The sequence below is a fragment of the Ptiloglossa arizonensis genome, chromosome 13 (assembly GCF_051014685.1).
Source record: "Ptiloglossa arizonensis isolate GNS036 chromosome 13, iyPtiAriz1_principal, whole genome shotgun sequence".
Classification (NCBI taxonomy): domain Eukaryota; kingdom Metazoa; phylum Arthropoda; class Insecta; order Hymenoptera; family Colletidae; genus Ptiloglossa; species Ptiloglossa arizonensis.
The window spans coordinates 12,246,740-12,734,326 of record NC_135060.1 but is presented as its reverse complement, the minus strand read 5'-3'; the positions used below and the strand labels follow the sequence as shown (position 1 = coordinate 12,734,326).

The window sequence follows — 487,587 nt, the reverse complement described above, 5'->3', positions numbered from 1 at the left end:
TTTTTCTCAACACCTCGGATAATATCTTTGAAAGAACATCTCGCATGTTTGTCAACCCCTCGTATACGCGAACACACCCCTTACTAATTCCCGATCGCGTGCTCTACCGGTGTGTCGTGTTCCGTATTGCAATAAAGAAAGGAATAAAATTTTCGAACGAAACGAAGATTCGATTCACTCGAAATCAACGGACGTTCGAACGGGTTCGACAAATCAGGTACACCGATAAATAACTAATCGAGTATCTTTTATTTCTCGGTAAATTTATGCAGAATACAGTACTAATTATACACGAGGTGTATTTATATTTTGTATCTCATATTTATATTAATATTTTCTCCCCGGTTTTGTTACGTCTTTGCTTAATTACATCACATCGAACGGACACTGGTGCTGAAAGTTTACTTGTGATTATGTACAACATCATTTTGCGGTAAATTGTGCCGATAAACGGAAGTTCCGTGTATCGGGTCAGGGAAACGGAATTGGACGAGAAAGAAACGCAAAACGAACGAACCGTATCGGTCGCTCGAATTTCTGATTCTCGAGGTAAACATTTTTTGTTCATTTACTCGCGCGAGAACTCGTCGACGATTAATATCGGACGAGTCCCCTCGATCGATTAACATTTCCGCGCACGTGACGAACGAAAAATTGATCGTGTACTTTCGGGCTTGTTAAAAGGGGGTGTTTGATCGCGCACGTGTGTGTCTATATACCTGTGTACGTGTGTGTCGGGGTTGCGTGTACGCGTATCTGTGTGTCTCTGTGCGTGTCTGGTAAGTGTAACGCGTGTCTTTTAGAGTTACTTATCTTACGAATTACGATTATTGGTCGAGTATTGTTGTCCGTAGCCTCTTTTTGCGGTTGCGTAATATCGGTATCTCGTCTACCCGTACGAGTTCCTGTGTACGGTCGAGCCATCCTGTTGCCTTTATGCAACACGTTTTCGTTCACTAGGTACACTTATCGTTAGAGCGAAGCGTTATCGGATGACACGCGACGAGAACGCATCGCGCGTGTTCTCCGAAATTCGAGTTCGATCGCGGACTCGATTCGTGCTTCGCTGCTCTACAAGGAAAGGCCAGTGTTTGTCCAAAGAGAGTTCTAGACGATTAAGGTGAGAGAGTGCGAGCGACGGGAGCGAAGACGGATCAAGCGTCGATAGTCTGTCTGTAGAACTGGCTAGATAATCGAGAGAGCTCGATGCAGACGAACGCGCGCGATCGATCGTTTTTTGCGACGGAGCGGAACGATTCTTCGTTAAAAGCCAATTTATATTATCCGTTCGGATACTTCGATCGGTAACGTAGTATTTTTACCATCGGTTCGTGTTAGAATAAACGTCTGTGGTAAGTTTCGAGGACTGCGTTCGTTTTGCCAAAATGTATCGTCGTTTGTGCGGTCAACGGTTCGGCCATTGTATTCTTTTCTCAGTTTCCACGGTCAGTCATCGTGCAACGAGTCGAGAGAAGCACACGACTCACTGTTCGTTATTCGCATAGAGTTAAATCATTGTATCACTGGTATCGTGACAAACCAAATATTAGAATTCTGAATTTTCACAACAGTTCGCGTTTGGTAACGACAGGCAAACAGACGTGAATATTTTGTTCGCACAGTGGTCATTGTTTGAAAATATTTCCACGTTTATTTTTCAAACATCTGTCCCACGCGGTATTAATGTAACGTATAATGGAACGAGGAGATAAAAGAACGAAAAAAGCAAGCATCGTTTCGCCGTTTGTAAAATGTTACAGAGACATTTGTCGAGAACATTGAACCCTATTTGAACGATTAATGGACGATGAAGAAAAGTTGGCAAGATTCTGAAGTAAATGTGTATCGAAAGTTTCTGTTCAACCACATTTCGATAATTTCGATCGCGCATCGTTTCCAACGAAACGTTCTTTTGGAGAATGTCGGTCGTCGCGTGTCTGAAATGTAACGTGCCTGAACCAATTCTTCGCGCAATATATATAAACGTTCGTATCTTATTACATGCAACAATGTTTGTCCGAATGGAACCGTTTTGGTACCGCTTCGTGTTAGAACTGATAATATAAATTGACTTTAACGCGTTCCGTGCGGTTGTTTCGAAGCGGTAAAATTTTCGTGGAAATAGCAGAGTCGGGCAAAGTGGGCCGTCGAATCGAAACTTCCCTCTCGAAATCGTTGGAATCGAAAGGAATCTAAGGGAATCGACCCGATTCAAAAGACTCGTACTTATCTTCTTCGAACGAGTAGATTTGGCTCGGATCGTGCAAGATGGCATTTATCGAGGAATCCGATGGAAGGATTCTTCGTTCGATCGGCACACATTCCACTGGAACGTGTCCTCTAACTGCCTCATTTGCGAAGTAACTCGCGATAACAATTTGCCGTGGAATTAATTCGATCTCGAACGATGAATTTTAAGTAGCCGGAGTAACGTTTATCATTTCGCGGAGCGTTTCAGCTTGATATTTCGTTTGCTTTCGTTCGAGGAAGAGATTGTTCATTTCGAGAAGAAGTTACGCTCGACGATTCTTTCTCCTTCAGATCGTATTTCAAGGTTTCCAGATCATCGAAGTGGCATTTGAATCGCTACGGGCCGTTACGGTTTCGATTTTTCCCTAACTACTGTGATTTCATTCGTGTTTAAGGTCGTTGGAAAATCAGAATATCGAACACGTTTGAATTTATTCGCTGGAGAGAAGTATATCGTTACTACTAAAAAAAAAAAAACGAAAAAAGAAACAAAATCCAACGGTACTGAAGTCCCGAGAGAGAATCTTGAATCGGAGAATCGATTTTTCCAGCTAGTCGAAATTCGATCTCTCGAAATCGATGAATTTCTACTAAAATAATGTCTTTCTACCTTCAAGAACGACCGAGACATTCAAAGATGATCGAAACGAACCGCACATCCCGTGCAATGGTTCTCGCGAGACCCGAAAACCGCATCCAACGTTCTCGAATCGTAAATCTCTGATTCCGTGCGATTTTATCGTATCGAACGATAAATTCCGTCTTCGCTCGCGCGTCTTCTATTCGCGAGTGTTCTCTCGGTACGACCATGGTTCCAATGTACTGTTAATTCTATCACGCGTTTGGCCCCTCGTCCGCTGTAGGAAAGGAAAACGAATTCGTGCCCAGCACGTGAACGTAAAAGAAAAACGAAGAAAAAATAAAGGAAAGGAAAGGAAGAAAAAAGAAAGGAAAGAAAAAGCGTCTTGTTCGCCGACGAACGATAAAACGAACGAAACCGGTTCTTGTTCGCGTTCGCGCGACGAACGACCATCGCACGACAAACGAAAAGAAAAGAAAAAACACCGCGAGAGCTTTCGTAACTAAACACGCGGAACAACCGTCGCAACGAATTCGAACCCCGTGCACAGTCTTATCTGAGGAATCACTCTGAACGAAACACGCGAACATTCCTCCGTCGCAAACTGGCGACTGATAGCGTCCACAATTTTTTTTATATACAATTAACTTGCCCGCGCAGAAACAAAGACCGTCGATATTGGAACACCGATCGCGTGTCCCTGGTATCGCGTTCATCCTTAACCGAAATGGTCTCGTATCTATTTGCGTTTCGTGGAACAACCGAATCGACTGGACGTTAATTGCGATCGATCCAGTTCGATTGATGTTCAATCGCGAATGAAGTTAACGGTGCGACGATGTTGTGCGAATGGAGTTCTCAATATCCCTCCCAACCCCTTCGAAACGCGTCAGAGGTAGTTTAGCATAGTGATTTTCAGTTGGTGGACTCTGCAATCTGTGTATTTGGGGTGCGGGGAATCCCAAACCTGACTCCCGACCAGAGTGACCAAGCCAAGTACATTTTCCCTTCTCCTCGCCTTCTACCTGCCTCGACTCTCCTTCCGTCTTATCGTATCAAGGTCGGTTTATATAGAATAACCACTCAAAGACTAAATATTCTTCTTGATCGAATATCGAGCAACGTTTCCCCTCTCGAAAACGTTGACCGATAATTTAGATACCAATCTCTCGGTATCTAAATTATTTCGTATTCTGTAAGTTTCGCAGTGTTCGTTAAGTTTGCGAGAAAAAATATTTAACATCGTGAATTTTTCGAAAACAAACGAGTCACGACTTTTCCAAATCCTTTGGTCTTTCAGTGGCCAACCTGTATTAGTCGTTCGGGTACGTTTCCTGTACGATAAATGCATTCGACGAAAAGAAGAAATATGTATCGTACATCGTGTACCGTTTTTTTCATCAACCGTATTTGTCGGATACGGAACGTATCTGAATATAATATACGGATAATGTAAATCGATATTTATACGGCAACAGGCGAGAACGAAGAGATGGGAGGGGAGTCGAGAATACGAAAAGAAGGGGAAGTGTCTCTCGGATGGTCACTCTGCTCCCAACCTTTCGAGAGAGGTATTCCAATGGACGGTACATCTGTACGGACGTACAGTCCGTTTGCGACAAGAAGGCAAACGAGTGGTTACGTTTCCATTCCAGTTTACCAATTTATCATTTCACTTAACATCGTGCGTATTGTCGCTAATTGGCCGAAGACTACCAAAGTCGACAGCGGTCAATAGCGAGAATGCGTCCGATGATGTAAACACTCGTCAACCTTCTTTTCGTGGACGAACGGTACATTGTACAGCGGACCTTAGCGCTCGAAAGAAAATCTTTCCAGTAGACGGATCGATCGGAGTAGTCTTTTTATCACGAACGTGAACTATTGCTACACGTGAAACCACGAAGAATGTATCTTAGTAAGGCTCTAATTGAACGTCGTACAGCGACATATTCGATCGACCGATCAACGCGACAAAAAAGAATCAAAGGATGAAGAAAGATATAGAATTCTCCCCAATTTGGTCACGACCATAAATTATTTCCTATTTATTTCTTGTCGCGTTGACCGATCGGTGGGATTTGTCGGTGTACGACGCTCGATTAGGTAGCAGTTTTGTGTTCACGACGCGAGGGACTTATCGCCCTTGAAATACGTACTTCATTTCGCGACGATAAAATCCCAACGAACCGTTTCTCGAAGATTCACCGTTCGTTGAATTTCAGAATTCCATCCGGGAGCACGTGTTCCTTGGTTTCAAGCGTTATTCAACGCAATACAGTCTCGTTACAGGTTATCCGTTTGGGGGACAGGCGCAACTTACGACGAAAACAATCCTCTATTTTTCAATTTTTCTGTTTCTTACCGCGGCGAGTGCATCAGACTGCGAGTGAACGAGGCGACAGATGACGGTGGAAAACTATAAAGGGTCGCTCGAGTCTTCAAAGGCTTCGATTTTATACAGATACGGGAAATAAATATCGTTTTTTTTCTTCCTTTAAGGAATGGTTATTTAAATTCTAAAAAAATTTTAACAAATTGTACCGTTACAATTATTATCGAAATTGCGCGTATCGTGATGGTTAAATTATTGTTAAATTATCACGAGCCGGAAAAGAACCTCGTTAACGATAGAAAGGAAGATTGAAATTGTCGAATTGAACGCGGCGAAAGGAACTGTCCACAATCTAGCAGAGCAGTATCAAATCTGTATAGAAACAGTTCGACGCATTCAACGCGAAGAAAGTAAATTAAGAAAGTGTGCAGCTGAAGGAGTCCGCGAATTAAAATTGAAAAAGAGAAGGACGTGTAGTTTTGAAAATTTGAGAACCCGGCTTTAGACGTGATTTTTACAACAGATCGCGAGAGATGAGAGATCCATTCACGGATTTATTATTACGGGAAAAAGCATTGAAAATAGAAAATGAAATCGATACATTGTCTTCGTTCGCTACGGGTAGAGGCCGATTAACAAAATTTGAAAATGGTGAAAATATAAGATTACTCATTAAAGCCGCCAAAGTCTCGAGCGAACTTTATGGTTTGCCTCCATCGTGTGCCCTCTTCGCAGTCCGTCACGTTCGCCGTGTCAACTACAAAAGCAGTAGAGAGGATAGAGAGACTACTTACAACGAAACACGAACGACGACCTATAACGAGGGAATACCGTAGATCAATACCAGGGACCGGCGGTCGCGTGCCAACGAAGCGCGACGCGTACCCAATTGAATTCGAAGGAGAGAAACGAAATAAATACAGGACGGATATGTTTAACCTCAGAGATAGAGACGTTATCCTACACACCCTCTACGATGATAAAATACCATTTTCGCGACAGCGCGCGCGAGTCGAAGAGATTCTCGGCAACCGATCCTCGAGCAAAGAATACGCCAGTGGAATTGTCCCGACTGTTAACAGACTCGCGCGTCGTTATCGCTCGAAAGCATTGGTTCGCGAAAAGACGTCGCGTCTTTTATTCGAAACGTCCCTCGATTTATTTTCAATCGACGAAACGCAAAACCACGCGCAACCCCTCAGATATGTTCGATTTAAATTAAATACACGCGTGTGATCTCGTCGAGTTTACGCTGGTTGATCGTCGCGACGTCTTTCGCAACGAGACTCATTGGCCGACCGTACACCAGTATTCTCTACGCGAGGAAAACACCGATCACGTGTTGCAACGAAAACTACGAGATTAGTTTAACCGCGAATAGAACGAAACAGAAACCGAACTGAAAGAACACGAGAGATTCGATCGAGAATTACGGGAGTGCGATGTAAAATTTGAAAGAAAAAGTGAAAAGCTTCATTGTTACGCTTAACCGCTAATTTACTGGTACAGGTGCAATTGATCTCGATCGTACCGTTCTGAAATTTAAACGAAAGAACGCAAATCGACGCGGTGAGAAAGGATTTTTATCGTTTCGTGTACCAACGCGGTTATTTCTGTCGTAATTTCGTTCGTCGAATCGCAGAAGAATGCATCGTTGGAAGGATTTAACGACTGGAAAGAACGACGCGACAATCAACGGGAAAGTTTCCGAGTTAACGAGTGACGACTCCATTACAATTCCTTTACCGACGGAAAGTAACGACGGGGAAAGAATTTTATATATATATATATATTTTTTTAGGAGTAAAACAAATTTCGTGTAGGGAAAAAACTCTAGTTAGCGGGATACGATAGGATTTTTGATCGTTTCGCGCGCCATTGCGATTGTTTCTGCCGTAATGTCGTAAGAAGAACAGGGAAAGTTAGCGAGCGACGATACGATTATAATTTCTTCGATTTTATCCAACGGGAAATACGAGACGGTTTCCTCGCGCAAGAAACACTGGTGTATGGTCTATCCATAGAGCGATTCGCCAATTTTTCCATGCCACGTGTGTGTAGGTACACGTACACGAAACGTAGTAGCACACGCCGAGTAAACGTTAATGATATCTCTTTTACATTACATTTACATACATTAAAGCTGCACCTTCACGTGTATATGAATACACATTTAACGTAAGTATGTACAATGACGTTACAACCCCTCCGGGGATCACTAACCCCGCCACGGCTACTTAGGTCCGATTTTTCCTGATTCGACGTTCGTTCGTTCGTTCAATCGCTGAACTCGATTCCACCGTTTCTTTTTCATTTTACTTCTTCTCCCGTGACTCTTTCCCTTCGAAATTTTCCGAGAATCGAAAAGTACGCTGCGAAATGTTCCGGGTTCTCCGGTTTTGAAACGTTTTCCTTTCCATTTTTACGATCGTTCGAAACGATCTTTGGTCGTTTTGTCGTTCGTAACGTTTCTCGTAATCTCGTCGAGCAATCGTCGAGTGACAATCATCGAGATCCGAAGATCGAACCGAAGATACGCCGAGAAGACTCAACCCTTTCGTGCCTACACCCGAACATTGTTTCTATTTCATTTTCTTCCAACGTGCGCGAGACTGGTTCTTCACGAATAACGCGACATTGTGGAAAAAACGAAAATAAAAGAAAGTATAAACTCAGATTGGTTCAACCGTTGCTTTTCTTTTATCGTTACGTTGGAAAATTGCGCCAAATGGGAAAATTGCGCAAACAGAGACGGAGAAAATTTTGTCCGAAGAGAAAACCACGAATAAAAGCAACGTATAGCGATCGATTTGCAACGTTTATTCGTTCGGAGAGTTATATTTTCGTTCGTTCGTTTCGCAATGGTTCGATGTACGATTCAAATTCTAATTTCCGTTCAACGAACAGCGAATCGAAACTTGCTTTCTACTATTTGTTGTTTGAAACAACGGACAACCGTCGAAAGACAATTTCAACGAAAACGGAATAGAAAATCACGTTACGTTTTTAAAGTATACCGAACTATCGACAGAAATGGTACACAGCAATCGATAGTCGCTGATAACCGAAGCAGTCGACTTAAAATCAATAGATACGTATAAATAAAAAAAAAATGAATTGTTCGTCTCTGATTACCAGAGGTGTTTGCTCTTTGAAAATGATTCATGAAAGGAGGATGTACACGGTATTCGATAAAAATAAAAATTTTCCGAAATTGACGCGTATCGAAAACCGACACGGTGAGCACGAATGGGTTGGATAAAGTTTCCTCGTGAAACGAAACACTTTTCCATAGTTCGGGTTTTCAGGGCGTGTAGCGAATCCGTATTGAAATTTTAATGAAACGGTTTCGTCGAGATTCTGTACACTTTTAAGATAAATTCTTATTTCTTTATACTTGCTTTCGACTACGGTCACGGTACTTTCATCGTCGACTTTGATCAGTCCCGATTCTTTTTTTTCTTCTCTTTCTTAATATCGAGTAAAAATCTTCTCGGTGAACGTTATCGGCTGCTCGGTGAAGAACGTACGATCGAGAAAATTGTATCGAAGAAGCGACGAATCGCGGGAAAATGAATGTCAACGGGTGAATCGAGACGGAGAAATCGGACCTTAGAGAAGAAGCGATTTTTTTGGTCATTCGCCTTGGCAACCAGCCGGTCGAAATTTCAAGGAAGCGAGTGTTAAGCTTCTGTCGTCGCGGAGATATCTCCGCTACCATCGCGCGAGCGCGTCGACGATACGGGGCTTCCGCGAAGACTTTCAACTTCAACTGCGCGATACTGGCCCGAAAAGAAAAATCGTGCTCTCTTTGTCGACGCATCGTTATCGAATTGAACACTTGTGCGACAGCGAAACGCGCGGCCTCGAAATTCTGAAAGCTGCACAAGCGTAACCCGTTGCGATAACACGTCGAGAAAATAAATCTGTGCACGCAATTGTCGATCGGTATCGAAACGCGCGATCGCGTGTACACGATCGCTAAATCTATACGTAAAAAACAATAGTAACAGTCATAATAATAATAATGGTGATAATAGTAATAATAATAATAATAATAATAATAAACTTGCCAGTCTGCATAGATCTTGAGAAATTTTCTCTAATTTGGTGCGTATCCTTTTTCAAGATGAAAGTCTTCGTTTCTATGAAAAAACGTATGCTCGTAATTATACACTAATTGTAAGAAAAAACAGGTACGGACAAAGACAGCGTTCCGATGATGAAACACCATGGAAATCCCGTCGACGTTAACACAGTGTCCTTTCACTCGTCACCGCTTCGTCGTAAACGGACAATTGTGCTCTAAGTACGTTAACGAATTCCCTCGCTTACGTGTGCTCGATTTTTCGCCGCCTATCGCAGCTGGGTAACTTTAGGCTACGTTTACGTTTTCGGGAGACCGACGAACTAATTTTCTACGGTTCGATAATAATAGTCGCGCAAAATCGATAGCCGGTCGACGAGAAAAATTAAGCTGAGAAATGTACGCCCCAACGACGACGATTCATCGCGTTCTGCGAATTGGCCTCGATTTTCTATTCTAAACAACGACTCGCGATTCTAAACTAATTTATCGTTTCTTTATAATCGCTAACGCGGCCTCGTCGTCTGTACGTGCTTCCGATAAATCGAAAGCAAACGGAGACGAACGTATTCTATTTATCGGTCGTCCGTGCGTTGTGCTTCTTTGTCTTTGGTTTAGAAATCAATAACGTTGAAAACTAAAAGCAACGATAGCAGCTAGCTTCCGGAATATCAATGATAACCGATTCGAGTAAAATTTTCCGAGCGACGAGAAATCTTACGCACCGTTGAAAATAATGAAAGGAACTTGTACGCGTATGGAATGAAAGAAAGTATTGCGAGAACCACCGACGATGCGTAAGCTAAACATCGAATAAAATATTACACAGCGTCGAGCGTACATTACTTCCTCGATTTCGATCTATTCTCTAGAATGAATAATGAATCGGACGTTATTAAAATTTGTTCAACTCCCTGCACGCTCAACCGAAGCACTGCTCTACGTAAAAAGAAAAAGAAACAATGATAAAAGCTCGTGCGACCCGATTATGGTTTATAGCCCTCGAAGAGTATATTTTATGGAACGCGAATCGGCGTTTCGTCTAGTAATCAGTCTGGGGGCCAACACGTTGCGTGCGTTAATACGTAAAATGTTTCTCTCTTTTACCATCGAGCCATTTTGCGCTGCCTGTGATTCAAAACTTCGTCAAAAATGAATTCGTTCAAATTTTCACCGATACCGTACCAAGAACGAATTACGGATTTCGAACGAGTTGGATTCACCCATTGGACAACGATACGATTCATCGAATACGTAACGAAAGTGTAATTGCGAATCGAATTCAACGAGTATTTATTTTATGCTTATTCTTTCGTTATATAGCGACGTTACGCGTGAATTGATTCGTTTCAAATATTTTACATCTCGTCTCACCGAGATGTACCGTGAAAATTTACGCGAATTCGTTTGGAACGAAGACAGTCGTGCTCGTGGGTTCCCAGTTCATAGGTACCGGGAGTGTACGACGATAGAAAGCGAATTTAAGGGAATCGTGCGCAAAACATGATCCTTTGTTCCTTCGTTGGCCAACAGCGAAATCGTGGATAATTTCACATCGCGGTTAAGGCGTTCATTTCGTGGCTGGTCACAAACGAACCGGATTCCCTCGATAACGGAGCATAGGAAAATCATTCGAAGCCGGTATATACAAATTCGGGAAACGTTCGCACGACCGCGGCGCTCGAATTGGAAATTTCGATTATTGTCGCGCGCGCGTCGAAGTTTATGGTAATCGTGTGGAAAACGTTTCGCCGAGAGACGACGACGACGAGGACGATGTTGGTTCTTTTTGGATACGCGACAAAAGGATTGCGAGGAGCGTAGGTGGGGAAGGGGACATCGATTTGTACGATCGAGCGAGCATAAAGGCGGAGGCGAACGTGGATAATAACGAGATCGATGAAACGTCGAACGATGAGAAACGCAGCGATAAACAAACCGTTATACAAATAAGTCGCGGAGGTATAGACTTAATAACGCGTCCGACCTTTGACGTTCGCCCGAGCGTCGGTGAGTAATCGTTGGCGTCGCGACGCGCGTTTACTCGTATAGCAGCCTGACGATTTTCGAACGCGTTCACGAGCCTCCTCGTAGCCTAAAATTACATATGTTCTTGAGAAACAAGACGGCTCGGCGGATTTTTCATTCCTCGGGCGGAGCTTGTTGCACCGTGTCTACGTCCTCGCGGTTGTCGCTCGCTTTCTGCTCTTGCTCCTTCTGCGCCCTCACCTCGGCATCTGTTCGACCAACAGAAACGGTGTTCTTGTTAGCTGGTCTCGTTAACGATCTCCCTCGATACGATCGAAAGAGGACGTTAACATTTTACGGACCGGTAGCCCAGTAATCGGCTTTTTGCCAACGCTTACCGTTATTTTATTACTCCATGATAACAAAATGTGAACAGTATATACACAGTAGCAACGTTTAAACCTTTCGTTCAACGTTTCTGTAGGCACAAGAAAAAGCTCGTATATTCTCAAAGTAGAGCGATCGGTGACTGTTGAGAAGTACTAGGTTTTATCGAACGATAAAACTTATCGAACGGTATAGTACTAAGTTGCTCGATAAGTTTCATCGAACGACAAAACTTATCCAACAACCTATTATACAGGATGTTCGACTTTCATCGGTCGGTAAAGTATTTTCGAAATGGTCATTTTCGGCTTCCTGTGAAAACGAAAGATTCGCACAGGATCTTTTACCCGTTCGAAGCGGTACGAGAAAAATAAAGAGTGTCCCAATCATCACCGGTTGATTTACTTTTTGAATAAAATTTAAACGGATTAAGTGATCTTACAAACTTTCCGCAAACTTGGAAGTGAATAATAGAACAAGATATCTTACAAATGGGCTCTTGGCTTTTTTTACAGATCACCGAACTTTTCTCAACATCTTTAGGAGATACTATGGTTTATTAGAAGAGTAGCTGTTGGAAGGATGGTTATGTCGGTTCAAAGGTTAGAGCGTTCCGCTCGAATTTTTTATTTTCAATTATGGAGAAAAATTGTTACTCCTCAACATCCACCTTTTGCTTGTGTTTCGTACGTACGTATTTACTTGTTTAATCGCGCTTAATAATCACCATTACGTTCATTCTGTTTTAACGTCTTCGCGCTGAATTTGTTTCACGATTTAGTTTTGTTTATTCCCGTGTGAAAATTAAACGACGTGCAGAGTATCTTAGAAAAGAGTCCACGAAAGTCAACAAATTTGATATATCCGATGTTTTCGTTAACTCGAGCATCTGGAGTAATATAGTCACTCGTGCATTTACTCGAGCGCAACGATTAAAAGGTCAAGTGAAATTAAGTTAGGCTCGCAAGGTTTACACGTTCAGAGATACAGTTTTAAAACAGCTTCAGCCGAACACCGTGTTTTATACAAGTTCTTGTTTATTTACGACGCAATAAAGACGCGAAGTAAATAAAAAAAAAAAAAAAAAAATTGCCTTGGAAGCGAGACCTGTCTCGATACCGTAGATAGGTTTGCGTTTGACATTCGATACTCCTGTATCGAATTCTAAGGAATGTCTTCGAACGATTTCGAACTCGCGGAGACATGCAACGAATTGCATATCATGTTTGATACCGGTTTGATCGCGTTCGCGAATCATCGGAAATAAAAGAAACGACGGTATCGCCCGATAATAATGAATCGAAACGTTGCAATTGATCACTTTTCAATATTAGAAAGTCTTTTGATTCGTTGCATCGGACTTTTCAAGATTGAAAAAAAAAAATATTAGATTCGTTGCAATAGACTTTTCGAGATTGAAAAAAAAAAAATATTACGATCGTTACAGTAGACCTTTTTAAAATTGAAAAGAATACTAGGTACGTTCCATTAGACTTTTCAATATTGGGAAGACGTTGGATTCGTTGCGTGATATTTTTCATCGTCGAGCGAAAGGAAAAGAGTAAAAGTATTCTTTCGTAAATACCTCGAACGGCTTGTTCCTTCCAAATGCTCTTGTTCTCCGCGAGGCACGGGATCCAGGGCTTTCCGATCTTAAACCTTCTCGCCTCCGCGCCCGATCCTGCGGATTATTCGTCGCTTAAATATCGTTCGCAGTTTCCGCGCTGAAATCGCGCTGAAACGCTCTGAAACGCTGTTAAAGCGCGTCGTAGATACGCTCACCGTTGTTGGACTCGTCCACGCTCTCCTTGGTATTCAACGGGGTGAGAACCGTCTCCAACATGTCGCTGCACACCTGCATGCTGGGCTCGACGATAAACTCTATGAACCCTATTTGCGATTCAGCCACCAGAGTATTGTTACGATCGCACAACGGTGAAAATGGCAATCCCATAGCTCTCTCTTTGTCACCTTGACGGAAGAACTCTTCCAGGAGCTGCATTGTCCATCTGCGTATCAGAAGCGGCAGTTACACTTTTCGGTTAATCCGCTTTAAACTTCGATCCGTGTTATTCGACGAATCCGGACGTTTAATAGGAAAATTGTATTTCGTATCAAATATTTGCACGCCTGATGGGGAAAGTTCCGATGTAAATTCTAATTTAAATAGTTTGCTCGAAATACGTGCGCAGCGTGTACTACACACATACGCACACACCGCTGTTTAACAGGAGGGATTAAATTCAGTAGGAAAGTTTTGGTAGACGTCGATAATAATTTTGCGTTCGTTCGATAGAATCTTTTTCACGGTAACAGTGATATCGATGGAATGCGAATTGTACGGGGGTTAGTCGGAGTAACTGGACGATGAAACGAAAACCTTCTTCTTATCGGTACGATCGAGAAATGCAAAATGCCGTTGAAAGGGTTTCAAGTGGGCTTCGATCGAAGAGAGAAGCTCGATTACGAATCTTTTATTCCGCGGCAAGTATCTCTGAAAAGCGTGTCTTTCGCGACGTTCGTACTTTCACGGTGCTCGAACGTTTAATTACATTTAAAAGACTTTTTCAAGCCGCAATTGCGTTTCACGATTCGTGAATAATTTCAACAAAACGGGCAGCTATTTAAATATTAACGAAACGGGATTCCGAGGACGAGGTTTCGTCGGTGCAGTATCACGAGTCGGCGAACCGAGAATATTCTACCTGTGATGGAGGTCCCATCTTTTGGCCGGATGCGAGATGTCGCAGCAATGGAGGACGAGGCTGACCGCCTTGCTTTTGTCGACGCTAGGCTCCGCCAGGCTCAGAATGTTCTTCATATTCTTCAGTTGTTGGAAATGAAAGCTCATGTCAGTTGCAAGAACCATGTCGATGACCAGCGAACGGAACTCTCGGAACTCCTCTCGCGACAGATTTTGTAGTATGTTGCACTCGTCCTCTCTCAATATTCTGGAAAGGTAGCGATCGTTTAGTCTCGTCTCACCACCGATCGACTCGTCGGCCTCGAGGAAATCACTATTCTTGGGAAGACGGCTTCTCTTGTTGTTGTTTTTTTTTCTTTTTTCATCGATAGCAACGAAACTCACCGATAACGGAACATCGAATGAAACGGATACCTGTTCATCGAGACGAGTTCCCCGATTTTAAACAATTGCGCGCCTTGATCGCATACGTGTATTGGGATTCACGTCGTTCGTAGCTAAAGAACCATAGACGAGGCTCGGAATATAATTAATTTAACTCGAAATACACAAGAAATAATTTAATTTCAAATACGATCGCAACTCTGATTCAATTTCCGTATGTATACACGGTGGAACGATATTGAAAGATGTAAAAAAAAAAAGAAAGGAAAAATTAACTTTCCTTAACGTACATTCGTGCGGATAGATATTCCTCTTTTTAACGAACGTTGTTACCGTAATACTGGGATTTGTTACGAAATAAAATTATCGGGAAATAAAATTATTTCCCAGTTTTAATTAACAAGACGGTGTAATATTTTTCAACAAAGTTTTCAATCTCCATCAAAATGGACCATAGCTTCTCCCTAAACGAGAATAGAGAAAATTCTTAGACAATCAATGCAACGTCTCAACGAGAACTGCATCTTTCTTCAACGTAGTCCTCTCCTCGGGCGAATCGATACAGTTGTACGCGCACTTTCATTCTGTTTTGTTTCTTTTTTTTTTCAATTTCTTTTTAAACGAAGTCCTATGCATGTTTTTGCATAAATCGACCTCTCCTCGTTACTCCGCGCGTGAAACTACCGTGGTGCGTTTATCGGAAAATTAATATTTCTCCTGTATAATTTATACGAGTCACCGATGGTATACACGGATAAAAAATATCGCAATTTCATTTTATTTTCGCAACGTTGACTCTCAAATGCTACGTATCTACGTTCATGCGTCGTTTTTCCCTCGTTTTTCGCTCGTTCTACGTGATTCTCTTAAATTCTCCAATGGACTAGGCCGCGTTCCCTGTACTTATCAAAATTGAACCAGCCGCGAATCGTACACCGTTGGTTACCGCTTCTTTTTTTCGAGCAACGAGGAAAATCTTATTCGAGAAAAATCGGGGGAACAGGCCTCGGTTTGTCGATCAACGATGCTCAAATTGAAACGAAAATTTTTCCGGTAATTGTCGGCTCGGTTCGTTCAGGGGACGCGTCGTCCTTCGACGTTTCGATCGCTCGCACGTACCGGAAGCTCGCGGAGATGTGGTGATTTTCCAAAACGGCGCGATCATTGTAGAGGAGGGCTGTATCGCTGCCGGACATTACGTGGAAATTGTTTGTGGTCCCAGTGTGCTCGTAATCGTGAATAATCGCCGCCACCAGGGTGGCGAATATCTCCAGGTCGGTCAGCCAATTCTGCGAACAGGGAAACCCTCGGCGTTACGTTCGTATAATTCGCGACGAATGAGCAATTTCCCGGAGAAAGATGGACGAATTGTGAAAATCGACGGGACCGAAATTTACTTCTGGCTTTTGGTCTCCGAGGGATTCGTTCGCTTTCCGCGGAGCGGTTTCAACAGCTTGCGCAAAGAGCGCCGTATAACTGCAAGCAAAGTTTTAAACGAGAAACTTACGGATCGCGGTGTTCGTTTCTTTTTCTCCTTTTTCTCCCTCGCCCCTTTTTTTTTTTTTTTTTATTATTGTTGAAACTGGCACCGCTGAAAGACTATCGGGCGAAATGTTTTCTCCCTTAAGTGCGGATTGCCGGAGTTTGAACGGTCTGCGCGGGGATATTGGAACGGTGGGAATTGAGGAAAGCCGAGATAATAACTCGATTCATGAATAGGGGTTTACTTTTCTCTACGCGGAGAGTCGAGTCCGGCGGGGTCGTACCGTACCGATCCTTTTTGGTAAAATACTATTTCCTAAAACGGAATATTTGCGCTCTAACGCCAATTCTATCGAGTACAGTTCAAAAGAATCGTTCGAAACTTGGTACGCAATCACAAACCGATCTAGAACAAAGGATTTCGCTCGATCCGAACTATCGACGCTTTGTATCTCGTGTTCGATTATACAGAGAGTCTATAGATCTGTGATATTCTACGAATCGATACGGTCTATTTTTTTTTTTTTTTTTCTTCTTTCGATTAAGGAGGGACACCACTCTGAGACGTCAAAAAAGACATTCAGAGAATATAAATATAACTTTCAGCTTTATTTTACAATTTTGCGAAAGTAAAAATCGTACAAAACAACCAAGTTATTCGTTATTCCCAGAACCCCTTCTGGTGATACATTGTTCGTTAGCCGCTACAGTTGACGAAAACTAGGAGGTTTGAAATTAAAAAATGTTGTCGATTCATAAAGTAGAGGCTATTGTTAAAAATGTGGCGTAAGATTTTTCGAAAATTTTAATAATTGTAGAAACGATCAAAGTTTGAAGAGAGGACATTTATTTTTATCAAAAAAAAAAACTTTAAACGTTCATAAAGTCTTACGCTATATTGTAGAATACTCTGTGCGGAATATCTCTATAAAATTTGAAAAATCTAATTTTGAGGAAAACGTAAAACAAGTTTATTTATCGCTGCAAGTTTGCTAAATGTTCGACTTTCGAAATATCTTTTTCACATAACACTTTACACGCTTCGAACTTTAAGAAAATAATTAAAGAAAACGAAAATTCGATTTTTTCGATTCGCCAGGGTGAATTTTTTCGAATCGCAGGACTAATACTAATGGCGGACTATGTAAATGTGGAAACAACAGATTTTGATAAGATACCAAAGGTCCGTTTCCAACGGATTATTCCATATTTTTCGTCGGAACTTTACGGAGGATAAGGTGTAATTTTTCGTCGTCGAATCGCAAACTTACCATCAATCCTGTTTGACACAGAATGTAGTGCATAGTCTGCGCGACGTCTGCCGCATGCAAATTGTTGTGGTACGGATTCCGATGCCTGCAGTAACCTTCCTCGACCCTTCCCAAAAAGCACTCCAGCACTGCGGGTGGTACTTTGAATTTGTGGATCATGCCGTATCGGTTGAGTAGATCGTAGCCGAGATATTTCACCGGAGTTCCCATAGCAGCCTCGCTTAACGAAAACACGTCGAAGGACCAGTCGTCCAGGGTCTTGAATAAATATGCAAATTTTAGCTCCCGTGAGAATCGAATGGCGCAAGGTGATTCTGTGGGATTTGTCACGGGTTTTGAGAATTTGCTGACCGTGGAAAAAGATACTGGAGGAAAAGCGATGAACATTTTACGCGGCGAACATGCCTCATTCTAGCGTTCATGTCTCTCGTAGTAGTCTAATTCGAGTAACGAATGGATCGGATACGTCTTACAAAATTCAGATATACAATTATCATTGAAAGTTAATTATTTTTCGAAAAAAAGTTCCACTCTGGGTATTTATTTTATAATATAATCACCGTATTGGTATTTACTTGTTACTCTCCCTCTCTCTCTCTCTCTCTGCCATTGTTCCGCTCCGGATATTAATAAATTTGAGATGTTTATAAATTTACAAAAGTAATACTATAATACTATGCTCTCTGATGAATTAACAATTAATTCGCGTATCATTGGAAACATGGAAAACCTTGTACAAAATTTCTAGCTTGTAACTACGCGTGGAAAATAAATTAATTCCTTCTTTATCAAGAATACGAAGAAGTATTTCAACGATTAGTAGTTAATAACGTTCTGCATCGAATTGTTCGATGGAGCTATTCTTGATAGAAAATATAAATAATACAATCGAGTCGAAAAATGGATCAACGTGGTATTGAAAAAATTGCACGCACAAAAATTAAATAAAACTTGTCAGGTTTCGATGCTACTTGCGATATATTTAACTTCGTCGTTAAACATCATTCCCGAGAGTGTAGAAAGTATATCTCCCGTTACGATAAGTGAAGATTTCCTTTCTCGGCCCGTTCACGATACATATACTGACTGTCCCGAAAAATGTAGTACCGATAAAAAGAGATTCTTCGTGAAAAAATAAATCGAAAGTGATTCGCCTATTGGTCATCGAAGAGGGGTGAAGAGATGCGAATAACGTTGCGTAGTAGAGGGAAAGTAGGGTCGCGTCAGGTATAGGAAATTCTCGTCGAGGGTGAGGGAACAACATCCAAATATCTTGACATAGGGTACTCGATGCCCTATTGTGCACAAGTGTGGAAATACAGTATTATTGTCGAGAAATACGTGGCATTGATTTTATCGAAAAGTTACTTAGTCCGAAAGGAGTGCTCAATCGAGTGCTACATCTTGTTTTTATTAATATCTTGGATATTACTCGACGCAAAGCGAAATTGCTGTGGCCGAAGAATGTCGTGTAATTGGATAACACGTTTGTACAAAGAATTTTTTTTATAATTGCAACACCTTTTGCGTAATCGTGTTCCAAAGTCAAAATGTTACGCTCTTTACCGAGCTCAAACGAGTAGTACGACTGGTAGTACAGGAGAGAAGTAATGCGACGAGTAGCGTAATCTTCGTGTTAATAAACGAACAAACATATATAAACGAAGTTCTCCCATTATTTTTATTTCCCAACAAGAAGTACGCATGGTTCATCGATATTTCTTTTTTCACGAAGACCGAACGAACCCCTTTGCCAAGCTGGCGGTACATTTAGCGGGACAGAGACTCCATTTTATTTTCTCTCTCGATCGATCGTGCACGTATCGACGAAAGTCTCATTGTCGACGGATCGGATAAGCTTGGTGTTCAGTCCTGTCGGATGCACGCGCGAATCAACTACCTTGAGTACTTTGACCACTTCCTGCGGGAACTGCATCAACGCGGTGTTGGTGACCCGCCTGTAAATTCGATCGACGAAGATCCCTGCCCTAATGGCGTGCGCGACCGAGCGGAACTTTGGCTTCTCGTCCGCCTTCCGTCTTGTAGTCGCGAGCTGCCTGGTGAAGGTCGAGGCGAGCCACTCGCGCACCTCAGGTGGCACCGCGTCTGGTTGAACCTCCGACAGTTCGTCGTCCTCGTCGGCCAGCCGCCTAAGAATAAATTCCGTCGTTATTTATTCGCCGATCGAACCGTGAACGTGCGCGAACGTCGGATCACGATGGAAATCCCTACCTTTGCTACGCTTTAACGCGAACCAGAGTAACGTTTACTCGAGTTCCTCTAATACGACTCTCACCACCATCATTCTTTTCATCTTGCAACGAGTACGAGCCACACACACACACACACACGCACGCACGCACGCACGCACACACGCGCACGCGGAGACGCGCATACATCGTGGATCGCTAGAGGTTATGTACTTTTTATCTTTTATTTTTGTTCTTTTTGCTTTCTTTAATGCAAATCAAACGAGTCACGGTGAGCAAAGAAGCTAATGTGTGCTATGGATCTTGGCTTGCTCGACGCAGATATCGCCAATTTCGTGGTCCTGGCTTGATCATGTTTCGAGGTATTTTCATTCGTGAGGGAAGCTTGTTTTTTTTACGGGGTGCGTGTAAGGCTGAAGATTGTAAAATATTTTTCTTCCTTTTTCTTTTCTTTTCCGAGGGGGTGTTTGGTATCGGGGTTGCGGCGTAGGAATAAAATTTTCGTTCGGAACGTTTTTCCATTACTCGAATTGTTTGACGTCCTCTTTCTTTTTTTTCTCCCAATTTTTGAAATTGCGATCGTTGGATTTGGACGTTTTCCGTTTTTGTTTCATCGGCGTGGTACACGTGTAACCCATTCGGGGGAATTGCACGCTAGTTTTCTCGACAATTCTTTTTTGCGCGCACGTTTATTGCAACGAAACGCGATCGATACTCCGATGAATATTAACAAAAACGAACGAACGAAGGAATTCTATATACGATTGTCCATTTTCGTCGCGTTTTTGGTCCGCGTACTCGCAATGAAAGCGTTGTAAAATTAATCGCGCGTCGTCGAATTAATAAATACAAAAATAATTTGAAAAGGAACATACTTAAGGTCGAAGGTATGGGACATTTAAGTGGGGAAGAGTATTTGATGGTACGGTACAGAAGAGATGATGGCGAAAGCGATGCAAGCAGATACGCTATTTCTGAAAGTGAAACAACAAGTATAAACGTCGTATGAAGTACGCTGTGAAAATGTGTCCGTTGTAACGATAACGTGTAATTAAATAAATTAAAAATTATCGCACATATATGGTTGTTGGATGTGAACGAGTACTGTCAGCGAAGCTTCGTACGAATGGACGATCACGAGTACACGCATTCGTTGCAAAATAGGAATCTAACCTTGAAGTTTCTATTAATTTTACATTAGAATTGAGTATGTTTTCTTCAGTGTCAAACGTGTTAAATGGAATACAGGAATTAGGAAATATTCGTAAATACTGTACACATTAAGTTTGTCAAGACTCTGGATAATTTTAAGCGAAGGTTCTGCGGATTTAATTAGAACAATGGTGGAGTATATCTAAGAACGTTGAGTGTAGAAGTGCTGACATTGATTAAAAAAAAATATAGAAGAAATACAGAAGTTGCCATCGACGTTTCGGAAACTCTTGGAAATTTAAACTACCAGTCACGGTATAAATATTTATTTATCGAATTATCCATTACTATCGCAGAAAGGTAATTATTATTCTTTTGCTGTAAATATCGATCCCGACTGGAATAGAATTAGTTAAAATTTGTTCGAGGGTCTGAATCTCGTTAAAAGTTGTTAAAAGTCTTTAACATCGAAGTTGCGACTTTAATCATTTTAAGGAAACTTTTTCTACCTGCTTAATAATGGATTCGATCTGATACACCAATGTATTGTAATTAGCGCTTGAAAGTAGTTAGGGAAGCGAAGAAAACACGCCCATCCGTGCTTCGAACGCTGTGCATCGAAGCGATCGATTACCGTGAGAAATCAGTCCGGAACGTTTGAAATACCTCTTGATTTCTTTTTGGCGACGAATTCGACGCGGAGAATCATGCCGATAATCTTCAACGGCGTGTGATTTTCGAAAACAAAACGCGATCGCGTTGAGCGGTAGATAATACGCCACTGACCCGAGAAAGAAGAAGTAATCTCTCTCTGAATTCACCGTTTCATCTTTTAGAGTGCCGAGTTCAATTACTTCTGCATCGAATCGATAAAAAAAAGTTTATGTACTTAATGCACAAATACGGGTGCTCTCATGTTGGTGAACGAAGTCAATGAAACGGCAATAATTTCCTTGTTGCAGTGTCCATTATGAAAATTGAACAAACACTATCCGTGCGCTTGTGCACCCTTTGTTCTTTTCGCACGAACCGCGACACACGGGATCGTTAAAATCGGTGACGTATTTGCATATTACGTTGTTAACACTCGGGTCATAAACGATACCAAATATTCGGGGATTATTCTCGAGTCGCGTATGCAAACAAACTGGGACATACATGCACGCGTGGTTCTCAATCTGACAAACACTTGGGAAACCAAAACCGTGACATCGATACGAAATACATAAGTGTATTTACAAGCGTGTTCGCGAAACAATTCGTAATGGCTGTGTAGGATTTCTGTCCAACGGGTGAACGATGCTCCCCATGCACAATATGAAACTTACGCTTAAGGTGGCTTCGGAAAGGCAACGCGAAACTTAATACCTGTCCGGTGGTATTTTTATAGTTTTATTCGTTACAGTCGCGTATTAATCAACGGTCGACGAAACTGAAACGTTCCGTTTGTTCGAATACATATATACAGGGTGTTCGATCATTTATGGTACGCAAGAAATTATCTATAATTTGGGAACTAGTTTCCCCGTCTTTTCAATTCGCCGCTGAATTGGATCCCTGCGTGACATCCCGTATACAAGGTGTTTCCGAATAACGTGTAAAAGCGAGCTGGAGGTGATTCTTTATGAAAAAGGAAGAAAAATAAAGCGAATAGAATTTGTTCGATTTCGACTTCGTTTTCGAGATAATCGAATTTGAAGATTCACGTCGCGTTGGAACTTTGTTGAAACATTTTCCAAAACGTTTCTCTTTAACCGAGCAAATTTTGAGTAAGTTAGTAGAGCGAGTGACTACAAAGTTATCGATAGTGGGATCGAATCGTTTTTTTTTTTAGTATAACTTTGAAATGCAAAAATGAATCGACAAATAATGGAAAGTTTTAATTTTTTACGTATGGTTTTAAAACATTCTCTAAACAAACGGCATATAAATCTTTTGTTAGTTTTCCAGATTCACTGCGGGTGACAACTACATTTGAGTAAGTCTGAAGCAAACATTTATTTGCCTTTTTACCATTGGCCCAAATTCATTCTTTTTAGTAGGTTCTATTAAACACATAAAAAAAACACAGACACCCTTTCTAGGTGTACAAGGATTACCATCACTTTAACAAATGTTAAGAGTATGTCCGAAAACATTTAGCGTCGATAGTGGTGATACGAATAACTGCTATTTCACTACTGTATTTACTTCTATCTTTTATATTAAAAATTTATGTTTTTTTGTCTCAATATTGATGTCACACAGAATTGACATTTAAATACAAAAATAAATCATTTCAAAGTTGTACTAAAAATGAAAACAGTAAAAGAGACCAAGGTTCGATCCCATTACCAACAGCTTCGTAGTCATTCGTTCTGCCAACTTATGCAAAACTTATTCCGTTAAAAAGGTTTAAGTAATTCATTCACTATGTACATATCAAACGTTAAATAAAAATATCTCGAAAACGAAGGCTCATTTTGGAAAACCTATTACGGTTTTTTGATACTAGATATGTATTATGACTTGCATCTATTAACGTTTCAAAAGCGATTTCTACGACCGTAAGGTCCCCTTTTCAGTCGCAAATGCGAATAATACGAAATGAATATTCAAACTTGATTATCTCGAAAAGAAAGTCAAAATCGAACAAATTCTATTCATTTTATTTTTCTTATTTCCTCATAAGGAATCATCTCCAGCCCGCTTTTATACGTTATTCTGGAACACCCTGTACAGTGATCGTAAACGCGTGTACACCGAAACCGATATTAGGCATCGGTCGACGTTCTCCAATGAACTAAACGCGTCTCTCGAACGTTACCGTAAAATTCAATTCCACCGTTTCCTCCCACGTTCTTCCTCGCGTCCTTCCGTTTCGGTAAACAGACTCGCGTTGCCCATCGACTCGTTGCGCATCCCAGCCGCAAATTTCGAACGAGATCGTCCCATTGAGACGCGTCTCGAGCGGCTGCGAGGCGAAATAAAACGGAAAACAATGTCGAAGCGATGCACGAGCGTGAACGTGAACGTGAACGTGAACGTGAACGAGATTCGCGCATTTCTTATTCAAACAGTTGAACGAACCTACGGCGTACACCCTGACGGCAAGTAGCGGCTGACTCCACACGCTCGGCGTCTCTATAATCCCAAACATCAAGAAAAACGTGTATCACATTAACGATAGATCGCATCCATGGAGCCGGCGTCTAAAGCAAGAGAAAACGTCCGTCTGCGTGTTCTCGAAGTTTTCACGGTGACTCGATGACACAACGACAAGAGAAAAAAGGTAAAAGAACGAGTAAGAGTAGAAAAGAAAAAGTAGAAAAGAAACACGGACACGAGAGCTCGTTTCGTTTCCGCGTTTTTCCTCGAGTCACCGTTTCGTTAGGGGTCTCTCGTGGTGTCGCGAATCGATGTTCAGGGGGATGTTCGAGCATTCCGTATGCGACACCTTGTCCCGAAACAAGTCAACTTTTCAGGACACACCCTATACGCATGCACTTCGTTCATAGACGGACGCAGGATATACACAGACAAGGAGGAAATTTCGGCTTTTAAACTCGTAAACAGGCAGTCATCCAGGAAGTGAGCAGGTTACACCTAGAAAGATCTAAAAAGAGGCTAGAGAAAAGGGGCAGAGACAGGCCAGGCAGGTCAAGATAGTCATCATGCTGTGTCTGAATGTGTTTGGCGCACAATAGACCGTGATTGTTTCGTTTCGAATGTCCCGTAATTTTTGGGCTTTCTTTTAATTCTTTCATTTTCCGAATCTCGTACATTTGCTCGAGTTCTACAAGCATTCGTCTGCTCGCGGGGGATGTGAACCGCGTTGTAAATTGATCGCGGGTTTTGCTCGTCGAGTGATTCGTTGAAATTAACGACTATTGGGCGACGAGAAGGAAAGTAGATGTTAGAGAAGGTTATACGTGCTGTTTATTTATGGAATTTGTCGTACGTTTTCACCCGGAAAAGATTTTTCATTCCAAGAGGCCGCGTAATTTATCGGTTGTATTTATTGCGCTCCAACGATCGATGGCCGGTTATTATCGATAATTTTGTTTCCTCTATCGCACGTTGCAACCGGTTCATTACCGTTTACGATTACCACTCTTGTTACATCGTTATGCAAAGTTCTGTATGTAATCTTAGACTTATCGATAATAATAATCGTGCACTCTAATCGTGTGCAAATTAATAGAGAAGAAAGGACAATAGGTACTCGAAGGTAGTACAGAGTTCGCTAACGATCGATACACAGTGTATACTACAAGACATATTAACTCCTGTGCACAAAGTCTACGCTACCTACATATTTGGTATAGGGCCAAAACTACGGTATTGACAAGAAGAAAACGTAATGTAGCGTTTCGACAAATTGTAACCTAAATTGACATCGACGCGACACGGAGAAAGCGAAAATACGAGACCCACGAGACTACTCGACAATTGCTACGAAGTACTCCAACTCTCTATTTAACGGAAACGTAGTTTCATTGATGTACAAAATAATAGAAAATAATAGATCTTGTTAGCCGAGTAATAGGTACGCTTCCTTTTTCCTTCTAAAATTTAAGGACCTCCCCGATGATACACGGATCGCAATTCGAGAAACATCGTATTACACTCGTATAATTTAATGTTATTTCATGTTGAGTTTAAGACAACTCTATCGCATCGACAAGTGTAAGTACTTTTCGGTATGAAAAATAAATATTTCTAGAACGTTCCGTGTTTTACAGTTCACGATGTTTGCGCCGGTTCGATATTACGAAAACATTTCGCGAAGCTGGCTATGAAGAATTGCATCGTTCTTCGCGTCTTTCGTGTCAGCTTTTCGCTCTCTCCCGTCACCGTGTTTATATTCATTTTTCGCTATAAAACCCGTCGAATGGCTTCGAAAGCCACCCGGTTCGATCCGGTCGAGGGTTCACGGTAGAGGGGTTGGGGGTTGGAAGGTTCGATTCCCTGGTAATGATCGAGCAAACGACGCATGATCGTGAGCCTAACGGGGGACTATGATCGAGAGAAGATGTCGACATGGGACGAACGTGGCGGAACAGGGTGTTGGGCTGAGGTTTTCAGGTCGGGTGAACAGTCGCGTGAGGTCGGAAATGTGAATATTTCGCAACCTTGCCCATACGGGGGTGCGAAGCTTCCGTTTCTGGGTTACCACCGCGTGGCCCTGTGGTCCATCCGAGTCCAAGGCGCTTCCAAGGGATGCAGATGACAGGCCCACACCCCTACGCGATGACCGAGAGCACTCAACCCCGCCTGAATTCACCCTGCGGTACTGCTTGTTAGTGCACGTGTCAAGTAGAGAACAGAACAGTAGAATATTACAGTTTTCCTTATCATTATCATTAGCATTATCGCGCCAGCATGGAACCGGGGATCTCTGTTGACCGGTCGCTCGTATGAGCTGCGAGCTGCTACCTGGCAAATAATTATTCGAAACATTCGGAATCGTGTTGCCATCGGCCCCTGAAAATATCGCTCAGACTGAGATAACATTAAATAAAATCGAGTTGCTTTCTGTACTCTGTTTCGACTCGAGGAGACGTCCTGGCCGAATCTTCCGTTGAAACACAGCTGAAATATACCGATAAGAAATTTTGTAAATTGTTCAGCACGTTTATACACTTGGTTGAACGAACGGTCCTTGTGATCGTCGTGGCTCGCGGACGATCGTCCCTGCGTTTAGCAAAATCGATCGAAGGTAATAGAAATTAATTAATTCGTGATTCGATATTGGATCCGTGACGATGGTTTTCGAATACACGGACGAAGATTCAAATTGCGCGGAAAACAAAGCTGTACTGTTCGTCGTGTCGTTTTTAAGTTTTATCGAAAAAGGTAGAATCTTGCAACTTTGACAAAGATTCGGAGATATCTGATTAGAGATTCGTTATTTTAGCGCGGTGAAAGGAGTGATCCCGAACGCGCATAAATGTTTCGCCGGCATTAACTACGTTCGCATTATCAGATGCTACCTTTTGAAAAAAAAAAAGAAAAAAAGGATGTACGAAAGAAAAGTTTAAAATTAGAATACACATCGACATATTCTCTGTTTCGTCGCAACGCGGTTGTTTTGTAATATAAAATAATATTAATGCCGTAATTAATTTCTATTTTTACGTATTAGTGTTGGTCACAAGAGGGAGTGTTAATAATCGAAAATATCGTAAGTTTTGGTAACAGTATAGTGTACACGAGTAACGTGTAACAATGGCAAAGCTTGGAAAGAATAATTATTAAAATAATTGCTGAAATTTACAAAATCTTTGACATTGAATATTATTTAAGGTGTTCAACGACATATGAAGAGAAAAAAAATGAAAAAAAATTTAGTTGCCTCCTGTGAGGATTGAACTCACGACCCCTGGTTTACGAGACCAGTGCTCTACCACTGAGCTAAAGAGGCGCTCTTGGAGTCCTTACTGCCCGAATCTGAGGTCATGGTACATTGGAAACTCCCTTTAAAACATTCCATGCAAATATTCAATTTTATTGTTTAACACAATAACAACATCGTAAAATATAACTAACTTGTCCAAAAAGTTTAAAGCAACGTAATCTACGTCTCTTGACATCTTTTTGTGTTTCCAAGAGTCGTGAGCCCTGTATGGTACAATTATTGATAAAATATATTTCGTTAGTTAAGGAATCAACGACAACAATAATAACAGTAGTAACGAGTAATACGTCTTTTTACACACGAGTTCTTTTTAAAGAAAAATGAATGCATTGCTTATCGGTTAAAAGTATTTCAATTGTTAATTTATCTGCGCTTAAAATTAGACACATTGAAGCATTTGGTTAAAATTGTCTACGATATAATCGGTGACTAATCTACAACATTTTCAAATCTTCTCATAGAGGTTGCGTGTCAAGTATAAAGTGGTAAATCAGCTCTCTGTGCGTAACTATAATAAAACAACTCGCACAATATTATTTAAAACGCTAGAAATCGATGTTAATCGTCGTTTGAAGTAGGACTTACTTGGTTTCATCGAGGAAAACGGCTTCGAGAACGCGTGCCGCGTAGTGTAAGTTTCGTTGAAGCAATTCTGCCGAAATTTCGCCATGCTGAAGCTGTCTCAGTAAACATCTTAGTCTATAACAGAAATTGTCAGGTCCTGTAGCCTTTCCGTAAAAGAATGAGAATTTCTTTACGTTAGAAGGAACACAATATTGTTTAACGTTTAAAATTTGTTCGCGAGCAAGTGTAATTCATACTTTACAGAAGTGAATATATATTAAAGATGACCTTTTTTCATTCTCATTTTCCACTTTCCGTAAGGTAAAATTATTAGCGACCCCTAGGTTTGATCAAATCTATAGCTACTAATTATTCAATGATCGTATGCAACGTAACGACAATTTTAAGAACTAATACACGATTCTTGATGGACTGATGGGAAAATTAGCCAAATTAATTTACGATAATAATCTCTGTGCAAGTAGATGTTTTATGTAGGGATAAAACATTCTGGTATTTCGAAACACGAATAAAAGACGTTCTTGTTCGTGCGATTCTACGTTCCTGCGAACCCAAAGAACGTCAACTATGCTTTAGAAGGCTCTGTGCTAATGGACTCTTAAGTAAAGGCTTCTCTAGCAGGTTCTGTCTCGAATGAGATCGCTCGTTTGAACAGCTTAATTTTGGGGAATTTGAATGAAACTCTACGCCGAGAAAATATGTCTGGATGATAGTTATCTAGGTACAACACCTTAATGAAGATTGATTTAATTCGCTCCTCGTAAAGGTTAGTATACAAGAAGTGAATTCTTCGGTCGCAAGAGCGATAAAGAATTTATTACGAATCTTACCTGAGAGCAGCTTTATCGCAGGCATCGGGGGTGTCAACGGCAGGAAGCGTGTCTGTCGTTAAATCGACATTATCGAGGATCTCGTCGAGATCCACGGAGTGGCTGGACGAAAGAGTGTCAGGACTGTGCGGCGGCGGGGAACTTTCGAAACTTCCACCGATACTTCTATTCTTGCCAGAACTTCGGCGTACTATCGTTAGTGTGCCTTGTTCTGGAACACAAACAACTCCGTGACATTAACCGGTATTCTATTTAACCCGCGATCTGGAAAATTTCGCATCGCGATAGCGTCGTTAACGGGGACACATTGAACTTTCCAAACTTTCATACCCAAAATGGAATCACTCGAAGCGCGTGGATCGTAAAAATCCATTTACTGGACATGGTCTCGACGAATTCGAGCGAATAATTAACCACGAGCATGAAAATCGCGAAGATCGTGTCGTAACGATCGGTAATCATAGAATTTGATTCGTGGAGTGTAAATCAATTCGAGCATTGAGAACAACAGTGTTGTGCTATTTTCAAAACGGGATATTTACGATGTGTGTGTATACGCAATATAAAACACAGTAGTATACGATCGGATCGAAGTAATTTAGAGATATTGTATGAAAATCTAAATCCAAGTCTATCGAGTCGAAAATTCCCGTATTTTAGATGACAGTGAATTTTTCGATTAATCGTTGTTTACCATTAATATGTATCTATTATTTAGGTGTTATAGGACAAGTGGAAATTTGACACTTCTGATAATCGTATTACTTACTCGGTAGCTGGCCATTTCGACCAGGCGAGGAAGGATTGTGCGATGGAGACGATGTTGTACCAGTGCAGCTCGTAGTTGCATTAACGTTCGGAGATGCACCGGGTGAGGACACTGCAATATCGTCTTTCGTGACTCTTCGATCTGGCGGAGATGCAACTGTAATCGAGACAACAAATAAATTGCTACATATATTTCAGTAAACGTAATATAATAAAATACGTAGTTAATACACGTAAAATCTGTTACCCAAGTAATACAAATATTGCTAATATTGATATATTTTAATATTTAATACTTTGATGAATCAATTTATAGCATTGCAGTTGATTGGCATTCGAGAAACCGACAAAAGTAAATGAAAGATTATTGCGCAATATTTTGTTCAGTCTCCGCCTACGATTTTACGCTCAATACTGTATATATCGTGGATCCGATCACCAAAGTATTTTTAATAATAAAAATACTTTGACAATATGGTTTTCACAATATGAAACCAGTATACTATCTTTAACAATACGAACCAAAATTATGTAAAAAATGTTCTCGCCAAGGTGGCACGTTTCGTTGAATTCCATTTAAACGAAACATTAAGATAAATTGGCAATGCATTATATTCATTGCTTTTAAATGAAATGTCCACTCGTGCGCGAGCGATAGAAATCTAAAGTAAATGAAGTTTTTAATTTAAAACTCGTAAAAAACATAGAAGCGAATCACGATGAAAACCACGGTGAATATTTACGAGCCTTGCGAAGTCGATTGCGAGTACTGTAACGGAAAGCACTTGGAAATCGATCAGGATTATAATTGATAAAAATATTTCCGAGTGGCGGTTAACTATACGTAAATATAATTTAACGCGTTCCTTGGAGGGACGCAGCGACATGATAATCATTCTAATTGATTGATCAAACGACAGACGTGAAAACAACAGGTCGGTGCAGTGGAAGAGGGCACTGAAAGAGCTATCGATTTGTGGCATATGTCTGTGGATTACAAATTAGATCTGCAGTTCAATCAATTGTGCTCGAAATACGACGCTGCGTCATTGAATAGCACCACGAACCAGAAGTCATGGTTCTGTGTCGGTACCATTAATAAAGAAGAAAGTATTATTTATAAAAATAGCGTACCTTACAAGTTTTCGTATTGTAATCATTGGCAATTCGATACGATTTTGAATTTTTGTAAATAGAAAGACGTATGCGTAATTTTTATTAAAATTATATATATAATTTTGAATGCCCAGAAATACGAGTACGTAAATTTTCGACTTGTGATTTAAAACTGCAAGTTCTTTTTGGAAAAGAGATATACATAGTTGTTTTGAGCGTATTACTAAATTTATTTTCAGGTCGATATAACGTGGATAGATTTGGAAATAATTTTACATAATTTACGTCCTATTTGACTTTATTTACGAAATACAGGTATACGTGCTCTGTCATTTCGTATCTAATTACCTACGCAGGAGATGCTCGCCTTAACATCGATGATGAGATTCTTTTAATGAGCCGCGATATTCCTCGAATTTGTCAAAAACATTCCTTCTTCAATTTTGTGTCGGCGTATTTTAACTTTTTCGTTAGATGTAGAATGTACAATGGATTTCGACTATACCAGCTATTCGTGTAAATGCGTTTCTAAGAAATTACTATAAATTCTGCCTGTTAACTTTTTATCGAAAAAAATTGGTCCGATTAAGAAACTGCCAATTATTTCTACCCATACGTTTACTATAAACTTTTACCGATGTTTTGACTGTACAATAATACGTGGACCTTCATTGAACCGATAATGGCTGTTACGAAGGTTTATTGTCCCATCTCGAGTGAATCTTGCTTTATTGGTAATACCTATGGTAAATGAAAAATTGTTGTCATATTCGTACATTTGAAGGAACCAGATATAGAAGATTACTCCGGAACGAAAGTTAGCTTCGATAAGTTTCTGCACTCTTTGAACGTGGTATTGGTACAATTATTGTTCTCGCAAAAGTTCTTAGTATTCTTCGAATAAGAGTTTCAGAATTCTTTTTAACTTAATGGAGGATTCGTTCTTCTTCGTTAACAGATCGAATAAGAGTTCTGTCACAGTACTTTTTGCAGAAAGAATCGGTCGGTCGTGAATGTTGGTGCACTTTTTGAAAAGTTTGTTTGGTAAACGTCGATCGAGAGAATGCTCTGCGTACAAGCGTCTTGCTTCAAGTGCATTGCTCCTGGCAAATCCATAAATGAAATTCGACCCATCGATTCGAAATTAGAATAACTTTCCATATTTGCACCGAACACGTTTAAATACGTCAGAACGTAAAAGTCTAACGTGTACTATATTTATCTAAAAGATTAATCGAACCAATTCGTAGAGCATTGCAAAAGAATTTGTTAAATCGAATACGCGAATATCTGTTAACCTATTTTATCAGAATCTATCTCTTCCGATGTGATTGAAGAAATTCATAACTACATATTCAATCAAAATTATAAATGCATTTTACAATAGGTCGAATAACAATTTAATTAATAGGTAAAATGTATTTCATTTTCTATTTTAATCGGCGCATTTATTCATTCATCATATTTAGTACAAAATAGAAATTAATAGTCGATGAAGCAGGTGCGATCGCTAATCGTGACATTTATCTGACCCATTTCGTGCGAAATTCAAATTGCCCGAGAAAAATGAAAAGGAACTTATTATTCCATTAAGGTTTTCTAACATCAATGTAATACGATATTGCGGTTATTTAAGTAATGTATATTTCAGGATTAAAAACGTATTCACCGCAAAGTGTGATCATTCTACGGTTTAAGCCACTACTTCACGCCATCAAGAAAATGAGAATCTAGAGAGTCGTCTATAGCGAGTATATAACTGGAGTGTATTAAAAGTCTTATTTTGCCAGGTTTCTATACCGTTATGTTTACACCACTCTACAACTAATCAACCTAAGTGTTGCTATTTCGGATCGAACAAACTTTAAACGTTATTGTAACGCGACTACTTTGCTCCAAATTAACCATACTTATTTTCACGTATCCACGCTACCTTAAACTAACCTTCTTCTTTTGAGCGGCTAATGAATTTTCGAGAATAAATTCAAAATTAATCTTTTCATAGGTCGCAGTTAGAAATTTAGGAATTTAGCAGAAACGAATGTTGATTATATTCTTGCGAATAAACGTTGTAATCGATACACACGAGCCTACGAAAATTGATTTAGCAATTGCGGGAGGTTAGATACGCGAAGTTCAACGTAATCTTTATCGATTTAATACCTCCGTAGCGCATGACGCGAGACGACCATTTCAATTTGCATCTCATGCAAGTTTATAAATCATCTTCAATCGAGAACCTTTTCAACGGGTATACATATTTGTAGATTGGAATTTCATGCAACGTGTTTCTCCTTCGATGGAAGCTTTCCAAGCTACGTACGAAGTCGGATTCATTTTTTGAAAGGATGTCGTCACGGAAAGTACTTAACCGTTTCAAACAATGGAATCGATAAGCTCGATGAAAAACACTTCTCCACGAAATTCGAATTTTTACCGATACATCGCGTATCCAAGGTATTCCCTATGATAAGGCGAGCACGTTGCACATTGTAACGCACAAGCATCGCGATTAACGCTAATCTTTTAATTTTTTTAACACGTAATTTTACACATTCCATCGTATCTTTCTGCTACCAACTACTTGTTTGCTTGTCTATTGTGCCCTTCCTCCTGTGATTTTACGATTGGAATTTAATAGACGATAACAGGTATCGTTTAATAGTTTCCATGACAACTATCAAGACAAATCGCTATTCGATTAGAATAGGAACATATTGCCCACGGAGCTATACGATTATTAGCTCCGAACGGTGCTTTGTGATAAATCAACAAAGTTGAGACGACATCATCGTAGATTCGAATTACGTGATTCGTGACCGCCGATGCAGACCTAAAATGGTTCAATTAAATCGCGTGAATGGATTGCAGGCATGCACGAATTTCATCTCGACACGCTACGTGTAATGAGAATGCGATTATGTGGCGTTACGCGATGCTGATTATGCGTTCTCGTTTACGAAGGAACCGGAAACACCGTGTGCTGTCAATTACGATGTCGATTTTAATTACACCAATGTCTGTTGCAGCTCGAGCATACGAACGAAGCGTATTAAGTCGTCTAGACTTCGGTCGAGCTACCTAAAGCCATAATCGCGCTCGAACAGTTTATTCTTTGGACGAATATGAGAACCCGCACGATCGAAACGAAGACATTTTATGCTTCACGGATATAATCTAAGAATTAACTCTTGGCGACGATTCTTGTTTCGTCGCGAGTTTAGATTCGTAATTAAAAATGTAATTTTGTTGTACAATTAAAAACGTAATCGTTCGTACAATTCGGATTTTAACTTTAAGTCCGAGTGATGAGTTTTTGAACAATTCAGATTGTAATTTTAAAACAAAGTAACAAATCGACAGAAATCTGTCCATCTCTGCTGGGTAACCCATTCCTCGCTCGAAGCTACCGTGCCAAAAGGGTTAATTAGAGGGTCTCGAGTCAGAAGCATACGAACTCTCTGCTAGAGACATACCGTAGGATGACAATATAGACACATTCGGTGTCTCCCTCTATTAGTGACGCAAGAATGGAGAAGGAACTGTACTTCATCTTAGATCCCCTAGTAACTTGATAAGACCTGTCTAGGAAGAAGTGCGTCATCGATCGAATTTTTCGAGTTATCTTCGGTATAATAATGTTTTTGCAAACTGAAAGCAAAATATTTGAGAAGATCGCGTCGTTTGTTTTGAAAATAATCATAAGTTTGTTAATATAAATTGCTTTTTAACGCGAGACAAGGATCTGATGAACCTTACCGTGAAAATTTGATTATGGAAATGTTCTTTCACTGAAACTTTTAATGTAAAATGTGTTCGTTAATCTTGATGCAACTATGCGATTCCGTTCCATCGCATATGCGTTCGCGTGATTTCGAGGCAACCATTTTTTTTCTGTACGCGTAATTCTCATTAAACGCCTGTCACGTGTTCGTAAATGTCATTGCCGATGGTAGAGTACGCATGAGAGACATGCCTTTGCAGGACACGAGTACACAACGTTATATGAAAATGCACTTCATTATTAAATTTCTTCACAGCTGGGAAAATTGAATTTCTGGAGATGCAGGCTCAGAGGAATCTCGTTAAAAGCCAGGTTTTAAAAGTGCCTCGACCCGCGGTAAATTTTGTTCGACGTTGAAACATATCGATTGACAATAATCGAGGATTGTTATAAACTGGCTAGCCTAGATAAGGCGTATGTATATTGGAATTTATTTTGCTCGACGCGTTGAACGAAGTGAACTACGAGATTGCTTTTTTAAATACAGCTTTAATTAATCTGTGGTTAAAAGTTCAAGAAGCAATCTAAATAGAAATAATACCTGCATCGGGTAAGCAGATTTTCTTGCATTGCTATTTTTTTTCCAATGTATGGAATGCATATCAGCCATCTTGAGATTAAGAATGAATTGTCATACAATGACGTTGAGTAAGAAATAGGATCGATCGAACACGCGTACGATCGTTATGATACTCGAGTGGAAAAGTCCATTCTTTTATTTTAAACTTATTGGAACACCTTGACTTCTTATCTGCGATTGTCTAGATATCATTGATAGTGAACACGGTTAAACACGTAGATGATATGTCTATTTGTTATTGTGCTCGCTTCAACGTGACGTGTGAAATTTAATCAGAAGTACATACATATATGGTTTGTCAACTACACATAAATAAATAAGAACGTCTTGTATAATAATTCAAGAACCAATAAATATCGTTTTTATTTATCGTTTTGTGTTTGTTTTGGGGAATTTCGTATGCCCGTTAAGTCCTTATAATACCTGAAAAACACTAGAATTCGTGGCTCGAATCTATTGTATTCTAATAACAAAAAAACTTCATATTTTTACGACTGAACTGTAAAACCTGTGGTTGCACTACCTATGCTCGCCACTAGAGGGCTATCGAACTGATTTCTCTCTCGCGAGTTCTCGATGCACCACCGACAACTCGATACTCGTGATAAACTTTTCGGGGATGAATTTGGCACTTAAAAACACGTAAGTTTGCGTAAACGTATGTCCAACTTGATCTTGTTTTTGAGTCGAAAAGTTTATCCTCGTTGGAGTTGTATAAAATCACTTTGCACATCGATACAATCTCGATTCCAGAGTACAAGCTGAACTAACTTATCGCGCTATCAAACACTGATTGACGAAGAAACAACAAGGTCGTACGTGTGAGATATTGAGCTATTTGTAAGTAGGCAAGTGAAGTCGGTTATGTTCGTTAAAGTTACGAAAAGAATGACTGGAATACAAAATTTGCTATTTATAGCCAACTTATTTAATTGCTCTTAAACGCCGCCCCAATTTTCAAAGTATTTTGAAACAAAGTCTGTGGGTAAAGTTTAACCGACGAGTCCACTTGCAAACGAACTAGAACGGAATTTACTACTTTCGTTCTTTCTTCCTACTCATCTTTCAGCACCATAAACGAAACAAATCACTGATAGTAATGAAGGAAAGAAAATAACGAATAATTCATGAAAGCGGAAGTAGAGGGTGAAATGATACATGTGGTATATATTTAAGGGTTTAGTCGTCATAAATGTATCGTTCGTTCGAGGGACTCCTGTGATGAAAAGTAATTTCTAATGGTATAGAATGTGCCCTATAGCACGCCATATTCATCAAAAGTCTCAGACAAGTTTTACAGAGTAGACGCCAGAAATTGTATTGTCATCCCTTTGCTCGCCAGTTTAATGGTTCACCATCTGCGGGATTTATGTTTTTCGATGCGATGAACTTCTCGTAAAAGACGAGAATTTTCAAGATTCGCGAAACATGCGTTGATGTTTTATTACCGGAATGAAGTTTTATTGTTCAGTATGAACAGGAATTTTATAGGGCGCAATCTCTCACGGACAATTTGCTAGATATTTCGTCAAATCCGTTGTAAACAATTTTCTTCCCTAACGGCAACATGGTGGAAGTTAATTGTTATACAAGGTGTCGGAGAATTGTTCATTGGAATATGAATATCAACGAAAAGTAGCGCACAAAGTGGTTGCTCGAAATTTTGAACAACCATTGTTATCGAACTTGTTCGGGTGGACTAATTCCAAGCTAGCGAATTGTTGCATAATTCGATCGGTCGCATTTATCGAAAGAAAAGAGAACAGAGGAAAATGTACGGAGAATTTACAATATTCCTCCACTTGGACACTTTTTGTAACTCGTACAATGTCCAGTCGATATGTCGGTTCTTGTCACGCGTGTTTCACAATCGCAGATGTTATTCAAGCGATTGTCTGAACAATTTTTTACTTTTCGGGTACACTCTGTGTTTAATAAAATCCTATATGGAAAAATCTATCGCGTTAATATACATTGAAACACTGTATTCAGAACTATTCACTTTGCACGTGAATTTCAATGAAAGTAACTGACAATACTCTTTATATAACTTGTCCGTAGCATTCGTATGCGTTATTAAATTTTATGCTTGAACAAATTATTTTTAGACAATCTGTACGCAGTTGAAAAATATTAAAAGCAGAGAACCTGCTCAACATTCTCTATACCTGCCAGAGCGCTTCCTATGCATAACGAAACGTTCAGAAAGCAAATATTTCATGCTTCCCTGTTTGTGGAGAAAGTATGAATACGATTTCTTCCACAAGATTAAATACCGACGTACCTTTTTACAAGCTCCTTGTCGCGGCTCATTGAGAATAAATAAGCGAACGGTTCTCGAAACTATCGAGAAGAACCAAATTACTTAATTCGCGATGAGTTCCTCGAGGAGGAAAAGTTTCGCGAACAAATGTACGAGACTCGAAGTAATGTATTTACGAGATAAAAGGTTGGCGAAGAGCTCCGAATCGGTCATGGAGAGTAGAGAGGAAAGCTCGTTAAAAGGAACGAATTTAAAAGAAAAACCGGTGAAATTAAAACGAACCTCAAGTTTATGGATCGTTGACGGACGAACCTTTATCGAGTAATAAATATTCCACGGACAACGGTACGGCGCGTTATTCCTTTCGTTTATTATCAATACCAACGGAAACTAGGTATTCGATTTCAAACGAGCAATTATAATCGAGTTTACGATTCTGCCAGACGAACGCGGAACCGTAGATCATCTCTGGCTAACTGCAAGCTATGAATGCCAACGATATGACAATGGACGACCCTCCATCGCGATCTTGTTGGTTCTATTCCAGTGAACGTTCGATCACTATTTCCCAGTGCAAGCTGCGCAGAAACTCGGGTAATAAAAATTCTAATGAGAAACTTAGCCCGATAAAGGGCAAAGTTAAAATACAGAAATTCGCTTCGACTCCCCGAAGGTACCTACTGCGCCCGAACCACGACGTCACATTTTACCGTGCTCGACCTTACGTTGAATATGCAGTAGAATTTCCTGAAGCGCGTGCAAACCCTGTTATAGAAGTTCAAACACTCTTTCCCAAATCTATTTCGATTACTGCGCGCAAAACTGGGGAAATAGATGCAAATATTCTTCCTGTGTCGCCTTTGCCAGGATTCTTCCGCGCGTTTCAACGTTTCGCGTCCTCTGACCTTTCGGAGACATCATTTTTCAGCCAATTTCACGTTAGATTCTAATTTCGATCGACCGGAGATCTAACCTCGGTAGTTGTTCTTTCTTTCTAACGAAATAATACGACGGTTGTAACGAATGTTCCGTTTCTTTCTCTCGTGACCACTGGCTATAATAATTCAAAGCTCCGTTAAAAATCGCTTCTGGTCAAATTATGCTACCGTAGGGGCTCGCATGGACAAAAGGTTAAACGATGTTCTGGGAATTTGGCTCGTGAAAGTTGTGATATTTTTTGTTCCTCGAACATTCGATACGTTTACCAACCGAATGTAACGGAACGGTACATTTCGAATGGAATTAATTCTGTATAATATAAAATAGTATAATGCAAAATTAACACGGACGAAAATGTTCCGATAATATTATTCTCCAATCTCTGATCAAACGTTGAAATCAGAATATAAAACTTAGATACGAAATACAATTAAAATCAATTTTTTCATTTTACCGTAATCTCGTCGACAGACGCGCGAACGAAATGCGATCGCAGAATTCTAAAATGTATTTTTTCGATGAAAGGAAACATTTTTCGAAATATTTCTCGATTGCAATACTTTCTTTCCCTGTCGGTTGAAAAGTGAAAAGGTACGCAAGTTCTGGTACGCGAAAGCACGTCATGAATGGATACGAAGAGCACGAATGGGTCAGATTTGGCGAATTAGGGTTTCGCGATCCAACCTTAATTACAGGATGCATTGGAATTCGACAATTTCAAATTACAAGGTTCGATTACGTCGATTACTTCATTGACTAGTGATATCTCTATCGGAAAAAATAACGTTCCCAAGTTCTATTCGTGAATAGAAATTTCTGATTTCTCGAATCAATTTTTCACGACGAGATAAATCTAACGGAGTGAAACGAAAGGATGGAAGGTGTATCAGGCGAAACGTCGAAAAAATTCCGTTCAAAGGAACAAACAACGTTACCCCGCGCGACACTTGTCGAATGAAATTTTCCTCTCGGGATCGCCCTTATCCCCGTAGGCAACTTTCGATCGCAAATATCAAATATTAAACCTCATCTCCAATACGGTACGCGGACGAATAAAAGCAGCTCCGAAGTACCAAGCGGGTTCGGAAACATCGTCGAGATGATTGGGTTTTTATCGACTCGGTGTTCGCGGAACCATGACTATCAAACTGTTATGCTTGCCTGTTGCCCATCAACGCGCGTTTGCCCACGAGGCGCGATGAATATTTTTCGCGCGCAAAACTCTGGAGCGTTCTGTGCATCGTTCTTGTCGAATTCGGTCCCTTTCTCTTGCGCACGGGCTAATTGGTACACGTCCCAAATTCGAAGTACCATTGAACGGTATAGTACCAGGTTGCTCGATAAGTTTCGTCGTTCGATAAAACTTATCGACCAACCTATTGTTTGACGCGCCTGGTCGATTCGCGCGTAAGTGGAAAATCGAATTAACGTGAATTTTAGGTCCATGCGTAGGACACTGATTGATAACTTTCCGCGATGGCAAGTTCGTTCAGAATTTGAAAAATGAATCCCCGAGAAATTGGACCGCACTATTCGAGAATTCTATTTCGATGAAAATAATCTAGACCCGAGATCGAGACTATTTCTGAGGAAATTCAGTGCATTGTAGAAGACGATGATTCATCGTTCGCGCAACATTGAAGCAATCGATGAATCGAAAGTATGGGCACCATGCGTTCTCTCGAAGCGGAACAGAGAAAATCGTAACGGTAGCAGTATCTCAAGTTTAAAGAACTTGTGGCGGCACTACCCACGCTTGCCACCAGAGGGAAACTCACCACCAACCGTTTCCCGCAAGTTCCCGTACCTGCTCCGATCGCTATATATACGACCTCTTACCGATCTTCCAATGTCCCGGCGTATAAGGCAGGGCCTGCTAGGATGCCTTACTGACGAGTCCACTAGCAGACCCGGGATGAAATGCTTTTCCCCACTTCCTTATATTTTCGTTCTCTCCTTCCTCTAACATACTTTAATTTAGAGCCGCCAAAAACTTGATAGACATTCGATGCGTCGACTTCGTACAATATAGGATGTCCCAATCGTCATCGGTCGATTCGAATTCCGTGCTATTTTGAAAAGGTCGAGCCGATTAACCTGAAACTTTTGACATATGTCATCTAGACGGATGGGAAAATAATCGTGATAAAAGTACACGGTGAAAGAATGCGTGCAAATTATTCAGGTGTATTGCGAAAAATCGCGATCTTTAACGCTAACGATTCGAAAACTTCGTAATCATTTCCCTCGAAATCATGAGAAGCATTGTGCAAAGTTTGGTTGCTAGATTCGTTGAAACTGGTTCAGTCGGAAATCCGAAAAAGTCACCGCGTCCCTGTACCGCTCGTTCGAGTGAAAATGTTGCTGCTGTTGCTGAAAGTGCGAGAGAAATCCCGGGCACATCGTTCGACATCGTTCTCAGAAACTGAACATTTCGGGGACCATTTTGCAAAGAATTTTGACAACAGATCTTCATTTGCACGCTAGATCTTCATTTGCTGCTGGTGGTCTGTAAAAGAGCCATTTAGAAGGTATCTTGTTCCATTATTAACTCCCAAGTTTGCACCCTTTGTGTTATCTGGTATGCGGATATGTAATCAGTGTTACAATGGCATGTGGTAATATTGAAAGCGTGTTGTAATATTTAAAAGAAGTGCCGAACAAAGATTGTCGTGTACAATGAGGGAACGGGTAAAGTTGAATGTAAGTAAATATCGTGAAATAATAATGACTAGATTACTGCATGGACGGCAGCAACATTGTCGACCGTAGATACCGGTTGAAACGACGCTAATAAAACAAGCGTTAGTTGTATTTCAGCGTGGAAATTGGGACTCGCGCAATAAAGGATAATTTACAGGTGATGTGTTGGCCTTTATTGCCTAGCTGCCTCATAACTGTAAAGAGAATATATTCTATAGACCATCGAATAGCTTAACCAATTACGACCGAAACCGTCTGCTTTTTCAAATAGCTTCGGTTCCATTTCTGTGCCACGTACACCCGTATAAACGTAATGTACTTGTATAAATTATTAAGATATACCTAAAAACACGAATTGAACGCGAAACTCTCCCAATTCGTCGTTACCTAGCGATTGTAATTACGAAAAACGATAAATAAGTAATTTATTTGATACGAATATTACGAAATTGTCTACTTAAATGTAAAAGTTAACGATCCTTAAATAAAGATTTTAAAAGGAGAAGGTATTTCGATTCTAGACAATTTCAGTACGCCATTTTCATTATCTTTGTTATAATCTAAATTAATTTTTTACCGATTCTAATATCACTGTATCACAAGCAAAGGCTGTTCGGTATTTTAAACGAAAGACGAAACGTAATAGTAATACTTTTGTAATTTATAGAGGAGAATACAGTTCGAATGACAATATCTGTAAATACAAATATACGTACAAAAAACAAAGCACTTACAACAAACAAGGGGAACGTATACTCAATTTATCCGGAATAAGTATATAAAATGCAAACTTGGAAGGATTGTGATTAATCTTCTGTAGCTTCTGTAGTAATAACTGTAATCATCGTACGCTGCGCCGATCTTAAAGGGCAATCAGTTTGCAGAATAACACGAGGTAATGTATCCATTAATCGTTGATTCGTGTACACGACGAGTAATGAGTTCCGTATTAACGACTGAAAGTTATTTAATCCGTAATGCGTAATTCAACGACGTTGTTAATAATACACGACTAGGAGATCGACGAATGAAATGCAACGTACACTTTAAAATTCATGTAATCCGTGGCTCGTTTCTATAAATCTCTCCGAGGATTGTCACAACGTTTACATTTCCTCGAAATTCACCACCGATATTAAATAATCGAAATACTTTGTTTTCAAATCTTTAGTATATAAATACATACCTACTTATTGGAAGTGACGTTTTAAAACAGAGACGACGTTCTTAAACACCACTCAAGGAGAATCGGACAAAAATTATGGAATTCCATAATAAATATGCATGAAGACACCAGAAAACCGATAACAGGAATTCTAGTTAGATTTATTCATAGTTGTTTCGGTTACGATCGAATGATAAGAATTTCGGAACTGATGTAGCTACGAAAGATCCGCGCAGGTTGCTCCTGACCGGAAAGTTCAGGTGTGCGACGGTCACTTGTAATCCGCCCTATCGAATTCCTTCTTCGTATCGTGTTTGTTCGCAGTTCGCTACCCGACGATCTTCCGGAAAGGAGTATTCTATAAATTCTCCAACGAAGATCGTATCAGCGGTTATAAACCCGAGTTCTGGTGATCGTGCAACGCGGCTCGCAAGATTGAAAATGTTTCCTCTGTATCGATATCGCTGCGTTACCAGGATGCTCTTTGAATTCGGAGGATATCGTCAACATCGTGCAGATTCCGAACGATTCGTCTTCGAGATGCGTTTAAACTGATCCGAGCACACCAGTACCTCTACCGTTGGCGTAATTTAATCGAGAAAATATTTACGTTCTTTACAAAAAGTAAAACCTATTTTTCTTTTCTCTTTTTCCTTTTTTGGAATCTATTATACAAGAATTTTCATGTATTTATTTTGTTATTTAAACCGAAAAGAGCACATACGATAGATTCTCATTATACGATCGCGAGATTTTATTCGCTCTATGATCATTACTGTCCCTATCAATTGAAATACTATACACACGTTGAAACCGATAGAGATGATCACCGTTCGTGTAGGAGTTGGCACGAACAATCTACGTCCTTGTAAGACAAGCTTGATACGCGATGGTAACAGATCTGCTGGAACTGGTTGACGCGACCGCAAGACCCATGGTATCCGATAGGAACAACTCCAAAATCACGTAACACGATAGGAACCACGTGCCGATCAATGAGCTTCGAGACACCAAGAACTCTAAGAACACCGACACCCTCGGATAGGCTTGTCAAACTAGTTTCGACTAGAGAACCAATTATTTACATTTTACAATGTCGCGGGCTGCGAATGTACAATCACTTTGCACGACCGTGTACTTGTCTTTGTTCTTTTCGATCGAAGAAATATTATTTAAAAGGTTACTAGACTGTAAAAATGTTTGAAATGCCATTTTTCAACCATACCGACACCAGTCGCTACACTATCGGGCCACACGCAAACATATGTACGATCGTAGATACAAGGTACACCAAAATAAATCGTACAACCTAGGAGGCAATTCTGTGTCTAAAAATAAATCGAAAACAAAGAATAAAATTTTATCACACGTAGCTGCATTTTCGAGAAAATCGACATTGTAGCTGCTTGGGACAGGCGCACGATTTACGAATATTCGTTATGAGAAATTTGGTTAAAGATGTTTATTATATTTACAGATAATACTCGTAAACAATAATTTACAAGCAAATATACTATTCTCCTATTATTAACTCTATACACGTATATATTCCACGCATAAATTGGATAAAGATACGTAGAGAAATTTCAAAGGTCCTGATCCCCAAAGCACGCGCTTATGTACCTTCAATATCGATTTTCGGTTTAGTCTTGAATCCAGTCATTTGCTTATATATAAGATAAACAAATCTTTCGTTCTTGCCGTGTTTGTGTTTGAAACAGTCTCGATTTATTTTTTCGTTTGTCGTACATTATTGAAAAAATTAGTACTTGTGATAATGCTTACAACAGAAAGGTCAAGCGGGCTGTAAAACCTAATAGATCAGGCGCGGTGTGTTCGTCTAACCTAAGACCTTTGAAACTTCCAGCACCTTTAAACCCTGAAATCTCCGTAACGAATTTAGCATGGATAACACCGAGATATCTCCAACTTAATCCATATTAAATCCTATGGGTTCAGAGGATGTCCGTATCGGATACGATTAATAGGTGGATCGTTTCTCTTGTATTCGAGAGGTGTCCTTTACCTTGACCCACGGGATTCGAGGTTGTCCCTATTTAGTCCTGTGAGTTCGCTGGTTGTCTCTATCCGCTGTTGAATTTCTATACTCGTTTGTATTGTTACCACGATTTCGTGAAATAATCTTATCGAATCTCACGAGTCTCGATTGTGTCATATTGGATCTCATTTCTAGGATTGGTTTTACGATATTCCGTGAATTCAGAGTTTTCCATATTGATTCTTGTTATTCGCGGGCTTAGTCTTATAGCGCCTCACGATTTTTGTGTCGTATTTATCGATAGTGATGGAATTTCACATATTATCGTAAATTATCTTGTATCGATATTGAAACAATATCACTTATAAAAAATTGATAGCAGATACCTGTGATTTCTATATATTCTCATTAAATATTTGGACATCGAATTGTTTGAATGCCTCGATGTGTTATGTATATATATATACTATTCCCTATATACTATCCCTATATGGGGAATATATTATTCCCTATTGCGCTTGTTAGACTGAAATGCACGCCGAAATGCAATAAAATATCAATTTTTGCAACCTTATTGGCGTTACGTATTAATGTTTATTTTTGCTCGGACTTCGAGTTAATCTTTTACCGGAGGAAATATAATTCTTCATCAGCACGTCGACCATTGGAGATTTCTTATTGCGGTATCACGGGTTTCATGCAGCGTTGCTTGTAACAACGTCCTACTAAATTAGCTCTCTGTTTGCCCAGTTCGATTAAACAAACATATAGCTACAGCCAAGGTAAACAAATTACAGCTGCACTGTTGACTGTTCGTTTTGTCACTGGCACAAAGGATCGATGCGTACGTAGGTTAGTAATGTCTGTTAAATCTTTCTTTCTCCATTATTCGAATCGAGGTAAGTCACGCCTCGACATTTCGTCTTGAATTTGGTGCTTCTACGTTATCCGAGCAGACGGATGAGAGTAAAACGAGCACATAAATTGAATATAAGTAATTAAAAATTGATGGTAAGACGGGCACGAGAATTACGGCTGAAGCGGAAACAAAATTTTCCAGAACGCTTTGCCTCTTTTTCACGCGATACTTTCCATAACCAGAGTAAGAAAATCCTTAAATACACGGAAATACGCGTCAAAAAGGATTCTTCATCGAGTACTCACCGTACTTAAAAACATTGAAATCGTTCGGCCTGTTAATTACAACGCGTGAACAAGTTACGAAAATTATACCGCCCAGATATTGTTATTCTCGTATTTTGTTTTTAACAACAAATCGATCTTTGTTTAGTTTCTCCGTGCCTATATTTATGTACCCAATACCTCGTCTTAATAATAATATCGACATCTCTACATGTTTTAATTTATTTAATAACAACTGACTGGATCAATCTTGTATTATAACCGACGATTCTATAATAATTCCATAATAATTAATAACTGATAATTTAGTGGAATAATTATGTTAAATACCATCAATGTGACGTAATGCTAAAGCAATTAATTCAATAATTCTGCATAAACTTCCGTTATAGTGGATTGATCGGGTATAAAATTGCCAAATAGACAGAAAGACAGGAAATAAATGGATAGAACGCACAGTCGGTAAGAAATATGTATGTCAAAAGAATTGAAAGATAATTATGTCTACTTATTCTCGAAAATAAGTAAAATGTAAACTATAGTCGGGTCGAAGAAAGAATCGACTTGGAACAATTCTATCATTCGGCGAAAAAAATATCGACAAACGATAGAAGAAAAACATTGGTTTAACGAATGAACAGTAATAAAAATTAAAATTAATTATCAGAATGAAGATAGAGCAGGAATTGATCAGAAAAATGGAACTCGGTTTCGGTTAAAGTATAAAAATTATGTTGGCTACGAAAATCACACGCGTACTAATCACAGATTCGTATCAATTAGAACTTAATGCACAAGATCTTCATGATTATGTGACTTGAAGAAAATTCGACAGCTTATCGTCCCCGATATCCTTGGAGAAAATAAACGTAAGAAGTAAATTTTGATGCGAGTATCAGATTGAAGATGTTAACAGATTAGTATATCTGATAATTACATTCTATCCGATTGATTCGTTCGAATGGCACGAGTACTGTCGAAAAATCTATCATTACGATGAATGGAGTCGTGTAAATGTATTATGTTGGAGAATTAAGATTGCGTGGAACACTATTACATAGCTCTGTGTTATGAGATTTGATTAGAAAGAGCGAACAGAACAGATTACCAAAAGTACAATAATTTGAAAGAATTTGTGGCTTTCGTGAATCGGAAGGTTTCGTAATTCAAATACATTTCGCAAGAAAAGGAAAAAGTCTGCTCTCGAAGAACTTCATTATTCCATAAAAGGAGATGGTTATAAAAGTGGTTTAAGTTAAGCTTCGACTAAAAGAAACCGGAGATAGAGACTGCAACGAGATATGTAGAAATATGGAAATATCAACGAAATGAGATATTGCACGAAAAGTATTATTATTCGAAAAAAAATACATAAGAAACGTATTCAATTTTTTTTTATATACTATGTTCTTTCCTATATCCTAATTTCTTTATATCTTACGGTTTCCTAAATAAATTCCTCTTTTGAATTAGAATCTTCATACAACTCCTTTCTTATATGTCTGCAATCTGAGACTTTTGAAGTTGATTACTTCTACGTTTTGATAATTATAATTGAACACTGTTACTGTCGTTTCTTAATCAGACGATATCTACTTATCAGTCAAATTTGTTTCTTTTTACATCAAACCTAATGGATAAATAATTATATCGTATCTGTATCCTTTTGATCTTTTTGTACACGCGTGCGATAAATATTTGTTAATCATTTTAGATTTTATCAAATTTTCATCGAATTATTTATTGCCTAAATAATATGCATATACTTTGAAAACTTTAATCTAATTTTTAACATTTTTTACTCAGCGAGATTTCGATTTCATAAATACGATAGTGAAGTATCGCGATAATTCTCTTGTAATAAAATATAAGTCATTCGTAATCAATTGGATCATTGATTACCAACAGAGACAACTAAAATACAAGCATTCATGATATGTCTAATATTATTACATTATTTAAAATTTCTTTTTTGCATGCATTAACTATTCCTTGATTCTTTGTCTAGAGAAAAGAAAACATTGGACACTATTTTACAATATTCCAAATTTCTTGAACGCCGTTAAGGTCGACATATTTCTACGTCACTAAAATAAAGAAGGAAAAACGTAGCAAGAAGAAAATTCATTTTCTCGTAATAAATCCCGATTCTGTCGTTCAACAGGAGTACTCTGCGATTCCGCGTAATCTATTAAAACCGTTATTATGCTCGTGGTCCTGGTAATGTAAACAACTGCGATCCTCCAGGATTTTAAATCGCATCGATAAAAATATGGGACACGGATGCATTATATTTGTCTATGCATCGAAAAAATCAACGATTATACGGTTCGTTCTATTCTCCGTAATTATGATAAATCTTTGGTTCAATGCAGAACTAATTTAATTTCACAAAACTGTAAAGCAGAAAATCGATGCCGTTATTCGATGCATCGTTGGTTTGTAAATTTAGCGATTAAACAATAATAGTACACCTACTCGAATGATTCGATTATTTAGCGAAGTATCGAACATTTTAACACGATGTCCGTCAAATTAATTTTATAAAATTTCCCATGATTAAAAAATCTCAATTGGTTTACTTCGATCGATTCGATCGAAAAATTTGTCCAGGATGCACGCTTTCGAACACTCGTTGCATTTTTATGTACCGTTCGTTCGTATTTTAATTTTCTGTCCCGAAAGAAACATAATGACACGGAATGGAACGAATGACGCGAAATGAAAGAAATCGTTTTCAGTTCGACGTTTCGTAAGTTTAATATTGTTATCCAGCAGCTGTCTCTTGTCGTCGATAATTTTGTATTGTGCGGGTTCGAACGCAGTATTCGCGCGTCTCGTCGAGTAACGAGTAAGGGATCAGCGTCTTGAAAGGTGTTACGTTAAGCCGCAGATTAATCCTGTTCAATTTTAACTCGACCCCGTAAGCCTCGCAGTTAAGCCTGGCTTTAAACGGAAGTCCGAACCGATTTGATTCCACGGATTTACACAGGAACTCCATCGTGAAAAAATATATATATATATATATATATATATATATATATATATATATATATATATATATATATAGAGGGGGGGGGGTAGGTTTGTTGGAGATTGTGTGTAATATTTTAACGAAAACAAACAACTTTCGCACAGGAGAAATAATAACGCGCGTTCGTGTGCATTATAGCGCGATGCTTATATAAAAATGCGCTAATTTTGTTCGGTAGTGTACGAATTCACATTTATTTTATTTTAAACGGAGGAAAAAGTATTCGATACCAACTGAACACACGATTAGTTGTAAAAAATTCTATTTCTCGTTTCCTTCGTTCCTCTTCGTTATGAAATATGGCACGATATGCTCGATACAAATATAGTGATATTTTCTCGACTTTTATCGTTCGGTTTCCTATATTATGCGCGCGTAATTTTCACAGATACGAAATCGTGATCAATTTTTATCGATATTATTACGAACCGAAGATGTTCGAAGATTGTTCTGTCGCACAAATCTCGTAAAACCAATTCCTTTTGGAAGGAGTTACGTTGAAATATAAATTTAATTAAAGTTTGACGTGGCTTGATAAATTTTTGTTTATTTTTTCGACTAACTTGATATCTATAAGGTAGATAACCTACCTTTATAAAGTACTTACATTGAAATCTTAAGAAACTTTTTGCTTGGACCATTTATTGAAATGTTTCTTCAATGAACACAATACTACGTTTGAATAATGAAACTAATTAATCGTTAGCATTGCATCGTTCTTTTGTACGATATTCAAATGATTTAGGAAGAGTTTGTTTGGTATCCATTGTAAATACAATTTGCAATTTTCCGTATGTATGAGCCATATAATGTGCTTGAATCTCGTATGTGAATTCCTTTCTTCGTTGTTGTTTATTGCACAGTTTAGTCCACTGAATTCATTTATGAATTTTATAGAGAACGTCATAAGAGCAGAAGCTTCGTCTAAATTTACCTGGAAGCTTTTGTGCTTTAAAGTATTCAACTTCTATTCAATAAGATCGTGTAGAACCCTTCCGCATCGATGACTTCGTTAAACATAGTCAAAGGAAAGCAACGACCCTGACGTATAATTTTAAATTGCAAATAAATATCGTCCTCTCGATGAAGCAGATATAGTAGTGGATGGAGACAAGCTCGTTACTACTACGACACATTGTGTGTTGCAATAGAAGGTTTAGATTTAGATGCATCGTAAAGTCGATTTTAAAGTTAGGTAACTAAATGTAAAAAAAGACGATGCAAAACTTCCGTTTGCTACATTGCTATAACATACAGATTACAGGTATATGGTATCGATATCCACGATCTTTTGACAACGTACGATAATTTGACGAAGAGATAAGATGAAATTGATCAGTTTTCTACAGTTAGTGACCTATATTAATAAACATTTCGTAAACACTTATTCTCTGTAAAATATTAAAGGTACCTTGACTGTTTTGCATCGAGCAACATCACTCTTTTTTTTATATTTGACGATAGCGAAGAAAAATACAAAAAATGTATAATGTAGGTAGTGGTAAATTTAAGTAGTAGACCGACCTTTAATAATAACAACTTTGGTTTCGAGGTTTTCATAATACGCAATAGCTACAAATTCAAACTAATATTTTATACAAGAAGATGCTACAAAGTAAGCAGCGATATTTTCAAATTTCAAATATTACAAATATTGGATATCGAAAATGTAATATTGCATTTTCTTAATAACGATATACGAATGATCAATATTTAACAGGGGATTAAATATTACGCATCGATAATACCGAATTCATTGCAATATTTATACGAGTACTTCGTTATTATTAAATTTCATAACTTAATATCTTCCCGAAAGATAATATTTCGAATTTCAAAGCTTCAGTTTCACCGTCTCGAATTTCTATTCCATTCTCTCGCAACGATGCTCTCGAATAATCTTCCAAAGAGCAAATAAAAGAGCCTTACAAAGACCAACCTTCCAGCCGTCCTTTTCAAAGGTAATTTCGCTGCAAATGGTGTCTCGAGGAGTAATATTATAAGAACATACGTAAAATATTCTTCGAAGATAATGTAAAATACCAAAATCTTTTATATTAACCTTTCGAAAGTACATATTCTAAAATTGGTAGTTATCCCGCACTACGGAACCATAATAGCTTAACTAATCCACTTATTGCAGTATCATTTCTGCTCGATGATACGACCTCAATCGGTAATCCGCCTCTTCAAATTTCTGTATACTCGAGCACGTCGGTTTATTCCTCCATCCGTCGCACAAAATGTACCAGTTTCTGTTAAGAGGCAGTCACCTCAGCGTCTCGATTAATCATTATGGACTGTAATCGTGCTCGTGTATCTTCCATAAGACCATCAACAAGACCATACAATTCAGGTCATTTGAACCGTAACGGTTGTAGATGGTTCTGTTATACCCGGGCTCGCTGTAAAGGAGGGACCGAGTAAACAAAGGAAAGCTTACGGTTTCAATCGAAATCCGTAAAATGATTCTACTCACCGGTGTGAAGCACACCACGTGTCGGAGGAGCGTTAATTCTAATTACAACCACTGACGTGTAATTTTGAAAGCTGTTTCTTCGCCGCGCAACCCGATCTAATTCAATTTCTTTTCTTTTCAACCGACATTCCACAGGTGACACAGTGGTAAAGAACAATAATATAGTATTGTAACCGCACGACGCGGGTTATTCCAGCCACGGTGCGGTAATATCGAAAATGTATATATATATAATAAATCAATGAACAAGGAATAAAACATCTCTTTGACATCTCAAGAGCAACCACCAAACAGTTCGTTAGTTGTTTCGCTGCCAACTAACAACTGCTTGTCTCCATTTATTAACATACTCGATGGGACATTAGTAGAACATAATAAATCGTTAACACGTATAATGCTATTACGGTATAATAATGATACAATATACTAATAATAATATTTATATATTTATAATAATATCGTGATATTTATATATTTATAATCATCGCGATCCTGAAGCTCTCGAGTACGTAGAGATTAAATCTTGCCAATTGTACGATGCTTCGAATCCTTGATGACGATGGACCTCGAAAATAAACGATCGAAGTTCCAATTTTTCCATCGCGATACAAAATCAACGAAGAAGCACCAATAAAATGGTTCCTTCTCGCGTTCATATCGATCGAGCAATCGATGGAACGTTCGTCGCTCGATTATCAATCGAATCGGATCACGAAACAAATTATGTCGATAAAAGAACATCACCGGCCGAAAAAACAGATTGCGGTACAAGTTCGATAAAGTTTCATCCGTGTTCGCATAGAGAAACACTCGACCCTACTCCGCTCGAATTACCCAACGCGGCTATAAAAGGGGGAAGGTGTCGTTAGATTTCGCTTCAGTTGATGTTACAACGTTAGGTAACTGGCAAATAATCCGTACCGATCGCGCGCTGCGCGCTGGCAGCAACATGGACGTCTCGAAATCATCGAGTAACGTCCGTTACCCAAGATCGCGGATGCTGGGAGCTGATTCGAAGCTCAATCTTTACAAATTTCTTTTCTTTCTTATTTTCGTCTGGTGACGAAACTCGAATACATCAGAGTTCTCGTTGGTACGTCGCGCGACGCAACGTTACGCGTTGTTATAGTTGCGGCCAGTGTGTACGCCGCGCGCGTTAGGTTATGTCGGGCAACCCGAGCCCAAACTCACGCGACTAATTAAACGACTAATTTCACATTCAACGGCCGTATTCTGTGTATTCAGGAAACATGAAGGCGGTAATAGTGTTTTGTGTAATATCATTGTCCGTGGCCGCTGCGAGCGATCAGGATAACCGAGAATGGTGGCGCACGATGTCGCTTTATCAGATTTATCCACGAAGTTTTAAGGATAGCAACGGTGATGGCGTTGGGGATTTGAAAGGTATGCGCGGTGCTCTATTTTTCACCTCTCTTGTGTTCAGATTTACATTTCAAAACTCGCGCTACAACGGACATACTAGGTTGTTCGATAAGTTTTGTCGTTTTTTCCATTGTAAAAGAATACTATGACACTCGAACCATTGATCAAACGGTAGTACCATCTTTGGAAAGATAAAACGTCGAACCTAATAGCTCCGTTTCTTATCGAACGACGAAACTTATCGAGCAATCTATTGGAGACACCCCGTGGGAGTTAACAAGGCGTGCATAATCTTAAAGTCGATGAACTTTATCTTGCAAGACACGCTGATTGAAAATATTGACTCTCGAGTAGGATCGCGGAGTCGTGGTTCATCTCCGGTGAAATACATTGTGTGCTGCATATTTCGATCGAATTGAACAAAATTGAATAGAATTTTCCCATGGGACTACGGTAACGAAAATTTAGAGTCGAAGCTACTTGTAATTTTAGAAAAGAAACAAATTTAGAGTTTGGCAAACGACCATGCGCCTACTTATGTTACGGATTACAAAATACCAGCGAGGCGAACGAAGCCGTGGACCTTTTTGTAGAATTTTAAATTGCGATTACTTCAAAATAAATTTTATCAATGTCGAGTTTAAGAGATGTAATACAGTTGTACGAAATATTGAAATTTCTTGTGATAACGAATTCTTCTTTGGCGCGAAAGTGAAGGAAATCTTCCAAGAAGAGCGAAATACGATACCAAAGTTTTACCACCTGTAGCCAAACAGCTTGTAGACGCTTGTTTATTTCTCCAGTATAGACCTGCCTCGAATTTGCGTAATAATTGATTCCAGAACAATTGGCGTATATCGAGATAAACATAATGCTTTTGAGATGAAGTTTGATACATATATGTACGTTTATTGCACATCCATAACTTTATGTACATTTTTCCAATTAATCGAATTGTTCATTTTCCATTTAAAGATAACAAGAACCGCTTACACAGTTTCAAAACTTCAACGAAAACTAAATACGTGGACAGATAAATATTTAATCATTTCCATGGATTCTCGTAATGCGTCTGTAATAGAAAAACGTAAGTTGGGGTTGTGACTGTACTATAAACGTACCTAAACATATTGTTGGTTATCTTAAGAAGTGCAAACTACAATCTGGATACAGCTTTCTGAATCGATCTTAATACTTAATCGTTTTTGTTTGCTTTAAATCGTTATTTTATCGTCAAATTTATAATCAATATATATATGCATAATTTATATATAGAATCTAAATAAATACTAAGTTTGTATTTGATAACATCCGAGATATGTGTCTCCGAAATCGAAGAAAGACCGGCAGAGAATTGTACGGGAAAGTTGAAATTTATATTTCCTCTATAACGTAAAGGATTAACAAGTCATACGATCCGTTATTTTCATTTTATAATGTTAACTCCCTCTTATTCTACATTCATTAAGCGTCCAGTGTTTCACTGAGGAGAGCGTACAGGTCATTACGAAGTCACAATTTTGACACAGAGAGAGAGAGAGAGAAACAAGTTCGATGGATATTTTTCCCCCGCGGAATTACATCAGAGGAATTAAGTCCGAAACTCTCGTCCATTGGAATCACCTCGAATTGCACTCCACGAACGAGCATATAATTACGTTTCCGTCTGTCCTCGCCTCGGTGTCTTTCGATCTGTTTACACAATTGCGTAACAGTGCACGGTAACAAGAAGCAAAACAGTCCGCGTATGTATACCGCGGACGTAATTAAAGGGGGAATCGAAGTATGCAAACGTTAACCGAGAAAAGGAAAGTGAAGTGCGACGAATGCATCGCGCGGAGCACTCGGCAAAGAAATTAATGCTGTTTGTACACGAATATAAATTTTAACGAAACACGAAACGTTCGTATTCCGAGTGCTTTAACGTGTAAACGTATCCTCGTGAAGGGTTTCGATCCGCGCGTTACTTCGAATATTTTCAAAGGAAATCTACATCCCCGTGTGGATGCAACGTATAAACGAAAACGTTGAAAAATAATTTTCCCTTTAACGTCATTGAGAATTCTTGAAAACATGCGACTCTCCGAGAATTCCGCGAGGATGCAATTGAAACTGAACACCCGCAACGGGAACACTCGCACAGGAATAAGTCGAGTCTATTACCTCTTGCAATTTTCTTTCAAGTATTTTACTTTGTTGGAAATTCCACGATGTGAAAAATTGGTCGTGGAGAATGAGGCGTACGAATAATGTCCGAACAAATGATCGTGCAAACGGCGGGAGTATTTCTCTGTACGATGTAGGAATAAAGAAATCGCTGAACAGGAGGATAGAAACGGAAACGAGGAATGATCGATTTGACGTGCAACTTTGCCACAAGTTTCTAAAGAGAATTCGTTAATAATCCAGATTATAATATTACGGGACGTCTGCATTCATATTTCTCAAATGTTTGATAACGGTATGAATCAATTTTTTAAAAATTCCTTTCATTCGTTATCTTCGCTTTAAATTTATCTCGCTCATCGAAACGATGCGAGAGATGATCTCAAGTGTGTTTCAGATTTTGGTACTAAACTCTCTCTTTTTTTCGAGAAAATTTCTCGATAGTATTACCATTACCGTATAACGGAACAATGTAATCTCATTTTTCTTTAAAGCAATGTATCAAGAATGAACCATGAAAGTACAAGCATCGATTTAAATCGATCGTGTTGAAAACTGTAACGCCACTTGTCGTATTTGTATCTTTATTAATTTATAAAGTGGGTTACGAAGGAATGACAGGTTTCTTAATCGCGTGATATCGGGATTAAAACCAATTTGTGACGCTTTAGGAAGTATACTACAAAGCCCAAGATTGAATTTATAACGTGGTAACTCGATACGAGTTGTATACCGATTTACGGTAATTTTGACACAAGTGTCCTAGTGGAATTGTTAATTTCCAATGTTGTTTGTTGTCCAATGGTTGTAACATCGATAAGATGTTGTTCCTTCAAATGGGCTGAATTCTTTCTATGAAGGGGAAGTTTACTCGCAACTTAGAAGTAGTAAACTTTAGATCTTGATATTGCACATCTGAAATCTGAAACTGCTTGAAATTAAACAACATGAAATAAAACGCTCTAAATTTGAACAGTCGAAGATCGTTCCTTTATGAAAGCACGCATTGTACAAGGTGAGATACTTGAAACAGTTCACCTAGGTAACTCTTTCATTTTAAAAAATAAATGTTCGTGGTAGAAGTTGTTCGATTTCAAGATGGGTATTGCACATTTCGTTATGAATTAAAAAGGCCAAGAGCACTTCAAGGGTCGCAACTTTTTTATAAAGTGTTATCGTACAATTTTTTGTTCGTTCATCCTTTAATAGAACTTTTTAATACTACTAGAATTTCTTATCGTTCAATATTATCGAAGGTCATTGTAGATCGGTTACGAAGCAAAATGTATTGTGCAATATACTGATCAAGCAGTTCGATAATTTGCCAAATCGTATATACAGTAATATAAATGTTCGAAATTCTGACCTTGAGAAACAATACATGCTTTGAAAGTGTTCGATTCGAGACACGTAGCATTTCGAACGCCACTTTCAATTCAGAGTAAACTGAAAAAAGTTATTTGGGTAATCGTAGTGTTAATTATGAAACGAAACTAGCACTTACTAATTCTTCACAGTGTAAAGAAAATGCAAACCATATTCTTCGTTAAGAATTTTACCAAACAGTTCAATCTTCGTATAATACTTTCCGCAAGTCCTTCTCCGACGCGTTTATGTTTGAAATTTACTCACGTATGCGAACTTACTTATTACACACTTATTTAGATTATAAATGTGCGTTATAAATATTTCAGTAGAATGACAATTTAAAAGAAATAAATGTAACGGAATAAGCTAGCAATATCGACATATAATTCGATCGACCAAGTGTCTCGAGCAAATAGACTCGTTACACTCTAACCGAGATATAACCGCAGAAATCGAAAGAATCTATCGATGGTGACCGATAGCAAAGATCGTTCCTTTTACCGAGATAATGTTTTCTTTTTTGCGGCCACAGGTGTCATGAACAAGCTGGATCATCTGATCGAATCAAATGTCGACGCTTTCTGGCTATCTCCCATCTATCCCAGTCCGATGGTCGATTTCGGTTACGATATTTCCGACTTTCTTGACATCGATCCCATTTTCGGCACGATGCAGGATTTCGAAGATTTGCTGAACCTCGCGCACATCAAGTCCTTGAAAGTGATCGTAGACTTTGTACCGAATCATTCCTCGGACAAGCACGAATGGTTCCAGAAGAGCTTGAAGAACATTGAACCTTACACCGACTATTATATTTGGCGCAAGGGTAGGGTACTTGAAAATGGCAACGTTACAGCGCCAAATAATTGGGTGAGTCTAACTAATTTGATTTCATGTGTCGTGTCTTTTTAAAATCTACGAGTAACGTTCAAAAACGGTAGACTTTGTGTGATAATTTTCAGTTTGAATAATATCAAAGAAAATTAATGAGAGATATGACATTCTCATTGATTCTGAGTTAAGTTTGATTTAAACGAATGTGATAACTCGGTCGTTTATTCTTCGTTCCGTGAAGTGAGTATATCGGGAGCAACGACGAAGGTTTGGAAAATTATAAATTTTATTTATTTGGGTAATGCGAAAATATGCATAGAGGGACGATACTTGTAGTCAAGGAATTTGTGGTTTGACACAACTTTGAAAAAAATATGTTTGAAAACGTGTATTCGTTGCATCGAAGTAGATAGCAATTTCATTTATTTTTCTATCGAGAACTCGAGTCCATCGCAATGTAAAACATTTTTATCACTGTAATTCGTTTACCGCACTTTCGCGTATTACTTTATTCAGTGAACTGTGCTTTCGTGTCGTCGAAGCATCCAAAGGACCCGCGTGTGTGAAACTCCAGTACCCATTCTCATTTTCAATTATTCAAATCGTTATGTTAATTTCACGTATCCTGACACAAGCGCACGCATACGCGGCGATAACGCGATCTAAAATCGCTCCAATCGAGAAGCACGAATTACATCGTCGATTTCCAACATTTTTGGCTGTCTCTCCAATAGGTTTCCATCGTTACGATCGATATTTTCCGCGCCAAATACTCGTCGATACGTAATTCTGCAAACTGTTCCGTGAAAGGTTGGCCGTCATATTGGAAAATATTATCAACCGTGTTTTCATTTTGTCCATTTGTACGCGCTCCTTTTAAAAAAGATTAGTATATATCCATCCATGAAATTTATTCCATGTTTTTGGCATTAAATATTTCAACGAACGAACGATGTATATTTTTGTTCGAATTTCCATTCCTCCTTTACAGAGAAATATGTACGTATACACGAATTTAATTAAACAATCGGTCGTTATGGTGCCGAGTATTATCGATCATAAAGGATTATTAATGACCGCCATTCAAGCAGAGTTGAATTATTAAATTTTAGAGGAGCAATATTTTTCTGTACCTCTGAATATAAATCGTTAAATAATCGTGCCGTATGTCACAACTGAGATTGACGATAAATGCTGACATTTAACACTGAATGTTTTTATCCATTATCCGATATCTTTTATCCGTTGATTTTATAGGCAATTGTATTATTGTATATTTTACGGTATGACTTTTATACGCGATACAGTATCGGTATTATAGGATCTTTCAATTCGTAAATATATTACGTAATTATAATTTTATTCTAAGCTTACACTTTCATTCTCTCGTAAGAGAACGAAATAATAGGTATTCATTTCAGCAACGGAAAACCGAATGATCGTATTTTGTTTGCGCACTTGTTTGTCAACATAATAGATGCCAGTTAAAAAAGAAAAGAAACATCGGGTTAGAAGAAAAAATTACAATTTTTACATCACAATTTAAACGGTTATGCATTAGTAACTCAATATTTCGACAAATTTTTCACTTTCAAATAATTTTCCCATTGTTCAATTTCTCGCGCAGTCTGCACATATTTCTAAATATTCTTCTTCTTTTCTACGCGTAGGTGAGTGTATTCGGTGGATCAGCTTGGACATGGCGAGAGGAACGCCAAGCATATTACTTGCACCAATTCGCTCCAGAGCAACCGGATCTAAATTACAATAACGAAAACGTTGTACGAGAGATGCAGGTAGGTGATGACGCGAGGGTGGAATCGTAATTAACCGCGTGGTTCTGACTAAAACCGAGATACCCGATTACCGAATTATTTCAACAGTAACGGGGCAAACTTCACGCAGAGCTCGGATTATTAAAGAGCACTTTTTATTTCATTCTTGTATTACATTACGCGAGCCGTGGAATTTTATTTTAAATTTCTATTTTACGTTAAAAGATATCGTATTTAGAAATGCACAAATTGAAATTGTGTGGTCGACTTTTTTTCAAGAGTATTAATTTCAATGAGAATTAAAGTTACAAATTTCGTCGTATCGATTTCTCAATTTGGCAAATTGCATTTTATATTCTAAAACTATTTCTTCGAAAATGAAATACCGATACTATTCTTTTCTCGTATTTTGAGACTCGTTAGAACCAATTACGTGGTTTATGCGCAACGTTGATGCAACGTTTAGTTTATATTTTAAACGAAATGGCACGTAAATTCGAACACTTTTGGCAAAAGTTTTTAAAAAAACTGATCATTTTTGTAGATATTTGTTTCTCGTTTTCCACAGTTGGAGAAATATGACAAAAAATAACCTTCAGCGGAAAAACACCGCTGCGGTGTGTAATATATTGAGATCGGTACGTTACGCACTGCAAACGATTTTATGGAATGCTTAGAACGGTGTATATTTACTTGTAAACTTTCATCGGTTCGTAATTTTAATTTCATTTTCTATATAATAGCTTCGTTACATTTAGCTCGATTCATTCGATCGATAGACCAACAACGGCGAAACTTTTGCACGTAATAATAGACTCCGGGGATACACGTTACTCGTAATAATTGGAAGATCGTGTTTCGAAACGAAATACTCTATATTTAACGCAATGTATTTAATAACTCTGCTGAATATTCAATTTACATAACCTGACGAAACTTTCGAATTACCAGATACATACAAGGTTTGCTTGTCAACGATTTTCAAATTATTTCCCGCAGTAGGTTCTCGGACGAACGGTGACAATTTATGAGGAGCGTAAGAATGAAAATGATATCAGGTTATATGTCAATTTCACCGAATTTTCTCCAGAATTGAAATACTCTCTGTCTGGCAATGAAACCCTAATTTTGCTCGTGGCTCTTCCTGCCAAAATTAGGCCCTGCCAAACAATCCCATTGAATTATATCGATGACAAGTTATATCGGAGATGGAGTTGCCTATTATAACTTCATTCGAAGCGGTTCGATTCTGATTAAATTTTCCAATCCGGATGAAAGTCACGATATCTGATCGCGCTATCTCGCTGTCTGAAGTTGTCGTAACAGATTTCATTGCAGTGCGACTAGTAACGCCGATAACCAAACTTTTATTCGGATAAAACATTTTTATTTTATTCAAAGTTACCATTGTTATCATTGTACAGATGTATTTCTTGCGCCAACGAAAGGAATTTGATAAGAACATGTCCGACGAATGTATCGAATTTTTAAACAATAATTTTCAATGCACGCAAAACGAACATTTGGTGTTTCAACTCTTTGCGCTCGAAGTACTTTTCTATACGAGGAACCGAAAACCTCGAAGAAATCTTTTGGATCGAAAGTGAGCATAAATCGTAGAATATACTTATCGAGATATTTCGCATATTTTACAAGGTACTTTTTTTATCTCAAACCGGGAAGGAAGTTTTTGTTGGAAATTAGAAAAATTGGAAAAAATTCCAGTGTATCGATCGATGACTTCCGCCTCTCGAGTGCAAAGGGTTAATTCCTTCGAAGAAAATTTATTCGCCGAAACGCGCCGATTTTTCAATAAAATGTTCTCGTTTCTACGAATCCGGTGAGAAAAGTGAAGAACGCGTGTGCGAGTGTGTTTCTTCGAGATGGAAAATATTTCGCGATTATGTTTCTCACGGGAACAAAAATCGTATACCTTCCTTAACTGGAAATTTATCCTGCTCGTCGTTCACCCACACACCGTGAAACGCGTCGAAGGTTTAACGATCGACGAATCATTTTCAATTATTGCGCGTATCGCGAAGAAGTTACGAAGCTCTTGAAAATTGCGAAGGAAACCAGCTTCTCATGGTGGTCGACAGTGAACAATTGAATTCTCGTTGCACCACCGTATCCATCGATATCGGATTTTCTTCTCCCCGTGTCACTCTTACGCTTGTGCAAATGCTGGATCACGTTATCGGAATCATTACCAATCTGTAAATAATATTTCGCTTGTACACATTAGATCTTCATACGTATTGTAGTTTCCGTTACCTTCACCGCGGAATCGGCTTTCGTATTGTCGATCATCATAACAGATTGTCGACAATCTGGATAATCTCGAAACGAATGTTGAATCCTATTAATCGGAATTATAAACCCTCCTTCTTAATAAACACGACTAAACGAGAACAATCTGGATAATCTTGAAACGAATGCTGTATCCTATTAATCGGAATTATAAACCCTCCTTCTTAATAAACACGACTAAACGAGACCAACGAGAACATCGTCTATCGACCGATATTGAATTCGAACTCGTAATACGCGACTATTTAACCTTTATTGGTTATTCAGTTGTACGAACTTTTATCTATCCTTTGAAAAAATAGTTACTTCTCGGTTATTTACACGTCCATGAATTTATCGATACTCGATAAACCAAACGAGAAACGAGCTTGGATCAAGGATTATATTTTTTTCTTTTCGAAGATACAAGACGATCGACGAAAATCGGATATTCGGAAACACCAGAGGAAACACGCGAGTTTCCAATCGGTGAAAACCTAAAACAATATACTTTGGTCGATTGGCGAACAATTTGAGTCTATGAATAAGTTTCTAATTTTCTCGCGGGAAGATTCCAAGACTGGGGTCAACGTTTCGTTATTTCAATTTTCCTATTGACGATTAGACGGTCGGACCGTGCAATAGTAAGCAAGACGCGATAGTTGAAACATAAAAAAAAAAAGCAGCGGTCGCGATAGCGTCTCCTCTTCTCTTTTATTCTTATAGACGTAACTGGATAATATAAATCCACGATAATGGTCGCGGAAAAGCTTCGCGTTGATAGCGTTTCTCCAAATCCGTTTTAGCATTTTCTGCATCCTTCTCGTGCACGGAAAATTCAAATACGCGAAACGCGAGCCTAGAATACGTAAGCAAGATACGATCGAAAATCCTCGAACGACTCGAATCTGTCCGCGATCTCGCTCAGTTTTGGTAATCTTTTCAAATTTTCACGTCCGATTGTAATTTCATTGGACGCTAAAGGGAGAAGACCGCAACGCTCGATAAAGAGTAGATATCGCGAAAATAACGACCAGATGTCGTTCGATTCGTCAGACACGAGCGAAACTTAATCGACGTTAAAGTTTCATAGACCCGTGCCCGAATGAAATTGAAATCGGGACGCGGCTATAGATGTCGGATTTTGACAGCCACGGTTCGAGGTGTTCCGAATTTCGGGGCCGCTCGAGACGAATTCGATTGAATTAACAACACACGGTTCGGCGTCGCGAATATCGAATCTCGCCGTGGGACTCGATATTCGCGAGATTCGACGCGATTCTACGATAGAATTCGTCGATAATACGAGGATCGTTCCAAAGGTTTCGAGACCGAGAGCATAAGATAAATGTGTTCAGATTACACGAGAAAATGTCTAGCTAGCTATCACTTTCCATACCAAGTTCGTTTAAATTTCCAAGTACATATGCAGTTGTAGACATCCATTAAATCGTTGTTCGTCCGATCGAACACTTTTCGATCGATGGTACGATAATGCGACTTTGTCCGTGTAGTACAATTTACGAACACTATTCGCGATCGAGTTAACGATCAATTTTCAAGATGTTTTCGTCAAAGTCGAGGTTGCTTCTTTTCGCGAAAACAGCTACACGAAACGTGTATGTATCATTGGCAAATTTTTAGAGCAGGAAACGTATTTCTGTCGCAATTTCCTGTCGTATTGTAATTTTAGCGGCGGGTTGAAAACAAACAGACCGAATGGGCCATTTCAGGACTTATTATTTTATCGTGTAATATTTTACCGTCGTGCTATACAAAAGGACCACTCTCGATATCATCTTTCATCGACTACGCGAGATGTTCACCTTTTCTTCAAAATACGACAGAATTTTTCTGCCGACCTGTTACAAAGACAGAATAATAAAATTCGACGAATTTCACCGCGTTTACTTTCAACTGCGAGAAAACGGCAATTTGTTTTGTCAATACACTAGAACGACACGAAATACTTTTACTTAGATACTTTAGTTTTCGATCCATTTTTGCGAAAGATCAGGCCATTTGGTAAAATCGTTCGCGATCGTTAATTTCAACGCGATCTTGCACCAGAATCGATCGAATTCGTACAATTTTTAAAGCGTTTCGCGGTACCGAAGGTAATTGAATCAAATATGTGAAAAATTCATTCGACGATTGTGAACGTTTTACAGAACGTTATGCGATTCTGGTTGAACAAAGGCGTGGACGGATTTAGGGTCGACGCTGTGCCCCATATCTGGGAGGACACTCGATTCCTTGACGAACCGCTGACAGGACATACCAACGATTCCAAAAATTATGGATATACGGAAAAAATATTCACGGCGAATCAGCCGCAAACCTACGAAATAGTGCGAGGTTGGAGAGAGGTCCTCGACGAGTACAAGAACTCCAGCAGAATCATGATGATCGAAGTTTACTCGAACACATCGATGACGATGAAATATTACACGGTCGGAGCACAGTTCCCCTTCAATTTCAAAATGATCACGCAGTTGCATAAAGATTCGACAGCGTCCGATTTTCAAAATTTGATCGACCAATGGATGTCGAACATGCCGTACGGAAGCAGTTCCAACTGGGTGGTAAGTTACAAACGAATGTAGAAACTCTATTAAAGAAGATTAGAAAAATTACGTACGATTCGTTTTCTCGATGAACGTTTAGCAACCGAAATGAAATAAGGTCCACGAGCAGTGCAGGTATCGGTACAATTCTCTTGCTTTCGAATTCGAGAAAGGAGACAAAATTGATTACGCGCGACTGGTGGAATATTTGAACCGATACGAGAACAGATATGCAGGGTGTTCTTCCCGAATAACACGTAAAAGCGGGCTGCAGGTAATTCTTGATGAAAAAGGAAGAAAAATAAAAAGAATAATATTTGTTCGATTGCGACTTCATTTTCGAGATAATCGAGTTAAATATCTCAAAAACGAAGGCCCATTTTGAAGAAACCTGTTACGTTTTCCGATACCAGATATGTACTACAACGTGCATCTACTATCGTTTCGAAAACAAAGTGAATTTTCAAACTCGATTAACTCGAAAACGAAATCGAAATCGAACAAATTTTATTCTTTTTACTTTTCTTATTCTTTTTTCACAAGGTATCACCTCCAGCCCGCTTTTACGCGTTATTCGGGAACATCGTCTATTCGCTTCTCTTGAGGATGGTAAATGATCATCCTCAATTTGGAAAACACCGCTGTAAACTAGCGAAGATACCGAACGGGGAAAAACTAGTGCCGCGTAAAAAGATCCCGAGTACACTTTCACGCATCTGGACGCTCGTGAGAATTTTCAGGCCCGTTTTTCCCGCGATTATCGAGCGTCTGTGTATTTCGTCCGCGACGTTGAAACTCTCCAACCGGGTGAATTACATAAGTTCGAGACTCGCGTCTTTCGGCGACGGGCAGACATCGGAAACAAATTTACCAAGATTCGATAGTCGTTGGTCGGTGAAACGACGGACCCGATGGAAGGAAAATCGAGTTTCCGGGGAGCATTGTTCGAAGCTGACTGAAACTCGTTCGAACGGAAACACGATCCGTTCGTCGACCTATTTCGAATTCGAAGACCGCGCTCGCTTTCGAACGACCGGTACACGAGCCCGGAATAACGCGCGAACGAGCTTCGGTGTTCACGGGAAACACCTGAAAGGAGAACGCAACGAACCGAACGATTTACATTCTCTCGAATCCCTCGAAACCGTAAAAGTCCTCCGAGTCCGTCGCCGGTGAGTGCGCGCCTCACCACATCCGGTTCCACGGTAAAATTTCGCGCGAAAAAATCGTCTTCCGGTAAAAATTGAACGATTCTTGGTAGAATTGCCACGGTGGATCGAACGAAACGTAACGATTTTATGCACAGGCTGGAAACCACGATAAATCGAGGCTGGTAACTCGATTCGGACCCGAGCGTGCCCGCGCGATCACCCTGCTGACGCTTTTACTGCCGGGTATCGGTGTGACGTACAATGGCGAAGAGATCGGCATGGAAAACACTTGGATCTCGTGGGAGGATGGCAAGGACCCGCAGGGTTGCAACGCGGGCAAAGAAAGATTCGAGACCAGCTCCAGAGATCCAGCCAGGACTCCCTTCCAATGGGATAACACTACCTCTGCCGGTGAGATCTCGATAAACATTGAAACGAGAGGATTGCACGTACGGTGTGGTTAGAAAGATTAGAACGAGCGAGCGAATTAGATTTAGATCGAGCGAGACGGAATGTGGTCATTCGGTCGAGCTTTAAAAAGGTAGAGTCTACGATTAGGAAATTTTTGCACAGCGTTAGGACATTTTTGAGATCGAGACCACGGAGTCTCGTTACTTTGGGAATTTTATATACGATTCCAAACAAGTAATTTTGTACAATAGAGAATTTTACATACGATTCCAAACAAGTAATTTTCTATAATAGAGAATTTCACATACGATTCCAAAGAAGTAATTTTCTATAATTGTTCTTTCGTTTGTGACGCAAAGAATGTACAGCATTGCGATATTCCATTTCTACGAAGATCAACGATACTCCCGAACGGAGAATTCGTTAACGAGATCAAATTTGATCCTGGCACATGGATGTATCGATACCTGTCGATGAAACAAGCTACCTATCGCTCTCGATGAAACAAATTTCCCCGACTGCCGTAGATTTCTTACGTAAAACGGCCCTCTCGTTTACGACGCGAAAGGTTTCTAAGAAAAATTACGGTAACAACGAGCGGAGTTACACAAAGACTATTCGAAACACCATTTGTAACGTTAAGTAACACCAATCCTGTATCGCATTTTCAGCTACGTAGAATACGAGTCTTGTGATAAAGTTTTTCGTAAATTTTAATCCAACGATCCACTTCGAAGTTACCATAGTTTGCAATACCTGTCAAAAATATCTAACGATACACGACAGTACGGATAGTACAGTTTCTAATAAGATATAGAAAAATATAGTAGACAGTTACATGTATCCTGCGATATTTATTTCCAACTCAAATTGGTGGCGATAAACTGCAATTGACAATTTCGATGTCGTAGGATTTTCCACAAATCCGAAAACCTGGCTTCCAATTAACAAAAATTACCAAACCGTAAACTTGGCCTCGGAGAAGGAAGACAAACGGTCCTATTATAACTTCTACAAGGCAATATCGAAGCTGAAGAAATCGCCAATGTGCAAGTACGGAAATCTTCTCATCAAGCTGTTGAGCAAGAACGTTTTATCTTTCGCCAGGTAAGCCAACGATTTTCGAATAAATTGTAACGTGACTGAACGATGAGGTATCGAGAGGAACAATGATCAAATATTAAACGATAGAAGACGATCGACCGAGTCATCGATCGTTAGAGATTACGTTAGATTTGATCGTTTCGTTACCGGTTCTCGTATTCGCGAAGCCATATATACGATCTGATATCGTTTCTTCAGGGAAACCGTGAAGGATGGATCTGTTTACGTAATAATAAATCTTGGAAAAAAGGAAGAAACGGTGGACTTATCAGTGTTCGATAACGTATCGAAGCAATTGAGCCTGTATTACGCAACTGTCGGATTTGACTTAGTGCCACAGTGAGTACATAGTTTTTGCGCAATACCGTTTTACTTATCTAAACCTTGTAACTCGCGATGAATCGGTTCGATTATGCTGCGGAAATATGATTCGCTGTTAATTTTCCCGAAGTTACGTTGCTCTCGCAAATTTAAAACGGTATTGCACAACGGACTCCGCGAAACTACATTATACAGGTGGAACACATTACTATAAAGAATGCTAGTCGTTGATTGAAATAATTTGTTTAACGATAATACTTGTTTGTTTACTAACATAGGCATCTCCCGGCCGATAAGAAGGTAACAGTCCCCGCATCAGCATCATTGATTTACGTCAACGAGGAACACTCATCTGGAGATCACAAGGATGGTGCGATAATATCGGAAACTCATTCGGTCGTATCGTTTAGTTTCAGCAAATTGAACGTTGTCCGCGACGAATGGACCAAAAAACTGTTAAACGTTTAATCCGCGTTGTTCCCTTTTCATTTTAGTACCGTGCATTCGTTTACAAGAAATTCGTAAAATATTAGCGAATTCTAAATGCGATTGTAGAAAATTCTTTAATATTTATGCGTAACATTTGTCTAACTTGGATTTTGTGTCGCTCGATAGAATAATCTACATTAATTATGCATGCATTTTTCATACTGTTCGTATACAATTGTATTTATAAGAATTTGAAGCTTATTCAAATGTACATATCAGCTCTAAGTGCAAATATCATTTAGACGGTTAAATAGAATTCCTTGTACTCGCTGCGAATTTCATAATTCCGGGTGTGTAATAGTAGGTACGTTTTTCTATTACAAAGATTTATCGTACTCGTAATTCATATCGATAGATACACACAATTTCTATACGGATAAATAAGATTCATCCACTAACGATATCCGTTGCAATCAAGTTTTTATCAACACCTATTAATCGTTTCTCGAATTAAAATAATAGCTGAGACAAAATTAACAACGCGACGAAAAAAAAACAAAGACAATGAAGCAATCGAGTTATAAAACTCAACTTTCGCGCGAATGAAAGTTACACCAATACCTGTACCAATACCAATAACCTTACTAACTGATTATTTTTCATGTGAGTAAAAGTCGCATTGCAAGAATCTAAATTGATAACTTTATTTATATTTACATGATTTACACGACACACGATACAGGTCTCGTTAAAGTATTCTGGTATTCAATACTATATTCTATACTTTCCAAATTTGTTTACTCAAAATTCTGGACTATCTTGTTTTCGATACTTCAGCTGCGCCAAAGTCGTCCTCAAAGTGTAGTAAAAATCCAGAAAAAAGGAACAGATGTCGATTGAAAATCTAGACACGCGTTTTGAAACGAAACTCGAAGAATTATAAACCGTAATAATTACACGTGGTGTTGCGAACCGTTCCGTGTACGTCGATACGAGTTACCTCGTTGTCGATCGACAACGTTCGGGCACCAAAACACTAGTGACGGATGTATGATCAACAATGTGAAAGAGCGGTTCAAAATCACCTACTCGTAACTTCGTAAAAATGAACGTGTTATTTTTGTCCCGCGGTTTTCATAAATTCAGAATACGTTTCGTTACCTCCACCGAAATTCAAAATTAAAAGCCCCGGAACGAAAATAATACGTTTCCTTTTGTACGTTGAATATTGCAAACGGACCATTTTGAGTCGCTCGATCTCGCTAGCGTGACTCCTTCGGGGACTATTTTGACATCGATGTCCTCTGTTCAATTCGCGACGATGTTGTATCGTTTCATTGGGAAATTTAATCACGAGTGAAAATTTACCGATACAATCGAGAAACTTATCTATTCCTACATACACCGTATTGTTAATAAACGTTTCCGTTTAATAATATACAAATACATTCGTGTCTGGTTGTACAAACTATCCGTGCAAACCTTTAAGGGGTTAATATTTCTCGGACTGTTAACCGAGTTCCCGAACTCGTTGGTTTCGTGCATTGGTAAGACCTATCTCTGCGCGAAAGCCCGTGAAAAAGTGAACGTCATTCTGGGGGCCTCGACTGGTAGAAGACAGTCGTCGAATTGCTCGAAACCCGTGGATACGATTCCGGGGCCGTGTTCGATCACGACCTTTCACTTTTTCCCAAAGGCGGCCCGCCCGTCTAAGAACGACGATCGATGGAGGCTGTTTCGTGCGGCCTCTGTATCGACAACGCGACATCCACGTCGATCCGCTTGCCAATTATAATCGCCGCCGAATCTCGATACGTCCACGTCAGATACGGTGTTCGCAGCTCGAACAGCCGTCTCCGTCTACCGACGCGGTGAATCTCACTCGTCGACTTTTCAAAAGTGTTCCGTGGTCTGTCAGCAGGGCAGCCGTTGCTTTCTAGCATTCTCAATCGCTGTTCGGACTCGCCGTGTCGTCAACCCCTTGCCGTACTTCGACGAGTTCGACTCGCGATCAAAATTTTCGACCGAACAGGAATATCGTGAATCTGACTCGTGGAATCAAATACGGACCGAATGCGAATGTCACGAGTCGAACTCATGGAACGAAACGCGGGCAAAATGTGAACATCGGGAGTTGGACTCGTGGAATCAAATACGGTCCGAATGCGAACATTAGGAGTCGGACCGGTGGAACTCGAACGCAGACCAAACGTGAACATCGCGAGTTTAATTCGTGGAATGAAATGCGAACCAAACGTGAATATCACGCGTCTCGCTCGTAGAACGAAGATCGGTTTATATATATACACAAAATAATGTAGAATTTCGCATTTCGGCTAGTATCGCAACTGTTCTCGTGCATCACTTAGGCTCGTTTACTGCGCGACGTCGTCTCCACTGATTGGGCCCTGATTTAATCGAGCTAAATGATACGGCAAGGGGTTAAACGTCCCGTTCGAGATTCGTTCCAGATGCAGACTGGACGACGACCAACGGAATTGGATATACGAGAGCCGCTCGGTACTACGACGCGAGGAAAGCCGGTTTTTTGTCGCGGACTTAAAGCGAACAAGCCCGAATTGGAAAATGTTCGCGAATCCGCGAACTGTTCCACCGATCCTATCGCAGGATCGTAATTACAAGATTCCTTTGGTCGTTCCCGGACGTTGTTCGTTCCAAAATATTAGGCAGTTCTGTACAACGATATAGAATGGCTAAAAATATTTTCCGTCCATAAAAGTCCACTTGTTGGCAGGAATTCGAGAGAAAAGATTGCGCTTCCTTCTCGTCTTCCTCGTTCGAACAAGAGCGATCTTAAACGTATAATATTTATATCGATCTAGTGTCGTAAGTATACGTGAACAAATTTTGATGATTCAACTATCGGAGACAGGAGAATTCTATCGAATTCGCGCAAACAACGTAAATCGTTCACAGAAATCATAGAAATAATTGAAACCAGTACCGATAATCGTTTTGGAAGTGGTTAGGATCAAGTCTGTTGTCTTTCGTTCCGGTGATCTGACAAAATTTTACCTTCGACGATACTTTGTCTACGCGAGGACTAATGACGACAAAAAGGTACCCGAAAGCTTTGTTTCTCGTATTAAAATTTACGCAACAACGGGGTAAGGTAAACCTAGCCTTGTTATTATCGAAATTTTTCAAATTCTCCGATCGAGCGTCGGGGCGTAAATATAATTAAACGTAAAATCGCATCGATTCGAAAAGAGATCCACGGCAATAGTTGCGTTCTATTAAACCCCTATAGTACCCAGGATTCGTAATATCCTTACAACATTAGGTACAGCTGATTACGTCGATTGATTCGATCTTCGATTTCAAACACGACGAAAGACGCCGATTCCGGAACGACACTTCCGTTCCAATTTTCGGATGCACTCTTTCGCTGGAATAGTGATTATTTATTCTCATTATTCATGAAATCGATCCTGCCCAACCAAACGTTGAACGAATAAATTCCAGCGAAAAGCTTTGCAAATTTTTCATCTTGGATACATTTATACGAATAATCTGATATTTCGGCTGTCCGTTTCTCTGTTTGCTCGTAGCGATTGTGCTGCAACTTGGAGCGTATTTAGAGAGCAACTTCGAGTTTAAGTTACAACGACGTCACAAAATTCTTGACGGGAAGAATAATTGTAGGAGAAAAGAGGAAGTGGCAATTATAAATCTATCGCGCTTACCGTTCTATTCGTAGCAAAACCTAACGAGATAGAAGTTATTGGAAACATTCTTTGTTTTATACTAATCTTTTTATAAAAACGATACCGACGAAAATATCGATCCGACACTTCGTGCCTTTAATTCTACGCAGAAATAGTAGGATATATGTATACGTATGTATTATATATGCAGTATATACACTACGGACCGTTGAATAATTGTTAAATTCAAACAATACTTCCTACCACGAACAACGTTGAGTAATTCATTTAGTTTACCGATGTAATTGAGATACGTGCGTGCAATGTTTAAGCTGAAAAATCGCAACCGAATTCTGCTCGGTAGAAACGAGACGTGCGCGCTGAACTTTCGCCTAAATTTCGTTCGAAGTAACAAAATTATTACTAGCCCCTCCATTTCAGGACGAAAGCGCAAAAAAATGTTTCCACCGGATTCACGGTAGCGTTGCGGATTCGAGTTTCCAGCTTTTATGAAACTGCAACACCTACACCAAATGAGTAAAAATCGCTCGTTAATATCAATTTTATGTCAGTATTATAATGAAAATATCGATAAATTGTGAATATTTATATTCTTCGTTCGGTGCTTATTTGCTTTCGGTGCAACTGTATCTAAAATAATGTAAACGCCGAATTTCGTATTGGCGAGTCTTTTGTTGATTGTCGTTACTACTACGAAGTAATATTCGTAATTTCTAAAGATAACAATCGATAAAACTTATCAATGAACAACATCGAGTTTCCCGTATGTTCGAGTCACGTCACTGAACAACGCGTTACTGGTCCATTTATTGAAATGTTAATAACAAAAGAAATAAAATGCGCGCGGTTAATATTTTTTCATTTTCTCTTGTAATATTATTCCATTCTCGTTGGAGTACAATAACTAAGATTTCGCAATCTTAGCAAACTGAAAGATCTATACATCGGAATCTATCCATAGGTATAATTACGAGACGTGTCGCGAAGGTTTCGAATCCTTTTTTTAACGATTGAAGCAATTTAAATTATTTAATTAGCCATTATTTTCTCAAGTTCTTCGCAAAATTCATAATCTAGACCAAATACTAGAGCCTAACTTGAAAGAAATAGGAAAATGACAGGTATCGTAAGACTTTTGTGTGACATCTTGTACATAGTAGATTTTCAGTGAAATTTCTGTCTAAAATACGCTAAATGATGTTAGATGGACAACACGTCAGACACGTTACAAGAAAAATAATGTTATCTCGAAATGAATTGCTTCACTGGAACACGATGCCCAGGTTTTATGTTTCGGAGATACAGAGCCACGTTAAGCATGATAAACATCGCGACACGAGTGTAATATTAACAGCTGCGAAATATTAAAACGCAGCGCCGTGTATTTGTAAACGTGTTACCACAATACGTTACGAGTTTATATTACAGAGGCTCGATCCATATAAACGTTGCAATTACGACTGTTTTTTTTTGTATATCAAAGTGGTACACACGCTAGCGAGAAATAGTTTTGCGAATGTTGCATAGATCGCGAATACGTGAAAGCAGAGAACTGTAAATAACGACGATTGCGCAAATAAAAATTCTAAGCAATTCGTAAAGCTTTACGAACGGAATAAAAAATATGTTTTTGCACTGTGGTCGTTCAAAGGAAACATCGGCGCAACTTTCGTGCAAAGAAAGTTAAGATCTTTCGCGGCTCGAACAATAAATTTCTCGATACGTACCGACTGAAAAAGGCGACCTCTGCAACATTTTAACGCTCGGTATAAACTTCCTAGAACGTTCACGTTTTCTTGTAGAAAAATTTGACGCGAGATCGTAGTTACCGTATTTTTATCGCATTTTTAAATATTCAAGAAATAGTAATCATAAATGAGCTGATTCGCTTATCGATAGATATTCATGAAAATGTTTCGTTATTGTTTCGTAGTATATGCAGATCATAGAGAGCGAATAGTAAACCGTTTGAACGGTCGTCACTTCTCTCATCACTTTGGAAAATATCGAAATAATCGGAACTGAATCATTTTTACAATGAAAAATACGATCTTCGAATGATCTTAAAACAATTTTGTTTATTGCAACATTCTTAGGAATGTTGTAATTCTTATGAGTAAGAGATTTAACAATTGCTATCAGATGATATCGTTTCTCCGATAAGTATGTTACTCTTCCGCCTTGAGCAATAGTTTATATCTTTCTCTAGAAAAATAATCATCAGTAATTTCTAAGGATTAACTATTTTAATCGTTGGATGAATCGTATGAATTACGATGGTATTATGTTCGATCTTTTCTTTTTTATTGAAAGATTCTGCAAAAATTAAAAGTTCGTATTAAGAACCAAAAAAAAAAAAAATAAAAAGAAGTTACCGGTTTACAAATTCATCGAACAAAATATCAACCATTATTGTGCGTCGAAACGAACTTAAAATCAATGAATTGTCCGTAACTGGTATGGTTTTTCAACACGATTTGATGATTGTTCCTCTACTTTTACTTTTGATCCTTATATTAGTGGAACATCGTATGTAGATTTTCGTAATGAAATATGACTGACGTAACCTTCAAAGAGAGAGAAAACGAAAGAGAGAGAGAGAGAGAGAGAGAGAGAGAGAGAGAGAGAGAGAGAGAGAGAGAGAGAGAGAGAGAGAGAGAGAGAACGTATGGTTCCAAATCTAACTATCAACTCGTTTCGCAACTGATACGATATTACCTGCGGATCGAGGTTACAGGATCTGTCAAACAGACGACTTTCAAAATCTACTTTCAAGGACTCTCACAAGGACAAGTTATATAACTTCCACGTCGTTTGGAGATAAAGAACAATCATTAAATTCAGTGTATCGTGGCGTTTCTGACTGGCACTTTTGCGCGGGATGAAAATGAATATTTTAAAGTTCACTGTAGCGTTATATCGGTCTGTATACGAAGGGACAGTTTCAATTTTTTCTCTCGAGAATTGTCCTGGAATTCATCAAAGTCAGAGTAGAAAAAGAAAAGTGGTTCTACGCTCACGTTTCGCGCAGAATAATAACAGAGCCAATTTATAAAACAAAGTAGACGACATTTATTGAGCGTATTGGCTGCAATTTGACACCGACTGGAGATCAAAATGTCTCATACACGAGCAGCAACGTTGCTCCGAAGTTATACCTGCGCAAAATTGCGATGGGCGATGCGACTCTTGAATAGTAGCAGATATAAATTCTGATAAATGAAAAGTAACCTCGTAAGAAACTTTCCAAGTATGATCTTTCTCGCTTTCGTTGAAATTTAAAATTATACTCGTAGGTACCAATCCCAATAATCCCCTCAGGACAGGATTACAAGAAGTAACGAATTATGCTAATTAGTGCAACCTATTCAACGTATTCAACGTATTCAACGTATTCGAAAATAGAAAGACAGTAACGTAGATTGAAACTTAAAAAGAAACGAGGAGCAGTAAAATCTGAAACGTAACCGAAAAGAATCATTTCTCTTGTGCAGTGGTTAATCACATAACCGTTCGATACGGATTACAAAATGCATTTGCCCTTGTCAATTTGATCGAATATGGAAGCTTACGAGGAGTGGTATGGTTTTGTTTCTCGTTGCGCTTCATTTTCTTAGATTTACATGGAGAAGAACGCGAAAGCCACGCATCCACCAAAACCTCGAACAAGAGTTTGCGAATGTTCGCGTTCATATTGAAACATTTCCAGACGTCTTCACTGGACGTATGTTAGAAAACAAGCCGAGTTTGCCGAGAATCCGCCATCAATCTAACGTCATTTCTAATCGCGCAGAGTATAATTAAGCGAAACATCGAAAAGAGAAGAAAACATAGATTTTGAGTTCTTGTATGTTTTGAAACAAGAACGTTCACGAAGCCGACTTAAGAACGAACAATAGAATTGGTCGGTTTGAAAGTTACGTTCTTATCTCGGCAGATGATTTTGAATCTTTCGATAATCGATGCAAAAATATTCAGAAATAACGTACAACTATTATGCAACGAGTCTCAATCGTGCGTCCTGTCTTTGAACTTTCTTACGATGGAAATCGATGAGCTTATTATTCGCTATTTTTTGAATTTGTAGGCAATCTTAGAAACGTCGCCACAGTTAGGCGACGAGTGAGATTGTGTTTCTGATTGTTTATATGCTAATGCATGGGAACGAATGGTCTTGCGTGTGGACCAGAGAAAATGAGAAGGCGTCTCTATTTATCACAGGACGCACTTAATGGAAAGTATTCGAGATACCGTGTACCTGTCAATTAATACTATACGTGTATGCTCGTTGAACTGCCGGAAATGAAACGTAATAATTCGCATTAATCGCGCGTTTGAACTCCGCCATTATCACCACTGGTATCTATGAATTTTTCCGTTCTTTGAACACGATCGGACGTCGTTTTTCAATCAGCTGCCTTCGATGATAAACGATAACTTGGATGTATTCTTCGTTCGAAACGGAGCTATTAATCACAGAAACTCCGTATAAATTGTCGTCGATGGTAATTTTAAGGTTCGCCGAAATGTAATAAATAATTCAGGATCGAGACAATCTACGTTTAAGAGCAGAAGATTTCCGAGGTTTTCTCGTTTGTTGACCAGCTTCGGCACACTGGTGATCTTCGATTGTTCGAATGTCACTGTACGCGACCTTGCCGAAGATGCTTTTTCTGCGTGTACTTCGACGATAATAAAAGAAAAATGATATCAATTATATTGCGGTAATGTAACGAAATACGTACGGCTCTGAAAAAATGTGAAGAGTGTTTGGGATAGACGAACGAGCGAAGTGTTTTCAAAGCGTGAAAGAAGAGTGGTTGAACAGAATGACAAAATGTTTGAAGTAAGATGCGAAAGACGAGCAATCGAGATGGCGTTTAACTGAGGAATTTTTGGTGAACGCGACCAGATGCACGGAGTGAGAAAGGTTAAGGACTAGAACGAAAGGGAACGAATACGTGCGAGAGAAAGGCGACCGAAGTCACTTGTTGTTGGAAATTAAACGAAGCACGTTAGAGATCAGTTATTGGAATATTGTCGAAGCGAATTGGAGTCGAACAAAGACTTTTTACGAAATCCCACCACCCTTTAATTATCCATCTTGGTCAATTAAAAATTAAACAAGTTTTTCACGTATGTTGCTCGAATATGGTATAATATATCGTAATTCTGAATTCATATGGAATTTATCGAGCACAGATAGATTTCGCAAACATGCGCGAAATTCTCTTACCGAATCGATAACTATAGGTGACCGAAAATGATATACCGAGTGGTCCACGCAACTACTTCAGATTATAACTCCGTTATTAATGCATTTACGAAAAAATGTCAAAGGAAAAAGATAAATGGCTCGAGGACTGCTACGTCTGTAGGACCTTAGCTTTTTCTCAAATTCAATAGTGCATGTGCAATTACGAATTGCACTCATTCTTTAAATGAGAATACATATTTTCTTTTAACACAGATCCCATTCCCCTGTACATTCTACGTGAAAAATGATCAAGGTATCTTGGCAAAGGAATGATTAGTTTTCGAGATATTTTCTAGAAATGTCTTTATTGTAAAAGATGCTCAAACGCTTCGTGACTATGTTGTAAACGTAAACACCATTTATATCGCAATCCAATGGAGAAGCGTTTGAGCATCTACTTTAATAAAGGGATTTTTTAAAAACATTTCCGAAACTAATCATTCTTTTGGTCGTAATACGGTAAAGTATAATTTGCCATTTAAAGAGAGAGGATACAATTTTTCATTGCACGCGCACCGTTGAATTTGAAAAAAATCTAAGGTCCTACAGATGTAGTGCCCTTCGAACCATTTACCTTTTTCCTTTGACATTTTTTCGTAAGTGGATTAACAACGGAATTATCAATCGAAACAATTGCGTGGACCGTCCAGTTTACTGTAGATACATGGCTTTACGTGCCGAGCGTCCAACGTACAGGACACCGAGTTACCCCGCCGCTTCGCGAGGCGTCCTTATCGCCCGTAACTTATCCCGTACTCGAACGATAACGACACGCGACGCTACGCGTTCTTTTTTACCGTCGAACATCCCATATAAATGGGCCGCGTGATAGCGCGCCGCGTAATTGTAATCATGAAGAGCCCCGGTCATATAGTCATCCTTTTATTAACGGTGGTTGCATTGGCGACCGCCGAGATCCTTAATAAGGGATGGTGGAAGAACACTGTGTTTTATCAAATATACCCGCGGAGCTTCATGGACGATAACGGCGATGGTGTCGGGGATCTAAAAGGTAGGAAACAACAGCCCATCGGTCCGAATTTTATTTTCTCGGCTTCCGCCGGTTCGCGCGATCCGGAGCAACTAAATTGGTATTACGGGACCATCGAAGTTGGACGATTCGACGAACGTTCCGTAAAGGAAGATTCGCGCGAGAACTTGAACAGTGATTCGTCCAAGTACTCGCGATCGATGAAGAACGCGTTGTCAACGAGTCGTTCGGTCGTTGAGAAATTACCGTCGCAAATGTCGTTCCGAGACATGTGTTTGGAGTGCAAGACAATCGTAAGTCGTATCGTTATTTGTTGTTAGTGCAAACGCGAACCGATACACCCGACGATTTATCAAGTGTTGTACTTGCTTACGTACTTACAGTCTTGCGGTACTTCTTCGTTGAAAAGTTTTATTTTCAATTTGGAAAATTGAACGTCGCCGATCCAGTGGCGCGAATTGACGTGATTTTCTTATTTTCGTTTTGTAATCGCGCATTGTAATATCCATTTCGAAATTCTTACGTTGTGATCATTTCGAAACGAAGGAGTAGAGTTCTGTAAAATGAAACTAGCGCGAATAAAAGAATTTTGAATTCGAAACTCAGAGAATCGTATTTGTTTTCATGTCGTTCTCTTTTACTTCCTCGAGGTACGAGAACAATGTCACTCGTGAGAAGAGGAGACGAGAGGAGTCTAGCGATTTATAATTACGCTTCTGACATCCTGCTTCCTTTCTTTGATGTAGATGACGTAATGTTCACGCAATCTTTACGTGTCCGATCGTGATTAGAAGGATTGTTTCAATCTTAGAGGAAGCATTAAGAATAACATTTTTTCACTGAGAAATAGAAACGTAGTAACCACTTATTTACAAACTAATGGATCGGTTGGAGTTCTTGTCAATGATTTCGAGTCACAACTTACGTTGATTACTATGAAGATTCTTGGACTCCTAACTTACCTGCAACAAAAACGGTTATACGCCTATCAAAATGTTTACTCGATCTTTGTATCGCGTAGTTCTTCAATCGTTAACTCTACACCGAGGTAGAAAATTTAAAAATACGAAACGTCAAAGAACAGTGAACGTTTTTATGAGAAGTATTTTATTATCGCGGTTCGAAACTTAGAAAGTACATTGGTGCATAGCCCTCGATATCAAACCCTTCCATATTCATACACTTTTACGGATTTGGAGCATCAAGATATTCAAATTTACCGACGTACGATACTCGATAATGCTTCAAATGTACATAGCAACAATCGGTATCTCGGATAGAAACAGAAAAAATTGAACAGTTTTCCAGTGCTGTGCCCAACGGACAGGGCCGTGAGCTTTGTAACGATTCCAAACGACTGAAATCATCGTTAAAGAAAAGTTTGATCGAGTGTTTCCGAAATTGAGGGAAACTCGAATTGCGATTCGTAATTGAAATTAAAGTTAAACATTTTTCCGTATATAGATTTCTACGCATTACCTTCGACGATACAAAGAACATATAATAATATTTTTCAATAATATTTCAACTAACAACTCACTCATTCGTTAAAGTCCAATTCGCTCAGTCGTTCGTTAAAATACAAAACGACAATACGTTGATTTCTACGCGTAACCGATCTATGAAAAGAAACTGAAATAGAATACCGTCTCATTGTTTATTTCCAATAATAACATACCGGCTCGAATCAATTTTCAACGTTTGTAATAGCTGTACAAAACTCTTTCTGTAACATTTCTAATTTCAAAAATTACATCCTATTCTTAGGAATAGTGATACATCGAATGTGGAAAAATAAAATCTTATTTATTAATAATTGGAAAACAGCGACAGCAATGGACAATATTTCCTTTGTCTAATATAACTTTACAGAATCGTTGATCCGTTGCTAAATTTTCACAAATGACATGGATACCAAATTAAAGTTTCTTTCGTTAATAATTTGCACAAAAGTTTATTTGGACAATGCTGAGCATGAAAATAAAATTCAATGCGGGACTGGTGCAAAATGCTTCGGTAATGTTAAATAACAGTTGGTTTGCATACGTTTGAAATTATTTTTAAATATAACAGGTATCGGCAACAAAATGCAGCACTTTAAGGATGCAGGAATAGGAGCAATCTGGTTGTCGCCAATCTATAAGAGTCCGATGGTCGATTTCGGATACGATATATCCGATTTTAAGGACATTGCTCCAGTTTTCGGTACTATGACTGATTTTGAAACAATTGTAACAGCTGCCAAAGCACTCGGGATAAAGGTATGTAATTATATATGTACATACTTCATACGAGGAATATAGAAATATCAAAAATGGAAGAACGAAAAAGAGTCGATTAAACGGTCTTACAATTATTTTATACCGTAATTGAACATTATTTTAAAAAGTATATTGTTTATAGTTCATGAGAAGAATCGACGCATTGTGAAAGGAACATAAATATTTAAATTTCGCGAAAAGTTTCTAAGAATTGTTCATAAACGAGTTAGATCTGTGTTCATCAAACTGAACACGTTCACTTGGTAAAGTAATCGGGCAAGAGTTTCCGAGTAATTAGATTTTTTATTTTACCGTAGAGGGAGAAGATTTCGATTTGCTACGGAACCGTCTTCTACATTGCAACGATAAATTTAGATCTATAAATATACTTATTAGTGAAAAGAATTCTTGTTGACTATCGCTTCCTTTCCTTTGTATCGTATTTTAATCTTACGTGAACTGCAATTTTCGGGAAAATTCTGCACGCTAATGTTCATTCAATCCTTTGCCGTGCAAGACGAATAGATGCTCTTGAGTATAAATAATAGCTGTATGTGTAAGTTACGTTTTGGTCTTCAGGTTGTTTTGGATCTCGTCCCTAATCATACTTCCGATGAACATGAATGGTTCCAACTGAGTTTAAATAAGACGGGCAATTATACAGATTATTACGTATGGAACGACGGGAAAGTAGAGAACGAGGTGAAGGCACCACCTAACAACTGGCTTAGTGTGTTTGGTAATTCAGGTTGGACGCTTAACCCTCAACGAAACCAATACTACTTTCATCAATTCTTTGACAAACAACCCGATTTGAATTACAACAATCTAAATGTGCAGCAAGAGATGTTGGTATGGTAACATCGTCATTTTGTCAGTAATGCTGAAATAACTTCGAAAAAACTGCGATACAGAATCAGATCACATTTCGTTTCGATGAACTTTTTTGACATGCGTTGAACAATGTTTCGTCAATGAAAACTATCAACGTTCAGCTTCAATAATCTAATTCCGAGTTCATCTCAGAAACTTGAACGTTCCTGTTATAGCCCATAGACGAAACGCGCATCGAAACTGTGAACGTTAAACAAATTTGTAACGAACGAATTTATAGTGTTGTTTTCTTTTCTAGAATGTTATGACGTTTTGGCTGGACAAGGGAGTGGACGGATTTCGTATCGACGCTGTACCACACTTGTTCGAGAGTAACTATACGCAGGACGAACCTCGAAGTAACATATCAGGCGCTTTACCACACGAACACAAATATTTAGATCACATTCTTACAAAAGATCAACCTCAAACGTACGAATTGATCAAAACTTGGCGAAAACACGTGGATGACTACGCCAATAAGAACAACAAGGATGAAATTGTAAGAAAAGAAAATTTTGTTTCGATTAATGAATCGCCCTTAACAACTTGCGATTAAACGATTAATTAGGATAGGAACAGGGCATGCGAAATGTTGTTTAACACTAGAAACCGAGACATCAAGTTCTTTAATTGTGTTCAAGCAAAATGTACCGTTCTCTCCTTCAAATTTTTAATTATTATTTTCGGTTCTGCTGCAGAGATCGCGAGGATTATTGTGAAACTCAAACTTAATCTTTGCAGCAATCGTGGAAACTGGAGGGTCAATGCGTAATAATTTTCATTGCTCGAAATGTTTAATTTCAGACGTTTCTCGAACGACAACGAAAATATTCGTCGATTTCGTTACACAATAATAATCGATCATTTCAGAAATGGGGAACAAACTGTTTAAAGAGTTCTCGAAAGTTATCTATTATTAGTTGCATTTTCCGAAATCGAATTCTAAGTGTATTAACGATTTTGAAATTAAATATTATTTGTTTCATGATACAGGTGCTAATGACGGAGGCATACACCAGTCTAACAAATACACTCAAATATTACGAAACAGGCGCGAACGTACCGTTCAACTTCAAATTCATAACAGACGCGGACGCGACATCCGGTGCTGCTCATTTCAAGGAAATTATAGATAAATGGATATCTGGCGTGCCGCGAGATGGAGTCGCGAATTGGGTGGTACGTAAATTCTCTAACAATTTATATTTTTAATGAATGCTACACTTTATCATAAATTATGCCTAGTGTCTAGAATCCTTTCTGTCGAGTCTCTTTTTTCGAAATATATGTTTCGAACTTTCAAAAGGAGGACTGCATGGAAAAATGTAATATCGTATTTTGAACATTTACATTTATGTCGATTGTTTCGTGGCATTTGGTTATGTGTAATACTCAACTTTTAATACAACTAATATAGGAACAGTATACAAGAAAGTAGCACATGATGAGGATCGGTTGTGATTAGTTCATAAAGTTGACCTTTGTAACTGTTTAGGCTAAGAAGGTGTGAACTCAGTTTAAACCAAACTCAAATATTATCCGAGTAAAACATTTTAAAAGCGATAACTCGGTTAAGAAATTAACTTATTTGGTCCAGTATTGCATTTAGATATTTGTGTCAATTTATATGGACAAGTAAGTAGTTCTTCTCCAAATTATTTCGTTCTTTTATTCCCAATTAAATGATTTTCCGTCTTATTTTATATTCGAGCCTTTGTTGTGATCTCCCGTATATTTTGCGGAGCACTTACGGAGAAATTACACATTAAACTATATATCCTTTTTCCTTTAGGGGCTAGTTCAGAACCGGTATAAAAACTTTGACGGGTTATTGAGGTCAATTGAATTAGATTTAAAAATGTCACACGAATATACCACCCACTCTCTATACTTAAGTAGTTGCCACGGTTCAAAGTTTTTACGGCAATCTTCTTTCGACATTGCAAAAATCACTTACTATGTATTAAACTTCCAATTTTTATCACAACGGTAACAATAGTTTGACCTGTTGCACTCACTTACACATATATTTGATCTATGTACGTTCGTATCATATTCTTTAATCAAAATGGCACTTATCCAGCAATCTGTCAAAGGCTTTTACTCTTGTTGGAAAACATCGGCAATAAGAGTAATAAATTTTCCATAGATGGGCAATCACGATCGCACTCGTATCGGTACTCGTTATCCCGGCAGAGCGGATCAGATGACGATGTTGGCAATGGTCTTGCCTGGTGTGGCGGTAACATACTACGGGGAAGAAATCGGCATGGTTGATTACACCAACTCGACCACAGGCGACTTTCGCGATGGCTGCCGTACCCCGTTCCAGTGGGACAATAGTACATATGCAGGTGAGCAGAAAAATCATTTGTCCACTTTTCTAATTTCGATATGGGATAGTCGCTGCAGCTGGATTTCACTGGTATAGAGAAACAATTTGACCTGATCCTCATTTTTTAATGTAATTGTCAATGACGACAACGAACAATGACGACAACAACGACATAATAATAATAATAGAAAAAATAATAACAACAATAGTAATAATAGTAGTAGTGATAATAATAATAATAACGATAATAATAATAATAATAATAATAATAATTGCAACAAACAGTTGCTCCTTTGTTAAAACTTAAGTGTTGATTACCTGAAACCAAAGGCGACAAATTTTTAAATAAATTCCTCACCATAACAATTTTGTCTTACAACTGTTATTTTGTCAACTAAACAAGCTTTTCGTGCAAATATTGCTTTGAAAATTTTTTATATAAGGCCGAATCAGCTTACAAGTATATCTTCGAAATAATAGCTATGACAATAGCTATGCAAGACTCTTAATTCAGAATCTACTTTCAGACTTGGCATCTGTCTTTGCGGTATTTGACTTTCGAAAACAGCTTGAATAACAAGGAGAAATCATCTACTGTATCAAGTTCCTTTTTCAAGATTTTTATACTTAATTACGATCACGTGGTTGCGAAAATAATCGGTGCATTTCCCAGAAACAAATTAATTTATCATTATTTAATTTACCGTTTCCATTGACCATACTCATAGCATACGTGTGTACAATATTCCTGGAGGTTCGTTTAATACAACGCAGTTTGTCACGATTCTTGTGTTTATCAAATTCTAAACATCTGTGAAAAGATAATCTCTGAACGATTTGAACGTTTGTTTGCATATCATTTATACCACAGAAAAAGTTTACGAAATCTAGACGATACGCTCGATGCAAAAGTCAAGTTCCATTTTACAAGATACAGAAATCAATTCACTTCACGCATAGGAATTAAGTCGCACAATACTTGGAGATGTTTGTGTACAATTTGCAATATGAGAACGCAGGGGCGCTATTACGATGAAATGCATGAGCATTTCCACCTACAGAATCGTGTTTCCGAACTTTGATCACGTGCACAATTTAACACACTCGCGTGCAACTACGTATGGAATCACGAATTACAAACGAGCTGTCCCACAGTGCTATACGGTTTACTGTACCGGATTTTGTTACATAAACGTATATATTGTCACATTGTTGGTGTTTCGAACGGGGACAAGGGAAAACTAAAGATCTACAGTACCGTTATTTCGAATCAGCAGTAATCTTAGATTATTTATTTATTACAAGACAATGATTCAACCATAAACTAGCATAAATCCCTGCAGGTGAAACTTGAAGGTTTTTCACCCGAAAAGGGATAAATTTTACTTTATGATCGAAACATCGTTTTTTTAATAAATAACGATTAGTACTGATTGCCCTTGCTCGAAATGATAAAACAAGAGGAACAATTTAAAATTGCTTGACGAATACCTTTGCTACCTATAAGAACAAAAGAAAATAAATATTCCTAAGTTACATTCTAAGCACAAATTGTGCGAACTCGGGCTTAACGACCGAATTAGTATATTCTTGATAAATATATTTATCAAAACTGATCGTTTCGAAGATATTCTTCGAATAGTACATTTATATTATCGTTACCGTATCGTTATACATTCTTTGCGTAAATTATTTTCTTTCGATGGAGATGTCGAATTTTAATGTTAAAAACTTGCTCCATATTAAAAATCAACTCTTTATTTCGTACACGATTCGGTGATTTAAAACAAAAAAAATTATCTATCTACCTTTGACTAACAGATCGAAACGTTTCGATTGGAAGAAATGGCTTCGGTCGCGCGAGCTATGTTTTATTTTAATTCGTCCGTATCAAATTTCAACCAGTTTTTCACGTTGATGCGCGCATCGATCAAATGAATGTTTCTAGTAATTATTAACGACACTTTTGCCAACAGGCTTCACTACGGGTCCACATACATGGCTGCCGGTTAACCCCGACTACACAACCCTGAATTTAGCCCAAGAAAAAATAGACCCCGATTCTCACTACAAACTTTACACGGGATTGACGTCACTGCGAAATTCGTCCGAGGCGCTCAAAAGCGGGAGTCTCAAAACGGAAGTATTAAATAACGAGGTGTTGGCTGTCCTACGAAGTACACCTAACGAAGTAGTGACGCTTCTAATAAATTTCTCTAACCAGACGAACGTTACGGTTGATCTAACGAACTCAATAACCAATGGGAACAATACAGTCATAAAACTGAGCAACGTGGGCTCCGGGCTGAGACCGAAGTAAGTAAATGAAACCGATTGAATAATATTCCGTTTAATATTCGAGCCGACTAAATGGAACAATATTAATAACGCGGCGTATGTCTTTCGCGCGGTAAATTGCAACGCGACGCAACGCCTCTTCAAATCGAATAATTAACAGTTAATTAATTTTATAACGACAAAAATAATCGGGTAGCTTCGCGCAAATTGTTTCCACGCGATTATATTCTAGTCCCAGATCGTTCGAATAATCTTCGAATCGTTCGTATTTTCCCCGAAAACCGTACAAATGGCCCACCACCTCCGAATATTACAATTTCTCGTATATCTATAACAATTATATAGATATATTTGATTTCGGTCGGAGTATCGTGACTTTTGTATTTTCTTCGAGCGAGAATTGATTTTTGAAGATTTTCCATAATACGCAAGAAAAGAGTCACCAATACCACTGCCACTCAACAATAATAAATACTTGGTTAGAGTAATATCTTTCGTTCGGTGGTAAGAACAACGACTTTATTAAGTGACACGCTTTAATAAAACGAACGTTCTTGCAACCAATTGTCGTCATTTTAGCTAAGAGAATTCTTTTCAAGCAAAACTAATATTACACTTTACATATTAGATAATTAATGCTATAATAACATTAATGATAACTTTTTGTTTACTTTATAGTACTCCTGTGAACATCAACAATGTCACTGTTCCTGCGAAAGCTTCTGTCATCTTGATCTCCGCGGGATCTTCCCCCTCTCCGGCTCCTTCTTCTTCTCCTTCTCCTCCTTCTTCTTCTCCTTCTCCTCCTTCTTCTCCTTCTCCTCCTTCTCCTTCTCCTTCCCCTTCTCCTCCTACTCCTTCTCCTTCTTCCTCAAAAGCATCAAGTATAAATTTCTCCGTTATGTCTCTCCTGTTGGTAGCGTTTTTAATGTTCCGAAAGTAAGAAAAAGAGAAAAATAGAAAATCATATTACTTTCGGCTATTTATAATGCAAGTATCTATTGGAATGCAACGACAATATCAACGTTGAACGCACCTTAAACGACTCGATGTTTCTTTCATCTACTGTACGATCGACATTGACCCAAAATGATAAGAAGTACGCGTATAAAAATCGTGCAACGGAATCGCGGAGCGTAAAATAAACAGCCGAAATTGATCAGCAACCGCGTCATTGACAATGTTGCCAATAAGCGTCGAACGAGTTTTCTAGCATTAAGTTTCAGTAAAAATCTGATACGGTACAGTGTATCGATAGTTATTTATTGTGAAACGATATACCGAAATAATAAATTATTACCTACAATACACGTATGTACTTGAGATTACATTCCTCCTATCTTTATCCTTGAAAGCTATAGATGGCACAAAGTGTCCGTTAGAAACTTTTTTCAGTTTATCTCACTTATGGTTATTTATCTAGTACGCGGAGAGAAAACCAAGGGACTTCAAAACGCAATGGAATTCATAAAAGTTTCTTCAGATACACTCGCGTATGAAAGTTTCCGTATGACAGTTAGGTATATTTTATACAGGATGTGTCTGGATTTTCTCTCAGTATGTTCTACGAATATAAAGAAACAAAAATTTATATAAACGTAAATAGTCTGTTAAGAAGTTGCAAGAAACACTCGAAAGAATAATACAACTTTTTAACAATATCTGTTGTACAATAACAAAAATGGCCGACATTTTGAGATGGCGACTAATTATTTCAGAATCTGTTTAATAATCATCATTCCTTACATTTTTTATTTAAACCTGTATGGCTCCCCTCAAATTTTACATTTTTGTCATAACGTTTTAACAAATTATCGATGAACCTGTGTCTATGTAACACGTCTTTTCTTGTGTTTATTTACAAAAACTCTCGACACGATTTAACCAAAAAGTCCTGGAATGCGCTATATTATTACTCCACTATGCATGTATTGTATATATACGAAAACATTTTAATATCTGTCAATATCTACCTGATTTCTATAATATGCCAATATTAATTGAATAGTTTCCATTTCGCTACAATTTTATTATTGTAAGCATATATAACTTTATTCTGAAACATTTTCTCCTTAAAGTGACACGTTTCAAATGTTTTACATTCGAGCACTATAAATTCCTTCTGTTTAACAGAAAAATATTAAAACTCATTTTTACGTATCTTAAAGTTACACCTATAACTAATTACGTATAATAACTTCATTAATTTATTATTCCATGAATTCTTAGAGCAACCGAATAAAATTGTGAAAAATAGTTATCTGGTTTTCGCAGTGAAGTCACTATGTATTTACGTTTTAATGAATATCTGGTTTAAGATACGCTTCGGTAAGTCCCTATTGTCTCGCTGCCCTCTCTGAATAGACAATGGAAAAACCGATAATCTCCGGCATATGCGACCAGAGATTGTTCAGAGCTAGAGATATCGTTTACAATCCTTTTCCGTAATCTGATCCAGAGTCCTTTACGGTGAGCACCTGTCATCGAGCGCAAATCCTTACGTTGCATTGCTGCTTCAATTCGTCGTATTCGTAACTACAAATTGCCTTCGCTTTTCTATTTTAGATAAAGTTCTTATCGTTCTAGAAAAATTCTTGATGCCTCGAATAATATTCGAGATAAACAGGAAGCGTTAAGAGAATATACGAAGTTGGTAGATTCGAACGCTGAGCACTTTGCTATTTGTTAAATTTTTATGAACAATACCGACTTCTAAAATTTTTCGATTGCTATAATTGTTGACGAAAACTTGAACAGAGCTGTAGAAAATAGTACGTACACGTATTTGTAATGAAAAATAAAAATATTCACGCCGGCCACTTTTTCTCGTGGAAATAAATATTTCTCACAGAACTGTAACAATCCTACAAATAAATTATGATTTTATATTAACCACTGTAATGCTGGCAGAGAAATAAGTTGCGTAAATATTTTTATTCTTCATTTTAAGTACTAATTTTATACCAACACGTCTTACCTCATATTCTGAATTTAAATAATATAATATCATTTGAAATGGTAAATTATTTTAAATTTTTCAAAAGGATTTTCAATTAGTAATCTTAATTACTTTCGATACGTTTTACTTATAATGTCTCCAAAATTGGAAGGTAGGAATTCTCATATCCAACGTACTAAATAAAGTTGAATCTATCTTTATTTAAAACAGGCTTTCTGTTCTCATTTTAATGTTTCATTACAAAAGATGGGTTGTTCTTTCCGCAAGAAATTGATTTTTACAGTTTAACGCAATAATATTACGTTACGAAATCGAAATATTGTATACTCAAAGTAACAAAGAATGTTATGGTTTTTGTAATTAGTTTTCTAACTGTAAAATCATAAAATGAACCCATTGAGTATAAAAGAAAATTACTTGATAAATTTGTAAAATACAGATTGTAAAAGTAGTAAAACAATGTATAAACAGTTCGACCTTTTTAGAATAGTTTAATAAGTGATCAACTGTGAAAGACAACAAACACTACGTCACGATGCAGAAAGCCTAATGAATACAAGTATTTATAATACATACGAGACGTAATCTAATATAATCGCAATAGACAATATGCAATACTATAATGTAATACTTGACATAAATTCCTATAAATTTGCTGCCCAGTTTTATAGTACCGTTTTAAAGACATAAAGACCTCTCTATTGGCTATACAATTTGCGAAATTTTTCTGACTAGCAATACTTGCGTGAATAAACTTTTCTCAGTTTTAAAGAACCGTTATAATGGTTTAACATAAGTGCAAACGTTAAACTGTTTGCACTTACTTTTACGGAATCACTGGTGACTCCGTTGGCAAGTGTCAAATTGCAGTAGTATGATGCGAAAATGTCATCACGCTGCGAGAGCTATAAAAATTTTACGTTGTATAAAGTCCAAACGTTGGCAAAATGTTCAATTCTGTCTTTAGCGTGCTGTGTATTTCTTGATAAAGCAGAATGAGCTAAAAAATTCGTCAGTGAATGTTTGTGTATTATTGATCATTTCCTCATTAATACCGTCATCAGAGAAGATTTAAAAAAAAAAAATACTCCTTTCGATTATTCTGAAGGAATTAACACATGATCATAATTTTTCCATTCATCTCAGTTAATTTAGATTCTCTATTTGCTGATAGTCGATCGATTACTACCCAAGAGTTTTGAATCGGGAGTATATTAAGTAATCTGACTCACGAGTCCTCTAGCAAATCTTGGATGAAACACGATTTCCTTTTTCTACCTTGAACCTCGTTGTGTAAAAAATTATTTACAATTATAAAATTTATAATTCTTTGTTATCCACATGCCACTGTGCGTACACCCTATGCTAAAAGTTGTCGAAAAATGGAACGACAACTTGAAGAAACAAATTTGAAAGATACTGCTCCGATACTGTGATTGCTAGGTTTACGAAATAAATTGTATTGAAATCATAAAGCTTTCAGATTTCGTTGCCAATAATTTGAATTCTGCACAAACTTGGTTAGTACTGTCAGTAGAAAGAAAAAAATACTACTATGTGACGAGAAGTTGAACCGAGAATAATGTGCAAAATTCAAATAAAAACGTAACCGTTAAAGTTGCGTCGAATTAAACAGAAAAATTATTTCAATTCTATCATCAATGCTGTAAATGATAGTACATTTTCGAAACTTATCTTCGTCGATTATCTAATTGATACTAATTGATACAGTTCTTGCAATATCGTACAATTTCTAAGGTTGAACGTATATCGTCTCACGCGTTGTCCTTAACGGGCCTTCGATTTTGGTAATTGTCCGTATCGACAGTGACAAGAATGATAATTCTAATGGGATTAAGCAATGAAATTGTTATCAAAGGACAAGGTATTATTTAATATCAAATTTCTTTTTATTACACGAGCACGAAACAAACTTTATATCTATTTAACGCACTATACTACCACTCTTCGCATCACAACCGTGCATAAGAATTGATGTATTCTACGGTAGAGATTCTTTTTCTTTTAAAATATTTATTGTACTCGATTAATTTTCTTAGTCTCTTTGAAACATTTCGAGAGACAAAAATAATGATTATTCCAGTTGGATTCAATCATTTACACACTGATATCTTTTATACCGTAAATCTTTTCGCACCGCTGAGTTTTGTAAACTTATTAAAACGTTTGTACAAAGTTTAATATCGAGAGCAACGCGAACAAATTCCAAGCGATGAATTGCAAGATCAGTAACATGTGGAACCCACTTCAGCGGTGGATTGGGGACACGGAAATAATGAAAAAAGTAACATATAAACATGTGTTCCATTTGTACACTACGATCCACCTTGTGCCCAAATTATAGCTATTTTTGTACCTAGATCATTTTTAAATTCAAACTGAATCAATACTAATCGATTTTATTAAACTGTATACAATGCTCGATAAGTTCACGATATCTCTCCATCTTGTTGATTAGTCATGTGGTATAAGTCAAATTCCAAAAATTTGAATATATCCGGTAATCGAATTCCATTTCGAGCATTTCCTAGAAGCAGTCGCACATTACCGGGATATCAAAATTCCCATAACATGTATCCTCTTTGACTTTATTTCCATGCCCGTACGAACATTTTTCATTCTTTTCGTGTCTCCAATCTACTGCCAAAGTGGATCTCACGTGTTACGATACACCCTATTATTTGATCGCATAGATCAATGTCTCGATTAATCAAAGAAAATGTCGACGATCGTTCACGTGTTCACAAACAGAAACACGTAACCGAATAGACGCAGAAATGCATTTTTTGTTGCAGTAATAATACGCTGTCGAGGAACTTCGATTTTATGCTAATGCCTCAAGAAGGTGGAATACAAAATCATTTCCACGGGCTGCGCTAACCAATATTTACATTTACTTTTGACCAAAGTAATACCTAGACAGTGTTAGAATTCTTTGTTAACTCAAAGACAACTACGAAAGCAATTTTTCGTTTCAATTTTTTAATTACACATTCATTTATTTCACGCTCGTTTATAACACGATTGACAAAAATTGTTCGAATTGAATAAAACGTGTTACAAAAGAATAATGATGACCGTTAAATATTTCGCCAAATTGCAACTATATAAAACTTTACGTAATATTAAAGAAGCGTCTTATTTGTATGCAGCTTGAAACACGGACGTAACTAGTAAATAAGAAATTATGAAAAGATGAAGCTGCGCACGTTTTGAGTGCCGAGTAGGTAATAAAGGTACTAATATAACGAGAAACTTTTACGACGCTCGTAGAAACGTATCCTCTTAACACCTTGCACCTGTATTACCATTTGTCCCTGTCTTCCCAAAATTTAACTCAACTTAGTCTATAACAAGAACCAAGTTTATATTATAGGACAAAAGGAATGAAATTCTTTGAGTAACGAATAAAAATAAAAATCTTGAAATTCAATGTTCACGATTACTGGTAATAACAATTAAAGGTAATTCAAAGTATACACGAAAGTTATTCCCACGCACTTTTTACGCGCAAAGGCAGTAATTTCTAACTACTCTTAAAACCTTGTAAACCTTGTAAAATTTTGAGGAAATGTCCTTTTTGAAAGATTATAATATCAAGTTAACGCTCGTGGTGATTCGTCGGTGTTTCAAGAGAGTATTGTTATAAATAACATAAAAAAGAAAAAAAGAAAAGAAGGTGACGCGACACGTGCCGACTTTTGCTGGACCGTCCTTTCGCTGGTTTCTAAGCATGAATTATGCATTTGCTTTGTGGTAGACGCTTGAATAGAGAGAACGTTCCGATCGTATTAGTGTGATAAATCAATGATATATCATCGACGATCCCACCGACATAATTTCCCGCGCTGGTTTTTATTTGGATCGAACTATAACGATGTACTGGGTGATTCGAACACGTCTGGGAGAAGTATCATCGCGTCTGTAGTTCGATGAATTCAGATATGCGAGTACCAATTAAAAATTTACCACTTCGAACAGTAGGGAAGTGTATCAAATTATTGGTTGCGTTGCTTGAATATTCTACCAAAATCGATATCGTAAGATCACGATACCGTTGTTCTTAAAATACATTGACTTTACGAGAATTTACACCAGTGACGACGAAGACTCGGGCACTTAGACACGACTACGTAATTTTGCTTCTTCTCGTGAGGAACGATGAATATTCTCGACGAGTATTAAAATTACCCGGATAACTGAAAGCCATTCATACATATTTCATAGAAATCGGAATATTAACGAGGTCTCTGCGGGTAAGATTAATGTGGGAGGTAATCAGAAATATAACGTAATCGGCCGAGGGACTGTTTTATGTCCGAAAGCGTGTTTCATGGTGCTTCTTACCCGGAAGCATTTGCGTAAGATAAGTACAAGGAAAAGGATGAAAGAGATGATTCTCTCCGGGATCAAAAGAAAAATGTTAGTTACGCCAACGTTTCCACAGTTCCATCCAATTTCTATACACTAACCATCTGTATAGTTGCAAATCTTCTCATATTTCCTTGCCTTCGTATCCGTAAAAATAGGAGCATTTTATCGAAAATCAATTTCCTCGATCGCGTCAGGGTTTTCTTCCTTTCCGATTAACAAAGGGGCCATCGCCCGAATACCAAATACCTGTGGTTTCCCTGACGTTCGCGTCCTCGAATCGATGAGACGCATGCTATTCACCGTATTTATTATCGTGTTTGGTCTCTAATCAAAATTACTATCAACGAATAGCACTCGAGACGATAAAGTAGGGAAAAAGGGGCGTTGAGAAAGCTAACGAATATTGTGGAAGTGTTACGCAGATTGAATACACAGAGTCCCTTTTTAGCTAACAAGTGTATTCAATTATAGTTAACTAGCTCATTACATTGAAATATGACACTGTTACTCTCTGTTAGTCTTCTGATCTCTGATTCTATGTCCCTAGATCTTACTCGTTACTCACTGCTTCCGACTGTAAACGCTCGCTCTCTGTACTCGTAAACTCCGTCAAGACTCCCTCAAATAGAATTACCTCTTTGAAAACGCACTGTAATTGACTATATCCCTCTCGCCAAACTCTAACACCAGTTCCTTAGATCTCACTCGTTACTTACCGTGTCTGACCGTAAACACTTGGCTGTCTATACTCGCTGTACTCGCGAGAGTCGTCTCTACTCGCTCGACTCTCTTCAGACTGCTTGAAACAAACATTAAAACTCTTGCACGAACCTCGTACTCGACCATCGGTATGAACCTTGTATTCCTCACTTTATCATCAGAAATCAAATTTAAAACGCGAACCGTGATGCGACATTGAACTCAAAATACCGATTAGCAAGTTCAGTATACTTCATGAGTCGATGTTCGTGAATCTTGACTCATTGACAAACATTTAAATATGCATCGAACTCGCAGGACCTTTAATCCACTCGTTTATACCAATTTAACAGTAACTCAGATACCGTTTTCGATACGATCATCGACAGAGGGCGATATTCAAGATTCATAGATCAAGCTGGATAAAGTACCAAAACTTCGAAGTTTCATAGTGGGCTCATTTATATCGTTCCCTTAATTTTTTGCGATCTTCAATTTTTTTTGAATGCTCGAAATGCGATCCTTGAACAAAGTTTACAAAATATCTCGGAACGACACCTTTCGAATTTTAAAGAAAAAAATGTCAAAATTTTGCGACTTTCGTCAGCGTGATATTTACCACAAACGTTACGCAAGGACAAGAATGCTTTGCCGGAGTGAGTAGAAAGAAGTGTTAGCTACGGAAACATTGTTTTCTCTTTCGGTCGACTACGATTCGAGTCTCGATCTGAACAATATTTGTCTCGAATTTCATTACTGGTTTATCCCCCCTACGATATTCAAGCGGATCCGTTGAAACGTAAATACCTTGTAATTTACAATGACCCGCGCTGTGTAAAAATTGTCACTACCGTACCATTCGATCTAAAAGAAAACACCGATTGTGCCAAAAATATCTAACTTCGAGTATAAAACTGTATCTAATAAAATTACGGAAAATCCCAAGCGTGTAGACAAGCGACGAATAGATTTAAGGTTATAAGATGGGGGAAAGGGAGTCTAGCTGTAACCGGAAGTGAGGCGTATGTAAATGTAAAATATTCGACAACATTCCAATCGTAACAAATTTCATAATTCAGTGGCATCGTTGAAACGTTTTCGATTCCGTCAAAAAGTAGTTTCTCGGTCCAATAATTCACTCACTTCGCCAAAGTGTTTTCGCACTTACAAATCAACGTTTATGATAGATACTGCACTGATGAAAAACGCGAAAATTTGACATACTTTTTATAACAAAAACTAAGAATAGTTTATGCTGATAAGCTTTGTAAATTTGTTAAAGATCGTCTCTCAAACATCTCCAAACAATTTAATCGCAAAACTAAAGGGATACCAACGACGCGCCTCTAGCTGGATTCGCAAAATTAACGGTTTTTTAAATAACACCTAAATTACTGATTTCACGAGATAATTGTACAGAGAAGGTTTTCTCCATTTTTCATCTAGAACCTAACAGAATAAAAAACGTTATTCTTATTTTCGTGTTTGGAAGGTTACTTCGAGCTCAAACTGGCGTCTTTAAAAGATACTAAACTTTATCGACAGTTTATTGAATGAGAAAAGGAGATCGTTTCAATGGCATACGACAGATTGATTGCCCGTATGAAATTTGAGAAAAAGAAACATCTGAGAGTTCTTTTGGTAAACAACCGCAACGCTTGGTTTTGAATTTGTGCAGCTTAATAAATCAACGATCACGAGAGTCTCGCGATGTCGTCGTGATGGCCGCGACGTAATTGTTGCTACAAGCCACGATGTATCGCTGAAAGTTACGCTGAAATCGAAACAGGGATCGCAAACTTCGTGCTGGGAACGAAATTGGTGGACGGGGAATTTATTCCGGCGTTATGCTCATTCGCATGACTATCTTGGAAAAATTTCCCCGCCGTCATTAATATCGTTCCTCCGCTTGCAAGACGCCACGGCGGTTCCGCAAACAGTCCGAAAGAATAAGTATCACCGGCAAGCGCAATAAAATTTTGCCTTGTTTGCGGCCCCGCATATCTGTCTCGTGTCCGCGAAAACTTTCTTACAACGTTAAACCGAGCTGGAAATTCATTCCAGTTCCACTTTAACAGTTCTGATTACTTCTCTGCGTGTCTTCCTTTCCGACCGGCAACATTCGTACCGCGTGCAGTACTCCATCTTCGAATATCGGTCGACGTATCAATTTCCATTCGTAGCAGACACGTTCTTAGCCTCCTCAGTTTCGAATTTGTTTTTTCAATTAACACGTTCCTGTACCGCGTCAATTTCGGCTCAAGTTACCCGGGTTTCGATAAGCGTAACCGAACGAAACTTTTGCGACATACGCGTGAATTTTAACGATCCAGATGTCATATTATCGACTCATTTCCAACGTATAAGTTCGTCCAAATGGATAACAACGCACCGAAGATTACGAATTAAACTATTGTACAAAGAATAAATATGATTTTTTTAAAACTATGTCCCAATCGTCACCGGTCGATTTACTTGTTCTATAAAACTCAAACGGTTTAAGTAATCTTGATACTTATTTTTTAATTTTAAAGTACAAACTTGGGAGCTAATAATGGAACAAGATATCTTCCAAATGGCCGCCTCGGCTTTTTCTACGGACCACCGATCTTTTCCCAATATTTTTCACAACGTTTTTACACAAATTCGGATCAATTTCACCAATGACGCGTTCGATGTTGTCTTTCGGTTCTGGAATTGTCTCTGGATTGTCGTCATAAATCTTAACTTTCACGTGACCCCGAATAAAAAAGTCCAAAGGTGTCAAATCGCACGATCTTGGTGGTAAATTGATATCACCTCTTCGAGAAATTACGGATTGCGGAAATTTTTTTTTGCGAAAGTGCCATTTTTCATTCGCTCTGTGACGAGGAGCATCATTTTGCTGAAATCAAATATCATCCATGTCAAGACGCGATATCGTTTTCCATTCACAGTAACCACTTCGCCATCATTATTTTCAAAGAAAAATGGCCCGATGGCGCCTTTTGATCAAAAACTGCACCAAACAATGACTCGTTTTGAATGCATTGGCAATTGTTCAACCTTTCGTGGATTTTCCGAGCCCCGTATGCGACAATTTTGTTTATTCGCGTAGCCACCGAGGTGAAAGTGCGTTTCGTCGCTGAGGATAATTTTGTCGAAAATATCGTCTATTTGTTCTTTCTTCTGCAGCGTCCAATCCACGAACGTACGACATTGGAAATGGTTCAACGGTTTAAGTTCATGGCACAATTGAATCTTATAAGCGTGAAAACGAAGACCTTTTGTCAAAATTCTTTTAAAATTGGTCCTCGAAATGTTCAGTTCCTGAGAACGATGTCGAATCGATGTGCCCGGTGTTTCTGTCGCACTTTCAGCAACAACAGCAACATTTTCACTGGAACAAGCGGTACGGGGACGCGGTGACTTTTTCGAATCTCCAACTGAACCAGTTTCAACGAATTTAGCGACCAAACTTTGCACAATGCTTTTTGTCGGCACATGATTTCGAGGGGAACGATTACGAAGTTCCTGAATCGTTAGCCTTAAAGATCGCGATTCGTCGTAGTACGCTCGAATAATTTGCACGCGTTCTTTCACCGTGTACTTTCCCACGATTAATTTCCCAACTGTCTAGATAACGTGTGTCAAGTTTCAGGTAAATCGGTTCGACGTTTTAAAAATAGCACGAAATTCAAATCGACCGGTGATAATTGGAACGCTCTGTACTTTCGCTAGTCTGTGCCTATACTACGGTTAGCGTTAAAGTGATAAGGGAAAAGATCCTTCTCGTTGTTTCCTTATAGAAGTATTTTTGATAAACGAACAAGAATTTCGAGTCAAGTCGAAGCTTGACTCCTAAAATTTTCTTCGAGTGACGAAAGTCACGTGACACCTGCATCGTGTGTATCGTCTTCGAGGTATTCGGTATTTCCTACGTCGTGTTCCACGTGTTAAACATCATCCGTATCGGGTGCCATGATTCTGAGATTATTTGTGTCGCGTACGACGCGTCTTATTTTATCTGCGTCAGGTTCCACGAGTCAGGTGTCATCGGGATCGTGTCTGGCAAGTCAGTCACCGTCGGTACCGAGTCGCGCAGGCTGTGTTTCGTCCTACGGATATTCGCGTGGTACCCGACACCGATCCTTTAATACGCTTACCAAGTTCGTATTGTTACGTCTTCGTAATTTCTCACTCGTCGATGTTCATTTATCTAATAAAACATTTCAAGCACGGAAACACGCGAGAGAAATTCTTTGTTCGTATCGTCTCAACGTCGGCTCGACCGTTGATAAATTTGATTCCACTCGAGAATGGTTTTCTCTTTTTTTTTCATTTCCGATAAAAACAGTTGTAATATTACACCGTTAGAGGAAAACTATCCGCGATCCGGAATATTAAAGAGAAACGTACTGCATCCTGAATTTACTTTCGAACGACAGACGAATGCCTTTCTTGGAGAATCGAGGGAACAATTTCACGTGCATCGAACATCTGTCTTTAACGAAGTCGATATTCTTTCGAAGCTACGTAGATACGTTGATGAATCGATCGATATACAATATATACGTAAATACGGTTAATATTCGTTGGTCGAAGCGCGCGTTTGTAGCGCGCCATGACGAAACGAAAGAGGATTTCGAGGATCGATCGTTCCGAGCCGATCGAACGATCGAAATCGGTCCGTGTCGAAAACGATGTCGGGGGAGGGGTAAATGAACCTCTCTAGGCGGTGAGAAACGCGCGTCATCCGGAAAAAGACAAAACGGACGACAACCGCTTCGGGAGAATTGTAACGAAGCAAATCCCAGTTGCGCGGCCGGCCGTGATGCGAGCGATGCGGCGCACGTAGAATTCTCTTCCAAGTTTAGTCGTTCGTTGTCGAGGCGCTTGTTTTGCTGTCCAATCGGAGTTCGAAGCGTCTGTGGCCGGTTTAACTACCCGGCAAAAGCTCTTTCGCGGCGACGAGGACGTTTCTTAGCGGCATCCGCGCGACGAGCGTCGCCGAACAACGCTTATTTTTCTTCGACGTCCGAGGAAACGTTTGTCTTCGACGAGACCAACTCGGAGCAAGCGTACATAACTGCGGACGAAAGCTTCCACCGATCGATCGAAAAATGATCGTCGAAGTGTTTGCGGAAGCGGTCTCGTTGCTTCAATTTTCGATGGTAACGCAACGAAGCAAATGTAATCACGTTAGACAAAATGACGAGTAAACCGACATTGAGACTTTCCTTGCTCTTTCTTTCACCGGATAATTTCATATGTAATAGCAATTATTATTATCTCGACTCGGAAAAATGGGATCCGATCTATGGAGCCTGGATACGCGTCAATCGGTTCTTCTAAAGGTACTAAGAAATATGGTGAGAAATATTCGATCGAAGTTAATTTTTCATCGAGACTTATGAATATTTATACGAATCGATGAATAGAAATCAATTGTAGATGCATACCGGCTGTTAGACGGAATTGCAAATACGTTTACTTAAAAATGGTAAAAGTTCATTTATAGTCCATAGACTACCACCATTTTGTATATTTACTGGGGCTATTTACGGGTTATGACTATGTATAGGTTATGTTTGGTAACAGCAAAGTTGAAACTGTAATGTTACATCACTGTCTATATGTACTTTCTTTTATACGATAGAATAAACGTATTATTGTTATTTAATATCGTTTGTTGAAATACAGCTGAAATTTGGAAATTTTTAAACAGCGGCGATCGGTTCGGCTTCTGAGAAACTCGTTTCACACGAAACGGGAATTGCGAAAACTTTTCAATTGCGATCAAAATGTGAATTTTTTGTCCATCCAGTTTTCCTACAGCGTGAAAAACGAAATATTTCTGCGTTAACAGAGGATAAAAGGAGAATCGTCTAAATAGTTTCGAAGTATTTTGAACCATAGTAAAAATACATCGACGTGGAAAAATCGTGCGAAAGGGAGACCGTTGCTCGAGAATCGCGTTAAAATCGTTAAAATGCGTACAAATGTCAGGGTGATAACTCAATTGGCGCAACTGTATCAACACGGCCATTCCCCTTTCGCTTCTTCCCTTCTTGTAAAGCTGCGAGCTTTACGACTCCAGCCTTCCGCACGAATCTCAAACAGTTCGGATCTAGTTTCCCGATTTTACCGTATGTTGGTAGAAATACGCCCGAACGACTCGTGCTGTCGTTCGAGAATACTTCGCGTGTCTCCCCTCGTAGGAAATTATAATAGGAAGGAAAAGTTTACGAAAATCGTTTGATATTTAACGAGTTGTTGATCTTTATCGTTTTGTCGCTTACTCGCGGAAAATTTGTCGACGTCGAGAAAAGAAACTTATTTAAAACAACGGGAGCAACAAGAATATTATTGAATAGAGTTTCGAAAGGGAATTCGTTAGGCTTCAGCGTTAGGTAAACGAAAAATGGTTAATTTTTATCTTGTACGCAAGTGATATCGTGTTTCTTTCACACGATAGAATTATGTTTTCAACGAATCTATACACGTATTATATATAAAAAAGAACTTTGGAACTGATGTTCCAAAATTTTGAACGGTAATGTGTATTCTCGATTAAAATTTCGTTCGTTACGTGTTTATTGTTTGTAATTAATAACGGATTCTTACGAATTTCGGGAATAATAATAATAATAATTCAACTCGCAATATTTATCCCATATAGTTACTCCACTATCGTTTGATACGCAACAAAAGAGCATTACAATAATTAGTGACACCGGAGTCTGACTTGTACAACGTTAACTTTCAAAAAGGAAATAAGAATAATCGAAATTCTATTATTCTTGAAAGTGATGTCAATTGGTCAATAAGATCGTGCGATTTGTCACATTTAAACTTTTTCTTTGGGTTCGGGTCAAAGGTGAAGTTTATGTCGACAATCCAGAGACAATTCCAGAACCGAAAGACAACATCGAGCGTGTCATTGGTGAAATTGATCCGAGTTTGTGTGAAAATGTCGTGAAAAATTTGGAGAACGGATCAGTGGTCTGTAAAAAAAAACCCCGAGGCGGCCATTTGGAAGATATCTCGTTCCATTGTTAACTCCCAAGTTTGTACTTGCAAATAAAAGAGAAAGTATCAAGATTACTTAAATCGTTTAAATTTTATTCAAAATGTAAATCGACCGGTGACGATTGGGACACTCTTTGTAGCAACGTTCCGCAACTCCAAATTACCATTGTCCCTCATAAAAACGAAGGACTTTGTTCTTCAGAAAAATCTGTTTAAATATTGCATTCCACCACCACCGAAAAGTCGCATATTTTCCTACTGGCAAGTTCTATTGCGAATATCCGCCATCGACATTCCAACAACGACCGATTTAACCAATCACGGGCAAGCACCGACGCGACCGAACCTTCATCGACGAGATGAACACCAAACCAATCGAGAAAATTCTCCTTCTCGTATCGAATACATGACAGTTTTTTTCGTTAAACACTTTGGTCATGATACACCCATCCTTTCAACTCGACTACACTCTGTTAATTCGAAGCGCAGTCACCGAGCGATGTACTGCTCAACACCATACCTCGATAAAACCAGGTAACGATACAAGTGTCCAAAGCATCGAAAACGCAAAATGCATGGTATTTTGTGTCTCTGATTCATCATAGATCAGTGACGAGATTCGTGTAATCGGTGGTAAGGAACAACACCGAAATGCTGCGAGATTCTTGCCTCCGAGCTTCCACGTCACTCGGTACTATCCAATTAACGATCGTGGCAGGAGAATGGACGAAAGTATCGACGCCATCTCAACACAATGGGTATCGCTAAATTGGCGATCGCGTTATTTCTGTAATAGTAGAAAGCCATTGGACTGAGAATGGGTGCACGGGAACAGCGTTCCTCTGACCGAGACATCCGATGAATCCAGGTTCGTTTCGAATCGGGGTCGAACGATCGGGTGCCATGTTTCGTTAAAGTAGACTACTTATCAATTATTTTCGATTTAAGAAAGAAATCGTGAATGCGACCTCGCCACGTGATTGTCCGTTGTATCGATTCGTACGCGATTACTTCCCTTCGTCGAACTATAATCGATTTATTTGATAAATATTGGGTGTGCGTTCGCTGATTACACAAAGAACCATTTTTCTTCGAAGATGGTAACACTTTGGGTTAACGGTGCGATGATGTTCTCGTAAAAGCAACGTTGACGTCTCAGTCGATACACAGGGTGACCCGTATATCGTAGCAATAGCGAATATGGGCTGATTCTTCGCGAAAGGGTACATCGAAGATACAGAATACGTACAACGTTTCTATATTTTCGAAATCAAACGATGTTGATCGACGATTGATCGATTTTTGCGAAATCAATATCGAAAACAGGTGCAATTGAATAGGTACACGGTTCACGGTCAATGTTTACGAACACACTCGTAAGTAGAAATAGTCGGTAGTGGACAGACACGGTGGCTAAGTCGTACTCGCGTACTCGACTAATTTTCAAAATCGATTTTCTCGTAAACGAAAGCTCGTACATACAAATCCCGTTTCATATTCTTGACTTCCTTTTTCACGAAGAATCAACTCCCACTCGCAGTCGCTACATTGTACGGAACATCTACAATGGTACAATGGAGAGAGATTGGTGTAAAACACGTTACTTAGCTGACGAGTTTGACGGTATAAAAATTGAAGTTTTCATTCTGTAATTCGACCTGAATAATGATTTTCCAAAAAGATTTCGATATTACCAAGAACGTTTGGTATTCTATAACGGATTAACGTAATACCTTCCTCGAAGTTGTAGATCCGTTGTTGAATATTAGGTTTAGCGATCCTTGCTTGGCTAGGATTTAAATGCACGAATGATTTAGTAGTAATTGAATTAGTTCGGTATCAATTTCAATTTTGTACACGTGGGATTCTGTAACGTTACATATGTAGCTCTTTCGTGTGCAATTTCAGAATTAATAACAAGTACGTAACGTTGACTCTAATTTTATTTGTCATAGACTGTATGAAATATTAATTCCCATTCTCTGGCATATTAAAACAAGAGTTACCCAAAGTTAATCAATACAACGAATATAAAAATAATTAATACAATTAATGTAAACAATTGTTCACTACATTCTGTTATTTCTTTTAAATAAATGTTCATTAAAGTGAACCTTCGAACTATTTTTTGAAATAAATCTCTAAAATAATAAAATCCACAATCGCTTTTTATATACAAATAAATAAATAAATACCATCGTAATCTGTCTTCAGAACGAAATTTCAATTTGTTTTTAAATCGCGTTAAACATAGAGAGGATCCAAGTAATTTCACCGAGGCGAGGTGTTAGAGTGTGTTGAAGTAAAAAGCTAAGGAGTAGAAAGAAAATACGCAATCGCTGTGTTCGCACCAGAGAAACCTCGATCTAATTTTATACAGATTGTTCTTAAACTAAGCGGACAAACTTAAAGAACAAATTTCAATTATTATAAGAATACAAAATATCACAGAAATAGGTAATTGAACGCGGTTCGTTTCAAATTGCAGACCTTGAAAGATACACAGTGTCGAAATTCGATACTTGTTTCAGGATTTCCTGTAGCACGCAATAGCGTCATGTAAATCCGACCACAATATCCACAATTGATATTTATGCACAAATAAAGATACCGTCGTGATCTATTTTCATAAAAAAAAAATCTGCCAATTTTCTTATAAATCGCGTTAAACACAAAGAGGATCCAAGTATTTAATTTCATCGGTGCGAAGTGTTAGAACATTTTGGAGTAACTTACAAGGACGTGTAAATATTGTCCAGTACTCCAGAAATCTGCCAAGGGAAAAGAAAGGAAAACTTCAAATCCTGTTTCTGTACCGAGAGAAATTTCACTCCAATGTAACGAACCCCTTGTCCTAGCAAATTCCCAAGTCCTAAGATGTGACGTTAAAATGTATTTGTTGTAAAAGTTCGTATTATAATATCTGGTTTATCCGAATACACAATCTGGCGTATCGACAGTATTCGACTAACACGATGGAAAGTCGAAATTTGGAAAGCTACACGAATACTGTTCCGCGAATACGGTGTTCTATACGCGAAAGTACATTGTGAAACGATACTCTCTTTTCTTTGGAACGGGAGTGGCAGCGACGAATGTCTTCAACTATACACACCTACGTAGGTTCACAGGGGCAACGTTGCGCTGTAGAAGATTACACCGGTGCCTTTTTCTCTAACTTCATCCGTTCCATAGGTTTCCTTCTTCGTCTTTCTCCATCGCTTGACTCTTTCACCAACTTCTGTCGACGCCCCGATCCGCGCGCATCGAGTCGCGAAAAATGGCGCGTTACTGTACAGCTGCTTCTCCGTTGTTGGCGAGCGAGTGGAATTCGGTGACTGTTCTCTCCGCTCGTTCCTCCCGCCTCCTTTTAATTAATTTACCCGTATCTCGGCCATGTAACATAGGGAGGTCACGACCTGGACGAAACACTTTCCGGAAGAAACCGTTCTTAAGATATGGAGATCGGCGAGCATTGTTGAATGTCCAAACGACCAAAATTATCCGTAACGAAATCGAAACAAAAATGTTTCAGAAGGTATACTAGTTATTTAAATGCTGAATGTTACATTTAGTTTGCGTTTCTAATTCAGTTCTGCAATTCCTCCGTTCTTAGATCAACACCGGAGACTATCCAAGAATGGAGGATCATCGGTCGAGAATAGACGTTTGGTTGGGACATTTGTCTCGTTTTAATCAATTTCGTTGTCAATTATCAAAAATACATCCCTCGCGGAGAAGTAAACAGTTTGGAATGATTCTAGAAACTCTGGGAACATCTCCGATACTCCTTTGATACTCGCTGAAAAGAGCAACGATTGAACTGCTTTCCTTTCAGCTGTACCTTCAATTTGGAAAACAGAAAATAATCTCGAGGAAATCGGGCAAATACAACAGACGACTATGCACTGCGACACCTTTCGAAGCCAAAAGGTTAGACGTACCGATGATTCTCTGCTCCATCGTGATTTTTCGATAAGTCTGAGAGGTACAGTGGCTCGTGACGCTAAAATTAACGATACGCGACTTGTATCCAAAGCAGTAGTTATAAATTGAAATCTCAACGAAACGAATACGATACTGTTTCGAAACATCATGCTGAATTTGTACGTGGATCACTCTATGGCTCGACCAGAGGTCGTATCGAATATTTTGGGCGTTCAAGGCCACTTCTACCATTACAAGAAACTTCACATACTTCTTGGTAATTCTTCTTTTGTGCGAGTTCGATTAACCAGATTTAATTTACCAAAGGATTTGCGGGGACTAAGATAAATTGAATACGTGAATGAATTTTTATGCAAGATCGAAAGTTTGGAAAAGAGAGAAAAACTCGAGCAAACCTTCGATATTAATTGCCAAACGTTGTTGATATTTATCCTTGGATGGGATTGAGTGGAAATAAATTCAGATGCTTCTATATTAGAAGACTCTCAAACTCGGGTATGTGTGTGTGTGTGTGTGTGTCCGTACGTGTTCAATTATTTACATTATATGAGTACACTGTATCAGACAGTTGAATATTTATTTTGGAGCTTGGGATTGCACTCGTTGCACTTCATATAACTTATCAATAAGAGACTTGACATACATAGAGAAAGGCAAATTATTAAAGTTATCATTAAGCCTTATATTAATAAAATGTATACGTGCAAATACTTATTTCGAGAAATAAGAATACCCCGAGTTATCGAAAATATTTGGAAACACGATAGAAATATAAGCGTGTTGTTCAGAAAGCAAATAAAGTGTTGTGACAGGGAACGTTTCCACGCCGTACAATGGAAACATCTAACAGGTTTCCAACAAAGAATCTGTAAGACACTTTCAATAGCACGTCTTTCATAGAAAGTGACAGGCAATACGTCGCAGACAAATCTCTAAACGTTATTAAAACAGTTTTTAAATTAAATAAAAGCGTTAAGTTACCGTTAGAAATATGCATTAATTATTATTGCATTAAAAAGAACACTGTCAGATTATCTCTCGATTATCTCTCGATTATCTCTCGATATCTTCCATATTGGTCGACAATTGCTTTGTAAAATTTATACGTAAACGAAACGGTATTGTTATACAAAATTAATCAAAATTATACGATCAATATGGTAAATTTGCAAGTAGGAAATTAGCATGTGTAGAACTAGAGGCGTAAGAGTGTAAACGATTCGATGAACGAAAATTGCAGGATGAAGTTATCAGTACAATTATGGGATAATAGAATGATTTAACGAACTAACGAGCGAAATTACTATAATGCAACGATTTTTTTTTTTTTTTTTTTACGATAGTTGCATACCAATGAAGTAACATTTAAATTAATAGACATCGTTTCTTCCATTGTTCGCACAGTTTCTCGCTTGCATAACCATGCAAACATCGAAGATTTACACTTGAAACCTAGAACTCATTTAATTAGTTATTATCAATTACGAACTTGGTCGTACGAGCGCCAGTAACGCGAAACTTCGAACCAATTGAAGTATAAAGTCGTAAAATATTTTAAATTTAACAAGGTAATTGGTTCTAGAATGCAAAACTCAGCTATACGTTAATTTGATTTCGACTGAGCGAAAGAATAGAAATTCAATCGATATAATTTAAAAATAACAAAACGGAACGTAATTGTTTTACTCGAATTGTTCGATATTAAATAACAAAATGAAATTAAAGTTGATTATTTTGCTATTTTTATTCGTTAAATGTCGCGTTTAACGCTTACCAGAATCAATATATTTTCAACAGAAGACTAGATACGATTAGTAAATGTGAAACGCCCTTTAAGAAATTTCAATCGCACACTATCGGTAAAAATTTTCTTCCGATAAATCGTTTTCGCGAGCTGTGCAACTGGATTACTTCCATCTCACGAGTCAAGGATTCTCTATATTACACGTTCATCGTATTTACAGGCTATACAGCTGAATTACACGATATTATCCGTGAAAGAAAATATTGTCCGATCGTAGTTAAAATCATTTTTATAAGATGTACGTTAAAGGCAGAATGGATCGGATCGACGTCACCGTTAATATAGATTATATCGAAAAATTATACGCAGAAAACGAGTGTCCAGATTTAATTTACAATCATTTCTCTTAAATATATTTCTTCCATAAAAGTAACCGTGAGCACAGATCTTATATATTTTGCGATGGGCTTGAATCTTGTTTAAAATTCTTATCATTTGATGTCACTCGTCATTCGCTCTACTTCGTTATTCTTCCTTCGATAATCTCTCGACCGAAGAAAGTAACGCGTATCGCTTAACAAATCTCCATAGAAAAATGATTCACCCACTGTCGAAAGGGCGGGCGCGATATTTAATTCCGCGCGCAGAACTTCGATATTTTGAAACGTTTGTTTCGTTGTCGGTAACAACGGAACGTATATACGTACCTATCTACTCGAATTTTATGGTTTAATCCACGCGCGGAACAATTGAATAATACCTTTCCGCGATGCTAAATTACGACATTGGAACGACTCCAGGAATTGCGCCGGTATAATTCTTTTTTTTATTCCAGCAGTATCTTCGGCGAGCAACAACGCGTTACAATTTCTCGCGGTGCATTCCACCGCAGAGTATTTTACCGCCGACCGTGTTTTTATTTTTCTCGGTCTGGCGAGGAGAAAGTGTAGCTGTAATTTACATGTGCGCCGTTCCAACGATTCCCGGATACGGAGAAGAATTGCAATTTTCCTCTTCGACGTTCCCGCGCTCGCTGAAATTCCAGCTGTCTTGGTTATTACAAAATTTACACCGGCGTCACAGAAATTTCAAACATTTCGTGGTTTTCCCTACCCAAATTCTTACAGCTGATATTTCAGTGTGTCCTTTCGTCATTTTAAAAGAACGATTTTATTACGACTGTACAGTGTTTCGTCGGGAGTCTGACGTTGCACCGATGTCCATCCTATGGTTATCAAATGTTTGAAGTACTACCTTGATCAAAAAGTTCTAGGACTGTCCCCCGTGTGTCGCTGTCAATCACCCGATTGTTTCTTTTTTTTTTTTTGTTAGGTTACCATATCTGTCATTAACACTTCCTTCCAATTTCAGCATCATAGCTTGATATTTGTAAAAGTTACGTTGTACTGAGCACATCTCCTTTGTTCGTGTCTTCGATTTTGAAAATGGCATCATTTGAGCATCAACGAGTTTGCATTAAATTTTGTGTAAAAAACGGATTTAACGGTCCGCAGACCTTGGATATGTTGGAGAAGTGTTTCGGCAACGATACTCTTTCGAGATCAAATGTTTTTCGATGGCACGAACGCTTCAGAAGTGGTCGTGAGTCGGTCGAGGATGACAAACGCAGTGGCAGGCCGACAACGTCGAAAACCGATGAAAACATCGATAAAATTCAAGAAATGTTGTCCGAAAACCGCAAATTGACCATCAGAGAGCTGGCAGAGGACTTGAACATTGCTTATGGATCCGTTCAAGACGTTTTGGTTAGTGATTTGGGCCTCAGACGTGTCGCTGCAAAACTGGTGCCGAAAGACCTCAATTTCATGCAAAAAAAGGACCGCGTTGAAATCGCGAAAGACATGATTTCCAAGGCCGAATCCGACCTAACATTTATTAAACGTATCATCACTGGAGATGAGACGTGGATTTATGAGTATGACACACAATCCAGACATCAAGCGAGTGAATGGCGTGCACCGGAAGAGCCGAGACCGAAAAAATCACGTCGTTTTCAGTCAAGAAAGAAGGCGATGCTCACGGTTTTCATGGATTACAATGGTGTTGTGCATCAAGAATTCTTGCCAGAAAAACAGACAGTCAACAAAGAATATTATTTGGGCGTTTTGAGACGTTTGCGCGAAGCAATTCGTCAAAAAAGGCCAGATTTGTGGGCAAACAACTCGTGGATTTTGCACCACGATAACGCACCGGCGCACAATGCGATCCTTATCCGCGAGTTTTTGACGAAAAACAACACGAACACTATCCAGCAGCCTTCAAATTCACCAGATCTGGCTCCCTGCGACTTTTTTCTGTTCAACCGAATTAAAAAACCGCTTCGCGGAACGCGTTACAGTACCCGAGAGGAGGTCATGACAAAATCGAAGACGGCTCTGATGGACATACCGAAAATTGAGTACCAGCGGTGTTTCGAGGATTGGATCAAGCGCTGGCGCAAGTGCATTGCAGTCAATGGGGACTACTTTGAAGGGGACCATATCGATTTGGACGAATAAATTTGTATTTTTGATTTTATGAATAAAGTCCTAAAACTTTTTGAAACGGTATCCGTGTGCATTGATCGTCGATCACGGATTTTTATTGTATTTAGAAGATCGGACGAGCCCTCGTCCATCGTGAAGATTCACGTATCGGTAACTGGACTCAACGGGAGTTTACGAGACATCTTGGTTCGTACGAAAAACATATACCGTAACGACATTGAGCAAAGTCAAAGAAAATAAAGGGTACACCGAATTAGGTTATGCAGAGCGGATCAACGACGAGTGACGTCTAAAATAATACGCTGTTTATCGATGAAATACGTTGTATTCGACGAAGCTTATCGAACAGAAATATTACACTGATTTCGTGTCTTGTATTTGCCCTAAACGCTAAGATGATATCGATGTCTCTCATCTAGTCTTTTTATTATAAATACTCAGTATTTTATTTTGAGCAGTGTATTGTAAAAATACGTATCTCTGTGAGCTACAACAGAATCACCTTGAAACGATTTTAGTAAATCTCGATAAATCCAAACAGTTAATCATTGACGAGATAGTGTGACAGAAATTACGTATATTTTGAAAGGGAAATTATCTCTAAGTTACTTCGTAGAATTCCTTTGTTTTTTTTTCCCCCGTTGAAAGAACACGCGAGATATGTATGTTTTGTACGAGTAACGATATTGAGAGGATTATTCATTAGGAATTATTCATATCGATTCTGAAAGTTGCATATTTATATTATGGATTCTATTATCTGGACGTGCATGTATATCTGCAAAATCTGAAGAAACTCGTCAGTCGACTTGATAACATTTTTTCACAGTATCATCGCACTTGCTAAAATATTATGCCGCTGAATAATAACAAGATGGAAGGAAAATGAAAAATATAGGAGGGAAGGAGTGCATTTCACATCATAGATCTCGTAATAGGCTCTTTGGTAAAGCCGTCTAGCAGATCTTACCGTAGACCCCGAGACATTCGGTGGTTGGCCGAGGAATTCGTACATAGGATACGGTTGTAGATCAAGAACTTGCGGGAATGGGATCGGTTAGATAATCCTCTTGCGAGAAGTATGACAGATGTTGCCACAATAGAAATATTCGTTACCCTAAAACCAGGGAACAAATTAATCGTAATAGAAATATTTCGTTACTTCGAAGGAAAACAAATCCACATATCACATTGTCGATAAAAAATAGATATGGGGGAAAAAAAACACGAATAAAAAGAAACTTACACCGATTAAAAAACAATCGCATCGTTAAAAAATTTACACGGAACATCGCCCAATTGATAATTCTCGATTTTGAGAAAACACGACAGATAAAGCATTGTAATGTATTAACTTCGTAATCTTTTCGTCAAATAATATTCACGTTCAAGGGTCGAAAACTGTCTTCGAAGTTGAGCAGGAAATGCCTATCGAATGAAATTGTTCGATCACTAATGGAGACGGAGAACGTGTGGAATAGAAAAAATGTTTGAATCTTAACGAGCACACCAGAAGATCTGAAATAAAAATCGTACGATTTCGCCGAGATAAACGAACGATCTAAATTGTTCACTCGGACCTAGTGACTGGCCGTCAAGAACCAAATTTTCCTCTGTAAAAGTTTCATCGCAATCAAAGATTATTAAATGTGCGATTCCTCTTGTCGAAAAAATTATTTACCATAAAAGAAAGTCGTTTCTCCCTCGAAAACAAAAATAGTGGTAATTTCTTTCGCGTTGACTATACGAGAGTGTTTCGAACATGGATTTATATACTCTGGTAGGGAAAAGCGTTGTATATCTCGATCGAAAAAAGCAATACCGAAAGAATCGTTTAAATTATGAAAATCGTCGCAACGGTTGACGTTTTACGAGGCACACGTACAGGTATAGTAGATGTATCGATGCAACGTTCGTCGCATTGCCAGGAAATGAAACGATAACGTGCAACCGAATGATGAAACTCGAGAGACCCGTTCCATCGCGAATACATGGAATTTCCAATTTGATCCCGAATCTAATATCTACGCGCGTTTAATTGATTGGCGTCCTTGGACCATATGGTGCGAGCATTGGAATATTGAAAATGGAAACGCGAAGACTGGCGCCAGTCATACTTCGATGCAACAGGCTACGTCTTTTCTGGGTTTATGTTTCGAGTGGAGGCGGACCAATAGAGTATATAAGATCCGAGAATCCTGGAAGGGACCGAGTAAATATTGAACTGCACAATGTATTCGTACGGACTATTACAAACCAGACTGTACGATTTGTCGAAGCAGGAGTAAATAATTCGCGACTAAAAGTGTGTCGGGAAGAACGTCACGAGTACAAACATGGCAAAATGAACGCGATCGTACGAAGAAAATTTTCCTTCGATAAAATAATTCGGTGTTTCGTAAATGTAAATTATAATAATCTACTTAATACTCTACACGCTTACACTTAGCTTCGATTAAACACCAGTTAAATGTATTTCCTATTAGTCTTGGACACGTATCTTCGATATTTCTAACTTTCTGCCATATTTTATTCAAATTTTCGAACCGTGCTTCCGAATCATGGGAGTACATTTACACTTTTATTATGCAAAAACTTTGTTTCCTATGACTTATACCTACTTGTAACTTCAAATGCAAATTTTTGGGGGGAAGAAGTGGAATCTATATAAGCGAAATATCTGCGGACCAGGTTCGTACAATAATGAACAAAATATTGATTCTAGAATTGTAAATTTCATCAGCGGTCGTATCAATTCGACCTGTTACAATTAAAACATCTTTGCGCTCGATGACACAGGAGAGACCACGTTTTGTTTGTTCGTGTAGGTATGTAACCGTTGACGTGACACTGTAAGATCCCGTTTAACGTTCAGGATAGATCGATCCAAGTTTTTATCCCATTCTTCTCCCAGATAATGAACGAACGAAGTCTCTCCCTCGGATAATTTCACCAGTTGGAGCGAACGAAGTTCCAGGGTACGATTAATCTTTAGTTCTTTACTGGAACACGTTGAATGATCACATCGATCTGATAGACGTAACGTAACTATTTAACGATCAGAGACAAACAGTATAGAAATACCATTCGCTTGACCGACGATCGAGACAAAACGAAACAATACACACACCGAAGACCAATAGCCTTAACTTTGGTGTCGAAATAGTTTCAGTTGAGTGCATCAACTCCCTAAATTGAATCCGACGATAACGTTCGGGATCAAAACTACGATCCAACAATAGCAGCAGCCTCCAATTTAATCCAACGTTCATAATCGGTTGCTTAGTAAATTGATCGTTGCCCTTGAAGCGCCAATCGGAAAACGTTGGAGCACGTGGATGTATAATAGGATTAGGATTGATGATAATACCAAGATTAGGAGAACATCCGAGAGATTGCCATCACATTCGACGGGTTTCTGAACGTGGAAAGATACGTTCCGTGCTCCTTGAACAAATTCAAACGCGCAGCTACTGCATTCCATTCAGAACATCACCAATGATAACCCAATAGCATCCTCGTCTTCCTTTCGCTTTTTATTTCTATTTTTTCCATCGCTATTGTCCCTCAATTTCATACTTTGCTGTTTCTTGTATTTTCTTTTTTTCTGAATCGCTTAAGCCAATTTTCTTCTTTCTTTTCTTCTTTCCCTGTTACTACGTACATATTATTACGTCGAAATTAAATTAACAGCTGCATATAATTATACCTCGATTTTGTACTAAACGCCTTCTTTTCACTTTCTTCGCTCAGTATTATATTTCTTAATGTATACAACCTTGGAACAATAAAGACGTTTTATCATTAGTGGTGGTACTTGTAATAATAGTAGTAGTAGTAGTATTATAAGTAAGAGAGGACGCAATCTGTTGAAAGCCACATTGAGGAATTTCTTCTAGGAGCAACGAAACTGCAAGGTCAGTTCATCTTTACAGAAATGACAAGAAGCAAAGAAAGAAAAGAGCCACGGTAAGTTTCGTAACCCGTCAGCATTTTCACGTACCAAAACGCGAGAAGGGCAATAACGATAGAAGAGGGTTAAGATGATGAGACGCGTGGATTCAAGCCTGTCAATTTTTGTGGACGTAATAAAGTAAACTGGACGACGTATATAAAATTACGGCTGCGCCCGATTTGCCGCTGAGATGGGAGATTCGTCGAGATACTCATGATCCATCAATTTCCAAGTTGATCTTCATCGAGAATATTAAACTTTCGCTAAAGCTTTCCTGTGCTATGTATTTAATTTTCTTTATTTACTTAACGTCTATATCGTGAAAATGTAAGAGTGTAGATACGCGAAATAAGAAGAAATACCTGTTGCTGAAACATAATCTCAAGTTCGTTCTTAGATTACACAAGCAGGTAGCAATATTATGGAAACTTGACCGAGTATGGTATTTACTCTTTCTTTTCCGAGTATTATTATTTTTCATTGTATTAATATTATTTGAAGAAAATGTATTATACATAGGGTGCGGTACAACTGAAGGTTGCTCTTAAAATTAACCTCGATGTGAGCTCTGTTAATTTGTCCTTAAAATTGTTAAACATAACCTGACTCTGATGTTCTTAACTAAAACGCTCACGAAATTCGTCAATAGTCCGATCTTCTTGTCTTGATCAAAGAGTTCCGCCTTAATTGAGTATGATCATATGAAATTGATTTACGAGCTGGAACGATAAACGTACTCAATTTGAAACACAGAAATAGACGATAAGATCACGCATGGAAATTAAGGAACAGACAGAAATTAGGTTAATGATAGGATGAGGTTACAACTACGACGAGCCAAGTCCGGTTAAATTCAGTATGAGCAATCTGATTTCACAATGACACTCAATCTGCTAAATCAAGAGCTTCCACCAAGCCCCTAAATATTATATTGTTCTAATTAATCGATTTCCTTTGCGCAGCGCCAAAATGGCGCAGATTTCATTAACTTGAATAACGCTTTGCACAATTTGATTTAACGACGGTTAGTTTTGAATTACGCCATCGATAGACGTCCATCCGTATGTTTTAAAGGCGAAGTAGTTACATTTTACTTTGACGGTGTTAAAAATGTAACCAGTACAGTGCATATCGTGCGATAATTACCGATCTTAATATAATCCTTAATAAACAGGTGATGTGAATTTCACGTACACGTATACCTCGTTTTCTTTCTTCGTTTTTAATGATACAGCAATTATGTACGCGTCGTGTTTCGTCACGAACGAGTTATCGTAATATTTAGAGCAGAATGCATCGCCCAATTAACGCGTTGGTCGCGGTGTACGTTGATTACAAGCATGCAGGTGTGTTATTGATATCAAGTTGCTAAATTCGAGTACTATATTTGATCGATTTTGTACCGTAGAGCATTTATCGGCTGGTTAAAATTGTCGTGTCGCAACTGACGTAATGCGTTTCTTTTTCTTTTCACACAAACAGATTCATTATTTCAATATCTGAAATCGATTTTGTTATCCTCAAAATATATTGCTAACCGTCGATTTCGAATTTCGGGGACGATGTAAAAGATTGAGAATTAATATTCCATGAATAATAAAGGACGATAATGAGTAAATTGTATTGTAAGAGAAATAAAATCTGTGAAGCGAACTAATTATTAGTAATCGCACAAATAATAGTAAGAAGGAACGAAGATGCAAACGAAGCAGAGAACGGTGGAAGCGGTCGTTTCGTTAAGGCAAAAGTATTTGCGCCATAAAAAATGATAATAAATCGAGTTAACGTCATGCGACTGTTATTAACACCAGGAAGTAATATGAATCCTACAGAAATGGCGACGAATAATGCGGAGAAACGATAAAACGGGAATGTAAAAAGGTTACTCCTTAATAGCACTTCTAATTATAATTAATACGAAGTAACGTTGGAAATACTACTTAGTCGTCGTAAAGTAAATATTTTAGGTTTAAATCTGGATATAATAACAGAAACCGAGACGAATTTAAAAATCTGGTAGAATTTAATTTTTCAATTGATTTAATAATGAAACAGCGATTGCAAATAATAATAATAATAATAATAATATATTTCTATTAAGCTGAACTACATTTGCGAGGTATTTGTAGCGTAACAAGCCGATAGTCGTCGTTTGAGAAATGCAAGTAATTAATTTAACACGAAATAATGGAATTGTTTGTTGCTCCGTTCACTATCGGTCGATAATATGTGAATTATACCGATTTCACTTAGATTTTCCAGAGCACGGTTACGGTAATATTAATTTTTCAACGTTTAAACTCTAGTACCGAGATCCTTGTCGGAAAGTTCTGTCAAAATAATACTCTGTGTTTGAAAATCGGAAAAGTTTGCTAATTGGAAACTAATTAAAAAGGAATGAATACAAATACTCGAACTTAAAGTAAAGTTCCAAATAATTAATCCTTGAGGGACTGTCTTAACCGTTACACTTAGAATTAGACACCGTTGTAGTCAAATGTAGAGTAGATACACTCGAGCGACACTTCAACTGTAGCACTTTCCCGAACAAATGTACAATTATGCGGTCCATTGTTCTGCATTTCAAATGCTGTTATATTCTATACATAGTTCGGTGCAATTACGTATACATCTCGTCCAATAGATCCATCGATCTGTTCCACCTAGATTCCGACGATATCGATTTATCCAAGGAACAGCGTAAAATCGCGCAAAAGTTCAGCGATCAATCTATCGCGATTCTTACCGTACCAGGTACAAATAAAAACAATTTTTATATCTTGGATTTCACCGCTCGGCAACGTATTTCAAGGAGAACGGAATCGATCTCGGACATTCGGGAAATTCAGCTTCTTTGGAAATCTAACGGAGACGTTTCCGTATCGCATGGGTATTCTACTTTGTCGCGAAAAATTCCGAGATTCTTTTACAGGACAACTCTGACCAGATTTCTCGAACGTAATATCGCAGGATCGGATCGATGTAAAGGACGAAACAATATTACCCGACGTAAATGGGAATACGCGGTGCGTGTCGCTTCGCGCCGTTAGGCGGTTCGGTAACTCGCGAGAACAAAACTCGGCCACGAAACCGTAAAAAAACGAATTCATGAAGACCGTGGACAGTTCGTGAAGTATCAATAATTTAACTAATGACAATTCCGACCTTCCGTTTGAGCGTAGCGAGCGCCCTGTAACGAGTCACCCCGCAAAGTCGTGTTAATTCATTTCCTTGAAATGGCGACGGCACCTTTGTCCTCTTACTACGAAAACTTCATTAAGCTTTGGGGAAAAAGGAACGAGAAACAGCAGTGTCTCGAACCGGCCGATATCGTCGAGAAAAAGAACAAGTTTTCAGGTTTTATTTACAGCTCTTTGTAAATTTTAGCGATTTTCCTACAGAGTTCGGACAAAGTTACTTCGATAAGTTCGATCAAATTTAATTCGACAAAATCGAAAGATTCTAAGTATGTATAATTCGAATATTTATACACACAGTTCCACAGATAGAAATTCCAAAGGTCCAAAGCTCGAGAGTTCTATCACGGGAGTTTAGATGTTTTACATGCTTCGGTTGCCGAGTTCTAGTAGCTCGGTTCGACAAGTTCTATTGCTCGAACGTTTTCATTTCCACCCCTTCTCTAAAATCATTTCCTTTCAACGTGTTCTTGACGGGTTAACAGTACGAACGAAAGTCAGACGGTCCCATTGACATTATCGATATTTTCCAGTATAGAAATTGAACTTATCGAAGGTACATCGATAATCGATAATTATCAGTTGGTAGCATTTCTAGTTCGTATTATAAACCCTGTGTACACCACCGCTCGAAAGTAATCGACCATGCATCCGGTATGTGAAAAATTCATTTTTACTTCGCTTCCAAGAGAACCGTAAAATTACGTATATTATTAATTCTTTAAAAAATACTCGCTTGGCAAATGTGCGTATAACGAGCGAAATATTTTCGAGCAACAGTGTATCTACTGTATATAATACATGTATGGAAATTCTTGAAAAATTCTGTAGTATCGTACACGAGTAGGTTTAGGAGAACGTAGCTTTAAGAGAACATAATTTTTTTAAGGATCGTTCCCGGAAGAGGGCAATAAAAAAGAAAGCAGGACTTGGCAAAGGTCGGAGCCAAGCCCAACGAAAAGGCGGTTGACGACGGGCAGCCTGTCGATGCATTGGCAAAATTTGCTGAGCAACGAGTGAGGGTGCAAGAGAGTGGGTGGAAGTGAGGAAAAGCGGATACGAGTCTTTCCTTTTTGGAAGAAAAAGCAGTCGTGAAGCGTCGTAGAGTGTTGAACCGAGCAATGTTGGCCCGAGGAGTGTTGAACCAAGAGTCGTGAAGTTGTAGACTTCAACTCGTCGAGGTTGTAGAGTGTTGAACCGGGCAGTGTTGAGTCGAGGAGTGTCGAGCCGAGAGTCGTACACGTTGCACAAAATTGTATCGTAGTTACGTTATTTACTGTTATCTGTCTCTTGTCTAAGTATTAATTATTTATAATTAAAAAATGATTCCAGAATTCTGTAATGCAAACTTCGTTTCAGCCACAGGAGGAGCTGTTTTCAATTGCCGAATGATCTCTACCGTAAGGAATATTAGACAGCTGGTTAACGACTGTGCTGGATAATTAACATCGATACGTTTCAAACAGTGATCCAAATCGTTACTTGAATCGCAGTATACAAACAGCGCAAAGGTGGCGAGTGGAAAATTCATTTCGACCGAAACTCGTCTTCTGGTAAAATAGACGAAACGAAGTCGAGTTAATTTATAAAGGGAAGAGAAAATACAATAATACACAGTCACGTTGTTACGAGCGAACGCAAAGGGGGATTCCGGCGTTTCCGCGGTAGCTACGAAAATGATAAAATCGCTTCGTTTCAGGCGTTTCGTAATTTCGTTCACCACGGTGCATGTTCTTACGTTAAAAATATTTCCTCGTAATTTCTCGCAGTACATTGCACGCGATGCAAATGTCCCTTTCTTCTCGGCTGTTTTTCCCCCCTTTTTAACGAGCACGTGCAGTCCCAGTCTTCGTCAGGCGACGTATCGTAGTTACGCGCGCCGCGTAACGGCTCGGTGCGTCGTAAATAGATTTGCTTCGAACAAAGTTCAATGTAAATGAACTCTAAGCGAATTAAGAGCGCTGCGACCGGCCCGTGCAATTTCGAACGATTCCGAATGCAAAAAGAACGCTGGAAGCCTGCTCTTACAGCAGCGTCGCAGTCAGTGATGCACCGACTGTTGCAACCGTTGTCGTAAAACGACACCCCATTTACCAGGACTCGAAGAACCACTCGATAATTAAGAAATCTGATCAACAGCGATAAATATAATTGTCACGTTTCGCGTCAATGGAACCGAAATCGAAAGCGAAGCTATACTCAAGTGGAGTCTATTCTTCGGTTCGATTTTCAAATCAAATAAAAAAGGAAGAAAGTGCGAAACTACCAAGAACTCAACGATACGACTACTTTTCTACGATCCAAGGTTACAATCCACTCGATCGTTTTGTGAAAATTCCACCGAAAATCTGAAATTTCAGGCGGCACAAATCGTGTCGATTAATAACAAATCGCACGAAAACATCGATTCCAAAGATGCAGTTTAGAGAGTGCTAATATCTACGATAAACTCGATTGCTCTCTTATATTGTACGTGGCCCGAACGTCTTTATAATTAGTTACTCGAGAAGCCTGATTACTTCTGAAAACTGATTCTGAACTGCTACTGCAAGAAGCCTGATTGCTTTTGAGACCGACACTGAAGTGTAAGGAGCGTGATTGCTTCTGGGATATGTAGTGTTTCTCTGATGAGCAACTCTTGATAAGTATAGGCGGATCAAATTGAATTGGCAGCCCAAGGCCACTTTCCAGGCTGTAATTCGCGTCGGTGTAATCCGTTAGTGATCTACGCAGCTAATTTTGATCCAACTGTATACGATTAGTTAAAACTCGACCGATTCTTAAAGCTCGCAAGAACAAACGATCGAATTTTAATAAACATAGCGCCGCGAAACAATCGAGCTCCGAACGATCAGATTTTTATTTCACCGATTAAATTCAACGCGGTTGGACAACTTGTGCAAACGCAAATATCCAAAAAACCTATTAGTATCGCAACACCTCAACTATACGTCATCGTACTACTTATCGTTTAAGGTAACGAAAATCGAATGCTATGGATCCCTCTAAAAATATTTAGAAGTATTTGCAATATCTGCAAATAATAAAGGGTATCGAAAAAGAAGTTAAACAAATTTTCGAACGATTATCTTTCTATCTTTCTCTCAACTGAAAGAAACAACGAATTTTTAGTCGTATTGTACCTATCGTAAGAAGAAATATGTCGTTGATTTTTATTGGATATTTCTCCATCCGAAGAAAGACTAACAAAAATGATTTAGAAATATTTGCACAGCAGTGTTCTGTAACAATATTTTAAATACGAGATACGTAAACCCATCGATAGATTCTATCGTCAAACATGTTCTTCAAAATCATAACGCAACCAAGGTGTGCCTTTGTTCCATTAAACCAAAGTAAAGAGGAATCATGGTACAAACGATCGAGTTTGGTTACTCAAACGCACACTGTCTTTGGCAAAGAATGCATCGTTTTAGCACAATAGCGGCGCATTTTCAGTCTGTGACGTTAGAGTGTCGCGTAAGCTGCATCGACACTGACATTAATGCCACGTTTCCGTCTTCCTTGAATACGTTTCGCGCGTTCAACAGCTTGCGAAGCTACACTTTCGAAGACAGTAATGTCGATTTGTCTTTTGAACTGCTCTACTTCGACAACAACAACGATAACAAATCTAAGATAGATACGGAATAATTTACGTTTAGTATGCAGTGGAGTCACGTTTACATTTAATGAAAATAACTAAATGTTTAGCTGTATACTTTGATAACTTTTAGCTGTATATTTCGTAAGCTACAAATCCGTTTTACAAAGAAGAGAGAAAGAAAGAAATCGTTTACTCACTGAAATTAATTCGTTTCTCGACCTTTGGTTTCTATGGTGTTGAATAAATATTATTTATTTCGCTTAAAATCTAATATTTTGATCATCATCCGAACACGTGTTATTCAAATTGTATCTAGCAAGCTGTGTACGTACAACTTTTAAATTAAATCAATTGAAAGAATATTTTGAACTTAATATTGTTGTTTTCTTCTTCGGATCATTGGACGAGTATGCTGTGTTATTGATCCCCGTACGAGCCCCCAAACAATTGTTGTACTCGTGCGGTGTATCGATGTACTATATGTAGTATATTTAAGAATATCATAAGTTACAGTGTTATTAGTATTAGACGCGATGTTGGTGATTAGTTTCGCGTTTCACTAAAGGTAGATCGACCACGTATAAGGCTAAGCTTATCGTCTTGATGCCCTCGGCACGCGTCTTTATCGTTTTTGTCTTTTACTGGTCTTTCGCCTTAGTGCGTCTTTCTAACTGTCTCGTTTTATTACGTCATTTTACTCGTACCGTCCGGACATACTCTGCGGACATACTGTGGACATACTCTGTCATACTGTACCCCCAAACGTTCCTTTGGCACTCTATACAGGCCCGCACATTCGTTCTCTTTCATTCTAATTCTCGGTCTCTCTCACTTGAGACATTCGGTCACGTTCGGCCATCCTAATCGTTCGTCTTTTCCAAACACTCTTCACTTTCTCCAAATCACATGTATTCCCTTTCGTCCTCGTGCATTCTCATGCTCGGTCGTCTCGCAAAACCCGCCGTAAAGGAATACTTGTGCCTTCCACGAAACCTAGCGAACAGATCGACGCCAAGTGTTTATCCTAACGCAGGTGTATCCTTTCGTTGAACTCTTCTAGGCCTGCGCTCGAAGCAGGCCCAACCGGACACGGAAAATCCGATACCACAATACGTTCTTTGATATAATTTCGTGTACTGCACAGATCGATAACAAATCTTAATAGATATTTCTATTACGGTTGTAAACTCGTTCAAATGCTGCCAATTTGATTTTTCGAATTTGCCCGCCAGTTGCGCGTAACATTATTCTTGCGCAATACTCTTTTCTTTATTCGTTGTAACGTTACGACGCACGTGTACCCATTAGCATTATTCGACGGACACGAAAAAAAAAATTGTTTATACAAATGGAACTCGTGTACGTACGTGTTCGTCCATTGAAAAGAAAAAACACGGCTCGTAAGAAAGCATTTGTAAAGTTTTTAATCTTCGGAAAGAAATGATTTACTAGCGATGCATCGCGCAATGTTGACATTTTCTGAAAAGTGCGATTTTAACCAGTTTCTCGGCGAATTCCGATTTAATCGAATTCTATCGATCTCCACTGAAACAGTCGACCGAGAACCATTTTTCATCTTCGGATCGACCGGTTGAAATACTAAATTTCACGACAAAGAAGTTAGCGAATGATTAAATTAACGTTTCTTATCCTGAAAAGGTAAAGACGATGCAGTGCTACGAATGATAAATGTAGGTGAATGAAAGTTCGTAATAAGAAATTTACTAAAAAAAAAAAACAATATGCTAGCCATTAATATTCGAACGCAAGTTCCTGCAACACCAGAGTTAATTACGGAACCGATCGTACGTGTTCATCCTTGGAACCTGAATGTTACAATGAGTCGCTGGTACAATGGTGGATAATTCCAAACGGAACAAATAGTAACCCTCGAATAACAACGAACGCAAACAAGTCGACGAAGTCCCTTTCTCTCGGCGCTTCGCTAATACAACATCGAAATACGTGTAATGACGCTGAGGCGCGACCAACGGACGCGTTCCAGTGTCGATGATAACGAATGGGCCGTGTTCGTTAGGCGATTCAATGAAAATTCACGTGCGAACGCGCTCCACGGAATTCAAAAGTGTTCGTACACCTCTGTCGGGTCGCTCGCGCGTTTCTCGATTAATTAACCTTATGCAGCTTTTCCGCGACACCTTCACTGAACCCTGAGCCGTACGCGTGCTACGTTTAATTAGGATAAAGGACGCAACGACGCGGTTATGTATCTGCGAATCCATTTTACGACGTTGCTGTAATTATGGACTTGACGTCGGCGTGCGTGCTCGTGTGAAAAACAAACGAAAGAAAACGAAATAATTACTCAAACGATTGAAACGCGCACGAGGATCGTTGAATCTCAATCGAGTACGGAGTGTGTAAGTTTCTAACGAACGTTGAATCTCGATCGAATACGGAGTGTATAGGTTTCTAACGAACGTTGAATCTCGATCGAATACGAAGTGTATAGGTTTCTAACGAACGTTGAATCTCGATCGAATACGAAATGTATAGGTTTCTAACGAACGTTGAATCTCGATCGAATACGGAGTGTATAGGTTTCTAACAAACGTTGAATCTCGATCGAATACGAAGTGTATAAGTTTCTAATAAACGTTGAATCTCGATCGAATACGGAGTGCGTAGATTTCTAACAAACGTTGCTCCAACGCTTGGATCTGTCGCAACGACAACCAGTCACCATCGAGAGAAAACTCGAAACGATAGTTTCAAATGCAGATTTCACCCACAACAACGCAAGAGACGATGATCGTCGTTTCATGAATATCAAATAACGACGAGTCGGTAACGCTGAGGATCCATTGCTCCGACTTTATATACCACAGAGATATTTTCCGAGAGGACGTCACCGCGAAACTTTGAATCGTCGCGAGTAATAAATTTACGACGCGCGAAACATTGCAAATCGAAACGAGAAAATTGTCTCCTCGATCGAGCCAGCAACTGTCGCGTAGTTCGAGTTTCATCTCGAAAGAACTGTGATAAGTGACATTAGAGGAGACTATCGAACAAAATTCCTATCGAGGTGTCGAACACGAGACCTCCGCTGTAAGCACACCAGCGATAAGAGAATCAAAGACTCCGGATGACAAGGGCGAACTCCACAGGATCGTAGAATAAAAGAGCGAACCACTTGAAACAGGACACTCGAATAACTCGTTTAGTTTTCACGAACGAAAATACTACGGACAAGTCTTGCCTGGTTTCAAGGTGAACAAAATACGATGTCGGTAGAATCTTTTTATCGGTAGAGATGCAAAGAAGATACGAAGGACAAATTCATTTTTTCTTCAACGGTACGATAGATTTCTGTTTTTAGTTTCGGAATGCGTGCAATGATCTTCGGTCGAAGAGCATTCGAGATCGTTCGAGATCGATTACGAACCAAAGTTTCGGTAATTTTCGTACGTTCGAACGTTTTCTCAAACGTTCGAAACGTTGACCTTGAATATCGACGTATTTTCGAAGCGATTTCATACGAACAATGCTGGCCATTAATAAAAAAGATTCGTTCCACCAGCAGATCCCAATGTTACCGAACAAATCGAAAAGGAGCCTCGTTGCTGCGCGAGTCTGAAATCGAAGGGCTGAAAGTTACCTACAATTTCCATAAACAATACAACCCTTGAATCTGACTCGGTAGTAACCAAATAAACCGTAATTATTGCAATCATCGTATACCGTACGAGCCCTCTACGATTCGAAGCCACGCATTGGCTCGTGCTTAGGCGATGTTCCCCATAAATGAAAACCGCATCGACGTTCTCCGTTTCCGTATAATCGACCGATGCGTTCGTAATTATAAAAGTTTCGCTGCACTTCCGAAACCGCGTTTGGCTCGTTACAGTCCCGAGGACCGATAATAGCGTTCACGAATACAAATAATAACGAAAATCGAACGTTCCTCGATACCACCGATCCTAGAACGACAACACCAACGACCGAAGAAGAAACAAAGTGACTCTTCAACGTATACAAAACACGCATCCGTATATACATACGCACATTCGTTGGTAATTGACCTTCAACGACCTTGAACACCATCCAAACGGAGGTGATCGTACGGTCTGTAAAACACTTCGTCGGTAGTCGACCAAAGTCGATCTTCGATATCTCTTCGCCGCGAAACGGAGCGAGATACTTGGACGATATTTTGTTAAAGTAAACGAGTGACCGGGTCGGTTCGTTTTACGAATAGAAGGGCGATAACGCTTTCCACGCGGTGTCGAGAATCGAAAGATAACGATCCGCCACCTCCCTCGCGAGACTCGGGCAATCTCGACTCTTTGCCGGACGATAGGTGGTTAGATAGGAGTTGGAGCTTATCGCGGTTCCGTACTCACCGATCACGTAGCTGTACCCGTCCAGGGTGAGTACACACTTGCGTGTATTCGAGGAGCTCGGAATTCCTGGCACCAGTCGGCGAGAAATTCGCTTACCAGGGCTGCAAGGAGTGCCGGCGGCACTCGCAGCACCTGGGTCCGAGTGGCACTTCTGCACGGGGTCTTTGCTTTGTCTAGACATCATCGTCCTCTTCTGCGCCACTCGTACGCCGCTTCTCCAGCATACGCCGGATGAAAAGGAAACCACCTACTTCCGCGCCATTCCCCACGGTCCGGTTCTTTTGCCACTTAGCCACGCGACGATCCCCGAAACTCTATCGCGACGAACATGTCATCGCGGCGCCGCGACCAGACGCGTTCGACACTCATTATCGCCGTTGATACACACCCACCTAAGATGTCACTTCCATCCGTTGTCCGAGTTACTTTGTCCGCGACACGCGCGATCGTACACGGTTTCCCGCGTTCGCAACGCGTTTCCCTCTCCCGGTGTTCCTCGTCGTCGACTTTCAGCTACGTCGACGAACCGATACGCGACACCTCGACGATAGTTCACCCGGATCGCTTCCAGTCTCGCGTTCGTAACCGACGCGTTACCAACGACGAAGAGGAGGGGATATCACGGTTCGTTCCACGCTCGCAAAGTCCACCGTTCGTCTCCGGTGCTCGTCGAAGCCACCGATCGCGATCAATCGAAACTCACGGTGAAATTCTAACCTCGGTTCGGTACCGTTCGTTTCGTTTCGAGTATACCTACGAACGTACGTAAGTCCGCGGGCCGAGGGATCAGTCGCTCGTGGACGACGATAGATCCCGCGGATTTCGATCGCGACACGATCGCGACCGATTAAGTCGTCGCTACGGAGCGCTCTCCTCCTCGCGGAGCAATTGTTTGACGATGTCTTTGCTCGTGTTTTCGAGAATCCGGGAGTGGATACGTTCCGTGATTCGTCGGACGTTTATCGAGGTGACTCGCGAAGATCGACACCGTGGACACGGTGTTCGAAGCGTGTGCTCGCGCGACTCGAAACGGGATTATCGCATCGTGTTTCTCGGGTGTCTCTCCCTCTCTCTCTCTTTCTCTGTATCTATCTCGAAAATCTTCCTACTCGAGGAAAGATTTCGCGCCTCGATTTTCCGATGATTCAATTATTTCCGTCGTTTTTTTTTCCCCCGATTATATTCGCAAAGCTTCGCGAACGAGCGATTGCTTCGCGAGAGTTCGGTCGAGCGGATACCCGTGTCTGCTAAACTACTCCCAGCTTTCAACTTGAACGACAATGGGTACGTCCGATGTATCTCGGTGAACTTGTTTATCTTCTGGAATTGCTTTCGCGTTGATTTCCAGCTAAGGGTTTTGGATTACCGGCATCGATCCATCGTTCCCCAGCCAACCACCACTTACGTGGAAATTTTCTCGACGCGCGTCCGTCGCTCCGTTTATCCCAGATTCTTGGAAACGCACCGAACCGAAACAGGTCCGATCGCTTCTAGCGCAACGTTTCCTCTTCGTTCGATTTGCGAGTCGATCGTTCCGTTTCCCGCGAACGTCAGCGTTTCTCTTCTTTCGATGGTTCAGACAACGGTTTCCACTTTCATCGTCGTTCCGATCTTCGTCGTTCAGAGGTGTTCCACTATCGTCGATCCCGCGAACAAAGTATCCCTAGCTTTCGCGCAATCGTTGACCCGCGATCGATCGTCCCGTGGATCTACGGTGAGTCTCGTCGCGCGGCGATCTCGCGGTTCGAACACCTTTCGAGGAAATCTTCGACGCGCGGACCGGATATAAATAGACCGCGCGACCGAGCAACGATGCCAACCGACCGACTGGTCGTGTTCTCTTCTTCGCCGGTGCGTTCTCTTCGCGGACGCGTTCCACCTCGATAAGGTTTCCGTCGGTGGAAAAATTGATGTCGCGAACACCGACCTCGGTCACGATTATCCACGATGGTTCTTAAACGATCGCTCGTTTCCCGGTTAACGAAATCTTTCTCGACGAAAGCACCGTCGGATACGCGACGCGCGTTTTCCGGGAACAGTAGCTCGCTGATCGCGGCACTTTCCGGTGATCGTGGCGAACGATGACCGATCGTACGTATCCCCGATGATCCCGCGGGATTCGAGATCGCGATTTCGACGAACCGGTCGACGAGATTTTCGATCGAACGCGGGTTTAATTCGTTCCACGAGAGTCCCCGTGCACCTCGCGATCTTTCGGCTCGAGGATATCGTCTTTCGTCGACGATGTCTCGCGATGCACCGATCGTTCGCGCGTTTCAATCGAGGAAACCATCGATCAGCCTAGTTTCTTCCGTGGACGGTGTTCCTCGCTCCGAGGACTCTTTCCGCTGATCGATCGGCGGTAAACGGCCGCCGATGGACCGGCACGTGTTCCGAGCTCGGTTCGTTTCGGGTCAACGGAAACGGTGCGGCCATCGACGCGCGGTTCTCCCCCTTTTTCTTTGCGACGCTCTTTGCGCGGCCGTCTTTGATGTCCGATCGATTCGATGGATCGGCACGCTCGATCGCCGAAAAGCACACACGGGAAATTTCGTTGCGAACGAGCCGATTCGGCCAGAGGGTCGACCCTTTATCGCGAGTGGAAAACCGAACGAGCTTCACGGGACAATTTACCTGGAAATTGTGGAGCAAGACGAGGGGAGAGCGAAGGGAGCCAGTCAGCCAGCGAGCCAGCCACCGTTCGATAGTTCGATTACCTTTTCTGTTTCTTCGCGGTGCTCTCGCGACCCTCGTTACGTGCATGCACGGACACGGGAAACCGCGTTGAACGAGCTCCGGTAGGTTCCGCGATCGATTCGCGTATACCGTAACGTTAAATTCAGTTTGCCCGCTCGCGCATCGGCGCGTGGGCGGTAGCGCGCGTTGCGATCGTACCCGATGATCGATCGGGGATTCTCACGCGCGGTCTTCGATCCGGCCGGAGACGCTCGCAAACCAATCGGGGAAAATTACCAACGCTTCGCGAATCATCCTCGAGCGTCGCGCGAACCTTCCGGTGTTTATGAACGTCTTACCCCGAGCTTCGTCCGAGGGTTCGTTGTCGTTGTTCGGAACGGTTCGTTTTCGATAACAGGTGTACGATCGATAAATATCAATGTTCCACAATGTTCGCGAGCTTCGATCCCGAGATCCACTCGTGCCGGCGTTGATTTCACCCCCGCTTCGCTTCCTCCGGAACCGTTTCGACCACTCGGATCTATCGAGAACGATATTCCGTTAACGATTGTCTTGGTCGTTCACGGAGTGGTAACACCGTTCGCTTCAATCTCGCCGCGCGTACGACTCCGTTGACCCGCGGTGGAAATTCTGCATCGCGATCGGTACCGTGGAAACAAACGGCGAGTAGAGTCACGCTGCACCGTGCGAGTAGAGGAACCGCGTGTTTGGTCCGACGTCGCGCGCGTGTGACCGGCGCGCGGTCGCGTCGGGTTTAGAGAGAGAGAGAGGGTGGAAGGGATGGCCCGTGACCGAACGCGACAGGGACGCCGCGAGCGCAACCCGCGAACCGACGACACGCGATCCACGCGAAAACGGAGACACACGTGCGACCTGAGCCGCGGTACCGCTACAACTGAACCATTCGGAACCTCCACCTCTCGCCGAGCTCCCTCCTCGCGCTCGCCTCGCCGCATGGAACCCTCCTGCCGACCCACCGCGCCCCCCTCGCCCTCCCTCTTTCTCACTCGCTCTCCGTCCGTCCAACTGACACTCGATCACGCTTTCTCGCTCCCTTTCACCGTTCCGCGAGCAAACCCTCCGTCCCTCTCGCGCTACCGGCTCGCGTTCCAGCTGTCTCTCGCTTCCACTCGTACGCCCTCCCCCCACACCGTTCCGTGTCATCGGTTCTACTTGCTCTTCGTTCAGCTTCGCCCCTCCGCGTTCCCTCGAATTACCTCGTGTTCCTCGTGTTACCCCAACCCTCGCGAGAACCGAGTTTCGCCCTCAGGTAAGCATCGGGGACACTTTCTTCGTGCTCGAACGAAGACGATCGTCCCCACGGTTGAACGGCTACGTGGGCGGGGATGTTTGGAAGAAGTCGAAGTTATTGTTTCGCCGGGTCTCGGATCCAGATGGAAACCCTTGAGCGAATTTTTGCGGATGTTTGCGCGAACGATTCTCGAACGATTATCGGTTTCCCGGTGGGACGAAGTTCGAGGGTGATGCGAACGCGAACGAGTCTTCCAATCGGATAGTTCGAGATCCGGCCACCGTAGCGCGGTTGCCTCACCTTGGACATTTTCAAATTTCGTTGTTGCTCCGTCCCGAACCACTTGGAATTCAAATTCGATCGGTCTCGAGCGTTTCGCGGGACGACGATCGAACGATCGAGGTTGACGATCGTTGCAATTTCACGCAGCGTTGATACCGTGCGTGTGTATTTCAGCGGTGACACCGACAGAATCGTGAAATATTCTGCCCGTGGACGATACAAATTTGAACGCAATTATCATCGATACCGTGATGCACGATACCCCGTGGCACGCTGTTATCAACTTGGGATTGGGTTCTCGAGCAACGCTCGCTAAATCTTGGCCATCCGGTGCGAAGTAATCAATGTTTATATATTACTTTCTTCGTAACTTTGAGTAATATTCGAACCGACGTCAATTTTCCGTCGTGGCTTCGAACCAATTGGAAACCTCTCTGCTCCTAACGCTATTCCAACTTCGCGAAACCGAACGATGCGGTTATTCGTGATTTAAAAATTAAAATTTTACCCTTTTTGCGACGAAGACACTTGGTCGGATATTTTCTAACTTCGCACCGACTGCCGTGCTAGTTCTCCTTTGGCGATTTATCCTCGCCTATGTCGCACACGGGTCTTTTAGGATCCAGAGGGAATGGCGCTCGAGCGGACCGTTGGTACAACTTTCCTTAGAAATTACAAACGGTACGATAAAATGGTAGAATTGTTGTTCGAAATGTATGCGTACTCAGGTTTGGATCCAGACCTGGTTTCTCTCGTGGTCATCTAAACCGTAGTACCGTTAAATTGCACTTCAAACTTCGAATCGAACAACCGCACTTGAATCGGTCAAAATTACCCACACTTTGAGCAATAATCGAATTAACGTATCGTTAAACAATCGTCGTTCAAACTACGAACCTTCCCTGTGGACAATCGTCGTTACGGAGAACTTGTTAACATTCGCTGCGAACGGTCGCGCAAACGTTGAGTTCGCTGGTTAATATAAATGCCGTACGTAAAGCTCCCACATGCGTAAAATAAAAATAATCACTGTACTCGCCGTTATGGACGTACTTACGGTAAATAATTAAAAAATATAACGAGTCGAAGTATATAACGGCGCTGAAAAAATGAAGCAGCACTGCCTGCCATTCACTAACATTTATTTAGTTATATAGTTGTAAAAGGGCCCTTTAGGCCCGTTTACACTTCTCTGTTCTTGTTGTCTCCCCCTTTATTTCTGTAATTTTTATACCGCGCCACCAAATTACATACTTTAGGCGACACTATCGCCGACCTCTCCTTCCTAATTTTTGAAAGGACAATGTTTGAAAATGGTCACTTTTGGTACTCCTAAGAAAAGAATAATTGTCACTCTTTGGTCGATGAGAATATCGATTGAAACTCGACCGAGACTTCGTTCTCCTTTTGTTTGCAATTTTCCACGGTCCATTTTCGAAGTAATTATTCGAAAATTCGTTCGAAAACTCCGTGAACGATCCAACGAAACCGAGAAACCATAAGACGTAACAACGTGTGTTGTCGTGACAATTGATTACCCGTTCGTCAAGAATCTGTGTACACAAATAACGGAAAGTAACCGCTTTAGATACTTTTCCAAAATATAAAATTGTTACAAAACACTGTTCATTTTGTTATTCCCTTCTAGCGAAATGAATTATAATTCCTCCATTTTCACATTTCTGCAGACACTTCGCGCACTCTCCGAACGATTAAGACCGATCAAAGAGGCGAGTGCTAATCGTATTAATTATAAAACTTGTACTCGTTGAAACATTTCGTAATATTTTCTACAACTTTCCAATCACAGATCGATTAAACGACCATTGTTTCCCAGTCTCTTAGCACGTAGACTACCCTGGCAGATTTCACGAAACTTTTCTCGATTACCGATCCAAGTTTACTCAGTGTCATTCGCGTTCGAAAATCATTCGTGTATGCAGTCGACCCGTCACGATTTACGGGTGCGCAACGAAGCGTATTTGAAACAAAAATTGTTCTTCTCCGACGAGGAACGAAAGTTGCAGCCATCTTGGAACATTGTTTCTCGCGAGCGAAAATAAAACAACGAAGTTGAACAGTCAGGGTTAATCGAGCGTCAGGATCTAAACGGAAGAAATTCATTTTGAAACCGACACGACTGAGAAACGTTCCACGACACGAATAATTAGGAGAGTTTTCGCTCGTTCGCAACCACCTTGTTATTTGTTTATGCTCGGCTAGTCCGCAAGGATTCTTTTTTCCGCTTGGTTCGCGTACTCCCTTCCCTTTCTCCCTCTTATTATCGTACCTTTTCTTCCCGTCCTTCGACACACCACTTCCGCCGTCGTATTTTCTCTTTGCTCTTTGATGCCGGAGGCGTCCACCGAGCTTCGAAACACCCTCGCCTCGTGTCTTTTTACGTCGTGAATTATTTTGTTTCCCTTCAAGGGTCGACTTCACCTTCGAAAAGGTAACGCCGACACCGTGTCGCGTGAAACGGTCGGCTCTTTAATTTTTCGCTCCTCTTGATATCGCGTCCCTTCGCGCCTCCCCCTCTTTTTACGATTTCGTACCTCCGGACTACTTTCGACGCTCCCTTTTTTTTTCTTCGTCATCGTCGATCCTAATTGAAACAAACCATCTTTTGATCGCCTTTGCAACGCCGTGCAACAACGTCGGGTCGAACGAACTTTCCAAGAGGAAATTGAATTTCGATAGTGGGATTCGGCCATGAACATCGACGATCTTCTCTCACCCTCGAAAGTGTTGAATATTTAACACGAATCGTTTACGGTTTCGCTTCTCCTCGATAGTATAATTCCTTGGGATTGCCAATCCGTTGTTTTCTTTCACCCTCTGTCGACGCTCCGATATCGTTTTCCATCCGATCATTTATTTTCCTGTAAATTTCACACGGTTGCTTTTTCCCGCTCAAACGAACGGGTCAACCGAACGTTTCTGAAAGTGTACCAGAGAAATGGACAGAAACACCGTGAATCGAAATCGAGTGTTCCATTGTATACACGAAGTTCTCCCTCGAGGAAGGTATATTTTTCTTTTTTAATGTTTCAAGCTTGGCGGTAGTAACGGAAACAACGGATTGGAATGCCATTGCACTCGAAATATTTTTCTCGCGGATAAACGTTCAAAGGTGTCTTTTAATGGGATCGTTGGTAACGCGACTGGTTCACTATGGTTGCCCTAGAAGTGAAATCATTTGCTTACAAGTCTGCAATTTCGGTACAGTGACCGATCGTGAGACCACTTCAATTTCAGCGAAGAATGACTCGACGAAAAAACAAACCGATACCGATCCGAACAAACGAATGGAACATATTTCGGTGCCGATAACATTATCGCGAATAACAGAGGAATGATCTTAGGGTCGATAAGGGGTTTCGATTAGCAGCGGGGACTTTACGGGTAGATAATATTCCTAATTCGATTCCTATGTCGCTGATGTACCTTTATCCGTGCGCAAACGTATCCTAATATACGACGTAAGAACTTGATCCTGAATCTCTCGATCGATCACATCGAGGACGACACAACCGAGTAACCGCAACACTTTTAAGCGCGAAATGGGTTTTACACTCGATACGATGAGTTTCGTACTTCTCGATACACTGATAGATAAATCTACGCGTCAAAGGGTTGATATCCAGGTCAGGCACGGGCTATAATTATCGATACTGTTCCCTTCGAATCTCCAATAAATACTTGGAGATTCCGATAAATACAACCAGAAAAACAAACCGAATCCCATGTACAACGAATGGGCAAAGGCAATATGAACTGCGTGGGAGCAGTAACGGGTGTTTTTATTTTATTGCAATTATTTATACAAGATTTATATCTCGTACCTGGTATACAGATAGATCAGGATGTAACTTCTACCACTTTATACATGGGATTCGGCTTATTTTTCTGGCTAATCCATAGCGTTGATACCGAGAGAGGATCATTTCGAATTTATAAGATTCGTATGACTAAGGGTCGTTGACACGAAGAGAAAAGTGTTCTCGCCACTGTCCTCGGTGTCGATGACGGATCTAATAGGTTGTTCGATAAGTTTCGTAACAGTATAGTACTATACTGTTCGATAAGTTTTATCGAACGACAAAACTTATCGAACAACCTAGTATTTAGGTTTGAGCTGAAGTACGTTCGAATATCGATATCTCTGGAACGTGGGTAATAGGAGTGGTCCTGGGTGTCGATGGCCTTTTGTTTGAAGAAGAAGTCGAGTTTTCGTCGAGATAAGTCGCATTGACGGAAAGTGATTCCGGTTTTTGTGTTATATGCTATTTTTTTGTGTCCTTCTTGCCTTTCCCATGTCGGAATAGTTGTTTGTATTTTGTTTTTATGTTACTCACCTACACACACAGACACCCACAAATTGAAACGTGTCTGAATTTGTTGAATCCCTGCACACGCCAGCCAAGCATCCTTGACGCCTTAGAAATTCAAACACGGTACCCGAGTACATCTGTTTTACACGACAACGTTACACGTGCGAAAACCTCAGCTTTCAGGGGGGAGTGTGTAAAGTCTCACCGCATCCATCAAACCTGCTTCCAACCCCGTTCGACACCGAGGGACCCTCGCTCCGTCACGCCTCACTGCCGACGTTATCGTGGATATCCCTCATACCGCCCTTCTGTACCATCCTTTATATCTCCCACCCACACCTATCTTTCTCTTCATCTCCGCAACTTCTTGGGCACACCTCCGTGAAACCCCGTCTCAAATATCCATAAAGCCTTCTCGAAAGGGTAGTAAATTAGTCACCAAAGACTCACTCTCAACGTGAGACAAACCCGTGGTTCCCGCGGTTACCTCGAGTAATGGCCGACCCGACTAACGTATTTATAGAACCGGAAAAGAGATGGTAAAGCAGTTTTCCGCCCGAGAAATTCACCGATGCACGCGACAACATCCCCGCATCGAACTGTCGCTCTGCGTTACGGGAACTTCGAACGAGAAACCCGGGTTTTAAGTTTTCTTTTTAACTTTTTTCTTGAAATTTTATCGCATCGCGTGACCACCTGCTTGAATATCGTTCGTTTCTGTTTTTCTCTACTTTGCACGGAAGCCTCGACGATCGGTCAAATTGGGTTGTTCGCGATGTTTGACGACACCGCGATCGATGTTTGCTTAAGAACTCTTTCGTCCGTTCGGTGAAAGTTTCGCGTTCGTTGGTCTATGTCGCGACGAACGTTTTCTCCTTTACCGTTTAGAAAAAACAAAGCAACGTGTAACTTTTCGGTCACGCCAGCAAAAGTTTGCCGATGAAACTAATGAATATTTTCGATCGGAGGAAAGGCTGTGGTCTTCTTTCGGGGAAAAGAAAATCGTATTTGAAATACAGAAAAAATGAAAATAAAAAGATATAAATTCGGAACGACGTAACACGTGAAATGTAAATCTTGCAAATTGGGTGTATCTACTCTCTGTTTATTCCCCAAGGAAAAGAAAGAAATCTTTCGCGAGTAAATAAAAATCGCCCGTAGAAAATTAAAGATTCCAAGGTACTGTTGTTTCATTTGCGTTCATTCTTGCGTTTTGTAAATATATGCGAGCAGTGTCGCTAATCGATCGGAATAATTTTTAAAATATTACAAGTGAAGTTTTAAAAATGAACATTTTTATTACACGACGTTTAAAATTAATAGAAATATGTGTTTGATACGCAGTTGTCCTAGCATTGGAAGAAATTTTATTCGTCATAAGCCAGCTAAATTTTCCGTAAAACTTCTCGTTCGGGTAAATACAAAAATTATTTGAAATTCGCTTCGTGTTTCTCCGACACACTATTTGTTTTCATTTGGGTATAGTACGCTTTTCACACGAAGTATAATCGCACACTCGTATTTCCAATTCATCCTGACTTTTTACCTCCCTTCACGATTCTCTTCGTTAATTATTAAACATCAAGAATAAAACGAAATGAATGTGGAACGTCGAATATTTCTTCACGTGTAAAGAATAATGTTCATTATGACTATTGTATAAGTAGTAGATAATTTTGTCATTCAGTACCGTATCTTCTTTCCACATTGAATTCTTTTGTACGAAACTCTGCGTAATTCTTCATCGTTACTCGAGAACTCTTCTTATACGGTGTAACGTTCGAAGAAAGATTAGATATCTTGTGTCTAGTTCAAAAACAATATTTATATTCAAATAGGTATTTATAAATTAGGTATAGTATCCTCAAATATAAGTTTCCGTTTCATTATCGATTTCACAGGTCGACATGAGATATTATTTTTGTATTTTGTCGCTACGACAAAATTGTCCAAGCGCACAGATCATATTTCGTAATCGACAAATTGCGGTAACACTTTTGCACGTTCACGATTTTTACATTCATTGGATCTTTGCTCGAGGTTTCTTCTACGTGTTCGAAAGATCAATATTTCTAGTCGGGTGGCTCCATTCTGTGCCATTATTGTAAGAAAGTTCGACTACTTTTTCTTCTCTTAAAAGTCGATAGAAATCGTCACGCAGATAACCGGCAGCAGTCTCGAAAGTGGTAGATCGTGGAACATTTCCGAACGATTTATCGTAATGTCGATAACGAATTCCGGGGTGATGAATAAGAAGTTATCCAGGTTGAAAATTTACAGTTGCGAGAACGTTGCATGCACCTAGAAAAATGAGATCCCCGACGTCCCGTGGAAACTCTAAGCTCCGGAAAGTTTTTACTCGTCGAGAATAACGTCAACGTCTCATCCTTTCTTCAAGTTAAACGGTTCTTTTGAATTTTGCATTAAACCGGGACTGTCCCATATTAACTAGATATATCAACGTTCTCAGCCGATCAATTTTGCCTTATTACGAAAGTTTCGGAGAAAAATGAAAAGTGTTTGTACACTATTTATAAAAATTTGGTAGAAATACGAACAATAAAAATGTATCGCGACGTACTCGATCACCGATTACTATTTAAATTATAGATCGTGTAGATACACTCGTAAAGTATAGTATTGAAAAGATCTTTGCACGATATAATGTGTAATTGGACAATGAAAGTAGAGGGAATAACTTATACGTTAAGTATAAAAAATAAGAACCTTATTACGTAATATATATGTGTATATAAGGAAGAAACTTTTTCCGATCAAAATGTTTTTATCCGAATTGAAATTGGAATAAAATTTCAGATTGGAAACCAAAATGTGATGACTTTTTTTTATCACGAGACTTAATATTTGCCAACTTATTCACGTATATACGAAGATCATGTGAGAAGCGATACACCGAAATGCCGAGGTAAACGACATTTTTCGCATAATATAAAATCAGGATGGTACGGTATCTTACGTGACATAAATGAATGGTAACTGCGACACTGCATTATCGTTAAGCAGCGATTCATACGGATAGAATTGTATTACTGTAACAATCAAGGTGAAACTGAAAATAAAACATTTTGCGGTCGCGTCGATTCATTTATATTTTGTTACCATTTCCAAAGCAGCGAAAAACGATCTCTGAGGTGTCTAAATCGATCGTACGGCGAAGCGATCGGATCATTCGTCACAACGATACGTTCCAGCTATCAAAACTCTAAACAAATGTGAAAATTTGAAGGTTACGAATACGGTTTTGGCAGATATAAAACCAAATAAAATGCGATTGTACTGCAAAAAATGGAGACACTCGTGAGAATGAAAGGAAACATAATTGTAGAAATTTAAGAATTTCAAAATTGCGGTAATAGAATAAATTATTTCGTGTAAAACGTTATATCGTAAATGAAAAAATATATGCTCTCTAGAAGCGATCCCGAATATGCCGTATTCGGAACACTGGATAATAAATTAAATTTAATATTTATTGGCAATTTATTTTAAATTTTAAAGTATCGTATATAAGTACCGTAGCATTAAGGCCAACGTTTAATCAAATTATGTGTGCAGGGAAATACATTTCAGTTGAAATATGCATGTACCTTGAAAAGCATGTTAATTTAAAATAAATTGAATACACACAGATATCATAGAGAAAAATAGGTAGAAATAGTGGCTTTCAGATCAGTTAGAAGTCATTTGCATTTCTTTTAAACGGGAGTAACATTTTTTAATAAAACTTTATCGGATCGATCTTAATGCGATTGAGTGTTTATTTAACTAGAGCGAAAGTAATTCGAACGATCTAAATTGAACCGAATTCAACGATTATCGAGTAAAAAATGATTAGGTTGCTCCGTCGATAAGGAAAATGCAACTAGTACGTGTATTCTCACGTTCGTGGAAGTTCCGGATCAAGAAAGAAGACATCGTTGGATTGATTAATTGACGGTTGACTCAAGGAAGCCAGCAACGAAGTCGTGAAATCCTTACGGTGACTAAACGAAGATGGGAACACTTAAAAGGACATTTCGAGGCGAACTTGGAAAGATTGGCGAGGATTATCTTTCCGGAGTTCCCTTTAACGTGCACGGAACTCTAGCTTCTCAGAAAACGGAATAATTTAATAGTCCCATCGAATACTCGCGTAAAAGTTCCGTCTCGCGGACAGATCGTAAAATAAACTGCACGTGATCCCGTAAGCTAACCGGAAAAAAAAAAAGAAAAACTCGAACCCTACGAGTCGATGCAATTCTTTACACTCGCGACATGGATCGCTTATGTAGAGGTATTACTTTATTTATGCGAGCTCGCGATTGAACAGATACCGATCGAATACAGAAAGTATAAGAAACGAAGATCGATTCTCGAACAAAACCCAAGCATGGCGAAACTACTATCCACAACATTCATTGACTTCCTTAAAATTATTAAACTACTGAACAAGCTACAGCGAGGATATCATTAGCGGCGAATAATTGGTCGATGCGATTATAGATATAATTAATAAAGAAAAAGCTTTTATAATATTATACCTAGAAAGAGAATCGTTTCCATCGCGCGATATTTCTTTTGTTTTACTTTTTACTTTACAATTTTACGTTACTTTATAAAAATCACATTGCGCAATGGTGTGCTCCGAGCTTCGAAATGTCGAACGACTCGTAACTCGGGTCGCAACGACATTCGTCCAACGAGCGAAGTTGATGTTTTTATACCGGTGATAAAAGATACGAGTGAAAATAATGCATCGTTTCTCCATTTATCACGAGACGCACTTAATGGAAAGTGTACCCGTCAATTAATACGTGTATGCTCGTTAAACTGTCGGAAGTGAAACGTAATAATCCGGATTAATCGCGCGTTTGGACTCCGCCATTAGCACCGCTGATGTCTATGAATTTTTCCGTTCAACGAACACGATCGAACGTCGTTTTTCAGTCAACTGCCTTTGTTGATAAACGATAACTTGGATGTATTTTCTCGTTCGAAACGGAGCTATTAATCACAGAAACTCCGTATAAATTGTCGTCGATGGTAATTTTAAGGTTCGCCGAAATGTAATAAATAATTCAGGATCGAGACAATCTACGTTTAAGAGCAGAAGATTTCCGAGGTTTTCTCGTTTGTTGACCAGCTTCGGCTCACTGGTGATCTTCGATTGTTCGAATGTCACTGTACGCGACCTTGCCGAAGATGCTTTTTCTGTGTGTACTTCGACGATGATAAAAGAAAAATTATATCAATTATATTGCGGGAATGTAACGAAATACGTACGGCTCTGAAAAAATGTGAAGAGTGTTTGGGATAGACGAACGAGCGAAGTGTTTTCAAAGCGTGAAAGAAGAGTGCTTGAACAGAATGACAAAATGTTTGAAGTAAGCTGCGAAAGACGAGCAATCGAGATGGCGTTTGACTGAGGAATTTTTGGTGAACGCGACCAGATGCACGGAGTGAGAAAGGTTAAGGATCAGAACGAAAGGGAATGAATGCGTGTGAGAATATAGGGTGCGAGAGAAGAGCGATTAGGACACTTGGTGATTTGTCGAAGTGAGTCAGAGTCGAAGAAAGTACAGCGAGAGTTACTGCGAGCGAGCCTTTTCCTTTTAAATAAACATAATATTAATATTACAGGAGTTTCTTTACTTTTCAAACCTCTGAACCTTGGTCACACAGAATTTAATAAAGATGATCCCTACGATATTAAAGAGAACGTTTATAACTTAAAACACTTTGCCCGGCTATCAGAAAATTGTACGATTTCAATCGTCGGAGAACAATTCAATATATTATTCATGTACTAATAAATAAATGAAACGAGTCGATCGAACGTTCGTTAGACTTTACGACTAAAAGTTGAACGAAAGATTCGAAAGTGATTCAATCGTAGAAACAAACGAGCTTCGAACTATTGGTAGATTTCCGTAACATGCAACTTTTTATTCTACGATGCTGTTACAATATCTCGAAATTCACTTGGCCGTTTCGAAGTTGCTCGAACGTTATTCGCTTCGATCGCGCGCAGCTTATCTATCGACGTGACATTAATATACTTTAAAAACGGATATACTTCTGTTTGCTCGGAAAGCACTTTCGTCTTTTATGTGTAGGCTCTAAACGCTTGCTTTTACCCTATCGACCCTGGAAAAGTAAACCTAGTACGCCAAGAAGGAAGGATCCGGATGGACAATGCCGAGTAATATCGAATAATGACGAAGGAGAAAAAACATGAAATGCGAATAATATCTCGAGAATTTAATATAAACTCACTCCGTTCGCTTCGAAGAAAACGAGAAATACGTACAGACGGCACCGTAAAAATGTAGACGAATAGTTTTCTTTCGCGATAATTGCACGCGTAAGCTTTTCACAGTATTTTTAATTTTTACAAACGTAGCGCGTCGCTTCGAGTCCCGTAATTTATTTATCTCGCACGGGTGAAAAATCGTGCGAAAAAATCGTGGAACATCGTTCTCGCGCGACTATTTACGACGACTTTGCTCCGAAATAGATATATTTCGAATAAAATTAATCTTGCGAGAAGAATTTTAAAGCTAGAAAATTTATGAGTCGAGCCACATTAATATTGAAATTTTTCGCGGATGTGGTTCAGCCGTTGCTGAGCGTGCTAAAAACCAGCGTCGAGTTTTCTAGAAATAATCGTGGAAACTAAATATTTTCATGAATTCCCTCTTATCCGTGCAAAAAGTTGCACTAACCCCGAAAACGCGTGGTGGCAACTAACCCATGAAATACCAGTGCTTTCGCGCGACACTCGACTATATTTAAACAATTTCAGTAGATCTTGAATCCTGGCCCAATTTCAAGCGACCTACGTAATCCGAACGCAGAGCACTAATCTTCCCGTTGTTATTTCTAGTTAACTGTACCTACCTTGTTATAAGGCCAACTCAAAACTCGCTGCTAGGATTCGATGCAACGCTGACTGAAATTATTTACCAAAGGAAATCTATCTGTAATATTATTTCGTTCCAACTAAATCAATAGGAACAATTACTGTCTGCAATCAATCATAATACTGGGTTGTTCGATAAGTTTCGTCGTTTTTTTTTTCATTGTAAAAAATACTGTCGCACTTCAACTTTGAACAAGTTAAAAAATATACGAACGAGTCGATAGATCTACGTGAAACTTCACACATGTTCGTCGAACGGTAGTAGCATCTTTAGAAAAATAAAACGACGAACCTAATAGCTTCATTGCTTATCGAACGAAAAAACTTATCGAGGAACCCATTAATTTGCTAATTTTCTTCCGTACTCTCGGGACAAATGTGACAATGTCAGAGATAGTGAAAACTTGACACATTTTATGCATTATTCAAACACGACTTTGAGGATCTGTTCGATAAACAATAGTAATCAGATATTAAATTTGAATAATTCTTGTTTGCAACTGAAATAACGTAGCTTATTTTACTCACAGATGTTCAATAAATCATTGTAATTTGTTCCTTTCTTAAAAAGATATTCTGTTAATTACCTCGACACTCTAATGTTTCTATCGTTTAACTTTACGTTTGCGAGATCAAAACCGTCTCGAGGTCATATTATTAATCGTACTAAAGTATATTCAACAGCTTAAAACCATTCAAATTACGTTTCGAACATTCCTTCCCACGATCGCAACTAAAACAAATAATTAACTCTCCTCTTTCTGACGGGACACTATGTACGTTAACGCTTCATTCGTTTAGAATCAGTCGGGGTTGTTCGCTTAAAAAAAAAAATAGTATCTCTTCTGTCACGTTCTGAGAAAAATTATTATTGGCAAATATATTATGACCTTTTACCTTTCGGATATAAATATCAAACACCTGATAAGTACGTTCAATGGTAAATAAAAGTTTTACGTTTCTCGAGCGATACAAAATTTCTTGGCACAACTTATGTTTTAACATTTTCTGACAATACCGAAGCAGAAACGTTTCACGTAATTAAAATATAGAAACGAAAAGTTTGTTGGTTTTGTGATTTCAAAAATCCCATTCTTCGAGTACATTGTCGCTCGTATCGTACATAGAGAAAAATATCAAATTACGTCGCTTCTATTGCGAACAAACAAAATATAGAATAGTTCGAACAATTCTGAACAATATTATACCAAAACATGATAGCAAATAAAGAACTCGTCGCGCGAAAATGCGTAAAATACAGTAGAGTAGAATAAATTGAACTACAAGTAGTGCAAAACAGTCGCGCGTCTATACATGGTGTACTCCGAAAATTTCACCATTATTTTTCAGACTTGGATATTAAAAATTTCTGAAAATTGATATTTCCTATTAAAAGTTAAGTTAAGTTAACGGTGACTTTCTAAAATGACATCGTATATTTTTAACTTTATACAATTGTAACTTATTATTAATTACAGAATCGATATATTATAAAGTAAAAAGTGTATGGTCCTTTGTTTTATGAAAAAGAAAACATTTTTGGAACATTTTTGATATTCAAATACGTAGGCGAGCAAAAGTTGACTAACCTTCGTTCGAAATATTTTTGTAATAAATTGCACGGAAATGGAAGAAAAGTGACGATGAAAGTTAAACGATACACCCTGTATACGTCAGAGTGCACTCGTGCTACAATCGACAACATATTCTGCTCGATAAAAGCAAGTTTCCGTTTGAACGCGCATGCGATGAAACTGCACACGCAAGCATTCGACGCAATGTGTTTAATATTTTATTTGAAACACGTAAAGTATTGATAAATAGATAATCAATGTGTCTATACGTTGGCGCGTGTATCGAGCGAAAGAAAAATTGTAAATACTTCGTTAACGCTCGATTCGTCGAGTATCGAGTTAAGTAAACTCGACGATGCATCACGATGATTGGCTCATCTTTTGCAACATCCAGATTTCGCGTGAGTCAACATGCAAATTGAAGATGTTACGAATGCATCGTCCAAAGTGGAATAAGCATACGAGTTTATGTCAACTTGTCGTGTGCATATTAAGTTTGTATATCCGCTTTAAAGCTTCAGCATTTTCGACTGGATTCTGAGAGTGATATTTCTACTGTCGTAATAAGCATAAGAATACATTAGATGGAATAAACACTTGTCTTCTGTTCGAATATTAACAACGACGCATATTTTTTAAGCGACTTACGTACAATACATTCGAGTAAAACGATTAGAAACGGGATATCCAAGTTCTCCAATGCAAACACTACAAAACTATTGCCAGTAAAGTGGTTTTAGACATTTTCATCAGTTTTCAACATTTCCGCGTGAGCAGCATTGTTTCCATTATCGATATCGATTTAGTTCAGTTCGTTGAACGTTATCGAACGTTTTCGATACCTGGTTTTATGAATATATCGAGATCTTTCGGCGGATAACTGGAAATGTTACACAGGATTCTCTATATTTTATTAACTTCACGGAATTTTCCAACTCTGTAGAATTGTATGCATTGCGAGGAATTACGCAATTATTACATTTTATATGTAGATGCGTGCTGTCAGAGCGTGTTTCGTCGTATACATACCGCTGTATATTAATCTATCTACCTACTAGCCGCATCAATATTAAATAGAATGTGCTGCACGCGATCTCAATTTCACTTTTGGTTAAATAGCATTAATAATTTATTAAATCGTACGATCAGTTCGCTTGGTTCCTTCGACGTTGATAAGAAAAAAATTACTTCGACCATTACAGGGAAATATTATACGTCGAATATACACAAATTATGTAAAACGAAAACAGTCAAGGTTTTATATTCACCTATTCAAGAGACATATTAAATACAACGCAAACGCTTATTGTGTCAAGATACACTCAAGCCTAACGATATTTCGGTAAAAATATACTTGTTTTGGTTTAATTCAGTTGGTCCCTCCTAAGACAAAACATTTTGTGCGTATCCGTACAGAAACATCCTCGAAATTGTGATGTAAATAATCAGCAAACGAACAGAGGTAAAAAGAATCGAATAGAATATAGTTCTGACCACACAGAGTTGAACACAAATGCAAACTCTAGGGGTTCGAAAGGCATTCAGCTCCGAATCGTTTCGACCAATCTCAATCAACACTTTGCATCGACTGTATATACAAGTTTTTAAAGTGTCCTGTATGTCACGATTCGGGACATGCAACAGGTTTCGGTACAAGTTGTATTTGCGCTTACGATGGTAAATTTTTTACAAATATAAATATAGAGAACTGCAGGAAATTTATTCGCTCAATGTTGTCTCTGACCTACTACTTTTTTTCCACAATTAATTCGAAGTTGTATTTGCGCTTACAGTGTTATTTACAGTATATGTTACAATGTTATTAGTATTAGACGTGGTATTGGTAATAGGTTTCTCTTTTCACTTAAGACAGATCGACTATGTACAAAACTAAGCTAATCGTCTTGATGCCCTCGGCACGTGTCTTCATCGTCTTCGTCGCTTGCATCTTTTACAAGTCACTCGTCTTAGTGCGTCTTTTCAACTGTCCTGTTTTGTTACCTCTTTTTACCCGTACATACTGTTACATACTCTTCTTTCTTACTACGACGTACTACGACATACTACGATATACTACGACATACTACGACATACTACGACATACTATGACATACTACGACATACTACGACGTACTACGACGTACTACGACATACTACGATATACTACGATATACTACGATATACTACGATATACTACGACGTACTACGACGTACTACGACATACTACGACATACTACGACATACTAAGACATATTACGACATGCTACGAGATACTACGACATACCGTTTCCAAAACGTTCCTCTTGCATCCTATATAGCCACGCGCATTCATTCTCTTTCATTCTAATCCTCAGTCTCTCTCACTTCAGACATTCCTTTACTTTGCACAATTTTCTTTGATTTGTGCACTGATTCGATTCTGGGGTTGTTAACGATACAATAAGCTTGGATAATGATTCAAAATTATAACGCCCAACGTGCTATGATTATCGATTAATATTCCATTTAATTAGCAATTTTCAAATAAATTGCACTCCGCGTCGCAATTATTGAATCGTTCGGGATGATTGTTGTGCGATAACTATTAGACGGAGTAGAAAGAAGTATATCGTCGAGGATGCTCGGTCCGTAATAAATAATTTTACAAAACCTTCGAAATCAGAGATAGGGGGACAAGAAAGTTATTTTAGGAACAACTGAACGCGTCGTTAACAGAAGTCTTACTTGACGTTACGAATCGCTAATTATTAGTTTTATCGCGTTTCGATAAAATAACGACTGAAAATATTTCTGGTCAATCTGTGACGTTAACATTCTTCTCGTAAAATTAGTACTCGCACGAACAAAAACGCATGATCTTTAAAGTACGATATACTCGACCCATCGCTACCTTCATCGAATGATGTCGAACTCTGAGCATCCAAGCCATCGACCAAGACAGCAAGAGGAGAAAAAATTCCCTCGAGTGGAATCTTTTCTCGACTTGGTCATAAATCTGTGAAATCGGCAAAAAAATCTGTAACCTAAAAACACGTCCTTGGTTTGCCACGTAATTCTGGGACCATTAGGCAATAAAGACCCCGGTTTAAATCCTCGTCGCCTCGGTATGACAAAAATCAAAACCCGCGTCTCGTGGTGCGTAACACGAAATTCTATACCTTCTGCAAATTGTTATTCTCAATATGAAGAAAAGATGTAAAGAAATTTTATATCAAGAGATATATAAAAAAATCAATATAAAGAAAAATGTTCATCTACATTTTTTACTATTTTATCTACAGCAAACGTCTCGCAAACTACGTTCAACGTATGGCAACATTCTAATCCGAAAAAGAGTTTTGAGTACCGCGCAGTGACTTTCGATCGGTTTGGTAAAAATTGCGAAACGATCGAATAAAATTATGTATGAAATCCGATACCTTTTGCACATTGCTATTCTCAATATAAAAAAAAGATACTACTTCATCTACAGCAAGCATCTCGCAAACTACGTTCAACGTATGGCAAAATTCTAATCCGAATAAGAGTTTTGAGTACCGCGTAACGACTTTCGATCGGTTTGGTAAAAATTGCGAAACGATCGAATAAAATTATGTATGAAATCCGATACCTTTGGCATATTGCTATTCTCAATATAAAAAAAAGATACTACTTCATCTACAGCAAGCATCTCGCAAACTACGTTCAACGTATGGCAAAATTCTAATCCGAATAAGAGTTTTGAGTACCGCGTAACGACTTTCGATCGGTTTGGTAAAAATTGCGAAACGATCGAATAAAATTATGTATGAAATCCGATACCTTTGGCATATTGCTATTCTCAATATAAAAAAAAGATACTACTTCATCTACAGCAAGCATCTCGCAAACTACGTTCAACGTATGGCAAAATTCTAATCCGAATAAGAGTTTTGAGTACCGCGTAACGACTTTCGATCGGTTTGGTAAAAATTGCGAAACGATCGAATAAAATTATGTATGAAATCCGATACCTTTTGCACATTGCTATTCTCAATATAAAAAAAAGATACTACTTCATCTACAGCAAGCATCTCGCAAACTACGTTCAACGTATGGCAAAATTCTAATCCGAATAAGAGTTTTGAGTACCGCGTAACGACTTTCGATCGGTTTGGTAAAAATTGCGAAACGATCGAATAAAATTATGTATGAAATCCGATACCTTTGGCATATTGCTATTCTCAATATAAAAAAAAGATACTACTTCATCTACAGCAAGCATCTCGCAAACTACGTTCAACGTATGGCAAAATTCTAATCCGAATAAGAGTTTTGAGTACCGCGTAATGACTTTCGATCGGTTTGGTAAAAATTGCGAAACGATCGATTAAAATTATGTATGAAATCCGATACCTTTTGCACGTTGCTATTCTCAATATAAAAAAAAGATACTACTTCATCTACAGCAAGCATCTCGCAAACTACGTTCAACGTATGGCAAAATTCTAATTCGAATAAGAGTTTTGAGTACCGCGTAATGACTTTCGATCGGTTTGGTAAAAATTGCGAAACGATCGATTAAAATTATGTATGAAATCCGATACCTTTTGCATGTTGCTATTCTCAATATAAAAAAAAGATACTACTTCATCTACAGCAAGCATCTCGCAAACTACGTTCAACGTATGGCAAAATTCTAATTCGAATAAGAGTTTTGAGTACCGCGTAATGACTTTCGATCGGTTCTGTAAAAATTGCGAAACGATCGAATAAAATTATGTATGAAATCCGATACCTTTTGCACATTGCTATTCTCAATATAAAAAAAAGATACTACTTCATCTACAGCAAGCATCTCGCAAACTACGTTCAACGTATGGCAAAATTCTAATCCGAATAAGAGTTTTGAGTACCGCGTAACGACTTTCGATCGGTTTGGTAAAAATTTCGAAGCGATCAAATAGAATTATATACTTCGCGCGCGGGTGAAAGCTTATTTCGAACGAACGTAGCGATTCATTTAAACGAAGTTTCGAATCGTCGTGTATCGTTCGAATAAAATCTTGTCCGTCGCTGAACTTCACTTCCACGTGATGGGGATACTAACAAACCGCTTATGAAGATTAACAGTTTGTTTATGAAAATCAATGTACCGTACCGAAACTTCGTATCGATGACAAAACAGCGCGGCGTGATCGTCGGGGGCTTACATTTAATCCAACGAAACGGAAACGGGCCACCGCTATCGCCCAATAACTGACGCGTCGCGTTTTCGGATTTGCGTTCCCGTGGATAGAAATTTTAATGTATACGTCACCGCGGAGGTACGCCAACGTACATACGTAAAACAGATGGGGAGAAGTGCATCGATTCGCGACGAAGTTACACCGTACGCTCGAACGACGCTGCCGTGTTAAGGTTTCTTAATGAGACACGTGGCTACGAGTTTGCGCGGAGGACGTCGAGGAACAAGGCCATTTTCGAGACAGTCGTTCGAACCTCTATAGTTTCCACGTAAGGGGAAATTCCCCCAGTGACGGATACTTAAGGTTTTATTTAAATAAATGGAAACGCGTAAGAAATATATTTATCCTCGATAAATTAATTAGACGCCGTTATTCGAGCCTCTATAGTTTCTACGTAAGGGGAAGTTTCCCCAGTGACGAACACTTAAGGTTTTATTTAAATAAATGGAAACGCGTAAGAAATATATTTATCCTCGATAAATTAATTAGACGCCGTTATTCGGGCCTCTATAGTTTCTACGTAAGGGGAAGTTTTCCCAGTGACGGACACTTAACGTTTCATTTAAATAAATGGAAACACGTAAGAAATATATTTATCCTCGATAAATTAATTAGACGTCGATAAACGAGACAGTCGTTCAAGCCTCTAACAGTTTCTACGAGGAAATTCCCCAGTGACGAACACTTACAGTATTCTTTAAATAAATGGAAACGTCTAAAAGATACATTTATCCTCGATAAATTAATTAAACGCAGATAATCGAAATAGAAAGTAAAATAATCACATAAAACAATATTATTCTTTGGTATGATTCTTAAGGGACGTTGAGTGGCATCCAGTTCCGAAGACTGGTTGTCCTAGAATTCAGGAACGTCAGTACCAGTTTTACGACCATCCTTACGTACGGGGAAGTTTGCCCCTGGTGTATCGGCGACAGAACCCACAAATCTTTATATGGATGTCAACATAGTCGATGCTAAGTTCCACAGTTTTTCACACAAATGTCGATCATAATCGGTGTTAGACCCCCTGGTCTTAACATAGATGTCGACCATGGTCAGCGCTACGACTCACAAATCTTCACATAGATATCGCCCATAGACGAAGTTAGATGGTCACATAGATGTCTATTATAATCAGCGCTACGACTCACAGGTATTGACATAAATGTCGCCCATAGTTGACGTTAAGACCCATAGGTGTTCTTATGGATGTCGACCATAGTCAACGTTACGACTCACGGATCTTCGCATAAATATCGTCCATAGTTGACGTTGATATCCATAAATGTTCACATGGATGTGATATAGATGTCGCTCATAGTTGACGTTAAGACCCATAAATGTTCACATGGATGTCGACAACAGGTCTTGATACAGATGTCGCTCATAGTTGACGTTGAGACCCATAGGTGTTCTTATGGATGTCGATCATAGTCAACGCTACGACTCACGGATCTTCGCATAAATATCGTCCATAGTTGTTGATATCCATAAATGTTCACATGGATGAGATATAGATGTCGCTCATAGTTGACGTTAAGACCCATAAATGTTCACATGGATGTCGACCACAGGTCTTGATACAGATGTCGCTCATAGTTGACGTTGAGACCCATAGGTGTTCTTATGGATGTCGATCATAGTCAACGCTACGACTCACGGATCTTCGCATAAATATTGTCCATAGTTGACGTTGATATCCATAAATGTTCACATGTATGTCGACCATAGTCAGCGCTACGACTCATAGGTCTTGATATAGATGTCGCTCATAGTTAACGCTAAGACCCATAGGTGTTCTTATGGATGTCGATCATAGTCAACGCTACGACTCACGGATCTTCGCATAAATATCGTCCATAGTTGACGTTGATATCCATAAATGTTCACATGGATGTCGACCATAGTCAGCGCTACGACTCATAGGTCTTGATATAGATGTCGCTCGTAGTTAACGCTAAGACCCATGAATGTTCACATGGATGTCGACCATAGTCACCCGTAGGTCCGAAAAGGAAAAGAAGACTGGAAAATATCAGTCCTAAAAATATCTCAATGACACTCGACGCATCATAGATCCGCACGCAACGAATAGAATCAAAGGTCCCGTGGACCGACGTGAAATATTCGCAACAGTAGCGTTAACAAAATTCACGAGTTAACTCGCACCAAAATGCGAAATTTTCGCCACCACTGCGAATACTTTCCGCGAATCTGTGAGATCCAGTTAGTTCCTTTCGCGAATGTAGTAAACAACGTACTCCATGTCGGACAAAGAAGAGGCACTCTGGTTGTTTACGTTGGAAGAGAAGGAAATTGCAGGGTTCGTAATATTTCCTAACCCGTGGTAAAGTGTTTCAGTTTTTATACCGTTTGCAAACGATTTTCGATAAATTTATTTACTTTCGTTTCAGAGAAAGAAGAAATAAAGCGAGCACATCGCGACCGAAAGCGAAACAAATTATGGAGAATCCCGAGACCTCGATTCCCCAAAACATGGAAAAGATGAAAAACGCTACGGCGGTACCGAAGAAAACGCCTAGGTGTGCGAAATAAATTCACCGCGGGAAAAAACGTTGCAAATTCGCCGTGTTTGCGAACATTTTTCACATCGCAAAGATACGCGTATACCGCCGTGTACATTATAGAGTAAAATAAAATGAAACGGAAAGCTCAACTTTGGACTGTGGTAACGAAAAATCTGGTGACGAAAGAGGCATAGACCTTCGCTAAACGTTTTTAGTAGACTTTGAACTGTAAGGAACTGGAACGGCGTATTTAAAAAATGTCTTGCCGGAAAGAAAAATAAGATTTTCGGAAGGTACAGAAATTTCCATTTCGCTAGAATTGTGAGGTAAAATGGAACACTTATTTCAAACCACAAAACCCCGCAGAAATCTTCATTTTTTTCCCCCATAAAGAGTACTAATTTGTAACGAACATTAAATAATCGTGTTATTTGTTACAATGTATCGTAAACGATTCATCTTACTTACCGTTACGAATGATTCGAATCGAGATGTTTGAAATATCGTTACAATTAACGCGACATCGAAACTCGTACACCGGACATTTTTCCAACATTCTTAACTAACTGATAACGTTCATTCGGCTGTATGCCAATCGTGAAACTATCTGATAACTGTTTAGAACCGTGTCTTACGATCTCGACTCATTTCCAGTTCCTGTTGACGAGAAACATTGATGTTCCGTTTTACCTCGCTCTCTGTTAACGCTGCGAGTTCACGAGGGCTTGTCCCTGATGGAATTGTGTTAAACTTTCGCAGACGAAATTACCCAAGATTCACTCCTTGCAATTGCTCGAGACAATAGTAAGGGTTCTCCGTACCCGAGCACGATGATTCGAATACGAGAGGTCTAGTTATTCCGAGTCGAGTTCCCTTGACAGAGAACGGTGGCTGGGGAGTGGGGTAGAAAATTCTATTCGCGATCTCCGGATCAATGTTGCGATAAGCAGAAACGAACACGACACACAATGTCGCTGTGAATATTTCTCTTTGGTCCTTGGAATCGTTCATGGAAACGTCACAGGACAGTTCTTTCGAATATAGAGCTTCCTGCGTAACTCGCGTCGCAGTTTCCTCGGGGACGATTGTCTTCGATCTTTTAGGCGCTTCGAATAAAGGAAACCACCTAAATGTACGTTTCTCCGCGAATAGTGAAACAATTTGGCCACGTCGCGTCTAGTTTCAACGTAAAAGATTCAGAATACAGTCTACGAACGCCACATTGGAATACTCCGACAATACCGTGAATCACCAGGGGGCAGAGTCATAAATACTTGTCCATGCTGAATCTACGGGCTGAAATGGGTAAAACATGTTCTATGAACGTATATCCTATATACCCTGGTCTTCGAGTTATGAATAATTGAAAAACATGTTGAAAGTGTCCCCTTCGTCCTTCGACATTTTTACTTCAGGGCCGTTTAAAAGCCAACAATGCACCGTAGAAAACTGAGAAATTGAGCTCTGGAAGGAATTGAGAGTCGTATCGAATCGAACGTTTTAATTGACCTTCGAAGGCCTTGGATAAATAAAAATTGCTCGACGCTGTTCACATTCCTCTGTAACATTGTATTACGTTTCAATCCGGCTTCGAAAGATTGATTTTGTTTTTCCGGCACATTGAAAACTCATTTAAGTAATAATCAAATACTGTACTCTTTTCACAACGATCATAAAGTATATCAATTAAAATAAACATCGTTTACAAACTTCCGAACAACACGGACTTTCTTTATTGTCGTATATAATATATTCTTTAAATAAACTTCTTTACCATCGAGGAAACACATACAGAGCGTTTGTTTTTAAACCAACGACCAATTTCCTTTAAAACGTGTCTTATATCTCGGGGAATGATAACTTTCTTTATTGTCGTATATAATATATTCTTTAAATAAACTTCTTTACCATCGAGAAAACATATACAGAGCGTTTGTCTTAAAACCAACGACCAATGTCCTTTAAAACGTGTCTTATATCTCGGGGAATGATAACTTTCTTTATTGTCGTATATAATATATTCTTTAAATAAACTTCTTTACCATCGAGAAAACATATACAGAGCGTTTGTTTTAAAACCTATGACCAATGTCCTTTAAAACGTGTTTTATATCTCGGGGAATGATAACTTTCTTTATTGTCATATGTAATATATTCTTTAAATAAACTTCTTTACCATCGAGGGAACATATACAGAGCGTTTGTTTCGAAACCTATGACCAATGTCGTTTAAAACGTGTCTTACGCCTCGGGGAATGATAACGTTACGAACGCGCGAAACAAGTCGCGTGTGCGAATGCGCGACACAGGATCGTACCAGTCGGTAAACATTCGCGAGAAAGCGGTGGATATTAAACGCGAACGAGGTCTGCGTTTTCTTCGCGCGAGTCCATGATTACAGCGATAACGTCAATAAGGCGAGCGGGGGTGGTTAACGCCTCCGTAGGAATTGTGCTTTCCGCTTTAACGATAACGCAATACACCCTTCTATGAATTTCGTATCGCGCCAATTGCGAGTTCAGTGTATTAAGTGCTTTTCCTTTTAATGATAACGCAATGCACTCTTATATAAATTTCGTATCGCGCCAATTGCGAGTGCAATGTATCGAGTGATTTCCATTTTAACGACAACTCAATGGACCTTTATACGAATTTCGTATCGCGCCAATTGCGAGTTCAGTGTATTAAGTGCTTTTCGTTTCAATGATAACGCAATGCACTCTTATATAAATTTCGTATCGCGCCAATTGCGAGTGCAATGTATCGAGTGATTTCCATTTTAACGACAACTCAATGGACCTTTATACGAATTTCGTATCGCGCCAATTGCGAGTTCAGTGTATTAAGTGCTTTTCGTTTTAATGATAACGCAATGCACCCTTCTATGAATTTCGTATCGCGCCAATGGCGAGTTCAGTGTATTAAGTGCTTTCCGTTTCAATGATAACGCAATGCACTCTTATATAAATTTCGTATGGCGTCAATTGCGAATGCAATGTATCGAGTGCTTTCCGTTTCAATGATAACGCAATGCACTCTTATATAAATTTCGTATCGCGTCAATTGCGAGTGCAATGTATTAAGTGCTTTCCGTTTTAATGATAACGCAATGCACTCTTATATAAATTTCGTATTGCGCCAATTGCGAGTTCAGTGTATTAAGTGCTTTCCGTTTCAATGATAACGCAATGCACTCTTATATAAATTTCGTATCGCGTCAATTGCGAGTGCAATGTATTAAGTGCTTTCCGTTTTAATGATAACGCAAAGCACTCTTATATAAATTTCGTATCGCGTCAATTGCGAGTGCAATGTATCGAGTGATTTCCGTTTTAACGACAACTCAATGGACCTTTATACGAATTTCGTATCACGCCAATTGCGAGTTCAGTGTATTGAGTGCTGTTCGAGAATTAGCGCGATATCGATGCCGAGGACTCGCGAACAAACTCGAATTTAGGCGTACCGGTAGAGTTCGAGTAGTTGAACGAGCTCGATGAGTTCGGTTCGGTGCTACGAACATTTCCTAAATTTGAAATAACCATCGAATCTCGAAACGCATCGGTGTACGATTCGAGGAGTTTGACGTTCATAGCTCCGAAGTTCAAATGCTTACGATACGAACGTCGAGTGTTGCAACGTACTTAGATAGGAGATAGACCGGAAAACTCGAGTATCGAGGTTATAAAGCCCCGAATGTTCGTTTCCGCGTTGAAAATCATTTGTCGAAATTCGAATATTTCCAATAGCTGAAACGTTGGTAACTGTTGATGCTTTTGCGAATTTTTTTTAGGAAGAGGGGGTAATGCAGAATTTTGACGAGAGATTTGATATAAAAATATGTTAAAGTTGCGAGATGCAAAAGGTCTTAATGTGTAAAAGAATTGTTTAAGCATTGATTATTGGTAAATTGTGATTAAAACGTGACTTCTTTTTGTTTAGTACGAAATTACGACATTTATTGATATATTATATGCAAAAAGAAAAGTACAAGTGTTCTTTACAAATTCATGATAAGAACTAAACAGAAAAGTATTAATAAACATGGATCTAGAAAGATAACTATTTTTGTGTTTGAACACATTTTTTGTTATATTTTCTATATTAAGAATCGGTCCTTTTTTATTCGTGTTGTTTACCAGTTTGTTATTCATTGTTGTACATTGTTTTATTGCTTTTATCCGCGTCGGTGCATTATTGATCCCGTGCAAGCTCGAACGAAGAGATACGTCGAGTTATGCTTTAAGATAGGCGGAAAACATGTACAAACACGTGCAACGCAGAAAATTAATTTTATTATGTACACGATCTGTTTTTGCGCCCGCATTTATTACACTCTTCTAACTATCTCGACGAGTACGTGAAAATATATACTAGAGATTTCCAAACATTATTAATTGACCGCATTTCTCGCATGAAATGAAGAATAATTGGATTTTAAAATCGTTCGAACGATATTGTAGGTATTATGGCAGATTTTCAGAGATTTCGTGCAAATTTTACGATGTACATAATACACGGTATTGTGAATATCGAATTCGTTGATGTTAATGATGCGCTTGTCATTATTCGGTAATACCATCGTTTCCATTGGTAATCAATGTTATAATATTAATCTTGCGGTCTGAATTACCGTGATTATGGTATTATTAATATAAATCAGATATGCGCAACATTTTCGATCCAAATTTGTCTGCGATAATCTACAATTTTCGCGATACTTGTTACTTTGCATAAATGTTAAAACAATCGTGATTTCACGATGTCAAATGAAATTCTCGCTGAAAAATGCATCTCTTATTCTTCGATTGCATGCATTTTGGAATGTTAAAATTAGAACGTATTGCTGTTTGTACTATTAAAATTAATTTAAAAAATTACTTTACGCGCGCCATTAGTTGTCTATTTTGATAATTGTTGTTAAAGACACCGTTGATAATTGAGCAATTTTAAAAAGAAGTTCGAAACAAGCCATATCGACGTGTTTGCTAGTTCTAATATCAACCGGTACTACGGAATCGAATAAAATCGATACTATTTGCTCTCGTGCGCAAATAAAGGTCGGAGAAACAGAAATGCAAGTGAGAAGATGAAGGAAAATACACAAAATATTGGAGAGAAGACACAAGTGTCGAGGGTGGTGCCACCTAACTTATGACATCGACCGATGCAACGACTGTCAAATCCGCAATACTTCTCGTCTGGGGCAGAACTGATTCCCCGACGTATTAAGTATTCTCAAATACGTTCATACGTCGAGAATTTACGATGCAAGAAAATGTTCAAACTGGTTTTCACGATCTTATATCCCAACGTGTACGAAACAGCTACATAGGTAATATGCAGACAATATAAGGGCGCATATATTTTTACAACTCAGTGAACGCCAATCCCCGTGCAGGATTCTCGCCTATCGAGGTTTAGATCGCACTACGTTATTATCCTTTCCACGCACGGAATTACGAGCCAACGAGCGAATAATACGAAACCGTGGCCAAGCGCGAATCAAACACCCTGATCGCATTATGTCGACGCCAGGCGCGTCTAATTTTGACCTTCCCCCCTTGTTTAACTCGTTACCTTTGGAAAAATACTAGAAAATATCCGCGTCGATAATGTAAACAAGTAAGCATTAATTATTAATAAATGTACAATAAAATTAGATTACATTGGATACACAGTGTACAGGATGTACAAAATGTGAACACAACTTTACGGGCGAATTCGATAAGCAAAAGTAACGAGTAAATTTTATATAAATTTATTTCTCTTTACTTTCGAAGTTACCTTTACTTTTGTATTTTACGAAACACCTTTCGTATCGAACGATAGAATCAGATAAAGGTACTCGTAAGAACATTATTAGAAATGAAAGGTAAAAATACTTTAATATACTCTTCTTTATCTAGAACGATTCAAGTTGATATCAAATTGAGTATTTGAGTAATCATAGTTTCTCGAAATTTCGCTCTTGTTTGTATTCTTTTCTGCGTTAATATCTTTTAATAGGATAATATCGATAGAAAGTTCGCGTTGTAGAACTTCTGTCAGATAGTTAACACGTCGAGAATTTGACACGAATTTGTCAAAAATATGAAATAAATGATAAATTATTTTATAACCAGCGCCTGAGTGAGGAATTGCACCGAGAATCATATCGGTCAACGGCACAATACCAGCAAACGTGATAAATAATACAAGACTACGAAAACATTATTCGTTATTTCAAATCATAATTCCTCGTTCGTTAAAAATCCTTAAAGCCAGCTACGTTCTGGCACTATATTTTTCTTTCTTTCTTTCTTCTTTCTTTTTTCAAAAATTACTCCATCTGAATTTCATTTCTTCCTTAGAACTGCAATTAACTCGCGTGAATGTAATACACGCGTACCTAGCTATAAATATCAAGAAAGTGGCCATTATTGTCGGAATCCCTTGTGCAACACATTTAAATACTCCTGCGTTTTTTTCCAACGTTATCGTTTACACACGTTCATTAATCAATAGATAAGCCCTGCAGCCGAGGCACGCAGTCCTCGGGAAAAGGTTCATTTATGGATTAAAAGAGAAAAAAAAATGGTAATACGAGAAAGTCACGAAAAGAATTATATCGAGCGAGCCTATCGTAGACGACAGTATAATTTACCAACAGTTTGCGTATATTAATAATGTTTTTCGTTGAACGTATAATTGCAAACACCGCTCGTTGTTACGCAAATTCTACTTATTGCGTGTCAAATGGTTATTCATTATTCCTAATTGATCGGTGATTGGGGAATTCGTTCTTGCAATTGATCGAACAAATTGATTGATACGCGCAACGAAAATTGATGCACAATTATCAACGATTCCGTACAGTTCCCTGTAATATCATTGCGCATATCCCTACGGGGTTCCAGCTAGAACCACGATTGAAACAGAAAGCACGATCAATCTCTCCGTATTTTCTGCTTTACCGACCTCCACCGGAAATTACCGTAGACTCCGACATTTCCGGTTAATCTCGTGCCATTAACCGAGGGGATATTAAAGCTCGACAAAATTAAAAGACGATATTTCCACGAATGTACGCTTTTTATTGGCGCTGCAGTTATAATTTAAGGTATTTTGAAAATTCACTTAACGTAATATTTACGTAATTATAAAGCGACCGATCGTTTTCGTTTGATAAAAAAAGAAGAAATAAAATTGAACCGATACTTTCTTAAATATGTAATATTTATTACCGATGTTAATACGTGTCTTGTTTTTCCTGGTTTTCGGATATCTCGAAATTAGTTCAAACAGTGGTCGTGTTTATAGCGATAGATTTAAATTCTGCTTTTAGAAATCGTGAAATTGTATAACCGAAACTGACATCTTTAGTTGATAAATGTCACATGAAACGTTAGCTAAACGGTAAGAGATTCAAGTAGATGCGAGTAGATGCAACGAATCTTTCCTTCGATACATTTGATGAAAAATTTCCTAATATCAAAGAAACATAATATTTCTCGTGTTTTCAAGATCGCGCTCTTTCTCTTTTAAATAAAATTTCACAACCTTATTTCTGTAACCTAAAAGCATTGAAAAAACTAAACTCTATGGATTTGTTCAAAGTTATCTTAAAATAATCAAAGGATGCAAAGAAACAGACATTAATGGAAAAAATAAGAGTGAACTCGTCTATTATAATCTTTAGTGTTTGTATAATCTTTTGAAAATGCAAATACCGAGCATGTTCCGTAAATAAAATATATAAATTTGTTTCTCTGTGTCTTTAGACTATTTCAAGATGATATTGAACGAATCTATTGATATTTTTTTTATTACATATGGTTGTTTCAAAAGAGAAAATATAACGTTTCATTTTTTTAACTTGAGATGACATTATAATAATTACCCTAGAAAAACTAACAAAAATTTCTCGTTACTGTTGTTAACAATTATTTCGCTGAATTTCGTGCTGGCACAAATTTTTCAAGAGAATATTATTTCGTAAAAATTAGGAGAAATACTGAGTGCAAACAAGACTTACCATTTGTCCGACACAATATGTTCCTTTAAAATTAAAAAAAAGTGAAGAACCCTTACTTCGGGCTTCTTTTAAAGTCTTTCAGTCATCCAGCCAACCCTTCTAACGACTTTCTTTATCCAAAATGAAAGACATTCTTCAACCGGTATTTGACTGGAGAACGAAACAATGGAAACGTACTTGGATACATTTATCTTGTTATGAAATGTTTCCTTAAATATGAAAACGTTCAACATCGTACAGATCGTGTAGATTTATTTTATTTATTATCATTTACAATATTGACAGTGTTTTATTTACAATTAAATATAAAATTGAAGTATATTTTTATATCAGCTCACAAGTTGGCAGTAAACCACCAGTTTAAACAACAATGTCATCGCTTCATTTATTACTTACTATTTATTGGTCAGTACTTATCGTCCATTTCTTGTAATTCATAACTTTTGACTTCAACATAAAAATTTACCTGAACATAACCCCCACAACTTTCAATTGTGAATATATTTTAACAGTTTCGCCAAATTTGTTAAATACGTTATCGATCATGAAAATATGAAACAAAAAATACAAAGTTATTCAAATTGAAACATTTTATTTTCGACGAAGATTTTCACGAAATTATTCCTCTGAAGAATCTCTTAGAATGATTGAAGCAGATCCTCATTTATTCGAAACGATACCACTGCGAGTTGTGCAACGTGCTTCGACCCGAAAGGATTGATTTTATCGCACGAACCGCTTTTATTCCGCAATAAATCGCGTGCGTAAACTTTTAAAACACAGGGTCGTGATTAATCAAGCATCAGATGCCAGTGTAAACAAAAACATCGAATATTGTGCTCGCAACAAAATGATCTCGAGTTGACGTATTTTCACTCCAAGAAGAAGATACTTAAATTTATTAATATCGTATGCATTTATTGCATTTGCTGAGATTTTCTTCTAAACGAGTTTAATAAACGCCATTATTTGTATAAAATATTTGTAACTTTCACTGATAAACTATATACTTATGTAAACTATATACCACGTAAGAAGTCTTATACTTTTTATAACAGCGTTGTAAAAATTTAAGATGACTTTTATGTTTGCCTCCACATCTTGGATAGTAAAGGAGTTAAATTCTTTATAGTGATAGCAAGTTACACGTACTAACATTTTATCAAAAGAGTTAGATATACGTAACGCCATTATAAATTCTACGTATCGATCATTGCATCTGAAACCAACCAAATACGTACTATCATACTGTAATTACATCAATGACTAATTCTGTGTCTTCAATTAGCATACCGTCACTGTAAATCTCTCCATTGGACACGTATACTAGGCATAACGGATTCGTTAAGTTCTAGAACATAATGGCTCATAAATCGAGAAGTTGTAACCATGACCTTAGACACTTGCACGATTTCATTTGCATCAGTGAATTCCTCGAACATAACGCGCGTTAGATGCAGCACAAATATAAGACGATTAATTAAATTTATTTGTCGTCTCGACAATGTAAAATCTCACCCATGCAATGTAACAACTGTGAAAAATACATTTCGATTATTTCACTTTTCGAGGAAAAATAACAAAAATGATAATAATTCGTATAACAAATTGTAAAAGAACAATATTCTTACGTATTTACTAATTATTTTACCAGATTATGTAAATATTTTAACATAACCACAATCTAAGCCCTTCTCCAAAGCCACGAGTTCTTCGAAGAGTTTAATCAACACTTCTAACCCTCTGTAAATCAGGTGGGGAGAGAAAAGTACGAAATGTCATGTAGTGTCTATGAAACTCGACTGTACAAAAGTCAATTATTACTATTCCAACAGGAATTAAAGTTTTTAGATGATCAGCAACTTATTATGGATCAAAATTAATTATAAATCCATTAATTATATGATCATTTTGGTTCATTATTTTATTAACTGTAGGAGGCCTAACTTGAATTATACTTTCAAATTCATCAATTGATATTATATTACGTGACACGTATTACGTAGTTGCTCATTTTCATTATGTATTACCAATAGAAGCTGTTTTTTCAATTATTGCAAGAATAATTCATTGATATCCTTCTAAAATAAAATCAGACGAACTTCAAAAGTTTCGTAGCTTTTGTTGTTCATTTATTGCACCGTGGAATGAAAAGGAAAGGAATGGAACAATTAAAGTGATTATAAGTAAAATGGTCGTTGAAATAAAAGTAAACGAAATTACGTACATTTGAAATTGTCCAAGGTTTTAGGAACTCCATCCTTTCAGCGTTGATTAATATAATATTATACGAGTCTCTGAGAAGTCGAATCGATCGACTTCACTTTTTCGAAAAATCTAAATTTAAGTCGAATTCTGGAGAACAATGTATATAAATTTTCTCTACTTCGTTGAATCGATCAATTTTTACTTTTGTCAGGCTCATATGTGAACACTCACGCTGCAGGTTTTAAACCGAATTGCTCCGATATAAAAGGAAAGAGATACTCCATCGGTGATTAACTGGGATGACAAAACGCTCGAATAATAGAGCATTAGGATAACCAAAGTTCTACTATAAAACTGTGCACTTAGAGGTAAAGTGATAGCGTAAATTAGAATGGTGTCGAGTAGCCTGGCGTGCTTATCGCTAACATGCAATATTTCAGCGGTATTAGACGCGGAAACCATTTGTATGCATGCTGGGATTTCCTATCGGAACTGCGATTTTCCTCCGTGCAAAATTTATACGTTTAACGCGAATGTAGATGACAAATGCGTGCATAGGCGAACAGAGATGTACTAAATTTTATCGTTGGAACAAGTATACGTTCGAAATCGTGGGAATTCTTTACCACGATCGACATTGAGGGGCATTTTTATATACGATTGCCAAAGAAAGGAAGAAAAATTAGACCAAAAGCGAAACAAAAATAATCGTTCGTATCAGCGAACTTGGAGAAGAGGAAATGAATTTTAAATGCGATTCAAAAAACAGTACACACAGACAGCCACACGCATACATATATACCCGTATTAATTTTTTACCAAACGGAGGATTACCTTTAGAATATACTATATGAAACTAATAACACTCGGACCGAAGTATCTAGAGTGGAAGAGAAAAGGTATAATGAAAATAAAACGTTGAATTTCTCCAAGGACGAGAGTCGTATTTTCGTGAACGAAGAACTTAATTCGATCGAAATTTAACGTGTCCGATATATAAAAGTAATTTCAGTGCGTATGTTTCTTGTAGCTGTACAGATTCGTCGTTCGGGGAGACAGAAAATATTATTAACACGATGTAAACACCTATACAATTTTACTCCTATTCACACCGGTGAAGTTTTTGCGTCAACTGTACCTTTCACTGAACACAAAAGGGAATCGTATATTCAATCGTGACGAAGTTCCTTCGACACAGCGATCCTAGTTTGCTCGATTTGAATGCTCGGTGTATTCGTAATTAACGTCGCTTCAAACGTTACAGTCGACACGCATACGTTTAAAGAATATCTAGCGCCAAGCATTTGCAAAGTGTTTTTGCGTATTACCAACGACGTGTTCCCAAGTCGGTGAAACAATTTATCGCGATTATCGCGCGATAAAGGCTTCCAACGAAACTCTTTAAACGAGAAACAAGAAATTTCTTCGTTAACGATCCGAGACTTTCATTTCCCAAATGATTAGAACGCTCTCCCTCTATTTATCGATGCAGATGCATTAATCCTTAAAATCGTCCGGTTCCGAGACTACCGAGGCGAATCTTGCGGCACAGAAGAGTAGAGAAATCTCTGTTGCTAGCGGTTTGACCACACATCGCAACAACACTATGCGGAACCATTATCCCGCAATAGAAGGAGGAACCAACAGTATGCAGGCTGTGGTATCGATTGAATCGCGATGGGGTTAGGAGAAACCCAGCTTTGGTTAGCGAAAGGCCAACCCCCGTCTGTCATGTCTGAACTTCGACAACGTAAGCCTAAATGCAAGCATTGTCGCCCTTTCTCCGGTGACACGTGTCTTTCGAAGTGTACGCGAAAATTCTACCTCGCTTCTCGCTTTCCACCATTTTCGACCTCGTTCGCAGCTTGCTGAAAACCAACGAATTTTCTATTTCTCCACTCCTTTTGTGTGCCTTATCCGTCCTGGTGGAAAGATAAACACGGAGCAAAGAATGCATTTGCGTTTACTGGCACACTTCTTCCTTATCGGATTCTCGAAGAACGATGCAAACATTCAAGTCCTTTGGCATTTCGTTTAATTGCAGCTTGCAAACGTTGTTCGAACAACTTGGCCGTATTTAGCGGTTAACTAAATGCAGAACTGCGCGTAATAATATTATCCGCGTAGATTATTACAGGAATTAATTCGTGTTGGTACAATATCGGCGAACGCTTACCTTGTGTTATTTCGTAATTATTGTTCGGCTGTCGACGAATCAATGAAACGACGGATGAAATTACAAATAAATTGTCTTGGTAAATTTAATACGTTCGGTGAAAAATGTAGACCGATTCAATCCGTTGGTAATGAACGAAAATGTGCGTTCGTATGTCGTTTGAATCGGTAATGCACGTTCTCTCTCTCTCTCTTTCTATAAGGTGAGATAAAGTAAAATAATATTTTAGAATATTAACGTAATATTAAAAATATTAGGAAACATCGATGATTTGTTAAATCACCTTGCGTTCCATTGAAGGCAAAGGGACGTTAGATTTCAAACGCAAATTATTTAATATTTGCCTACAATGAAATTGCCGAAAATTATTTGTGATTTAAAAACTGTACTCGCGAATGCAAGGATTTTCGAACGTAACGATGGAAAAACTGGTACACGATCCGAACCATTTGTTAGGAGTCGATGTTATTGTTACATCGTCCGGTTGAAATTTCAAACGAGACGAAAACGAAATTACAAGAACAACTTTGCTCGAATTTGTTCACAACTTACTTTCTACATTAAGTGAAACATTTTATTACTTTGAACCAGTCGAGCTCGTTATATCGACCGGATGAGTTAAAGTGATAGTTGAGGAACAGAGTAACGCAAACCTACAGGACATTAAAGCTGCTATCTTAAAGCGATCTAACACCTGTTACGATCTTCCCTGGATGAATTGGTAGTTTCGGCAAGTTGAATTTTATTCAAAATCAAATTACACTCCTCCTTCGTAATGTTTTAATCGTTTCCATTCATTGGGTTCGTACACTACGAATCGATGAAGTCACTGAAATCGACACGAGCCACATCGCTCGTTATAACTTTCTCATCGAATTCGGGACGTTTGTCGTCGTTCCGCTGTATTCTCGTACATGCTACTCTATGTACCATAAATTTTCCACGTATGTGCTTCTCGACTGGAAAATAACGAATGGCTGGGTCCGGTAGTAACAAAATGACAGCCAATCGAAATATAGAAGTGATTTTCGAAACCGTATTTCGCGCAAAACAACGGTAGAAATATTATCGAGCATGGACTCTGGTAACGTATCGATGTGTGTCGTTGCAATTGCACGATCTAGGAAAATTAAACCCGTAACCAATAGCTAGGTACCGGAGAAATGAACGAAAACACCTGGCCGCGATGTTCTTTCGTGCGTAGAAATTGTACGAGCAGAAAGTTACCAAATCCGTAATTAATTTCCAAACAAGTTAACACTCGTGAACGTTAGTGCACATGTCAGACGAGACACAAGCTACGAGCGGAACCACTCAGCGAAATGCATTCCCCGATACAGCTTGAAGGTACAGCATTATACTAATTAGTCTAAGAGCACGGTGAATATAGCCTGTTCCGAATACTCTAATAATTAGATGTGACTGTGCAATTTCGGTCAATAGTTGTTACCTGTAGGTAACAACGTCAATTTGCGGTACACGGTGTTTCGTCAGAGTTTATCGTGCAAAGCCTCCATGAAATGCCTACTAAGTAGACGCCAAGCCCCTTTCAAGACGCATACGGCGAACGAACGTCTCGTCTGATTCCCATAATGGATACTTATCGAGACCCATCGAGCGGCAGCAATTTTAGTATGTAAACGATATACCAAACTGACGTTACATGCAGGATAATGTTTACGATCGAGAACGAGATCATTTCCTGTGAATAAGGAATTAGAAATCGAACGAGTAACTCTTCTCAACTCGAATTACCGCTTCTTGGCAAAAATTGAATTTTCAAATTCGTATAGTACGTCGCAATCGATCTCTCGTATCGAGTCTCTCTAGGACACGTTACTTCCACTTGTGTCTTTGATCGTAAATTTTAACGGTAACTTTATTCGTCTTTCTGCAATCGATACCGTTTCATCCAATTCTCATAGATTACAATGCTACGAAATAATAAAAGACTGTACGCGCAACGTAATACAAAAATTAACTATTGGACACCTACACGGTACGATTAAAAAATCGTTTGCAATTGAAGGAAACGTTTGAGCGTCTTCTTTGAGAAATACATTTCTTTAAAATATTTGACAGACTTTCGCCCGGAACGCTGAGTAGATTTTATCCGTGCAACAAGATATATTTTCCATTTGAAAGAAAGGTACAATTGTAAAATACACACGAGTTGTTACACTTGCGAAAAATATATGATCCTGAAAATATGGCCCTCTTGGAACCATTCACCTTTTTCCTTTAATATTTTCGTCTACTTGCAAAGAGAAAAGAGACATTACTTGTTTCGATCCCTGTATAGCAAAGAAAGCATTCGAGGTTGGAACATCATGTTTGAACTTTGTAAGATGCGAGAGGAAGTTTTTGTCGGGTGGTTGCAAGACTCTGCCAAATCTCATCAGGATTATGTTTTACGATAGAACGTAGGGTGCACCTCTGAAAGGATTTTTCTAAGGATCTAGTATCGGAGCTAAGAATAGTAAAAGAAGCGACAGCTTAATGAACGTTTTGGTAATTTGACTGTAATTTGATTTCTTCTGGCGAGTTTAGGAAAATATCAAATTTCATCTACTTGCGAATAAACTATAGAAGACGAGTAGTACAAAATCTCTGCAAACCAAAGGTTACGGACTGTAAATTTGGATATCTCGAGTACGAACTAAAGTAACAGTTTGCAAGTCACTGTCGCTTGTTTGCTCGCGAAAGTTCCGTGGACAACAGCTTAACGATACCAAAGTGTTCGAGATTAATGTGTTTTTGTTCAGTTCTTGCTTCGCGAAGAAATAAACGTAACACTGTATTTCTCTTTAAGTAACTACGATACAACTTTAATTTACTCGGTGCATCGACATTGTTACTTTCACTGCATCAGCATAGTTTCGAAAACAGAAATACTCCGTTGTATCGAGTCGAAGGAAAAACATTATTCAGGAAAGTCAGAACTCTGTTCCCGTTGTGAAGAACAAAGGAATAAATCTGCACAATAGCGATGACCTACAGAGATCTATAAAAGAAGAGCAAGAGTAACTTTCTTTGTGGGTAACGGATCTTGTAAAAATCTTGTAATACGTTTGCTGCTCTCCACGTTGCGAAAACAATAGAAAACTTGGACAAGTATTCGTTTTCTTAATACATTTCAAATATTAAATACAAGTTATCGCGACAAAACAAATTCATCGAAGGGTAGTTTCTCATCTTACGCGATCAAAGAACTCATTTTTTTTTTATCTCCTATAATTCATAGTTCGAAAAATGTCCCGGTAAAATTTGAAACAAAAATCCAGAGAATTGGCAAAGTTATAAGAGTTTGAAGGAGAAAATGCTCCACGACGAAGAATTGAGCTCGCAAGCTATTTTTAAGCTATTTTTCTCAAAGTTACATTTTTCAAGCTCGCAATTGTAATATTTCCAAAATATTGACGCTATAATAATGTTTTCGACTTGAAATTCGAAAAACTTGTGGAAAACGTATCGATTCATTCGTTACTCTGGAATTGTAACAACTTTTGGTTCTTTTCTTATTAGCAGAGTCGAACAAAATTTAAATTGAAAAATATAAGTCGTATACATTCCGACCGTGAATAAAAGTCCTACAGAAACGTTGCGTTAACATAATAATTGAGTATAACAAAGACGGAAAGGTATTTGAAAAGACTGTATCAGCAAAAATAATATTACCAGCACCGAGTTCGTCACGTAGAGTTGGAAAGAAAACAGTCGATAGGAAAACAAGAAAAAAGGACTACCCCTCCAAGGCACAATTACGGACATCTTCATTTCACCGTAAGACGAAGGACCTTGAACGCTTTCATTTAAGGTCCTTCAGCTTTCCAGAAACTAACTATCGTTACGTGTCTGATTCACGTATCTATTTCTAGCCAATTGGAAAAAAAGAACTTTGCTCCAATATTCTGAAGTTTTTCGATACGAATAAATATATTACAAATATTCTAACCCTTAAAAAATATGTGTCTGAATATTTTAATCTCTTTAAAAATGCTGACACACTTACGTTTAGTTTTTAAGTTTCTTTAAATATCATAACATGGACGTAACCACTCAAATGATTAATATTCATAATGAAATTTGTTAGCGATATATCACGGGAACGTTCTCGTAAGATCGATAGCTCGGAAACTAATCTGATCGATTCGACTTTCTGTAAATTTCTCAATTTTTGTTAAATTTTGAGCAACAATATCGAAACAAGTTTCGTGACATCGAGTTGGTTACGAATCTTTCGAGGACGCAACGCGCAAAATAAGATTTTCCTTTAATAGAATATTTTCAAAATCATCTAGCCTTAAATTTGCTTTCGTGAACATTTCTCGTTACTAATTGCACAATGAAAATCTCTGTAGCGACGATATTCCTTACACGACATTATCGGTATACCTAATGTCTTTGTTCAAACTCGATTACCCTATCAAAATTTAATGTCGTTACATTTACGAGAGCGGCGTTTATACACACGCTCTTGTATCGTATCTTTTCCAACTTGTATCTACACGTTCAACTCAAGTTTCTTGCTATTCCCAAATCGCCGTAATGAGGAAGTTATGGTCTACGAAATTGTTTCGGCTCCCCAGTCGGAGGACATCCGTAAGTCAATTAAGGAGCTAGTTAAGTTCCTACGAATACTTAGAAGTTCCCAGAGGAAACTGTCGAGTTAAACGATGCGTTCCGGGGAAATGTTGTCGTTGATTTTATAAATGTTCACGAAAACAAATAAGCGCTATACACGATGTCGATACAACAAATCAACTGTACAAAATAAACGTGCTACGAACGAAAGAAACGAAGAGTTTATTTTTTAAACGCTCCACATATCCTTGAAGCTCGAATATTTAACGTTTTTTGGATGATGACCGAACGGATGTAATTGTAATTTATGAAACAGATACTTTTGTATAAATTAATCCTGTCAAGGTTCGACCTTCGTCTCTAAATTCGTGTAAATCTTACGATGCATAAATCCTTTCTTACACGTATTTCGTAAATACAACGAAAACATTACGGAGATCAGGATAAACTGACTACATTGTACAATCAAGGCTTCGTCGCACTGTTTAGTATTACTCGAAACGAAGTTAACGATCGTGTTCATTAACGGATACGAAGAAGTTCGTTGGAGAAACTTGTACGAGCGACCTTCCTGGAAAAGACATAAAACCTGGAATCTTTGATGAATGTTACTTCAATATTCAGAGCATCGTTTCAAACTTTATTCGAATTACAAATTACGCGAACTTGATGAAAAATTACAAAATTAAACTGTACTTTACGGATCGAGCTAAAGTACCTATATTTGAAATTCTCGTGCGAAAAACTTATCGAAACGTGTAAATCCAAGAACCTCCTCCGTTTGAATGCGTCAAGATTACAATTTCGTTGTTTTTGTAAACGTTCCTCACCTTCAACGAAAACGAGTCGTCTCACCGGTAAAGAACAATATGCACGCGTTGTTGTCCACATTGTTATTCAAGACGAGTACACGTGTAACCATGAAACCGTGTTTCGTCGTGCATTTTCATTCGACCGTGCACACGACGATTCGCGGTGAACGAAACCAGGCGATTTTGTTTGTTTGTATACGCGATACGTGCAATCATCTTACAATTAATGATCAAAGTATCGTGACACGTGAAAATGGCGGAAACGAGAAACAAATTTTTCAAATGAAATCGTACGTAACGTAAAATTGATATAAAAACTAATTCTACCGCGTAAATATTCCGCGCGTGATCCGTCATTTAACGCAATGTTTCAAACGAGCCCAATTATGATACGCGAAGCGTTCGTTAAACACGATGGAAATTTCATATAAAAACGATCGTTTGAAAAAAAGAAAAAAACACGAATAAATGTTGAAATTTAAGGGCACGAGTGGAGAGAGTGGTGACGAGATCAAAACATAGAAGGTACATGAAAACGTGCTCGGATGGCGGACAAGCTTTCCATTGATCCGGCGCACGCCACGAACGAGAAAGCGTGGGATTAATTGAAATTCGTTTATGTAAAATCCATCATGGGCAAAAGCATCCAGATGGAATGACGTCAGTTGTCGTACATAGTACCATTCGTCTTGTCAGCAGACCTCTATTTCCTCTTGATTCCCGGCCAAACCACTTCCACGATACTTCACTGCAATTTATGCCAGGTCTAGCTAACAAAGAGCAAAGTTACCGGACGAACATGTCGAATGAATATCGATAGAAATTCAACGTAACACCGATACAAAAGACGCACGAGAAACGACATTTGTTCTAAAGATAAATCCACTTTGCACGACTCGGAATATTTCTATACGCAAGAAGCAGAGACGGCGTCAAGAACCGAAAATAATCAAAAGAATTTATTAAATTGCTCTTGTCCAAGTCACATTTCAACTCGCACGAGGTACGAAAGACACGAAAATAACGATAGAGATCTCATACGAATGCGTTACAATTTATGCGTTAGCTTGTTTCATGGAAATAAAAATAATTTTATGCATATTCAAAACGTTAACGACCTCTTGGTTCGTGTCTTCTACAGTGTAATACCATGTATACGTTACATTTATATTCCCTGCTATTTTATCGCGTATAACGCAGCATGTTTTCAAATTAACTACTATGTAAATACTTTTTGGAAAGACGACATCTTATCTACCTTACATTCATTCGAATTATTTCAATATTATTTTAATTAATCTTTCATTAAATTAAATAAGTATGCAAACCAAACGGTCGGAAACGTTCGAAGTACATTGTACGTATATATGTGTGTCCAATATTCACTGTATTTTTATTGCTATAAATAAAAACAAATATTAAGACTATGCAATAGGATTGTACAATGAGTGTAATTTTATACTCTCAATTTTACTATTCAACTGTTTCGAACTGAACGATAAAGATAGTGTGAAATGATAAAATAGAAAAAGATATTTTATTTCAAGAATAAGATAAATGTGATAACTAAATCCTCTACTAAATCCAAGAATCGACCAACGTTGAACAGTGGATAATCTGTGCTATTACAGGTATCGGTAATAAAATCACGTCCCTTTGTCGTCGTTAACAATTCGAGCAATATCTCGTCCTATCTGTTCTATTCTCCGAGAGTACAGACTTCGTGCATTACCACCAGCTCGAAATAACTTCGCTCGTATTTGCGAATTGATCTCGTGTTCGGAATTGGACGACGAAAACGTCCACATATTAGATGCAGAAACTGATCGAAATATTCGGTCCAAACACATCCTTCCCGATGCGATACCAAAATCGGAATTCCTGCCGCCTTCGCGAACCTTAACGAATAAAATATAAAGTTCAGTTGGCACGAAGTAATTTCGTCGAAAAATATAATCAGTTTCGGTTTTACTTCTCAATTGGCCAATCTGAAATTTAAGAATGTGGTTTCACCTTACGTGGAAAGCTGCAAACATTTCTTAAAATGTTTCGCGCGTAATTGAAAATATTAAAGACAATCTTTGCTATTTTTGAAATTGTGCTATCGTTCCAGTAAAATTTCCTCGGTTAATGCGTTTATATTTTTTTACCGCTATATTACGAATTTCACCGAAAGATACTAGGTTGTTCGATAAGTTTTGTCGTTTTTTCCATCGTAAAAAAGTACCATGACACTTCGACTTTGAACAATTGTAAATATACGAATGAGTCGATAGATCTACACGAAACTTTACACGCGTTCATTAAACAGCAATATCATCTTTAGAGAAATAAAACGAGTCGTTTTCCTCGAACGACAAAACTTATCAAGCAACCTATTACGTCCCAAAACCAAATTATCACACCGAAGACAATTCGAAGATCGTATATCTACATTATCCTTATCGATTCCTGGTGTATGCGCGTACAGCACGAAGAAAAATTACCCCGAAGATGACAATAAATCGCACTGGACGAGAAATCCGGTAATGTAGCACTCTGCAAAAAAGAGTATAAGTGTGCACTTTTCTCGGGATCGTCATTTTTATCCTATTTTTTCCTGCTGAACAGTCACGGTGCCACGACAGTACCATCTGTTTCAATAGCCACTCCGTCTACGTTTTTCGTATCCGACATTTATCTCGCTACGTAGCCCGCGCTAACGATCTCGCATAAAGGACGTATCGCGGAACGAATACCTCTCAATATGTACAAAAAATGCTTCGAATAGAACTTTTTCATGTTTATAAGTTTCTTTTAACAAACCGAGTCGAAATCGCGGTACCGATATTTTCGAAAGAAAAAATATTGAAAATTTTGCAAAATATTCCAAATGTACGATACGATCGGAAAAATAAACGAGAAATGTTCAACAAAAATCGACGCGCCTGTCAACTTTATCAATAGTATTAATTGTTCCGCGGCTTTTATCAATCAAATATTGTACGTTACGCGAATTGTCTTTCTCTTACTTTTTGGATTCGAATTTAAAGTCTCACGTGAGTATCGTCGAACAGTATTTTTCATATTATTCGGTATTTGCAAAATATTCGGTATTGCGCAATGACTTGTGGCTCCGAATGTATTCGAAAAGTTGTTCTCTGTATCGTAAAATATCATGCCAAATATCGGTATTACAATTTTATATAAATACAGTACATCTCTCCCAAGTATTAATTTTCGCGAAACACGTTCGGAGCGAGGGATTTAAATTTGTACAAGGAGATCGCGGTTGCCATTGAAAATGCGGATACGACTGCGGGATATACGTGGGTGACGATAATGTCAAGGTAGTGTGTATTCACCCGCATTCCGCAACCATGCAATGATGTCCGTGCCAAACTCCATAAATATTATTTCGGTCAGCGCAACTTTCTCCGCCCAACCGTACATACAAATCGAAATGCGATCGTTAAACGTAGCGTTTGCGTAAGTTGCTCATCTCTCCCGCCGAAAAAAATATTTTACCCAATTCTTAGAATAAACACAACTGGATGGAGTACCATGGTGGACTAAAATTTGTAAAGTGAGAATAATAATCGAACACTTCGATCAAGCGTTAATACTCGACGTTAAATACCAGTACCGAGAGTGATGACAACGATAAGACATTTACGTGAATGCGATTTATACTGACTGTTCAGAAATTGTACAGTTCGATATCGACAACTCTGAACTCTTTGGACTGCATTCTGGCGGCAAGTCAAATACAATAATCCACAACCATGTGGTGACATAGGACTTGACGACACCTTGGGATTATTTGACGTAGATTATAATTTACGCGATATTGACAAAATTGAACGAACATTGTAATTTTGTTTCGAAGCGTCGTGTCGAAAGTCGACGGGAAAAATGACGAGATGTTACATCATTTTGAAGAACTTCGCGTAGATTTGAAATAAAAAATTGTGCGAATTCGTAGCGAATTTAATTTTAATCGAAATGCAGCGACGATTGTCATTTGGCACTTTTTCAAAGAACTTTATCCAAATCTAGGGCAAAAAATTAAAAGAGTACGCGACATACTTTCGAGACACATCGAACTCGATCCCAACAATTATGAACCGGTGAAACTCGATACGAACGACTCCGAACTCGTGACATTCGCCATCGACAATTCTAAACTCGTGAGAACCGATAGAGCGAGACTGTATGAAAATAATACTCAATGGTCTCGACAGAAATGATCGCAGACCCGTAAGAACCGATAGGCACAACCGCCAGAGTCTTATAACAAACTAATTATCGCGTAACAAATAAATACACTGCTATTGAATCTAATCGTAAGTGATTTAAAAAAGAAATCTAATCCTGAGGTATAAAAAATAAAAATCACACGACAGTTCATATACACGGTACACCTCAAGAAACATTCAAAGTCGATTGTCTCGGAAAATCAAGCCTCCTACTGAAATATTTTATTCCACATATTCGATTTATTTTTGCACTTAAAATCATAGCCTTTCCTATTGTGTCCATCGATAAGACAAAATTCATGCAGCAATAGAGAGTTTAAAGTCCCTCTGATCATTTGAAAGACCAGAGATCCCAGAGAATCCAAGTGCTCTCGAAGATGACTAAGATTCCCAAGATTCAAGTATGAGGATTCTCGTGTGTTCAAGTTTTACACCCCTATCCGGTTAACGCGAATCCAAGTTTATCTAGATCGGATTTCATAAGCACGCAGATTGTCCCTATCGTGTAACATTAGTTCGATGAAATCTCACAAGTATGGGATCAATGCTATGAAATTCCAATAGTACTTCAACAGGTTATTGGTATCGACTTTCTCGAATCAGAAGTCGTTGAAGTCGAATATTGATGGTTCGGTATCGTTGCTACTGGATTCCACGCTTTTAGCGTCTCTTGTGTCTGTCTCTGTGTTTTTCAACTCGTCTAAATCGTGTCCTACTTGTGTAACATGGTCCGTAATAAGTCCCACGGGCGCACGGTCATTTCTATTATGTCCCATCAGTTTTCCAGCAGACACAAGAAACATCGAGCGCCTGTTGCCATGCGTGAATTAAGTACAAGTACCTTTTCACTTTAAACGTTCCATATATCTTCCGCACTGCTTGATTCGATGAGGTAAACGCTAAAACATTCGTAGCTTCTAATTGTTATTTAAGTGGATCGTTAGAGAAATTGATGACGATAGTTGTAACCGTTCGTAGCCTGTTCAATTGCACTTTAATTTTACTACGATTGTAACTCTGTTCAGCATTTAAAATTATAGTGTATACTGCTGGAATAATTCTATTTCCTGGACCGAGTTTTCAAAAAGTATTCAATACTCGACTAGTTTTTTAAGAGTATACCATCATTTTTATATCCTAATTTAGTTCACTGTGCTAGAATTTATATCGATGATAAACACATTGTATTTAGGACGATGATTTAGTATCCAAAAGGTATCTCGTTTAGAAATTGGTTCGTGTTAGTGTTTTAAGAATTCACTAAAAGCAAAGATAACGCGTTATATAATATAAAGCGTTCTCTTGGTCTTTTCAGGCCTGTAATTGTGTTAATACCGATGGTTGATTTATATCGCGATATTGTAAGCAATCCTCGTTTCTCTTGGCAATGCGAAACCAACAATTTTAACGTTCAACGCGTCCACAACGTTTCCTACTGTTGCTGAACGTATATACACGTCTGTGAATGTCTCCTATCCAATCACACGAATTTTACGGTCGCCTCGGTGAAAACTATAAAATTGCGTACAATCTTTGCGTTATTGGTAGAAATACTGAAAAAGACTAAACCGAAACACATCTTTACAGAGGTTTCTTTAATCAAAGATGGCCGATCGAACTTTTTAAGAGTTTCATCTGTAACGTTGCTATAATTGATGCAAAAAGGTCAAATTAAATTGTAACAAAATTTTCTAACGATAGAAGAATGTATGGAACACAGTATAATGTGAAACTAATAAAATCGTGTTCGAAAATTCATTCTAATTAACAACTGTTATCCAATTCCTACTTTGAACTGTCTTCTTTAACAATTAAAAATGTTTCCGAAAGTTTTCTCCCACATTTCTAAGCTGAAAAGTGAAAGTAAATAAAATAGAGTAATATTATCAGCAGAAATGTCCAATATCTCGAAAACAATCTTGCACACTGCACGAACGATAGTGCAGGAAACCTGCTATCGAGTTAACATCCCCTAAGATGGTTTATTATTAATTACGTATCAGCGCTTGGCCCTTGTAGACAGCTTGCTTAACGAATATTTAAACCTCCCGAGATTCTCGGTCCTTCGTTAACCTTTACCGATCCAAGCTCGATGAAAGTGGATTTCTCTCCGTTATGGAAGTGTGAATTTCACAGTACGTTTATCATGCCATGATACCTCATTAATTCAAATTATTTAATGAACTTCGCGTGAACTGCTTCGTGGGAAGTCATTAAATAATCAATTTTACGCGCTACCGTGGCGAGAACCGAAGGGAATGAATGTTAACATCGAGAAAAATAATTTTCGAAAACCATTAGCAATCGTTTCCCGATGGAAGAATTTATTCGCGACGATCGTGAAATTAAAAGCCACAGGAGTGGCTACGAATTTACAACGGATGAGGAAACATTTCATCGAATTTCAATTAGGAACGAATCGAAAAACGAAAGGGAGTAAGGAACCTCGCAAAAATTGTGGAAAACGGATATTTTCATTATGATATTGCTAAAAATTTATGCCCGTAGTTCAACGGAGAAATTGTAGCGCGTTATATTTATAAACGTTAAGAATAGCACGCCACTCGCAAGAGGAATTGGAAATCAATATTTAAGCCCATTCTGAAGGTGACGTGACTAGGCTGGATTTGCGTGCAGAAAGGGATAGATAACAAGAGTTGTATTCTGGAATAATGCTTTGTGTATGTTGGACGTATTTAGGAACACTGTGTGTATAAACTCCATTTAAGAAGGGCATCCAATATTCCGCAGTTCGATATTCCACGACCCTTACAGAGACACCATCGAATACTACCCAAGAGCCTAAAAATATTGCGAATTATGTAATTGAATTTGCAGATAAGACTTACTTTCCCGAATTTAAATGAAAAAAGAGCTCAAAAGCAAAGTTGATCGAGAAACCTCGTAATATCTGCAGAACGGATATTTTCATTACAATATTGCTGAAACTTTGTTCAATGTGTATAATTCGAATGCAAATATAACACAACTGTGGGAATTGATTGGAAATAAATAGTTACAAAAGTAAAAAGGTCAGACAAGAAAGAAAAGTTTCCAAATGTAAAGTGTAGATACAAACTTTATCGGTTGGTAGAGTATCGAACGAATAACATTTAAATAAATAAATATTTGGAACCGAATAATTTCAGAGTTATTCAGCTTTCCACTTTGCAAATGAAGTACACTTTACAATATGTATGCTCTTGGAATAAAAGTGTTTTATTATCAAATATTTCATTTTACGAATTGAAAATCGATGTACAATTTTTTAATAAAATAATTTTCCGTAATAATAGTTTTTTACGGTAAATTTAATTTGTAAAGTAACATTTCACTGAAACCTGTAGTACCCTAGTATTTATGTATCAGTGAGGTTTTATCGGTTTCGTGACCAACCGACAAAAGTTTATTTCTTCCATTCATTGATCGCAATCAGTTCCATGTCCACTAACGACGTAGACTAATACTACTGTCTGACCAACTCCGATACCGACTACTGCGTCACCACTGGTACTTCCTACTTACATACCTACCTCCTACCACTTTACCTATTTGCTAATCAAAATGATTAAATTATTCTAATTATAACTCTTATGGACACGTGTAACAAACAATGTCTACTTTTATATTAACATTCTTTCTTTTTAGATTAATTTATCATTCATCTTGAATATGTAAAGTTTCACCGAAAGTGTCATTGGAATTTATAAAAATTATGCATTTACAGTTTCATCAATTGCAATGCACTTTAACGGAGCTCCGACGAAAAAAGTAAAATATTTGCTTCGAAGATAAGTCGACTGATTAAATACAATTTAATTGCCATTAATTGCGATCACCGTGATAATCTAGGCGGACAGAAGGAATTTCACGCGCGAAGAAAATTAACTTTTACTCTTTACAGAAAATTTCTAATCACTTGGCGTAACCCATTAATCGGATACACGAACGCGTGAAATTCGAGAGCTGGGAAGTTCCGAAAATTTTGTTCTCGCGTGACCATACGAAAACGTAACCGCGAAACAACTTCGAACTTTGTGCAACTGAAAGTGTGTACCAGAATTAGCGTTAATTACGACGACCTACTGAAAGTCCAATCTCGTTTCATGCATGGTATACTCTAACCCGAGAACTCTTCGAAAAGATGAAAACCAGCTTAGTCTCGAGAGTTCATTGATAGTACCTATGTCTTTTCTTTTGCAAGACGTTAAGCAGTGCGACATAATTCGCCCCAAATTGAATTTACACGAGTTTCTCGGCAAAGAACGATACTCTTACACAGGATCGTGAATCACGTTACACGTGTACAGTACTTTGTGCTATTTTTATGCATCGAGCGTAATTCTTTACGATTTACATAAAACGAAAGATACCGGAGAATATTGAATTCCAAAATTTGTTCACTGTTTAATTAAACGACGTTGTTTGTCTATTTTCTCTTTACTACTTTATTTTACTACATTCTCCTTTGCACAGTTCCTGAATCCCAGCTTCCTTTTGTTTAAAATGAAAATCTTCATCGTGTATTTCCATTTTCATTTAATACACCCTTTTCGACGGAATTGTTTAATTCACGATCTTCGCACAAAGCACGCAAGCGTTCATAATCTTTGCCATTCCGCTAACAACGGAATCGAAAAACAGTGGAAAAAATATAATTATAGAACGTTCCTTGTTTATCATCGTTCGGCTTGTACAAGTGAATGGTAATACATTTTTAACAAATGCTGCAAACTTAAAGAGCATCCTTGAATACGCAATGAATTACCATTTCTCGGTATTTTCATTACCATGAAATGTAGGCAACACCGAATAAGCATTATTAATTTTTATAATTCTCCGACGCACACGCGCGACGAAACGGAGAACTCTTTACTAAATTAATATAAAATAAATATCGAGGAATCTTTAGATTAACGGAAAAGTTCTATTGTATTTTAAATGAAAGATGAACATCACAAGTAAGAGATAAAAGGTATCGAAAGTAGGTCTTTTGAATCATGCGAGAGGTGGGTAAAATAACGAGTCCCTAAATGACGCATTCTATCTATTCGTTTTCAACCGAGTATTTTAAAATACGACAGAACTTTTCCGCCAACCTAATGTGGTGATGCGTGAGAATGAAAGGAATCGCGTGTGGCCCGGAGAAAATCTGAAGTGTTTGGAATAAACGAACAGGTGAAGTGTTTTCGAAGCGTGAAAGACGAGCAATAGGAAATTTTGGACGAACGTGACCAGATGCACCAAGTGAGAAAGATTAAGGATTAGAATGAAAGGGAATGAATGCGTTTGAGAATATAAGGTACGAGAGAAGAGCTGTTTGAGACTGTTTGAGAGCAGTCATTGTTGGAAAATAATCGAGGCGTGTCGTGTCGCGTGAAATATGAATAGTCAGCGTAGTTAAAATTTGTGTGCTTTGTTAATGTTCTGTTCCTACTACTATCTCATTCGATACACGTATATCCTAAAACTTTATTCACCTTTATTTCACAACCACAGCTAGATAAATTCCTTCACTAATAAATGATGAATGATTTTTATTCGCGTAGAAAACTTTCACTGCACTCTGCACACGCGAAACGAACGATCAAGGAAAGAACACGTTCCGCGTAGCACACGAACTTCAATGTTGAATCGTGAAATCTAGTTACGGTTGTCGTGGATTTTAAAAATCTGTCGCTCCTCGTTACCAATGAGTCATTAGTTCTGGAGAATTTAACGTTTCGGTATTTTTTTCAGTTACGGAGAATTAATCACGGAAGAACCGGTTTATTGGATTCAATCAGAAGCGGAAGATTTTCAGCTGCGAGCCGAGCAGAGTTATTCTTGAATTATTTCTAGCTGCATCGGCGATGCCAACCGGATCCTCCGCGGTGAATAAATTTCTACGTGTAATGTGAACATTTTAAAACACGTAGAAGCTTCGAGATAATTTGATTTAGACATGATGTACAGTTCCAGTTAGTCGGTAACTCGTGTTCCTCGAACCAACGAACGAACAACGTTCTTCGATCACCGGAAATTTTCGTTCCTAAGTATTGAATTGGCGAAAAAGTTTTGTCATGTTTAACACGTGTGGATAACTTTACACTCGGTTAAAAACAAACAGATAGAACGCGTTATTGAAAGACTTGGTATTTTATTTACCTCTCGTACAATATAAAAAGAACTACTTACGATACCCTTCATTGGTTACCTGCGATGTTAATCTTTTCTTTAATATATGAGAGAACTTTTCCACCGACCTGATACACCCTTTTAACGTCTTTCGAAATTCGTGTAACGTAATTCCAAAGATCTTTTTTCACCTATGCGTTTGGAACTTGTTCAACATTGTTAAAATGTACAGATCGATACCATCATTTTGTGTGTGTGTATTTCTTCGATTCATAGAAACGATAAATCCGTTCAACATTGTTACGATGCACAGGTTGAACCACTAGTTCGCTTTAACGCGAACACAAAATTGTATAGTATCGTAATTTTAGCATGGCGTAGGTTTAAGAAAACGTGGCTTTAAGAGAACATCATTTTAAGAATCGTGCTTGAAAGAGGATAATAAAAGAGAAAGTAGGGGTTGGTGCAGACCCAACGAAAAGACGTTTGACAATGGACGATTCGTGTGTACGATTAGCAAAATTTGACAAGCAACGAGTGAAGATGCAAGAGGAAAAGCAGTGTTGAGGAATGTTGAATCAAGAGTTGTGAAGCGTTGTAGAGTGTTGAACCGGGATTCGTGAGACGTTGTAGAGTGTTCAGTCGGGAGTCGTGAAGCGTTGTATAGTGTTGAACCGAGCAGTGTTCAGCTGAGAAGTGTTGAGCCAAGAGTCGTGAAGCGTTGTATATTGTCATAGTATCAATTATTTATAATTTAACAAATGATTCCAGAAATGTGATACAGAGGATTAGTTTTGAAAGGTTCCTTTGAAATCTCTTCTGAGCCCAAATTTAACCTTGTTACAATACCACAACGGTTGTGGAAGCGATCAAATGTTATTTCGGACAAAAAATGTAGCGAATTAACTGTTCCAAAATCCGTACGCCGAACTTAAATTGTACAACGTACAATTTACGTGTATCTCGCTTGGCTAAATTGAGTCTCTGTAAAATTTATTCTTTGATAATCGTTACTCTTTCCTATCTCTGCAGTTCGCCTCTTAATGAATGTGAACTCGTTAGTTGTGAAAAGTATAATGTTCTTTAATGGCAACTCTCAAAGGAAAAACGGCCGAGTTTATTTTAACCATCCAAAATCACTTTTTCAACGTTGGGACTGAAAATCCTGCAAATTACGGGTTAAAAGATACTTTGTTACCATTTCTCTCGTAAAAGTTCTCGCTGGCGTCCACTTGTCGGTAACGTTTCACTTTAAAATCTTGTCGAGTGGGCCCTCTTACTGCAAAGGACCATTCCACCTTTTGTCTCACGCTTATTACCCAGCGTAATTGCGACCATTCCGCTTCCGTCGTATCGGCCGCAAAAGGAACAAAGGGAAGAGACGTTTGTTTCAGGGTTGACATAACGATCGGGATATAAACGGAACAAATTGCATCAAACACGTTTCCGGGATAGCAATTTGCACTACGCGATTGAGCATACTACTGTCGTAAACACTCTTCGGAACACGTCACTCACAGCTGTTGCAATAATTATTTGTTTATTTATTTCATGGCTAGATTCTCTGGTACAGGCACGTCAAACTCATTCTGGCTCGAGAGTTAATTTGCACTCTTCAACAATGTCGTCGAACCGAGTTATAGAATTAATTTACAAGAGTGAATAACACTTTAAACGCCATTTTTCAGTAGCAACCGAACATCAGTCGTTACATCGTCAACATCGTAATCGAATAAAAAAAAAATAAAAAAAAAGGATGGCACTTATTTATAAAAAGAACGAGGCAGGTTAATAATTCGAAAAAGTGCGTGTACATTTCTATAATTTACCCGTCAAGAGATAAGTAATCGAAATAATTTCTTTATCTTTTCAGAATACATATATAAAATATGAACATAAAACGTAGAAAGCAATATACCAATAATGGAAGTAATAGGAATAAAATATCCAAACTGGTTTTACTTACAAATATATTGCGATCGGAGTTGTTCGTCTAAATCTAGATGCACGTGTTTAATTTCGTTTTCAATTTTTCTTTTCGCAAACGAGTGTCATCGGATACAAATCGAAAGTTTAGAGATACAGGAAAATGTACGAGACATTTTCTCGAAATCTATTTTCTCGAATGATAGCAAAAAAGAGATATACAACGAATCACGGTAACTCACCTTGGCAATTTATAACGTGTAAAGCTCACGAGTTAAGAATTAATTAATTTACTCGAACGTTAGTCTCGACGTAGCTGCAAATGGCAGATTATTTCGTCCTGTTTCCCGTTCTGCATGAAAGCGCAATTCAACGTTAAATAATTTATGTTATTTGCACTTGTAACCCTGCTCCAAGAAAAGCAAACAGCCTCTCGCCGTGTCGCCCGCTTTTACGTCGCCGGCATTCGTACGCTCGTTTTGCTCTTACTTAAAAAGATCAGTTTGCACTCGACATCCCGTGCAACAAGACGCCCAGACTCCTGTATTTAGCGATAAACATCGAACACTCCCGTTTGCGTTCATTACGTAACAATAGCGTATAATTGTTGCGCTTAACGATATTGCGACGCAACACAGCATTCGTTAAACTTAAGAGCTTAGAAAACTAAACCTGCAGACGACGTCTACAAACGCTTGTTTGCAATCGTTTGGAAACAATCACGTTTTATCGCCGCACAATACCAACAATCGAGCAAACCTGTATTTTTAAAAAACGTGACTTTCGCACAACCATAGGGACGAACAGGTGCGTACGATATCGAAAACCAACGTGAATCAAAACTCTGTATCTTTACGGGATTGTCTATATTTACAATGTAATACCGACAAAATATTAATACAATGACGGAAACAATTTCCGTGAATTTCAACCTACCAGTAATATTATACTATTTATTTACGCGCGTACAGCTTTGCAATATTTTGTATTTATCCGAATGCGTCTATCAATGATGACAAACGTAATTTAATAACCGAGTCGATGAATTGTATTAAAATGATACCTCGTCTTTGGTATTCTCAGTATTGTTCTTACGCCGTCTAAATCTTAATCACATTCCCCTAACTCGTTACCGTTCACTTCCCAAACTCTCGAACACGAATGGCATGTCCTCACCGTGCAGGTCAGTCCTCTCAAAACTTTGTCAAATGGAACTCTCTCTAAAATACACTACACCTACTGCTTCATCGACTCCCTACAACTGGCCCATTCTTAAGGGCCCTCGTTCCCATATAACTACAAACATGCACATAGTCGGAGCCGTCACTCGACCGGTTCAATACCTGTAACCACTCCTCGAAACTTTATTTCTAATTAATTCCTGTAAAAGTAAATAAATGAATATCGATCGTTGCTAGATCGTAACGAAGAACAGGCAAGTGCAAAGTAGTGGTACAAAGTACCGAGGTCGGTCGAAAGACATCACGAACATCGAAGTCTCTAACGATTGTGGTTGTCACGAAGATCAAAGTGGCTAATAATCTTGGCCATCCAAGAGGTCAAAGTACACGTTCTCGTGGCAAAGAGCGCTCTAAGTGCCTGTGAGTATAGTGACAATGTTTCGCTGTTCGTTGTATGCACCGATGTTCGAAACGCGTTCAATTGATTGTACAGGGGAGTGGTTTTTAACCTTATCGAAGTTACGACAACGTTTAGAAGAATTCTCTTAATCTTGGACTTGTGGTAGGAGAAAAAATGAAACTTGGTGTAGTTCTTAAGCGTGAATAATAATAATAAGGAGAATGTTGAAAAGTATAAAAAATACAAATGCTCATGGACAATGAACGATAGATGCTCCCGACTTACATTACCGTGACAAGTGTTGAAACGTTACCGGTGTTGGAACAACTAGACAAGAACCAACATTCGCCGGTAAATGAATCGAGATAAAGACTAGCTTGTCGAAGAACAACGTAACTCATTATCCGGAATACGTGACTCGAATTGAATACTGTGCGAGAAAATTCCAACACTCGGTGTTTTCTTTCAGGCTACCATCTCTGCGCGTACACGCTAAAAGCTCTAGCATTCGGCAAGGGCAAGTCGGACGACTTTGCGAGCTTCATTCACGGACCAATGAACGTATTGAATCCCGTGTGCAGAACCCTGGCGTGCAGATGCATACGCATTGAATCGACATGAATTTCTCGAAAGAGGACTTACAGGTATTCGATAGCTGAAACACGGTATCCATTGAAACCGAGGAAACTCGTAGTCCTAGCTATTCTACGTTGTATACATTAGCGAATGAGGAAGACCCTGTGCGATACTATTATGATACTTTCCGCGTGAATTCGCAAGGAAGTTTCCGCTATCAAAATTGCGCTACAACTCGCTATAATTTATTTCTCATTTCTATCAAATTCGTAGACATCTGTACGTATCTATTACGTGAATTGGGACAATTAATCTTACCCATTCTGAATCGATTCTTCTAAGTTCAACGTTATCTGACGTGGACTATCGTGCCGAAGCAAAATATCAAGTCACGGAGATAGAATTTTTATCAAATTGCTAGCAGTGTTTATACAACGATTCGTATCGAAGTTTGGTACAGAGAAATGAGTTGAACGCATGTGTGTTTAAGAAGTCTCGATACACGAAACAAAATTCTTTGAATAGTACTCGAGGCGAAACTATTGTGCTAGACGTGTTACGGGAGAAGAATTTCGATAAAGAACAGTTGGGCGGAAGAATGTTTCTGAAAACGTCGGAATTTCAATCAAAGAAAGGAGAACGTAACGCACAAGATACAGGGATTGGTAGAACTCGGTTAATGGAAGAAAAAAGTTGCAATAAATATATGTTCGGAATTTAATGCACCTCGGAGACATTCAACCGTTTAGAACTCTGCAGTGCTATACACGCTAGAAAATGATTTATGTTCTCGGAGTTCGGTGAGTCGACAATTAATAAGTAACCTTGAAACCAATAGTCTTGTAATAAATAATTTAATATCAAAGTTCCAATTTATTCCTACAATTGTTAATAAACAAATCGTAGTTTTGAATATCTCTAAAACTATTGTGTCAGTTTTCGTACATGTACTATTATACGATGTCCCTTTCAGTGATTTCTATCAACGTCTACAGTTCCTGTAATTTAATTATAACTTTACGAGGAAAGTGTAGCTAGCGTATAATGATATTTGCGAACAAGTAGTCTTTAAGTTCTTTTTCCGACGCCAGCAATCTGACGCGTCTCCATTGCACCAAGATACCACTTAACCGACCAATAATAATCCATTAACGGTCTAAATAGTTTATATTTACCAGGCAATTACCGTTATTTTATTTCGGCAAATATACTTGTCGATTCAGGGCGTTGCTTGTACAAACTTTGCGAAAGGGCTTTGTTTACAATATTGTTCCACTGGACGAGAGTTGAAGCGTAATTATTATACATCAAAGCAGCAACTTAAATTGTTCACCTTTTCCTTGATTCTGATAATTTTAAATATTAATACATGGTGGATATTACAATAGTATATTGGTAAAATACTAACCATACGGAAAATAAAATAATAAAGTATAAAGTATGGAATACAATCTTGGTGAAGAAGCAAAAATATTCAACAAATGTATCATACAATGTGGACATAATTTCAGAGAAAAGTTTATCAAACAGGAATGGCATAAAAATTCATGTAAAAGTTTCTTCTTTTAACTAAGTGGGAACCATTGATATTGCAATTAATATTGATAATATTGCAACTCTTTTGCAAAAATTCAACATGGTCTGCTCTTATTTATGTAAAAGACGGATAAAAATGGTTTATTAATTTTGTGATAGTTTTTAAAAATAGTTAACCATAGGATAGTAAAAATAACTGAAAAATTACTATAACTTGGAAACAAAGTCACTTAGGACAAGCGATGATGTAACATTTTTTTGTTACTTTCGTGTACTAAAAACACATTGCATAAATTCTGTTTCAAAATAATTAATACGAAACGCAAGACGGGTTAAATGGCTCCTACCTTCATCAATAGGTTAAGCGGAAGGGATAAAACAACCCTCTAAAGTTTCATCCCTCTAATGCTATCTTGTAGATTACTCGAGGGACAGAGAAGCTGTTTAAACAAATTCTTTATAATTTCGGCAGAAAACAACATAGTGTGTATTTCGGTGAAACGAATTAAAAATTTTTTTTTAATTACCGTCACGTACGTCACGTATTAAAAACTGAGTATCAATTTGCGTCCGAAGGAAATCACTCTACCCATATTTTATCATTAATAGTTTATACGTAATATCAGTGTCAGACAGTATTTACAAAAATATTGGGAAAAGAAATGGTTCGAGCTAGCTTTTTCCTTCTTTATTAACTCTTTTTACCAACGTGTATTGTATATTATTTTCGGTAAAAGAATCGTAAAGAATTTGTTAAAAAATACTCACAGCGTCGAAAAAAGAATTAAGAAGGGTGAATCTTTGGAGGGTAGTTTCACCCCTTGATCTTGAGTTTCGACTGCTAAAGAAGCACGAATTTCTTATTATCAACTACTCTACAAATCCTATAAAACTTTCATCAAAATCGGCGTCAAACACTTCTCGGATGTTCCTTGTTGGTAGAAGTTGCAAATAAAATATTGGAAAAGTAATATTTACAAGCGAGAGTACGTGTATCGTCTGCAATAATTACCTATTGTATACGTTGCACCATCCAGCTGAAAAGTTGCGCTCTTGCACTTCTTGAAGAGCTTGTGATGAGGATAGGGTGGCGGAAGCGGTGGAGGTGGTGACCCCTTTGGCTCCTGTTTACTCATGTTGTTCCTTGCACTCTCGCTTATTTCTTGATCATGAATTATATCACTGATTCCAACGCAACACTCGCGGACGGACGCTCAGAGAACGATCACATTGCCTTAATATTCGAACAGATAATTTAATCGTGCGATGGGCATAACATTCAAAAGAAAGTAGAAAATATTCAAACGAAAAGAAGGTAAATGCGGATAACGGTGGAAGTTTTTACGAATTTTATTCGTTGGTAAGAATATCGAAATAGAAAGTTTGTCGCGTCAACGCGGCTGGGTAAAAGAAAATTTTCATATATCAATTTTTGATCCGCGTTTTATCCGTCGTATGCAGATTCGCTTACGCAAAATAGTAAAAGCGAGACGGAGTAAAATTTCACGAACCTGTGATCCGACATAATAATGAGATTGAAATTTATGCCGAACAAAAGAGCACCAGCTAAGAGCGGCGATACGAAAAAGCCTTTACCGAATTTTACCGAAAATCCTGCCCGCGATATTGTTTTTAAAAAGTCCCAACGAAGAGATCTCTTGGACGCGAGAAAATTGCTCGCGTCTATAAACTTTAACTTTAAAGGTTTAGCGTTAAACGTCCACCTTTCGCTCGTAAGAAATTTCACGAAAGGGTGTCGGTAAATTTTCCTTTCGAACAAAAATTTTCAACTCAATTTTACAAAATGAGCGAAACGCTGTATCACGTGTTTCGAAAGTAAATTTCCTACTCGGTCTCGATGGAACTGAATATGCACAGAGTACAATTTCTCGATCGTTCATATTGGGATAGTTGGAGGACGTTAGAAGTAAATCGGATATCGGTCGACGAAGAAACTTAAAAAAGATCAAAATCGTGAACGATCGATCGACAAAATCGAAACCAACAATTCGTTCCAAATAATTTCGTTCTTGTTTCGTCGAGGTGTATGAAATGTTAAAAATCCGGTGAATTCTTAAATCAAAGCCCAGAATCAAAATTTGGCTCGTAAACAACCTTGGCAGTCTTCGCATGGCCTAAAATAGGTTCGGGGGTGAAAGAGAGCTAAACTTGCATCGTCGATATTACACACACGAACGCTTCGCGATTAATTTACAAACTATCGAGCGCAACTCGTACGACCTATTTAAATTTCACGAGTGTTTGAGTTTTATCGTGTGAACGGTAATAAAAGAAAAAAGTGTTACTATTAAAAAAGTAAGTTTGTTAACGAAAAACAAGTAACCGAGACAACGTGAACGTGTTCGGCGAGATCTTGGGCTGACTCTATGAACGTTTGACCTTAATTAACTTCGACGCTCCGTACGATCAAAGGCTCCGTTTGCGTTACAATTAAAAAACTCCCCTCCTCCTTTCGTCGAAAATTGCTAAATTAGCGATTGCGGAATATATTTCACGTGTTCGTGAATTAATCTACAATTGTTCAAGGTTCACGATTTTATTACGAGGAAAGGAACCTAATCGTTGGATCGAAACGTTCAACCGATCGAGCCGATTGAATCGTGCTCGCTCGATTGTTTATTCGTTCGTTATTTCGTAAAACAAGGGAATCTAATTATCCAACGTACAAGTTCCATTGTACCGAGATCTGACTTGGCGAATTAACGCGGCGCTGATACGCTCTCGTTAACTCCTCGCAATTGGAACGCGTGGATCGAACAAACGAAATATTCCCGGCACACCGATAAAACTTTCGAGCCACTAAATTCCTGAACGATCGTCCCGTATACCCCGACACGTTTCTCGAAGAACCGGGCCACTGTGCAGCCGCAGTAAAAATCTCGCGAAGCACCGCGGGCGTAACACTTTATCACTGGTCCTCTCGGGAGGGGGTGAGTTTGTTTCGCTCGTACGGGGGCGGGGATTTGCCAAAAGCGGCAAAGGGTAAAGTTCAATCCCACTCGGTGGACCGCGAGTCCCGATGAAAGTCCATCGAACAACACGAACTGGGAATTAGCGCCGTGACATACCAACCGGAAACAACGCGCTTGGACGCACAACTGCGGAGGAATTTCTGGTCCCGTGAAATCGTTGTTCGCCGACACACGCACCCCTCTCGAGGATTTCCCGCGTAACGCGAGCATAATGGAAATTATTGCGATCCGCGCGTGTTAGCAGCCTCGTTCCAGCGACGCACCATGAACGAACATTCACGGAGCGGCAAAAAATAATTAACTCGGTAAGAATCGCCCGGAATATGCCGCGAGTAATCCGATATCTTTTCCACGATACGTGGGTAATTTTCATCTTCCTTCCGCTTCGATGTTCGCAGCCATAGGAGATATCTACTAGGTTGTTCGATAAGTTTTGTCGTTGGTTTAACTTGTATAAACAAAGCCGGAGAAATTTGTGCTGAACTCTCTCTAGTATTATTTCGTCAATACGAACCGTGTAATTGAAGCGTATTCCAATAATGAACGAACAAGGGTAATATATAACAATCTTATAGTATGGATCGAATGAAAGTCTGAGAAAAAGAGTTTCAGAAGCAGAGTTGACAATTTGAGAAATACGGCTGGAAAAGTCTATCCTTTTTCATAGGAGGTATTATTTAGCGCGTAATTTACTTTCAAAAATTGAGCGGAATTAAAGAGACTTATTCGTAGACTTATTCTGCGAAAAGAATAATTCGAAAGAACACAACGGTGTTTGCAAATCGTACACGATCGAATGGCCATTTGGTCTTCTGGTGGCAATCCGCCGATAAATTTCAAGCGATCTCGACTATCCGTTTTTGTTCCACTCTCTTCCTCTGTTCGGGTAACTGGCTCTTTCCTCTTTTTCTGTGAACATTTTGCTATTTCGATTTTCCAACACGTCGTTTTCCCTGGCTCTCTTTTTACTCGTACATCGGTTTGCACCTTAAGCCTCGCCGTATCGCACGTATGCCTCCGTTTGTAACGCTCGATCCCACCTTCTTTTCCATTTTCCTCTTATCCTGGATCTTCTTTTCCTTTTATAAGGTCGAATGTAACCGGATTTCTCCCGTGTGTAATTTGTATGCCCCCCACCCCCCTTATTTTCTTCTATCGAGAAATAACCTTCGTCTTTACCCTCGCGCTGTTTCCTTATTCTATCCTTGAATGTGACGAGCTTTCTTACTTAACTATCGCCAACATGATTCTATTACAAAAATAAGCTCTCCCTCTTCTTTATACCGTATCCCCTCAGGCCTGTCGTTTCATCTAGGTACTCTGCCTGAACATTTCAAATCCTGGGTTTATACCACAGATATCTGGAAATCCACTTCCTCGAGAAATATCTGTTTAGTACGGTACATTCGTGTATTTGTTAACTGTTCGGTCGACAGCTCTCTGTTCTATTTATGTTGCTCTAATTCCCATCGAGCCGCTAAAGAAACTCTCGAATATATACTCTTGTACGCTTTTCAGTACAGAGGTGCTTTCGCATCCTGTGGACGTTCCGGTTAATTCTTATTGCTCTTGAATACCGACAAAGAATAATTATCTTCCTTCTAAATAGTTCATCTTCTTCAATTTTCTTTTCGAAGCGTGTCGTTAAAATACGAATAACACTGTTCGTACTAGAAATCCAACGAGTGTTCAAAGCTGCCAACATCCGTGGAAACTTTCGGTCGAATTGATCGGAACGAAATCATCGGAACAAAGAATTATAAAAAAAAAGGAGTCGCAAATCCGGTAGAAGTTTCGCGAAATTCACTCGGCAATCGACGAGTCGACAAAGTTTCCCACCGGTTCGACAAATACAATTCTTTATTTGCCAGATAAGCAGCCCCATAAACTCCGTGATGGCCAATACACTCCTCTTTCGAGTTTTTCCTAATTTTTACTTCTTTGCTCGGTCTACTCCGCTCCCTTTCTCGCCCTTATCTTCCTCCCTGAGTTCACGTCCCTCCCCCTGGCCCTATTCTCTGTCTCCGTTCTTTGCCCTCATCGCCACCCTACCTACCCCTTACTCCACCCTGTCCACCGGTTTAAGAGGCCTCGGTGAATTAATAGTTCGCGTGGTATACGTGACTCCGGAACCGAGTGGCCACGTCGAGTGCACTTCCTCGATCGTGACGTATCCCCATCGTCGAAGGGCAGCGGTGCAACGAACGAGGACCGTGCTTTCTCACCTTTCGTCAGCGTGCTCGAATCCTCGATAAGTTCGCGCAAAATTACACGGAAAACCGCCACAGACGATTGGAAATCACGGATCTTTTTTCGCGAACGAAACGAAGTTCTCGATCTACCCTTGTACGCGAACGAATACGTCCAATAACGAGTCGTGTGAAATCGATTTACTGTGATCATAACGCTCGATGAGCAATAGGTTGCTCGATAAGTTTTGTCGTTCGATAAGAAATCGAGCAATTACGTTCGACGTTTTATTTTTTCAAAGATGGTACCACCGTTCGACGAACGTGTGCGAAGTTTCGTGTAGATCTGTCGACTCGTTCCTATATTTACAGTTGTTCAAACATTGAAGAGTCGTAGTATTTGTTTACAATGGAAAAAACGACGAAACTTATTGAGCAACCTGGTGTACACTTTGAAATCCGATCGAAATGAATTACATACGAGATAAAGAGCTGCATTTATCCAATGTACGAGACCGTACAATCTCCAGTAATTTATTTATTGGAAAATTATCCGGCAAGGGAAGAATTAAGATACCATTCGCGCCATTTCGGTACCACGAACTTTTCAACTTGAACAAAATCTGTTCAATTAATGATGAACGAATCACAGCATATATTGTTACTTATGAAACAGTGTAACATTTTGTTAATATACGTATTCCGTTACGGATCGCGATTTGAAAGATTAACGCATCGAGTTACGCGTTTTAAATTTAATTTTCATTGCAAAATATATAGACGTATTGCAAGGAAGCCTAAAGTTTCTCACGAACAAATCAATTTTCAACACTCTGTTAATTCTTATTGCTCTAAATTACCTTCCTTTTAAGTAATTTTATTTGAAATTACTTACACGTTTGTTCAATATTTTTGTACGTAACGTAATATTCGAACGATAAACTAGACGAAAATTTATTCGAAATTATTCGAATGATTCACAATTCTGATAGCGGAATAACTAAATCGTTTTGTTGAGATCACAACGATAATTTGTATGTATTTCGAATTTTGTCTATAGTACGATAAATATCAACCGGCACGTTTTATCTACATCGGTAACAACTTGTACTTGTTTGTTAACTTACAGGGCTTGGTAATCGATACACATTAGTATCAACGAATGTGTCGAATAACAATTCCATGGCGTCCGATTCTTCGCGCATCTTTTTTCCTCGGCGTCGCTATTCGAGGCGTAATTTAAAATCGCTTCGAAACCGTGAATCGGACAGCGGGGGAATGGATTTCAAGAGATGTTTGCTCTGCAAACTAGATAGCTGCTTGCAATTCTTCCCTTTCAACGATGAATCGTTTGTCTATACGGGGATTTTCTGAAGCATCAAGTCGAGTAAGTAAGTAATACCGTTTGTTCGGATTCTTTACCGGAACAGTTGAAATCGTTTCCCAAGAAATATTTACGAACTAGAAAATGCACAATCCGTATCTTTTATTTCTCTTCTACTTAATTTCACGTTTTAAAATATTAAAGTTCAACGTTAACTACATTACGTATAAAGGAAAGAAAAATTTAAAAAAGAAATAATTTACCTCTTTTTCTCAGTTCGGTTGCTACCCATAAAAAAGAAAAGTTTTTATTTTTATTTTATCAATAAGTATCGTACACGTGTCCGACACGAACTATCCAACGTGAAATTTTTTTCATTTCCATTTTTATGTAGATTACTTTTTAAAAATTTATATATTTTTTTACACTTTTTGTTATATATTATTGTAAACTTTTATTCGTCAAAGAGGGCTAAAATTCCAACCGAAAACTTTATACAAATTTATCGAGCTTATCGATCAATAAAATGAGTTCTTCACCGAAACTCGTATTACGTGTGTACGAATGGTGTTTGTATACAATTAACGATTTGTGTTTGCAAATAATTAACGATGTGTGTCTTATTTTATAATTTTTCGTAATCTGTCGGACGATATGCGCATTCCATTAACGCGAATGCTCCCGTTTCCACTGCTGAAAATCTCCGAGAAACGATTCTTGGCATCGTTCGTGTATTCTTAACATAATAATTTCTCTGGTAAGCAAACTTTGTGAAACTCGGAATAAATAAATTAAACGCAACACGCCTCGTCTAAATTAAATTTTCTAACACCGAAAAATGTTTTCTTTTCACATCAGAAAGAATGATCGAATTTTCTCGATTACCACGTTTAATCGATTCAACACCACTTTGCTTATTAATTATCCAATATTTTGATAAAAGTTTACAAAACCGACGTTAGAACTAAATTATCGTTTGCAACCTTTAAAAATTCCCGCTATATAAATCATATTTGTAATCATAAGTTATAAACTGTGACACCGATCCGTATTACTACTCTGTACCGTGTAATTTTTAAATCACCACGTTCGCTGTCTACTTATTAATAATATAATTTTAGTTCGAGTTTTCTTTCTGGGTTAGATTTAATAACGGTATAATTTTTTTTTTCGTGTCTGAACCTCACCTATTGCACTGCAACTACACCCTACTTTCCACACCGTTTATTATTTTTCTCCCTTCTTAGTTCCTCTCGTTACTAATGTGTATCCATGTCTACTAAAGATGTATTATTATCAATATTATAATTTAAAAAAAAAACACCCTTTTACACCCACCCTACGGGCAAGAATAGTTTTTTGAAGTTCGAACCAAAGGTCTAAATGATTCCTTTGAAAGCAGGTCAGCTTCGCGCCTCTTTGATGGAGAATGGCTGGGATGAGATTCCATTCAACGAAATTTTTTCAGGTGATTCGAGCGAAATGTAAACGTTTAACTTATTTAACATTCCGTACTTATTTCCTTTATGTAAAGGAATTAATTTCTGCAAAATGTTCAATATTCTGGACAAGTTCTCGTATCGTGAATTTCGTTCACTTTTCTGTTTCGCTTTCTTCTGTATGCTCAATTGTTTCTTGATTCTATAGTCTTACGTCCAGATTCTGGATTGTGGAAAATTTTTTACGCATAAATTTAACGAAGTACACGTGTACTGTAATCGCACGAAATCGAAACATCCAAGTTAAATTCATCGAGCATTCGATGGATACCTCGATAAATTCACTTCCATGTTGTTCGTCGTTTTGATCGATGGCAAACACCGATTCGTGGATCGCGTAGTCAATTTCGGAACAATCCAAAATTAAGGATAGGATTTCACGTATGTGCGTGCAATGCGAGAGTGGAATGTACTGGTTTGTTTGGAATCGGTCGAACGTCGAACCGATATACGTTAATGAACAGGCATGTTCGATGTTTCCTTGATATACCTCAACTATACCGTTTAATCGAAATGGTTTATATAGTAGGATTGTTCAATCGGTTGCGGTAAATTTCAGCACAAATCATGTAAATTTACTTCCCCGAACCTATTACGATGGGTTTAATTGCATTCCAAACAGATGCAACATTATTAATCGGTATTTCCTACGGGACGGAAAACATTATGCGTTAAATTACTCCGTAACGAGAAAAGCTTTTTTCTCCACGGTGAAAAAGAAACGTGTAACGTTTCCTGTGTTTAAAGGGAGAATAGGTGAATTTATAAACCGAAGCACTCTCTTGCAAATCTTGTCGCTGTAAATGCAACGATATTAAAATTCTGCTGCACGATATGTACACTGCACGATGCAATTTTGGCTACTCTATTGTCAACAACCTTCGTCTTTCTCGCTCGAGATACATTAATACTAGAGAAAATGTTTATGTAATAAATTGCAACGCGTGGAATAATTATTTCACGTTGTTCGTCAATAATTGAATTAGTCAGAACATTGTATTCGAACGAGAATGAACGTTGACTTAGATATGATATTTTTACTCTTTATTTTGCGAATAATGTACAGGTTAGTTCAGAAGTAGAGGCAAAATTTAAACTGAATAATAAAACTTGCAAAAGAAGGAAGAAAATGTTCAAAGAACTATAAACTTACAAATGAGAAACCTAAATATATTGTTTCCTTTTCTGGATCTTAATCGGCCTATATTTCTGGAGCACAAAATATACATATATTAATTTGGTATTAATATCGGTAAGTTGTATATTTTCAGCGTATAATCACAAATCAATATCCTCGTTTTTTCTTTCCTTCGCGAAACGACTCTTAATTGGATGCTTGTTAGAGTGAATTTTATATCAAGCAAGCTTTTGCATATTTAGATGCTACTGTGAAAGTGAAAAATAGAACGAGAACACGGTGTATCGTGGATGATTGGAATTAATTAAATTCAACTATTATCATCGTACTACCCAAACGTGATCTCGCGCGAGTCTTCCTCCCTTAGAGAAAGGAATTCGATATTTCTCTCCAAGGAAAAATCAGACATGTCGAAATGTCGAAGGAGCATTTTTCTGGTAAACCTATTCATACGTAGACGAAACTATGAAATCTCGAATAATAGTGCTTCTACTTGCGAAAGCATAAACCTCTATCCTTGAAGAAACTTCAAACCTTATGTAGGATACTTTTATAGCGGTGTGTTCCACAGCAAAAAGGATCTCGTGTAACTGAGAATATATTCTGTTCCAATATCAAGATATTTCTCTTATGCATTCTATTTTTCTAAGAAAATATTCAAATTGTTTGCACCATTCTAATAACAATATATTCTTTAATGAAAATGTTTGAGTCTATGATACAAAGTGTTCGATTCGATTAAATTTATTAAATCTTTCGTTCGTTCAATTCGGTTTTCTTCGAATTTTTGTTAATACAGTAAGTGCCTATCAATTATTAAAGCTGAATCGATCGTACATGTTTAATTAACTAAACGTGAACTCAGAAACAACTGAATGAAACGATATTCTGTGCAGTGTTCTCCGCAAATAAGAAAAACGTAACGATTATTGTTTCATGAAGATGTTATAAATTCATTCTGTTGGTAATTGTATGAAAGTTTTCTAGAATGAATTTCAAATTAAGGTTAACGCGCAAAGATATTAGAAACTGTAACGGCTTCTTAAAACTGAATAGATATTTTAAGTAATTTCATCCGATCGTTTCGATTTATCAAAATTTTAAACAGAAGAATAAAATTATTAACCGAATATTAACAAATAGTTGTTATCCACGGAAAACTTGTACCATAACATTGTCGGAATTTAAACGAGTTTCTTTTATATTCTGGTCCATTTTCGTCGTAATTGTTTTCCTCAAATAAAATAAAAACGAACAAATATAAGAGTAGATTGTATAGCTATAACTGGTATATTGACAAACAATCTGAGATAATTCGAAAGGAATCACAGTTTCACCGTGATCCGATTAAGAAAATTAATTTTTCAACACTTTGAACAAAATACATACTAATGAATCTACCGAAGTGTAGGTACGTTTCACATTCGATATTGTTCTTTTAAACGATGAATTTGTCATAAAGGAAGCATTTATAAAGAACAATATGTATTATTAGAGAGACATGAATATGAAAATCCACTGCTACGCAAATTATAACCAGTAATCAATATTAAAATATTGATCAGCAGCACGAAACAAATATTCCATCTCCCTTGAATTGCTAGAAACTGATACTTATTTCTTCTTATTAAATCATTCGGCAGGCAGTCATTTGGCAACAAAAGAAATCCATACTTTTACATAAACTTTACAAACTCGCAAAAACATATTGCAGTAAGTTATCTTTTTAATCAGAGAATTACCTACGCAATTAATTTGAACAATCAGACTAAATATACGTTCAATAATTAGTTTCAGAAACACCCAATAAATCATTTTGAAATTAACACAATTATTCATAGATTATAACACACAGTGATCAATTCCTTGAGAATGCAACGTGTCAATAAGTATTATTAAGATATTCTTGAATCAGAGATGCTTTTTATGCATTCATTTATATATATATATATATACCAAAATTTTTTTAGTTTCTACAAAGCCTTCCAAACACTCGAATTTGCACTTGTTGGACATTCGTTAAAAATATCAGTCCGTCAGAAACAGGTCTCTTTCGTGCTCGATACCGCGACGTTCCGTGATTCTCTGATTTTGCGATTGATTCGATTGAAACACTACGAAAGAAAACATCTATGCTACACGACTTTCCTACGTCCGAGTAAACGAATCCTTTCTTCTCGTAGAGATCAAATATTTATCAGAAAGAGAGACTTGGTACTGTTTATTTCTCTCTCGTTGAAATAAACGCCCACCGTCCACGCTACACCACCGTGTACTTTTACCGCGTCCGTTCAATTAGTAAGAACAAAAGGAACGACCCGTTAGTCGTTCCATTGGAATTTCACCATCCGACGTCGCTTCGAGACAGCTTATTAAAACCTGCGTCCAGTCCCTCGCGAACTGAGCGATCGGAATCGGAAGAATTCACATCCATCGGTTCGATTTCCCTTTCGCACACCGTCATCGAATTATCGCGATCGCGGTGAACTCGATCTCGTTCGTGGCGCAATACGGGGAAAACTGAGCACAGAGAAACCAAACGAAATCCTCGGTCACAAACGGGAGAACGGAGCACAAGATTTAACCAAACGAAACACTACCGAGCCGCTTCGGTCGAATTACGGTGCTTGTTTTGAAGCTCGGCTGTACAGGAGGTGCAATTCCAAAACGGGTGAACATCGAATCGCTCGATCGTGATTTCGACAGGACTTGGGAAACAAGGTCGGCGTTTCTCCGATCGATTTACCGATATCGAAGTCCTTGATCGAACGGCGCAGATTTTCATTCGCAAGACGTGGAATTCGAACAGTATTCAAACGTTTCAAGAACCCCGTTTGCTTCGCCGTGAATCGCGGCAATTAAAGGCCACGATTGCGATCGAAATTCCATCCTCGTTTAACGGATCAACGGTTACCCCTATAAAGAAATTCAACGTTTGGAAAAATTACGTTAGATCGTGTATTGAAACATTTCATCGAGAATACGTTGCGTGATGAAAAAAAAGTAGGAAGGGAGTTCAGCGTTTGGAAAAAATTCGACGTTAGATCGTGAATCGAGAAATTTCATCGAGAATATATTGCATAATGAAGAAACGTGAGAAAGAAATTCAGCGTTTGGGAAAAAATTCGACGTTGGATCGCGTATCGAAAAATTGTTCCATCGAAAATATATTGCGTAATGGGGGAACGTAAAAATGTCTTTTTTATTAAAGAGTGAAACAAAACGGTAGGAAGAAGGATAATAGAACCGTGAGCAATTAACACGCGATGTCAGTGCCATTTAACCAACACCGACGAAGAAACGTCTCCGTAGAGAAATTCAAGAAGTTGAAACGTATGCCCGTATCTATCTGTGCCCAGTGAGATTTCAAAATTGATTTTCTCGCGTACGAAAAAAATTCTATTCTTCGTTTCGGATTGATTGTTACACACAGAATCGTTTTCTCGGTTATTCGTTTGCTCCTTCGTTGCACAGTTTCGTATTTTTTTCCTCCTCCGAAAAAATGTTGCAGACTATCGGTGAAAACCGATGAAAAGAATCGTTTCGAAATAATTGTATTTTATTTCCGGCATAAAATTTCCCTTACGAATAAACGGTATCGTGCAAATAACAACGAATAAAAATCAACACCGTATTGTACACCGCGTTGGCATGTTGTCCATTTACAGCATCGCGTTACGGACCCGAGCGATCGTTTCGCTCGTAGTTTGGCAAATATTTGCGCTACGTTGTACTTTTACATCGTGCAGCGAAGGCTCAAACGGTTACGCGTTTCGCGCGAATTAGCGACAATATCCAGGCATGTAACGGAACTAACGCGAACGTTTAACACGACAGTGCGAGTTGCTCGTTCCGTACGACGTGCAACAAAATCGTGGAACGCGCAAGTATTGCTTCCGTGACATTAACGGCAAGGTCAAGAGTGCAAACTCGCGCCAAATTGACCACTGTCCGGATTCCTCTTGGATCGTTCGAATACGCGAAACGGTCCTTCTCCGTTTCGATAAAAGAGGGTTCACTGCCGCACCGTTTCGCGTGTGAACGAATCAAGCGTCGACGCATCGATAAAGTGTCGCGATACAGAACGAATCGCTAGAAAATTCAACCGTTCGTTCCACGTGACTCGTGTCTGTGCTTGCATTTTAAGTAGATAAAAAAAAAAAAAAGAAATTCAATCAGTATCAACGTGCACATTCCGCGAAGGGAAAGATCCAACCTCCGCGACCTAGATTTTCTCCGTCGGAATGAAATAAAAATCCAAGATCTAGCTTAAACGAAATCTTTCTCGATGGATGGAGGGGGTAAACTGGGTACCTTTTCTCGCTCAAGGTCTCGCACAAATATAATATTTACACGACCGCCGTCCTTTTTCTCTCGCCAGTTGGCGAATAAATCTTTGCAACAGCGATAAACCGCGAGCCGTAAAAAAAGAGAAATGAACGCCTCGAGACGAAACGAGACGAGACGAGACGAGTCGATCAACGAGGCGCGTATTCCGCAATCGTGTGTATCGAGAACGCACAAATTGGCACTATCGGCTCGAGCATGTCCCCGTCACCGATCGAACCTCGCGCACAACGATTGCTTCCCGACACGGTGTTCGATTCGCGTTCTTCGAGAGAAAGAGAGAGAGAGGGAGAAAGAGAGAGAGAGAGAGAGAGAGAGAGAAGAAACAATCGATCCGACGACAACGATCGCGAACACCCCCGTTAAATCGTGGAGAAATCACATGATCACAGACGCGCGAGCAACGTCGCGGCGTCGACGTGTCGCGACCGGTGCCCGATCGGGATTATCGCGCGGCGAGCGAGCGAGCTTTCGGCGAGACTGATTTCGGCGCGACTGTGCGCGCACGAAAAACGCGAAAACTTCCTCGGCCGGAGGAATAGACGACTCCACGTGTCTCGGCTCGCGGCGCGACTCGAAAGCTCAAAAGCTCGCCTCGAGGGGCCGCGCATGCGCACCGGGGAACGAGTCCGCGAAAACCAATCGGCGAAAGCCTCCGCTCCAGCTGGGAATCGAGAGGGAAACGTACACGGTACGGCGAACCGTATTGCGAATAATTATTGCGCGCGGGATGATCTACACTTATCGAGGCCACGAGGGACCTTACCGCGAAACGATTCGCCACCTTTACGTTCCCTTTTCTTTATTTCTTTCTTTCTTTCTCCATTCTCTTCCGCGACGAGGGTGTTTGTTTGTGCTCCTTTCGCGACTGTTTTAACCGCACGACGTTTGAAGATGAGAATACCGAGATGAAAAAGGAAGAACGTTAACCAGACACGCGAGGGAATGCACGGGCTACGCGTGTAGGGAGACTGGGAGATTCGTCGTAGCAGTACGCTATTGTACGTATGTATACCGTTAAAGACTGTTGAAGTGAATTTATCGGTTGATAGCTGTCCTGTTCGTGGAATATTCCAAAGGAAAGAAATAATTTTTATAACCGTATTGAATTCTATTCGAACGTCGCACTGATTTAGTATGGTTGAACAACGAACGTCGTTTTTTCTGTAAAGAATAGTTCGATACTTCGTGGATGGACGACGCAATCGATCAAAACTGTAACGTTTTAAATAAAAATCAATCTCCCGTTTCTCAATATTTACTCGTTGAAACTTCCCTCGTTTTTCAAAATATGCGATCAATCTTTCGAAAAAGCGACAGCCGACGTACAAATCCAGATCACGATTCGTCCTTGGAATAATTCCCGCGGGACCGTATACGATCATTGGTTACTCTTTCGAAACAAGTGTTACGAGTAATCACGTTTACCTAAGCGAGTTTCTCAGCTTATCATATCGCGAGCGAGGACGAAACTTTTTAAGCTTGAACTTTTACAGTTCTTTATATTGTCTCTGGGCTTTTTAAACTTTTGGAAGACCAGAAAAATTGGGAAACTTGATTAGAAGAACAGACCAATTGTACTTTGTTCTGTTATTTGGAACGAGAGGATAACCATCCAGTTCGAATCAAAATTTAATCGAATTTCGGTCTAGTTACCCTCTATTTATAACTTTCCATAATAAAACGTTATCGATCCCTTTCTAAACTATCGCTTCGTTCCGAAATTGCTTGTGTATAACCGGCTACGTAAAAGTAAAATATAACCGAAAGACGTTATTTTGGAGCAGGTATTTATTTATATTGTACACAGTTATAGATTTTTCGTAATCTTAAAATATCTCGAAATAAATTCTTTAGACTCGATTGTACTGTACTGTGTGATAAATCTCCCGAATTAAAAATCATTAAAATCACCGTTCTATTAGCTTCAAACCGTTTTTCTTGGATATTAATTAACGTGTATTGTTATATGTAGTAATCATTCGTACCGATACAGTCGCGTCCAAAGTACGGTTTGCCGAACAAGCCTTACTAACGAGACCATTAGCAATCTAGCATGGAACGCTACTGTTTGTAAAACAAAATGGTTCTGACAACTTTCAAATTACATTTCGAAGAAAATTCGAAATTCGAAGCTGGAAAATACGAAGTAAAGTAATCGACGGGAAACTTGTATCTTTCGCGCGAATCAAATTATTCTATGCAGTATTGCACGGATCAGTTTGCAGTACAATAAATTACGCACGGTATACATTATATTCGAACTTGATAGTAGGCTGCTTTCCAATATCACTCTATAAATGTCACATAAATTTAGATGCGCTTGAGAAACCCAATTTACGAAAATAATACGCAAACGCTATTATTTTGGTTCTAATTTATTTCAAACAGATGCAGTTCTAAACGATGCGCACAAACTCGTGAACAATTTCGTTCGTTACATGGACGATAGAATCTAAAAAAAAAAAGCGATTCCTTGTGCAGATATAACTCGAAAGTGTGAAATAAAATTTGTTCGCGCAAGGTTGCTTTTTCGATGCGATCAATTTTTAAAAAACATCAACTGCAACTACGATTGAACACCAATTGGTCAACTTGTCTGTTCATTGCAAAACCTTCCACTTGTGTCGATACCTGTAAACATTGACAAGCTCATTTCAATTGATTCGAACTAGTTAGGAGATAGTAAAATCAATGTAAAACAAGTAATACAGTACTATTGTCAATGTTTACAAACGTCAACGCAAATAGAAAGAATGAGTAATTGAGGGACACGTTCACGTAGACACATATAGAAGAATTTAAATCTACATTTTCGATTTATTTATACCCAAGGAATAACTTTATCCTCGATTTCGCCATTCGTCCTCGTCCTATGTACTAGATTGTTCGATAAGTTTTATCGAATGACAAAAGTTATCGAACAACCTATTTTCTATAATGTTCGAACTTTCCAATTTCGTCTTCTTTCGTCTCTCACGTGATTAAACCCGTTTATATTTTTGTATTTCTTCAACTCTGTACGTAAAACAGGCTAGCCGATCGAATAAACAAATAAAGAAATAAATAATTGTCGATAGGGGAGTAATCCTACGGGATTACCTAGTATAAACGACGACAATTTGTCTGCATTATGAGCTTAGAGCCGTAGGTGGTCTGTCCGAAATCACGACGTTGCGTCGCGTCGCTGAGCGCCCATTAAATTTCTCGGATAAAATCTGACGCGGCGAATGCCCGTCGCATACTTCTGACCAGGTCAATTTATTATCCGGACAAGATTTTCCCACGGTGATAATCGAAATCGAACCGAAGTCATCGTACTGGAAAAATTGGCCGTCACACGATCGATTACAGAGGAAAATGTAAATTTATGTATATCCGAGAACGGTGTTTGGAGATCGGATTAAAAGCGATCGAGGAAATTTTATTTCCCTGAATTCGTTTGTTCACCGATAGTGATTTTAGCGGCACGAGTCGTAAAATCCAATCGAAATAATAATAAATTTACACGAAATAGGTTTAAATGAATTTTACAATTTCATCTACCGCGAAATAAAGGGCAACTTTGTCCCCCCCCCTCTGTTTATACAGTGTTCCGTAACGAGTGACACAACCTACGTGCAAAAATAAACCAAAACTATGGAACAAAATTTTCTATAGAAGATTTTTTAATCCGCTGGAAAATAATAGAAATATTTCTAGAGAAAGAGATTCGTTGAATGTACCTGTGCCCCGTAATATTTAAGAATCATTTTTTTCTCTCAACGAAGATACGTATAAAAATAATTTACTTTACGTTTTAGATTTATTTTTGCAAACAAAATTATTTTTTCGATTGTTTACGTTTGTTACTTAGTTTACTAGTTAAACTGCTACACTTTTGCGCACGGATGTGAAATGAAAGAAGAAAGGATGCATCAAAAGTTGAAGAAATTAACAAGTTTGCACCTAGTTTACTCATGGCACGCTTAATGCAAATGAATTTAGGGAAAAAATCTGTACAATTACAAAGGTTTTAAGAACTGTTGCATATTCTGATTACAGATTCGTTGTTATTGCAAAAAGGAGGAAGAACGAACATTCTCCAGATTGAAGAGAGTATGGTACTACGCGTAAGTAGAATGTGTACAGAGTTGAATGATTTTATCTCACAAAGGCTGACTATAACAGTTTGCTCAGTAGGTTAGCATGGAAAGTCTTTTATTTCTCCGCAGAATATCGTATTCAGCTTTGTGAAGCAGTATACGTCTCGGAAAGTTTTTCTTTCCTTCTTTAACATCTTTTATTACGTAAATGTAAGAGTATAGACGCAAGAATATAATGGAAATAAAATAAGAAGCAGATAAGCGTGTAAGGAACGAAGTGCAGCTGAAATACTGTTATTAAATCCCACCCTTGAAGTTGAAGTTTCCTTGAAGGTTTGGTGAATGTGTAGAATAAATTTTCTTACCGATAAATTTGAATAACAATGTAAGATCGATAATTGTTCTACGCTTCTCAAGATTAAGTGTATGCAATATATAGCGAATTTAAGAATAATCATGATACAATGGCGATATTCGCATTTTAATTTTGTACAAAACAAATCCTACAAACTTGTATTGAATTCTCCAGCGATGCGTTCAATAATAATAGGTTTTATCGAACGACAAAACTTATTGAACAACCTAGTATATTAATCGTTACGGAATCTAGAAGGTATTACGATATATTAGGTTGATATGGTAAACATCACGGTATACGGAGCACAACCTTTTACAACTCGAACAAACCGAGCCGCTTGATATCGTATTCACGATTCGAATTGCTCTTCGGAATTCACATTTTCCGATATTTCTCGTTTCTCCGATATTTTGAAACGTCTTCGGCACTTCGTGTTTGCACGACACGATAAAGGATAACGAAGTACTTAAGAGCAAAAACTATAACTCTGCTTGCAACGTACTGGATTCCTTGTTTTCTATTCCCATTGATTCTTAAATAATAAATTCCAATATTTAGAATAAGAAAACGAAAACCTTCACCTCCTTGTTATCGACATCTTGGACATTCGCCAAACATATGTTTCTTTCTTTTTTATCGTACAGAAGAAATCCATGCACTCGTAAGTGGTTAAATCTAATATTATACTTGCTTTACAATCTCACGGTTATGGAATAAAACGAAATATACAAAATTTGTTGTGTCCCGTGAATACTAACACCTCTTGCTTAACGAAGATAAAATTGGTGGATCAACCACTAATACCTCGTGCATTTTTTACACATTATTTTGTATTACGCGAAATTATGTTCATCGTGTGACCCAATCTCCATTAGTACGAAAATTACAAACCATAACGAACTGTAACGAAGATTTACGCGTTCTGTTGCAAATTCTGTAGACACCATTTATAAATATAGAAATATTTCATTAAAATGGTTTATCCTTTATCATTTCTGATACGATTCGTTCGATCACAATTTTTCGTTTTTGCAGAATATTTATCTCACAAAATATTTTTAAAAATACCAGAAAATTATCGATATGTTCGAACGAAATGTTAAAAAATTAGCTCGACGAAATCTAAATTCAATGACTAACCTTTCGGTTCGCGCAAACTTTTTCATCGTCCCGTTCGAACGTTTCTTTTCCGCGTAATCGATCGTTTGTGGATAGTGATAACCGAGATAATTTGAAATTGATTGCCCCGCGATGAAAAACAAACTTTATTACAGTTTGTGATTCGAACCAGCGTAATAACTCCACACCGGAGGAGTTACGACGCTTCTAGTTGATATCAATTTTATTAATTTCGTGTAAGAACGTAATTACATCTCCAAATGAACATTCGTTACGATAATCGATCGGATAATTTTTACGGCCACGAACTCGCGTGCTCAATGCTTCGAGTTCGTAATATTGTCCACGAACGAATAGAAATGTTTACGATAGTTCTGCGAAACTCACCGCTGCCAGGAACCGAGTCGAACGACAAAGCTTAAAACGATTCTTGGCTGTGTTTGCTTTGTCAGTCCGCGTCTAGGTACACAAAACTCTTTTAGTGCTTTTACTGTCGGTGAACGAATACGAGAAATACACTGTTTAATGTATGCATAAACGCGCACGGTACACTTTAACGAGGCGCCGAATAGAATAACGTGTCAACTATGAGCCAAGAATTTCTTCACCTTGATACTCATTTATTATTTTCGAGCCAAGAAAATAAGACAATGTCATGAGTACGGAGCAATGTCTTGAGCGAAGCAGCAAAAAATATTTCCTGTATTTTTCTCCTCTCGAAACGTTCGATTGATTTTCACGAAAAAATGGAACTGTTTCACGTAAACCTTCGCTATACGTAAATATTGCGAGACTAAAAATTATATAACACACGTATTTCCAAATATTACATCGAAACATCGATCGTTTTCGAGATATTCAATTTTTAGTTTACAAACATGGATGTATGTACATGTCATTTTATACGATAATACGTTCAACGGAGTGATTTCCATCTCGCATTTCCGTTTGTATGTTCATGCATAAAACGAATATTCACCATTTTTGCATGGTAACGGGATTGATATACATCGATGATATGCGAGCAATTTGATGCGATTCGAAATTGAACAAATCTCGGATATTTAATATCAACGACTTTATACCTACACTTGTAGTATAAATATAGATCCACGCCAATATCGTAACAATCGAGTAAACGAAACGTTCATTATGAAAGTGGCGTAAGTTCATTTCTTCTAAATCGATCAAATTTTTACCATAAAGAGATTTTGTCCATAAAGAAGTTTCGTTACCAATGAGGTAACATTACCTTACGATAGTGTTGATTTAACTTCAGTTGCTAAACAGAATAAGAAGAACATTCATTATGAAAATGGTGCAAACTACGAATACGAACGAGCTTATGTTCCTACAATAACATAACATACATAGATTCGTATATCGACAAGACATAAGGATATAACGATACAATAGATTTTGTCGTACCACGATTACTTTTAAAATTAAAAATAAGTAAATAGCGCAAATCTACGCTTGTGAAACTGCTGGATTATTGTGAATGCGACGTTAATGCGTGTACAGTTACCAAAAATATATTTTTCTTCGTTTAGTCGAAGAATGTCTATATTTCTTGAACACCTGATAAATTCATTTGTCAGCGATTATCAAAAGCATGCAACATGCTACAGCTTATCAACGTTCTTGAGTCGATCGAAATGTAAGACTTTTTATTAGATTTACACCACACTTGTAACGAACGGTTTACAAATATAAATTTAAAACTTTCCAAACAGATCTTCCATGAAACGATAATTGCTATGTAGCGTCGCGATAACGTTCGTACTATACAATTTTGCTTGTAATTGATATGCATTGGCAGTTTCGTGGAGAAACCAAACGGTTTTCTATTTTATTTTATACCTAAATGGAACCTCTAACCTGTTGGAATAAACATGAGGACCCCAGAAACCAATACGGATAACCAATGGACACATGGAAACGATAGAAGGCAGTGACGAATGAATATCGAATCAATAGTGTTGATACCAGAGTATAAAATATCATTTTATGCAGAACCGTGGGAATTGTATAGGTGAGGAACATCTCCTTGGAAAATTTTCGATTTATTTTCAGTTGTAACGTTCTATATTCATTTGTACCAGGACGACTCAAGTGTCATCTGTATTTTATACAGTGTGGGTTAAATTTTATTTACTACGTCAATGCAGATTATATCAGTTCCATGGATTTAATAGAACGCTTCCTATCCTACGGAACATAAACGTTAACGTTTATAAAGAAAACTATGAATTCGAGAAATTCGCGAGAGCGTTCAAACGTTGATTAAATTTCATTTACCCGCAAAGTGGACCACCATTGATTCAACCCAGTTAATTGTTTCGTAACTAGTGGACGAATTAAAATTTTGTTACAATGGATCGATACGATTTCGAAGGTGATGACATTTGATCTTTCGTGTGTCTTATTTTTATATATATATATAAGTTTCCAACTTTGTTACAACAACGTTCTTACATTACTTTTCACTCAATTTGTCACGTCGTGTCGTTCCAATGCGTGAAAAAAAAACACTTCTGTTCAACTCGTTGAATTCGTCCCGATAGCTGCTAGCTGATAAAAAAGAAGTATACGAAAATGTAAGTGTCATCACCTCGAGGGTACTTCGAAATCGAATATGTGACAAAAAAAACAAAATATTTTATTCGTTCACTGGTTACGGAAAAAATTGAGTTGGGAGAGTTAGGTCGTTCGCCACTATTTCGCTGAGCGAAAGATCACCGATGATAAAACAAGTACCGCCAGAGGCAGCCAAAAACTTTCGCAAATTAAATTACGGAAGTCGGGTACTATGGAATTGCAGTGGAGGTAAATTGTTGTGGAAATATTCGAGCGTGATCCAAAAATCTGTAAGCAAACTGCGAGCATTTTCTAGCTTCTACGGCGCGTACTTTTATTTGCGCGACCTAATCCAGACCGTTGTCGCATAATCTGCAGTTTTCGCCAGCGAAATACGCGAAGTGCTCTTAGACTGCGTTCTTCCGAGGTGGTTTTAGTCTGAATGACCCTTTGCATATCTTCCATCTTCGCTGCTATCGATCCGTCACTGCACGAAACGCGCCACTTAAACAACTGGGCTACTAAATTTCAGTATCGCGAACCACTGCGAACAGCGAGTGCTTGCGAAACGGATAAAGAACGCCAGTTGTTCTCCCGTTGTTTGCAAGTACAGCAACAAGAGACTCGGGAAACAACCTCTCCGGCTGCCGTGAAAACACAAAGAAGTGACACACTTAATCGTAAAAGGAAGAATTTTTACCCGATTCTGTCGAAGAAATCGCACGAGAACTTCGAGCGATGCATCCAATTCTCGATGCTGCGCTACTTCGTAGAACCTAAAAAGAATCTTATTCCTCCTCAATTCTATTAATCATTTTTCGATACAGAACTAGAGAATATTCCGAAAAATATTCGAAAAGTTCGACCAATTTCGCATAGAGGAATACACAAAAACGCGTATTATTGTATTTAAAATGTACGAATTGGAATAAAAATAAAAACGAAGATAAGAATTGCTGACAGTAGGTATCGAGTGAATAATTCAATTTTTGTATCGTTCAATTTTAGAAAATAAAATATTTCTCGATTCTGTACAACTTTTGAAAGCTGTACAGAAAGCCGTTCGTTTTAAAGACTCTCGAAAAACGACGAAGATTGTACTTTAAACCCTCGATAAACATTAGATCGTCAAAATAATATTTTAATCTTACCTATGAAGCTAACGTACGTTCAACTTTGTATCGTTCTCGTCTGTGTACACATGATTTTGACACGTTCAGCATTTGCAACATTTCTCTCACTGACGAACTCCTCGTTTCGTTCACCAGATTACGAATTCTGCCTTCGTTCGTTTCGTGGCTCATCTCCCACATTAAAATTTCCGTTCCTAAATCGATCGAACCATTCTCCGCACGTACGAGCCTATATAAAACACCGGAACTCGTACAACACGAGATAACAAAAATGGACACGCATTTCACCATTACTTTACCAGGTATTGGGTATAAAATTGTAAAAATTTCACGATCTGTCTTTCGAATGCCTTCTACGGACTAAACTGAAGCGTAACAGTTTCATCGCCCACGTCTTTCTAGCTTTGTGCGCTTATGAAACGTATCGCGAGAAGCGTAAACACACGAACTTATGGGACGACCTAATATTTTCGAGATTCTGTTCCTCGAACTTTGGCTCCCAATTGCATTCTTCTGCTCTAAGTCGGTGTCCAAGCGCTAGGTGAACTCGTGCGATTAATTATACGGATTATTTTTACATACAATTGGAACGGTAGCCGAAACGTAAATTAGAATTGGCTAAGGTGGATCGGCGTGAAAGGCGCAGAAATTTGAATCTTGTAAATAAGGTCGCACGGGGAGGGATATTTGCGCAATGTTAAAATGGAATTTTAGTTAACGCTGCAACGATTGCTGGTATAATAATACGGAAGGTAAGCGTCTGTTTTTACGCTACTGGCAAGGTAACGGGTGTTACCTTGTAGACGACCAGCAAGCTGGGAAACGACGATGGAAAGAGGGGCGAACCGATAGGGTGGAAAAGCTTCCAAGACCGACGGAGCGTACTTCTTACAGCTCAGAGAACATCGGTTTCCTTGGAAATTGTTGAACGGTACAGTTAAATAGTTTAGTGGTTCAACCAAGATCGTTTAATGGTTCAAAAGAAATGGTTTAGCAAATTTCGTCGGTCATACTCGGTGGAATAATCTTTGACGATATTTCGATTAGTTACCTGCGTATAGTTACCTATGTTATTGCCTACGATTTATGTGTATCATTTTCTGAGTTAACGATAATGCTTCGAATTAGAACGTTACAGTTCACGCGCTTATTAACTTCTCGAGAAGTATCGGCCCGTAGCTTTCAACTTATTTTAAATATTGTAAAATGAAGGTAAAAGTTAAAATTCTAGACGAATATTCGTTAAAATCTACTCAGGATAAACATATTTTTACCATAAAATGTTCTTCTCAAAGGAAATATTTTTAGCGACACACGACACCGTGTACCTACGTTTGCTTCGATTATTCTCAAAATAGTCCGACTGTTTATGACGAATCTACTTTCTTGTAGTTTAAAGTAACTATTTTTCTTTCAATGGTATACATTGGAAGTAAATATAGGAAAAAATTGAAAGAAAAGTCGGTAAATATTGTAATATTGCTAACCACGATGACAAGAGTCGTGTTCACCTACATAGGAAATCCCCAAGTAGTGGAAAACGACACCGGCAAGTGAGATTCGATACCAATGGTTGTGAGTTACGAGTACGATAGTCGGTCCTCGAATATTGATAGTAAATAAAAGGACTGGTTGATCCATAAAGATAATCTTCAAATCGCAGGATCGGTATTACGAGTCTCAAGTAGTAGAATCAAATACCGATATGACTCAAGGTTGCAAGACCATACTACCAAAAGATTCGAGATTGTAGGGACAGTCGTTATCGTTCCCAATATTGTAACGTAGATACCGAAGACTCCACAATCACTGATATTAACAGCTCCAAAGTTATGGAAGTAGATACCGACGCTATCAAAACTTTCGGGGCAGGCAGTAACATTCCCTGAACGAAGGTAGTCGTCGTGAAATACTCCAAAGTTTTGGAGGACAAGATCAACAACTTGTGGCTTAGACAATAGCGAACAACTGCTGTTGTGAACGCAGAAACTAACAATTCTGAAGTTATAAATGCAGATACTGATGACTCCAAAGTTTTTGGTATAGACATTTATGGCTAATGGGAGCGAATACCGAGGACATCCGAGTGATGAGAACAGATACCAAGGATCTCCAAGTTTTAGAAGATAACACCGACGACCAGTGGCTTGAACAACGAATAACTGTTATTGCGAGTGTACACTGACGGTTTTAAAGTTGTAAATGCAAATATTGCCGGCCCCAAAGCTTTGGGAACGAACATCAATGATCCTCGAGCTAATGGAGTCGATACTAAGGAGTCCAAGGCTTCGGAAGACTGCACAGATGAGCCATGGCTCGCACAGCAGCGAGGACATCCTATTGTAGAAATAGATTCGACAGCTCTAATACCATGGAAATAGATGTTAACAACTTCAAAGCTTTGAGGAGAGGTACTAACCTGACATTGATCATTTATGGATCACATTTGATTGGAATAGTCTCCTACATGGGAGAGGATAAATAATGACGCATCCAAGACGCTGGATTCAGATATTGAACGTAAAACTTTCAAGATGCTAACAAACTTTGATCGATGACAATATTTACAACATACGAAAACAATGATTTGCCGTAGAAAAAGACACTGATAACCACTATGCAAGAACGCGGACTAATCGAATGATACGTTGAGAATAATTCCTAACGATCTCAAGGGACTAATTCATTTTAATCCGATTATATAGTTGAATGATGTTATTAGTAACTTCCATGGTCAGAAATACCCTCGTCCACAACTGGATGTCCATTAATACGAGTATCAAACGCGACAACACAAGAAAAACTTTATTTCCACGTTCCTTGCCATTCGGGCCTGTCTCTCTGTACGTATATTTAAAGCTGACCGCTGTCGGCATGCATCGTTAACAAATTATTGATATTTTTCCATACACAGATCATGCTCGGACATTGTTAGCGATAAATGTACGTTCAAAGTGAAAATTATTTCGACGAAATTAATTTTATAGAAATCTCACGGTATTGTATTCACGTCAAATGTACTGAGATGTGCTTTTCTTTGTATTTTCTCACTCACTTCTAACAGCATACGTTGAAAAGTTTGACCAAAAAGAATAAAAGACACTTTTAGGAAACTTAATTTTTCAAACGTCTCGTGAGACATTGTGTCACTAGATTCTGACAGATAAAAGCAACTTCATCTTTCTTACTTTGAAAGCGTACACCAACGAATGATGAAATACGAACTGCATCCAGAATGAGACTTTATACAACTTTTCTTTTCTTAAGATAATCGTACAATTTTCCTTATCAGAAATATCTGTTGTATATACTTTTCTAGAAAATACTAAAATTTATTCGTCGCAAAGAAAAAATAAAGTACAAACATCGTCCACGAATTGAACACAAATACATGTTGTAAATAGAATGGAAAAACAGTGAATGTTTAATTCACTAGAAGAAGAAGGGTATCAGCTAATGGAAGTGTAACAGTGGAAACGTACCAAGGTTTTTGTATATTTATTTCTTCATTAATGTAATTATCGTTTATCTAAAGTGAGGGTGTATGTTAACAAATTAAGCAGGCAGCGTATTAAGGTAATCTGATCGTTATCTGGATCTATCCCGTTGGTAATTTAGAAAATGAAGTACAAAAAAAAAGGAAGGGGAGCAGTCTGGAATAATTTATTTACGTTTCTGGTATTAGGAGAGGTGAACATCGTCGAAAGGTACACTGGCAGATAATTCGAATGGAATCGTAAGAGAAAACCGTGGCTTGGTAATTGATACGACTTATGTTTTATTAAACTTCAAATAAGTAGTATTACTTTTCCGTAGAAGCGATACTATTCTCGATTGTATAATTTAGTTTATAATTTTCGTACAGATGTATTTTTCGGAATCACAATTTACGAAATAAATTTATACAAAGCGTATTTTGAATATTATACTTTACCTTTACTTAATTACCAAATACGATACGATTCTATGTGACATAGTAGTAATTGTTAAATTATTAAATTTCTATGGCATTGTTCCTCGTACAAATTTCCATTTATTTTGGCCACCTTAATTGCACGGGTATACAAATAATCAAACAATGCGATTGAAATTGAAATCATACATAACTGAATTCGTATCTTTTTGTTAGCGTATACGTTAATAAAAATATAATCTTTTTATAACGTTTTAAATAAGAAATATCGATAACCTTGAGATCTCGAAGAGATATTCTCCAATAAGAAGAGTCGTTAAAAGTCTCTTAAAACGAATAGTTTCTTCTTTACTTTCTTCTTTACCTTTTTTCGATGCCTTAAAAGTACCTCGTATATTGAAGTGGTCACGATAAACGAAAAACACTCTCTATTATATTTTATTACCGTTTTACGACATAAGCTGCTCAATTAACCTTAAATCTGTCTATCGCCGAACACGAGTTCTAAACAGTTGGAAGAATAATACAATTATTTAAAAGTTTCGACGCCGTTTGTAAATTTTTCAGAACGAGAGCTTGTTCTTTCCACATTTTAGACAAGAATCTTTTTGTTGCAGTGCGGGCACGACATTCTTAAACCGAGGGAAATGTTGTGTCTTTTACTTCGTTGCAATAGTTGAATTATTCGTTTCAGAGCATTGGTAATACCATCGCCCGTTTCTTCTTGTGAACGAAGAAACCGTATATCTTCGAAAACTTTATTAAATTCACGGGGCACTGCTCTGATTGAAGGTTCGACATGAATAAAACATCAGTCTGTACAGAGAAAAAACACAAATTTACCGAAACTTTTCCAGGGAAACTAGTTAGTTTCGTCAAACTTAAAGTGATACGCCTTAACGCGAAAGCCTTAACTTCGAAAACTTGAAAGTGCGGAACAGTCTGTTGGCCAGTCGGTTTCTGTGTCGGTTTCTCTGGATCGTGTATACACTACACAGGGTATTATACAAGAAAGTCAGAAAATCTATACAGTGTATCGTACATCCAAAAACTAAGAAATAAGTCCCACAATGCATATGAACCCACAAACAGTTACAGTAATTTTTTTTAAATATAGTCATTTTTTTTTATATAATCATTTTTGTTTAATGTAGTAATTTTTTGAATATAGTAACTTTTTTTAAGTACAGTCACTTTAAGTGCAAACATAAATTAATACTAAAATTCGATTAAAAAGACACTTTACCCAAAATTTACGATATAAAATTATGCTCGTAATTTTCATATTACAAAATCAATCTGTACAATTATTAATCTCGAAGATAGAAATTTCATTCGTACAAACTGTTTTAGCAGGAAAAAAAAGTACGAATCGCGAACTTCGACGTCTCGTATTTTCTGAACAAATACGAAACTTACAAAACGATGGCTCGACAACCCCTCCATTTCCAACCCCTTCCAACCTTTACCTCTTAATTTCACGTGAACATCGTATTTCAGTTTTATCAAAATCTCCGACAACGAGTGCAAAAAATGATCGATTTCTTGTGAAATGACCCACGAGTAAGTGAAGTGACGTCCTTGTGCTCTTCCTTGAGTTACAGTATTAGCACAATCGAACCACTTTGTATTATACATCTGCTGCGAAGTAATGCTTCAACCAGAATTGGCTCCCTCTCAAAAATAAATGGTTTACTGACCAACCTTTACTGCTACTTTTCTCTCTCCGTTTGGGCATATAGGATACGATTGTAAATTTTTTAGCACGCTGTATATTTTGTCCATTAAAGACACTTCTCGCTCGAACTACGACAAATTTTATACACGAGCCGTCACTTTTCCTTTCTCACTTCGATAATACCACCAAAATGGATTCAGACGATACTCTCGTCTCAGAATAGTGTCTCAATATTTTGACAACTCTTTCGAATCTTTTCCTCGAAAAATATTATAAATAAAACGATGTAAATGATCCGACAAAAATAGTTCCTTCATTGTTGATATATTGCAGAGAATTCATAAACTCGACGGAAACTATCCTCTCCATCTATATTATTTTATAATCACATTTATTAAAGAACTGAGTTAAATTATTAAAATATCGTAACATAATTACGAAGATGGAGTATCGAGTGTGTTTAAAGTGATAGTTCCTTTCTCGTTGGCACAAAGAGCGATCAAATATTGCAGACAATATTTATGTAGTATCAACAAGGAAAGAACTATTCTTTTCAACTATTTATATCCATTGGTGAAAAACGAAGCGCAGCTGTTACAATCGGATTCTTTTGGGCTTAAGTGCGGTATATTTATTTTCCAACATCTGCTCGAGGTTATTTAATAACGTTATTCCAATAACGCTAACTGAGTACACGTTTGTAAAAAATGTGACGTTATAGTGTTCACAGTTAGCGAATAAAGCCCGAATTTTATGCGTCTGAAAATTGACTTCACGCCAACCATGCCACAGTTAGCCCCCCTTTCTTCACCCACTTTCGAGACCCAGCTACGTCTCAATCTCCACCAACTCCCTTCCGCAACCCCACTCGGTATACTCATTTTCGTGCACCTATATCTATCTTTGCTCATCCGACCCTTGAATTAAATTACACCCCGGAGGTTGGGAAACGAAGCCACAACCAGGCTAAGGGAGCGACCACAACGGAGATGTCGTTTCGTTTCGTTTAACCTCCATGTCGTTTCGTTCCCCTCTTTGTGCTTGTTTTGTTTTTTTTATTCTTCGTCTGCATGCACTGTAATTTTACAACGGTAAAGATCACTCGAATCCTTGAGCGACACGATGCTTCGATTTTATTCCATATTGTTGAAAATTCGAGCATCACAATTCTGTTAAGTTCAAGGGGATGAAAGTGTCAGGTGCGTTTAATGTTCCAATATTTTCACCGAATATATAATCTGTTCAGAATGGGTACTATAATTTACAGTACTGGAAGTTATATACCAGTTCGCATGAAATTATAGCCCATGTGACTTTTCAGTCACGTTTTTGTGTTGCGACAATATTTATCTGATTTTACAAAAGGAGCTAATAGAAATTTTCGAGGTGTGCTATTTTTACCACGAGACAGAAACGTAGAGAAGAAAAAGGAATTTATTAAAGTTTTCGAAAATTCATAAAAGTTATTAACACCTGAAAACATTGTGCTAGCTCGATTTGTAACGAAAGTAATTAAAGCACGAGAAAAGTTTTACGTAGAAAACAAAGTTTTGTATAATCCTTTGTATCGTTTTTGCAACGCTGAAATCACCTCTATTATTACCACCACGCTTTGCAGTATAGTGTATATAATATTTTTGAAACGAGAATGAGGTCGCGGGTAATTTCAAGGGAGATATTAACAAAATGCGACTCAATTGTAAAATAGAAGCGAACTAAATCGCACATAGATTACAAATGAAACACTTGATCATTCTCGACACTCCCTTTATACTTTCGGGTTCACCTTGCTTTGATCGATGATGACACGAAGATGACTATAGCTTCAATGTTCATTCGGGTTTCGTTTAACCATTTGGATCGCTCGCAGTGTCTATATAAATTGTACCATTTGAAAGCTCTAGACCAAATTTTATGACTCATTATTTTTTAGAAATGTGTCGATGCTTTCGTTCGAAGGTGCGAATTTAGGTCAAAAGCAGCAGAGTGCTTTGTACTCTAAAATGTACGTATAATACATAATACGATGCAATGCAGTGAAATTTCACATTTACCGATCTAAAGCATAGGTTTAAGAAAAATTGAACTTCGTGGCAAAGTAAATAATTTGAAATATTTTATCCGAGGAAAATATTTGATCTAGTGCCTATTAGCTTAGATTTAAGTTACGTTGAAAAATATGCTCGGTTTTACAACACAAAAAAAAATGTGGATTTGCGTAGAATAAGTGAAGCTATGCGTTTGAGAAAATGTCGGTCGAGTGTCGGCTGCAAGAGAGAGAGTAGATGAGTGTAAATTAACCTGCAAACCGTGGTCATGCGATTTGTGTGAGTAGAAAAGCTACGAAGGCATATGTTGTATAATTAAATTAAATTTCTTAACTGATATTATATGTTTGCAAGCATATCATTGTATAATTGCTGTTTATTACATACGAACACACAATTTTTAACACTATATTTTTCATTTTTTTGTAATAATTCTGCACTCTACGGTATATTATGTATTTAAAGATAAAGGAAAGAATTGATAATTCTTTAACGATCGTATCAATATTTTTCTGTTATTTCTCCTTCTAAAGCATTGAAAAACGTTAAATTCGGTTTAAAACATCTCAGGGATCTTTACTCGCCTAGGTAAGTAAAGTCCATCAGGCTCTTCTCAAGTTCTGCTTTTACGCTTCAAAGATATCAAAGCTTTCTATTCTTGGTAATATAAGAATACTGCGTTAAACCAAGGTACATTAAATTCCTTTCGCCGTAATTTTCTCGAATATAAACAAATAACAAAGAAAACTTAATTATCTATTCGCGTAGACAATAACGTGTAATATAAATTAGTATATCATGAATTATTAAAGTGGACGTAGCAAACTCTGAACAAAATTGGCATTTAGTTTTCTTTCTTTCCAGAAAAACATCAGCAATAATCCAGACATTTCTTTCTTCTTTCTCGTTAATAGTAGCTTAAAACATCAGGCGATATTGCATCTCAAATAATCCAAATAATAATGCAAAGGGAGTCATGCGTTATTGACAATTAAATAAATTACATGAATTTATTAAAATAAATCTCTCAATAAATGCATAATTTCTTACAATGCACATAGATACTACTTTCGTAACAAAAAATATTTGATTATTTTTCCCTGCCAGTCGTAAAAAGACAAAAAAGAATCCAAGTGTTAAAGAATCGAAATAGTCCGAAACCTGTCGTTTTTATTGGACATTTATTTATTGGATACATTTATTCCTTCATTCGATATCTTCAAGATTAGGTTAACTACCAAAGGGGTCAATTTGACTTGTTCCAAATTTTTTTTTAAAATTACTCGATTCTTAACGGTGTCATTGCCTACAATATTCATGGACAATTATTAAAATAGACAATTAATGATACTGATCCTTTTTATTTACTTAATAAATAAGTCAATAATATTATTCGATGTCCTTCATTGCTCCGAATGGTATCTACAAAAGGGTGAAGAATAAAAAGTAGAACGAAACCACGAATCCCAAAAATAGACCGAAATGAGTTAACGTAGGCTATTAAAGAGGACTGATGATATTTGATCACCGACATTCGACAAAAAAATAGCCGATGAAGGCCAAGGTGAAGTGTGGACGCTACTTATCGGCTCTAAGTCCGTTACTCTGCTCGTTTACTCAGCGAGAAGAGATTTATGTCGAGGGCTTCGAAAAGAGAGGTAAAATCACGAGAGAACGAAGCATCACTGATTCGATACCTTAGCTTTTCGCCAATGTTTGATTTCGAGAGATTTTGTTGTACCTTCCGCATAACTTAATTATTCTCACCGACGACGAGAAAAATTTTTCTACCACACGATAAAATGCGGAAGTACTACCGTGGATGAGTTCACACTAAGGCTTATTCGAATAACGTAACATTCTTAGAGAGGTTCCTAACCTTTTCCTATTAAGATTTTCTTACAGTAATGGATCCCTTATAATTTATACCGGGCTTGTGCAATCACGACGATGAAAAAAAAAAAATTTTCCGTATATAAAGCTAAATTCGAGATAATTTCCGAATATTTTTGTTTTTTCGCTGCCTCAATTTCGCTAAGTGAAGCTTTACTCGAAAGACTTTGAAGATGATTTAATTTAAAGAAACTTTTTCATTCGAAATGTACGACCGTCTATAATTGCACTAAAAGCTTCTGTTTGATTTCACCTCGGACAAATTAATCGAGCAATGAAACTATCGTGCATGGAATGAAACTGCGGAAAGTACGCGCATATTGTACACGTTCACTTACGTACGTTTCTTCTCCGTTTCGGCCAAGTGCCAAAAAGAGAAGAGGCAAAAAGAATGTTGCACTGCGCTTATTACGCTCGAATGATTTCAGTTGCCTTCGTAAGTCATCGTCAGACACCGGATTTGTCTGCATTTTCCGCGTGGCCTTAATTCCACCGCCATCTTCCATCGCGTCGTAAACAAAACTGGCAAAACCTTGAGAATTTTCAGGCACAAAATTAATTACTCCCCGCAATTTTTTACGTACACTTAGTTCAGCGAAACTTATTATCCGCTACCTTGCACCGTTTCCATTTTTCTAATTGTTTCCTACATACGTCGCGTGCTATCGCTTTATTCGCGAAGAGTGAAATTTTTTAAGGAATTACTTGTTCTATTGTATTATTAGATTGTTAACTCGTTAAATGATGATAGAACACCGAAGACGGATGGATTCATCGAAGAAATAAAATAACCTGAAAATGGGAAAATGGGAAAACAAGCAATAAGAAATATCGCATTGCAGAAAGTTTCGAGTTCGGATTGCAGACATAAATTGTTCTTTTTCTGTGCTGGAAGGGAACAAAAATGATAGAAATACACTTTTTGGTGAAAGACAAAGCAAAAATTCCACGATCCTCCACGATATACACTTCCGATAAGATCGCTGTAGCCAAGACTTAGAAAATTCATGGTATAGAAGCTTAATTGCGCAAGTAGAGCTTACACAAAGCAAATGTAATCGCGTTTGGTTCTCCGAATCTCTTAGTAGTAAACATCGCGTTCATTATTTACAAACAAATACGTGGTAAACATTCACATGGATGACAGAGTTTAATTGGATTTTAATCTATCTGTAATGGCCGCGTAACGTCGGTTTGCAAATAATGGTGCCTGCATACTGCGATACATACTAAATGCATACTAGAACGTTTAATTACAAATATGAGTCAATAATTATCTTATGTTCGGTGTGCTACCGTAGTCGAATCAAAATCAATTAACCGCTTAGAACCACTTCTCTTGACTGTGATCGTAACGTATTTTCTACTTTAACGCCATCTTAGTTTTCTCTCTCTGTGCGAGGATCAGAGATCACGTGATTGCACGAAACGGTGTACGGGGTGGGGGAATCAGCTGTCAGTGGCATTGAACGGCCGATTAATTTTCCCTTGACTCGATCTCGTATACGTAAACACTTGACAGAAGTACAAGTACTAGCAAGCAGCAAGAAAATTCGCTCCGCGTCCATGTTACTCGATATATGTTAAACATTCCAAGTATTCTGAATCGATTAAACGACTGGATTTACGATACGTGCGTTACTTCCTCGCTATTCTTGAGATTAAGAATTTTTGTGCACATTTGCAACGACACTCGCATTTTTAGTAAATTATAGCGAAAACCCTTCAAATTTCCAACGGTTGCAAACATTTATAGTATCGGTTACGGTTCTTAAAACGGTTACAAGGATGTAACTCGACCGAAATGGTAAACATGCAATTTTTGTTTCATGTTCCAAAGATAATTAATAATTCCGGACCTGTGTCTACGCCAATGCGTTCCAGTCGTTATCCTTTCGTCTCGTTGTGTTCAACTCCTATGATTTAAGTTTCGATAACGCGTGTTATAATTAACATCAAGTTCGATCACGACTCTCACTGTCCTCGAATCTTCTTTCTAATATTTCAAATTTTCTTTTCGAAGACATTGTACAAATTTTCTTTCTAATATTTCAAATGTTCTTTTCCAAAACATTATAGAAAGGTTTCTTTCCAATATTTCTAAGAAAATATATTTTAACGTACAAATGTGGACAAGATTCACCCCTGGTTCTCATGTTCCTCCCGATTTCCTTACCACGAGTCTCACACGATATTGTGAGCAAAAGGTTTAAATACCTCTTCCTCTTTGCTTCTCTAGACTCTAGACTCGTTACACTGCACAGTACGTTCTGCACGTATAGTATATCGAAATTTCCATCCCTCGTGTTTAAAGAATTGAAATTAACTCGTATAATGGCGCACGTAGGTTCCTGCGTGATGTCGACCTTATAAACGTCGAGATCGACAAAATGCGACCTAAAAACGGGGATATGCTTAAAGCAGATGTGGCCCCTTGGTCGTAAAAGAAGAAGAGTATCCAAGTGGCAGGGTTTTGCCGGATTCGCGAGGGATTCGTTCATCTAAAAACGTCTTTCCGTGAACGTTGAAGTAGACGCTCGTAAAAGGAAAAACATCCGGTTGAAACAAACAAACCGATATCGTTTAGCGAGCCCCTCGCGTCACTCGCGTTACGATTTTAGCATGCAATCGATGGCGATATCGCGTGAATGATGAATTTCAGGAAACGGAATAGGATGCACTCGACGATTGCGAGAGTTTCACGGTTGCGTTTCGTTTCTGAGTACTTTGAGAATGTTTGGAACATCTCACCGAAACTTGGTAAAGGAAGGAAGAACGTTTTTATCTTGGGTCTGACAGTGAACTCGTTAGTCAGGAAACCGGAGCAGTTTCTGCCTCGAAGACTGCGACAATCGTTCTTTTAACAGGAAAAAATGGGGGAATACCAATTATTTAAGGAAAATTGTCGGAAAACAAACCTGCATTGTAACATTTGTTGAATTTTTTTTTTAATTAACGGATTCTTCGCATCCTGACGAAATACGAAACGCGTGAACTTAATCGTTTAAAAAAAATATGAAAAAAAAAAGAAAAATGTCTTTCTTTCATGTTTCATAAATGGAAGAATAAAATAAAATAAATTTTAGATTCACAGTGTTGCTATCTTTTAAGTTTTCTTGTAAGATGCTGTAAGGAATTTTATACAATTTACTTGCAGATCGTGTGCAGAATGTTTCTCGTTAATGTATTACAGAGAGTTTTTTTAAAACCGTCTTCGTTCCAATTTCCACGATTTGATTTTCTAATCCACTTTCTCGGCATCTAGAAATAAAAAGAAACTGTCGAGTAATCTGAAAAATCGTTCTCGTTCGGCTGTGTCGATCGAGAAATCTCGATTACTCGACCGACATTTTCCTACAAGCACGCTAAACGTGCAATTTATAATGTAAAACTGAAAGCAAAATAATAAAATAAAGTAATACCTGCTACTTCGAAAAATTCTAACGAGAACGTGGCAAATTTTCATTCGAGTATTAATCGTTGCGGATTAATCGACTGGGTCGAAATAACAACACAAAGAAGATTGGTACAAAACAAAATCGTATTTCGAATATTTGATCGGCCGGTATTCTTTCATTTTTTTTTACATGATTTCAAGGGGTGCTATAAATTGTCACAGGCTCCATCGACACCTGCGTATTTTACCTATCGAAATAGGTGCATCGATCGATAAATAACGCTTTCTATGGATCTCGTTTAACCGTAGACGTTACCAAAATGGCGTTAAAAATTCCAACGAAGACAAACTTTATTCCTTCGTAAATGAAACAAGTTCCACGCTGTACGCACACTTCCGCCTACGCGTATCTTTGTTTGTTCAGCTTGGAAAATGCAAATGAGAACACCGATACGATTCTCTGAAACTGAATTTCGAAAACTCGTGCGAATAACCTTGCGCCCGAGAAAAATTACAAATTTTAGAACACCTACAGATCCATTTTTCGACGAGTTGTCCAATCTTGAGAACATTCGATATAAATATTTAAATTATCGAAAAACTCGAATCTAAATCATTAGATTTTGAAAATCCCAAGTACGTTCGAAATGTTCGAAAGTTACTAAATTTTTTACTTTAAACCGGTTATTCACTAATTCTGCTGTTTAGAATGTTTAATTTGATCAAGATTCGAATAAGTTTGCGAGACATTCGTTGGAGAAAGCGATTAGTTTAAGAAATGTTTCTTAATTCCCGGTGTTGTAAGTTCTAACTGCATCGTGCGATTTCCGTAGGATCGATTCGAAACGGTAGACCGATTTAAAGAAGGTCGAAGGTAATCGCGTCTATTCAATCGCCTTAATTGAGAAGAGAGATTCCCCGATCCTAATTCCGCGAAAACTTTATGCGTGGACGATTTCAAATCCATAGCTCGTCGGTGGTGATTTTCACCAGCAATTTCATCGTCTCGATTGGAAAGTTTCGTGCGGTTCAATGGTATCCAGACATTAACGAAATTCATTATCGGTTATTTTCTACGAGCTACACGAACACCGTTTGACATTATCGCGAAAACGTCAGTGGATGACAACTAACCCCTTGCTACCTTGCAGCTGCATGATTTTTCGAATCGTTAATTTCCCGCTGGCCGTTTTTAATTAATTCTAAATCACGTCTGGAAGAAAATAGACTCGCCGATTCTCCGTTTCCAAACGTTTTTCCAAGCGAGGCATGACAATGAAATTAAATATTGACTTCTCCCCCTTGGTGACAATGAAATGAAATATTCTCGTGCACCTTTCGAGTGGATAGAAATTTTCGTAAATAATCAGAAAAATAATAAAGAAACGTACATGCACCTCGATCGAGAGATCGTACCGGAAATACCTTGTTTCACCGAGGTACAAATTTCGATACGTTAAAAAGACCGTGACCCGCGCAAACTATTACACGGTGTGCAAAAATTATTGCACAACTTTAGTTAAGCAGGTTGGTGTTCCAATAGTTAGAATTACTTTCTGCTGTAGTCACGATTTAACGAACTTCAATTTTTGTAATATTTATAATTCTGGAACACCTTAATAGAACGAACACGCATCGCGAATACTTTAGGGAAAGGTAAATTAATAAATTATACTTATTAAGGTGTAACGAGTTAAATTTTTCCAATATTCTTTATACTCGTAGCGCAGCGAGTGATTCTCCATTCGCGTTCGCGTTAATATTCGATTTTATTCCCGACTGTTCACTTTATTATCCATTACCACGAGTTATTACAACTGTATATTATGAGTGTAAAAGTCAATAGGAACCGTCGATGAATATGGCGCGAATTTTATTAATAATTGAACGGGACGATCTGTGAACGCGGCTCGAATATCGAACTAATTAATCGAAGTAATTAATTTTCTTAATAGAATTGGGCTGGTCTCGCTAATTAAATTGTAAATGATAGTCGCGCGTCGGTCCAAGCGTGACCTTATTCCACTACGCGTTCATTCGAATGTTTGAGGCTGCGTTTGTATTATCGGAATATTTTGTAGCGAGCCGTACTACAACCTCCTGGTACGGATCGATTTTAATAGGGCAGCTCGCAAACTATGGTTCGTTACGCGTATTAGTTCGCTCGAGGTTTATAAAAAAAAAAATACGTGCACCTATTTTCGACATTCGTTTGGGAAGCTAGCGAGTTGCAATTCTGTTGTAAGAATAAATCACGATTGCATTTCTTGTTTCATTATTCTCTACTAACGATGGAATTGATACGGTTACATGGAAACAATAGAGTACCAAATATCTCAATTGTGAGAATAAATCACAATCGCATTTCTTGTTACATTATACTCTACTAATTCTGGGATTAATACTAAATTAATATTAAATAACATACTACGATACTTATTGGAAGGAAATGAAAAGTATTCAGATCTTGAATACTTGGTACCAATTTTAAATATTGGTAATATTGGAAAATCGCAAAAATACTGGTATTTTTACCAATGTTATCAAATATGATAAAATTCCGTTGTGTGTCCGCAATTTTTCAAACAAATGCAAATCTACCAACGTTGAAGCAATTCTTTTTCGAAACGATAGCGACTGGTACAGTCGGGGCTGATATTGTCAAGCTCGAAATTGCGGGACACGAAATTGAGACCCTGGTCTAACCCAGAAATCTCGGCTAGGTATTATCCGGTACGAACAATCTTGACCTCGTGAGATCCGGTAGGGACGCGCATAAACTCCTGGGACGTGATAACAATGAATGATAACACGAGTCGGGAGAACCGATGGTGACGACCCTGAATACACGGATCGTGATAAAAACGATCCAGAGTGCCTTAGAAACACCGAAGAAGCTTATCAGACTCGTGAGAACCGGAATAGGCAATGTTCAGACTCGTGAGGTTACATTTTGCATAATTCTGTATTCGTATCGCACACATGGACCCTGAATTCGCAACAAAGTAGTGCAAAGGTTGCTCGATGCATCGAGAATACACTCGAAGCGTTGAAAAATCGATATCCCACATCGAGAACTCTTTTGGATCGGTGAACGCGTTGATGTTCCTCGGTAAACATTCCAGACGAAGAAATGTCTCGCGTCATTTATATTGTACGACGACAGCCTAAGTCTTTCGAGATTGGATTGGCCTTGCAGAGAAGAAGCAGAAGTTCTTCGATGGAACCCAAGCCGGGGAAAAAAAGAACTACAGATATTGAACCGAGTAAAAAGTGTTTCACTTACTGCTCTATTTATGGAAAAGTATTCTCGGGTTATTTTATAAAACGTGCTCGGTAATCTGTAACGAAAAATATTGTAGTATCGTAATTTTAGGATAACGTATGTTTAGGAAAACGTAGCTTTACGACAGCATACTATAGCTTTAAGACTTTCCTTTTTCGGAAGGCAAGGCATCGTCGAACCCAGCACAGTTGAACCGAGAAGTGTCGAACCGAACATAGTTGAGCCGAGAAGTGCCGAACTGAACACATTTGAGCCGAGAAGTGTCGAACTGAACAGAGTTGAGCCGAAAAGATTCGAACCGAGCACAGTTGAGCCGAAAAATGCCGAACCGAGCACAATTGAGCCGAGAAGTGCCGAACTGAACACATTTGAGCCGAGAAGTGTCGAACCGAGCACAGTTGAGCCGAAAAGTGCCGAACCGAGCACAATTGAGCCGAAAAGTGCCGAACCGAGCACAATTGAGCCGAGAAGTGCCGAACTGAACACATTTGAGCCGAGAAGTGTCGAACCGAGCACAGTTGAGCCGAAAAGTGCCGAACCGAGCACAATTGAGCCGAAAAGTGCCGAACCGAGCACAATTGAGCCGAGAAGTGCCGAACTGAACACATTTGAGCCGAGAAGTGCCGAACCGAGCACAATTGAGCCGAGAAGTGCCGAACTGAACATAGTTGAGCCGAAAAGTGCCGAATCGAGCACAATTGAGCCGAGAAGTGCCGAACCGAGCACAATTGAGCCGAGAAGTGCCGAACTGAACACATTTGAGCCGAGAAGTGTCGAACTGAACAGAGTTGAGCCGAAAAGTGCCGAACCGAGCACAATTGAGCCGAGAAGTGCCGAACTGAACACATTTGAGCCGAGAAGTGTCGAACTGAACAGAGTTGAGCCGAAAAGTGCCGAACCGAGCACAGTTGAGCCGAAAAGTGTCGAACCGAACATAGTTGAGCCGAAAAGTGCCGAACCGAGCCCAATTGAGCCGAGAAGTGTCGAAACGAGCAGGATTGAGTCATGAAACGTTGTAGAGAGTGGTATCCTAGTCGCATTATTTACTGTTATTCAGCTATCGTCAAAATATTAATTATTTATGACTTAATAAATCATATCACAATATTGTTACATCTCGATATCGTATTACGCAAACAGACCAGAACGCGATAAAATTCACCGCAATATCTCCGAGCGACCATCCAGAAAAATATTTACAGAAACAATGGATATGCGCGATATTGTTCTTCTCGTTTCTAATTTAAATATTGCAGCTCGATGTAAAAGTCGTGACGCGTATAAAGGAAGTTTACCGACCGTACGATAATAAATTTATGACCGTGTTAATAAATTGATGAATTAAAAAGTAAAAAGTGTCCACGAGGGGAAACTGTCTACACTTGCACGAAGAACGATGAGACAATGTCGCGAAATGTGTTCGTAACGAAGACGTTGAAACGACGAGTGCGTTCGAACAGATAAAAATGGAGAAAGGTTATTACAGTTCGATAAAATGGCTTATCGAGGAAATGTACACAGTGCAAGCGCACTCCTGGAATCTTAAAGGACTCCTCGAGGTAACACGTTAATTGCACTTGAAGTTTCCCCATTGCCGAGGATGAAGTCCATTAAGCTCTGTGTTGTTTACACAGCAATTTTTCCTCCTTTTCACTTTCGTTCGTTAAGGAACAACGACCAATAAGGACGAGATAAAAATGGAAATGAATGATAATAAATGTCGTATAATTCCGAGAAGCGCCGTAAAACGTCTTGCCGGGCATAAAGTACTTCCTCCGTTCTTTTCCGGTGATTTTGTTGCATTTCGTTTCGTAATGCGTTTAGCTTGTTAAAGTCGCGTCCCGCGAAGACAAGTCCCACTTATTCAAATGAGAATGAATTATCGTGCCGGTACGAGATCTCGTTATAATCTCGTTATAATCCACCAGCATTAATTATACACTTTGGACCTATCCGAACGATATAGCAAAATAATCTACGTGAAAATTTTCCGATCTCAACCGATTCGATTCAAATACGGATGTTGAACGATGCCAAAATCTAAACTTGATTCGTCTGTTCGTCAAAGTTTTGATATTGTTTCCCAAACAAGAATTGTCTGGAAAGATTTTGTTTGTCTACCATCGTTGCTCCAGAGCAACTTAATGAAAAGTGCTCTCAGATTTTGCTTCGCTTCACGTCGTTAAATTAATCTCGAGCGAATGTTAAGATATGTATGTGTATTATGTATATTATATGTTACAGTGTTGTTAGTATTAGACGTGGTATTGGTAATAGGTTTCCCTTTTCACTAAAGATAGATCGACTGTGTATAAAACTAAGCTAATCGTCTTGATCGATCTCGGCACGTGTCTTTACCTTCTTCGTCACTTACATCTTTTACAAGTCTCTCGTCTTAGCGCGCCTTTTCAACTGTCCTCGCTTATTACGACTTTACTCATTCTCTTTCATTCTAATTCTCAATCTCTCTCACTTCAGACATTTGGCCACGTTCACCCATCCCAATCGTTCGTCTTTTCCAAACACTCTTCATTCTCTACGGACCACACATTTCCTTTCGTTCTCACGCATTCCCACGCTCGGTCGTCTTGCACGACACCCTGTAAAAGGGTCGCTCCTGCCTTTTAAGAAACCTGGCGACAGATCGACGCCAAGTGTTTACCTTAACGCAGTTTCGTTCGCGCGCAATGTATCTTCCAAACCTGCACTCGAAACAGGCCCAAACGGACACGGAAAATCCGATACCACAAATATAATTAATTGCTCTTAGGCACGGTTGAATTTTGCACGGAATTGGAACGTTGAAAAGAACATCTGGTACATTAAGAGCGAATGGTATATTTATTTAAACGAAAAGCAACAATTCATACCTGACATTGGTGTATCAGAAACAAAGATTCTGTCTGTACATTGTTAACACTTTTATAAAACTTTGTAAAGGCAGAAAATGTGTAAAACGAGACACATGGAAACGATCTGTTGATTCGAATGGTGAACGAACGAATCGCTAGAGTGAGCCACTGTAGTGGCGCATTGTAACGTAAAATGACATCCGTGAAAGCCACTATAATGGCGCATCGTTCCTGAGAGATTAGAATTTTGCCGAGTACAACTATTGAAGTAAATTGTTGTTTCCTTTGTCGATCGTTTCGCCGGTTCTGTGAATTTTACGTTGTCACGGCGTAACAATTTAACAACGTGAAAGTGAATCTCGCGGTAATCCGACTCTCTCGGAAAACGATGGGTTTCTGGTACTCGAAATCGTCCGAGTTGACATATTCGTGCAAACATGCACGTGCTCGTAACTCTCGACATTGCAACACGATACGTTCTAAGACGAGACCGGAGAACAGATGCTCGCGCATTTGATCCACCGACCGCAAACAAACCTGTACAACTCTCCTTGTCCCTCTGTTGGTAAATACGCACAAGCCATCTGCACACGCGCATGCTGCAGATGGACAGAGGTTAATATCACACGTGTCTACGCAATTAGTATCTTCCGCGTATGTAGACACACTCGCAGCGAAATAGCGCGCTATCAAAGCGATGAAGCTATACCACTCGATAACGTGCACCCGTCGAACGATATACGTACGTGCGTATGTGTTGGATGTACAAAATTAATTCTCCGTTCCTAAATTAATTCTATTCAAATTCAACTTTTCGCGAACACTCGTGTATCGCGAGTTTTATTATTATTAATGATATTATTAATATTTTATTATTAATGATATTATTAGTATTTTATTATAGTTATATTACTAATATTTTATTGTAGTTATATTATTAATATTTTATTATAGTTATATTATTAATATTTTATTACAGTTATATTATTAATATTTTATTATAGTTATATTATTAATATTTTATTTTATTGTATTTTTTATCGTTTTCATCGAATAATTATTTTCAACTATTTTCAGTTGCATTATACTCGATTGTGTCTTTTGTAAGAAACAAAAATGTATACAAGTGTATTACGATTGCGGCAATTTTATATATTTTTGTTTGAAAAATTATCGCGTCGCAGGAATCTTATTACATTCAAAGATGTGTCGTCGAGCCAAGAAGATTGAAGAATACTTAGAGTGTTAAGGAGCGACATAACCTTAAGAGGTTCAGGGAAACAGCACATTGAACACTGTTTAATGCTTGTCTAACTAAAAGAAAAAAAGAATTTCTAAGATTCGGTTGGAATTTCTCCCTCGTGCGGCTTATACAACGGACCTAACTGCTTTAAACATCATTTAACGAATACGCGCTTTAAAACCCTAGAAGAGGTTATGAAATTGATTCGCTCGAAATCGCCATATTTCTTCCGAGTGAAGATTCACCAACTAACCGAAAATTGGTAGAAATGTATAGAAGCTGATGAAAATTAATCGGAAGATCGAAATACAATCGAATTATTTACAAATAATCATCGAATTCGTTTCGAATTATTATACGAATACAATTATTACACGAAACGGTACGACTGAAACGAATAGGATAAATTTATACTTATCGCGTTCTGAATGATTAGAATTTGATACTCGACTTTAACTCGCTTTCGTAAATTCTATCCTTCGAATAAACGAACAATTTTGTAAATATCGTAATAGTATTTAGTCAATTTTCCCGACGATGGAAGAATTCCGTGCAGAAAATTCTACTTTCGCGTATTGAACACATGCTCCATACAAGGTGAAGCACTTAGGATGATTACGATATGCAGCGCATAAAAGATTGTTCTATACAAAGTTTTCACGGAGATATACGTTGCTCCGATAGTTTGTTTCGTTATCTCTTTTTCTTCGGTAAGATTTCAAGACTTTCAATTTTATAAATAGAGATGTCACCATTTTATGCTGAAATTCGAAAAATATTGCCCTGTATGAAAATCTAGCATTCAAGATCAATATTCGCCATTACATCGAACGGTGTTATCCAACATTCCGTAGAAGTGTAAAATAATACAAAGAAAGATATTTCTAGGCAATATCGTTAGATACCTTGCACGATGTAGGCTGACTTGTTCTGTCTGTGTATGCGTGGGTGGATGTTCCTCGAGTGGTGACAGGAATCCTCTCAAGAATCTGATTATTGCAACCTTCATGTTCACCAAGGTTCAACCGAGCACAGGAGGCGAATACTTGAAAAGTTCAGCCCGCAAATGAGATCCATCGTCGATCGTCGGTGTGGCTTTTATTAAAATTTCTACACTATTGTCCTTTAACAATTTTTTACCCTTTGACCTAGTTTTCGTTTCTCGATTCTATCCTTTTATCGTCCTTATTGAACGTGACAAATTTCGTTCAGGATACTATCGATTTGTATCGCAATACTTCCACGCGTTATACTTGGATATTGCTTCGAGATTTAATTTAATCTTAAACAACATTCAAGTACATCGAGACTGCGTTTAATCGAGGAACTTTCTGTTAGCCAAGAAATTTTGTAATTCCTCCAATTTTATTAAAACGAAGTATACGACTATACAACGTCGCGGGACGATCATTTTTGGAAACAAGGAATGTTAATAACCGAAACTGTAGAATGGATAATTTCTCAAGTATTCGGAGTGACGTTGAAAACGAAATCGAAAATAAATAAAGACGATTTAACGTGCTTCGTTTCGCGATAAATGCGGCTACGACATAATTTGTACAAATGTAAGTATTACGATACAATTAAAGACAAGTATATATGAAAAATAGAAAAGCGAAAAAATATGAGAACTGGTTATCTTCGGTTCGAAGATTAATTTCGAATCTAAACAAATTTCAGAACTGTTCTATTTTCATCTGTCTTCGATATGGTGAATTTACACAAATATAAATTTATTTCCATCGTCTCTGTTATAATTTCAAACTATTGCAATTTCTTCGATACAACTTTTTCAATCGAAAGTATATTGTAGTTTTTCTTCATTTTTGTCCAATTGTATTACTCACACTTATCTATAAAGGATACTTTTACGATCAACGTGTTATATTTTTTAACAATACGAGTGATATTTGGTATAAATTTTCTATAATATAAATTTCGTTGCGTTTACTTCGTAAAATGATTCAACGATGCCAGTTAGTAGAGATAGTCAGATATGGTCAGACATCCAACAGCTGATAATTTACCGACATGTACTACTGTCGAGAATCCTCAACCGCAGAAACTTTCAAAGGAATACTGGCGCCAGCTAGGTAGCCAATGAGGGAAGCCTAAAGAATATTATCGATTTTCCTCGGAAGGAAACAAGTTCTTCGATCAAAGATGCAAGTACTCCGAAGTCTTATCAGATCGCGATAAAGATTTTACGTAGTCTTTTTCTGGTAAATCATGGTAAAAGTACTTCACAGTGAGATCGAATTTATCAAATATTTTTTTAATTCAAAAGGTACGTAGAGAACGTAAGATTAGAAATTTTGTTTTATAAATTTAAATGAAAAAGTAACTCGCGACAAAAGCAAGAAAAGGGTATCAATTTAAACGGAGAAATAAAATTCGTCGTATCGATATTTGTTATATTTGTTGACAAAATATCACGTCTTATTATCAGTTGAAGACTTTTGAATCGCAGCAGCGTTTATATCTCTTTGTCTCTGAACACATTGTTACATAAAGGACTACAAATAAGTTACGCAAATACGATTACCGATCCCTTGTTATCTGAACGAAACAATACGATCGACAAATTATATTATTAGAATTAACTGTTACTTAACTTAGTCTAAAAATACTTTACAGTGTCGGTTTCTTAAAAATTTTGATAACTTCGTGAAAAAGACCTCGTAAAGAAGTATATAATTTTATGAAAATTGTTTGTTGACTCGTGTAATTTTTCATTAGAAACGATGAAACACTTTTCTATGAAACTTTTTCGATAAAACTAAAAATTGTTTGTTCGGTTATTTATTCACTGATGTGGTACTGTGATAAACGCTGTCAATTTCAGTTCGTGGAACGACACTATAATACGTCAACAGCTTCCATCGTCTACAGATTGAAAGACGTAGTGGTTTTTTAATCTCATCGGTCACGAGAGTGTCGATTAGTAAAATATCGTGTATTTTGTTGTTCGCGCGCGCAAAAAAAGTGCTGGTTAAACACTTGTCAGATCGTTCTAACGAAAGGGCGTCTGACATATGCTGTGACCTTTTATAAAAGCTACCCTTATGCATGGATTTTGGAATACACGTTTTAAAAGAGAGAACTAACCGACGATTCGAACAGACAACACACAGGTTGATAAAACAGGCGATTTAAAAACGTGCAGATTTGTGGTGTTCGCTAAACCGATTACTACAAAATGCTTACCCAACATAGGGGCGTAAAATCAACCTTTTTAAAATAAACAGAGATTATCTACCTCGATAATGTAAATTGCACGAACGTGTTTGTTCATCGCTTGCAATATGGAAACGAAGAATTTTTAAACATTAGACACAAGTATTCGAATGATTTATAAAAGGTGTTCTACAAATCGCTTTTCATTTGGACGGAGTTTAAAAATTCATTATACATTTCTGTATAATGGTTTGTTAATTTGTTTATGATAAAATAAATTAAAACATTAGTATTATTCTGCTCCGTTATCACCGAACGATCGAGGTAATGAATTTCGTTCGTATTAAGAGAAATCGTTACGTGCGAAATTCATTGGCTCAACCATCTTGACCTAACCGCAGGTCTTTATTAATAGATTCGGATAATACAAATTGACGTATCGAACATATTAAACGTAACTATTATACAATGTATACTATGTGCCATTCACATTCATAGGGCACAATTTATCAAATACGTAAAACGATCGAATCATTCCTTGCGATTTGTTTCGTTCGGTGTGTATGTAGTAAAAATATATACGTATGAATGTCGAATAAATAATTTATAAATAGCTAAGTTTATGTATTATTTTTCCATGAAAAATTTATTCACGAAATGGATAAATACATGCGAAACGTTTATAAGATACAAATTGTTTAGGTTTACCGAAACTGTCCAAAGAGCCAAACGACCAACACGTTTTTATCGGAACAATAAAATTATTTTGTAAAAGCAGAAAGTCACCTTCTACTGTGAAAAGATTCATTAAGGAATTTATATCGACCAAGCATCGTTTGCTCGCTTTAATTAGTACCTAAAGTCTGCAAATATTTGAACCACCATTTTTTAACACATTATACGTTCGATAAAGTGGAATTTGTTATTTCCATTCGTTTTGTAAGAATACACGTTACTGGTATTTTCTAAAGAATGACATTTTCGATATGTCTGTTCACACATAAAAGAATTTCCTTCCTTTTTCGTGTCGCATGACGTTTCGTTCTCTAAAAATTCACGAACGAAAGAGACTCAAGTGCTATGGAGTTTCGTCTATTTTTAACGACATTTCTAAATTTATCTGATGTTTACATCTGATCGATTAGGTGTTTCGATCCGAATAAAAATTTTCTTTGTTAAAACACGTAAAACTATGGCGTTTGACCGAATTCGACTACGTTCGCTATTCGGGTGTTTTTAAAGAAGATAAGTACCATATTCGAATAAATTTTACACTTATTTGAGGAACGAGTCGCCACAATTTACCGTCGAATAATATTTACCGTCGAGCAATTATCGTGGAAAAAATGTTGCTAAATGCAAATGAAGGAAGTAAATTTAATCCTCCAAAAAGTTTGAAGTGTGACGTAAAATGACACTGTAAAGAAACAGTACCAAGAACTATAACAAAATACTCGTTACGACTCCTATCGTATAACATCTCTCAATTTCCTAATCGTGTTTATCGTTCTCCAGTATCGTATTTAAACATTCTAGGAACATTAATTGCAAAATAGTCGTTACGACTCCTACCGTATAACATCTCTCAATTTCCTAATCGTGTTTATCGTTCTCCAGTATCGTATTTAAACATTCCACGAACGTTAATTCAATATCAATGAACACGTTAATAATTGATTACAAGTGTTTTATCGAACGTATACAGGGTAGTGAAAATGACGTTTTCGTAAAAGCCATTGAAAATCTAGAACAAACAGGTACAATTATTGGTTCTAATGCCTATACGGTCACGATGCATCCTTTATGCAGTTTAATCGATATCGACGGCCAATGAAAACGAAATTTTCAATCAGACCATGTTCAACATCTACATTCACAAAGCAAGTACTCTAACTTCCTCGCGTGTAATGAAATAACATCGTGAAATCTAATTACGGTTAATATTGGCCTGAACAGTGAAAGGTTCGAGTACATGGTGCCTGTGATGCGTCGAGAAACATCTGTTCCGCTTTCGTGTTTCAAAATTCGCGTGTATTCGCAAACTTTCGGGACGCAGCATTGAAATTTCTTCAACCGAATGGAAATTACATTTTTCGCGTTAAAGCCAATTTTGAAACGAACTTTAAGCAACTCGTTCCGAAACGACCACGCTAATTCGGAGCAACACAGTTACGAGTAAAATCACCGTAAACGGTTAACGTATCGCGACTTTATTTCTGTAACGTCAACGCTGTGAATAGGACCGGTGCATTCCTATTGTAACGCAAATACTGCAAAACCATTACCGTTACTGTTCTTCGTCTGCAAAAATTCCCACCTAACCATAAATTTGCTAAAGAATTTCGAAACTGCGTACGCATTGAATAAACAATCTCCGTTATTCAACGTTCATGCGACTACTCTCGTGCAATCGATCGTGCTAGATTGTAACCCGTGAAATATCCATTTCGTTAGGTGCGATTATTTGCATTCAAAGCTTTGTTTATCGGATTCTTGTTATTACAGCTCGACACATTGTTCATTGCCCAGTGTTATCTATTTCAATTTTTCAATGGTACTTTCACAATGTAAATCTTTCGTAATAAATATTTATTGCTTCGTAACGTATCAAATGACCGTTTTTTTACGTTGGAAAGGAACATCGTCAGCTTTTCGTTGAAACAACTATAGTCACCGTGGTATTCATCGCCCGAATGATTTCCATGCTTCGGATCCATTTAAACGGTGTTTTGTGGTTTTTCGAATTCTAAAAAAAAAGAAGCAGCGACTTTTATAGTTTTTAAGTGGCAGATCCTGCGCGAAGAAAAACACTACGAACTGCTCAAACGACTCAAGTCCAGTAACGATTTAAAACACTTTGGCCTTTAATATCGCTGAAAATGAAAAATGTTTCCGTTCTATAATTTCATCGCTACGAAATTCTTCGTCGAAATCGATCCAATCTGACCTGTAGACCCACGTTTTTCACGTGTTACTCAAACGCGTTTACAGGTGCAATTTCACCAGTTTAAGGTAATTGTGACGAATCTCGCTCCAAGATTGTTGCGAATCGAAAGCACGATAACGAGTACACGCGCATGAAGCACCTTCTCGTAATCGTATCCGCAACGATACGCGCTAAACGACTATTAAGCGCCTAACAGTTCGAACGAAGTGGCTCACTTTGCCAAGCGATTTCGTAACGAGCATTTCCCGCTCTTATCTTGACTACGTCGTTCCTCTAGTTTCGTAGTTTCGTTTTCGTCGAAAGACTTTATGCGCGGAACTACCGACCAGTCCATAATTTTAGCTAGAATTTCACGATTTACCATGGATTTCAGAACCGCCTTAGCCATCGTTTTAAATGATATCCCCCCTTAAACGAGTTCGATTCTTGTTACGAGGAAACTTTGAAATACGAGACCACTCAATCGTACTTATTGGCGCTGAACTTGGAGAAGCGTAAATTATTCTACGTCGTATCAAGTGACCTTACCGTAGCATAATGCTCTACAGCATTCTGCGGTAATACGTAACACACCATGTGGAACTATGTGCAATTATGTTCTGTGAGTCTGTACAGTGTCTGTGTATATTATTGTAACGTTAATTAGTGTCGACACAACGTGTTGTAATATATGTGACTGTGTTCCGTGAGTCAGAAAAAGGTTCAGATATCGGATAGATTTGTTCACAATCAGTATTGTGTTCTTCGAACTGGAATATTTCACTACCGTTGCTGCCGTTCATCATTGCATCGTATAGATCGATCAGTAATATAGCATAATTCCTATTTATCCGATTCTCCAAACAGATTACTCGAAACAACTCCAACATCGTCCACAGAAGAAATAACTGTGATGTAAAATCAATATCGAACGTAATCTTTGATAATTGGAAGTCATCGATACATTATGGTGATAAATACGAATAAACAGAAAAATACATGGAACTTATGCACGATGCAGAAAAACATGAATCTGACGCGCATTGTTAAAAAAAAGAAAAATAGAATTAAACTTATCGATCTGAAACGACACTTACAAAAAGAATATTTTTGATGATTGACATTTCGCTAAGTGTTACAAATCTAGAAATAATTGAGGTGCTAATAGTTATTGACCCACTCTGTACAATACTGTCGGGCAGATAATAAAAAAGGATGATGAGAAAATAGAAATAGTCCTCGCACAATCGAGAACGTTCGCACATCCAATAATTTGAACGTTTTTCTGTGGAGATTTGAAAATTTAATTGAACCGACGCATAAACCGGATCCCTTATCTCGTTGGATGAAGAAAGAAGAGCGAGCTCTGAGGAGAAGCACTAACCCAGATTCTGGGTCGGTTTGCTGGCAGGTTCGGTTGGCTTGCTCCAAGATAATCCCTTTTTTCGGAGAATGCAGATTAGGCACCGATATACGTACACATTTAAGCAAATCACATTTGAAATTCATACCAGCGTCGCCATTGAATAGCTTCAAAGTCTTCTTAACTTTGAAATCGCTTCTTTCTTTTTTCTTAAGTAAAGTGACCCCTTCGGCAAAGCTTACTTCATACATATAGTTATCGCTGTAATTTTCATCGAATTGGAGTCACTCCCGAGAGTGTTTCGCGAAATTAAAAAAATTTCTCTGCAGTCTGTTCCTCTAAATAACATTGTATCTCTCGTTAAATTGAATCGAACTTAACTCTTGGTCATTATTCGTGTGAATAACTGAATACAATTGGTAAATTATTTTTGAAATTGAATTCTACGATACGTTTACCGCGATACAAATCTTCGTGTAATTTATCCGTAATAATTATTCGAGTATGCGATTTCCCTCGCAAACGATTCAATTTATTGCTCCGAAAAGTCGTTATCGAGCATTTGTATAATATTAATTGTATGTCGTTTCGAGCTACCCTCGCTTCTTCTCGTATATAATTGGTTCGTTAACTAGTTCGCTGTAACAGATTGTGCATTACCAATCTCATTATATAATTTGCCTAACTTAATGGCGCAATACTGCTCTGTGGTCAACGTAGCGAAAACGAGATAGAGTTATTACAGCGCGTGGAGACCGCAATATACCGAACTTCGTGTGCATCAGATTTCGATTATGATAGCTTATTGGCAATATTGACCTCCACTAAGGACAGCTATTTACGATATATAATTTATATTAATGAATTGCCACCATTTCTGGTACGCGTATTCGGTCCAATGTAATGCGCGTGATTTCTCAACTTACGAAACTATGTGTCAAGTTTTACTTCTATTCTCAAATAGAAAAATTTCTACTTCCAAAAAACGGTATCTTGTTTGTTAATTAACGTTATGTTATTATTTTTTATACAATAGCCTTGTATTAATTGTTCATCGTACCACTTACAGTAATACTCGTATTCGAGAAACAAAATCGAAACCGTTACCTCGCTTAATGTATATTCAGCGATTTTTATTTCGTGCTAAGACCAAATCTTACGTGTACCGAGAAAACGGGACGAACCAACAACAAGCGAGACTCATTACGCGGGCAAGTTGGTCGAAATTTTAAAGCGATGGCTCGAGCACATCGATGTGGTGCCGACTACTAATTTAAAATGACAATTTTTATATCTTTCGATAAATTTGTTCAACGAAAACGTACTCGAAAGCTTTTCAGAAACGATTCGAACGATCGAAAATTGTTCGATTTGAGCCCATTTTTATCGAAACGATCAATTTTCATTCTTCTTCATTTTGAATAGTAGTAAATACACCCGAACAGAGTATATCTTTGAGAGAATTTTCCCAAAGGAATGTCTCATCTCTTATTAAATAATTTGAAGTATCTCATTTCTCGAACTGCTTACCTTAATATAATATTTTTGCTTTTATACGGTTACATTTATGAAAATATTAAAAGTAAATCCTGTTACATGTATCATTCATTGGTTTTCCTTTTATTTTTCTATCTCGAATAAATGTATTTTCTATATTTCGAAAAATTGCTCGCGAGTAATAAAATACACGCGAAAGATAACCGTTAGTTGCATTTCGTATATTTCGCGAATTATATTTGTACTTAACGAGGCGAGACATAATAAAAATTAAATGTAATTCGAAGCAAGAAAAGGAACAATACGTGCATCACTGAATCTCGATTTGCAAATAAATAGATTGCCAGAGATGAACAATGTAGCACGATATTATTCTCCATTGAACGTGGAAATATAATATCAATTAAGAAGGGAATTTTAATGATCACTAGTTTCACGAATAACTCGCAATTACGTACGGTTCGTTTGTTTTGCCATTTCGTTCCGTAACAATTAAATGGCCAGTGAAAATATTTCACCGATAATTGAATAATTATCTAAGTAAACTACTGGAACTTGTTGACGATCAAACAAGTGTGGAGTCAATGCAGTTAATTAAGTTAGGTATACACACTCGATCAAATTCTCCATCGGGCAGGTACGTGACAGCACCTTTGAATATTTTATTACACGCGAGATTGCAAAAATTGTGTGTCCAATGGTAAACGTGTCAGTTAAACGAACAGTGTATTGTGTAGGTACGAAGTGGAAAACTCGTTTGATCAAATCTTGTGGAAACTGTTATTGGCTGGTTGAAAATATAAGCTTCGGGCAAAGAATTTGAAATTTTTGCGTGCCAGTATATGGAAATAATTCGAGAAGTAAAATCGAAGAGCGAGAATAATAAAGAATTTTTAGGGTATCAAGAATTCTCCTTACAAAGTCAATTTGTATGATAAATTTTATTCGCAAGGGAACATTCCGGCGATCAAATTTTATTTTATTCAAAGGGGCATAGTCCAAAATACAATTAATCTCAAACTGTTTGACGAATCGAAAAATGTTTTCCGTAAAGGTTGCTCGATTTTAAAATGTAAAATCACAACGGTTTGAAAAACTTCGTGTCCAATGATTTTTTAAAAATTGTCAGACTCGTATGAAAACACATTTTTTTTACGAGCGTGGCAAAACAGCAAACATAACGCGCGAATGATGTAATAAATCTTGACACTAGGAGCACTTTTGTACAGAATATCATTTTTGTGAACATCGTTCACAGTAATTCGAAAAGACGAAAATTTATTTGTACGATTGAATAAATAATATTTCATAAAATATCGTACAACACTTCGCAGAATCTTTTATTCCCTGAGAATCGGAAAAAGTAATACTTGTATACTTCTCGCGATTAAAAATGTTTTCACGAACAAAATAATAAGTTGCATACTTCTCGTGATTGTGTTCTTAAATCGTTGTTGTAACTATAATATAATTTCGAATCAGAGTCTGTTGAGTTTTAGAAGCACTGAATCCTCTTCCGACGGATGAAAGCGTATTTGGAGAGAAGGTGGTCGAAGGTGAATCATAAAAGAGGAAATTAAAAAAAATCGACGCCAAGCAACAACTTTAAATATGAATAATTACACAACTGGAGGCTTATGCGCCACCAGTGTTCTTCTCGAGAGAACGAATCCTAAATATTCATAGAGCACTATGAAATAGTGTTTACAGAATACTAATAAGTCCACCGGCAAATTAAGACGAAACGTTAATTTTAGAAGGAACGAGCTCTACGCCATACCTGTAATACCCATAACTCATGAAAATACAAGTTTATGGGTGGCTCACGCGAGTTCATAATGTACAATTTATCATCGTTTAAAAACAATACCGTTATAAGTACTTTACTCCCGATTATGATTTTACAACCAACGTTGAACACTATTTGCATATATTAACATTACATTTTGATTAGTTTACAAAGTAATCAGCAAAGCAATACATCAAAAGCAAAAGCTTTTTTGCAACCACTTCAATGGAATCGGGTACAGGATTAGATTTAATAACAATTGAATATTTTTATCGTTGAATCTCGTCCTTTGCAACTGACGTTAACTTTCTTCGTTTAAGATATTACCGTTAAATACCACTGGAACTATATAATAAAAAAAAAGAAAAATACGAATCTCGTCCTTTGCAACTAACGTTAACTTTCTTCGTTTAAGATATTACCGTTAAATACCACTGGAACTATATAATAAAAAAAAGAGAAAAATACTCTAATATTATCTAATATTAACAACTTATTATCAATAATGCACGAACAATGTAAAACGAATCGTACGTAACGATCGTACGTTTATACGAACACTATCGATTATTTTTCAACAATGAATTCATTTCTGTAATAGTTTCCGAAACGCATTCGGTGTAATGCAACGAAAAGCGGAAAATCAATGTAATAATCGTCGAACAGTCCGTAACACGACGAATTTCCAGTTCTGTCGCGTGTATGTAATATACCTTTGCGATAGAGAGAAAGCGAATGGAAAGTGACAACGAGGAGAATAACTCGATGAATAATCGGCCGCGTATGAATATAAGTAGACTCGAACCGGAGTACATGGAACAAGTAATCCAATAATCGAGGAACGAAGCCGGCCAGCCCTCTAAGAAGCTTAGCTTTTACACGAGGGTGCTTCCATCTCGGTAACCTGTATGTGGTTGATTGGTTTTTTGCGCGTATGTTTATTAAAGGCCGTCGCTACGAGCCACCAGTACCGTTGCCTAATTCGCTTAACGGCGAGTATAAAATATACGGGCCACTGGTAAAAATCAGGTGGATTTTTTTACGAGACTCACCGTACAAATTAAACACGAAGTTGAAATTTTCTTCGTCCCTGAAAGCGACACGTGAGGATCTTTCGAAGAGAAGAGATTCACGTGGAGGTAAAATCAGCCCGATCGAAATATGACGAATTTCACGAAAATTCACGTTTCGATTTTTCAAAATACACGAAAGTATAAAAATTGTTAAGTTTTCCGTTTTTCTTAAACTATTGCGACCATCCCGGATCGTACGATGACCGAGACATCTTGCACGATTGAATTCTATCTTTCCTGGCTGCAACGCTATGGTAATTAAAAATGATCGGTGATTTTGAAATTGAAATTCGAGAGAAACAACCTCTCGAGAAATTGAATTTCTCATCGTTATATAATAACACGGTCGAGTGTCCAAAGAAGTGTGTAAAACAAAATTAAATTGCGCTTTACGAAGAATTTTCCGCTTAATATTTTTTGTCTCGTTTGAAACTAATTAAAAAGATTCACGAAATTAAAGAGACAGTGTATTACGATACCTAACTCGGACTTTCGGTACATACTTAGTGGAGCAGTTCAGAACGAAATACCGAGTGCATACGTTTACTTTAATCTATCGATCGAGATCGGAACGAGTTCGAAATTTCTCGAAATTTAATTTAATCGTTCGATAGCGCGTCATCGATTGCGTAACGTATAAACGAACTAAAAATTTGCAACGGTATTAACCTCTCGCGGGCTTAAATTTATCAAACCGTACACTAAAAAGAACATTTCCATAAATTGCACCGCTACGTGATCCGGTGTTCGCGAGATTCGAATAAAAACCACCAGCGGAATAACTTCGCAGATTGCAACAATACGCTTGTTTCTTGCTCGATCTGTCGTGCATTCGAATTGCAACTAAACGCAACTTGTTCTGGGAGTTCTCGTGAGTTCACATTTTATAGACGCGAAAACAACGGGAACGAGTTGCCGTGGTTTCGAAATTTGTTTTCAATTTGAACACGATTCATAGAAATATTTGTTAACGTGTAACGTATGCTTCAATTTCCAAGCTTCTGCAGTTACGATTTTAGAACGAAGTAATATTGTTTTCGACTTCGTTTTCATTTTTCCAACGTTACAGAGATTGATTCCCAAAGTTAGAAAAAATTGACTCTTCGAATTGACTATTGAAGCAACTTATAAACTTTCACTACGTTTCTACAAGCCGAGAATTATAGAAATTATTATTAATAATTATAGAAATACAGTTATACGTGTCGATAAAACTATGACTCGATAGCAAAAAGTTAGAACACCGCACAAGCAAGTATTTTAGGATACGTATAGAATTCAGAGAAATCTCAGAAATGCTTCGACCAGTCGGCCAAAATAAACATTGATAGAAACTTTTCTACAGTCAACGGAATTTACTCGAGAAGTGACATCTTCGGACCAGAAACTCTTGCGACGATTCCTAACGTTAGAACTGACATTATGCATTTCTAGATTATTTACAGCTTTTATTCTGTTTTCTGAAACGATTCGCTTTTGCTTCGTTTAATTTCTAATTGAAAAGAAAGAATAGGATATGAAAATATTATAATATATTAACCAACGAATTAGTTTTTCCAGGTAATTTATTTCGGCATGTCGCATCGATGACGAATGAAAACTGTGTCACAAATCGAATTGCAAACATCGATAACTGTGAAAACATTGTGACTAGTGTTACTCGATTACGATTTGAACGAAATTTTTGTCCAAAAGTGTAAAAAATGCACGTAACTGGCACCTTTCTGTGTAACTTTCTCAAAGTAAAATATTCTTTTCGAAGCTAGTGCATCATTGACCGAAATTAGTTTTTGCGATCTGCAGATTTTTTACACGGGAACGATTTTTTGCACGAAGGCGATGTCTTGTAACTTGGACCCAAGGGTGCAACTCGGGCGGAGCGACTGGCTCCGCGTGTCACATGCTAAGAAAGATCGAAGGGAAGGGTTATGATACGTCAATCAGTATCGAGGAGAAAAAAGTAAGACCCGACAGATGTAGTTTTTACATGGTACAACTTCTAGAATATTGATTTTTCGTTGTTGCGTACACAGAGTTCCGTTGTCTCTTCTCTTTTTCGTATGAAATAAAGCATCACTCCTTTTGTTACTGTGAACCAAAATTGAGTTTTAGATCACGTGTCGTGTATGTTAGAAAAATTTAAAAGTGTGAACTACATTTTACAATCGTGAAATAACGAAAACCAAGGACAATACCGTGATAGAATCGAATCGTTCGATTAGTGACTTCATTGAACATTGTGCTTTCAAATTTTGTATCGCTTCGAATTTTCTATTGCCTCTTAGAAAAATTCTCCACTCGGTCACGAAGATGTTTATTCGATAAATTATTTGTTAAATTGGTCTTCTTCGAAAGACTAGTAGAGATGGAAAATGTGTAACTCGAAGGCCTGTAAATTTCTTAAAGTGTACCATTACTTAAACTATTGTTTTGTGTTCTTATCGGATCTTTCGAGCAGCAAACGTTTGGCCAGTCAAGTATTGAGAAAGCATCTGTTAGACCCTGTATCGAATTGTGCTTTAATGTTCGTTTAGCTAGAAATCTAGAGACGACAAAGTTCTAAATCTTTCTTCCAGACGCTCTTCAAAAGTAGCAACGTACCAGACGTCCGTATCGTAAACCCAGCTTTCGCGAAATCCTGACAAAGGGTTTGAGAAATACCTGTATGCGTTAGTATGATGAAATAGTGGCTTTGCGTATACGTTTGTACGCGTATGAGTGTGTTAAGGGCGATCAGTGCGTGGTAAGAGTGAAATGTCAGAGAGAACAGCTAGTATGGTAGAATTTTCGAGGCCAAAAGAGCTGATTGAATGTGTGGACAGTTTATATCGAGAGTTTAGAGAGAGTTTTAGTGAAAAAACTTGAAAGAACTGTCGTGGTAAAACATTGAGTTGTAGTAAACCTAATGACAACTTCGATAAAGGTTGCAGTAAACCTAATGGAACCTTTTATTAGCCTGGTACAAAACGAATCGACATAAGAATCGCTGAAAAATATCTGCTACGTGTACTGCTAAAAACTGTAAGACCACTGGTACTTTGAAAGCTCTGCGTGTCACAGAAATTAGTCGTCTAATCGAAATATTACCGTTCACATTTGTTTTCTTCGTTCTCGGTGTCCGATTTACACTCGTGAGTTACGTGAAGACACGATCCTCTAATTACTTCGAGCAGTGTAACTTCTCTGTCACTTTTGCATCACGTAACCCTTGGATTAAACGTAAAAGGTGATTAAAAGAAATCTCCACCCGGTGACTTCTGTGTGGGCGTTGAACTCTAGACCTTTGTGTTCTCTATTCCGTTAATTAAATCAGTTGACCGAACCATTGAACGCTACACATGAGAGCCACACGATACAAATTGAGTACTGTAACTGTGCTAATTTCATTTATCAGCGGTTTACTCTTGGTTACCTTTATTTTTAATCAACGTCGTACAAAATACTCTCTATGTATTTGTACGGTTTTCGATATTAATCAGTGATTACGATTTCTCACGGTACTCTGCCGTGATTCGATCGTTGTTCAGCGTGCTCGATTAGGATGTAATTACGCGAATTACTGGCTGAATCTTTTCAGTATCGTTAGATCCATTTCGATTCGATAACCGACCAGTCTTGAAATATACATTCTATGGGGAAAAATGATTCTTCCGTCTTCTTATTACACCTACCACTGGGTGATCGACAACCATTGTTATCTCCATTCTGTCTTTCAGATCGAACCACTGTCTCGCGTTTACTGTTCAAGATGATCTTTTACATACCAGACCTGTTCGTCTTCGAATTTTTCTCTTCGCTATATTCGTGGTAGAATATAGTTATTGCTTTTTACAACGTCATTTTAATCGACGTTCGCAAAATACACAGTCGAAATTATCAACGATACTGAAAAATATTTTCGACAAAAAATTGAAGAATTTCAAGGGATATTTTTAACTCGTAATCTTTTACAAAGGAATACTTTCACGCCTGTCTTCGTTATCGCTTCAGAGAAGATAAATGAACGGGTCGAACAAGCTCATTTTTCCGAGTAGTGTAGTTCTTTCGAACAATTACCCGCGTTACCACTATTTGAAATCGGGAGAAGTTTCACGTCCGAACTGGAGAACCAATAATCACTGTCGATCGGTAATGTTCGAAAAACAACGAGGTAATGGCTCTCGTTGTGCACACACGAAACTCGAAACTATCGAAGATTCATGGATTTCTTTAGAACGACGAATTGAATAAAGTCTTTGTCGACGTGTGATAATTGTTCGAATCCTAAATAACTTCCACGAGAGCTTGGCGCATTTGTCTGGAAGATTATGGAACTCCAGTTTCGCGGTGGCGTTTCAATCTTCCCTGAAAATACGAGCACTTGCCTCTTTTACGGCTGACTTATTAAAATCGATTTTTGCGCTTGCATATAATGGCGATGTTTCGCCTCCTTTTTCTTCGTATTGAGCGCATATCCGTAACATTTCTCCATTCGTGGGAAATGAAATACATTTACCTTCAAGATTGAAATTTATATTTCTTCGAAAAAAGAATAGGAAGAACACGATTCTGTCACGAATCCAATTAGTTACGTGGAGGAATGTTAGGTCTCGTTCACACGTAACAAAGCCCTTTCTTCGACTGCATCGTTCGTCTCCTCCAGCCTAAAAACTTCAGACCCGTTCCTAACGAATCCATGCACACTCTCGAAACCGATATGTAAACTAATATGTAAAATAATCCGATATCTGCTCGATGTTCGCTCTGTCCCAAACACTTTTCATTCACACCCAGTTATACCGATATTTATCTCATACCTACACTATTTTCACTCGCTCCTTTTCCTTTATTATCACACTCTGGAAGCCCGTGACAAATTCATAGAAATAGCGAAACGATCGACAAAGAAAAAGACAATTTACTTCGATAACTTCGGTAACTTTATTTACTTCGTACCGATGAAGCATGACTTCACACCCAGTCGTACCGATATTTATCGTATCGCCTACAGTTACAAACAAAGAAAGAACAAAAGTACTTATTACTTACAATCAAGCGTGTTAAATTCCTGAAACTTTCCCGTTAAAAGTTTCTTTTAATTGTATACGTTAAGAATGTACGTCCAATTAACGAGAACTCCCACCTTCTTCGAATTCGAAATTTCACGCGAAACTTGCTTTCGCGAAACTACGTTATCCGTACATGTTATACGAAACGCGTTATCCGTAAACGTGCAATTATTTAAACACCGAATTTAATTAGTTAGTTACTTAATCGAGCATTCCAACTTCCACCGACAAATTTCATTTCATAGGTTCGTTCAACGCGTGCTATTCCGATTAAACTACGCTCACTGGATAATCTGTGATAATGTAATTTACGATGTTGGGAAATACGAGCAAAGCACCATCTTGCTTCACTGAAAATTGATTATCCGGCTCGTCTTCGACGCGTCGCCATTGTTATTCTTAACTAAGAAGATTAGTGCAATAATAATACGATGCAAGAGTATTTCCAACGAAACGCGACAAACGTTGCGGTTGTTTTCACGCAATTGTTACAACCTCACGTTCGATTGTTAATTTCACGATAATTTCGTAACGACGATAATCCACAACGCGCTTTATTCGTCGCGTATTCCTGAAATATCATTGCATCTGAAAGTTCGATAAAATCCTATTGCATGGATAATGGTAATACAAGCAACTGGAATTTAATATCGAAACACGATATATTCGACTCGCCGTTTGTGCGCCATTTGCGAGACGTTCGATTCATCGTTTCGTTACTATTCTGATAAAACAGCTTTCTAAAAGACCGAAGAATCGATACAAACGTGGAGAAATTAACGAAGAAAATCTTACGGTTAAAGACTCGATGAAAGTTTACGCTTTGTATCGCATCCGATACAAATGCTTGCGCTTTTGTTGTACACTACTTTACCGTTGAGAAATTTAATTAAAATGCTCGAACGGCTGTCTTTTACAGTCACCTTCATTCTCCGTATTCGATAAACAACAATCGAACGCTACGTTATATCCATTAATTACTCCAAAAAATTTTTTTCCTTTTACTTTCGAATTTTCCCGCAACACGGAGTAATTAATCTTGAGTCCCGTTTCTCTAGGGTCTACTCGTTCAATGTTCGCTATTTTTATCGTCGTGTCCATCGTAAACTAAAATTTATAGCTTCGATATCGCGATTGTCCTCTTCAATTGGATGTTCAACGTCACTTGGTAGATCCGTCGGTCGCGGCTCGTTGCATCGAACCCTCTTCTCGTTCCTGGTGTCTCGATCCTGGGTATCATGACTTATCGCTCCGATTCGATGTGATATTTGTCGAGCCTGCTGCCTACCTGTATCGCAATCCATTATCCAGCGCTTCTCCGTTACGACGCTCTATTTTTATTGTCTAGCGCACTTCGCAATCTCTTCCGTTCAGCCCTTCTGGCGTTATTCGGGTCGATCTACTGTGTTCGTCGCGCCTCGTCGACAAACCGGGCAGCTTAGCTAAAATGCAATTTCACGTCCAGGTGAAGCTACACACCTTCGACGTTTCCCTCGAGGAAACCGAATCTTCGCGTTTCGACATCGATCTCGTCACAATCCTCGAGGATTTCTTCCCTAACATCGACATTAGACGCTCGAGTAACCGATCAGATTTCTAGCGGAAGACGATACAGATTACCCGAAAAATGATCCATCGTGCACATGTAACCATACCAAAAACCGATAACATTCATTTTCGCACACGTTCACGTAACAACGCACGAGACTCTTTCCGCTCCCATAACAACGCACGACACTCCATACGAGTGACCGCTGATAACCGAAATTCCTTTTGCATACGTTCCCGTAACAACTCACGAGACTCTTTCCGTTCCCGTAATGACGCACTCCTTACGTAACGCAGGACACTCGGGACAAGAACAGATATAAAAACCCGACACATAGGAGACAGATCAGTCTTGACCCGTGATTAGATCCGCACGAATCTGTGACCAAAGGTACCGCGATTAAAGTGTAATACAGAAGAAAATAATAAAGAGTTCGATCTCCCGTTGGAGATCAACATTTTCTATCAAATCCTTAATTATTACGTGACACACACATCGACGTGTAACGGATCCGAAGAGACAAGCTCCATTGTTAAATAGAACCATTCCGCTGGTTAAATGTTCACTTGTCCAACACGATCCCGCATTTACCCGTGTTCTAGCAATCGCGTTAGAAATTAACTAACGCGACTTTTCAAGTCGTCGATAACGACGATTTCTCGATTCTAGCCAAGAATTAGTTCTTGAATCACGCTATTGACAGTCCCTGAATTTTTCTCTGGGAGGATCGACTTCGTAGATCTTGATGCTGGCAGTTCTTAGATTTCCCCTCAAAGACCAAGTTCTTGGATCTCGATGCTAAAGACATTAAATACTACGTCAATTTTCTCGAACAGAACCAGGCTGAGCCTTTGAATGCAACCCCCCGACTTTACATCGGAAACTCCGCCGTTTCCGAGGATCGATATAAGAGACGAATATTGCGTAAGATTTTGCGAAAGAGTTTCTCCAAGAATTCTGTTAACAAATCGTGGTATCGTAATTTTAGTACAGCGTAGGTTTAGGAAAACGTAGCTTTAAGAGAACACACTTTTAAGGACAGAGGGTTTTAAGGGTGAGTTTTGGGTAGAGCGTAGTGTCGAGCTGAGAGTCGTGAAGCGTTGTAGTGTTAAGCCAAAGCATCAATTACTTATAATTTAATAAATGATTCCACAAAGTATCGAAATCTCTCCTCGACTTGGAATAATTTCTCGCGTCTGATTGTCCAATCGTAAATTGTCGAATTAGGTTCGATGGGAAACAATAGCTCCGCTATTCCCACGGAACCCTTTCTTCGAATTTATTCAATTACAAAAAAACCGAATCGAGCTCGCTCTTTTTCACGTATCCGGGAATGGTAGCGTTTTTGTTCCAAGAATTGACTCTCTTTTATTCCAGTTTGAAACTAAGCCTCGCACGTGACCATCGAACAAGTAGAACGAACGAGATGCAGGAAGAGCGAGCAAGATAGAGAAACAACGAACGAGTCTCGAATTGCCTTTGTCCAGCGGCTCGCAACCTAGAGCGATAAGTCACGCGAACATGATGAATCGTTCATTAGAGATGAAACTGGTACGATTAGGTATTGGTAATGCTCGAGCAATTCGAGTCGTTAAATTCGTGTATTACGATTGTTCGTTACTTGTCGCGAAGAAAGAATAATTCAACGATTGTACATACATTAGAGCATAAAATTACAGCAAGCAATCATTTACATATGAACCGATTACTGGTATCTACCTGGCACTTTTGTTTATTTATTTCACCGACTTTTACTTTCCATCGCTACACTATTCTTTAATATATTACAATTTCAACTCACGTCCTCTTTAGCAACTACCAATATTACGATATATATCCTCGTTCGTTATCTCGTACAATTATTTATATCAGTGTACATTTTTCGATCGATTCGTTTCTCATTTCGGTGTAGACATCCCCGAACTGAAAGCTGAAAACCGTACAAAATAATAATAAAAACCTAACGATTTTGCAATCGTACGAAGCTCAATACCGAGTATGACTCTCGTATATTCGAGTAGTACATTATTCGTACGAACGAGAAACCGTAAAATTATTCGTTAACTGTGAAATTAGCATTTTTAGACGTTCGATTGGTGACTATTTCAAAAACGGAGCATCTACAATTTACGCACTCCTTTTGAGAGCACCTTGCATCAATTTCCAACATTTCTCGCGACTGGTAACAAAATCACGCTCGAAATAGTTCGTAAACGTCTACGTCATCATCTTTAACAACACGTCGATTTTTCTCCGAAGTTCGATACAATGAACGTTCTGGATTCTCTCGTTTCTCTCACCAGCAAGTTCCCGTACCAGCACCGATCGGTATATATACGATTCCTTACCGATCTCCCAGTGTCCCTGCGTATAAGGCAGGGCTTGTTAGAATGCTTTATCGATAAGTTGATCGATCAGTAGCGGGCTCCGAATGAGAAAACGCTTCTTTTCTCTCCTCTTCCATGTCTTCTTTAACTACCCTTAACGTGCCACATGTTTGTTGGAACGACGGTCTCCTCGATTTTTCTCGCTGAAAAGCCGAATTTTCGCGAATTCTCTCGAAATCGAAGAAACCGAGATGCGCACAAGACCACCAAACGAAACCCCAACCCCCACATATAATCCCCGAGAACCCATCGGATGAATTCTGTTTAGCAGGTTTCATAATGGACGAAAATGCTTATCGTACGAGAAAGCTGTTGCGAAAGAGATTTTTTAATCCTGTCTAAACTCCGAAGAAAATATAAATATATACGACCTTGTCTAGCGTAAACTCCTCCAACGACTGTCTGTCCAGCCTAAAACTCCAAATAAATAATGTAAATAAATAAATAAATGCCAAATTTGGCGGTGTGGACCAAATTCCAACGAACGATCATTATACAAGCATTATACAAAACCTCCCTCTCCAAAGAAAATAAAAAAACCCCACTGATTTTGAATAAACCGGTTCACTTTTGTTTCCAAGTTGAAACTCATCTCGCTTATTTTCGCCGATCGTAAACTCAAATGGTTACTCAAACTCAAACCAAACTCAAACTTAAAGTATCGTTTAAGTAATCTCGATACTTTTCTTTTTTTATTTAAAAGTACAAACTTGAAAGTTAATAATAGAATAAGACACCGAGCAGTGACACGCTTTGGATAAATTGGCAATTGTTCAACCTGTCGTGGATTTTCCGAGCCCCGTATGCGACAATTTTGTTTATTCACGGTGCTTCTTGCTGGCACACGATTCCGAGGGAAACGATATCAAAATTCCCGCATCGTTAACGTCAAAGATCGCGATGTTTCGTAATACGTCTGATTAATTTCCACGCGTTCTTTCACCGTACACTTCTCCACGATTAATTTCCCATCTGCCTAGACGACGTATGTCAAGTTTCAAATTAATCGGTTCGACGTTTTAAAAGTAGCGAGAAATTCGAATCGACCGGTGATGATCGAGACACCCTGCATATTACGGTTAGCGTTAAAGTGATCGCGCGCGTTAATTCGATTCGTATAATTATCAGAGGAAAGATCCTTCTCGTTATTTCTTTACAGAAGGAAGCTTGATAGAAAAATAATAATTTCGAGTCAAGCCAAAGCCTGACTCCTAATATTTTCTTTAACCGACGAAAGCCTGGTCGCGAATCGATCCCGATTCCGGAAACGAATTTCGTTCGGCAGTTACGGGCGCACGATGTTCGGTCGGCCATTGATTCCAGCTTATCGAGTCGCGCTAAAAGCGCTGACTGTCCAATAAATCCCTCGCCTCGTCTCGCGACCGATTCTTTCGCTCTTTTCATTTGCAAGTCTGAAACCTTTGTAAATCTAATAGACGCAGTCCAGGGTGATTTAAATTGTATTCAAATATAGGTATTGATCATTCGGCGACGATAGGTGCTACAGAGACGAACGAAACGAGAATAATCCTGTGCAACTTGCGCCCGATTGAAACAACACAGTGCCGGCGGTTTCCTCGTTTCCAGCTTCGAACCTGTTTCTAACCACGATTCAATACTCGATTTCGCGTACCTCGTGATAGCTTTTTCTCGAAACTTTTACGCGCGAAAGTAGCGCGGTAGTGTGCAATTCCTCCGTGTTTACGCAGATTATCTGTTCCGCTGAAGCTGGTTAACCGCACATTTTCGTGGGAATGAGTTTGTAAATAGTTTATTGAGTTTCGCGATAACAAGAGAGAAAGAGAGAGAGAGAGAGAGAGAGAGAGAGAGAGAGAGAGAGAGAGAGAGAGAGAGAGAGAGAGAGAGAGAGAGAGAGAGAGAGAGAGAGAGAGAAAGAGCGTGCGCGGTTCTGATACCGCGATGAAATTTCACTTAATATCGGTGCACGTTTGACAATCCCTGCGTAAATGTAATTCGCGGTTTCCGTCGTATGAACTACTTGGTAAAGTTCAGCCATGCTATTAAGTCGAGTGGTATCGTTGACCAACGAATACTTAAGAAAAAATGAAACGGTCGTTTTTGGAATCCGAAATTATCAATTTTTTTCAAAACATTCAATTTCTTTCCATTTATAAGTACTTTCCATTTATTTCTTTCCATTTATAAGTACTTTCCATTTATTTCTTTTCATAAAAATATTTTTCTCACGCCACGAAAGACATTTATAAATAAACATCTCATCGTGCATTTTCTAACAAAACCATGAATTTTTCAGATCGTACAATCTCATTTTTATTTATCCGGTTGTATAATAGACAGGATTTAAATATTTCTAGATCGCGATGTTATGCAAATTTGAACGTTACCCTACTAAATGGAATCTTGTATCTCGTTTACGTGTTCACTTACGTGGATATTTCTTTTATGAAACATTTCGTTACGTGCTTAACTACTTGTACGACAGTCGTTTGCACGAACCGATCAAAATAGAACACTCGGTACATACTGTGCACCGTAGAGTGGCCAATATCTTCGGTGTTCAACGGATCAGCAATTAATACATGACCTAGAAATGAATATGTCGTTACAGATTAATTTTGTGTACGCTGTAGACAGTAGTCATCGAAGCACTTTCGGTAACGTGTCGCAATGTTGATTCAACATTTTTCGTTGATAATTCTCTGTTTCTGTTTACACGCTGTACTAGCCTACAATTCCGAAACACACTGGATTCCGTTAAAAATATTTAATAATTAAAAATATAATTTTCAGTACAGAGATGTTACGTCAATAATTGTTTTTGGTACACGGATCGAGAGAGCGTGACGCGATCAAATTCAAAATGAAATACCGTCGAGAGTATCGTTCGCTTAGGGCGATGTCGTTGATTACTAAAAACGGTTACGATGCAAATATAACCGTAGCACTACGTGATCTACAGAGGTATGCATCTCTGCCAACAGTACGTGATCCAGAATCGTTTCGTAATATCATCTAACCTGGAGATTCTCTATAACGCTACCTACCTAGAAATCCAGCTAATATTAAGTGATCTACGAATCTATTAGGGCACTGTGTTATTTACGAATTGTCCCTAGACGTGACTCGCAATTCGATTACAACGATACGTGTTCTGCTTCCGTTGTAAATCGATCAAAATACATATAGTGGCGCTCCGTATATAGACACCAGTACGAGAAAACGACTTTTAGAACGTATAAAATTGGCTCGTATTGCTGTACAGCAATTGTGCTCCACTGGATTGAAATATCGAATCTACGAGTGCTATCTATTGCATCTATTGCCCTAATTTCGTTCATTAAAGTACCGTAATTCCAAAACGAAGAATCATTTCGTCAGAAACAGTTGTGAAACTCAAAAATTGCTACAAATCGAATATAAGGTCGAATGAATAATAATAGGTTGCTCGATAAGTTCTCTCGTTCGATGAGAAATAGAGCTATTAGGTTCGTCGTTTTATTTTTCTAAAGTTTGATGAACGTGTGCGAAGTTTCGTGTAGATCCGTCGACTCGTTCGTACATTTACAGATGTTTAAAGTTGAAGTGTCATAATGTTCTTTTTTACAATGGAAAAAACAACGAAGCTTATCGAACAACCTAGTATATTTGTATAAACCTTTTTCTAATAACATCTACCATTGAATCCTAACACGAAGAGTGTCTCGCCAGTAAAGAAACGTTCTATCTGTATAAATATATACATATTCTGTTCAAAAGTTACATATTACGCTCAGGTTTTCAAAATGATGAAAAATTTGTATACAAATCTACCTTGAACGATCGATCGGCTGAAAATCGTTCTAAAAAGAGGCAAATGATTTTATCTTTCTTGATGATTAGACAAATTTGACGTGTCGGTCGGAGTAACGATCCAAAGAAAAATGCTTGATTTTAGCGAGGCGAAAAAAGCCGCGATAATGGCTTCGTTAAGTGCCGGTGAGATTAATTGAAATATATGGAAAAATGCCCAACACGTAACCCTATAATTTTCCCGAGAAATTTTGGAACGCGTTTAAAAACTCGTAAAGTCTCGTTATTTCGTTCTGTAGTTTCTTGTCCCGTCGTGCAATATTTATCCCGTAAATGAACGGCTTCGCGCTGAATCGACCGTGTTCGAAAACTGAATAACGTTTAGGCGCCAAATTGAAGTGGCATTTATTTTCATTTCTCACGCGATCGAAGGAAAGCTCGCTTAACGTGCAATGTCGTTTTTGTTTCCTCGAATTTTCTCTCGTAGCAAAGAGAACGTGAAATTTCTAAGATCGTATGTCGTTCGAACGACTTACTTTCGCAAGAAGCCCAAACTACTGGCATCAAACCAGTGTAGTGGTAGACAAAGAACCCCTATTATGAGACAGGCAACAGGAGACAGCTGAAATTGAGTGGGAGGATTAATTAAATGTCAAGGGAGGATATATCACCGGAATCTTAGCCCGTGTTCGCTCATATTTGCGACGAATTGCTCGCTTTCGACATAATACTTAGGGTCAATTTATTCTGTGACGTATTATATCCGCTTTTCGTTGCGAGTCTTAACAGACAATAATCGTATTCCACTCGGTAATATTGGAATATAAATATTCCAATTGTCTTTTGAACAGTCCAGGGTCCATCCATTTGCTTCTGATCAGAGATCTTTCCCGAGAGGAGAGAAAAATTACTCCAATTTAGCTGACACGTATTAATCTATCCGCCTTACTCACAGCCCAGGAGATTCCACTTGGTCGGAGCTTCTTTTATACCGAGCTTTACAGTAATATGGATGCTGTCCAAAAACATAATTATATCCCTACTTTTATTACAACAAAACCGGAAGCTCGTACGCTAATAAAATGTACGAATATTTTTGCACGATCCTTTTACTTCTAACGTGTACAAGGATACCAGGGAAGATAATTAAGTCCGTGCTTATGAGTTACATTTGCATTCCATTTTTATTTCATTGCGTATTCATCTTGTGCCCGTTTCAATTCGTTCATTTATGCTTGTCTTTAATAACAAGACTCGCATTTCATTTTCCTTACGATCTATAATTTTGTACTTATAACAGCCATAAAAATATTTCTCTCGCGCCACGAAAGACATTTATAAATAAACATCTCGTCGTGCATTTTCTACGGAAAAGAAATAATATTTATTTCAATTCGCTGCTCTACGATACTTAATTATTTCTTCCGACAAAATGTACAAATGTACAAATGTACAAAGGTGTACAGATCCTTGGCTAAATATTTTTATAAAAGTAATACTAGTTTACGTTCCGTTCAACAATCGAACAAGCTTGCCACTCCATTTAATAGATAAAACTTCTCCAACTTTGGTAATAATAGCAACAGAAACGTTCAGCAGCTCAGAAAAGAGAGAAGTTCGTAACAAGTAGACGAGAAGACGAGCATTCCAATTCGAGCACATAGAGTGCGTATCTCTTCCCTTTCTGAAGGGTGACGATAAATTAGTTCCAAGGGAAGAACTCTGTTCTGGAGTGTCCGAACAGAAATACCAGAAGTCTATGAATTTTCATCGGTTTGGCTTAACGCGGAGAATCCGTAACCTGTGGAGACAATCGAATTGGTGGATAAAGGCGTCTTAACTTCGGCTCGAAATAAAATGGAAGTGAACTGAATTAATCGAGTGCGCCGTACTGTCGATCTTGCGATTCGAGGTTAAACGAAACGACATCATTCATTAAGAATTCATGTGAAACGAGGATTCGATTCCTTCTTGCATTACAGTACTTGACTTTATTTATTTATTGCACCAGAGTTGCTTGTAATGTCAAACGTAGGATCGTGTAAAACATATATATACTATTGTTCGCGTATCATAAATATACATTCACGGTGCAAAAATAAAGTTCAAGTTAACCTCAAATTCGGTCAGAAGAAACTTAAGTGGTCGCTGAAAACCAATGAATGATAACCACCGCCATTTTATTTCGTTGCTCCGCCCACACGGAGAAGTGAGTGGAACTCAAACGACTTCGATCCGACTATATCGCAGACAAACGTCAAAAGAAATAATGATAACAATAAAGAATAATATAAGAAGAAATATGCGACTATTGATTAAAAACAGCGAAAAGGATATAACGAAAATCGAGAGAAAGTCAACGCTATCGCATAAACTATTTGAAATCTAACAAATTTTCATTAAGATCGCATCTAGATCAATGCACATTCGTTCGAAAACTATTTGATCGATGTGTGAACGATTTAATGTATCGTATCTGATGTGTAAACTATTTTCTATTTTTAGTAAATGTAAAAGTTAAGTGTCAAGAATCCGCGATCTCTATTGTTCGTATACCGTAAAACTTTCGATTCATAAAATATCCAACGTCGCTTCATGGGCAATTCCAGCGCAGAAAAATAATAAAATTCGTCTAACCATTTCTTCGATCCGACTTCGTTCCCGAGTTACAGTCGTCTCTATATTGCACGGGTCATTCGTTCATCTTCTACCGTGCTGTTAAAAATTTTCATCACGTATGTCATTTCGATTGATACGATTCATAGATCATTTGGACAGTATCTACGAATAGTCAGCAATATCGACAATAAACATTAAGTCGATTGCAAATAATTGAACGTAATCGTTTATGTTGATTCAATGTGGGGTAACACTTATTTAAATGTTTATACGAGCGAAAGAAATGTTTACACGAGCTTTCGTGTTATTAAGTTAGTTTGATAGTGAAAAATTTGTACGTTTGTTGAACGTAAGAAATTTGAGCAATTGTAGAAATAAAACGCGTTGAAAATTTCAACCGTGAGAGTGAAAGTAAAATTTTTGATACAGTTCAACGTTGGTACGTTCGCGATCACAGATTGAATATGTGAACAGCTGAGTTATACGTCCTTGATTGAATCGGAGAATTGATTTTCTAACGTTGCAGTGGATTCAGCACGTAGATGCAATGAGTTAAACTCTTAGTCTAATGAATTGGACTTGGGCTATTAAATCCTGGGTCGATGGGACAAACTTGTTATTATGCCGAAATTAATGTCAGAGAGGAAATTTCTGTCCAAGTACAGTTCAGAAATGCTACTCGCGTCTGATTCTGTTGTTATTATTCTAATCACATAACACACCTTGTTAATTGAACTTTTTACATTTTTAAATGATTCTTCCCGATAAATATCATTTATTATCCATCCGTTGTATTGTTTGCGGTTGAGAATAAAAAATCATACAGTAAGATACAAGTTATAGAAAACATCATAAAATTTCATATCGTTGAATCTCTACCAATTTCTTACCTCGTGCATCATGGGTGTATCAAAATATTGGTTACTTCGATAAAAAAGACGACAATCGTGTCCTGAGTAACGTGCAAATGATTCAAACATTCGACTTCCAATTCATCGATAAATAAAAAATAATCGACCAGTTTATGGAAACAAAATAACAATCACTCGTAGGATATTTTGCACCATAGAATCTGGGGTCAACGGTTAAGTTCCCGTTTCACTGAATTAGAACTCCTAAGTAACTAGCCAAAGGTTTCATCGATGTCTAGGTAAGTGCGTTGGAAGATCGAGAAATGTATACTCGTGGGAAGGGTTTCTCTCGCAACACACAAGAAACGAAATGGGATTTTAACTGGAATAAATCGTAAGCCTTGAATTTATTACACCAGAAGAAACGAAACATCTGATTGTGAGAGCATTGTCGTTCTACGATACCGGACCATGGCGTAAGATAGTAATTTTCTATCAGCGGTGTTATTTCTCGCGCGAGTGGAACATTGTTCGAAACTTGAGAAACTCGTTCGGTATAAATTTCGATTAGAATCGAAATCCTTATTGTTCGACCGCATCGCCATTTTACGAGACCATACGATTGAAAAGTTTGATGGCAAAGTCAAGAATAGTTTCTGCAACTCGAGGAAACGAAATCGAGTTACGCGTGTCAGGTATAGTACGAGATCGGTCGCTTTCATACCATTTCTTTCAATGTTATGCAAACTGAGCGTTGATCAATATAACAAATGCGATAAATCTTGCAAAACACTATCCTGTGTCCAATGAAGTATGTACTTCTTATACAATAATGCCTATTCTTCTTGTACTTTGATTGCATACAAACGATTCCCAGTTTTGTGCAAAAGTTTTCGTTATAGTTACGAAAATGTCTCAATGGAAAGAGTGGCCTAACGCGTCCTCATTATCTAAATAGTATCTCTTCGATTTCTTTCTTGTTACCCAATGTATGATATTTAATCATTATTATTGTATGTTAAATTTTTTTATATACTTTGCAATAAATTTAAATATCTTAAGAACCGAGCTAGAGTTTCCAATATTAATGCGCGCCAATATTTCTACTAAATATAAAAAGAAGATAATATATCTTAAGAGGCGTTGATTTGTATTTTTTAGTTTATGTAGCTTTCGAATAAATGAAAACTTAATGCGCCGGAATTTCAGGCGTATTTTCAGAGTTTTATGCACAATTGTTGGAATTAAATTTTTCTCTTAATTCGTTACTTTGAACGCGCGTTTGCAAATTATGATCATTATACGATACCGGTACCCCATTACTATGTTAGAAAATCTCGTCCTTTTAAAAAAAAAAAAAACTCGCTGTTTAAAACTTTTGAAACCTCATATGAGATCTCACGCTGTTTCGGAATATTCTCACAAAGCTATATTGCGATTCCACGGATGGAATTTCGTAATTTCCGTGGAACAATTAAAATCTTCTCTCGTACAATTTGATTTGCGACATATTATTCGTGCGAAAGCCTCAGAAAACGTAATATTTTTAATGCTGAGAACTCTGGTTAACGAGAATGTAATGGTCAGCGTTTTATGCGTTTCATTGTAAACAGTAATTTAATATTACCAAAAGTTTTATACAGTACCTTCTTCGTATTGGAATCAATATATTCCAACAAAGGCTCGCAACTCCAATCATCGTCTATAGAACTAATTATTATTTGTTTCGTTTCAAACATCGTGCGACCTTGTACATTATTGTGCCGTATATAATTGCATTCGTCTTTTGTTATCCAAAAGAATATCAACAAACGAATAGAGCGTTCTGCTTTAAAAGAAAGAAAAAGAAATGACCGTGAAATGACTTTGAAGGAAAAAATTTAAATACGATATTTATTTTGTCAAATTCTGTATGAAAAATAATAAAAGAACTTTTCTCTATTATTGCTTCATAGAATTAGTGATTTGTATGTTGCTTCAGAGGGTACTATATCTTGAAACACTCGGTATAATGTAGAGTACGCTTCGATTATTCGGTAGCCTTACTACAGGCTAAGTGCAAACAATTATTGGAGAAGATATAACGTAAACTTGTATGATATGCAGCATACATTTCGGAGTATCTTACCGTTACTTAAGATTATAATTATGAGCTTGTTATGCCGGTACTGAGTGTAACTGTATTAGGTATCCATAGAACTGCTTTACGATATATTTATTTATAAATAAAATAACGAACGAAAAGACATGTCATTTACAAATTTGAAAGTAGGTTAATTCTTATGTTCGATTCAGATCTATCTATTGAAGAATCAATATTTCGTTTACCGAACAAATAATTTTGTCTCGTCGCATAAACACACATTATTGCGATGACTTCTACTTGTGTATAACAATTGACGAATAGAGAGAAATAAATCACTCGAGCTACTATTATTTTTGTGTATACGAAATGTTCTTTCCTTAAGATGTAACAATTTTTCAGGGCATAAAATATTTAATCGAAATAACTTCCATTCGATTTTGTACACTTTTCCTGACGAATCACCAGCTTTATTCTTTCAACTGAATAAAAACCCGGAGTTACGAAGGCTGAAAGCATCTCGAACGTCAATGCTTGCAACCTTCTCTGCTCTTCCTTTTGGATCAATTTTCAATTACATATTTCCAGCTTTGAATTTCGAAAACCAATGTTGGAGGGTTCTCGTGTTAACGTAACCTTCTTCAAATATTAAATTTACGCGTTCGGTAAAGAAAAACCTTTCGAACGTCACGATTATTCGTAAAATATAAAATATTCAATAACAAAGTAGGAAACACTGTAAAAAATTAATTCATCTTGGAAGAAACTCCTTTCCTACTGTGTAATAACTAACGCTCAAATTTTCTTGAAATTTAAACTTGAAGAAACGACGTTACATATGGGTAAGATTAATTTACAAATCCAAGTATACGAGAGCCATTTTCTCAAATACTCTATACCTCCAAATTCTTCAACCTTTTACAGATTACCCTGAATATTATTAACGTTAGATTAATTGCGATTACAGAACTCTACAAATTATTATTACTCCGTAATAATATATTACTCTGTAACGTTACATCAGTACCATATTCTAATTAAAGAAATAACACTGATCTTTGAAAACAAACATCTATAATCCTGTTAAGTATTCGAGAAGGTAAACAGATATATTACTCGAGCTTCTTGAAGTACGAAAACACTTCTCAAAATTAATTCCTCATTAATGTTATTTCGTTTCTCAAAAATCACACGAACAAATTATTCCACAAACAAGAATTAATAAATACACGAAGTAAGCAATAAGTGGTTGAATCTGGAGAGCTACGAAATATCTCCATAGAAAATCATGGTCGTATCTCGCAAAACCTCCTCGTTGAACTTTCTGATGTAGACTTCTTAAATGATTCTTATGTTTCCGATCGTTTACAACGCATAAGTTGTGTCGATATCGATTATCGAGGTTCTACGCGCTCTAAGAACCGTATCGTCAATTCCAAAGCATCGCGGTTAACTTCCGCTACATCGAACAAAGTGTCCCACAGTATTCGTGAAACACAAACGTTAAAAAACAACGACGAAACGGAAATACCTCTTACCTTGCGCATGCCTGTCCTTGTCCATTTCTCTCTGATGCGGCTGAGAGTCGACGTGTCTCGGATCACTGCATCACGAAACTTTCCAACTTCGATCGAACTCTGATCTCGCACGTTTGGACTCGCACGAATTATTTCCAAACGTTGTGCGCATCTGTCGTAGGAACGGGCTATCGGGGAGATGTGTGAATTTTACGTGTTTACCAGGGGAATAGAGATATAGAGAGATATAGAGAGATATAGAGAGATATAGAGAGATAGAGATAGATAGAGAGATAGAGAGATAGAGAGAGAAAGAGACCTGTACGTGAAAAAAGGAGGCAGGCGACGACACCTTTGACAAGCAGCGCAGAAAATGATGCAGATCAGCCGGCGCACATCCTATGTGCTATGGTATTTATATCTAATCAAATTAATCGACCGAGGCGACCGTTAACAACGGCCGGTACGGGGATTTTTATCATTGGAATCCTGCTGCTCCAGACACGAATAGGATTCGTGATATCGGCTTCGTCTGATCAACAAAAATTATGTTAATTAGTCGGTGCACTATCGAGAAAGATCAGCCGGATGAAAGGAAGCAATCGTCGCAGGATCGGCAGCTCTCCATACGTATCTGCAAAGATTAGCATTTATTTATACAAACGATACTCCGTCCACGTTTATCGCAAAACCGTCGACGGCTACATCTGATCAATCGGGGAAGAATGATAGCAGTTAGTGTCAGAAAATGGAGAACAATTTCACTCTATTCCCTCTATTCCCCCGTCTTCCATGGGAACACTTTCACCGGGCTGAAAGTGAGAATTAAATCGAAGAGTTCGGTCTCTTCTTTCCTCGCCATTAAAGGTCTTCAACGACTGAACAGGCGGACCGATGCATACTCTCAACGAATTATTCGACAACGTTAACATTGACAACCCTTGAATACTCTTCCACCCTCGTTAAACTTTCTCTCGAGAGTGCAATTACGTCGTACTATTGAATCGTCGCGAGCGTTTTCATTTCGAATGAAAAATACCATTAATCGTCTAATCGTTCGACAGACATATTTCGAGGAAAGAGTAAAAAAAAATTGGTGAAAAAGTAAAACAGTTTTATCGCATATTGTCTTATACCTCAAGTATACCCGGCACGAACGCGTAATCGATTTCGAACTTTTTTTCATTACACTTTGAAATTCCAAAATGTCTACCGATAGACGCAGAATTCCTCTCGCGTTCACAACGATAGTGTCCGCGATAAATGTTAAAATTTCATACGAAAGAGTTAAATTCCATATGAACTTATCCTCCAGCGTAACACGAGTAGAATAAAATGAGTAGAACAATGAGAGAGGCGTTCGAATGCTTCTATGTTGCTAGTTGATAATAACAAACTGAAAGAAGAAAAGAACTCCGGACGAAGAGGTGGATCTGTATCCGTAAATGTTGCCACGGAAGCATTACGTTGGAAGCTCTCGATTCTTTTTGCGCGTTAAAACGCGCGAAGCTTCTGGTAAACTGAAAAAGAAGCACGTGCACCGCGTTAATGGATGAGCAGATTTCAGCAGATTTTCGGTGTCTCTTGTACGTCTCTTTGTCTAAGAAAACTTCGTGGCCGCGAGAACAAAGGAAGAACTTGATACGTTGAAAGACAGATTAAAAGCGGTGTGGCGTGAAGTAGAACCGACCGGGCTAGAAAATCACGATCTAATTAAGAGAAGGAAACGAAATTACTTCCGGAACTCTTATAGTCCTCTTCGAAGCACTGTCACGGAAGAGACAATTCTCACTTACAGAAAGAAAAAGATGGTTGCAAGTTTTCCAGCTTTATTTCCTTTTTCTCTCCTCGAAGTGTCCAAGGACTTGTTCAGACTCCGTAAGAACAGGGAGTACTTCTCCGTCGAATGTTTGGTTTTACGAGGCTTCGTTAGAAACGCTTCGTTGAAAACAAAGTGACGACTCTGGACAATGACGACCGATCGTTCCAACGATCAAAGTACAAAGTTTTGTATTTCGTCGCGATAAAATAGAACCGAAGCGAAGAGTAAAATTCATCGGTGGAGTAAAGGGATGTACGAAACTCAACTGCACCGATTCGGTGGTACCGATAGATAAGATTTACCATCCTGATGAAATCCTAGCACAACAGGGAGAAAAACAGAACGGTGAAAAAGACAATAAAAGTCCACCTTCTAGCGTAGCCATAATCCGTTTCTCGACACCACAACCATTAAAGAGACACAGGACGATAACGAGAAGAAACAAGCGACCGGATGAAAGAGACCACTGTGTGAGAAACGAAACTGTCCCCCATTTTACTTTCACGAAAGACGACACCATTGAAACAAAGCTTCAGAATCGTCGAACGCGTGCACGAGCGTCGATCCGATTCTCGACGAGAATTTCGTAAATCAATTCCCGATGCAACGATCAAAGTGTACGAGTACGAGTTCGCGCGGTATGGATAACAATGAGGGGGGAGTGTAGCTGTTAGGGAAGATCGCAACCTCGTCGAGCGTACAACGGTGGAAGTGATTCAAGGGTACAGTTGTCGGCGGCACGTGTACGTGTAAAAAGGATTTGAAGATCTCTCGACAGAAGGAGAGAGAAAGACGGATAACCGGGGACAGAGAGAGAGAGAAAGAGAGAGAGAGAGAGTGAGAGAACGGGGGTAACCTGGAGATTGGGCGGTTCACGGGGGTGCGCGGGAAAATTCGATTGGTCCGCGTTGGATTCGCGCGCTGTAGTCTCGCGTGGGCGGGAGAAAGTGTACTCCGCGGGCAAGATGCAGCTCGACGGAATGACAGTGGCCTACTGAGGGGCCGACGCGCGGAATGGAACGCGGCTGAAGCGCGAAGTACCCGCGAAAATCGGACGTGCGCGCGCAACGCGCGCCGCCGGCACTCCGATTCACGATGACCGTCTCTAAAGCCACGTTCACAATGCGATGCGGATGTTTACGATCCAGGTGAATTCAAACGATCTCGCAGATCACTTTCCTCGAGCGGAAACTTTCGAGAGCGTCGTGTCGGCCAGAAAAAAACAAGGAGAGAAAATGTAACGCCACCGCATCGATCTGTGAGTACACTTGAAAGAAACACATAGAATTTAGAAAAACGTTAGACGCTACAATCCAACCGTAGAATCTACTAAAACGAGAATCGATGGAAAATGGTTGTAACGTCCAAGTAGAACATGATACTGGTAGACTAAATTTGACATATGTGTACTTTGATGAATTTACTGTATTAATTTACGAATATGAGCGCAACTCTGGTAACCGATTTTTACCACGAATAAATGTGCTGTACATTGTTGCAATAATTACATCGGAAGAGTTCACCCTGATCGAAATAGTTCGAGTTCAGTGTCTTAAGAGCTCGGGTATACTATATTGTATCGAGTCCAACGTTCGATAGAAATTTTCGTACGTTAATTAGGTACTGTGTGTGCTCCAGCGTTGCTTGTATTCGGATCACCGTCTACTTTGCGTAGAAATATAATCTTCCAGTTGTTTTCAACAATGTACAGGACAGTTGCGATAAAGTTACAGAAGCCTCGAATAAAATCAAATGAAAGTCAACTAGCCTGGACCGTTGTCACGCGCGTAACACGTTGTAAAGTCGTTCTCGAGTTTAGATGGAAAACCAACCACCTGCTGTGTCCACGCCTCGATTCTGTCCTAGCTCGACGAGGGAAACTTGAAACAATGCTCTAATCTGGCCTTGGATTCGAATTACGATGCACGGAATTACAGTAGACGACAACCGTTCCTTACTTGGAGCCGATTTACCAGCGACTCGATTGAAATTTCCACTATCGATGAAAATCGGATTGCCTGATGCGTTTCATGGAAACGACTTCCGTCGGAACTGCAATTAAAAATAAACGTTTTTACACTCTCGGTGGCTGCGTTCCAACGCACAGCCAATTCGAGACAAGTGGATTGACCGGATTGTCCCCAGAATTGAATTGCTTTATAAATGGATTTTTGGTTTCGTTTCGTGGCAGCTGATCGTGTACAGAGTGCTTTTGTCATAAATTCAGCTGCATTTTACGAGACGACTGACAAGAGTTGAACGTAAAGATTGTACAAGAGATATTATATACGATGGTTTTCCTTCCAGGCTGAATGCTTTATAAACGCTCGAGTAACCTTATATTACGGTACAAAAACTTTCTTTTATAATTATAGTATCTTTTTATATCGTAAGTATGCGAAAAATGTCCGTAACGTGAATATTCGACATTTCGTTAAAAATTAACGAAGTACGTTTGTGTGAACATTTTTTCCTTAAAGTTATCTATTTTAGTTTGAATCTATCTCTTCAATTGATACACGTATGCCTATACAATTGACAAAACGATTATCCGAAACCCAACGACATCCTACTCGTAGTTTCCAGCAACAAATCGAATAAAACTAATCCCCAGAAATATATGTCTGCAGTTTCTATCAACATTCCAAAAATATACGATGACCCACAAATTCGTTCACATATTCAGAATCGCATTATCTTCTGTACCTACTCGTGTGCCATTCGCACTTTCGAGCCTTGGTCTGCAAATTAATCTCTTAATCGTCTCGTTGTCTCATAATATAACAACTCACGTTTATTATTTCTTTATCTCTACAAGAATATACGTAAATACGATACCATTCGTATTGTAACGGTACCTAACAAGAAAAATGAAATTTTTTAGCATAACTGAAACCATAGTCAAAACCAAGAATCCCCAAGAAACTTCTGAAAAGTTTTCAAATCAAATCTTCGCTTCGGTAACAACGATTTTCAATTCTTAGTTACTTCGAAAGAACTTGAACTCGTTAGATTGAAAACGTACCAACCGCAACGTAGTAGATCTGCAAAGTATGGTAGCCTAAGTGATTGGGAAATTTTTAAAGGTACCATATATTTGGAAAATTTCGGGGTTCCGAAAGATCTCGAGTGTATCGATATTTGTAAGTGTATTGAGAATCCCTTGGACGTCAGTGGTCTCCAAGCTCTCTAAGTCCTGAGAGACCCTGATGTCTCGTGAGTCTCAGAGATCCAAACTCGATCCTATCGTATATTCCATGACATCAGAATTGTCCTTATTACATCACACGTCTTCGATGTCTCTCGAGTCGAGGCTTATCCAAATCGAATCTCGTGAGTTTGAGATTATCCATACCACGTTTCACAAAATCAGGGATTGTTGCATCGATCAAATTGTGTTTATTAAATTTGATATATTTATAATAGTTTCGATTCTTGTATAGTTTGTATCATATTGATGACAATCAATATCGATATTGAAAGTTTCGCAGAATTAATAATCGATAAGAAATAGCTCAGGTACCTTTCGATTCTTTCCAGTGATTACCTTGGTACCAAATTGCTGAATTGATACATATTCGTATCGATCTCGTCACCAGAAATTTGTAACATTTCTTCTTATTATTTTCCATTTGCCAATTATTCGACAAAAATAATCATATCGGTGTAAAAGTGAAATATTAACTTCCATACTTCTACTTGTTTCGCTTCATCGATTCTCTGAACTTCACGCGGTGAAAGGGACTTTTCTATAATCGATACTAATCGATGAAAAGGGCTTTATATATTCACACATCAATGGTGTTTGAAGGGCAAGTATTTTTTTCATACTTTAAAATCATGTCAATGTTACTACCATTGAAGTAAAAGGAATACATTTGAAACAATTTTTTAAATCATTTTTACGTAATATTGTCAATCGATGAAATAAAGTACAATTTCGTTTATTCGTCGCACGTTTGTCATCAACGGTATCCACAGTTTATTGCTTGAACAAAAATAAAATGTATCAATAGATGCCCCCAAGGAAAAGTTTATTACGTGCTCGTTAGAAAGTTGTAGTCCGTGTTCAAACCCCGAGGTAAAAAGGTTGAACGTAAACATCATTATTGAAATAATGCTTACGACGATACAATATGACAGCTACCATTCTGAATTCAAATATAGTATGCAATTATTAAAAAAATTTCTACGAATTTTCTCTAAATATTTATAACAGTTCTCTACAGAAGTTCTATGTTTTCCTCGATCGATAATGATTTTTTTCACTAAAGATCATACGTGATTGAATTTGTATTTTTGTCAGCTACAAAAAAATTGCTACAGTAATAGAAATATTTCATTACGACTGAAACGACATTGATGACTTTGAAGTCTCGAAGAAAATGACCTTCGAAACAGAAGGTAGAAAATAAAGCTCTTCCGAAACGAATAATTCCTTCCTTACGTGTTCGTATCCTTAAGAGCAGTAAAAAGGATATTAAGGCGATTAAGATAGACGAAACACTCTCTATTTAGTTATCCGCTTTAAAATTTAAAACTTCCGAGTCACTGCAGCCCCGAATAAGCAACATCTTAACAGTATCTTATCTCTTTGGATAAAAGTCACGTTAAAAGTTCCTCTCAAATTTACTCCGTTATCAGTGTTTTCTAAACATTTCAAAAATCGCTAAAAGACTTTGAGAACCGGATCTCGAACGTAGGATTGCCTAGACTGCAAACAATTGCCCAATTAATTTTATTGGATTTACATAGAGCGATTTGCACGTTGAAAGCTTTTTAATGAAATTTAGCTGTACAAAATTTCTTGTCGTTTTCGAATTTTTTAAACTCGTGTTATTTGCACGCAGCCTTGAAACGTTAAATTTTTCATGATTCGCAATTACCCGGTCTTGCGCGAAACACGCTAAAAATATGTCACACTCATATGACGCAGCTTGCTTGTATTTCGATACACTCTGCCGTCGTATCAACTTTTATAGCACCGACACAACTATTCTGAAGAACGAGCTTGAACCGGTTTCGAACCTTTTCCAATAACCGGCGCCTCACTCTTTTTTAAAAATGTACCAAGGACTTTCTACCATGGATAATAAAAGACGCTGAAAAAAGTTTACAAGATGTTGCTATACGCCACAATGTAACGACAGACTAAAGGAATGTATAATAAATCGAAGATGCTGTACAAGCTTGAACAAATACAATCGCCGGAAGATGAATTAAAAATCGATATCTATGAAATATTTATCGGCTGGCCTGCATACTTTCAGCGATAACTAGTTTCCTGTATAAGTCAGCGCATAACTTATTTTGCATCGAAGACTAAATAATAAAATAAATCCCTGAGAACACAAAATAATCTCGTTAAATGATCCTGTTCGCCTTTAAAGGAATTTCAGATCAATTTATGGCATGTATAATGGAGGAAGATAGAAACTGTAATTAAAAAGGCAGTAACTCTATCACAGCGTTATTAAGTATCATACCATCACTATTTACAATACCTCGCTTCAAATTTTCGACTTTTAAGACGAAAATGCCGTGAGAGTAAATTTCTATTATTTTAAAATTATGATCTCTGAGAAAGCATTTCGAGAAAATACGATTCAATTCATAGGTAATTACCCTGAATAGAAGAACGATGAAAAATAAATCTACGATGGAAAAATTGGCCCAGTAGAGCACGAAATTTTTCATTTTCAAGTCCATTACCTTTTACTTACCAATCCGTCCGAACTATTATCAATTTGAATCGAACGTAATTAACCTGAAAACAAGTGTACCGAGTACCGTGCTTTGCCAGAAAAATATCTCGTCAATAAAAGAGCTTGACCCAGCGTAACGAGAATTATCTAATCGAAAATTTTATTGAAATCCAAACAAGGGGCGTGAGCGTCGAGTTACATTGTTATAATAAAATACACGTGAAAGAAGATCTCCTACGATAACGCGGGGTACGCCAACTTTTTCGATGGTTGAATCAACTCGACTTAAACTAAGTTCTTGGGGCACGGTACCTGGGAACGTATGTATTCAAAGAGGCGAGGATGTATCGCTTTCTATTTCCACGTCGAAGGTCGGTGGCATTATAAAATTATATTATAAAGTCGACTCGATCGACTCTTCGTGAATTTTAGTTGCAAAACCTCCAACATTGATTACCATTTGTTGCAATTTCCTTGAAGAAGCGACCGATTCCGTGAATAAGAACCCATGCGCCGTACTTGGTTGCGAACTCACACCTCTTCGACGAAGAGATTGACCCGATACGTAACGCGAATTTTCTAATCGACATAATATTCCGAGGCCACGGCCGCCCGCCACCCCCAACGAACGGCTACCCCGAGAAATGTATTTCGCTGCGACGAAGATTCCTGAACGTCAGAAGCGACCCCGGTGGCAAAGGAACAGAGAGAGGGTGCCATCCGTGGGCCCTAGATATTAATACGCGCACGACGCCGGTTCACTTTGTCGAGCAGTGGCGTGTAAGATCGGCTCTCTGCCACGGGTACACCCTCTGACACATGTACACAAACACACAGACACGCGCACACATATATACGTGAACACACCTACGACACTTTGTCCCTGTTGCAAGGTGAAATGCTAACTAAAGGGGATGTTTTAATGGCAACGATAATAATATGCCGCGATGCCGATGGTTATTCCTAGACACGACGCCAGTTGGCTCGACGATGAAAGCGCATCTGGACATCTTTTCCGTTCCGTCGCCTCTGTAAGAAAAAAAAAAGAACAAAGAAAAACAAAGATCCGTTCGAATTCAACGATCTCTTCCGATAATCTCGTTACCCGTCTCGTTATTTCACTCGTGGACGATACCAACCGCGACCGGTTTGTTCCACGCAGCTCACCGTGAAACGATCATTGGCGGCCGGCTGCATAAAATCCGGCTCAATGAGTTTCCAAGAGGGGCGGAGCGATTAGCCTCGCCTTCACGCCGCGTTTTTCCGATCTATCGAAAAAGAAACCTGGCTAAAACGAGCCAGATCGTCGAAACTGACGGAGAACGACAACCGTCCCCGCAGTACGATCCCCCGGGGGCTTATTTCAAACGATACGCCGTTCGAAGGTTGTAACGATAAGGTGGAAAGAAAAAAGAGGAACAGAAGGTAGGAAGTAGAATGCCAGAGGAGTGCATTTTGACCAAGGATTGTGCTATCTCCGGGGAGATACGGCGATACAGTGTTCGGAAACACCAGTTTTGGAACGCTTTTCATTGTACGCGTCCCTTTGAGGACCTGACACCTGAGAAGAACACCCCGGTGTACCATTCTCGATTGTAAATAAAGATTACGAGGGAATTAAGAAAAGAAGATTCGGTAGGTCCACCAGTGTCTCGTTACGTTACGAAAGAAAGGGACAACGATAACGAACCGAGTCGATCGGGTTACTCAACTATTTTCAACCATATACAATGAAAACTACCCACCTCGGTGCAACAATGAGATAAGGATTACCTATGAGCGCAGAACATTCGAATAGACGAAAATACAACCCGAACCTTCGCACAATCCTACAATTGTAAGAACGGACAGTTTTGTAGTATACACTGCACTCTCTACAAGTTCGTCGCTAAAACCAAGTCGGTGCGACACAAGGGAAAAAGATTCGGTTTGTTGATACAAGTTTCGTTCGGTAGAACCGGACAAGTCGATACCAGAGAATCGATTGTTCGAATACTGTTGCGGACAACCGTCATGAGACTGGGTTTGTAGGACTTTGGAAGACAGTTTCCAGATGCTCGAAACGACCACCCAAGAAATTTCAAACAATAGATCTCCGCTCTAAGTTAGTTCTAAACATTCTGCAGACAGTTCCATACATAAATCTTCTGCCATCTACACTATGCACGGTTCTTGCACCAGAAATTCTATCCACGCACGTTTCAGGCCTATGTCAATAACTGCATCCGCTTACCTAGTTGCATTCATAAGAAAACTTGAACGTTTCCGTTTGAACGAAATCTTGATCGAACAATTAGTCTTTGTCAAAATTCCAAGACAGCGCGAGCCTCGTCTAAAGGACGAAACCAAATCGATCGAACAACTCTTACTTAGAGAAAGTCTCGGCATCGTATAATGGTCGAGTACTCGTTTTGTAAATGTAATTGTTAATATACGATACGTAAACGCACATGTTTCTTTTGTGACAACGCTAAATATTCCCCTGCGTATATCCGCTCGACTAATTTATTTTCCTTATATTATATAAGTATATATATACTAAGCTATTCTAAAGTGTTCGATATATAATACAATCATGAATTTATATTTCCATCAAGGAAATTTGATTACGCTTTAATATCAAAATTGTTTCGCAAGCTTTTTCATATACCAGTTGTTATTTTCACTTCAACGAAAACGCCACGCCGATAACAATTACAGAATTATCATAAACTGTAAAATATGGTCTCACATTTGCAAGTAAAAAATTACATTCAAAAGTAAACAATGTATTCCAGGTCACAGCAATGAAATGCAGGAGTATATCTACTGCTTTTATCAGTTTCAACCTTCCAGCAAGTGTGAAACAAAGCTCGTCGAGACTACAAAAAGGGTGTACAAGTATAATGCAACAGATATAGCAAAGTCGTGAATGAAACAAGGGGGGAAGAAAGTTGCAAGTAAATGGGGAAGAAACAAGCTGAAAAGATTAAGTACAGACAGTCCTTTCTTTCTACTAGCCAGAATCGATTACTATGATCAGTAAGCCGAAACAAGTATATTAAACTTTAGTTCACTCGGATATGCCCCGAAGGAGTTCGCTATACCGTTTCCACTTGCTATATTCTCTGGATTATGAAGTTTTTTTCCTATTGGATCATCAATGACACTGATTCTCAGCTAAAACTTCGCGATTTCACTCGAAACCATTCCCTTCGAGTGTCTTCTATAGTCTCAGCAACAAAGTGTTTCGTTCTATTGACACGCGACAAAAAGAACCATTGTCGTCGTTTTAAGAACGATGATCACCAACGAAAGAACACATAGGCGTAAAATTCGAGACGAATAGGTGTCCACGTTTCACGCTGATCCGCACAAGAAATCGCCTTTGCATACAAATTCGGTGTTCCTCTATGAGATTTGCCGTGGCTGCGGTACGCGATACCAATGCCATAGTAACCTACAATAACGATGCTTCGTTTGTTCAAGAGTAAAGCCGTGCATGAGTTTTGCACGACGAGCGTATCGAGGGAACACACGCGAATCTCGGAATTGGCGGATTTCATCGCGACAGCTTGAAATAAAGCAAAACAAGAAAAAAAGGAGAAGAAAGAGAAGAAAAAAAAACGAAGCGCGAAATAGAGAAGAAGGGCTCACAAAACGTTCGAACCTGCATTCAGAACCGGCGTATATAAAAGTGCCCTCTTTCATGCATTCCAGCTGACCTCCAGTGGCGCTATTAACGCTAAAAATGGACTCGACGAATACGACGGTTTTAAAGTCATATTGCATTTCTCTTCGTCCTCCTGTTAAAAGGAAACGTTTAGAAGTGCAGTGAAATTCGAGCAAAGAATTACTTCGATCCAGGAAAACACATTAGTGAGCGGACTTTATGACAATTGTGGGTCGCGTTACGAAAAACTAAAAGAACATTAACTGGTCACTGCTGAACGACCGTAAAAGAACTTTCGAAAATCAAGGAACAGCTTTCGAAATTATTTCTAGAACACCCTTTTAAATTTAGTCTATTTACAAACATCCTGTACAGTTGTAAAAGCTTACATGTAAAAGTTAGATGACATGGTCTTACTGTGAAAACAAAATTGGAGTTGTATTTTCCAGATGTATGGTTGCATTTGTTTAAGAAATGTGAGAGGGAGAAACTAGAGAACAGGACACGTTTCATTAAAATATGCAAACAGTTTCCTGTATTAATTTCTTCCCCTTATGGAACCGAGCGTCCAGAAATTGATAAAAGTATAGAGCATAAAATATAATAACGATAAATCTAAGGAGAGAAATCATTGGAATATTTATACGCTATTGTATTTAGTATACGTCGCATTACAGTCGTTATCGTTTACTGTCCCGATTAAACATTGAGATTATCCGAAAATATACCCGCCAATATTTTAAATTTACGCAGACTCGTATTACATTCGAAAACGAGTTATTCATAAAATTGAAAAATGGTAAACTATCGTGATGTTTCGTGTTATAAATTTCTTGTTATTGATGTTTTCATAAGACACACCTTGCAGAAAATCTTTGGTATTGGCAAAAATGAAGTCGTTTCGATAACAATAAGAACCGTCGGAAATTTCTCTTATGTCATCACACAGGAGCTGTTGTTCCCATCATATAACATTCCCCTTGGTACTGAACGACTTTTAAAAGAAGTATTCTACATTTTTTCCTTCGAAATAATAAAAGACAGACGAACATATTACCTCGTCCTGTGTCAAAAATTTGAATGAAATATGCGGCTGCAAATATATTCGATGTACGAAATGTATGAAATGTATGAATTGAATAGACTGACAAAGAGAAAATTAAAACAAATTGAATAATACATACGGGAGAGATAAATTTTTTAAATTTACGATGAATGTAGAAACTATAAATATTAAAAATGTTTCAAGAATAAGAAATAATAATTGACGTAGAAGTTATAATTCTAAATTTAATACTCGTCTCTTCGATTATTCAAAATTATAATTTAGTCTTTGAAGCAAATCGAAAAACTTTGAAAATCGTGAGTAAATTAATATATTAATGTTTTCATTTTCATAGGATCGATAATTTTCTGCTATCGACAGTCGAAAATTAAATACAATATTCGTAAATTTAATCTCTGATTCTTTAGCCGCTAATAAAGTATACTTCGTTTTAATCGATAAAAATACATCGAAAGACAATGTTCGTAATCGATTAAAACACAGCTCTTCTATAAAAAATGTTGCGAAACAATGGTTACAAAATTCGCATCACCAAAAACACAAATCGAAAAAGACGAGAAACGAGCATTTGCATTTCGATACGAAGTATTATAAAACTCTTATCTCAAATGTATTCGATGTATATTATTCTTACATCTAAACTGTGCCGATTGAAAAAAGTTTCGAGAGTTTATCAGAGATTATTCTCTATAAGAATTGAAAAAAAAAAACAAATGTTTGTACAAGTCGATAAATTTGTTTCGCATAAATTAGCATATGCAAAACTTTCGTAAAGAAATAACCAAGTATGGTATTTCTGAACGCGTAGAAATCACAATGCAAATCTTCGAACACAGACTACAACGAAACATTTTTGTACAACTTCGAAACCGTTGATCTCTAAATCCATATTCACTAACACGTTACTGTTGCTAATAACCCTGTACTGGGTTCATAGCATAAATAAAAAAAAAAAAAAAAAAAAAAACACGTTACTGTTTATTTTGGTAAGCTCTGTACGTAAACAAGGTTTGAACCATCGATTTAACAACACGCTGTACAATGAATTCACCAAAGAATTCTCCAATTACAAATCGATTGGAATTCTCGATTGTTTTAAATTACTTCAAATGCGATCTGAACTGTTGTTCCACGTTTCTGTAATTTCCCGCGTAGCGAGCGGGAATTTCACAGACATAAATTTGGAGCGATAAAGCAAGCAGAAACAAACGATAGAAGTTTCGAAGGAAGGGAATCGTGAGTCGGCTGCAGACTCGAACGGACGGAGTGGCGATAATTGAAGTGGCCACCCGGAGGAGTTCCTAGAATAACAGATTCAATTGGTTCCTATACTCTCCAGTTCCTTCAGCAACACTTTCATCCTCGACCTTCCCACTGAGAGATTCAGGTAGATATACATGTATATATGTACAAGTCCGTGTAACGGCTGCCGATCGATCCACACTTACACGTAACCGTGAACAGGTGTGATGCAACGAAAAAGCATAGTCGCCTTCTCGTATTCACCTCTTTATTGTTGCCCCTTTCCACTTGGGGTCCACTGAAAACGGACTCGAGACAGAGACAAAAGTTCTCTCGATGAAGTCGACGCTCCATTAAAAAGCAACCCTCTCGCAAAAGTGACGAACGCCAATGGGAGCTCGACGTTTCTCGATCGGTTCTCCCCAATGAGAAATGGGACACCGAAAACATTGGCGCGGATTGCGATTCTTTCATACACGATTTGGCGGTAAATCATTTTCTGCTTTCACAAAAGACGCTTTGAAGGAGTGACGGCTCGCGATAGCGGAATGAAAAACTCGCTCTCGTTGCCTTCATTTTATACCGTTTCTTAGTCGAGATTATTCTTATTTATATTCGATACACCTGCATTGTCGGATAATCTTTCGAAAAATGAATAACGGTTCTCTGAAAAATTTTTTTAAATACCGAAATATAAAGGAAACGAAAGGTAAAGATTCGTTCCGTTCCTGCCAAATTGACCATTCCAGATGATACGATTAAACGTTCGAAATAGTGATGTTAAAAATATCAACGGATACGGACAAGTACATTTTTTTAAAACGACGAGAAGGAAAAGAATATTACTTCTGTTTAGTGCTGTTCTTGCTCTCGCGTGACTGTTAAGTGACTTTCGAGCGAAGAAAACTAATGGTCCACTTTACGACGATTTTCGATTCACGACAGCGGCCCAGAACCTAATCTTTCACAACTGCGGGATACGTCTGTACGTACAACGGTGGCACAAAGGACTCTTATCGTACATGTTCGTGATCCTGAATGACCTCTACGATAAGACATTTCTTCAAAAAATAAAATTTATTTTGCAACCTCCATTAACGTACAAACATAATCTCTTTGCATATCACGTTTTCACAATTTCACAGATATACAATCGCATTGGTTCTTTTACAAAAACTCGCGCTCCATTTTTTATCATTATAATATTATGTATTATACGTATGTATCTATGTATCTGTAGGATATACATCACAGGATGAAAAATGAGGGTATTAGAACCTATCGTCCTTAAACCTATAAGAGATAGGTAGTTCGTTTCACTTCGCTCAATATGCAGAGATCTTGTTTCTTGTACAGTGATTGATCATGATGTATCCGTTAGACAGAAAGGATTTCTATTTGATCAAAAGTTCATACAGAAATGGACACAAACGAATCCTTAAGGTAAATTTTCGTACGAAACTGAGTACGTTTAACTGGAAGAATTTTCTAAAATACCGAGAACGGTTCAAATCCCACGTGCACACTCGAGAAACAGAGAGGAAATATTAATATTCATATCGTTGTATCGTCCGGTTCGTGTCCATTTCGTATGTTAAACGAAGAAATATGAAGCGCGCGAGTTACGATGAAACTGTCCAAATAGACATTGAGAAAGGATCCACTTTTTCACTGCATCTTCCATCGTAGACACTTTGACGTATATTGGTGATTTTTACACCTAACCAGACGTGTTTCCTCGAACCGGCTGAAACGATACATTTATAACCATATCGCGAGGAGTATTAAATCAGCGGACACGACGAGTGGCCGGGTTTCCTCGCGTTAAGTCGATCGTTAATAAGAGAAATCACCGTGAGCTTCTTCGTTTCTCGAGTGTAGGTCTGTCATTCTGGATGCTGAGCAGCTCGTAAAACGAAATCGATGAGAAACGTCCACAGCCGACGGTAAAATAAAAAAAACTCCTGCGGTCCCTTAATTCATTCTCTGTGTGGCTACCCTTCCCTCGTTGGGGCCTGACCAAGAGCTGATAGATGAAGCTTTTTGTGAATTGGATTGCTCACCGCGTACCTCACCTCGTTTTCGTACCCCGTCTAGGTGTGTAGATACATTTACAGGGCGGTTTGCGATTTGGTCGGTCGACCAAGTGTTTTCCCTTGTTCTTTTTGCTCGAAACGGTGAAATATGAAGTACGTGTAACGCGCAGAAAATGTAACTCGATTTCAAGGATCAATTTTACGAATGAACCATTTAAGATACATTTGGAGAGAAAAAAACTACTTAAAATAATATTTATAAAATCATTCGCGAGATACAAACCGAGAACAATGAAATCGAACCGATATGTGTCTAAGGGGTGAACGAAGTCGATTAAATTTGTTCATCAACATCGAGAGAAGTTTAAATTGTTTTAAAGGAAAAGTTGCCCGCTATGGTTCTCTTCTTAATCGAATTACGAAACTAAACTCAAAGTTTCGGGTCATAAACTTCAAAATTGTTGCAACCGTATCTCGTACCGGCATATCCTCGGCAATCCATCTTTCGAGTAACGTGTCAATGCAATACATGTATTCATCGTTCAATAATTTCGCTTCAGCGATATATCGAGGTTATTCTTCATCTCTAACATATTACCATTTATCTAAAATCATGGCTGAAATCGATGTTTTGTATTCTATTACCGTTTTAAATTTACCATAATACGAAGAACGAAATAATTTCTTGATTTCACTGGTGTGAAATCTATCAATTACCACAAAACGAAATTTCAAATTTGTCGATCTTTTATCGTACCGAGTAAGGTGTTTAGTGCAATCTATATATTCAGAAATCAACACGGCGATAAACTCTGACTCGTTTGAATAAAAAAGTCAAGGAGATCCAGGGCACTAATTTTCGGAGCTTTCACGAGTAGTAAACCGATGATACCTGATCCTTTGTCTAAACTTTTTCCTCTATGAGAGTTTTTTTCTCTGTGATTTATAAAGATTCGTACCTCGATGTTAGTTTTTTAATGTAGCAAGTGTGCTGCTATTACCGTGATTAGACAGTCACTTCTAATTGTACGTCGATACCTCGACTCTAAAGTTAAAAATAAAAAAAGAATCGTGCAAACGTGAGGTCGTTCAGAAATTTTAAATTGAGTCCATAAGATATTCACTTCTGAAGACCTGTAAAATTTATTATGCATAGTTCGTAAATTAATGACAGACATGCTCTTCGTGAAACTATCGTTCAAGAAAATTGTAATTATTCGAACAAAACATTAATATTGCTCCTTATTTCAGAGTATTTTCCGCTGCTATTAAATCATTAGTTGATTTTAATCCTATTATAACCGATTCGTGCAGAAGCGCTTAGAGGCTTACAATACTTCAAAGCTTGTTAGTACATTTAGAAATTTGAGTCGGAACAGTATGGTAATCATCTACTTCCCGGAAGATTCTCAACCACCGACATGCTTTGTACTGAAATGTACTCCGCTGCTGCTTTTCTTCGCGAAGGAAGCAATGAATAAGCACGGGTTAATGGAAAATAAATTACCTCAATTTTCTAATAATTACGACCTTCGTCTCGAGATGGTATTTCTTCCTTTCGACTATGTATTGCAACATATCAGAGTAAACGATAAAAATGAATACAAAATGTTACAGAAAATAAAAGTTTCTTCCGACTGTACCAGACTGATACTTGTATTTATATCACTTAGTGGGTCGTATTAAATATCATTTTAATATTCCATAAGGAAAAGGAAAATACACTTTTGTTCGTACAATATTTAGCCACCGTACATTGTTTATCAAGCATCACATTTTGTTGATCATTTCTAATATACGTATGCATGTTGCGATCCATGTATCTTAATTAAAAATACTATATTTCCATACAACAAATAATTATTTCTAACCTGTACATTAATTAAGAAATTCCATTACTCTCGAATCAACGTTCCTCGAGTTAATTCCAGCATTCCAGATTCCGAGATGGAATATGAAACCACGTCCAATTTATTGCTTATCTCGTTCGATCCAAAGATCTCCTTTATTCGTTCGATTTTTAAATAATTCTCAAACCGCAAATACGAACTGAACATTTTTCTCCACTAATTGCATTCACGTGGCTACCTTTCATTAAAGAATGAAAGAGACACGAGGTATAAACAATTGAACAATTCTAAACATAAAAAGAATAGAAGTTTTCAATAAATGCAACTCTATTCACTCTATCCAGTAATTTCCAAGCTTTGATAAAAAAATTAGTATCGTACAAAAGGTAAGCATCATTGTTCGAACCGTAATTTTTTTATTCATTTTCCAGATTTATCCCAAACAGATTCCTTAGTTACTTAAGGTTGTTTCCAAAAATCCTTTTCACATACAAACCAAAGGATCTCATCTTGTAAATCAATTTCCTAGAGTTCTATGTTACACGGTCCGTTCTCGACAATCTTTTCCTTAAATTAGTTCCATCACCTACCTCTTGCAACCACGTACATAAACGTGAGACAAAAATCATCCTCAGAATTAGAAGTACGGACATTGCTACTTAAAAAAACAATCGTACAATTCTCCTCCCAAAATTTGTAGCCTAAATCGTCTAAAAGAGTTTGCGTTACTATCAGGTACAAAGGAAATATTTGGATGAAGGATCAACTTTACCAACAAACGATTATGTTCTTGAAAATTTTTTGACCGAGCTTTGCGTGAACACGTGCATGATACATCTCATTAAAGCGCACCACTTGAACCCGGTTTTATTAATTGCACAACATCAAAGAGCTCGATGAGAGGAGATCGCAAAAGAAGAAACCCACCCTAAAAATGAAAACGGCTCCTTTTGTCGAGCATGAATGCAAATTACGATCAAAATTATCTTGCAAAGTTTCGAACCGTCAACTTACCTGTGACAACCATACGAACGAACTCCTTACTGCACGACCGCTGAATTACTTTAAGATTAAAATTAGAAAATCCAAAAACTACTACTTAAAACTGAAAATAAATATATGAAAATAAATATAAGAAATCCTATACGAAGATTTGCATCAAGATTCGAAAAACTATTGCAATAACATAAATTTAAGGGATGAATTCTAAACGTCTACTCTTCCAATACTGTCTAAACAACAATATTTTGCATATAAATAGTCTATGATGTTTTATGAGGTGTATCGTACACGCCACTAGAAATATTTGCTAAGAAATTTGACGAACAATATTTAACTTTTTCTTTTCGAAATTAACAATACGTTTTATCAAACAAGTAACCAACAAGGATTGTATTCTACTTGTTTGTCTAGGGACGGGACCCTCTTCAACTGTCTGATCGAGGACGACACTCATTTTATTCGTCTAGTCAGATACCACTCTTGTCAACTTTTGTCTGACACAGGATCTGTCGTATCCCGCTTATTCGTTCGTGGTGACCCTATTTTCTATTTGTCTGACAGGAGAGACAAAGAGAATTCGCAATCTACTTGTCTAGTCAAAAACGATCTCACTATGTGGGTCTACATATAATAGATACGGTCTCGTCCAACGTTTAGAACAATGTTTCCCGAAGGGCAATTTTATCGCTTGAATTTGACGTATTAAGTTTAAATTTACGCGATTAGAAAGAGAGGTACGTGTCCCTCCCTTTAATATCTTCTCTACTCCTCGTCACAACCTGAGCAATTATATAAAATCAATGACGACTTCGTTGACGTTCTTTGTTGGAATCGCCGTGAAAAATGATATTATTTCTAACAATAATAAATTCAATTTGCTAATATTCGTGCTGCAAGCGTTGAATTTACAGAAACAGAAAATTTATACGAAATACGATTTCGAGTCACCGTGAAGTGTTCCACGGTTTAATTAATTTCCCTCTAACCATCGTTATTTTAATGCCTGTCTTCGTAAACGTGTAACGCAGAATAATTTGCATCCCTAAATTGACTAGTCCCAACTGAATATTAGCTTGGCGAACGTAATTAAAACCTTGCAATTGGATTGCAATAAGATTAATAAAGATCTCCCCGCGAGATTGTCTTGAGACTCTTGGTCTCGAAGTCGGTACGGTTTAGGCCGGTGCGGAATATTTCTTTGGTTTGCATATATGCATTGCAAACGAGCCGCATCGTTGACTGTTTATTGAATTTTTCCCCCTAGCGTAAAGTTAAGGTTGTATCATTGCTCGTTCGCGTCAACTCGCGCGTTATTTATCGTTACAGTTCGGAAACAATATTTACACAACTATTTACCATACAGGAAATGGGTCATCGACTAATTCGACCGATTGAATGAGAAATATTCGCGCATTGTTGTTTTTACTAACAAATTTTCCGTTATGCGTTCTATTTTTAAAAATTGTAAGATACGGCAAAAATTTTGTTTACATATCGATGTTATCGATATTATCAGTGATAAACAATTAACAGATTGGTACATCGTACGTGAACTGAACCAGCAACCGGTGTACGATACGTATCCAACGTTCGTTTACTATTTATCAAAGGAGAGAAATACACTTTACCGTGACTGTACTTTTCAATCAAGATGAACGAAATGTGTCGATGCTACGTAACGGTTCGTTAAACGTTTCGTCGCGAGGAGAATGGCAATTAATGACCGTTAACGGACAGCGATAAACAAGCGAGCGACAATCTCTGAGATCAATTATTATGTCATTACTCTGGCCTATATTGAAGATTCCTGAAGTCCGATTACTAAATGCCTTTCCACGAGGCTCTGACGTCCTCCCTCGTTTCCCGTCGTTTTCGTCCCTCCTTCTCTTCGTGTCATTCCAGCAACCTCCTTTTCATCGTCCTTTGCTCCTTTCGCCCCTTCCGTGGCTCTTCTGTGTCCTGATATTGGAGTTTAGCTAGGCTGGGAAAGTGCCGATCGAACGGCACCGTTGGTATTCCTAAGAGTGAGGAAGGACACCGGGATAATGTCGTTTAAAGGCATAGGCTCGCTCCATTAAAATACCAATCGTTCCCGATAAATCTTATCGACCCTTCATTTTCGATCCAACCTAAGAGTAATCGACATTCGATTCCTGGTAACTGTCCAGCCGTTTATCCGAATCAAAATGCCAGTACGTTCGATCAAAGCTGAGATTGGTAATTCGTTAGTTTCCGATGGAAACCTTTGATCGTGTAGTACACGAAACGTAACGAGCCATTCCACGGTGAATTGCGCAAATTTTCACCAGGCTATCGATGTTTCTTTGTACAGGCCGTCCCAATCATCACCGGTCGATTTCAATTTCGTGTTATTTTTAAAACGTCGAACCGATCAATCCGAAACTTGACGTGTATCGTTTAGACAGATGGGAAATTAATCGTGGAAAAGTACGCGGTGAAAGAACGCGTGAAAATTATTCAGGCGTATTGCAAAGAATCGCGATCTTTGACGCTAACGATTCGGGAACTTCCGAATCATTTCCCTCGAAATCATGTGCCGGTAAAAAACACTGTGCAAAGTTTGCTCGCTAGATTCGTTGAAACTGGTTCAGTTGGTGACAGAAACACCGGGCACATCGATTCAACATCGTTCTCAGGAACTGAACATTTCGAAGACCAGTTTGCAAAGAATTTTGACAAAAGATCTTCACTTGCACGCTTATAAGTTGTACGTTCGTGGATTGGGCGCTGCAGAAGAAAGAAGACGATGATAATTTTTTCGACAAAATTATCCTCAGCGTGAAAAAACAAAATTGTGGCACATGGGGCTCGGAAAATCCACGATAGATTGAACAATTGTCAATGTATCCAAAGCGATATGGTGCGATTTTTGGTCAAAAAATTATTCCATTATTAACTCCCAAGTCAGTTCTTTTAAATGAAAAAAAAAATATCAAAATTACGTAAACCGTTTGAGTTCTATTCAAAAATTAACTCGACTGGTGATGATTTGGACACCCTATACTTCCAACTGTTCGGAGAAAGTAACTCTCACTAATGGAACTTTAAACGATTATGAGTTCCGGAATAAATTCCACGCTCTCGAATGAATTTATCATGACGTTAAGTTCCTGGGATCGACACTTTTTGATCTCAAGATTGAGGTACAAAGCTTTAGATCTCCGTCTTTCGCGATCAAAGCTACTTAATCCTCCAACCATCAAAGTTGGAACTTTTAGACTTCGAAGTTCTGAAAATCAGTGCTATCGAACCTTAAACTTTCAAACATTTTACCTCAAATTTACAATCTCGTCCCTATTCTGTCTTGAATATTCAAAGCCAGGCCTCCTTAACCGCAAGTTTTTAGGAAATAAGAACTGTTCAGCTCGAGCATAAGCTTTCTAAATCGGAACGATTTCACCTTGAGCTTCTAAGATCCGAGCTTTTTTATTAAAAATTTTCAACGTCGAAGTTACTTAATCTTGAATTTCAAAGACTGGAACTGTTTCAAGAAATATAATAATGATAATGATAATACGTCTTTCGTATTATCGAACAAAGAAATAATAGACAAAAGTAAAGTCAATTGCACATTCGCGATGCAAAGACAACGTGCAGTTATACGCTGTTGTTAACCCAAGCTCGCAAATATTAGGATAAGAATTAACTCGAATAAAATTCAATAACAATGAGAGAAGAAATATATGTGTATTGTATGTGAAGCTTAGGTGCAACGATTCAAACATTACGATTATAACAAATCCATTCGCATAAGTACAAAGAAAAACAAACAAGCTAATGAAATTTCAGTAATAAAATAAGGAAGTAAACAAGAAAATATGTATATATAAAAGTTCAGAGACAAAAGTTACAGAACAAACAGAAAGAAAGTAAATGCAAAAGAAGAAGAATGAAGAGCTATCGTGAGTAGCGTCTAACCATGATTGCATGCTCGAAAGAGACAGTTTATTGCGACAAAAATCTTTTTTAACTTTGACTACTATTGGGGCCTAATGGCGCTCATGTTGGATCGATCGACTGTGGTGAACGCCTATGAGCGTTCAGTATGTATATACGCTCAATACGTGAGGTTTTCTTAAGAGTTAAGGGTGGACACCACCCTGACGAGACAGAAAAATCGAATTTTCTTTTTCTTACTTTCTCAAAGTTATGTCAGAAAGATGTTACGTCGGAAAGATATTTCGAAATTGAAACATTTAGCGAAGTTGCAGCGATAAATAAACCTGTTTTACGTTTTTCTCAAAACCACATTTTTCAACATGGCCGTCACGAAATCTCCGTAACTATACATCCGATTTACTTTAAATTCTATAGAGATATTCTGCATAGAGTATTCAACGATGTAGCGTACGATTTTGTTTCATATGTTAATTGTTTAATTATTAGAAAAGAATTCGCAAAATTGATCCATTTTTTGACATCTTAGACTGATGTCCCCCCTTAAAGCACCGCATGCAGTACCGTTTCACGGTTGATGAAACGGGACATATATTTTTTACAAACTACACTCGTTGAAATTTTATTTTACCAATATATACCCCCTAATATTCCACCGAGAAGTGGATGTACATATGTTCGTCTATCGTAAAATTCTCGAAAATTTCTACCGCAATTCCAGAACTCGCGGGCAGATGTGTACAACTACACAATTCCCAAACCGCGTCGTTCCACTTCGAGTGATAGAATTTTGCCACACACAACTGTGCCGGTCGAAGGGAACATTATTTTGGTCCGAGCTGACCAATTTCCTGTTCGCCGAACGTGTCACGTCCCTGGACTAAATAGCACGAGAAACTGGGTCCTATTAAATAACCCCGGGTCGATAACACCAACGAGGGGAAGAAATGCTTGAGAATAAAACAAACTGCAAGAGAAAAGGGAAAGAAAATGGCGTAGGAAATATTGGGTGAAAATTTAGAATAAACTAAATATTATAACGTAACAGAGGAACCACGTTCAATTTTTACCAATGGATAATCGTGGATTCCAATCTCTTTAGTTTCGATAGTAAACTTCATTGATGAAATGATAAACAACGTGTCAACCGATGCGAATGACTTTCTTCAAGAAGACGTAGTGATAACAATGGATGAGGAATTAAACGATTCAACGAAATTTCAAAATGAAGAACGTTACGTACAAAATGGAGATTTTGTTCTCCACTCCGATGTAGAGTTGACGGTAGAACAAGAATAAAATGGTGAACATTAAAATGTCAAACATAAAATTGTAAAAATTATCAAATAATTGTAAGATGCAATATTTATCTAGATACTGTTGAACGAAAATTGTTCGATAAAGGGTACAATATAGCGTGTTAAAAAGTATCGTATACTTTTTAGTATAATTTACGTGTAAAAATTCATGCCGTTACTTTGAAATTGATCCAATTTAAAAACAAAGAGAGCCCAATGTTCTCGACGATCCGTGCTCTTTGTAAATTTGTCTCAACTCTTCCATGCCGGGTAAAGATATCCGTTTTTAAACGATCGTATTCTTCCACGTCCGATAATGAAGCCGTTTACCTCGAACGATTTATTGTAAAATTTGTTCCTCTCGCGGTTAGTAAAGATGTTATTCTCGCTTACGGATAAAACAAATAAAGTAGAAAGAGCACGAAAAGGGACAAAGTTCAGGATCGGGCTCAGCTGGATGCCTGGAATGAAAACCGATGGGGGTAAAGTGAGGTAGATAGAAATGGCGACGAGGTGAAGCGGGAACGTGCATACATCTCCCACGAAACGTGAGAAAATTCGAGGGACGTTTATCACTTTCGTTCGCCAATGAACGCCCATAAATATTTCCCGATATTGCGAATAATGAACGACCGGTTCGCAATGGTTACGCGACCCGAATCGGACTAATGAAAGAATTTTTATTTCCCGTCGCCACTCGAAAAAAGCAACGAAGAAAATGGATTTCCTGTTTCACGCCGTGGTGACTCATCGGGAAAAGCCAATCACGGAAAATCGAAGCGAGGAGCAAAAGGTGGATGAAAACTCGATGAAGCACTCTGGAAACTGGATAAAAGCGAACGAGCCTACGCGAACGCTTTGACTTCGATACAAATTGAATAACATCGACCAACAAGTTCGATATTCTTAATACTTCTTGTTTCGATATTCGTCCACCCACACTGACCAAATCTTCTCAAATGTTTCTTGTTTCGAGTCTCTCCGTATTTCTCTTTAAATACTTCGATTCTTCTTTTCTTCCGTATCTCACCAATCGTATAAAAATAAATCAATACTTGGATTTGTAATAGAAAATATCACTCCGTTTCTTCGAAATTGATCGGCAAACCCTGTACTTGAAAATTGATGAAACGATTTTTCACGGACGCGAACAGAGATAAAACTTTCACGCCCCGCACAGCGTAGTTCGAACGTTGTGTACCTCCAGCGTTAAAACCTCCCTGAAAACGATTCGTTCAAGTATTATTCTCCCACCGTTACCACTGTGAATGAAACACTCATTATAAAGTAGCGCGATAAATTGTATCGCTGATTTATGCGTTGAAGAAAGAAAATCATCGAGGGCGAAATAATCGTGGAGAATTAATTACATTGTCCAAGAATCGGAGCGAGGAAATCGTAATAATGAATAATAAAAATAAATAAATAAATAAATAAATAAAATAAAAATAAAAAACAAGAGGATTAATAAACATCAGAAGAATCGGTGATAAAACACGGGGAGCAACCGCGCGAATAAAAATAAATCACTTTTCCAATCTCCACTGCGGCACGCTGTATGATTTACAGTTCAAATTCGATGCACCGTTGCGTCGACCACGCGTACCGATATCAAAATGGGGGTTGGGGGTTTACCGATTCGATTCGTTCGCAGTTTACGCGAGATGGAACGCGGTGCAGCAGCTCGAACGGGCCAGGAACGTCTCGACCGTTGTCACGAAATCTTATTTCGCTTGGCCGTGTTACAACGTTGATCGAATTAAATGCTAATCTCGCCAAGGAGCTACCAACAACTTGACGCTAATGAAGGAGATGGCAAATGGTTATAGCGTAACGTGGGTTACGTGCACGCTGCCTGGCCAGACGACGGCCGCAGCAAGTTAATCGGTGGCATAACTTGCGGTAAGTTAACCCGCGCACTGGGTAAATATTAACCCATTTACACCGGATGCTTGGCAACTGTTGGTACAACCGATTAATAGAACCGATAAGAAGGCACAACCGATTTCTAATAAACGCAAGTTAACCGGTTATTAGAGACGATAAGAAGGAACAATCGATATCCAATAAACGTAAGTTTGCGAGCTATCTTGAAACCTGTGTTACCTGATCATCGATTGAGTAAACAGCGAGCCGTAAGCAAAGAAAGTAAACGTTCGACACGAAATGCCAGTTTACACGTGTACGTTTGGGTATACGTTACAAACGATATATACGGAAGGGTCTCGTAACATCTGGGACCCACTTCAACGGTGGATCGAGGATACAAAAACAATGAGAAACGTTCGCGCAAATATGTGCCCTGTTTGACCTTGTTTCTAGGTTACAGCCACCCTTTCTTGAAATCTAACGAATTCGAGTTTCGCTATTAACTCGATTTTTCAACGGTCAGTGTCGTACTCGAAATAGTTTCTATTCCTCTGTAATCACATTTTATTTACTATTTCAAAGAGCTGAAATACGCTACATACATATCGTATTATGTTAGATAATATTACCAAATGGGATAAAAGTAGCCTTAACTAAGAAAATAATATTTTATATACACGTTAAGACGAAATTGTTTTTTCAAATCTATTTAAATAGATCTGAAATGTTATTCAAGCTAACGGCACTGTTCTCGACTCTTCTCACGATATATTAACATGGTTTTGAATTCCACAATCGTGTCGATGGAGTGCGTGCCTCTAGTGCTGATCTTGGCAAACTGAGCGGTGTATGATTATTAATCGAACGTAGGTTGCACTTCATTATCGTCCTAAGTAGGGACCCATTTAATCCGATAATATGAAAATTTATTTAACTTCGATCTCAGAGAAGGAACCGAATATGTTCGTGTTAACATCAATCGCGTGCATTTGATACGTTTGAAATTTCAGGTACGATGTAATACCGAAACGCTATTTACGTTCGTATTATGCTCTCGTTCTATATTATTATTTACGATTTGAATTCGGAACATTGATATACGTCGCAAGTGGATACGCTGTTAACGTTATCACCAATCAATCACGGACAACTCCCCCCTGCTGTTAATTAAAAACGCTGTACCTACAAATTATTCAAACAAACAAATATATTGAAAAATTATTCAAGCATCATAAATATTGAAGTACACAGCCATCCATTATCCGAACTAATAAATAGTCACATTTTTTCGATCGAGCACTCATACCGAACTCATACAACACGAGATGACCAAAATGAACACGCATTTCATTCATGATTGATAAGAATAGTAAGATAAAAATAGAATAAGAATAGTGAGCTCCTCAATTTACCCTACTATAAACTTGTCCCTCACCTATCTGTTAATTAGCTAACCAGATAACGATCATTTTTATGGAGATGTCCTAAAATATATGTACTTTATTAGTTCTCAACTTTTACTTTCTTCCATTACAAATATCGATTAGCCTGCCATCGATTCATCGATATTAAAAATAACTTTGTAAAGATACATACACATTAAGAATAACCTGCAGTAGAACAAAGCTCATCCACTTCTCGGTTAACGATCGTTCGTATTGTTCACGAAAAATTGACCCAATGAATAGAATCCATTCTACAAGTTGCCTTAAGTAATGTTTCGCGGGAAGTCAAATCTCATTAAACTCACTTCCATTATTCTCCGACCTCCGCATAATCATTTAGAGTACCATTGTGCTCAGTAATTCAAGTAGTAGACAGGAATCCGAATCAACAGTTACACTTTGTCATTGGAATAATAGAAACCGGACTCGATCAAACTGATCTTGTTAAGAATAAATGAGTTTATGCTCAAACATTGTACACACCTGTTAAAATCCACGAAGTCACAGTACCAACCTTTACTGTTCCGACTAATAATGAAACGCAACTGTTCGGATAATAACTTTTCTGACGCTGATCCCCACCTTCGGGGGGGATCTAAATACATCTGCCGAAACTTTTATTCTCCCGGGTGACTCCGTCCCGAGGTGAACGAACCTCTCCAATTTGGATTCCTGGACCCTCCATGGACTACCATAGATGCCGGTTGACCGCCGTTGGTAACCGGTGATGACCGCTGATAGGCGGTGATCAGTACTGGCGACCATTGCCCTATTTCTTTTTCTTTTTTACAGCTTTATTTTCTTTTCTTTGTACTTACTCGCTGATTTTAATTCGTACTTGTTTTTCCATGCTTATTTTTTTGTCACTGCTTCGTTTATTTTCTTTGTTATTGCACGACATGTATTTAACCATTCCCCATTTTCAGTTTGTTTCTCTTAGATGAACACATCGGCAAACGAAGAAAGAAAAAAGAAGAGGACACTTTCATCGCAGCCGCCGCGGGAGTCTAAGCTTTAGTTTCAAGCTTAGACTAAGTTAATTTTAAGGCCACCATGTACGAATATCTATGCTCTGCCAAGCAATTAACCAATCTTTAGCTTATTTTTGCCCCATTCTTCGTTTCATAGTACTGTTATACCAAACCGTAATCATGCTACGATACCTACCGCGTTGCATCCTTAGGATTAATCTCTGTTCCCATGCGAGCCAATTCACAGAAGTCAGATAACGTAAGTCAGCCAAAACATTTCTTGGACCAGCCTACGTGACTCCCCGTGGGAACCTCATGCTAGGATCGAACTCCTTCTTTGTCACCGAACCATATAAAGACCCGTCGAAAACCCCGAGGGTCACTCTTCTCTAAGACATCTATAAGTGCTAAGTACGTCCGTGAAATTCTTGTCAGTCGGTCTATTTTAATAAAACCTCAGTAAAGTGCCAAGGGATCGTTGAATTCTACACAAGTGTTCCTTCAACCCTTCCCTCCTGCATAACAGTACGGTCACCTCTGCTTGTTGCATAAGCAAGTGACCGGCCGTGTAGGTGGTCCGAACGGTCAGTCGCTGTCTCTTCCAGTGCGTCCGCTTCCAGGGGAATATGTTACGAACACAGAGGGAGGTTTTACCTCTGTCTCTGTGTAAGGCACCGATCGCAGGAGAGGATCCTCTCTTTTGTAATCCTTCGTAAGCCGTGACCACGCTTGTGTGAGGACCACCTAGCACGCCGATAAGACCGCCACGAAGCCTAAACACCGGGATCACCGATAAACGAAAATCATGTATATAAGCCGCTGCCCTCTGAATAAAAATTCATTGTTGTTCCAACTTAGTCAAGCGTAAATCTCTGTCCGTCACCCGCTACGCACCTTTCGATTATTACGCCGGTTCGCCGTTATACATTCTACGGAAGTATTTCGTTAAAACAGCCACTTTCGCTAATCGACATACTCTCTACGGAGGTATTCGCCTAAGCAGTGAATTTCTTCGGATTTGTGTATAGAATCCGATCATAAGTAAGGTTTTCATCCGAGGTAAAGAATTTTTCGTATAAATACAAAAATAGTGCAGAGAAACTACCCACATTGACACTGTTTTAAACTTTGACGTTAATTTATAACTATTTAGGACCAGAAACAATTAATAAATTATATACCACTATATTCGAGGACCAATTAGAACCTTGTAACGTTTCTACTTTTCATATAATTCTTTATTTTTGTCGAAAATCCTGGGTTTTTGCAAAACCTCGGGTTTTTCGAAAATTGAGGTCGATACAACAATTCGACTTTCGAATTATTGTTTAGGGAGTGTGACTCTACAAAGATCACCTACCGGTTATTGAAAGGCAAAAGTCGTATATAGACCCTGTTACAGAGACACAGCGGTAATTGGATCGGTGTAGTTGAATCAGGTGATGTCTAAAGTAGTTAAAAATAAAGGGAAACTTTTAACAATCCTGACTGGAGCATTAACGTTGTTACGTGATAACGTTATTATTAATTTTGAAACGAAATACCAAACCGTATAATTGTCTCTTTTTTCTTCGTAAATATGCATTTATAATTGCCCCGTATTTCTCTCGAGTCTGGTTTATGAGCGCGATTATAAGAAATTAAGAAATCCTTTACATCCTTTCACACTTTTAACAACTTCGCTTCTTATTAGCGATCCGACGAACTAAGGTAGAGCACGTAAAGGATCCGAAGTTCTTATTATCGAAACTTTTATCTGTACTGAAAAGGAGAAAGATACATCGACGATTTTCAGGAAATTGCACGAAATCCTTTATGTAGGTCACGCGGGGAAACGTGAATGCCCTATCGACTTTAAACTTCCTAATAAGGGATCGAAATGCAACTCCTCGTGATATGGTACCTTGAACGCTGCGCGAATACAACAACGACAGTGAACTTGATCTAATCTGATGTAATCGAGTATCACGAGTCCGTGCTTATCTGTCACGCCGCTAACCTACAAGTTTTCGGATAAGGATATTCGTAGATAGAAATCGATAATCGACGATGTCTGAAGGAAAACTTGGACTCGGAAATCTCTCGTCTAGAACATCGAACGACTAGCAATTAAACGGAAATGAAATTTCGATGCTATTATTGCTAGCGAGTTACTGCAATTTCAGTTCGAGTTCCTGTTCCGTGACTTCGATCGATTCACGACTTTCGAGTATTGTCGTTCGTCCCTTTTGAAACGCGTTCTCACTGATTTTCACCTTTCCATGTATTTACGAATTTAATACCGATAGTAACGGTACAACGTACAAACCCCTCTGAGTCTATACTTTTATTTTAATTTAATCTTTCAAATTTTATTTGACGTTATCGTTCGATAACTCGTGATTCTCATCACTGCACGTGATCTTGCGTGCATGGACAAATCAACTTTGCACGTTTAAATACGCTAATTCTTAAAGAATATGTATTTCCATATTAAGTAAACTTTGCATTTTTCGGTATTTACTTTCGTGAAACAGCAAATGCGAACACATTTACCTTTAATAAACTTTTCAACCTAAATTATACGTATACTAATGTATGTGTATCTACGAGAAACTCCGAATGAAATTAACCGCGTGAGTCGAGGTTGCGCTTACTATATCCTGGTTGGACTGCTCTTAGTTGTTCTACTTATAAACCTGGGCAAAATCTTGTATAAATATTGAATCTAGGAATAAATTTTCTATAACTCGATATCAAAATTAAACGCTTATTTGAAGAGTTTAAAATAAAATTCGATTGTTTCTCGAAATTGCATTTCAAACACATTGGGAATAATGATTCTAAATCTCGAAAGTGCTCGTGAAAATGATGGAACATTGATTCGTTTGAAGCAAAAATTCTTGCAAAATTTATTCCCAAAAGCTAATACTCCATCGAAGATAAAAGATATTAGTTTGAAAACATATAAAATTTACATCGTTTCGAAATGTTTTTTGTCACGTGTTACAGATCGCTCGTACGTCTCGTGAATCACATTTAAACGCTAAACAAGGGAGATGACTATGAAGCGTATCGTGCAAACGTTTCTCGATCGAAAATTTCAAGGTGGAAAAACATGGTCAAAGGGTAACGGTAAGAAACAGATTTGTTTGAAGAGTATTAGCAATAGTTGGCAAGAAAGTTGGCTTCTCCAAGGATGAAGGGATCGCTGCAATTGAAATTATCTCGCTTTTAAATAGAAGAAGATAAATTCCACCGAGTTCGTGCCACGAATGCGATTGCAAGAGGAAAATACGAGAAGACAAAGGGGCTCGAATGTACTCCGAGACGCCGGATTCGAGTTACTCTCTAATGGATTGAATTCTCGCTGCAATTACGTTCGGACAATCGTCGCGTGAAAAAATGTCGAGAAGGAATCGAGAACGTGGCGGGGGAAAAGAACATTCGAGACGACTTTATAATCGCCCGGTAATTAACGTCGTATTGTGGGGTAAGAAGTTTTCCATAAATGGAGACTCGTGGAAAAACAACTCGGCTCCATTTGGTAAATTGCGCCGCGCGGAGGAGAAAGTCTACGCTTTAAATGCTGAGGAATAATTAAGCCTTCTTTGGGGGAAACGGTTGCAAGAAAAGGTAAAACAGTGCCAGACGATACGTGTCGACTACCGTACGACGATTGTTCGACGCTCGTAAGCTTGAAAAACGGAATCGTTGCGGATGAGAGGGACAAAAAGAGACTCGAAGTCTTCGCGATGAAACATAAAGAAGCTCTTCTCGCAATGCAATCGCTGTAAAGCACAAAGGAACGAGGAAACTGTACACGCTAAATTCTTGAATACACGACGATAAAACGACGTAATTTTACACGTTTCACGAACGCTGCGACAACAATCGTATTTTTTAACAGAGCAGAATAAATTTCTTACGTTGTAATGCACAGATACGTTATTCGTGCGAATACGAACGTGACTGATATTTTGCAAAAATATCGATAATTAATCGTAGACACTCGTTATTAGCGATCTAAAATTGACTTTCGTGATATTCAGGGTTTAGAATACTTACATTCTAGTGACTCTGTGCGTCACTTTGGATGAAAAATTGTGACCAGGCTCGAATCGATGGTAAAGTATTAACGGAATAATTAAAAGAGACAATGTTCGAAAGTTTTACCGCGGGTCTGGAAACTGTTTCTCAAACTCAGTTTTTCTATTAACGATACTGGTAACGGCAAAATAAATGGCTATTCCGTGAAAAATAGGGAGCAATTTAATCTTTTCAATGGAATAAACGGGACGAAGGAGTCATTAATTTTGTCCGTCTCCTTTGTACAACTTTCAGTAACAAATATAATAATTTAAACTCGAAGAGTTTTCATCTCGATACAAAGAGGAACTATTAAGGAAATGTGTTAATATTATCACGATTTACGATTACGAATACCCTAATTTACAACTATCGTGTACCTCGAAGAAAGATAAAGGATGCCTAACGAATAATCGGTAAACGATTAATTTTAGATAATGTATTTCGGGGTAAATAATTCTCCGATACAAGTAACATTGTACATAAAATTGTTTCAACGATGTAAATGGTGACCGTTATTTACAAATAGTATTGTACATCAAATTATTTCAACAACGCATATAGTGACTGCACTGTATCGCAAATATTTGATACTGTGAATTATTAGTTTACCCTGCAGCTGTTTGATCGGTGTTCCGTTTTACTCTTTCTAACCTTTCAATATCTACTTATATGACGCGAAGAAAGCGATGTATCTAAACTTATGAAATATCGTTTATCAGTAAAAGGAACATAGCACGTGATAAAAAGTTTGATCGAAGTTGCCACGATGGACTATAGATATCGTAATTGTATTAAAAACTTACTCTAACAAAACATATTTTGACGACGCAGTAGCCGTAAATAAATAACTTGTTCCGTGAAATTAAGTGGGCCTACTCACGCTGTACATTATATTACACAAAAGAAACTAAAAAGATATCTCGATAATAAGAAAAGTTACCATTAAATTAATTGCTACAGTAAAACCTGTATTTATAAAATATCCGTGTAGATGTGCAGAGTAATCCGATTTTATTCCCTTTCTGTACATTCGGAATACTTTGATAAAATCATAGCAAATAAATCCTTTTCGTGTACTGAGCTTTTTAATTAACCGTACTGACTTAATTACTTCGTAATAAAGACTTTGGAGGATTCGAAAAGCGAATACGAAGGCAGAAAATTGAAAAATTTTGCTACACGTTTCAATACCCATTGTCCATAAGAACGGCCGTCAAAGCGATGATAGATCTTCAGCTACAGCGATTCATTTTTCATCGAACTTTACTCGAATAATATAATACATCATTGGCCTCGAAAAACTAATCTTCAATTCCGCCAGAGCCTACAAAGATCTCACGCTCCAGCACTTTTAACATCCCAGAGTGATATTAATTAAGAAAGCTTAATTGAAGTTTTACAACTTTGGAGAAAAATATTATACCGTGTTCTCACCTCGAAATACAGAATCGATTGCTTTCAAAATAATTTCACGCGCCACAAAAAATATTCTACGTTCTAATGTTTCGAATAAACAATGTACATTTTAATTTTTCTTGTACATGTACTTTTTGTACAGTTAATACAACCGAAGACGGAAAGCCGATTTTGTTCAGCAACAAAGCTTCGTATAAACGTATTTTATGCGTCGTATTTGTTTAAGAGAGACAACGATAAAAAGTAACCTTAGTTTACAAGGAACAGTCTCTCCAATGGTACTTTTTTCGCGCACAGCCTGAAAATATTCGAAGAAATCTTTTCCCTCGCGGTGAAAAACGCTCCGAAACGACGTTAAAAAGCAGAAAGATTTATCTAGCTATAAAAACAACATATTTTACGCGCTACCGAAACACTTTTAAACGGATCAACGTTAAAGGAAAACCGACCAAGTAAGCGTATAAACGTTGTATATATTACACGATAATATTATACGATCTACGAAAGTAGATCACCGATCATGATTTGGCCAATAACAAATTCCAGATGTAATTCAAACTTGCTGCGCGTTAACTCGAAGGGAGCCCCAGAAAACTTTCTTCGTCGCTAAGACGAATAATTTATTTGAAAAAAAGAAAAGTGCAAATCGAAGAAACTTGTCAGACGGTTGAATATCGTGATCCCATTTCTTGGGGGATTGCTTCGAGCTAACATAATCCAGTGACGAGGCAAACAGTTGCGGTAAGATGGATTTTGATGGCACACAGATCTGAAAATACTTCATCTCGTTAGAAGTTATTTCAGTAAAAACGATAGCACAGCCTCCTGTATGAAACCTCTCATACTGTACGTAACAAAAGTGATCTCGTTCTGGGGAGATCGTTATCAAAAAATCAACAATTTTCGCAACAGAGACAAGCGAATCTTCAAAACCGAATAAGTTTCATATCGCGTTAACTTCGACGTTATTAATATTATCGTAGTTGTTGCTACTGTCACAGTTTACATTTACCGTCAACATTTCCTGAAATATTTACACAAAATTATTTTCCTTTCACGTCGATAAAAAGAAATTAACGATTTTAACCTTTAGCTGCTCAAATTAAATGTCATCCACAAAATCTCTAAAAAGACAAATAGAAATAAAATGTTATACAAGAGAAAGAAAGATAACTATTAAACATTCATTATTCATCGTATTTACATTTTTTATCCATTTGTAAAATCAGAACAATTTCACACAATAAGTAGAAACAATACTACACTTTTAACGAAAATATTTTTTTTTATAAAATCCGAATGAACCTTTGAAAACCAACCACCGTATATGCAAACTTCAAATTTTTTCTATACGGATTGTTTGGACTTTGAGAGTTCGTTAAAATTGTACGTAAACAAAAATTTTGTTCAACAGTGTAATATTACTCCTAGTTGCCGAAGTTGAATTTAAATTTATCAATCTGTAGAAAGTATTATTAACGAACAGAAACGTCGTAACGATGAATGTAAGGTTCGTTCAACGTCTATAGATTAATAATTCGATATTGCATATAAAATACAAGGAAACGTTTATACACGTAAGGCGATATTTCCGACAAAAATAAGCTCGTTGCACGCGTTCCATTAGTAGACCCACGCTAGGCTAAACGTAACGGAACAAAATATAATTCAAATCACGCGCATTTAAATTGCCAATTGCAATTATCTGATTTTCAGAGAGCAAACTCTAAACGAACAGAAAAAAAAAGAAGGGTGCACGTGGATTAAAACGTTGTATCGATTTCGTCGCAGCGTTCTATTTTTATGCAATGTTTAAAATACGTATTCCTCTCCACCCTATCTCTCTTTCTGTCCAACACGATACTCCCAATAGCTGTTACTTCTACTCGTGACTCGTATGTGCTCATGAACAAAAATAGCTCCTCGAGCAAATTTATTCCGGAAATCCCCTACACTTTTCTCCCTAGTTCTCCGTACTCCATTATTCCAATCTATTGGGATTTATTTGTTGCGCGGTTTATTCTACCGGAAGGCTACACTTATTGTTAAACGTAAGAGTTCACGAGCCAACGTAGTTGTTCAATAGGAAAATAACGACGAAGCCGACGATCGCGGAGAAGAACTGTAAAATACCCGCGGATCGTCGCCCATTCTTGTGCCATCGTGCCCTCTCTCTGGGAAATATTTCGCTGACTGTCACGTAGAGCAAGGTACCTCCGGCTACACCTTGCAAAATCGGCAAAACAATGTCCGTCCACTTCTTGTCCATCTACACAAATCGTGTTATTATCAGTGTCGTACACATTTTCATTTAAGTAACGAGCAACAATTTATTCGTGAGTCACGAATCAAAGTGTGTACACAGATGGATGAATAAATATTTATTCGTTGTGTAAACTATAAAACTATCGACAAAACGATGTCCGTCCACTTATTGTCCATCTACACAAATCGTGTTATTATCAGTGTCGTACACATTTTCATTTAAGTAACGAGCAACAATTTATTCGTGAGTCACGAATCAAAGTGTGTACACAGGTGGATGAATAAATATTTATTCGTTGTGTAAACTATAAAACTATCGACAAAACGATGTCCGTCCACTTCTTGTCCATCTACACAAATCGTGTTATTATCAGTGTCGTGCACATTTTTATTTAAGTAACGAGCAACAATTTATTCGTGAGTCACGAATCAAAGTGTGTACACAGGTGGATGAATAAATATTTATTCGTTGTGTAAACTATAAAACTATCGACAAAACGATGTCCGTCCACTTCTTGTCCATCTACACAAATCGTGTTATTATCAGTGTCGTGCACATTTTCATTTAAGTAACGTGCAACAATTTATTCGTGAGTTACAAATGAAAATACGGACAAAAGTTTATTCGAGTGAATGTGCACACAAATGAGTGAATAAATATTTATTCGTTATGTAAACTATAAAACTATCTATGGTATAAACTAATTTACGCAAAACGCGATATATAGATACGTATGTAATGTTTTTGTGATACAAATTTTACGGGATGAAAAAACTTGTATTGAAAACTTGTATTGTCAAATTTTAACTGCTCGAACAATTCGGGTAAATTTCTACAAATATTTCAAGTGCGCGGTCCAGAATGTAAGATACGCGAGAATAATTACTTTTTTAGATTAAAATTCTCAAGTGTGGAGTAATATTTGTTCTCGGAACGGATACTTACTCGGAGCGTTAACATTCCGATTCCTATTCCAACCGAGGATCCGGCGGAGAAAAAGAAAATCGCTAACACAAGCTTAAGGAGAGTATTATTTGCACCGGCTAATTCCAACCCTAAACAAAAACCGACGACAAACTTATGAGAGGCCACTGCTACGACCAAAAGTATTACCTGAAAATATAAGGAATACGATAAAAGTGGCTTTGTAAATTGTAACAAACCTGTATAAAGTAAAAAACGATCCGAGTTGTACAACAACGACTAAGTATCTTTTAAGAATATTCGTTGAAACAATTTACCAAAGATCGAACTGATTATTTCATTTTCGTTTAATTCGTTTACACGCGCGTACTCTTTTCCCCTTGATTAACTACACACGAGAATAGAAATATTATTGTTCAATATAACGGCTAGAATGGCTACAATTATTTCATTTTAATAAAGAATCTTTCTGTACACATTGTGCTTATCTTCGTTACTATATTTAGATAACATTTACTTTCTCTAAATTTTTACTTTCTTCCTTCTCTTCGTCTCCTATAATTTAAGAATAATTTGTAATATACCAAAAACAATTTCGTTCTCCTTCCGTTTGCTTTCAACGTTCATATTATTTACTCATGATATTGTTCGTATCGTTGAATTTGTAATCTCATCCACCGGCTCAAAATTATTATTTCTGGTTAGATTTTTCTTTCAAACTTATCATTTCCATTCCACCGTTCTCTTCGAAAAATTACTATTTTCTTTATTTTCGAACGATTGTGGTTAAGGACCGACTAAATTGTCGTTCCTTTCACATCGATGAACTTAACCTTTAATATAAATATTTATTGTCCCCCACCTCGGATACCGCTTTCTGTAAACCGATCGCTAGTCCCTCGAGTATAGAGTGCAACGTGAGTGCCAACAAAAGGCCCACTAAACCGATGTTAGAGTCTGCGCAGGGTTCCGAATGATTGCCATGACACAAAAACGTAGCTTCTTCGCTGAAACAAGGCGGAGCAGTAGGTATGTGTTGCACCGCGCCGTAATTAGTGTTTTTCCAGCAGTTGCACCCTCCGTGTCCACAGAGATTCGACTGATAAATCGTTTTCGGATTAACCTCGGTGATGTACGTGCCTCCGACTGTTCGCGTGGACCCGCCATAACTGCAATCGAGAAATCCATTTCGTAATTGACTCTGGTACAACGTGCAACTGACCGACATTAATTGTTTCAGACTCGTACCGATATCGAGCAACAGCTTCATCCGTTACTCTTTAATTCCCGCAACAGTGACTAAAATATCCACGGCAGTTGGATAACCGGAGTACCCCAAACGTAATCCAGTAGAACGTCGATTATCCGAACATCGATTCTCCAAAATGCAAATTACCCAAATTTCGATTACCCGATAGAGAATCGCGCATTTAAAATACGTGTACAACAAAGTTTACATTTTGAATTTAAACATTCAAATATTCCGGATATTCAGGAATGCTTAGACACGGATAAAAGTGATCCGATACATAAAATTACGAGCGACTATGATATTATTTTATCCGTTTTTGACAAAAATTATGACGACAAAATGAAATGGATGTTTACTTTAAACGGCGTTCAATTATTTTTTTTGTATACGTCTTTTTAATACATTCCTCTAATTAAGTATCTAAATACCCTTTTATGTGACGAACATCCGTATTCGAAAATTGTTTCATTTCCAAATTTTTTGGAAATTTGGTTCTTTCGATTTATCGCCCGATTAGCTCGGATAATCGACGTTCCACTGTATTTGTATAAATCAGGTATACAAAGATGACTTTGTCTTGTATAACCCCGAGGATCTTTAAAAGCGATAAACGAAACATTATCTTATACTATTCGTTCTTCCTTTGATAAAACACCTTCTGTCGTGGAAATTAACAATTCAAATCGCATAAAGACATTTCCATATTAATCTCCCAAATGGTACATTCATTTGTACACGTAACAAAAAAATAAGGCTCTAATATTGCTATCCACAATGTACATAGATACTACCTGGGCCGAAAAATAGACCAGAAATGATTGAATTTTATAAAAGAATCGAATCTGATGTCGACCGATGGACCAAATGTTAGAACGATACGAGATATGAACAGGTGGCCGCTACTTTTTTTCTACAATATACTCGATATTGCTGTTCTCGTTATCTATCTCGTATACATTGTGAATATCAGTAATAACAGCATGCTGAAAAGGAGAACAACCGCCGAATATTTTTGTGACAATTAGAGGAGATATTTTCCAATTATTGGAAAACGTTCCCTAAAAGTATAAATAACGAAACATTTTTCTACAAAATTAGCGATCGAAAGTACGCGAAATGGACCAGCCACAATATTCGATGTCGTTTACCACTGCAACGACCTACAAGTATAACGAAACAATTAATAAACAGTTTCGATGAAACATCTTGTATTCTGCATAATTTATTTCACATTGGATAAAATATTTTAGGTCACGTTAATAACAACTAGTCTTTCCATCGTAATTGGATACTTATCTCTGAATATACGTACACTTCTGTATACAATCCGATGCAACGATGAGAGTTTGGAGTTAAACAAATGATTCGTTCGAAATAAAATTTTCCCAATTCTAATCTCGTTCCTCGTGATGTCTCTAGAACGTTTGATACCGGATCGAAATGTTAATATTGCAATTTCTTTGACGAGTACTGTAAAAAGAAACCGAAGGAACAATATGATCGACTTTCGTCCGAATTTTAGGTCCCCTTTAAAAGTAAACAAAGAGTACGACATCCCCTAGGGGCGCGCATGCGAAAAAGAGAACGAAGAAGCAGATGGTGTACTAAATCGTTATTACCGTGAAATTGAATAATAATGTAATAGAGAGCAATAACTATTCTCTCCGTAACATGGGAATTTTTTCGGAGAATGGTTGGCGATTTGCGGGAACGTTTCTTTGTAAATTCGAGCGACTGGAAATTATTATGTAGAACCGAAATCGACTTTCAAACTGTTTTGTAGATTTTCTCTTCACTTCCATGCGTAGTAGCTTTTATACTTCTTGCGATAACGTAAGAAACTTTATTGATTTACGTAGTTCCTTCGATTCAATGCGCCGGGTAAAATCATACCGAAGGTGTACAATCCTACAAAGATACGTTTTAACGTCAAACGTTCACGAAAGTTTTACAGTATCGAGTAAAAGCGTAAAATTCGTGTAACGACCGAGACGAATCTAATCTTTTCGCTATCCTTGAAATCTTTCGCGTATTAATTTAACCAAAATAAGAAAAAAAAAGAAAGTAGATAAAAACGGTATCGTGTTAATACAACCCTCGGGTACGTTACAATAGATTATTTTCGTATCGAGTTAATTAATCGAATCGATCGTAAAATCACGTAGAGTGAAACGAAATAATGATCGATTTATAAGAAACCGTTCGTGAAAAATGTACTTCGATGTACGTAGGTACGTAATAACGATTTGAAACTTTAGTTCGCCGATCGATGATCTTTGGTCGTTCGATTCGCGATTCATTTCCCTTCTAATCTCTCGTGAGAGCACGTAACGGCTATAATGGGAGCGATAAACGAATAAAAAAAATTGTCCCGCGCCATCGTCGTTTCAACCGATTTGTTCCGTACTCGAAAGATAGCCAACTTGAATCGGTATCTAACCATCGCGATACTTATCGAGAGATAAATCGGTCTTTCTTACGTGTGCAATTCACGTTCGTCGATCCGTTCGACCATTACGAGCGTGCAAAAATCCATCGAATGCTCGTCAACGCGTTCAATGATACAAAAAGAATAAAAGAATAACACGATTAACAAGAACGTAACGCTTCTATCGAGTTTCTTCTTCGCCTTCCATTATCAAACGTTTACCAAAGACTTCGACCTTATTATCGGGTATTTAAAAACGAATCGTCCGCGTTGACGTATCGTTTATATATCCGCAAAACGATCAGCGACTCCGATACACGAGCAACAGGGAAATTCAAATTTCTGTTTTCCTTGCCAATCGTAGTTAAATTGTTTCGCGTCGATTTGAGAGAAGTCGAAGTATTCGATGTATCGCGGTCGATGCAACGCATTAAATTCAATACCAATTTCTTACGAAACTCTGGTAGAAAATGTGTACAATCTCTGTGAGACATTGAACGAGAAAATCTGATCGTTTTTTGCAAAATTATTCCCAACGTACAGCTTTTCACGAAGCTTCCAATGTATTACGAACGAACGTCGTACGCGAATTCGATAAAAATAAACACGGATAATCTCGTTCTAAGATTAAAGACAAAAGCGGATCTACCTCGTCGGAGCTTACGATTGATCACAGATTAGTCCAGTATATGTTTATGAAATAACAAACTTATTTCGCATCGATTCAACGCGTTTTCCAATTCGTAACTATTCGCGTAAATTAGACCGAGTTTCTAATCTCGTCTCTCCGTATGTACACCTTTCTTATTTTTCTTCTTAAATCGTCATTGTTCGCTCAAACTTCTAATCCGATTCCCCTATACTTTCATTTTTTTTTTTTTTTTTTTTTTAATTTTTTACTTATACTTCAATACTTTCGTTATTTAATTTCCTCGATTTTACCAAAATTGATACAAGTGTTACTTCGAAACAAACACGGATTGTCCGAGGATTTCTGAGAAATACTTTGACCTCGTCACCTTCTCGATGTTTCACCGTTCTCACGTGGCTTTAACACTAGAACCACCAAAAGGGTCAATTGTACCTATTTCAAACTTTGTTTGAAAATTACTCAATTGTTAAAGGTGTCTTTGCTTATCGTATTAACGGTTATTGAAATTGGACAATTATTAAAATAGACGACTAATGATATTCGTAAATTAATTTGCCTCTTCCACGTGATATGATACAAACAGGAATACGTTTACCGTCGGTGGTTTTAGTCATAAAGTCGAATTATCTCCCTCGTATCTTTACAGTCTCTCCCGCCATTGTTGTTGCTCGTATAATCGCGATACGTAAAATGGACAGGCTGGATCCAGAGCTTTGGAGCGATTTGCACAAATTAAGTCTAGATCTTAAAAAAGGTATTTGTGCGATTACTATATACCGTCAGAAGTCTCCTACACTCGATCGAACCGCTCTTCCACGTTTCTCATTACCGTTTAACGTATTATTTAGATTTTAACGTCCGTATACAATTTCGTCTAGTCTGTTCGTCTCGTTCCATATTTTTCTAATCACAATTTCGTGTCACAGTTACGATTGATTTTCCTCCCTGCTTCTACGAATGCGAAAAGATACATCGACGCGTTAATATCGAATCGATGGAAAAGTTCTGTCGTGTAACGTTAAATAATACGTTAACGTCGCAAATAATCGCGCGAGACGCCGGTAAACAATCACACTCCAAAGCGAAGCATTCTAGCTACCCGTTGTCAATGTCGACAACATTAAAATACCGTGGAACATTTCCGTCGATCTTTCTCGTTCCTCTTTGTAAACATCGACCAATATTTGTACACCAGCTTACAAAGTATACTCTGTTTTGCGGGTGTTTATCGCGTCGACGAACACGACGCGTAGGGTACACGATTAGCAGCGCGAGTACGCGGGCGATACGTACATCTGACTTCCCTCGTTCTTGCCGGAGCGTTGCAACTCGGAGGTGTGTGCAGCGTTCGCGCCCCAGAAGTAGTGCACCGTCTCGTCGATGAGGTACAGCAACAGAAAACCGCTGGCGAAGACCAATTCCGCGTATTCGGGCATAGACTCGCGGGTCTCTGGGAGCATGTGAAGGATCGCGGTAGCTAGTAACACGCCACCACCGAAACAGAGGGTACACGAGAGCAACAATCGTTGCTGAAGATCACGTACGCGTGAAACGAAGCACGCCGGTGCAACACCAACGACGAAGCTTCCGACTCCGATCGCGATCATCGAGGCGATCTTCGCCTGGAACACGGTGATCGTCATTTTCCAGACGACGAGAACACGCGCGAGGCTACGTAGAACACCGGCCAGCTGACACTGCCAGGAACACTCGGCTCCGCGCGATTGACGCTAATCTGGCAGCCGGTGATAAGGTCAATCGGCTTCGAGTGATACGAGACGCGCGATCGCGGCACTCGCGAAAATCGGTTATCGGTGAAATTCGATGGCTCGGGCGTACCGAAAATGGGCACCGTGGTCGTGGTCGGTGATTGCATTATTATCTGTCATAGACTACAACGCGCGTATTCGGCCGCGATTGGGACACGATGACGCCCGTCCACGCTAAAAATGCCCACCGCGAAGAACGCGACCAGAAGCGGAAGCGTTACAGAGACGCGGAGACGATACTCGAGTCGTTTTATCGATAACACGCGACGATAACGAATTCTTACGTTCTCGATCACCTTGAACCCTCCTCCGTTACCGAATCGACGTGTTCCTCTGTATCGAAAAAATTTATTAAATTTATTTACTTTCATGAATTTGATATTTGTAAGAAATTTATTTTTCAGTAATTGCCGTGGTATCTCAACAAGAATATATCGTAGGAGTAACTAAAAACGAATCGACCAGAAGGTTGCTAACATTAATACCAATATAAGGCAAACGTATCGATGAGAGAAAGTTGTAAAAATGGTTTAATTTTTTATACATCAAATCGTTGTAAAATTTGTAACCATCGGAGTTATCGATATCAAATATGAAAAACGCATCGAGCATTACAACGTTATAGAAGTTAAACAAATTTGATTCTGAATGCGAATATAATGTAAAATATAATTAAAAAACGCAGAGCATTTCGAAGATGTAAAGAATTTTTTTATACTTTTTTAAAATAAGCGCGCGAAAAAAGTAAATCGTCGAGATCGCCCCGATTACGATCTCGGATTTTACGCGCGTTCCCCTTCGTTTGTTCTTCTCGAAGATACGTCGAACCTTTCGTGGAGTAGAGTCGAATCAAGTGTCACTCTGACAGTTTTGTCGAGTTGAGGAACAGTCGACAAATAAATAGACTCCAATCTTGACAGATAATCGATAATACGCGCCTAGCCTAAATTGTGCGAGTAACGATTCTAATTTTATATGGTATTCCAATTTATCTGTTTGTTTGAGTATAGAAAGCTATACTACTCGATATAAGCTGGAGCTTGGAAGACTTCCCCCACTCTACCTCGAGAGGGTCCCATATACGATACACCGCGTAAGAATCTCCATTAGCTATGACACTGATACGATTAGCTATCGATGATAATAAAACAATTCGATATCGGAGTACTTAATAAAACGTATCGAAATCTCAGATATACTGCCACTCAGAAGTCTCAGAACAATTACTAGAAATTGGAGGAAAGTTATACAACAGTTGACAAATTTGGAAAAATATTACATCTCGTTCAATGTTCTATAAAGCAAAGAAAATGTATTTACGATTAGATGTATTCCGATATTAGTAGATATCGTTCTAATATTGTAAAAAGCTTATAAAAAAAATTAAACCATTTTTACATCTTTCGATACGTTTGCCTTATAACCGGTATTAATGTTAGCAACCTTCTGGTTGATTCGTTTTTAGTTACTCCTACGATATATTCTCGTTGAGGTACCACGACAATTACTGAAAAATAAATTTCTTACAAATATCAAATTCATGAAAGTATCAGAGAAACCAACCTAATAAAAAGAATTTACTAATGTTACCGACTTCGATAGTTGCATTGGATATAATTCCCAAAAACACCATCCACGAATGTAGAGTGCGTTTCGGAGCCACTAGTTATTCACAAAGTCGATAATTTCATTCGTGAAATACAGACGAGATAAAATATAAACGTTGCAGGTAATGCTTTTTCGCGTTGCACACATCGACAGAACGTTATCGATTCGGTTTAAAATACAATTTCAATACTATTAGATACGGGGATTAAAACTGAAGATGATAAGGATTAATCACTTTAATAACAATGAACAGACGTTTTATCTCACGGATTTTGTGTCACACGATCTGAAATACCGACCTCTTGAATTCATGGAACTATATATCCAACTGAACAACTGAGTCAGTAAAAGTGGAAAATACAGGAAATTCATGTCTGTGTATCGTTTGTGACTTTATCGAACGTATCGAAAAAATATTGTAACAATAGGTTTTATTAATTCTCACAACTTTATGTGACAACAGATGTAACTCGAAACATTCTTCTAGTAACATGAAGCTAATTGTAAGAATATTTTCAAAGTTACCAGCACAGTCCTCGCTCCAACGTTATCGACATAGGATAAATTGCAAAACAACTCTATAAGTGTTACAAATTAGAACTAACAATAAGTATGTCGGTAGTAATATATTCAAAAATAATTAAAATTTGATTCGATTCTTCGATTGTTAGGACAAATAGAATAATTTCTAAAACCGACAGAATAAATAAAACACAGCTCACTCTATATACTTTTGCGTACTCTACAATCAAACTATACATATGATAAACTATGTAAGAAGATCGCAGTCAATTCACGCATATTATTTGCTGTGTAATAAATAATGGGTAAAACCTCTCATTGTAAAAGGAAAAACAATACCTAAGTAACGTTTAATTTCCCATATTATCTTCAGAGTATTCGCGATAGGCTCAATCTCTTGCACTCTCTTTTTGAAAATAAGTGTACACGAATGTACTTTTCCTGTACAGGAAAGTTATCGCAAATAGTGGACATTAGAATTGATTGCTCGTTACATGGAGATTGACTATAGTGAGCCCAAGAATCCACAGGCATGGCATTCACATAGATACCGACTATAGCCAGCGCTACAACTTCATCATTCTAATAGCAAAGGACAACATTTTTGAATTTACTAACACTACCGACTTTGATAGTTGCATTACATATGGTTCCCAGAGTCACATCCTTGATGTAGAACACGTTGCAAAACCATTGATTTTCCAGTAATTGTAATACAAACGATATACAAGGACGAATTATCTACGTTTACCAGCTTTACCAACGTGGTGGTCAGTTGAATATAGTTCCCAAAGTCGTCGTTCTTAAATCAAGAAATCGTTCTAAAATCATTAATATTTTACAAGATCAGTATGTCAGATCGTTTTGTAGCAATTTTCGTAAAATAAACTATCTACTTTTTGACTCGTCTATGAAACATAAATATATCTTTCTAATGATTAAACTATTCTTTATGAAATATATACAATTACATTTTGAGATTTCGATGCCTGTGAAATACGAACGGTATTTTAACAATGGTTCTGTGATATTTAAAATTCATAGATCAGTAATCCAAGGATAAGGCTAGTATTTATTGGTTTGTGACAATCTGGATACATATTAATTTTGTATCCAGTAACCAATAGCGAACTAAGAAGAAAACAGTACACATATTAAAGAGAAACAACGATTTCCAATTATATACACATTACATAAATATACGTATATATTACATATATATATATTTATATTTATATTTATATATTTATATATTACATATTTTGACGATTGACAATAACATTTTAATCGACACTAAGCAGTTATTACTACCTGATAAATTTTAAAACCGCTTTAATTATACATAAATAAAGCATTAACTATCTTGAAAATGTAAGTATTATTATTACTATTAGAGCATTGTTATCACAACAAGTACATAACCTAACATGAAAAAGAAAATAAATTAATTTAGCTGAAAAATCTCTATGGAAACTAAAAATATGGATAATAATTTGCTATTGCCATCTGAAATAATGCCAGAATGTTGGAACCAAGAAGAAAGAATGAATGCTTTATTTTCTCCTTTTCGAAGTAAATCTGCTAATCCACAAGATTGGGTATCTAAATATAAGTTTTGGCAAAACATAATATATGAATGGTTGAAGTATACTACGCGATGCAGTTTCTCTATTACAGATTTAAATAGTGCTTTTAAAAGAAAAGGTTGCACACCACTTTGTTTGGTATCTGTTATCGAAGAACTTATTAGGTATTGCTATTTCTATCAATTTCAATGTAGAATGAAAATGTAATTAATTTCATTAGTGACTGACCAATTTGTAATTAATTTGATTAAGTTAACTAGTTCTTATTTCAATGAAAAGTATTATTCTTTAATGATTATTAATTCATATAATATTGCAGAAATAATGAAATAATTACAGAAACTGAATTTTTAAAAGAACCATGTGATTCTTGGACATCATGGTCAATTGATATATTTATAAAAAAGCCACTTGTATGGTCGTTTTCAAAAGTTAAAAGTTATGTTGTAAGCAATGAAGTTAATAAAGAAACTCGATATGTACATTTGCAAATTGTCAGAGAATTAGGAAAAACAATACTTTCTATTTTAGAAGAGGAGCAAGAAAATATTCTTATGCCATTTTCTGAAATAGTAAAAAATTGTAAATCTAAAATAAATAAAAATATATCAGATAATATTGTCATGTTAGTTTTAATATATTTAAGACGTGAAAAAAAGGTGACTTTTACGAATAATGCAAATGAAAATGAATTACTGATTAAAATTACTGTACATTCATTGGACAATATAACAGAAATCGAGGAAGGACTATATAAGTTATTGAAACAAGAAAATGAACTTGTAAAAGAAATACAACATATGGAAGAAAAAAAAATCAATATCCTTAATCAAACTAAGTCCTATTTGGACAAAGGATTACAACAAGTGGCAAAAACACATTTAAAGAAAAAATTGGTGCTGGAAAATACCATTAAGAAAAGGGTGCACACTCTTGAAAATATTCAAACCCTTATATTAAGCATTCAGAATACTCACACAAATACTGCTGTACTAGCAGCTTATAAAACGGGATCTAATGTGTTAAAGAAATTGAATGAAAGCGGTTTAACAGAATCTAATGTCAGAGATGTTATGGATGATTTGTCAGAGGTGAGTAAAGTATTAAGTGCGAGTAATTTATTTCCATTTAATTAATTATTAATGATGGATTTTAGGCTTTAGAAGAACAGAATGAAGTACAACTTATGTTATCAGAAACTATGAAAATTGATGATTCAGATATTGAATTAGAACAGGAACTTGAGGAATTAATGAAACTTGATGAGAACGTTTTTCCTGTAATACCAAATACAAAATTAACATCTGATGTTGATGAACTTGAAAAAAGTTTAAAAGCTTTACATGTTGAAAGTGAGATATTTAAAATATTCTAAATGTGACTCATTATAACTTTTATTATAACATAATATTTTGTTTTACAGATACCAGTATATCCAATATCCATTCTCCTGAATCATCGTTTCAATCTATTCATAATAAACAGACATTGGCAAAACTGGAGTGTACGTAATATGTGAAAGTTGATAAAATATGAACAATTGAGGCCTCACAAACAGGTTTGGCCTCCTGTGATATTTACAAAACATTATTGATTGAATACATATATTATCGTTTATTTATTTGTGTTGTGTCTTGTTTAAAAAATCATTTCATATATAGTACTTGTAATAAAATAGTTGTATTGAGGTTTTGTATATACACAGTTTGTAAGAGTATATCATTTAATAATATAAAATATGTGTTGTTTTAAATTAATCTAGTAAAATCGTATATAAGTTGATTGTATTTCTATTTATACATATTCTTAATCATTTTGTGATTTCATTAAACATATTATTTTTAATATCATATAGTTTACATCTTATTATTGTATTATTAGAACAATATTTAAAAAAGATGCATGATAATAAGAATGTAATATAATATAATCATGTGTCAAAGATTGTAATGTTCTTTCTTTACCAAAATTCGATATAAAAGGTTCAACCACGAGAATGAAAGACATAATTATTTATTTCTTTGTAATTTAATAATAACGTTTTGTATCCATGTTATATGAGAGGACACTCTCGTATATAGAGAGTATGAATTGCTGGCACAAGTTATAGTCCCTCCAACTAGTGCTGTACCAAGACTAACACTAACAATACCTTCTAAATACCATAGATTTCCTCTTTTAAAAACTAAACCGCCGCCGCTATCGCCATCGCAAACTGATGATCCTATAATTTTTATGTTTTTAAAATACTTCATAACAAAATAGAAGAAATATAATTAAATATACGATATTTTGATTACTTAATTTTTTTACTAACCATTTGTATAACCTGCACAAAATTTATCAAATGTGATATATCGTTGAGTTTCAAAAGCAATACTCGATGATTTACATTGATTCAGAGGAACATATGGCACTGTAATTGTTTGTAAGATATAACTAGATGATCCATACGCAGTTCTACCAAATCCTGCTACTTTTCCAAAAACTCCAGGTTCTAATATACCTTGATAATAATTGAAAATGTCTAAGCATACTGGTAGTAACAGAGATGAAAATACAAAAGGTTCTGTGATTTCTAATATAGCTATATCACTAGCATAATTTCCTTCCACTCCCAAGTAAGTATTAACGTTATACATATTTTTTACCTAAAATAAAAAGATACAATAATATTACGAATATTGGTGTTATTTTTAAACAATTAAAATAATATAGATGTAAGTACCTTGGCCTTTTTCACAACCAATGGATCATGAAAACTGGAATCATAATCTCTATAAATATTACCTGTTACTATATAATATTTTGAGGGGTCTTCTAAACTCTTATTATATTGATTATAAACACAATGGGCTGCTGTTACTAGAAGTCTTTCATGAATTATAGTTGCACCACAAATAAATTCTTTAGGTGCGTTAAGTGTTTCTGTCCTATAGAGTGTAGCATGCCATGGAAATTCGGTAATATTAGCTCTTGTTCCATTTATAATAAGAGGTGTAACATTCGGGGGAGTAACACCACATTCTAAATCATATATTTAAATTAATAAATTATTCAGAATCAGTTATGTATGTATTACTATATAAATTATAATAGCCAATAACAATTAAAATATACTAATAATATTACACAGTAAACAACGCTTTCTATTTTATTCTTATGTGAATTTACGTGTGCCAAGTGTTTACTACAAATTATTGTAGCAAATTATCAGAATAAGTTAACAGTAATTTCTACATACTACGATAAGCATACGTATTAATGTGCAAGAGATAATTCACATTTATTTCTTAAATACTACTTGGCAGGAATAGATAACAAATTTGCCAAATGAGAACAATAATATATTTATTAAACATATAAATATAACTTCAAACAAAAAGTGACAATAATTAAAATCTTATAATACTCTTTCATTAAAACATTTCTACACAATATTGTAATTCATATGTGAATTATCTCTATGTGTGTAAGAATATAATACAAATCTTTTAAAAGTTTGGTTTCATTTCTTTTTCTCTATTTCTGTAAATAATGATTTTATCTTCTAACACTTCTATCAATGTAGAATTATTTTCCTGTATATCAGTTTCTATTGAGACAGAAATTTCATTAACATAAATATTTATTATTGGCGGACCTGGAATGCATCGTATTGGCTCTGGTTCCCATTCACCATTTTCATTACATTTAACAGATGAACTTGAAATAAGTGTTGTATCCTGACGATAACTATTGCGACATGTTAATTTTGCCATTGTACGGGGCAAAGCAGATTGACACGATCTATTGTCAACTTGCCCATTAAAACATTCAGCATTTATTGAAGCTGATTGTAAAGATTTGCAACGTATTTCTGAAATATGGAAAATTATTCATGTTATTTGTTACACAATTATAAATCTACATTTTACATTGTAATATTTTCATACCTATACAAACTGGAATATTCAACCAGTTTCCTCCTAGGCCACAAGCTACTTCAGCAGAGCCTCTAATTTTATAACCAGGATTGCAGGTATAAATTAAAAGTGACCCTGGTTCTAATTTAATACCTTGTTCAATATCACAATTCTCGCCAATTGAACATTGTGATTTATGTAATTTCCTGTAACCATTTTGTGGTTGAGGTGGAACAATACAAGATTGTCCTGGTTTAGGAGTCCAAGGTGTAACAGGTGGTGGAAATTTCTTTGTAGTAGATTCTATAACATCTCTACATAATCTTTGATCTTCATCTGAGCCATCTGCACAATTTGTGACTCCATTACACTTTAAGTTCCCATCAATACAGGCACCATAGTGACATTGAAAAAATAACTGTGAGCAGCTGTAAAAATTTTAAAATATATATCATGTACATTCAACACCCTCCAATTACTTATTATCTATATACATGAACACTTTTCTCACAACAGTGTAACAATAATCACATTATAACTGCAAAATATTTATGAAACAATAAAATCTCATTTTCTATTTTTTTATTTTGTAACTTACGGAATTGCTCCACATTGTATAAACGTTTCATCTGAATTATCTGCACAATCAGCAGTACCATCACATAAACCTTGTGTAAAAATACATTGTCCATTATCGCATTTGAACTGATTCGTTGAACATGTTGTAGACACATTATGCTGATTACTTGAACATCTAGCTAATGTTTCATCGCTATTATCAAAACAATCTTTTACTCCATTACAAGTTGAATCTCCATCTACACATGCACCATATGCACATCGAAATGCATAATTAGGACATATAATTTCTGGTTTGCTACATTCTGTATATGTTTCATCAGACTGATCTTTACAGTCTGGTCGCCCATCACATAACAATTCACTTGCTATACACTGTTCATTTTTACATTGAAATTTGTCCAAGCTGTTGACAAGAAACAATCCTCAATTTGTCATTTTCAATTACTAGAAAATTTATTATTAATTTATTTCATAATAAATACTACAAATCAGACAAATAAATTACTTCACATTATTTAAACTCACCCACATTTCTTATTTTGTCCATATCCATATTCCACTACACCTATGAAGAAAATAAATATATATTTTTGTTAAAATGTTCATTCTTGTTTTATTAGATAATAAACTTACAACTTTTTTACATTATAAAAATAACATGTAGATATTAGATATATTTACATATCATCATACATTATTCTTTTGATTCCTAATATTTTACAACAATATGTTTATAAAAAAGAATCTAATTTCATTTCATAATTGCTTCATAATTTTTATTCTCTTATCATAGATGATTACAGCATCTCTGATTATAGTGATAACTATAAACATCTTTCTTTGAAGAGTTCAAGGTCATTACCAAACTGGTTTTTGAAGTTAATCGTATACTTTATTTTGTTCACTTTATTGTGCTGCAATTTCTAAGATACCAGAGAAAATTATGAATTATAGTTTTTAAAATTTTACTTGACTTAAAATTAAATGTCTATGAATAAAAATATCACATCAAAATAAAGATAAATAAATTTATTCACATTTCAATTCAGAATAATTATGTATTATAAAATACTTTTGAAATACATTATACATAATTCTTGAATCTAAAAAACGTATTTTTCATATTTATTAGAAACAATCTATAGTTTTTAATTATTGTAATTTTAAACATAAAATTTATTAAAGCATATGTTACATTTATTTTTTAACATTAAGTATAGTCTTTAAAATGTTTAAAATAAATACTTTTTAATTTTCAAAATTGCACTATGCATTCAATTCGGTTTAAGAGATCATGAAAGAATGTATATTACAATAGAAATACGTTTACTTACATGCAATCGTTAAAATAATTGTAATTATTGTATTCTTCATAATAGTCGAGTAAACTGCACAGACACTAGTCACCTCTCTACCCAGTATTTACTGATTGTCTACTGATCCTGAATCAATCTGGAATTACCCGACTCGGGAAACACAGATCAAGCTACATCGCGCCTGTATACATGTGTGCAAGGGGAAATATTTAGCACACATGTAAAGCGTATCCTCATCCGAAGATTGCATATGAAAGGACAAATAATATGCAACTGATATTTCAAACTATTCGGTATATACCAGGAAAACCAAAATGAATGAGACACCGATTATAATTAGTAAACAAACAACGATAACTTAATGACATTTAGTACATAAGCAGAATGTAAAAGTAAGTGATAAAGATAATGCTTAAAGTAGATTTATCAATTTTTTGTAATTAACTACATCGCAATTTAAAAAATATAAAATATCTTTAACTATGATTATTGAAAAATGTATTTAATATAGTTTGGACATACAAATACAATATTATTTATAATGCAACACATTCTTTCCATGTGAATCTGTTTGGTGTAAGAAAACCTGCCAGCCAGTTTAATGTCCTAGATTAGATTACATTGATTAAGAAAAACATTTTATTTTAGATATTCTATGTACAACTAATTATGTAAAAAAAGGATACGTTTTTTCAGTAGTTTCTGTATCAACTATATTTTTTAAAATGTATTCTTTATAAAATTGTTCTACTTCTTCATTGCATTCTTCCCAAGCCAGTGATTCATGTATTCCATCTGATCCATATCTTGTATTATAATATTTGTAATGTACCTACAGAAAAGAAAACATAATTGTCATATATCTTTATAAATTATAAGAGTTAATGTAATGACAAGAATTTAGGAAAAATGTAAATAACTTACATGATGTAAACTCAGCCCTAAACCTGGTGCAGTTGGAATATCAATTTTTTCTAATGAAAATACATCCTTAATAATATCATTTGTAATAATATTCCTAGAAATTCCTACTACCAACGACACCATTTTTCTAATTTGATGCAACATGAAACTTTGCCCTTTAACTTCAAGCACAGCAAATTCCATATTATTTGCAACAAATGTTTCAACACAATGAAAATACATTATGTAACGCCGAGCTCTTGGATCTAATGGTTTTCTACAAAAAAATTTACAGAATTTTTCGATTTTTGCTTATTTAATAATAATATTTTATTATTTGAAATAACTTACACTTTTGATGTAAAATTATGGTAATTATGTGTACCTTCCAATAACATTAGAGTTTCTTTTACTTTATTAAGTGTACTTGCGGTCAGTCGAAATTCATTATATGGTTTTCCATCTATCATTAAAAGCTGTTCGAGTCTTTTTTCTGGATCTATTTCATTTTCTTCTTTGGTTTGTAAAAAATTTGGATCTTCTGGAGCCAGAGCAAATGTAGGAATAACATATCTATATGTTCTTCCATCACACTGATTTTTGCTATTGAAACCTTTTGTTACTCTCTTTACACCAAATACTTTAATTTCCTTTGGAAGATATTTATTTATTTCCTCTTTATTTGCATGATTAGCTAAAAAATATTATTATTAAAATATGTAAGATAATAAATATTTAATGATGTTTATGTATTTACAGAACTACAAATTTATAGAATTACAAATTATTCTTTTAATGTAGTACAATGTAAAAATCAATTTATTATAATTGTATGAGACAAGGATACAACCATTGACACATTAGAAAATATATTACTTAACTAATTAAATAACTTAATAAATTATGTTACTTACGTAGCCTCAAAGAAACAATTTGTCGAACTGCAGACACACTTTTATCTGTACGTGCAGCTCTTTGAAATTTAATTTCACGAATATCTTCATATTGGTCCATTGTAATTAAATTAGCTTTCAACAAAGCAGTCAATAAATCTGCTTCTATAGTTTTTGTACCAGGATTTTTTTGCATACCTAAATAATCTCTACCAAAATAACCCATCATTATTACAAAATTTTTTCTTTTAATTCTTTCTACTACTTCTTCGGATTTTACTTCTTTGAGGGCAACTTCCTCAGGTGTCACTATTTTGGGTGTCATTTCTTCGGGTGCCATTTCTTTGGGTACCACTTTTTCAATTGTTTCTAACTTCTGCGTTTTTACAACAACTTTGTCATTTGTATCGACTATTTGTCTTTTGTTGATTTTTTGAACAGTAGTCATGTTGTGTTCCTTAATTTTACCAAACAAGTTCCTATAATAAATATTCTCTGAAAATAAATAATTATTTTGATACAGTCATTAAACATTTTATAAGTTAAAGAATGTTTGAAATAAATTATTATAAATATTTGAAATAATAATAATATTTAGCAAATAGTAAATGTAAAAGGAACACTATATTTATTCCATGTTAATTTCATTAAAGTATACCATATTGTGTTAGTATTAATAAGTTCATATACTTTTTACATAAAATGAGAAAGACATTATTATTATTACTATCATTATTATCATGTCTTTTTAAAACATAAACTGTTTCTGCACAATTTTGTTCAATTTTTCTAATGATCTACTGGTTCTATTATTATAGTTTGATAAAAATGAGTTGTTCTGTAATTATAAATATTGTTCACTGTTATTATTTATGACGTTCTTTGATCTTATTGGCTTGATTTTGAATAAGTCTCCAATTTTGAAGTTTATAAACCAGAGTTGAATACTTTTTGTCTTCCTTTAACTTTCTCAAAATGCTAAATTTCTTCTTTTTATTATTTCATAGTCTAATTTTAACATTCATATTGTTTATTACTGAATACATATCAAATCAAATACTTTACCAAATGAAACGCTTAATGGACAAAAAATGTGAAATTTTTGACAGCAATACATTTGAACAAAATGTTAATCGACAGAAGTGCTTCAGAACTTTACTGTTCCATATACCATATTATGCACGTTTATAACCTACAAAACGAAACATTTTAATATTATTATAATTACAATAAATAAAATAATAGTATTGTTAAATAAAATATTTGCTAAATATACAAATTTGAATAACCTTATATTTCATCATAATATATTAAATGTTTTTTCATAAACAGAACATGCATGTATCAAAATATGAGGGTTTTAATGTTATTTCTTTGAAAAACGTTTAATTTTCTTAATTACGTCAGTAATAAGGGGAACGAAAAGCCAGGACATACATAAGAAATTATAAAAGTAAATGTAAAACGACAGAAATGGTAGCAAAATTACAAATGTATAGAATTGACTTATGGAAAAATCTCTTCCATTGGAAAAAAATCTCTCGTTGCATATAGCATGTGACGCACCGACTTTATCTCGCATGCGCGGTTAGCCGACGGTAATACAGTAACGTGATCCAGTGCTATGACCGTCAAAGTTTTGACGTATCCCATCGGACAGGCTGACCAACAAAAAATGTTTATATATGTATATTATTTGTAGTGCTATAAAACGTAACAACCTCAAAAAATTCAATTTATTCTTACAGAAGGAAGTTGAAACAGTTTAGTAAGATGAAACTAATATTTTCAAATTTACAGCTACCTTAACAGCTTAGTAAAATTGTTCATATCAAACAACACTTGAAACTTCCATATCTTTATTTATGACTCATAATTTAAAATCACATAAAGAGAATGGAAATAGAAAAGAGAAAAAAAGGAAGCTTCTCATATTATATTTATTTTTATATAATAAGAAGCTATTCTAAGTTCGCAGTCGATTAGTTAGATATTATCCGCGACGGACAATAATCCTTGGTTGCAATTAATATGTTTACCAGATCTCGCCACGAGGAGGAGTTGCAAATGAACACTCGAAGAAAACTACATGAAATGTTAAGTAATAGATCTGATAAAATCATACATGAAATTTAATATAATTTCGAGAGAATCGGCGAAAGTTAGTTTAATACTAATATTGAATCTCATCATTCTTGGAAAGTCATTCCTTCTGATATTAAATTTAATATTTTCAACTTCATATTTTAGAAAATCTTTCGTTGTATAATACCAATGACTAAATAAAAAAGAAAAATATATGATATTTTCCTATATTTTTCTAAATATTTTTATAAACAATTAGTATTTTGGTATTAGTATTTAAGTAGATAAGTTTCATATGTGCAATAATTGTACACGGTGTTTCATTCCTGTGAAATATGATGATACATCGAAATCAATCCTTAGTTTTAATTCTTACCGCTTATAGAGTTGTAGTCTTATTCCATTCTAAATCGTTAACTTTGAACGTAACACTGACATGACGAGAGAGCTTGTCAATCTTCAATTCATGCAACACGAAATATCATTGCCTGCAACATCTATTCCATATCTTATTTGTTTGGTGTCACAATTTTAAATATTAATATTGTACAATATTAATAATTTTGAAGCGACCTCATTGTTTAAGGTTGATAACTCTAGAAAGTATACTCAACAATCACCGAAGTCGGTAAAGATGGTAACTGATCAAACTCATCAGTCAGAAAGTATTGTAGCAATAAGTTGCATTTTCTCATAACTTAATATGATAACGGATGGAACTTGGGATATTTTATCATCATAAAACTAAGAACATTTTTAAAGTTACAGCTAACCTAATAATTTACTACAATTGTCCAATATTATATTATTAATATGTTTTATATTAAATATATTTTTTTATTTTTAAGAACTTTAATAATATGACATTTGCATAAATCGTGTAAATTGTAACATACGAAACACTGAAATAACAATAATATTTAAGTATTATGAAAACATACTTTTTATAAATAAAAGACAAATTTAAAAGACAAAGTGCGATTCAGGCTTTACGCACTGGCAATTTTTTTCGAAAATATTACGGATATTATAATAGATATAATGGTTAATTTTAACGGTAATTTAACATATGTGTATGTATATATATATATATATATACCAACTTTTCTAATGAATTATTTTCTTATATTTTCCATGACCTGCGAATGTCGTGTTATCTTCTTCTCCGTGTCTTTCACCGAAACTTTTTACACTTCGCTCTATATTCTATCACATTTTTTAATACATCAAAAATCCGTAACATTTATTGCATTTCAATGCGTTTGTATGTAGTATTAATGCATTACATACAATAATATAGTAATGAAATGCATCGCTTATGTTATTACAAAATTTGTATTATTAGATTATTATATAAATTCAGTCTTTGTCATAAATAATACATTTTCCAATGTATTCCACTCCAAGTTGTCTCGATTTTCTATTCAAGTCTCGATATCAAAATATATTCGTTTTCCGTAAATAAGATAAAATAAAAATTAAAAAGAAACCAGAGAGAAAGCAAGTAACATTATTGCAACGAGAAGCGTTGAGTTTTTACAAGGCGCTTATTATTCCAAAGATATACCAAAAAAGTTATAAATAAATTTGTCAATTTTCAATAAAGTATAAATATTCAGAAGAAAAATGTCGTAATTAATTAATCTATTTTATATCTTATTTTTTTAAATAGAAACATTCGCTAAAGTGTAATTTGAATATTTACTCCAACTCTTAAGTAGACGCGTTCATATTTGTAACATAAGAAAACAAATAGTGATTTACCGACTTTTTAAATTGTTTTCTTTTTAATTATAAATAAATACTTTTGTTTTTCTTTATGTTACTCTTGTAAATAGTGTTTACTTCAATTTTGTTAGTTTAATTTAAAAAAAGCCAATCTATATCTGGTAGGACCGCACAATGTATTCTACTGGGTGTCTACTAAATCCCTGCATGCCTAAGGGTTAAATGGGTAAGTAGTTTTCACCATTTTATCATATTCTTGTTTAATCCACTCAATCACATAAGTGTATTGTACGCTTAAAGTGAATTATCGCAAAAATGATTTTTTGTGTTTGAGATATCTTTTCCAAGTTAAATATTAATAAAATTAACTTTGTTTAATATTAATACATTTGTTTTCATTCCTTCTACAATATTACAAAAAGAAACTATGTGATTTCAATTAAAAATAAGAAAATAATTAAAATTTGTTTGTAAAATAGAATATAATTCCAAAGTTTTCGTCACAACAATTTCCTATTGCAAATTAACAATCTTTTGTTTATGATTTTGTTTGACAAATACTTGGAAATGACTCAATAATTGTGGTTACCGCCATAACGAACACCCTGTATACTTCGAGGTGAGCACTGCTGGCAAACGGTTAGGTTAGGTGTACGGATACGTTTACAGCTAATTTCAGTATGAGTTCGCATATGCAAAGACTGTTTTCAATACAAATTTCATAATCACCGGCAGAAAAAAAATTTTCTATCACATCTATAAACTTGTTAGTAGTTATGTGCATTATGCAAGCTTTCATTTGTCACGTTTTAGTGTACAATAATTTTAAGTGATAGTCGATCGTAAAACGACCTTTGTGAAGGCTCAGTGTGCATGCGCTACGTGCACTCGATCGAGAAAGTGGTGTTACTTTACCTGAGGCATATGACGGACGTTACAAGTTTTGTTTTTAATTTAAATAAAAATTGGCAGCAAGAACTGGCCAGATGAAGGTAATTTGTGCATTAAAGTATTAAATGTTTTATATTTCGAAAGTCTGAAATAGTGAACGATTACAGAGGTTAAAATTCTTCTGTTTCAGGAAGACACTAATTGCTTCCATGGTGCTTTGTTTATTATTACTATAGACAGTACATAGTTTAATTTCTACTGTTTTACATTTTAAACGATTCTTTATCAGCTTTATCATCACTTCTTATTAAAGAATATTTTCCATTTATTTTCATAGCTTTTGTCTTTTCAAAAATGTATTAAAGTGGGCGGTGTACTATTATATAAAAAGGAAAAGCATGAAAAAAAAACACCTGTTAATTGTCAAAAGATATCTTTTGTTCTTATACCTTTAGATTGCGGAATAAATTCATATTTTTTTTTGTATTTATAATAGCTTGTTTAACGAGACATCATATTTATAATTTTATTGTTTTCGAAAGTCAGTTTATTTTTTAATTTGTACATTTAAACAATAAATATCCAATCTTAATTAATATACAAAGTTGTTAACCAGAAATAAACCATCTGATTTACTCCATTGCATTCAAAGTTACGATAAAATTTTGAACAGATAATTTGAATTATTTAAAAACCACACAAATATGGTAAGAAAAATATCTTTTTCTCAGGGTCATAATTTTTTAAGTTTTTTGGGTCAATGTGTTTGTTTTAAATTAACAAACATATTTTCACATCTTACAGCTTGTTGCTAATAATAAAATGAATTCATTAATATATTATAATACGATATTGAAATGACCTTTAACACAAATAATTAAAAAATAAGCAATGTATTATTAAGTTACCTTATTCAGTTTAATAAATGTTTTAAGTGAGGTTTTTTTAATTAATAATTCATTATTTAAAATGTACTCTAATAGTACATTCTTGTTAATTGAAATGAATTAGCTCTTGTTGAAAGTGTACTACAAATTGTGATTATCTGATGTTTAATATTTTATAGAGTTAGTTAAATGGTTTTTTCTGATTGAGCATTTTGTTTTAGCGTTTAGTAAAAAATAATTTAATGTGTCAGATTCAAAGATCAAGTTAGTTATAATATTTACATGTTACATCTAAACCTGTGAGTTAGATAGTTCCAATTAAGAATTAAAGTCGTAGTTTATGCAAAATGAATTGCACAGTTATTTTGTTTATAAAATATTGTTTCATGAATGTTACATAGTACATTTTCTAAGAAAAGTGATAGCAAATTTCATTTTTTTGTAATTTAAAGTGCTATTAATCAAATTAAGAATCAATTGATTATTTATAATTCTATATCAATCACTAATTTACTAACCTAATCAGTTTTTGTTAATTTTTTTGAATCTGTGGTCATTTCAAGGTCATATTATAGAACATTATTAAATTTGATTCAAATCAATTACAAAGCATAAGAAATGACAATATGTAGTTCCACTTAACACCATTTTGATAATTTTTATTATATATGAAGTATGGACTTCTATTTTTTCATATGCATATAATGAGCAAAATTATTAACAAGCATTGCAAGCATTTATCCTCAGTTTACTAATATAAATATTTGAGCATACATAAATCTTTGTATGCATGAGTGGAACACTAAATTGTTCTCTCCATTGCTGAAGGATTAAAAAAAATACATTAACTTTGAAAATTTTGACAATAATGACCTTGCAAAGAACATACTTTCTGCATCATATTTATTCCTTAAAATTATGTTTATAATATTTTTTATATCTTTAAACTCAAGAGTACCATTTAAGTATTTTGTCTGTGGTAGATCATTCTATACACCTGAAAACAATAAAATATTTATCATTTTATAATAAATTTATACTATCTCACGCATTTTCTAAAATTATTAACTTATACAATTGAATAAGTTTAAATTTAATGACAAACAATTTGTAACTGATATATTTTAGATAATGTCAGATGATGATGCTGCATTGGATTCAATGGATACAGAAGAAGATATTTTTTCTCAAAGAAACCGCCGTCTTAGTTCTAATGCCAGGCGGGTTAAAAGTTTACGTACTTTACGATCACATTCAAACTCTAATTCCCATATATCTATGAATAATTTAAGTGTACGTCGCAGTACCCGTAACAGAATGCAAACATATGATAATCTCAATACTAGTTGGATTTTAGGTAAAAAATACTTTTACATTACATTTAATATGAAGTTATTTTTATTATATATTTAATATAATTTAATTAAGTTTTTTTTTTTTTTTTGAAATACCTATAATATTTTTTAGGAACACAAACATTGAAAGGTTATCCTATGTTTCAACATGGTTCTTCATCCGATAAAGACATGGTGGATGAAGTTCCTGAAAGAAAACGTGATCTTAGAGAGCGTATGCCCCTTAGATCACGTGAAAATCATCCTCCTAACAAGAATTCATCAAGGCATATGAGGGAGAGAACAGAGCATGATCGGCAAAATAGTAGAGAACTTAGAGGCAGAACTGATCGCGATCTTAGAGAAAAAACAGAGCAAGAAAAAGATATCAGGGAACTTAAAGATAGACAAGAGCGGGAAAGAACAGATAGAGAACATAAAGATAAAATAGAAACCAGAAGTAAGTCAAACGAAGAAAAAGATGTAAGGTAAATATCTCTAAATATAATTCATGTATTTTAAATGTGATTAAACTTCTATATTGAAAAAATTTGTGTGTAGAACAAGTAAATCTAATAGCCCAACCAGACTTAAAGAAGGACCTGTAACAAGACTTGGTGGAAATTTAATTGAAAAGGATGAAAAGCCTAAAGTAGAACAAGATGAAGCAGATGAAGACAGCTCGCAAGAAAGTGAAAAAGCAGAAAATAATGATAATTCTGAAAATGAAGATGTAAAATGATTTTTTAACATTTTTTTAATATAAATAAACGTTTTTCATTCCGAATTTTTAATATAAAACAATTAACATGTATCGCTTTTTAATTTTTCTAGAGTATTTACAAAATAATAATGAAATATTATAATCTGATTAATAGGGTTATGAAGATATGTATACACGTATTAAACGAACTAGAAGGACAGCACAACGGCAATTACCGAGGGGTAAGAAGCTTACAGGTTCGAGGTTTACATTAATACACACGTGAATACTTTCGTTCATTAATAATAGTATGTTTCTATCATTTATAACTCATCATTTTACAGTGGTAGATAGTGATTTAAGTGAATCCTCGGATTCTCCAGGCCCTAGAAAGTACAGTTTACGTCAAAAGAAGCCAGCTGTAGATAGATTTCAAGCTAATGTAGAACCAGTTCGACGATCTATAAAAGCACTTAGAAGTGTTCTTAGTAATTCTATGAGAAGACGTAAACATAGAAGCAAAAGTACAAGCTCTAGTGACTCTAGCGATTCAGAACCTCAACGGTATGATAAGAAGAAAAGCAAAAAAGCAAGGTAAGATTAGAAAAAATTCATAAACAAATTAGTGCTATTGTATAATAAGTTATTAATTATATCAATTTTATAACAGACAATCGGCAATACCTCAAGGTGGACCACCTGATCGTAAAGCAGATATAAACCCAATTACTTTAGATACTAATATTAGGTTCAATGATGTTGGAGGTTTAGAGTCACACATTCACTGCCTTAAAGAAATGGTTGTTTTTCCTATGATGTATCCAGACGTTTTTGATCGTTTTCACATTACTCCACCAAAAGGAGTACTATTTCATGGTCCACCAGGTATTATTTTGTATATGTACATAACTATATTAATAAGTATATGTAAAGTATATCTATCAATATATAAATATAAATTATCATAATTAATATTAAATATTAAATACTGACATAGGAACTGGTAAAACATTAATAGCTAGAGCATTGGCAAATGAATGTAGTCAAGGCAGTAGAAAAATGGCGTTCTTTATGAGGAAAGGCGCAGATTGTCTATCCAAATGGGTTGGAGAATCAGAACGCCAATTGCGACTGTTGTTTGAGCAGGCTCAACAAATGAAACCGTCCATAATATTTTTTGATGAAATAGATGGCCTCGCACCTGTTAGAAGTACGAAACAGGATCAGATTCATGCTAGTATTGTGTCTACTCTTTTGGCGCTTATGGATGGCCTCAGTGATAGGGGAGAGGTAAAATATTTTTGAATTGTTAATTTTTAACATATAGGAATAATTATCATGCTTTGTTTATTTAACAACAGGTTATAGTTATTGGAGCAACAAATAGAATAGATGCTATTGATCCAGCATTACGCAGACCTGGTCGTTTCGATCGAGAATTATTTTTTCCTCTACCTGCTATGAAAGAAAGGCTAGAAATATTAAAAATCCATGTTAGCAAATGGAAAAATCCTCCATCGGATCAATTGTTAGAAGTACTAGCTGAAAAAGCAACGGGGTATTGTGGTTCAGATTTACGAGCTTTGTGTACTGAAGCAGTTTTACAAGGCTTGAGAAGAACGTATCCTCAAATATACATGACTAGTAACAGATTGCTTTTAGATCCTGAACGAGTTGCAGTATGTTTTTAATAATAAACAGTAAATGAATAATAAATAATTAAAGATACTAAATCATATATACTTTTACAGGTAAAAAAACGGGATTTTGCACAAGCCAGTTCTATACTTGTACCATCATCTCAAAGAGTATCACCTTGTTCTCGAAGAAAATTACAACCTTTTATGGAACCCTTATTAGGACCTCCACTAGAAGAGTTACTTAATTCAGTAAAAGGAATATTTCCTCAAGGAGTTAATCCTACTATGGCAAAGTAATAATCTCATAAGCATTTATGATGTAATGTATAAAATATTATCATACATATAATAATTATATTTTAATTTAATATTATTATATTAAACGTTCTATCAGAGTAAAAATTAGCACAGGAATACATCGTCCAAGGCTACTAATTTCTGGAGGAAATCTATCTGAAGGTCAAGGGCCACACTTAGCACAAGCATTATTATACCATATGGAACATCTACCAGTTCAAACATTAGATGTCAGTACTCTTTTTGCAGAAAGTGGACGTTCTCCAGAAGAAACCTGTGTGCAGGTTGGTTATTGATAATAATAAAAAATAGATATTAATTAAATAAAACATACCTTCATACACGTCTGTATTCATTTTTCTAATGTAGGTATTTAATGAAGCTGCCAGGAATGTACCGTCCATAATTTATATTCGGTCAATAGATCAATGGTGGCCACTTGTACCTGAAACTGTGAAAGCAGTTTTCTTGTGTCGTATTGCAGCACTTGCTCCTTCATTGCCTATCTTAATTTTAGCTACAAGTGATACAACATATCAAGACCTCCCTAGCCAACTACGAAGTCTTTTTAGCGAACTTCGTGGAGAAGTTTATTGGATGAAAACACCAACAGCAGAGCAAAGGTCGAAATTTTTCCGACATATTTTCATGATTCAAAGCTTAAAGCTACCAAAAATGAAAGACGACAAAGTTGAAGTGTTAGAAGAACTTCCTTTAGCACCAGACCCTATGCCAATGAAATTGACAGAAGAGGAGAAAAAAGTTTTATATGAAAAGCAAGAAGTTTCCTTAAGAGAATTAAGGATTTTTTTAAGGGAAATTTGTGCGAAACTTGCGAGGAATAGACAGTAAGTATTTTTATGTATCTTTTTTTTTTATATCTTTTCTTTCTGTGTACTTCATGAAGTATTAATTAATATCGAGTTTCTGCGTTATAGATTTTTCATGTTTACAAAACCAGTAGACACAGAAGAAGTACCAGATTATAACATGATAATAAAACAGCCTATGGACTTAGAAACAATGATGACAAAGATTGATATGCATTGTTATCTTTGTGCTCGAGATTTTCTTGATGACATTGATCTGATTTGTAAAAATGCTTTGGAATATAATCCTGATAGGTCAGTTTATTTGATGTATATTATTTATATTGTTGCTAAAATTTATTACTAAAAATATATATGTATGTAAATATTAAGTGCAATTGAGCACAGAAGTATTTAGTGCGTTTGTATTAATTCCAGTTCCTTTGCAAATTATTTCGAAAATTTTTAATATTTTGACGAAAATGTATACAGAATATCATAATTTTCTGATTAAAAAATTATTAGTATTTAAAAAATTTGTACTTTATACACTATTATTTATATTTATTAGTGTAAGTGTCTTTTTCTATTGTTTATCGCATATATAATACATATAAATATAAATAATGGAGCTAAAGTTCATACTGACATTCATGTTGTGTGTTTTCATGTCAGCTTACGTGATAGGCCTTCCCTTGGAATATTGAAGAGGTAGTTCTGACATTCCTGTTTATCCGTTGCTGTTGTTGCTCCGTAGTTAAAGTGGTCTTCAATTTCTTACATTTATTTCAGTACTCAAGAATGTACAGAATATTTATATTATTGAAGGCCACTCATATTAGTTCATATTGCTTTTCACTAGTGATGCACTTTTTTGCCATTCGTGTATATGTTTTATTGTGCTCTTTCACAGAGATCCAGCAGACAAATTGATAAGGCATCGTGCTTGCTCTCTCCGTGATAATGCCTACGCGTTAATAAAAGCAGAATTGGATTCCGATTTTGAGGATAAATGTCGTGAGATTTCCAAAAGTCGTAGAGTTACTGATAGTACATGTAATAATGAGGCAGAAAGTAAAAACCAGTCAAAACTAGATCAATCTTCGTCCACAGTTGAACGAATAGATAAAAAGGATACTGGAAGTCCTAGTCATTCTCTTGTTGTAAACGGAAAGAGATATAGTAATTCTAGAAAGCGTCGAATACCGGCCTGGGCTAGAGGTTACGTGAAAAAGGTTCATAAAAAGAAAAAAATTGCATTCGATGAAACTGTAACTACACTGGATAACAAAGTTTGCCTAACTAATGAAAATACAAGCATTGATTTAGAAAAATTCCAAGAATTTGAAACAGAAGCAAACAGTGTTTTGAATGGGCATGTACCTTTGTTTGATAATTCTGATTCCGAAAATGATTCACAGAACGAGAATTCAAAAGATGCACAAGGAATTCAGACCAATAACGTGGGCGATCAACGTATCGATGAACATGAAAGTATGAAAATGTCTTTCACGGAAGAAGATAAGAATATGGATAATAGTGGATCTAATTCTTCGTCTAGACGAGAAAGTATGGATGAATTGTCATTTGCTATTGAGAGTGATTCTAGTCTAGCAAGATTCGAAGAAAACGAGAAACTTATGGTAGATAAGAATGAGTTAGAGAGTGCATGGCAACATACTGTTAACGTTACAAAGGATTTTCCTGTAGAAGTATTATGTGACATTTATGTGCAACTGAGCCGATGTGTAGGAAAACATGCTCAGAATTACGATAGAAAATCACTGCCAAAGGTAAATATACTTTATTTAACTAAATTACTATCTATTTGTTTATTCCTTTATGCATGTATTATTCATTTTTTAATTAATTTTTTTTAATGTTCATGTATTTATTGCCAAGCAACGTTATATATAACTTAGTGATTTGCTATATTATTTATCCTTTTTCTTTAAATTTTGCTATTGCTCTTGGCTCTTCAACTGACCTATGTTTGGATGTAGAGAACATAATTTCTCTGATAGGATGAAGTATTTTATAATTTATAATATGTATAGGACTTGCTCAAGGAAGTGAAAAGGTTTGAAGAGTTCAAGACAACGTACGAGAAAGTTCATCATGTCGCTAACCAAACTGACATGCTATAAGTCATGTTGCTATCATTAGTACTATTATAACAAAACTCTTTTGTATATTTATCTTGAACAAAGGTTACTGATTATTCTTGTTATATCACACGATAACTTGAAATAGTATCTTTTTTTAGTTTTTGCTGCTGCTGATGACTAATAAAAAGAAATAATTCTTATTATTACACAAGTATTTATAAAAAAAAAGAATCAAGATAATAGTATATTTAAACTTCAGTGTTTAAAGTCACGGTAAAATGCAACAGTGCGTCAAATTTACAAAGGAAGGAGTATTATATATGAAGCTAACAGAAAACGATTTTAATTGTTTGCTTCAGCTTCTAAATATGAAATTATAAATTATTATAACCACATTGGCTTTCATTACCTAATAATTAATAACTGATATTAGACCTCTCTTCATAAAAAATTTTGATATCAAAGTGAAATATTTTGTTTGTTATTTTCATATTTTTTTTGGGCTACAATATTTATAAAAATTGTCATGGATAAACAGATACAATGGAATTAATTCTTAATGGAAGATTCTAAGTAATTTGCTTTCCATGCAAGTCAATTTTAATGGGGTACTTGTGTAAATTCTGGGTTAATATGCAATATGTTATACCTTAAAGAGGTATACTATTTCATATCAACAAAACCTTGCAAACACTGGTTATACAAAGATGATGGTAATTTAATATAATGTGTACTTAACTATAGTTTTCTACATATGGTATTTTACAGTACATTGTATCAAATTATTTTGTTGTACATTCACATGGTAACACCTTGATAAATCACTATAATGTAAAATGCACTGAAATTTCTTCAAATGCACCAGTTATTACTTTGGATTTTCACAGTTCTTTAGGTAAAGATATTTAGAACAGATATTTTGAATATAGGTATGTCTTGATGGCTAGGTTCAAACATATATAAAATCACACGTATTCTGTTTTAAAGTCTTACTATTTTAAAAAGATTTAGATGGCAATACTCGTAAATATGAAAGATATAATTTTAATTTCAGCAAAATAATTTTACATAATTTTCTAACTCTTTTATTGAGCAATACATATTGTAAATTATAGTTCTGTTTACTAATATCAATAGTGACTTATGAAGTTATGTAAATTGATTAATTAGTAAATTGATGAAAGTTAATGGAGTTGATTTCATAAAAAAAAAAAATTGTAAATACATTCCAAATCTTATAAGCAATGTTATATGCATTGCATATTAGGAATTTTTGGCTTTGTACATAATTTATTTTCAGTAATAATTTGTACTAGATGTCAATACTAAATATCATTTGTTATATTATTATCTCAGTTTATAGTTTTTACTTCAAATGTATGAATGAATCAATAGGTACTAAAAATATTCATAAATAAAAATCATGATTAATTTAGCGTATTAGATTAATATATACAATTTAGAATAACATTTAACACAATGACCATTTGTGAATGAATATAAAAATTATTTAAAAATAACATAAAAGATGATACAATTTTTATATACATTAATAAAATGAGTCATTACAATATTATTATGAAGTTATTCAGAATTAGTAGTTGTTGTTTATATTAATACATTTAATTGACTATAATTAAAACAGATAGGTAAATTATATGTAAGTGATTAATTGAGTTTAGTTGTGGTAGATAAGGTATAATCGCAATATATTACATGCTCTTCAATTTATTTTGACCAAAGTTATAAGCCATATGCAAAATAATTACAAATAGGTTTTCATTCTACTGTCAATGCAAAAGTGGAAATAATTGAAAACTTTACTATAAATGTGAAATACCTCGGTAAAAGTCTTAAACATATGCAGAGGAAACTCTATCTGTATAAATATTAGTAAATATTTAATATAAACCGTACATTCTAGATTCGTATACTGGTTGTGATTCATACTGTAACTGTGAAAGGGTAGTTACCAGATAATCTATGCGAGATAAAAAAATTCCGATGCGTTCTAGAGTGCAAATAACAAGGTTCTTCCTATAATATTTGAATATATACATAGTATTCATATGAAAACTATGTTTGCGAATGAATTTCTTTAATCAATTTTAATTATTTAGATAGATACACAAATAGAATACACATATTTGAATATATCTTAAATTTAGCGTGGACAGTAAGAATGTAATAAAGATTCTTATTGTTGAACACGCATTAAATAATATTAGGAAATTCTTAAAAGGATGCTATGTGATTAACAACTAATACCTGTCTTAGGAATATATGCCATTGATAGTATGAAAATGTAATACAGTGTGGTCAAAAAGTGATGTTGATTTGTTTCACACTTTATTACCTTTGTGTTAACCAGAATTTTCAAATATGAAAATTAAATTAATTATTACAATAGGTTCACTTTTCATTTGTAAATTCATAGCTAAAATCATATCTAAATCTTTTTATTATCATTACTTAAAATTTATTAGAAGATAGAAATGAAAAGACTGAACTTTAGAAATGCTCACTACGTAGTATTTATTTCTCTATATGTTATACCCTGTGTTTAGATTGAATTAACAAAGTAATTTTCATTATCTTATCACGTGATCTTTAATAATGTAAATACCAAATTTCGAGATGAAATAATTTTATATATCTAATTTTATGAATACAATACCCAACTATTTATGTAACTAATGTCTTGATACATGTCCAATGTCTTGCAGCGATATATTGATTGATTTAAAGTAACAATAATATATAATAAAAATATGATGTACGAAAAGACTTATTTTTTTTTTATCATAAATTAATTCTAATCACAAACAATTTGATTGGCAGTATCCAATAAATAATTTAATTTCGCACATGAAGTTGCTTCCATGTTTAATTGTAAGTCGTCCAGAAATGTTCCATGCATAAATATTGTTTTATATAAAATTGAGAAGTACCAAACATTACAAAATTAATGCTAGAGATCTTTTAAATGAAAAAATTAAATATATTGTTTGCTAATTATTTTAAATAAAAAAGGGTTACTTAATAAATATTGATTCATGTATACATTAAAATTTCTTTAACGAAGTTCAATAAAATTGGTAAAATAAATATTGTATCTTCTCTTATTCAGATACGTGCCTCTTACTACTATAGTCAAGATTGTGCAAATTAGTGTCATATTATGACAACTACATATGTATTGAAGTGCATAGTAGGTAGTAAAAATTAAGCAGATGGAAAATTAACAAAAATGTTGTTACTACCATGTAATATAATTTATTTGTTGTAATATCTCTACAATATAAAACATATTATGCAAGGAACTTCAAATTTTAAGAGTAAGCTGTAATATTGCTTCTAGTTTTTAAAGCATTAATAACAATTTCAACAATACAAAAAATTGTTTTAAATTTGTGTATTTATATTATGACTTGAATTTACAAAATTTGTATACATTTTATTTAATTCAAGATACTCCCTACATAGATATCGCTGATATTTGCCAAAGAAATTATATAATACATCTCAGTAATAAAAATTCAAATATTAACCTCGATGAATAGTAAATGATACAGAAAAATCACACATACAATTAATATAAATATTAATTGAATTATTGTGACTTTCCTGTTTGCATTAATATATTTTACATTCCACTTTATGATAAATATCTGGGACGTGTAATTACTCCAAGAATAATTTCTGGTGCTATTTTCTGAAGTGCTATCATCTCTGTATTACCAAAAACATTGCAAACATATTGTGTAATTACATGTAAATTGTATTAATTGAGAGGTTCTCATAACCACTGCCGTTTGAACTAACTAATATAATCACTTTGCTAAAGTATTTGGATAATGAAGATTGTAACACTGCTGTCAACAAAAAACACATTCTGCTAGAGTTCAAAGAATCTCATAGCATTTGGTATTTTGGTGTGATCTTCGAGAGACAGTAGTATTAAGCATAGAAAACGGATGTATAAAACATTCAGAAAAGAAAGCAAAAAAGCATACACTGCCTTATTTATTTTACCATATAGGTAATACATTTTATTGTCATTCATTGTAGCATAATAAATTGAAGTTTCATAATGTAGTGACTTGTATAATGTCTATAAATCCTACCACATTATTTTTGAATCCTTATTGAAATTTATAATTACTATTAGCCAATTTGTTTAATGGAAATGGTTTAAATATTATAAACTTTATTGTACAAATAATTTATAAAGTATCCACCGTATTATTTAAATTATTATTGCGTACTGAATACTTAAATAATATAATATTATTTTATTAATCTAATAAAATCTAGACTCTAATTTTTCGTCAAAGTATTATATTTACTTATACCGTATGTAATAACGAACACGAGTAATTACATACATATATACATCGAAACTACAATTTAATATATTTTACTTTCAAATTATGTATAAAATGTAAGAAAGTTATTTAACGCGGCTTTTGCCGAAGAACTGCCATATTTCAGTAAGTGAAAACTTCTTTGAAAAAATATTCGATACAATTAATCTCGACCTTGAAGAAGACAAACAGTTCAAAAGGAGTTGTACAACAAAAATCATAAAAAAATATTAAAGAACTTCTTATGCAAATAAAATATTTTTGTTTATAACATGATCATATTCTAGATTTCCATGTAATAAGGTTAAAAAGCAAACAAACGAACAGTAGAAAGCATAGAAACAATAGCGTTATTGAAACAATGGAATGCGGAAATAGGTACACAATCTACGTTTCGATTTTCTAATATCCAGAATAAAATAGACTGACATAAATAAACTATATTATTATATTACTATTTGTTATCTATTTACTTACCAATGTTTTATTTCCTTTGTTTTCAATTTCTTTTTCTAATTCACAAGATGAAGCCATTCTTATTTATACTTCGTAACATGCACCTGTTTCTATATAATTATCAATATTATTTAGATAACTTCTTTAAATTGAGAAAAATGTTTTACAATTGTCTAAAATACGAGGCAGTGATAGAAAGCATATTATGAGAAAAGTTTTCACGATTTTTTAACAATAAAATTTATGATAATGATGGTCTCGATATTGGCGAAAAGAATGGTTAGGACAATGGAGAACGTAGATGCGACACTGATCGAGCAATCAACAAATGTTTTCTTCGCTTTCTACTGTTTGGATGTTGGGCACGCACGCATGTTACAGAGTATAAATCAGAATAACTGTCGTATGAGTTAAAAGACGAAATAAAAGACAAAGAAACTTTAACCATATTGTTATAATGAATATATGACAAATACTATATACACACACACATATATGTATTTTTTTTATTTTAATATTGTTTATGTGTTTTTATCCTGTTTTCAGTACTGGAAAATAAATATGTAAATTTTCATGGTTTCCAGATTCCGTATTTCATTGTTTCGATGAGATTACTATTTGTTTGTGTTCTAATAGAAAAAATTCAATCTTGAATTTCAAAGTCAAAATGAATTCCACTACGTTTTGTAAAAAAAAGAATCACAAAGTAATATCCGATTATATACTGTACTCGAGCACTTATATTTCTAAATAGCAATATTTGTATCGCAAATACCTCGTCGTTTTTTATTGTCATTCAAGACTGTCTTTCACTATCCTTTATACATAGGTGGATTAATACTTCAAGATTGACCCCCTCACTATTCTCGATTTAGTGGTTCCCACAAGGGAAAGTCTTGTGTCGTCGTTACTTTACCACAGAGTCCACATCTGTGGACTACTTGAGGAGGTTGATAAACGCTGTTCATGATTGTACAACGTCTTTACTGTTATTATCTACAGTAACTCGATCACTCTTATAACGTCTTTAACGAATCTCCATCGATCGAGATACAATAATTCATCTATGAAAACCACGACACGTAACTTTTTTATACCTTTTATTTGCGAAGTGAAAGTAAGCGACGTAACTGTTTATTTAAGATGATAAAAAAAAGGATGCACACTTAATATAATCCAGTTTTGTAAGTTAACATAGAATGTTTTTGATACGAAATCTGCAAAGAACAATTGCACTGAAAATAATTGAAACTATTAACGCTTTAACTTTGAATTTCATACCATCAACTCCATTAGCACACGAACTGAATCCTTTCTCTCCATTCCAGTCCTTCACTCCATCAAATTTTCTGGTTCCTTCTCATACGTTGCACCTCATTATTACACTCTCCTACCTGATCATATCCGTTCACTTTCCATTCGGTCCTGCGAAAAGCGCACGATTAAAATCTTTATCCTGAGCTATTCCTCTTTATTATTACTCGTCATTAGTTATTCACGTCTGTTCGCGAATCTTCAACGTTTCAATTCGTTTCTCGATACCATTATAGATTGTCAGGCTTAATACAAGTAGTAGCGCAGCTAAGTCTCGTTTCTTACACGGTTCTATTTGTACAGTGTAATAAAAATGTTATTTCTTGTAGAAGTACACGAATATTGCTCTAAATCGCAATTAACGATTCGTATGTTTCGTTAAGGTCGAATGGGCGAAACGTCAAAAATAATGAAATTATATTGTGAATCGATTTGAATCAACCAACACCGTGTAAAAATTCTAGTAAAATTCACAGAGACTCATGATGTACGTGTACATCGATGTCACTGATGTCTGAAGTGGATCTCGGTGGCTCGAAATTCGAAGAACAACAAGTACAAAATCAAACGATCTAAATGAGGATACGTTCGCCGGGTATGCGAAATAAAAGCTCGGGCGTCAGTATCACGAAAGATGTCCGGCGCGAAAGATTTCTCTTGCATCGGAGGTCTGGAGAAGCATATCAGAGTGGTAAAGGAAACAGTTCTGTTCCCGCTTTTGTACGGCGACGTTTATGCCAAATTCAACCTGAAACCACCGAGGGGCTTACTCTTTTACGGGCCTCCTGGTAAACTAAAACGTTCTACGGTTCGTAATGAAGCACAATTCTGTGGGAAGCATGATTCCCAATTGACAATCTCTGTTTCACAGGTACAGGAAAGACCCTCGTAGCTAGCACATTGGCCGCGGAATGCAGCAATTCCGAACGTAAGGTTTCCTTTATATCTCGCAAGGGCTCTGACTGTCTTAGCAAATGGGTCGGGGAGAGCGAAAAGAAGCTGCAGAAAATTTTTTCGTTGGTTAATATAACTCATTACTTTTCACGATACTATATCGATCATCGATATCGTGTGTCACCATTCGTGAACTACCGATTCTGATATTCTAATTAACCGAGCATTCGTCTCGGAGATACGTCACGACTAGACCGAATAAAATCGAATACAAGAACTGCCAACACGTGTTAGATATTTATAAGAATTATAATTTTGTTTCTGTAGAAATATTACGAATATATTAGTAGACGAATATACTACTAGATTCGAGATGACAATTTATGAAAGTGGTAGTCAACAGACGTTTTCAAAGATTCATTACATTTTTTCGATATCTGGTTTCCGCACGTACAAAGAAAGTTGCACATGGTCAGTAACACAACAATACGATTTCCATGGTTCAATAACGTAGTGTATACGTTTGTACAAACGCACTTATTTTTTAAATAGAATTATCTTGACACTTTTTAGGCGATAAATCGTTTATTCCAAATTCTCATTATAAGATTAAGACAATCGCAAACAAAATAGTTTGCGATAGTTGCACGAAAGTAAAGAGGTTTAAATAAAGGTAAATTATTATGTAGACTTGTGAAATATTACAGAAATTACCGATTCCGTAATTATATATTTTAATATTGCTTGTATTCGACTTTGCACGGTCTATACGCGGTGTACCCGATGTCACGAGTCTGCACTGGAGTCTCGAGTACTTGGCTATCTGGGGTAGTCTACCCTAGTACAGAACACCTGGAAAATTTTTCTCTTTCCTCGTATCTCGCGAGTAATATCAATATAGTTCTACTGTTAATACCTTTTTGTACGAATTACACGAATTGTAATGCGTACAACATATATTACGACTCTTTTACAAATCTGTTTCTATACAAGATGTTAACAATATAGAATTTAAGACTTATAGTACTCATAAAGAGAAGTAAAGAAAATATGATTTTCAATTCCGCTAGCGCAAATTGTTCTCACCTACTTACATACAACTTAAAGACAACGTGTTTAATAGAATCGTAAACTTAACGATTTATCAACTATGTAACTAAAAACTTACCGTTTGAATCGATAATTATGAAGTACGTAGTGTTGCTGTACAACCTGCTGTACTGCCAAGAGTCGTGTTGAACGATAGTAACGGTGTCATAAAGCCTGCCGTACTGCATGTTTGACGAATAACAGAAACAGTTTCAAACAATAGATCCACTTGGACTATCCGTGATCAATTCTTGCATCGTTTCCTCTTTGTCCCTTTTCTCGTTTCTTCGCACGAATCACATACCCTTGGAAGTAAGCTTGTTTACGTATTTTCGAATTTGTACGAAAAGATAATTTTTTCACTCATCTTGGTAAGTATTACACGCTCTTATGATTTTTCGATCCTCTTTATTCAACATTCTGTATTAGGAATCGTTCGTCCGGTTACGTTTTGCGAAGTACTCAATTTCTAAACTTTCATTCATGACCAAGCGAATTTTCCAGGCTCAACAATCGAAGCCGTGCATCATCTTCTTCGATGAAGTCGATGGGTTGGCACCTGTAAGATCCAGTCGACAAGATTTCGTTCATGCCAGCATCGTCTCCACTCTCTTGGCCTTGATGGACGGCTTGGAGAACAATTCAGAGATCATAGTAATTGGAGCAACGAACAGAATCGATGCCATAGACCCCGCCTTGAGAAGACCCGGTCGTTTCGACAGGGAATTGTACTTTCCATTACCGTGCTACAACGCGAGAAAGGAAATACTTTCGGTATCGTTGATCGTAAACCATCGTTCGTCTCTAAACTTCCAAGCGCTCGTAAAACGTTCATTTCACGAATACACTCTTACCACTACGTAACGTTGATTTTACGCTCGGCGATAGGTACACATAAAAAGTTGGAAGAACAAGCCGCCGCAGAAGTTCTTAGCTTGTTTGGCGTCGAAAACAATCGGATTTTGCGGTAGCGATTTGCAAGCGCTTTGCGCCGAGGCGGTTATGTGCTGCGTTCGAAGGAACTACCCGGAGATATACACGTCCAAGGCGAAACATCAGATCAACGAACGTCATTTAAAAGTAATTAGGATAAGAATTTTTAATAGACTGGTTCGAGATGGCACGAAAAAAGAAATTCGAAGTTAGTCAATCTTTGGATCGTGAGAATACTTTGCAAGGTATGTGAAGCTTTCATGGTCCGATTGTTTATAACAGACACTGCTCCAGGTTTCCAGATACACTGGCTTCAAACGACTTATCCGTACTACAACAAATCGGTACACTTCCAATCGTATTCAACCAATCGGAAGTCGTAGTGCGCCCACACATTTATAGTGGCATGGGCAAGCTTTTTGAAGCTAGTGTACACTAATGCTTCGATAACTGTTGTATACTCTGGACCGAGCAGCGATAGATAGCGAGGGAGGTAGGTGTGATTGAGCGTTGTTATCTATCTCCGGGTAGCGCGTCTCTGATTGTGGGTACATTGAGCATGAGAGTGAAGAGCAATGACAGCGAATGAGATTAGCAAGGCATTATTGTACAAACCGTGTCCTTTTTGAAAAACGTTTCGGTGTTTCGTCAACGTTGCATCCAGATTCATCAGGATGTTAGTCTACACACTGTTACCGATAATGATTCATGACACGAGCATTGGTACCACATATCAGGGAGACATCTGTTCCTCTAATAAAAACTAGCTGCAATGCTGGTAGTTTTCTCAAACGAAAATTTACGTCAAAGAACCCCGAGAACTCCCCGAGAAGTATCAATTGTAACTTTATAAGTGAGACAAAAGTTCAGTTAACGATAAGTAGAGTACTTTGCATGTTAAAGAATACACGTTAAATGAATGTCTAGTTATAGAATGTCTAGATTCTAGATATTTCTACATTTTATGTGTATTGTAAAACTGTTTTATGTAAGGAAATATACTACGGTGAAAGAACGATTGAGAAATGTTAAACTCACCCTTCGGGGCATTAAATCAAGGTATATATATCTCTCTATTAGCATACATTCACCGCATTAAGCGTGCATCATGAAATAGCTAGTTTATTTGCCTGAAGCGACTTACTTGAACGAGACATTGAAGCGGTCGATAGTTAGAGGCTTTAACATTTAGTAAAGTTATACGACGAAGAATGCATTCCTTCGGGCATATTGAAGTTTCTCAATGTTATAAAATATTTCCTGCTCAATTATATCCAAAGTGATTTGTTGTTCTAAAAGTATTACGTTGTGCAAACAATGGGCAATTTTGTCCACAGTAATCGTACAGTATTATTACTATCGATTCGAAAGTTACTACTTTTAAATCCATTTTTATACGATCTCCGTTGCAATTACTATTATCATAGGTCGAGAAACAAGATTTCCTAACTGCTCAGCAGAACATCGTGCCAGCATCTCATCGCATTTCAGTCGTGCCTGTGAAGTCTTTATCATTTAAGATTCAGCCTCTACTTCAAGATAATTTGTCACGCATACTGTCTCAACTCGATATCCTTTGTCCCGGAGGAATGTTGATTTGTGATGTCATGTGAGTATTAGAGTATTATTTACCACGTCACAGTGGTATAATTATATTTAATTAATATTCTCTTAATTATTCCAAAGCAATCTTTCCCCTGAAAATAAGGAAAACAAAGGAAGTGTGCCAGCACCGCTTGTTTCCATTATTTACATTTTTGTTTTGAAAAACCTGCGACAGTTACATACGTAGATTTGACATGTGTTATTTGACCATTCTTGTAGAAAGTTTGTCCGAAACATTATTAAGGGGAATTTCTCTTTTGGCGCATCTGTTACTGACAAAGAAGCGGGGTGAGCTGGTGTAATGGTTATTTACAACATAAGGGCGACACCTGTGATCGATTACTTGAATATGAAAATTTTATTTTTAATGTTCAAACTTTTTCGTTCAGTAAGTTTTCTCGGAGCCCCGTGTAACTAAAAACTATTTATCATCCATCATAGTACGAGAACATTTAACAGATTCATTAAGATTTATTAAATTTATTAAGACTTTTATAACAGTAAAAGTCCGAACAATAAAAATTATGATCCTATATGAATAAATTCTGTTATTGTATAAACTAATATTTACTTATCGAATCTTGTTGCAATGCTCAAAATTTATTTTTCTATTTACTTTTCTTTCTTTCTTTCTTTTTTTCAGTAATCAATTTCAGTACTCGTTGTAAAGTATGGTCATTACAAGAAATATAATTATTAGAATGTTTATTCCTTCGAAATTATTTCTTTCTTTTTAGTATAGATCAGCGTTCGAAACGTTTACACGAGGGTGGCGAGGCGATTCTGACTTTGTCTTTTGTAAACTTATTATTTGCTTTCACCATATTAAACACTTAGGCACGTGCAGACACGTGCAGACACGTGGCTGAAAAATTTCACTTCTTGATCATTTCGCCCCTCAACTTAACGTAGGAGCAGTCTAATTTGTCGCACGTGTGTTTACAAAGTGTTCGAAACTAACTTTTATCGAATACCATTTTCCTGGAAAAAAGATCGTATTACAAAATTCTTTTTGCAGTACTGGAAAGGCATCGTCCAGGTCGACTAGTTGTCCGAGGATTATATTATGCGGCAATGATGATTCTCACACTCGACATCTGGGACCAGCATTGCTTCACACGTTGGAGCACCTCCCTTGCCACGTGTTGGACGTTACTACTTTATTCGAGGAAACGGGTAGAGCTGCGGAAGAAGCTATCATTCAAGTAATTGAACGCGACGAGTTATTGCAGATGCAACAGTGATACCCAAACTTTCTCGATATATCGCTCCGTTGATTTCGTGAACAGACGTATAATAATATACAAAAATAATATAATGTTTCGAGGAAAACAGGTGTGCCCGAATACGTACGAGTACCTGTTTAAAATGAAATATTATCCTAGCGTCTTTACAGTTAACCGTTAGTGTATTTTAAAATCGTTTCATTTTGGGAATCACTGTACAGTGTGGTACTTTCATAATTAAATAAGGTAATTTATTATCGATACTCCATTATCAACTTGAACATATGGTGGTTAACAAGAGGGAAAATTTTTAGAGGGTTTGAAGGAGTATATTTCAAAGATTCACGTCGGAAGCGATACAAAAGCGAGTAATTAAATTTTGAGAAAGTTTAAAATTTGATTAGAATTGTTAATTACGTCAAACAAGATTTTATTCGCATTTTATTTCTACGAAAGAACAGGATAGAAACAATTGAAATTTATTTATCGAAGTTCAATTAAAATTGTAGTTTGTTCCATGTATTTAATTGAATACGCTTGTTGGTTGCAAAATGGATAAAATGATAATTGGTTAAGTCGACACTATTGTATTTAATTCGATCGTTTTATTGATTGTACAATGAATTAGAAAATGAAGATGGCTCGGCGAAGTTTACCGTCATTGCTCTACGTTCCTGATATTTTAGCTTGGTGGGATTTGGTGGACGAGGCGGCACGTATCGTTTTTACATCTTTGATGCAGGGCCTAGATCGATCGGTGCATATGTTAATTTTGGCTACGGCCAATTGTTCACAAGCTGATTTACCAACAGATGTAAGACGAACTATGATTTTGTCTATAACATTGAATCTCTACGTACTTCAATAATAAATCGGTTCACCGTATAAGAATGTATAGAATTAATTGGATGACAATCATTATTAAAGTATAGAAATCAGTGTTCTATAATTTTTTAAGACAATTGTAGAACCTGGCAATGCAATTAAACTGATGATTAAATTGGTGTTTAACTTGATAACTTTCGATTCTTACTTTGACCTTATTAAATTATTAGGTCGCATGTTTATTCGACGATCATCAGGGCGAAGTGTTCGAAATTATGTCTCCCGGAGAGCAGGAACGCGAATCATTTTTTAAGCAATTATTCCTCCACTCAACGTTCGACATTGAATCGAATCAATCTTCACAAGGTATAACATCGATAAGTCGTTGAGAATGTAATACAGTATTCCCAGCTTGTACCGAACCAATTACAATTCCCTGCTTAGGGACAATAGGGAGCCTCCCGCCGGTGTTATAATTTATTCAACGCAAATAACCGCCGACCCTTCCGACCGGTGGAATTGAAGTTGTTATTAAAAATTATAATTTTTACAAAGTAAGGGTTTTCATTATCACTTCGTTACATTAAGAGCAAAAAGACAAAAATACATGCACATTTGTTACGATTATTGTATTTGTCATGTTTTCATGAAAGTATTATCAATGAATCGACAAGGTATATCTGATGAAAATAAGTTTAAATACAACCCCATTTGTACAATTCTTAATTATATGTACGTAGTTGAAAGTATTTCGAATAATATATAATTAAAAATAGTTTTAATAAGTTCGTGTCCGAATTCGCTTTCACTGGGAAAATCTCATCCATCCACTGATGATACCCTTGCGTGGGTATAACAAATTCCCGGATTCGTGTCTCATTGTTCCCGATTGCTGAGCGACAAATACAAGTACTTCGAGACTCGTTCGTTGTTGCTCTATCTCGCTCAATCTCGATGTATTCAATTCATTTTTATTGGACGGTACATGCAAACCACGATCTCGAATTGAGATAAAAATATTCAATGCGTGTAAAAGAAATTGTACCTCCGTTATGTAAACAAGGGAATTCGATTTGTTGCATACAAGCAGGGAATGCTGTATCTTCTTTGGCAAGAGTTATTTGGATTAACATTTGTTAAATTACGTATAAGAATTTGACAATTATTTTTAAAAAGTAAGCTATATACTTTCACTCTTACTTGCGATTAAAAATGTAGTTAAAAATTCGATACGTTTAACTACCGTAATTGTTCCTTAGAAATAATCAAATAACACTTTCCAGCGAAATATTCTTTCTAGAAAAAATTAATAATTATACAAATTTCTGTTCCACTGGGACAGTATGAACATCTTGACGAATTCTGTATCTAACGATTTGTTATTAATACAGTGGACTTTGTTCAAACGGGAACCAGTCCTAAGAAGACTATCAAAGAAGGAGGAAGGAAGCGAAAATCGGCAAGGAAAACTAATTCCTCGGAAAATTCTCTATCACGTAAGCGAATGGTCTTGTAATTCTCTAACAGAATTATTTATAACGCGATAACAAACTCTATGACAACGATAGAAGAGGTGTCGTCGTCACGGAAGTATAAACATGCAGCCAAAGCGCGCAGTAAACTTTGCACTGTGAAATCGGCCCAGTTCAGGACGAACTCGAAGACAAGTAATACGAACTGAAACTCAAAATTACGATCCCCGATGGATTTATAGATAACGTAACGTAATTCTTCGTTAGAAATTACTATTAAAAGAAAGAGCAGCGCATCCGGTGAGGGACCATCGTCAAAACGGTCAAAGAACGTGTCCGCGGGAACTTTGTCTACATCCAGTAGCGAGAAATTCACCGATTCACAAGCAGAAGAATTGCTTCAGAAGGTCATCGAGGTCACGGAAGCGTGGTCATGCCACGAACTGGAGGTTCTCTACGCTTCTCTCGAATTAACTTTGGAAAGGAACGGTGAAGATTTATACACCGCGGTCGAGGAGTGTCTGGAACAGTTTACAGAATTTAGGAAAATCAAAATGAACGTGAAAAGAGAAGAGAAATGAATTTCCATTTCTCTCTTTTTGGTAAGAACAAACGCGATAGTTTGTAATTCCACCGTTACAAGCAACGTATCCTTTCGTTCACTGATCTATAATTTTCAGTCATACGCCATCGTAAACTAGGCTAACAAGTACCAGTTCAAATCTGGTTACACTTAATCAGATGAGATGGAATCACGCCCAAGTTTGCCTGTTTTGTGTTTTGTTAATAATGTATCGTACGATATATAATAATGTATAATGTATATCATTCTGGTTGTGTTCATTTTGTAATAATTCTTCGTCTACGTGTTGCATAGTGTTTTATGTAATGTGTACGTGTCAATGGTTATCGTCTGCTTTGATAAATACTTTATTAGAAGGATAAAATTTTATTCAATGAATGCGGGAACGTGTTGTAAAATAATATTGGTAATCAGAATTATTTCATCGCACATTGAAAATCACATACGTTAACTTCTTATTCAAGACTTTTAACTTAATAGTGGTTCCGGAATCATCCCCACATCCAATTTATCATTGTATTTCTATGATAGTGTCCACTTTGAATTATTTCGAAATGTTTCATTCTAACGCATCGAAATGATGTTCTCGCTCTCTCGCGTAACACTCGGCTTCAGATTGATGTTAGAAGAATCAATTTTTAGAATAAAATCGCCTATCGTACCCGTTAAAAGTTTTCGAGCGGACCAGATTGTGTAACTTTTATCGGGGGCTTACCTATTAGATTCTACGGCATATTAAGCGAGAAATATAATATATCACGAAAGACGTTAGTGCACGTTCTCTTGTATTGAAACTTTCATTAGATGAATATGCATGGACACCGAGACGAAACTCGATACCGTTCTGAGGTATCGAAACTTCCTGAACACGACCGAGGCATGTTTAATTATTTCGGTTTTTACAATTGACAATGAAACAACGTCCGCGAGTACACTTGAACGCGGCCAGCAGTCCTGTTGCGTAACAAAGAAAGTGTTCAAGTTTATGTGGTTTACAACAGAATTACTTTCTCCGATGGAACAATGCTCCTTACAAAGGAAAATGTAATCTGTGTATTGACGAGTATCTTGTCACTTGCATTATTGCGAATTTTTACTTTCCGATAAATATTCTACAGTCTTCAATACTTTTTCAGGATACGTTCGTGGAGTTGTAGCTGAAGCGCTGTAAGTTTATACTTGAGTAAAGTTCATGACAAAACGAGGATGCAAAACAAGAAAGGAGAACTTCGTGTTTTTACCTACCTGTTCTTTTTTTCCGGTTGTAGGAGTATGGATGAAAAATTGATTAAAATACGGGGCCACAGACTGTGCTATCATACACGCTACTTTAATGAATAGTTTGCAACCATGTAATCATTATTTGAAGTCCGGGCATAACTTTTGCCGAATTACCTTTTCATCGCTTAAAGTCTGATAAAAATGAACATTTTTTATATCCATTTATACAACTTTTCAAGTTTATTTATGTTTGGCAAAATTTATGTTGTCACTTTATCTAATATTATTGAAAACGTAACGGCAGAAGTTGGTTACAAAAATTGTTACATAAATTTTATCTGCCGATTTTCGTCTTCTCTCTTCATTGAAGAATATACTACTCTCCGCGATAATTGCTCGAAAGTTTATAAATTTCGGGTTATGAAAATACAGGAAACGCGTTATTACTATTCGCGAAAAAAATGAAGTAACTTGTCTGCAACGCTCAAAATCGAATATCGTGCCCGTCAATAAAGTGGTCTCCTTTCTCTCCACGCATGATATGGTAATTCACGATCAACCATAATTGTCTCTTCTCCCCGATGACGGAAGATGGAAAGCAAGATCGAATCTCCTTGAAGAGAGGCGGAGAGAGCCACGCGGTTCTCCAGGCTTATCAGTTTGTGCCGGGCAGCCGTGCAATGCGTTGCCTCGTCTTGCAGCTTAATTGTGCCTCCAATTTCACGCGTGACATACATACAGCCCTTCACGGACTATATGTGTTGGCCGCTTAACTTCCGCTGATCGAACAGGAACTATCGGAAGCGGTACACTCTTGCATCCCCTCGAAGACTTCGGTACGTCACGTTTCGCGCGAGTGGAAGAAGGTTCTTCAGAAGACTCCGGTAACGCGTGGACTGACTCTCGGGCATGCCAAACTTTAACAAAATACACATAGAAGTTGAACGATCGTATAACTCAACTAAGACGATGATACCACCTAGGAATTATTTTATACATATACGTTTCGAAAGTACATTTTGCTTTACTCTTCCATATTTTCTTCATTTCAAACCGCGAGGTTTCATACATAAATAAAAAGAAGGTTCGTACGATATTAGCGTTTATCGTTAATTTTTGTTTCATCTCGTTAATACTCTAGATCGTTTTGTAGGGAAACTTATAAGAATTTAATAGTCTCGGCGTACGTACCGTGTGCACGTTACTTCACAAACTATGGGGAACTCGGGAACTAGGTAAGGGAACGGACGTTGTAAATTATGCATTCCTTAATCACAGTTGGTTCCAGTTACCGTGTTCAAATGTGATTTATATATTTCCTTTACCGCGTTGAACATCACAGACGTAATATTTCTAATTCCAACGGATTTAAATTAGTATGTTTTATTTTTATTCTATACCATTGTACTGTCGTAACGTACAGTTGTGATACCTTCTTTAAAGGCAGACCATGCGTCATTGATCGACAAAAATAATATCATTTGAGAAATTCGCGAATCGATTACAATCAAATTTTAACCGATAGTATTTTTCAAAGATCATTTATTATAATTATCAAATGTATTTTCTGTTTCTTTGAAGTGTCATTACGGAGCATTAAACAACGTACCACATGTACACTACAACACAGCTTCAAATACACAGTATTGGTAATTTTTGTTCCCGCAAATATTGTAGAACATAATTTAAAAAAGCAACAATAAATGTTTCTTTTAAGAACATTTATTACAAAAAACAGTATAAAACTGAAAAAGTATATATCCTGAATAATCCACGAAAATATATAAATAAAAACATACATTAATGACAATGTTACTTATTTACTAAGTAATAATGATATCCGCACGAGACACATATTGCTATGTCTATTTAAGTAGCAAACGTATAAATTGTTGAAAAACAAAATAGAAACAACAACTTTCAATATTGCAGAATCAGTGCATAACACATAAACAATACACTCGTGTGTAATTGTTCCTAAACGCAATGTTCCACTTGTTTTTCTAAACCAAATAGGCAATGTTTCTCGTAAATACGAATATGTATTTCTTTACTCTTATAATACGAATAATACTTTTATCACTGTGTATCCCTTATTGTTAACATAATTTTTGAACACGTTAAATTATTGTGAGAGAATAACTTTAATCGTAAATAATCGCGTATTTACTTAAAGCACAGTATATCAATTAAAATAAAAAGTAACATCTGTTTCGAGCGTACAAAAGCTATTCATATCCCCTAACGTGACATTCCGGAAACACCGTCTACCAATGATACCGTTCTTCACAGTGTGCTAACGTTCCTATAAAACTATAATCATCATCCACCGGGCACGTTGTTTCCATTGCAGTCTATTCATCGGTGTCATTGACTAGATCTATTACGGTCGGTCTATTACTTCTATTCTCCGTTCCACCGGAACACGATACAAGAAAGCGGCTAACAGGTTCCTCCACCGTCTCCTTATTGTTGTTTATCTCGAACACTTCGTTGTAGTAACTGATGCCGTAGCATCCCAACATCTCCGACGGAATATTAACTCTCTCATTACAGGACATTACGTTCTTTTTCGCGTTTTCCGCTACACACAGTTTATTACTTTGATTCGGTTTTTGTACTTTCGTTAATGGTTCCTTCGTGTTCGAAGAGTACCTCTCCTCCGTTGTGTTTCTAACGATATTATTCTCGGAATTCGGCTGAACCGCGACTCTGTTTCGTTTTTTTGCCGGCTCGTCGTTCGCGATACCACTCTTGGTGTCACATTTCGCAACGACTCGTTTCCTTTTCTTTGCCAAGTCGACGTCCTCCTTCTCTGGCAAATACCAACCTTCCTGTTCCATTCCGATCATATCTCTGACAGCATCCCGCACCAGCATTTCCTGTTCGAAACGATTCGGTGACTCTTGATTAATTTCTTCGGTGGCGTCGTGCCCTCTAACGATTCGTAGAACTTCTTGTACTTCGTCGTCAGAGTTTTGTTCGTCAATGATAACGGATTTCAAGGTTTGTTGATCCGATGGCACCGAGAGACGTTGTTTCGTTAGATTTACAGGTGAAATTATATGGTTTGGCACGATTATTGGGACAATTATGGGAGGCATTATCACTTTTACCGTTCTGACTATTTCTGATAACTGCGATTGCTTTTTCGATGGAGTATCTTTTTCCCTCTCATTCCCGTTAAAGTCTGTTTGGCATGACTGCACATTTGTGATTTTAGCACTGTTGCGTATTTTATTGGAATTTAAAATTGGGTTTAGAAATGATTCCACAATCGATGAACTATCACACGTGTTATTACATATCGTCGAATTATTCGTATGCCGAGCGGAGAGCGCACTTGGGATATTATTTTTATGGCAACACACATTTTTGGTATCTTTTTGTTCGGTTGGATTATTTTGTTGCGATATACACGTTCCGTTCGAGTTGAATGGTACTATGTTCGGTAGAACGTCACGAATAGTGCTGCCTTCCTCACTTGTGATTGCGCATGATTTCGTCAGCCTGTCCAAGATGGAAGTTCCCTTTTGTGCTGTGCTTTCCCCGCATTGGGTCTCCTTGCTTGCTACAATGTTACCCGCCAAATATCGATTCGTGCTGGTTACTACATGCATAGGCGAGCTACAACACTTGCAAGAACTATTATCGAATACGGAGAGATCAATATGAGGAACGGCACCTTCGTCGACATTTTTCTCCGCGATGAATTCGGTACTAGTGAATTCGGTAGTAACCTCATCGTACTCTTCGGTTTGCGTAGCCATGTCAATTCTATTCCTCTTCAAATACTTGCGCTTCAGAGACAACCGACCGACAACTTCCTCCCCTATCCTTAAAGTTAAACGCAACTTCCTTTGCAAGTTCGATATAGGACTCTTGTTAGCAATAATAGTTGGAAGTTCACAAGGATCGGAAAATATTTTACACTCGCTGTCTTTATCCTTTAAACACTGGGTTTTGCTTTTGGTGATCGTTTTCAAATATGCACGATGTTTTCGTTCCGAGTGTAAGTTTACGTCCGTTTCGCACTTGAAACACTTTCCACATGCTTTACACGACGCTCCCAGGATAACGACACTACAGTCACGTAACTTTACCCCATTGGGAATATTAAGCGTTTTAGTTGTGTGGTTACCGTGTAACGTATTATATTCACACTGAAATCTTTTCATTTGAAGCCCCATGCAGAGAAAGAAATCTTCTTTCCCGCTTATTTTTGAGGTATTGACATTATGTAACTGTAGAATATTATCTACACCACATTTAGTTGTCCTTAACGTGTATCTGTTTGGTTCCTCAGTACTATGGTAGACCCTTTGCACACGTGGCGCCATCTTCTAACGGTCGTTGACCCCTGTAAATAAATATTAGAGACCTATCGTCATATTGACATTCTTTTTTTTTTATATACACATGGAAATCTAACGCGAATGTAATTAAATAATTTAGTTAACTTTGATTTAAAAATCGTTCTGAATTACTTAAACTATAAAAATTATGGTTATTTTAAATACACGTCCAATTAACTTGGTGAAAAACAATGAACTATAAAATCTACGAAAGTTATTACTTGATAACTCAGTAAACATACGTAACCGAGTAAATATACATAATGCAATAAAAAATATATAACTGTTTTGCATTGATAGCATAAAAAATCTCTGGTAGGAACGACTCAGTTTGATAACGTTGTAGATAAATAATTGACATTCCAAGAACCAAGAACAGTATAAATAACAAATATGAGAACGACAGATTCACAATTTAAATGTAGAATAGATAAAAATACGATGTATATGTATGTAACTCTAATACTAGTTCTTTCAAAAATTTATATTTCCTAAGATTAATTATAGAAGTAACGATAAATTAAAAAAATTAACGAACGTATAACAAAAGATAATATAATATCATTTTCAAAAAATCTAAAATATATGTTACTAAAATTGTAAAAAATAGAATGAATTACATAAAAAGATACAATAACATTACAATTATGTCAAAATCATCTAATTGAAACGTAAGGAAGCGCCTATAATTACATATTTAATTTTCTGATTACAATCATGTATTTTTTAAACAAACAATCAAAAAATAAAACATACACTTATAAAATGACACTTATCAAGAATAAAACATTAACATACAAAATTTTTAATTAAAATTATTGTAAGTTTTATTACAAGTCTTAAGGAATTTAAATACAACATTTCTGTTATTTGTTGAAATATAATATATTTCTGCTAAAAAATTGTTGTGTACAATACATAATCAATGCTTATTTTAAGTTAATAATATTTACTTCAAATTTTCTATAAATAAATTAATATATTTTACATAATTTATTTCCCACTAATGTTTATTCTAAATTATTCTAGAAGTAAACATGTGGATTTTTTACTTGAAATTATTCAATAAAATATTTAAAAACATTTTAAAAGATTCCTCAAATTTAAGTAATGATTTTTTAATAATTAAAAAGAAATAAAATTACTTACATTTAAACACGTAAGATATCTTCGTTACAAAATATGCCTTTGATAAATTCAATGTTAAACATAAGAGTTTCAAAACAACACAAACAACCGATATTGAAATTGATGACACAATTTCAGTGTTGTCTAACACTTATCTCACCCACACGAGCACGACTGCAGCACCAATCTATTAAATGTAAATAATTAAAACAAATTCGAGTTCTAGTAAGTAGAAATTAAATTACTTTGATTCGATTCGAGGTAGTTCTGAAAACTGAAACATAGTAGACCCAACAATGAAACATGGCAACACTACCCACTCATGTGATCCGATAAGACCCAGGACGCTCTACCAACACTAAGTAAGGTTGTTATAGCTTAACCAATCACGAGCCTACTTTGTTCACGTGCTCTAACTCACACTACAACGCAAAACCTCTGTGGAGCATGACTCATCTGACTCGCGCAAACAAGAATGAAGAACAGTGTTGTTGCCTCTTCGGCAGTTAAATATATTTTAATAGAATATTTATGTTCTCAAAGAATCGAATTTTAATAAGAAAGGACCTCTCATATATTTGACGTGGATTATTAATGTGTATTTATACATAGCAAAGCGCAAAGGAATTCAAATTCAATAAATAGCTAAAATTTATTTATAAAAAACTTATGAAAATGTTCACAACATAAATTCAATCTATTTATATTTATTTTATATATGTATTTAATTACATTATTTTCTAAATTGTGAAAGTAAACATTTTATTATATCTTATAATAAAAAGGGTTATTGTAAATAAAATTCGATATTTTGTATAAGAACAAATACAATTGTAAATTTATATACATTAAAAGCGGAAACCTTAATAAAAACGATGAATTTATTGATATGAGTATAAGTTGTATTGTGAAACTTAAATTGCTTGACTGCGAACCACTGGGAATGTGCTATGCGAGACTAAACATGCCTCACCATAAACACTTGATCAATGTCACAGCTGTGTGACATTAACGTTCAAAATTACGCTTGCAAAGCGATAATGCTATGAAATATTAGATACAAACATTAAATATTGCGTTGAATAATTATCAATGTATAAAATTTACATCAGAAATCAGAAATTAAAATCGCATGTATTTAAACATTATTACTAATTATATCGACATATCATTAATATGGAAACGAACATTTATACATTTAAAGAAATATAAATGTGTATACAATTAAACAAATCCACTAATCATCTTTTTGAAACACTAGTGTTACTTTATTATTTTTAAGTGATAAATGTAACGTAAAAACTTAATTATAAGATAAAATTCTTAAAAACTATGCATTTTTATCATCCCTATAAATTAAAATAGAACTACCTACTAATATGGTCCTGTGGCGCAACGGACAACGCGTCTGACTACGGATCAGAAGATTCCAGGTTCGAATCCTGGCAGGATCGGTTTCCTTTTTTTTCCCATAAAAAACTATTTTTCCTTAAAAACATAAACTTATACAATTTAGAATAGTATCGTTATTTTTTTATAGTTAGTTTATTTAATAGATCAAATTAAATATTAATAATTTTAAGTATCGATACTATCAACATTATATCTATAATAAGTAGAAACATAATTTTATGTGAAATAACTTCAGAGTAGTTTTATTTCTTCTCAGAGTAGTTTACTTCAGAGTTAGTTTTAAACAGGTTATAACACTATATCAGTAATAAAGGAAGTATTAAAACAAAGCATAAATAAATCTATATAAAATCGATGGACAAGATTTTATATGTCGTAAGACTAGTAATTTATGTATCATTCTAATAAAACAGATTGTGCAACATTATGTACAGAAAAATATTTTCTTTATTATCGAAGAAGAGTCATGCTGTGTGAGGATAAACAGAAGTGAACATATACAATATTATACTTGTGTGCACGTGTTTTTGCTTTTTCTATACACAAACTAGCCTTTAGCTGCTTCATTAATATAGAAGAAATGAAATATTATTAAGGAAAGAAAAGATGGATATATTAATATTATAGTAAAACAATTAAACTGGGTGGTAGTTTATTTATACAAAATCATAAGAGGTGCAATTCGCATGGGTTAGTTATATTGTAGATATTATTAAAATATGCAAGTTGGTAATACATGAGTTTTAAGGATCGTTCAACTTCGATAACAAAGTGTAATGGACTTTGTGATAGTCTAATAGCTAATAAGGACATGCAAAGAACCCCAAGCAATTTAGATCGAGCATTAACCTCCTATAGCATGTAATTTTTAAGGACGCTTAACGTACTGATGTAATACGCGTAAAACATATGTAACCGTTCATACAATGTGCAGTATACATTGTAATGTTCATCATAATTATTTGAATGTTTTGCCTCAACTGAAATTACTGATTAACACTAATAGGAAGTGGTTATATTAGAGATACATTGCAAGTAATTAACACGTCATATATTTGTTCCATGCATGATGTTAAATTGATGGGATGTTGTTTCTACAGGAATAACAGAAATCTGCGAATGTACTTCTCAATATGGATATTCGTGCTTGTGCAATTCAGACGTATTCGTAAGTCTTTTTTTATTTTAAACGTATCATTTAAACGATATAGTCTACAATACTATTTACATCTTAATTGGAAATTTTCTTTGTATTCCATAGAGTTCACTCATTTCGTACCACAAAATCGATTTATAACGTAATATAATTACTTTTTTTTTTTACCAATAAAGTCAACTTTCAAAATATACTGAAAACGAATCGTGCTCAACACTACAAGAAAATACAAACATATGTTACGAACTCAGAACTTCAATTTCATCTTCGTGTTACATACTAAGATACAAGCGTTTTGCATACAATGCATTTTTTCTTCCGCAATCAGCATACCTTTGTAAACAAAAATGCATTCATGAATACACACATATATATGTATATATGACCATTAATATTAACAAATATCATTCAAATACTTCTTGTTAAATGTCTTTTCATTTCACTCGCTACAAGCAATTTTACTCTTCTATTAAATTTGCTTTATTGCGATAGAATCTCCATTACACGAGCTAAAGAGATGACACGTCGATAATGAAAGAATGTTTAGATAATAGGTCATTCTCTTCTGTGACATTAAACTTGCCATATTATGGGGAAAACAACCCATGTATATGTGATAGAATTGGAAACGGAAAAGTTCTTCGCATTGAGGGTTTCTGTCCCTCTTTATGTCACGTTATCCCTGCCACTTAACACATTATCAATCAATCGGGTAGATTTATTAGTTCCATGGGACAAGTAGATCTACTTCTTCGTGTCACGTTGCCCCGTGAGCTCGTGATACTTTTGATATCGGATTCAAGTAACAAAATTGTCCTTATCGCTGTTTATGTTTATTCGTGTTTATAAATCGTTCAAAAATTCGTAGATTCATAATTATTCTAATAAGCATACAATTCTATTGTATTTATATAACGCCGTTCAATTTATACACTTGTGAGAATGAAACCATCGGTACGGTTTAATCATTGAATGACTCAAGCAGAAACTTACTGGGTTGTGTAACAATAGAGCATTTCTTCCTAACGATGTCACCCAACCACTGTCACTTCATAGGCATCTAACATTCTATGCAAACTTTATTGTACTACTATGCAATTTATCCACCCTTTTACACGCAAGCTATTTTCAGTTGTTCTTGCACACACATTGTACGTATTTAAGTACGATAATTCACGATCCACCAACCACGCGTTTTAGAGATGATTACAGTGACATTACATTCGTTTCCTTTTCATTCATCTTAACACGTTTACCTCGATCCAAAGAATTAGTGCTTAACATGTAACGGTCAGTATAAAAATTAGAATTTACGAGATAATTCAATTTTCTTAACTTTTTTTACTCATGCCACTCTTGTTTTCGGTGATTACAAGTAACGGTATATGATATTTAATTTACTTTGATTAAATTACCTAATAATATAATAATAAAACAGGCACGTTAATTATTATATTTTCCACTCATTATTTTCCAAGTATTAAAATTTAAATAATCGTTATCGAAGTATTACGACACTCGAAACCTGAACATTGTATACAACATCGACTACGAGAATAAAGAGTGGAAATAGGTTGGGGTCAATAATAATATATCTAATCGTAACGGTTGAGCATCTTTATAAAAATACAGTGTTATTATCCTTCGTAGAACTTGCTTCCGGGAACGTAACAATCCTAGATTCGTTGCGAGGACCATGCGAGGGCTACAAACGCGGCGAGGACGATCTTCAAACGTTCGATTTTATCAGCAAGCTGAAACTGGATCTGCTGGAGACGAATTACACCAGCGTGACACGAGTCAGAGGTAGCAATCGCATGCAGACTGCTTACAGATTGGAGAAAGACACCGACGTGACTTTGCCAACGAAGTACGATTTAATATTCTATATTGAAACGATGCTCGCAATTCTCCAAACAAATCGTTTCAAAGGTTACATCGAGTATATCGAGACCATTTTTTCCCCCGATCTTCGCCAGGAACGTACTTCCGAACGGACTGCCAGCGGAATTCAGCGTAGTCTGCACGTTCAGAGCCAGAAAACTGTCAAAATACACTTGGCATATTATCAGAATCATCGACATGGAAAACCAGCCCCAGTTTTTAATCGCAGTGAACCCGAAAACTCTGACCCTGGACATCTCCATGAAGGACGAGGACGGAGAACTGCAGATGACATCGTTCTCGGCTGACCGCGTGAGTAGAATTCAATCAATGGAATGTTGCGGCCAGGAATTGAGAACAATTATAATATCGATTACGGTTCTTGAAACAGTTACGAAGAACCGTTACGATTGATTCTCACTTGCTCGTAAATTGGTCGCTTACCTGAAACGAGTTACATCGTAACCATTAACAGCTCATTACAAACCAAAAACGACCACTCTGAGAATAATCTTATTTTATGAAGGGAGTACGATCATATTTTTTCCATATTTTTTAAATTGTCTCGAAATTTGCGAACGAAGAATTTATTTACAATATTCCGGTCGCAGAAACGACTATTCGGCGTAAACAAAAAGAAATCGGTGAAAAAGGTCGATCCTTCTCGATGAGTAATAATTTCGGAGATAAAACTGCATTTGTGCAGTCCGTTTCGCTTAAATGAACAAAAATTCAACGTTCCAAGTTCTCCTTAATTTGACGTGGACTACCCCGTATTTCAATTTCATCACTATTCCCTGACATCGACCGCAAAAAGTGATCGATCTGGCGTGGAATGACCCAACATTGTTTTAAACGTGAGCATTCACACCAGTGGGGACGCCCACGTTCGGTTGACTGCGCGCAATCTTTGGCGACAATCCTGGAGTATTGTTGAACGTGGACGCTACGTAGTTCGCCATCTCTATTTTCATTGAGTATTTCCTTTCGATCGTAAACACTCCGGTCATCCGAAAGTACACGTGGAATTTTGTTTTGTAACATTAAGCGTCACTCGAGTGTCGCATTCCTCGAGCGCCAATAGAAGTCAAGATTTATCCAGAACCATTCATACACATCCATTCCGATTACAGTTCCAATAAAACATTTACAACGAACGAGTACTTACTTACTCGATGGAACTATCGCTTGGTCGATCGTTACTTCACCAACGTAAGGAGGTTTATTCGCAGATCTTGTCGATCGTCGTTGGATTTTCTAACGAAGAAAACGGTTGACCAAACTTACGAGTAAAATTCGATGAAACTCCACGTGTATCGGACTACTAATTATAAATGTGTAACCATAGTACGGATCGTGTACCACACTCAGTCGATGTTCATAGTTGTTCGATTTTACGGATGTATAACTCGATACGCGCGTAGCGAGTCAACAGAGAACTCACGAGCTTGTGAACAGCCATTAAGACCCATTTACCTAATACTCTTGCGGATCTACAATTTCCAGGCATCCAATTAAAGAGATTTGTATCGTCAAAAATCGTACGCTTTCGTTCACGTTCGAATAAGTATTTTGTCGAAAATCATAAAGACACGTTCGCGAAAGCTTTGTCGGCGTGCTGGAAGCACATTAACCACCCTTTTCGACTTGTGAAATGCGCCTTTCTAGGTCAGATTCATTTCTGAATATTTATATTTCTTGTTTTTTTTTTCTTTCTTTCTTCGTTCAATCGCTGTTTGACACGAATCTCACCACTCGCTGACCCAATTGAAAATCAAACGACATACGTACGTGCAGAAAAACACGCGATTAAATCTCCGGAAGTCGAGCGGGTATCGACTAATCTCGAGCGCTGTCAAGTCGGGTCCCGTTTGAAGCGGGCGGCTCTTAAAAGCGTCATCGAAGATCGCGCGATGATTAAAAACGGGTCTAGGAGAGCGCGATCACCGATGCATACTTCAAAACGAAATCCCGGTCGACGTATCGAGCCGATCCTTTGTCGAGCGCCGATGGTCGAGCGGACGTATACGTAAATTACGCGCGAAAAATGTCTCGTGACCTATTGCGTAAACGTCGCGCGAAATGGTTTAAAGGTTTTTTTTCGCGACGCGAAGAAAGGCGTTCGCGTACACGATGGGACAGACTGATGAGAATACCATTTATCGTGACACTCGTAACGCTTCGAAGAACTCGCGCGTTCCCTTGACGAAACGGATGAACTGCGAACACGGGCCAAGAAAATCGGCCCGTGTCGTTTTCGATCACGTTTAATCGTTTCGCGTTACTCCTGACGAACTCTAACTCTTAGCAAAGTTCACGCGAGCTTGACGCGGAAAATTTGATGAGACGTTCGATCGAAACACAGATGTTCGATAAGAACTGGCACAAAATTAATGTCGGAGCCTTCAAGGATAAATTGGTGGCCTACGTCGACTGTGAACTCGCTGGTGTGCTGGTGGCGAAGCCTCGAGGACCGATCAAAGTGGATGGCGATATCTCGATATCGAAGATGTCCCATAGCAGGCTCACTGTACCGGTAAGTTCGATCGTACATGTCCGAAACTGCGTGCATTGTGTACCGGAGATAGCGATAAGATCGCTAGCGCTGTTAACAGGGTGCCGGGGTACTCATTAGTCAATTTCAATCGACGATGCAATTACCGAGTGTTTTGTCGTTCATATACATATTATCCACGGAGATAAGACGCGGTACGTTTTTACACGACATTCGAGGCTAATTACGAAAGCAGATTACATCTTTCTCGATTAAGAGCGAATTAGGGGGCGATGGTGTGTTTTTGTTATTAAATGACCGAGCAGGAAGTGTTGCATCCTTTGATGGCGAGACACGAGATTTAACATTACGTAATATCAGGTTTTTGCGAGTAGAGGGTGAAGCGTTGAGCGCGAACTATCATGTTGCCATGTAAAGTGGATTGATTCGCACAGGTTTGCGTTGAATTCTTTTCGTCGTGTAACTGAATATAATCGCAAAATTATTTATAAATTCGACGGATCAAATTTATATTCCCCAAATTTCTACCGTTATAATAATTGCCTTTTGTAAAACCGAAAGTGTTTTACGTTTCTTGAACGGGATCTGCACGTATGGTCAAATCTTAGAAATTAACCGAGAAGATCGTGACCATAAAAATTGCTCTTAGTATCGATAATGAAAAAGGGGTTCCTTGTACATTGGTCTAAAAACAAACATAGCAATACTTCCCCGGCAACGTGTTTAACATCATTAATCTTACGATTGGATAATAAGTTTAATTTTTTTACTAAAAAGTCTTTTTATACATATCAATATGTAGGTTACACGTTTTATTTTATTCGCTGAACAAATTAATTAGAAAATAAATTATGCTAAAACATCAAGACGAAGGAAAATTATCGTCCGTTCAAATGTGTTCATTGTTGTTCTTTATTACCATTGAAAATACGAAGAGAAATACTCGCGGAACTCGCTGGACACGGATCTCTTACGTAAACACTTTACAGAAACGTTCGGAAACGTTTTAACTAAGGTTCCTAGAACGCGGAGACTTTCGACAAAGTCGGTGAAGATCGTAGGACGTGCGATCACGATCAGAACGGGAACAAGTTCGCGCACGCGAATTTCATAGAAGTCCTATGACACATTCTCGGGGGATGCTCGTGCCCATCCATGCGACGAATGTATCCGTCGCATGCCGCAATTAAGAAGCACTTAATTAATAAACACTTTGTAATGAACGAGGCTAAGACGTAACTGGGACAAGCTAGATTTAGTGCCACACTCAAAGTGTAAAAGCGTAACGCGCATAGAAAAACATGCAGACGGTATTATTAACCCAGTTTCGCGAATAAGCGACGGAAACTAAATTTATACGCGTAACGAGCATAATAACGTAATAATGAGGTATTCAACTTCTTGATGAAATTTCGAAGGGAGACACGATACATTTTCCAAGAAACGTGTTAATTTTGACGAATCTCCGCTAGATACCGAGAAGAATTCCCAAGCTTTCAAAGTAGAACTCCCTTTCGAATCTACAACTGCTCGAAACTTTCTGTTCTCGTTGTAATTTCTGTTTCCCCTTGAAACGTTCCTCCAGATCGATGTACAGTGGATGGTCTTAAATTGCGATCCTACGAGACCGGAGAGAGAAACCTGCGAGGAACTACCGGTAAGTCCATATATTTTACACAAGTTTGCTATCCATTAAGATCCCGCGGTTGTAATTAACGCAATTGCAGAAGAGCTTTAGCAGCCCTTTATTGCCTCAGAGACGACCAGCCTGCGAAATTATCTGTCCGCAGGGACCTCCAGGAATTAATGGCACACATGTGAGTCGTTACTTCCCTTTATTGATAAACAGTAATATCCGATGTAAGAACTTGGGTTTTTATCAGAAATAATGTTGTATATATTTTCAATTCTTCGGAGAATCGATTTAAAAATGACTTAAAGACTTACTGGATTGTTCTTCGTAAAAATTTAGTTCGAAGTGTAATAAAACTATTTGTCTAGGGCTTGACGGGTCTGCCCGGATTACCCGGACCTCCTGGACCAATAGGGCAGTCCGGTTTACCTGGTCGACCTGGCATTCCAGGCATTCCAGGAGAGAAGGGTAAAACAGTGCGTATCTACTTGCAAACAGCTTTCAATTCGACGATATATTACAAGTAATTCTTTACGCGTTTTATTCTACATTATGGCTATGTTTATCAGGGTTCACAGGGATTAACTGGTGCACGTGGATTCCCCGGACTTTCAGGTCCTAAAGGATCCATGGGACTAATTGGGCCACCTGGTTTAAAAGGAGAACGCGGAGAAAGAGTGGGATTATTATTTTATTGAATGCACTTTTGCCGTGTCATTGTCACCGAAACAAAATAAACAATGTAGTCGTACTCATTTTATTACCAATAGGGTGACATGGGATTCCCTGGACTCAAAGGAGATCAGGGTTTTCCAGGACCACGTGGCCATACAGGACTACCCGGTCCACCGGTAAACATTAGCGATTATAGTGGTATTCTATCACGATTTGCGGGTCCGCCGGGTCCTCAAGGTTATTCAGGCGAAAAGGGTTCAAAGGGCGAACAAGGCGAGCGTGGTGATAAAGGAGGACAAGGTCAAAAAGGTATCGGTTCGATATCTATTTTTAGACACTTAACCCGTTAAAGATTAATACGATCGTGTCAAGTGTTAAACGTTAGCGTTAAATACGATTACGTTGATTTATCCGATAAGTAATCTTTGAAGTGCCGCGTAAACTAATTCAATCTTGTTAGAAATCGTGTAGAGTTGTGGGTGTCCACGTGTACGGTGATTCATCGTTAAACGCATTATTCTTCGCGCCAGTGAACGCAGGACGCTTAGTCTTTGCTCCCTTTAACGAAACGGCGTATAAACCGATTAATTCTCCGATCGCGTGTTTAATTTATTATAAAAAGTGCGCCAACAATTGTCGACATTCTACTTCGAAACAACCGTTGTTACATTTATGGTTTCTCTTTGCAGTGATAATTGAACCATGCGAAACATGGATCAAATTTCATCGTTGCGATTCTCTGTTGCTGAACGATAAATCATCCTCGTACCCTTCGAATCTGTTAATGCGCTAATTGCTATGTTACAAAAGGTCATTGACACTTCTGAAGAAATAATTCCTCCCAATAAAGTGTGTCAATAGCCGTGTATTTAAAGGTCGAGCGCAATCGTTTTAATAGTCTCAACTGTCTAACCAACATATTTCCATTTATTCTATCTTCCCCTTCTTCAGATTTGTAGCACAATCTTAAAGCACATTCGCCCTATAAGAAATATATTAATAATACACCGCATGGTCAATTCATTTTTAAGGATCGCAAGTTACTAACTCCAACTAGTGCAGTCAAAGTTTAGGATGAACTGCTGTTACCCAGTTTTATTTTGCAACATTTAAAATTCAAGATCATCAATGCTTCTATTTAAAACCGTTAGTACGGATAAAAATGTTATTTTCCCTAAATTATTTCTCCTTATCAAAATTATCATTTAAAATATTATTTTTCATTTTGTATTTCAAATCACTTTCTTCTGGGTCTGTTTTTTTACTAGCGTCGTAAAGAATCGAATGTTACTAAAAGCTATAATTCTAATATTCCTTGTTGGACGACACGAAGACGATATATTATCAGACACATTGACGTCGACCTACATACAGTCATTCAAAGTGATTGTAAATCAATTTGTTGCAATCTGCTGCAATGCACGTAAACCGATTCCTTTTATTAATCACTGAATGTATGTCGTTCTCGTGATAGAAACGAACAGCGGAGCTCTTAACATGGATCTAATTGCTGTCGTTCGTTTATTTCGTCATTATGTAAACTATTTTAAGTTTACCATAAACTATTTTAATAACTGCCTGGTAACAACTAACGCAAATGTGCATCGGTATCGTTTATTTTACTTTTTTATTACGAATGACGTATTCCAACCTATGTACACAAATAACAAATACTCCTCTTGTTTTAAAAAAGTAATTTACACAAATCATGATTGATACATAAATAAATAAGTCTTATTTATTGACTGTTCCTTTGTTATTAAAAATAAGTGTTAAAGATTTTCACTATTATCCTAAGTCATAGTTACTATTCAGGTGAACAAGGAGAGAAAGGGGATCAAGGACACGATGGATTTCCTGGAGCTGAAGGTATAGCTGGTATTCCTGGACTTGCTGGTATTAAAGGAGCGACAGGTTTCCCAGGAGTACCAGGACAACCAGGATTACAAGGTCAGCCCGGTGTGACCGGTTCACCTGGACTACCTGGAAACGAAGGACCAAAAGGCGAACCTGGAGAACCCGGTCGTGATGGTCCGTAAATACAATGAAAGAGGATTGTTGTCATATTAATTGTTAACATTCGATTACTTCGTTTAGGTTTACCCGGTTCGGTAGTTGGTTCTGTAGTACCTGGACCACCTGGACCACCTGGTCCCGAAGGCCCTTCAGGTACACCTGGAGAAGACGGTTTTCCAGGACCGAAAGGAGAACCAGGTCCTGTTGGTCCACCGGGTGTACCAGGATTGGAAGGCAAAGCTGGTTTTCCCGGTTTATTAGGGTTGCAAGTAAATTCACGTTATCGCTATCATAAAATATTGCACACAGAAAATAGATTTTGCTAATCGATGCAGCATGATCACCTCTTTCATTTAATAATCGTGGTCAGGGTCCACCTGGTTTACCTGGAGAACCAGGTCCTCAAGGACATCGTGGAATCGACGGTTTGGCTGGGACACCAGGACCACCGGGAGTCGATGGAAAGTCTGGACCAAAAGGTGATAAAGGTCAACCAGGAGAGGACGGCCGTATTGGACCTCGTGGTTTACCAGGAAACGCTGTGAGACCTATTTGTGTTTGTTAGATAGTAAGAACTGTACGAAACAAATTGTAGAGGAACTGTGTAAAACAAAATATTTTATATTGTAATTTACTACATTTCATTTATCGCATATGTATGTCAGAAAATGTTCTTGTTCAGGGTCCTCCGGGTTTACCAGGCATTGCGGGCTTTCCGGGATTAGATGGACGACCTGGACCAGCAGGTGTTCCAGGTCCCCCAGGACCAGCTGGGACAACTGCAGATATGTTAAGTACGAACGAAGTTTTGAAAAGTATCGGTAACCCAGGAGTTAGTGGACCCAGAGGTTCACCAGGGTCTCCAGGACTGGTAAGTGGTTCGAGAATGTTATTGCAACGTTTATATTGCATATATGTACAAATTACGGCAGTAAGGTTTCTGATAACTTTTTTTACATTACATATTAGTTATATTTCGAAGTAAGTTATACGATTGTTATTACTTAATGCCAGCCAGGTGAGAGAGGAGCTCCTGGAGAACGAGGTCCAGAAGGTCAAATTGGACCGGCCGGAATACCTGGAAAGGATGGAGCACCAGGACTACAAGGACCGCCTGGAGTCAGAGGTCAAACAGGAATGCCAGGTCTTCAAGGATCACCAGGCCGAAGTATCAGTGATTCGGAAATTCGGGATATATGCACAAGCGTGCTACGAGGTGGATATTCATTTCAAGAAATTATTTTATGTTATTTGAAAACGTGAAACTCAATAGCTGGAGAGCAAGTAGCGGGCTTAGAAATGATTCGTAGAAAGAAAAAGTAGTTGCAGCTTTCGTGTTAGATACAGAAACAGCACCCTCGAGGTGACTCGTTCTGGGCACGATGTTTCGAAACAAAAAGAATAGAAAGATAATTCGTCCTTTTATTGCCACATACATATACAGAGCAGATGACCGAGATGGCAGCACTGATGCAAGGTCCGCCTGGTCCACCTGGTCGAGGCCGTCCAGGTCGCCCTGGATCACCTGGTCCACAAGGTCGTCCAGGTACACCCCCGAAAAAAGGGCTACCATCCCAATTTGCCTGCATTTGACCTCATAACTGTAGAATACGATGTCAGAGATTAGGGAGTCGAAACCGAAAGAATTGTTGCGAGACGACCAAAATGGTATTTTACAGTCGTTTCAGAATTACGATTATTGAACAGTAACCGAAAAACGGTCGGTTATGTACTCCGATTTCTATTTCGGTTTCAAATTCCTGGTAGATATGGGTTACTGCTATGGGTTTTTGGTATCTGATACTGGAAAGCTCATAATGCTTCCCAGAAATCCATAGTAGAGGACGCAGCACCATCCTTAGCGTTATCGATAGTCATAGCGAACGGCACAATGGTCACCGACGTCATCGTTTTGCCATGAGTTGCTTGAAATTCCACCTTCATCTTTAGTTAGAGCCGGCATTCATCAGCGTCGTGATTTACGTACACGCAGATGCCCGTGTCCATTCGATTAACAATCGATCGATCGATCGGGGATTAACATCTCACGTTGCCGTGCGCCGATAAAGATGATGGAATCCTGCATGTGTCACAGAGAGGCTGAAAGAACTAACAGAGGGTCTACGAGGGCCACCCGGGTTGCCGGGACTGGCACGACAGGGCCGTCCCGGTCGAGCCGGAACCCAAGGCATCCCAGGTACCTATCGCTCGCAGGATCCCAACATATTCTTTCTGTTTCCCTTTTACATCGATGTAACAAATTTCACGTCGTGCTAGTTGCACTGACCTCTTGCATGTTAAAGTTTCATTAGTAAAGCAAATTAAAATGTTGACCACAGAGACAATAAGTAGTTGACATAGCACGCCTTGAATATTAAACGTAGATGCTAACGGTAAATTATAAAGAGAGTTTCTTTTTAATGAAATGTGTTTTATTGAACACAATTATTCGATGATCGGTTAGGTGATCCAGGTCATCCAGGTCTACCAGGAGAACGGGGCTTCGTAGGATTACCTGGACCACAAGGGCCTATAGGTCCTCAAGGTCCATCTGGCGAACGGGGAGAGAAAGGTGATAGAGGATCGGAAGGCGTTGGCGTGGAAGGTCCGATCGGTCCAAGAGGACTGCCCGGTACTAGAAAATAATTTTTGCACTATTCGTTATTAAATTTAGAATTTTCTTTTACGAAGGGTATGTTAATAGGACCACCTGGTAACGATGGCGTCGGATTGCCTGGAAGGCAAGGAGAACGGGGGGAACCGGGCAGACCAGGTAAAGAGAAAAAAGATTCAAACACGTTTTTAAGATCTGGTACTGGTATTTTTAGTTTCGTTTATCGACAGGCCTTCCTGGGATGGGAGGTCCACAAGGACCGCAAGGATTACCCGGATTTTGCGAGTTTTGCAATTATCCGAGCGCCAATTACTTACAGTACACTCGCGGCAATGAAAAAGGGCCTTAAACTAGATCCATACTTACGCGAGCATAGAAAGTACAATTAAAAGGTACGAAAAGAAGCATTGATGAGCTCATGAACAATGAACATTTATATTCGATAACATTTTTAAACATTTTTAAAGTCACCGCCACATCAAGGTAACACTCTCTATTGATAACGTAATTTAAGTATAACAATTATTTTACCTTGAAAAATGATCTATGCAAGTTACTATTTAATATGTAGATTAATATATTACAATTGAGCGAAATGTTTGTACATGTCGTCGTAAATAAATATTTTTTAAGGAACAACCACCGAGAATGAACCAATATTTGGTCGAATGAGGCAGAAAAAAATAAAGGAGGTCTGTCGTCATTTCCCCAAACGTGTTTCCCGACCGCAAATTGGACGACTATCGCGCGCGCAATGGTCCGATTCCTTGTTCTCCCGTTCAATGAAACGATGGCGCCACCAACAGCTTAGTGCCAGTCGAAATCAGTGATGGCCGCGAGGCTCGCGATGTACATTACGTCGAGATTGCGCTGAGTTTGTTTATCGTGACATTCTCGTGGTAAGAAGCGTCTCGTGGCTTCCGTGCGAAAGAGGCCGAACGTGGTCGTATTCTCGCATAAAAAATTCGCTCGAATGAATCGAATTCGTCACAAGAATCCGTAAAATCGACACGATCGGTCCTCTTGACAGTTCTATCCCGTGTTCAGGTAGCAGTAGCCACTCGAGTGCCGCGAGAAGTGTCGTTACTATCGCCACTTGAGCGACTTTCTTAAAGCGGCAGCTGTCCTAATGACGTCGCGTATGTGATAGAACGATACCAAAGGAGCTTTGTCGACACGGGGACGGCGACCCCACACCCGTCGACACTTTTTTCTCTTTCTCTCTCTCTGACTCTTACTGGAGACACGCGCATCGAAAGCGTCCGAGGTATGTACTACACCGGCAGACCAGGTTAGGTGCACCACCGTGTCTCGTGACGGTGTTACGGATGAATTTCATTCGAATGCATGCATACTTTCAAATGTTTTCAAACTCGATATCATGAACGTAGACAGATTCACTGCATTTAGTTTCGTGGTGACAGATGGAATTCTGAATATTCATCTTGGTTTATTCACGGTCACGAAGACTTGCGGTTTATTCGGTTTACCGCCGATGGACGTTAATCTCGAGGCGTGCGTAAAAATGATTCGAATGATTGGTAAAAGTATCTATGATTTGTTAAAAGAAAGAAATGTACAGTATTTCTAAAATCTAGAAACAAAATAAATAGAATGGTGACTTATTCACTGTTGCTTTTAGATTGATGCATTAATAGTACAGGTATGAATCTAGATTTTGCATTTCTCGCATTGAGAGCATTCCCTTATTTATTTACCGTTATAGTGTATTATAACGGCAACGATAAGTTCCAGCAAATAAGATTAACTTCATATACGTCTAATGTAATATAACGGACACTGTCCCGGCAAGTGTATCTACGACCTATCTGGCAACGGAAGTGTTTGTTCCCCCCTGTTAAACAGTGCTCCACTGACACGCGTTGCTTCTTCTACTCGGCACCGGTCCAAAACATTATTCTCCATTGATTTGTAGTTGTCGTGTACCATTTATAATTTAACCGAATTCTGCCGCATAGAGCGACATATCGCCACGTAATCATTAAAATCGATCTATAAACTGATCGAATATCGTTTAAAGTTGCACGACATAAAAAATGATTGACATTTATCCTTAACGTCGATACACGATCGAAACTCACTTTGAACCATCTTAGATATACGTTACAAATTTCAAAATAATCTGACAAATTATTCTTGTTATGATGCTACATTCGATAATACACTAATCCGGTGTCACTGTCAAGTTTCATGTTCTGGATCACCCAATGATCGATCAATCCTTTTAATCGCTGTATGTATCCAGATCATGATTTGACAAGAATTTTGGTTATGGTGAAACCAAAATTGACCGCGCCTTTTGGACGCTCCGTTTCGCGCGTTCCTCTGTACGCACCGAAACTGTCCCACATTCCTGGCCGTTCCTCTGTCTCCTCGGGCGATCTTACACACCCCCCACCTGGCCCACTTATTGTATTGATTCAAACTTAGGCATCCACACGTTCCTCATTCCTTTGCAACTTCCTGTTCGACGATCTTCCCTTTGTCGCTTCCTGGTTGATCCTTCCGGCAATTTGTGTGTTATAAAGACGGTAATTTCACCGAGGGGAAACGTACTGGAGAAAATGGCAGACGAATAAAGTTGGGGACTTTCGTGCTACCTGGGAGAATTCTTCCACCGGGGCAGGCATTGTTCGGCTCTGTTCCCTCGTTCGACTAACGGCTTAACATATACATTTTTTTTTCTTTTCTAATCATTAACGCCGTATTTATGTGTTATTCGACACACTCTTGCTTTATATTATTGGTCTTGTATTATTTCTATTGATACATTTAAGATGAACCCCGTTTAATCAACAACTTTTGTCGGGACGTTTACCTTTCACAATGGAAATTAATCTACACATTTTTTCATAGATAATAAATTAAAAAAATTGTTCTTCTTTTATTCGTTCAGAGTTATATGAAATATTAAACTATTCGTCAGGCTACAATTATATACGTTATGACAAGTACATGTAAGAAATTATTTATTCTTAATAAATAAACGTTAATTATCAGTTGCGTGCAAACTTCAATCAATTTGATGTCTTATTAGTTTCTTATAAGTAGAATTAAACATATGCACATAAACGAAATAAATTTACGGTACATTTGATAATTAAGAATAAATTAATCAAAAATATTTAATTTTATTCCTTAGAAAACTAAATTCTTGTTCCTAGATAATCATTACATTGTTTAAATAAAATTCTAAATTTCTGTTTTTATAGACTATATCTATCATTGATGAGTTATGTGGTAATAGATATAATTATAAAAAATGAGAGAAACGCTGAAATGAAAAACAATGTTGGGAATTGTTTTAATATCGAAATTGGGGCGAACCTCCTTTCGAAAACATTTTCTACGTCAGTTTGCTGATTATTTCGCAGAAGGATCGAGATAAGATCTTTTGGTAAATAAAATTCGCTAGCGGCGCACGCGAACGTGTACTTACACTCCACCGTGGGTATCGTAAAATATCGATTAGTCACTACAGAAACCGACATAGTTTTTCCTCCATTTATTGCAGTCGCTCCTATATTTACCGAGCATTCCACATTGCGATCTGTTTTGTGCCGGTGATATTAACCAGATCAACGAAAAAGCTTTGTACGTAACACAACCCAGCTTCCACACAAAGCTTTACAAAATGAACTTCAATGAGATTACATAAGTTATCCCAGGAGGATTTGCTCCTTCAGTTCCTAGTCGATTTAACGTTACATCCCGTTCCATCCCGTCCCGTTCGCCAAGCAATTTCCTGCTTTGATGCACTTAATATTCAAAAGATCGATCCATTAATCTGTATTGAATACGAATTGAATTATATTGAATTATAAATTCAGTTTATTCGATTAATGTTTCTTTGTATTTTTCGTACAGAATATTTCACGAATGTATTCATCTTTCAAACACCTATTACTTTACAAATACTTATAAATTTCAAATTTATGTGTACCGTACAGAGTAATAGGCATCTTGGTTTTCATCTATTTAAAGAATTTCCCTCCCGTGACCTCGAATTGCTTAAAGGTCGTCCTATGTAAGCCTTTTTTATTTTCATAATACTAAGGCAAAACACAACTTTCCATTTGAGACAAAAGGATGACTTTGAGATAACCTTGGCACAATAAGAAAATACCTCGTTATTGATATTAAATACGCAGTAAAAGGAAGATAAAGAATTATTAAGACACCTTGTATGCTTCGTGTGTGCGTCAACTATAAACAAAAGATTTTTTTTTTTTAAACGTATACTTATGTCGAGTTATGTACTTTGAAAACTGTTCGCGGCAAAAGTGTGCAATTCGAGTGAAGACCAAACAATCTTTCGCCGCGTGAAAACGTTTCAAGGTTGTGTTGCTCGGTAACAAGCGTATCCATGCGTGCGTCTACAAGCGCGTTCGATAACTGAAATATTTTTCGCGCGCAACCTCTCCCAACGTTTAATTCCTGCACAGAGTAATCGATGTCCTTCGGTTTTTAGTACTCGTGAAGGTATTATTATCGTTACGTTACTGTAGCTTGATCCCATAGTCAATCGAGCGGAACGGAGAATCGATGCTCACGTAACGAAAACGCTCGAAAAAGTTCGCGCGTATACCGGTTACTGGAGGAGGCCCGTAGCCGTGCTGGACTTCCAGCCCGGAAAGCTGTTGCGAAGTTCATTGCGCCGCGTAATTAAAGCGCGAAGTGGCGAACAATGCGAACCGTCAATGCCGGTTCACCCTTCGAGCAGTACCTTCTATTCGCACTGTTTGCGTAACAAGGTTTAACCCTTTCGCGGTTTAGTCCGCACGGGCCATACGGAATGCACTAAGCTGTTTAAGAGATTGCATACACCTGAACGGTCAAAGAAACACGTCCATTTAGAAATTTTCTTTCTTTGTTAACTTTTATCCGTCGACTCTATTTTAATCCGAAACCACGTGTATTCGTTGATTTCCAAATAAATTTTTCTTAAAATATTTTTAAAAAATATCCGAGATGTATCATAATGTATTTTTGTTTGAAACGAAATATCAGAAAAATAAATCACTGAACTTTTAAAGTATAATAAAAAGTAGTTAGCTGTGATGGTAAAATAAAATATCAAGTTATCGGTTTAACGACTTAAAATATATCAAAGTTCTAGAACATGGAATGCGGCAGATCTCCAAGATCTCAACAATGATGAAAGAAATTGGTATATCTAGGAAAGTATACATATAGTTCCGTGCAAGAAATATTAGTGATCTTAAAACTATGAAGAGAAAACTAATTTATAGAAACGTTTTTCCTATCACTACTTTTTCACCTCGCAACAGTTTATTCGCGAATATTCTTTCACGTATCTACAAACAACAAAGATTTTTAAGTGTTCTCATTTAAATGGTCCATCATTATAGATAATGATATCTATCTGTTGCAATATAACAGACGTCCTTGACAAAAGGTAATCTAGATCATAGGGAAATGAACACATTTGGCCATGCATCGCCATTCTATTGAACTACAAATGGATTAAAGTTTGAAGTGGTGAGCAATGAGCAATTCGTCCTTGAAACGAGTTCTTTTTTTGCGTATCTTTCGCGTAACAAGATTTAACGACTGTGCACAAACCCTACCGAAGAAACTGGCAATCGTCTTCGCCTCGTGGTGTTTGCGGCTCATTCATTTCCAATAATGAGCGCAAAGAGCCAATGAGATCGAGTACCGCTACTCGAAACGATACACACCGTTTCGAGGAATCGTCAAAGAGCTATTTTCGTTGCCCACCGAGGACCGCGGTCTTTTGTCCGTGGACCTAAAGCATCGTCGAACTTGAGAGCGTCCTCGAGCATTCGCGATCCGTGCACGAATCGCTTGAGAAAACACTGTGAATCCCCGCCGTCCTCGAATTTACCATGTGTACATACAGTCGATTGTGAAATTTAGATGTACCGGGGTAAATTTCTGTCTCCCTCTTTGTCTTTTTGGAATATTCGACGCGCCGAGAATCGTTTCCACGAGAAAGTGTACGAATAAATTTGCATCGTACATTTCCCCGTCAGTAATACATACTTTTCGTAGTTTCCAATGAGGTTAGAGTACATTTATTTTCATACGAATCTGTCACATTTTTTTTTTTTTTTTTATCATATTGGAATTTTATTTAAAATAGAAACGATCGTTTGTGTAATACTATCATAAAAAACTGGATATTCTACTAAAACTAAAAGAAGTTGACCTTGAAATCTCTTCTACAGTTTCACTCACGAAGAAACTATTGTCACCGCATTACACTTCCCTCGAAGCTGTATGCTTTTGTAAACAACACTCCTCCCTATTAGAATAACAGAAATTTGCCTTTTTTATGGAAAAAAAAAAGGAAAACTACAAATTCTGAAAAGATCGATCAAACTTAATTCTCATATTGTGTACATAATTATTGTACATAAATCCAATTACTCGTCTACAATTAAACGAAGTGTTTGTATTGATTTCTTTTTTGTCATATTACGTCGTTAATTAAAATCTAACGAAGCGTCCTATTTTCTTACAAGATAATTACATTATGTATTTCGTATCGTTCTACCGTTAAACATCTTCAATTTTCACGTTGAGATATTTAGCATCGTACAAATTAAAGTAATTAATATAATAATTTCTTAAAATATCAATATTTAATTTAGGTTGAAAGTTATAATCTTAGTTATAGGTTTTAAAATAATTAGAAGATAAGTAAACGTCACAAGCAAATTAGGATCATTACGGTAGAAGATAACCATTTTGTTTCGAAATTGAACTGTACCTGGTGCTGATAAAAACTAACTCGAGTTGTTTTGCTACAGAATGCCGTATTATTGTTGACAAATTTTTTTAGAAGTGATCAAGGCCATGACAGTTTACTTTCTGAAAAATTTATTGCGTTAAACCGTTGCGCTGACTGTTTATTCTTAGTATAAGATACAAAATCGTAAACAGCTAGGACCGACGACTTTATAAAAGAGTTTTTTTCAAAAATATAATTTTATGATTATTTTTAGTGGTATGGTATTCAATGTTTTTTAACATAAACATTATTGTTCAAGGTTTATTTGAAGCAAACACACGACAAAATAGATAATAAAATAAATAACATAATGTATGTATTTATATGGACAGTTAAACAATACATTCAGATAACATATTTACTCTGTTGAAACACATGTGACAATTAACCAGACCGTGACTATATTGCTACCAAAACACAATATTGATCCTGCTTTGATTGAACCGCGATTGATCGTACTGCAATTGGACCTCTATAGTACCGATTTATATGTGGTCATTGAACCGTTAAAGTAAATCTATTATTAAACGTATAATAATTGAACTGTAGGTCTACTGTGATTAGAATGTATCTATACATCAAATACAAATGAAATACAACCGCAATGTAAAAACTGTTTATAATACCGTAATTAATACTCGACTGAGTGATTATTTCTTTGTTCCTGGAAAATTTGTGTCCCGTTAACGTTGATGTTTTGTAACTCGCTTAAAACTATATACAGAAAGAAAAAAGATTGTAGTATTCGATTTATGTTAGGACGCGCTTCAAATAAGCCTTGAAAGCTATATTTAGACTTAATCTGAATATGTATTTGTTTTAAGCTTCGCTAATTTGATTTATAATATATTTATCCAACAAAGTGAACGACAAGGCATAAAAAACTGGCTCGGCCTTCAACGACTTAAGTTATCTAAATTTCCCTACGTCGAATTATCGATAATAGTCAGCATAAAAATAACAAAGGAAAAATGCTTAGTTGAACTATCCAAAAATGTTCTTAGCAACCCCTCGGGAGATGCCCGCCTTCGTTTTGCGTCACTGCTGAGCAAATGGTAGATAAAACGATCGACGCAGAATCCTCCACCTTGCTATAAAAGATCCTTTTGCGATTTGTAGTTTACTACCGCTTGTTATATAACCGAAAGTAGAACAATGGTGCGCAAAGTTTCAAACGCTTTCTGATTTGTTCTTTTATTGCTTGTTTCGTAGGAGATGTTAATTTTCTCGGTGACTCGAGTTTTATAAGCGTATTTATATCGCGGCGACTAATGAACTTTACCTCAATGCCTTCAGGCAACCACGAACAATACACAGGAACCGAGTTTTGCAATGACAGAAAACGGGCAATCGCGATGACACGATTTTACAAGTTACGTTGCACGTGAAACAAACTACGATTATTCTCCGCTTAAACGGGTTGTTCCACAGTGCATAATAAGACCGAAGATAAATGCACGTTGATAAATTTTGCGCCTAAAGACTCTATTAAGTGGCGCGTTGTGTTACGAGAATGGAATGAGAAACCCTTTATTTTAACAATTTAGTTTCGTAGCGATAGCAGTGGAAAAATAAATTTAAAAACACTTTGTTTCTCAGTAGGTGACAAGTTCCTTGAATCTTGGCTACGCATCAATGGCCACGTAAATTCTGTGTATTACTATTGTCCAAAGTAGATTGTAATAAAACCAAAAGATGATCATCGTACTGTTTTGAATATGTTTTCGAGTGAAAGTCTTATTGGTGAGAATTTAGATTCCTCTGAAACACAACTCCCGGTTATATGGAACTGAATCGAGTCTTCTCAACGTTATACAACCGAGGAAGGTACTGTTTCTATTCTATGAGTCGACCTTCTCTTTATCTCGGCTCGAAGATCTTATTGTCCGACGAGTAGAACGAATGTGATTCGTCGAAGGTGAGCGAGATAGAAAAACAGCGAGCGAGTGTCGCGTTACATGTGCTCGGTGACCGTAACTTTAAAGCGATGCCGCGAGTGTTAACCGTTAATTCAAAATTAAACACGACATACTATTTCTACGTTTTTCTTGTAATATCAAAACCGAAGAAGTCAAGATACTACGTCACACTCACCTTATACGCGGCGTTCAGAACTCCGGGGTCAATAAAACGATTCCGTTTTACGGTGTTTCGCATCTCTTCGATCAGATCGTTACTTTATGCAGAACGTTTGATTATAATTCATCCGTAAGCCACGAAGCATTAATTGCTTCGATTCACGAGCCACTCCTGGCTGTCTCTGTGACTCGATTTGTCTCAAGCGTTCTATGAATTACGAAGAGCTTGCTCCTTCATCAAGTGGTTTTCACGTTTCATTAACTTAACGACTCGATACTCCCTTGTTTCGTTGGTGCGTCTCGATAAAAGTAATTATCTACTCGTCGTGGCTCCTGTTTCCTTGATTTCTTTGTTACCTGCACGGAATTGATACATTGGTGTTGATTATTGTCAACTGGAACGAACGCTTCTTGATCTACAATTTCAAGAACAGCTTCTATTCGACTGTGTTACATACCACCTTATTATACAGTATGAACAATATTCGAAATGTTAGATACTTCATCGAGCAACAAACTCGTTCGAAATTTCCTAAAGTCCTCAGTGTTATTCTCATTTAAAGAATTAAACCCTCTACAGTGATACATAACTGACTGGCGTAGTTTTGCCCCAATAACTATCGCGTAGTCATCCTCGTCACTTGAACTATATGTCACTCGATCTTGGTGTGTTCTCAGAACTAAACCTTTGGGATCGTAGCGTCTCTTACCAGATAAATATCAAGAAGCATATAATATACAACGCACCATGACCTTAAATCGTACCACTACAAAGTGAAAAATTCGTTACTTTCGTTCTCTAATGGCACGACTGGTGCCAATTTCCTCGGTTCAAACAAAGCAGTGCACGAAAAAGGAGCAACTCTTTGACCTAAAACGGGGTCTATTTCAGACTACTTTTAGCCTTTTCAAGCGCTTTTCTCGACCCGTTTCGCACCAAATGACGGAAGTCATCGTTCGAAGGTTAAAGGCGTTCATCGTAGCTCGTTATAGCGAATACGATTCTTGATCTTAATAGCTTCGAATTAATCGCGCAATGTTCGGATCACCGGAACGGACTGGAACTAATCAACGGCACAATGGTGTGCTCCGAGTAATGTCTGTGCATTCTGCGGATGTTTCGAATGGTCTCGGAACACTTAAGAATGTTGGCCGTAGGCGCAATTACGAAGGAAGCAAGAATTGTAGCTGTTACTGATTGCTCTGACATTTAGGTAACTGACCGAACTGCGGTATTAGTTCGCGTAGGCTGCTAATTGTCTACCGTTAAGTTTCACCGTACATTTCCCCGCTAATTTAGAATTCGACGTTTCCGAGAATCACAGTCACAGACTACGTATACGCTGTGATCGCTATTTGCAACGACAGTTACGAACACCTGAGGATCTTGTCCGACTACTCGAAAAATACAAACTGAGCCGAGTACTCGAGTAACATTAAGTCAGTAATTAAAACATGCAATCTGAATGTCTTACCTGATTCGTTACTGCCGAAAATTCCAGTTATCGATGAATGAACGTTTACGGGATCTATATCTATTTTATAATGAAAATGAAAATTCTTATATTTGCCCAAACAAGATCATAGTCAAATTAATTTTAATTAAAACTTTTCAAAAATAATTCAAATAACGTATAATTAAAAATAGTCCGAGTCCCATAGTGTTTGGTCTCATTCTTGTCTGGAAAACTTGAAAATACTTTTTTGAAGTTATGAAAAATATAATGAAAAATATCAAAATATTAATTTTCATTGGTGACTCATCTCGATCGCGTGCTGTATTACCCTAGTTGTTGAACGCAGGTAATTCTAGACTCGCTCGTTCTCGGCATGCTTCGTTCTGGCGGAATGTGCGTAGCTCAGAAAAAGAGTCGATTCTTAGAACGAAAACTCGATTCACCCCGGATAATTAAACTACCGAAGCTCCTATTTCGATTCAATTACCCAAAGATTACTGTTCATCAAGATTGTACAACCGAGATATTAGATATCAGATTTTACGAACACTTAATGTCGGAAAATAAATATGACTTGTAATTTCTTGGCATTATTTCGTTTCGATATATCGTAAACTAATGTTTAAAACAAATCGAACAGCTTACTTAGACTTTACATACTGTATACTATTAAGAACGGTGTTCTTGAAATTTCCTATTGGCTTACCTTCTGCCCTCAATATCCGTAAATTAAATTATACGACATAAGGTACTTATACGCAATACCGTTTCTCACATAAACTGCGCGAGAAACTTTTTCTAATTTACATAACGTAAGCGAATATTCGTCGGAAAGATATGGAGATTCGTTTTCCCAGGAACATATTTTCAGCTCAACTACCACTCTATTGCAGCTTTTCCTTTTATCTTTTTCGCGTAATAAATGCTTCGAAGGTAATAAAACAGAGTTGGAAAGAAATACTTCAGATATCGGACGATGTTAGACACTCAAAATATTTCGTCTTTTAAGGTTCTACAAGTCATTCTATGTTTTAAATGTGAACGAACGTCTACCTCGAATAAAATTTACGACGCCATGCCAACATGCTATTCATTTGTATCAATTTTCTCCTCCACTTTGCTCCTTCTCTATATTGTGCAAACATTTTACTAGACGCTTCAGTAGCTTTCGCACACAGCTTAAATTCATGGAACAAACAAATCGACTCGAATTTAAAAGGACTCGGACATCAGACAAAGAGTACTTATTAAATCAGTGCACACTGATTGACTGGAGCTAGTATCTGCGTCATGACTCGTGGTGCAGGTTTAAATCGGTGCGCAACAATCTAGTGCAACGTAAAAGAATTCATAGATATAAATTCGAATCGCACAAGTTTGAAAGAACGAGTTTTTGCAATTACGAGTCAAGTCAACGAGTATCGATGACTAATTGGCAAATGACCTTCGTTTCACGTGCAACTCCGTTTCTCGTGTACGAGCTATGCGCATAAAGTAGGCACATTGATCTCGAGGAAGTAATGAAACAAGATCCTGATGCTGGTCGCGTGTAACTACATAAGTAAACAGTGAATCATTTTAACATACTTCTATGATTAGACGATTCCGTACTTACTAACAAGAAGCTGCAGTAACCGCAGTTGTTTCGTTGTTTCGTGCAGATAAAATGGCGGAGGATGGCGCAGGAGGATCGGGAAACAGCAGCACCGGGGAGGCGAGTCGGTTGCAGCTTCTGCAAGAAATGCGACAGCAAAATTTTGACAGCATTCGATTTGCATCGTACCGCACCGCTTGCAAGTTGAGATTCATTCAGAAGAAGGTTCACTGTGAGTACAAAATACAAGAAGATTCAGCTACAAGATAAGAAATACACTGCTTAAAACAATTTCGGAACCACCTTTTCGAATTTGCGTATGCAAAATAAAAGAAATATTTATTCATTTGATAAACAACGGGTCAAAGTTTATACTAGAAAAAAAAAAGTGAAAATAAAGTGATCGAAGAAGTATTATTACTTTATTGTTTCTTACGTGACAAAGTAATTCAAGTAGGTGAATCTTTAATTATTCGAAGCAGTGTACTTATGATACAATCTCTTCTCTGTTCCTAAAACTTTGAAGCCTTATATACTATGTGTCTGCAAATTTGAATCAGCTTATTTTATTAAATTACTAGTGGAACTAATATTAACTAATAGAATGGGTACAAAACGACCGACTCTTTTCTTTCAAGGTGTCTTTTACTACTCTTTCGAAGCGTATCTAATTGAATGAAGCAACTGTCTAAAAAAAATTTGGTTACGCTCTCTTTTCATTTTGTTGCCGAACTTTGTGTAACGCGTAAAGAAACTGAGATGTCGACGAAGAAATGCAATATTTGTACAGGCTAATTTTTTCAACGAACTACAAAAGCATCATTCCGTTTAATAAGTTTTGAAAAAAAAAAAAAACTTTATCTCGTATCACAATCGTGGGATACGATAAAGACTGTTATTGATAATCTCAAATCAATGAGCTCCGATACAGATCACTCTGAGACTTGGAGAACTCGCTTCAATTTTGAATCTGTGAGACTTGATACTGAATTCGTGTGACTCGATGGGAAGCCAACATTGCCTTTAACGGGCCTCACAAGTTCGATGAAAGTCCTTATCTATTTCTATCAAATTCTATGGATCCGAGGTTCACTGTAACGAGACCCACGAAACTGAAGTTATTTGTCTAATTTCATTGAATTGAAATTGACTGTATCGCGTTCCACAGACCTAAAGTCCTCTCGTATCGGATTGTACGAGTTCGTGATAGCCTATATTGAATTCTATGATTCCGGAATTGTCCGTGACGAATCTTATGAAATCGAAGTCATCTATATCGGCTTCAACGAGTCCAACGTTGTCCGGATTGAGTCTAAGTCCGAGATTGTGTATATTGGGTTTATTGTCCATATTGGATTCTATGAGGTCATCCGTGTTTATCCCATGGGTTCAGTGTCAGATGTAGCGTGTTCTACGGATCTGAAATTGTTTTCGTCTGGTTTGTCTTATTATCTTCGCTAAACCGGTGTCATTAGTATTACATCGTACGAGTTCCAGAGAATACTGTGTTGATTCCTGGGGGTTTTCCCCCCTTTTAATTAAAAATTCTGAAGGCACCTTTCACACTACTTGTTACAATCTAGAGTACTGCAAAGCGTTCGTACGCACACGCTACGCAAATTACAGCAGTGTAGACATTTAGGTGAGCAAGTTAAGGTGTCGATAGTTAGCAATCCTAGCAATATACATTGTGCAAATTAAGTCCGCTTTGCATAGCCGACTATGCATTCAGAAGCCATTGTTTGGCGCATATTTGTCTGACTCATCAGTCTTTAGAAATGTTTCAAACAAGTAATCGATATATTCTTCCTATAGTGTTATACAGTTATGAGTTTGCTGACAATTAACTTTCATGCTCATTCAGCTGTACACATTGAATAGCCCTCACTATATAAGTATTAACGCGTCTACAAACTATCATTTGTCATTTTTATTGTACACACCGTTCAAAATAATCGGAGTATATTACGACTAAACAATGAACCATTTGATTTTTGCAAATGAACCGATAATCAAAAATAAAAGAAATATTAAATATTTGATACCGTTGAATTGAAAATGTTGAATTTCGACGAACTTCAATTTTTTTGAGTAGTGAATGAATTAGAATGTTTTAACCAAATGCCTTCTATTTTCCATTCTACGCGTTATTTAATTATTTCGCCGAAATATTTATTAAGCTGGAAACATTGTATGCATACGGTATTACACATTTCTAACTATATTTCGTATTTTAAAAAAAGAATTATGATGATTAATTTTTAATTATAAATTATTTGCACTAATCTTTCTATTTTTCACAGCTTTTGCAATAGTAACTGACGGTATTTTGCACTACTTGTAGTATACAGTTGGAAATAATTAATTCGCGTTAATCGTTTATTTGAAGCATTCTCATCGGCCGTAATCAATGAATTCTACGTTTTCTGCGTAGTGCATAACGTCGACATATGGAATGTAATTGAGGCATTCCGAGAAAACGGTTTAAACACATTGGAACCATCGAGCACGCTGGGGGTATCGAGGCTCGAAACCTTACTGTCTTCCTTATTTCACGCCCTTAATAAACGAGTGCCTGTTTCGCAACAAGCCAAAGTCGATGCTACAACAGCTCTGTTGATGAATTGGCTGCTCGCTGCCTATACTACAGGGTATATATAAATATCGAATAATAAAAGTACATCAAAGTGGCCAATAAGTTCCAAAACGAATTTAATGTTTCTAAAGCGATCGGTTGAATTTTACTTATTTTGTAACGATTAAAAATTTTTCCTTGGCGAATATAATAATCGATATAAGTATCCAGCTGGTCTGCGAGAATGATTTGGAAACGTGTATTTCTTAAATAGTAAACACTCAACGAAGATACAAATTTTTGTTTATTCGAATAATTATTTTCAAGCGATAACGTAATAGCTAATTATAATATTAATTGATCCGAGAGAGCATTTTTAAAAGTGTATATAAAAGATTAGATAATTATAATCATTATCGTTAGAAATACAGTTAATCAAAATTTACCAAAACTCGACGCGAAATTATTTAAAAACAGATGTCTGATAGAAGAGGCAGAAGGTCAAATGTTCTTTCGCCCGTAATAGTACTTGTATTTTCTTTAAGCCTTTCGCGTCTCGAGTTCTTGTAGGTAGTATTATTTGAGGCTTCCGGGTGTAAGCTGTATCCTTTTAAAATAAGTATCCCACGTTTGCTAGCGTTGCAGTCAGCTTCGTCAGGGATTTGCTGACGGATTAATTTTGAAATACCTTTTTCAGTGATTATCTGTTTGATTATCTATTACTCACGCTTTGATTTATCAGCTGATTGAGAATCGAGTATTTCTTAGAAGAAGAAGAAACAACATACCATCGAGAACCTTAAATTAAGAGTATTTTTCTAAATACGTTCTGTTTCAATTGGCGAAATCACGAGAATGAGAACAAGATGGCATAAGTTACTTCCATTTCGGTACAAAAAATTAATGTTGAAACTGTTGTATTTTATTCGATAAAATGATCTCGTGCTCAGGATTCGTCCAGTTAAAATTATTAGAAACCCCTGACTTGCCTTTTTAAGAAAGTGTGCCGATGTCTCGCCATCATTGCAGTAAACTTTTCAGGATTCTGCCGAAGGACTGATACTAAAACGTGTTTTCCTTAATTTATCACCTAATCCATGTAAAAAAAGTTATTTCACTTATATCGATTACATTCCCTAAATAGTCTCGATACTCAAATAACACAATTAATTCGAACAATTGAACGATACAATTCGATCAGAAAATTCGATATTTAAAGAAATCACAAGTTGCTCTAAAAAGAAAAAAAGAGATTAAAGATCGTGGTAATTTCAATCGCTTGAAAACTTAGCTCAAGTTCGAAGAAGTAATCGAATATAGAGCAATATACTATATCCTGCTAAAGTATTGTGGTGAAATGATTAAAGTTTGAAGTTGATCGAGTACTTATTGGCCACGGTCTTGCTTATCGTTCATCAGTTGAAATGTGAAAACGAATGTTTCACAGGGAAAACAATAAGATATCCGTGTTCTCGGTGAAAGTGGCTTTGGCCACGTTATGTGCTGGGAAATTAATGGACAAGTTCCGATGTAAGTTACATTCTTTGCGTAGCTAAGCGTCTCAGATTTCATACTGTTAATTGGAACCGTTTATCGAGCAGATATATACTCGCAAATATCAGACGCAAACGGGCATATGATACATTGGAGGTTTGCCGAATATTTGAAAGAAGTTCTGGCGTTAACGGCTGCGGTTTACGAATCGCCGTCTTTCGGATACTCCGAGGGCCTCGCCAATTCAATATTTCCTCAAGTAAGTTTGTCGAACCGAACTTCTATCGAAGTGTTCGGTAACGCGTGAAACTTCTTCGTGGTTAATGTGAGCCGGGAATGAATATCGTTGGTGTCGCACCGTGTTTCAGAACTCGAGAGCCACGGTTAACGATTTTTTGGACACGCTTATGTCTGATCCAGGACCGCACTGTTTAATCTGGCTACCATTGTACCACAGAATGGCTGCTGTTGAGAACGGTGAGTTTCCATGATTTAAAATTATCGAGAATACAACTCTCTCTCTCTCTCTCTCTCTCTCTCTCTCTCTCTCTCTCTCTCTCTCTCTCTCTCTCTCTCTCTCTCTCTTTCTCTCTCTGTCAATATAAAAGATTTAAAATGATTGGAGGATCTCATGCCTGCAGAATGAACCAAATATTTAATTCTGGTAAATAATTTATACACCAAGGATATAAAGAATTCATGGAATTATTTTCAAAATTGTTAAAATCGGAACAAAATATATTGGCCGTACTGGGCCATTGAGGGACTATCTTTTCCGTTGCAGTGTTTGGATTTGCACAAATCTGCAGGCACGCGCTGATTGATTGGCTCTCGAATACGGAGACAAACTTAAATAAAGAGATGTAACGTATGAAGTAGGAATCGTGTATGACACGATTCGTGGTCCGGGAGTGGTCTCGAGTGGTCAATGAATTTTGTTCCGACTATAGTAGTATCGAAATGTTTCAGACAAAAATTCAAAGGAATTTTGAGAGTGCCGTTACAGATAAAAGTATAATAAATTATATTCTTTACGTATAATCGTAATATCGGAAAAGAACAAAAACATTAATCTAAATTTAATCAGGATCGTACAAGGTCATTACGTTATTTAATAATGTAGCACGTATATAACTGTTCATCAATGTGGATAGTAAGCGCCGTCCGTATGAGTTCGAGACACGTGTACTTGTTAAAAAATTATTGTGTTAACTGACAGAATGAACTCCGACATTAACTAATACAATCCATTGTTCTTATTTTTTCTAAAGCTGCAAGGCATATAGGACAGGTGTATGATTCCGTTTAAAGATGTAACGGTGACCTGTATCACTCCCCCTTTAGCTCTGATTTCAAACATTTGTTTTTCGTAGGATCTTTTTTATTGAGCGTTTAGTTTGTATAGCATGAGTAGCTCGCAAGGTATCGATTACTTCATTCGAGTAGGTGATCCTCTAATTATTCCGAGCAATGTATCGTTGAAAGCGTAGTCGGTAATTGTGTTCGTCCACACGTGATCTTTCAGTGGCCCATCCTGTCATGTGCGATGCGTGTCACAAAGAGAACTTCACCGGCTTCCGATACAGATGTCAGAAATGCCACTCGTATCAGCTTTGCCAAGATTGTTTTTGGCGCGGTAAAGTTTCCGGGACACATAATAACGATCACGAAACGAGGGAGTACAGTAGTTTTGTACGTATTCTGGAGTTGAAGTTTCAAAGTTTTCCGTGGATAATACGTTTTTCGTATGAAACTTCTATTTCAAATTGTTATACAGAAATCACCAAGCAAACAAATTGGACATTCATTGCGGAAAAGCTTCAGATGCGTACCTGAGAAGGGGAAAAATAGTTTACCAAGATTTCCGGAGCAACCTGAGAAGACATTAGATTTGTCACACATAGTGTGAGTAGTATGACTATGGTACTGATACGTATTCTTTAACGTCAACGTCTTAATATAAATAAATTAACCGTATTGCAGACCGCCATCACCTTTACCATCTCACAACGGTTTTCCAGATCCAGGTTTTATGGCTCCCTTTGATTCTGGATCAATGGATAGCCGTTCTACCTTAAGGAGGTAAGCATCGAACAATCTTATCTGCACATTTATTTTTGTGAAATATCCATATAAAGTCACATTTTATTTATTTTTTTATTTATTTATTTTTTTTTTTTATTCGGTATTATACAGTATGGATAGTTCAAGACTGGATGATGAACATAAATTAATAGCACGATACGCACAAAGGTTGGCTCAGGAAGTTAGGACCATGGTAAGATATACATTTTTTTTCTATCTTATAGCTATAACGTAATTTTTTCGACGCACATTTTTAACTTTTCCATAGAAATATATATGCATGTGTATGTACGTCTAATATTTTTGTCGAATTTTATTCCAAATATGTAGCAGCACTATATTGATATAAGTAACGATAAATTGAATACAATTGCTTGAGTTGTTAAAATAATAAACTTAACGAAAAGAAATTTCTTATTTAAAAAATTTTGAAATATTTAAAATAGCAGTACTTAATTTCATTATATTGAAATAAATATTTTAATAAATTTTGTGGCAAAAGGTGTTACTAGCATATACAGTCTAACAACCGTTTGATTATAATAGCACGAAACCTTAACCGAAATTCTCGCGGTTAATAAATTAGAGTAATAAAATTAAATACTGCATTGGATCGTGACTTTGTGCTACCAATTTTAATTTCGTAACTACATTGACAGCCTCGTGCCGCATCCAGAATGTCACAAGCTGACCAAGCAGTAAGTATGCAAAATTTTAAATGATGCTTAAACAATGTTAAAGTATTTACATTCTTAAGTAAAAAAAAAAAAACTTTTGTGTTTTAGGGTAGGGCGCCGTCTGACGCAAATTTGGCATCTTTAGATGCCTCGAGAGCACAACGCGAACTTATATCGCAGTTGGAAGCAAAGAATAAGGAAATAATGCGCGAGATTGCAAGGTTAAGGTATACCTGTGTCGTTTATTTCCTTTATATCAAGCCTAAACCTCGAGATCATCCTGTCGAACCATCCTAGAATCATGCATGTTATAAACATTCTGTTTCGCTTTGTCACCTTGGTTGCATAGCGTGCATATTAGAGTTGAAGACATCACAAATATACGAACAATTACAAGTTTCTATCCCTTTACGCAATAACATTCATATTTTGTATATATAATTCTATGAGCTTTAAAAAATTTAGAAGAATAGAGTCGAGTTCAATTGGAACCATTGCATTTTTCACTATTTAAGAATTATCATGTATTATCATACATATTTGAATATTTGCTTGAACTTGGTTCCTTTTAATTCAGAATACATACTACACAATTTCAAAGAGGAAGAATTAAATATATCTGTCGTTAACAAGTACCTTATAGTTATAAAATCACTAATAATTGAATTAGTTTAGATATTTGAATCAATTTCTACTAATACATTCAGTAATACTCACTAGATTCACATACGAACACGACATCAATGATACATTCTCGCTTCAGCTTATAGTCAGTGAAATGGAATATCTAATTAAGTGGATATTCCAGTACTTGTTCTACAATAACCTAACGTTTCTCATATGAATATTAAATCAAACTACAGGAGACAACAAGAAATAGAAGCTGCTGGCTTAGAAAATCCTGCATTAATGTCAGAGTTGAGAGCTTTGAGACAAAGAAAAGATGAACTAGAATCTCATTTGGCAACATTACAAGATTCTAGAAAACAATTAATGATACAATTAGAAAGTTTAATGAAAATGTTAAAGGTAGTGTGCACAATTCAATTTATAACATTTTCTCTAATATTTTTTTTTTATTTCATAAGTGCGATATAATATTGAAAGCTGTCAATGATTATAGAATCATCAGGCCTCTCCAAGATCAACGCCAAACAGTTCACCACGGAGTACAAAATCACCTCCCTTACCACCTGGTGCTGTTCCGAGTAGTAGATCGGCACCTCCGACTCCAGGCGGTCCATTGTCTACAACTCCACAACAACAGCAGCAACAATCGCAAAGTCAACAACAGATGTCTCAAAGCTATCAGAGTTCTGTTCCAACAACATCGGTGGCAAATGTACCGAGTAATGCCATGCTTGGAACGATACAAAATCCTATTCCAGATAACTTATCATGTGTTGGAGGTGATGTAAGGTAGGCAGGCATATGGAAAATCTATGTTAAAAATAAGTGGAAAGATAGTCCTGAAGATTAAAATACAAAACCGCAAAAGGAAAACGCAAATAACAATGTTTGTATAACATATTGTTTTAATGCGTTACTAAATGAATTATCTCAGTTAATGGAATGTAATTAGAAATATTCCTATATTGATTCTTCAATTTAGCGGAAAATTATATTTAGAGATAGATTCAAAAACATACCGACAAGCTTTGAGCACATACAATATTCATAAACACAAAGAAAAACTTTTTCTTTGTTTTTATTAATATTGTTTATTTACAATATTTGTCTATATGTTTCTGAACGATTTTATGTACGACTAAATTGTACAAAAATTTATAATGTATTTAATGAATTCAGTAATAATTTCGTAGAAGTTAATACTTGACTTTTACAGGACATAAAATAAAATTTTTGTACATTATTTACATCCTCCATGCACTGGATGCCATATTTGAAATAGTCATTATTACTTAATCTTTAATTAAGTAAATTACTAAATCACTTAAGTTAGAAGAAGAAATCAAATTCAAAATTTAAATAGTTTCGCAATCATATCTTTTAATTAACCAAAAGATGCCAATAAATTACATTTATTTGTACCTTATGTACAGATATTGAAAAGTTGATTTCTTCCGAATGAACAGTGCTAGTTATAATAGATCTGTAGTTGCACATTGTATAAAAATTAGCACAATAATATCCTTAACTGTTGCATGTGAATGTTAATGAGAACTTATTTTTTATTCAGCTAGTAACAAGAATAAGTTTGGTACAAGTTGAATGTAAGACAATTTTTATGTTTTGAAATATTCCTATGTCAATGACACTGCGAATTTTAATTTCAGATTTTTGTTAGAAAAAATTAGTATATTTAAGTGATATTGCTTTTTGCTATTTTGCGATGCTTTTAGGCTCTATTGGATTTTTATAGTTTTATGTTATTAATTATATTTTAATTTTCCATAACTGCATTTAATTAGTTTCGTAAAATTCCAGGCATGTATACTGTATAGAATGGAACAGTTGTCAATGCACTTTAAATAGCATGTTGACAAATTTTATTGTACACTTTAAAAATGTTGTTACACTTTCCTTTATATAGAATTGTACAATTATTGCGCATATGTTCTCTTATCTTTAATAAATTAAGGTAATGTGTATTATTTATCTTTTATTTTTAATGTTCTATATTCATTTACCTATATTTTTAAAATATTCATATAAAATTTGTAAAAAGTATTGAATGCACTAATGAAAGGTTGCTATATTTCGGATAAACGTAGATGGTACAAGCAATGCGCACTTCATCAAAGATGTACTAAGTACCTCAAATTCGGAGATTATACATCTTAATGATATAAATGATTCAAGTCACTAATTTTTTTCAAAATTAAACTAAAATATTATTATTATATTAAAAATATTAAAAAATGTTAGTATATTAAAAACAAAATATTATTATATTAAAAATATTTAAAAAATGTTAGTGTATTAAAAATAAAATATTATATTAAAAATGTTAGAAAACTGTTAGTATATTACATTTATTTTAACTTTAAAAGTTATACATTACAAATTTCAATAAAATTATTAGAATTATAAATTTCTAAAGTTCATTACAACTGAAAAATAATTGATAAAAGTTATAACTATTATCCATTCAAATTAATTAATCAAATACAAGATTCTGCAAGTCAAACTAGATTATTATATTATAAAAAACAATTCCTCTTTTACAATTCCTTCCACTTCGTATTGCATGTGTGTGATAGCATACCGCTAGTTTAAAATTTGTAAGTTTTCACACATTTTGTAACTCGGTTACAATTCAGTGTTACAGAAAAAGTAACGTAAATTTTTAATCATAGATGCTTGCACAATGAGCGTGGCATGACATAAATCTAATTTAGTTTTTTATTTGGAAGTTGCTTTATGCAAAGAAAATAGAGATTTTCGATATCAGGTCTGCGTTCAGGACAAACAGCTTGCCAGGAAGTGGTTCCAGCAGTGCGAATAATAGCTTGGGCCGATCTTTACGAAACGACTTGTTGGTAGCTGCTGACAGTGTTACTAATGCCATGTCGACACTCGTGAGGGAACTGAATTCAGGTATGTTAAATTACAAATTTTAATATAATTTGCATCAGAAATGAATGCAAAGTATTTACGTAGTTTAAAATGGCACAACAATTTGTACTTAGTTATTTTATTTAATACAGGTCTTCAATAATTATATATTTCAATTAGATATAAGGGATAAAAGTTTTTATCTTTTTAAATAAAAGAGTTATAGTCAACATTGAGAGGTAATAATTAATGTTTTATCAAATTAAAAATTGAATATAATGTATATCATTTTATAAAATACATTATTTAATGAAAAGATGTTTGTAAGTAGTTTAAAAATTGTAAGAGTATATGGTATTTTGAGTAATCAAATCATTAAAGAAAAGTTAAAACAATGTAAAAATAATCTGTTTCAAATAAATGTTGTTTATATTTACTTTTTCTCATAATATTGTTCATATTAGTGTAAACAGGCATGTTTCACAGTATTTTTATTCTATCATGTCATTAGATTATTATGGCATGTAACAGTATTAGCATTCCCCTTCCTGTTTCTAGTAAAAAATCTCGCAAATTTATTATGGATCTAAAACGTAGATACAAGGTAAATTTTGCTTCGCATATGTATTGATATAATGAAATATGGATAAAAGGAAAATGTATGTTTTTAATGTTCTTTCCAATGTAGAAATTAAAATTTTGTTATTCAATCAACATAATAAAATTAAATAATTGTATATTTATATTTCATCTTTGCAAAAAATCAAATATACTACACATTCCATGTGAATTATGGGGAATTCACGAGGAAGGTAAAGAAAACAGTTTTGTTTATATTTGAATATGTTAGTAATATTTCTTGAAAATTTACAATATTCATGCAAATCTCTTAAAATAATTTCATATACTGTACAACTTTTTAAAATATATTTACACTATGACCTGTACATTACTTAAAAACAAACTTTTACACATGTAAATATCTAGTTTCCACCCTTTTTTACACATTTGCCTGTTGTAACTCTTACCTTGTTTTCTCTCAGTTAGCATAGAGTTAGCAAAGTTTAGTCTAGCAATAGCACAGACTACACTACACGCAAAACAGCAAGTGCTTAATTGGCAATTATACATTAATCTCTGAGTTACATGAAAATCATAAGGGTTTAGAAATGTTTTTGAAATTAATAATAGAATAAATCAAAATTTTTAAACTTTTGTTTCTTATGTTTGCAGTGTATGAATTTTGTACATTTTTAATTATAAAAACCAAGGTGTGAAATTTTATATTTTTTTAGTTAATAGTTTGAAAGTCACAGTTTATTAGACTGCTCTGAATGCTATAAGCAGTAATGAATAATAAAGATATCACAAAAGTTATATCATAAATTTACTCTAATTCAGAAATGTTTTATTTCAATTTTGTATAAAATATTTTCTTTGTACTCAAATTTTAACAACAAATAAACGTTCCTATACAAATAACACTTTAGACGTGTTGTGGAATGTGTGTGATATGCACCCCCTGTGAATGTGTCCTGGTGGCTTGCAGACTCAGACCAGGAGGATCATTCTCACAACTCTGGCCGAATTAACATCAGAAAGCCGCTAGGTAAGGGTTTGTTGAAATTTTGAACATTATTGTAATTTTTTACATCTTCACAAGCATTTGCAAAATATTACATCACTTGCTTTTTTCGCATAAGTATAATCACTACAATGAATGGGCATTATGACAAACATTTTGCTATTTCAGAATGTAAAGTATTAATATTAAATTATAAATATAACTGTCAGGTACATTTTTGTGATAATTGACACCACAATAAAATTTTCTATAGCTTTTCTTAGAAGTAGTTAATTAACTGTTGTTTAATTGCTATACATTTATATAATTATTAATTCGTATTTATAAATTTGTAGACATATTTTTGTTGGCTTCAGTTGTTGTAAATAAAAATATCAAAACTACAAATATACATCACTAGTTGACTATTTTAATTAGATAGATATATGTAATAAAACTTTATAAGAATTAGTATTCTTTTCTATCAAAAACAAGAATAGAATATTGAAATGATACAAATTTAGGTGTAACAAATGAAATTATAATTTTTAAGATATAATTTGTAAATTATTTCCTTGTCCTTAGACTTCGAGGCTGGTGAAGATGGCGATGATAGTAGTGGTGGTGGAAATTCTTGGCGGGAAGAACTTCAACGTCGCTATCAGCAAGAAAATGATTTTTTGGCTGAATTGCGTGCACGCAATGTTAACATGTCACAAACACCATCTGCTACTCCATCCAGTGAACAAGAACAAGAAAGAGGAGAAAGAGAAGAAGCAGATGGAGAAAAAGAGGAGGATAATGAATCCAATTGGACAGAACCAGTGAAGAGATGGGTCAATCGATAAGTTTATTAAATAACATTTACATGTACTTTATAACAGCTTAGAAACTGCTACCGAATGAAACGCAAATAAGTTATTGTAGCTCCATGGGTTACTTATGATGGGCATATATCTGGGTGTTAGTGTGAAGTATAATCAATATGACATTAGATTTTGGACGCTATCTAAATCATTTCCAAAACAGTACTTTTTATCAAAAGAATTGTCAGTTCAGCACATGAAGGTCATGTAGTATCTTCATATAAATTTTTTAAAAATTATGAAATTAATATTACTTGTAGATGAACTGTACTTTTCATTTGATATTCAAAACACTTCTAAAATGCAGAAATTTATTTTTATTTTAATGTTATTATAACATTGTGCCATTTTTATAAAAATATTTGGTATTTTTACAGTTTCTGTAACATGTAAGATAATTTTTTCTTCACAAAGAGACAGGAATAACATTCCTAAATTAGCAATTTTTTGTAATATTTATTTGTTTCTTTTTATAACTATAATTAAATGCATTAAATATAATACAAATAATTAAAACCATGAAATATAACATACAATGTATAAGGGCCTAAAGACATGGTAACTCATTTTTGAACCAGATTAGAACAAACAACTAGACATAAAGAACAAACTTTTGTTGCTTGTATATTTATGAATTATTTGTTTAACTTTGTCATAAAAATTTAAAAAGACATTAACTTAAAACTAGGTGCTCAATAATGAACAACATTTAATCTACATTGTGTAGATGTTACAATGGAAAAAATTTTTGCACAAGTCAAATCTTTGACCAAACTTTGTACAAGGAGGTAAGTAAATGTAATTAAAAAACTTTTTTAAATACGTAATAAAAAAACTGTTAATGGAGGCTTAGTTACAGAACCTCAACTTTTTTTGTACATTCATACAACTTAGATACAATTTTCGATATAACTTTAAACTCTAAATTATGGTACTTTAAAAATATATCATTGCATTAACTGCTTGACTGTAGTAACATGGTATATATAAAAACATCATAGGAACTTTTTTTTATACATCATCCTTTTCTTTAATAATAGGCACCTCTGAGCTAATGATTCATAAATAAAACTTCCATATTAATTTTGTTTAATATTTCATAGAAAATTATATAATTATATTTATATTTATTAACACTTTTATTTGTATGAACAGTGTTATCTACATATAATATTTATATGCATTTCATAATAATTATGAATTCCAAGAGATTTATAATATTATGAGAACTTATTGCAATCGAATTACAAGTTCCTATTATCAACACATTATTATTTATATGTTTAAAGGAAATTAATGTTTATGACCCAATAGCTTTGAGGTATTACATTAAATCATTACAGTGATAATGTATATAAATATTACTGTTGATCTAACGAACATAGATGTTAGCAATGCTTAGAGAATGTATTGTTTAGGCATTTTGACTGCATTATCTACTTTTTCGTTAACTTTGATATTTTTAAAACGTAGTAAAAAGGAATGCCTAAGCATTACATCATAATCACAATTACATCGCATTTACGACTGTAAGATGCATATGAATAGAAGAACTGACATTGTTTTGTGTACTATACTTAAATTTTAGTTCCTAGATTAATTAAAAGGTATTCCAATAAATGATCATTAAATTGTAATTAAAATAGAACAACGCATTTTGTAATGTTTACGTAGCGTATAACATTTGAAATGTTCTGTGTATACTACCTTGATCAAAAAGTTTTAGGACTTTATTCATAAAATCAAAAATACAAATTTATTCGTCCAAATTGATATGGTCCCCTTCAAAGTAGTCCCCATTGACTGCAATGCACTTGCGCCAGCGCTTGATCCAATCCTCGAAACACCGCTGGTACTCAATTTTCGGTATGTCCATCAGAGCCGTCTTCGATTTTGTCATGACCTCCTCTCGGGTACTGTAACGCGTTCCGCGAAGCGGTTTTTTAATTCGGTTGAACAGAAAAAAGTCGCAGGGAGCCAGATCTGGTGAATTTGAAGGCTGCTGGATAGTGTTCGTGTTGTTTTTCGTCAAAAACTCGCGGATAAGGATCGCATTGTGCGCCGGTGCGTTATCGTGGTGCAAAATCCACGAGTTGTTTGCCCACAAATCTGGCCTTTTTTGACAAATTGCTTCGCGCAAACGTCTCAAAACGCCCAAATAATATTCTTTGTTGACTGTCTGTTTTTCTGGCAAGAATTCTTGATGCACAACACCATTGTAATCCATGAAAACCGTGAGCATCGCCTTCTTTCTTGACTGAAAACGACGTGGTTTTTTCGGTCTCGGCTCTTCCGGTGCACGCCATTCACTCGCTTGATGTCTGGATTGTGTGTCATACTCATAAATCCACGTCTCATCTCCAGTGATGATACGTTTAATAAATGTTAGGTCGGATTCGGCCTTGGAAATCATGTCTTTCGCGATTTCAACGCGGTCCTTTTTTTGCATGAAATTGAGGTCTTTCGGCACCAGTTTTGCAGCGACACGTCTGAGGCCCAAATCACTAACCAAAACGTCTTGAACGGATCCATAAGCAATGTTCAAGTCCTCTGCCAGCTCTCTGATGGTCAATTTGCGGTTTTCGGACAACATTTCTTGAATTTTATCGATGTTTTCATCGGTTTTCGACGTTGTCGGCCTGCCACTGCGTTTGTCATCCTCGACCGACTCACGACCACTTCTGAAGCGTTCGTGCCATCGAAAAACATTTGATCTCGAAAGAGTATCGTTGCCGAAACACTTCTCCAACATATCCAAGGTCTGCGGACCGTTAAATCCGTTTTTTACACAAAATTTAATGCAAACTCGTTGATGCTCAAATGATGCCATTTTCAAAATCGAAGACACGAACAAAGGAGATGTGCTCAGTACAACGTAACTTTTACAAATATCAAGCTATGATGCTGAAATTGGAAGGAAGTGTTAATGACAGATATGGTAACCTAACAAAAAAAAAAAAGAAACAATCGGGTGATTAACAGCGACACACGGGGGGCAGTCCTAGAACTTTTTGATCAAGGTAGTATATTCATATGATTTTCATAATCATTTTTGTCTATATTGACATTTACGAGAATTGTGTAGCAACTACATGATACTAGTATCGAATAAAAAATGAAATCATAACATACAATGTAGAACAATTGTGCTTGCCGAATCAGTGTTTCTCTTAAGAATTTTCCTTGATGTATTCACAAATTTCCAAACAATCCTTTACATTCAATTATTGAATAGAAATAAGTATTTTCTAAATAAAAAATGAAACACTTTGAACAATTCTAATATTTAAATTGCATCCTACAATAATTTTATTTAAAGTGCAATACATTTGCACCCCCAACTTTTGCGTCGTATAAGTCGTAATACTACGTGTAACTGCGCGCAAAATTTTCTTTATTGGATGTACTTCGAAAACACTTAAATTGTACAATTTTAATAAAAAATAAAAAGACGTTGGTAATAATTCTGTAACAACTAGATGTCGCCAAAATAATCTAAATAAATTGGTTATTAATTATTTTTTGTATTTAAAAGATATATGTTTTTGTCAAGAAATACATCGAACGTGTTCAAATATAAAAATATGAGACTCAAAACAATTGTATTTAGACGAATTAACCGTGAATTAGCAATGGATAATTTTATAGATAATAAAGGTAATAAAAGTGTACTGGGAAAATTTAATTTATATTCATTACATGATTAAATAATTCTCTTTGCAGAAACGAAAAATAATAGTAAACGCGAATTATACTTATTTTATTCCGAAATTGCTTCATTCGAAAATTTATTACTTACAAGGAAAAATATTCGTACGTTAGTTATAATCGGTCAACGCGATATTGAATGCTTTTTGCATGCAGTTTCTGAATTAACTCATATACAGGAACTATGGATCGTTGAATGTGGCATTAAGGTAATAAAACAGTTTAAATTCACTTAATGAATCACCATGTAATTAACATTTGATTCACTTAGGAAGTACCGCTTTTTAAGAAAAATTGTCCACTGAAAAAACTCTATTTATATTCCAATGAAATATCTTATATATCGAATCTAGAAGCTTGTTTATGTTTAACCACTTTATTTTTATCAGGAAACAATATAGGAAGTCTTAAGGTATGTAATTTGTTTTTATAATATTTAATTTAGAAAATTCTAAAGATTTTTCTTTAGTATATCTATACAATTAACATTTATTTCATTATGTAATATATTAAATTTTTTGTTTGCCCAGAATCTTAATAAATTGACTTGGTTGGAAGAACTAAATTTGGCTGATAACAAATTAAAAAGAATAAATAAAAATACTTTCAAGAAATCAGAGATACGGTATTTGAATTTAGCAGGAAATCATTTAACTTTTATAAGGGTATGCACTGTTTAGATTATTATAATTATATTTATATTCTATTTGTCTTACACAATAACATTTCTTTTTATTTTTAAGGATATAAAAAATCTATCACAACTACAAAAATTAAATTCAATTGTATTTGCGGATCTCTTATATGGAGAATGTCCCTTGGTAACCCTTTGCAATTATCGTGCATATGTTATTCATTCCCTTTCACATATTAAAAAACTAGATCATTATTCTATATGTGAAAATGAGAGACATTCGAATAATCAGTTTTTTAAGTATATATGTATTATATTTTATCAGTACATAATATACTTCAGTGGAAATTAAAGAGTAAATTTTTATTTTTAGGAAGCAAATAACATATCATAATATATTGTTTCATAAACAATTAAATGCACATTTAAAGTTATTAAAACATAATTATAAGGAATATGTGAAAGTACTACGTTCTTTAAAAAGCCAACTTCATGTAATTAAAGTAATAAAAGTATTCTATTTTTTAATATAATTAATTTTTGTGTACAGAACAGAATTATTCTCAATTGATTATGTTGTATTTATAACACAGAAAAACAAGAATTTAAAGATTAAAACACATGATGAATCACGGACTATAATGTTAGAAATAGAGTTAAATAAAAGACAATTTATAGAAAGGAAACAAATGGCAATAGCACAATTTAAAGTACAATAATTTTTCATAATACCTTACCATTCCTTTTCCCATAGTATTTTATAAAAAATTAAGCTACCTATTACAATCTATTAGTATTAATTAAACATTTATAAATATTATTTGCTTATTAGATTTTGCAACAGCAATTGATATTTAATATGAATTATTGTGGAAATATAAATTTTATTGAATATAATGCAGCTCCTGAAAACACAGTTGTTCAACTGTGTAAACAATTTTTGGAAGAATCACTGTGTTCAATCACAAAACAGTATGTAAAACATATTTTTAGTTGTATTAAAGAAAATAGTTAAATAGTAGAATTTTTGTAACACTTTTTAGTTTACAGTAATCTAGGTATATCTAGTTTGAGATTATATAAAGTGACGAAAGTGAGCAATAAAGAAATTGATTGCTTGAACATTCGGAAAGATGAGTTTATAGAAAATTTGCAATCAAATGAAAGCAATATGATCTTACAAATTTTAACATCACCTGGAGTAATGAGTATTAAAAATTGGCCTTTTAACTTTTTTGAAACTGCCTCATTTAGTGAAGTATTTATATACTCTCTAGAAATATATAAGTTTATTATGTATACATAAATATTATTAAAGATCTTTTAATTTATAGGAGAAGCTAATGGTAACTAATTGTTTGGCAGTAGCAGATGCTGACTGGTTAAATAAAGTGTTCTTAACAAAGGATAATGGAAATATACTAAATCTACTTAATGTTTGTGAAAAGCGACGTGTTTGTGTGCTTATACAAACACCTATTTTCAGCTCTATAGACATGTAATAATAACAATATCAATTTTAAAATTTTTCATATTAAAAAACATGTTTTTCCACAGATCAGAGAATGCTAACGATTACTTACATATGAAATATTCAAATCAATATAATAATACAAGTCAAATTTGTGAGAAATGTATATTAATGCATAGAAACATTAGAAATCCTATGTTTGTAATAGAGTATGAATATATATTACATGAATCAACAAATGTAATAATTTTTGTTATAATTAAAAATTGTTATTTTATTGTATTGCTCATTGATAGCATAAATCTTATACATATTTCTGTTTGTAGGAGGACAAATGTAAGAACGTTAGTGCACCATATATATTAAATGACACTTTATGTGTTTGTTTGTCTGACTCCAATATTATGCAGTATACTAGCATCAGTGAAAAGGTAGAAGTATATAAGCTTGTGAAAATATGTATTTCTGGACAAAATATAAATTCAATTGATATGGAATTGGATTTACCTAATTTAAGAGAATTTGATATTTCTTTCAATTATTTCAAAGAATTTCCAAATTCGAACTTCATGAAGAGTGTAAAAATATTAAATATTAGTTCTAACAATATACAATTAATACATATTCAAGAAGCTTTGCTTGTATTGGAAGAATTAGACATATCATGGAACTGCTTAACAAATTGTTTTTCAAGTATCAAAACATTTATAACATTCGTACCTAATATGTATAAATTAAAAATATGTAATAATCCTTTCAAAGATATTACTGACCCAGAATTCGTAGAATATGTAATGCATGTTTATTTACCAAATTTACAATTCATTAACAATTATGCATGTAAAAGTCTTAATTTACCTGAAAATTATTTCCCATGTGCATTTAACATGTGCAAAGTGAAGCAACATAATAAATTTATGTATTTGAAACAGAATATGATAAATAATTGCAAAGAGATAGCATTACCAAAGAAGAAAAATATAGAGTATGCAAAATATATTCACATATCACAAGATTTTTTTGCAGCATTGAGTATTTTAAAACATGCACTAAGAATTCAAGAGCTTTGTACTACATGTTGTTCATTGACTACATTTCCTATTGCAAAGCCTTTAAAACATCTAATCAAACTAAATCTTGGAAGTAACTTTATTTCAGTCTTGGATAATTTCACTCAAGATAATTTTCCAAAATTAAAGTATCTAGATTTGACAAATAATTTAATAACAAGTTTAGGATCAATGGGATCGTTTCATACTTTGCAAGAATTTTATTGTGGAAATAATGATATAAGAAACCTAACACAAATAGACAATGTTATGACTTGGCAAATGTTATTTGTTATAGATCTTTCCAATAATCCGATAGTTACAAATGCTTTATATAAAAAATTTATTATATTTCATTTAAATAATATAAAAGTAAGCAAAATTATTTACTAGAAATGTTTTTGAATACATTTTTTAAAAAACTCAATAAACAATACAATTTTATTAGTAGTATGTTTCTGGAGAATGTGTACACAGTTCAGAAATTTCTGAAGCAAGATATGTATTTGGAAATAAATTAGACAAATATATGTTAAATATACTGTACAAACCAGATCAATTAACAAATATTACACAGCTGAGTATAACTGATTGTTCCTTATCAAAGGTATATTATGTATTATTTTTAAAAATTTAGGAAATAAAGTAAATAGAAATTAATTCTAGGTCGTTCTCTCTGCTGAATTTTTACCACAATTAGAAAGTTTAGATTTGAGCAGAAACCAGATAACTTATTTATGGGGTCTCTACTCCTTTCCACATCTGCATACATTATGTTTAAGTTACAATTGTCTGGAAACATTTGATGAAAGTGGTGTTGAAGGAAATAATTGTACATTTTCAAAATTGTACACTTTATTTTTAGATCATAATTGCATTAAGTCATTAATGAATATTAATAAAAAACTACCAGTGATCAAACATCTATTTTTAAATAATAATTATCTTCAAAATATTATTGGTAATATATTATGTACAACAATAATATACCTTTTATGTATTATTAGCTCTTAATCTTATAAATTCATATCAATTATTTAGGAATAAATCATTGTTCCACATTGGAGTCTTTGATTTTGGATTACAACAAAATTGAGATGTTGAACAAAGAAGATTTTATTGAAGATAATAATCTAAAGGTTTTATCTCTTGAAAATAATAAAATAAAATCCTTGGAATTTACAAAAACCTTGCAAAATTTAGAAAAATTATATATTGCCAACAATTGTTTAGCAGTAAGTATAAAATAAAAGCCAAGTATAAAGATTGTAATTAACTTATTAATAATTAATATTCTTTAGAATGAGAGTGAAATACAATATTTGTTATTATTGGAAAATTTAGAAGAATTAACATTTGGAGGAAATCCCTTATATACAGACATAAAGGATAAAATAATTGTTCAAAACTTTGAATTGAAATACCCTAAAACTGAAGAACTTAATTAAACAATATGAGAATTTATAAATTTTGTTACTTATATATAGTTCACTTATTGTGTTAATTAAATATTTTTACATAATTATTGTAACGTTTAGATAATTTTTAAATTATTTATTATAATTGAATCTTAGTTTAAATGTAAATACAAGAAAAATAAGATCATGAATCATAATAATATGTCAGTTTTCATGCTGTATAGTATTTATAGATACTTAATTATGAACTTATACGGACATTTATTTTGTTATGAACATACTCTATACTGCTTTATGCTATACGCTTACGCTATAGTTTGTAGAAAAAATCAGCTGGAACGTAATAAAGCGTGTTCGTGTTTGTATTATAACTATATCTAACCTTAGTTACAAGTCATTCAAAACGAATACAAATGGAGTTAGAGACGATACTTCGAAAATGTGCTGTAGTAAATAAATGTAAGCATTATTTTCAAATGTGTATTGAAATATAATTTAATGTATTTATTGTATGAGAAATGTAATATTCTCGTAGTAGAAGAAAAATTGGAAGGAAATGAACAAAAAGAGGATCAGTATTTTCAAAAAATATATGAACAGTGGAAAGGCGCCAAAGCTAAAGATAAAGATGTAACTTATAAAGTGATTCCAAAATTTTATTTTAAGGTAATGTACACGAATAAAGAATTTATTGAACATTTTTGAAAATTATTATTCTATAATATATTCATTGATGCATTTTAGTTACCAAAAGAGGACGAAATTTTACCACAAAAATTACGAGAAGAAACAAGAGCATTATTTTTGCAAAGACGTTCTCGGCAATTGTTAGACAATAATGAACTTAAAGCATTATGGGTATTGTTAGATAAACATCATAGTCCACCTTTATCAGGTGAAGAACAATTAATAAATTATGAAGATTTTAAAAAAGTAGGTAAATTAGCGGGTGCAAAATGCAGTCCATATTTTACTGCGGTTGTATTTGCAAAACTTCAACAAGGCGATCCTCATGGTAAAATCAGTATAATGGCATTATTTAATTATGTTATGAGAAAAGTCTGGTTGCATCAAACAAGAATTGGTCTTTCTTTGTATGATGTTACTGGTCAAGGATATCTTAGAGAATCTGTAAGTTTTATTATTTTATTTTAAGTTGGTATAAATTACTCTAATGAATACATATATTTAATTCATACTTTTTGTTTTTATAGGATTTGGAAAATTATATTTTAGAATTAATACCAACTTTACCACAACTAGAAGGACTAGAGAAATCTTTTCATTCGTTTTATGTTTGCACAGCAGTGAGAAAGTTTTTATTTTTCCTTGATCCTCTCAGAACTGGTAGAGTTAGAATACAAGATATTTTGGCATGTAGCTTTCTTGATGATCTCTTGGAATTGAGGGATGAAGATTTACCTAAAGACTTACAAGAAGCAAATTGGTTTTCCGCTCCGTCAGCACTTAAAGTTTATGGGCAATATCTTAATCTTGATAGAGATCATAATGGAATGCTTAATAAAGAAGAACTAGCAGGGTAATTTAAACATAATAATAAAATTTGTACAATTATTTTATAGTTAAACCAATTTTACAAAATTATTTCTTAACAGATATGGCACAGGAACTTTAACTGGAGTATTTCTTGAGAGGGTATTTCAGGAATGCTTAACTTATGAGGGAGAAATGGATTATAAAACATATCTAGATTTTGTTTTAGCATTAGAAAATCGACATGAACCACAAAGCTTGCATTATTTATTTAGAATCCTTGATATTAATAATCGTGGTTATCTTGACACGTTTTGCCTTAATTATTTTTTCCGTGTACGCATGCACATAATATTTCACGATAAATTTGAATATTCTGCAGTGTATAATTTTGACATTTAATGTATTATTCAGGCTATACAAGAACAAATGACAATGCATAGCCAAGAACCAGTAAGTTTTGAAGATGTTAAAGATGAAATATTTGATATGGTAAAGCCAGCAGACCCTTGTAAAATTACATTGCAAGATTTACTATCCTGGTAAATAATTTTATTGTCCGCATAAGACTAAAATTTAGTTTTTCTGAGGAAAAACAAAAGATTTTATTTGCTCACTGAGTGATTCATACTTTTCAGTGGTCAGGGTGACACAATGGTAAGTATTTTGATAGAATTCGATGGTTTTTGGGCGTACGAAAATCGTGAATCCATGGCAGCTGATACTGGCGATGAATCATCCCATGTTTGAAAAATAAATAAACAGGAAGTATGACACATTCCTGTGATTGCTCAGATAACCTCTAAGATGCTGGGCAATTTACAACAGTATTTTTAAAAAAGAAGAGAATCTTAAAAATATTTACTATAAAATACATAATTGTATTAAGTAATATAATTTTTTAATAAAAATATTCTTTATATTCTCGAAATATAATTTTTTAATAAAAATAGATTTTTAACGAAATTTTTTTATAATTAAAAATTAGTAATAATTTCTAAAAGTCTAACCTTTTCTAATTATCATTATAAAATTGTACTTTTCATGTACAATTTTAAATAATAAATATTTTTTCCAAGTTTGATTCATTATAATCGAAATTACATATTACTTTATTTGCAACAAATTTTTAAAATAATATTCGACAAGGTTATTAAACTTGCATTTTTGTCAAGATAAAAAGTATGCGTTTGTTTGAATTTATTTATTTGAAATAAATATCCAGATCCGGTTACTACTTGAAATAAGAGTATTTTAAATAGAGGATATAAATAAGTAATTAAATTAGTTTTATTTAAATAATTAAATGATTAAATAAAGATATGTTTTCGTTTATATTTTCAAATTGCCGAAACAAATATTTTGTATTCAAATTAAAATATTTTTATACCATTTTTAACTATTCAGATAAAACTATTCTGTTTCTTAAATTTGTATATCGCACACGAAATATTTTATTTATATTTACTTTAAATCTCTTATTTAAATTATGTTTAATACCTTCATATTTTTTAAATTTGATCTAAATCGGAATGAATCACGTTACATCTACCGTACCAAACATTTTCTTGCTTCACCGACCAATGAAATTGTTCTATTTTAAATAAGCCTATGCAAACGTACGTTGCCCCCCTTCGACGACGAGTTTAATGACGTTTTAACTGAGCAGTTGCTCCAATCCCACGAAGAGCTTCGGTTGGTCTTTTGCGACGCTTCCTTTCTATCATGTTTGAATCGTGCGAAAGTGTTTCTGTGTTCTGCGTCACGTTTATCGCGTGAAAGTGTTACTGTTTAAACAAGAAGTAGTATTAGGTGTCGCGGTTAAATTTGTAGTTTTTACCGAACTATTAATATTGATGAGAAAAACACAAAACCAAGAACTGTCACATTTGGTCATTCGCGTGTGTTTGATTACGATGGCGCTTGCATTTAAATTCAACGGTCGAAAACTCTCTTTGCGTGCAGTGTAAAAGAACATCCTAATTCTTTTGGCAATTCGTTGGCGCTAGTATTCTTGAATAAAGTGCGTAAAATTTAGCTAACGAGGTCGTCGATATTTTAAGAGTCATTTGGAGCGTCGTTTCGGATTAAGAAAACACCGTTTACCTGCACAATGGACCCTTTCACTCAAGTAAGACCCTTTCATTCAGTTACAATACGCAAATGCAGTGGTGGTCAATGTTTGCAGTGTTCGCCAAAATAATTAATATTTTGGAGTGCATATCAGTGCACTCCGAAGTATTAATTATTTCGTTAATATAAACTGTATTAACAGCCCGATCTTTTTTGCATAGGGTATCTACATTTACTTTAGTAATATTTAATTTTATTTAAACGTGTCTGATTATTTATTTTTTAATATATTTTTAAGCAGGACTTTGTAAATATTTTTATTCCATTTGTTTCCGTAATTTTTTCGAAATTACAATAATGGAATAATATCAGTGTTTTAAATGAATAAAATTTTGTCCATTTTTTTTATCTGTTAATATTTTGATAATAATAATAAATTAATTTGAACGAACAGCGGATGTTAGAACGTGCTAGGGCAAGGAGAGAAAAATTGGACACTCAATTATCAAATGCAGGACATGATGTTAAAAAGAGGCGTAGCCCTTTAAAAGATGCAAATGCTATTTTGGCACAGGCAACAGGTATCTTTAGTATTATTTGTATAAATACTATTTTATTTTCTAAACTGTAATTATAAATTTTATTTGTTTTATTTTGAACAACACACACATATATGCAATGTTAATAAAATATGATCTATTATTTAAATTATGTCTATTCTCATATTTAAAGTTACTAAGAGTAAAACTCCAACAAAGTCTCCTGCCAAAGTATCAGCAGAAAGCATATCTTCAATAAAATCTCCTAGAAAGTCTGTGTCTAAGAGTGGTGTAACTGAGAAAGGTGAACAAATAAATAAAGAAAATGGAGAGATTGGGCTCTACAATGTGAGGTCAAAGTTACAAAGGCTTGGTAAACTATATTCTGGTAAGCTATATTCCATAGAACACCCACACTGTTTGGTTCAAACTGGTTTCTTACACTACTTCACTCTGATGTATGTGCATGCCGTAGTATTATGCAAGTCACATGTGAATAGTAAATACAATTTGGCTGCAAGAATTTTCTCTGATGTAATTTCTGTTGTTCTTGATTTAATTAATTACTTTATTATTGCATGTTACATTTCAAATAATTATATATTACAATTATTACCGATGTTACTCGTTTATATCATATTGCTGTTAGAAAGTGTTCTTAGATTTATAAATTATAGTGAAGTTTCAAAAAGGATGTGAATAATTTTTTTTATAGATGACAGTAGTCGTGAATTAAGTTCACCTATTCATAGAACAGAAGAAAGATTCAATGCAGAAGAAGAGACTACTGAACAAAAACCATCTAAGAAAGGAGCTAGATTGGATAGATTAGCAGCTCTTGCTTCAACAATTAATAATTGGGAAGATGATATTTCGCATCCATCTCTGGTAAAATGATTATGAATATTTTGAAATATTATTATATTTTAGAAAAGTGATTAATATGAATATTTTTTCAGGTCAAACCAGTAGATAGTAAAGCAGATAAAATACAAGCAAAATTAAATGAGCAAGTTAAAAGTGCATCGGAATCACAGCCAAGCACAAGTGGTTATAGTAGAGGAAATAGAAACAGCAAAGGCATTAGTCCCAGAAAGGACGAATCATGTTCTACAAAACATCTAAAGTGGGATAAGGCTGTATTGGAAACATTGGTAAGTATTTCTATTAAACTAATAAATTTTATTTGCTCATTGTATATGACTAAAGCTTTAAACAGTTTTTCTGTGTAGTAACATGGAAATATTAAAATAGCTGTAGTATATTATGTGGTCTTTGAATTTGTTATACTCATATATGTTCATCATAATAAACATGATGAGAAGAATACATTACAAGTAATTGAGTCTGTTGGATGAAAATACTATTTACAGGAGGCTCAAGGCTTTAGTCGTACAAAAAGCAATAGTCGCCTTGTATATGACTATAAGGCTTGTTCTCAGGGAAAAGATGCAGGTTCAACAGATTCATCACCTAAGCAACTACAACGTGTTCAAGAAATTGCAGCGGCGCACCAAGAAAAATATGATAAAAATGTTAAAGACTGTCCAAAAAATATTAATACTAAAACTTCTAATACTCCAGAGAAAACATCAAAAAATGCAACATCTAGCACAAACAATTCCCGATTGACACCAAGATTTGGTTTTAATGGTTCTCCTAAAAGTCCAGCTCAGTCTAGTCCGGGTTCAGTGTTGAGTAAAGCTTCATTGTTTGAATCTAAACATGCAGAAACTAAAGCAAAAGATCCTGCTCAGATGACACTTTCTGAAAGGATGGCACTGTTTGAGAAAAATAAAGGAGAAGCACCCTTATTACCGAAGGCACCTCTTACTATGTCTATACCACCTAAAAAATTACAAGAGAAGGACAAGACTAGTTCAACATCAAACCATGCTAACCATGGAGGTACTTTTAATAGCATAAATTAATTATAAAAAAAATGTAAGTTATTGTAATTAGTGATAAAAATTTAATGTAATCATATATTTAAAGATTCTGTTGCAGTAAAGCCCAAAACTGATATTCCTAATAATTCTGTTAATGCTCAACGAGAAAAATTTGAACAAGGTCTAAGTACACAAGAATTGGAAAATAATATTTTACGTAATACTCATATGGAAAGACAGCGTGAATTAGATATGTTGCGTTCACGTTTTAATAGGAATAAAGAAAGAGCGCAAGCTGCTGCTGGTTCTTGTATTAGAACAAGTGAAAGTAGTGAAGGAAAATCGAATTCTCCCAAAAATTCTCCAGTTTGTCCAGTAAAACCAACACCTGCTCCTGTAAGCAAAGTTTTATTTCTAATCTTGTCTATAAATGAGTATTTTATTGAAAATAATGAATGTAAATCAAGTATACTTCTTTTATGATAGGATTATGGTATTCCACCACCTCCACCACCTCTTCCACAATTATATATTTCCAATGGAAAATCCATTTCAAATCAAAGTAAGAATTCACCAGCTAAAAGACAAGGTATATATTATACAGCTTGTATTTTTAGTACCTAAATATAACATATTTAATCTTTTATGTTTTAAAGTGGTAGGTAGCCCACCAAAAATGCAGCAGATACAAACTGTATCTGACGTTAAACGCATTCGTGTTGCTCCGCCTAAGCCTGGGCATCTCTATCCCAATCTTTTTGAAACTGAAAATACAACTGAGACAGAAACAGATACAGAGTATACTGTGAATAGTACAGAAGTAGAAACTGCAACTCTAGATGAGAAAACAGATACTGAAACAGGAACAGAAGCTGAGTACTATGTACAGGTAAGATACTTTTGTAGAATATAAGTTTAAAAAAATAAAATTAAGTGTTACGAAATTTTTATAATTGTATGTACTGACTCTTCTACAGAATGATGAAACTGAAGTAGATAGTGAGGAAGAATGTGAAGAAGTAAACACCAGTCTTGGCAGAAGTATTTTACGTGCAGTAAATGAACAAGCATTTTTAACTAAGAAGGTACTTTCACATGTTTCAAAATAATATTTAATATAGTGGTATTAAATGCACTTAAATTTGCAATTTGTTAACTTGCTACTGTAATACTTTGGTAATATAATTACAGAGATCAATTGATCCTGATCCAGACAGTACAACCTCCGATATTTCAGTATTAGATGAAATGGACGAATATTTAGACGAATGTCTTGCCCTGCAAGAAACACGTGGAAACGGTAATACAGAAGAAGGACCTACTCCGCCTAAGTTAAACAAAGGTGGCAAAAGTCCATCAACTGCATCAACGAGCTTTAAATATAGTCAAGGGTAAGATATAAAGGTGATAATAATACAGATATAAATTTAACATTTAGAGTAAAATAATTTTCTTTTTGAAGGTCATCATATCGTTCTCCTGTAAAAAAAGTTTCTTCAGCGTCTCCCAAAACAAGTGAAACTTATATTGTAGATGGTGACAATTGTATACCATTAATGCACAGTGTCAGTTTCTATAGACGACAGCAATCTCAAGTAAGTTTAATGCACACTACAATTTTATATATATATATATATATATATATTTATTTTTAAAATTGACTACTATTATATAAATTAATCTCAGACACCAAAAACACCAGTACGCGTAATATCGAGAATACAGGAGCCTTCAGTTGTTACTCCTGATGCAACGCAAGTTGATGTTAAGAATGAAATTACTTTGGTACAAGAAAAAGTGAAGCGGCTGTTAGATGAAGTATGCAAACAACAAACAGTTATTGGTCAAGCTAGTCAAGCACTAAATTTGTGTACATCGACTGTTGAGTTCAATGATTCAAGAGAACAAGTCGAAGGAGAAAGATTATTGCTCGTTGCCAGTAATTTTCATATAGTTTTATAAAAGCATACCCATTAATTATATTTGCCGAAACAACACGAAATACATAAATTTTATATTGCAGCTCATAGACGACAGGCTGCATTAAATGAAGTTCAACGATTAAAAGTAGAAGGTACATTGAGGCCTGTTACTCCTGGATCACCGGAAGTGCAAGAGAGTGGATCTTTAACAGTCTCTGCTATTACTTTACCTCTTAAACGAGAGTATTTACGTAATATTGGTACAAGTAGGTACTAATAACTTAAGTTTAAAAATAAGATAGGACTTTAGAATATAACATTTTATTTTTCATAATTTGATAAATGTTTTGCAGATACATGCCTTCATTTTGTTTGTTTGATGCGACATTTGGAGGAAATAGTTGCAACTCCAGTGGTTATAGCAGAACCTGGCGATTCGTGTCTTCGATTTCCATCGACAATTAAATTGCACCATTTGTATAATGATTTTAAAATTACAGTTGAAATATATTCACTTCAAACACAACCTGAAGTTTTGCCACACGAAATTAAATATCACATAAATAATAGTAATGGGTGTGGTAATGGTAACAGTAATTGCAATAAAAAAGTAAGTATCCGTATATATGAGAAATTGTTAAGATTCGTTTCAGTATTACAAATAATTTTATTAAATACTTAAATATCTTACAGCTAGTAAATAAAACTCCAAAAAAATTTTTGAAACAGGAAAGTCGATTGGTAATGCCAAATGTACAAAGCCCAGCAGGCCCATCTGCTGTGAGATCTCCCGCTTTTCAATTATCTGGCTATGTTATTTTTAGTTTAAGAGAAGTACATCGACAACAATTTACACTAAATAAGGTAAATACAATAATTTTTTTAGTATATGCTTTTTACTATGAGTACTTTTTAAGTTTTTGGTAATTCATAGGTACCATCACAATCTCCGTTAGAGGGCCGATTACAGATGCATGTGTCATGTGAACTTTCAGTATCAGTAGAATACAGAGGATTCCTTACAATGTTTGAAGATATTTCTGGATTTGGTGCTTGGCATCGTAGATGGTGTTTGCTTAAAGGTTCTACACTGTCATATTGGAAATATCCTGATGATGAACGAAAAAAGACTCCCATTGGAAGTTTAGATTTACAAGGTGATTATCTATAATTTTTATTTATAATTTATATATTGTGTATTTTTCGCGGCTATGCGGACTTGTTTTACTATTTATGCATTTATAGGTATTTCTACAACAAATGTAGGATTAGTTTCACGAGATATATGTGCGCGACCCAATACTTTTTTACTTGAAATGACAAGAAATGTAGAGCCCGGAGATGCCGAAAGTTTAATTATGATTAGAAATAAACATATGACAACAATTAGGTAATTATAACTTGTTTCATTTCAGAAATATAAACATTCAAAATTAATCATATTCATGTTTATGAATCATTTGTAGGCATCTTTTATCAGCAGATACAAAAGAAGATAGATTAGAATGGTGTTCAAAACTTAATAAAACGTTGAATTTAATTCATGCTTGGGGTGGAACATCAGCACTGTCGTAACCTAAAACATGATATGTAATAGCGTATTAAAGTACGCTTATTTGTTGGTACTGTGCGTATATATTTTCTGTACGTCACATGTACTTGTGTATACTAAATAATGCAATTAAAATTTAATTTAATGTGGCTCATTTAATACGAGAATGTATATTTTAAATATGAATTGTGAGAAAAAGTTTTTTCTTCAGTATATGGTAATTTTAAGGAACATAAAACAACAAATGATTTCGTCTGTTCTAAATATAATATTATTACTATTGCAAGTGCATTAATCAATCAATCAAGTATTAAATTCCAGTTAAGTAAAATATTTAAAATAAAGATTAATGCATTTTATTAATCTTTTTACTGACAAATTATTCAGAAATTGTTATTTTTCGATAATAATTTTAGAAAATTTGTTTATAAATTTTAAGTTTTTTATGTGTAATGACAAAAGAAACTAAAAACGCTTAAAAAAATCTATTCAATATTTTTTCATTTCTTAGGTGAGAAGTAAGTTAAAAATGAATTTAATAATGTTCTTTAAATATGAAAAATCAGTTCTAGGCATTAAACTATTTTTGTATACTTTATACTTTACTATAATCACATGATTTAAAAAATGTATGCATTTATCCGAATGCATTATAATGAATTAATATGATTGTAATATTTCACTTGAGCGTGATTAGAACCTTTTCTGGAAGCCACAGTACTTCTACTGATATTTCTAATTATAAATTTTAATATGTATTATTAGGTTACACGATATACTGTACTGTAAATAACAAACTAATATTAATACATCTTAATGATTACTAACAAAGATGTAGGTAGACACACAAGTATTTTTTGCTATATATTTGATGTAACAGATAGTATTGCATTAAAATTATGAAATTTTGTATTCATAAAGATTTTCTATTTTTTATTTTTCTACATTGAAACTTCCTTTTATACTACCGACAAGAATGGAAATAAAACATTAGTAAATATTTTTGTGAATTGTACTCTCTACAGTTGTAATTTATAATTGTTTTAAAAAAGTGCTTAATCAATTTAAGCACATTAAATATATGAGGGAAATATATTAAATGCCCATATTCTTAGATTTACAGGTTCATAATCGATCAAATTAAAAAAAATGTTATATCAATACCTTAGGTTTATTTATATAAAAAATTTATATACGTGTTAATCAGGTAATAATGAACATAAGCAGCACCAACTATTTTATACTTGTCATATTTATTTAACATTAATGCAACTATAATACATAACTGAAATTGATGTTATCGTTTCGATGAACAGGTAATATGTACAGTTAATTTAAAGGAAAATATGAAAGTAATTCGAAATTTTCTTTTTTTTTTTTAAGCATTAACTATTGTATTATAATATGGCAGCTGTCGATTCATTTCCGATCTGTTATGGTACTGTGCGAAATTTAAACTCGTGGCAGGTGTTCTCCTTCAGGATGGAACCCATTTTCGTCACCAACATAATTCACAGTGTATGCAACATTGGTAAGTGGGTCAACAAACGAGTAGCTACCGTGAACCCTAAGGAATGAACCATCAGTGCCACCTGGTACAAGTTCCGCGGATTCTTGTTTAGTTTGTCCGTCGGAAAGTTGATAACCGTAGTTATAATTGCCAACGCCAATGTTATCGGACGGACTTTCTTTTACGAGGACAATTTCCGGTTGCTGAGTCACGGGGACTGCCAATGCGACGGCAATAAGGGTAGCGAAAGCAATGATCTAGAAAAATGAAATATGTTACATTACATGTAAATTCGTAATTCTTTAATTTTATAAATGACAATTGTTCAGATATCGGTAATTAAAATTGGAGTTCAAGAAATATTTAGTTCAGAAAATTCAGAAAATTCAGAAAAATTTGCTTTCCTCTACAAACTTAAAATTGCAGTAAGTATTACATACAGATCATACGACTAGTCGTCAAACTTGTAAAACAAATGATTAACAATAAATTGTAAAATAATGTATTAATTGGTTAATTTTTGACAACAATAATAATTCGAAAGCAAAGATACAAGGATTGTAAGTTTATTCGTATATTGTGCAAAAAAGATATAGAAGCATAGAACAAATTAAAACCAATTAATGAATTGTATATTGAGAGCCATTTTTAAGTATTTTATTAGCAATTTAAATCTTGAACGATATTGATACATATATTATATTTATATAATTATATATACTACGATATGTTTTTCAATCCACTGTGAAATAAAATTTGCTATTGAAATTGAATACATTCGCAATCACTGTATCAGTTACTGTGATACCTACGGTTCTCATTTTGAAGGTAGGTGTATGTGGCCTGTCTTGGGTGAAAGACTGATGTTGATCTCAGAACCGACTACAATTTTATAGTGATTCTCCTTCTGCCAAAATTCACACGGTTCCACGATAAATTCACCTTTCACCTTACCTTGTTATGTTAGAGGTACCATCCTTAATAGTTTGACCTTCATCGTAAATCTGTGTGGGCCTCTGGCGAAATTGAAGTTCTCGATTTTTTATACGATTTTGCATAAGTCTTCTACAACAGTACGAAACTGTAAAATTAAATATTTCGTTACAATAGAAAATTATATTTACCAAAACATTATTTAATGTCACTTAATTATGAAATTTAACTTCGTGTTAATACAAATTTTTTGTTTTCATTAATAACATTATATTATAATGATGTATAATATATTAATATAATATATTTCATGCATATTAGAAGAACTTAACAATACGCGATAAATGTTGACGATAATATTATAATTATCTTATTATTCATATACACACATTCGGTGTAACTTATTTCACCAAAAAAAACATTTTGCAGTAGACGTTAAAAGAATAAACAAACATTAATTTAGGACTAAATTAATTTGTGTAAAATGCTGCATTATTAAACGTACGAGTGTGGACACGAAAAAGTATTGTATAACCGAGAAATTTATCAATCGAGTATATATTGTTTTTAAAGCTGCCAATAATACAAATGGTAAAATATATCGATGTTTAAAAAAAAGAAATCTGAAAGCGTTAGTTTCTAACTATTTCTTTCATTAACAGGCATATCGACACGAAAGCATAATTTCTATGCTATATTTTCACTTTTTGACCTTGTCATCTTTTCTCTTCTAGAACGAAAGTAGGAAAAAGACATTAATCGTAGATGTGACCTTTAGAATAGGTAATAATTATTGGATCTGCAAAATAATCGGAGAACTATTTAATCGATAATAGAACGTAGCCGGTATATTTACAGAATTTCATGTCCTTTTAATAAAGTGCTAATAAGAATTTTCTAATCGTGAATAATGGATCTTTTTGATCGATAACGTTGACAATCGTCTTAATCGGCATTTTTATTAGGAATATTTCGAAGGAATCCCAAGTAGAAAATACTGTAATAAGAATGAATTTCCAAACGTCGTTTATCGACGAATCAAGGAAAACCAGTCACACGATCAGACGAACTTTTACGACGCGTATTATTACGACACTGCCTCATCAACCGCCTAATTATCTTTACGGTGTTCCATTATTGCGAATAGTGTGTGGTAATACGTGAAATTGACACTTCATAGAACATCGACTTGACATCGAATAATATTGCCTGTGTCAAATTTCATTGTATTACAATTTCATTGTTGTATCGGTTTCGACGAGTCGTGTGCTATTTTCTTTTTTATCAATCAAATTTTTCACGAACAGAAACTTCCAAAATTGAACTACCTTTCGTTACTATAATTTTATTCGATAAGAAATACATTACAAATACAATACAATTTTATATTATAATTTTTCATCGGATTTATCATTTTACTTACACGTAACAATTGTTTGAACAATTACAAAGAGTAGACTCACTGCGAGTCCGTGGATTTTATGTATTCGTTATGGATACGAATATAAAAATTATGTACTAAATGTACGCAAAATATATTTAATTATGCAAAATTAAATATTAATATTATTATATTAATTTATGAAATAAATAAATATATTCTGCATACCATTTACATACAGATCATTTCACGCTAAATTGATCATTTTTTGCAGTCGATGTAAGGGATTTGGATGAAATTGAAACACGTAATTGTAATTTGTGTGAAAATCTCGAAAAATATGTGTTCTAATTCTTTAAAGATTCCTCTACGAAATAAGCAATTTCTAGAGTGGGAATTTCATAATTGACATTTCAATTAGTTGTTAAATGTCGCGGTGCGGGCTATTTAACATAACTGATCCACAAGCTCGGTTGTTAGAATTATCCAATCTCATTGCCGGTATTGCTCTCACGATTTATTGTGTCAACGATGTTTACGATAGAATTGAAATCAGTAGGTGTCCCAGTCTACGTTAATTTAATCAAAGAGAATAATATTTTAAGATCGTGAAATCGACCTGTTAAGAAAGTACTCGACAAGGGAAGAGATTAAACATAGCGAAACTAAGCGAGAAAAAAATAGTGTGCAGAGTAGAAACGGTCTTTCAGTCAACATTCTTAATTTTTTTACTTTATCGTTCGTAATAACGGTACCGGTAGATTGTTGAGATTTTTCCGATTGAAACGAGCCCAAACACGACCCAAATCGGACGAACATTGTTCGTAACGTATTTAAGTAACTTAAATAGCAAAAATAATAGAATAACAGTAAAATTTCTCCACTGTATACCGTGTTTGGGCTTATTTTGATCAGGAGAACCTCGCCAATCTCTCGACACCGTTATTACAAAGATAAATTGCAAAATGTAGAAATAGAAATTTTTCTAATCGGACTTTTTTTCTTCTTCCGAAGTGTACTCAATCGTTGCTGCGTGGCACGTTATTTCATTCTTGCACACTCTCTGTGCATTGTCTTTGATTCACAAGGTCAGTTTACGTTCAGCTCGAGACATCGAGCAGTGATGTGGTTGGGTTATTGAAATTTAGACGAGACGATTCTGTCGAAATTCAAGTGAGCATTACTGTATTCGGTAACCAAGTAGGATTTATTTCAACTAAAGATACATTTTAAGCGGGGATGTGTTCACCCTCTGGGTGGAAACCATTCTCATCGGCGACATAGTTAACCGTGTATCTGAGGTTGGTGCTCGGGTCGACCCAGGTGAAGCTGCCACGAACAGCGAGTGCCTGGTTTTCGGTTCCTTGGTTGATCACCTCAGCGGTTTCATGGTGAGCTTGACCATTGGACAGTTCGTAGGCGTAGTTGTAACCTCCGACACCGATGTTGTCGGAGGGTGTCTCTTTGACCAATACTACGGCGTCCTGGGGCAATCCTGGGGGAGCAGCGTATACGACAGCGACGACGAAGACGAATGCTACAAACTGTGAAAAGAAAACGATTAGCATCTTATTCGAAAAACGACGCGACCAAACACTATTATCCGTGTCATCATGGAAATTCGTTAAAGGAAACTTGTCAAGTAACGAGGTATCAAGGTCGATCGATATTGCGAGACAAAGAGATGAACCAGCGTCTAATTTAGGTCTGAATTTAAACTAAGTTTTAACGAAGTAACGTCTAAGTCTATTATTATACTATTGTGGTCTCAGCCATCTCGATTTCAACGATCTCTGTATCGGTTATATTTCCAGATATTCTCCCGATATTCCATCGTGATCGTCACGATCTAACAAATAACGATTTTCGTTCACGTGGACGATCAACTGGACGAAACCTTTCGAACACGAATAGAACTTGCACTTGATATCCGTTTGATATCCGATCGACGCTTCGATATCACGTTTTACCAATCGAAGGGAACACGCACCAGCTTCATGGTTGGTGTTTGGATCGGTTCTTGATTCTCGTAGCAGATGAGACCGGTATTGAGCTAGATCACGATATTGATTCAATACCGGTCCACGGTGCGATTATATACTCGGATTTCCATACGATAGTTACCCCTTCCAAAGTCACGGGTTGCCCAAAATTTCTGCCAGCGAACGATGTCGAAATCCTCGATTGATCAAGCGAAGATGGAAGAACGATCAGCGACAAAGGAAGGGGTTCTGAGTATCAAACTGGTATTCGACCAAGAGCAGTCGACGAGGGAAATTGTGTTCTCACGGTGGACCCCACTTTTGTCGAATCTTTGGGAACCTGACGAAAATTGGATGGAACAATGGCCGAGATCAGGTGTCAGGTAGTATGGAAAACACGTGTAGTGGGTTCATTGTTGCGGTCCAGTGTACTGGATCGAGGAAACGATTTCTTAAGGAGTTTTGGCCGTGAGATTACCAAGGTGGTTGATATAATTACACGCACGAAGTTCTATGGATATTGAAACCGAGTTACGGGGAAAAAATGAAGTCACAGCGTCAGGTGTACAGTAACGTTTAGACAGAAAATGATTTTATATCATAGCTCGGATCACGTTTAATACCAACGTCGAACGAGTAAATTGTACACGACACAAAATGGTAATGAAAATGCATCAGGATTAGCTAGACCTACGTTTCTCGTTAACCTCCTTATGGACAAGATTACCTTGCCTGTGCAAGATTGTCAGCGTTGTGTTCAACTACGAGACGTCTATGCATTCCCCTTAATGGTATTTTTTACTATTTTTCTATTACTTGGACAGTACGTCTACAACAGTCAATAGCAACGAGAGAATCTTAAATATATAGAAACAAGGTTGATTCAATAGTTTTTTTATTAGCAGACAGATTTGGTACCAGGTAAATTGATAACCATTGAGTTGTTATAGAATTGCTCCAGTTTGTTGCAATACGTGGTACGTATAGGGCCCTTAAGGCCAATGTGAAATAAATTTAGTCGAAACGAAGGAATGCCGATTAATCGCTCGGATTTTCCGTCGCGTTTATTATTAATTTATACAAAAAGAGCGACTACCTTAGGTACAAGTAATAGAATTTTGTCCTTGGAATTAATTTTACACTGCGGTTGTAATTTCAGAGGTGTTCATTGCTTTCCATGGCAATGCAAACGATTTTATGTATTTTAGGTAAAATAAAGTTGCAAAATTGTACATTTGACGATATTTTTTTTAGATCTTTCCTAAGTCTAAAAGTTATGTCACAAATTACGTTTAATGAACCTTAAAAATGAAACGAATAATACTTAAAATTAGAACGAAACGAAAGATTATTGAATACAAGTTAATTAGAATAAATATACATATTAAATACACCATCGTATTTGACTAGTTTAATGAGCAAAAATAGAAAATCAACTTTATCAATGTATTGACTTGTAACCACCTATTTTCACTCGAAGTTCTTTAACATTGATAGAAAACATTGTAACTGCTCGTTCAATTGAAACATTCTAAGTGAGTTAATAAATTTAATAAAAAAAATTGTAAGAATTACTCAGTTTGACACTGGAGACTCTGTGTCAAATACCATGGATTTATGGTATTTATATACCAAAATTATTTTCCTCAATCATCTGTAGATGGTGTTTTGTTCGAGTAATTGAAATATTTGTGAAATTTTTTCACGAGTTTATATTTTATTTTAGCAGCGATTTTACTCGAAATATTTACCCAAAAATACATCTTCCACTATTATAAATTTGATTTGTAAATTGTATCTAAGCAACTTATATGTAAACTGAAACTTTAATTTCTTTTTCAAGTTGGGACGAAAGTTGCCTTGTTACAAATATTATCGTCAGATAATTAAGTAGTTTAAACACAGTCAGGAGCCAGTGAGTCCTCTTTTATCGGTAAACTAAGAGATAAATATTCTTTTGCTTCTGTATTTAAATCGAATAAAATTTAACGTAGATCAATTTTCATTCATTGCAAATGTACATTACGAGTAACGAGTAACGATAATGAGAACATTTTCTAAAACGGATAGCTTCGATAGAACCACGAAAGATGTCGACATCTAGTTTTCTATGTTTTTCCTCTTTACCGACATTGGTGAACAGTTCCTAAAATTACAGTTTTTAAACAGAGATGTCGCTTCGAACAATACTACACGTACGATATCCGTAAAAGATTTCGAGTTATATTTCGTTATTGGAACAATATTTTTTTCAAATTTCGTGACCGAAACACTCGCGATCGAAATTTCAAGACGTATGGTTCAAAAATTGAGACGATCTTAGTTGACATCGAATCGTTCGATTCCTTATGGAACAAAGTCGTGTACAAGTACAGGTATCCATTACGACATGGGAAGATAAGGTGAATAGCAACGGAACGGTACTTCACAGATGGTAATGAGTGATAGTTACGGATATGGTAACGGTTAATAGTCGAGAAACGATAACGGAATGGTAATTCAGTGAGCGGGTATTTTATGGAGCAGAATTTATTTAAACTAAAGGTACAATTTAAGCGGGGATATGTTCACCCTGCGGGTGGAAACCATTTTCGTCGGCGACATAGTTAACCGTGTATCTGACGTTGGTGTGGGGATCGACCCAGGTGAAGCTACCACGAACAGCGAGTGCCTCGTTTTCGGCTCCCTGATTGATCACCTCCGCGGTTTCCTGATGAGCTTGACCATTGGACAGTTCGTAGGCGTAGTTGTAACCACCAACGCCGATGTTGTCGGAGGGAGTTTCTTTGACCAGCACCACGGTGTCTTCGGCGTTACCTTGGGGGGCGGCATACACGACGGCGACGAGGAAGGCGATAGCGACGAACTGCGAAGAAGGGGAAAAAACGGTTATAACCTGGCTCGGGAAACGACGCGACGATCCGACGGAAATACGATTATTCGCGTGATCGTGCAAACTCGAAGAAAAATTCTCATTAATTCGCGCGGCGACAGGATAATAGATGTCGCGAAGAAATGGTTCAACGATCGGTCGAATTTGCGATCGCGTTTTCCCACGACGTGTCCTCGACGCGTACAAGGAAATAGCATCCGATTAGCTCCAAGCTGTATCACGATCTCAACGATACGGGACCACCGTGTTCACGCAGCGACGTTCCTTCCCCTAATGGTCCCGTGCGATTCGTCGCTCTTCTCTCTTTCTTTCGCGCTTCTCCCGCGCATGCGCGCAAACGCTACTCTTCTGCGCCGAGCAGTCTGCGCGTTACGTAAACCGAGATCCGTTACTCGGCGGTTAAACTTAAAATAAATCTACGACGCGTGTTGCGTCTCGACCGGACGAACAATGATATTCCAGCGTGTAAACAAGCGGGGGCTGCTATCGTTGTATCGTTAAATGGTACGTAACGATCCCGTGCGGCGCGTTAATTGCTCGCTCGTAACCGTAAAGATCGCCGACGATCTCGCGGAACAATTAATTTTCGACGATGATCCCCGCGCGGTCGTAACGTTTCGCGATCGTACGGAAGAACTTCGATAGAGGGGAGACACGAGGTTGCACTTTATATCCGGTAAAACGTGTTTCTTTTACTGTTCGAAGGGAAGACACGCACCAGCTTCATGGTTGACGGTTTTTTTTCGTTCTTTTTTTGTTTTTCTTTAGAATCGATTGCTTCTTGATTCTTGGAGAGAACGAGACGAGTCGGGACCCTGTGTTGAGCTAGATCACGGTACTGATTCGATGGTGGTCCACGGAGCGATTATATAGTCGGATTTCGATACGAATGTTGCCCCTTCCAGCAACCGCGGGTCGCCGAAAATTTCTGCCAGCGAACGATGTCGAAATCACCGGTGTGGCATTGGTCAGGTGGCGGTGGCAGAACGATGACCGACAAAGGAAGAGAGGCGGTGAATGTCAGGCAGGAATTCGAGGAAGAGCAGCGGTCGACGACGAAAATCGCGGTTTCACCATGGCTTGTCTCGACGGCTCCTCGGGAGCCTGACCAAAATTGGATGGAACAATGAACGCAACACGCCGATGGGAAGTTCTCGGAAAACGCGCGTAGCGGACTCATCGCAACGATCGAGCGCGAGTATCGAATCGGATCAACGATTTCTCTGGGGGGGTACGTCTTGTTTCGAGATACGTCCATTTTTTTCGTCTTCTATTATCATCGAGTTTGAAGTACGAAATACGACTTGCAGTGGAATTTGAAACAATTGGCAAGGTCACGGGTCTTCGAACCGAACTTCCTGTGTACCCTAACACCGCACTCTAATCTTCGATTTAATCTAATTTCGCACTCTATCCTAATTTTCAATAGTGGATAGTAAAATTGAGAATTTCTTTGAGTTTTTGTTTCTCGACGACTAGAAGTATTACTGTACCCATTTTAGGATACAATGACTTTGACCAAGTAAAGTTTTCTTTAATAACAGGAAACATTGCTCAATACCAGATAGAATAGAATATCGATGAAATATTTCAATTGTACAATAGAAGATTTTAAATAATCAATCGTCTAAATATAATACACTTTTTTGAACTAGACTCACCGACGCGATGATTATTAATAATGATCAGTTTCAATTTAATACCAGTTTAGATTAGTGTTTAGATTACGTTTACAATTAAAACGAAAGGCATATTCGTTTTCGTAGTTCTTTCAAGGACAAAATAATATTAAGAACCGTGGTATTTTGCTTCTCTTAAGTCTCTCGATGTTTATACGTGTTCCCATTCATCGCCGATAAAAACGCGAATCGTAAATAACGTTTTCGATAAAATAAAGTGGTCGTTCTGTAAATCGTAGGCACCGTGCTCGATTAGTTTATGAATAATACGAGCTTGTTGTAAGAAATGAAACGTGATTTTCGAAGTGATTAACCGTACCGATATGTAAATGTTGTAGGTAACTTACGAAACTTTAGACCGTAATTCATAATGTAGAATAAAAAAATGTTACATTCGTAATGGGCGGTAAAACAAATTCAACGTATGTATACCGTCGTATGAGCACGATACTTTCGATTGCAAATCGAAAAATCGAATAAAAGTATACATTGATCGTGCGTAAGTTGACGGTATTGAAACGATAATATTGAATTTTTTATTCGAAACGGTATTCGCTTTGCTCCCGAACTCGATGAATTTTTCGACGATTAATAATCTCGAGGAAGATACATGGACTAGAAATAGGAGTTTCCGTTCGAAGCATCGATATTACGCAACTTGACTTCTTCAAGCGCTATTAAAATGTATCTTTGCGCTGCAACAGTATTCACTACCCATATTGCCACAACTTCGAACGTGCGCGCAAATATTATATTTGTACGATCGAAACCCGATCGGACAGTGAAAATACTCGGTGAGATACATCTTTGACGAACGCTCATCGATATTCTCGAGGTTTGCCTCGCGTTGCAAAATCGGGGGCTTCTCTTAATGGGAATATTAGTAAAAGCAGATCCCGTGCGGTTATAGCGTTACAACTCGCTACAAATTGGTCTGGGGTTACGACATCGTGGACCTTCCACCGTTCACCATCATTTATGTCTTTTTTTACAAATTGATCGAGGATTCGGAGGTCATGCAAACAGGTATCCGCCTCCCTAAAAGCTGTATTTCGAGATCATACCAGACTCCTTCCGTATGATCTCGAACTTTTTATATATATATAAAGTAATTCAAGAATTTTGATTTGAAATCGAAATTATGGCGTGATATATGTGATATTTACTTATAAATTAATTACGATTATATATAAAATAATATATATATATTATTTTTTAATTTATATACGTAAAAAATATTATTTTATATATAATCGTAATTAATTTATAAGTAAATATCACATATGTTACGTCATAATTTCGATAATAATATATATATATTATTTTTTAATTTATATACGTAAAAAATATTATTTTATATATAATCGTAATTAATTTATAAGTAAATATCACATATATTACGCCATAATTTCGATTTCAAAGCAAAATTCTTGAATTACTTTATATATAAAAAGTTCGAGATCATACGGAAGGAGTCTGGTAAAAATAATATTTTTTACTTATGTAAATTAAAAAATAATATATATATATATATTATTTTATTTATAATCGTAATTAATTTATAAGTAAATATCACATATATTACGCCATAATTTCGATTTCAAAGCAAAATTCTTGAATTTACTTTACATATAAGTAATATATAATATATATATATGTATATATTATATATTATATATTTATAAGTATATATATATTATTCAATATATATATACTTTTTTTCAATTTGATCAAAAATTTATTCGCGCTTTAAAATGAATAATCGATTTGCGATAGCGATTCGGTGAACAGGTTTATTCCTTTTTAGGAATTTTTCTTTGAAATCGAAACTATGGCGTAATCGCGACATTATAATTGGTCCGCGGATGTTCACGCTAAAGAATTTACACGAGCATCGAAACTACATCTTGCCTCGCAGAATCAACGCGTTTTAATTTTGCAAATATATACAAAGTCGTAAAGTTTAAAAATAAAGAAGAACGGGGAGAATTACGTCAAAGCGACCTTGTAGTACTAACGTGGAAACTTTGCTGGTTAACGAGCGAAAGCAAGGGATAAGTATTATTTCTTTAGTGAGCTTAATCTCCAATCTTTCACAACCCTATACGAGGAAATGTTTCATAGGTTTATGGTTAAATGGTTCATTCTTTAGGTTTTTAGTAAGATCGAGTAGAAAAGTTAATACATTTTTTACCACAGGGATGGAAGATGATAGGGTAAACTATTTTTATTTAAAGTTTACCATCAGTCACAAGTACGTTTATTTCCTAATGAAATTTTATACATATCGATAGTCGAAAGCATAAAATTGGCAATCGATTTTAGATACGTGTCGCGATACAGTGTCTACGAGAGATTCTTTTTAACAATTCTTGCATTACCAATGAATAATATTATCGTTCATCGAAGATCGTATAGAATTCTTTCAAGACTCGTTCGTATATTCGATAGTTTCGAAAGTAGCATCGCTAAAACCGTGGAAGGTGATAGTGTCCTTTAAACTTGAATTACCATTTGATTTATTTTTAACCGCTCTACAAACCTATAAATTTATTCCGTGAAATTTAAGCTTGGTAGCAGTCGGCCAACGTTTCTTGCAACTTCGGTTGTCTTCCTTCGTTACGGTGTGTTCTAAACGTAGCCATTGTCTAACGAGAGCAGGGGAAAAGTAAATAAGTACCTACGCGCAGAAGCTTTGAAAAGAAAGTCGTCGCGGTTACGTAAGCCGATCGCTTATGCTAATGCTCGTAAGAGCGAGTGTCGTCGCGAAGAGGAACGAGTCGACATGGAGAGGGAAGAAGAAGAAGAAGAAGAAGAAGAAGAAGAAGAAGAAGAAGAAGAAGAAGAAGAAGAAGAAGAAGAAGATGAGTCCTCCTCGATGCGAGAAGATCTATGTTGTCTGTATCATGCGCGTGCGCGAGCGCGCTTGATTTTTTCCTCTTTTTTATATTCTTGTAATCGATCGAAAGCTATGGAACGAAGAGCGACGTAATCGAAGGTAGGCTCGTTTTGTGCCGAAGACTCGTTACTCGCGTAGTTACGTCGCGTGTTTGACATTCTTGCTAATCTTTGCATCCTTCGTGGGCGCAGCTTCTTCGTTTTACCGTTGTTGGAAAATTTTCCCGCGAAAACGGACGAGTATGTTCCTTGACAACATAGTAGCGTGTTGCGCAACGTGTGCAACGAGAGGAGTTTCTTGGTATTGATTTAAATTATAATTTCAATACTCCGAAGGTGTATTTTAATAAATAGCGATCTCGATAGTGGACAAATTCCCACCGCAACGATATTTATGAATACATTGTGTAAACGAATGTACGAAGACTGGCTAAAAATTCTTTTTAACAAAATATAAATTGATTATTCCAACCGCGGCGAATGCGATCGATCATAACGTTGGTTGTCGATCGATTAATTTACAAAACCTTCTTCGACTCTCTTGGCGTCGCTAAAATCTAAAAGGGGTTTTTTGATACATTGTATTTTTCTTATTGAAATGTAACGTTCTTAGTTATGGTATCCTAATCGGTTAACTCGCAAGAATTTATTACAGTTCTTACGCAAAAACTTTGAGTTCCATCGTGGTGGTGTTTCCACGCATTGAAATCACTCGAGTGACTTGCGTTTGCAAAGTCGGTAGAAACCGACTTGTGTATCTCTTATGGTTTTTAACACGGTCCGAGGGACTGTTGAATATTTGATTTTATACTGGAACGTTACGGTGCTGCGTATTAAATTGTATTTATATTTTTACGGTGTTAAATAGAATATTCGTTTGTATATTTAAACACGAGTAAGCAATAAAAAGGGAGCAAAAAGTTTAGTCACGATGCAAGTCCATCGTCGAACAAAGATTCTGTGTCCACAATTGGCTGTGAAATTATTAGTCGCGTTGGTTTCGATCGTCGTCAATTTCGTTCGTGCATACTTTCAGTGAAATTTCCGGTGATCAGGTTTCGTTGAGTGGTTTCTCCACCCGCGGTATCCACCGCTCATTGTAAATATAGATGCCACGACATTAGATAATCGGTCGAGTTCGTACGGGCTCGTGCATCGATACACGGGTCGTGACTTTTTCTTTTTTTTTTTTGCGAGGCTGGTCGTGAGGCGCGACGTTATTGTATAATCGATTGTGCACGAAGCGGAGGAGGATCCTCTCGATTAGAGGGCAAAAAGCTTCGATCGACCAGCCACGGATTTATCGTAGCAGCGGAATGCTTACTCAATAAAATGCCTGAGAGTGCAGTCAACCAGTTACCGTTTCTATTTTTAAACAAAGCGAAGATCTCTTGGAAGAACGAACCAAATTTCTCGTAATAATATTTTCACGACGTAACGTGCACAGAATGCTCCGAAAATTGTGAAACTTTAAAAGTTCGTTCAACAATCTTCGAAAATGAGAAAAGGTTGTACATCATGTTTGTAATCTTACACTGCGAATATTTAAAAAAAAAAATGCTATCTTATTTCGCAAAAACGGAACCAGAGATTGATGATTTATCGTCGCGCGATGAATTATCAAGTCGATCTATTCGATCGGGATAAACGTATTTACTACCACGGTATGTCATTATGGTCCATCTAAATCTCGATATATTATAATATCGAGAAGGAAGTGTTTTTAAAAATACGACCGTATGACATTTTTACTGCTCCTAAGGTGAGCGCGATAAATCTTCAAAGTTTGACCATTTATTTCCGAATCATGGGGTCCAGTATATTAGAATTTTTAAGGCATCGAGCATCTTATTAATTCGGTGATAAAGTTGTTCGAATCGTGTGATCCTCTAATTGTCTTTAAAGATGTAGTTTTCACTCTCTTAAGAAAGAAGTTTCGTTTCAAGAATGATAGATACGACAAGAGTTATTTCGCTTTTGGAGTGACGCAATATTCGAAAAGAAAAGAGAGAGAGAAACAGAGAACGGGAGGGGGAGATAAAAGTTACCTAAGGTCCATGATAAATTAGAAACAAAATCGGTGTATGCAAATTAAAGTTCGTGAAAGTTTCTTTTACCATTTATCGTTGGATCCTTGACTGTGGAAACTGTAGAAGCTGACTGTAGGAGCGTGGCTCTTATCGTGCATTGAAATCACTCGTGTGTCGTGTGCATTAACATTGTGTTCACGATTTTAGTACGCGAGAACTAGTCGCGTTATCGATCCGAAGTTGTCGCTCTACCTATTTACGATTTGCTTCGTTGCGAACGAAACGATTTCAGACTTTCTGGCTAAAAATTTGACAAAGATGAAATTCTTTTTCCTTTTTCTTAGAAATACACCGCCACGGAGTTTGCGGTTTAAAACGGCGTCGTGCTCGCAATACTAAATTTCCCGGTGAAATTTTCGCTGCTCGTAAGAAGAAAGCGTTTGGAACGTGCCAGAGAAACAAAAATCAACTACGAATATATATTTCGTTTGAATCCCACGGGGACGGTGATCTCGGAACCATCGTCGATATCTTCGTAACCTATCTCCGCGGTTCGTGCAACAGATGTAAGGCGTTCGCTTATGTAAATATTTTTAACAAGCCGATTGTCGCGATGCGTATCAGCATTGAAGTATGATGACTAAACGCGTCCTCTTCCTGCTCGCTGTTCTGTCTACCTGGCCGCGAGATAAATGGCGGCCGTTAGCACGAATGTTTCGTTCGTGTCAACACTCGGTGAACCGAATAATTCACTCTCGCCCCTAGACCGAGTAACGTTCGAGTTCGTTCCACGTTCCTTTGATCGAAGCAACAAGGATTCGGAGGATCGCTCTGAAAACACGTTCGTCGTCGTTTCAAACAGTTTGAGAACGATGATGAAATTCGCGATCTCGTCGATAGCGATACGACGCGTTATTGATACGATTTATTCTTTTTCTTCGATACTCGTACCATAATTTATCATTATGTATACTGTTTTATTGCAAACCTGTTGCAATTCATCGATGCACTCTGTACATTGACGCGACAGATTAGAATAAAGAACGATCCTTTGACAGGAAGAATTCTCGTGACCTCGTCATTTGGAAATTTGACTTCTCGACAGAAACAGTCGAGTTTTTAGAAAGTCTTGTCCCAAATAGCTTTTATCCCTCGATTTATCGGCCATAAACAAGTTTGCAGACACTCTCGAATCAATTTCGACGTTGGTGCACGCATTTGCGCATCCAGATCACGGGCAATGTATTAATATTACATCATTAATGTATATTAATTTCGTAATTTCGTAATAAAAATTTTGTAATTACTCACTCAACGTAGCGAGCAGCAACATTTCCGTCCCTGGTTTCATAAACGTCTTCAAAAGGAACTCTTTTAGATGTTCGAGGGACTTTTCTTACGATCGTACTTCCGCGACGAATATTTTGATCGGTCCTTTCGAAAGCGAAAGCCCTACGACTTAATTTCTACTCGCAGATTACAAATCGAGGAATTTGCGACACGAAGCTCGAGTACAATTAACTCGTTTACACCGTTCTCGTGCTCGAGGGCTCTATTTATAATTAAAGCGCGCAGTCGCGAAATATTTGCTAGAAAATTATTCAGAAATGTGTATCGCTAAATATAGACGAAAGACCGGTGACGGTCAAAGTTTTCGACTAGATAAAAATCACGACTGCCGAATAAACAACTTTTTGCGGGTTATTTGTTGAATATTAATCGTAATTTAAATTACGGAATCAAATATTTCACAATAAACGAATAAAAATATGACGGTCCGATCGGGTAAAAGTCGTGAATAAATTTACCGTACGTTACTTTTATTCGAATCAAACGTTGCTCGTCTCCGCAAGAAACGCGTTAGAAGGATCACGCACGCGAATACCTAATTTACAAACTTGGTTTCGGAAACCGTAAGCACGAGCGCCTCGACGATTCCCAGAAAATTTCTCCATCGGAGTCGTGAAACCGCGGCGGGACGATTCGTGGGTTTCCAAAAGACTTTCGTCGTCGTTTCGAATCGTTTGGTGAGAGTGATGACAAACTTCGCGATTCAGTCGATATTTTTATACAGTCTGCGTCACTGGGTTGCGATGCGCTGCCGGAACGAACCTAAAAGGAGTTGGGGGAAACGTAACAGTTGTAACTGCTTCGTTACAAAGTGCAGTTTTATTAGCAACGAAGAACTGGGCTATTAACGTTAGAAGAACCAAAGATGATGTCCACCTAAACAAATTATACACATGTATACTTTTATTGCTTACTACTCGTTCAAAATTCTTCACGTTTATCATTATAATCGTCTCTCTATCTACATACCTTCCAAACGTTGAAAAATTGGAAACTAAAAATAATACGATATAACAACTAAACCTAGTTCTTACCAAACTAAATGAAAGTTTTCGGTAAGACGGAAAATAATATTTAAATCGAGGATTTTTCTGCGTACAACGATAACGAATTATCTTCCCTCGAAGAACATTTTCCACGTGGTGTTCTTCCACTTTTCACACTTTTTAAAATAGTCTTAAACTTGGAATCTGATTAAAGAACTTGTCTTGTACATACAAGTATCAGATTACGAAAGATCGTGATACTTATCCATATCGAGAATTTACGTATCGGTTGCAAACTGATTATTTGGCCCCGTTCTGCTTTTTCCGGTGTTAATATTCCAAATGGCGATAATTCTCGAGCAACGAAGCCATCGATGCTCGATAACGTGTTCGTTGCGTTCAACGCGATTGATCCAGGTGGTGATAATTAAACCGAATAAGCTAAATACGGTGCACCGTAACGAGTGTTCTATCGTCAGTTCCATTGGAAGAAGACAAAGCGTGCTTGAGAACAAACACGCGAGAAGACACAGTTGCTTTTCAACGAAGAGCACACGAACCAGGAATTTCGCAAGAATCCGAGCTGGACCGCGCGAACCCGACGTTGTCGTCCTCTTCGTCGTCGTCGTCGTCGTCGTCGTCGTCGTCGTCGGGTAAAGGCGCTCCTTGCGTAATATAACCTCCGTGCACGATGGCACGGATCGGTTAAATGCCATTACACTGTCGGCAGACCTCCACTGACATAAGCGCAACTATACTCGCGTCCACACTTTTATAGGTAGGCGTAGAATCGTCGTTCGCAGGTGAATTGGTACACCTTGATCGGTAGACCCTAGGAGCTCGATAGAACGTCGATTATATTCGATTATACTCACACTAATTGGAAGAGAAAACCATTTGGATAGCGGTCTTTCGGATCATCGGTCTGGAAAAACGAAATTTTACGAACATGTCGTAAAATGATTAGAAATAAAGTAACTTTGAAACATAGATCGTTTATTGCGTAAAACAGACTTCATTGCGTATACGAGAATTGTATTACAAAGAAATAATCCAACGTTGATTGTTCCAGGTCCCGCCAAATGTCGAACACACTTTTAAAATAAATATCTGTAAAACATCTGTTTCCTTTCGTAGTTTTGTCCGTTGCAATGCGATGCTCGGTGTATTTTTAATCCTACCGTGTCTTTGTTTGCGTAATTTTTGTCGTTGTTACGATTAAGAATCGATCAAATAATTATTTTTGGAAAGTTTGCGCGGTTTTTCCACGGGAATTGACTTAGAAATGGTTTCCCGCTATTTATTAACGAGCTGTGCAACTGCTAGGTTGTTAAAACTCATTGAACAACCTGTTATGTTGGAAAGAGATTTAATTCGTTTAGATTCTCTTGTTTCGTTCCTCGTTATTGTTTCGTTTCGAGGTTGTCCGCACAAGGATAGAGATACGATGCCCGAAAATACCACCATTAACGCTTCACCGATAGGAAAGATTTACGTATTCTCGTTGCTTCCATAATATATCGATCGATAAATGCTCGATGGGAAGAGTTTTACTACATCCACCGTACAGTCTAGACACTTCTCCTTGTTACCTATCGCCTGTTTCTATATTCGTCGCGAAGTTTTTAACGAATAAGTATTTAAAAAACGACGACGGGGTAGAGACAGTCGTTAATTCGTATTTCGTAAAAAAAGATACGACACGGTTACACCGTTCGATCGTACGAGCTCGTAGAAGGTTGAAAAAGTGTTGCGGAATTAAACGGCAACCGTTTTATCGAATAAAATTATATTTCGAGGAATTGATGCTAGTTCGAAGATCGTATAACGGTATAAATCCGCGCGAATTCTTTTACCGATATTTTTGCGATTCAAAGATGGTGGCCGTTATTTTGGTTCAGACGGATCTCGGTGGGAAACATGCTACGTATATTGTACGAATCTTCGTGAGCCATAAATTTCTTAAGACTCGCGACGACTAGTATAGCACAGACAGACTTTGAGATTGGACAAAATATTTCAGCGACGTTGAAGATAGTTGTTATTTCAAAGACGATGGCCCCGACCGTGGTCCATCTAGATCTCGCCGAGAAACAAGTTATATAAGCATTATGGATTACGAATCTTTGCGAGTAATAAATTTCGTATTCGCGTCGACTGGTACAGTGCATAAAGACTCATTGTCAGAGATTCGACAAGACATTTCGAAGCTGTCGGAGACGATTCGTGTTCCGAAGGCTATGAACGATATTGCGGTCCGTGTAGACTTTTACGACAGAAATCTGATAATGTTGAACAAATTTTTACGAGCAACGAAGATCTTGAAACTTTTCTCGGTAAGTGTCGAATACGTAAACTTTACACTCGTACGGGACATTTCAGAAACGTTTAACATAGTTCGTATGTTGTTACGGAAGTTCAGTGCACCTTTAATATATGTCAAGGTTAATGTATATGTGCCAATTGTTACATAAATATTTCTACAGATGCGAAATCTATATTTACGTTAAAATGATTAATATCAATTCAGAGTATTTCAAGTGCATTTTAATTAGATCCCACTTTTCCTCTCCGATCGTTTCGTTTGAAGTAAATTCGAACATAAATTTAGATTTGAAATATTAATTTTAATTCGTGACATTTCTTGGAAAATGACCTCGCAATTTTAGGAATCCGCGTCATTTCTAGAATAAGGGAAATATAGTACGACCGATTTCGTTCATCTTCGAGTAATTTTATTTTTATTAAAGCGTGTCTCACGAACAAAGTTTCAATTCGAGAAGAGGAGGGTAAATGCGATCGTTACGTGTACGATTTTCTCTATTTTCGCAAAACCGAACTGCACAAAGAATTTCTATTCCCGAAAATACGTACCACAATCGTATTTGCAACGTGAAAATTAAAAACGGATGCATATTTTTCTAATTTCGGAAGTGCGTTATAAAATAAAATATAAAAAGCGATACTAAGTTTCTTTTCGGTACATTACGGACGTGATCTCGTTTTTTAGGATCTTTCAATCTTACGCGTTAAAGGACACTCTCCAGCAAATAACAATAATGCACTCACCACCTCTACTCGATCGATCGAGGTCCGATTGCTTTTTATCGAGGCGTTGTTAATATTCTCCACAGGAAAATTCTCCAATTTTCTGTGACAAGTGGCGCAGTTGTATGCAACAGATGTATTCTTCGAGCAAATTGTAAATGATTTGCTTGTTTCCCGCGACACCTTTCGAAGAGCTTTTCTACACCGATAACGATCCTCCGGTTGCAAGGATTGCTGTACTTGTAAGTCACCATCTTGGAAAATGCATTCACTGATTTACAGAAAGTAGAAACGCACCGTACGAAAGTTTCCCGAAGACTGAAGGACTTTCGAACGCGATACCCGGTAATACAGAGGAGTCTTCAAGTCTATTGTTATTTTGGGCAAAAGTTTGGAACCACTTGGTTCGTTATTCCTGCACCAAAGATTTTAGGTGAACGAAAGGACAATAAAAGGGAAAGAGAATACCGCTTCAACTCGCGTCAAAGCGTTTTATTATACGGAATAGACAATTTCGGATAGTCTTCTTGTTTACGAAACGTAGATTATAAACACCGGTCGATTTCAATTTTATCGTGTACCACGTTGAAATAATAAATCGTGGGAGCAGTGCGATCGGGTGACCGTAGTAACCGAGTTCGTGGTCAGTTATTCGAAAGGGGCCGCGCTGCAACCTTTAACAGTTTATAGAATTGTTCAACTATGAAATAAATGTCCACTCTGGAAATTACTCACTTTACACAAGAAGTTACAAAGAACGAAGAAATATTTTTTTCGGATTTTTAACCGATGCACTTCGACCCGAAACGTGCAAAGTAAAATTTGTTCGATTTGTTACAATTTCTCGTTGCAAAAATGACTCTCTGGTCTAAAAGAAAATATACTCCGAAAGGTCGATTCTTCTTGAAGAAACCAAAAAAGAATAGGACACGATACGATTGATAGTTTTAAAGATAAAAATTCATTTGTGTAGTCCAGCTTCGCGAAAATAGACAAAATTTGTATTTTTTAAGTAAAGCCCAAACCAGCGTAACGATGATGGTGTATACTTCTCCTAATTTTACAAGGGATATAACGTATTACAGCTTCATCAAAATCTCTCACCTCGACTGCAAACCACGTCTTCTCGTACAGTTCCCACGGATATCTCGTCACAAGTCGAGCTTTACGAGTTGGAAATTCCGTCCTGTTAGTTAGAGTTGGATGACCAGCTTCTTGTTAATCGTGAATCGTTTCGGGGTTCAACTGATAACCTCTCTAAGAGATATTTATTATTCGCCACAGTACTCGTCTTTTATTTAAATCTCCGAACAAAGTCAGACTTGTTCGTGTAGTAACCAAGCATGAAAAACTCTGATATAATCGAACAAACGAAGTTTAATATAAAAGAAAGTAACTCTTTTACAGGGTGGCCACTGAAAGACTGAAGAGTTCGAAAGAGTCATGATTTGTTGATTTTCAATCCTTTTTATTTGGTGATCACTTGAGGGATGTTTCTCTCATATAATACTACAAAAATCCATTGTATTTCCAATTATACTTCCAAATAAAATAATAAAAAATTAGAGAAAGACGCGTTTGTAAAAATTACTTTTGTTTTATATCATTCGGTCCTTCAGTGGCCACTGTTTGAAAATTCTCTTATCAGACTAGTTTTATCTTTCAATTAGACCTTGACACGAAAGGCTCTACTCTACGTGTTTCTCTATTAGTTTGGATACGGGAAGGTCCACTGTATTATATATCGATCTGGTCTCTTTCTGGGGCATACTTGCGATTCTATTTTAAATTATTCACCAATCGAAGGTAAGCAAATTGACGACGATAAACGTTGGCGAGGAATCGCAAAGGAAAGGGTATCATACTTTCGTGAAAATGTACCAATGGTATTTCGCATAAAAGGGAACGAAGAACGTTGTTGCACCGACGATAAGAATCTGCCCTTTCGTCTCGAAACTGTCGTACCGGTTCAGCGTTATAAATCATCCGCCAGACACTATCGATCGATTTATTTCGTTCGCGTGCGGGATAAATTATCAATGCCTTCTACGACGGGGGGACAACCACGAGTCCCGACTTCCACCTGTGAATACATAATACGTGTATCGAGTGGCGTCGTGGCCACGATGAAATTTGGGGCCCGACCAGTGGGTGCTGTGAAATTTCACCGATATTCAATTAGCGCGCAAACGCATCGACTTTGCAACCGGCTCCTTAATACGCTTTCTCTCTTTAGACCTTCTTCCATATTATTGTATTGCGCAATTTAACGCGCGTTTCAAATGCCAACAGACGTTACGTTACCAATTACAGAGGACTCTATCTCTCGAACTCCTCAATGGGCACTTACTTTCTTTCTCGAGGGGGGACATCACTCTAGGATGTCCAAAAAATAGAGAAATTTTGCGAATTTCTTTCGTCAGTAGTTACCACATGAAAAATGTAGTATTTTTCAGTGAATGTAAATGTAACGTTCAGCTTCATTTCACAATTTTGCGAAAGTAAAAAATCCTACAAAATGGCGAAGTTATTCGCTATTCCCAGAACTCCTTCCGGTGAAACATTGTTCGTTGGCCGTTACAGTTGACAAGAACCGAGAGGTTTGAAATAAACAAAATTTGTCGAATCATAAACTAGAGACTATTATCTAAAATGTAGCATAGGATTTCTCGAAAATTTTAATAATTGTACAAATGGTCGAAGTTTGAAAAGGGAGTAATTATTTTTATAAAAAAAAGAAAAAATTAAGTAATTAACGTATTCAAAAAATTGTATCCTACATTGTAGAATACTCTATGCAGAATATCTCTATAAAATTCGAAATAAATGTGATGTGTATTTCCGGAGAGTTGGTCAGGTTGAAAAATATAGTTTCGAGAAAAACGTAAAACAAGTTTATTCATCGCTGTAACTTCGCTAAATGTTTGAATTTCGAAATATCTTTTCGACAAAACGTTTTACACGCTTCAAACTTTAAGAAAATAACACACAAAAAAAAATTCGATTTTTTTCGGCTCGTCAGGACGGTGTTCGCCCTTAAGGAAATGATCAATCGTCACCATTGTTCGATCGAAACCGTTTGACGTAACGGACGAAGGTCCCACGAAAGTGAACACACCGTGGATATTGTTTCGAAGAAGATGGACTCTATTTCGTAACGCGCGAGATAGCTTGATATATAGAGGTCGTGGTGAAACGTACAGGCAACGATTCGGTGACCGGAATGATCTACAATGTTGATACCGACACGAACCAACAACGACTCGACAGTCAATATGGGAATACCAACCGGTAGAGAATTCAACGATCGAATATCGACTTGGAAATGAACCGATAAAGATACACGGTACTCGAAGGTCTGCTACAATAGACGTATAGAAAGAAACCGCGCAAGGATTTAGAGATCGAGCGTCCCTTCTGTAAGAATCGTTTGGATTTTTCAGAAATTTGAAGATTTCTGGAGAGAGGGTAACAGGATGGGGTAAATATTTGGAACACAGTGCATCGAAGCACGTACGAGGCTTCGATGACGTAGTACAAGAATGACGCAGCTTCGAATGATGCAACGTTCGGATGACGTAGAACTCGGGTGACGCAGGGAAAGGTTAACTCGGAGTAGAAGTATGCACCTAGACAAACGTTGATGCGTTACAACAGTATCGGATAGCTTCCAGACTAACGATGCCAACGCGTACACAATTGCTAGAATATTCCGTAGAAGTTACGACCGTGGTTAGTTATACGAAGATGAACTTCTATTTCGTAAGTACGAAGATCGTGAGATAACGTTGGTATGGAAATTGGCCACGATTCGAATATCGAATATACCTTCTGCAGGTGTTGCTTAGACTTCTACGGATGTTCGATGCAGAGGGTTGACAAGGCGAGCTAAATTTAGAAAAATGCGATTCGATGAATCGAGATTCGTCGACGTAAAGTTTCTTCGGTCAAGGTGTATATTTGTAATTATAAGGAAAATTGTTCAACTACGAGAAATTGTTACATCAACTTATTTCGAAACGTGGACTCATACCCTTACAAATTTTTTGTTACCTATCTTGGTACGCGTACAGCAATCACCAAATATAATCGTATTTCGCGTTATATGGGTACATATTTTCTCCATTTCCTAAATTTCACCTACTATCGAGAAGAGTGTAGCTATTATTCGTAGCTTGGAATCGTATCGTATATAGACAAACTTTAATACTCGCTATTACAGATACGTGCCTAATTAGAAGTGTCTGAGTGTTTATTTGTATCGCGAACGTTATCAAAAAAAAAAAAAGAAAAAATCGATGTATTGTCATAAATACATCCCTGCAACGGTCTCAATGTTACTCAAGTGACCGATCCAATGGACGAATCCCTTTTCGAGAATTACACGTACATCGGTGCTTCATGGTAGCAGCCACTGACCCGAATGACTTTCTTCGATGATGGCTCGTTGGTATTGCGATAAAGTGTACAGACTCGCGTGAACTTTCTGCTTCGACGTTCCATCGTTGATTCCTCGCCACGGCTAGCAGTCCTTCGATTATCCTTCTTCACGCTGCACACGACCGCAGCCGATTGATTTATTTCACGGGTGCCAACGATAAAACGGCCGCGTTGCGGCAAGGTGACGAGGTCGTACCACCTGTGCGCCGTGACTGTACACGCACTGTTGCGGTATGATCCTCGTAATTCACCAGGAATCTCCACACCAACGAGAGAACGACGTCCCGAGATAAGATAATTACACCAACAGGATGCAGAGTTCTCCAGAGCATAGACCACGACTGGAAAGTTCAAGCAATCTGTCGCTAAAAACGATGAAAAATTAAAATTGCACAGCGTGGATTCGATAGATGGGGTTACCCCTGGTCAATTTGTACGAGTTTCATCCATTCCTCGTGGAAATTTTACCGGAAAAGTTCTTTACGCTTTTTCTGCGAACAAAATCTTCTTCTTTTTTCAATCTTTTTAACCATTAATAGAATCAATGTTTCTCAAACGGTGATTCGTAAAATTGCTCCGAAAAGTTCGACAATATGGTTAAAGTTTCAAAAACGTTGTAACTCGAGGAATGAAAATTCATCGATGCGTGTTAAATATACTTATTTACCTTTTCTCGTTATAAGATGACAAATTGATGATGCATCGATTAAGTTATCATTTGTACAGTTGCGCGCTCTTGTAGTCCATGGATCCCGGGTTAAGAACCAACGGCTTTAAAGAGCTGCCAGCATTAACAATGTTTACAATTCGATAAAGCCACTAAGCGTTTGCAACGAGTTTGATCAGAGACCGCATAACCAATGTATCTCTTCTATTAATTTATTGCTTCATTAAACTCGTGTTTGTACGATATTACAGATAAACTGGTCTCCGCGAGCCTGTTGCTGGGGTTTTCTTGGTAGAAAAGTTGTTCCGTTCGAAGATTAACGTGCAAAATTATACTTGAACTTGACTGGTAAGCTTCATTAATAAAATAACAATTCTCTCCAACCTGTCGATGTTCCGTTCACGCGGAAGTATCAATGAGCTCACCCGATGGGCGTTTCGATCACGCATATGTGTTAGACGCTCCTCCTTCTTCTTAACCCCTTACTCGGATCTTAATACTCCGATTATATCGTCAAGAGTACGGTGTTGAATTGTGAAAAATTTTCATAGTTAAATTAACAAGCTTAATAGTTAATTTAACAAGCTTCGTTATATTACAACGTTTTCAATAAACGAAATAATCTACGATAATGATAAAAGTGTAAAGGTAAAAGGAGAGAGATATAAAAAGCAATATCAATTTTTGTTAATATATAAAGCAATTAAAAATAAACAGATTCGTTTTATTTAACACGTGTGCAATACATATCGGTGTGATAAAAATAAAAAAGTTTCTTTGCTCGGCAATAATGACTTTTCATAATTTTATATATACAAGATGTACTATTGTGGTAGCGAATCGATGTTCAGAAATTTGTAAATTGTCCAAGTAGATTATTCGGAGAATTTTATTTTTAGAGGATCGCACGTGAATAGACAATATTTTCTTGAATGTTACTCGTAAATTGCTCTTTCCCCGGGACGATTAAAAAGCGTGTAAATGTTGGATAGATGGTGACTCTTCGTACATTTAGGATTACACCATACCTTGAACATTAATTGAATAAATTTCTCAAGGTGCAACGAAACTGTGTCGTAATTCGGGTTAATACGCGAATAATTCGATTATTTTAAGCTTCGAGTCACGTAACGCAATCCGTAATTATTTTATCGCGATGCATCGCGCGACGTCTATATAATTGTCTATATAAAGCATCGTAAATAAACGATCGATAGGGTTGAACTTTCGGTGTTCGTTAAATTGTGAAAGCTTCTTTTATTGCACGTCGGTTGGATTCGCGTCTCTCTTAATTGCGTCGCTGGTTTGAACCTTAAACCGAACGTACAAAGTATCGTTTGATAATGGCAACGGAAAAATTAATCATCGATAATGCACTTGTGGATACACGATCGATTAATTCATTTAGATCGTTTAACGTTATTTGGAACGCAATTATATCCGTAGTATATAATTTCTTCCTCCTCCGGAAGAAGGCAAAGATCCTTGCCCCTAAACAAGCAAAACATAATACTCCTATTGCGAATAGGTGAATCGCGCTAAACTATAAACTTTCTTACTTTTTCAACTTTCTAGTAACTTTTACACGATTAACATTATTTTCGTCAGTTTCTTGTGCATTTTTGGACGAATCCATTTTGTCCCGTCGACTTTCTCGGACAAGATTGGGGCAAGTGCACGCAAATGCGCGCAAGTTGCAGGTCAGAATCGTACAAAATTACAAGTAGCATTTCATAAACACTTGGGTGACCTCTTACCGATTGTCATCGCTTTTACCGATATCTGGCGAATTTTTTGACGAATTAACATTGACCCCATCGACGTTCCCGGTCAGCGAGTAGACAAGTACACGTGTACCCCGATCGGAATCATCATAAAATGATAGATAGCGTATTTTCGTTTTCAATTATCCGGTAACCTTTATCGACGCCGTTTTTCTCGGTTTCTTGCGCATTTTCGGACCAATCGGTTTCACACTACCGACTTTCCCAGACAAGAGGGGGGCAGGTGCACCGGCGGGCCCCGGTCAGAAGCAACGACTGTTGCGGAAATGCGATTTCGCCCGCGAGCGGCATTTCAGTTCGAGAGTCTCTTGACCGATCGTGACTCGCGTTGTCTCGGCATTGCGACAGAAGAACGGCTCCTCGTTACCTCTCATGTACATAGATGCGGTTGTACGACCTTTGTCGCAAAGTTGCGCGATTGAAGGGAGAAGAACGATCGGGTGGGGGGGACGGAGAGTCGTCGCGTTGTCCCGTGGAAATGCGATTTACCTGACAAAATTTAGGGTCGATTCTGCGGATGAAAGTGTTACAGGCAGGTGGGGGTGGGGGTACAAGATTTTGTCCCGAGTCGTTTCATCGATGAAACTCAATTTATTCGGACGAGATGTCACGACTCGGTGGGTGCTCAATGACCGACTCGCGAAAGAGAACCATCTTTACATGGTAAAATATGTAAATCGTATAGACAAATCGTTTATCGAACTCGAAGTATTGCTTAAACTGTTACGTACGGGGTGTTCCGTAAAATGTGGGCATATTTGTGCCGGTGATTACGAAGATGGTCCAAGTTGTGTATTTTATGTATCGCTAAATCGATGTCGCGTGAAATAAGCAACGATTCGATTTGTCGAAAATTGTCACTTGTGTCGTTTTCATAATTAATCATATTTAGTTATATTGTACACGTCTTGTGTCAGTTTAATATATATATATTTTGCACAATTTGACATATTAGTCTAGTAGTTACTTCAATTTTAGTTTTGCTCGATTATATCAACGTATAGACACTGTACTCTTTATCGTTTTACTAAACGAGAAACAATTACCGTCACAGTGATACCTCGCGTGTAGTATTCTATCTTTATCGTGTTCACTGCTCGTCTTTATCTCGTTAAGAAACACGATACATCGAAATAAACGAGAAAATCGAGATTAAAATAACTTCTAAACTGATCATTTTACGCGTAACGTTTATAAACACTTTTCGAATCATTTGTAATAATTTTGTTCAATCTCTGATCGTTTTAGAGATCGTCACAATGTATAATCCCTAGATTTTACAAAACGTTCCTGATTAAAAAAAATCCGGCTGCGTACATTTTGAATACCCTGTACGATCGTTACTGTCATCCGCCATTTTTGTTTTTACAAAGTACCACGAGCACGTCGTAAGAATTTATAGTCGTTCGAAGAATTTTACGGGAATTGCATCGACGGAAAAGAAAGATCGGCCATTGCGTCATTTCAAGAGAAAGGATAAATGCGCATTATTAAGTACGGTAACACACGACTCGATAGATGTATTTCCTTTTGCGTGGCTGCGGAAAATTCTTCGCGGACTTCGCCGTTTCGTATTCGCCTGTAGCGTTCGAGAACAATTGATTGGAAAACTTGGAATGTTAAATAAACGCTTTTCTCGATCCGTGAGTCGACCAAAATGGCTCGAGAGACGCAATGAAATTTCGCAAAATCGATATACCTCGTCTCGGGAAATAAATGTCTACGATGCTTTTATTCGAACATATTTCTTGAACTTTTTAACCGACGAGTACGTAAGCGGAAGCATGGGATCAAAAATAGAAAACGTGAGAAGAGAAATTTGTCGACGACGCACAGTTATCGACTTCTTATATAATAAATACAAAATGGTTTCGTCTAAGGTTAAAGACGAAACATATTTTTTGTTCGTTTGTGAGAGAACTGGATAAAATTCTGAACGATATACGTACAATTCCGAAAGACAAGACAGCCTCGTCGAAGGTTTTCAATACGGAGTATGAATTTTTTGCAACGAGAAACTATTAACGACATATCTCTGTATAAAATTTACAACAGTGAGATTCGAAGTCTCGACTTTCGTTTAGCACGTTTCTTAATTACAAGTCCATCGATCGCGAGACAATTTCGGTCGGCGAACTTTAAAGGGGAGTTTCGTTCCGTTGAATCGTTCGTTACGAAAAATAAAGAATTATGCGTCTAATATGTTCGAAAGCTCTACAAATTGATGCCTGTTCGAAACTAAAAAAAAAAATTGTATTTGCTTTCGGGGATATTAGCTTGTCAGTTGTCTCCAAGTTTCTCCGAATAATTGATGTTCCGTCGTGTTTGCCAAAGACGATCTCTCCATCCTGTTTCGTCGCGAGATCGATGAAGTTAAACGATTCGAAGAGATCGAAGAAAGCGAACGAAGACACGTCGGTACTTCGACGTGTGCCCACGCTCTCCGTGTTATCGCGATGTAAAAGCGTATCTGTCGCGAGTAGGTATTGTAACGACGAGAGATGATAGCACGAACGACACATCGTGTAACAAAAGACACGGGGAACGAAGTAATTGGCGGCTCGTTGACATTTCTGCATTTTCACGCGACTTTATCTCGAATGAGCGAAACTAATAGGCGAATAATTTCTCATTAATCTCGAACCACAAAAAAGAAAAATCGCTCACCCTTCGATCCAGCAGATTTAAATATACTAACCCGTATTTTGTATCTTTGGGTCATCGATGTTACGTTAAAATTTCTATTCGTCAAATATTCTTCCGTATAATTATCAATACGATAAGTGATCTTTGAAAAATCCCTTGTTTCTTTTCTATACGCACCATATGCAACTCTTAATATCTTTTAAGGTGGGACACCACTCTGACGAGTCAAAAAAATTGTTGTTTCTTAGTTTCTTGAAATTTGAAGCGTGTAGAATGTTATTTCAAGAAGATATTTCGAAATTCAAACATTTAGAATAGTTGCACCGATGAATAAACTTGTTTTACGTTTTTCTCGAAACTATATTTTTCAAGTTAACCGGCACGAAATCTCCGGAAATACACATTCGATTTACGTCAAATTTTATACAGATATTTTGCATAGGGTATTCTACAATGTAGCTTACGATTTTTTAAATACGTTAATTAATTAATACATAGAAAAAATATTTGAAAAATTTACCCATTTTTTACGTCTCAGAGTGGTGTCCCCCCTTAAGGCAACAATATTCATCGCTATCCATAAGAAATAATAATGGGTTACGAATGATCCCACGATACCAAGTACATAACCGAAATATCACCGTACTAACGGTTAATATTGTTTCCTTATGGAAAGAAAAAGAATTACAAAAGCATTAAAAATTTTCAAATCTAAAATAGCAGATTGCTCGCATTCGTATCAGAAGACACGAGGGACGAAGTAATCGGCGGCTCGTTGACATACAACACACAACTGTTAAAATCAACGATACTCATTGTTATCCATAAAATATGATAATTAAATTTTCGAGCATCCAAATAACAGATCGTTTGTACTCGGTAGGTTTCAGTTGCACCGTGAATCCTCTCGTTAGAGCAAGGTACACGCTATTTATCGCGATCTAGTAGCGTATCTGCCGCGAACGATAGCTCGAACAACACATCGAGTATCAGATGAAACGAGAGACGAAGTAATCGGCGGCTGGTTGACATTTCTGCATTTTCACGCGAGTTTTTCTCAACGATACGCAGCTACGCAAATGAACCGTGCAATTATCGCGGCCCACGAAGCCGAGGAGCGCGGTGAAATGAAGTCCTCGGTCTTTCTATGTACCTTGTAAATTGAAAAGATGCTAATGGAACGCCGCCGATCGGAAAACGTGATCGCGTAACGTGCACCGTGGAATACATACGTACGTACGCGCATAACTTTGAATTCATTTCCTCCGCGATTAACGATCTTACGAATCGAAATAATCTGTCGCGGGTAATTAGTTGCTCTTAAATTCGGTGTGCAAACGGTTTACACGCAATCGTCGTGTGTTTACCAATGTCACCCGATACCGTGCGATTTCGCCAACGAAATTTAGTAAACATTGGCGCCATTCTGGTTTTAGCGATCTTCAGACGTTGCGCACCGTGTTTGCTCTTCTTGCAATCGACACTTCGCCAAGTGAAACAGTGGAAACGGTTGTAGCCGTGAGTTGTACAACCCTTGGTGACGACTATTTTAGAGAACGATTTGACTATCATTACTCGAACGAAGCGTTAACGTAATAATAAACGTTTTCGATTATTTACGAAGTGACTTTTCAGGGGAGTTATATATAAAATGTACTATATCTCGGTTACCGTTGCTTTTACGGAAAAAGTGTATACGACCGAAGTTATTGAAAATTAAATTTAGAAACTTTTTTATCCTATTCAAATTTTCGATAGAATAGACACCAACCGACATATCGATTCGACTATTTTTGCGATAATACTTGGATGTATAGGAATTCGTATTTACGATATTGTAGAGTGTTTACGTAAGTTTTCCAAGCGTTGATGGTTCCAGTCGATGCAAATTATCTATAAACATTTATCAATCGTCCGATCGTTGCTAGAACTTTATTAAAACATATCGACGCATACATTATCGGAAAGAAACTGCTGGAATAAATAAATAACGCTATATTGGAGCTAATAATTGTTACCTTTCGCACTCAGTGTTCTTTGTACCCGTGATATTTAATTCGTTAATTTGAACTGTCGAGAAACACGATCTTATAAATATTTTAAACAGTGTATTACGTGTAACATATATTATACAATATATACGTGATATATTGTATCTTGTTCTTGCAATACAGGTGCATGAAACTTATAAAAATTCGCAGTAAAATTTCCGCGATAAACTAACAACTATTATCGACGATTGCATCCTTTCCATGGAATGTGAAAGACTGATTCAAATTACATTTTCCACGATAAATTGTATTCGAAATAATTACGATTGAAATGTCGTTTATAATTAACGCAAGCATCGTGTTTCCTCTTTCAAACATTTCTACATCATCGTTTCGAATCTTCGTATTTAAAGTATCAAATTGCATAAATCTGATTCATTTTCTATCGAGAAATATTATTGGTTAAAGACTCGCCAAGATCAACAAAGATTTGCTTTATTACCTAGACGGTAAAAAATTTATTATTTTCAATTGCATCTCAGCTACAACTGCAACCAGTAATGTATTGTAATTCACGCGTATTACGCTATTTTAGCTTGCGATAGGTGTACTCGACCTTGAATGTGCATTCGCAAAAGGTAAATTGCAGAACGTGTATGAGCATTGGTACGAGCAAGGGCAAGGGCTTTTTTTGCAAGCAAAGTATCTGTCACCAAAATATTGATAATACTGTTCGAGCAAATATTTGTTTAATCGCTTGTGAATAAATCGTACACTCGTTGAATAACGAAACAGCAGACACCGTGTGTTTTAAAATGGGAATGGTAAAGAAGAAAGTTAAAGTAAATCCGATTACGATTGTTATCAAAATATACGTACCTACCACGAGTTACTTGTACGTAATGTAACGATATTTTTGGAAAATTGTACGAGTTATTACTAAAAATGAATCTTTCGTGTTTTAAAAGGACTTTTAATTCGCTAAATCGATTATGTAATTTAAGATTTGTGATTGAATAAATTTGAATAATTTTCTAAGTTAAACGTAACTTTTATTCCAAATAAAATACCAATCGTGTATCGATTATCTTTCTCTGCCGGTAAAAGAAATTAAAATGACAATGGATACTTGAATTCGTTAGCTTCCGTTTATTTGCACGCAAAAGGAATATTTTACAAATGAATGAAAACTAAATGATAAAAACTGCACCATGGGTAATTGCTGCCTACGCGTATCCGAGTAACGCGCAACGGGATATTTAAACATTACATAAACTCGAAGTCATCCCATCGCATAAATTGCAACCAGTTCAGGAAGAACACGATTGTGCGCAGTGGCATGGCGGTGATCATGAACTTGTCACGAACACTTCCCAATTTGTTTTATACCATGATTCACAGATTTGTTCGCACGAGATTGAATTAACGATGGGAACGATACAAAGCGTATCGACGACGTTCGAAGAATTTGTTAGAAAATAAAAGGACAGTCTGATAATGTCAGGTTGTATTTTCTTAACGATTCGATGGTCTTAAAACCATCTTCGTGAAAAGATTATAGCGAAATTGAAAAAATTATCAATGTTACAGTACTCTGAACCGAACTCTTTAAACGTTCTAACACTGTAAGCAAAAAAGTGAAAGTAGTGTTTCTCGAAACAACATTTTTTGTAATGGACCGCGATATCTCAGAAGTTATTTAACATCTCACCTTGACATTTGAATATGTTATAGAAAAACGAATTATTAGAGTTCTCGAGGCACAATCGTATTGCTCGTAGAAATGCTTTTCAGGATCATTCCTACAAATGGTATCGAGCATAGTACCGTTACTTGGAATTCGTGTTATAAATGTTTTACGAATCCATCGATTGAAAATTCCAACCGAATTACGTTATTTTCATTCTTCACCTTTTACTTTTTGTTCTACAGCGTATGCTCACCTCACCTTGTCACGATTTTCTATCCAATGAATCTAAATTAAGATTCATCATTACCAATTGTATCTATTTCGATCGAATTTAGCATTTTTTTACGCATTCGTATAGTTTCTTTCAAAAATTTTCCACCGCGTTACAAATTTATTAATTATTCGTATTTCAAAGATACATCTGCGTTATTTTCACCGAATAACGAATTATCGGATCGATTTCATTTATTTGGACGATGGTTTCTTCGAACGCTTTCGGTATCCAAGATCAATTTAATTCGATGTTATATAAAAAACATCCGATGTTTAATAGTTTATCGAGAAACACGGTAGGTGAAATTCGTGTCTATCGAATTCGAAAGAGAGAGTCGATTCGTATAGTTTGTTTCAAAAATTTTCCACCGCGTTACAAATTTATTAATTATTCGTATTTCAAAGATACATCTGCGTTATTTTCACCGAATAACGAATTATCGGATCGATTTCATTTATTTGGACGATGGTTTCTTCGAACGCTTTCGGTATCCAAGATCAGTTTAATTCGATGTTATATAAAAAACATCCGATGTTTAATAGTTTATCGAGAAACACGGTAGGTGAAATTCGTGTCTATCGAATTCGAAAGAGAGAGTCGATTCGTATAGTTTGTTTCAAAAATTTTCCACCGCGTTACAAATTTATTAATTATTCGTATTTCAAAGATACATCTGCGTTATTTTCACCGAATAACGAATTATCGGATCGATTTCATTTATTTGGACGGTGATTTCTTCGAACGCTTTCGGTATCCAAGATCAGTTTAATTCGATGTTATATAAAAAACGGCCGATGTTTAATAGTTTATCGAGAAACACGGTAGGTGAAATTCGTATCTATCGAATTCGAAAGAGAGAGTCGATCGTTGTTTCGAACCACGAGGACAAATCTCTCGACTCGTTACGTAGAAAAGGTATCGATCGGTCGAAGTTCAACGATTTAACGTATCGATCGGGCGATAAAGGGCAGTGAATCGTTACGTTTACACGGAAATGCGTACAAGTGTCATCCATTGACATTTAAACGGATCCCCCACGGTTTCACTCTCGAACGCTTCTTTCTCATTATGCATCAAAATCCCTTTAACGTCGTTGGCATCCTCGCGACGCGACATTAACAGTCATCGGATATGGAAACATGGTCGGCGGCTTCTTAAGAGCCGCGAATTGTTAATCTCATCGCGAATAAAGACGACGCATCGATGCTGTTTTTATCCCGAAGGCAATAAGGTCGGATACATTTGTTTCCATCTGTATAAAAAAAAACTTTTCGAGCATCAATCATTCGCGATGACGCGTAAATTTTCTAGCCAAGTGGAATCGCTGAGCCGACGGAGCTGCATAATATTAATTAGAGGACACCGGGATTCAAACGGAGTTAAAACGAAGCGTGAATTAAACCGGCGATTAGATAATCAGTTTACTCGTTTTCACTGGCCGTAACGTCGTTGCGGGGATTTGAAAATAGCGAAACCTCGTCAGAAATTTGAAAACGGTACATAACGTTTCGGTTGATTTATCGTCTTTGGAGGTGTACCCGTCGATAGACTCGATCGAAGTTATTCAAATACAGAGAAATTTTGCTCACGTTGAATCTCTCCTCGAGGCAGATATTTCTTTCTTATCGCGTTTAGAAGATAGAAGAACGACGACAAAATATTTCCGTGGAAAAATAACGTACAGGTTAAACGCATTTAATATCGTCATTGAAACATCTCACGAACAAGGTAGTGACATATGCTGGTAATTGACCGAATCAGTAGCTAAACGTGAGTACAAAGACACGCTATAATTTCAACGTCGTGCGAGCGATGAATAGCGGGCGAGAAATATTTGGTATAGAAATAATCTAAAAATTCTAAAAATAGCACGATGAAAGAACTTGAAATTGTGTTTCGTCATTCTTATAGTAAAGACATTTTGTAAACGCAATACCGATAGAAAGAAATTTACCGAAAAGCTTTTAAAATATTCCACAAGTTACCATAGAAGCTCGTAAATACGAATCGTTTAATATTTCCCAGGGCGATATTACGTTCACTTTTTGCCATACATAAAAGGCGAATGAAATGTGCGATGAAAACTCTCTGGTTAAACTATAATAGAGATGTATCGATACCGATCGAATTCTTTCTTCGTGGAAAGAAACGAAATTATAAAAGAGCCTTACAATTTCTGATAAAAAATAGTAGATTGATCGAACGAATCCTTCAATGAATTTTGGATGCGTTGTGAATCCTCTTGTACCGGATTTACGGTTTGGCCTAAGCTCGTTGTACAGTACCGAACGAAACGAACAAAGGAACCATCGAACTTGCGCGTACCCCGGACACGCGACTCGACAGAAGCAGGCCCCGGGTCATCTCGATCGTTGCATAATCGTCGTAACAGTGGTGTCCCTCCGTTTACGGTGTTCGGAGTCGGTGAAACACTCGTGTGGCTCTGTTAAGCCGCATCTACGCTTGTTGCGTATCCTCGTATCGTATCACTGTTACTTATCATCCAGCGATAAGACAGGGTGCAACTGTTCGCAATCTTTTCCCGAGTCGTCGTCGTTGTATCAACTCGTTTGATTCGAATTACAAATAAGGCTCGTAGTGCACCACATGGACTACGAGTCAGACTAGTGGTCGTCGATCTCGGACAATTTTGAGTCATAGTTCGTATTTTTGCGCATCGAGTGAAAAATATTGCAGTTATTGCCCTGCAAATATTGCAATTATATTATTCTCATCTTTGTGAACGTCGCGTGAACGCGCCTTTACGCGCGAGCGCGTGGAGCCGAACCGAGACAGAGAGAACCACGGATTTCGGTCCTCGAACGGCCACACGAACGGGTGAAAGAAGTGAAGGGAAGGGAAGGTGATCGGTAGAAGACGCCTGGAGACGCGGTAGCCGGAGGCGTCCTCGGCGTCCTCTTCGTAACGCGGCGCATCTTCTGAAATGGCAAGGTCACCGGTAGTTACGTCACCAACTTTCCTTGGCTCCTCTAGGCGCGTGCAACACCGAGAGAACCAAATGTCACAATTACCAAGGACGCTCACCGCGTGCACGTCGCCTCGAGGCTCGAACGACGAAACGACAACGACAACGACGACAACAACGACAACGATAACGACGACCGGGGTAGGAATCCGCCGTTTACACCGTTACGGCTTTCACATACGACGCGTACGACAAGTAACTCGGGTTATAACTGTGATATTATTCCAGGTTCCTACGCCTTTGCGCGATCATTCTCAATGGACGATCATCTTGGTCTTCTTTCCAAGTTCTCTTCACACTCAACACGTACTACAGGTGACTCGGGTTATAACTGTGATATTATTCCAGGTTCCTACGCCTTTGCGCGGTCATTCTCAATGGACGATCATCTTAGACTTCTTTCCAAGTTCTCTTCACATTCGACACGTACTACAGGTGACTTGGGTTATAACTGTGATATTATTCTAGGTTCCTACGCCTTTGCGCGATCATTCTCAATGGACGATCATCTTGGTCTTCTTTCCAAGTTCTCTTCACACTCAACACGTACTACAGGTGACTCGGGTTATAACTGTGATATTATTCTAGGTTCCTACGCCTTTGCGCGGTCATTCTCAATGGACGATCATCTTGGACTTCTTTCCAAGTTCTCTTCACATTCAACACGTACTACAGGTGACTCGGGTTATAACTGTGATATTATTCTAGGTTCCTACGCCTTTGCGCGATCATTCTCAATGGACGATCATCTTGGACTTCTTTCCAAGTTCTCTTCACATTCAACACGTACTACAGGTGACTTGGGTTATAACCGTGATATTGTTCTAGGTTCCTACGTCTTTGCACGATTATTCCGAAGGGACGATCATCTTGAACTTCTTTCCAAGTTCTCTTCACACTCAACACGTACTACAGGTACTAGGTTATAACTGTGATATTATTCTAGGTTCCTACGCCTTTGTGCGGTCATTCTCAATGGACGATCATCTTGGACTTTTTTCCAAGTTCTCTTCACATTCGACACGTACTACAGGTGACTTGGGTTATAACTGTGATATTATTCCAGGTTCCTACGCCTTTGCGCGGTCATTCTCAAGGATCGTCTTGATTGACGAAATCCACGAACAACTTGCGAGCAACTGTTCCACGTCGGCTTTCGGGGGAGAAAAGAATCTGTATCGTCGCGCGATGAATTGTGAATTGGACCACCGTGGCGTCCACCATCGTACTCCGTGTACCGCAGACAGGGAAAGTTTTTCGTCGTATAGAAGTCTCGAATCGGAGATAAGTTACGCACGCATCGAAAATGATACGTGTAACGCGATACGTGGACTGTAACGTTTTGGTCGTTGGTTTTACGAACGGTCCAAAAAGGTACCCTACCGTGCCCTCGAGAACTTTTCTTACCATCGTACTTCCGCGAGAAATAATTCAATCGACCCTCTTGAAAACGAAAGCAATACGAGTTAATTTCTATTCGCAGCGTGTAAACCGAGAAGTTCGCGATACAGAGATAGAGAAGCCGATCTTGAATCGATTTTTTAAAACATCGATTGTTTTAGATCGGCGAATCGATTTTTTGGTAATTCGTTTTTCCAACTTCGGATTCCGATACGATACGTATCACATTGTTACTATGTTGGTACTATAATACTTATTCCACAGGTTCAGTTAAACCTACAATTACCGATGGTTTTCGATTACGTTTATTACAAACGTACTTGCAACTTACAAGGATGTCAATTTTGGTAATTTTATTTCTTTTTCTTGCAACTATTCGAATCGAAGGTTCCAGCGATCGATGTATTTTATTGAATACCTTTTGTTGCCCTTTATGCAACGTAATAAAAGATTTACCGTTACTCGGCTGAAAATCGTCCACGAAGCCATTAAACATTAGTCCGACGTACTTTCTCTAAATGTCATTGTACGTACAGGGTGTTCCGAAAATTAGTTGTACGCTTCGATTGGTTGACATTTTGATACGACGCGACGGGATCGTTTGTTCTTTAACAGTTACGAAGCGGACGCGTGGAAGATTTATCGTTAACCTGGTCGAGAATATAGCGAAACGACGATAAACATCGTTAACGGTGACCCTGAATTCGATGAAAAAGTCGATGAAGCTTGCGTCGACCTCAGTGGCTTCGTCGACGAGCAGAATAGTCGTTACTGGGGTGTTGAAAATCCGTGTATTGTTCACAAACGACCATTGCATCCGAGCAAAGTGAGCGTTTAGCGCGGTATTTGAGTAGATGTCATTGGCTCGTATTTTTCTCGAGGACGATAATAGAAATTTGTTAACGGTTACTGGTGTACGCTATCGAGGTACGTTGCGAAATTTATCGCGCAAAATGATCGAATCGGGTTTGAAAAACTCGTAATTCCGACAGAACAGTGTCACGGCTCATACGTCACGCGATATAATGTTCCAAAGGATACGTTTCCAGAGCGTTTGGCTACCAAAAGTGATCCAACTCCTTTGGAGCACATTTAAAAAATATTCCATCTCTTTAACACCGTGATACGCATAGTGGAATACTTTTCTAGGAATACAAGGGACTAAGTTTTAGAAAACCCTCTATTAATTCATCGCTGTTCTCAAGTAAACGATAAATCATATATTACTTTGTGTATTCGTGTAACAGTACAGACGAAAGATTCTTACGTTAATTTCAAAACTGTCGTACGTGTGTACGTATTACTTCACGAACGAAAATAGAGAGGCAAGAATGAACTTTTATGCGTATAAGCTACTGTATAATTAAGTATGCTTGCCCAAAGAGCAAAATGGCACGTTTTTTTGCGACAATGGTCGTCGATTTCTTAAAATCTTCGTCGAGACGTGCTCAGGAAACGAAGTGTAAATCGTTACGTTTAAATAATTTGTGCATAACGTGTATTTCGACTATTGTTTCCCCGATTGGATTATTCGCGATTCGAATGGTAAATTCAAACAAAAGACAATTTTGTCAAATTTCGACGATCTTCGATCATTGTTTGCACGAAATTCTCGCCTGTCGTGTGTGTACACTCTACGCAAACATTTTCAATAGTTTCTTAATTGAGAACGGTAGTATATTTTTTGCAAATCATTCACGTGTCAGAAAAAGTGGTAGTCGGTGAAAGATAAATGTTAACGACGCAACGTACGTGTCAAAATTTCATACTTGAGGCAATTCGATCCTTTTCACGGAGGCAGAGGCGAGACACGTTGTTAAGAATTATAGGCGAAGAAAGACAGAGCCGTTTCTGTTGGCAAACACCTGTTGTTTCTGTGTCAACAGGGTGATAGAAGATGATCCTTAATCCGCTGTAAAAAGAAACACTATAGGCAAGTACTTACACGATGCGTGCAAATGTTACGATCTTACAAGGGGGTATTCCGTAACTTACGGTCCCAAACGATTTCTTAATCCACGATTATAAACTGCCCCGGGCGTAACGTGTGTATATTGAAAAGTCAAAAGTGAAATTAACAAACATCGCTTTACTAAACCATAAGTTTATATTATCTAACCATAGATAAGAAAAATAGTCTATCGTAGCTTTTGATAGAAATTCGTTACGTCTGTTGTTCTTTTTACGAAACACAAATACTATACAATAATACAATTATACAAATACAACGCGATACTCGATAAAATACTTTGATCGTTGAACACGATACGAGAAACTACAGTAAACAAGTACGCGAGATAGGAATAATTTCTGTACATTTGTTGCACTTTAGATTACCGTGCAATCTAAAAGAGTTTAACGAATAACGCCATTTAGTGAAAATATCTCCAACCTCGAGTATCTCTCACAATGTTGCAAATTGGTACGATTCAATTCGATTTACACGAAACGCGATGCGTTACTGCGATCTAAACATAGATGAACTTGAAGCGAGTAGACTCACATGCTGTGAGAACAGGAACAATCGTCTCTGTACAGAGATGAAAGGTCCTTGGCATTGCTGACGAAGTTCCTGCGGCAAAGTCTACCAGAAAGATACGTTTCATTGTGATATCTGAATGGCACGGTTAACAAATGCACGAATGCCATTTCGACCGAGGTAATCTATCGTCTTGATGACGATGCGCTGGCAATTCCGTTGAATCGCGTATCTCTCAGGGACGCGTTTTAATATCGTGGCAGAAAAAATGTTTTAGCATCGTATTTGATTAATCGGCGATTTCTCGATCGATCGTTCGTTCGGACGAATTGTATATTGTATACGGTACGATGAATATTTTATTAAACGTAGCTCGAGTCGTAAAGATCCATCCTACGGAACGACGAGACAGATCGATTTCATTATTTTATACATTAGGTTGTACATTGGTATTGGTCTTACGAGATTTTTCAATTCAAACTTATTCTTCGGATTCGTTGAAATGTTGGATGAAAGGTACGTTTTGTTCGCCATCGTGGCAGTGAAATATTGCTCCTGAGCGTCATTCACGAAAACGTATTCTTTTTATACGGAACCGCGCGTAGATCTTGATGCTCGTTCCTTTTCCACGTTAGGAAATCGGTCAGATCAAACGAGAACCTTGGACTCATCTGAGATAAAGGTAAATACTATTTTTTCTTTTTTTTTACTAAACGTGCGACATATTTTCGAAATATTCGAGCTCGATCACCGCTGCTCGACACGTTACTTTTACATATTATCAGTTACATGTAAATGTAAATTTTACGTTACTTTTACATATTATCATTTACATGTAAATGTAAATTTTACGTTACTTTTACATATTATCATTTACATGTAAATGTAAATTTTCTATTACTCTTACATATTATCATTTACATGTAAATGTAAATTTTCCATTACTCTTACATATTATCATTTACATGTAAATGTAAATTTTACGTTACTCTTACATATTATCATTTACATGTAAATGTAAATTTTACGTTACTTTTACATATTATCATTTACATGTAAATGTAAATTTTCCATTACTCTTACATATTATCATTTACATGCAAATGTAAATTTTCCATTACTCTTACATATTATCATTTACATGTAAATGTAAATTTTACATTACTTTTACATATTATCATTTACATGTAAATGTAAATTTTACGTTACTTTTACATATTATCATTTACATGTAAATGTAAATTTTACATTACTTTTACATATTATCATTTACATGTAAATGTAAATTTTACATTACTTTTACACATTATCATTTACATGTAAATGTAAATTTTACGTTACTTTTACATATTATCATTTACATGTAAATGTAAATTTTACATTACTCTTACATATTATCATTTATATGTAAATGTAAATTTTACGTTACTTTTACATATTATCATTTACATGTAAATGCAAATTTTACATTACTTTTACATATTATCATTTACATGTAAATGTAAATTTTACATTACTTTTACATTTACATATTTCACTGCCTTTGTTCACAGAATCCAATCACGCTCGATTTAAACACATTAAATCCCGTACTTTTACACCTGTCGTTACTGTGACACCTGAAATCGTTTATATCGCTCTGATCAATTGAATTCAGTATTCCTTAGCCTCGTTCTTTCCAACTTCGAATAGCGCTGATCTATTGCTGATCGAAAAAAAGATCGGTTCCAGAATGAGGGAAATTCGTTACCATGGATGAGTAGAACGTGGATGGTATCGAGTAATTTTTATTTGGATGTTGATCCAACAGAAGCTGACTAAAACGAGGATGAAATTTACAATTTTTTCCAGGAGCGATTTGTCTTTCTCTTTACGATACTTTTGCCCTTATAAACGTTACAGACCGTACGAAACGAGATATCGTTACACAAGTCCAACGTTCACAGCGAGCGAGTGTTTTAACGTAGCATAGAAGTAGATCTTCAATCCGATGCAAAGAGAAACACTGCGAGTGAACAGTAACATCTCACCGTTGCTCTGCGCATTTTTCTTCGAGCGAATTGTACTCGAGGTAAACGCGTACAGATACGCAAAACACATTAATTATCCACGGAGCAGCATCCTCTCGTATAATTTTTTTCCTAACGTTAAATTAATTTATCGATGTCTTTCCGACAGCAACGATGCACCTCGTGTAATTTGAATCGTGTAATAAATTGAATAAGAAACAAACACCACGAATGATTTTCCGTTTTACGTCGTCGAACCTATTTAAGCGAAATTACGAGGATGCTCTAGCGAATCAAATATAGCTACAATACAGCAGAAACGATATTATTTATGATTGTAAACGTTCCATGGTATGTCTCGAATGAAACTGTACACAGCGACGTAAAAATATCATATATTGAAGATGAAATTGTGGAAAGAGGTATAAATTATCGTAATAGATTAACGAACCATGAAATGACCACTGTTGAACCGTTGTATCCACTACGGATAAAAAAGAGATGAAGAAACAAAAACTGAGCAGATCTAACGGTGCTGGAGTGAGAAAATCGTGTCGCAACGAGCTCTACGTGCAATTTTAAAATATACTCGATTGTATACCGATCGCTGCTAAAAAGATTTATGAGAAAGAAAAAAAGAAATGTTTGTCGCTCGCGGAACTTCGCGGGAGCCGCTCGAACGAGTGGACATTACATACGTATCGTGTCCCGCAACGGAGCATCAGAAGCGCTGAACAAACAGCACCGTAGCGAAGAATGCAAACACGCTTCTAAGAGGACGACACTCGCACCGTTGCATCGCGGATGCATCGTATAGCGCGGCCTAGGGGAGACTCATCCGCGAATCTCCGCGGCGTCTAACGCAGGTGGGGATGCAACGCTCGTGATTTTCCGACTATATAAAGGCGGATGCGCCGTGCATCCTTGGTATCACGTATCGGTCGTCGTTTAAGGACAAAGGGACAGGAATCGTTCGCACGAAGAGTCCTCGCAATGAAGACGGTGGGTCATCCTTAGTTCGCGCGGGGAATACCCGCGACGAAAGATAAACCGTCGCGCGATGAGGGAACAACGGGAACCGTTGAGCGCGTCTCCGTAAAACCGTTTCTTTTTTGCCTTTGCGCGCGCACGCGTTACGCGACGCGAGAGGATCGCGGTCCGTACGGGGGCGCCCCGACCACCGAAATTATTTACGTAACAGTGAAAGTGAAGAGAGGGACTGTGACATTTGTGCGTGCCCGACGTTACACGCACCCGATGATTAATCGGAAAAAATTCGTCGTTCCGCGTATCCTATCGTCGAGTCGCTTTTATTGTAATTACGCGTCCAACAAAGATTTATCAACGACGTACGATCCACTCTCGCGGTCGTTAAACGGTAACTCCTTTCTTTGGATCGATTTACGCCGAGTTATCGCGCGTCGGTAAACGATTGTTTTACCCGTTGAGGGCAACAAACGCCCGTATTCGGGTTTGTTCGGAGAGATAGAAAAATCAGTACGATCGGTGTACGTACTCGCGGAGAGTGGCGTTTCGTTCTGTCTCCATCTCGACGAACTTGTCGATGAACGGAGAACCGCTGTTATCGACCGGATCGATCTCGCGAACCGACTAATTGGTATTCTCGGGGTACGGTTTGCATCGATCGCCCCCAGGCGGTGTGCAACGAACGATATTTGTTTATTAATTGTACGATAGAACGAAATCGTTTCAAACGGCTGACTACGGTTATTTAACGCAATCAGTTGCGTTATTCGCATATCTATGCTTCGATGTAACCAAATCGCGACGGGATTTGTATTCGCTCGGCTAGGCAGCAGGTCGGTTTTACCCTTGTTCCTACGAGGGTTAGGAAAGGAACACGTATGATTCTTTTTAGTATTTTTTCGTTTAACGTTGCATCGTTTATTCCGTACTTCTAATATATGGCAATTCTTGGGACGCAAAAAAGCAAGTCGTTGCAAAAATAATCGAAATTGGGAAAATTATATGCGTGTGTACGAGAAGGAAAGTGTGCGAACAAAGTACTTGGAAAATAGGAGAAGATTTTAAGAAACAACAGTCGGTAGTTTTGCTGTGACACCACTTTTCCCTCGTGGTGCTGGTGTCGTGCACGATGTAGAAAATATGAAATTTTAATTCCATTTTCTCGCAACAATATTTAATAGGATACTTTGTGTAGTCGGGAGATTATTGTACACGATATGCACCAGCTGTGGGCAATATTTGAAACAAATCGGTGACTCGCAAATGTTGTGCGATCGCACTTTAATGCGCCGTTTAAAAATCTACTTTTTTAAGGGATACACGAATGTTCTGCACCGCGCGGTGCACATCGTGTAAATGTATGGGAAATATAGTTCCATACATTTCATATACGACATGTTCTCACAGTGTATATAGGGCCAATAAATTTTTTAAAGAAAAGAATTTCTCGATATCTCGGCTTTTTGCAGTGGAAACCAACCCAGAGTTGTACAACTATCGAAAAGTAGGAATAATGGAAACTCACATGACAAAGGACGTTTGCCGAATAAGAAAATCTGATTCGAATATCGATACGACAGTGTTATTACCCCTTCAAAAATATCGGTTTGTGGCAAAGTTTTCAATCGGTCTATATTTAATACTCTTATTTAAAATGTCATATTTGATTATTTTGATCATAAAAATTGTTAGGATTTAAAAAGCTACTTTCTGTGTTTCTCGATATTCGTACAATTTACAAATTTACTCGAAAAGACTACTACGAATGTGTTACGAAATGAAATTAGTTAAATTCGAAATAACGCAAAGTCCATACGATACTTTTTCTGTGCGCAGTTCCTCATCTTCGTGGCAGCGATAGTGGGAGCTCTCGCGGCGCCTCAAGGTAATCCAAATGACATCACGATCGTAAAGCAAGAGGAATCGAACAACATTGGAGTGGGTGGATATCACTTCAGTTATGAACAGAGCGACGGGCAAAAGAGGGAAGAAACCGCAGAACTGAAGAACGAGGGTACCGACGACGAGTCTCTCGATGTTTCCGGTAGTTTCTCATTTACATCGCCAGATGGTCACACTTACAGGTAATATAATAATATATATGGGCTTAAAATTGCATTAGAAACATGCATTAATTCGTTCCACCCTAATTACCGCTACAAACTAATTTTACGATATATTGTACCGATTAAGAATAATCAATAATACTAAATACGAATAATCTTTTAAAGGGTCGATTACACCGCCGACAAGGATGGATTCCACCCTACCATCAATCTCGTTTCCAAATAAACAAGCCTGAAAATCGAAGTTCTGCGCTACCAACGTTACCTAGGATTTTCGACCATCGACACACACCGATATAAGTGCATTAGAATACTCTGTACCTCAAAATCATGTGGCACGCGATTCACCGATCGATAAACACGATCGTTCTAGAAGGTATCCATCGTCGGTTCTCTTACTTTTTTTCGTTGCTGAACATATTCACCACCTTTCTCCTTTCGATTAAATATTGGATCTGTGATTCAAGATGGAATATCGATAATCGTTACCTTACTTCGTAATAAAGAGAGTGTGTAAAACGAAATGGTTGTTCGATCGTTCGAATCAGCACAAAGGAATTAAATGTAAAAGAGAATTTAAGAAGATTAAATTCTCAATGGTATTTTTAATGCTACTAAAACGAATACGAAGTTGCACGAAGGGGAACATATTCAACTGTTTTAAGTAAACGTATGGAAGGTTGTAGGACATACGCATTGATCTTTATAATAATAAAAAAGGGTGACGAAATATGAATTCATGGAAATGTTCACTAGTATCGTGTAAACGGTTGTGACGATAATATGCATTCTAATTTCATTCGTGAAACGCGTGCCAATGCGCAGAAATGATTTATGCTGTACAGTTCTAAGAAACTACTGATAAACATTTTGAACGAGAGGCATTAGAAATTCCATTCACTATCTAACTCTTAGAGAGGCGACGACAAAGCACTCGTTTGCACGCTTTCGAATTTGCGTGAAAATGAGTAATTTTTTTTATATACCTACCTATATGTATGTATAATAAGACACCAATCGTGCAAATAAATATATACACAAACTGAACATCTTATGTCTCACCGAGTTTAAACCTCCATATGCGTATACATACATAACTGCGATGTATCTATCGTAAGAATAAAAATTTAAGCGTTTTAAAATGTTTTCTCCTTGTTTACATTCAAATACATTAAAAAAATTTATTTAAAATTGGACCTATCATCTATGATGTGTACTCGTGTGCAATAATTTTTGCTGTTTCTTTTAAATAAATCACGTCTTAAAACACGAAGATCAGTAATTCTTTATTAGATACATTGATTTAACAATTATTTAATTTATATAATTTACACGATACGTGTAGAAGTTGTGTTTCTCACTTAAAAGAGTTCAAATTCAATTAATTACTTCTCTATTGTAGATAAAAAGAATCATTAATTTCACAGTTTGAATCTCTATATTTAATAGTAATATAATTTTAATCTAATCAAAATCGATAACATTATATATGGAATTGATAAAGGAGCCTTGGACTATTTATTTAATGTCTTCTGAATGAATAAACGACATAGATATTTGACCGAAACTACAGTAATAATGCAACCTTTATCTTGAAGTTTTTACGTGCCAGTTACTTGGACAATTTGTAAGATAAATTTACAGTAAGTATGAGTATACTGTTTGGTAAATGTTTTGAGTAAAATCGTCTAAAAAATTGTACATTTGAATTGTTTGGACTAAGCGCTATCTACAGATGATTGAGAGAAGTAACTTTGTACACGGTGTCGCGTAACCGTGGTATTTGACACGTCGAGTTTCGTACGTTTCATCTCCTACAATGTGAATAATTTTTATGATTTTTCTTACTGGATCTGCTAACTTTATTAGGGTGTTTTTGTTCACAGATATTGAACGAGCAGTCACAATGTTCCTCGTATACGTATACAAACCTCGAGTGACATAGTGTCGTATCAAATTTTTTATCTTACGTGTCAGTTGTGGTTAGAATGGTCCAAAGCAGTCGTGCGATGTGACTGATCAAAATTATTCAAACATGCCGAAATTTCGAATGCTCCCGCGAACATCGCGGATTGTAGCATTGTGTTCTGCCGCAAATTTTATAAACGCGGCAGATCGAGTTATAATGCCTATAGCTATTGTTCCAATGACCGATGAATTTAAATGGAATTTGCACTGGCAAGGTTGGATACTTTCTGCTTTTGCTTTTGGTTATTTTACTAGTCAGGTACGATGGAATATTCAATATTTATATTTCTTCTAATTAACTATATCAACTGTTTTAAATATTATTTTAATTTTAAGAAATATTCATTACCTATTAAAGATTTTGTGTTATTATACTGCTTTGTGTATTGCCATATGTAATATATTTCCTTGACCTTTATGTTGAATTAGATTATCGGTGCAAGTACCGCAAGTCGATTTGGATGCAAAACAGTGCTAATGTTGGCGGTTCTACTTTGGTCTATTAGTACAGTTATAACTCCGATTTTGGCTCAATCGGTTCCATTGCTCATAATTTGTAGGGTAGTTCTAGGACTTGGGGAAGGGTTAGGTATAGTACTATCGAACGCACTATTCTACAACTTTATTTTAATAGATTTAGCATTACATTTTTCGTAGGTCTACCTGTTATTTTTCATTTGTTCGCGCATAATGTTCCTGTAGAGGAACGGTCTCGTGCATTTGGATACCTCGTAGCTGCTGGTTCAGTTGGACAAGTAGTTGCATCTGTTGTAAGTTTTATCTGCCTCTAAATTAACATTACTTGAGCATTGTGGATAATATCATTTAAAATATACAAAATATTTTTAGTTGTGTTCACATTTATCATGGCAAACAGGATTTTATTTATTTGGATCGTTTGGTATCCTATGGACTCTTTTGTGGTTAATGTTGTATCACGAAACTAATTCCCAGGACGAAATTCCTTTATTTGTACCTAAGGTGGTTTTTTTTTTTAAATTAATAGAAGGCGTAGAAACAAATCGGAGAAACTAATTGTTTATTCGTTATTAAGGTAACGCAAAATAGAAGTTTGCGTTGGACTGAATTTATTTCACACTGGCCTTTATGGGCATTGTACATAGCACATTTTGCAATGAATTGGAGTAATTATATAATAATGCAGTGGCTGCCAACATACCTAGCGAGAAATTTATCCGCTGATAAAGAAAGTATTAGTTTGACAGCGCTTCCGTACATTGTAAATTCTCTCGTTGGTGTTGGTATGTATCGTTTAAGCTATAGGAAAAGAGTAAAAATTTCATAAGAAAAAATATATGGCATGACCGGTTTTTTTTGTAGTCGCTGGACACAGTGCCGATAATCTCATACAAAAAAGGTGGTCCGTTTTGCCAGTAAGGAGATTAATGACAAATATAGGCCTAGTTGGTCCCGGTGCATTTTTATTAGCCTTTTGTGCCGTGGATAATTTACTCGCTGCAGTGATGTTAGTATTTAAATTTAGCCCACATATGGTAACAAATTATTTTTATATAAACGTTACAATGCATTTTACGATGTGACTTCGTCTTTTGTAGTTTCGTTTCAATATCCATGGGGCTTTGTGCATGTAATTCTGCTGGTCATCTTAGTAATCATGCGGATGTAGCACCGAATCACGCGGGAATCACTTTTGCGGTTTCTAATACCATCGTAAGTTTGAAATTTTTTTCAACTTTAATAGATACTATTTGATACAGATAAGTTAGCAAAATGATCAATTGCATAATATTTTAGGCAACTATACCGGGTATTTTGTGTGGCCCACTGACGGCTGAATTAGTGACCGCTTCGCACGGTCGTTGGATGCCTGTTTTCGTTTTGGCTGCAGCAATCAATTTTACAGGGGCCATTATATATCAAAGTCACAGTTCTGCACTTCCAGTATTGTGATATGTTCCATCGAAAAACAAAATTTATACGGTTGATAAAAACTTGCTGCAAAAATGTACCTTTGAATCGTGTTTATTGTACACGATTTTTTAAAAAGAACATCAATCATTTACATACGATACACCAGTATGGCACATTTATATATTATACATTGGTTAGTTAAAAACATATCAGAATACTGGGCATGTATGCTAGGAGTAAATTTCATACTTTCGTCATTCAGTTTGCAGTTATTGCAACGTTACCACAGATCACTCTTTACAGATAGTGCCATAGCTTTATGCACACGGTGGAATTGGTCGAACGTGTAAATTACCGAACGTAAAATACAGCCTAAGTGATTATGACTTTTAAATCTTTCTCAGTAGCGAACGAAAAAAAATTATGTAATACGTTCTGAAATATATGAAAGAAAAAAAATCCTCATTTGTCGTATAAAGAACAAATGTACATTCTGTACAACATAAGACTGTATATGTATATAGAAATTTAACTGTCACATATTACATTTAAATATCTTTAAAGCACCATCGACATAGAAAGATATTATTAACGATTAAGCATTGTATTAGAATATACGAAAAAATATGTTTTCTATAATATGTAAATTATATCTTTAAAAAATTGTCCTCGTTATTCTGTCTTAATTTACATACTTAGTTTAAAATGCAGTTTTAAAATTTATACTTTAATTTGACTATTTTTAATCACGAAGTTCTACATGAGTTTCAGTGATGCATCTTTTTTCAAATATTCTGACTGAAGCGCAAGCAATAATGCATTTCGTGGCAGACTAACATTATTCAATGCGTGTTGTTCCATTTTCACAAAAGCGTCGTTCTTAAGAGCAGGTGCGACTTTTGTTTGAATCGAATTGTCGAAGCACAATACGTTATTATCTTGCGCTAAACGATCGTCTCTTTTTAGAACTACATCTCTCGTATACGGTTCTTTCATTGCTTTGGTACTTTCAGTTTTTTCATCCATTATTGTTTGCGTACAGTTTTCAACGCTGATATTTTTAATGTTTGTAAAATGTTTTATTCCCATATTTCTATCATTTTCGAGACTCTCTCTCGAAAGATCCTCTTCGTAATCGTTACAATCGTTTCCAATGTCGTACATATCGAAAGATTGCACGTTCAATTTTTTTATCATCTCTGCGAGATTCTTCGACGATGGAAATAATACTTTGGGTTCTAAATCCTCGTTACTTGTGAAATTCTTTTCCGTGTCTCGCATCCCGCGTTTCGCGTTTTCTCGACCATTTCCAAACTCCGATTCCAATGAAACTTCGGTCAAATTTCCTTTTTTTAAACTCAATGATAGATCGCCATCCAATTTTAAAGCATTCTTGGTGTTTTGAGTTCGCGTATTGCAGAGCAGAGATTTTGTTTTAGATTGTTTGTTCGCGCGAATGCTTTTCGCCGGAACACTTTTTGAAGCGATGCTCGTAACGTTGCTTGAAACTTGATCGATTTTTTTTTTCTCGACAAACTTTTCGCGGAGGTTTTCTTTCCGGAAAAGTACATCCCTGATTTTATCGACTTTATCATCGTACGACGATTGAGAATCGTTCAACTCTTTGGTCGCGCTCCGTTGTAAATACTGATTCGATTTTGGATCCAAGTACGATTTTTGAATTCTCTCGATCTCCCGCGACATCTTGTCCAACGTGTCGTACAACTTTTTCGTTCGCGTACCCGGAATCAAATTTTTATCCCGTTTCCATGCAGCGTCGGCTCTGAACGCTTGCCAATCGAATTTCACTTTTTCCACTTCGCGATCAATTTCACTGGTGGCATTCCGTGTTCCTGAAAAATCAAATTTCATCAAAAACCTGCTCAAGGCGGAACGAGAACTCCTCGAATAAAGGCGGTAATACGAACACCCCGGTTTTATATTTCGTCTTAAAATTTAATCCGTAATTTAAACTGCTCTAATTTTTTTCTTGAAAATGAAAGCAAAAGAAAAACTAACCGAATTGAATTTAACAAGTATTGCGAAAATATTTCCGATTTAGGAATTTGTACGGAAGTGATGGTAATGCGGCCCTTTAAAAAAAAGATGAAAAATAATTTTTGGGCAACATTCATAAAAAAATATCCATACTGGTATCTGTGTTACCGGAAACTCTACGAAGAATCACGATAAATTACACTGTCCGACAAATTGAAACTTTCTTCAAATAACTTCATCAGAGGGTCGAATTAATCGACATTGAGGTTATCATCAATAATGAGATATCACGTGATACGTAAAAATATTAGAAAGTTCTAGTTTGTCTTCAAAAATAGAGGAGAGTTTTTCGGATATAGTGGTATATAATTTATTAATTGTTTTTGGTTCTAAATAGTTACAAATTAGCGTTAAACATTTTAAAAAGTACCGACGTCTGTAGTTTCTTTGCACCAATTTTGTATTTCTTGATCAATCTCGGTCAACAGAAATTTCATTAATACAATATTTTAAATTCGCAGCCGATTAGCTCGATACTATCCGCAACGAAGAATTATCATTCATTATCGGTCATTAGAATCGAGAATAGCGATTAGAAATTCGCGGTAGAAATCTTACCTTTTTCATCGCGATCCATAATCAATCCCCGATCCCCTCTGGCCACCCGTTTTCTTATATTAGGTAAATTGTTGTTTTTATTATAATTAATCGCATGGTTCTGTTTGTCTAATTTGTTCGATGCGGACTCGCTGTACGATCGTAGTTTAGGTAGAGCGGCTATAGGATACGTTTGGCCGGTGTTAGAATTTTGCTTGGCATTTAACGATTTCATAGGGGAATCTGGAAACGTACAACGATATAAACCTCTGCCAGAAGCGCGCTCTATCTTCGTTCTAAACTCGCACTAACCTCCTTGACCGATGTTGGATGAGCTTCGAAGTCTCGTCGGCGTTGTGTTATTCGGAGATTTCGAATTTCCGAACGAGTCGAACTCGTACAGGAAATTGTGAGTCGCTGTAGTCCTTGTCGGCCTTTTCGGTTTTCTCAAGGCACTCTCTGTAGACTGTCGATGCGTACCGAATTATAATAAACGATTTCAAGAGATTGGTAAAATCGGAAAACCAAAACAACAAATATTTTAAGAAATTTTTTTGAAAAGATTATCGTTGAATAAAATTTCCATCGTTGATAATGATTATTCGTAATCAAAAGAAAAACGGAAAATTTGTGTAATTAATAACACGATGCAAATACGAAACATTTTATTGTATTTATATCGTTTCACAGGTCTTCACGATTCAAGGCGATTTCGTCGAGAAAAAGTTTCCTCGTGTAGTATCGATTGTACGTACGTGGATACTTTAACAGAGCTATTAAATGGGAATCGAAAAATTTGGAAAAGTTATCGATACTTCGATTCGAGTATATATACCGATAAGGTATCGACATTTCGAGTACGTATCGAGATGTCGATTTTTTTCGATACTTATGTTTTCAATACTGTGGTATCCGATACGTATCGATACGGTACCAGTATCGATATTACCCGCGATACAATGATTAAAATAATTTGCAAAGAGAAACACGCGAAGACTCGTGAAACGGCTCGACAACGAGTCTAACTTTGTTCAACCTCCATCCTGGTATTCTCGTTTGGGTGACATCCGTATGCAAACGGGTCTTTTCGCATTTAGAGTGTTGTCTCGGCTTGCAACGACGGACGTCCACGTTCGAAACAATTTGATCGTCCTGATGCGTCGATACGGATTTTGGTATTCCCTTCTTATCGATTTTAACCAAACGCGGCCTGTAAAGTTCCAAAAAATCGTTCTCTTTCGAATACTCCACGTGTGCGTGCGTGCGCAACTACGTATGTCTTTTTCTCCCCATAGAGGGCGTACTAACATTACGGATGTCTGTTCGCTTTATTCGCCAATATCGGAATCACGAAAACGTACGTGAATGAAATTCATCGTAACGCGTCCATTGCTAATTTACTTGTTATAAATATAGGCACGAGCGTAATCCTCGATGATTTGCGTCGGATCAACGAAGTGTTGAAAATTAAATACGACCTTGTCTTCTTTCTTGAGGAACACTGGTCCCTGACGTACGGGTCTCCTTTTGTTCGAGCTCCAGATATATTTGCACCAAGTTTTACGATAACTGAAAGAACGTTAAACCACGTCGAATCGTTTCATTACGTATTTGCAGTGCGTCGTTCGAGACGGGCAAAACTTTTATCTGGATAAAAGAGCGGCGAATAAAAGCTAGAATTTGAATTGTAAAATTAAATACGTACGAATAAAAACTAGAATTCGAACGATAAAATTACATACGTACGAATAAAAGACGAATCAAATTGTAAAATTACATACGTACGAACAAAGACTAAAATTTCAATGACAAAATTACATACGTACGAATAAAAGACGAATGAAAATTAGGATTTGAATAATAAAATTGCATACGTACCGATAGAAACCGGAGTTTCGATTATAAAATTAAATATACAGGAATAAATACTAGAATTCCGATCATGAAATTGAATAGTTCGCGACGAACGAATATAAATTGTATAAACGTCGAATCGAATGAATCGTTACACGTTGGTTTTATTCGAACGAATGTTTGCCCGTCTCTGTTTCGCAACTTTCGTACTTCTGACGACGAGACGGAGACGTTGTTTTTTTGAATTTATCGGCCTTCTGCGAATACTCTTTGCTTTGTGTTTGATGCTCCGTAGATCCGATAAAAACCGACAATCCGTTGATACGTTTGATCTCCTCTCGATTGCGTTCCTTGAACACCGAGGTGTCGGGGTACAATGGCAGAAAGATCGGCGAGCAATGCGATTTGTTGCAACTCGGGAAACCTTCGAACACCCTCGCCAGTTCCGGTACTGATACGTCGATCCCCGTTTATTTCTTCGATAAGGAAGACCTCCTCGCGTGTTAATAACCTGCGTAAAACATACTTTCGTCGAAAATAAAAAAAAAAACAAAATAAAAACTGGCCGTCGACGGTGGTCTCGGATTTCGTATCGATCGCGGCTAACGTCCGAATTGTCGCGAATTATTATTAACAATAACAATAATAATAATAATAATAATAATAATAATAATAAATAATAAATAATAAATAATAAATAATGGTAATAATAATAATAAATAATAATAATGATAATAATAATAATAATAATAATAATAAATAATGATAACAATAATAATAATAGTGATGATAATGATAATAATAATAATAATAATAATAATAAATAATGATAACAATAATAATAATAATAAATAATGATAACAATAATAATAATAATAATAATAAATAATGATAACTATAATAATAATAACAGTGATAATAATAATAATAATAACAATAGTAATAATAATTTCTTTTTTCTTTCTTTTCGTATATCGTAACGACAAATATAAAATTGGATCGACGATTAAAGACAAGACCCGCGAAATAGATTGAAAATCTTCTCGAGTGCATCAAAGAAAGCGAGATCGTCGACCGAATTTTCTAATTTAACAATAGCTTCGTTGATGATTTATCTGTCGATGAAACGTTGAGCTCGTAATAAAATAAATAAATCTTTCGCTCGGCTTCAATGACCAGTTCGCGCAGAATGGCCAACACAACGAATCGTGGCATTCAATTTTTGTCAACGTACTTTTAGAACTATAATTCTCGTAGTAAATTTAAAGTAGAAGTTATATCGAGGGAATCGAGTACCGCTAAATGTGCTCTTTCGCGTTACATAGATTGTTTAAGCACGTTTTACAACATAGCGTTCAATCGTCTGAACACTTTTCAATTATATCGGAATAGAAATAGCACGTTTTGCAATATTTGGGAACAGCACTGCGTTTTCCCCGCGGAAAGAACGTCAGCGTTTAAAGTTCTTACGAACGAAGTTAATGGAAAATAATTTTAATTCTGAAAACTTCCAAACGCATGATGCGAACTTGGCCAAAACACGAAGAACATTTGAAAGCGCGCGCGCGATGGTGTCGTTTCAAAATTGATCTTAACCCTAGAATTCCAAAATTATGTTCCTCGTAGAAAACAGTTCGTAATTTTTCTCCCAATTGCTCCGGTCTCTCTCTCTAATTTCGTCTTATCGCGTCGATGAACACCGTATTGCAAATACCTCCGTTCGCGAACCTCGAGTCGGACCATACAACGTACAAGGAAGCTTCGTACCTCTAAGGTCGGTTTCGTCGACAATTTTCGAAGGTGAAGGGATCTCCCTCGAGAACTCCTCGAGGAACGAAGGGTAGAAAACGAGTCTCGGAAGATTTTCGAAATCGCTCTCCTCCGATCGGAATTCCTCGCCGAAAGTGATAGACAAATCGCGGGAAATAAGTTTCACCGTGATCTCGAATAGCGTTGTCGATCGCCAAGAAAGCGATGTGAGCAAAACCGTGTTAAAAGTGCACTCAAGAACGACGATGAAAAAAGAATCGAGAAACGACAGGTGTCTCGAAAGCGACGACTCTCGAAAGGACGCGTCATCGAGATTCGAATCAGGTAGAACATAAGAAAAGATAGTTCTCCGTTAAACGTTTCAACAACGATTTCCATCATTCTTTTAAGCCTTTACGTTTCAATAAAGTGTCCTATGACTTTCTAACGAGGATATACGCCCTTTGCTTTCTGTATCTTTTTGCAAACCTTGCAGCTACGGGGACAGTCCTACAAGTACCTGACCTAGCAAAGAAAACTGAAACCTAACAACTTCAAACTTAAACTTTATAAGTACTTTAGATACGTACTTCAGGTCGGTCACTTCTGGGACTACCCTCGTAATATCACTGTTCCTCTGTCGTGTAGTTGTATATTGGACTTGGGCGAAATAAATAATCGTTATTGTAACATCGTCTCGAGGTGCTGAGAACCCAAGAGCTTTCGAAAAAATCGTCGAAACCGACGTTGAACCGAAGGTTTCCGATTCCTCGACGGAAAGCACTGGTTCTTTCGAAGAGAAGAAACCGTCGACCAATAGCGCGCTAACTACCCAAGATGGAACCATCGGAGACGTTTTTCTCGGTTGTCCCCTCGAGTTGGTGGAGATCTATCCCGGTAACAAGGAACAATCCCAATTAGGTTTCAACGAACGACAGTTCGACGAGAGTCGAGAAGTAATCTCGACGAAATTGTTCGCGAAAGAGAACGATCCACTATCGAAATCCTCGATACTGGAAGAGGACGATCTATCGTCGAAATCCTCGAGCACGAAAGAAGAAGTTTTCCTATTCGCTGAGGTGAGATCGAAGAAAGGGGAGAAAGTGTGTCCCGTAGATCCCAATGGCGAGGAATCCACCCAGGGAAACGATAGGGATTACGAAGAGAGCTTTCGCGAGATTTCTTCAGCTACTGCGAAGAAAGCTTTGAGCCAACCGATCAGAGATTCACGGAAACTCGACGATAGGAAAATCGAGAATGATCTCGAAGGAAGGATTCGAAGATCGAAGGATGAAAGTACGAGCGAAGCTTTCGAGTCGATCACGAAACAATTCGAAATGGAGAAGAAATCGAATCCTTCTTCGATTCCGAAAGAAAGATCGCATTTGAAGCTGGAGGACGAGAAAATCGGCTCGGAAATGTTTCAAGATTCGGGGGTGAAAGCATCCTCGAGACTGGAGTATCGATTTTCAGCGATGAACGATACAGAGACTTCTGTTTCGCGAAGATACAAAATGAACAGTGACGAGAAACGATCGTTGAATCGCGAGAAATCGGCGAACGCTGTTCACGAGAAGACGAGGACGATCGAGGAAGAGGATCGAAACGTTGCTTCGAGTTCTTCCCTGAAATCGAACGGTTCGATGACTTCCATCGGCACCGAGTCCTCGAGATCTTTCCCCGACGATCGATCCAGCGTTTACGATCGCTCCGAGACCGATTCGTCGACGATGGAGAGCACGGTGATCGATCTGAGAGAAAGGAGCCCGAGTCACGGCGGAAGAAACCTAATCACGGACGAGAAGTGTGCGAAGATAATTACAGAGAAGCGAGAAATCGAAGAAAACGAAATCGACGTCGCAGCGATCGTTGGTAATATTGTTTCGCGCGAGGAGATCGATCGAACGTCGATGATCGACGATTTGGAAATGGAAAACGATCGAGACACCGTAAAGAAAATCGAGAGACTCTCGATCGAAGATTTTAAGTTAGGAATGATCAACTTGAAAACGAAACGATCGAACGTTAACGCGAATGTAAAGATATGCGAACTTCTGACGAGAATCTACGACAATCTACTCTGCGATTGGCAGATAATGGAGAGCATCAGGATCAAACATCGAGGCGACGTTTCGGTCGATTCTATTTGCTCGAAGATGACGTTACTACTTCTGAACAGAACCATCGAGAGGTATGAAAAAGATTAACTAATTGCACTCGAGACCGATTTACTCGATTTCGAAATGTCCGAGAAGCACGGCCAACACAATAAATACGTATTCCGCGTAATTTTCTAAGGAATTTAAATTTTTCTGTAGAATAAATTGAAATTTATCAGTATTTATGACACGAGCGATAGGTTTTCTACGGTATTATTAATTTAGCGCGCTTTGCTGCGTTACAAATGGACGACAACGAGGAAAGAACTTCTTTGGTAGGGAATTAGATAATATGAAAAAGAAAATGTAGATACTATCTCTGAATAAATAAACAAAGATATATATATATATATATATTTATAGAGTGCATAAATACTTATGAATTATTTATAGAGTGTATAAAAATTGATACGAAGAAAAGAACAGAAACACAATTATTCGTGATTTGGGGGTTATGTTGATACACACAAATCCTACTTTACGATTAACGTTAAAAAAAACGGCTATTGTAACTCACAATAGTGATAAAAGTAACTCATTTATTTAAGTTCACTTTGTATATAATTATATACATTAACCGGATAACATATACAGTAACTGTATTTATTTCTTGGTTGTCGCCTCTTCGAACAAGTTACGTCGCCCCTTTGAGAAAATGAATAAAATTTTTCTAAACCCGAGTTCCGTTTCTATCGGTAATTTTTAACCATATTCAATTTGTTTTCGACAGGTGCAAAGATTACATTTACTGTTCGGACGATAGCTACAAAGCGGAATTAGAAATCACCGAACTGTTCTCGAAGGATGTTATTCAGTTGGTGAAAGCCGTGAATTGGAACAAACGTGTCATCGAAGAACACGGTACGAACATTTTCTTTGTTCAAAGATATTCGTATTCCGCGCGTTATTGATTCGTTTTAATTATAGACCGTCGGTTGGATCGTATACAGCCGGAATTACATCGAGAAGAGAACGCGAACAGAAAAGTGAGCTCCAGAATGCAATAAGCAATTCGGTATATTCACGAGAGGACGGAAATAATTTTTAATTTATTGTTCATTCAGAGGAGAATTTTTAACGAAACTGTTGCGTTCTGGGACCAATGGACGCGCGAAATATCCCGCTTGATCGGTTCCATTTTCGCTTTGATCAAAGATGTGGCGGTTAACAACGAAGAAAAGGAAAATGTTCAAAATTCACGGCAATATAAATCGACAAACGGTCGCGCGACTTCTTTCCTCAACGATAGAAAGTAATTATTTACAGTGTTCGTAGATAAGTATATAAATTTACTTAAAGTCGAACGATGTTACTTCGTAGGATTTCATTTCCTTCTTCGATGTTTTGTCCGCTAACGATGGACAGTAATGTTTGTAACAATTGTAAATGTAGTCTGTATACACTTATCTCGATTCAAATCGTTCAGATTCTTACGATCTTGTATTAATTGTTCGATGTAACATGGGATTCGTTTATTAAATGATACGAATCGACACTTACGATTGAAAAACGCGTTAAAAGTTTCGTTATCGTTTTCAAAATGTTTATACAGTCTCGATAAGAAACTAACGTTTGACTCTCGTGCCTTCGCTCGCTTTCATGCTTTCTCTCTTTCACACACATGCACGCAAACTATCCTACAATATTGGAAAGAAACCTTTTTCTTTTTCAATAATGTCTTCGAAAAGAAAATTTAGCGTTCGAGGACAGCGAGAGCTATGACCGACTTTAACATTGATTACGTAGATATGAGATAAATATCGGTATGACTGGGTTAGGTCCCAGGTATAACCCAGATATGACCTTGTGTAATGTTTTGAAAAAGAAAATTTAGCGTTCGAGGACGCTAATATTGATTATATAGGTATGAGATAAATATCGGTATATCTGGGTTAAGTTCCAGGTATGACCCAGATATGACCTTGTGTAATGTTTTGAAAAAGAAAATTTAGCGTTCGAGGACGCTTATATTGATTGTATAGGTATGAGATAAATATCGGTATGACTGGTTTAGGTCCCAGGTATAACCCAGATATGACCTTGTGTAATGTTTTGAAAAAGAAAATTTAGCGTTCGAGGACGCTAATATTGATTATATAGGTATGAGATAAATATCGGTATGACTGGGTTAAGTCCCATGTATGACTGAGTGTGAATGAAAAGTGTTTGGAACAGAGGGAACGGCATCGAGCGAATGTTTAAAGTTTACAGTAGGATTTCGAGAGTGTGTATGGATCATTGGCAACGGGTCTGGAATTTTAACCTGGAGGAGACGAACGCTACAGTCGAAGAAAGGGCTTTGATTCGTGTGGACGGGTTTTGGTCAGAAAATCGAGACGTGTGGATTGTAGCTCAAGTTTTATGCTTGAATATATTGTTGTTTTTTCTCTCTTCAAATCACTTGAGAAGAGATCTTTGAGCGATCGATCCCCGTACGAGCCCCCGAAATAACTGTTGTACTCGTGCGTGGTTTATGGATATATGTATATTTCTTATGAATTACAGTGATAATAGTGTTAAATGTAGTGTCGGTGGTTAGTTTCGCTTGGTACGTCTTTCAATTGTCTCGTCTTATCGTCTTTTCAGTCATACTGTCCGCGACACACTCTTTGGGTATACTCTCGTCGTCATACTGTCTCATACTGTCTCATACTGTATCATACTGTGTCATACTGTCTCATACTGTCTCATACTGTGTTATACTGTTTCATACTGTGTCATACTGTCTCATACTGTCTCATACCGTGTCATACTGTCTCATACTGTGTCATACTGTGTCATACTGTCTCATACTGTCTCATATTGTGTTATACTGTTTCATACTGTGTCATACTGTCTCATACTGTCTCATACCGTGTCATACTGTCTCATACTGTGTCATACTGTCTGTTTCTTAACGTTCTTCTCGCGCTCTATATAGTCATTCCCATTAATTCTCTTTCATTCCAATCCTAAGTCTCTCTCACTTGAGACATTCGGTCACGTTCGGCCATCCTGATCGTTCGTCTTTCCCAAACACTCTTCACTTTCTCCGAACCACATGTATTCCCTTTCATCCCCATGCATTCTCACGCTCGGTCGTCGCGCAAGAGCAAGACCCCCTGTAAAGTATACTCGTGCCTTCCAGGAAAGCTAGCGGACCGATCGGCGCCAAATGTTTAGTTCAACTCAAGTCCGACCGCGCGCGTTATCTCGTTTAGGCCTACGCTCGAAGCAGGCCTAAGCGAACGCGGAAAATCCGATACTACAATATTTTACATTATTTTTATCATCGAAGAGGTGGATCGTCGTTATCCTGCCCGAGTGGCTAACATTCCTCCGCAATTATAACACGCGTCATCGAAAGTTAAATCGTCGTCTAAGGGGTTAACGATCACTGTGATGTCGATTTCGTTCTTTTCAGAGGCAAGCACGGAATCGTCGGACCAAAAATCGCGGATATAAATCTTCCGGTGACGAGAGAGAGTTCCGACGAGACGCAGATGTCCGCCATCTTGAATACGAATACTTCGGTGAAACGATCAAGATCGAGAAACTCGATGAAGATCACGCCCAGAAGTCGCGAGAAAGAGAGACCTCTGGAGGTCCCTCGAAACAAAACGATCGAAAAGAAAACGATCGACACCGGTATTCGTCACAGAGAGGACGGAAGACTCGCGTGGAAATCGACATTGAACACGGATACCAATCGCTCGAAGCAACCGACCTCACGGCAAAAGCATCGCGCTTCTGCTAATCCACATCCGGTTTGGAGACCCGGTGGATCGGTGAAGCTTCCGACGTCGAGCAGCGCGACGATTTTGACGCAAAAGTCTCGACCGTTTCTGCACGCTAAGGAGAAGACCAATCAAACGCTCGAAAATACGAAGTAAGAGAATTCTGTGCACAGAATTTGTTATTTTTGAAAAAATACGAATCTTCGGAGCAATACAAAAGGTGGTCGATCCTCACGGTACTACCGTTCGATGAAAAAATATTTCTTCGTTCTCGTATTATCTCTTGATAATTAAGGAGCTGCGGGTACGAGTAATTTCATTTCTCTTCTTCGATCTTAAAGTTGCTCTATACTTCTTGCTCCTCGAATTTCGGAACAAATTTTCGACGCTTTTAATATGCTCCAAATACGAACAGAATATACGAGAGTATTCGTGGCTACGATTACCAAATTTCTGAGAGCAATTCGATTCGCGATTCGCTTATGCTTCAAATTAATATAAATGCGCGAAGTGATGCGCGAAGTGTTGGGCGAAATTCATAATTTATCGGTGCAAAATTTTGCAAAGTATGCGAGATGTCCGTTGCACATGTGCTCGTGATTTTGATAAATTTTATACATTTTGCATTTACGTTTGGGCACGTTGATAGAAATTTACCTCGTTTATCGTTATCATCGTCTTCGTTATTTTCAGAGAGACGAAGCAAGGGCGAACGACGAGCGAATCGAAAAAAAGGGTCTCCCATGAAATGTATTCAACGAGTAGGCACCTTGTACCCACTTTAGCGATCAACGGTTTCAAAATCACGAGCAAAAGGAGTAATCTGAGCTTGAAGACCAGTCCCAGACTCGAGTCGAGACCAGGGACGATAAGAATTGGTTCGAAAGGTAAACCTCTGCGTCATTCGGAGTCCGCTTGCACGAAGAATTGTGAGAAAACATCTTCGTCTGAGTCTTTTCGACGAAAGTCCCCGAAGGAATCGAAGGTTCTTCGAGTATTGGAAGAAATCGTAAAGTCCACGCCAATGGAGAAAAGGGGGAACAAGGGCGCTAACAAACGTATCGCTCGAACAACAGCCATTAAAGAAGATACTAAAATTCACGAGGAGGAGCCAACGAGGGACATAGACGCAAGTAAAATTACAAGGAGTCCAATAAAACACTGTGAACAAACGTTTCGCGAAAGTCGTCGATTAATGGGCAAGCCTCCAAGAAATCCTCGGTTAATGGAAAAGCTCCCGGAAAATCCTCGATTAATGGAAGAGCTCTCGGAAAATCCTCGATTAATGGAAGAGCTCTCGGAAAATCCTCGATTAATGGAAAAGCTCTCGAAAAATCCACGATTAATGGAAAAGCTCCCGGAAAATCCTCGATTAATGGAAGAGCTCCCGAAAAATCCACGATTAATGGAAAAGCTCCCGGAAAATCCTCGATTAATGGAAGAGCTCCCGAAAAATCCACGATTAATGGAAAAGCTCCCGGAAAATCCTCGATTAATGGAAGAGCTCTCGGAAAATCCTCGATTAATGGAAAAGTTCACGGAAAATCCACGATTAATGGAAAAGTTCCCGGAAAATTCTCAATTGGTCGGAAAATTTCTGGAAAATACTCGAGTAGTGGAAAAACTCCCGGAAAACTCCCGATTGATAGAAAAGCTCCCGGAGAATTCTCAATTAATGGAAAAGCATCTGGAAAATACACGATTAGTTGAGAAGCTTCCAGAAAAATCTCGATTGGTAGGAAAACTTCCGGAAAATGCTCGATTAGTGGAAAGACTCCCGGAAAATCGCCGATTAATAGAAAAGCTTACGGAAAATTCTCAATTAATGGAAAATTCTCGTTTAGTGGAAAACCCCTCGAAAAAATTTCGATTGGTTGAAAACCCCTCGGAAAATACCCGATTAGTGGAAAACCCTTCGGAAAAAGCTCGATTAGTGGAAAGACTCCCGGAAAATCGCCGATTAATAAAAAAGCTTCCGGAAAATTCTCGTTTAGTGGAAAACCGTTCGGAAAAATTTCGATTGGTAGAAAACACCTCGGAAAAATTTCTATTGGTGGAAAACCCCTCGATAAAATTTCGATTGGTCGAAAACCCCTCGGAAAATACCCGATTAGTGGAAAACCCTTCGGAAAAAGCTCGATTAGTGGAAAGACTCCCGGAAAATCGCCGATTAATAGAAAAAGTTCCGGAAAATTCTCGATTAATGGAAAACCGTTCGGAAAAATTTCGATTGGTAGAGAACACCTCGGAAAAATTTCTATTGGCGGAAAACCCCTCGAAAAAATTTCGATTGGTCGAAAACCCCTCGGAAAATACCCGATTAGTGGAAAACCCTTCGGAAAAAGCTCGATCAGTGGAAAGACTCCCGGAAAATCGCCGATTAATAGAAAAGCTTCCGGAAAATTCTCGTTTAGTGGAAAACCGTTCGGAAAAATTTCGATTGGTAGAGAACACTTCGGAAAAATTTCTATTGGCGGAAAACCCCTCGAAAAAATTTCGATTGGTCGAAAACCCCTCGGAAAATACACGATTAGTGGAAAACCCTTCGGAAAATACCCGATTAGTGGAAAACCCTTTGGGAAAAGCTCGATTAGTGGAAAAGCCTGTGCAGCGACCAGTGACACACGATTGTGTTCCGTTTACCGGTATCGGTATCAAAGAAGATGTTATGAATACGGAAGTAGACGTTAATCTCGGAAGCTCTCAGCCGAATGATCGTGCCAGTTACGTTTCCATGACGAGTACCAGCTGCAAAACGGAATTCAGCGAGAGTTCCGGCAGTATCGCAGGAATAGAATCCTCCGATTTCTGTCAGACGTCCTCGAATTCTGTTTCTTCGTCGTGCGCTTCGTATACGGAATCGAAAGACGAGAGATCCAGGAAACGCGATCATTTACAGGTATCATTCGCCGATCGCGTCGAAGAACGACGAAGCTACGATTGGACCACAAGAAATGAGAATTCCAACGATCCAACGATTGGTGAACACAAGTCGAAGAATCACTCAGTCACCGGAAATGAAAAGTCGGACCGTCCGTTGGTTGGGAGGAAAGAAAATTCCAACAATCCCACGATCAGAGAAGAGAAATCTAGAATTCCATCGATCATTAGGATAAAGAAGTTCCACGATCCCTTGGTTGTTACGAAAGAAAATTCCCACGTTTCAAGGAGAGTCGATGAATCCAAGAATCCATCGATCACCAGGAAAGAAAAGTCCAACAGTTTCACGTATGTGAGAAAAGAAAATTTCAAGCATCCAACAGTCGGTGAAGAAAAGTCCAAGAATCCATCGATCACCAGGAAAGAAAAGTCCAACAGTTTCACGTATGTGAGAAAAGAAAATTTCAAGCATCCAACAGTCGGTGAAGAAAAGTCCAAGAATCCATCGATCACCAGGAAAGAAAAGTCCAACAGTTTCACGTATGTGAGAAAAGAAAATTTCAACCATTCAACAGTCGGTGAAGAAAAGTCCAAGAATCCTTTAATCGTGAAAGAAAAGAAGTTCGTCTCTTCCTTCGTCAAAGAAAGGAAAACGGAAGCGAATGTTCGTCCACCGTTGATGAACATGCTGAAGGAATTTCTTTGTAACCAGGGCATCGACATCGAGCTGGTGAATAAAGCCGAACGATGTTTGAGGGAGAAACAAAAGATATGCAGATGTTTGAAGAAGAAATCGGCAAGTTTCGATGACGTGTCGTCCAGTGTTCGAGGCAGTCAACGTTCCGAGACAACGTTGAAACGATATCGAGAGTTGGAACAAGTTTTCGAAAGCAACGAGGATGCGATCGATTGCGGAGACAGGCTGAAAATTGACAAGACGGTGAATTGTCTTTTGAGGTCATCACCGGAAAAACGGGACATCGCAACGTGTACAGAGTGCCCGAGTTCCTCTCGGATTGCTTTTCAAACGCAAACGACGAAAAGCTTGGAAACTAATCTCGAAGAGATGGCTTCGATCAAATTGAACGTACAGACACAAACAGAGACCGATTCGAATGAACGCATCACCAGCGAGTATCGTGACAAGGCATCCGAAACAGTTGAAAACTCGAAAAGTAGAAACGTCTCTTCGATGACAGACACGCTTCTCACCGATAATCGTTTCACGGAAACTGTCCAAGATTCGAAATCGGTGGCCACCGAGCACGTCCACTGTTCGAATTTCGACGAGAAATTACAAGATTCTCGCAAAAATTCCACCGATTCGATTTCGATCGAAGCATTGAACGAACAATGTAGGGAAATACGTAACAACGATCGAGATTCGACGAAAAATCGTGAGTCCGATCGATCGGGTCCGATACAGTGTCCCGACGAATCTTCGAAGAATTTCGAGCAGATTGGCGAACCGAACTCGATGTCGTTCACCTCTTTGGATCTAACCTCGAAGTGTTTGGAAGATTCCAATCGTAAGGAAACGACCAACGAAGAATCGACGATACTCCCTGTGAAAGTTATCTCCAGTAGAACGATAGCAGCCATTCATCTCGCCACGATTCGTGCTCGAAACGTGTACATGGCCATCGACATCTACAAACAGAGTCTGAAGGACAAATTGAAGACGCTCGAGAATCGAACGAAACACGACGAAACGAGAAACACCGTGATCCGTGAAGACTCGTCGAGTAGCCTGTACGAAAGCAAGGACGTCGATATTATTGTAACCAAAAGCATGGATAGTCTCGACAGCGACGACGAAGTCGAGGTCTCGGAGACCACGAAGAGAATGGACGTTGCAAAGAGTAAAGAGTCCATCGATGGTTCGAGTAAACTCGAAAGCGTGGTTTCTGGATCCGTTTCAACGTCGAGCGTTTCGTTCGTCGAGAGTATTTTTCGCGAGATCGATTCGAAAAGCCCCGTGAAGTCCTCCAGTAGCGTTACAACGAAGGACACGAGGTCCTTGATGGAGTTTCTGATCCGTGAAACAGAACGCGCGACGGACGAGGGAATATACCGTGTCGAAAAAGTCACGCACGATACATACACGAGATGCACGACTTCGAAAGAGGAGAGTGAAAACAAAGAGAACAACGAATTCTCAATGTTCTCCAGGGAGAGTTTACTGCCACTCGTTTACGGTATTGTGTGTTGTATCGTGTTCTGGTGTCTCCAGTTCACGATCACCTGCGACGTAGTCGCATAACCTTTCGTTCGATCGTTTTCGTTCATAGTTGTAAACGTTCCGTTGTATCGTTAGATTTCTATCTTGTGTTTCGTGGTTCGTCGAGTCGATACGACCTTTGTTCGCGTTTACCGCCGTTCTACGTGTAACTACAGCATAATAATAAAAATAGAATTATCGTAATACTAGCTATAGCAATGTTTAAATATCGTGTATAGTCTAAACTTGGACAATTTAACTCCCGACGGTTGTGTTCTACATGTAAAACGTTTCTCACTTGTCAGCTAATAATATTCAAGTATTTCGTACGTACCTGCAATCTTTTTTCAAACGTTCAGAGATCCATTTATCGGTCAATCTGAAATTTCTTATTATAACGGAGAACAGACTCTCTCGAAACGCTGGTAACAATGCGTAGACATAGTTCTATAATGTCTTTCGTGTACAAATATTTCAAGGTGATAAGGTACTTCGATGGTGGAAAATTGTCTAAAATTTCGAAATGAAAAATCTCAAATCTTAAAGAACTTACGAAACTAATTCGAAGACGATAATGTAACGTAACGACGAGAACAGTGCTTTCAACGAATTTGGTAATTTACGCTGGTGTTGATAATCTATAAGAGAAATTCGTCGGAAGTTATCGAATTTGTTCGAAAACAATACATATCGAATATGGTAGAAAACTTACTAGCTAACGTAATAATAACGGTGATGGAAGTCCCAACAGTATTTGCGTATCATTCTCATTCACTTCGCGCGCAAATTTATACGAACCTACCGGTTATTTTTAGGTCCTTGATGTTCTCTTCGATTACACAATCTCCTTTTCTGAGATCTGATCTCAACCTTCGATCAATCGTGCGCAACGTTCGTAATCCTTGCGCCTAATCATGCAGACAACGTACCATTCGACCAAGATGTTTTTAACCCAATGTTCGTCATCGACCGGAAATTGAAATCCGCTATTATGAATCTCGGCGACTCGATAAACGTGCACGATTTACATTCGTGCGTCTCGCATCGAACGAAGATCGAAACGCGATAGGATCGAGCGAGGATTTCGAGAGGATTCACTCGTCCTCGTCGAGGACGTCGATGGAAGCAGATCCCGTGATGTCCAGCAACTGCTTCGAGGTGAAGGTAGCGATGATTTTCTGCGGTCCAGATTTTTGCGGAACCAGCTGGTGCTCCACGTAGACTTCCTCTTCCGGTTCCACGTCCCTGAACATCAACGTTTTGTTCTTCGAGAGGCCTGGTCCCGCGTAATTGAACTTGCAATCGGTCAACATCCTCTTCAATGGATTTGTGAAACTGAGACTGATCGTCGAAGGTTTTCCAACCGTGGGCTCGCCATCGATCTGAAAGATATTTATTTTATTCCAGTCATCGAATTGCAAATTTCGCGAGCTTGCAAAGTCATCGTTTTGAAAATAGATCAACAGTTAGCCTCCACTAAGAAACATGTTACGGTAAAAATGTTTTATAATTTACAGTTATTTACTTGTTCACGGGGTGACGTCCTTTGGTAAATAATATACAAAGAATGTTTCAAATACGGTATGCAAATTCGAAATACGTAAATAGAGTGCAGATGCACAAAAGCGCAAGGAAAGAAAAGAGAAAAATGAGGATGTATAAACACAAAACGATTCGTCATTGATAGAGGAAAGAGATTTGGTAGAAGTGTTCGTAAATTTGTAAATTTGTAAATTTGTAGACAAAGGCGATAACATTGCATGGTAGCCGAGAAATAGATACGTCTAAAAAATCCTATGTAGTCGGCGTTTGAATGTTAGAAACGAAGAGACGAAGTCCAATGATGCCGAAAACTCGTACACGTGAATAATTATACGGTTAATACAGTTTTGTTGACCGTATATATGTAATTCCGGCATAAACAAAGTACGACTTCACGGACTACGAAGAGACACGTATAATTTAAAGTGTGGAAGAATATCTGGACAATGAACTGAATTATTAAGAATTTCATTCGCCGGAACTAGGTCCTGAGTAATTCTACGCGTCTGGAGTGTCTATAAATTAAACAATTGCACGATCGGTGTTCGGTAAAAAGAAACTGAGGTCGTACAGAGTAAAGATCCAGCGATTAACTATTTACCGTGTTGCGTTCGAGCCGAGTCGTAAATGCAAATATAATAATTTCTCAGTGTTTCGTACATGTTTGGATCGAAGAAGCGGCTATAGACTAAGAAGGAAATATTTTCAAGGACCGATCGATCGGTTTACCTTGACCACGATGCTCGGTTTCAAGACCTGGAAGTCATCCTCGTCGGCCCACGTTTGCCTGGTTTCCTGCACCGTGGCGATGCAGTACAGCTTCATTATGCAGTACTCCACCAACTTGTCCAAATAATCGTCCACCGTGACCGTGAGCCTCAATTGTTCGCCTGGAATAAGTTAAACGCGATATGTCAAAGTTCGCGCGAACATAAGTAACGGTCGATAAAAAAAACTTTGTACCGTGTAACCTCGTTAACTGATCGCGAGTCGGGGTTAGGTCTCGATCAGGAACGAACTTTCCTCGTATCGAGGAATGAGCAAATTTTTCCTACGAATTCACCTCGTTTCTCTTGGATCGAAATGGAGACAACAGCGAGAACTCCAGGTCGGTTATCGAGGAAATATTTGGACAATTAACGAGGTAATACTCTGTACGGGCTCGATTTAAAATTTCTAACCGTCGCTCTAATGTCTCTGGACGCTCAATTTGAAGAAAATGTAATTTGTAATTACGATCTTTGGAAATTTTCCGTCGAATGTTGTACCTCATGGGCCTCATGGGTACCGAAGATAAACTCATCGATCGTATATCACGACCTACGAAAGTATCTCTCCGGTATTCACCACTATGAAGGGTTGGACTCGTAATAACTAGCCCGTTTATCATTTTCGAATCACCGAAAACAACTATCGAAGACCCTGGATTCTAGTATCCAGTAAGGATGTTTAGGATCACCTTTGCTGTTGAAGTGTAATACAATTCCACTCACAATCAGTACCATTGACGATGGATGCAAAACGTCTCACCTTTTTAACATTCCGTTACGCACGGGTATTTTTCAATCGTCCATGAAAAATTAAAATAACACAAGTCGCGCGGTAAGATTGTTAATGTCCCAGCTCGTGATCGAATATTTAATCAATCTGTATCTTAGTTTCGGTTGTTTCGTATCGTTCGAGTCTCGAGCGGTTGGCCTTCGAAATTGTTTCAAAATGGTGTAGCGACGTAACGTCGAAAATATTTCCTACGTACACGGTTAATTATTCGGTTCACGTATCCACGTGAAATCCTTAAGATTTCGACTTACTGGCATTCGGTTGAAGGACGAAATCACCCGATGCTCTCTTCACCAGATTCGCCTTCACTCCGGTGTAGTACACGCTACCGGCCGATAAGATGGCTTGGATGGTTCGCGGTTTGTCCGATTTGTTCTTCATGTTCACTGTCACGGAGAAAGGCTGGCCGATTTTCACGCGTTCAAGGTCCACGAGATCGAAATCGACGTCTTCTTTTCCTGGCGATGGCAACGAGTAAAACCTCTTCGCTACCTCGGTGCTGCGCACAGCTCTGTACAGCGTTAGGCGTTCAGCTTCGGTCCCTGTGTGCGAAACGAACGGTGTCAAGGTGTCATCGATGACAACGTTGACAGGGATTAATCGTACAATATTATTCGAATCGATTATTCGAAACAGCCAAAGTGTTGTAGAAGCTGATAAAGTACGAAAGCCGAGTGAGATTTCTCCGTATACGAGAAATAATCGCGACATACAAGGTTCGATCGTTCTTTGATATATACGTAAGGACAATTAGAGAAAATATTTTTTTATCGTAAGGAGAAACGTAACGATCGAAGTAACATGTTATCGCTTCGTAATTAGTGGAACAGATTTACTCGTAACGATTTATCGATAAATATTTGAACTCGAACTGAGCGCAAATTTTTGATGTTATTCTCGAGCCTTGTCTCTGTTATGTTTCCTTCTTACTTTTATTTTATCGATTACGCGAGCGGAATTCCTTTTCGTACAACTTTTAAAGTACAAGATAGTAACGCTTACGAAGTATTATTTCTGTCTAAATTTACCAAGAACAATGTTGATAATAATTGTAAGGAGACTTGTTTAACGTTCAAGAACGATTGTCTACTTAAAAAATAAGTATATATTTACCTTCCTTCGCTTTGTAAAGCGATGTTATGTCTTCCCTGTCTCTGTCGCCATTGGGATCGAAGATCCAAGGTGCTTTAGTCAGGATCATGCGACCAATGCTGTTCGTGAAAATGACTCGTTAAATTTTCTTTCAAGAAAATGGGATAACAGGACGATCCGTCGAAGTATTATCGGTTGGAAAAATAATCGTATATTGCGAGGCGCCAGACGTACATTATGCAATTTTCGATGGCGGATATTCTGCGCGTGAGCATAAATATTTCGTCGTTGTTTCTGTCAAGATTAAGCGAATCGATAAAGCGTGGTAAATCGATGCGATGTTTTTTTTTTTTATGGCGATTTCATTGTCACGATTACAGATGCAACGACAAATTTAGAACGAGTCGATGACTCACAGAGAAAATAAAACACGTGACGGACCACCGTGTTTATTTTGCAATTAACGGTCTTTACGAGTTTGCAAGTAACGTGTTTGTACAATCGCGCGTAAATTTTACGCTTCCAGGTTATGGTCCTTGTAGTACTTGGAATACACGCTAAGTTCTACAAAATAGCGCGAAAGACTTGTAAACGATGTTGAGAAACGTCTAAGACCGTAATAGAGGATTTGATAGAGACGGAGGGTGAACCAATGGCGAATACACGTTTCATGGAACCCGAAACAAAATGGAGTTTAGACGTTTCGTCTAAAGAAGAAACGAGTAAAGAACAATTTTCAATTCGAACTCGTTTCGTTGAGAAGAACAACAGAAACAAATTATAGTTTTGTCGATGCAGGTCAAATTATAGTTTTAATGCGGGATGTTAGTATTCGTTTATACCAAACTTTTCGTAAACTTACTCTTCGTATATAATGTACAAATAACAGTAATGATAGGTCAAACATTGATTTTTGGAATCCCTTTTATACGAATCCTATGTAGATATATTTTTCGCTGAAATCGCGCAAAACGTTACCATAATGTTCGTTTATGAGATAATGAACTATTTTATAGTTATAATACATTTATATTTTCATTGGTTTCGCTCCCCCTCCAACAATTCGTTCCCACGCGATAAGAGTACTCACTGATATTTATTGCAGTCGATCTTCGAGTAACCTAGATCGCTCTCTGGGTCTTCCTTCCATCTCATAAGGTCGGCGTTCACGGACGCAACCATGAACGTTACGTCATAATTGTAGCCTACGGCGCCTTGTCTAATGGCTTCCACGGAAGCCGGACCACATTGATAGAAACCTTCTGACGGTTCTTGCGGGGTCGAGTCGATTGCCTGTCGATAAAGACCATGGCTTCGAAGATTTACTTTTATTTGATCTATTACGCGAGCAGAATTCGTTTTCGTACAACTTTTAAAGTTCAAGCGAAGTAACGCTTACGAAATATTATTTCTGTCTAAATTTACCAAGAACAATGTTGATAATAATTGTAAGGAAACTTGTTTAACGTTCAAGAACGATTGTCTACTTAAGAAATAAGTATATATTTACCTTCCATCGCTTTGTAAAGCGATGTTATGGCATTATCTGGCAAAGAAGATGTATCGAAAAGACACCTGTACTTGAAGTATCTCTACTTTGATTCGTGTCATTTTGAATACACGTCCCTCGTTTCGCATATATTTAAATACATTTAAATTTACTTAATATATATTGAAATACTACCTTGATCAAAAAGTTTTAGGACTTTATTCATAAAATCAAAAATACAAATTTATTCGTCCAAATCGATATGGTCCCCTTCAAAGTAGTCCCCATTGACTGCAATGCACTTGCGCCAGCGCTTGATCCAATCCTCGAAACACCGCTGGTACTCAATTTTCGGTATGCCGAAAATCAGAGCCGTCTTCGATTTTGTCATGACCTCCTCTCGGGTACTGTAACGCGTTCCGCGAAGCGGTTTTTTAATTCGGTTGAACAGAAAAAAGTCGCAGGGAGCCAGATCTGGTGAATTTGAAGGCTGCTGGATAGTGTTCGTGTTGTTTTTCGTCAAAAACTCGCGGATAAGGATCGCATTGTGCGCCGGTGCGTTATCGTGGTGCAAAATCCACGAGTTGTTTGCCCACAAATCTGGCCTTTTTTGACAAATTGCTTCGCGCAAACGTCTCAAAACGCCCAAATAATATTCTTTGTTGACTGTCTGTTTTTCTGGCAAGAATTCTTGATGCACAACACCATTGTAATCCATGAAAACCGTGAGCATCGCCTTCTTTCTTGACTGAAAACGACGTGGTTTTTTCGGTCTCGGCTCTTCCGGTGCACGCCATTCACTCGCTTGATGTCTGGATTGTGTGTCATACTCATAAATCCACGTCTCATCTCCAGTGATGATACGTTTAATAAATGTTAGGTCGGATTCGGCCTTGGAAATCATGTCTTTCGCGATTTCAACGCGGTCCTTTTTTTGCATGAAATTGAGGTCTTTCGGCACCAGTTTTGCAGCGACACGTCTGAGGCCCAAATCACTAACCAAAACGTCTTGAACGGATCCATAAGCAATGTTCAAGTCCTCTGCCAGCTCTCTGATGGTCAATTTGCGGTTTTCGGACAACATTTCTTGAATTTTATCGATGTTTTCATCGGTTTTCGACGTTGTCGGCCTGCCACTGCGTTTGTCATCCTCGACCGACTCACGACCACTTCTGAAGCGTTCGTGCCATCGAAAAACATTTGATCTCGAAAGAGTGTCGTTGCCGAAACACTTCTCCAACATATCCAAGGTCTGCGGACCGTTAAATCCGTTTTTTACACAAAATTTAATGCAAACTCGTTGATGCTCAAATGATGCCATTTTCAAAATCGAAGACACGAACAAAGGAGATGTGCTCAGTACAACGTAACTTTTACAAATATCAAGCTATGATGCTGAAATTGGAAGGAAGTGTTAATGACAGATATGGTAACCTAACAAAAAAAAAAAGAAACAATCGGGTGATTGACAGCGACACACGGGGGGCAGTCCTAGAACTTTTTGATCAAGGTAGTATTCGTGGAACACGTGTATCGTTCACGTGTACCAACGTATCCGTACTTTAATTCGAATAATGCTTAGAACGGCGGAATTGGAATATGGTTTCACAAATTTCGAGATTATAAAAATAAATGAAAAGGTCAAATCGCAAAAGTCTAGAAAAAAAATACGAATCTAGGAAAATATAGCGTTAGCAACACGTGTATTTAAATATATGTGAAATAATACACGGGTACCTGCGTACTCGACTCTTTTGCTACGACGGTTCTACGTATTGCGCACGGGCTGTGTTTGGGATTGCGTCTTACGCTTGAAAAAGTTATTTTCGCAATGAGTTTTCGAAAAAAGGAACTTTCTTTAAGGAAGGTATTTATAGGTTGTCGAACATTCGTTGTATATGAATGGCGTCTCGTGGACATTCGTCTATAGGCATCCCTTGTATATGAACGGTGTCTCGTGGACTATAGTCGTCGCTCGTATATAAACAGTGTCTCGTAAACATTGTCTATAGGCAGCCCACGTATATAAACGGTGTCTCGTGGACTATAGTCGTCGCTCGTATATAAATAGTGTCTCGTAAACATTGTCTATAGGCACCCCTTGTATATGAACGGTGTCTCGTGGACATTGTGTATAGGCATCCCTCGTATATAAACGGTGTCTCGTGGACGTTGTCTATAGTCGTCGCTCGTATATAAACAGTGTCTCGTAAACATTGTCTATAGGCACCCCTTGTATACGAACGGTGTCTCGTGGACATTGTGTATAGGCATTCCTCGTATATAAACAGTGTCTCGTGGACATTGTCTATAGTCGTCCTTCGTATATAAACGGTGTCTCGTGGACATCGTCTATAGTCGCCCCTTGTACACGAACGATTTCTCGTGGACTATACTCGCTTCTCGTAGCGAAAGAGTTTGAATTACACGTACCTCGATACATGTACGTTGAATACGCATGAAATAAGGATCTCTACCTGCCATCCACCGTAACCCTTTGGCAAGTCCGGCCTGGCCATCCACACGTCGTTCCAGACGTGATAATTCCAGATCGAATCCTCACCCTCGAGGTTGTTGGGATCGTACTGGAGCTCCTCGTTGTCCTTGTCGTAATAACGATCGACAGAGAGCGAAGCGTTAGCGTCATGGGCGGATACCAAATTGGAAACCACCCTTGATGGTATACCAAGCGCACGACAAACGGTGGTCACCGCTCCGGCAAACACCCAGCATTGTCCATACTTCACCGACTCGCTGGTTTCCAAAAATTGCTCCAGAATCGGTACACTTCCGGTCCACGCCGCGGGTGCGGTGCCATCGTCGTATTCCCCGTCCCAGCGACCTGTGATCACACCCTTGTCGTCGTTGGAATTCATCTGAAAGAATCGTCAACAACCTATTCGTACCTAAGTTCCACCAGTCGATTGTTCCTATCTATTGAGTTGTCCAACAAGTCCACACGGTCACCATTTCGTATTAAATTTCGTCCGATAACAATTGTCCGTCGTTATTACATTATACACGATTCGACAGCTTGTGTTTGATTCTTTAGAATTGTTACGAAAGTTTTCATTTTCTATTAATAACGGTGAAACTTCGGGTCGAAAACTCGAAGGAGTCATCAATGAATAGAAACGAACATCTCCTATATGCATCATTGTTTTCAGTTTTTAGATTTAACACATCGTTCTTTATATACAAATCGTTTCGAAGAGAAACTAAAGATAAGGTCGAAACGTTTACGAAACGCAAATGCTATTTTTGCTCCATTCATTTATTCGTGATGTTATAAATGAAATAAACCACCGCCAACGAAGCGACACTAATAAGAGCTATAAACTTACGATTCTTGAAATAGCTCGACACATCTTGACTGGATCTCCTCTCGAAACGGCCTTAATCCCGGATCTCTCTAACAATAATTGACAAGCCGGAAGCACGCAGGCGTCAAATTGACCAAACACCCATTCTCGACCACGAGAACTTCCCCATGGACCTACCCATACCTTCCCCACGTCGTTTAAAACGTATTCATCCAGAAGCTGTTCATCCTCCATAAACACAAGATCCTCTGGAAATGGAGTACACATTTTTTACACAAAAAGAAGAAAGGTAAAGTAAATTGTTAAAACAGTCTCCAGTAACAGAATTTGTACATCAACTTTTGGTTCGAGACCGAGACTTTCTTTCCAAACGTTAAACATTTATTTTAATCTAGATTCTACCCGATCCACTCCCAATGGGTACCGACAAATTGAATATTAAACGCGCAACTAACGAACCTAATTAAAACATTTTTTACTTTTATAATCGATTCACTAACAGATAAGGAAAATTTTAATACGCTTTGATAGTTAACAATCTCTAATTTTAGGAAAATCAGGACCGAGACCAATGTCGAGAAACGATTAATCTAGATTAAAGATATCTTTCTCAGAGTTGAGTTGGATCTGAGTTTTTAAATTGGAAATTATTTAAACGATTATTCCTGTTTAAACCGGGTTCTGCTAAAAGAGCCTTAACGATTAATCCAGTTAGTAGATCCGGGACGAAACGTATAAATATTGCTCCTTGTGGTAAAAGTGTATTATCAGAATGTCGTTACTTTATTTCGTATTATTATTAAACCGACTATCAAAATACAATGTAAGTGTAATAATACATCGTTGGAGAACACATTTTTTAGCGATTCCCGAAAATATATCTTTACTCGCGTTTCGTTTATTTTTCAAATGAGCTGCACACGAATCGACGCGTTGTTGAAAAGCGAGATAATAATTCTGTAATTCGACCAGTGCGTAACCCAGACTTTGAATCGTCTTTTCGGAGCAATGGTGTACTTTTTGAGCGAATGATGATTCAGTAACGATGACGACATTGGGTATGAATTTTTATTCGTGACACCAGTGTGGTATTGCGGTGGAGTGTAATTACCACCGATAGTAGAAGATCAGATGTCATCGTGCTTGAAATTTTTTTCTTTCAACCCTTCGATTACTGCGGCTGGTAATGATTGACGATAGTATGGTGCAGAGTAGATTGTCGTTTGATTATTTACCGACACAGTACCCTACAGAGCAGGTAAGTTGGCGAGTTTAAGAAAGTCTGTTAGATTAATTTTTATCGAGATAAACTCCAAATAATTACAAATTTCGGATACTACAATTTTTAGATTTCCCTAGACTCAGCGTAGCAGGAAACATAAACCGAATCACATGTGTAAGGAGTGAGGAAGGTAGCATGGGCTGGAGTGAGAGATATAACGGGTGTTCCTATTGTATTTTAGGTATACCGTACGATCTTATACCTGGTATATCGATACCATAAGTACACCCGTTAATTCTCCTGTTCCCCCACAGTGCTCCCCTGCTCCTCACTATATGGGATTCGTCTTATTTTTCTAACCGCTCTCATCGAAAACTAAAGCATTAGAACCTGTGCTTGCATCGAAAACTAGAGCATTAGAACCTGTGCTTTCATCGAAAACTAAAGCGTTAGAACCTGTGCTTTCATCGAAAACTAAAGCATTAGAACCTGTGCTTTCATCGAAAACTAAAGCATTAGAACCTCTGCTTTCATCGAAAACTAGAGCACTAAAGCCTGTGCTTTCATCGAAAACTAGAGCACTAAAGCCTGTGCTTTCGTCGAAAACTAGAGCAGTTAAACCTCTAGTTTCGGTGAAAATTAGAGCACTGAAGCCTGTGTTTCTCACACCTTTGACATCCAACTCGTCAATTCTGACTCTGTTGAGACCAACAGTTCTATCGAAACCAGTGCATACGGAGGGTCGAACGATCTAAGGCAATATCGAATAAACTTTCAAGTTTGGCTCGAGAACGTACCTTTCATCCATGGATTGAAGAGCAGATAGATGTCCTTCTCGTAGTTGTAAGTATTCGGAGCCTTCTTGCTGCCCAAGATGGTGGTCTCCACGTTCAATTGCCACAGACCCACGGGGCTGTCTATGGGACTTCTGACCTCGACCGATAGGTATATGCCACTGACGCTGACCATACGTACACCCCATGCTTCCAAGTCGGTCAGGTAACTGTCCCTGTTGGTGATCGTGTTGACGCCTCTGGTACCTTTGAGAACGTTCGGGTTCGGACCGAAGCTGAACAACAATCTGACGATGTCCGTCTCGTCCACGTATTCACGGTTGAATCTCAGAGCTACGTCGAAAGCCTGACCTCTTCTGAGAACCGGTATCGGTGGATCCGAGTGCACCAGCTCGTAATTGAACGTATGATGAGCGGTTGCGTTTTCCTTCTCGTAGAGAGTCACCGCCTCGACGACCAACGGTTCTTCGGACGACATTTTGGCAATTATGACACCGCTGTCGCACCGTAAATGAGGTTTTAATTAATGCGAAAACCTAGAACGAAAGACCCAATAGGAATGTGTCACGACCACGTTCCAGATCGTCGTTACAATTTTATGGAACAATAATAATTCCGAACGGTGCATTGTCTATTTCTAGGTTACGATACCTATCTTGAATGATAGTTGTATTTTTGTCGAGTCGTCTATTCGGAATATTATTAAACAGTTTCTTTTCTGTCGATAAAAACATCGCATTTTATTCATCGACCAATACCTATTTCCCACGAAACAAGTATTTCACCCGCAATTTTAAGGTTAGTTTTCACCTTCTGAACACGAATATCGATCGATGATGAAATCGCTAAAATTGATTCAACATCTTTGACAAATGCGATTTCAAGTTTCATCGAGATCGGAGAATATCTGTTTATCGATGTCAGAAAATAATATTTGAAAGAAATAAGGAAAGGAACAGGAAAACAACGAAAAATACAAACGATCGATCCACGTTCACTGAAAAGATAAAAACGATCAAGAGTTAAGGATAACAGAGCACGTTGGAGTATGTTGAAAAAGGCGACGTCACGAGCTCGAAGTTAAAAGACACTCGAACGATAAGTCTCGTCGATATCTACGATGAAAATTGCGAGAGTTTAAATATAAAAGAAAGTACGGTTGCACTTTCTAATTGCACGTGTAAATGGTGATTACGAAAGTGGACCAAAACGGTATATTCTTCGTTCTGGTCAGTGTAATATAAATCGATGTTACGTTGCAAACTCTCAGTGGTTGAACGCATTTGGAACCACTTGAAATATCTAGTAAAATTAACTCTGCGCCAGAATCTAAGTACTGTAAATTCGATCGTCGTAAATTATGAGGCGCTGTTCGACCATCCTAAAACTTTGTCTGTTTTCTATCCAATATTTCCTTATTATTTTTCTTGATCTTCTCGCGACTTCTTTTCACAGTTTCCACATTATCTGAACATCCAATACTGTACTCGGAACTTTTATTTTTCTTCTTATCGACTTTGACTCCTCCACCATTAAAATTTAGCTCGCGAGCGAAGATGCAAAATCTAATAGGATCCTCGACATTTATTATCAACTATTTACCTTCGCGTCTATCTCTTCGCAAGCTTTTCATCCAATATTATTTTTATTAAGTTTCGACGAACCGTTGTTATTGTACATCGTGTACAATTTCATCCACCCTGTAGATCGATCGTGCGATTTAATTTAACCGTACGCCGAACGTCGATTATCCAAAACGTTAATTATTCGAATTTTAATTACCTATTTAAATTACGTACACGCGTAATTATGCTGACGTTTTGTATTTAAAAACTATACTATCGATGACATTCAGGAATGGTTGGACATAGATAAGAGTAATCAGGATATAAAATTATGACCGACGATGATATTGTAACCGCAAAACGACGCCTGTTACGTCGACGTAACATTATCTGGTATACAGAATGTTCACGGGAGTACTAGCCAACACTTTTATCGAAAATGGATAAAATATATGGATAAAAAAGAACAAGTTTTATTGTTTTTACAACCGAGATAATAGTGTACACCAATTTCCTATAGTTGGAATAATTTCCAAAAAACGAAGGTGATCTTCAATTATTTTAAATGGAATATTATTATTTATGTTTCGTCTCTTGCGAAATTCAGACAAGTTCAACCGTGTAGTAGATACTACAACCTTCGAGGAATTGAAATATTTCGATTTAGAATTTTTAGCAACCTTATATCGACCCGTATATAAATTCACAAACTGCTTTGATTTTTCTCTGCAGATCGTTTACATCCCTGGGTGAAGCATTCTAAATATCTTCGATATTACCTCATGAAAAAAATTACTAATAGCAAAAGTACGAAGAATATATCATTGACAAAAAAAATACATTCACCGTGGATAATACGTAATACGAATACCGGTCGCATTGACTGCGAAAACCGATTGACTTTCGTTCGTCATTTTTTGTTCACGTATCTAACCGAGATCGAGTACGTGCCGCTTGCACGAGAGGATTTATCGGTAAACTTTCATTCACGACACGGTACGCGTGTCCTTTAAACGAATAGGATCTAGTTCTTGCGATAGATTCTTCGAAATCTTGCACACTGACCGACAGGAATGGGACGAGGAAACGACGGCCGCAATGAGTTGTACATAGTTGAGAAAAAAGAATGCACTCTCATACGGTAAGGTGAGTTTCTCGTTCGAGGAGACGACGCGTTCGCCGAACTTGATACCGTAAAAGAGTGCAACGTATAGATCCCCGAGAAACCTCGCCTTGTATAGTGAATTTACATTCGTATCGTGTCCAAGATAAATGCCACACGAATTTTAATTCGTTGAGTCGCCCGTGAACTACGACGAGATGGTCCATCGAGGTAATTTACGACCGAAGATCAATCGTTAACCTATTCAACGTGTAAATACCGTTTACAAAGGGTACAAATGAAAATATCGTTATCGTATATGTCTATTTAGAGAAACTACTTCGGTAATAGCAATTGTTCGGTTTTAGAAACGAGCGCCTAAATTTAGTATATCCTGAGATAGTGATAACAAGTACGATAAGTACGACCTTGCTTTTAGTAAAAAAAAAAAAGTTTTCTCTCTTTCGTCGATACACGGTGGAAGTTTTAACAATTTCGTTGATGTAATTGCAAATTCTAAAGAAAATTAAGAAGAAACTAGGTTTAAGAAAGCTTTTACCGAGGGAGGGATCAACTATTGTTATTGATATAAATTGTAAAGGTAAAAATGTATATATATATATATATATACTTACACAAAAAAAAATCATATTTTATCGTTTCGAATAAATTTCTCTTGTTAATTGAATTAGCGTTCATTTTCGTAGAAAAATTCATGTATTTCGAATGTTTGAAAACGATGATCGCCCCATTGGATTCTGTCGTAGTTAAATGTTGAAAGAAAATGAAGGTGAACTTGAAACTTTCGAATTAAAAATCGACTTAGAACAAATTTACTGCGATCTATAGGCTCTGTACCGAATCATCGTTAAATAATTGTATCGTTCGCCGGGTATATCCGGAGAATATCGTTGTTTAAACGATCAACGGTCGCGCATCGCACAACTCTATCAACGCGTTTCGAAATGGAACGAACACATCGATGTTTCTCGGAACGATTTGTAAGAACCGATCTTGAGGATATAATTATCATGGTGGACAAGTTGCACCCAAATACCAAACGTGTTTTCGATCGCGCTGCACTCGGAATTTACCTTTGATTCATCGACTCGTTGCGTAAATATCCGGGATACTTCGTGAGCCGACTCGCAATGGGCGTATTTTCACCCCTGAATGGGAATGATCCGACATCAACGACTCGCGACAATGATTCAACGATTTCTTCGGCGAAATCCTTCGTTCCGAAACCCGTTACTCAACTCTGTTATTCTCGTGCCATTTTAATCGTGCGCTTCATAGTGTGTCACCGATGATACATAATCTTTTTGTTCAAATAATTACCGTTCGGTTCAAGTTCTCGTTGACACCAAAACTACCGATGATGAATGTACTTCTATTCATTTTGGAGCACGTAGGTATCATCGAAATTAGATGGGAAAAAGATAAATTAATTTACGAGTACCGTTTAATTGTCCGGGAATATTACAAGCAAAGACACCGATAATAATTGAGTAATTTTAAAAAGAAATTCCAAACAAGTGAAATTAACCCCTTTGGTAGTTCTAGGGTTGAAATATAGCTAGGAAATATGTTTTTAACATTAAAACTACCAACGGTAAACGTTTTGCTATTGTTATAGGCTAAGACGTCGTTAATAATTTAGTAATTTTGAGAAGAAGTTCGGAATAGATATAATTGACCCGTTGGTAGTTTTAGTGTTGAATATTCATCCGTGTACACTCGCTCGATCTTATTTTCAACAATGAAAAAGAAATTCCTGATAAAACAGTTAACTTTTGTATCGCACACTCGATTGTTCGAAGTCGTTTTAATTAAGATAAAAGTGACGCGAGTGCTAGATAAAAAGTAGTTGTAGGTTTTAAAATTTTTAGAAAAAGAAATAGGTAAATAATTTTACGAATTGTAGAATATTCATTGTACAGACTTGCGCGAAGTAGTCCGTATGACTATTTACAAACTTGCATAAAAGTGTTCGTAAAATGTTCATTTAGATGTATATTACATCTAAATAATATCATTTTGTAATATACCGTTTGTTTTCTCCTTCATTCATATTTCTTTCATAAACGAAGAATCAATAAATCATAAATTGCATTTTATGATCTCAAATTGTTTCCATTCTGTATTTATTGTTCCAATCGTCCAGTAACTCAAGGGAGATATTTATCTCGTAAATAAACCGTATCTTTGATACAATTTTTCACAAAAATTTGCACAAGGTTAATTTCGAAAGTTGGTGACAATTTTACTTACTTTTATCGGTTTTTTCTCGATCTTGGTGTTTTGATACAGGTATCTGTAAAATGATGCACAACATTAAAGCATTTGAGAGAAACATTTGAGCAAACAGTTTCGGTCAAATAAACGCTTCGAAATTATTAACATGGACGTCTAATTAAATGCACAACGACACTCCCAATTAAAACTAAAAACGTAAAACAATCCTAATAAACAGTGAATTAAATTTATCATTTTCGTTCAACTGAAATTAGATTGCTAAAAACAATTGGATACTTCGAAAGAGATATAACTTAAGCTTTTATATACGTATAAAGGAAAGCTCGTAGACGATTCAAGGTAATTATTGAAATGTTTATTAGAATTAATTCAAACACGAGTGAACGTCTGTATTATTTTTTTTTCTTAATTTGCGAAAATCACGGTTGACAATGGTACGTACGATACACACAAATGGCGCGAAAATAATAAAAAAAGAAACGAAATCCGAAATAAATTGAGCGTTGAAAAGTGAATTGAAAATTAAAGTTAGTACTTCGATTGCAGAAGTGATCACTGACGAACCGGTGTCGATTAACAATGAACTTACACTTTCATCGCTATACTGACATTCACAGAATCCTACTGGCTTTTTATACGAACCGCAGCTTCCTTCGAGCTGACGTTAAAGTCCCCACTACAGTGATCGATTCATGTAAGATCCCTAATATCTTCACTCAAATCTTTTAATCGTACCGGGATATTTAAAACTGATATTACAAATTTTTCTACGCATAAAACATTAAGAACATCTTTTTTTTTTAATACAGTTCAGCGTCACATCGACATTAAGGTCATTAACGACTTATTGGTTTGGTTTTTTCACTTATAGCTTCTCAAAGGGTCGCGTTTCTTTTAGATTATTAAGAGTGTATTTTACATGTTTTTGAGATGTCAGAGTGGTGTTCGAGTTTAATTTGTATTTTTCTCTTTGCGTCTAGTATTTTCTACACGCATATAGAAAACGTTTGACCGTAATTTGTTGACTGGAGACAAGGTTGCGAAAAGGTTTGTTTTTTGTGTTTCGTGTTGCACTTTTCGTTTTTTTGGTAGATTAGTAAGTCGGTGAAAAACATTTTTCAGTTCCCAAAATTCGTAGGAATCAACCAAAATTGTACACTAAAGCTTTTTAGTACTGTTTTGTACTGAGATAATTACGGAAATATAAAAAGAAGTTATACTTTATATAAAATTGCACGGTATCTAGTTTCGCTTGAATATCATCAAAAGTGTATTAGAACTAGAAATTGAAAAACTTTGTATTAAATCAACGTAGCTCCTCAAGATGTAAAGACCATTGTTTATTTTCTATACGATGGGTGTAAAATAATGAACGATCGATTTGTACAACGTTTCACAAATGAGAACGTTTCGAGTATACTTCGGTTCTAAAAATCTCAGCACGAAGGAAGTATTAAAGAAAAATTATCTTATCGACTTCGCCTGCATTGCTAATTAGTTCGATGCATCCTACGTGGATGTTGCGGTTTTCCACACGATTGATAATGTCAAATCGTAGCGAATGTTAAAAATACACGTACACGATGCAAATAAACTACAAGTGCAAACGTAAGGGTCTGTAGAAAGTAAGTATACCATGATAGTGGGTGCAGTTTTAGTTTTTCATAAATTTATTTGCACTCCGTTTTATCGGACTACACAAATTACGTTGTAAATTATTGGTCTGTCTGTGATTTTCAGGTTTCACCGTCTCTCTTTTATCATTCCTCCCTTTGTTCTTGTCCAGTCTCCCTCGTGCGCAATATCTCCATAATCCGGCACGCGTTTATAAATGCATTCTATAGACGTCTTTTTCGGTGTAACAAATTTTTGTGGAGTGGACACAATCGTTAACAAAGCTGTACGTTTTCAAACCTGATGGACATAACACAATTAAACGTAAGAGAAATATTTACAATCGTCCGAATCGTATCTCTGAAGAATGTACATTAATTGCTCGATCTATGATGGCACGCGGTAAACCTTTCAATCGGTGCTTTTTTTTCTATATTATTAATTAAACACCAGTAAGCGTACACAGTGGACTATTTATATGGGATCACCTTGATTACCGTCGATGCTTACACATGGTGGACGTATATGAAGAAATTGATCGGTATAAATTGAAACTGTTCGAAGTAAACGTAGTTATACGAAAAGAATTTTCTCTAATCATTTTTTTTTTTTCAATTTCAATGTCGTTGATGTTTTTTCTTTCTTTAATGGAATTGTATGTTTTTTCTACATCGATCGACTTTTCCGGTAATTCTGTATAAAAATATCAGAGAAAGTTGTTCGAAAAATGCAAAAAAGTAATGATCTTCGGAAAAAATGTTCGTTTTATCACTATTGGCTATTTTAAACGGTGTAATTTTGTTTCGAGCAGTTGTCACGTACATTTATAAGCACCGGATATAATTAACACTTAAGTGGCCCATTCTGCATTATCCCTTTGCAACTAAAATTTTATCTTGCTTCTAAAAATGTTCTAATATTTAACATAACAAAAACAAAAATAGAATATTACCACGAGTATATAATACAGTATTTGCAGCCTAACTTAAAATCTCTTAATACAATTAATATTCTTAGTTATCTAGCAGTCGTACGCGTTTTAAATGCTTAACATTACATTTTACCGGAAAGTACAAACATGTAAAATGTTCTTTGAAATCTACAACGGATTATAGAGGATTAAATGTTGCCTGGCAACAAGTAAATACATTTGCTTCACTGTTTTCTCAAAGTTGTGTTAAACTTACAAATTTCGGAAAAGGAATAACATCGTGTATAACGGACGAAGTTCAGTTCGACGAAACACTTAATTTGTAACATTTCTAATATAAAACTCAGTATTATAAATATATAAACAAACAAGTGAACAAAAATTTGGGTATACTTTTCTCTTGTCTTTGAATTAACATATACACGAGAATCAATTCAAATTGATTTGAAACCATTATACTTGAAACCGCCAGACACTGATAAATTAATTACGACGATTTAATTGAAGTTGACATCAGATTCCAAAAAGTACAGCTAAAAATTCAATCGTCGTTTCCACGACAGCTCGCATACGTTTAACAAGTACAAATCAAGAGATGCTATGCATGGGTAACGTCTAGGAAAAATGGATCATAAGTTGAGAAAATGTCTAGAAACATTACAGTAAGGCAAATAGTATTCGTACGTAATCGGAATGGGAAAATCATCGCGCCCTGTACGGCATATGTTCGCTTCCGCTTAAATCCTTTCTGTGGAACAATCTCGTGCTAGATCTACTGAATAATCATCGTCGCTGGCAAACGTATTGACTTTTATTTTCAAACAGTTGTGAAAGTAAATTTTGACGAATTGCTAATTTAGGCAGTTTATCGACATAACAGACAATTTCTTAATCTTTAAACAAAACATCCAATGGTTCCAAACTTTGGCACAAACATTGGCGATTAAGTTTTGATTTTTCATAACTATTTTTGCTTTCTTCTGTAGCGCTTCCTCCGTTAGATCTCAAATGTTCCAGTGACGATTGTCGTCCCATTTTGCCTGTTTTTTTTTTCTTTTGCATTCGCGTTATCTCGTTAAAGTTACCCATTACGATCATATAGCGTCGTTTAACTCCCGATCCAAAAGTTCTTGATTTAAACGGAATATACAAAACAAGGTTCGATGAAAATATGCAGCGAACAGATTGGTATTTATTTCATACGTGAATTCACATTACCTCAGCACTTTTCCTTTTAAAATGCGGCCGATTTTTCTATCTATGGCAAATGCCAGGTACAAATTTTCCTTCGAACCCAAATTTATCCATGCACTGAACAGCGTATTAATTGCAAACTTAAAAATCCAATAAACGCACGTAAAATATATTAAAGATTTTTATGTGCGTAAAAGTGTTCATATTCCAAATTCGTAAAATATGAAAAATAAATTACATATTCTGCTAAATTGTCGCTCCATAAATATGATCCCTATTCCATACTTTCCGCAGTTTACAATTTAGAATACATTCCGCAATCATCGACAATATAAAAGTATGACGGTAACAGGTATTGTTAAAACGATTAGAAATTAGCGTCAACCGCCGTACAATTTCGTATTTAATTGTAATAAATGATAATATATCGAAAAACAAAATTTAAGTGAATTTCGCTTGATGTACATAGACTTTTTGTTATAAATATAGCTAAATAATGTAACAGCACTTCTCTTAGATCCCACGTGATCTCGAAAAAAACGGCCGCGATTATGTCGCAAACGTCGTTTAGGTCCGATCATTGTAACCACCCAGTCGTCTCTCTTTCTCTCGAGAAGTGCAAAGACGATCCGATAATCGCGGCCACGTTTCAACAAAATGCGTCCTCGATCCTACTATCACAGTCA

At 37.0% G+C, this 487,587-nt stretch overlaps 23 protein-coding genes, 1 long non-coding RNA gene, 2 other non-coding genes and 1 pseudogene across 50 annotated transcripts; 16 read left to right on the top strand and 11 right to left on the bottom strand.

The window, feature by feature from the left end:
• Nucleotides 1-228: 228 nt before the first annotated feature.
• On the bottom strand, nucleotides 229-258,591 carry LOC143153577 (dual specificity calcium/calmodulin-dependent 3',5'-cyclic nucleotide phosphodiesterase 1). Of its 7 annotated transcripts, XM_076324957.1 has the most exons (15): nucleotides 258,466-258,574; nucleotides 256,107-256,319; nucleotides 255,809-255,975; nucleotides 29,395-29,550; nucleotides 28,626-28,836; nucleotides 27,796-27,909; nucleotides 25,925-26,077; nucleotides 23,880-23,933; nucleotides 19,349-19,598; nucleotides 17,449-17,706; nucleotides 15,815-15,984; nucleotides 14,313-14,558; nucleotides 13,390-13,616; nucleotides 13,193-13,288; nucleotides 229-11,489 (listed from the first exon to the last, which is right to left on the bottom strand). In XM_076324957.1, the coding sequence occupies exons 3-15, from the start codon at nucleotides 255,831-255,833 to the stop codon at nucleotides 11,395-11,397; spliced, it is 2,055 nt and encodes a 684-aa protein (XP_076181072.1). In that variant the 5' UTR covers nucleotides 255,834-255,975; nucleotides 256,107-256,319; nucleotides 258,466-258,574; the 3' UTR covers nucleotides 229-11,394. The 7 variants fall into 7 exon arrangements, with proteins under 7 accessions (XP_076181072.1, XP_076181073.1, XP_076181070.1 ...); XM_076324958.1 differs by lacking the exon at nucleotides 256,107-256,319 and having other exon boundaries at nucleotides 258,466-258,591; XM_076324955.1 differs by lacking the exons at nucleotides 255,809-255,975; nucleotides 256,107-256,319; nucleotides 258,466-258,574 and adding exons at nucleotides 182,075-182,296; nucleotides 194,520-195,071.
• Nucleotides 27,145-27,216, bottom strand: Trnat-cgu (transfer RNA threonine (anticodon CGU)). Its single transcript has one exon. It is a non-coding gene; the product is annotated as a tRNA-Thr (tRNA).
• Nucleotides 51,676-66,516, top strand: Hbg3 (alpha-glucosidase). The gene is made up of 9 exons (XM_076325272.1): nucleotides 51,676-51,691; nucleotides 51,844-52,002; nucleotides 56,048-56,385; nucleotides 58,020-58,145; nucleotides 62,585-62,998; nucleotides 64,287-64,542; nucleotides 65,454-65,649; nucleotides 65,845-65,985; nucleotides 66,246-66,516. The coding sequence occupies exons 2-9, from the start codon at nucleotides 51,849-51,851 to the stop codon at nucleotides 66,433-66,435; spliced, it is 1,815 nt and encodes a 604-aa protein (XP_076181387.1). The 5' UTR covers nucleotides 51,676-51,691; nucleotides 51,844-51,848; the 3' UTR covers nucleotides 66,436-66,516.
• On the top strand, nucleotides 76,057-85,413 carry Aglu2 (alpha glucosidase 2). Its single transcript, XM_076325271.1, has 8 exons — nucleotides 76,057-76,354; nucleotides 78,407-78,594; nucleotides 79,174-79,446; nucleotides 79,727-79,969; nucleotides 80,464-80,649; nucleotides 81,620-81,824; nucleotides 83,782-84,121; nucleotides 84,782-85,413. The coding sequence occupies exons 1-8, from the start codon at nucleotides 76,159-76,161 to the stop codon at nucleotides 85,044-85,046; spliced, it is 1,896 nt and encodes a 631-aa protein (XP_076181386.1). The 5' UTR covers nucleotides 76,057-76,158; the 3' UTR covers nucleotides 85,047-85,413.
• Nucleotides 195,273-284,125, top strand: LOC143153578 (uncharacterized). The gene is made up of 3 exons (XR_012993865.1): nucleotides 195,273-195,553; nucleotides 198,597-198,664; nucleotides 283,619-284,125. It is a non-coding gene; the product is annotated as an uncharacterized LOC143153578 (long non-coding RNA).
• A 4,030-nt stretch (nucleotides 284,126-288,155) lies between these two features.
• Nucleotides 288,156-298,640, bottom strand: Zip88e (Zinc/iron regulated transporter-related protein 88E). Its single transcript, XM_076325242.1, has 4 exons — nucleotides 297,966-298,640; nucleotides 293,203-293,509; nucleotides 292,362-292,529; nucleotides 288,156-291,419 (listed from the first exon to the last, which is right to left on the bottom strand). The coding sequence occupies exons 1-4, from the start codon at nucleotides 298,313-298,315 to the stop codon at nucleotides 291,210-291,212; spliced, it is 1,035 nt and encodes a 344-aa protein (XP_076181357.1). The 5' UTR covers nucleotides 298,316-298,640; the 3' UTR covers nucleotides 288,156-291,209.
• A 3,183-nt stretch (nucleotides 298,641-301,823) lies between these two features.
• LOC143153857 (charged multivesicular body protein 7) lies at nucleotides 301,824-304,038 on the top strand. 2 transcript variants are annotated; one of them, XM_076325467.1, is made up of 5 exons: nucleotides 301,824-301,942; nucleotides 302,025-302,321; nucleotides 302,477-303,248; nucleotides 303,314-303,509; nucleotides 303,581-304,037. In XM_076325467.1, the coding sequence occupies exons 2-5, from the start codon at nucleotides 302,038-302,040 to the stop codon at nucleotides 303,667-303,669; spliced, it is 1,341 nt and encodes a 446-aa protein (XP_076181582.1). In that variant the 5' UTR covers nucleotides 301,824-301,942; nucleotides 302,025-302,037; the 3' UTR covers nucleotides 303,670-304,037. The 2 variants fall into 2 exon arrangements, with proteins under 2 accessions (XP_076181582.1, XP_076181583.1); XM_076325468.1 differs by lacking the exon at nucleotides 301,824-301,942 and having other exon boundaries at nucleotides 302,031-302,321; nucleotides 303,581-304,038.
• LOC143153855 (uncharacterized) lies at nucleotides 303,534-308,233 on the bottom strand. 2 transcript variants are annotated; one of them, XM_076325466.1, is made up of 9 exons: nucleotides 307,979-308,233; nucleotides 307,170-307,209; nucleotides 306,661-307,047; nucleotides 306,093-306,490; nucleotides 305,801-306,016; nucleotides 304,886-305,184; nucleotides 304,664-304,808; nucleotides 304,475-304,573; nucleotides 303,534-304,381 (listed from the first exon to the last, which is right to left on the bottom strand). In XM_076325466.1, the coding sequence occupies exons 1-9, from the start codon at nucleotides 308,016-308,018 to the stop codon at nucleotides 304,167-304,169; spliced, it is 1,839 nt and encodes a 612-aa protein (XP_076181581.1). In that variant the 5' UTR covers nucleotides 308,019-308,233; the 3' UTR covers nucleotides 303,534-304,166. The 2 variants fall into 2 exon arrangements, with proteins under 2 accessions (XP_076181581.1, XP_076181580.1); XM_076325465.1 differs by having other exon boundaries at nucleotides 304,475-304,808; nucleotides 307,979-308,230.
• Nucleotides 308,234-308,496: 263 nt separating this feature from the next.
• Nucleotides 308,497-310,204, bottom strand: Pus1 (Pseudouridine synthase 1). Its single transcript, XM_076325093.1, has 5 exons — nucleotides 309,778-310,204; nucleotides 309,215-309,557; nucleotides 308,885-309,140; nucleotides 308,647-308,792; nucleotides 308,497-308,566 (listed from the first exon to the last, which is right to left on the bottom strand). The coding sequence occupies exons 1-5, from the start codon at nucleotides 310,202-310,204 to the stop codon at nucleotides 308,497-308,499; spliced, it is 1,242 nt and encodes a 413-aa protein (XP_076181208.1).
• Nucleotides 310,205-314,235: 4,031 nt separating this feature from the next.
• Nucleotides 314,236-323,296, top strand: LOC143153617 (ATPase family AAA domain-containing protein 2-like). Of its 4 annotated transcripts, XM_076325031.1 has the most exons (17): nucleotides 314,236-314,561; nucleotides 314,651-314,672; nucleotides 316,476-316,704; nucleotides 316,815-317,169; nucleotides 317,243-317,414; nucleotides 317,560-317,641; nucleotides 317,729-317,978; nucleotides 318,055-318,269; nucleotides 318,382-318,674; nucleotides 318,746-319,063; nucleotides 319,136-319,317; nucleotides 319,419-319,605; nucleotides 319,691-320,169; nucleotides 320,260-320,445; nucleotides 320,806-320,841; nucleotides 321,044-321,923; nucleotides 322,188-323,296. In XM_076325031.1, the coding sequence occupies exons 2-17, from the start codon at nucleotides 314,670-314,672 to the stop codon at nucleotides 322,275-322,277; spliced, it is 3,957 nt and encodes a 1,318-aa protein (XP_076181146.1). In that variant the 5' UTR covers nucleotides 314,236-314,561; nucleotides 314,651-314,669; the 3' UTR covers nucleotides 322,278-323,296. The 4 variants fall into 4 exon arrangements, with proteins under 4 accessions (XP_076181146.1, XP_076181147.1, XP_076181145.1 ...); XM_076325032.1 differs by lacking the exon at nucleotides 314,651-314,672 and having other exon boundaries at nucleotides 317,560-317,626; XM_076325030.1 differs by lacking the exon at nucleotides 314,651-314,672.
• A 5,713-nt stretch (nucleotides 323,297-329,009) lies between these two features.
• Nucleotides 329,010-337,550, top strand: LOC143153673 (ATPase family AAA domain-containing protein 2-like). Its single transcript, XM_076325092.1, has 10 exons — nucleotides 329,010-329,163; nucleotides 329,247-329,395; nucleotides 330,863-331,132; nucleotides 331,247-331,438; nucleotides 332,719-332,900; nucleotides 333,915-334,101; nucleotides 334,751-334,936; nucleotides 335,178-335,313; nucleotides 336,339-336,443; nucleotides 336,687-337,550. Exons 1-10 carry the CDS (start codon nucleotides 329,010-329,012, stop codon nucleotides 336,998-337,000), a joined length of 1,875 nt encoding a protein of 624 aa, XP_076181207.1. The 3' UTR covers nucleotides 337,001-337,550.
• Nucleotides 337,551-358,245, top strand: LOC143153872 (uncharacterized). 3 transcript variants are annotated; one of them, XM_076325496.1, is made up of 20 exons: nucleotides 337,551-339,059; nucleotides 346,220-346,287; nucleotides 347,926-348,145; nucleotides 348,255-348,471; nucleotides 350,525-350,695; nucleotides 352,260-352,331; nucleotides 352,402-352,491; nucleotides 352,676-352,783; nucleotides 352,877-352,984; nucleotides 353,078-353,291; nucleotides 354,798-355,013; nucleotides 355,080-355,267; nucleotides 355,369-355,539; nucleotides 355,681-355,869; nucleotides 356,013-356,214; nucleotides 356,443-356,544; nucleotides 357,094-357,195; nucleotides 357,463-357,630; nucleotides 357,703-357,771; nucleotides 357,843-358,245. In XM_076325496.1, the coding sequence occupies exons 2-20, from the start codon at nucleotides 346,239-346,241 to the stop codon at nucleotides 357,959-357,961; spliced, it is 2,775 nt and encodes a 924-aa protein (XP_076181611.1). In that variant the 5' UTR covers nucleotides 337,551-339,059; nucleotides 346,220-346,238; the 3' UTR covers nucleotides 357,962-358,245. The 3 variants fall into 3 exon arrangements, with proteins under 3 accessions (XP_076181611.1, XP_076181610.1, XP_076181612.1); XM_076325495.1 differs by having other exon boundaries at nucleotides 337,551-339,107; XM_076325497.1 differs by lacking the exon at nucleotides 357,094-357,195 and having other exon boundaries at nucleotides 338,426-339,107.
• Nucleotides 338,312-344,029, bottom strand: LOC143153873 (uncharacterized). 3 transcript variants are annotated; one of them, XM_076325499.1, is made up of 3 exons: nucleotides 343,952-344,008; nucleotides 343,728-343,893; nucleotides 339,147-342,583 (listed from the first exon to the last, which is right to left on the bottom strand). In XM_076325499.1, exon 3 carries the CDS (start codon nucleotides 342,561-342,563, stop codon nucleotides 340,578-340,580), a length of 1,986 nt encoding a protein of 661 aa, XP_076181614.1. In that variant the 5' UTR covers nucleotides 342,564-342,583; nucleotides 343,728-343,893; nucleotides 343,952-344,008; the 3' UTR covers nucleotides 339,147-340,577. The 3 variants fall into 3 exon arrangements, 2 of the variants coding, with proteins under 2 accessions (XP_076181614.1, XP_076181613.1); XR_012993937.1 differs by lacking the exon at nucleotides 339,147-342,583 and adding an exon at nucleotides 338,312-339,140 and having other exon boundaries at nucleotides 343,728-344,029; XM_076325498.1 differs by having other exon boundaries at nucleotides 343,728-344,012.
• On the top strand, nucleotides 345,088-345,160 carry Trnar-acg (transfer RNA arginine (anticodon ACG)). The gene has a single exon. It is a non-coding gene; the product is annotated as a tRNA-Arg (tRNA).
• A 197-nt stretch (nucleotides 358,246-358,442) lies between the features above and the next one.
• LOC143153942 (dystrobrevin beta) lies at nucleotides 358,443-382,777 on the top strand. Of its 6 annotated transcripts, none has more exons than XM_076325609.1 (17): nucleotides 358,443-358,879; nucleotides 369,608-369,772; nucleotides 371,975-372,191; nucleotides 373,563-373,645; nucleotides 373,717-373,868; nucleotides 373,978-374,086; nucleotides 375,135-375,301; nucleotides 375,387-375,514; nucleotides 375,593-375,691; nucleotides 375,806-375,887; nucleotides 376,354-376,392; nucleotides 376,480-376,598; nucleotides 377,235-377,400; nucleotides 377,495-377,790; nucleotides 379,787-379,932; nucleotides 381,440-381,499; nucleotides 382,040-382,756. In XM_076325609.1, exons 2-17 carry the CDS (start codon nucleotides 369,613-369,615, stop codon nucleotides 382,300-382,302), a joined length of 2,286 nt encoding a protein of 761 aa, XP_076181724.1. In that variant the 5' UTR covers nucleotides 358,443-358,879; nucleotides 369,608-369,612; the 3' UTR covers nucleotides 382,303-382,756. The 6 variants fall into 6 exon arrangements, with proteins under 6 accessions (XP_076181724.1, XP_076181723.1, XP_076181722.1 ...); XM_076325608.1 differs by lacking the exon at nucleotides 358,443-358,879 and adding an exon at nucleotides 369,311-369,507 and having other exon boundaries at nucleotides 376,480-376,592; nucleotides 382,040-382,777; XM_076325607.1 differs by lacking the exon at nucleotides 358,443-358,879 and adding an exon at nucleotides 369,313-369,507 and having other exon boundaries at nucleotides 382,040-382,765.
• A 4,744-nt stretch (nucleotides 382,778-387,521) lies between these two features.
• Nucleotides 387,522-388,164, top strand: LOC143154010 (uncharacterized). The gene is made up of 3 exons (XM_076325745.1): nucleotides 387,522-387,634; nucleotides 387,713-387,920; nucleotides 387,997-388,164. The coding sequence occupies exons 1-3, from the start codon at nucleotides 387,522-387,524 to the stop codon at nucleotides 388,162-388,164; spliced, it is 489 nt and encodes a 162-aa protein (XP_076181860.1).
• A 41-nt stretch (nucleotides 388,165-388,205) lies between these two features.
• LOC143153672 (uncharacterized) lies at nucleotides 388,206-389,575 on the top strand. Its single transcript, XM_076325091.1, has 2 exons — nucleotides 388,206-388,373; nucleotides 388,460-389,575. Exons 1-2 carry the CDS (start codon nucleotides 388,206-388,208, stop codon nucleotides 389,573-389,575), a joined length of 1,284 nt encoding a protein of 427 aa, XP_076181206.1.
• A 773-nt stretch (nucleotides 389,576-390,348) lies between these two features.
• On the top strand, nucleotides 390,349-393,016 carry LOC143153792 (serine/threonine-protein phosphatase 2A regulatory subunit B'' subunit gamma-like). The gene is made up of 8 exons (XM_076325346.1): nucleotides 390,349-390,417; nucleotides 390,917-391,059; nucleotides 391,136-391,266; nucleotides 391,345-391,731; nucleotides 391,815-392,140; nucleotides 392,217-392,430; nucleotides 392,509-392,636; nucleotides 392,733-393,016. The coding sequence occupies exons 2-8, from the start codon at nucleotides 391,014-391,016 to the stop codon at nucleotides 392,842-392,844; spliced, it is 1,344 nt and encodes a 447-aa protein (XP_076181461.1). The 5' UTR covers nucleotides 390,349-390,417; nucleotides 390,917-391,013; the 3' UTR covers nucleotides 392,845-393,016.
• Nucleotides 393,017-393,790: 774 nt separating this feature from the next.
• Nucleotides 393,791-400,377, top strand: LOC143153701 (anillin). 3 transcript variants are annotated; one of them, XM_076325162.1, is made up of 19 exons: nucleotides 393,791-394,225; nucleotides 394,622-394,748; nucleotides 394,900-395,094; nucleotides 395,422-395,594; nucleotides 395,666-395,860; nucleotides 396,149-396,614; nucleotides 396,702-396,991; nucleotides 397,082-397,184; nucleotides 397,252-397,484; nucleotides 397,573-397,680; nucleotides 397,787-397,986; nucleotides 398,058-398,190; nucleotides 398,282-398,534; nucleotides 398,619-398,783; nucleotides 398,871-399,127; nucleotides 399,211-399,381; nucleotides 399,452-399,674; nucleotides 399,763-399,907; nucleotides 399,984-400,377. In XM_076325162.1, the coding sequence occupies exons 1-19, from the start codon at nucleotides 394,208-394,210 to the stop codon at nucleotides 400,090-400,092; spliced, it is 3,564 nt and encodes a 1,187-aa protein (XP_076181277.1). In that variant the 5' UTR covers nucleotides 393,791-394,207; the 3' UTR covers nucleotides 400,093-400,377. The 3 variants fall into 3 exon arrangements, with proteins under 3 accessions (XP_076181277.1, XP_076181276.1, XP_076181275.1); XM_076325161.1 differs by having other exon boundaries at nucleotides 396,080-396,614; nucleotides 399,247-399,381; XM_076325160.1 differs by having other exon boundaries at nucleotides 396,080-396,614.
• A 936-nt stretch (nucleotides 400,378-401,313) lies between these two features.
• Nucleotides 401,314-402,400, bottom strand: Cpr13 (cuticular protein 13). Its single transcript, XM_076325531.1, has 2 exons — nucleotides 402,392-402,400; nucleotides 401,314-401,836 (listed from the first exon to the last, which is right to left on the bottom strand). The coding sequence occupies exons 1-2, from the start codon at nucleotides 402,398-402,400 to the stop codon at nucleotides 401,522-401,524; spliced, it is 324 nt and encodes a 107-aa protein (XP_076181646.1). The 3' UTR covers nucleotides 401,314-401,521.
• Nucleotides 402,401-405,122: 2,722 nt separating this feature from the next.
• On the bottom strand, nucleotides 405,123-405,899 carry LOC143153946 (flexible cuticle protein 12-like). The gene is made up of 2 exons (XM_076325621.1): nucleotides 405,884-405,899; nucleotides 405,123-405,437 (listed from the first exon to the last, which is right to left on the bottom strand). The coding sequence occupies exons 1-2, from the start codon at nucleotides 405,890-405,892 to the stop codon at nucleotides 405,123-405,125; spliced, it is 324 nt and encodes a 107-aa protein (XP_076181736.1). The 5' UTR covers nucleotides 405,893-405,899.
• A 2,495-nt stretch (nucleotides 405,900-408,394) lies between these two features.
• On the bottom strand, nucleotides 408,395-409,495 carry LOC143153671 (flexible cuticle protein 12 pseudogene; annotated as a pseudogene).
• Nucleotides 409,496-444,036: 34,541 nt separating this feature from the next.
• On the top strand, nucleotides 444,037-447,226 carry Cpr28 (cuticular protein 28). The gene is made up of 3 exons (XM_076325694.1): nucleotides 444,037-444,128; nucleotides 445,950-446,197; nucleotides 446,345-447,226. Exons 1-3 carry the CDS (start codon nucleotides 444,120-444,122, stop codon nucleotides 446,403-446,405), a joined length of 318 nt encoding a protein of 105 aa, XP_076181809.1. The 5' UTR covers nucleotides 444,037-444,119; the 3' UTR covers nucleotides 446,406-447,226.
• Nucleotides 447,227-447,980: 754 nt separating this feature from the next.
• On the top strand, nucleotides 447,981-450,763 carry LOC143153591 (uncharacterized). Of its 2 annotated transcripts, XM_076324976.1 has the most exons (9): nucleotides 447,981-448,000; nucleotides 448,066-448,406; nucleotides 448,577-448,736; nucleotides 448,805-448,917; nucleotides 448,997-449,128; nucleotides 449,202-449,409; nucleotides 449,489-449,633; nucleotides 449,725-449,839; nucleotides 449,924-450,763. In XM_076324976.1, exons 2-9 carry the CDS (start codon nucleotides 448,215-448,217, stop codon nucleotides 450,077-450,079), a joined length of 1,221 nt encoding a protein of 406 aa, XP_076181091.1. In that variant the 5' UTR covers nucleotides 447,981-448,000; nucleotides 448,066-448,214; the 3' UTR covers nucleotides 450,080-450,763. The 2 variants fall into 2 exon arrangements, with proteins under 2 accessions (XP_076181091.1, XP_076181090.1); XM_076324975.1 differs by lacking the exon at nucleotides 447,981-448,000 and having other exon boundaries at nucleotides 448,007-448,406.
• On the bottom strand, nucleotides 450,675-454,837 carry LOC143153590 (uncharacterized). Its single transcript, XM_076324974.1, has 6 exons — nucleotides 454,700-454,837; nucleotides 453,944-454,204; nucleotides 453,662-453,845; nucleotides 452,948-453,101; nucleotides 452,657-452,878; nucleotides 450,675-451,893 (listed from the first exon to the last, which is right to left on the bottom strand). Coding segments are annotated over exons 2-6 (1,659 nt in total). The 5' UTR covers nucleotides 453,946-454,204; nucleotides 454,700-454,837; the 3' UTR covers nucleotides 450,675-450,796.
• Nucleotides 454,838-454,865: 28 nt separating this feature from the next.
• On the top strand, nucleotides 454,866-467,452 carry LOC143153670 (uncharacterized). Its single transcript, XM_076325089.1, has 9 exons — nucleotides 454,866-454,937; nucleotides 456,334-456,583; nucleotides 456,941-458,429; nucleotides 459,128-459,258; nucleotides 459,325-459,383; nucleotides 459,462-459,649; nucleotides 461,801-462,265; nucleotides 462,334-462,349; nucleotides 462,763-467,452. The coding sequence occupies exons 1-9, from the start codon at nucleotides 454,866-454,868 to the stop codon at nucleotides 467,254-467,256; spliced, it is 7,164 nt and encodes a 2,387-aa protein (XP_076181204.1). The 3' UTR covers nucleotides 467,257-467,452.
• LOC143153589 (hemocyte protein-glutamine gamma-glutamyltransferase) lies at nucleotides 454,914-486,095 on the bottom strand. 2 transcript variants are annotated; one of them, XR_012993867.1, is made up of 11 exons: nucleotides 483,698-486,095; nucleotides 483,178-483,220; nucleotides 478,240-478,772; nucleotides 476,242-476,468; nucleotides 475,375-475,773; nucleotides 472,499-472,701; nucleotides 471,430-471,527; nucleotides 470,568-470,858; nucleotides 469,486-469,646; nucleotides 467,549-468,596; nucleotides 454,914-455,000 (listed from the first exon to the last, which is right to left on the bottom strand). XR_012993867.1 is itself a non-coding variant. In XM_076324973.1 (10 exons), exons 3-10 carry the CDS (start codon nucleotides 478,712-478,714, stop codon nucleotides 468,309-468,311), a joined length of 2,142 nt encoding a protein of 713 aa, XP_076181088.1. In that variant the 5' UTR covers nucleotides 478,715-478,772; nucleotides 483,178-483,220; nucleotides 483,698-486,095; the 3' UTR covers nucleotides 466,818-468,308. The 2 variants fall into 2 exon arrangements, 1 of the variants encoding a protein (XP_076181088.1); XM_076324973.1 differs by lacking the exon at nucleotides 454,914-455,000 and having other exon boundaries at nucleotides 466,818-468,596.
• Nucleotides 486,096-487,587: the final 1,492 nt, after the last annotated feature.

Bases quoted from the DNA above. Each gene is read 5' to 3' on its own strand.
- LOC143153589 (XM_076324973.1), bottom strand. From the start codon at position 478,714: ATGTCGTCCGAAGAACCGTTGGTCGTCGAGGCGGTGACTCTCTACGAG. The intron at 470,859-471,429 runs GTAAATATATAC...TTTCGCACACAG, and splicing joins GCTTTACAAAGCGAAGGAAG to GGACCGAAGCTGAACGCCTA. The intron at 469,647-470,567 runs GTAAGTCGAAAT...AACTTATTCCAG, and splicing joins CGTCCTTCAACCGAATGCCA to GCGAACAATTGAGGCTCACG.
- LOC143153673 (XM_076325092.1), top strand. From the start codon at position 329,010: ATGTCCGGCGCGAAAGATTTCTCTTGCATCGGAGGTCTGGAGAAGCAT. The intron at 329,396-330,862 runs GTTAATATAACT...CGAATTTTCCAG, and splicing joins TGCAGAAAATTTTTTCGTTG to GCTCAACAATCGAAGCCGTG. The intron at 332,901-333,914 runs GTGAGTATTAGA...TTCTTTTTGCAG, and splicing joins ATGTTGATTTGTGATGTCAT to TACTGGAAAGGCATCGTCCA.
- LOC143153672 (XM_076325091.1), top strand. From the start codon at position 388,206: ATGTTTTTCCACAGATCAGAGAATGCTAACGATTACTTACATATGAAA. The intron at 388,374-388,459 runs GTAATAATTTTT...TTCTGTTTGTAG, and splicing joins TATTACATGAATCAACAAAT to GAGGACAAATGTAAGAACGT.
- Cpr28 (XM_076325694.1), top strand. The intron at 446,198-446,344 runs GTAATATAATAA...AATCTTTTAAAG, and splicing joins CCAGATGGTCACACTTACAG to GGTCGATTACACCGCCGACA.
- LOC143153855 (XM_076325465.1), bottom strand. From the start codon at position 308,018: ATGAAGAATACAATAATTACAATTATTTTAACGATTGCAT. The intron at 306,491-306,660 runs GTAAGTTACAAA...AAATTTTTACAG, and splicing joins ATACAATGTGGAGCAATTCC to CTGCTCACAGTTATTTTTTC. The intron at 306,017-306,092 runs GTATGAAAATAT...TCCATATTTCAG, and splicing joins GAATATTCCAGTTTGTATAG to AAATACGTTGCAAATCTTTA.
- Hbg3 (XM_076325272.1), top strand. From the start codon at position 51,849: ATGAAGGCGGTAATAGTGTTTTGTGTAATATCATTGTCCGTGGCCGCT. The intron at 56,386-58,019 runs GTGAGTCTAACT...TTCTACGCGTAG, and splicing joins TTACAGCGCCAAATAATTGG to GTGAGTGTATTCGGTGGATC. The intron at 65,650-65,844 runs GTAAGCCAACGA...TCGTTTCTTCAG, and splicing joins AACGTTTTATCTTTCGCCAG to GGAAACCGTGAAGGATGGAT.
- LOC143153670 (XM_076325089.1), top strand. From the start codon at position 454,866: ATGGCAGAAAGATCGGCGAGCAATGCGATTTGTTGCAACTCGGGAAAC. The intron at 459,259-459,324 runs GTACGAACATTT...TTTTAATTATAG, and splicing joins ACGTGTCATCGAAGAACACG to ACCGTCGGTTGGATCGTATA. The intron at 459,650-461,800 runs GTAATTATTTAC...CGTTCTTTTCAG, and splicing joins TCTTTCCTCAACGATAGAAA to AGGCAAGCACGGAATCGTCG.
- LOC143153942 (XM_076325607.1), top strand. From the start codon at position 369,483: ATGCTGGTCGCGTGTAACTACATAA. The intron at 377,401-377,494 runs GTAGTGTGCACA...CAATGATTATAG, and splicing joins GTTTAATGAAAATGTTAAAG to AATCATCAGGCCTCTCCAAG. The intron at 381,500-382,039 runs GTAAGGGTTTGT...CCTTGTCCTTAG, and splicing joins TAACATCAGAAAGCCGCTAG to ACTTCGAGGCTGGTGAAGAT.
- Aglu2 (XM_076325271.1), top strand. From the start codon at position 76,159: ATGGGCCGCGTGATAGCGCGCCGCGTAATTGTAATCATGAAGAGCCCC. The intron at 76,355-78,406 runs GTAGGAAACAAC...TAAATATAACAG, and splicing joins TGGTGTCGGGGATCTAAAAG to GTATCGGCAACAAAATGCAG. The intron at 80,650-81,619 runs GTACGTAAATTC...AATTTTCCATAG, and splicing joins ATGGAGTCGCGAATTGGGTG to ATGGGCAATCACGATCGCAC.
- LOC143153792 (XM_076325346.1), top strand. From the start codon at position 391,014: ATGGAGTTAGAGACGATACTTCGAAAATGTGCTGTAGTAAATAAAT. The intron at 391,267-391,344 runs GTAATGTACACG...GATGCATTTTAG, and splicing joins TTCCAAAATTTTATTTTAAG to TTACCAAAAGAGGACGAAAT. The intron at 392,141-392,216 runs GTAATTTAAACA...ATTTCTTAACAG, and splicing joins AATAAAGAAGAACTAGCAGG to ATATGGCACAGGAACTTTAA.
- LOC143154010 (XM_076325745.1), top strand. From the start codon at position 387,522: ATGAATTATTGTGGAAATATAAATTTTATTGAATATAATGCAGCTCCT. The intron at 387,635-387,712 runs GTATGTAAAACA...TTTAGTTTACAG, and splicing joins CTGTGTTCAATCACAAAACA to TAATCTAGGTATATCTAGTT. The intron at 387,921-387,996 runs GTATTTATATAC...TTTAATTTATAG, and splicing joins AAACTGCCTCATTTAGTGAA to GAGAAGCTAATGGTAACTAA.
- LOC143153590 (XM_076324974.1), bottom strand. The intron at 453,102-453,661 runs GTTAGACTCGTT...ACGCATCGACAG, and splicing joins CAGGATGGAGGTTGAACAAA to TCTACAGAGAGTGCCTTGAG. The intron at 451,894-452,656 runs GTAAGATTTCTA...TTGATTTTTCAG, and splicing joins TATGGATCGCGATGAAAAAG to GAACACGGAATGCCACCAGT.
- Pus1 (XM_076325093.1), bottom strand. From the start codon at position 310,204: ATGACTACTGTTCAAAAAATCAACAAAAGACAAATAGTCGATACAAAT. The intron at 309,558-309,777 runs GTAAGTAACATA...AATATTTTTTAG, and splicing joins AATTGTTTCTTTGAGGCTAC to CTAATCATGCAAATAAAGAG. The intron at 308,793-308,884 runs GTAAGTTATTTA...TCTTTTCTGTAG, and splicing joins TAGGGCTGAGTTTACATCAT to GTACATTACAAATATTATAA.
- Zip88e (XM_076325242.1), bottom strand. From the start codon at position 298,315: ATGACGATCACCGTGTTCCAGGCGAAGATCGCCTCGATGATCGCGATC. The intron at 292,530-293,202 runs GTGGGGGACAAT...TTATATTTTCAG, and splicing joins TACAGAAAGCGGTATCCGAG to GTAATACTTTTGGTCGTAGC. The intron at 291,420-292,361 runs GTAAGTATCCGT...CGATTTGTGTAG, and splicing joins TCGGAATGTTAACGCTCCGA to ATGGACAAGAAGTGGACGGA.
- LOC143153617 (XM_076325030.1), top strand. The intron at 319,606-319,690 runs GTTGGTTATTGA...TTTCTAATGTAG, and splicing joins CAGAAGAAACCTGTGTGCAG to GTATTTAATGAAGCTGCCAG. The intron at 321,924-322,187 runs GTAAATATACTT...TAATATGTATAG, and splicing joins ATAGAAAATCACTGCCAAAG to GACTTGCTCAAGGAAGTGAA.
- LOC143153872 (XM_076325496.1), top strand. From the start codon at position 346,239: ATGTACTTCTCAATATGGATATTCGTGCTTGTGCAATTCAGACGTATT. The intron at 348,146-348,254 runs GTACGATTTAAT...GATCTTCGCCAG, and splicing joins GACGTGACTTTGCCAACGAA to GAACGTACTTCCGAACGGAC. The intron at 357,631-357,702 runs GTACTAGAAAAT...GTATGTTAATAG, and splicing joins CGGTCCAAGAGGACTGCCCG to GACCACCTGGTAACGATGGC.
- LOC143153857 (XM_076325468.1), top strand. From the start codon at position 302,038: ATGGAAACTAAAAATATGGATAATAATTTGCTATTGCCATCTGAAATA. The intron at 303,249-303,313 runs GTGAGTAAAGTA...GATGGATTTTAG, and splicing joins TTATGGATGATTTGTCAGAG to GCTTTAGAAGAACAGAATGA. The intron at 303,510-303,580 runs GTGAGATATTTA...TTTGTTTTACAG, and splicing joins AAAAGCTTTACATGTTGAAA to ATACCAGTATATCCAATATC.
- LOC143153873 (XM_076325498.1), bottom strand. From the start codon at position 342,563: ATGGCGCCACGTGTGCAAAGGGTCTACCATAGTACTGAGGAACCAAAC.
- LOC143153591 (XM_076324976.1), top strand. From the start codon at position 448,215: ATGCCGAAATTTCGAATGCTCCCGCGAACATCGCGGATTGTAGCATTG. The intron at 448,737-448,804 runs GTATAGTACTAT...CATTTTTCGTAG, and splicing joins AGGACTTGGGGAAGGGTTAG to GTCTACCTGTTATTTTTCAT. The intron at 449,634-449,724 runs GTTAGTATTTAA...CGTCTTTTGTAG, and splicing joins AATTTACTCGCTGCAGTGAT to TTTCGTTTCAATATCCATGG.
- LOC143153577 (XM_076324953.1), bottom strand. From the start codon at position 122,676: ATGATGTCTAGACAAAGCAAAGACCCCGTGCAGAAGTGCCACTCGGAC. The intron at 14,559-15,814 runs GTACGTGCGAGC...CTACCTTTCCAG, and splicing joins CACATCTCCGCGAGCTTCCG to AATATTGAGAGAGGACGAGT. The intron at 13,617-14,312 runs GTAGAATATTCT...TCTGATACGCAG, and splicing joins AGATGGGACCTCCATCACAG to ATGGACAATGCAGCTCCTGG.
- LOC143153701 (XM_076325160.1), top strand. The intron at 397,185-397,251 runs GTATATATTATA...TATGTTTTAAAG, and splicing joins TTCACCAGCTAAAAGACAAG to TGGTAGGTAGCCCACCAAAA. The intron at 398,191-398,281 runs GTAAGTTTAATG...AATTAATCTCAG, and splicing joins ATAGACGACAGCAATCTCAA to ACACCAAAAACACCAGTACG.